The sequence below is a fragment of the Phacochoerus africanus genome, chromosome 2 (genome assembly GCF_016906955.1).
Source record: "Phacochoerus africanus isolate WHEZ1 chromosome 2, ROS_Pafr_v1, whole genome shotgun sequence".
In the NCBI taxonomy this organism is placed as follows: domain Eukaryota; kingdom Metazoa; phylum Chordata; class Mammalia; order Artiodactyla; family Suidae; genus Phacochoerus; species Phacochoerus africanus.
This window is the reverse complement of record NC_062545.1, coordinates 96,930,284-97,506,999: the sequence shown is the minus strand read 5'-3', so window position 1 is coordinate 97,506,999 and position 576,716 is coordinate 96,930,284. Positions and strand designations below refer to the sequence as shown.

The following is a 576,716-nucleotide window of genomic DNA, read 5'->3' as shown; positions in this document are numbered from 1 at the left end:
GAGCTCACCCTCTACCCCAGCATGGCTCAAGGTGGCTGTCAGAGAAGGAGGAATGGCTCTGTGCTCCTGGAGTGAGGGTTAATCTATCTGAGGTTTAGGTTTCCTTTTCCTCTTGGAAAGAGTTTGCAGTTGTAATTGAAGTCTCCCTAACAAGGAAGCAATTACATATATTAGACAATCTGCCTGTTTTTGAAATCCCTTTAGTTTAACTAGGATTATAAGTACAGATTTGAGCATTAACTCAATACATTCTTTGATCCTTTATACTGGCTAGTGCAAGGGAAGGGAATGAATAAAAAAGATTTTTTTTTTCTTTTTTTCTTATCTCTCTACCAACCCTGTTAACAGCCCCCTCAAACAATCCCATATACTTTCTTTTTTACTTTTTTCAAATGTTAAAAAAAATTGAGATATGATTGATGTACAAGCTGTAAACCACTTTCTACTGAACTTCTCTGCTCATGTCCCTTCACTCCTCAAAAATTTAGATCCTCATCCCCGCCTAGAGCCTATCTATATATCAGACTTCTGCTTCTAATAGAGGCAGACTTGGTAATTTGGTAAACTTCCTTCTGAAAACAAGTGAAAAAATAAGAAGAAAATATTAAAACATTTTTCCCCCCCAACACATCAAAAAGCTGACAGGATATGGAGGATTTAGCAAACCAGTGTCTAGGAGATGAAAATCCAGAGAGGTGAGCTTGGTATTTAGGGTTACTTTTGCCCAGCGGGCGTTTGCTGATCCAGAGGAAGCTGGGAAATGCACTATGTTTTCCATGAAAAACAGCCCAAAAGCTGTTAAAGCTTATGCTTCCTTTTCCCAGTAGACACCCAGGCAAACTACCTGACATTTAGCGTTGAGGCCCCAAAGGGCTGTGTTGCGGGACTAAGGTAAACCAGATGTGGACTGCCTTCACATGGAGGAAAGCCTAGCTGATTCACATAGGTGGCCCAAAGAGCCCGAATCCTTGAATTTGGATTAAACTGACCCTGGCTTGCTAGTGTCCCTAGATGCCTGGCAGAGCAAGTGCAAATCCTATCTACCATCCTAGGTCTCAAATTATTTCTACAGGTAATTTTTCAAACATAATGTCTAACACTCAACAAACAATAACCAAACAAACGAACAAGGCCATCAAACTCATTTCATTGGTGCCCCATCTCTTTGACTTTCACAGCTCCCCTTCATAGAATCTCTTCTTAAGCTCCCTTTCACAAGATCTCTTCAAGCTCCTCTTAATAAGATCTCTGCTACAGCTATCAGATCTAGTCATGCTCCAACTATGCTGTGTGTTCCTGCCCCCTTCATTTATTAATCTAGTCCCTTCTCTCAAGAGGCCCTCTTCTCATATGTATTCACACTCTCTTCTGACCAGTCTCCATGCAATGTCTGCCTCTGCCACAAGGATGTCTCTCCCAGCTGCTCTGCCACCCTTGACCCCTCTGTCTACCAAACTCTTAGAGTCTTAATGGACTGACTCACTCAAGATTGGATTTATTACACATTGTTTTGTATTGTGGTTTATTTGGAGGATAAGTTTTATTTTCCCTAGAATACAGATTTCTGGAGGACAAGGATCATATCTTTAATAACTTTTGCATCTCTCCCTGTCTATCAAAATTCCCTGTATAGAGGACACACTAAATAAATAATATTTATAGAAATAGGTAACCAGGAGTTCCTGTCACAGCTCAGTGGTTAACAAATCCAACTAGGAACCATGAGGTTGCAGGTTTGATCCCTGGCCTTGTTCAGTGGGTTAAGGATCTAGCGTTGCCGTGAGTTGTGGTGTAGGTTGCAGACGTGGCTCGGATCCCGAGTTGCTGTGGCTGTGGCATAGGCCAGTAGTTACAGCTCTGATTAGACTCCTAGCCTGGGAACCTCCATATGCCGCAGGATCGGCCCAAGAAATGGCAAAAAGACAAAAAAGACAAAAAAAAAAGGTAACCATAGAAAGATATTTAAGAGCTGAGTCATTTTCTCAGCTGTTAAAATGGTTAAAATCATAACTGTTCTAACCTAATTCATAATTAAGAGGCTCAAATGGGCTAATAGTCTTGAAAGAACTTGGATTAAGTAATTTGCTATAAAGCATCGATTAAACAATCACTATTTGTATGTATAACATGAATAACATTAAATTCTCAATGGTTACAGATCAATAAGAATCAAAGAGACTTACAGACATAGAAAACAAACCTATGGTTACCAAAGGGTAAAGGGGGCTGGGAGGAAAGATACATTAGAAGGTTGGGGTTAAAAAAAATAGTGGAGTTCGCTTGTGGTGCAGCAGTTAAGGATCTGGCACTGTCACTGCATTAGCTCAGGTTGCTGATGTGGTGGGGGTTTGATCCTTTGCCTGGGAACTTCTACATGCCACCTGCATGACTGAAGAAAAGAAACCCCAAACCCACAAGCCATTATCTGAGTCCCCAGGTTGTTGACACCAGGATTCAAGTCACCCACTCACTCACGCATGCGATGTTTAATGAGGATGTACTTACTATGTGCCTGACACTGAGTGTGCAGAAATAAACAGTTTCTGCCCACACCCAGTTCAGTCTGCTGGGGGCCCAGATAAAGGTGACAAGTGATGTAACACAGACATTTCTAAAGTGCTAAAAGTGCACAGAGGGGAGACACCTGACCTGGGAAGGGAGGTATTAGGGGGCCTTCCTAGAAGAGGTGACCCTAAAACAGTCTTGAAGGACATAAGTTCCCGTCTTGGTGCAGTGGAAACGAATCTGACTAGGAACCATGAGGTTGCTGGTTTGATTCCTGGCCTTGCTGAGTGGGTTAAGGATCTGGCGTGCAGTGAGCTGTGGTGTAGGTCACAGATGTGGCTCGGATCCAGCGTTGCTGTGGCTCGGGCACAGGCCGGCAGCAACAGCTCCGATTCGACCCTTAGCCTGGGATCCTCCATATGCCGTGGGTGCAGACCTAAAAAAGACAAAAAAAAAAAAAGGACCAAAAAAACCCCCCAAAACAGTCTTGAAGGACAAATAGCAGATAGGCAACAGGAAAGAAAAGGTAGGGAGTTCCCGTTGTGGCTCAGCAGGTTACAAACCCGACTAATATCCATGAGGATGTGGGTTCAATCCTTGGCCTTATTCAGTGGGTTAAGGTTCCAGCATTGCTGTGGCTGTGGTGTAGGCCGACAGCTGCAGCTCTGATTTGACCCAAAGAAAGAACACGTGTAAAAGTCACAGAGTTTCAAACAGCAAGTCTCCTTAAGGAAATTTTCAGCAGTTTTATGCATCTGAGAAGGTTTATTGACTTAAGAGTCTGGGCAGTTTAACAACTGGCCAAATTAGTGAGGGCCTTGAGTGGCCTTAAGTGGCTTAAGAGCCTCCCTAAGAAGTGTGAGCTCTCTTCTCACCAAGGGCCTCTCAGGTCATCTAATCCAGAGTTCTCAAACTCCAGCATCACTCACAATCTCTGATTCTGCCAAGACAGGTTGCTTGACTCACCTCAGAGTTTCTGATTTCTTCGGTTAGGGTGGGCTCCATAATTGGTTTTTCTGCCAAGCTCCTAGATGATGGATGCCAGTGCTGCCGGTTTGGGGACCATTTTGAGAGTCACTGTTTTAGTCCAATCAATCTCTCTCTCTCTTTTTTTTTTTTCTCTTTCAGTTGAACAAGCTGAGACTTAGAGGGGAAATGCACTAGCCAAGGCCACATAGCTATGTAAGGCCAACTGCATAAAAGGATCAGAGCAGTCCCCCCACCCCCCAACTCCCACCCCAGGAGAGCTCCTCCCTTCCTGCACTTTAAATAGCATTACCTCTCCCCTCCTCCTCAAGAATCCTCCCCTTTCAGGGCTTTGCTGTCAGCCATCTAGGAAGGAAAGAAAATTTGTTGTCTCAATTTATACTAAAATTCACTTTTAAAGAAGATCCCTAAAGAAGGAAACGTTTGAACCTAAGAAAATGCATCTAAACCATCAGGTTTTCAGCCGGTTGAACATGTTGACTACCTGGGCCCGGAGAGTCACCATCCAGGCCCGCTCCGCGGCTGCCGCTCCTGGCGCCGCAGTTTCCACCGTTGGTTCTCAAGGCCGAGCGGCTGCTGCAGGCCCCGCGGGCCTGCGGTCCTTGGTGGCAGGAGCGGTTTTACAGAGGGGACTGGGCGATGCGGTGACCGGCCTCAACAGCTCCGAGGGGCCCCTCTTTCCGCTCCCCCCCCACCCCCACAATCCTCCCCGGGGTTCCATCCTCTGGGCCTGAGCTCCAAGCCGCCGTCCAACCCCCAGTGCGCGTAGCATCCTTTTGTGGAGAACTTTCTGGCGCTAGCTGAGCGCTCTCTCCAGGAGTTAGAGCTTGGAGCCCAGCTACCCAGACTGTCCGGACCTCTGAAGCCTATGACAGGCTTAATAATAGCAACTAATAGTATTAGTTATAAACAAATGACTGAATGGTGTTATCCCCTTTCTTTTCAATCAATAAATATTATGTGCCTACCATTTACATTGTCCTTCGCTGGGCATATGGGACATTCAGACGTGGCAGCACCCTTTTGCTGTCTTCTAGGAACTTAATGTCCAGAGCCGGTGACCACAGGCAGAGTTCACTCCTCTTTCTACTCCACCATCTCAGAGGTGCCTCTGCGAACCATACACACTGAACCCATACTGCTGTCTGCAGTGTGAGTGTTGGGAGAAAAGATCACTTGAGTGGTCAGTAGAGGCTTCAGGGAGGAAGTGGGGCTTGTAGTGGACTTCAGAGGGATAGGCAGTCATTAGCTGAGTGGATGGAAGGAGAGGGGTCTTTCCAGATGGGGGAGTGGAGTAGGAGGGGAGTGAGCTGAGGGTCACATGACCAAGATGGGGGGTGGGGGGCTTCATGTAAGTGGAAGGTGGGTGCTGGCCTGTGAAACCTCCCCTCCAGCTATAGTCCTGCCTTTATATTTCAAATGACCTTGATAAGGCCACAGAATGCGACACTTGAGACCTAGGACAATGGCTGAGTAATGCGGTTCTGTGGGCTCTGGCTTTTTTGCCTTCCTCAGTGACAGGGGAAGTGGTGCAGGCCCTTGGGGTACAGGAGGTCCAAACTCAGAAGCAGGAAGCTGTCTCAGGTTTTAGGGGCAGCTGCATAATAGGAGTGTGACATTTATTAGCTAGGGTGATCCTTTTTATTAAGAAGGCCTATTAAGACACTGTTTAGATACAATAAGTTAATGGCTTATTCAGATGCCACTTAGGCAGGGCTGAAGGAAATATCAGTTTCAGTGGGTTCTTAGTTAATAGCCAGAGCAGAACTGGAAGAGAGAGGATCCCCAGGAAAGAAATGAGGTTTCTGAGAGGCTTTGAAACATACATATAAGATGTTTTATTTATCCCAACAGACTTTTTCTCTATGAAAAGAGTACCCTAACTTTATTATTATTGTTGTTGTTGTTATTGTTTTGTGTTTTTTTTTCTTTTTACCGCCGCATCCAAGGCATATGGAGCTTCCTAGGCTAGGGATCCAATCAGAGCTACAGCTACTGGCCTACACCACAGCCACAGCAACATCAGATCTGAGCTGAGTCTGCGACCTACACCACAGCTATGGCAACCCCAGATCCTTAACCTACTAAGTGAGACCAGGGATCAAACCCGAAACCTCATGGTTCCTAGTCGGATTCATTTCCCCTGCACCTTGACAGGAATTCCAGTTGTTGTTATTGTTATTATTATTTTCCTTTTTTGCTGCACCAAAGACCTGTGAAGTCCCGGGGCCAGGGATCAAGTTCGAGCTGCATTTGCAACCTATATACATTACAGCTGCAGAAAGGCCAGATCCTTAACCCACTGTGCTGGGCTGGGGATCAAGCTGGCCACAAAGACAAGCCAGATCCTTGACTCACTGCACCACAGCAGGAGCGCCAAGAACACCCTAACTTTAAATGAAATGAAATGTCAAGTCATGTTTAGATTTAGAATGTAGCAAGTATTAATGAGAACCTACTGCCTTTGGAGAGGGGTTGGGCCAGGCATCTTCACATCTGGTGTACAACTGATCATCTGGTTGCTGTCAGAGCCCAAGGGCAGAAGATGCAGACACACTAGGGAGACTGCTGGATGGTAAAGCTCTCTTTTCCCAAGCTTTCCCAACAGATGCTGTTTGAATTTTTCTTTCTAGTCTCCACTTTGGAGTTTCTTTGGGGTTGCCAAATTCTTCCTTTAAAATGCAAACACCTGAACACTCTTTAGAGGGGAGGGATGATGGGAGAGTGGGGAAGGGAGGTGAGAGGGAAGGAATGTCTATTGAAAAAAGAAAAGTATAATGTGAGAGTTGTGAGTTCAGTTTTATTTGGGGCAAAATGAGGACTATAGCCTGGGAGGCAGCATTTCAGATAGCTCTGAGGAACTGCTCCAGAGAGGTGCCAGGGGCAGTGTGTGTGGGGGTCAAGGTAGAGGTACATGCATCAGGCACACATTATTTAGGAGAGAACCAATAGTCACAAGGAGCAGATGTTACCATGAAATATTTTAGTGGTTTTCTAGATATAAGATATAAGAATTGGGCTTATAAAATCTTCTCCTGAAAATATCTAACTGTCTGAAGACCTGTTCTTCCAGTTTTTCCCAGATCACAGAGTGCCTCATTCCTGATCTACTTTTGGGGGTTATTGAAGGTCAGCAACTGCAGTGGCTCATGATTTGATCCTTGTAGAGGTAGATGGCAAGTGTCAATCCTTAGTTGGCACGGCCCCCTCATGGTCATAAATTAGACCATGGTTTGGGAGGTGTTTCTTGATCATTTTGTCACATGGTGCTAGGAATGCTTATTCCGAGACCTGGTGAAAATTTTGTTGATAGGGCACTCAATGTGCTATTATTGGTCCAGGCCTAATTAACACTAGCCAAAATCTCTATACCACCATCTTACAGGTCTTTTGTGGTCCAGAAAAAATTCTCTCTTGTTGCATCTTTCCATATATGGAGTTATACTATCACAATTATTCATCTCATATAGAAGCATTACATTTGATTAATTGCTTCAAGTTGCCTAGTCATAATTTTTTTAGTCAGAGGCTCAGTTATATATTTGGTAATACAAGAAACAATAATTTATAAAACAGGCAAAATACAAACAAATAGCTAGCAGTATTAGTAAAGTCATAAGTAAGATTTTAAGCCAAGAACTTCCAATTTATGTGACTCAGTACATATTCAAGTCATCTCACTTGGTTCTGTATCAATAATTAACTTTCTTTCTTTCTTTCTTTCTTTCTTTCTTTCTTTCTTTCTTTCTTTCTTTCTTTCTTTCTTTCTTTCTTTCTTTCTTTCTTTCTCTCTCTCTCTCTCTCCCTCTCTCTCCCTCCTTCCCTCCCTCCCTCCCTTCCTTCCTTCCCTCCATCCTTCTTTCTCTTGTCTTTTTAGGCCTCTGCCCAAGGCGTATGGAGTTTCTCAGGCTAGAGGTGGAATCCAAGCTGTAGCTGCTGGCCTATACCACAGCCACAGCAGCACGGGATCCAAGCCACCTTTGAGACCTATATGGCAACAATGGATCCTTAACCCACTGAGCAAGGCCAGGGATCAAACCTGAGTCCTCACTGATACTAGTCAGATTTGCTAAACACTGAGCCACAATGGGAACTCCCAATCCTTATCTTTCATGGAAATTATGCATTGGCACTGTCTATAAGTTGCCCAGCCTAATTTCCTAGTATTACTAGGCTGGTTGTTCTTAGTATAATTTATTATTATTTTTTTTAACATAGGAGGGGGCCTTAGAACTTAAATGAACTTAGCCTGATGTTGACCACATAAATCCATCTCATGTGTGGGAGGTGTTATTCACTAGCTGAAATTCTGCTTGTTGCTCTGATTTTGAGCCTAGTTAAATTTGTATTTATGAGTATGAGTTTTATTTTATTTTTATTTTTGTGTCTTCCTCTCTCTCTCTCTCTCTCTTTTTTTTTTTTAGGGCCACATCTGTGGCATGTGGAGGTTCCAGTCTAGGGGTCCAGTTGGAGCTGTAGTTACCGACCTATGCCGCAGCCACGGCAATGCGGGATCCAAGCCACATCTGTGACCTACACCACAGCACGCTGGATCCTTAACCCACTGAGTGAGTCCAAGGATCGAACTTGCATCCTCATAGATGACAGTCAGGTTCATTAACCACTGAGCCATAATGGGAACGCAAATAAATATGAGTTTTAGGAGAAGAATTTTTTTTAAAATTTAATTTAATTTAATTAATTAATTAATTTATTTATTTATTTATTTTGCCTTTTTGAGGGCTGCTTCCCACGGCATATGGAGGTTCCCAGGCTAGGGGTCCAATCGGAGCTGTAGTCACCGGCCTACGCCAGAGCCCCAGCAACGCGGGATCCGAGCTGCATCTGCGACCTACACTACAGCTCATGGCAACGCCGGATCCTTAACCCACTGAACAAGGCCAGGGATCGAACCTGCAACCTCATGGTTCCTAGTCGGATTCACCAACCACTGCGCCACGACGGGAACTCCTATTTATTTATTTTTTCACATCTGTAGTTGTATAATGATCATCACAATCCAGTTTCACAGGATTTCCATCCCATAACCCAAGTACATCCACCCACCCCCCAAACTGTCTCCTCGGGAGACTATAAGTTTTTCAATGTCTGTGAGTCAGCATCTGTTCTGCAAAGAAGTTCCGTCTGTCCCTTTTTCAGATTCCACATGTCCGTGAAAGCATTATATGGCTGGCTTAACTTAGCATGATAATTTCTAGGTCCATCCATGTTGCTAAAAATGCTAGTATTTCGTTCATTTTAATGGCTGAGTAATATTCCATTGTGTATATATACCACATCTTCTTGATCTGCTCCTCTGTCCATGGACATTTAGGTTGTTTCCAGGTATTGGCTATTGCAAATAGTGCTGCAGTGAACATTGGAGTACATGTGTCTTTGTGAGTCATAGTTTTCTCTGGATAGATACCCAGGAATGGGATTGCTGGATCAAATGGTAACTCTATTTTTAATTTTCTGAGGCATCTCCATACTGTTTTCCACAGTGGCCGCACCAATTTACAATCCCACCAACAGTGTAATAGGGTTTCTTTTTCTCCACACCCTCTCCAGCACTTACTGTTTGTAGATTTTTTGATGATGGCCATTCCGGCTAGTGTAAAGTGGGTACCTCATACTGGTTTTGATTTGCATCTCTCTAATAATGAGTGATGTGGAACATCTTTTCATGCATTTTTTGGGCAGGAATTATTGCAACCTTGTAAATCAACTATATTTCAATAAAACTTGAAAAAAATCTGCTTACAAAGTTATAATTCACTGGAGCTCCTGTGGTGGCTCAGCAGGTTAAGACCCCGGCATACTGTCCTTGAGGATGCAGATTTGATTCCTGGCCTCAATGGGTTAAGGATCCAGTGTTGCTGGAAGATGTGGTGTAGGTCACAGATGCAGCCCTGATTCAACTCTCAGCCCAGGAACTACCTTATACTGCAGGTGTGGCCATAAAAACACAGCACAATAAAACAAACAAAAAAGACAAAAAGAAACAAAAGTATAGTTTACCAAATTGCTGTAAGTCATATAATTAGCATGAGTTACTACTATAAGGATTTCCTTATATGAGGAAAACACAGATTTAAACCAGGAACTTTTCAGATAGAAACAATATAACTTATAACTATATTCACCAGTTCACTCAGTCCTAGGTAAATAATCCTTTTTGTAAATAGTTTTGTGAAGCCATCAGGTTTCTCATTAGAATTCTTTTTTTTTTTTTTTTGGCCACCACTATGGCATGTGGAAGTTCCCAGGCCAGGGGTTGAACCCATGCCACAGCAGCCACAAGAGCCACTACAGTAACAATGCTGGATCCTTAATCTGCTGTGCCAAAAGGAACTCCATAGAATTTCTTATCTAGTTCAGCATTATGGTCTAAAAGTCAGAAATCTGTGTTTGTCAAAAAAGTCCTTTCTATAAATCCTGAAGAGGTAGCATTTTTTGCAAAGGCATCAGAATAATACCACAACTGTCTATAATGACGAAAGACTTAAGAAGGCATGTTTAAAGTCTGATTACAATACAATTGATGAAGAAACTGGGTTACTGCTATGACACACAGCACTATAAGATAACAACTAGAATAATGACTGATAGCATTTTACCAAGACATATCAGGTTTTCAGGAATTCCATATAATATCTAGGATATCTATAGTAATAACATTTTTATATGCAATAGACTAAGATTTATTACTCATTTGACAATGCTTCCCATATAATTAAACATACCAAATACATCTAATTTGTTTAATATATCTCTTTGGGGTGTTTTAGGGGCCCTTCGAAGCATCCCGAAGTTAGCTAGAGGTCAAAGAAACATTATAATTTAATTTGGGAAGTTTTGTTAAAAAAAAAAAGAGTTTAAGACACTTGGTCAGATAGGTCACTGTGAAATAATAGTTTTTCACTTAGCCAAAGTGACAATAAAAGATTGTCAGAACTTATAACTTAAAAGGTCAAGAAACTTAAAATCTGGTATCAAAGCCAGCTCAATATTTCAGGAAAACTTGTCTTCCTAATAGAGAAAAAAGCCAAATTCAGGTTTATGCACCAGCTTACTTTTAAAATTAATTTACTCAATTAATTATATTCTAAACTCTGTCAGTCACAACCATGCAAAACTCTTTTCTCAGGGTCTACTTCCCACAAAACTTCCACATTTCTATATCATATTAGTCTGTCCCTTATTTTTCCATCCGAAAATAATCAGCTCTAAGACAGACTCACTTCCTTCTCCCTTAATAAAATGCAATTCCATTCCTCATACCTTCTTTACTGAAAACACATATCCTACTTTCCTTAAGAAACCACAAACTGTCTTCCACATCAGCGCTCAGTAGATTGGTAAACATAAATACCAATAATTTCTAAAAACATGTGTTTTCTCACAGAGAACATTTCAGGGTGGCACCAAACATATTCATCAATAGTCTTAAATACCTTTAGTTTCTCTACAAAGGGAAACAAATATTCAGTAACTAATGTTTTAGTTTCTTGTTTTATTTGGTAATAACCTAGCTATTCGACAAACTTCCATCATTTAGCTTTATTTAGCACTACTCTGCAATTTCAAGCTACCGAATATCTGGGGAGATTTATTTTTTTGTGTTTTTATTTCTTTTAGGGCCGCACCTGCATATGGAAGTTCCCAGGCTAGGGATCCAATCAAAGCTGCAACTGCTGGCCTACACCACAGCCACAGTAACATGGGATACGAGCCTCATCTTTGACTTACACCACAGCTCATGCAATGCCATATCCTTAATCCATTGAGTGAGACCAGGGACAGAACCCACATCCTCATGGATACTAGCAGGGTTAGGGTTAGGGTTAGGGGAAGCCACAATGGGAACTCCTGGACAGATTATTTTTAAGAAGGTATTCCTAAAACAGTTATTCCTAAAGTGTTTATACAAGAGGTCTTATCATGTTTACTTTCAAAAATTTTCACCATACCAAGGTATTTTTCTTGCTGAAAAATTTGCAGCAGATATAACAAGATCTTATTTAACTTTTAGTAAACCTAGATACAATAAAGTTATTATGCTTAATGTTGATGACTTTAATTAAATCAAGACACCCAAACATTAATACTAGGTATTCATTTAATATTGAATACTTCCCAATTCATGTGAACCTGGAGTTAATTCTGGCCAGTCACCTTCTGTATTTTTGAGAATTTACATAATTGCTTTTTTTTAAGCTAATTAAATAGAGCTCACTTACAAATTAGTTTTGAAAATACCATCCAAAAAATAAAGACAAAGATAGTGCACACATAAACATACAGACAGACACAACCAGAGATTTCATAGCTTCATTTTCTAAGCTTAGTCATGAATCAGATACCACAATTTAAAACTCACTAGTTTATAAATAACAGTTGGCATAAGTTTTAAAAAGACATCTTTCCCCACCCTTTTCTTAGTTCCACAGTCTCAGGAATTAGAGATGGTCTAGAAAAGTGTTCCTGAGAGCCCTGGTTTAAGGCACAGGGAGAGAAAAACAAGTGCTCCTAGTAGAAATTTTTCCCTCAGGGTTAGAATTCTGAAGAAAAAAATATATTTTTGCCCACAAGATAGCTTTCTCTAACAGCTGCATATGCAATAAAAGAGTCCATTTTACCTATTTTTAGGGTAAAATTATCCTTTAATTCTCAATTACGTATATACTGCAAGTATAAGTTTTGTATGTACATATACCTGACTGAGGTGTTAGTTGGGGGCTGAATTTCTGACACTCCTCATTTCTCTGTTTGAGAGACTCTATTTCACAATTTGAAGTTGAATTTGTCAATATAAAATTTACTAGTGAAATTGAATGGTGGGCCAGTGTGCTGATGGTGAGCTCAACTCCTCTAAGCATCATCCTAGAGTCTTTTTAAACCTCTTTACCTGTCTTGGTTTCTCCCTTTGGTGGTCTAAGCCCACCATGGGTACTTGCATGACTAAATGGCCAATTCTTATGCTTGACCCCAGAGGAGACATGATTTAATTAATGAGTGGATTTCCTTATGGGCCACTGCATGATATGAGGACTTTGCCTCTACCACTCCTGTAAATTTCTCAGTCACCTAAGAAAGATGTAGCTGACTGGGAGAAGCCTTATCCCTTTTCTTCAGAGCAAAACTGGTCATATAATAACTTCAGTTCTACTAAGGCATTGAATTGAGGAAAAGCCTTGGATCAGCCTCTCATCAACCCCTCACTTCAGACCACTCAGCCTCCTTCCACTGAGCAAATTCTGGTATCAATCAACTAGCATCCCCCACCCCATATCTTTCACCTGGGTGGGTATTTCCCTTGTTTCTTTCAACTGCTTCTTTCCCCTAGTACCTTGCAAATTGGGGCCAGGTACTTGTTATACAGCACCAAATAAAACTCAGAATCATCACCCCATAAAGGAGATCTGAGGGACTCACCCAGATTAATCAGAACTCTCTGAGGAGGCAGATGAGCACAAGAGGTTTCTGCTAGTACTAAGGCTCTTGTTTCTAGTCAAGTTCATGCAAAAGAGAGAAGTCTGCTCTGGTCCTGTCATGGTTGCCATAACTGTTGACTGGATAAAAAAAAAAGTATAATGTGAGAGTTGTGAGTTAAGTTTTATTTGGGGCAAAAAGAGGACTATAGCCCTAGAGGCAGCATTTCAAACAGCTTTGAGAAACCACCCCAAAGAGGTATGAGGAAAATCAGTATATATGTGATTTTGGTAAAAGGGGGAGGTAACTGCAATCGAGCACACATTTTTTGGCAGCTCATGATTTAATCCTTGTAGAGGTAGATGGCAAATGCCAGTCCTTCACTGGAAGGATATAAGAAGGATTCTGAGGCAGTTCCCATCATGGCACAGCAGAAACGAATCCGATTACAAACCACGAGGTTGCAGGCTCGATCCCTGGCCTCGCTCACTGGGTTAAGGATCTGGTGTTTCCAGGAGCTGTGGTGTAGTTTGCAGAGGTGGCTCAGATCTGGAAGCTGTAGCTCCAATTTGACCCCTAGCCTGGGAACCTCCATATGCAGCGGTGAGGTCCTAAAAAACAAACAAACAAACAAACAAAAAAAAAAAAAAAGAAGAAGGATTCTGCATTGTGGGGAATCTTAGGGGATGGTGATCTGGGAGGGAGATGCTTGGGTGTGGCAGAGGACCTCGAAGAGTGGATGTTGGGAAAAGGCATTGACAAGGAGCTGGGAATGCATTAGACACAAGCTTTGCCTAATATACCATCAGTGGTTACAAAACAAAAAAGTATTATGTGCCAACTATGAGGAGGAGACCTAGTGAGGTGTCCCAGCTTTCTGTTGCTGTCTAACAAGCTACTCCAAAATTTAGTACCTTATATCAACAACCATTTATATCTAATAATTTTGTGGGTCAGAAATGAGGCTGGGGCTCTGCTGGGTGATTATTCCATTCCACGTGGAGTTTATGAAAGTCATTTGATGGTACGTTGCTGCTATTTTAAGAGGAAGAACAAGAAGGAGAAGAAGGAGGAGGAGGAGGAGAAGAGGAGGAAAAAGTCAGCGAATAAACATTTATTGAGCACCTCCATAGCCTGGTAAGTGAGAGCACAGACTCTGGAATGAGAATGGTGCCATCTCTTCCCATCTACTTGGTCTCACAAGAATCACTTAGCCTCTCTAAGTGCCAGTTATTGCATCTGTAGATGCAAAAACTTCCCCATGGGGTTATTATGAGGTTCAAATGAGATCACATAAAGAGTACTTAATAAAATCTAAGTTGGTGCCGCCATCGTACTTTTATTTCTCTGTAAAGAAATCTTGCTCCATGTGTGGGGATTCAAAGATATAAGAAGATGTTGGCTCTGTGCTCAAGCAGCTTAGTGAGACAAGCTATACCCCACAGATGGATACTATGACAATGCATGGGAGCTGTGATGAGTGTGGGCTTAGAGGGGAGATATGGAAGTGCTTAGAGGGCTTTGTGGAAGGTAAGCATTTTTCAAATAAATGAGTTTGAGGCTTCAGGGGAGACAGAGGAGATGGGGGTACCAAGTAAGGTTTTTATGGGGCAGTGGGGTTAGCTGAGCCTGGAAGATGAGCAGAACAGACCAGAAGTTCTGAAATGCCATCCTAAGCCCTTTACCTTGTTTGCCAGTTGTTTTTCATAGTTTTCTTCTGAGGTATTCTAAAAAGAAGCTGGTTAGAGTCCAAAGGGTTAACTCCAAACAAGATATTTTAGGTTTTATCTCAGAAATTCCTATGATTTTTGTCTTCTATTTCACAATTCCTCTGATTTTATTTTTAATATAAAAATGATCTTTTAAATGACTTCTTATTTCATAAGAGGGAGGGACCTGGCATGTTACCCTTCATCGTCCCTTCCCCCAAGCATGTCTCATTGTTGCAGAACTGCTGCCCCTTGGTGAGATTTGGGGCTGCTTGGGCTTCAGTGGGCAGAGACTGAGGAAAAATCCATGCTCATAAGCAGCCTGATGTGGAGGAAATGGAAGGCAAGTAGCAGTTGGTAGAGGAGAGGCCTGGAGACCCAAGTTGAAGGACTTGCTGCATGTGGGGAGAACACTGCAATTCATGTATGAAGATCAAGTTCAATTCCAGATGTTGCCACTTACCAGCTCTGTGACCTGGTGAAAATGTAACTTTTCTCAAGCTCTGCAGATCAAGTTCAATTCCAGATGCTGTTACCTGGCTGTGTAAACTGATAAAGATGTAATGTCTCTCAGCCTCAGAGTCCCACCTCATGGATACCACGAAACTATAACTGTGCCTGCCTCAGAGGGTTGGTGGAATTTGATCAAAGGGGATAAAGTACTTAAAGAGTCTGTAACAGTTCCTGCACCTCATAGAGATTTTGGGAGTATGAATCTTCCTCCTCATCTTCTTCTCCTTCTTTCTCTCCACACATCCCTGCCTTAGCTTCCAGTGTGATACAGTGGCAGCAGGACAACGGGGAAGGAAGGAATGGCTGTGACTCCTTTTCCAAATCCTGCCAACCACCATCTCCCTGTCCTTCTAATAGTTATTTAGCCTAAATCCAGTTCCCGTACCTGCAAAATGGGAAAACTTCTGGTGAGGTTATTAGGAGCTTTAAATGAGATGACATATGAGTGCTCAATAAAATCTAAGCCATTTAAATTATCCTGAGTATCTCCCATCTTTATCACTCTCTCATCTCTCATCCAGCTTTTTTTCTCATGCCCTCTCTTTTTTTTTTAAACTATTTATAAATTAGCAAACATTTTCCCAGCTTACTCTCTCTGCTTTCCCTACCCCCTATTCTCTGCTAAATCCAAAGGCTTTCCAGCTTTTGTTTCCACTATGCCAAGCTCTTCTCTCCAAGGTCATCAAGGCCCTTTTTGCTGTGGAATGTCACAGACAACAGAAACGACTATGAGCACCCTCTTTTTTAAATCTGTTTTGCTTTGTACTCTGCAGCACTCACTCTCTGGTTTTCCTCTCTCCTCTCTGGCTACTCTTTCTTGTCCTTTCTCATGCCCTTTTTTTTCTGTTGCAGCTTAAAGGCTGATTTCTCTGGAGTCCTGTGTTCATTTTCTCACTCCCAGTGCTCTCTTGGGGCCATTTTATTGACCTGCAGTTTGTGTTATCATCTGTAGTCTAAATCACTTTCCTAAGTCCTGACCCCAAGGATCAGCTACCTTCTGAAAGCCTCTACCTGGATTCTGCTGCTCCAATCCATGCATGTTGCTTCTTTTCTGTATTTCACTTGCCAGGGATGCCATGATCCCCTCAGTGGCCCAGGACTGTCATCCTCGATTACTTCCTTTGTCTTATTTCCCTTGTGAAATTCACCACTAAGTCCTAATTCCATCTCCCAAAGCGCTTTAGCATGTCCTACTTTTATCCACTCCAATTCTCTTGGGTCAGCCCTCTGTCACCTCTTACTTGGGTTACTGCAATGGCTTTCTAATTTCTCTCCCTAATTGGAATACGGCTTTGCTCCAGACCATTCTCTACACGGAGTTGGAGTTACTCCTCACCACGTCCCACAGCATCTGAATGAACTAAACCACTTGAAGTTCACACACGGCATTAGATACCTTACTTGCAGGTCTGAGCGTGTGTTGGTTCTCCTGATCAATGCCCCCCAACACTTTCGTGACTGTCACCTGTTAGGCCTGGAGGACTTAGCTTTGCTGTTGGATCCTTTGATAAGCCTTCTCTGAGCCTTTCCTCTTCCGGCACCCTCTAAGTATTTTTAGGTTCTAGAACTGTCGAACTTGGGACCTCATTTTGATAGTAATGAGATATGAGCATACAGGAACTCAAGAGGCAGAGACTTGCAGAGGGCTTTTATTTTCTCCCTAGTTACTTCAGTACTACTCAGAGTATCAGGTGTACTGTTTCAAGCCTTCATAGGTATGTATGATTCTTCAGTGAACCAAGTTGTCCTGGGTCCAAGAGCTGGCATAGTTTGCTTGGGGTTGGGGAAGAGGCAGAGAGCACTTCTCCATACCCCAGAGCCAATTCTTGGAGGGTGATTATTCTAGCAAATAGGGGCCTGTTTGGCCCTTTGACCCTGGGTCTGAACTAGGCCTGCAGATGGAGCATGCTGCCTTCAGCATAGTGCATAGCACATTATAGGCTCTCAGTAAATACTTGTAGAGCAAAGTCAGTGAAACAAGAGGGAATCCCAGCTGGTTTTGAGTTAATGGGCCAAGGTGACTATATTCTTTCTTTCTATAGCAGCACTTCTCATAGTGGGTGTAGGAGAAGCACTTGGCAGGGAAGATGAATGATATTTTGCTGGGGGTCAGTCCTGGGAAAGACAGTAAGGGGGAGAAAGGCAAATGTGATTTGAAAAATATCATGACCAATATAATTACTGTGTCAATAGCACAGTAATAGATGGCCCACATTTTTTTTGATTTGGTTATATCTAAAAATTTTTAAAAATTTTTATTAAAGTATAGTTGATTTACAATGTTGTGTCACTTTATGCTGTAAAGCAGAGTGACCCAATAATACATATATACACTCTTTCTTTTTCTCATACTATCTTCTTGGACAGAATCCCCTGTTCTGTACAGTAGGACCTCATTGCTCATCCATTCTAAATGTAATACTTTGTATCTACCAACCCTGAGAATTTTTGAATCTCAGCAGCACATATATGTTCTCAGCACCTACTGCTCATTTTCTTGCAGCTCTCTCACAGCTATGCATGGCTATACAACTAAGTTCTGGTGAATGGATGTAAATGAATCATGTGGCAGCTTCTAGAAACTTTCCTTAAAAGCCAACTGCCATATGCCTTTTGTTTTCTTTATCTGTCTGCCTACCTGCTTCTTAGACCACAGGTGTTATAGCTAGATTTAGAGACACAATTCACACTTTGGGCTTAGATAATTCATTAGGATGTACTGCTGTACGACATTTAGTGGCATCCATGGCCTTTATCTGCTAGGTGCTGGTGGCACATCTGCCCTCTCCCCCACCTGGGGTTGTGACAATAAAAAAATGTCTCCAGGAGTTCCCGCTGTGGTAGTGTCTTAGGGAGTACTGGGACACAGGTTCCAGCCCTGGCCTGGCACAGTGGATGATGGATCCGCATTGCTTTAGCCACAGCTTAGGTTGCAACTACACCTCAGATTTGATCCCATTCCATAAGATTAGGGATGGCCAAAAAAACCCCAAAAAAACCCAAAAAAACACACACAAAAAAACCAAATAAAACAAAAAAACCCTAAACAACAACAACAAGCCTCTAGATATTGCTTATTGTCTACTGAGGGGAACATGCCCTTTACTGAGAACCACTGATTTAGAACCATCACCTGAGACCAGGAGGTTCCTTGGGAATAAGAGAAGGAGCCCAGGTCGCTGAGTACTTAGTGGCACAGGGCCATGCTGTGGACAGCCTACCTCCAGACTTCACCATTGAGAAGAGAGAAACACCCCCTAGTTTAAGCCACTGTTATTTTTCATTCTGTGTTACTTGCAGTCTTGCCTAATTCTAATTAATTCAATTATCTATTTTCTTTTGAAATACAAATTATTGAAGATAAAGCTCAAGAAAATTTTTTTGGTTGGCAAGGATATACAAAGAGAATAAAAAAGCATTGTAAAGGGCCAGGCTGCATGAAAGTTCAAAACAAATGTTCAGGGTGGGTTGATTAATTGGGACACTTAGGTGAATGAGGCAGTCATACTTTCTACACTATCTTAAGCAGAACAGGTGAGAAAGCTCACAGGATCAAAAGGTGAGGAAAACACACAGGAATCAGGGAATTTATAGGGACCCCAATGACTGGAACCTTCTAGAGACTTGAGCCTTCTAGAACACACACCCTCTCTGTCTCTCTCCTCCTGTTTCTCGTTCTCTCCTGCCCCAGAGGGTGTCTCTCTACAGTGAGAACATGCCCACCGATAAGCTTGAACTCACATTCTAGCAGCTGTATCACCGAGAGAGAAAGGAGTTCTTTCCCACCAGCTCCAACCAGAACTGTGGTTGGCGGCTGCTGTTACATGACCTCCTGAATCAATCACTCTGGTAAAGGGCAGTTATTGTTCTAACCACTGTGGTCAGGTGTTCAAAGTCTGTGCAGAGAGTCAGGGGTGGGGCTGGGCACAGACTGGGTAAAGACATCAGTCACTTTCTGCTCATCTCAAGGCCCTCTTCTACCCATCTACACGATTTCAAAAATGTCCCTGCTTGAGATGAAGCCTTGTTGCTCATACCTGCTTCCCATGGGAGACATCCAGAAGTCTACTGAATACTCTTCACCCTCAGATCTGGTTGTACCCCTCACAACCTTGCAAAGGGATAAATGTGCCACCCACAACACAGCCAGGGCGTAGCCATTATGGGAGAGGAATTGGAGAACAATAAAACTTCCCTATAAAGGTTGAAAGGAAACAGGAGATGACGGTCCTTGGCCATGAGGACAGTGTGTCCCATTGGTCAGGAACAGTGAGGAAGCAGGCAGATGTCGACTTGCTGCCCTGGCCACAGGTAAGTCCTAGGTCAGTCAGTATGGCTTCCCTGCCCTCTGCTTGCTGGAACCTCCATCCAGGGCTGACCCTAGCCACACCTGAGGGGCACTGGGCAGGTTTTGCAGCTGGGGCCCGTTCCCTCCTGACATGGGCTCTGGGGCCTGGGTTTGCTTTATGATTGATAACATAAGCCTCTGCTTGTCTATCCTGCTGTGTCTCTGGCAATAAAGCTAATAAAACTCTTACTGATTGCGTTTTTAAAAATTAAAGTATAGTTGATTTACAATATTGTGATAATTTCTGCTGTATAGCAAAGTGACTTAGTTATACACATATATATGTTCTTAAAAATATTCCTTTTCATTATGGTCTATTCTAGGAGATTGGACATAGTTCTCTGTGCTGTACAGTAGGACCTCACTGCTTATCCATTCTAAATGTAATAGTTTACATCTGTTAAGCCCAAACTCCCAGTCCATCCCACCTCTTCTTCTTGGCAACCATAAGTCTGTTCTGTATCTCTGTGAGTGTGTTTCTATTTTATAGATAGGTTCATTTGTGCTATATTTAGATTCCACATATAAGTAATATCATATGGTATTTGTCTTTCTCTTTTTGACTTACTTCATTTAGTATGGTAATCTCTAGATCTATCCATATTGCTGCAAATGGCATTGTTTCATTCTTTTTAATGGTTAAGTGGTATTACATTGTATATATGTACCCCATCTTCTTCATTCATCTGTTGATGGACATTTAGGTTGTTTCCATGTCTTGGCTATTGTGAATAGTGCTGCTATGAACATTGGGGTGCAAGTATACCTTTGAATCATTATTGTGTCTGAGTATATGCATAGGAGTGGCATTGCTGAATTGATTATATGGTGACTCATTTTTTTTTTCTTTTTAGGGCCACACCACAGCATATGGAAGTTCCCAGGCTAGGGGGCAAATTGATGGGAGCAATGCCAGATTAGAGCCATGTCTGTGACCTACACCACAACTCACAGCAATGCCAGATTCTTAACCCACTGAGCAAGGCAGGGATTGAACCTGCATTCTTGTGGATACTAGTCAGGTTTGTTACTGCTGAGCCACAGTGGGAACTCCTCATATGGTAATTCTATATTTAGTTTTTTGATGAACCTCCATACTATTTTCCATAGTGGTTGCACTAACTTAGATTCCCATTAACAGTGTAGGAAGGTTCCCTTTTTACCACACTCTCTCTCCAGCATTTGTCATTTGTAGACTTTTATTTATACATTTATTTGAAATAATAATAGTTTATTCATAAAACGAATACAAGAACCTTTAGTTCCTCATCTAGGGCAACAGATAATTCCCTGAACCTATGGTTCCTTGTGTTGTTTGCAGATACTGAAACCCTCACCAGATGAAAGAAATTAACTGCATGCTGACCACCAGCACCTAGACCCCAGACTGGTTGGAATCAGAATTGATGACTCAGATTCTGGAAATAGTAACTCTGTTACTGCCCCATCAACCAATCAGAGAGAACTGTGCACTAACTGATTCCCTCCCTGTGACTTTCTTCCCCCCACTGTCTTTAAAGCCCTTCCCTGAGAGCCATCAAGATCAGGTCTTTTCAGCCCAAGTTGCCCATTCTCCTCACTTGGCACCCTGTGGTAAACACTGCACTTTTCTTTACCACACCTGGTGTCAGTAGATTGGCTTTCTGCAAGATAGGTCAGTGGATCCAAGTTTGTTTCAGTAACAATATCTCATTATGATGTTGGTTTGCATTTTCCTGATGATTAGTCATGGTAAGCATCTTTTCATGTACCTGTTGGCCATCTGTATCTCTTCTTTGGAAAAATGTTCGTTCATATCTTCTGATCATTTTTAATCAGATTGTTTATTGATTAAATTTATTTATTGCTTTTTTTCTTGTTAATTTGGAAATTTATCCTATGATTTTTATTTCTTCAAATGCTTATACCTTAGTCTGCTTAGGCTGCCATAAAAAACATCATAGACTGAAGGGTTTAAACAATAGAAATTTATTTGCTCACAGTTCTGAATGCTGAAAGTCCTAGATCAAGATGCTAGCCAATTTGGTTCCTGGTGAGAACTTTCTTCCTGACCTGTAGATGGCCACCTTCTTATTGTGTCCTCACATAATGGAAAGAGAGAAAGCAAGATTTCTGGTGTTTCTCCTTATAAGGGCACTAACTGCATCATGAGGACTCTTCTCTCATGACTTCACCTGACCCTAATTGCCTCCCACAGGCCCCATCTCCAAATACAATTACATAGGGGATTAGGTCCTCAGCATATGAATTTGGCAGGGAGGCAGTGGGGTGAGGGGGGACACACATTCAGCCCTCAGTGAGTTTACTTTGCCATTTCTTGTAATCATATCTAAAACTAAATTTTTCTAATAATTTTATGGAAATAAAATTAAAATACCATCTCAATTAAGGTGCTTTATTTATTTACTTCTTTTCAAACCCACCCTGATAACAAACTTACAATATTTTTATTTTCCCACTCTCTCCCTCTTCCCTGCTCAAATATTCAATCTTATGACTTGTGCTGAGATAATTCTTAATTCTAAGCTCTTAAGAGTTGAGTTTACAACGCGCCTCTTCTGTTTCAAAATACTTATCCTTAAAATTATAAAATGTTAGTCACATTATCACTCATTTAAATGTAACTACACATAAAATAGACAATGCTTATTATTGACTCAAATTTATTTCTGTTTAGAATATCTTCAAGTTTTTTCCATAGATGAGGTTTTCTATTAACATTTTCTATTACTTTGTGTTCCTCTGTCCTTTGTACTGTTTTATAAGTGATTTTTGAATAAAGAAGTCAATATGTTTAATGGTAAATCTGGAAGCAGAGTCTGCTGCTTCCTGTTTAAGGCACTTTGAAATGTGACTCAGTTTCTTCATATGTAAATTGAATATAATAAAACAACATACCTCAAAACTTTAATATGTGTTACATAAAACATAAAGTGATTCTTAACATTTTGAGTACAATATAAGGGTTAGTTTATCTTAACTGGATAAACAATTGATGATGAAAATTTTCTAGTAATAATATGCTGATATTATTCCATCACCATATGGCCTCCAGTGTCACGGAAGAGAAGCCTGATGATAAATTGATTCTTCTTTGCCCTGTATTTTTAAAAATACTCTATTTCTATTTAGAATTTAAGAATAATCATGGATTTTTTTTTTCATTAATCTTACCTTAGGTTTGGAAAATCCTCAAACAGTGCACACTTGTGTCTCTAACTGAGAAAAGCTGTCTTCTGTTATTTGTTTAATTATATGAGTACAGAAACATTTGGTTATTTTTAATTTCCAAATATAGTTGGCATGAATTTTTAACCATCTTGTTTATAATTGATTTGTAGTCTAATTGCATATTGATCAGAAAATGCAATCTGTGTTATATTGATTATTTCAAACATGAAAATTTTCCTGTGGATTAGTATGGAGTCAATTTCTTTAAAAAGTTCATGTATATATAGCCTATATTCCTGTGGAGGGGGCAAGCTTCTCTATATCTATCAGATTAAACTTGTCAATTGTGCTATTTTATGTTATTGAGCACTACTTCTTTTTAATTTTTTTGAATGATGAATTTTTGAAGAAGTATATTGAATCTCCCCAAATTACATTGGATTTGGTTAGATTTTCCCTGTAATATTTTCTGTTTTTCTGTATACTTAATAAGTATATGATTTTCAGTCATCAATACTTCATTTGGGGTTATTTATTATTTTTTCCTTTACATAGTGCCTCCTTTTAGCCTAAATAATTTTCACTATTGGAAACATTTTATCAAATATTGATATTGTTGTACTAACTTTACTTTTTAGCAATCTTTTATTTCCACATTTTCTCTACAGATTTCTATGTAAATGCTTTGATTCTATCTTCCTATTAACTACTTATCTCTTCAACTAAGTCCAATAAAGCAAGTATTCCATAAAAGTTTTTTATTTTTAATTTTATTATTATTTTTCTTCTGCTTTTAATTTATCTTCCCCCTACTTTTCTTTATTAATTTCTTCATTTATTTTCTTTGAGGATTTTAAACACACTTTGTTATATACTCTTCGGAATATTATGATAACATTTGAATTTTCTTTGGAGAAATAGTCTTTCATATATCTCATTTATTGCCTGTTTATAACTATTCCTCAATCTCTTCTAACACTTGTTCAAAAGGTTACCTCCTCTGGTACTGTGTTTTATTTAAATGTATACTGGTAAACCTGCATGTGTGTGTTTTCTTTTTCTCTCCCTTTGTACCCACTTTCCAGTTTGGTGGTTTGGCAGTTCTTCACCTGACCTAACATAGTTGGGTTCAGACCTAGATTTAATGTTAATACCTTGAGGTTGTTCGTCCACAGAAACAAAGCATGTCTTCTCAGGAGCTGGGGTGTGGCCTTGGCCCAGGTCCTCGTGCATGGCCCTGTATCTCTCTGTTCCCTCTTGTCATTCCCTGCAGAGGATCAGTAAGAAGCTCAGCAATCAGTAATGGTTGCAATTTATTTTAACCTCTCAGCTTGAGAAGAGGAGCTCTCACACCCTGGTTTCAGGTAAATCTGGCTTTTGTTTTTCACCATCTTAGAGCAGCTTTTGTCCCTGTTATGACATAAGAAGAGAATCTTGACAACCACTGCACATTTATGCCTAGAGCCAAGTACGTTTCAATTCCTGCTATGGGTTTTCTTTTTCTTTTTTTTTTTTTTTTAAATGAGAGTTGCAACGTTTATTTCAGGTTCTCTCTTGGTTTTTTTTTTTTTGTATTTTTTTTTTCTTTTTTGCCACACAGGCAGTATGTGGGAATTCCTGGGCCAGGGATTGAACCTACGCCGCATAGCAGCAACCAGAGCCACAGCGGTGAGAACGCAGGAGCCTCAACCCGCTAGGCCATCAGAGAACTCCCGGGTTTTCTTTTGTTTCTTCTTCACAGAAATGTATAGACTGTCTTAAAACATGACTCTATCTTTTTTTTATTATTTAAAAAAAATTGCAGTAGCAGTAGTTTTAGAACTTCAATGGTTACAATATTGTTTTAACTGGAAGTGCTTAATTAACTTCTATTGAACCTTTAGGGCATATATTTATAAATGTCCTTCATCCTTTCTTCCTCAGTTTTGGTCATGCCAAGATCCAAAAGAGATTTAAATAGCTACAAGATGTTTCGATGTTTGGTGGCTGTACTTTGATGACCCTGAAACATGCCTTCATTCAGAATGGAAATATATAACACACCATACCACATACTTTTCATTTTTTGCTTGAAAAATACTACAGCCTGTAGCATTGGTGGTAATTGCTGGAAACTAATTTTGGGAGATTAGAGTCACATCCTCATTTGTTTTACATTAGAAAAGAAATAACTTTTATTTAAGCAGCTATGCAAAGGTTTTGCCAGTGTTTAGATATCCCAATCTTTAATAGAGAACATGAATGCCTAGAGTTGTAATAAAAGAGATAAATCTGAGCCAGGCTACAGTAACCAATTTATCTATACCTTCTTTTTGCTAATCCATAGTCACTTTTCCCTTTTGAGTTGAAGCAGATACATATTCTACTAAGATACCAAAAAATCAAAGGTTAATGTGAATCAAAATTTTTGTCCATGTAGAAAACAAATTTATGAGACATGAGATAAACATCTTAAAATAATGTCTGCTGTTCAGTCAGAAAAAAATTCTGTATTTCACTGAAGGGTTTTTTTTTTTTTTTTAAATGTGCTTTCTGAGTCATTACATGGAAGAATTTTTCAAAGACAATTTCAGATTCTTTTATAATGAGATAATAAAATACAGGAGTATTTGGTGAACTGCAGCAAAGTGTGTAAGAAAACACCTTATGGGCCAGACTGCCAAGTAAGATTCTGATCCTCCTGCTTAATAGCAATGTGACCTTGGGCAAGTTATTCCACTTTTCTCAGTTTCAGTTTTCTCATGTGTAAATGGAAAAAAATAACAATACTTACCTCATGAGGCTATTGTTAGAAATAAAGGATTAAATATATTTTTAAAGCTTAGAATAAGTTTTGTTTATAGTAAAGACTACATAATCATTAATGTTTTCATGGCAACAAACATTCTTTATATTTGAAAAATTAAGCCTGTTATTCATAATATGTTTCTTATCAAAGATGAGATCTTCAATCAGTGATATTTAATTGCAACCTGAAATATCTCTTTCTCACTGGTGTTCACATTTTGATTTCCTTCTCATTTTGTTAGTGAAAATCTGAGGCCTATTTTATACTTGTAAAGTGAAAAGTAGAAAATGCCACCACAAATCCAACCATTTTGCCTGCTTTCTAAGCTAAAAGTATACTTCTTTTTATCCAATGTATGAAATAAGATAACTGAGAGATTTCTATCATTTTATTTTTTTGTCTAAAATGAAATATTAGTATATAAATGTTATATAAGAATAAACACGAAAGATAAAAATGCAATTAAGAATATAGTGATTGAGGAGTTCCTGTTGTGGCTCAGTGGAAACGAATCTGACCAGCATCCTTAAGGATGCAGGTTTGATCCCTGGCCTCGCTCAGTGGGTCAAGAATCCCCAGTGTGGTGTGGGTCGTAGATGTGGCTAGGATCCGGTGTTGCTGTGGCTGTGGTGTAGGCCAGCGGCTACAGCTCTGATTCAACCCCTAGCCTGGGAGCCTCTATAAGCCATGGGTACGGCACTAAAAGACAAAAAAAAAAAAAAAAAAATCATGATTGAGATAGTATTTATTGAAAAGCTAGTCTATGCACATGTGAATTTCTAGCTTTGTCATAATGGCCCACTCCTTAATATTACATTTACTTTTTAAATTAAATAACTAGTGTAATTTTACTACATTGATGTAATTACACATGTGTAATTTGTCAGTTTGATGGAGGCATTCAATGCCTAGGTATCGAGTTAAACATTATTTCTGGGTATGTCTGAGAAGGTATTCCCAGAAAAGATTTGCATGTAAAATGACTGAATAAAGTTGATGGCCCTCCCCAATATAAACAGACTTCATCCCTGATTCACTGAGGGCCTGAACAGAACAAAAAAGAGCAAAAAGCTACAATCCTCTCTCTGCCTGACTGTTTGACATCAATTTCTCCTGCCCTTGGAGCTTCTGGTTCTCAAGCCTGCAACCTCAGACTGAAATCTATACCATTGGTTTTCTGAATCTCAGGCCTTCAAACTATAACACAAGCTTTCCTGTGTCTACAGCTCACAGATGGAAGACTGTGGGGATGCTAAGCCTCCATAACCAGTGAGCCAATTCGTTACAATAAAACTCAAAATTAAAAAAATACTCAAAGCATAATGGATCATATCAAAATAATGCTAAAGCCAGCTTGAAGGGACTCTCAAGGCAAGTCTGGGAAAAAAATATATTTAACAAATTTAAATTGTGGCCATTCTGGCAGGTGTGAGGTGGTACCTTAGTGTAGTTTTAATTTGCATTTCTCTAATAATTACTCACTGGTTACTTTTTTCTTCTTTTTAGGGCCGAATCTGTGGCATAAGGAAGTTCCCAGGCCAGGGGTTGATTCAGAGCTGCAGCTGCCTGCCTACTGCACAGCCACAGCAACACAGGATCCGAGCCCCATCTGTGACCTATGCTGCAGCTTGAGGCAACTCTGGATCCTTAACCCATTGAGTGAGGCCAGGGATTGAATCCACATCCTCATGGATACTAGTCAGGTTCTTAACCTGCTGAGCCACAACAGGAACTCTGATTCACTGCTTACTTTTTTTTTTCTGTCTTTTTAGGGCTGCACCCGTGGCATATGGATGTTCCCAGGCTAGGGGTCTAATGGGAGCTGTAGCCGCCAGCCTACAACGTGGGATCCAAGCCATGTCTTTGACATACACCATAGCTCATGGCAATGCCGGATCCTTAACCCTCTGAATGAGGCCAGGGATTGCACCTGCATCCTCACTGATCCTAGTCAAGTTCATTACCACTGAGCCATGACGGAAACTCCCTCACTAATTACTTTTGAGGGAGATTCATTGACTGGTAAGTCATGACGTTTAAATGTGGACCCCAGTCTTGCATTTCTGTCTCTTAGCTCAACTCCCAGGCCTCAACTCAACAGCTTTGCCTGGCCTTTGCCTTGCGTCTGGGGATCAGAGTGCTCTGCTTTCTGTCAGGCCCTCCCCTAACACTTATGGACTTGGGGTAAGAGCACAAAAAGAGGTCCATGGTCTCCTCACCATTTCTTACCACTCAACTCTGCACAGCAGGACCTCATGCACACATGTGGTCAACTCAGTGGGCACATCCAAACTCTCGTTGCCACCATCCTCTGTCAGCCGTAACCTGGAACCACAGTGTCCACTCAGAAGAATGATGCAGGGAAGTGGCTTTCACGGGCCCAGAAAGCATGCTTTGGGACATTTTGGCAGGACTTTCTGTGATCTTAAGTGTGAAGCGTGGTCTAGAAGGGGGTCCCAGGCTCCAAGTGGACATATCCTCTGGGCCCTGTGGGCTCTTAGTCCCATGGGGGAAGGCCATGGACAGAGGAAGTTCAGATTAGGACACTTTAAAGCATGGGGGTGGGGTGTCAGGACAGGGCCCTTCTTTCCCAGGTCTAAAGCCATTACTGTACTGGCTTTGTCCCCAGGCTGCCCTCCAATAAGTGACACTTAATAATGGCCAGGAATTGCTAACCTTTTTTGGCAAGAAGTAAATTTATACTAGCAGGTGTTTGGGCCTGGGGATTAGACTTCCCCTTTTCTCTTCATTCTCCTAGGTAGCAGTTTCCTAGTTAGGATGTTAATTTCTGCCCAGGGACAGAACTCAGCCCAAGAGGGGAACTCCAAAGTCAGGTTATGGGGAGTGATAAGAAACTGGAGATTACTGCTGAAAATGGCAAATCCCTTTTCCCTCATCTCACCTCCTACTCTCCCTCCAGCCTACCCTATCAGCAGAAATCTACAGGCAAAGGAAAAATGGGGGTTTCAGAGTCCCAGTCCTGGCATCATAGAGCACAGTGCAGAATTTGCATTTGGAGCTGGGAGATAAGAGCTTAGTAATGTGCAGAGATGAAGTGCACAATTATTCAACTCTAGGGATCTGTTATCTTTGTTAAAGGCAGAAAGAAAATCTCAATAGGCCAGTGCATTTAATTTTTTTTTTCTTTTTATGGGTGCACCTGTGGCATATGGAAATTCCCAGGCTAGGGGTCAAATCAAAGCTCCAGATGCCAGCCTACGTCACAGCCACAGCAACTCCAGATCCAAGCGGAATCTGCATACACTGCAGCTTGTGGCAATACTGGATCCTTAACCCACTGAGCGAGGCTGGGGATCGAACCCACAATCCTCATGGATACTAGTCAGGTTCTTAAACTGCTCAGCCACAATGCCAGGTTGGTGCATCTTGCTTTCATGTAAGCCCAGAAAAGTAGCCAGAGTGCTCCAATATGCTGACATTTTTCTGCCAAGCCTTTTCTAGAGCTTTAGCTACAGGGACACACGGCTTGAGTCACAACATAGTCAGTTAATAGTTTAACCATGTAGTGGAGATTTATCAGATTCCCAGCCTGGGATGAAAATCTGTGGGTGTGAGTGTCCTCGCTCAGCTCCCCACCCCATCTTGATTTGTCACTTGCAATATTCTGTATCAGTTTTGGTTGTTGGTTGCAACAACAGAAACAAATTCTAACTCACTTAAGTACCAAGTGAGTTTAACGAAAAGATACAGATAGTTCACTATGTGAAAGTAATAGTAACCTGGCCTTAGGGGATGGGGAGAGAAGCCATGGTGACTCTGCGTATTTCAGAGCCTTTTTTCCAGACCACCGTTGTCAGACCCAGCTCCGATTCCCTTCTATCCTGGGATGTCTGCTCAGATTTCAAATTCCTGCAGGGCAGAATCTGATTGGCTCAGCTGGGTCAGGTGACTATTTGCTGCACCAATCCCCTACCAGGGGATTGGAGTATATGATAAACCAGATGAGTCATTTGACTCCCCTGTAACGTGAAGTAGGGTTTTGAGGCTGACACTCCCATGGGAACCCAATGGATGGGGGAAGAGCAGGTTTCTTTAGGAAAGGGAGATGCATTTACCAGAAGGTGGTGGGAAGTATGTTGGAGAGATAAAAAAACAGGTGGCCATTAGGGCTGGCAAACTGGGATTTCAAGATTATGAGAAGAGGAAATAACCTAGTTCTAAATGGCATGGAGGAGGAAAGCTGCTTCTTAACCCGTGTAGACCCCACACACTGCTCTGCTTACAGAGGCACACCCCTGATTAAGCCCCTTGGTCCTTGTCTATTGGCTTTTCTCCTCATGGTGGTGGGATCAGTGGGGAGTATTTTATTTTTTTAAGGTTAACCTACTTCCAAATTATTTACATTGCAAAGATTTTGTTTTCTTTTTTTCCTTAATGAATTTTATTACATTTATAGGTGTACAACAATCATCACAACCAAATACTACAGCATTTCCATCCCAAACCCTCAGTGCATCCCCCCACCCTCCAACCTGTCTCCTTTGGAAACCATAAGTTTTTCAAAGTCTGTGAGTCAGTATCTGTTCTGCAAAAAAGTTCATTGTGTCCTTTTTTTAGATTTCACATGTAAGTGACAGCATTTGATGTTAGTGTCTCATTGTTGGGCTGACTTCACTTAGCATGATAATTTTTGTGTCCATCCATGTTGCTGCAAATGCTATTACTTCTTTCCTTTTAATGGCTGAGTCATATTCCATTGTGTATATGTACCACATCTTCTTTGTCCCACTCCTCTGTCGATGGACATTTAAGTTGTTTCCATGTCTTGGATATTGTATACAGTGCTGCAATGAACATTGGAGTATATGGGTCTTTTTTAGTCAAGGTTTTCTCTGGATAGATGCCCAGGAGTGGGATTGCTGGATCAAATGGTAGTTCTAGTTTTAGTTTTCTGAGGAATATCCACACTCTTTTTCACAATGGTCGCTCCAATTTGCATTCCCACCACAGTGTCATAGGGTTCCTTTTTCTCCGTAGCGAGTATGTTTTAATCATGCATTGTACTTGTTTTTTTTCTTTTTTTAAATAGGTCCTTCCTTTCTCCTTTCTTTTGCATGAGCACTGTTCTATTTCTAGATGACTGATTTCCTATCAAAACTAATCCTTCTAGAATCTCTTTCCTATAGGATTTGCACTTGCCAACTAATGGATGAGAAGTAGCCAGATAAAGGAATCACACTAGGGGTTCATATCTGAGCTCTTAATGAGCTACTACTGTCACGGCACAATGCTCTTTTACTGAGATTTCAAGGGAAAAATTTCAGGCTTCAAGGCAGGAGGAGGAGGGGGTATTGCTGATAAAGACATCTTATCTTCTAGATCATGGAAGTGTTGATGATCCAGTCCAGGCGTGACTGCTGATCCTGATGCCAAGGTGCATGCACACCCCGCAGCACCTAATGCTGAGTCCTGGGTCCTTCTATCCCACCTCATGGCCTGGAAGGAAATAATGTTTTGCATTAAATTATAACCAGCATTAGACATACAAAGTCTGTCTGCATTGGATTGTTTGATCAAATGTATACCAGAGTGACATTCAGAAATATAATCAACTGGTCTGGTGAAGGTACTGACCAATCAGATCCAGGCTACTGAGGAAGGGGCTCCTTGGGCTACAGTGGGCCTGTGTCTTAGAACCTTTGTTGGCCCTGTGATGATCAATGGTGGGTGAGTTGCAGGTGACAGGAAATGAAAGGTCAGAGGTGGGACAAGTGCGGATGTTGAAGGAGGTCCCCAGTGGAAGGAATGAGAAACACAAGCCTTCCTCATGCCACAAGTGGAGTGGTGGGCTGTGGTGCCTGGGGAATCACAGCGTCAGCCTTCTTTTGGCTTTTTTGTGTGTATGTAAAATCTGGTTAGCTATTTCTAGGTCATTCTTGCAGGTGGAAAGGCATAGCCCACAACAGTAGGTAAGATGAACTTGTGCCATTGCCTTACCTAAGAGTGAGAGCGAGATGCAAAATGATGGCTAACACAGGCTGACTCAATATATACAACCTTTGTGCACTGAAAGAAAACAGAGGCACTTCCTTCTGCCCCTGACTACCTTCTGTATACACTGTCTACTCTGTTAATCTCAGGGCCTGTCGAAACATGGCTCTTTGGTAAGAACATCATTTCTTTGGACCCTAGCAGTTTTTCTAGAAAGGATGGTTGGTAGTCAGGGGATCGAGGAGGAACCCATATGAGCTTCCAAGGTCAAGTACAGATTAGCCAGGTAGGGAATGAGTCAGCTCAAGGGCAGAGTCAAATCTCCTCCAGGAAGCCATTTTTAGTTACTCCAGCTTCACTGGACCTCTGAGTTTTCTGAACTTATAGTCACTTTTGTATAGGAAGGCAATTAGAATCATCTATAGAGTCGTTAAAGATTCAGGAGGTCCAGGATAGGATGGAAACAACTGTATTTTTTAAAAATGGTCGTACTAGGTGTATGGAAATTCCCAGGCTGGGGACTGAATCCCAGCTTCAGCTGCAACCCGAGCTACTGCAGTTAGATTCTCAACCCCTGTGCCACAGCAGGATTCCAACAATCGTATTTTTTTCCAAGGCACTTATGTGTAATTCTGATAAATGCTCTTTGTTGAGAAACATTGTACCACATTTATAAGAGGTGCTTGGGAATAGAACTTGCAAAATGGAGCCCACAGAAGAAATCTAGTTCCCAAATGAGCTTTGTTTGGCTAGCTTGGGGTTAAAAAACCCTGAAATTGAATACTTTTAGGTTGGGGTGTGCCATCTTCAATTTGCTGCCATGTTCCACTCTTTCCTATTGCCATGTAATCAGGTGCTCGCCCTCTTTTCACTGCCTGTGACTGATGGGCACATCACATCTGGGTGATGGCATCCCTCACTTGGGCACATTGGGAGGAACCCCACTTATTCCAGGGGAGATGCCCTAGTTCTGAATGTTTCTGAGGGTCCTTTTCAGTACTGACCTCAGAATAACTTCATACCACAAGCAAGAAAAATCAGTTTCCTCACTCTGTAGCCATGTAATAATTATTTTTATTTTATTTTATTTTATTTATTTTCCCACTGTACAGCAAGGGGATCAAGTTATCCTTACATGTATACATTACGATTACATTTTTTTCCCCACCCTTTGTTCTGACACCTTCAAGTTTCACAAGATATTTCTGAAAAGGAATAAAATTTTACCTGAAGTTGACATTTACCATCTTTGAACTCATGGATTTGAGATGAAGACTCCAGAATTAGCTAGCTCTGTTTCCACGAAGTCACAGAGGAAAGGCTTTTTACCCATTTGTTATTTTGAAGGGAAATGTGAATTCTGCAGAAGTGACTTCTGTCAGCTCAATACTAATAGAGTTGCCATGGAGACTTTATAAACCATTAAGAGCCCAGGGCTTGGGCACTGTCTAGCCTAGCACTGCCCAATAGAAATATAATGTGAGTCAAAAATACAATTAATATATTTAATTTAAAATTTTCTAATCTCATACAACTCGACAGCAAAAAAGCAAACAACCCAATTGAGAAATGGTCAGAAGACCTGAATAGATATTTCTCCAAAGAAGACATAGGATGGCCTACAGGCACATGAAAAAATGCTCGACATCACTAATTATCAGAGAAAGGCAAATCAAAACTACAGTGAGCTAACACCTCACACCAGTCAGAATGGCCATCATTAACAAATCAGCAAATAACAAATGCTGGAGAGGGTGTGGAGAAAAGAGAACCTCCCCACACTATTGGTGGGAATGTAAATTGGTACAACAACTATGGAAAACAGTATGGTGGTACCTCAGAAAACTAAATATAGAACTAATATATGACCCAGCAATCCCACTTTTGGGCATATATCTGGACAAAATTTTCCTTGAAAAAGACACATGCACCCATATGTTCATTCACAACAGCCAAGACATGGAAACAACTTAAATGTCCAATGACAGATTAAGAAAACATGGTACATATACACAATAGAATACTATTCAGCCATAAAAAGAATAAAATAATGACATTTGCAGCAACATGGATGGAACGAGAGACTCTCATACTAAGTGAGTGAAGTGACTCAAAAAGAGAAAGACAAATGCCGTGTAATATAACATATCTGGAATCTAATATACAGCACAAATGAACTTATCTACAGAAAAGAAACAAACTCATGGACATGGAGAATAGATTTGCGGTTGTCAAGGGGGAGGAGGAGGGAGTAGGATGGACTGGGAGTTTGGATTTAGTAGATGCAAACTATTGCATTTGGAGTGGATAGGCAATGAGAGCCTGCTGTCTAGCACAGGGAACTATATACAATCACTTGTGATAGAGGATAATGTGAAAAAAAGGATATGTATAACAGGGTCATTTTGCTATACAGCAAAAATTGACAGAACATTGTAAATCAACTATAATAAAAAATCTAAAAATAAAATAAAAAATAAAAAATTTCTAGTGCTCACATTAAAAAATTTTTGAATGTAAAATTAATACAATAATATACTGTATTTAATTCAATGTATCCAAAGTATTGTCATCTCAACATTTAACCAATATAAAAAATTATCAAGATATTTTATTTTTTGTCCTTCATGTTTGAATCCAGTGTGTGCTTTATACTTAAAGCCCAGCTCAGTTTGGACTAGCTTTATTTCAAGTGCTGTGTGTGGCTAGTTGCTATCAGAGTAACTCTTGTTTAGAGGCCAGCCTGAGGTCTTGGAATGTGGAATGGCCTCCTTCGGATTGGCCCCTCCCATGGTCAGCCTGTGTGTGCTCTTGTTGACCTAAGACGGTCTTGCTCTTGGGTCACTAACTCACATCCTGGCTGCTATTGTTTTCTTGGTCTGATGAACAACTTTAGCCAGGTTTCCTAGTATCACACCCACTTGCTTCTGGGCTTCACTTCTTCCGCATCAAGTCCTTGCATGTCACTACATCATAATTCAAAGCTTCTATGGGCTGGGATCCCATGGACCTGACCCAAACAGGAAACTAGCTTTGTCTTTGTTTATTTGGAAACACGAAGCAGAAAATGTCGGACACTTGTTTTCAGTGCTTCATTGAGCTGAAACTGTCGTAACACTCAACTCTTTCCAGTGGGCCTTTCCAACATGGAATGATTTAGAGATTCCACTGCTAGATCAAGGGGACTGACTAGAACATGAACGGACCCTAAGCTTTCCTTGCTCCGATCGTTATCATTGGCTGACTCATCCTTTGTTTAGAATCCTGTTAGTCAGAGGCTATAAAACCTTGTATGAGGTTGGGGTAACTAAAATATGCTGGGAATATTTCTGTAAGTGTTTCACAGAGTATTGCTGTGTGAAAGGTCTCAGTTTAGGTCTCTTTTCCAAATCTTTGTGAATTCCATAATAGACAGTCTTGTTGGTCACCCACCACAGGCTCTCTCCAGTGTGGCCTGGGCACATAGGTGCTGCATATTGTCTGGTGGCACCATATACCATTGTGGCAGGCGTGTTGGTGCCTGTCCAACCACCATTCCTTCTGTTTTTGCCATGATAGGGCAGAGCACACTTGCAATAATAGAGGCATGCCAGATGCATGCTTTCCCAGACTCCTTTGTCACCAGGAATGACCATGTGACCCAGTTCTGCCAAAAGACACAAGCGAAAGTATTTTTGGAGAGTTTCTGGGAAAGATTTTTTTCTCCCTGATAAGAAGAGAGAGCCATGAGAAAATGACAGTCCTGCCACTCTAGTTGCCTCCTTCTTCCTGATGTGGTTGTGATGTTTGCAAATATCTATTTTGGAAACTTGACATAACAAACCTGAAGATGAAAGTGAAGCCTTCTAAGGATGCTGAAAATGATGATGGGTGGAAAGAGATTGAGCAGCTGCACTGAAATTGGAACAGTAGTTCCTAATTTTAGGAACAAAACTACTGTTGTTTTAACCATTTTTTTTAAAGTCAGGTAGTCTGTTTCTGGCAGCCAAAAGCATGCTGACTGGTATGGATGCCTGATATTCAATGATCTTTTTTTTTTTTTTTGGTTTGTTTTTGGCTGTATCCACAACATGCAGAAGTTCCTGGGTCAGAGAATGAATCCGTGACATAGCAGTGACTCAAGCCTCTGCAGTGACAATGCTGGATCCTTAACCTGCTGCGCCTCATGGGAATTCCCTTAATTATATGTTTTTGTTTTCTGTTTCTTGGAAAGAAGTGGTCACCAGAATATTTTTCCCTCAAACTTGTCACCTGGTTAACTCTAATCCTCATCACCACACTCCTCCATCTACTCATTTGCTTGTTAGTTCACCTGTTAAGGTTCTTGTGAGGGAAGAAATCACGACTGTCTGGTGAGCTATGGTAGTCCCAGTTCCTGTTATGTAATGTCATTCAACAAATATTTACCAACTGATGAACGTTGGGGTGGCAGTCTATGGTAGAATTCTAGGTAGAATCTCTACAGTGTGGCTGTCGCCTAGAGGTGAGCGCATGCAGCTGGGGCTGGCACTGTGTTTCTGGCTTGTGAGGTTGGCTAAAGAGTGCTGCCTCTATCATGAGTCAACATGGGAGGGAAAGAAGAATAGTTTAAAGAGCTGAGCTTTGTCCTGGATGTGTTGAAATTGAGGGGGTACTTTTGGAAGAGTCCCTGAAAACAGTTGGATATAGGGTCTGGATTGGAGCTTGAGAAAGTGGGGTTTGTCCAGGAAGAGTGCGGTGCATGAGAAGAGAAAGACTCCCATCTCACTGTGGGGCACAGCCATCCGTCTTGCCACCCAAGCCTGAAATTGGGAAGTCACCCATGCCACCGCCCTCTCCCCGACCTCACATTCAATCTACCTCCAAGTCCTGAGGATTCTACCTCCTCTCTCTCAGACCCATGAATGTCTGTCCATTCCCCCTGCCACCACTGGAGTCCCACCTCTCTCCGGCACCGTTGGCCTTCTCATGGTTTCCTGAGTCCACTCTGATGCTCTTTCGCTCTTTCTCTCACCGTGTTCCAGCCACTCCCTCTTTGGAAGCACCAGCAGCCTTCCTGTCTCAAGGCTCAAAGCCCACGAGGTTACTTCCACCAAACAACTTTGCTCCCTCCATCCTCCGCCTCCATCCACCTGCTCACTTCCAGTCCATTTTTTGTGTCTCAGCCTAACTCCATGTCCTCAGGGAGGCCCTCCCTGACTCCTCCCTTCCCCACCCACCTTTGTTGGAATACCATGGGTGATTTGGGTTTTGACAACATGTATTGTCAAATAAAACTTTAAAAGACTTATGTTATCAAAATTAAAATATTAATTAAAATGAGAAATATCACTATCAAGGATCTTGAGTCTGGACAAGTATAATTTTTCCCATAGAAGGCAAATCTACATAGGAAGTCAAATAGCTTGTGTGTAGAGGATCAGAAAAGGGCACTTGCTGCTTGATCTAAATGATTGCATTATCTAAACTGTGACACCCTAGTGCATCCATTTCTACCACAGACATCTCCCTCCATACCTGTACCTGTACCACCATCCCCTATGCTGAAGACCCCCACCTATGTTTGCCTCCAATGCCTAAATTTCAGTGGTTGACCTGTTACACCATCAGATGTAAGCTTACTCTGATTTTCTTAACACCTACCCAGTTAACACTTAATAAGGTTAAGGTCCGTTCTGGAAGTAATCTTTTCTTGTAGATGATTTTGCATATGTCTGCTCTGATCTATTTTACATATTTCATAGTTCAATTTTTTTTCTTTTTTTTTTCCTCACCTGTGGCATATGGAAGTTCCTGGGCCAGGGGTCAAAAGGGAGCTGCGGCTGCAGGCCTACACCACAGCCACAGCAACACTGGATCCAGGTTGCATCTTTGACCTACGTCACAGATTGCAGCATGGTCAGATCGTTAACTCACTGAGAGAGGCCAGGGATCAAACCCAAATCCTTATGAGTACTATGTCAGGTTCTTAACCTTCTGAGTCACAACAGGAACTCCTTAGTTCAATTTTAAGAGCTGTGAAAGCAGACTAGAATATGACTTATATTCACTCCTTTAAGAGTCTGTTATTCAGAGTTCCCATTGTGGCTCAGTTGTTAATGAATCCTACTAAGAACCATGAGGTTTTGGGTTCCATCCCTGGCCTGCTCAGTGGGTTAAGGATCCGGCATTGCTGTGAGCTGTGGTGTAGGTTGCAGACGCGGCTCAGATCCCTGTCGTAGGCCAGCGGCTACAGTTCCGATTAGACCCCTAACCTGGGAACCTCCATATGCTGCAGGAGCGGCCCTAGAAATGGCAAAAAAAAAAAAAAAAAAAAAATTCTATTATTCACTGACTTCAGGATCTGCACCACTGATTGTTTTAGCAAATGGAATTCCGTGGCGGTAAACCTACAAGCCTTCTAATGATCTCGGGTAGGGGGGTTTGTCCATTTAGGTTTCAAGAAGGAGATTTAACTCTCAAGATTAAAGGGTTTTGGAAAGAAGTTGTTAGGTAAGGGGGAAGGTTGAAAATATTCACATGCATAAAATTTTGTTCTATACTTAACAACCTGAAAAATATTCTTGCAGGTTTGTTTATAAGAAGTGTCCTTGGGAATTCCTGACATCCCGTGGAACTTAACTTTCCATCTCCACATGTTCCATGCCAATCAGGTATCTGGGGAATAAGGAAATTGGCACCTGTAACTTCTAAAGGTGCATAGTGTTTGGAGTCATTAGCAAAAGAGCCTCGAAACATTCTCTCTGTTTTCTACCTCATTCCAAAGAGGCAGATCACTCTTGCAGATTTATTATCTTGAACCAATAGATGGGAGAGGTTTTGTTTTGACAGAGGGCACTCAATTGGGCCAGTCCTTTGTAGACTCCTTTGATTTCCTGTTTGGGCTGTTTTTGAAACTGGTTGGAGTAAATTTCCATTCTTACCATGTCTTCTTTTCACATGTGTTAACTGTGGGTGAAAGGAGGTGGCAGAGACAAGCACTGGTCTTCATCCTAAGGGGATGACACTCTGAACAGTAGCTGACCTAGAAGAGGTGATGACCCAGGGTCAGTTCTGATGGGTACCCAGGGCCTGTCTGGGAATGAGTGGAAGCTGGCTCTCATGATATTCTTCTCAAAGTGTTAGGAACGTGCCCTGAACATCTATAACTGTCAAGCTCTGAGTGAGGAGAACAGTGGATAGTTAAGAGGGTACCCAAGGAATGGGCCCATGAATCTGGAATTGAAGAGGGGTTGCTCAACTATGCCTCTGGTGCTATTACGAAATAGAAGAAAGGAATAAGGATTCTAGTACATGGAAATATCAGCAATACATAATTATCTGTGTGATTGTTAATGAACACAATAGCTATAAAAAGGCATATGACTTTTAAACAAAATGTACACAAAATTGAGCTATGAATATAATTTATTCACATATTTACATAGAAATTTGTTATACAGGCAATAGAAAAGAATACAAATGCTCCCTAAGAAAATCAATAAAATACTCACTAAAATTATTAGTATAATACTTAGTAACAAAAATAGCTTGCGAAAATTAATACCATTTAAATTAGACAATGTACAGGCTTTACAATGTTCCTATTTACAAGTCTATGTGAGCTCACAGGAACAGGATGTGTGATCAGCTGGCTAGAGCTTTGTTCTGAAGATGGACTTGAAGACCTTGAAAGGCTCCCTTTCACTCAACTGCAGTCCAGCTTCTCTGCTCCTGGTGATCCTTGGATCTGCTTGCTTTTTTGTCCCCCCAGCCCCACCCCACCCGGCCACCACAACTCTTATTTCACAAATTCTCTAATAAGATTTAGTTTTTCCACAGGAACATACATGACTCTATGGCAGTTGCAAAGTCATGATTTCAAAAGGCTTTGGCCACAGGGTTTTAAAATTGGGACAGTGTTTTCCTGAGAAAATGAAGAAGGGAACTTGTTTCTAAAATGTTTGTAGGTTTACTTCCCTTCTTCTGTTTGTTCATTCAGCAAATTATATATTTTGTTCTGAGTTCTTCAATCCCAAAGAGGAAAAAAACTTTAGGCTTCCAGTTTCTCTTTCCAATCCTCCAAAATTCCAAAGCTTCCCACTGCTGGTTTCCGCTTGTTTGGTTACAGAATCTTTATAGGGCTGATAACAAAACCAAACCAGAGACTCCTTTACCTGTATTTCTTTTTGGTGGTTCAATATCATTGGTTTCTGAGGGAGAATATTGTGAGCATGAAGAAATAGGGAATTTTTTTATTTTAGGGCCACACCCAAGGCATATGGAGGTTCCCAGGATAGGGGTCGAATTGGAGCTGCAGCTGCTGGCCTACACCACAGCCACAGCAACAGCAACACAGGATCCAAGCTGTATCTGTGACCTACACCACAGGTCATGGCAATGTTGGATCCTTATCCCACTGAGCAAGGCCTCCGGGTCTTGAATCTGCGTCCTCATGGTTACTAGTCAGATTCGTTTCTGCTAAGCCACAACGGGAACACCAGTGAATATTTTTAAAGTAAGAATTCAACAACCTTTAAACTTCCCAGAAACAATCTGGCATTATCTTTCAGGCTTTATCATACATAAAGCATCTTCCAATGAATTGAAAACGTGACTTGAAAGGGCCCTCAGAGGGTGATGATTTGATTCTATGCTTTCATGGAATTTACAAAATGAATTTAGAGATTAAAGTAAAAATAGCTATGCTAGGTCTTTTAGAAAAATGTAACTTTTCTTTAATATTTAGGAATTGCTGAAGCCAGGAACTTCTCTTATTTTACCTCATTGAAAACCAATCCATTCTCATAAGAAAAAGATAATAAACTCTGCTGAAAAAAGTCCTTTGCAATGTCCAAGAAAAGTGACAAGACAGAATCAATTTGATGGGCAGGATCCCACTCTCCCTCCCGTAGCTATGCCAGACTGAGACGAACAAACCATCTCCTGTAAGAGAAGGCCACACAGGTAGAACAGGATGGAGGCCGCTCTACTGAAGAGCTGGGGAAAGAGCCTAGTGACCAGCCCTGTCATGTCGACCACAGCTATAATGTGTAACTTGCACTGATTGTAAATAAGCCAGTGGCTTATCTTGGAACTCAGGGTTGACTTTGATCTGATTTTGTGACTATGCATTCCATTCACTTAAGGCTTAGTTGGTTTACATAGATTAATTTTTAATACTGTTAACATCATGTAGCTAACTAAAACACCAAGAAGATCAATAAATATCAATAATTAGCTTTAGTCTTACTTCCTCTTTCTGTTGGACCACTCTGACTTTATATAGCACAGTCTTAGTGCCAACGCCCCACGAGGGTTTAAGGTTCCATAGCCAGAGCACATCACCTTGATGTGTCTGTCACTTGTTTGGGGATATTCTGGAAAGAAAGAAAGAAAAATACAAAATGAGCATAAGAACAGATCACTGATGGGTTAGTATAGAATTCGTTACTGGTAAAAACAACAGTTTTGAGACCCTGGAAGTCAACTGGGGCAGGTAGTCAGAAATGACTTGTGACCATGGCTGTGGATTGGGCTGTGCTCACAAAGGGCTTTCCATCGTCCTTTTCTTGGTTTGTAGGTAGAAGATGCGGTTTTCTTCAGAATAAGTGATTTTACTGAGGGGCATCCTGTAGATGTTGGGGTTTTTCGTAGTCACCAGGAGGAACAGCAGTGTGGCCAAACAGAAGGGCCAGGTACAAGATGGCAATCCAACCTGGAGAAGGAGAGACAAGCCACATGCTCCTTTGAGATCCCGTCGGAAAGTTAGTCTGCATAAGGTATCATGTTTTGCTCTACTTCCATGCAGCTCAGGGGATGAGTCCCTGAGGGTGGACTGCCCTGGACTCAGCTTGTCCCTGTGGAGACTGAGTTTAAGGTCTCAGGACATCCAGCCATCGAAATGTCAGCACCCCTCCTTTAGGGATGTCAGGTGTCTCAATTTGTGCATCTTGTACTTCTATGAGCAAAGATGACACTTGCCTCCCAGACATGACACTGAGTAAACCATCAGTGCCTCCTGACCACTCATCCTGTCCACAAGGCCTTCTTTGATTAGTTCAGCCCCAGGAGACCTCCCTCTTGACTTCTATGCCATCTAAGTCTTGGACTTTACTTGTTTTACTTCTCAAATAGACTCTAAGCTCCTCTAGGGTAGCTCCTCCTTCTGTGTGTCCATGGCAACTCACGCAATTCTGAGCACACACCAGGTACTTGGTTAGGTTTGGCCCTATACATGGACCCTCAGGGTGTGATGGTACCCAAACCTGACTGCACATCGCAGTCATCTGGAGGTACAGATGATACCCAAGCATCATACAGGAGCTACTCTATCAGCAATGCCAAGGTACAGGGCCTGAGGAGCTACACTTTTCAAAGTCTCCCTAGCTGACTCTGTTTTGCAGCCTGCCCAGTTCTGGCCCACAGACCAAGGTCTGTGAACCTTTGTTGGGATGCGAAGGGCCCCACAAGTTCTAAGGCATCCCATCATGCCTGTAATAGGGCTTTGGCATTTCACCATCAAAATATTGTTTCCAGAAGGACCCTCCCAGGTAAACTCTCTGAGCTGCTGTGGTGAGGGCTAGATGCAGTCCTGATGCACTAGTAGCCATGACCACATCAGCATGGATGGCATTATCAGGAACCGGCCCTGCATCCTCTGCAGTGGTGGGTAAGGAAGAGCACTGAGAGGTGGGGGACCTTAGAGCAGCTGAGGATATAGGGCTTATCAGGGGAGGGGAAGGAGAAAGTCAAAGGACAGTGCCAAAAAGGAAGGAGAATTCTTAATGGGCACTTAATGGGCAAGAATTTTGCTTATGAAATAATTCAGCCAGACATGGGTCTGAAAAAGTCTTACTGATGACTGCCTGGGGATTTGCAAAAAGACAAGGGGTACGAAAAACTGTTAGTGTAATTAAAAAAAAATCTGGGTTCTTAGCCAATTATCCTTTCTTTCCTTCTTTTTCTGATTTCTCAACTATTACATAATTTTGGTTTTCTGTTTAGGTAGAAGATAATCACTTCTTGACCCTCAGAGTGTGAACTTGACACCATTCTAAGTTTCACTTCTTTAAATCAAATAGTCTGATATTTATAGCAAGCCTGGTGATTGTGCTTTGGACTAAAGTGTCCTGTGATGCTGGAGGGTAAGGAGAGGTGGGCCCAGGAGATGGACAGTGGTGGCTATCAGTCATGGATCCCTCCCTGGACCTAGCTGGGCTTCAGGAAGTCTTCCATATCATGAAAAACTGGTTAATCATGCAGATGAGAAAGTGAGATTAAAGCAAACTTACCACAGCCATGAGGTGTGACATGCTGGCCCCAAGGTAGGCTGTGAACAAGGCTACAATAAATAAATAAATAAATAAATAAATAAATAAATAAATAAACAAACAAAAAGAAAGAAAGAAAAAATGTTTGTTAGGTGCACTTTTCATTACAGGAAAGACTGCCTCTCTGTAAGTCCCCTGCAATGTGAACTTGTGTGTTTCACCAGCTAGTCCAGCACCCTGGTTACAAGTATGAGCTAAGAATCTGCAGCTCTGAGTTCACATCCAGACTCCACCTCTTAGGATCCTGGTGCTGCTGCTCTAAGCCTGCATTTCCTCACCTGTGCTGTGCAGATAATAGGACCTTCTCACAGGTTGGTGTGAGCATGAAAGAAGATAGCACACAGTAAGTACTCAATGAAAGTAGCTTTTCATTTCTTTTCTTTCTTTCTTTTTCTTTTTTTTTTTTTTTACCTTTTTGCTTTTTAAGGCCGCACCTGTAGCATATGGAGGTTCCCAGGCTAGGGGTCAAATCAGAGCTACAGCTGCTGGCCTACACCAAAGCCACAGCAACGTGGGAGCCTTAACCCACTTAGCGAGGCCAGAAATCAAACCTGCAACCTCATGGTTCCTAGATGGATTTGTTTCTGCTATGCCACAATGGGAACTCCCAGGTAGCTTTTCTAAGATTACTATTTTGTTGCTATTAATACTAACACTTAAGAAAATGCCTTCCATGGTAAATAAACTTCCCTCGTATTTTATCCAAGCATAATTTAATTAAAATGAGACATAAATATTCCTTGAGATAGCACTGCACCTGGGATTTTTAAATCAATGGTTAGAATTCACAATTACAAAAAATTATGGCATTAAAAAAAAAAAATAAAGGGAGTTCCCGTCGTGCTCAGCAGAAAGATCTGACCAGTATCCATGAGGACACCGGTTCAGTCTCTGGCCTCTCTCAGTGGGTTAAGGATCCGGCATTGCTGTGAGCTGTGGTGTAGGTTGCAGACGAACCTCGGATCTGGGGTTGCTGTGGCTGTGGGACAGGCTAGCAGATACAGCTCCAATTCGACCCCTAGCCTGGAAACATCCATATGCTGCAGGTGCAGCCCCCCCCCCCAAAAAGACAAAAAAACAACAACGAAGTAACTCAGTAATCAGCAGAAACTGAACAGGGCCTTGATCTCCCCTCTGTCCCATAATAATATTTTTCCAAATCTTGTGAAGGTTGGACTAGAGATCGAGTTAACATTCTGTGTTTTATTTACTTTGAACACAAATTTTTAGAGTAGGTAATCTGAGAATCTGTATGACTTTCAATGTAAAACAACAAAAACAAAGGTCTCAACTAGCTAATTCTCAATTCCTCAGTTGTGGCTCAGCGGGGGGCCCAAGGAGGCTCAGGGAGGCCTTTAGGTTTCGCAGAGGCAGCCTGAAGAATGAGCTTGGTATAATGGCCTGATGGCTACTTGGCCACCAGCACTCGCTGTTAGACAACTCATCATCTGGTTCTCGCTTCCAAGGAGAAATCACATTGGCTGCTTTGGGGGGTGGGGCAGGTATCGGGGAGGGACTCTCTGAGCCTCCTTTACTATAGGATACCATTCTTTTTTTGATATTTTAGCTTTTTATCCTAATATGTTTTGTTCAACAGGATATCTAGTTCTTCTATTTTATAGTATGCTAAACTGTACTGTTTCACCCTAATGGGAAAGTCTCATCTTTGGAAATGATTTGGGTTTCAAATCCCAGCTCTGCCATCTTGTTGGCTGTACAGTAAATCACTGCACTGGGAATCTAGTTTCATCATCTATAAGAAGGCAACATGAAGAGATGCTTTGCAGGGAGGTAATGAACCTCAAGTAAAATCATGTATTTTCACAAACAGCAGTTATAAACTCATCTCTATCACCATGGGATTGAGGTACTGCTCTGAGCAGAAGGATTGGGTTGGAGGAATTTTTCTGCTTGGTTTTGATAATATCATTCATTCTTCTTCCCTATTCATTCATTCATTCACTCACTCATTCATTTATTCAGTCATTCAAGAAATATTTGGAAGTTCCCATTGTGGCTCAGTGGTAATGAGTCCAACTAGAGCCCATGAGGATGTGGGTTTGATCCCTGGCCTCGATCACTGGGTTGGGGATATGGCATTTCCATGAGCTGTGGTGTAGGTCACAGATATGGCTTGGATCTGGCATTGCTGTGGCTCTGATTTGACCCCTAGCCTGGGAACTTCCATATGCCACAGGTGTAGCCCTAAAAAGCAAAAAAAAAAAAAAAAAAAAAAAGAAAGAAAGCAAAAAATAAAAGATATAATCACTTGCCCTTGGCTAAATACCAGGGACACACTGTCCATGCTCACCTGAGTACAGGTTTTTCTATGACCCTTCCCCTGAGCACATGCCTTTTTCTCCTGGGGTGCAAGAGCTTAATACCTATTAACACAATTTTGGTGTTCAAGTCTTATAGTGTCATGCTGTTTCAGTACCATGTTGCTTTTCTTTCTTTCTTTCTTTCTTTCTTTCTTTCTTTCTTTCTTTCTTTCTTTCTTTCTTTCTTTCTTTCTTTCTTTCTTTCTTTCTTTGTCTTTTTGCCTTTTTTCTAGGGCCGATCCTGTGGCACATGGAGGTTCCCAGGCTAGGGGTCCAATTGAAGCTGTAGCCACTGGCCCATGTCACAGCCACAGCAACTCGGGATCCAAGCCATGTCTATGACCTACACCACAGCTCACGGCAATGCTGGATCCTCAACCCACTGAACAAGGCCAGGGATCGAACCCACAACCCCATGGTTCCTAGTCGGATTCGTTAACCACTGAGCCATGACAGGAACTCCATGTTGCTTTCCTTTCTATAGTAAGATTGTCTGACTATCTAATAGTTGCTGCCCATCAATTAAGACTGGCTGAGTTGGGCTTACATTAGCAGTGGAGTTCCGCACACCATGGTTGGGAGGTGATGACCCTGGCAGCGTTCTGAGTAGCTGAGGGAGAGGAAAGGCCCTTGATAGCAGAAGGGAAGGCTGGATCCCAGTTCTTCACAGACAACATCCCTTCCCACAGACTACCATGTACAAGTCCTACCACGATTACTTGTAAAAGGAGATACAAAATTTGCCCTGATAAGATAACAAGACTGAAGACTTCCCTGGCCATGCAGTTTCTGGTTTAGGATCACAGGGAAGGCAGCATTATTAGGCTCTATCAGAGATTCTCAAGTCCTCTTCCTGATAAAGCCTTAGGGGCTAATAAGAGAGCTGCTCTGTGTAATAAACATTGGTTATTTATTTACCTTGGCTGACAAGGTTGGTCTTTTGCTTGGCAGTATTGGGGTGATGTGGACAAGCTGAAACTTGCTAAGGTCTGTCTCAAACTTTATGACCAAAGATAAAAAAAGACTGATAGTGCCCAGTGTGGATGAAATGGGTATTCTCTATGGTGGGGGAAATTGGTATGGCTTACTATGGGGGTACATTTGGCATCTACTGAAATTAAGATAGACAGAGTTAGGATATTTGGTACCAAAGTCTGGGCTCTTAACTAATTCAGTATACTCCCTTAACCAATGTGAAATACTAAGAAAGAAAGTCTGATCTATCCAAAAGAGGGTAGGGGTGAAGGTAGGGGGCAGAAATAAAGGTCCTCAAAGATGTCCAAGTCCTAATGCCCAGAATTTGTGAACATGTTACCTTACATGGCCAAAGGGACTTTGCAGCTGTGATCAAGTTAAAGATCTTGCCTTTAACTTTGGTGGGGGGATTATCCTGGATTATTCAAGTGAACCTAATGTAATCACAGGGTCCTCACAAGAAGGAGACAAAAAAGTTCTATTGAGGGAGTAGGATGGCATATTATAACTTTCTGCTCTGTACTCTTCTGTATTGATTGAATTTTGTTTGTTTTGTTTTGTATAATAGGCCTATATTACTTTTTATTTTTTGACTGTGCCCGTGGCATGCGGAAATTCCTGGGCTAGGGCTCAAACCTGAGCCACAGCAGTGACAAAACCAGATCCTTAACTACTAGGCCACCAGGGAACTCCAGTCCTGTACTACTTTCACAATAAAGAAAATAATGAAGCTATTACTGCTTTGGGGAAACACATCTGTCAGCATCTTTGGCTTCTCCTTTTCTATGGTCTATAAAGAGTTTATCAACAACTCCTGTGTCCAGGAAAGTTTTTGCTTGATCTTTAAGTGTGTGCTCAGGCTGTTCCTGTGCTGGCCCAGATCACACTTTCCACCAACTAGAATTCCTCCTTTCACTTTTTAAGGCTAACGGAAAAGCCAACCTGAGTTTTGTAAATCTTGCTATGGCATCAGACAGTCCACATTGAACAGGTCTTAGAAATGCTTGGTTCCATCCCACCTCCTGCCTAAGGCAGGAATCCACTCTAACTCCTGCCTGACATGTGGCCTACCAATTTAATGATGGTTGGATTGATTAATCTGGTGATAAAGTGACTCTAGACAAATATTTCCATTTGATTAGAAAAGTTTCTACATGTTTCACTCTCCCTCCACCCCTTTGTCCCCTGGGAAGTGTCATTTCCTTTATTCTAGCACATTATTTTAAATACTTTTATTTGAATGAGAGATGCCAGAGGCTATGGGCTTCCCCTTACAAACACCTGAGAAACCCATTAGCTTTTTTCAAAATCCAAAGCCTTTGAGGTCTGTTTTCACCCAAGGGTCTGAATGGCACTAAAGGGAGGGAGAGTAGAATAACTCTGGAGGTTAGCAAATGTGGATTCTGGGTTTACATTTACCCCGAATTGACTGGATGCCCTTCAGCACATCACCTGCTCTTTCTGGCCCTTAGAACCCCAACAGCAAAATGAGAAAGATGAAGTGAAGCTCTCTGGAACCCTGTCTAGCTCTGACAGGCTGAGTCTGGCTAGAATATGGAGGTAAGAAAGGATTAATACAGCAGTTCTGAAAATGTGGTTCCCAGAGCAACAGCTTTAGCACCACCTGGCACCTTGTTAAAAATGCAGACTCTTCCACACTCCCTCTAACAATGAGTCTGAGATGGGGACGAGACCTAGCAATCTGGGTGTTAAAAGGCTTCCAGGTGATTTTCATGCTTGCTCAAGTTTGGAACAGCGGGATTCATGTGATTCTCAAAGGGCCCATGAAATACCATCTGACTTACCAAGAGGAATGATTTAATATTTAGCTTGTTTCCTCTTAGTTTCTTGGGTTAAACAATTAGTATGAAGAACATAGGGCAAGTCAAGCTTCTATCCCCCCAACATACACATATTGTAAAATGGTCAGTACAACTCGACAGGCTCTCTCCTTTCTTCAAAATGAGCAACGAGGTAGGCTTGAGTGTTCCTGATGACATAGGCTGCCTTGGTCACACACAGAGCAGATAGCAGGTGGCTCAAACTAGAATTCTTGCTCTAGTATCCCACACAGTCCTTTTTTATTGTTGATCCTCAACTTCGATCCCATAGTCATGAGCAACTGTTTCCCCAGATGCACAGGATACTCACCGCAGGCAAGAGCCAGCAGGTGGGTTTGCCAGGTGAGCGCCATGAACATTCCTCCAATTGCAATGCAGGACAGAGAGCTGTTGAAACCCCAGAGTCCAGAGTAGATGTCCTCAAATGGGGCTGAAAGACTGAGCCCTATAGGCAGACAGGAGGGGTCAGAGCTTTGGAATAAAGACAGAATGCTCTGGGAGCTGTCTAGGAGATGGGGGGAGGCATCTGAGAACACCCATTGGTCATTTGTAAGCAGACCTTCAAGAAAGGTCTGGAGTATCGATGCCACCTGAGACAATGGACAGGGCAGAGGAGCTGCTCAGTGTCTGGTAACAAAACTTAGGCTCACCTGCTGCTATCCCCAGCAGTGACCCGATGGCAGCGTGCAGGCACATGAGTGGGGAGGAGAGGAGGATGGCACCGAGGAAGATGCCCCCTGTCCACGGATTATCACAGCCGTATATCTGACCAACACCCACGGGCAGGGACTTCAGTAACTGCAGAAATGATTTAGAAAATGCAGTCATTAAAACAATTGGAGAGAAACCCACAAACACAATACAACATCATTTTAGATTTAGCATATCTTATTTTTCAAGATCGATGTTACTAATTTTGAAAAGTCTCTCTTTCTGTCTACAGGAAAATCTTGGTCATTCTTCTGCTTTATCCCCCAAGATACCCAAGCCTGTCCCTGATGCATGCTCAGCATGCCTTCTCCAAACCCTCTTGCTCACTGGCTCTACTGCTTGTGCTGACACCTGGCTTTGGAGGATGACAAGCTCCCAGTGGGGTGTCACTGCTCCCCACTGAGGACTGGCCATACCTTCCAGTGAGGATGGCAGGGACCACAGCTTACACTTCTGTGGCTTTCAAGTCTCCATCACTTCTGAGGCCATATATCCATGCATCTCTATGGTCAAGAGAGGTGTTATTACTCCCATGCCATTTAGTTATTAGTGCTAAGGTCAGAGGCCCAAAGTCAGATTTTCTTATCCATAACTCAGAAGCAATTATTGGCAGGTTTGAAAATCAGGACCACATTTACACCGCTGTTGTTAATGAGAACGTGTGTTAATTTAAACCAAGATATCCTTGGCCCATTCCAGTTATCAAAAACTGTCAGTCTTCAGAATACAAAAATACATGTAAGTGTCACAATTCTACTTTCTGACTGAGTTCTTAATTCACAGAATGGCAGTTCCCAGGAAAAGTATAGGTTTGATTTGAGCTAATGAATGGTAATTCTTTATGACAACACTTCCAGTAGGGCTAGGATTGGCAAAATTTGCTGTTAGTTCCATGAAGGCTATTTAATGCAAGGGGCCTTCTGTAACTCCCATCTCACTCCTCCCACCTTCTCCATGTACCTTTTGACAAGGACTTTGGGGAAGCAGTGCCTGATACAGGTAGGCACAACTTTGTACGAGGACACGTCCTATCCCTCCAGCCATTAGGTTGGACCTCACATTGGCTTCCAAACACTGGTCTGGTCTTGCTCAGTGCACAGCATCACACTGTGAATTTGATTCTAACATAAGATGAGCCCTAAATTCTTCCAGCCCACACTGGATCTTCATGACTACACATGGTTCCTTCCAGACCATGAAATTTGACATGGGCAAAGACCGTGTGTGTTTTTGTCTCAGAACTGGACAGCAGAACTATCTCTCAGGTAGCCAGAGAGATGGGTGAGAGGGGAACTAAGTGTGATGTTGGGGTGATAGATAGTTCAGAGTGAGGAGAAAGACAGGACCCTCTTTCCCCACATCAGCTCTGTCTACTAGAACTCTCCAGAATGATGGAATATTCTATATCTGAGTTCTCCCATACTGAGCACCTGAAATATGGCTAGCGCAGCTAAGGAACTAAGTTTTAAATTTTATTTAATTTTAATTCCCTTTACTTTTTTTTTTTTTTTTTGGTCTTTCTGTCTTTTCTAGGGCCATTGGTGCTGCATGTGGAGGTTCCCAGGCTAGGGGTCCAATCGGAGCCATTGCCACTGGCCTACACCTGAGCCACAGCAACGCCAGATCCAAACTGCGTCTGCGATCTACACCATAGCTCACCAGCTCACGGCAACACCGTACCTTCAACCCACTGAGCAAGGCCAGGGACTGAACCCACAACCTCATGGTTCCTGGTCGGATTCGTTAACCACTGAGCCGTGACAGGAATTCCTCCTTTTACATTTTTTCTTTTCTTTTTACTGCCGCACCCACAACATATGGAGGTTCTCAGGCTAGGGGTCGAATCAGAGCTGTAGCTGCTGGCCTACATTACAGCCACAGCAACACAGGATCCAAGACATGTCTGTGACCTACACAACAGCTCATGGCAATGCTGGATCCTTAACCTACTGAGCGAGGCCAGGGATCCAACCCGCATCTTCATGGATGCTAGTTGGGTTTGTTAACCACTGAGACACAACGAGAACTCCCTAATTCACTTTACATTTAAATGAAAATAGTCACTCGGGGCTAATAGGTACCATATTGGACAGGGCAGTTTTAGATCAATTAGTGCTATTTTTTTCATGGAGGGTTCTATAGGTTTTTTATTTTCCCTCTGAGTTATTTCCAAATACTCCCATTTGTTTTCTGGGCAAGAAGCTAAAGAAAAGGCTACTTGAATTCCTCACATATTTGGATCACTCAGCAAAGAGGACAGCAAAATGTTTTATAATCTTATTTCCATCTGAGAGCGGGAAAGCCAGTCTCTTGCACCTTAAAAAAGGTAAGGCTAGTTTTCTTCTGATTCAAGTTTTTTTTCCTTTTTTTTTTCTTTCCCACCAAACCCACGGCATGTGAAGTTCCTGGCCCAGGGATTGAACCTGAGCCACAGCAGTGACAATGCTGGATCCCACCAGGGAACTCCCAAGTGGTTTTTTAAAAAATAATTAACTTAATAATTTTTGACTAATTAAAAAATATTAAATAGATAGATTAAAAAAACACCAGTGGGAAAAGCTGGAATTTAATTTGGGTTAACTAGATTTTTAAAAATAGTGTTCTTCCTATGCACATCTATAATGAGACACAGAGCATACATCCTAGGATACTGGTTCTCAAGCTCTGGCCCACACAATTATTATTTGGGGAGTTTGTTCATACAGGTTCCTAGGCCTCACTCCCAGGGATTATGATTTAGGGAATCTGAGACGGAGCTTGCACTGGCATTTAAAAAAAAACAATGATCTGATGCCTCCAAAGCTCCATCAGGAACCCTGAATTGTCACACATATTCTATGAGATCTACCATAAGAAAATGAGAATAGAGAGGTTCTTCAATGGGATCTAACAGAAAGAAGCCAGTTTTGCTTTTTGTTTTTGTCTTTTTAGGGCTATACTTGCAGCATATGGAAGTTCCCAGGCTAGGGGTTGAATTAGAGCTGCATTTTCTGGCCTATGCCACAGCCATAGCAAAACAGAATCTGAGCTACATCTGTGACCTATACCATAGTTCATGGCAATGCCAGTTCCTTAACCCACTGAGTGAGGCCAGGGATTAAACCCAAGTCCTCATGGATACTGGTCAGGTTTGTTACCTCTGAGCCATAGTGGGAACTCCAGAAGCCATTTTTTTTAATTGGAGGAGGCAGGTTAGGAGGACTTAATCCCAGGCTGGCGGCCCCTGCCTCAAGTGCTGGCCCCCATCACAACTCCCCCACCACATTCCACCCCCTCCCTACCCTCCAAGAAGAGCCAAGTTTGAAATAGAATGTCTGAATTCCAATGGAGCTGTACTCTGGAGTCAGCACTGCAGATTTTAGAAAAAGAGGGGGATATGTTAGTTTTGACCAAATAGTCATTTTAAAAATTCCTTTGAGCCTGAAGCTTTGGAGTAGACCAAATAAGCATGTAGATGGTGAGAGCAAGGAGGCAAGGCCACCCAGAGCTGAGTCTCTTTAAGGTTCTGATGCTCACGGACAATTAACCAAGAGGATATATGGTGTCTTCCAGGGCTGGGGGGGCAGGAGGATGTGAGAAGATAGAGTATCTTACCTGCAGGGCACTGAGGTCAGACCAGGTGACATTGGGAACCGAGGTTACAGGTGTCAACAATTTGCTTGGGAAAAATGAATTGTAATGTCCCGTGGCAGAAAGGTACATTGACAATGCCATGTTGAAGGGAAGAGTGAAGACAGGCAGGTCCCATTTGCTGAACACGGAGTTCAATGCGCTTGAGAAAACTGGACTGAAAACAACAGAACAGAAGGGAAGAATATGCATGTGACAACAAAATGGAAGGACATGCATGCATTTGTCAAGCCAGGTTGACAAATGGAATCTCCATGCTGTGGAGGAGCTTCGTTTCATTGGCAAATAGTCCCAAAAGTGTGTTGGCAAACTTTTTACAGGAAAAACAAAAACAAAAACAAAACCACAAAAGCCGAGCACACCTGGAATAAATCCTGTCATAGAATAATTCTTGCATAAAGTAAAAAAGTCAACTCATAGCTTATTTGGATTGTGAAAAATTATGCTCTGGAGTTGCTTGCAGTGAGTAATAAATCTAGCCTTTAAAAATATTTTTGAAGTGTTTAAGACATATAAAACAAATTGTCTACACAGTTAAAGCCCCTTGTGTACCCCTTGCTCATGTGCCCTGTCTCCAGGCAACCTCCCCCTTGAACTCTTGTAGCATCTCCTTGAGTTTTAGTATATTTAGTTTCGAAAAAGAGAATGAGTGGTTCCAGAGAGGATGAATATGGTGTGGGCTGGAGGAAAAAGATCTTCAACTCAGGGGAGCAGAGTTTTGAGTCCTTGAGCAGTTGAACTATATGACCTTGGGCAAGGTGGTACTCCTGTTTCCTTGTCCACAAACTGGAAGATTGGGTTAGATGGTCTCCGGGCCCTGTTTATTCTCTTGCTTGTTGACCCTGTCAAGGAGCCATCACTATAAGGTCAGAACTCCAGGTTTCTTGAGCTGGGGGAAAAAGTGTGGTGACTACGTGCAGGCGATGCCTCCTGCTCTTGAGCCTGGTCTTCAGAACAGGTCAGCAGCTCCTCTTGAGCAGGTGGTCTGTGCCGGCAGGTTCTCCTGCACACACCTGTGGCTTTGGCCAGGATGGGCACACTGTCCATAGTGGGCTGCACCTCTCATTTGTGTGGATACTAGTATTTTATACTCTTTTTTTTTTTTTTAAGGCTGCACTTGCAGCATACCGAGGTTCCCAGGCTAGGGGTTGAATTGGAGGTATAGCTGCCAGCCTACACCATAGCCACAGCAATGCCAGATCCGAGCTGCATCTTTGACCTACACCACAGCTCAAGGCAATGCCGGATCCTTAACCCACTGAGTGAGACCAAGGATCGAACCCACATCCTCATGGATACTAGTCAAATTCATTTCTGTTTAGCTACAATGGGAACTCCTAGTATTTTATATTCTAAATATACCATAGTAAGAAGGATAAGTTTGCTTCTGAAAAAAAGAATTTAGGATGGTGTCAACATAGAAACTAATTTGAAGGATTTAGGCTGAAAAAAGGAATTGGGTTTAGTAAAGAATTCTTTTAAAGGGGATGGGGCAGAGGAGTAAGGGGAATTCCTAGAGTCACAGTGGTTCTCAGAGTGGCCCCTGGACCAGCCGCATCAGCATCACCTGGGAACTTGTTGGAGATGAAAATTCTCAGGCTCCACCCCTATTGGACTGAATCAGGAAGGCTGGGAAGGGCATAGCAGTCTGTTTTAACAGGCCCTCCATAAATAATACGCATGTTTGAGAACCATTGATGTGGGGTTGTAATTTGGTTGCACTTTGGGATTCAATGTACTCCCAATGCCCTAACAACACCCCAAACTAATGACATCAGAGTCTTGGGGCAGGGCTGTGGTGTGGGTGGAGGGCCACTTGCCTCAGTGTATTTTTATGGTTCCTGTTTCCAATGGCCAGATCCCAAATCTAAATTTAAAAATACTTTTCTAAAAATTGTGTTATATACTTAACATAAAATTGATCATTGAAACTATTCTAAAGCATTCCATTTTGTGGCCTTCACCTTGTATAACCATCACTGCCGTCCATTCCCAGAACATTTTTCATCTTGCAAAATGGAAACCCCGTACCCATTAAGCAATAACTCCCCATTCTCCCCTCTCCCTCTACATTTTTTTTTTGTCTTTGTAGGGCCACACCTGAGGCATAGGGAGGTTCCCAGGCTAGGGGTCCAATCGGAGGTATAGCCTCTGGCCTACTCCAGAGCCACAGCAACATGGGATCCAAGCCACGTCTGTGACCTACACCACAGCTCACGGCAATGCTGGATCCTTAACCCACTGAGTGCAGTGAGTGATTGAACCTACGTCCTCATGGATGCAAGTTGGGTTCGCTAACCACTGAGCCACGATGGGAACTCCCCCCTCTACATTTTTAAGAGGCATTTTAAAGACCAAGTATGACTTACCAAGTCATGGATATAGCACACACAGGGAACAACAGCCACCAGAAATAGTTTCCCTTGTCTGAAAAGACAGCCATGAGGATGCCTACCAGGGTGGCATTGTAGCCATGGAGCCCTGCTGCAATGGTGGACCTGTGGGCAAGAGGCACAGTTTGGACACTTCCAGGTGGGTGTTGGCTGGACTTGCACTTAAGTGACACTTATTACTTCCATGTACTAGTTACTTTAAAACACTAGATTATATTTAAGATTTTATTTCAAATGCTAATAAAAGCATGAAAAAAATAAAATATCCACAGATAAAAGACAAATGTCCATATAGAACAACCCCCTACAGAGGGTTCATAGTTCAAGGCAGAATTCCAGCAGCTAGGAGAGGAAAGGAAAATCAGTAAGTCATGCTTCCTTTTAGCCTTTCCTTCCAAAAGTTATTATTTCGTTAAAATCATTAGGGCCTCTGACTTGAATAGAGCTTTTACTTGAAACTGTTTCCCAAGTCTGATTTTCTTGGTGAGAGGTGTATGATTCTTTTTTTTTTTGTGTGTGTGTCTTTTAGGGCCATACCCTTGGCGTATGGAGGTTCCCAGGCTAGGGGTCAAATCAGAGCTGTAGCTGCCAGCCTATACCACAGCCACAGCAACGCAGGATGCGAGCCGCATCTGTGATCTACATCACAAGTCATGGCAATGCTGGATCCTTAACCCACTGAGCGAGGCCAGGGATTGAACCTGCGTCCTCATGGATGCTAGTCACATTCATTTCTTCTGAGCCATGGTGGGAACTCCTCTTTTTTTCTTTATTTTAGTTTTTATTTTATTTTGGAATATAGTTTATTTATAGTGTAGTGTTAGTTTCAAGTGTACAGGAAAGTGACTCAGTTATATATATATATACATATATCCATTCTTTTAGATTCTTTTCCCATATAACTATTACAGAATATTGAGTTCCCTGTTCTATAATGTAAGTTCTTGCTGATTATCTATTTGAGAGATGTAGGATTCTGGGAATGTAAATTCACTTCCATGGTGTCTTTGATCTTATAAACACAAGTTTTCCAACTTAGAATACGTTTTCATCTTCCTGTGCTTTTACTTGGTTGTCTCCAAATAAACTTTTCTTTTATTGGCCAAGTGCTCCATTTAATCATGTGAATATTTGCACCTAATTCTTTCTTGAGTCCTTTTTGCTTCTCAGCATTTAACCTTCTTTTTTTTTCTTTTTAAAAAATTTTTTTAAAATTTATTTTTATTTTTTTTTTGGGCTGCATCTGCTGCATATGGAAGTTCCCAGGCTAGGGGTGGAATTTGAGCTGTGGCTTCCACTCTACACCACAGCCACAGCAAAGCCAGATTTGAGCTATGTTTGTGACCTACTTACCAGAGCTCACGGGCAAGACTGGCTCCTTAACCCACTGAGCAAGGCCAGGGATGGAACCCACATCCTCATGGATACTAGTTGGGATCTTAACCCACTGAGCCACAGTGGGAACTCTCTTTAACCTCACTTCTAAATGTTGTCCTATGGGTAAATTTCTACGCTTGGCCAAAATCGTTCCCATTTCATAATTGGAAATCAGAAGCCTCAAGTGAGAAATGGAATGATTTCTATAGAATAAGCCCCAGGGCTGACAAGCCAGCCACTCCCCTCACCCCCACCCCAGGCTCTGAGAGTTGGCAACATTTGGCTCCTTGAAGACACCCAGCGTTCAGGGATGGTCTGTGGCAGTCATAGGTTGTGCAGATGGTGAAGCGGGCAGTGAGGTTGAATACAGAGCCTCAGGGGAAGGTGATGTAGCAGTGAGTTGAAGTTGGACAAGGTGATGTCACTTACATTTATCTGGTCGAGGGCATTAGAGGTGGGACTCCATGTCCAACAGCACTTTGCCTCCCTTAAATAATTCTTTGGGACATGGGGAGGTGATGTAATTTGTTTTGGTTTCACCCCAGAAGAAATACATGATGGTAGTGGCCAGCTCTGCAAAGTTTTTTGTTATCCTCTCAACTATGGACTTTCAGATTTATTTTATTTTATTTTTATATTTTTAAGGCCATACCTAAAGCATATGGAAGTTCCTAGGCTAGGGTCAAATGGGAGCTGCAGCTGCTGGCCTGCACCACAGCCATGGCAACACTGGATACAAGACGCATCTGCAACCTATGCCACAACTTGCAGTAACGCTAGATCCTTAACCCACTGATAGAAGTCAGGGATTGAACCCACATCTTCATGGACAGTATTTTGGGTTCTTAACCTGCTGAGCCACAATGTAACTCCCTGACTTTCAGATTTAAAGCTTGAATTTGATCAACAAAAACTAGCTGCAACACCTACACATTATGGAATGCCATAGTTACAGCAACAGGAAGATGTATATTCACTTAAAGCAGAGGACTGCCTTTTTAAATGTGCCCTTTGGGACAGAGGAGAGTAAAAGATATCTGAAAACTAACACATGTAAATATGGTTTGTCTTCTACCTGATAACTGGTAAGGAAAATGGGTCAACTTTACTGGGACAGAACAGTAAAGATTTGATATAACACAGTCCTGGACCACTCCTCCAAACTAGACAGACTCTTGATGTGCATCAGAACAGGATTTGACCTAAGATACAACATCAGCATTATAGACAACAAATCAGGCTCCTTGGGCCTGATGGGAAAGTGGAGCATTTTCCGACTCTCTTAGTGAGAAGCTCCTTAAGCAAGTTTGGTGTTACTGGAGCTTAGCTGTGTAATGATAGCCCACTGGGCTGACACATAGATCCTGGAAACTGGAAGACCAGCAGCCCCCTGAAAGAACTGGTTAGTTAGGAACTGTCTACCCCTCTGATGGGAGTCAGCTGATCACTTCTTCAATGGCAGATCAATTTCTAAAGTACATTCTATCTTTAACCTAACTCCAAATTCAGAAGATACACTAACATTTCTTAAGTCAGAGCTTTCTTACTTGGAATTTATGGCAATTTATCTCTCTAGAAGCTGAGCTAACCATTGCACCATCCATGAAGACTGAATTTGCTGAATTAAAATATGGAAACAGGAGTTCCCCTGGTGGTGCAGCAGAAATGAATCTGACTAGGAACCACGAGATGGGGGTTCGATCCCTGGCCTTGCTCAGTGGGTTGAGGATTCAGCGTTGCCGTGAGCTGTGGTGCAGGTCGAAGACACGGCTTGGATCTGGCTTGCTGTGGCTCTTGTGTAGGCCAGCGGCTACAGCTCCGATTAGATCCCTAGCCTGGGAACCTCCATGTGCCACGGATGCAGCCCTAAAAAAGGACAAAGGACAAAAAACCAAAAAACAAAAAATATGGAAATAAGATAAAATGGGATTAGTGGGATTTTTTAAAGCTGCTAAAACTTTTCCTGAACTTGTATGCATTTTTGTCCAAATAAACAAGATGTTGATGATAAATAATTGATCAATCATTAAAGAAGAGCCCTTTGGATATTCCTCAAGGAATTATTTATTTCTTAGTTCTGGTTGCTACACAGTGCCATGACAATCTGGCATCATTCAGACCAGCTGCTTACCCAGGTACCATGAATAAGAGGCCATAAATGATTTCCTGACCTCTGACTAAATGCAAATATAAAGACTTCCATGGAGTAAAGGTTGATTATCCTGGAGAGGGTGGGGCTTTATCATGGCTTCTAAGTCACTGGCTGTCTCCTGTTCTCAGAAGCTAGAAGCATGAGCTTAGATGGACGTGCCTACCTGTCCTGACTGAGTAACAGGGCCGTCAGGGTGGAGACCACCGTTCCCACACAGCCATTGAGAGCCAACCAGGGGTTCTGGACCAGGAGTCCCACCAGAATCAAGATTCCACTGATGGGGTTGCTGATAAACATCACTTGGGATATGCCCCGAAGAACCCAGTCGATGAACTGGAGCACCTGGGGTTTGTCTGGAAGAGATGAGATGAGCAGAGCTAAGGAAATGGTGAGGCTAATGGTGCTTCTTCCCAAGTCCAGGGCTTGTCCTGAGCAAAATCTTCTCTGATGAATGTGAAGCTAAGTTTCGATATTCCTTGAAGATTTTTCTCTGAACCCTTTCCCCTTCAGTGACCTCCCCCAGATCCCTGAAATCATTGTTTCTTTATACTCAACCCTTACTGCCCCTTCTAGAACCTCAGTTCCAGAAAGCATTGAATGAACTTATTTTCCATGCTTAGATGTTCAGACACTTAAGCCAAAGGAATGAATTACTAACAGTAAAATTTCAGTTTTTAAGTACTGAAATTACAAGGTGGAACCAGGTCCCTTCCTCTGATATGGCCCTGGTCATTACCTGCATGATAAGAACTTGGAGAAGTTTGCAGGTTAGAAGACAAAAAGTTAAAAAATGGAGAACAAAGATGTAGACAGAAGGGAAGAGAGTCTAACTAAAGATATGAGTAGAAGAACCAGCAAAGCATTTTCCCCAAAACTACTTCTCCAAGGGATGGAAGCAAAAATACCTTTAAGCCAGCTGGCAAATTCTTTCATATCACCAGTGATGTAGCCAAGTGCCTTGGGGAAGCATCTTCTCCCTCGACATGGTGAACCTGGATTTCCACCCTGGTCCATTTTAACAATGCTGGGACTGTCCTCCATGGATAGCTCTTCCTCTGGCTCCTTGAGGAAAGAATAGAGCTCATAAATATCCAATTGTTGAATACTGTAGAACAGCCAGTGTGGGATCTGGTAACAGTAGCCAGAGGACGAGTTTTAAGGCACTTCATCTGGACCATGACATCCCATGAGACTAAGAAAGCACCATTTTCCTCATGAAATATGGCCATGGAGATTACTATCAACACCCAAACCCCGCACTACTTTTGTCATCACAGTCTTTAATGCCACCATGAGAAGGCTCTTGTCTTTCATTTCATAAAGTGCAGTTTCTAGCTCAACAAATACTTGTTGAGCACCTACATCCTACACTCAAAGAGCTCAGTGAAGTGGAAAAGACTGAAAAATAGTTAATTTCAACATAATGGGAGTCAGATAAAGATACAGAAATAGCTAAGATCAAGTACTTAACTTTTTGCTGTTGATTAAAGGAGCCAGATGTCAAGTTACAAAATGATGCTCATGAATGCAGTTCAATCAGCTACTTTCCAAGACAAGCAGCCATTATAAGTTAATTTTTTATTTTACCAAAAAATGGCTTTTTAAAAAATATTTCAAAGATTTTGAAATGTTTACAAAAGTTTGTGTGTTTTGACACAGACTACAAAAACCCCCTTCGTACACAATCTCCAAGTCAAAGACTGCTTGACTATGTTTTCACATCAGGCAACTGCCTCAGATAGTCTTTAGTTTTGGAATTTATTATTTAAGTGTTTAAAAAATGGAAAAATAATATTCTACAAAGATTTAAAAAATGAGAAAGGTGGAAGTGGACCAAGCTATTGAAAACCAAGGAGTTGTAATCTAAGAACTGTTCATTGTAAGGATGTACAGGGCATAGTTATAATAAGCATGCCTCGGGGAAATACCAACAGTATAACCTCGACCAGCGCTCACTATGAGACTCTTCACTTCTCATGATAAGTGGGTAATAGGAAAGCACCAGCATCACCAGAATATGGTATCCTGTAGACAAAAATGAAGATTTCATGATGTGGATGGTAGATACAAAAGAATACCAATGATGTCATCCCAGAGGTAGGCGATGGGAGAAAGGTGATGGCAAACACCTTGAGTGTGCGAGAGAAGCCGAGAGCACAGACAGGCCAGTGTGAAGGAGGGGAACACCCAAACCATCAGACTCCGGAAGGCGAAAGTGTGGAACACTGAAGCCCCAGGCATGTAAGACAGGGCCAAGGAAATACCCCAAACCCATGCATTTAAACCAGCCTGTCTTCTCCCTGGAGCCAGGCATGAATAAGGGCTATTTCTGGTCCTGCTGTTGCTCCATTTACCACAGCCGACAAATAGCTCTTAACAGAAAATAAAATTATGGCTTTTTTAACTTTTATTTGTTGCAATCCTGACTCTAGTCATGGCTTCTATTAATCCCAGTATGGAAATCAAATGTGAGCAACTCATTTTTTATTGAGTAACAATTACACTTCAACAGCATTATTTCTTTGCCCAACTAACCACTCTGCTTTTAAGCAACGGGCAACAGTCCACAAACTATAAGGTGTTTATGCAATGCATTCTAGACCAGGGTCATTTTGTCTTGGCAAAACAGTGTTAGAAAACCAGCATTTGTGAGACTTCCAATGAGCCTTTGCATTAAGAAATTCTTAAACTGAAAATTTCTGGATATCAGGAAACAAAACCAAGTCTGCGTGGAGCTCAGCTGGCCTCCAAGTTAAACATGGAAAACTGTTTTGAATTATTAAGCAATTATGACAAAGTGGATTTTATTTTATAATCCAAGTGCTAGCCATCATTTATTTTCATGCATCTCTCTCTTTGAACACCATAACTGAAAACTATTGCTTGTTAAGCTCTTTCTTCAGCTACAGTGACTGCAAAGACATACATCTTATGAGAGGCATCAGGCTCCAGTCCAGGCAGTGATAAGAAACTCAGATACAACTACCTTGAATTTTTGTAACTGAGGAGATGTGGCCCCACAGAGGCAGCACTGAATGAAAACATTGAAGTGGGCATTTTCCATCAAGGACAGAAACAATTAGGCATGTGGGTTATTCTGGGGTGAACACATTTATGTTCTCAAAATTTCCAACATTTATTTATTTTAGAGGGTTTTAAATATATCATTACCTCAGAGATTTTGGAGATAGAGATATGAAATCTGGTAGGACAACCGGCCAGACGTGATTGAGAACCTGAATGGCCAGAGTTCCCTGCCCCGTCACCCAAAGTTAAATAAAAATTGAGCCATTCATCTGATTCCACAGACCAACATAGAGAAGGCTTGTTGGGCTTGGTATCTCCAGTGTCCACACATTGGGGTGGGTTGTGGGGCTGCCGTGTCCTAGAGTCATGCCGTGTCTCATGAGTTGAGCAGACAGTGGCTGCTGTGGCTGAAGCCCCAGGAACCATTTGTTCTGAACCCCTGAACACTCTGGAGGCCCTGTCAAGCCCTGACTACATGCTCCTGAACTCAGGCATGAAAACTGGTATGAGAAACCCATAGCTTAAAGGCTGTGTTTCACCCTAGAATTTTATCATGCTAGACTGTTTGCATTTCTTTAGGGACATTTAAGATACCATGCATCTTAATTGGGAAGGTGATAAATCAGGAACTTGCATTTGGTGCTCCAGCTTCTCAAATCTAGGTAGGTCATTAAATTTCCAAGAACATAAAAGGAAGAAACTCTATAAAGTAGGAACAGGATAAGTTATAAGCCCAGACTACTTTTTCCTATCTTTTCCATAGTGGTCAAACCTCTACAGTACAATGGGTCCAGCATCCAACCCAGGAAGAGTGTTCTGTGACTTTCTTGACCAAGACTCCCTGTGTGTTTGGTTCAGCCCAAGCTGCACCACTCAGCAGAGCGTAAGGGCCCCACTTCCCAGGCTCTTCAGAAAAGGCACAGCAGAATCACAGAGACAGAAGCTGCTCAAAGGAAGCATACCTGTTCTGCTGGCCCATCAGCCAGGGCTGAGATTAGACAGGGGAAGCCTCTGCGCGCTGCCTCACCAGCTTTTTTTCCAAAAGGGTCCCTCCAAAGAGGACCAGGAGGGGCGTCACCAGCGGCGCCAATCAAAGACCGTCCATTCATCTTTCCTTTCTTTCCATACATGACAAAGGGCAAAAATACATGAATCAGCAGGATTTGCACCCTGGCTCAGAGGAGGAGCACATGAAATGCAAAGTAGGAGGCAAGGGCTCTCCCAGAGAGTCAGGAGGGAGAGGAGACCTCCAAAGGAAAAGGCAGACTTCTCTATCAGCAAGAGTTCCATCAGCAAAGAGAGACGTGGAGCTGGCTGCAGATATTGACTATTCATTTTACTTTGCTTAAAAGAAAAAAAAAAAAAAAAACCAAAAAACGCTGAGCCATCCTGCACAGAGACCCAGGCACAGATTTTGTTCTGCTGTGTTTCCTCAGGAGCAGGAAGCTGGCAGGTCTGAAATCTGTTCCAGAGCATGGGGTGGGTTTCACTCTCTGAAATGCTTCAGGCAAACTCTTAGGGCTCCATCTCAGGGGCCAAATTCGATGCCATAATTTCTCTCAGCCTTGATCTTTACAAATGTTAGAAGGAGAAGGCCTGGTTTGGGTTCTATTTTCTTAATAAGGAACTAGCCACACTTTTCTGTGCACAGCAAAAGCCCAGTCTAAGAGACTGCTTAATGGCACTTTTTCTTATGTCTTTATAAAAATTATTAAAAAATGAATAATACTTTGTTAATAATAGACCATTCTTAGTTGAATTCAACAAGTGTGGCAGCTTTTTTTTTTTTCCTTAAAAAAAAAAAAAAAACAACCCCACAAAACTTCCATTGCATCTAAGGGTAGTATTCTTCCTTCGGGAGTTCCAAAAAATTGTGTGTGTGGTATTTATTTTTTTCTTTCTCTTTTACTTAATTTTTACTTTCTTCTACTGGCCTGGTTTGAAATCTGGAAATTTACATTCTACTAGAGTGATTCAGAAAAATTCCACAATTGTGGAAAATATTACTGATACACCTTAGAAAAAAAATCATGTGTGTGTGTTCTTCCATGGTTAAACAATCTGGCAAATTAAGTACCAAACTGGTGGGCTGCATTATGTATAATTTTGTTTGATAAAGAACAACATCAAGAAACCCAATTGTAGGGCTCTCATCTTAAGACAAAGAATGAAGGAAAAGGGAAAGAATGTGACAGGCAGGACTGTCACATTCCCCTGTCCCGTTTCCTCATCACCAAAACCACACACATCCTGGAGAATGACATCCTTGAGCTCAGCATCAATATTTTCTTAGAGTCAAGAGACAGAAACATTTGAGACAACACATAGGTCAAGCCTTCCTTTTATAGACGAGAAAACAGGTTCAGAGTGGGAACCATCCACGTTCACTCAGCAGAGTCAGCCTGAGGGGACGGGTAAGCCCTGGTGGCTCTTTGCCTTCTAGGCTGGAGCCCCGTACATTGATGCTCCCCGAGATTCTGTTCAAGTCAACACTCAATGAAGGAGCAGCTTCTGAATGCCGGGCTGTGGGGGGTAGTGAGGCAGTGGACACACCTGCCTTTGTGGCCTCCTGGGTGGGGGTGTCAAACAGCAGCAAAGGCTCTGCCACCTGTGGTTTCACCCCATGTCTTCTGACAAACAAACATCTTCCTCTGCCTCAGAGTAAGCTTCACTCTCCTGTATTGTGGACACATCCACCCCAAGGTCTGTGCGTGCTGACATTAACATCCCAAGAATATTCTGGAAGCTGCACCCAATGAACTTAGAACAGGAGTCAGAAAGCAATTTTCATAGCCCAGATCACTAGTGAAATGAAGAACTATTCATCATTTTGAGACATCAAGAGTTCAATTCAGCTAGCATTCCTTATTCTATTCTAGGAAATACAACTTATTCAGTGGTCAGCATATACTGGAAATTTATACCATTAGAGAGACCTGAAAGCCTTTAATTTTCTATGCCTTGAGTATCACTTTTAAAAATCATGCAACGTTTTAGATATAGATATAGAAGAAAGAATATACACATTCATGCTCTGTTCTGTATGACATTTATCCGGTACTTACAATAATCTTTATTTTAGGTACTTTTTGATTCTAAGTGGTGAGAGGTGCTCAGTTTTCTCTAAAGCTGTAACCAGAAACAAAGAAAATGCTGTCAGGTATCCTGTCTCCTGATAAACACCCTTTTCTCCTCAGAACACATGCCTTCTAGAAGCCTTGAGGTCTAAATTCCATAGGAGAAAGTGCAGCTGCAAAGAGGCTGCCAAATTCATGCCTGCAGTGTGACTGAGCCATTCTCCCAAAGGGAATTCCAGCACTCTCCCTCCAGTGCCACCACTCATGCAGGAACCATAAAACCAGACTTGGAAAGAGCCATTCCCAGGACTCACTTTTTTTTTTTTTTTGAGTCATTTGATACATCTCCAACTTCACTTAATTATTTCAAGAACACAGCCTGAAACTGCTAGGCAGCATTGGTGAGCTCAGAGTCCTTTAAGCCCTTTGCTGCATGAAGCTCCGGTGCCTCCGAAACCATGAACAAAGACACCACTTTCAGGCTTCCAGGAAGAAGCCTGTGCCTTTGGTGAGTGGCTTTCTAGTCTACCAGAACTCTGACTTGGCTGATTTTACTCAGTACTGCTCATCTGAAACATATTTCCCCATTAAAAAAAGAAAAAGGGAAAGAGAGCAAAAATTAGCGAGGTCTAAGAAGACAGCCTCCAACAATGAAGAGTTGGAAATGAAGAGAGATGAGGTGGGTACTCACTGCAGCTGGCTCCCCGGGCAGAAGGCACTGGCTGATAAAGCCCTGCTGGGCTCTATTAAAAGGGAGGTGCTTGGGAGGAGGGTGCTGGGGGAGGCACCCGACAGTTTTATACTCAGAACCCACCCTGCATGTTGGTGCACCCAGTTTCTCCTCCCACTTCAGGCACCAGGGCCAAAGTACTGCCCTGAAGCTGGTCCCCTGTCCTGTACCTGGTGTCTCTCTGTCTCTCTCTTTTCTTGATTCAGTGCCAACAGCTCTGCCATCCTTTCTCCGGGTTCCCAGTCCTTTATCCAGCAATCATCCTACTCCAGCTCATCTGTGCACTCTTTCCTCTAGATTCTCCCCTCACACTGAGACATGCATGGGGAGATTTGAAAAGGATCCGCAGAGTGTCATTTCAGCTAAAAACCTAGAGGCATGTTGCTGTACAGCAGACCCTAGAATAGGTGGCAGCTCCCGGGCTGGAATGGTCTCTCAGGCTTGACGCAGCTTCTGCACAGGTGTAGGAATCCAGCAAAGTCCTGCGGGGCGTGGCGGGAACGTGGGGAGGATGGGGGGGGGGGGGGAGGGGGGTTGGGGTGGTACACAAGTTGTTTTCTAGAAGCCAACCTGTCCTTTTCCCAAGTGAGGAGAAAACAAAAATATGAGTGTCCCTGGAATGCCCCTCATTCCAGTTAAGAATCCCAGGACAAACTCTGCTGCCTTTTAAAAGTCCAGAGGCAAACATTCCATAATAGAGGAATCTAAAAATCAAGTGAAAAGCCCTTTTCCTCTCTATTCTTCTTCAGTTTTTATTTTTGTGGCTTGTGACAGCAAGAAATCAAACTAACTCTGTTGGTGTACTTCTATGAGCACAGAATTTTGAAAAACCCATAGAAAGCTGTGCAGGTGTCAGCTGGGCCTCCCGCCTGCCTGGATGAGCTGATAACCCTTGTCAGCTAGGCAGCCAGCGACTCTCTGGCTCCACCTCCTGGACACCTGCCAAAGCACAGGGCTCCCTGTTCTGGGGACACCTCTCTCCAGGTGACAGGACCAGGGTGTGTGTATGTGTTTGGGGCCTGGGAGAGAACCGTAGGTCCAGGTTCAGGACCAGAGTTTTGAGGTTCAGCACATCTCCCTCCAACATTTTCTTCGTGGTAAAATAAGGAGAAAATAAACTCCTTTAGATACCCTGAAAGAAAAACATGAATCACAAGAGGTCTGAGGATCAGTTATAGGAATGAAAGGAATCACTCTAGTATTTCCATGAGTTCATTATGCAAATGGGCTGCAGTCCCTCACAATAGTAGTAATAATAGTGATAGTAATGACGGTGATAAGAATTGCAACAAATAGTTGGGTATTCACTCTATGTGCTAAGCACTTTATATGTGTTAGTTATTTAACCATCACAAAATTCCTACGAGGTAAATGTCTGTATCCTCATTTCCTGGTTGAGGAAACTGAGCTCATAGAATTTAAATAACTTATCTAAATATCAAATGAGATCACTAATATGTGGACTCTAGAAATGATATAAAATAACTTATTTACAAAACAGAAACAGACTCACAGATTTCAAAATCAAATTTATGATTACCAAAGGTGAAACGTGGGATGGGGGAGGGAGGGATAAATTAGGAGGTTTGGATTAACATATACACACAACTGTATATAAAAGTGATGAAAAGCAAGATCTACTATATAGTGCAGGGAACTCTATATTCTTCAATAACTTATATGGAAAAGAATCTGAAAAAGAATGGATACATGCATATTCATAACTGATTTGCTTGGCTGTATACCTGAAACTAACACAACATTGGAAGTCGACTATACTCCAATAATGCTTTTTTAAAGTTCACAATAGGAGTTCCCGTCGTGGCTCAGTGGAAATGAATCCGACTAGGAACCATGAGGTTGTGGGTTCTATCCCTGGCCTCGCTCAGTGGGTTAAGGATCTGGCGTTGCTGTGAGCTGTGATGTAGGTCGCAGATGTGACTCGATCTGGTGTTGCTGTGGCTGTGGCATAGGCTGGCAGTTGTAGTTCCAATTGGACCCCTAGCCTGGGAACCTCCATATGCTGCGAGTGAGGCCCTAAAAAGACAAAAGATAAAAAAAAATGTTCACAGTAAAAATAAATAAGTAAATAAACAAACAAACTTGTCTAAAGTTGAACCTCAAAGTTTGTGCTCTGATGTACTCTAGCATCAATATGTTCAAATGTTGCCCATAGTTTGCCTTTCATGATTTCATTCGTTAGCTCAATGAACTCAGCTATGAATATGTATTTATAGGCTTCATCCTGAAGCCACCTCCACGTGGCACCCATGCAGCCTTCTCCCTCAGTGGCCTGAGTGAGCTGGTCAGGGGTGGAGGGTGTGTATTGAGTCTTAAGTCTTCTTGGCAGAACCACCTCCTCCACCCTTCTTTCCTGCCCTCTTCCCTGGTCCTTGTAAAGTCACACCCTAAGTGCTGGTTATAAAACACAGCCATGCTATATGGTCTTCACAAGGCTGTGCAAAGCACATGGGATTCCAAGTCCTGCAGACCTGACTTTGAATCCTGGCTTTGTCCCTTCCTTGTTGTGTGATTTGAGGTCCATTACCCTCTCTGGACCTCAGATCCCCCACTGTAAAGTGGGGTAAGTTTGCTTTCATTTTAAGGTTGTGATGAAGCTTGGTGATGATGTATGCCAATCTCTGTACCTGCCACGTGAAGTGCCATCATCCAGGGGTTTGCCCTTCTCTATTAGAGTTGGTTTGTCTGTGGGAATTCCTAAAAGAGTCTTGTCTCCCCGCCTGAACCAGGGGAAAAGCTTCTTGGCTCTGACACAGAAGTGGTATAGTTATGAGCATGGAAGGACCCTGAAGCAGGTGGGTGAGAGCCAAGCTCCAGCACTGCAATACCCTAAGATGCCAGGGTCTGCCCTTGCCCAGCGGATGTGGCTTTAGAGAGAGCCCTGAACTGGACCTTAGAAGGACAATTGGGCACCCAATAACAAGTGCATATGTGGGTTCTCAGATTTTTAAAACAGCCCTAATTTCATGATTCAATGCCTCTCTCTCAGCCCTTCCTGGTATTACTTGCTGAGCGGTTGAACCCTGACTTATTTCCCTTCCTGCCTCCCCTGAGTTGCCCCCAGGCCACTCCTCACTGTGCCCTCTGCTCTCTGGTCCTCTGACTTATCTGTCACCCTCAGTCTGGCTCAGTCACAACTGAACGTACATAGAGGTTTCCCTCCTCTTTCACTTTCTCCACAGCATTTCTACTCTAAGAATTTTTCTCTCCTCTCTCCCTGCCCACTTTGCCCAAGGTCCACACCCAGACTTCTTCCCATCTCCTGTCCACACTGTGCTCCTGGGAGGTAAAAGTAATTATGTTCATGTTTCTCATTGACAAGCGGCCATCCCTTTGGTCCTGTGACAGCTCTGTTCTTGGCTTTTATTTTAAAAAATATTTTATGCTGCGCAGTGCCACCTCAGCTGGAGAATACACATAGTATTTTTTTTTTTTTCTTTTTAGGGTTGCACCTGTGGCATATGGAAGTTCTCTGGCTAGCAGTCAAATTGGAGCTGCAGCTGCCGGCTGCAGCCACAGCCACAGCCGAAGCAACAAAGGATCTGAGTGGTGTCTGCAACTTACAACAGAGCTCATGGCAGTGCTGGATCCTTAACCCACTGAGCGAGGCCAGGGATCAAACTTGAATCCTCATGGATACTAGTTGGGTTCATTACCACTGAGTCACAATGGGAACTCCCTCTTGTAGTTCTTTTTATTCATAACAGATTTCTTTCAGAAAGCTTTTGAGGAAGTTCATAAATTATATGTGAGAGGAAATAAGAACTAGGTGAAGAAATCGGGAAGAAGGGAGAACAAAACTATGGGTAACGACATGACCTAAATATTTTTCCTACAATGTCTCACATTTGTAGGGATTTAAAAATACGTATTGTTTGACTCAGAAATCATCCCAACACTATTTCACTTTAGTTGTTGCTTGATGCAGATGTATCTATATAAAAATAAAATAAACTTATTTTATTTATAAATGAATAAAATAAAATAATTTGCACCACAAGTGAAACTGGGCAGTATCCACACTCAGCAACTCTACAGGAGAGGAAGCTGTGAGCACTCTTTGGTGTCCTGAGCAGGGCTTTTCTAAATGGAAGAGAGAGCACTAAAGAAAAAATCATTCTCATTCTTCATTCTCATTCTTCTCTTCCTATCCTTGCGCTCCCTACCAAGAGAGAAGCAAAGACTACAAACTGAGAACAGAGTGTCCCTTTGCAGTTTGTTCTGAGCCCACAGTGTTTAGTTTGGTAAACAGTCAGACAAAAAGGCTCCAGACAAGAGCCAAAACCCCCACTGGCCTGGAATACCACTTGGGAGTACCCTTGGTGGTATTCACTAGACGTGGAGCCGAGAGGCAGGCTTAGTGCCCACATCTCTCCAATGTGCATGCCTACTTTGCCAGGGGAGCAGGGGTATGGGTAATGCAGGAGGATCTGGGGCACCTGTATTTTTAGGTATTTAAAGCATTATTCTGCTCCTTGGAGTAGCTGATTGTTTCTCTTGCACACAGCAGAAGGTGAGAAAACCTCCATCCCTACCTATGACTTTTATCATATTCCTTCTTTCCATGCATCACCTTCTTTCAGCTCTCAAATGACACCCAGGCTAGGTCAAGCCCACCTGGTGTCCCTGGTGTCAGCCAGCACATAAATGTGTGCACTGCACAAATGCATCATGTCTAAAGGAGCACCATTAAAGTCTTAGACATTTATGTGTTTATTGCAACAAAGCTCCTATAGATGGCGCTAAAATGTCTTGCTGAAAGGGGTCCTGGGGCGCCTTTGACATGAAGGGGCGTTACTGGCTAGCAATGATCCTGCTGGTGCTTTTGTTTCTTCAGGATTGAAAAACATAAATTCCCAATGAGGGACAATAGGGAAAAGGGCGGGAGGAGAGTCTTCAATCTTTTTTGACTGATTGAAGAAGGTTTTGAAGTGTTGAGGAAAATGAGCATTGGGGACTGGCCTGGCCCTGTTTCTCTAATCTTCTCTTGGGAGTAATTTACAACTCATTAGGTTATCTCCTCACTGTTAAAGATATTGTGATTGGCCCTCAGCTTAGGAAGACGAGTTGTATTTCATTGGGCCAGGAGGAGAAGTAGGGAGTGGCCTAGCCCCAGCATTGTGCATGAGGCTCTCTGAGCCAGTGGGCTGGCCAGGGGTTAAGGCTCTCAGCAAAGACATCAGCCAGTGGAGGTTGAGTGGGATGGGCCAAGGCCTACTGCGAGCCAGGCATCCAGGTCTGGGGCAACCCACAGGGGGTCATGGAAGAGAGCTGGCATTCATGTAGCCAAGAAGCTGCAAGGGCCTGGGTGGGTATGTTAAAGTGAGGCTGCTCTCTGGAGCTGAGGAGGTGGCAGCTGGCTCACGTTCCTTACAGTTGCCCCAACTGGAGATTTGATGTCTGCTTGTTGTGCCATGTTGCTAGTGCAGCCTGATTTAAAGGACCCTTCCTGGTTATAAGAAATGTTTCTATCACCATTGCCTGCCTTACACTAATTGGCTGCCATGAGGGGGATTAGAGGGGGATTCAGAGTGTCTTGACTCTCTCCCTTCCTCTTATTCCCTTTGCCTTTTCTTCCTCTACTGTCAGCACCTGCTGGGTGTGTGTGTGTAGGAGGGCAAAAGCAGAGGGACCTTTAGAGCAAAATATTAAACTACTAGTTTGATTAACCGGCTTATAGCTGGACTATATTGCATCCTCAGCTTCTTGAGTTGGCAAATTAAGCTATTACGATTGAACTGGCTAAAGATTTATATCACAGCCTTAGAAATCCTATTAGTGTTGGCTTAGGAAATGCAGTTGTGCAGAGATATTACAATAATCATGGAGAATTCCCATGTACCTCTGACACTGCATCCTGTTGCTGAAGAATAAACTTGATTCCATGTTTTATTCAAACCAAAATTAAACCCAGGGGAGAAAGACTTTGACATTTTTTTGGATGCAACATCTCTTATTAAAACTTAAAAAAATTATCTAAACATTATAGCACCATTATCTGCTACAGATAGCTATTTGAAAATTTAAAAAATTAATTTCTTACTTTATGTAAAGATATAAAAGTAATGAGAGAACTAGAAGGGGTCATAATTAATCACAAACACTTTTTTTTTGCTTTTTTTTTTTTTTTTTTTTTTTGCTGCAGCATTATTGAAGCTCCCAGGCTAGGGGTCGAATTGGAGCTGCAGCTGCTGGCCTATACCACAGCCACAGCAATGTGGGATTCAAGCTTCGCCTGCAACCTACACCATAGTTCACAGCAACACCAGATCCTTAACTCACTGAGCAGGGCCAGGGAGTGAACCTGCATCGTCATGGACACTAGACAGGTTTGTAACCTGCTGAGCTACAATGGGAACTCCCACAAACACTTTTTAAAAAAAGCTTAACATAGAAAATATAGCAATTCTCAGCACTGTTCTTAGATTTCTTATCCAATTGGAAAAATGCCCACATTGACTTTGTTTCTAAGTGGAAGAAACCAGGTTAGAACTCAGCTTCTAGGAACTAGTGGTGCCTTCTTCCAGCTGGGTCTGGGAGAAATATTGATGTGGAAGGAAGTCAGAAACAGAGAGGGGAGGACAGATTTTCCATTATTTTATCTACTTCCCCTGCCAACAGTCCTTTTCCCTCTCAGCCCAGATTGTTTTTTGTTGCTCCTAACACCTATATGAAGGGACATACTTGAATAGAGAGCTAATATTTAATTATGTCATGTGGCCTGTGGTGGTTGGGATGTGCTGATGACAGTGAAGCCACAGGATCTATGAGTCGGGTTTATGAGAGTCCTGGGGAGGCTGATTCATCTCTGTAGCCCCCAAAGCACTAGCCAGATATAGCCAGGTGTTGGCTGAGGTCACAAATTTCGCTGGGGAGAGTGGATGGCTGTCCCTTGTTGAAGAATGCCCGGGATACGGCTCAAGGGATGCCATCTTTGAAGACAAGGGTCTGTGGGCTCATGATTAAACCCGTATATGACATTGATGATGAATTAAATACCATTGAGTGAGGAAGAAATTTAAAAGTACTGATAAGTGATGAGCAAAACAATATCCTCACATGGACTCTTTTTTTTTTTTTTTTTAAGCTACACCCTTGTCATTTGAAATTTCCTGGGCCAGGAATCAAATCCATGCCACAGAGGTGACCTGAGCCACTGTACCACAAGAAAACTCCCCCACGTGGACTCAATGTTCAACATCATTCAGATTTATGGCTCCTCCTGGATCATGTTTTTGCAGAATCTGCAGTTTATAGAATCTCAGAAGGAGTCAACTGCCATGTCAACCTGACGATCATTTTTTCAACAGCTTCTTATCCCCCACAACTTACAAGGAGAAACGTGCTTTAAATTAATATGCATTTAAGACTCAAAAGGAGAGAAGAGTTACCCAAAGCAGCCTTGGGGGCAGGTGGAGGACCCAGAGCTTTGCTCTATCTGAGATTTCTCTTTGTGAAGCTGGTGGGCAACCTCACTCAGCCTTTTGTCTCAATTATGGCAAAACATAATGCACTGAAATCCCTACAAGAGGATTTTTTGCTCCAACAAGATCGCTCCACTTAATTTTTCCACTTGTTGCATTTCATCCTATTATAAAAAACAATCCTACTCCTAAAAATAAAATCCCCAAGCATGGTTTCCTGATGGTGACAGTTCACTCCTGTGTTGGTAGCTTCGTACCAGGGAAGGTCTTTTCTTCCATCATCTCTTTCCTCATCCCAGTGTGGTTCCTATTTCTCTACTCAACGTGGCTTCTAGACTTTCTTGTCCATTGGACCCACCTCATCCTTCTAGTTCTATCCATTCACTTGTATAGTTATTGTTTAACATATGTTACATATAGGAGAACACCTAGATGAGTAAGATGTTGTTCTAACTTCAAGGATTCCCCTTTAGTAAGCTTTTCTATCTTCCTGAGTCTTCATCCTGGCTCTTAAATGTGAAATGCCTCTGGTGTTCACTGAAATCCTCCACTCCTCCCTATGTACTTTCCCTTGGAAAACACCTCTGTCCTATTTCCTCTCCCACCCTACTTCATCCTACTACACAATTTTTTTGTTGAGCTGACCTTTTGGAAAGAGTCCTGGAGTAGGAATCAAGAGGTGCTTGTTCTGACAGACAATATAGGTACTTCGCCCATCTGCTTCTCAACTGCCTCACTTATAAGAAGAGGAGTTTTGAGTTCCCGTCATGGTTCAGTGGTTAATGAATTTGACTAGGAACCATGAGGTTGTGGTTCAATCCCTGGTCTTGCTCAGGGGGTTAAGGATCCGGTGTTGCCGTGGCTCTGGTGTAGGCTGGCGGCTACAGCTCTGATTCGACTCCTAGCCTGGGAACCTCCATATGCCGCAGGAGCGGCCCTAGAAAAGGCAAAAAGACCAAAAAAAAAAAAAAAAAAAAGGAGCTGAACTAACTCAGTGATTCTTGGTCTTATCTGCACATTGGAATTATCTTGGGGGCTTTAAAAAATGCTGATAGTAGGTCCTTTTCCTGGAGAGTCTCATGTCATTGATTTGAGGTAATGTCCTCTTTATTCTAACATGCATGCAATATTGGGAACCACTGGACTGAATCTAATCCTAATTCGTTATCCTCCAAAACCAGGAAGCATGTCCAAGATGGATTTGGGAGTTTGACAGACTAGGTTCAAATTCTAGCCAGCTGTACAGCCCAGAGAAAATTACTTCACATTTCTAAGCCTTAATCCCATTATGAAATTAATGGAGATTATTAATACCTACTTTGCCAAATATAAATATTAAGCAAGATCATGGCACATGAGAGGCATTAGAGTCAAGGTAACTTTTATTATTGTTTCCCCCTAAAGTAATTCCCACTTTTGACTCTCTTATTTCTGTCAATGGTGCCATCAAATTCCCACTTCTCAGGCTCAGCAAATATTTGCCGAGTGAGTGAGAGATGGTGGATTTGACCATCCTCACTCATGAAGGAGAGGGTAAGCTTTACTTTCATTCATACTTGTTAAGGTTCTCAGGTCTTCAAAGTGTGATTCCTTGGAAACCTACTTAAAAACAAGGACTCTCAGGCCCACTCAGAACTTCGGAACCAGAACCTGCATGTTAACCAGATCTGCAGGGAGGATCTGCATGCACCTTAAAATTTGGGAAGCACCACTCTCAAGCCTCCCTGCTCCTGAAACATGGTGAAAAGGATGGACTGAAGCTCCTGGAGTGGTGACACCTTACAAATTCCAATGTCTTGCTTAGAGATGTCATGGTGAGCCCAAGTGAGTCAAGGTTGCTTTCTGGCTGGTGGCAGGGAGCATACTGTCACACATTGGGCAATGCCAGTGAAAGACAGTTCTCTAGGTGAAGGCTTTTCTTCCCATTAGACTCCATCGAGCCACTCCACCAGGTCCCACCCTCTCCCTGGAGCTAATTGCCTCAGTGGGCTTGGTGAATGCCTCATGGCCCCCATCACCATGATAGATGATGGCAGGACGTGAGAGGGTGATGCTTGCACCCATTGGGAGGGGAAGGCCACCTCCTGCTCCTGTGGCCAGCCAGAGGCCTCTGCATCTGGCCTACCCACAGGATAGATACCCTCTGCACTGCAGGAGCAACCCCCGCCCCGAGGGCCTTGAGGATCTTCCCTAAGCGTCTTCCTTGGTGAAGCCCATTCCTTGGTTTCCATCTTGGATGCCTTGGCCTCTTTAACACTAGGGCCCCTACAATGGTTTTCCCCATCCAATCCAGTATACAACTCCATTGGCCAAAAGGCCAAGAGCTCTGCGTGGAATTCTTTACAAGAGTAGGCAAGTTAAATATACTTTCATACCACCCCCGTCACCCTTCCTACCCAATTAAGACTCACTCTCTGAGAGAAGCTGCTGTAACCATTGGCGAGCATCTCCCAGATTTTTTTCTCTTTTCTCTCACAGCATTGATTGTTGTTTGTAATTACATAGCTGTGCGAGTATTTGCTTCATGGAATTTGCCCACTGGACTGCCAGCTTCCTGAGGGAAGAGTCAGGATGGTCTTGTTCATGCTGTGGCTCCATCCAGGTCTGGGCTCAGTGTCTAGCTCCCAGAGATCTTCAATAGCTACCCGTGAGTGTATAGATGAATGAATGGGTGAATGAAACTTGACTCTGGAGCCTCGAAGGGCCCAGGCGAGTTCTTGCACAGTACTGAGATGGGTGTGTGTGTGTCCCAGGTGTGGTAAGGGGGAAGGGGTAGCTCTTCCCCAAATGTAGTCCTCAGAGCAGGGTACAGCATTATGACCAGGACACGCAGATCGCTGGGCAGAGCCCCTGCCATCTGGACACACACAGACGGCCCTTACTCCTGTGCTCCTGCTATAGGCCAGTCAACAGTAGGCACTAAGCCCCCAGCCCTCCAGCTTGCAGGTCCACCTCTGTGGTTTGAGGCTTTGGCTTTCCTCTAGGACTTTCCTAAAACTGGGGAGGACCAAGATCCAGCTTCAGCTGTGTAGGCTGGTCAGTTCTTAGAGTTCCTGAGTCATCCTGAAGGTGGGTAAGCAGAAAGGAAGCTGATTCTTCAGGGCCTTCTTGATGAAGATCAATGTGGATGGGACAGGATGATCCTGGCCTCTGCAAAGATTGGGTGTGAGATATGCCTGGGTCCTCCCCCCTTTACATCCCAGGTCTTAGGCTATAAACTCATGATGTCTTGGCCAGTTCATTGCCCTCCTGTTGACCTGGGACTCACTTCTCTCAGGGTGTAGACCACGCTCCGAGGAATGCCCCCTCCACTTGGCCACCATTCATTCCCCGATTTCCTATCCTACTGTGTATCATGGTAGTTCCTCAAGACTCTAGGGCATGGTGTGAAGTGTGCAATACTGCTCACATCCTGGTGCAGCAGCAAGACACAAGGGAACACAGTCAGGGTTAAGGCTGTGTCTCATCACTGGGCAGAATAGTACTTTTCCTTAGCACCAAGGGGATCTGCAATATCATTGGCTGATGAGAGAACGCATCAGGCAGTCTTCCAGGGAGAGGGACATTCTGAATGCCTGTCAAGTTTAATCAAGAGGTGCCAGATGTTTTCTTTTTCTTTTTAGGGCCGTACCTGTGGCATGTGGAAGTTCCCAGGCTAGGGGTTGAATTGGAGCTGCAGCTGCTGGCCTACACCACAGCCACAGCAACACTGGATCTGAGCTACATCTACAACCTATGCTGCAGCTTGAGGCAATGATGGTTCCTCAACCCACTGAGCAAGGCCAGGGATCGAACCCATATCCTTGTGGATAATAGTTAGGTTCTTAACCTGTGGAGCTACAATAGTGCCAGATTTTAAGGTTCTCTTAAAGATGTGAGGCAATGTTCAAGTAAGTGCTAAACTGCGAGAAAACACAATTTAGGGCTAAAAGAGTTTATGTAATGTCAGGGGTGTCTAGAGTAGACAGAGGGAGCTTTACTGAAGATATCGGCCTCCTAAGATCCTGAACCTTTGAGAAGCACTTACTGAAGGCAGGAAAAGAGGGAACAGCCTTTCAGGAAGAACTCTGAGTATCAGCTGAGAAAAGCGTAGCACATTTGTTGGCTGCAAACAACCTTGTGATTGCATTGCAGGGTGTGTGCTGTGAGTCAGGGCCCACAAATCCAGCCCTATTAGGGTACGCAAAGAAAGCAATGCTCTTTCATGATGGCATAAGCCATCCAAACTGGCATGGTCTATGATATTTGCTTCCTCATGATACAATACACTGACCAGATATTGGGTCCCCATCCAAGGACTCAGAATCAGAGAGAGTATAGACTACATTATGAAATTACTACATTATAAAAGAAAGATGGAACAATGAATCTCTATAACCATTTAAAATAACAAAATGATGCTCTGAACTCCAAATATGGGCAATATTGATTAGAATGTATTGGAGTCCCTGTGTAAAGTGTACATTCAAGTAATAATAGTAACAAACTCTAAGTAAACATTAAACCCACAGTTTTATTTGCTTTCTTATTGTTTTGTCTCCGCTCATGGCACGTGGAAGTTCCCGGCCAGGGATGGAACCCGCACCACAGCAGTGACAATGCTACATCCTTAACCTGCTGAGACATGAGGCACTCCTTATTTGCCTTCTTCACATTTGGGAGGAGTAAGCAAATTAGCCTGCTTTCTCTTTCCTGGGATTGTATCTCTATGCTTCTCTGTAATGATAGGAGGTTCAGAAACCTTTTCCTGGTGAAAAATCTCCTTAGATGTGGCAGATACTTGAGACCTGTAGCTGATGAAGATGTTTCACTTGCTGAGAAACCGTTTTTTTTTTTTTTTTTTCTTTTTAGGGCCAGACCTGTGACATATGAAAGTTCCCAGGCTAGGGGTCTAATCAGAGATACAGCTGCTGGCCTGCACTACAGCCACAGCAACACAGAATCCAAGCCATGTCTGTGAACTATACCACAGCTCATGGCAAGGCTGGATCCTTAACCCACTGAGTGATCCCAGGGATCAAACCCGAAACCACATGGTTACTAGTCAGATTCCTCTCCACTGCACTACAACAAGAAATCCTGAGAAAGAGTTTTAAAAGCAGCACCAACCCACAATTTATATGTATTACCCTCTTTTCTTCCCATCCAGTTGAGATGCAAGGCTCTGACTGCTTTCAAATCAAATATAGGTTACCAGCAAATAAGAAGTAATAGCTGTCACTTTAAGAAGTGGTGCAAAGTCACTCTGATTTTTTCCTCAAGTTCTTTACAGCTTGGGGCTTCTCTGAAAATGAGAATGTTGGAATAGTTTCTCTAGGGCTCTGCCAGTAGTGACTCTCCAGCTTTCTTGTAGAATTGCTAACAAAGAAGGCAGTTTTCCTGCCAAACAAGCTGATGACTGAGAGGGATGAAGGCATTGGAGGATGACAGAGAGTTATGAAGGCAGCATGGAGGCTGAAGGAAAGATGGTGTCTGCTTGGTCATTGACTCATTTGCAGAGTGTCAACCACCAGACAAATAAACAGATGCACCTGTGAAGTCAGCGGAGATCAGGAACAATTGAGATTTTGTGGACAGAACAGTGAGATGATGAGGGCAGCATGTAGGGAGATTACTTGGGTGCTCACAGTGCCTGAAGTGGGGCATTGCTGAGGGGAGAAAGCTGCAAATGTGAGATAATTAGGCAGGAAAAAAAGATAATGAGAGGCATGGGGTGAAGGATGGGTGAGGCAAAAATGGCATCAAGTGTTAGTGAGGGCGTGGGGCAACCAGAACTCACACATGCTCCAGGGGAGACACACGTGGACACAACTACCACGTGTCTGGCAGCATCTATGAGAGCTGATATCTGCACACCCAAAGCCCAGTGATTCCTTATGCACAAAAGAAATGCATACATAAGATCACACCAAAAGACAAGCACCATGAATTTCAACACAGCACTACTTATGACAGCCCCAAATGGGGGAACAAAACCAATTGCCCATTAACAGTAGAGTGGATAATTTATTTGCATAGCAAGAGAATGAATGACCTGCAGTGCTATGCGTGCATCAAGGATGCTGTGAATGCAGGCTCATCTCACATGCTATCCTGCATGCTATGAATGCTGTGGAGGCATCTCACAATGCTGAGCAAAAAACCAGGTACAAAAGAGTCTGTAGACTGATATGATCCCATTTGTACAAAGTTCAAAAACAGGCTAGACTGAGAGAAGTCAGGGTATTAGTCATCATTGTAAGGGGGCGGAAGTGGGACTTCTGGAGTTCTGATAATGTTCTGTGTCTTGACATGGTTGCTGGCTACCTGGGTGTGTTAATTTGTAAAAAGTCGCCAAGCTGTATACTTACAATATATGCCCTTTAATGTCTATTATACTTTAATAAAAGCTTTTGCAGTGACAGTATAAAGTAAAGGCAACTGAAAGATCATTTTGTGACACTGAGTTTGAGGTATCTGGACAGGCAGGTGGAAATGCCCAGGATGCAGCTGGAGATGGGAGACTTTGGTCTGGGAGAATGTAGGCCTAGAGATACTGAACTTGGGGGCTGTTTACTCAGAAGTGACAGGAGGATGAGAGCTTGGGTATGTCTATGGGACAATATGGGAGCGGTTAGAGCCCATTAATAGGCAGGAGGGGCATGAGGAGTTAGGAGAGCCTCTTATCAGGAACCTCTTCAGCATTTCCCTCTGCTAGGATCCTCTGCTTTGCTCTGCGAGCCATGATTTATGTTCCTGGGACTTACATTTTGATGGGGGTGGAGGGAAGCTATTTCTTCATCTCTTCAAGTGGGATCATCTTTCCTTTAAAAGCTGAAGGAACAGAGGGCTGGTGGTGAACTGTCCAGGCTGGTGAGGAGTGGAGTGAGGTGCCAGCCTGCCCTTCCACCCCCAAGGTATGTGATGTCTCTGGCACTGCTGCTGCCAACAGCCGAGGGCATTAAGGCACTTGGTCAGGGGGACAGGCCCCGTGGAAGGGCCTTGAAGTTCAGCCAGAGGGGGTAGTAGGCACTGTACTGCCTGGTGCTCCTCCTTGGAATACAGGGGCCTCTCGAGATCAGGGAGGAATGTGCTGGAATCCATGCACACACAGAGACGTGACACAGGCTTGTTGTCCCACTGCCTCATGTGGGCTGCTGAGCTGGTGCTTGTCCTGTAAGCATGTTAGGTCAGAAGGTCAGGCTGCCATCCCAAACACCTGTGTGATGCTGGGGCCAAGGCGATATGTCAATAACAGAGCCAGTACATTTCCTCTAATGGAAAAACCCGGGCAGCAGGGACTACCAAATACACCCACATGAAACATCAAGACATTTGCAGAAATGCAAAATAAAAATACATATCACACCCCCCCACACACACACCTAAAGTCCCCACCATGAACTCTTAACCATCAAATCTGGAACGGCAGGAGGGACAAAGTAGCTGGTTGGGAGAAGTAGCTAGTGGGAGAAGCCCTCCATCCAAAGTCCTCTACCTGTTCTCAGGACCCTTCCTCTCTGGTGGGATGCTACCCACCCCTCCATCACTAATGCCATCGTCCTCTCAATGGGGTGTCAGAAGAAATGCCCAAGAGTAGAAATGCCTCAGGACTTAACAGTCCTCATTTCCACCCCAGGACCTTTGCTATGCTCTTCCTTCTAGAATGATGTCCTTGGGAGTCTGATGGATTGAAATCCTAGTTCTGGGGCTTCTGAGCATGATAACAGGAAGATGTGGGCCATCTACTCAGCTTCCTCTTCTTTAAGATGCAGACTTCTCCATCAGTGGTGTCCCTGGGGTAGCCTCTGGGAAGTCCATAGCAAAGATACAACAAACGGTGGTTGCTGTCCATTTCACTCCTATTAGCCTCTACCTGGAAGGTCCTGATAGTCCACATGGCCTTGTTTTTCTAATTGGTTTCACTGATTAGATAGTGTACCTTCTTCTCCTGATGTGGCTCAGTTCCAAGACCTGGGAGGACACCTGCACAGCCCAGGTCTAACATGTCTTTGAAAAGCTGGTAACTATTGCCATATTTGATTTTGAGATCTCACTTTTATTTTTTAATTTCCCTCCATTTTTTTTAGTGTGGAATATGGAAGTTCCCAGGCAAGGGGTTGAATCAGAGCTGCAGCTGTCAGCCTATGCCATAGCCACCATTGCAACGCCAGATCTGAGCCTCATCTGCTACCTACACCACAGCTCAAAGTAATGTGGATCCCCAACTCACCGAGCTTGGCCAGGGATCAAACCCACATCCTCATGGGTGCTGCTCGGATTCATAACCTGTTGAGTCACAATGAGGACTCCTTGACATCTCATTTTTAAAATCATAAGTTTCAATAGTTAATTGCATTTTAAAATACAGTTGTTGATGGGCTTCTGGATGCTGGCAATACTGTTTCTTGACCTGGTACTGGTTACGTGAGTATATTCATTTTTATTTATTGGAAATTTGTTTATGAAACTTCACTTATGGTTTTTCACTCTTCTGGATATATGTTAAAAATGGCTTTGTTACCGGCTGTCTGAGCTCTGCCACTTCACTGCACAGTAGGCACTGCAAACAGTAATGGAGTGACCGCTGGCTCAGCCCAAGGGCACTGGGTTGGAGGTCTTGGATCAGTCTAAAAGGTATCCTTGGAGAAGTCAATTTTAAGGCCACCCCTGGTGGGCAAGGAGACTCTATCGGCCTGTTACAAGCCAGGTCAAAAATGTTAGAGTTGCACAAAATGCCATGAGAGTGTTGAGGAAGGAAACTTAACTTTGCCTTGAGAGTCAAAGAACTCCTCATAAGAGATGCTATAACTCTTCCTGGGTATGGAAGACCAAAAAGGAGTGTGTCTGGTGGGAAGAAAAAGATGAGAAGCATAATAAGGAAAAGGCAGAATACAATGACGGTGCATTGTGTCTTAGGCTCATGGCGAGTTGTAATGTGGAAGAGCTTAGTGAGTGAGTGTGTGTGTGTATGTGTATGGAGAGGCGAGGCTAAAGAAGTAAGCAGCAGCTGAGTCATGAAACACTTTATCAAGCTCAGGAGTTTAGGATTTATCTTTCAGGCAGGGGGAGTCTCTGAAGGCTGCTAAGTAGGAGTCCACCACCATCTCTCCATCACCAGGTTTACCATCAGCTATGCCACCATCACCATACTCCCTCCATCCCCACCTCCACCATCTTTACTTCCTCCTCCATGACTCCCTTCACCATACCTCCACCAGCATCACCTGCATTACTAGAGCACCTATTGCAATAATTGCCTCCGAAGAATGATCTATCATAATGCTAATTGTAGCACGATTAATTAGGGAACAAAACCTAAGTGACACTAGTTTTTACTACTTGGGGAAGAAAGCTGAGTGAGTGTGGAGCCTGGAGCCAAGCTCCTTGGTGGGATGGAGGCTCTGCTTGGCTAGCACTCTTCTGGTCACCATGGGTGTCATGAATTGTGCTGCAAGCGAAATGATAAGGTCTTGACCAAACATTATCAAGGAGACAGAAAGGCTTCTGAATATAGGCATGAAAGGCAGATAAGATGGAGCTTAGATTTGTTTATAATTTGTTATACAAATTACAATTAAAAAATGTTTTTGCAGCTCAAGGTTTCTGGTTTCCTAGCAGGGCAAATCACTGCCTATGGTAGAATAATAATAGCCAGAAACTTCTCAAGGAGGCTTACATTTATTATCTCATTTAGCTGTTAAAAGAGCTGCAATAACAGGTTCATATTCCCTTGTTCAGATGAGAAACTCTGGCTCAGAGGCATTTGACCTTCCCCGAGGTCTCACAGCTAATAAGAGCTTTTTAAAAAGCAACTGCGCACTCTTGTGTGATCTGATGTCCTTTGGGGAATCAGTGAGGTGAAGTACAGGGCTGAGATTGGGAGATTGGATCTCGGTGGAGAACCTGTAGAGGAAAAAAAGAGCCGGGAAGATTTGCGTGGCTTTTGGTGATGCTCTGGCGCCCTCTGGTGACCATATAGCGGTATCATAAACGCAGGCGTGCTCATTGTGACTGAGTTCAGTGATTGCGTAGGTTACACGCACATACACAGCCAAAACGGCACAAAGTGGGCAGTGGAGATGGGGGAGGGAAAGAAAACCATTTTGGAAAACAGTCTGAAAAGCCACACAAAGAGTTAAACAAAGTCTCCATAGACCTTAGTCATTCCTTTCCTGGTATGTACTGAAGTGAAATCAAATTACACAAAATTTGTATATGAATGTTCATTAAAGCATTACTCGAAACAGCCAAAAAGTGGAAACAACTCAAATATTCAAGAAGTGGAGAGAAGCATAATGGAATATTATTCAGCCATTGAAGAAAGGAAGTACTGATCCCTGCTATAGTGTGATGAACCTTGAAAACTTTATGCTAAGTAAAAGAAGTCTGTTACAAAAGATCATATATTTTATGGTACCCTGTGGCATATGGAGTTCCCAGGCCAGGGATCAGATCCCAGCTGCAGCTGGGATCTAAACCACAGCTACGGGAACACTGGATCCTTAACCCACTGTGCTGGCAGGGGATTGAAACTATGTCTTGGTTCTCCAAAGATGCCACCCATCCCACTGCGCCACGGCAGGAACTCCTGCCCATTTTTTGTTGTGTTGTTTGTTTTTTGTTGTTGAACTGTATGAGTTGTTTGTATATTTTGGAAATTAAGCCCCTGTCATTTGCATCATGTGCAAATATTTTCCTTCATTCTATATGTTGTCTTTTTATTTGTGGTCTCCTTTGCTGTATAAAAGCTTGTAAGTTTGATTAGGACCCATTTGTTTCTTTTTATTTTTCTTTCTATTGCTTTGGGAGGCTGACCTAAGAAAACAATGGTATGATTTATGTCAGGGAATGTTTTGCCTGTGATATCTTCTAGGAGTTTTATGGTGTCATGTCTTATGTTTAAGTCTTTAAGCCATTTTGAGTTTATTTTTGTGCACAGTAAGAGGGTGTGTTCTAACTTCATTGATTTACACACGGCTGTCCAACTTTCCAACACCACTTGCTGAAGAGACTGTCTTTTCCCATTGTGTATTCTTGCTTCCTTTGTCAAAGATTGACCATAGGTGTGTGGATATCTGGGCTCTCTGTTCTGTTCCATTGATCTATGTGTCTGTTTTTGTGCCAATACCACATTGTTTTGATTACTGTAGCTTTGTCATATTGTCTGAAGTCTGGGAGGGTTATGCTTCCTGCTTTGTTCTTTTTCTTCAGGATTGCTTTGTCAATTCTGGGTCTTTTATGGTTCCATGTAAAATTTTGGATTATTTGTTCTAGTTTTGTGAAAAATGTCATGGGTAGTTTGATAGGGATTGCATTAAATTTGTAAATTTCTTTGGGTAGTATGGCCATTTCAATAATATTAATTCTTCCAGTCCAAGAGCATATCTTTCCAGTTATTACATCATCTTCAGTTTCCTTTATTAATGTTTTATAGTTCTCAGTGTATAAGTCTTTCACCTTCCTGGCCAGATTTAAGGAGCCTTTATTTTAAAATTGAGTTTCTAGTCTGTTTTACCCTCCAGGCTGCTTATAAGAGCTGCTGCCTGCCTAAGCTAAAATACTAAGGACAAAAAGTTTAAAAATTATGTTCTGGAGAAAAGACTTGGAAAACACTCTTCTTGGACTAGGTCTACTAAATGCCTGATGAGTTTTAAGACAGCTGAGCTGAGAGTATTAGCAGTATCTTACTTTATTATTAATGGAACTTTTAAAACATGTGATCCTCACAGCAATCTCCCAGGAAGGCAGAGCAAGGACAACCATCCCTATTTTATCAGTGAGAAAACAGGTTCAAGGACAGGAAATATCTTTCTCAGGGTCCCAATTAGACAGAAATGAGACATGAACTGAGGTCTTTGGACTCCACATCCAATTTTCTGTTTATACCACTGTGGTTTCCCTCTATTGTCATGACTGTGTTCTCTCCCTCGACCCCAGCCTGGGGATCTACATGTTGTTTACTAGTGAATAATAACTGTAAGCCTCCTTTGTTTAATCCCTTGGCCAGAGTCCCTAGTCATGGCTGGTTACTTTTATCAGTTTCCAGTCTATCGTGCCTACTTTTAACAAACTAACATTCTCAAAGTATCACTATCCTTAAGTTCTATCCTTGCTTCAAGGGAAAACATAGGAGTTTGGGTGTGAAATTTGGCCCCAAGATTTACAAGCTGGCTATCTATAAATATGTCTCCTAACTTATTAGATTTCTGGATATCTGATCTGTAAAACTGGAGAAGATGATCAGCCCCATAATAATCAGGAGGTGTAACTGGGATTTTATATAAAGTGCTCAGCTTATGGTCATATCCATCTCACCTGATCCACTCCCTGATATTGCATCAAATCTGAGGTGTTTTCTTTAGCTTGCCAGCCCTTTAGAAATCTCTTCTCCTCCCAAAAGCTGTTTAGAGCACACGAGGGCCTGTATCACACAATTTGGCACCCAGTTATTTTCCAACGAATTTTCTGGTCTTAGTCATTTCACCTTCTAAATAGCTTTCAGAGTGTGGCCCTGGATCATAGAATAAGGATCAGAAAAAGCTGGAGCTCGATTTAAAAAATACAGATCTACTGAATCAAAACCCTTGGGATGTACTGGTAGAAAACCATGAATCTACATTTTCCATAAGCACTGCCCACTAAATCCATGTTCACCCTTGCGCCATACACAGCAGCTGTCAATTCTGAGTTTCTGGAAGCCAGGAGAGGTTACAGGGTCCCTACCACGTTACTTAGCACAGGCTTAGGTACTTCATAGGCACATAGGTCAGTACTTGTGATTGAAAAGAAAGTTCTGTGTGGAGCTTACTCATTCTCAAACTCCACTTGTACCAGAAGCACCTGGGAACCTTGAGGTCCCCAATCTCAGAGTCTCTGACTCAGTAGATCTGGGGCAGGGCCTGGGAATTTATATTTTTAATAAGTTCCTGGCTGATGCTGTTGATGCTGGTCTAGGAATAACATGTTGTCTCCATAAAAGTTTGGCCTGAAGACCAGCAGCATCAGCACCACTTGGGAAGTTGTAAATTGAAGCCTCTCAGGTCCCAGGTGGGACCTACTGCCATGAAACAAGCATTTGAATAAAATTCTCCAGAGATGTGTATGCACATTAAAGTGTGGGAGGCATCCCAGCTTTGTTCATTAGATCCTCCCAATTGTCCTATGATGTGGTTTCTGTTGTTATCCCCATTTTATGGATGAGGAAAGAGAGGGCAGCTGTTGTGGGATGCAAAGTCATGGAGTAGACACAGACAGCAGACTGGGCTGGACATCCTGGCCCTTGTCCTCAGCACTTAGCACTGTTGCCCTCTTTCCATGGAAGCTTTTCTGGCGCAGAGTTTCATCCCTCAGACTACAGTCCTAGGCGTCCAAACATTAACTGAATCGAGCAGCCAGGACACCCTGTACCCAGCAATGTGCTTGGGCTCAATGTGCTTGTATCTTTGTAATTATAAGATGAGGCCCCTGGGCTCAGAATTTGCCACCTCCTTGAGGAGACAAGACCCACCCAGATAAAATAAATGATATTAGGCCGTGTTAAATTGTATGCTCAATAACACATTTTACGTTAAAACTAATTTTCTAAAAGAACATAGAAACAACTAAGAAATTCATGCTGAAGGTAAATTAAAGAGTCATAGGGGAGAAAAGCACAAGCCATCTATGTTTTCCTTAAACTATACCGAACCACATTTTCACCAGTGTCAGCAGTAGTTGTTGCCCATGCAGCACCTTGCTGAGACATTAGGACTGCTGCTGTGACAGAGGGCTGGGGCCCCTGCAGTCCTATTGCTGCTCTAGGCAGGATGCAGTCATTGTTCAGCCTCAGGGTAGACTTTTCAAGCCCCAGGATTAGCAGTCACCCAGTGACAAGTGTACTGCCATCACGCAAGGTTGTCCTGGGCCTCTATGTGAACCCCGCTCTCACCCCACCCTGAGCCTCCTGTCCCAGCACAACCTCCCTGGAAAATTAGTCTTCTAAGGTCACTCAGGATGCTTGTAAAAATGCAGATTCCTAGTCCCCCTCACCCACTGAATCCCAGTCTCTGAAGAAGGGGCCCCAGGATGTGCATTTTGAATTAACATTACCTTGCTTAAGTGCCCACCTTCTGGAATTAATTGCCGAAGTAGGTAAATATTCATCAAACACCTCTGCTGGGGCCTGGAGATGGGGTTCCTGGGAGATGCATGGTCTGGCTCTCACAGAGCTTCTAGACGTGGGCAAGAGGAAGATGGTTTACTGAACACAACATGGGGTGATACACAGGAGGCCAAGTCATGGAGGAGCTTCCCGCTCACAGGCGCTCATGTTTGGGTGAAATCCTGCTAAGCATGGATTCAACTTTGCCCTCTGCTCTCTGCTCTGTGCTAGGATAGCCACAAACCAGCTGAGCACCAAGACTCTCCGGGAGTTTAAAATGCCATCAGGTGAGCATCAGGTGAGCAGAATAGGTCTTCCATGGCACCATGAGCACAGCTAACACGTGTTCAGGTACAGAGGTTAAGAACTGGACGCCAGAGATGGGACAATGATCCCTTGAGAAACTCATGCTGCCTTGGTTCCTCCCACTTTGTAACTGTTCAGAGAAACTTCTCTCTGCAGCCTCCCCCACACTGGTCTTCAAGGGCACTGGCCCCTGGCCCAGCTCACAGCGTTGCATGCCCTGCACACCTTCTACTGCACAGGTCCAACCTTCTGTACATCAGCTTCCTCCCTGCCCCCCACTGGAGCTTTGAAAACTGCTCCTGCCTGGTCCCACCCTAGACGTTCTGATGGAGCTGGTCTGGGCTGTGGTCCCGCCCTCAGGGCTTTTAAGCGCTCTGTTGCCTGGCAACTAGACATACAGTGATCATTTTGAAGTGTGTGGAAACATTGAATCACTATGTTGTGGACCAGGAACTAACAGTGTTGCATGTCATTTATACTTCAAAAAACAAACAACCAACAAACATGTAAATACTCATAGAAAAAAAGGTGAGATTTGTGGTTACCAGAGGTGGGGGTTTGGAGGTGGGGGGGTAGATGAGGGTGGTCAAAACACAAACTCCCAGTTTTAAGATAAATAAGTGCTAGGTATGTTATGTACAACACGGTAAGTGTAATTAGCACTGCTCCACATCATATCTGCAAGTTAAGAGAGTAAATTCTAAGAGTTCTCTTCACAAGGAAAAAAATATTTTTCACTTTCTTTAGTGTTGTACCTGTAAGAGATGATGGGTGTTCACTAAACTTATTGTGGTCATTGTTTCTTTCTTTCTTTTTCTTTTTTGGTCTTTTTTTTTTTTTGTCTTTTAGGGCCCAGGCATATGGAAATTCCCAGGCTAGGGGTCAAATCTGAGATGTAGCTACTGGCCTACACCACAACCACAGCAGCGGGGGATCCAAGTTGCATCTGTGACTTACACCATAGCTCTTGGCAATGCTAGATCCTTAACTCACTGAGAAATGCTGGGGATCGAACCCACATCCCATGGATACTAGTTGGGTTCGTTAACTACTGAGCCACAGTGGGAACTCCCCAGTCATCATTTCAAAGCATCAGGCTGCAGCCCTTACACTGTGCTGGCTGTCAATTGTATCTCATTAAACTGGAAGAGAAGAAATTCTCTTTTGCCTGATTTGCTCCCATTCTGCCCCCGTGACTCTCCTGTCTCATCTGCTCAGGCCATGCTGCAGATGACAGTCTCTCTCTGGCGTGCTGGTGGGACCTCCTGGTGCTGAATGAGATCTCAGGAAGAAAGATGTAGGAACAAGGGTGAAACCCATCCCATGTCCCTGTCCCATTCCAGCCCTCCACGGAGGGTGGAGCCTTGTGTTGGCACAAAAACCCACCTGCTGTTTCTGCTCTTCTAGTTACAGGACCACCTGCCTTCTGGCACTTGCTCCCCATAATTCTATGTGTTTGGCTTTTCTCCATCTTTACCTCTTATCCCAGAGGTCTATCCGATCATGACTTCCTGCACGCAGGTCTTGCTGGAGCTTCCTTTCCTGCCCACTTGTCTGATCACGTGCAGCAGCAGCTGCTGCTGTCACTGCCTTGCCACCCCTCCATGCCCTGTCCCCACCCCCCTGCAGGCTTTGGCCCTGTCCCGTCCTGTCCCATACCTCCTCACAGGGCACACCTGCAACTTCTTACCTCTCTCTTCACCTCTGGGCCAGACCAGTGCTGCCTGTGTCTGAGGGGCCAGGGAGATGGGCTCCAGGCTGAGAGTTGTGGGGGCAGAGGCACTGCCACAATCCTCCTTCCCATGGCCAAGGCCGCCCACTCAGCAGGCTTCCGGGGCCAGCACAAAACCTGACTTCTCTGTGCAGTCTACTGGGTTGGATGTTTCCTGATAGTGGTGCCATTCTTCCTTATCTAGCCTCCTTTGGGGCATGGGGCTGGGACCCAATCACACTGAGAAATAGGCAAACCTCACTTTTGAGGATTTTCTGTACTTCCTGTACTGGCTTCTCCTGTCTCCCAGATGCCTAGGGGTTTTTACTGCACACTGCTCCTTATCAAAAGCCATTTGAAGACTGAGGGTAGCAGGGACCTAATAGTCTGTAGGCATAACTATGGTAGGAGATGGAAAAACAGGGCTCAGGAAATAGATACTATAGTTGTTTTCAACCTGGGCTGCCCATCAGAACCATACCAGCAGCTTTGAGAAATATCCATTCCTGGAGTTCCTGTTGTGGCTCAGTGGTAACAATCCTGACTAGAATCTATGGGGACTTGGGTTCTATCCCTGGTCTCTCTTAGTGGGTTTAGGATCCTGCATTGCTGTGGCTGTGGTGTAGGCTAGCAGCTACAGCTCTGATTCAAACCCTAGCTTGGGAAATTTCCAGGTCCACTGTTAACTTCATTGGTCTGGGACAAGGGCTGGCATCAGATTCAGGTGATTCTAATCTAGCCAGGATTAAGTGCTGCTATGCTATGATCTCAAAGTCTGGACCTTGAACCAGCAGCATCTAAGAGTTTGTTAGAAGCTCAGATTTTTGATTTGCTAAATCAAAATCTTTGGAGTTGAGCAAGGGATCTGGGTTTTAATAAGCACTCAGACCATTCTCATATGCACAAGAGTTGGCAACTCAGAATATTACAGCATTAAAACAAGGAGAGGGATGCTTGGGGAAGACATCCTAGGTCTATGCCAAGGTATGGTCCCTGACACAACACTCCAAAACCTATGGGATACAGCAAAAGCTGTTCTAAGAGGGAAGTTTATAACAATACAAGCCTACCTCAGGAAAAAAGAAAAACTCAAATAAACAACCTAACTTCACATCTAAAACAGCTAGAGAGAGAACAGACAAGAACTAAAGTTAGCAGAAGGAAAGAAATCATAAAGATCAGAGCAGAAATCAATAAATAGAAATAAAAAAAAACTATAGACAAGATCAATGAAACAAAAAGCTGGTCGTTTGAAAAGATCAACAAAATTGATAAACTCTTAGCCAGACTTATCAAGAAAAAAAGAGAGAGGACTCAAATCAATAAAATTAGAAATGAAAACGGAGAAGTTACAGTGGACATCACAGAAATACAAAGGATCCTTAGAGACTACTACATGTAGCTATATGCCAATAAAATGGACAACCTGGATGAAATGAACAAATTCTTAGAAAAGTACAATCTTCCAAGACTAAACCAAGATGAAATAGAAAAGATGAATGGATCAGTCACAAGTACTGAAATTGAAACTGTGATTAAAAAATTTCCAACAAACCAATGTCCAGGACTAGATGGCTTAACAGGCAAATTCCATCAAACATCTAGAGAAGAGCTAACACCTATCTTTCTGAAACTATTTCAAAAAATTCCAGAGGAAGGAATACTCCCAAACTCATTCTATGAGGCCACCATCACCCTGATACCAAAACCAGACAAAGATACCAAAAAAAGAGAGAAAATTACAGGCCATTTTCATTGATGAACATCAATGCAAAAATCCTCAACAAAATACTAGCAAACCAAATCCAATGACACATTAAAAGGATTGTACATCTTGATCAAGAGGGATTTATCTCAGGGATGCAAGGGTTCTTCGATATCCACCAATCAATCAGTGTGATACACCACATTAACAAACTGAAGAATAAAAACCATACGATCCTCTCAATAGATGCAGAAAAAGCCTTTGACAAAAATCCAACACCCATTTCTGATAAAAACCCTTCAGAAAGTGGGCATAGAGGGAACCTGCCTCAACATATTATAGGCCATATATGACAAACCCATAGCTAATATCATTCTCAATGGTGAAAAGCTGAAAGAATTCCCGCTGAGATCAGGAACAAGACAAGGATGTCTGCTCTCACCACTACTATTCCAACATAGTTTTAGAAGTCTTAGCAATGGCAATCAGAGAAGAAAAAAAAAATAAAAGGAATTCAAATTGGAAAGACAGAAGTAAAACTATCACTATTTGCAGATGACATGATACTATACCTAGAAAATCCTAATTGCACTGCTAGAAAACTGTTAAAGCTCATCAATTAATTTGGCAAAGCATAGGATACAAAATTAATGCACAGAAATTAACTGCATTTCTATACACTAACAACAAAAGATCAGAAAGAGAAGTTAGGGAAACAATCCCATTTTACCACCACATCAGAAAGAATAAAATACTTAGAAATTAATCTACCTAAAGAGACAAATGATCTGTGCTGTGAAAACTATAAGATGCTGATGAAAGAAATCAAAGATGACACACACAGATGAAGACATACCATGCTCTTGGACTGGAAGAATCAATATTATCAAAATGACTATACTACCCAAGGCAAGCCACAGATTCAATACAATCCCTATCAAATTACCAAGAACTTTTTTCAGATCTAGAACAAAATATCCTAAAGTTTGTTTGGAAGCATAAAAGACCCAGAATAGCCAAAGCCACCCTGACAAAGAAAGATGGAGCTGGAGGAAACAGGCTTCCTGAATTCAGCATACTACAAAGCTACGGTCATCAAAACTGTATGGTACTGGCACAAAAACAGAAATATAGAGCAGTGGAACAGGATGGAAAGCCCATAATTAAACCCACACACCTACAGTCAACTAATCTATGACAAAGGAAGCATACAATGGAGAAAAGACAGCCTGTTCAGTAAGTGGTGCTGGGAAAACTGGACAGCCACATGTAAAAGAATGAAATTAGAACACTTCCTAACACCATACACAAAAATACACTCAAAATGGATTACAGACCTAAATATAAGACCGTACACTGTAAAACTCTTAGAGGAAAACATAGGCTGAACACACTCTCAACATAAACCACAGCAATATCTTCTCAGATCCACTTCCTAGAGTAATGACAACAAAAACAAAAATAAACAAATGGGACAATTAAATTTAAAAGTTTCTGCACAGAAAGGGAAACCCTAAATAAAACAAAAAGACAACACACAGAATGGGAGAAAATATTTGCAAATGAAGCGACTGACAAGGGATTAAACTCCAAAATTTATGAATACCTCTTGGAGCTCAATACCAAAAAAACAAACAAGCCCATCAAAAAATGAGCAGAAGAAATGTAATCATAATGTATACATGTAAGGATAACCTGACCCCCTTGCTGTACAGTGGGGAAATAAAAAAAATTATTAAAAAAATGAGCAGAAGATCTAAATAGACAATTCTCCAAAGAAGACATACGGATGGCCAAAAATCACATGAAAAGATTTTCAACATCACTAATTATTAGAGAACTACAAATCAAAACCACTATGAGGTATCACCTTACACTGGGTAGAATGGCCATTATCAAAAAGTCTACAAACAATAAATGCTGGAGAGGGTGTGGAGAAAAGGGAAACCTACTACACTGTTGATGGGAATGTAAATTGGTGTAACCACTGTAGAAAACAGCATGGAGATTCCTCAGAAAACTAAAAATAGAATTACCATTTGATGCAGCAATCCCACTCCTGGGCATCTATCCAGAGAAAACCAGGACTGCAAAAGATACGTGTACGCCAACATTCACTGCAGCACTCTATACAACAGCCAAGACATGGAAACAACCTAAATGTCCATCGACAGAGGAATGGGACAAAGAAGATGTGGTACATATACACAATGGAATATTACTCAGCCATTAAAGGGAAAGAAATAACAGCATTTGCAGCAACATAGATGGACCTAGAAATTATCATGCTAAGTGAAGTTAGTCAGACAGTGAGACACCAACATCATATGCTACCACTTACATGTGGGATCTAAAAAAAGGACACAATGAACTTCTTTGCAGACTTTGAAAAACTTATGGTTTCCAAATGAGACAGGTCAGGGGTTGGGGGGATGCGCTGAGGGTTTGAGGTAGAAAGGCTATAAAATTGGGTTGTATGATGATCGTTGTAACTACAAATGTAATAAAATTCATTGAGTAAGAAAAAAAATGGGGTCTCTAGAACAACAGCATCGACAGCATCTGGGAACTTATTAGAAATGCAATTTCTTGGGCCCTTCCCCAGATGTACTGAATCAGGAACTCTGGGTATGGGATCCAGTGATCTGTTTGACAAGTTTCTTGAGGATTCTGATGCATGCTTTATTTTGAGAGCCACTGGTTTTCCATCTTCCTGCCTCACCTGAGATTATTACATGATTTGGGTCCAAACTGTGGAGGCTCTGTAAGGCAAGGACATTTGTTGAGACATGACGTTATTACTCAAAACCTGATAAAATGCTTAGGGTTAGAGGGTATGTCCATTCCTAACAGTTCTTTCTCTAAAAAAGATTCAGGGAATATATGTTGGGAGGAGGCTACAGGCAGGAAGTTTGGGGGCAAGATTCTCTCAGCTGAGATGCCTGAGTTTCTGTGTGTATGCTATGTGAACATAGTTATGTATGTAAAACAGACCTCAAGTTCCCTTGGGATGAATGAATGGGCTCTTCAGAAGGAGAATAGTGGGGATAGGGGAGTTTTTCAATTACTCAGTCAGTTATGGTGTGCCCATCATTGGGGTAGGTCTATCAAGGAAAGAGACAAAAACAGTAATAACTGTGTGTGTATGTAGACATGCTTACATATGTGGATATAAATGAATGTGTGTGTATGTATGAATGCATCAGTGCATGTATGTGAAAATCTGTGTGTATGTATGTGTGCATGTGTACATGCATGTGCGTGTACATCTCTGTATGTCGGTGTGCATATGAATGAGTGTGTACGTATTTTCCCACCACTATCCTCACAGGACTTACAATATAATTGGAGAGGAAAGACCACACAATTATGCAACCTGCTCCATGATAATGACTTTAAAGGAGTCATTATTTAAACTTTGAGAAAAATTTCCTAAAACAGGTGGTACACTTCTCTGGTGAGATAGGAAGAGGAAGGAGGGAGATAGTTCAAATGGATATCTAGCCAGTCTTTTTTCTTAGCAGCTTAAAGCCACGAAAGCGTTTGAATCTGGCCCCTTTGACCCCTTTTATTTTATTTATTATTTTTATTTTTTGCTTTTTAGGGCTGCACCCATGGCATATGGAAATTCCCAGGCTAGGGGTCCCATTAGAGCTTCAGCTGCCAGCCTATGCCACAGCCACAGCAACGCTGGATCTGAGCCACATCTGTGATTTACCACAGCTCAAGGCAACGTCGGATCCTTAACCCACTGAGCAAGTCCAGGGCTCGAACCTACATCCTCATGGATACTAGTTGGGTTTGTTACCACTGAGCCACAACGGGAACTCTCTGGACAGAACATTTTAAAGGAAACCCCTGAGATGATGCCCAGGCTCAATTGGATTTTTCTGGTCAATACAACTGCCTGGGCTCAGGACTTCTCCATCCCCCCAGTGCCAAAGGGACTGGCACACACTGATTTCATTCCAGGGATTCTTATTTAGTCTTCAAACACTGCTCTTAGATGGGTACTTTCCTTACTTTTTTTTTGGAGGGGGGAGCACATATGAAGTTCCTGGGCCAAGGATTAAACCTGTGTCACAACAGTGACAACACTGAATCCTTAACTGCTAAGCTACCAGGGAACTCCTGGTACCCTCTTCATTTTGTAGATGATGAGCTGCAGGCTCTGAGATAACCCCCACAGCCAGTAAGTAACAGATAAGGTCTGGATTCAAAACCAGGCTCATCTGACTTCAAAGCTGGGATCTTTTCACACCTACCTCCTGATTTACCATTGGGGTTTGATGATTGCAGGAGGCTGTGTGATTGTATCACCTATTGCACAGGTCCAAGCTCTTTCTAAACTCAATTCCTACCTCTTTCATTTTCAAAAACAGTCTTTCCCCTCTTTCTGTGATCTCAACAACAACAAAAATTTCCTCTTAATTCTACATTTTACCAGAGAGTCTAAAACACTCTAAAAGGAGAAGTAAAATGTGTGTTCATTACTATTGTTGTTCTAGGGATTAAAATATATTCATCTATTACATTTAGAATGGATAAGTAATGAGGTCCTACCATAGAGCACAGGGAACTATATCCAATCTCTTGTGATAGAACATGATGGAATATAATATGAGAAAAAGAATGTATGTGTGTGTGTGTGTGTGTGTGTGTGTGTTTGGGTCACTTTGCTGTACAACAGAAATTGGCTCAACATTGTAAATCAACTATAATAAAAAATTTAAAGATATGTTCATCTTATTTGGAATCAAAGTGCAAAATCAATCAATCAATCTATCATCTATCTATTATCTACCTATCATCTATCTATTATCTATCTATCATCTATCTATCTATCTATCTATCTATCTATCTATCTATCTATCTATCTATCTATCATATATCTTTCTATCTACCTATCTATCTATCATCTGTCCATCTGTCTATCATCTCACTTTGTAGTGTGGCCAAAACATTTCCTAACACTAGTGAAGGTGGGTGGAATGTTCTCCCGCCCCGATTCTGGGGTCACTCTGAGGCTCTGACAGGGCTGTGCAGAGCACACTCTATGCACTCACACTCTTTTCCAGAGAATTGAGTTAGTCATCTGGCTTAGTCCCTGCATATTATCTTCCTTGGTCTATGCAAGGCCCCTCTATTGAATGTATGAAGATCTGTATGTCTTTTCATTTTTATACTTCATTTTCTTTTCCTTCCACATTCCAATGTACTTTTTTGGTTGTTTGCCTGTTTGAAAAATACAGGTTGTTTTGTATGCCTGAATTTTTAATTTTCACAACTGTTGTGGCTTATAAGTGTCATTTCTATATTTACTCCAACACTAGATTTTAAAGCTCTACCCACCTTGCTGTGCCTGTGGTCCTGGCCTTCCCTGCTGCTCTGGGTGTGTGATGTGCCTCTGCCTTCTCTTCAGCTCTCTACAACCAAAGCCGTGGTGACCAGACTCTCTAGGAACGCTTACACTCTGGAGGGGAATTTTTCGGTCAAAAGGGGTATAAAATGCTCAACATGACTAAATTCTGAAGGCAGCAGCATCACATGAAGACCCCAAGCGCATTCCATGAGCGCTTGAAAAGATCTTGTGTTCTCTATTTGAGAACACATATTTCTTTTGGGGGGGATGGTGTTGAGTGGGAGGGTTTGGAATCCAACGTGTATACAAGAGTTCGTATTTACTAATTTATAATTCATAGCCCTTATATCTCTGCTCATTTTTTGTTCTCCTGACATATCAGTTTCTGAGATTTTGGTAAAGTCTTAGCTACAGGAGTTCCCATTGTGAGGCATCAGAAACGAATCTGACTAGGAACCATGAGGTTGCAGGTTTGATCCCAGGCCTCTCTCAGTGGGTGAAGGATCTGGCGTTGCCGTGAACTGTGGTGTAGTTTGCAGACATGGCTCCAATATGGTGTTGCTGTGGTGTGGTGTAGGCTGGCAGCTGTAGCTCTAATTAGACCCCTAGCCTGGGAACCTCCATATGCCATGGGTGTGGCCCTAAAAAGCAAAAAAAGAAAAAAAATCTTAGCCACAATCATTAATTAGCTTCTTCCTGCAGTTCATTCAATTGTTTCTTGATGTATTTTGAAGCTGATTATTTAGTACATGTGTTGACAATGACTGTGTCTTCCTATGCTATTGTTCCATTGTCCTTTAACTTTTTTTCCTTAAGTTTCACTTTTAGGTCCAGATTTGTTGAGCATATCTTTTTTTTTTGTTTGTTTGTTTGCTTTTTGCCATTTCTTGGGCCACTCTCGTGGCATATGGAGGTTCCCAGGCTAGGGGTCGAATCCGAGCCATAGCCACCAGCCTACGCCAGAGCCACAGCAACGTGGGATCCGAGCCGCATCTGCGACCTACACCACAGCTCACCGCAACGCCGGATCCTTAACCCACTGAGCAAGGGCAGGGATCGAACCCGCAACCTCATAGTTCCTAGTCGGATTCGTTAACCACTGCACCACCACGGGAACTCCTGTTGAGCGTATCTTATTTTATCCTTTTGTATTCAAACATTTGTTTTTTTCTGTTTTAAATATGTTTATCGTAAACAGCAAAATGTTACGTCTTTTTAAAAAAGTGCAACCTGAGTGTCTCTGTCTTCCGGTGGGAAATTGAATAGTTAACATTTTTTTTTGGTCAATTACTGTCATATTATGACTAATTTGTCTGTTTATTTTTTGTGCTTATTATCATTTTGGGGGGCTTTCTGTAATATCTTTCTCCTTTTCTGTTTTCCATTAGAAAATTTTCTTCTGGTTCAAAATTTATAATTCTAATTTTGTTCTCATGGTGGTGGCCCTTATCACACATTTTTATTCCTCCCTGTGGACTTTGTAAACTTAATCTATTTTTGCATAAGTAAAATACTCTAATAGGCTCTCCTGCTCTTCCCCCTTCTCTCCCCCTGCCATCATTTGATACTCCAGTTCTAGGTCTAGCTCTTCTGTTTCCCCTCCTTTGAGCCTAATCAACAAATAAATACATTTGATCACCCTACACTTCTCGTGTCCTTTGCAGCATTGGATGCTTCCATTCAGAATGTTTTCAGAGCAGGCTTCTGTGGGTAAATCTTACACCTGCCATCATGTTTGTTACATTCTCCAATGCCTCCTGTATGTGGAGTGACATCCATGTAGCATTGCTGGATTGAATATTTTGGCCCCAGTCTTGGAATCTCTGGTTAGGAACCCTACGTTTGTTCTATTTTTTTTTCCTCATCAAACTGACTTGTCATTGGTGTGCTGGGAAGCTGGCTGTCTGGGAAGACAAAGCTCAGATTTGTACTTTGCTGATTTCCATGGTGTAAATACTCCCACCATGGCTGGCTTCTACCTATCAGGGTGATGTCACTAAATATGACATTGGAGGGATGTGCTCCCTGGAATAACCAGCTCTCAGGAGCTGCTTGGATCTGGCTCCCTCTCTCCACTCTTGATACGTAATTGAAGGGCTGCAGTAGACAAAATGCTTTGGCAGCCTGTAGATGTTATACATTTTCGTAAATCAAATTCTTTTACCCTAGTTGCTTGGTATCCTGGGCCAACTCAACCTGCTAATTTATAGGTGAGGATATTGAAATACTTAGAACAGCTGAAGAGATTTGTTAGTGGTCAGTAATCAGAATGGCATGCCTGTGAAGGGCTTCTTGCTCTTAATAAAACCAGATTATAACACTTCAGTGGAAAATGCATGAAACAGTATTTTAATAGTTCTATGTCATCACTTAGAGGTTGTGGGGCAGCTGAGGGAGCTGTGAGCATAAACAGCCTTCTGGTGAAATTCCTGGATGCTTGATCCTCAGAGAGCCATAACTCCCCGGTCATGAAAATATAGCCTGAGACCTTTTTGGCCTCAAGGTGTGATCACAAACTCAGATGTAGCCTCTGGAGTGTGACTGGTTCCTGTTTCCTCTGTGGGGCCTTTGTTTCCAGCGAGAAGTATTCTGTTTTTCTGGAGAAGCAATACTTGGCTAGGTATCATCTGGAAGAGAGCTAGGCAGCCTAGTGTGCTGGGGCTGGTGGAAGAGGGCTTGGATCCAGGGCTGATGGAAAAAAGATAAATGTAGACACCAGCTTTTGCTAAATAATGGATTTATAGAGAATTTGTCCCCTTCCCCTGTTTCCTTCCCCAATCTCCAACCTTTCCCCTTACCCCATCATGCTAACCTGGAAGGGTGCAAGAGGAGGGGTACACAGAGGCACTATAAAGGGTTCATCCTGGTCCTCTGGTGGAGGGGTGGGAAGGCTGAGCCCTGAGGCTTCCCACAAAGGGCTCCTGTGTTTTAGGAACTCAATGCTTTAAGATTAGCAACTAAGTAGCAGAGTTACTGGCCATTCAAGAGCCTCTGGATGTAATTTTAGGGCACAAGACTCAAAGACTCTCCCTTCAAAAGGGAGATGGGTTGTAACAACAGGCATTTCACCTCAAAGAGAAAACAATGACCACAATCATTTATGTATAATTTCCTTCGTAAGCAAATCAGAGCCTCTTCTGAAACTTTAACCCATCCTCATCTCTTTTCAAACATGTGCTTGACGGTGGAAAACCCCTCCAATGGGCACTGTTTGGATAATGCACGTGAGCCCCATTTTAAGAAAACCCCAACACTAATTTGCAAGCTTAATCATTTAATGAGAAGTTGCGTATGAATATTACAAAAGAAAATATATTTGCTTAGAGTATGATTTAAATGTTGAAAAAGATCAATTTTCATCTGATGACATTTCCAGTAATATTTGTTATGAAAAAGAAGGCACGTTGGCATTTCCAGTGAGCTTAGGTTCCTAACCCCAAGTCTGGAGAATATCTTCTCATGACTCAAGAATAAATCTCCCTATGGCATTAAAATTGTCCTGCCTCTTCTGGGTAGCCCTGTGGTCTTTTTCTTAACACAAAGTAATTATTGATTGGTCATGTCGATTTCATCAGTTTAACGGAAAGAAAAGAATCCATACTTCTGAGGTGGAAGGGACTGTAGGATCCCTCTCTGTCATGAAACCAGTAAGAAATGGAAGTGAGAGGGGGATACCATAGTGGTGAGAGTTCATTCCAGGCAGAGCTGGGGGTGGACCAGCCCTTTTTGCCTCCTAGGCTAACTTCCTGACACTATACCTCGCTGTGTTAAATGGCTATAGTTGGATGACCATGTCACCAATCTGTGTCCCCTTCTTGGTGAGTTCTCTTTAGGGATGCGGCTTATTTGGCAAAAGCAGGAAAATCATTTCAGAGGCAGTTTTCATGGAGTGAGCTGTGTGTAGAAAGTCTAAATTAACCATATATATCTTGATTTGATATATATATATATATATATATAGTTGGGCCTGCATATATATTTTGGCCATGCCTGCAGCATGTGTCAGTTTCCAGGCCAGGGACTGAACCCACACCACAGTAGTGACCTGACCTGCTGCAGTGACAACACCAGATCCTTAACCCACTGTAGCACAAGAGAACTCCTAAATTAACTGTATTTTTGATAAGTATTATGCACTTTAGAACAGAGATTATCCTGAATAGTGAGTGCATGCATATTTCCCTGTCGTTGAGAATAACTGGGGTGTAGGCATGTTGGGGCATAATCAGAACAGTGAAAAAGAGAGTTTAAGTGGCTTTCGGCCTGGGGACCTGGACAGCCTGCTGAGGCTGCATTTATAGTGACATGCTTTGAAAAGGGCAACTTAGGAGACATCGTAGGCCTGGTACTTTGTGACGGATGATGCTCTTCTGTTTTTCTCCTGAGACAGGTAGTAGATGCGGTTGGCCTCTGGGTAGGTGACTTTGCTGAGCGGGAGCTTATAGATGGTGGGGTTGTTGGTCTTCAGGAGCAGGAAGGTGAGTGCTGAGAGGCAGAAGGGCCAGGTACAGGGAGGTAATCCAAACTGGGGAAAGAGGGGACATGAGAGACAATCGGGTTACATCAGAGGCTCGTGCTTGTTCCATCAGCCCCTCACAATCACCTGCAGTTCTGGGTGAAGGAGGGGAGGCTTCCTTCCCTTTGTGGGCACTGATCAGAATAGTAGTTAATTCATGACCAATATAAATCACATCGTGCCAGTGGGGTCCGTCTGCATTGTAACAGGAAGATACATATTCTTCACAATGCAGCCACTGGAACCCTAGCAGAATATGCTCTTGTGTAGAAGACACATTTTGCCACAAATGTCTGCCCAGGCTATACCTCCACTCTGGGAACTATGGCCATTCCCACCACCTTCTTCCCCAGCCCCTGTTGAAGGAACGGCTTTGGCAGCCTTATTTATTTATTTACTTATCTTTTTAGGGCTGCACCTGCAACATATGGAAATTCCCAGGCTAGGAGTCTAACGGGAGCCACAGCTGCCGGCCTATGCCACAGCTACGGCAACATGGGATCCAAGCCGCTTCTGCGACCTACGCCAGAGCTCATGGCAACGCCAGATCCTTAACCTACTGCTTGAGGCCAGGGATTGAACGTGAGTCCTCATGGATACTAGTCGGGTTCGCTACCTTTGAGCAGTGGGAACTCCTGGAAGCCATTTTTAAATTCAAGATCTTTTCCTCTTTGGTCACAGCTGCCTGGACTAGAGATAGGCACCTGACTTAAGTGCAGCCTCCTATAGGCAGGTGACCTGGGAACAGAATCCATCTCTTGAGAATTTGAACTCAGAGACACAGAGGCTCTGTCCAGAGACTCTTGATTTGATAAAACTAGACAGTCTATCAGTGCTGGGTGGATATTTGGGTGCCTCTGTGTCGCAGAAGAAACCCATCACAGAGAGACACAGGAATGGAGCAGACACAGGGAGAGGCCGACGTGTCACATCCTGGCCCCAGGGAGCTGGAGAGCAGCCACTTCTTCTCAAGGGCTCTCCTGCCCCAATGCCCTTTCTCACGATGTTCCCCTGTGTTTTACTCCTTAAGCTTCCCTGAGGTTTTTCTTTTATTTTAATTAATTAATTAATTTTATTTTTTCTTTTTATGCCACACCCTGCAGCATATGTAAGTTCCCAGGCTAGGGCTTGAATTTGAGCTCTGCGCCACATCTGTGACATACACTGCCACTTGTGGCAGCACAAGATCCTTAACCCACTGGGCGAAGCCAGGGATCCACCCCACATCCTCATGGACACTATGTTGGGTTCTTAATCCACTGAGCCACAGCATGAATTCCCCTAAAGGCTTTAAATACCTCTCCTCACTCTTCATTTAAGACATAACTTGAATGGATAGCTTGTTAGTGAAGAGCCTGACAATTCAACTATGAAGAAGGTCAAATCAATGCCCTAAACACCCTTATAAGCAGTAAAAACCTCTGGGAATAGCATTGGAGGAATGATGCCAGTCATTTGTGTGTTCAAAGATGGCCCCGATGGATAGGACTTAAGGAGGAACAGTGACAGCCTAGTTCTGGAACTGTATGCTTAAAAAAAAATCCCTTCCTATGCTAGGTCCAAACCACCCAATTTCACTGAGGGTGAAGGAGGAATTTAAACAGGTGTTAGTGGAACTCCCATCTCCACCCTCACCTGCAGGACCACTGGTATTTTTCCTGGTTGCCTATGTGAGATGTGCCTTGAGCCTTTTTTGGAGGGGATGGCATTGATGTAGGCTGAGCCCTGGGTGCTCTGAACTGAGGCCTGGGCCCCTTCCCTGCGTGCTGGTGGGGGTTGGGGGGGCGGGCTGGGGCTGGTCTCATGGCTCCTCCTGACCTCACGCACCACCTACACTGGGGCTCAGACAAAGAAGGGTCCTCACACAGCAGCACATGCTCTCAGCCACCAGCTCTGGCTTCTCTGGAGCTTGGCTCCCTGTCCTCGCTGAAGCCTGGCCTCATGAGTGCCAGCTCCCTGGTAGTTGCTATGGATGTACCCTGGCCCACAAGCTGTGGGGAGAGGATCTATAAACACAGAAAAAATTAAACAACAAAGATTTGAGAGTAGTCATAGAAGAATTCAATTTACAAGAAATTTGCAAGGAAGGAGTTTGATTCACAAGATGCCTTTCAAACTCTCCTTCTATAAGAAGCCTGCCTGGCCCACTGATGACAGAATCTGATTGACCACTGTTGACCTGCACAAGTTCTGCAAAAATCGGAGTTCCCATCGTAGCTCAGCAGAAACGAATCTGACTAGTATCCATGAGGACGCAGGTTTGATCCTTGTCCTTGCTCAGTGGATCCAGCATTGCCATGAGCTGTGGTGTAGCTCGAAAATATGGCTTGGATCTGGCATTGCTGTGGCTGTGGCATAGGCCAATGGCTGTAGCTCCAATTCAACCCCTAGCCTGGGAGCTTCCATATGCCACAAGTGCGGCCCCCAAAAGACAAAAAACAAACGAAACCCCCCAAATTCTGCAAAAACCATGATTTGAGACAAAAGGGATAAACTTGGGAGGGGGTTCCTGGAGGATGGGTTTAGAGAGTTGAGAGAACACAGGGGAGAGTGTGAGGCACATACGTAACCCAGGTTGACTCACCACAGATAACATGTTAGCGAGGGCAGCACCCAGGTAGGCTGCAAACAGAGCTGGAAAAGAACCAAGAAATAGTTCTGTGACTGACAGTGCCTTGAGCTTAGTCTTCACATTCTTTCCATTTTATGCCACAAATGCTATCTCTCAAGTTAAAAAAAACCCAAAAAACCCTTGGGTCATGTTTCTGTTGTTTGGCAGCTTTGAAAAGTGTTAAATTCCATGCAAATGTGGACATAACAGAGACAGCAGATGAACTTTGTGAAAAAGGACCAGAATCTGCCTGCTACAGTTCTCCTGGGTCCTACCACGTTGCATTCTAGCAAAGGAACATTTAGCAGCATTAACCATACATGAACATTTTACTGTACAACCAAGGCTGGTGAATCCCAGAATTCCCTGCTGGACTATTTCATCACGAGTTATTAACATTATATAGGTTTCCAGGGAGGAACAGCATTCCGTAAGCCCGAGGAAGCCAAATACTCCTACTGTCTCGTCTTCTGGGCTTTGTGAACAGAGGGTACCACCAGGCTGAGAAGAGCCAAGGGCTGGTGAGAGGTGAGGTTCTGAGAAAATGAGCTTTGATTCTGAACCCTCACTCTCTCAACTAAAAGCACCCCAGTTGTCCCCAGGATATTAACAACATTTATTACAGAGTTACTGAGTGCCCAGCTGGTAGTAACCCTGATCTCATTCTTCAGCATTCTTACAAGTTTATTTGAAGGTCCTCCGGTCAATGTGTGGGTGCTTAAGCTTAATCACTGTGTCTGATGTAAATCACACAACTCCACATAGAAAGATTAATTTGCAAAAGAGCTGCTCTTGGATAAGCTCCAATCACCAGCCTGGAAAGTAGCAATCACAGGTGACAGCCCATGGACAGCAAGCGAACAACCTCCATATGAAAAAAATCTCTCTTGGAGTTCTGCTGTCATGCAATGTGGTCAGCGGTGCTTCTGCAGCACCTGGATGCAGGTTCAATCCCTGGCCCAGAACAGTGGGTTAAAGGAGCTGGCGTTGCCACAGCTGCAGCATAGGTCTCAAGCCCTGGCTTGGGATCTCCATATGCTGCAGGGTGGCCAAAACTGAAAACTACAAAAAAAAAAAAAATCTGTTTTCCTGTGACTGAACACTTTGTATTCAGTGACAATGAATGTACTAATCACTGAAGGACCCTTCAAAACAGTTTAAAATAAAACTTTTTTATAAAGCAAACAAATCCTCCCATTTATCCTTAGAGGACCAGCAGAATTTCCACAGGGTGCTGTCCCTGTGGGGATAGACGCAGGCATGACCCGGAGGAAAGGGAATCCCGCTGGTGGTACCTACCGCAGGCAATGGCGAGGAGGTGTGTCTGCCACGTGAGGACGTAGAACATGCCTCCGATGGCGATGCAGGCCAGCGTGCTGTTGAAGCTGCACAGGCCGAGGTAGATGGAGTCGAAGGGTGTCGCCAGGGTGAGGGCTGGAGGAGAAGGCAGGCTGAGCGCTGTGTGGGTCTCATGGGCCCACCTGCTGCCCCCAAACCCACCACCATCCTCAGAGCCTGGGCCAGTCATCAATACCCAAGGATTATAAGAAAGGACTTCTGCCTATTCAGTGAGGAAACATCTAAAGGAAACACATGGCTTTAGAGTCACATGCATGTCAATGGCTAAGCAGTTATGTAGAAAATACTCTTGAGGAATGATCTGGGGTCTGATTTAGTGGTCCGGATACCATCCCTTTCCTTCCAGAGAAAGGAGGGCTAAGGGAGCAGCCTTAATGTTCTCTAATGGAGAGCAAATGCTTCTTGTCGTGATTAGAGATGAGACTTCAAAATATAAATATACCTGGAAGACACCCTCTGGAGCCTTAAATTTATACTGAGAGTAACTGTATACTTCGGTGTTGGTCAGTCAACACCAAAGCCTTTCCTGAGGGCAGCTTTGGCTTAGAGGGGCAAAAGGGGACTGACACCCCAAATGGAAGACCTGGTGTCATGAAAAGTGGGAAAGTTTATGGTACCAAACAGGTGTAGCATTGGAGACACACGTCACCATTTTCTTTGGAGCTGGCCCGAGTCACAACATCCTTATGGTCCATGAATAAGGGGCCCTGGAGTTCCCTTTGTGGCGCATCGGAAACGAAGCCGACTCATATCCATGAGAATGAGGGCTCATCCCTGGCCTCACTCAGTGGGTGAAGGATCCAGAGAAGTCATGAGCTGTGGTGTAGGTCACAGATGCGGTTTGGATTTGGTGTTCTGTGGCTGTGGCATAGGCTGGCAGCTGTAGCTCCAATTTGACCTCTAGCCTGGGAACCTCCATATGCCGTGGTGTGGCCCTAAAAAAGCAAAAGTGGGGGGTGGCTCTTCATAAGGCCTGTCACTTAATAATGACACTAACCTGCTAACATCCCCATGGTAGATCCGATCGCAGCATGTAAGCAAATGAGAGGTGACGAGATGAACAAAGCTATGAGGAAAATGCCTCCAGTCCAGGGGTTATCACAGCCGTACACTTGGCCGATTCCAACAGGGATGGCTCTCAAAAGCTGCAGGTCCAACAAGATCACACAGAATTATGGAGGCAAAACAGATAACCCGAACCTTGGCTGGAAACGATCTGGTGCCAAACCTTCCACACTAACATTATGCGACCGATTTCCAAGCTGTTTTCAAATTGGTTAGCCCTAAACAGGACTTTATTTTTTAAATCTTGAATCCTTAGAACAGTAAGGGGTTAAGATGTTATTTCCTTTATTTAGAAACATGAATGTAAGGTACTAAACTATACCAGTAAAGAGAAACCGAATACTTCAAATGAGGGTGTTATTCATTAGAAAAGTAATAGATGGTCTGATTAAAGTTGGGGTTGAAAAATTCTCTTGTAATATATTTTATTTTTTTAAGTTAAAAACATGACTAGAAGGCTAAATATTAGATGGGAAAATGGTCTTTTGTGTTTCCAAGAACAGCATGTCTGGGCTGTGGTCACTTTGGTCCAGTCATCTGGGTGAACAGTTGGGCTGATACCCACAGCTGGTACCCATGGCATCTGTGGATTTTACTGATAAACCGCAGCGTGGTGGCTAATGGGGAAGCACCCTAATGTGTCAGGCCCCCTGTGTCTCAGGGGTAGTGCCTGTCTGTGAATGCAAAAGAGAGGCCAGGGCCCAATGCCTGGCGGGCACCCGTGCACATTCTCTGGAGTTTGGAAAGGGATTCTGGGCACACAGTTGTCCCCAGTGATGGAGATTGGGTCCTGTGTCTTGGAAGTTTGGCCAGAGGGCCCTGAGCTGGGAAAATGCTGGGCCCTGCTGCGATGCCTGGGGGTTCCTTCCACCCTTTGTGTATGTTTCAAGAAGAGGCAGTTCCTCCCTCAGCCCACGTCCTCTGACTCCACCCCAGGTTCTGGGGAGGGAGGTCCTGCAGCTGGGCCCCCAGACCACACAAGAGTGTGCAGGGACGGGAGGCCGAGTGGACTGTGGGATGGTCTAGAGGGTGGCTCTCTGGGCTCAGGCTCCCATTATCCCAGGACAGAGAAGAGGACGGGGGCTCCGGCATCCATGTGGGAGAAGGTGGGACAGGCAGAGGGTTTTATACAGAGGCAGTGGCACTGGATTGTCTAGAGCTCAGCCGGCCGCATCTCCAGCCAGTTGTCCCACGTGGGGGGGACTCAAAATCACAGGGGGTTTTAGAGCCCCCCTCTGACCTTTACCACGTGTTCCCCCAAACTCAAGGCTCTAATTATAATTATCAAAAAGGTGAAACATTTTTATCATTACCATAATCCATTCAATTGACCAGAAAGCTATTTCTTAAAGAATAACCAACCACCCCAAAATGAATTTGTCATTCCTGGAAATCTGGGGGTTCTCAAGCATCAATATAGTATTCTCCAATGTTTTCCCATTTCTACAAAATTCCTAGTTATCTTTTCAACTGAAAAGGTGGGACGGAGAAGCCAAAATATTTTAAATTGCCTTTTCTACCATCATCTCTGCCCGCCAATTAGAGCAAATTTTGTCTTCAAAAGATACAGATTGGGTGAGAATCAGGAAAGGGAAGGCGAGGGGGGCTGCCAACACGGAGCCTTTTCTTATCTCTGGCTCATGAAGGTGGGCACACACACACACACACACACAGAAGTCCTCACACAATACACACACACACACACACACACACAGGTCCTCTCTCTCACACACACACACACAAAAGTACACACACACACACAAAGGTCCTCTGTCTCACACACACACACACACACACACATATGCCCTTACACACACAAAGGTCCTCACACGATACATACACACACACACAAAGGTCCTCACACACACACACACACACAAGTCCTCACCAAACACACACACACAGGTCCTCACACAATACACACATACACACACATAGGTCCTCTCTCTCAACACACACAAAGGTACGCACACACACAAAGTTCCTCTCTCACACACCCACACACACCCACACACACAAAGGTACACACACACTCAAAGGTCCTCATACACACACACACACAGAGGTTCTCACACACTCAAAGGTACACACACACACACACATGCACAAAGATCCTGTCTCTCTCACACACACATACGCAAACACACACACACACACCCAAAGTCCCCCTCCACCCTCCTGGCCCCCCACGAACCAGCAAGGGTGGGGCCAACACAAACACGTCTCTTCCTCAATCATGTGTCTTGGGCAAATGCAGGCTCTTTTTTCCCTGTCCGGCTGTTGTCTACATGAACTGCTCAGGGAAAGCAGGCACCATTATTTCTGAGACAAAGTCCCTTCAACGAGCCTGAATGGCTTTGTGGTGACATGATGGATGCCAGTAACAGAGTTCAGAGTGAGCGCTAGTCCACAGAGCTGTTTGGTGTCACAAAGAGTATGGGGCCTCTGGGAAGACGTGTCTGGTTAGATAAGAAGGCTGGCAGCACTTCACCAGCCTGACTTCATGCTTCCAGCGCAGCCTCTTACTTACCTTGGCAACCTTCCAGAGGCCAGCACTGTATCCCGAATGCTTACAAACAGCTTTAAGAGCTCTGTTATGTGGGTATTTCTTAGTGCAGAAACACCCGAGCTTTAGAGCATGTGGATGCCCCAGAGCAAGGGGTCAGCTGAGAGCCTGGAGCAGAGACTTCTTGAACCAACAGATGGCAGAGGGCTGTGCACGCCTTCAATGATTCAACAACAATTGGATGAAAAGAATATATAGTGTAGGTTGGATTGAAACTGGAATTAAAGCCTCGAAAAGACATTAAAAAGAAAAAGAACCCGTCTAGAAGTCAGGAGATGGGAGTTCCAGGCTTGACTTTGCTCCTCACCCATTGGCTGTGTGACCACCGGCAGTCTCTGAGCCTGGCCTCAGTTTCTTCCTCTGTGCTGTGACAGGGTGGGTCCCTTTAAGCTCTTAGAAAGTGAAAAGAAAAAGCTGGTGGCTAAGGAGACATTGTAGGTAGAGTGCCTCACACTGTATAATCGGCAACAGCTTATTTCTGTATAATCACCACTGTCTAATTGGTAATTTTGCACTTATTTCTAAGTACAGAATAAGCAAACTCCACTTTATTTATTTATTTATTTTTGTTATTTATTTTTGTCTTTTTAGGGCCGCACTGGCGTCATATGGAAATTCCCAGGCTAGGGGTCAAATCAGAGCTGTAGCTGCTGGCCTACACCAGAGCCATAGCAACGCTGGATCCCCAATCCACTGAGTGGGGCCAGGGATCAAACTAGCATCCTCATGGATACTAGTCAGGTTCGTTAACCACTGAGACACCATGGAAACTCTGTCAACTCCACTTTAATGAGTTTGGATGGAGGCTGCTCTCTCACCTTCCACGATACCTACCAAGGGTACTTGGACCTCTGACCAGGTGATGTTGGGCATGGAGGAAGCAGGCTGCAGCAGCGTGGTGGGGAAGAAGAGGTTGTAGGGGCCCGTGGCCGCCAGGTACAGGGTCACGGCGATATTGAAAGGCAGCGTGAAGACTGGGAGGTCCCACTTGCTGAAGATGGAACCCAAGGCACTGGAGAGGATGGGGCTGAGGACAGAAGCACAGGAGATGCTGTTCAAGAAGCCCCCTGGCCCTGACCCTGGAGCAGAACTAGGGGGCTCCCTACACCTTCTGGAGAAAAGCAGCTGGCTGGCTCCCTCTGCCAGTCTGACTGGCCCTGGGCCTCCTCCCTCTGGCTGGCACAGCAACAAGGCAGATGCTCAGAATCCACTTCAGGAGGAGGGCTTTGTGGGGGAAGTCCTAAGACAGAGAGTCACAGAATTTCCTTGCAGAGCCACATGGCTCTCTCAGCCATGAGGGGAAAGGACAGCTGGGGAAGGGAATCACATTCATTCATTCAGCAAATGTTTGTGAGGAGCTGAGAACTCTCTTGGCCGAGAGCCCTGTGATTTCCACCAGTGAGAGGAGCTGGGGCCTGGCCCTCTGAGGCCTCTGTTCAGGGGCTGGGCCTTCAGCCCAGACTGTAAGGTTGTCCTCTCTGGTGAAGGGCCCATGGACGGGGCAAGAGTGGGGGAGCAGAAGGGATGAGAAAGATTTCAGGTCCCTATGGTGTGGCTCTTAACCTGGGTGGGCCTCGGTCCCCTTCTCTGTGCTATGGTAGGGTGGGACCTTTAGATCTCAAATAACAGGAGTAGAGGGTAGGTAATGAGAGGCCATGTATGGATCACCTAATGCAGTGGTGCTCTTGCTATGTAATGTCAGTAATTGTTTCTAGTGAAGGTTTCTTTTTAAAAAATTTTTTCAGCCATACCTCCAGCATATAGAGGTTCCCAGGCTAGGGGTCGAATCAGAGCTGTAGCTGCAGGCCTACGCCACAGCCACAGCAATGCTGGATGTGAGCCTCATCTGCGACCCACACTGCAGGTTGTGGCAATGGCAGACCCTTAACCCATTGAGCAAGGTCAGGGATTGAACCTGCACCCTCATGGACACTAAGTCGGGGTCTTAACCCACTGAGCCACAATGGGAACTCCACCTCGTGGAGGTTTCTGATGTGCAAACTAAGTAAATGTTGCTTTAAGTCAAATCTGTACACTCACAGAGGTTGGCAGCCCTTGATCCACACCCACAGCCTCAGAAGAAAACTTACCAAGACGTGGACATAACGATGATGGGGAGGAGAAGCCACCAGTAATAGTTGCCTTTGTCTGAGAACACGGCCATCAGCAGCCCCACCAGCACCCCGTTGTAACCGTGAAGTCCGGCTGCGATGGCAGACCTGGGTGGGGGGCATGGCTGGTCAAAGGAGGGCTCCCCCGGCCTAGCCCAGGGCATTGCTTTCCTGATTCTCCTTTTGAGTCAGACTTGTCTCAGCCGGGGCCTGAGCACACACACCTTCGAACCATCAACCCTTCCCATTCCCCTAGACAATGCATAATTGTTAAAAATAACCAGGGAGGAGTTCCCGTTGTGGCTCAGCAGTTAACGAACCTGACTAGTATCCATGAGGACAAGGGTTTGATCTCTGGCCTCGCTCAGTGGGTTAAGGATCCGGCGTTGCCATGAGCTGTGGTGTAGGTCAAAGATGTGGCTTGGATCCCGACTGCTGTGGCTGTGGTGTATGGGCCAGTGGCAACTGTAGCTCCTATTTACCCCCTGGCCTTGGAACTTCCATATGCTGCAGGTGTGGCCCTAAAAAGACAAAAAACAAAAACGAAAACAAAAAACAAACAAAAAAACAAACCAGGGAATGGTTGTTTTGAGACACTGGTGGGCTTATTTTGAGGGGCTTCTGAGCCGGGAGTCAGACAGGGAGGGGATGCGGGTTGGCGAAGGTTCCCCTTGGGCCCGGACCCTGAGTTTCCTGGGACTTACTTGTCCTGACTGAGGATGAGGGCCGTCAGAGTGGACACGACAGTGCCCAGGCAGCCCGAGATGGCCCACCAGGGGTTCTGGACGAAGAGGCCGAGGATGATGAGGATGCCGCTGAGGGGGTTGTTCACAAACATCACCTGTGATGTGCCCCGGAGGACCCAGTCGAGGAACTGGAACACTGGGGATTTGTCTGAAATAGAACCAGTCAGGGAGTCAGTGGAGGCTCAGGTGTGACAGCTCCAGGGGAGGTCCCAGTGGGGGTCGGGGGCGTGGGGCAGAGGGAAGCTGTGCATCAAGGTGGGCTCAGCCTCCTGCTGACACCTGCCACAGAGGAGGGTAAACTAGGAACACAAGTGGGTAAATGGCTGCCCAGAAAACCCTTCCGCTCCATTTCGAGCTGGCTGTGGGCTTTAGCTCATTGTTCCTCAACCCATGCTCCCTCACCCCCGTGAATGGCCTGAATTTTCAAGAAGGATCTAGAAAGAAAACTGCAGCATAGTGGGCATCAAACCCATGGCCTGAGCTCTGGCAGACGGCTAGCAGGAAACTATAGGAAGATTAGACACAGCTCTCCTGGCAGCCATCACTAGGGCAAGTGTTTTTCTAGAATCTCAGGCGTAACATGCAACATTCTGAGGGGCTATTTGAGAGATCATGGCTGTTTGGTTCAGAAATTTGAGCTTGCACAGCTACACATATTGGCATTAACATCCCAATGACTGTCATAAGGGAGAAACTCCCATCTCCTCTGTGAGACTGTGGAAAGAGACCTGTGCAGCATATTTCCTAGGAGACAACAGGAGGGGGACCTTTACAGGGGCAGGAAGAGGGGCTGAGCTCCTGGAAGCTTTACCTCTAAGTCCCTCTCCAAACTCCTTCATCTCTCCAGTGATGTAGCCGAGGGCTTTGCGGACCCTCTTCCCATTGGCAGCCAGGAAACTCCGAATCCGGGAAGTCTCGGAGATGCCTGTTTCCACCTTTATTTCAGAGCTCTCCTCCATGGTGTCCAGATCCTGCACAGGGACAAGAGATGGGTCACATTCTGAACTCTTCACCGGGAGGAGTGACAGAGTTCTTGCTTGGGGGACAAGCTAAGTTTTCATCTGGCATTTAGTGAAATCACTATTTAATCATCTCTGTTTCTGTAGACTAGAATATTCTTTGTTTTGTTGATATGTTACTTTATTTAATATGGGCAACAACCTTGTACAGTCATTGTACAGCCGTGAATTCAACCAACTGTAGGTTAAAAATATTAGGAAAAAAATTTCAGAAAATTCCAAAAAGCAAACCTTGAATTTGGTGCACACTGGCACCTTTTTACATGGCATTTACTTTGTATTAGGTATGGTAAGTAATCTTAAAATATGATGATGATTTAAAGTATACCAGAGGATGTGTATAGGTTATATATAAACGACTTGAGCATCCACATATTTTGGTACCTGTGGGGGTTTGGAACCAATCCCCCATGGCTGTAGTATAATAAGACAGCATCTGTAATCTCACTCTGGGGATGAGGTCTTAGGCATGGATGGAGAGGTTCTCATTTGTAAAGGTCAATGTCAAAGGACAGAATTTAGATTTTCCCACAGATCTTTAGATTCTTTTTTCTTTCTTTCTTTCTTTCTTGCTTTCTTTCTTTCTTTCTTTCTTTCTTTCTTTCTTTCTTTCTTTCTTTCTTTCTTTCTTTCTTTCTTTCTTTCTCTCTCTCTCTCTCTCTTTCTCCCTCCCTCCCTCCCTCCCTCCCTCCCTCCCTCTCTCTCTCTCTTTCTTTCTTTCTTTCTTTCTTTTTCTTTCTTTCTAAAAAAAGCATTACTTCTGGGAATTCCTGTCGTGGCTCAGTGGTTAACGAATCCGACTAGGAACCATGAGGTTGCGGGTTCGATCCCTGGCCTTGCCCAGTGGGTTAAGGATTCGGCGTTGCCGTGAGCTATGGTGTAGGTCGCAGATGCGGCTCGGATCTGCCATTGCTGGGGCTCTGGCGTAGGCTGGGTAGCTACAGCTCCGATTCGACCCCTAGCCTGGGAACCTCCGTATGCCGCGGGAGCAGCCCAAGAAATGGCCAAAAAAAAAAAAAAAAAAAAAAGACAAAAAACCCCCAACCAAACAAACAACAAAAAAACACATTACTACTACTATACTACACTCTTTCTAGAAGAAAGTATGCCCCCAAACCTGGCACCAAGTCTTTAAAATTTAACTGTCCATAAAATTAAACACAAAATGATTCTGTTTTGCAAATTGGCACCAACTTATTTCCTAAATGCTTAAATGCTGTATTCAGAGGAAGATGGATAAGAAATAATTCGAATAAAAGAAACATGAAACTTTATAAACTGAAAAATAGACATTTTTACCCCATATAATTATGTTTCTGCAAATAAGAATTCAAGAAAAGTTTGTCTAAATCAAAGGATGTCTTTTTCGGAACTCATCTCTCTACTCTGCTTCGGGCTCAAGGATGTGGTCACGGCTCTGGTTTGGGCCACTCTTTACTCACCAGCAACTCGACCTCGGGCTTCCGGAACTGATGGGGAGAAGGGTGTTTGGTGTGCCTCTCCTGGTGTTCACCTTTTCCAAACACTGGCATTGGAAGGAGAGAACATCATCAGGAAGGACTTCTACCCTGGGACCTTCGCAGCAAATTTCCCACAAGGCTCGAGTTAGAATATTTAGCACTGCCTACCCCACTGAGGACACCCCAGCCACCTCGCCTGCCGCAGGGAGGTCCCCACATCCACTACCGCGAACATCTATCTGGGCAAGCTCTTTGGAGGAAAAATGCACATCCTCATGTAAGCGGGACATTTTTCAGGGATTTAGGAGTTCAGAAACTCAACTGACCGTTAGTTAAGAGGCTCTGAGTTTGCTCCACCCCTTTATTTTTTTATATGCGGAAACAGTGAGTGGCCCATGACCCCTGAACCCAGAGTTATTTTCCCACACGGCACAATGATTGGAAGGCGTTCTTGTTCATAAAGCTGCTGAACCCTGCGAGGTCTGTGTTTGCATTCGATTTTGACTCTTCCCAACTGGGCAACCTCGGCTGTTTTGGTCTTTTTAGTTAGGATGTATGTCTTGGAATTTTAGATATTTTAGCAGCAGCTGATGTTTGGACTAAGACAAGTGATATTCATGGTGTTACTTGAAACGGATTTTAGCATGTATTTGTAATTCTAGAAAATTTTTATTAAGTGCCTCTGGCCATATTTTTCATTATTATGGGATAATTTATTTGTAAAAACGATACATTTCTGTAGAGGGTTTTTTTTTTTTTGTCTCTTATGAAAGAAAACCCTTGGAAGTTTCAGTGTTGATGCTCTGGTTCCCTCTTGTGGTCAAGTGTGAGAATGGCAGTCTGGGGGTGGAACACCTAGTGTTTTCAGACAATTGGCCTTTCTGTCTGCATTCATGAGATTTCAGGCCACCTAAGCGCTAGAGGAGATGCACCAAGGGTGCTGTGCTCCCACTTTTGAAGGAGCATGGACTGCAAATACCACTGTGTTTGGGAAGTTTTACTATGCAGCAGAAACAAATTAAGGAAGCTTTGAAAGGTAGAGTAGGAAGCAAAGAGGATTTCTCTAGACTGAGGCCAGTGTGTGTGATATCCTGATAGATCCTCTGCTTCTGTCTGAGGTGCCAGCTCTTGGGAAGCTTCCACCAACCTGCTGCTGTGTGAGAGGCTTTCTGCTAGAGCCTCTCCACTTCCCACCCCCAACCATTCTTATGAGAGGATATTGCAAGGACCTTGTTGTTAACCCTTTGAGGCAAATTACACTCTTCGTCATGACGCCCTGCGGCTCCTATCGAATACAAGCTCCTGGGCTAAAAGGGGCCCGTGATTTATCTCAGTGCACTCTCAACCCTGTATGAGGTTTTCCCAGACCACCCCAGGCCATTATCTCTGGTCTGGCTATTTTGGGTATGAAACAATGAGGTTCAGATGAACTGGGGCAAGAAAGTTACACATTTCTGGGGAGGATGTGCTGTAGTGAAAAGGACACTCACCCAGAAACCAGTTTTATCGCCTGCCATGCCCTTACCTGCTGTGTGACTCCGGGCAAGTCGTATCCCCTCTCTGGGGGCACAGTTAGATTGCTCCTCTGTGCTGGCTTTTCATGAGGCTGCTCCCATTTTGCATCTGATTGGGGAGCTCCTACCATCCCTCCCACTGCTGGCTCCTCCCTGTTTGCCACAACATGCCCTCAGCATCCAAATCCTAGCTTCTGGCTTCCCTGCCTGCTCCGCTTTGGCTGTCCCCTGGACCTTCCTCTTGGCCTTTGGAGCCCCCTCCCCTCCAGGGCTCTCTACCTGTTCCCTCATCACCCCCACCACTGCTGCAGGCCAGAACTCTTTCTCTAGTGTCAGGCCCAGTGGTTGGCAGCACCTTAGAACTGCACCGAGAGCTTTTAAAACTCCTTTCACCGTCCAGGCCTCCCCCTCCTTCTGATGAATTAGCATCTCTGGGATGCAGGTGATTCCCATGTGCAGTCAAGTTGGTGACCCTCTGTCCTAGACCAACAGAGCCGGTGCCTCCAATCTCTACCACCTGGGGGTGGGGTCTAGATTCTGGGACCTGTGGCTGTGGTCAGAGTTTGGGGGTGACGAGAATGAGCCTCACTCTCATGGCTCTCCCTCCGCCCTGTGATGTAGGTGCTGCCATTGTCCCCATTTTAGAGATGAGTAGATCAAGAACCTTGCGGGGTGGGGGTGGGGGGTGCATACCTTTGCTCCTGCGAATGGATGACCACTCGATGTGGAACACGTTCCTAGGCTTGGGGAGCACAACCTCTGAGCCCTCACTGGCCTTTGGGCTCGTCGTGGGTGGCTGCCCCCCAGCACTGCCTGGTCAGGGGCAAAACGAGACAGGTCAGTGTTCCACCCTGGTCCACCCCCTCATCACCCCAGAAGCAAGCAGAGAGCGTGGGGAAATCATGGGCAGAGCTGGGAGGAGCAGTGTGGTCTGAGCTGCAGGGGTGATTGTGGAAAAAAATCCCCTTTTCATTCCCTGCATTAAAACCTGTGTGTCCTTTCCTCAATGGGGTCTCATCACAGACACCTGTCAGGGTCAAGAGATGGATGGGCCAGCCTGCCTTTGGCTCCAGCAAGGCATTGCTCTAAGACCTCTTTCAGCGGCCTTGGACTGGCATGGATGGTGGACTTGAGCACACCGCCAGTCTGGTCCTGTCTCTCAACCGGTGCCCTGGTCTCCATCCTCAGCAGGATGTGTGTGTGTGTGAGGGGTGAGGTGGGGTGGTCCTCAGTTCTTGCTGCACATTATAAATCACCCCAGTGCTTAAAAGATGCCTGACCCTAGCCCAGATAAATTTTGAATATTAAAGTTTTTAGTGCTCACGGTGTTTAAAAACAGCCCTAACATGAAGTTTGGGCTCCGAGCCTCCCATCAAGGTTCTTGCCGCTCAAACTGCAGCATCAGCTTCCTCTGGGAACTTGTTAGAACTGCAGAATATCGGCTTCAACTTAGGCTGTTGGAATCAGAATTGGTAGTTCAACAAGATTTTCCAGGTGATTTCTGTTCACATTGGTTTCCTCTGTGGGGAGGTAAGGGTCCCAGAGTTGTCATCAGTGACAAGAAACCCTATACTCTATCTTATCATCTTAGATTTTCACCCATGGGGAGAGCAGGGTAGCTTATTACTTGGGATAGGTCTGCTCAAAGTGGGGTCTGAGACTCAACAGCTTCAAATCACCGACAGCATGTTATGATGCATGCCCCATGCCCTACCCCACATGCTGATTAATTGGAGTACTTGGTGGTCCCCAAGGTATGCAGTTTTGACACTTTCTGCTTGGGTTCCAGTGAACTCTGGGCTTAGATGATCGAGTGGGTGCCTGGGATGGTGGAAAACTTTCACACTGTTACTACATTTGCACACTCTCTATGTTAACTCGCCTGGCCATTGTTATCTCCCAAAGATGGAAAATTGAGGCTCAGATGACTTCAGAAGCATCCTGCAAACAGTGAACATGCGGCTCTCAGCTCTGTATCTTTGCTGCTCAGAGTCTAGTTTGCAGATCAACTTCACAGACATCAGGACATCTGAGGGGGCTCGTTAGAAAGGCGGACTCTCAGGTACGATCTCAGATCCACCAAATTGGAATAAGGTTCTTTGTTTTCTTTTTTGGCTGCATCTGTGGCATGTGGAAGTTCCTGGCCAGGGATCAAACCTGAGCCACTGTAGTTACCAGAGTCACTGCAACCACTGGAGCTGCTGCAGTTTAATTCCGGGTCCTTAACTTGCTCTGCCACAAGAGAACTGCTTCTTTTTTTTTTTTTTTTTTTTTTTAACAAGCTCCCCAGCTGAGTTAGGTGCATATTAAAGTTGGAAAGAACTGGTCTGCATCCCATTGCTCATGACCTTAGCAAAGCTGAGAAGATAGCAGGACCAACAACCATGGTATGTGGGACATACGTGAACAAGGAAAGGGGTTTTGTCTATACTCTCAGATTGAAAGCTAAAACATGTGACCATGCCCCTTTCCTCTAGGCTGGGGATAGGAAAGAAGTTCCTGTTTCATTCACCATCCTGTCCATGGAACCATAACTCCTGAGGCTGGAGATGTCCCCTTGACCCTGCACTTTAGGGACATGTGGATTGTCAACCTGCCCTAGGGCACCTCTGCTGATAGGTTCTGGGCAGGGGGTGAGGACCAAGGAGGATAACATTGCGTCATCTAGCAAAACAAGGCATTCTCCCACAGCCGGTCCTCAGTGAACATCTGCTAGGCTGGGAGGGCATATCTACTGGCCCATTGCTTCTCGTTCCTCACATGCCAAGTGCTAGCCACCCCAGCCACCCTCTGTGCAGAGAAATGTTTTGACCTTAGTTATCACCATAGACTCAGAATTGCATGGACGTTCAGAATCAGAGCATAGCTCCTGTGTCTAGAGAGGTCAACCTCCAAGTCACCTATCTTACTAATTAGAGCACAGCCAAGAGTTTCACCCGGATCTCCTGACTCCTGATTTGCTGCTCTGCAGATGGCCGCAGAAGACCTGGCTTCTCTTTCCTGGACCTTAGCTCTTAGCCCTCAGACTCTCCTGCCTTCTCAGAACCCAGGAAAGATGGGGGAGGTGGTGCATGTGTTACTATTGCTCCCAGCTTTGACATCCCAGCTGTTAAACCAAAAATGAAAAGTATCTTTCTTTTCCTTGAAGACATTTTTTTTTTCCTATTTGGGGTGAGCTGGGGAGCTGGCCCCAAATGTGGTCTGACATAGTGTTGTTTCTGGGTCTCCCGTGGGCGGGACTGGAGGGCTGGGCTGCAGACCCCCCAGGGAGGGCGGCCGGATGGGGCGCCTCCCCTTCCAGATGGGCCCACCAAGACCTGAGAATGATAGGTGGGACCAGATGTCATGAAGAAGATTGGAGATAAAGTAGCAGATTTCCTGAGGCTGGGAAAAATACTAAGCTAAGGTGATGGCAATTTACCGCTACCTTGGGGACAAATTCTCAGAACGTTCCTAATGGATAAAGGCAATTTCAAGAATATCATGAACATATCTATCAAGTGTTCTAGAAATAAATGATCCATTCGTGCGATGGGGAAAAAAGAAAACAAGGATAACACTGGCTGGGAACCAGCATTACTTGTTTCTTCCCTGCATTTTTCACGTCATGGGATTTCATTGACAGTTTCTCCCATGGCAAGCCAGGAGCTCAGAAGAAAATGCACAGGGCTAATCTTGCAAACCCAACCCTATAGAATGATGACAGATATTCCAGAGGGTACCTACTAGTTCTTTCTCATACTGTGGTGAAGATGAGACTAATGCTTGCAAAATGCTGGGGAGGAGTTCCTGCTATGGCACAGTGGGTTAAGAATTTGACTGCAGTGGCTTGGGTTGCTGTGCAGGCTCAGGTTTGATTCCTGCCCAGCACAGTGGATTCAAAGGATCTTAAGCATTACTGCAGCTGTGGTGTGGGTTGCAGTAGTGGCTCGGATTCCATTCCTGGCCTGGGAACTTCCGTATTCCCTCGGTGTGGCCACAAAAAAAAAAAAAAATGCTGGGGAAAATAATTTTGCAGGGCTTATATCAGGGATTTCCCTGGGAGGCTATATCCTTGCAAGGGCTTGTGCTCCAGGCAGAGCAGGTCCTTAGGCCAGGGCAGGCCTGGCATTTTACACCTCTCAGCACCCACTCCTACGTCCTACTCCTGTCTGCCACGTTCACAGGAGGGTGAAATCCTCCACAGCCCGGATTCTAGCAGTTTATCTGTGCACCCCCAGCACCTAGTGTGAGCCTGGTATATTATGGATACTTGGAAATATTTGTTGAATACATGAATGAGGGCTAATTCCTACACATTTTAATTTCTCAGTGGTATAATGAAAAATTACTGGCTGTATCAGAGTATGCACTATTTTAAAAAACAACATAGCTCCTTATAAATGTTAAATACTTGATAAATACTGAGATAAAATCGAGATTTCACAGGTTAACAAAGATAATAGCTGAGGTGTGTTGGATTTGGAAGTTGTAGGGCAAGAGCTGATTATTTCCAGCATTATTTGGATAAATGTAGGGAAGTTTATAGCTGGTGATCGGCCATTTAGGACAAACCAGCTAGAAATCCAGAAACCCTTTGGAAGTGACAGAAGAACACAGTTCATGAGAAAGGAGAGAACAGGCCACTGAAGATAGAGATCTTGCTTGATGTGATTTTTTTTGGATACCAAGAGATTCCACCAGGTGGCCACAAACCCCAAAGCTTCTTGGGGAGGAGGCTAGCTGTTCTAGAGCTAATATATGTATATATATAAAATATATAATAAATATATATTATATACTATATAGCATATAATATATAATTATTATAACATTAACCTTATATATTAATTATAATATATAGTATATATTAACAATAACTCACTTTAAGGGGTTCTTTCTAACTCCCTCCTGCCAACATCATAGCCCATACAAGAAATGGTATTGTGTGGCATGGTGCAGTAAACAGATGATGATGTTTATGGCCTGGGCCTGGGGAATCTGGCCACACCAGGTCCTCCTCTGTCTGCTTTGAGGGCCCAGGGCTTTGCTGTAGCACCTGGGCGGGGAGGCTCTGTCCTCGATAACCTGCTGGTAAACCTTAGCAGCTGAGTAACTCCTTGGCATGCCCACCTGTTGTAGGGACCACTGCTCCCGCCTTCTCTAACAAGCCTTTTAAGTGTCCCAGGGCATGTAGCTTCTCACGGGGGCCGTTCAGCACCATTTCAGGGGCATGGTCCCTGCCCTTGAGGATTGCCTCTACCCCATGTTTTAACAGGCAAGAGTCCAACAATGCTCTCCTCCCATTGACTCAGAGGAGGAAAGAACAGTTATGGTCCATAATGATTTGTTCAGAAACACCTTTTTTTTTTTTTTCTGACAGTTGTATTCCAGAGTACCCACGCTTCTACTGACCACTAATGTACAGAAAATGCTGACCATTCAAATATCAGGGGTAAAAAGAATTCTACGGAGGATTCCACCTGTCAAATACAATTTTGAAGCTCATTTGCAGTTTCTTTGTGGGGGAAAAAAACAAACCCAAATCGTTTACAACACCTTTCAGAAGAGGAAAAATGATCTAGTCTATCCTATTGAAAATCAACATTTACTCAAACAAGTCTATACCCGTATACTTTCTACAAGCTGTTGTTCTCAGGTTTTCAACAGGTTTTCCTCTCTCCTAGAGGTGGACCTACTGTCCACCTCTCACTAGTAATGTCAAACATATAGAACATCTGGACCTACCATCAAGATCCATTTGTCATCCTTCCTCAGATCCCTAGCTCTCTTACTCCTTCAACTTACTGTTGTGGACGCACCCACACCTCATAAGACAATTTTCTAGCTACTATGCCAGAAAGACTTTTTTTGAAGTGATACTTGTATAGCATTTTTTTCCTACATCCAGTTCTATAGGATAACACTTTGGCTATAATTTGGGCATATGTTTTCCCACGTGGAAGTTGAGCTTTGCACTGTGATGTGTATTTGCCAAGGCTACTGTGTGTGTGTGCATGTGTGTGTGTGTGTGTGTGTGTGTGTGTGTGTGTGAGAGAGAGAGAGAGAGAGAGAGAGAGAGAGAGAGAGAGAGAACAAGAGAGAACGAGAGAGAATGAGAGAGATACAGATGGCTGTGGGTGGTATTTTTTCCCATGAACTTGTGTTTAGTTGACATTTTCAAAGATCATTCTCTAAAACATCAGAGGCATTCAACATTAGAATTGGCTTTTGCAGTTATCCAGTCCAGCTCTCTCATCCAGTTCCCCCTCCAGCACCCCCTCCTCACTGATGGGAAAATGAAGGCTTAGAGTTCTGGAGGCCAAACAGCTATTTGCAGAGTCAAGTGTATATAGTACTAGGTCTATGCCATCTCTTACCTTCCAGGCTGAGATTTATTTCCCTAAACCTCACTTCCTCTTAGGGATTTATTCTTGGTCTAGCAATTCGACTCTGGTTTTGAACATAATGGCCTTATTAGGTGTCCTAGAATCCATTTCTCTTTAAACTGTGGCTCCTTTTCCTTTTGGGGAGTCAGGAAAAACCTGAAAGTCTTCCTGAGCCTTCCTAATATACCTGGACTGGGAGATGGGTTGTGAGAGAAATGGATAAAGATGGAGGCCGGGTCCGTGGGACACTGGAGAGTAATGATTTGGCAGCCCCAACTTCTTAAGTGGCCAGTTCTTTAGTTTTTAAGAAGTTGGGATATGAGTCACCGTAACCCTGAGATAGTGAGACCTCTCCCTCATAGGAAATGCTCTAGACTCTAGACTCTTCTCGACTGAGGTCTGGCCTAGATTTTGTTTTGTTTTGGGTATATTTTGGCTCACTCCATGAAGAAGACATTAATGTGCATAAATGAGTTGGTGCCTCATTTAACCTTATGATACCTTATGACAACCTCATGAATGAGGTTCAAGAGAGAGCAAAGGTCACAGCGCCCCATCTGTAACTGGGGTGACCCCTGACCCATCTTCTTCCAGGATGAGTTTTCACTCCCCCTCCCCTATTCACACGCAGCCCATCCTCCAGAATTGTGTGACTGCCTTGTCCATCTCCCTGATTGATCTCTCCTCTTTCAATCCTTTCTGTGCCTCAACCGCTGGACCATATCACCACACCACTCCCTGACTCAACAACCTACATGGCTCCTTACTGCCAAGAGTATAACCATGCTCAAACTCCACCTTCCAGATGTTCCACAATATGGCCGATTTTATCATCCAGTTCATCCATCCCCTGCCCAGAACACACCCTGCCTTGGTATTCTGGCCATTCCTCTGGCCTTCTGTGTCTATTCTTACATAATTTCTATCTACTATTCAAAGTCTAGTTTGTGTTCCCTTCCTGCATGAGGCCATCTTTGGGTTATTTGGCCACATGGATCATTACATTCTTTGCAGAAGGTATTCTGAGACTCCACTTTTGGGAGTTAGGGCTGTGGTGAAGTTTTAAACTGATAGTTACAATGCACATGAAAATTACCCAATGAATGCTTTCAAATCCAATGAAACTACTTGGAATTATCAATCTTCGATAACCAAGTGACCTTTGGGTCTAGGCATTAGTGTAAGAAAACAGGTTCAAATAGAAGTGGCTTCCTTGAGGCCACAAAGCTAGTCAGTTATAGAGCTAGGTTTTGACCTCCTGGTTTTAATTCTTTACTCTACTGCAACATAGTTGTTTTATAGACAACTGGAGTCTTTGCAAATGCTATCAGTGGACTTATGACTTTTTTATTTAAAAATTATTAATGTTTCATATCTTAAGCAGAGTAACAAATATTACCAAAAAGCTCCCCCCCCGTAACCCATGACCATTACATTTGTGATCTAATGAAAGGCTAAGGAAATTCTGGGCCATTGTATACCAGCTTCTTCTCTTGTAGCAACATTTCCATACCCATTTTCCCCATATCCTCATTCTCTCCATTCCTTCTTTGCATTATCTATACAAACATAGCTATTTTTTTTTCAAGAGATCATAGCACTCTTTCCCAGTAAGTGTCAATACAGCATCAGAATACTTCTTAACACAAAGTTCCAAACAACCAATAGTTAGAGCTGGTACTTGAGAATAAACTTATTTTTCCATCTCTAACTTTAAGGGGGATATGGATGCTATACAAATTTGAGAGAAGGGGTATAGGGAAGCAGGTAGAGGCTTGGCCAAGGGCATTTCCTAGTCTCACAGGATAGCCTAAATTCAGCAAGTTCAGCAAGACTTATATCCTTTGGTGCCAGTTTTTGAAGAGATCACATACCTTACAAGATTGTCCATTCGCTGATCAGATAACGTCAGTGTCCTGGAATGTTGTTTCTCATGGCATGGCTATCTGTCTTCCAGAAATATCCACCCTCTGTACCTACACAGAACATGTCTAAAGTAATCTAAGATGGCTATGCAAGAGATGGCCACTAAGGAGATGGGCTCTTAAGCTGGGCTGTCAAGATGTTGTTGATGTCTGTGGATACTGAGATGGTCTAGTGCTGTTGGCACGTCTGTGGAAGGGGTATGGGATCTGAGGAAAGAGGCCAAGGTGCCTGGACCAGGCGCTTACACCCTGGAAACAGTAGATAAGCACTCCTGGGAGGAAGGTTTTCAAGTCTACCTCATTAGCATCCCACAGTTCATCTCAACCTGGAGCTGCCTTGGGAACCATAATGATGTCAGAGGTGTGGGTTACAGGGATCCAGAAAAGGATGATCAATAATAGAAAGCCTCATCTGGGGTAAGGTAGGTGTCAGGGGACTTGAGGGCTGATGCGTTAACCTGGATCCTTCACCAGGTGAGCAGGAAGACCTCAGGGTTGTGAGTTAGGACACCTGGGCTTTTGTCCAGGCTCATTTATCACTTGGACAGGTTCCTAGACAAGCTGTGGTTTCCTCGTCTAAAAAGTAAGTGGTTTAGACAGTAACTATTTAAGAGCTCTTTCAGCTTGGAGCTTCCAGGATCAGAACCCTCTCTGGAGCTCTTAATAAGGTCCCCTTCCCCAGGACTACCTTCCTGCAGTTCAGCCAAAGAAAAGAACAGAAAAAAGTTGGCTTTTCTTTTTTCTCTTCCTTTGCAAAGCCAGAAAGATGGTCCTGTTGGCTAAGGGGGCCTCCCTTATTCATTTCTCTCCCCCAGGACATCTTACCTGAGCTCCTTTTGATTTCCTGCACAGGGCTGGAGGAATTGAGACCACTGGGATTTGGGAAGAAGCTTCTTTCCAACTGGGCTGTGTCTTCAACTCAGGTGCTAGACTTCTCCCTAGACCCAAACCCCTTCACTTCCAGCTCATTGTCTTGCTGGCTTTCTGTAAATTCCCTTTGCATTTCCTAACCTTATGCCAGGTGCACGTTGTCCTCCACTTGAGGAAGGGTACCAAGGAGGAAGAAGGAGAGGGAAGACGACACTCTTCCTGCAACTTGCTCACACCCTGCCTTCCTAAATTCCCCAGAGAAGACTGGCTTGGGCTACCATGGTTCTCCAACCTGGTTTGATCAGGCAGGTTTCCTTTAAAGAGGCAGAGCCTGGACGGCCTGGTAGAAACTTCCCTGTCCTCCCTCAGGCATTGCCTCCCAGTTACTCCTCTCCCTAGGATTCTCAGTATTTACCTTTAAAGCAATTATCTAGGTGTTGTCTCCTCAGGGGCCAATTTGCCTTCCAAGCTCAATAAACTCCCTTAATTCCCCACACGGGCAGGGCATAGGCTGGGGAACAGTACTGCCATCAGTGCCTTGATGGATATTTCTGCACAGCACAACAATAGATGCTGCCTTTCAGGTTTTGTGGAAATTTTCAGACCTTTCCTCCTTCTGACTTCTGCTGACTAGCTCCTGGGGACCCTCTCAGAGCAAGAAGGGCATGATCTATCCCCTGCCTCCAGAAGGGAGTCTGAGCTCTCTATATTAGGAAAGCTGCCCTCTTAAGTTCCATGGGGCTGGAGGGGGGGCCAGCATCTGGTGGGCTGGAGTCTGGGGAGGAGGCCCAGTCCAAACATACTTTGTTTGGCTTTTTGAGTATGGTGGGACAAGCGTCAACCCTAGATTTACCTCCCTCTGCACATGCATAACCCCCCACCCCTCTCAGTGGCAGGGTGTGAGGTGGCTACCCAGGTTCAGAAACAGACAGAACCTCACATGGAGGAGATTAGCTACACCTGAGTAGACAAATGCCCCATTGACGTCAAAGGCCCCCTTCCCCCATGCCAGGTGTTTTGGAACTGCCAAAGAGGGGTCCATATCACGGAGGGCCTTCTGAACCAGGAAAGCAAACAGGGTGATGGGGGAGAAAGCCAGAAGGCACCACATTCCAGGCAGGCGTGGGGAGATGCCTAGAGATCAGTTTCCCACAGAGGAGCCTTCCTTTGGTGTTGTAAATTAAGGGCCTGTAGCCTCCTGCGGATGAACTTTTCCTTGTCCCCCAGCTGGCTGGTCTCCTGGCTCCATTCTGGAGGCCCATCTTTAGTTTTCATGCTCTGGCCTCTCCTGAAGGCTCCTGAACTGCCTGTGGTGCCTCTGCCCCAGCCCTGTAAGCATCTACCACCCTGAAAGTGCTACCAAGGACAAAATGTAGCCAGTTTGAAAAGACAGGAAGTGATGGCCAGAGAAGAGCCATCCAGGAAGTTTGCACACGTTCCATGAGCTGAATGGAACTGCGATGCTTAGGATCATGGTGAGTAACTGTCAAACACATCAGACTTGGGGGGAGGGAGCGGAATCAAGTGCCCCTGGAAAGCAGGAGACTGGGGTGGACTCTTATCCCTGATGGATCTTATCAAAGGCTGCAGCTCAGATACTGGGGACCCCCAAGCCATCTGTCCGTGCCTACAGATTATCTCCTGGAGGGCATGGTCAGTCAGAACTCACTTCAGAACTAAGTCTTCATAAAGCTCATGGCTTAAACTCTGCATTGCCAACTTTGTAGAGGGAGGAGCCTGCGCTGACCTCCAGAAGCCAAACTTGGGGGAGGGGATAAGTTTTCTCCAGAGGAAAAGGCTAGAGTTCCTGTGGAATAAATGAAAGCCAAGCTAGAAGTTCTCCAGAGAGTTACTTCCTTTTCTGCATCCTCTTCTAGCAGGCTGTGCAGCTGTAGGAGGGGCAGGTGTCTCCAAGTTATCAATTCACAGAGAATAAGGACTTTTCTAGCAATGCTCACTGCCTCTCCCCTTGGGGCCTTGGCATTCTAGTTTCATGAGGGACAGAAGTGTTCCCCGTGGATTCTTCTATCTTTGAATGGTGAGAGGTAGACAAGCCAGGCAAGTTGAAAAATCTCACATTAAAAAGAGAATGCATTTAAAGTTGCCAGATGAGACTGCAGTTTATTGAGTGGAAATATTACTCTCACTGAAATTGCCAGCTCCTAACTGGTTTTCGATTCTAGTTGTCCTCAGGCTACTTTTATGACCCGAGGAAACAAAGCTCAGACTCATACATTAAAGCATAAACAAAATGGGGCATGCAGATTTGATGTAGACACAGACACAGGCCAGGAAGACAAGTTTTTCATGGGAAGATCTTAGAAGGTTGTCCAGAAGAAGAATCCTGGAAAGGTGAGAGTGATGGAGAGAAGCTCAAGGACAAGGCACAGCTGAATAATGATGGCCCCTCAGCTTGCATCCACACAAACAACCATATTGAGCATTTGGTAGACAGACCGAATGGCTAAATGTTCAAGCTCTAGGAAAAGCTATAAAGGTAGCAATGGTGTATTTTTGGTATATTTGATATTCATATTCTTACCTTTTTGCCACCTTAGTGATACCTCCTCTTTACTCCTCTGTAGGAACTCAGGGCCATAGAATCACAAAAGCTTGGATTTTGAAGAGAGGGGTGGCCTCAGTCATCTGGTCTACCCTACGCTCAGCAAACATCTCCAAAAGGCCTCCAGCCCTGCTCCTAAACTCAGAGTCTCACAGGAAAACCATTTCTCAGGCAACTCCCATTGTTAAAAAAGCACATCTCTCCACTGATTCAATGTCTGCTTGCCTATCACTCTCACCTATTAGTCCGTATTCTATATTCCGAAGTAATGTGAAGTAAATTGATTTTTTCTTCTACATATGTTACCTCATACTGCAGACAGTCATGGCCCCAGGAATTTCTTCTCTTCTCCAAGACAAATATGACAGCTTCATCATCATTCCTGATGAAACAAAAGGGGCTCTTGACCTCATTCGCCCTGCCTGGCCCTATCTCAGCATGCCAAAGACTCAAAATATGCTACCCACTTTTTTTCTTTGTACTTGCCCCACCAACCTATTCTCAGAAATGACTCTTTCAACCTAAGATGCAGATGATTGATCATGCTTGCTGTGTTACCCTCCCAGGACTGTTTACATTTTAAAAAGTTCAAAGCCTTAAACAGAAGGGACGACTGGAAATATTTGGGCAGCAGGTAATGGGAAGATAGAGGACAAGAGGAGAAGATGAACAGAAACTTTCCTGAAACCCTTAAAATCGTGCTTCATACTCTTCCTAAACAGAAGACTAACCTACAAAATAAAGCAATCAAAATCATGAAATTGGTGCTGTGAGCTTATGTGGCTTCGGCAGTCTGTGGTGACATCCTCTTCTTTAGATCGGGCCAAGCAAATCCCCATAAAGTGAATTCCTTGAGGGCAGGAACTGGTCTGATTTTTTCCTGGTTTGTTGTCAACAGGGGAATGAGTAACATATTAATAGTTCCTCAAACAATGTCTTCTGGATGAATGAGTGAATGTTATCACAAATGGTAACAAGTCTGTGTTTCTAGGGGTCTGCATTATGAAAGTTTTCAAGTGTTCCTGGGCAACTAACACAGGGGTTTGTAAGTTCTGGAATAAAGGGAGTGGGAATGTAGTTCCAGTCATGGCGCAGTGGAAACGAATCCGACTAGGAACTGTGAGGTTGCAAGTTTGATCCCTGGCCTCGCTCAGTGGGTTAAGGATCCGGTGTTGCCATGAGCTGTGGTGTAGGTTGCAGACGTGGCTCGGATCTGGTGTTGCTGTGGCTCTGGCATAGGTCTGGTGGCAACAGCTCTGATTAGACCCCTAGCCTGGGAACCTCCATATACCATAGGTGCAGCCCTAAAAAGACCAAAAAAAAAAAAAAAAGGGAGTGGGAAGAAGTTTGGAGCCATGAGTTACCAGAAGCTGCATCAATTTCTGGAGCAAGAGGAAACAGACAAAAACAAAAGAAAAATATAAAAACGTATTCAATTTTGGCTCCCATTCCAAAGATTTTCTGAAATTAAATACATGATTTTTGAAATTCAGCTTATCTGCTGAATTGAAGGAAAGAAAAATTACTCTTGGAATTTGAGTCTATGGCCTGGAAGAACAAATGGAATAATTACCTTAAAGTAGAGCAAAAGCACAAATTATAAAAATTGTTAGGGACATAAGGAGCTAGGAGCACAGATTAAGGAGACCTAACATGTGGATAATGGATGTTCCAGATAGAGAAAAAAGAGGGAAAAAAGGAAATAATTGTAGAAATGTTAGAAGAACAGTTGCTGAGTTGAAAAAGATTTGAGTTTGTAGATTAAAGGCAGAATTGATGAGAAAAGACACAGACTTAGGGTTAATTTCATAACATTCCTGAACTCCAAAGATAAAGACAAAAACTTACAAGTCCTATAAAGAAAGAACAGGTTATTTGCAAAGGAAAAAGAATTAGGTTGACATTAAAGTTCTCATTTGTAACACTTGAAAGCCAGAAAAGGAAGGGAAAACACCTATATGCAACCAAAGGAAAAAGCTACAGCCTAGGAACCCAACCCCCAGACAAAATGCCATTTACTTGCCATGGAAAGAAATTCTGTGGATATGCAAAGGGTCAGAGAACATGTCAATAATATTCTTTCATATATTATTAGAACAAAATACTCAAGAAAGAGTTCTGAGACTTAATCTCCAAAACATACTAACAACTCATAAAACTCAACAGCAAAAAAAGAGAAATAACCCAAATGAAAAATGGGCAGAAGACCCGAATAAACATTTCTCCAAAGAAAATATACAGATGACCAACAGGCATACGAAAAAATGCTCAACATCACTAATTATTAGAGAAATGAAAATCAAAATTACAATGAGGTACCATTTCACACTGTTCAGAATGGCCAACATTAGTAAGTCTACAATAACAAAAGATCGTGAGGGTGTGAAGAAAAGGGAACCACCCATTCTTCCTTACTGTTGGCAGGAATGTAAATTAGTACAACCACTATGGAAAACAGTGTGGAGGTACCTCAGAAAACTAACAATAAAACTACCATACGATCCAGCAATCCCACTCCTGGGCATATATCTGGACAAAACTTTCATTCACAAAGATACATGCCCCCATATATTCTTTGCAGCACTATTCACAATAGCCAAGACATGGAAAGAGTTCATTGTCAGATGAACAGATTAAGATGTAGTACATATACACAATGGAATACTATTGAGCCATAAATAAGAACAAAATAATGCCATTTGCAGCAACATGGATGGAACGAGAGACTCTCATATAAGTGAAGTAAGTCGGAAGGATAAAGACAAATAACATATGATATCACTTATATTGAGAATCTAATATATGGCACAAATGAACCTATCCACAGTAAAGAAACAAACTCATGGACATAGAGAATAGACTTATAGTTGCCAAGTGGGGAGGGAGGGAGTAGGGGGTACTGTGAGCTTGGGGATAGTAGATGCAAACTATTTCATTTGGAGTGTGTAAGCAATGAGATCTTGCTGTATAGCACAGGAAACTATATCTAATCACATGTGATGAAACATGATGGAGGATAATGTGAGAAAAAGAATGTATATATGTGTATAACTGGGTCACTTTGCTGTACAGCAGAAATTGACAGAACATTATAAATTAACTATAATAAAAATTAGAAAAAATAAAGTTGGAAAATATCAAAAATTTCAAAGTACTGGAAATTAAGAAAGGCATTCTTAAATAACCCTAGCATTAAAGAGAAATAAAATTATAAACATTATAATTTTAAATTATAATTATAATTAAATTATAATTATAATTATAATTAAATTATAAACGTTTGAAACTGATGAAGTAGAATACTTATACAAAAGTTAAAGTACACAGCTAAAGATGTACTCAGAGGGAAATTAAAAGCCTTAAATGCCTTTGTTGTCAAAGGAGAATGATCTAAATTAAAGGAACTGTATGTCAATTTTAAAATATTAGGAAAAGAGAACATTTAAATAAATCACAAAGAAACAGGAATAAGAAATAAGTAAAAGAAAACAAACTGAAATGAATAGAAAAGGACAAATAAATTCATAACTGCTTCTTTGACAAAACCAATAAAATGGATGAACCCTTCACAAAACTGATGAGGGAAAAGAGAGCAAAATTACATACGATTAGAAATGAAAAAGGAGACACAGCCACAGATACAGGAGAGGTAGAAGTTACTATGAGAACATTATGAGTAATAGCATGACAACAACATTTTAATGCTAAAGAAGATGGATTATTTCCTAGCAAACTCTCAAGTTTGACCAAGAAGTAGAATATTTGATTATTCCAATTATCATAAAAGAGACTAGAGAGATGTTTTAAGACTGACTCTTTAAAAATGAAGTAGAACAAAACTATTTCGCAATGCCAGTGGAGCTCATCAGTGTTGCGGGAGAGAAGATGAAAATGAGAAGGGGAGATGGTGAGGTCAGAGGGAGAGGAAACAAAAAGATTTGCAGAGGAGACAGTGGAGAGAGGGAAAAATGGGGATAATAGGGAAATAAAGATGAAGACAGTACCCCCTCTAAAGCCATCTCCTCACCAACCCCATGCATACTTTCCTTCTCTCTTTAATGATTGCTTATATGTGTTCAGAGTTACGTTCAACTCTGATTTGTACTCCCAAGAGCTGCTACTGGTAGTTTGGGGTCTCAGTGGGAAAACAGCTGTGACATGCTCCCCAAAGTCCTTCTCCTTCCTTCCTGGGGGGGCTGCTCCCAAGCAACCCCATGTTGGTGGTGAGAATCTGTATGGTTAAGTCTCCTGCCCTACTCATTCAAGGGGGCAGGAGATGGGGAAGCTCTGGTGAAGGTGGGACAAATCACCCCAGGGAGCTCTCTTACAGGTCCCCAAAGGCTCTTTGGGCCACTTCATAGGATATTTGGGCATCTGTCCGTGGCCTTTGGGAAGAGTGACCTGCTCTGGGCAGAGTTTTCTTAGAGGGATGGGGGTTTTCACTTCGGCCTCACCCTCATACATACCTGGGGTGGGGGGTGGGCAGTAGAGCTATTAGCTTCTGTCCACCATTCTGGCTTAATGAGAGTTTTTTCTGCCTCTGGGAGGAGCTTGTTTGACCACATTTGGGAAATACCAGCAATTTTTGGCTTCTTAGCCCCCAAAGTTGTTTTTTTAAAAAAGCATTGTTATCACTTTTATACAACTCTACCACTCTTGTGGTTTTTTTTTTTTTTTTTTTGGGGCCACACCAGTGGCCTGTGGAAGTCCTGGGTCAGGGACTGAACCTGCACCTCAGAAGCAACCTGAGCCACTGGGGAGACAATACTGGATCCTTAACCTCCTGCAGTTCCTTCCACCACAGGAACTCCCTGTACAACTTCTCTTGGCAAGCTAATTCAATGATAAACAATACTTAGTCCTGGAGGTTCTTTCTTACATCACACTAGCAGAAAAATTGTTTTTCTATTTGTACATAAAATACCTGGCCATCTGGATCACAGTGAGTTATAGAATTTCTGGGGCCCTGTGGTTTTTCCAGACTTGCTGGACATACTCTTTTGCTGGACATATTTTTCCTGTTTCTTCCTTTTTTCTTTTGGCTATGCCTGTGGCACCTGGAAGTTCCTAGGCCTAGGACAGAGCCCATGCCACAGCAATGACAATGCAGGATCCTTAACCACTAGGTCACCAGGAAACTCTACTTTTTCCTTCATGTGAATAACTTAGCTTTTATCCATTTTTCTCCAAATGAGTTTGGCAGCTTGTTATACAATTAACTTTTAATTCCTCTGAGGGTTAAAGCAGGTACTTGGGAGGGAGAAAAACCAAGATAACCTATGACCAAAGTGGTTATCTTGTAAATGGCAAGATCTGAAGTGATGTGGGGAGAGAGAGTCTTATCCAGGTGAGTTAAAGTATTTTTCATATCAAAATAATTTTTCTCTCCTGAAATCCAATAAAAATCATGGCTAAAGGACAGTTTCCGTCAGACCAAATGCTTTGGGTGCAGATTCTCAAGGGCTTAATGGGGAGAAGAGAGGATTTCCTATGTCACTTTGCTCATGGTGAGCAAATAGGGTTTCTGGTTCTTTTTTTTTTTTTTGTGGCTGCTCTCACAGCATGCAGAAATTCCAGGGCCAGGGATCAAACCCTCACCACAGCAGCAATCTGAGCCGTAGCAGTGATAATGCAGGATCCCTGAACCACTGAGCCACCAGGTAACTCCTGCTTGGTTCTATCTCTTGTTAGATTACCCTGGGAGAGTCTCCCCTCTGTTTTGGGTAATTGAGCCCCCTCTGGAAGCCTGGCAGGGAACAGAATCCCTCACCCTCCATATGGAGGGATTCAGTCATCGTGGGATGGTGACAAAACCCAGCCTGCATGCTCCCTTCCAACTCTAAGATTCCATGAATCTCCCTGCTCTTCCTGCCTAGAACTGAGGGGCCAGAGTTTTCATCTTCCACTCGTGATGGTGCGCCTGCTGGCAGAGTCATCGCTGGGTCTGTTGGTCTCTGAAAGAGCCTCAAGGACAGATCTTCCTGATTCTTTTGGTCATGCTAACCTCTCTTTCTTGGGTGCCCTCCATTCCTAAGAGTCTTCACACTATTGCCCAGGTTGTAAATGTCTTGTGGATTTATCTGTTGTGAAGAACCTGGTGGTGTCCTTTTGGCCTGCCTACCAGCTCCTAAATCTTATTATATTGATCATCTATATCAGATTCTGGCCAATTATGGCTTGGGGGCCAAACCTAACTGCTTGTTTAATGAAGTCTTATTGGAATAAGCCACCCTCATGCATTATATGTTGTCTAGGGCTGATTTACTCTACAGTTAAGAGCTGAATATTTGCAAAAGGGATGGTATGGCCTCCAGAGCCTAAATGCTTCTTTTTTTTAAAGCTTTCATTGTTTGTCTTATTATTATTGAGTTTTAAGCATTCTTTATTACTTTTTTTTTTAAATGGGCCACACCTGCCACAAACGGACGTTCCCAGGCTAGGGATCAAATTGGAACTCTAGCTTAGGACTATACCATAGCCATGGCAACGGTGGATCCTTAACCCATTGACCAGTCAGTCCAGGGACTGAACCCCATCCTCACAGAGACAACATTGGGTCCTTAATATGCTGAGCCACACTGGGAATTCCTGGAGCCTAAAATATTTACTTTTATTTTTAAATTTATTTTTATTTATTTATTTTGTCTTTTTAGGGACATACCCAAGGCATAGGGAGGTTCCCAGGCTAGGGGTTGAATCGCAGCTGTAACCGCTGGCCTACACCACAGCCACAGCAATGTGGGATCCTTCCCACATCTGCTACCTACACCGCAGCTCACAGCAGCACCGATCCTTAACCCACTGAGCGAGGCCAGAGATTGAACCTGCGTCCTCATGGATGCTAGTCAGATTCATTTCCACTGAGCCATGATGGGAACTCCTAAAATATCTACTATTTGAAACTTTCCAGAAAAGGGTTGACAACTCTTGATTTATATGTAAAGTCTGAATGTAAGTTAATGACTATTATTGGGAAACCAGATTATGAAAGTCATGGATAATTGTTCTTCTACTCAGGGCTAACCATTTGTTTTGAGTATCATAAATCTTAGAGGGCTTTCAACACTCATAGGCAAACAGGAAAATGAAATAAATTCTCCCAGCTTCTCATAGACTGAGTTCAGGTACTTTCCTGAATTGAATTCCCTGCTCAAAGTTGCTGGTTTGACCTACACTCAGAAATGCTTATCCTTCATAATGAAAGTCAAACATAGGATTCTAACTTATTGATTCCTTCCTGCTACAAAATATTGTATTGTGCTTTACTCTGTCCCCTGAATGCTCAAGACTCCCCTTTTAGACATTTTCAGGGCCCTAGTTGTCCCTGTTTTGACTTTAAAACTATCTGTGTTAAGTTCCTCTCTTTTATGTAAAGCTGCTTGTGCCCACCAGCCTTTAGCTCTGTGCATTGTGGCACCTGCAATCCCCTAAATTTTCACCTATTCAGGAACTACTCAGCAAGTTCAGTTTTACAGCATCTATTATTTAGTTAAACAGGCCAATAAGATCATCTCTTAATCGCCTTTCCAAAAGACTAAATACAAAGAATGGTTTTGTTTTAAGCCAATGACACTGAAAACACATGCCTTACTTCTAACACCAGCAAGCTCATCACTGACTTCCTCTAATGAGGCCCAGTGGGTCATTAAGGTGATTTGGGCAAAAAGAGAAAATCATGACAGGGAAAGGAAGTTACAGGTGTGTTTGGTTCCAAAGAAAAGCAAAGAAAGTGAGTGCTACAGCTGATTGGCCCAGAGCTGAGACCAGAGAGGGCATATCCAGGTCCAGGCAAAGAGGGATTCTGCCTGGAACTTGGCTAATCACCACTGGGGGACTTCTGATCTTCACTGCTTTTCAGTGTCAGGTAGTAGATGCGGTTGGCTTCTGGGTAGGTGACTTTACTGAGCGGGAGCTTGTAGATGGCGGGGTTGTTGGTTGTCAGGAGCAGGAAGATGAGGCTGGAGAGGCAGAAGGCCCAGGTACCTGGTGGCACACCAACCTGAAAAGAGAAACACTAGGGTCTGAAAATGTTCCTAGGTTCCAGGGACCCCGGGGGAGAAGGATGTGGTAGGGGTTGAGGATGGGGACCCTCCTCTGGTGATGGCATTGGTTTCTGGATTTATCATGCCAGAGTAGTTGGTCTAGGAATTTGAGGTGATGGTACCTTTGGGCACAATCAGAATCTTAACGATGAGCTGAAAATCCCCCAGGAATGATCTCCCTCATCTGGCCAAACATGAGTACCTCCATCTGTCCATCTGTCTATCCATGTTCTCCACTGCTGGTGACATCACTCTCTTTTACACACACACACACACACACACACACACACACACACACACACACACCCCTCTTGGAGGCACATCTATGCAATTACCAGTCCTCTGGACAAGCCCTGGAGAAACCTTGACAAAGGTGTTGTGTGCAGTCCTAGCTACCAGAACCCAAGCACAATGCTTTGCAAGACTCCAAGTGTCCTGAAACCTTGGCTGGGGAGGGGCACTTTAGGGTAGTTCCAGAAGAATCCAAACTTACCACTGACATAATGTTGGACAAGGCTGCTCCTAGGTATGCACAGAACAGGGCTGTGGAAGAACAAGGACCATGGAGAGTCAGCTTCCTGGAGCCCACCCCCAGCCCTCTCCAAGGGCAGGGCTTCACCCTGTCTCCAGCAGCCTCCAAGTTTGCACCATATCCTGACATATGGCCTGAAATTATTAGTCACCTTTGCAGGTAAATGTGACCCATCTCCCACCTGACTGTGTTCTCTGAGGGTAGAGATTAAATCTTCGATATCCCTCCCCACTGCCATGGTTCCCTTGCCTAGAGTTAGGGGTCAACAAGCCCTTTTTGATTGCCCACACTGACCTTGGTGATGGTCTAGCACAGGCTGGATGTCAGAGTGGGGGGATGGTCAGACTCTCAGCTCTGGATAAGGTCCTTTCTGGCTAAGATTCTGAGCTGCTGTGATGCTGTTGGACCCTCACCAAGTTCCGCCATGGCTGGACCTTATGGGGTCCCTGAGCCAGGCATCTGGATGAGGGTCCCCAGGACAGTTAGGGCAGCTCATCCAAACTCTGGTGCCTCTGGACAAGTTCCTGCTGTCCCTGAATATTTGCTCTGTTTCTTTGTCCAGAATACCTTCTCCCCATCTTTGCCCATCCAAACCCAACCCTGCTAGCACTGAGATAAACCCCAGCCTTCCTCAAAGCCTTCACAGATGGTCCCAGCCTTGGGAATCTGCCACTTCTCTGAAAGTCAAAGACAGTTATAGTCTGAACCTCAAAATATCTGGTACTTCTTATTTGACAAATATTTACCAAGCCCACTGTCTCCAAGCCCAGCCTCATGCTGGATGCTGAGGAGGACAAAAGAGATGTGGGAGTCCTTTATAGTCTCCACACTTAAGTGGCAAAAGAAAAAAAGAAAAGCTCTTCTGAATGCTATTCTGCCTTTTACTTGTCTCTAGTTTTGCTTATTCAAGTCCTGCTGTTTTCAGAGAATGTAAGCAACTCCAGAACAGGGAGACTGATGGGACTGGGGTTTTGAATCTCACTTCTGCCATTACTAGCTGTATTTAGGGCAACTTTGTTAACCCCTCCAAGTCTCATTTCCTCAACTGTAAATCGGGGCTGACAATAAATGCCTGGTAGTGAACTTGGGTGGATTAAGTGAGTACATATATTTATTTGGCACAGAACATGGTGCTGGGGTGCAGGTATAATGACTGTGGCTCATTTCTCTTCCAACAGCTCATTTTCTGTTTACTCAATGGATCAAGTTTCCTTAGTGCCATGTTATCACAGAAGAGTTATTGAGAGTGGGAGGCCTGCCACTGGTGCATGAGGAAATGTATGTGTGATTTCCTTGTGAACTTCACAACATTGTGTACATATAGTAGCAGTAATAGGATAAAGCTCAAACCACATAGCTGTTAAGGAATCCACCATTATATCCTCCAGTGATAGGATCCAAACCACAGTCCTTCCATCACTGCTTCTCGGTACTGATTAGTGGCCACCATGGGTTTCACACAACCAGGAGAGAAGGGGGGCAAGGAATAGCAGCGTGACTTGATACCCACCACAGACGAGGGCCAGCAAGTGGGTCTGCCAGGTGAGGGCATAGAACATGCCCCCAATGGCAATGCAGGAGAGGACACAGTTGTAGCTCCAGATGCCCAGGTAGATGGTCTCGAAGGGCGTGGCCACGGTCAGGGCTGTGGGACAAGGTGTTACATTTCTGGCTGACTGAGGGTCATGGTACAAAGGCCATCCCACGGCTGATGCCAGGTCTCAGATGGCCTTGCTCCCATCATCCCCCCACCCTGCACCTCCTACCTCTACTCATCAGAGAAGCATCTACAAATGGTGCCTGGTCTTAGGAAATCAACACTGGGAAGAGAGCAGTGGTTCCATTGCTTCTCAAAGGCTTTACTCAGAGGTATGACTACTTTCAGGGTGAGAAGAGGACAAGGAAGTGGAACTTCAGGACTTCCCCAGTCTTATGACTAGAACAGCTGTATTTTTAGCAAGAAAGCTTTCAAGTGAAAAAGTTCTGCTTCAAATAGTTGAGAAAAATTATGAATATACACACATAGATACAGGGAGATAGAGAAATGAGATGCAAAAAGAGTAGGATGAGAATGGTTGTTGAATCTGGGCAAAGAACTTGTGGGTACTTATCGCACTATTTTTACTTTTGTAGTTTTTGATAAGTTTGAAATTATTTCCAAATAAAATTTATTTTTAATTAATTAATTTTTTGCCTTTTTTTTTTTTTTGCTTTCTAGGGCCACACCCATGGCATATGGAAGTTCCCAGGCCAGGGGTCAAATCAGAGCTGCATCTACTGGCTTATACCACAGCCACAGCAATGCAGGATCTGAGCCATGTCTGTGACCTACACCACTGAGTGAAGCCAGGCATTGAGCCCACATCTTCATGGATACTAGTCAGGTTTGTTACTGCTGATTCACAATGGGAACTCCTAAAATTTTTTTTTCAAAGTTGTACTTCCAAGAGGTTCTTGAAAAATATTAAGATAGGTCAGTAGGCTCCTATTCTCAAAGTACTCAATGTCAGTTTCTGACTCTACTGTGTGTGTATACATATATAAATGTGTGCATATACACATGCATAGAAATATTAAACTACATTTGTCAAATGGCAACCCAATTAAAGTTTAAAAAAATTTATTTTACTTTTTCTTTCTGGCTGCCCCATGGCATATGGAAGAGTTCCTGGGCCGAAGATCAGATCCGAGCTGCAGCTGCAACCTACACTGCAGCAGCTGCAATGCTAGATCCTCAACCCACTGTGCTGGGCTGGGGATCAGACCGTCCCCGTGCTCCAGAGACACTGCCAATTCCATTGTTCCACAGTGGGAACTCCTGCCCATTTTTTTTAATGGCCACACCCATGGCATATGGAAGTTCCCTGGCAAGGGACTGAATCTGAGTGGCAGGAGCTGCTGCAATTCCAGATCCTTAACCCACTGTGCCATGCTAGGGATTGAACCTGTGCCTCCACAGCATCCAGAGCCAATAGTCAGGTGATCCAATTTTTGAGAAGACTTCCTTTTAGCTTACTCAGAATTTCAAAGTGGGAGTTCCTATCATGGCTCAGTGGAAACGAATCTGACTGGCATCCATGAGGATGCAGGTTTGATCCCTGGCCTTGCTCAGAAGGTTAAGGATCTGGTGTTGCCATGAGCTGTGGTGTAGGTCACAGACATGGCTCGGATCTCATGTTGCTGTGGCTGTGGTGTAGGCTGGCAGCTACAGCTCCGATTTGACCCCTAACCTGGGAAACTCCATATGCCGTGGGTGAGGCCCTAAAAAGACAAAAGACAGAAAAGGAATTTCAAAGTGTTGGGTATTTATACCCCTGATTGGCCTGCTACTGCTCCCACCCACACAGGGTTATCCTCTTACCCCTACCCCTCCCCTCTCAGTGGCTCAGTTTGCAGGTCAACCGGTCTTGGTCTCTTTGCATCTCTCTACATGTCCTGCTTCTGCAATCTGTTCCTTCTGGAGACTCAAGAAAAGGAAAAATAAGTCCCCAGCTCTGACAGTGTTTGAAAACTCCAGGGAAGTTAGTAAGCCTAGAATAAGTGCTGGGGAGAAATGACCTCAGGAAAATGATCCCTGCAGAGAGGGGACCCTGTCCTACCTGCTAGTATTCCTATGATTGAGCCAATGGCTGCATGCAAGCAGATGAGTGGTGAGCAGATGAACAGGGCCACCAGGAACACGCCACCTGTCCAGGGATTGTCGCAGCCATACACCTGCCCAACTCCGACGGGGATGGCCTGCAGCAGCTGCAAAGTCAACAGAGTCCAGGTCACTGGAGTGTGGGCTGCTAAGGCAAAGACCAGGCCTCGGGGCCAGGATTGAGCCATTCCTAGTGGGGCACGGGTAATGGGGTGGAAAGAAGGATGGCTGTGCCCTCTAGGGTGTGGGAGAATATGGGAGGGCATGAGCTGGAACAAATAGCTCCTCACTCCACCACCTGGGAGGCATCTGAGTGTCCCTCCTGCACAGCTGGGCAGGTTCCCACAACACTGAGGCTGGGCACAGGTGTTTTTGAGGGACACGTGGATTTTTCTTTGAGGGGACCAGGGGGTACCTTCTTGGAATCCCTCTGGGGGGTTTCAGGGCACAGGAGAATTTCCTCTAGACCTTCTAAAATCCCAGAAACATTTCAGGAATTTTTGAAATATTCTAGGCCATTTTGATGAATGATTTGACCAAAGGCCACCCAGCTCATGGTGCCTGAGCCCGGGCTAGAGCCTCTGAACTTGACCCCTAGTCCGCTGGAGGCTGCTTCACACTCAGTGCTACTGCGGGGATGGTGGGCCCTTGGGATGGAGGAGGAGCCACTTGCCTTGCTCTCAAGAAGCACTCAGCACTTCAGAGAGGAAGAATGAAGAGTGTCCAGAGAACAGCTCCAGCAAAGCTCCAAGTCCCCGGCTTGGGTGGGTGTCAGCACTGGAGGCAATTAAATTGGCAGTGACATCAGATAGCCTTTTTCTTCCCTTAGCTCAATCACCCACACTGTGGTAAAAAAGTCCACTGAGGGCAGAAAGGAAAGGCGGGGGTAGGGGGGATACTGGCCTGGTCAGGAGAGCCTGGGAGTTGAGGTTTGGTGGATCGGCATGACCTCAGGGGCACGTAGCCTCCTCAGTCAGGGCTCTGGTGCCCTCCTCTGTGAAATGAGGAAGCTGCCCTAGCAGATGACCCCTTTCTCCATTGTCAGGTCACATGACCTCTTTGAGGCCAGGGTTCCTTAAACTAGCCACATCATAGGTGCTTAATGCATATGTGTGGATGAGCTCAGCGGTTTCCAAACTTTGTGCACATTGGAATCACCTAAAGATCTTTACAAAAAGGGTATTGATGCCTGTTCCCTCCCTCTGTTTTAATTGGTATGGGAGATGACTGGGGCCTCAGGAGATTCTAATCTACAACAGAGTTTGGGGAACAATGAATTTTCTTTGCTTTTTGATGTTAAAGTTTTATTGAAGTATATTTCTGCTGTACAACCAAAGGATTCAGTTATACATTTTCAGATTCCTTTCCCATCTAGATTATCACGGAATACTGGGTAGCCTTCCCTGTGCTATACAGCAGGTCGAGGAACAATAGATTAATGACAGATGATGCAGAGGAGATGTTGGGAGTTAATTGTATTTCTCCTCTGGCTGAAATTTTGTACTTGTCAACAACTTGACTTAATTCTGGAGTCAATCTGACTTCTTTAGAAAAGAGTATTCGAGGAGTCCCAGAGAGCTTTGAAATGATGTCCACTGTTGTCTCCCCAAGGGTGGCCTTTTAATCACCAGTCACTGGGCCAGAGCCTACAGACCTGGGCATGGAATGACAGGCTGCAGGTCCTTCTTCTTTGAAGGAACCCTGAAAACACTTTCTACCAGTTCAGGAACCTCAGCTTCAGTGTGGGAACAGCCTGGAAATCTACTCAGTAACTATTCCATGATTTTCCTGCATCTGAGGAATGCAAGATGCTTTGGGGCATCCGACTCTCGCTTTCCAGTCTGGGAAGCCAGGTTTAAAGCCCAAGCAAGCAGGAATGAGAGGAATGAGGGAACAAGCTGCCTTGGAGTGGAGCCTGGGTTTAGAATGAAGGTCCACCAGGATCTAAATTTCAGCCTGGTAAATGGTGGCCTGGCCTCCACACTGCTCTCAGGCCACAGCCAACACCCCAGTGCAAAGGGCAGTCAGGTGTGCGGTGGAAATTTACTAAACAGTAGCCTCCTAGGTACTCTGGATAATCCTTGTGTAACAACTACAAGCTGGTTTAAACAAAACAGAAGTCATTCCCCCCACTGTTGTAAAGAGAAAGAGGGAAATGGGATTGATTCTTCAAAACTCAGGTCAGGATGGTGCAGAAGACGAGCCTGTTGTCAGAGTGATGGTGGGGAGCTCAGAGGGTGAGCTTGGCTTCAGGGTAGGTGGATTTAATTGTTTATCTTGAAAATGAGCAAGAGCCCCCTCTTTTTTTTTTCTTTTTAGGGCCATGCCTGCCACATATGGAAGTTCCCAGGCTAGGGGTCCAATCTGAGCTATAGCTGCCGGCCTATACCACAGCCACAGCAACACAGGATCCAAGCCACATCTGTGACCTACACCACAGCTCATGGCAATGGTGGATCCTTAACCCACTGAGGGATGTCAGGAATTGGACCTTCGTTCTCACGGATACTAGTTGGGTTCTTAACCTCCTGAGCCACAATGAGAACCCCAGGAAGCTCCTGTTCTGCGAGGCTCTCTCACTTTGGTCCCCTTGGGGGACTGCCTGTCCTCCCCACACAGGGAGGGTGGGAGGCTTGGCGGGGGGGCCCTTTCCCTCTGGCAGTGCTGCATGCCTCTATGGCTGTCAATTGGATCTTGCCTCATGGGTAGGGCTCAGGGACTGTGGGTTGCACCCCTGGGACAGTGCGCCCAGCCACCAGGTGGCTGATCATTGACGATTCAAAGGTAATTTTGTCCCTGCTCAGACCCTAGCACTTTTCTATTTGAGAAGGTGGGCTTCTGCTTGAAAGTAGACCTATTGGTTTATTTTTATTTTTATTTTATTTTTATTATACTTGATATACAGGGGTGTGTCAACTTCTGCTATACTATATAAAGATAAAATAACTCCCCCAAAAGAATATAAAAAGACTGTGTGTGTGTGTGTGTGTGTGTGTGTGTGTGTATGTATACCTGTCACTTTATTGTACAGAAGAAATTGGTACAACATTGTAAATTAACTACAACAAACAAAAGAAGGGATCACTCTGGCTTTTCCATTGTCTTGGATTTAGGCCCTAACCTCACCTTTGATCTCACTCCAGCCCCAGAAAAATTTTTAAAAGGACAAGAACTTTAAAAAGGTTTGGTGTTATTGGCAGCAGCATTTGCCATGAGGCACAGGGGAGCCTTTCCTCTTCTATAGGTTCAAGCTTAGAGGATAGCTGACCCCAGAGGCCTGTGCTATCCACCCCACCCGGGAGCAGTGGCCCAGAGCTGAGTGCCTGCCCAGCACCAGGACCATGCAAAAGTTTAAACACATCTAGTTGGAGGACCAGGCTTGGGGTGGGGGGTGGGAGAAGGCTCAGAAATCAGATCACATGGATATATGAAGCACTAGCTACAGTTTGACCTTGGGCAATGAACCTTCTCTGTGCCTCTGTTTTCTCATCTGTAAAAGGGGATGATAACAGTACTTACAGTATTGGGTTATGATGAAGGTTGAATGAGTTCAAAAGCTAAGTGCCTGGAATAGTGTCTGATACATAATAAACTTGCTTCCGTGTAAGCTGTTAGCTGTCTCTGTATTCATTAACAGGGCTAAAATTTTATAATTCTACATATTTAAGCTTATGTCAGATTTTTATTATATCGCTTTACTTCTGATGTCTAGAGGTTGTAGACTAAATGACTATATCCACGTGTAGGATATAAAGCAGGTTTTCTCACCTTTGGCATGGCTGGTATTTTGGGATGGTTAATTCTATGCTGTGGGGAGGGGGGTTCACCTGTGTATTGTAGGATATCTAGTAGCATCCTTGGCCTCCACTCACTAGATGCCAGTTTTACCCCTTCTCCCTGTCTTAATAATTAAAACATTTCTGTAGATATTTACCCTTACCAGGAGGGCAAAATCACTCCTGCTTGAGAACTACTTGTATGGAAAATACACAAAAATTTACCCTCATCTTCTATTAATAATATCTTTAATATCCCAATTTTAAATATTATTTTAGGGTCTGTACCCCTTACTCAACTATCCATATTACTTAACATTTCCCCCTCAACTCCATTGTCCTGTATGGCCAACCTAACCCTTATCTGTACACTTGTTTATTATCTGTTGCCCTGTGCTGAGTATAGATGTCACAAAGGCAGCGATGTTGTCTTATTCTTTGTGTTTTCCCAGTGTCTGATAAAGCACCTGACACATATAAGGTCTCTAGTAGGGAGTTACTGAGAGAACATATGGAGGTGACAGTGACTCTTCCCTGTCCTCCTCTCTGCTGGACCCATCATCTGCTGGAGGTGCATCTAGAGAAGGTGAGAGCCCGCAGAATCCACAAACTGGTAAGCGAGAAGGTCTGCAGTAGGATCATGGCCCCACACACCTCCATCAGTACCTTACCAAAGGCATCTCAATCTCTGTCCAGGTGATGTTGGGCACTGAAGACATAGGCTCCACCAGCGTCGTGGGGAAGAAGAGGTTGTAGGGGCCTGTGGCTGCCAGGTAGAGGGTCACGGCGATGTTGAAGGGCAGGGTGAAGACTGGGAGGTCCCGCTTGCTGAAGATTGAACCCAAAGCACTGGAGAGGATGGGGCTGGAGATGGAAGAGGCCAAGGATTAATCACCGTGATCACCCTTCTTTCAACACCATCTCATCAGCTCTGGTCACTATACCACTCACTAGCCTCTCTTCTTGGCATAGTCATTCCTGGCTCCCTTGAGACTCTAGTGGTCCATTGACCAGGGAGTGGAAATAAGATGTTCAATATAAGTCAGCATCTTTGGAAAACAAAATTAAAAGTCTTAGAACTTTCTGTGTGGTGCAGTGGTCACAACTGAAGCACAGGGTTGATCCCTGGCCAGGGAGTTTCCACACGCGCGGCCCAAAAAACCCCATAAAAGTCTGATTACTTGTTTTCAATTGAAAACTTTATAAAATAATTTACATATTTCCTTGTTTCTTAAACCAAGAAAGCCAAACACAATCTTTAATCCTTACAAAATGTCATGTATTGCCTTTGGGTCATTATGATGTATAACACGATGTACTTTGGGCTGAGAACATTTAAAATATATGCTTTAAATAGCCTTTTAGGAGGAAGCTGCTATAGCTCATAGGAAACGTGCAGGCTTGAATTCAGCTGAAGGACTTTGAGTTACTCTGGGAACCACTGCATGAAATGAAAATCTTCAGTTCACTGTGTCTTCTCCCTTCATGACCTCTTTCTTGGAAAGAGCATGGATTTGGAGAAATATGGAGCGAGGGCAAACTCTAACTCCTTCACTCAGGCTGAGTGAGCAACGTTAGGTAATTAACCTTCCTTAGCCTCAGTTTCTGCTGAAGGGACCAGCCACCCGCCACCTAACACCTCATGACTCCCATAGGCAGCGAGCTGCAGGATAAAACATGGATTCACATGATCCGGTTGATTGGTTGGCTTTTAATTAAGGATGATGAGTCTCAAGGGGGCATTTAAGACTGCCTGAAAACCCTACTAGACATCCCTAGCAAATTAACTCTCTAACTTGCTGAGATGACTATTTCATGTCTTCTTCTTTCTCTGTGAATCTTCCCTTTCTGTTTCCTTGTAGTTTCAGCTAACCACCTTGCTTTATTTCTTTAGGAAAACAGAAATGACAAGAAGAGAAATTCTTTGTTTTCCTGACCCTAAGATTCACACTCTGACTGCTTTGTTCCTAACATACTCTGCCTCTCTGCCTTTTTCACATAATGGCAGCATCTCTGCTCCCTTCTCGGACCAGTTCTTTCCCTTATACTTTGAGAGCCAGTCTGTTTTAAAGACTTCATTCCTGCAATTCTGTCTTCTGTCTCCTGCAGCTTCAACCTTTCCTTTTTCTCTGTGTCACTCTCATAAATATATAAAATGCTCTGGTATCTTATACTTTAAAAAACCCTCCCCATGGGGGAGAGATAAATTAGGAGTTTGAAATTAAATACTATATAAATAAAGTAGGTAAACAACAATGAACTACTGTATAGCACAGCACTTTTCTATTATAGGTTATTACAAAATATTAAATATTACAATATATGTATTTAACATCTTGTTAATAACCTATAATAGAAAAGGATCTAAAAACATATAGTAATATAAAGTGATATATAGGAGTTCCTGTTGTGGCTCAGGGGTTTCAAAACTGACTAGTATCTGTGAGGACTTGGGTCTGATCCCTGGTCTGGCTCGTGGGTTGAGGATCCAGCGTTGCTGTGAGCTGTGGTGCAGGCTTGCAGCTGCAGCTCCGATTCAACCCCTAGCATAGGAACTTCCATATGCCATGGGTGTGGCCCTAAAAAAAAGCAAGAAAAATATTTTAAAGTGGTATACATATGTATATCCCTTTGCTGTACACCTGAAATGAACACAACATTGTAAGTCAACTACACTTATATTTTTAAAAAAGATAGCAGGTACCAAAAACATCCTTCCCCTTTAACCTGATTTCTGCTCCAGGTATTCCCCCATTTCTCACCCCCTCTTCACAGATACTCCTCAAACCAGTCTATCTTTGCTGTCCTCAATCTTTCTACTCCTATTCTTTCTTAAACCTACTCTAATAAGGTGTGTGCTTTTCCTGTACCACGGAAATGGCTCTTGTCCAGCTCATCAGTGACATCTATCCTGCTAAGTCCATGGTCACCCTCTGCCCCTTTCATTTTACCACTGGATTCTCTGTCAGGGCTACCACAACCCTGCACTAGCTGTTTCTCCAGCTGCTTCTTCTCAAGTCCCCTTCCTTGGTCCTCCTTCTACCAGACATCTGAATATCAGAAGAGCCCACAGGTATGTCTTGGGTCTTCTATCTCTTAACCTTCTCTTTCTAGGTGATAGCCTTTAGTCTCATGGATGAAATATCTTCTATATGCTTCTGCCTTCCTAATCTTGACTATATCACTAAGTTCCAGATGTGCACATCCTATTTCCTTCTTCTCAACATCTCTACTTGAAAGTTTAAAGTTTAATATGTCCAAATAGGACTCTTTAAAAAAATGTATTGAAGGACAGTTATTTACAATGTTGTGTTACTTTCCACTGTACAGCAAAATGATTCTGTTTTATATCTATATCTTTCTATAGGTATATCTATATGTATATGTATACCTATTTCTATTCTTTTCCATTATGATTTATCATAGGATACTGAATATCATTCACTGTGCTATACCATAGGATCTTAATGTTTATCCATCCTATACATAATAGTTTGCATCTGCTAATCCCAAACTCCCAATCCTTCCCTTCCCCCCCACCCCTTTGGCAACAACAAGTCTGTTCTCTATATCCGTTGGGTCTCCAAACAGATTTGTATCCTGCCTCCCACCACCAATTGGTTTTTCTTTTAATCTTCTCCATCAACTCAGGTGCTTAGGCAAATTTTAAGAGTGCACTGAATCTTCTTTCCTTTCTCTGCTCATGTGCTGCAGCCTTCCAGAAAGTCCTATGCTCCTGTCTTCCTTAAAACATATCCCAAGCCCAACTGCTTCCATCGCCTTCATGAACATCACCCTAGTTCGAACCGTTCAGCCCTTCTATGGATTATTGCAGCAGACTCCTGACTATGTTTCTAGCAACCACTTTTGTTCCAACTAAAATCTGTTCTCCACATTACAAGCAGAATGATTTGTTTAAATTTAAATTATAACTCCTCTGCTTAAAATACTTTAATAGTTTCTTGGCTTCTCATCACAGTTGTAGTTGTAGTAAGGCTTCCTAAGGGATACAAAATAAGTTACAAGGGTATACTGTGTAACACGGGGAATATAACTAATATTTAAAAATAACTATAGGAGTTCCCACTGTGGCTCAGCGGTTAACAAACCTGACTAGTGCACATGAGGATGCGGGTTCCATCCTGGCCTTGCTCAGTGGGTTAAGGATCTGGCATTGCCGTGAGCTGTGGTGTAGGTCACAGATGCAGCTCAGATCTGGTATTGCTGTGGCCATGGTGTAGGCTGGCAGCTGTAGCTCTGATTTGACCCCTTGCCTAGGAACTTCCATATGCTACAGGTGTGGCCCTAAAAAGACGAAAAAATAAAAGTGAAAAATAAAGGGAGTGTAACCTTTAAAAATTGTGAATTACTATATTGGGCACCTGTAACTTACATAATAATGTACAGCTACTATACTGCAATTAAAAAAGGCTTATTGGATCCACAAGGGGTACATGGCTTGGACCTCATCTCCTTCCGCCCTCATCTCCCATCACCCCACCTTCATTCACTGGGCTTAAGTCTCACTGGTCTTGTTTCTTGAACACTTCCCACTTCTCCAGGTGGAACCTTTGCATGTGCTTCTGGTTCCGCCTGCAAAGTACTTCATCCAGATCTTCTGATGACAGGTAGCCTCTTATCATTTAGGTGACAGTTGAAATGTCCCCTCAGCAAAGTGGCCCTCCCTGACCACCCACAATGGAATCACTCTCTGTCCCATTTGCCCTGTTGTGCTTTCCTTGAAGCACTTCCCTCATCTTGAAATGATCTTTTTCCTTTTTTGGCCACATCCACAGCATATGGAAGTTTCTGGGCCAGGGATCAGATCAAAGCCATAGCAGCAACCTATGCCACTGCTGCGGCAATGCCGGATCCTTAACTTACTGCACCCCAGGGGGAACTCCTTGAAATGATGTTTTTAATGAACAATTTATGAGTCTATTTCTATCTTTCCCAAGAAGAATGTAAGCTCCAAGAGGATGGAAGCCTTCTCTTATTTACAGCTCTCCCCAGCATCTAGAGTAGTTCCTGCACTGCACTGAGGGCATGGCAAGCCCTCAGCAAACCTGTTTGTTGGCTAACTGGCATCACTAGTACTTACCCTGTGGACTGGATTGCCAGGACTGCATGAGTGGATTAGTGATGTGCTGGGGTAGAAGCACAGAGCTCAGCCAGAGGAGGTGCTCAAAGTTTTTTTTTTTTTTTTTCTTTTTCATTTTAAGTTGTGATGTGAGGAGTTCCCATCTTGGTTCAGTGGTTAGCAAATCTGACTAGGAACTATGAGGTTTCAGGTTTGATCCCTGGCCTTGCTCAGTGGGTTAAGGATCTGGCGTTGCCATGAGCTGTGGTGTAGGTTGCAGACGAGGCTTGGATCCCGCGTTGCTGTGGCTCTGGCGTAGGCCAATGGCCACAGCTGTGATTCGACTCATAGCCTGGGAACATCCATATGCTGAGGGAGCAGCCCAAGAAATGGCAAAAAGCCAAAAAAAATTGTGATGTGAGGGTGGGAGTGGGGGCTCTGTAGACACACCACCACCCAGTGCACTGGCTGAGGGGCTATGCTCAGGGACTTCATCTATGTTCATGACTGCAAACCAAATGTATGCAAATGAGGACAAGTCCTCCATCTCCTCAGGCCTTGTGTGTGGGGGACATTAAGAAAATCCCCACAGAAATGACTGCCTTAGTGTTTTGTCCTGATAGCGTAGGGAAGAACTCCTAAGAAGAAACATAAACTGCCCAGAATGCTTAATGTAGTAATTTATTTGCAAGTACTCCTAAAAAGTAATGGAACAGCTCTTAAATGAAATGAAACTAACTGGTTTTAGTAACTTCAGACTTTGAAAGCAAAGAAAGATGTTAAAAATCAGTCAGCATGTCGAGAGTGGTAGAGCCCAGGGGTTGGGGGACACTAGGGACACAGAGTGACAGTGGGTGTGATGAGATCATTGGATGCACCAGACCCACTGCAAGTTCAAGTGAACTGAGGATCATACATGGGAAAGGCCTATTTGTTCCTAACACCCTTCATCTTGACTTTTTTATTACTCCTTAAAAATGAAGTGATTGCACAGCAAGATCTCAACTGACGCTTCTTGTTCAAAGAGGCTGTGCTTTAAATAGAGACATTTTGTTCCAAGAAAGCTCCCTGATTCTATCACAGTGAGTTTCAGCTTTTGGGCCTTGGTTAGGCCATAGAATAGATGATTCCTATGGGCCAGGAGTTTAACGGTGCAGACTCGGGGGTCAACATCTGGGGCAGGGGATGTAACCTTGGCAGGCCTTGGTCTTCCCTTCTGTAAGTTGGGGACAAGCACAAAAGTGACCCTCCCTTGTTTAGCACTGTGCCTGGCATGTAGAAAATACTCAATAAATGTTGGCCTGTCATTATTATTAAGCATAAATTATTAAGCCTATCATTCAGAGATTATCAGCACAGAAAAAAAAATAAGCACATGGTGTTTACTCTTTAAAAGGTCCCTATTATTAAACTCAAAATGACCCCCTTGCATTGCAACTGAACTCATGGACTCTTGCGAGACAAATCAGCCTGACTGTGGAGACACTGGGCCCCAGGACAGTGCAGTCCCCTCCGGTGTCAGACGTAGCACCTTGGGCTCTGTGGGTCTGTGAGCAGAAAGAAGGAGGTGCCTCACCAGGACATGGCTGTGAAGGTCACAGGAAGCAGAAGCCACCAGTAATAGTCTAACTTCTCAGAGAACACAGCTATCAGCATCCCCACCAGCATTCCGTTGTACCCGTGGAGGCCTGAGGCGATGGCAGCCCTGGTGGTGAAAACAGAGTTACTGTGCCTGTGAATTTGGTGCTGCTTCCTGAGACCATCCCTTCTGGACTCACAAGAAAAAGTCAGCTTACTCAGTGGATATATGGTAGTCACACAGCTACTGTACCTTTTTTACACACATATGCCTTGATTACCCTTGCTGATTTTGAATTAAATGATGAACCTTGGGAGTTCCCATTATGGCGTGGCAGAAATGAATCCGACTAGGAACTATGAGGTTGTGGGTTTGATCCCTGGCCTCTCTCAGTGGGTTAAGGATCTGGCATTGCCATGATCTGAGGTGTAGGTTGCAGATGTGGCTCGGATCTGGCATTGCTGTGGCTATGGCTGTAGCTGGCAGCTGTAGCTCTGATTAGACCCCTAACCTGGGAAACTCCATATGCTGCAGGTGTGGCCCTTAAAAAAAAAGACGAAAAAGAAGACAAAAAAATGATGTACTGTGCGTCTAAGCTCTTCTTTGCTTCTCATGGGAGTCTGGACTGCTAGATACAGAAGGAAATGTAATAGAAACCTGAGGTGACAGACTTCCCGTTGTGGCTTAGCTGGTTAATAACCCAATATAATGTCTATGAAGACTTGTGTTCGATCCCTGGCCTTGCTCCATGGGTTAAGGATCCAGCATTGTCGAAAGCTGTGGTGTAGGCTGCAAATGCAGCCCAGATCTGCCATTGCTGTGGCTGTGGCTGGCAGCTGTAGCTCCGATTTGACCCCTAGCCTGGGAACTTCCATATGCCGTGGGTGCAGCCCTAGAAAGGAAAAAATGAAAGAAAGAAACCTGAGATGTGACAGCAGGAGTGTGTGTGTGTGTGTGTGTGTGTGTGTGTGTGTGTGTGTGTGAAAGAGACAGGGTGGTAGGAGGAAGGGAGGGAGACAAGGAGGAGGCTAGAGTATGTTCTGACTGCCCTGTGTGACCCTGTGACTGTCTGAGTTGGGTGCTCTCCCGCCTCTCTCCTGTCTCTTGGCCCCTGAGTGGAAGAGCCGAGTCCACTGTGATGCCCATGTCATGCCCTGTGGCACAGCAGGAAGGCCTACAGGCAGCGTAGAATCCAAGTCTGAGTCTATTGCCTTCTGCTGCTTCATCAGAGATGCCTGTGTGCACCTCAACTTCTCTACCTGATCTGAATAAACACTGTACACTGCCTTCGACCTTTCCGATTGCTCTGCTGGGTGAGAGATGAGGGGAACAGGGTGAGGGCCAGGACTGAATAAATCCATTGCAAGGCTCCTGCAGAGAATGAGCTCTTTGTGCTTTGTGTGTTCTGTCCTGCTCTCCACAAAACTGCATGAGGCCAGAGCTTGTCCACCATCAGTGGCAGCAGCAGTCCACCACGTCTGGTGCTCAGAGAGCATCATTTTGTTGAGTGCACTTTTATTGAGAGCACACATTGCTTAGCAGATGTGTATGTGTGTATTAAATCCTTCCAGGCACTGACTGTTCTAGGCAGAAACACCTGAAAGCTCAGCATCCTGTGATGAAGGAAGGGAGCTCTGGCTCAAAAAGACTCCTGCCTGGCAGAGGCAACATCTCAGGTCCGGAACAGGGTGACCTTCTGCTCTGGAATGACCAGAAGATCAGCTGGGCTAAATTAGGGGAGTGGGAGCAGGGGAGAGGGTGGGAGAGCATCTCTAGAGACTTTCCAACAGGAAGAGCTGAATATCAGACCCTTGTATGGGACATGGGACAGCTGCATATTATTATTTGTCATTTGGGGGCTACACCTGAGGCATATGGAATTTCCCAGGGGGCTCATATTGGAGCTGCAGCTGCCAGCCTACACCATAGCCATAGCCACAGCAACACCAGATCTGAGATGCATATGTGACCTATACCACAACTCATAGCAACACCAGGTCCTTGACCCACTGAGCGAGGCCAGGGATCAAACCTGTATCCTCATGGATGCTAGTCGGTACATTACTGCTGAGCCATGACAGGAACTCCAGGACAACTGCATCTTTATTGGCTCCAAGGCCAGGGAGATACGGGAAAGATGTGGGCAGGTAGGGGGCTGAGAAGTTATGAGGGTGGCAGGGAAGACCATTAGGGTTCAAAACCTCCTTAGGACTAGAATAATAAATACCCAGAAGCAGAAATCTGCATTTTGGGAAAAATCATTTTTTTAAGTGTGTTTGTGTTTTCTCTTTTTTTCCCCATTCCTAATCCATGGTAGAATTTAGTACTTTTTTGGTTGGAATACCAGCTGCTTCAGGCAAACTGGACAGAGACTGTTGACCCATACTGGGGAAGGACCTCAGCCCCAGTGGCTGGGTGGACATGTGTAGCAGGCATCAAATGAGGGAACCAGGGGAGATAAAATTAGGGGGACATCTAAGGGCCTCCTCCATAGATGTCCTGGGGAGGGTGCCCTCCTAGACTTCTCTCTACCCAAACTTTGGAGGCTTCTGGTTTGATTGCCAAAAGGAATCAACGCATCACTTTACACCCCTGCCCATCAAAAATATAAAATTAGGCTCAACCTCAGTGCCCCAAAGACCTTCATTAAGGATCACATTCCATCAGAACACTGCAGCATCAATGTTGCCGGACTTGAGGTTATAGCTGTAAAGTCTAGTCTCGGGAAAGTACGGGTGGGGGAAGCAGGAGCAGTGCACAAGAAGAACGGATGTAGTGGGGAGTGGTGTGGTGGGGCATGTGGGGTGGTGGAAAGGGGTGGTGGAGGTGCATCAGTGGTTTGTTGGGGATGGTGGTAAAGTTGGGCTCCTTGGAAGGATACGTGTGTATGGATGTTGCATAGGGTGCCTAGAGCTTTAAGCCTGTGGTGTAGAACATGACACTGACTTATCAGCGGTGAAGCAGGCATCTGTTCTAGGCCCTGTGGTAGAATGCGGCACATCTGAGATGGACTTCCAGTTCTCAACATAGCTTGGGAGAGAAGACTCAGAAAGCAATTAGAGACCCATCCAATATACTATGGGGGCATGTTCCATGGTTGTTCAGAGAGAAAGGGTTCAGAAAGCACTGGGGTATTCAAGGGTTGGCTCCCTGGAGGAGGAGGGATTTTCAGGAAGGGTAGGATTAACCAGGGAGAAGCAAACGTGCTCAGTTGGGAAGAGTGGAAGGTCAGGTGAGGTCTATCAGAGAAGGTTTTAGAAGCCAAGCTGTGGGATTGGGTTTTTACCTAACGCACATTTACCTTAAATCCTTAATCAGAATATTTGGGAAGATGAGCCAGTCATGGTATGTGACTTCCTTGTAAAACTGAAGCCCATGGGGCAACACTTTGGACAGCTTGGCAAGTTTACCAGTGGATTATGGTCAGGCAAAAATGCAAAATGTGGATACTCTTACCTTCACTGTCTGCCTTGTGAAGTGGCTGGAAGAACTACAGGTATTGAGGCACCACAGACAGTGCTTTTCAATCTTTTGACAGTACCTCACGGTAAGGAAGGAATGTATTTTATAGTATGAGCTGTTTTCACTCTCTCTCTCTCTCACACACACACAACCAACATGACTGAAACAAAAATATCACAAAATAATATTTACCTTTACTACATATGGATTACTCCCATCTGTTTTACTTTAAAAATGCTGTTGACAATTCATGAATGACAGATGGATTGGTTGACCACACAATTAAAAAAACCCAAAGAATATGGGCATTCCCAAACCTCTCTGATCATCAGAAGCACCCATGAGAATCTTGTTAAAAACACCCCACCCCCCCAGATCCTGTGAATGGGAATATCTTTGGGAGGGAGGGGTAATGGGGGGAGCTGAAAACTACATTGCATACTCTCTTTCTCTCTCTCTCTTTATTTTTTATTTTTTTAATTAATTTTTTTTGTCTTTTTGCTTTTTTTTTTTTTTTTTTTTTTTTTCCTAGGGCTGCTCCCGCAGCATATGGAGGTTCTCAGGCTAGGGGTCCAATCGGAGCTGCAGCCGCCAGCCTACAGCAACACGGGATCTGAGCCGCATCTGCAACCTACACCACAGCTCACAGCAACGCCGGATCCTTAACCCACTGAGCAAGGCCAGGGATCGAACCCGCAACCTCATGGTTCCTAGTGGGATTCGTTAACCACTGCGCCACGACAGGAACTCCTCTCTCTCTCTCTCTCTCTCTCTCTCTCTCTCTCTCTCTTTTTTTTTTTGGTTTTTAGGGCTGCACCTGTTGCATGATGGAGGTTCCCAGGCTAGGGGTTGAATTGGAGCTACAGCTGCTGGCCTACACCACAACCACAGCAACTCGAGATAACAGCCACATCTACGGACTTACACCACAGCTTATGGCAATGGCAATGCTGGATCTTTAACCCACTGAGTGATGCCAGGGATCGAACCTGCATCCTCATGGATACTAGTTGGATTCGCTTCCACTGTGCCACAATGGTAACTCTAAAAAATGCATTTCTTAGCAATCATGCCAGGTGACTCTGGCCATCGGGAAGTTTGGGAACCACTGGAATACCATATCATAAAGTCTAAGGAAATGGTCCAGTTCTGTAAAATGCTACTTGTTATTACTGTGTTCTGGCTACCAGCACAGAGCTGCCCTCCCCCCCCGCCCCCATGACTCCTAGCTCTTGTTCCTTCTCCATATCATCCCACCACCCCCTCCTCCTCTTACCTTCCTCTCTTTCACATCAATGCTAAGAGCTCAAGGCTACCCCCTCTAATCTTTCCAACACCTAAGTGATGTCTGCCTTCTCTGAATTCTCCAGTATACATCTCATTGTATTATTTGGAGTCATTTCTTGCATGTCAGTCTTATTTCCCTAACTAGATTGTAGGCTCCACGAAGGAGGAGCAGCTGAAGTCTTCCTCTGCACCTGCCTTTGAGGGAGTGTTTCTAGAAGGCTCTATAGTCAAATATATATATAGTCAAATATATATATAGGCTATATAGTCAAGCTGTCACTTGCTGTGAGCATAGAAGTTTAATTTTGCAAAGAACTCTGTGACATGTTCAAAGTTGATACTCAGGAGACTGTGGGCTGGTGTAGGATAAAGTTGGCTGATCACTCAAGTAACTACTTCTCCACCTATCTGCCTCAAGACCCCAAGACTGCGTAGAGGAACCCACCTGTCCTGGCTCAAGGCAAGAGCAGTTAAAGTTGACACCACTGTCCCCAGACCCCCAGCAATTGTCCACCATGGATTCTGGATCAGGAGTCCTATGAAGATGATGAGCCCGCTGAGAGGATTATTGACGAACACCACCTGAGCAGCCCCCCTCAGAACCCAGTCTGTGAACTGGAGGGCCAGAGGTTTATCTGAAAGATACAGGCAGAGTCATCAGCATCATTCAGGCTGTGCTTCCCTGCTGGACCACTGGTTGGCATGGTAACCAAGGCAGACAGGGATGTGATAGCCAGGACATCCCCCCTCATTCAGACTGTGCCCAGCTTGAGTCTCTGAGTGACCAGGCCATCAGTCCTCAGTGGGTGTTAGTTTTGCCATACAGACTGAGACATCATGATGAGACCAACTTAACGCTGTTCCAGCCATTGACTTGGTTGGTAAGGAAGCTCCAGGAACATTCCAAAGGAAATTTATTGGTCCAAGGCAAGGGCTGGGGAGGGAAGGAAAACTTTTTGTGTAGAGCTTGTATGACTCAGTTGAGGGTTGGTATCTGAGCAGCATAGAAAGTAGTCTGGAGAAAAAAAGCTTGCCAAGAAATGATTTTAACCTTGCTGTGAAATCAGCATTGAATGGTATATTGACATGGAGGATAAACATACATTCTGTCTTATTCTCCAGTTTGGTTTCCAGGACAAACTATACAGGTGGGGGGCAGGCAGGGGAGGTATAGGTATTTGTTGCAACACTTACTTTAGGGAAACTAGAAGAAGAATGACGTTAAAAGGAAAGAGCCTTGAACACTGGGGAAGGAAGGAGATGCCAATATTTTTTGGGCACATAAATAACAGTTGCAGAATGAGCAAAGGAATGATCATTCAGTTTGTTTGAAAAATGACTCAGACATTGCTAAAGTGGTTGTCCTATATCTACTTCATGAAGAAGTAAAGAATTTGCAAAGAACTAAAATCAGTGAAAGGCATTTAATTCTGAAAGCATGGGAATTCAGGTAGTAGGATACATTATGGCCACTTGGAGCCAACTCAGGGCCAGAGCACCTCAAGTGTGGGGGCCTTGCCATGTGCGAGAGAGGGAGCAGCTTTCTCCATCCAAGCCAGAAGGCAGGCTCTCTCCCTGGCCTGGCCTGGCTGCTTCTTCCCTGGGCACTTGCCTACCTTTCAGCCAGCTCCTGCATTCCTTCATCTCGCCTGTGAGGTAGCCCACTGCCTGAAAGAGGCTGATGCTTCCCTGGCCTGCAGAGCCCTGAGGGGCTATCTGGCTTTCTCGTCTTCTACCCTTCTCATTGGGTTTTTCAATCTTCACAATGTGGCTTTCTTCATTGGAAGACCGGAGATCCTAAACCATAACAAAATATCAAATAATATAGCTTTGTGAGGATTGGGAAGGTTGTCACTTTTTTTTTTAAAGCTTTTTAGTGCTACACCTGCAGCATATGGAAGTTCCCAGGCTAGGGGTCAGATTGGAGCTATTGCTGCTGGCCTACACCACAGCCACAGCAATGCAGGATCTGAGCCATGTCTGTGACCTGCACCACAGCTCACAGCAATGCCGGATCCTTAACCCACTGACAAGGGCAGAGATTGAACCCGCAACCTCATGGACACCAGTCAGGTTTGTTATTGCTGAGCCATGATGGTAACTCCCAGCTTTCAGATTTTTTTGGATAAAGGTAAAGGATTGTGAGACAAATGTCCATTGTCCAATGCTGTCCAGAGTGCCCCACACAGGCCTGCTCTTCCCAGGACTAAACACATCCCTCATAGCAAGGGTCTCGACCTTTTGTGTCATGGATCCCTTTCAGCAGTTGAGCAAGCCTGTGGACTTCTTTCCAGAATGTTTGTAAATGAGTAAAATACATAGGATTGCAATAAAAACCAATTATATGGAAATACAGTTATTATAATATTAAAAACTGTGATAGAAACATAGGGGCAGCAGATCCAATACCAATCACAATTTCAAAGAAGTGATGAGTGAATATGCGGGACCCCAACTAGGACAACTTTATAGGGCCATTCCAGCTCCAGAATGGGAACTCAGATCCAGCTCCAGAACTAGAACTAGGATCGCCTGAAGCCTTTACTCTGATGACACAATAACCTAACTTCTTCTGCCTCATCTTGTTGCCTTTACTTCTCTATAAGTAGGGACCCCAAGGACAGACCCCAGTAAACTTCTTACACAACATATCTCCATCTCAGAGTCAGCCTTCTGAGGGAATGCAATCTGTGACAATGACAAAAATCTCGGGTACTACTAACATGGATGTTGTTCATTGTCTATATTTATAATGGAAGTAAATGCTGAAGTCCACTGGAGATTAGTGAAAATAGTGATAATTTTCATCATCCAAGTTCATACTCCCTCAGTTCTATCTATGGACCTTTGTTCTAAAACTATGGTATCCAATACAGCAGCCAGTATACATATAGCTCTTGGCACTTACAAGGTAGTTAATCTGAACTGAGATGTGCTCTAAGTAGATCCTGAAGATGTGATCCGGAAAAAGAATGTGTAAAACATCTCCATAATACCTTATATTAGTATACATTAAAATAATAGTATATATTCATATATATTAGGTTAAATAAACTGTTTTATTAAAATTAACTTCACATGCTTCTTTTCACTTTTTGAAAATGAAAATATAATTAAAAAAATAAGTTAATAGAAATATAAACATACATGTGTGGCTCATATTATATTTCTATTGTACACTGATGGCTTACAGATTTCTCTAACCTTGTCATTGCATCAAAACTTAAATATCTTAAAGATGTCAGTAGAAATGGTAAAGACCTCCTCAAATTCTCTTCTCTATTAAGGCAATGGGAGTACTTGAAAAAAATGTGCCTGAGGTGGTGGATAATGGTTGAGCAAAATAAGAGGCTAATCAAAATGCTTAAAAGGAAGTGCTGGGGAGAGATGTCCAAAGGGAGCTGTAAAAGACGGGGATATTGCTGTGAATCTTGAAGGTCTGGGATATGCCCAGGACAGTGTGTACACTCAAGAAAGACCCAAGAATCTCCTAAGCTCTCACCTCTGGGTGAGTTTGAATCTCTATGCAAGCAGACATTAAAGACGAGGTGGAGTTGACAACGGCCTGAGTGAGTATTGAAGATGAACAACACTCATGCACATCTCCTTGGCAAAGACTGAGGGACTTATTGATCCCAGACATCTAAGGAAATCTTTGTCCAATCATTAGCTAGCCATTAAGCTGAATGAGCAGAGATTTCAGTGGCTACAAATGACAAAATAATGCAGACTTTCCAGAATTAGTACAGAAATGCCATTAAACAAAGAATCCAGCAACAACAAACCTTGGGAGAGGGGAAAATATGATTTCCAGAGTTGCCACATTATTTAAGACATCCAATTTTAAACAAACAATTATGAGACATGCAAAGAAACAAGAAAATACAAAACGAGGAAAATAAAGCAGTCAGTGGAAACTGTCTTTGAGGAAGGCCAGGCAATGAACTTAGCAGAAAAGATTTAAAATTGCCTTGCCTTAACAAAGATCAAGGAACAAAAGAAAATCAAATCTAGAGAACTAAAGGAAAGTATGAGAAGTTGAGAACAATCTTACCGAAGAGAGAATATCAATAAAGAGGAAATTGTAAAAAAGAAACAAATGGAAATACTGAAGTTGAAAAGTATAATACTGGAAATGAAATTTGCTATAGGGACTCAACCTAAAGGCAAGTCAAGTGAGATTATCCAGTCTGAGCAACAAAAAGAAAATAGAAAGAAGAAAAATGAACATAGCCTCTGAGACTTGTGGTGCCACCTATATGGATAATGGGAGTTACAGAAGGGGAGGAGAGAGAGAAAGGCACAGGAGTATTTGAACACTTCCCAAATCTGATGGAAATCAGCAGTTCCAATCAGAACATCCAAGCAGTTTATCAAACTTCCAATAAAAGAGATCTTCACCTAGACAAACTATTAAAAGTCAGACAGAGTAATTTTGTATTGACGCTTGAAAGCAGCAGGAGAGGATCAAGTCATTACACACAAGAAATCCTCAATAGAATTAACACCTGATTTCAGAAACCAGAGAGGCCTGAAGGCAGTGTAATGCCATGAAAGTGTTGAAAGACTCTCAATCAAGAATTCTATATTCAGCAAAATTATTCTTTAAAAAAGAAGGAGAAATTAAGACATTCTTAGATAAATGAAAACTGAGGGAATTCATTGTTAGCAGATCTGCCCTACAAGAAATATTAAAATGAGTCTTTTAGGCTGATAGCAAAGAACACTAGAGAGGACACCAGTATCTCAAATTCATAAGAAGAAATGAAGAACACTGATTAAGGTAACTAGGTAAATAAAATAGACAGTATAAATGTATTTTTTGTAATACTCTTTTTCTCGTGATACGAAAGATAATTTCATAAAGCAATTATAAGTCTCTGTTGGTGGGTACACACTGTATAATGATGTAATATGTATGACAATATCAGCGTAAAGGAGGTGGGGATAGAGTTACATAGGAGCAAAACTTCTGGATACTCTTGTAATTAAGTTGGTTTTAATAAAACTAGATTATTACAAAGTAAGATGTTAATTGTAATGTCCAGGACAATGACTCAGAAAAGAAGTAAAAAAAAACCACAGAAAAAAATGTCAGAGGACTCAAAAATGAAACACTAGAAAATCTCTAAGAGAAAAGATGGTAGTAGTGAAATAATAAAGAAACAGAAAAGATATGACATGCAAAAACCCAACAGCAAAACAGCAGGCATAAATTCTACCTTATCAGTAACTATATTAAATGTCAATGGATTACACCCTTGAATTAAAATACACACATTGGCAGAACGGATTTTAGAAAGTTATACCACTGTATTTTGTTTACAAGAGACACACTTTATATTCCAATACATAAATAGATTATAAAGATGGAAAAAGATATATTGTGCAGTTACCAAAAAAAAAATGCTGCAGTGACAATACTAAGATCTGCAAAATAGACCTTTCATTAAGACAAAACTTGTTACTAGAGAGTAAGAAAGATAATCATAATTATAAAAGGGTAATCTATCAAGAAATATAAGATTTATAAACACATGCCTAACAACAGAGGCCCAAAATATATGAAGCACAACTTGGCAGAATTGAAGGGAGGAAAAGTCAATTCAATAATAATAATTAGAGACTTCCATACTACACTTAAAAAATAGTCAAGACATGGAAGTGACCTAAATGTCCATTGACAGGTGAATGTATAAAGAAGATGTAATACATATATGGGCTACTACTAAGCCACAAAAAAGAATGAAATAATGCCATTGGCAGTAACATGGACGCAACTAGAGACTGTCACATTGAGTGAAGTAAGTCGGAAAGAGGACAAATACCATATTATATCACTTATATGTGGAATCTAAAACATGGCACAAATGAACCTATTTACAAAACAGACTCACAGACATAGAGGACAGACTTCTGGTTCCTGGGGGCAGGGTGAGGCAGTGGGAAGGACTGGTGGTTTGGGGTTAGTAGATGCAAACTATTACATTTAGAATGGATAGACAATAATGTCTTACCTTACAGGACAGGGAATATTACTCCCCATTATATAACCCCAAAGCAGAAACAATTCTAATGTCCATCGACTGATAAATGGATAAATAAAGTAGGGTTAATTCATACAAGAAATATTATTTGGCCATAAAAAGGAATGATGTACTGAATGAACGTGGGAACTTTATGCTAAATGAAAGAAGCCTAAAGGTCACATATATGATTCTATGTATATGAAATGTACAGAATGGGCAAATTCATAGGGGCAGAAAGTAGCTTGGTGGTTGCCAGGGGCTAAGGGGGAAGGCGAAATGAAGAGTGACTGCTAATGAATACAGATTTTCTTTTTGAGGTAATAAAAATATTCTGGAATAAGACAATGACAATGTTTGCACAACTTTGTAAATATGCTAAAAGCCAGTGAAATGTATATTTTAAAGGGGTGAATTTGAATTATATCTCATTAAAAAAAAACCCTTAGCAGTCTTGGGCCTCCCTCCACTGAATCCGTGGCTAGCCAGGCTGCCTCCATGCTCTTGAGTCCAAGGAAGGCTCATGACCTGCATTTGAATGAGGGCTTCCTTTTGGAGGCCATAGAGTAATTTAAGGGGGCAGGTGCAAGGGGAATGATTTAGGGGACGAGTTGGAAGACTGGAATGTGTGCGTTTTCTCTACATGTCCTTAAAATCATGTTGCACACAGAGCCATATTTTACATCTAAAACCAAGAAGGACCGACTGTGGGACGTGAGCATGCATTGAGAGTGCAGACATTTAAGTCTGCCTTAAGTCACATGCATATCAGGGATCGGGGAGAGCAGCATCTTTCTCCACCCTTCCCCCAACCTGCCACCTGGGAAACATTCCAGGAGGGATGTTCCTTACCTTTTCTTCAGGCATTTCCAGAAGGGGCAGGGCGGGGTGGGTATCCTGGGGGTTTGAGGGCCAGCTGGGACTGGTAAACTCTGACTCGTTGAGTTTGTATCTGCTGGAAAGAGGCTCCGCCAGGAGGGGGCTGCTGTGAGTGTGAGCGTCAGACATGTCCTTCCTATGGCGGCTGCTCATCTGTCATGCAACTGGCGAAAGGAAAACAAAGAACAATGTGGTCAGGATGGGCCCGGGGGACTTGGCTGAGGCTTTATGGAGGCCCCAGGAAGCCTGAGGTCTGTCCTTACACCTCAGACTTTGTTCCAGTCACTTGTGCTACCAGAGGGGCCTGGGGCCATTCCTCCACACAAGTGACTTGTACTTTTTAAAGTCCCCCCATTCTACTGAGTCCAAAAGAAAGTCCACTTCTGCTGTGCAGATCTCCCTGACCACCCAGTTAGAATAGATATTGCCCTCTCTTTTTTTCTGATCACTGAAATATTTTTTCTCCACCTTTTGTACCAATTGCATTCTCTTATTGTGGTAATTAGTTGTACATCTAATTTCCCCTTGATACATACGCATGGATCTGGATCTTCCAATTTAGTGTGGTGTCTAAGAGAAACTTGATTTTACTTGCTCCGAGTCTCCATTGCTGACCAGGGACCTCCAGTCCCCCTTCTCTCCTTTCTGTCCTCAGTGCCCTTTCCAGCTTCTTCCCAGGAATGCTAAGAGGCTCTGGTACAATCTGCTGGAGACTGTGTGCACCTGTCCCTCCATGGGGCTCCTTTTCCTTTCCGAAGAGGCCAAGGCTTATGCCATGACTTGATTTTGGAACGACCTCTGCCCAGTGTTCTCAGTTTCCAGGTTTAGTCTGGCTGCCCCGTGGTAGTTCTATACTTCCCTCCTTCCTGTCTCAGCCATTCTTCTTTGGCCTCCTCCTGCTCAGTTAAGTCTTCCCTTTACTTTGTTGTTTCTTGGGGAGGTGGTGTTGGACCTGTACACAGTCTCATTTCAGTATGATCTAGAGTTTTCCCCACTGCTTCATGCTGCCATGGCTTTACCGTCCATTTACATAATTATGACTCCCAAATCTAATACGTGCAGCCCAGTTTTGTACACTGGATTCACAGATTTAATTTGTTACTTCACACCTGTTTGTGGATGTTCCAGAATCAGCTTAAACATCATACACTGAGACAACTCATAGTGTTCCCTTCCCAGGTCCTGCCCTCCTCTCTCAAAGATGCCCATCCCAGGAAAACTCCCCTTCCCCTTCCACTCTGCTCCTTCAGAAAACTCAGAAGTCAAACTTCGTGCTTCCTTCTGCTCCACTCTCCAAATCCAGCGATTCAATCTCTAAAACAACCTTGATATCCAGTGTCATCACTTAGTTTACCATCACTCTTGCCACTTCTCCAATAACTCCTAACTGGTTGTCCCTACTTCTCGGATTTCTCCTCTAAGCTGCGATCCACAGGGCAGGCAGAGTTGTCACATTATGTTCAGCTCCACTCATGTCTGTTTCCTTCCTAAGTCCCTTCAATGGCTACAGATGGAAAACCACATCTTAAACATGGTGCTCAAGGCTCTGCATCTCTTGAGTGGCTTTATGCTTTAGCATATACCCTGTGCTTCTCCTGCTTCTCATCTCTGGGCTCCGCACTGGCCACCTCCTAGCACCTGCCACCTCAGGGCCTTTGCAAATGCTGGTGAATATGCCTCAAAGGCCTCCCCCTCTCTCTTTACCTGGGTAAGTCCTACACTTCCCTCGGACTTTGTCTCAATTATCATTGTCAGAGAAGACTTCCCTAACCTCCTCTTGACCATGGTCTCCTGTCACATGGTCTTGTGGGACTAAGTATTCTTCCTTTTACTGCTGTATCCTCAACTCGCAGCACAGAGCCTGGCACATAGCAGGTTTTCAATAAATAACCAGTTAAATGAAGGAGGAGGAGGGAAGGAAGAAAAGGAGGAAGGAAGGATGAAAGTCTATAAGCAACCAGAGTGAGAGAAGTTTACAAATCACCGTGGGTCTCAGGGGTCCTGAATCATTTAAGAAGGTGGGGGTCAGCCCACCAGCCTGTACTTTTGAGGCAGAGCTTTATTGTATCTGCCCTCATTCCCAGGAAGGGCTCATTTAAACCCTGGTTAATTTTTAGCGTGGGTCTGCAAGCATCAACCAACTCCTCTTTCTGGTGCTGCCAAGGCCCTGGAAGAGGGCCTTTCCCTATACTCTGACTCCGAAGGTGGAGTTTCATATGACCTGGAGGGGACACCCTGGAAAGGTTTAGGAAGCGAGGAAAGCAGGCCAGCCTGAGATCCTATCCCTTCCCAGTGCACTCGCTCCCTCTGGTGGCCAAAAGGCGATATAGCACCCTGGACTGTCGGAAGGATTCCCTCAAGTGAAAAGTGAGAGGCAATGCGGTATCTCAGACACAGGATGTGCCTGACACCTCACACCTGGATAAATTAGAAATGCTCTGAAAAGACCTTGTATTAAATTTAGGGGTTGTGGGAGTTCCCGTTGTGCACAGTGGAAACGAATCCGACTAGGAACCATGAGGTTGTGGGTTCGATCCCTGGCCTTGCTCAGTGGGTTAAGGATCTGGCATTGTGGTGATCTGTGGGGTAGATCAAAGATGCTGCTTGGATCCTGAGTTGCCATGGCTGTGGCTGTGGCGTAGGCTGGCAGCTGTAGCTCTGATTCGACCCCTAGCCTGGGAACCTCCATATGCTGCGGGTGCGAGCCCCCCCCACCCAAAAAAAGCACACACAAAAAATTTCAGGGGTTGTGAATTCCTTTAAAAATTCAGTTGAAAAATAAAAATGTCCCCCAAATATATTTAATGGAATCTAAGATGTTAAAGACTCTAAGATGTTATCACTGTATTGTGTATCACCAAGAAAGAAGAAAATGCTGCCAATTAAAACTGCAAGATGCTGGAAGTTCCCCTGTGGCACAATGGGTTAAGGATCCAGCATTGTCCCTGCAGCAGCTCAAGTCACTGCTGTGGTATAGGTTCAGTCCCTGGCCTGGAAATTTCCTTATGCGGCAGGAGCAGCCAAAAAACAAATATAAAAACCAACCCTCCCAAACCTGCAAGATTCACACTCATTTAAGAAATGTTAAAATATGAGGAGGTATATCATATAATCAAGGAAATACGATAGAAATCGTAGTGATATGGCTCAAGTATATAGGAGTAGGAATTATTCTCTAACTAGAGGATTTCAAACATTTAATTTTTTTTTCTTTTTAGGGCCCCACCTGTGGCATATGGAAATTCCCAGGCTAGGGGTCGAATTGGAACTGCAGCTGCCAGCCTATACCACAGATCAAAGCAACGCTGGATCCTTAACCCACTGAGTGAGGCCAGGGATCGTACCCACATCCTCATGTATACTAGTCGGGTTCATTATCACTGATCCACAAAGGGAACTCCTAAATTACTTTTTTGATGAAGAAAGTGTGTATACATGATGAGCCAAAGGGGCTGTTAACCTTGTAGATTTCTGTTTTCAGTGCTCAGCAGAAACCTGACACATTATAAACTCTCAATACATATTTAATAATTATGGAAAGAATGAACGATGGCGCAAGGAAAGTACTCTCCAGAGTCTCTCCAAAAAGGCCCTTTCTTCTCTTCCTTTGAGTCCCTCTGTACGCAGACAATATTCTCAATTACAGATGGAGAAATCAAAGCCCAGGAATGCAAAGCAAATTATTGCTCACATGGATGTATCTCTCTACACTTTTTTTTCTTTTTTGTTTTATGGCCACATAACTTACGGAAGTTCCCAGGCCAGAGACTGAATCTGAGCCACGGCTGTGACCTATGCCACAGCTGTGGCAACACCAGATCCTTTAACCCACTGCACAGGGCCGTGGATCGAACCTGCACCTCTGCAGCGATCTGAGCCGCTGCAGTCGGATTCTTAACCCACTATACCATGATGGGGAATTCCTTTTTACACTTCTGGAAGCAAGCTCGCTGCCTTGTGATGGGTATAGGGAGCAGAAACCCAGGGAAAGCAGCAGCTTACAGCAGAGTCAAAATTAGACCTGGTTACTCCAATTGCCTTGCAGGGCACAGCTGTGGGGGAGGCAGGGCTGGGGTAGGGGGGCGCCCTCCAGCCTGGGTCCAGGCCCTCAGCCCAGTATTCTATTTCATAAGCCCACATAACCTCGGCAGGAACAACGTGATTGCCTCTCCTCTGGGGAACACAGCGTTCCTTTGCCATGGGAATGTTTATCCTGTTCAAACGGGGGAATTTTGGCTTTGGGGTAGGGGCGAGACATGCAGCAAAAATGGCCTTGTAAAGAGAAGGTCACCATTTGGAAAGAGCACAGGCTGTGGAAGCTGAGATGCCCAGCCTCACTCTTTTCCCTGCCACGAAGTGCTGCGTGGGCCTCTGTTCCTCCCCTTCTAATGGGTTCTTGGGACAATGAAATTGCTGCTTGGTTCTTGGCACACAGTAGGCCCTCAGTGATTTTTAGTTTCCTCTCTTTGTGTGCTCCCCAATTGAAGGGAAAAATGGCTAAAACAACCAGATGACGTGCAAGGTGGCGGGTCAGAAACAGAAAGCCTTTCAAAAGTTTCCATAAGGCGGCGGCCACTTGTTAAAACTGGACGATGAAATTGCTGCCCGGGCCACGTCCCCGTCTGAAGGCGGCCAGCCTCAGAGCCTATCCCGGGCTCAGCTCTGAGCCAGTCCATTAAACCTGCTTCCAAGAACACATAATTATCCGCTTGGCGTGAGAACGCTCTCCTTGGCTGCCTGTACCTCCTCTTCTCCCTCAGAAATATGGACAGAAAGGGCTGTTTGGATCAGCCTCACATCTCTCCAAAAAGCCTGGCCTCCGTGTTCCCAGAAGGGGCCTGCCCAAAGGCACCACACCGAGCCCTTCCCTCCTCTTTGTAAGAAGCTCTTTGTTGGATCCCTACTGTGTGCCCTTAGGCTTCCCCAGGGGGACCAGAACTGCCAGGCTACCATCAGCAGACTCAGAGTGGAGGGAAAGTGGGGTGGGGGCAGGGCCGCTGGGGCTGCTGTCAGCATTCAGGGCAGTTCCCCAACCTCCCAGGCCCCTGGGGAGACCTGCCCAGGCTTTCACACCAGGACTTGGCTGAGCAGGCAAGTGGGAGGCGAAGACTCCAGGCCAAGGAAACGCCTGCAAAAAATACACACCTGGTTTGTGCCAGAAGATCCCAGGGGTAGACCTGCTGGAGTAGGGGTCAGCTGGCAAGACAAGGTGAAGCTGGGTGTCAGAAGCCATACTGTGAAGAGTTCTCGGTGGTAAATTTGGACCCTAGTTCTCCCAACATTAGCAAAGATGGCTCCCACTGTATTGCTCTTATTTTGAAATTCTCCTTCTAGCTCTTTTCTCTAAAAGGCTGTCTGTTTCTGGCACCCATGCAAGAACATGCCCAGTGGGGAGAGGCTGCACCCTCCCTGGCACACGCTTGCACATTTGAGAGAAAAGGGCCTGAAATTAAGGGGTTTCTGGAGTTTTTGGTGTGCATCAATATGTAGATGTCCCTCCCTGTGGCCTGTCGGGTTTAAGTCTGAAGGAGACCTTGTCCTAGGGCTGAATCTAAAGTAGTCTCATGTATGTCATCTTGTACCCACCTGAGTTAGGAGGTTGCTGAAGTTCTGGAGAAGGAAACATGATTAAGTTTTCCAAAATTTGTGTTGCATTGATACATTTTGCCCAAGGCTTTGCAATTATGGGAATTTGCAATTATGGGAAAGGAGAATTTCCATAAGTCTCTACAGTCTCAAGATTGAAAGGGATATCCTTTGCCTCTCTCAAACATTTTGTAGTGCCTCTGACTGTTGGCTGCAGTCCCATGACCCCATGAGGCAGGCTGTTCTCACTGTGAACAGCTCTGATTACTGGAAACCCTTGGGTCCGGAGAGCTGACATCAAGCCTCTGGGTTTTACCCATCACTGGTTCCAGTTCTGTCATCCTGTTGGCACAGGACACACCCCCCCCATCACACATGGGAACACTGCAGAGATTAACTCCAAGCCTTCCTTTCTCTATGCTGGACCTCTTGAGCATCCCTCGACTTGGCTCACCAGACAAGATCCCCAGACTCTCTGCCATCTTGCCACTGGATCACAGAGACAGCAGAATCAAAGGCAGGGACCTTGCTCTGAAAGGACCTCGCTGAGCTGGCTGAGTCCCTGCGCCAGGGGCTCTGCTGATCTCTGAACCGCGTGGCCAGCTGCTGAAAGGTTGAAATCAGCTGCGCATGGCTGAGCGGATGCTGGAATAGGGACAGAATAGGCCTGTGGGCTGGATCCCCACGGAGGTCAGGGAGGGGATAAGGCTGAGAGAGAGTCCTGGTCACTAGACAGATAGGCGGGGGAAAAGAGGAAGGGGCCTGGCCAGCCACTGGGCCAAGGTGAGAGGTGCCTTTCTCAGGGCCAGTTGTGTAAGAGGCTGGGTGAGAGCTGCCTCTTGTTAGGGGCAGCTCAGAGCTTTTCTTGGCAGCTCCAGCCCAGTGAGTCTGATGTGGGCTGAGCAGAGCCTGACTCACTGGGGCCAGAGGGTCAAGCTGGGAGGGACTGGGGCAGCATGGGTCCTCTGAGCCATGCACAGACTCTGGGGTTGCACAGTTGGTGCCTATCTTGCTGGCTCTCCTGCAGGACCAGGGCTGGGAATCTAACCAGGGCCCTCAGCTGAAAGGCTCAGGAGCCTATGTAGGATGAGAGTAAGAGGCTGGACCTTTGATCTCTCCCTTAGACTTTCTTTCTTTCCTTCTTTCTTTTTCTTCCTTCCTTCCGTCCTTCCTTCCTTCCTTCCTTCCTTCCTTCCTTCCTTCCTTCCTTCCTTTCTTTCTTTCTTTCTTTCTTTTTTCCTTCGCTTTTTTATGGCCACACCTGAGGCATATGGAGGTTCCCAGGCCAGGAGTAGAAGTAGAGCTGTAGCTGCTGGCCTACGCCACAGCACAACAATGCTTCCTCAGATTTTAACCTGTGTTTGGAAGGACATTCAGAGGGGTGCCCGTGCCCTTCTCGGCGGACACTTCTCAAGTGGTCTGACCCTTCCCCCGGCTGGGTACTGGCCCCTGTCTCACCATCCCAACAGCAGCCATTACTGGGCCGCCATACTTCTGCTTGAGGGCCCCAACCTATATCAGTCTGCTCTCTGCCACTGGGCCAGGCCCTCCCCTGTCCAGGCCGGCCCCCTAGTCCTCTCCATGTCACCACTGGTGATGGATGAGTCATCTTCAAACACTGCTTGGTCATGCCATGGCCCCAAAAGCTTCTGAGGTGCTCTGCACCTGTCTTGCCACCTCCAGGCATGACCCATGGGGCTCAGGTGGCACAGGGGAGCTCGCTGCTCTGGGGGTGAAATGTTTTTGGAGGGAAATAGTTGTATATTTAAGCAGATATGGCATATTACAAAGTGGAGTGCACACTTTCTTATTTTCAGACATTTTGAGTCTGTAGGTGGCTGCTTCAGGTGTGTCCTCAAACCACCTGGGGACAATGTATGGGTCAGTTGGGGCTACTTGGGGGAAAAGTTAAGCAGCCTCAAAAGTGGCAACTGTCCTCGCTCTGCTGTGGTTCTGCCTCTGGGCTGGGCCCCTGTGCCTGAGCTGGTTTCTAGCTTCTCCGTCCACAGCGCTTGTCCTTTTCCTGTGCAGGAGGCTTCCTCAGGCTTGATTCTCTTCAAGTGTGTTGTTCTCCATTGTCCACTTGGATTCTGTCCCCAACCCACCCCCATTGTCACCATGGTGACTTCCTGATCACCCACAGGCGTTCTGACCTTGCCTTTGACCTGTGGGGGTTGGTATCTGTTTCACAGTGTAACAGCCACACACCTACACACACCCTACATACACACTCTCATCCACACATGCAGTCATGTGCACACACACACACACTCACGCATTCACACATACACACTCATACACTCACAGGATACTCTGCACATACACTCATGTACATGCACATACACCCACACACTCTCACATACATCTCGTGCACACATACACACAAATACACACTTATACCCACTCACACACAAGTATACACAGGCACACTCTGTGAACGTGACAAATTCTGCACTGCTGTAAAACTTCATGCACATAGTATTTCACACTTCATGAAGCATTTGTTTCCTCAAAAGATGCCATGATGCGGGGAGAAGTAGGCTGGTATAGTTTCATGTCACAGGCTCAGAGAAGTGAGGGCGGCTGCCTACAGTCCCATGGCCTGTTCCTGCCTCCTAAGGCTCAGACCTGGCTCTTTTTGCATCACCAACTCTTGCTATGGATCCTGGACTCTTCCCTGAAGATGCTGCTCCTCCCACACAGAGACCAGGGCCTGGTGAGCCTGCCACTGTTCTTGGGGTCTGTCTTGGATTTTGGTCTTTGGATGCAGTGCACACAAACACACATCTCCTTTGAGGGGACCACAGAATGCCCTGGGACTTTGCCTGTATAACCGGGGTGGTATGTGCCCCATCTGTCACTGCGGCAGGGATAGAGTTTTGCACTTGACTGCTTCAAGGGCTTCATTTAGCATGTCCATAAGGCCCTTGAGACATCCCCTTTCTTTTCAACAAAACCTTGATTCCCACCGCACCCCCTCCCCGCATAGATGTTTGTTTTCTAAAAGTGACACCGTTTAGAGTCAGGAGTCAGGCTGTCCCTGGGAGGGTGTGGAAACTGGGACAGATCCCATCAGGCGCTGTCCCTGGAACCTCTTATTCAGGGAAAACAGAGTCAGGTGAACATGGAAGGCCTTCTGCAGACAGAGTGGAGGCGTTTAGAAGGGGGCCAGGAGGGGTGATGGCAGGAGGAGGGGAGGCACTTAATGGGCTGCTGTTAAATGTCAGCTCAAGAGGCCAATGGGCTGGATTTCCCTAGCTCAGGATCCTGTGTGTCTCATGCTCCATAGCTTTATTTTGTGTTATTTTTTTGGCCACATCCATGGCATGCGTAAGTTCCAGAACCCACGTCATCACTATGATCTGAGGCACTGCAGTGACAAAGCTGGATCCTTAACCTGCTGAGCCACGAGGGGACTCCCATATGGCACATCTCAGCATACCGTGATACACTTAGGACTTGGCTCCCCCACCACCAGTCACCCTGTCTCCGTAACTGGCTTTACACAAGCCATTTTCTGCCCATGATGAACCCAAGCACCGTTTTCACCTGGCCTGGTGGGAACCAAGTAGGGATGAGTTGTTTTGAGAGCACCTCTCCCCCTTTCCTTTCACTAGGATGCGAATCCTCTTTCCTTTAAACTCTGAGAGCAGAGCTCTCAACCTTGAGGGCACACAGCCATCATTTTCCTCTGGGGAGCTTTAAAAAATCCTGATGCCTGGGCTTCTTCTGCGGAGATTCTGACTTAAGTGGTCTGGAGTGCAGCCTGGGATGGTTAAAAGCTCCCCAAGGATGCTGATGGGCAGTGCGGGTTGAAAAGCGCTGACCTAGGTCTCTGCATCTGTTCTTGCTGACACGGTCCACTCCCTCCTGCTTAGGGCAAGCCCTGAGCATCAGCTCCCTCCCCCAGGAGTAGAATCTCTATTTGAAACCCCACGGGGTTCCTCTGCCCCTTTAGGTTTGAGCAGCGCAGGTGCAGGGGTCTCACCTGGGGGCAAAGGTGGGCAGTGGGTGCGGAGAACTAGAAGAGGGGAGAAGGGCAGCAGAGGGTCTGGAAACAATCTTCATTCATTTCAAAAGCTTTGTTTAGTGGTCAAAGCATTCAGTAGACATGCAGAAGCAGATAGATTTAGGAACAGCAAAACCAAATCAAAACAAAAGTTAGATTTATGACTTTAATTACATGTCATTTACCTCCTCTATCTCTAGATGAAAAGTGTCTTTTCCACTATGTGCCCTAATCTCTTCCAGCATGTGCCTTGGCCTGTAGAAGATAAGTTCCCTGTAAACTGCCAGGGTTGTAGCAACAGCCTACTTCTAAGGAAGCTAGTTGTAGGGGCTGCACATTTTCAGAAATAAAAAAAAATGTGCTACCTATGGAAATGGAGGCTCATTCTGTTGTTGGAATATCTAAATTGAATGCTCACGTTTGCCCTCTAAACCCACACAAGTCCATAAAGAGGAAATATAGATGGGCTGTTGATTTGCCAGCTCCAAAGATAAAGAAAGCCTGGAGCCCCACTGGGGTGAGTGGAAGTGAGGGGGCTTTCATTGTGGCACCTTCAGGCAGCCTTGCCATGAGCATCAGTGGGTGATGAACCCAGCAGCAGGGTGACACCCGGGAAGACCTGGGTGATGAGCAACTAGGTTGTGCACACAGAGAGGGGAGGACAGAGGGGGCCCTACCTGGAGTGGAGAGAGGTGTTTTGAGGAGGCAATGGGAAGAGAAATAGTGTAGGGATTAGCTGGAAAGGAAGGAAGAAGTGGGAAGATGGGGGAATTCTAGACACAGGGAATAAGAAGAGTAAGCAGAAAGGAGGGTGTGACCGAGGAGAGGAAGGAAGAGAAAATGATGTTCTGGCTCAGTGGGAGATTCAGGAGTCACAAATCTAACTTTTGTTTTGACTCTGGCTTTGCTGTTCCTAAATCTATCTGCTTTTGCTTATTTACTGAAGGCTTACCATGTGCTAGAGATAAAAGCTGTGCTGAGAAGGGGCAAAAGCCAGGCTGCAGAGGCGTTGGGGGGAGGCAAGGCAGACAGACCCTCCTGAGCCTCTTGTTTCTGATCTGAAGGAGCATCAGCCTTCAACCTGTCACACACCCCTTGGCTTGGCTTCCTCCCTCCTCTCCTCTTCCACAAATCCTGTGAAGGATGGAGAGGAGGAGTTGGGGGTGCTTCTTTTTCATTGCCCTGTGTGAGGCTCCTGGCATATCTTCTAGCCTCAGGAAGGGACAGCCCCTGGGCCAGTTCTCTAAGAAGGAAAGGCAGAGACAAACAATTCCAGCTTCATTCGCCCTCACTTCTTCCTCATGACTAATCAGATTGACAGAGTGAGCTTTCTTCAGACTCCCAAAGAAGCCACTTGGGGTTGCATCAGTTGAGTGTCAAGGAATGTGTGCATTTGGAAGTGGCTGGAGGCATTTTCCAAGATGCCTGTCCTCTGACTCCCTGAGGCTTGACTGAGGTCATGGGAGAGCTAAGTTGGCTATGTTTAAATAGCCCAAAATCTGAAGAGATGGAATTTGTCTGGACATCACTGGAAAGTAAATTGAGCTTGTTGTGAAATCTCTGAAGATGTGTTTTTTCTTGAGCATCTGAAAGGAGGGTGAGTGTTGATGAGCAAATCCCACTGGGATGGCACAAAAAGTGCATGAACTTGGGCATCCAGCCAATTTCCATCTCTGCCACTCAACATGGTGCTACTTCAAACACAGGTCACTTCTCACCTGTGAAGCAGGATGGTGGTAAATAAGATGACGTGCAGAGGACCTAGTGCACAGTCCAGCATGGCATAGGTTTCTATCAGTGTCAGTTTCTACCTCCATCTACCTGCATGTAAGAACTCCAACCACAAGAGATTTAAAGAGATTAGAATGACCGATATAAATGTTTAGAAATGTTAATCTTCCTAAAATTTCTGCATAGTAGATCTTATATTGGATAATTTCTTTTATGCAAAAGTGTTCATTGAGTACCTACTATGCGCCAGTCACTGGAGATTCAACAGTGAGCAAGAAAGAGTCCTTCTTGTCCTAATGGAAACCAGAAGCTAACCTGTAAGTGCCCAGGGTTGAGATTGTCTGGTTTCCATGGCAGGAGGGTAGGGAATGAGGTGGAAATGAGGGAGAACCTTTTGATCTCAGTGATTGAGGGTCATCACTAGGATGTTTGGGGGGAAGACTGGGGAGACTAAATATCCTACAGTATGCAGGACAAGCCTCTATGACAAGGGGTTGTCCCACTCAAAGTGTTCAGTGGGAAACCCTTATAGGTCAAGGATGAAAATTGTCATAGAAATCAAACTTGCCTATTGGTAGAAATATTTTTTGTATCATAATTTCCCTAATATCAATTTTTTTTGTCTTTTGTCTTTTTGTCTTTTGTCTTTTATCTTTTGTTGTTGTTGTTGTTGTTGCTATTTCTTGGGCCGCTCCCACGGCGTATGGAAGTTCCCAGGCTAGGGGTCGAATTGGAGCTGTAGCCCCCGGCCTACGCCAGAGCCACAGCAACGCGGGATCCGAGCCGCGTCTGCAACCTACACCACAGCTCAGGGCAGCGCCGGATCGTTAACCCACTGAGCGAGGGCAGGGACCGAACCCGCAACCTCATGGTTCCTAGTCGGATTCTTTAACCACTGCGCCACGACGGGAACTCCCCTAATATCAATTTTGAAGAGATCTTTGAATTGGGTGTTAAGGAATCTTATGTCCTGTTTATTTTGTTTTTCAGATTTTCTTGGCACATCACTTTTCTCTTAAAGCCTTTTCTTCTACAGAATAATGTGTTCATTCCTAATTCCTTCATGTGCAAAGTTTATGCAACCCACTGTGAACTAAGTAGTGGGATTTAATCAGGATTCTAGGACCCACAGACTCCTTTGATCAGTGATTTGCCTTGCAAAGGGTCTAGCTCTGGTTAAGGGTGCAGGTGGGAGAAGACAATTGGCTCATTTTGGATCTGAACCCACTGTCTTTGTCTGTGTTATGTCTATACTCTAACTCACTAGGACAAGAGTCAGGGAAAACATCTCTAAAAACTGATGACTCATCTATAATATCTTCAATGCCTTCTGAGGTTCTAAGATGTCAACATTTGGGAAGAACGTACATGAAAATGTGATGACAATATAGCCCACCTAATAATCATATTCCTTTTACTTAAGCTCCTTGTTATCGTGTTCATAAAATTATATATGTTCGTTGTGAAAACTTCAACTACTGAAGAGTACAGGAAGAGAGCAAAAACTTATTCTATTGCCCAGATGCATAAAAAGTCCTCATAAATAGTGGGGAACCATTCTTCCAAACAACTCTTTGGTTATATTCACAAGCAGCCAGAGAAACAGACAGACAAAAACAACTTTCTAGAAATAGAGTCCTGGTTTTAAAGTTAAAAGTGTTATATTTAATTTTATGTGACTTTAACCAAAAAAAAAAGAAGAAAGAAAAGTGACACTAAAGAAACTGCTAAACTTTAAATGTTTATTTATCCCAGGAAATATTCTTAGTTTTTATAACCCTTTAATACTAAGAAAACAGAAAAAACTATTTGGAAAAAAATCAAGAATTCAGTATCTTTTAAAAAATTCCAGGTTTCATATTTAGGGGGTATTGATGACCTCTTCACCAAGAAAAATGAAGAAATTGGTTTTCTTATGTAAATTTGTATTAATGTTAGTACAGTTTTTTTTTCTTTTTTCCTTTTTAGGGCCACACTTGCAGCATATGGAAGTTCCCAGGCTAGGGGTTGAATCAGAGCTGTAGCTGCTGGCCACAGCCACAGCAATGTGAGATCTGAGCCACTCATGGCAACACCAGAACCTTAACCCACTGAGTGAGGTCAGGGATCGAACCCAGATCATCACGGGTCCTAGTTGGTTTTGTTAACTGCTGAGCCATGAAGGGAACTCCAGTTTTATCACAGTTCTTATTTTTGCTTTGTCAAGGTTTATTCCTTCCATTTAATTCTTTAATAGCAATTCAAAGTTGTCAATCTATCTATTTCTATCCAGAGAAAAAAAGAGCTAATATTTTAGCTCTTACTGGTCTCCAGGGCTCCGGGCCTCCTGGTGGTCACAGAGCTGACCTGTGTAACCAGGGAGAAATGGACATGGTAGGAATGATGATCTGTGACTTCTGAGGCTGCTTATAAAACACAGCCGTGAACTCTTGGCTCACTTGTTCTGGGGCAAACTGCTTCCACATCATGATGACACTCAAGCAGCCTTAGGCACTCCTCATGGAGAAGAACTGAGACCTCTTGCCAACAACCGGCATCAGTGGTGTGAATAAGCCACCATCAGGGAGGATCCTCCAGCCCTGGGCAAGCCTCATGACAGCAGGGCCTACTGAACTCTTAACTGCTGCTGTCTTATTAGAGACCCTAAACCAGAATGACTCAGCTGTGCTGCTTCTGGATTCCTGGCCAAAAACATTCTGAGCATAATAAATGTTCAGTGTTGTTTTAAGCTGCTAAGTTTTGGGCAATTTGTTACACATTAATAGATAACAAATACCTTAGACATTTACACCTCTTCAAGGATCTGCTTTGCCCGTCTCTTAGCAGGACCCTAGAAAGGCATATTTTTATAGAGGAAAGGTTTTTGGGGAGAAGGAAGGAACCAATATTTATGGAACACCTGCAATGTGGTAGGTACTGTTACTGTGTGGTATCTTTTTCAATCCTTACAGTAACCCTGCAGAATAGTGTAGAGGGTACTTGATTGCCAACTTGGAAATAGTCTGCTGCCAAAATGTGACGACAGAGCATCTATTTATCTTATACTTTTGCAGGAAATTTGCTACCTATTGATTGAGCCCCATGGATCAGAAATGTCTTTCGGGAAAAAAATACTAGGGATCAGCTATGAAAAACAGTCAACCCACTAATTGAAGAATGTATATACCCAGCCCTGTGGCTCATTCTGTGGGGATATCCCTGAGAAGTTCTAACAAAGGAGTTGCCTTCAAGGAGGCAGAGACAACACTTAAATGCAGGAACAGAATCAGAAAGCAAAGTGAGAAAATACTGGAACTAACTGCTCCATCCTTTACTTATTTGGCTGTCCTTAGCAAGGGCCTTTCATTTGCAAGGTGGTAGCCTTGAAGAATGTAAGATACATGATTTCTGTGCTCTTGGAATTGAGGAATGGTTAGACATGTAAAAACGACATAGGATGCATTATTTGGAAAAATTCCCCTGGAATTCGTGTAGCTTGGCTCCCGCAATCCTCCTTCTAGGATATACCCAAGTGGCTGGAAAGTTCAAAGTCAAATTTCTCAGCATCCATTCTTTAGAAGAACATCAAGTTTTGTCAAAGAGAGGCCTTTAGGAAAAATTTAGAGGGTGGAACTGAAGCAAAAGACAAGCATTTTTCTGATGAAAGTAAGGTCATGGACATATGTTTTTAGCCACTCACTGCTCAGCCACCAGCTTTGTGGAGTTTGAGAGGCAGTAGCTGTTGTGACTTCGTGATTCGGGCTTTCTTTTCTTTTTGGTCTCTTTATGGCGGCACCTGTGTCATATGGAGGTTCCCAGGTTAGGGGTCGAATCAGAGCTACAACTGCTGGCCTACGCCACAGCCGCAGAACGTGATCTGAGCCATATCTGCGGCCTACACCACAGCTCATGGCAATGCTGGATCCTTAACCCATTGATGGAGGCCAGAGATCGAACCTTCGATCTCATGGATACTAGTCAGATTCGTTTCCACTGAACCATGGGGGGAACTCCTGATTCTAGCTTTCTGATTCCTGGAATATAATGGTGGGTTCTTGAATTCAAGTTTCAGTGGTGGTCTCAGAGGTGGTAACTCCTATGGTAAATCAGTTTTGCAGTGTCCTGGGGTAATTTCTGGCCTAGCCTAGAGAGGACTGTCCTACAACTCCACCCCAAATTTTGTAAGCCCCTAAATGCCTGTGTTAAATCCCTTTCTGCTTAAAATGCCTGTGGGATTTTCTATTCCCTCTACTAATCCCTGAATGAGAGATGCCATAAGAAAAAACCCCAATGTTCAGAGATTGGGGCAGAAGCCAGGAGAGAAGTGATAGTAAGAAAGGGATTTTTGGAGGAGGTAACTTTTTAGCTAAAGGAATCAGGATTTCAAATAGCCCAGAGGAGAGATGAGGGTTCCCTGATGGGAATGAGTACAAGAGCCTGTGTCTCCTTCTTTCAAGTTAGTGCCTTCCTCCACTTTCCACTCTTTGGCTGGGATAGGTTAGCGCCTTTTGTTTTGTTTTGTTTTATTTTTAAAAGTTAGAGTATAGTTGATTAAGAGTGTTGTGTCAGTTTCTGCTACACAGCATAGTGGCCTGGTCATTCCAATATATATACATATTTACATATACGCACACACATTCTTTTTCTCATTTTATCTTTCATCGTGTTCTATCTGAAGAGATTTGATGTGAGTCTCTGTGCTGTACAGTAGGACCTCACTGCTTATCCATTCTAAATGTAATCATTTTGGATGGGTTATATTTTTTATTAAGGCCTAGGCTTGAATGAACAGTTTCTTGGACATGCTGGTTGTCCCTGGGAAGTGTGTTATTTCAATACAGGATTCAATACCCAGAAAACAGACTCTCATGAAGCCCCCCTCATGGATCCTGCAAAGATAAACACTCGTGGAGAAGGCAGTGCTTTTCCTTTCCTGTTGCCTTCCTTCATCACGCAGGTTGCTGTCCAGGCTCAGCTCCCGATCCCCTATCTCCCTGGGGGAGGATAAAAAGGAGGGACCAGGTGTTTGTTGACATGGAAAATTGGAAGAAAAATCACTGTATTGGGAGTAAAGAGACCTGGGATCTAAATTTAGCTCTGCTGCTCTTTAACCTGGGGCAGTTTTAATTAATAACCAAATCTTGACTTTTTTTTTTTTGTCTTTTTAGGACTGCACCTGTGGTATATGGAGGTTCCCAGGCTAGGGGTCAGATCAGAGCTATAGCTGCAACAGCAACTCAGGATTTGGGTCACATCTGTGACCTACACCACAGTTCAAGGGAACGCCGGATCCTTGACCCACTGAATGAGGCCAGGGATTGAACCTGTGTCCTCATGGATGCTAGAAATCTTGATTCTCTTGTGAATCTGCACACTTCTTTCCATTTACAAAGCTGCTACACTTAGGATGGATAAGCAATGAAGTCCTACTGTATAGCACAGGGAACACTATCCAATCTCTTTGGATAGAACATGATGGAAGACAACATGAGAAAAAAAATGTACATATATATATGACTGGATCACTTTGCTGCTCAGCAGAAATTGGCGCAATATTGTAAATCAACTCTAATAAAAAAAAGAAATCCATTTATACAACAGCTTAAAAAAAAAAACTCTGTAACTTTAACTCAGACCATTATCATTTCTCCTCTTACAACTCCTGATAACTGTGCATGCTCCCTAACCCCTTCTTCCAGGTGCATCTAGAATAATCTTGTAAGAATGCAGATCAGGCCATATCACCTCTTCTTTAAAACCCTTTAATGCTTCCTGGTGCCCCCAGGTTGTCAAAACTCCTGGGCCGGACATTAAGTCTGATTTGGTTTCTGTGGGCTTCTCCACCTTTCTCTCCAAAAAAGGCTCAATTTTAGGGAATTCGAGCCAGTGATCCCCAAGGTGGGTTGTTCATCCTGAGGGGTACATAGACTGTCCATTGGGGTGTGTAGACTTCTACGTACATTTTTATCTAAAAATTAAAATGAGTTTAAGTTAAGCAGTCCTGGCTCCGATCATTTTTCAAGTCACCACATGTGGATATTGTGTACCATGTGTGAAGGTCAGCATTTCAAGGTCACCTATGCAGGCTCTTGAGTCAGACTTCCTGGGTAAGTGCTTTTAATTGTTATTATTATTTTAATTATTATTTTGTAATAATAATTATTTTATTATTTTAAGTTACTTTATTATTTTAATTATTATTACTAATTTTATTATTATCTTCCTGGCAAAAGGTGGAACTCCCATGATGCAAGAGGATTTATACAAGTGGACAAGTGGATTATTAAGACTCCTGCAAAAAAACTTCAGATTATAGTTTAATATAGGCCCAAATAAGTCACAAGAAAGTGGTGGGGATATTGCTTCCTCAGCTTTGATCATAAACTCGTCACCAGCCCCATTAGGAAGTAATGGCAATGACATCCTAATTAGCCATGTATACTATTAGGCCAAAAAAAGGTCAAAATTATGAAGTCTACTAAAAAGGATTTACATTTACTGGGTTTTTTTTTTTTGTCTTTTTGTTGTTGTTGTTATTGTTGTTGCTATTTTTTGGGCTGCTCCTGCGGCATATGGAGGTTCCCAGGCTAGGGGTTGAATCGGAGCTGTAGCCACCGGCCTACGCCAGAGTCACAGCAATGCGGGATCCGAGCTGCGTCTGCAACCTACACCACAGCTCAGGGTAACACCGGATCGTTAACCCACTGAGCAAGGGCAGGGACTGAACCCGCAACCTCATGGTTCCTAGTCGGATTCGTTAACCACTGCGCCACGACGGGAACTCCTACATTTACTGTTTTTAAAGATGACCTTCACCTAAGCATGTATTGTGCCTTGACATATTGACCGAGGTACATACACGAATATAAATTATAATTAAATGAACACCTGGGTGCATGCTCAAAAGGGTTTTTCTGGTAGAACTGCACAGTAAAGAAATTTGGAGACCGCTGAGCTGGGCATAAACTTGGGTCCAGACATTACGGGGACCTGCCCAATATCCAGTACATGAATTCTGGCCTAATGTAGGAATGTGAACTTCTTCGTTATTGATGCTTTGAATGCCTTTATAATGTGGTACTGTTACTGTGCAGTATATGCACAGTGTATTTTAAAGGAGTAGACTTGAAAATTTGAAATATTTGATCTGCAAAATCATTTGATCTAGATAATTTCCAATACTTAGAATTTAAAAAAAGGAAAATATTATGTACCACACAAAACTATGTCCTTGATAAGATGGGTTAGGGCAACCTGTCCCCTTGTGATGGTGAATTGCCTCCTGACATTAGGATCAATTGGATCACGTATCAGTCCATCATTTAGAACCCAGCAGGGGCCCTTTTTGCGCCACAGTCATTCTTGAAGTAATTTGTTTACCCTAGCCATCAGAACACAGTCAATAAACTGCAGGGATTGACAAAGTGGCACTGATAGGCAACACAGGAAAATTGGAAAAGTGAATTGTAGGTGGTGAGTGACTAGCAATAAATAATCAGCTTATTCCCATTGTAGAATGTCAGTGACTGGGAGAAAAATCAGACCGGAGGAAAATTTGAATTGGACAAAAGTGGGCCATTTAATTTCTGAATGAATATTTCTAAGAGATAAGAAATTTTCCGATTCCCTAAGCAAGATAGCTCTTCACAAGACCTGGCTTTGTTAAAACCATGTCTGCTGACACCTGGTATCTGAAATTACAGTCAGCCTCCATATCTGTGGGTTCTGCATCTGCGGATACAGAGGGTTGGCTCTTCTATGCTATTTTATGTGAGGGCTTGAGCATCACAGATTTTGGCATCCACTTGGGTCCAAGAACCACCCCCCCCTCCTGCCCCCACGAATATGGAGGGATGGGACGACAACTGTGTGTCATCAGTGATTCACTCCTTTGAGCTAAACACAGATTTCTTCAGGTAAGTTCTGTCCCAAAACAGGGAGCCTGGAAAGAGCACAGAGAGTCATAGATCTCTCAGTGTGACTTGGTCTATTAAATGGTTCCTTCTACAGGGAGACCACTAGGGCAGTTTGAGGCTCTGTCGTCCTGAGAGGGGATGTCTAGGGAGGGAGGGAGGTAGCTGCTGGGGAGTGTGGGAGAAGAGTGAAGGGGACAAGAACAGAGTGCTGAAAGCCAGCTTTCCTGGTTTCATTTCTAACAAAGACCCCAATTTTAACTCTTTAGCTTGGGTCTAAAATTGTGTCTAACATCGAATTTATCATATTCCTCTGGACGTGGGTTGGAACCACATTTTTCAGAATTAATTCATATAATATAGCATTCAAAGGGCCCCTGTAAATGCACTCAACTTTCAGTTTCCAATGAACTTGCCATTGGTGTGTTGGTTGTTGAAAGGCAATCCAGGACACTCTCACACCATTTGCTTATCAATTATGGACATGAACATAGGAATCAAACATGAACATGGGAACATGGGAACATGGGAATTTCTAGGAAGAATAGAAAAATGCTCTTCAACGCACAAAATTATTGTGATTAGGAGTGATCTCTACATCTTGCAGGATCTCATTTCTCATTGTTACTGCAGATGATTGAGGGTGGAATTGTGGCCATTCTGATGGCATCTTTTTGACGATTTTATTTCTAATATTCTCCTCCCTGCTTGTCCAGCAAGCTGACACATCTCTTCAATGCCACCCCCACTTCCCGCACACAACTGATTGATTTAGTAGATTCAGTGAAAAAAACCAAAGTGGTTTGAAAAAATATACTTTTTTTGATGGCAGTTATTAATCACTTGCTAACCAAATTGATAGGTTATTTTGATCTTAATTTTTTATTTTTGTTTTTAGAAATAACAAGTTGAGCTAACTAAAAAGACCAGGTGTCTAATTGACGTGACTGGTTGTGCTGACAGATATTTGATATGACATCAATTGACTAAACTGATGGAAATTTGAATGAGTTCAGTCAAAATGTTTGCATCCATCACCGGAGAGTGTCAACCATTTTTGCTCTGGAGAAAGCACTCAAGTGTCTGTGTGTGACAAAAAGGAAGTATAAGATGTTTGGCCTCCAGAAGCAAAAAGTTGAGAGGAGAATTCTTTGAAAGACCCTGAGTGTTTTTTTGTGTCTTCTGATCTCTTGTAAGGACCCATGTTTCTCCAGGAAAGACCAACTTACATGCCCCATTACAGTTACATGCTTTAAGTCTCTGGGGGAGGTGGAAGCAGCGGAAGTCAATCTGAGGGTAGATGTTTTCACATCACACCAGAAACCTCACACTAGCTCTGTCCTTGGGGTGTCCAGAGTCAGACCATGGAAAAACCATGCCTACTGGTAAAAGGAGTTTTCAGCTTCCTGATCCACGCTCCCCTGCCTGCATCAAACTCCTTTTCCCACCTTCCTCCTTCCTTCATCAGAGTGTCTAGTGCCCTCATCCTGTCCCTCTTAGGGCAAATATCCTGCACCCCTCCAGAAGGAGTGACACGTCACTCTGTTCACTAACCCTCCCCAGGAGAGATTACATCCTCATCAGAGGCTGACATTTCAGTTGAACACTTACTGTGTACCAGACTCTGTACTGAGTACTTGACATGTACTACCCTGTTTCATGTTCCCAACAGTCTCTGACCGTCAGATGGCTCATCTGCAGCCTTTGGATAGTTCATGAAATGTTCTTTGCTGAAGTTTAGAGCTGAGGTTTTGGGGAATTTCTGGATGTGTTTGATTTTCTCTGGGCAGTGAACTGGGACTCCTGAAACAGGCCCAGAATCCAAGAACAATGGAGACTCTTGGGCATCATGTATGGCAGCAGACCCTAACATAGAGTGAGTTACTGTATTCGAGCCCAAAGTCCTTGACTGTTCAGATCTTTCAGACAGTCCTGCCAAAGTAGCAGCTTCTTTCAATGAGACCAAAGGAAATGCCCTGATCTTGTCTGAGGAAGCACAAGTCACTCAGGTCCAGTAGAAAAGACTCAAAGTTTGAAGGTCACCAAGGCTTTGTCTCCTCATGCTACAGATTTGGGGTCCCTTGAGACAGTACTTACTAATGGGTCAGTCTGATTAATGCGTCTGAGGAAAAACATCATGCAGACTTTTCCTCCAGTGGCCTTCATTCAGCACACATCTGTTCAATGCTGGATCACTAATGGTGAGAACTAGCCCATTGGACTAAATAGAGAGAAAAAACACGTTGGATTTAGATGATAAGATCAAAATCTTGGTACTCAGACTCAGAAAATATTATAGCCCTCCTAGGCCAGAGTGTTGAATTGGTCCAACCTTGTCCCTTTCTTGCTGTGTGGCCACAGAACAGTTCTATCACAAAGCATGTACACTGTCCTCTCTGGACATTCAAGGTCAGGGTCTGTTGCCTAGAGAGAGGTAGGGAAAAGCCTGAGAAAGGAGGAGATGGACCTGGTCAGGTTCTCCTACTCATCTTTGATATTTTAGGTGACACTTGTGCTTCTAGATAAATGGACTTTTTGACTCTATTTTTTTTCGCAGTGCCCTCATGTGGTAGGTTAGGCTCATAGAGGCTAAGGGACTGCCTATTGCTATGCAGCCAGTGGGTGGCTGAGTCAGCAAAATGGTGTAGGTGGGTGGGTGTGCTCTCTTTTGCCTGTTCCAGAAGACCACCAGATGTTGTGCTGATTCCCTGGGTAGAGGCAGCCGGATTTGATGTAATAAGGGACAGCACAGGGAAGTGGTAAAGAATGAGGCTCTGCAGCCACATGACTGAGTGTAAGTCTTAGTGTCCTCCGCCCCAACCCCAGCTTCCCAGCATCATGATTCTGGGAAAATTAAAGGGACTGAGTTCCCCCATGTGTGAAATGAGGACGGTGGTAATATCTACCCAGAGTCAGCTTCAGGGGCACATGACCACTGCACATGACCTCTTATGCACAACACCATATACTGCAACTGTATATGGTTTTCTGCATAAGAGGGCCTGGGCTCAGGGGTTTGATGCTCTACAGTCACCATCTTGAAATTCTTACTAACTAACATATCTTTAATTATTTAAAATCTTAAATTTGTATTTTGTGAGAGAGGTCTGATAGGACAGTTGGTCATGAGCGGGGAGGCTTGGATCCTTGGATCACACTCCGTCCTGCCTCCTGCTGCCCCCTGTTCTCTACCGCCTACTCTCCCATCTATAGGTGCCCATGGTCCTGCCCAGCATCTCCCTCTTTGCCTCACACCCAGGGACTGCTGCTGACCTCTGTGTACAAGTGTGTCCAGCCGTGGGCACAGGTGTGGGGAGGTCAGAGCTGGGCAGTGCGCCCTGAGGCACCCTGGCCAGTCCTGGGATTGAGTGAATACTTGCACAGAGGTTGCCCTCTTTTGGGCTTCACCATTCACAAAAAGCAGGGGAAGACACCTGGCCGACCTTCTCCACTCTTGGGCAGGTATGTCCACCTGGGGGCTGGGGGATGAGAACCTGGTGGCCAGGGGGCCTGTTGTCACTGAAATCTCAGGGCATGGCCCCCCATGCCTGGGAGGGTCTACACTCACCTGTCAAGTGCAACATTAAGTAGCAGATAAAAACACAATGGATGAAAGGCCAAAAAGGTGAGAAAACCAGAGGGATCCAGTGAACTGGAGAATGAGAAAACCACCCAAGGAGAATGAAAAAAGATATATTTGACTACATCTAATTATACATTTCCTCTGCTTTTTGAACAAGGGCCTCATATTTTCATTTCGCATGAAGCCCCACAAACTCGATATCTGGCTCTAAATCTGTGGGCTGTGGTGAGGGTTAGATGAATAAGCACCTGAAAGCTGGGAGCTGGCAGGGTGGAGGTGGAGCTTAGTGTGCTCTTATCTATTTCTTGTCTATTTATTGTCCATTTTGGCTGGAGGTGCAAGTTGCTGTCAGATTCTGCTTCTTTGGAGCAGGAGGGCTGCTGTCCTGCTGCCTGTGGGATGCTTTTCTCCATCCCTCAAGCTTGTAACAAAACAGAATTGTCTGTTCTCTACCTAACTCTAGACAAGCTTCTTTAAAAAGGGCCAGGTATTGACAAAAGGGCCAGCCACAGACAGAGCAGGGCAGGGCCAGAGCTGTGGCACGCACCTCACTGAACCCAACAGGAAAGAGGGCAGGGGGATTGTCATGTGGTCATATCCACTGCGATTCAGCTCATTTCCAGCATGATAATGAATTCAAGAACGAGCTTCTGAAATGAACTCTCAATCAGGAGGGAGGCGGTAATTGCGCTAGTTATTAGCGATTACTCCTGGATGGAGGTTAGGGGTGTGAGCAATAGAATTAAATGAATTTCCTTTGAAAGTTCTGCTGTGCAAAGTAAGAGATATAAATGCTACATTATGCATTTAAAATACCTCCAGGGTTTGGTTTATAGACTTGTTTATATTTATATATTTATTTGAATGTTTATGGCTTTCTCTCTGTCATTTTCACATTGGTATCTCCATACTCATTATGCTTTTATGGCTGCTTTTTGGAAATCAGTGGCTGCACACACAAGCACATGATTTGACGAGAGCAGGAGATCCAGAAAAGGAAGACAAGTTTTATATTGTAGTTAAGGGGGAAGAGCCTCCTGTTGGGGTCAGAAAGTTAAAAATGAAGTTTGAGGCCTGTGCGCTTTAGGTAGAATATTGGGGAGTGACTGCTTAGAAGGCAGCTGAGAGGTGGTCAAGCTCCACTTGCCTTGGGAAGGTGAAGAGGCAGAGGTGGAGGGACTGATCAGAGCTCTCACAGCTTATTGTTCAGAAGTCAGGACGAGGGCCCATCTCCCTTGATGTCCATTGCTCCTCCAGACCCATCAGCCTTTTCTTCCTGTATGTAGTATGACCTTCCCATTGGGCAGAGCAGGCACAGTGACTAGAGCTTGTGATACATTTTTTTGGCGTGTGTGGCCACACCCATGGTATGCAGAAGTCCTGGGGCCACGTATCGAACCTGCATCATAGCAGCAACCTTAGCCACAGCAGTGACAATGCCAGATACAGATCCATAACCTGCTGCACCACCAGGGAACTCCAAGCCCATGATACATTTAAGGGTCCACAAAAATGCTTTAACTTCTTTTAAAATCAGAAGGAAAAAATGCATGTAATCCAAGCTGCCTTATATTTATCCCAATACAAATGCAGTCATAAAATATACTTTTTAATATTTTTTTGGCAGGAGGGACCTATGAAAGCCAAGTGCTTAGGGCCCTCACAAGTCATAACGTGGCTCTGCTGATACAGACCAGGCAAGATAGCCATGGGAGAAATGTGGGGGCCCCAGTCCCCCGAGTCAGCCCCACCCCATGGTGAGGAGGGTCTGTGCCCTCCCCATGCCACTCTTTTAAGTAAGCTCTTTTGTTTCTAATGTCTTTTTGTCTCCTTCTGCAGAGAGATCATTTCAAACAGGGAAGAGGGCCTCTGAGTAGTATGCTATGATGGGTAAAAAGTGACAGAGATAAGCTATGTGGGCAAATACACACTGAACAGCAAACCCCTGCTGACTTGGTTCTGATCAGATGGTACTTGAGGGTCTCCATGTATGTAAGAGCCACAACTGCTAGGTGAAGGTGTGGGTGCCCATTTATAGAAAGTTCCATGTAGCAAAATGCAAGATGTGTTACGTACCTCTGGCTGGGTGTATGTGGATTGACCTGCACGGCTTCAAACCTGATCAGCCTTTGAGGGTCCCCTGTCTCAGTAAGAAAGACTCACTCACTGCATAGATGGAACCTTTGAATTGCCCCCAAGTTTGTGTTTTGAAACCAAATCCCTGGTGTGATAGAATTGGGAGGTGGGGCTCTTGGGGGTGATCAGGTCATGAGGATGGAGCCCTCATGAAAGGGATTAGTGCCCTTATAAAAGAGGGTCTAGAGAGCTTCTTAGTCCTTTCCTCCATCTGAGAACAACAGCAGTCTATGAACCAGGAAGCCAGCGCTCACCAGACTCTAAATCTGCTCATCCAAATTCCTGTTGTGGCTCAGTGGAAATGAATCTGACTAGCATCCATGAAGACGCAGGTTCCATTCCTGGTCTTGCTCATTGGGTTAAGGATCCAGCATTGCTGTGAGCTGTGGTCTAGGTCACAGATGTGGCTCAGATTCCATGTTGCTGTGGCTGTGGTGTAGGCCAGTGGCTAGAGTTCTGCTATGACTTCTAGCCTGGGAACTTCCATATGCTGTGAGTGTGGCTCTAAAAAGACAAAAAAAAAAAAACAAGAAAAAATCTCATCCCTTGATCTTTGACCTCTAATCTCCAAAACTGTGCAAAATAGATATTTGTTTTTTACAGACCACCCAGTCTATGGTATTTTCTTATACTGATGTGACCAAAGATGCTCACAGGGGCTCAGGTTCCTTTTTCTCTCACCCTCCACACTCAGATGCACCAGCTATTCCTATCAGCTTTACCTCCAAATCACATGTGGAATCTACTTTCTCATCACCTTCGCTCCCCTGGTGGCCGAGCCTAAGGCAGTATCACCTCTCTCCGGCGTTATGGGAACAGCCTTGGGACCAGGACTAATCTCTCCATTTCCTCCTTCAGTCCAGCCTGAGCAGCCTGACTGATCCTTTGAGTAGGTAACTTGAATCTTTCTCCTGTTTGGGGCCCCTTGGTAACTGCCCAGCTCACTCACTTAAAGTCAGAGTCCTACTGCTGTCCACTTGGCCTGGACTCTGGCTACTTTCCTGACATCATCTCCTCCCTGTCACCACCTCCCCTGCCTTGAACATGTCGAACTCACTCCTACCCCAGGACTTTTGCGTGTGCCATTTCCTCTGTTTAGAACACACTCCCCTGGTTCCTTCTCAGAATGCATTCTCTGGTCCACTCTCAACCCCAGCTGGACTTTCTCTCATGCATGCACCATCACCTGCCACTCCAATAACCCCTGTTTGTTTGCTATTTGTCCCTCCCTCTGGGCTAAACATCCTCCTCCCCAGAGAGGGGCAATGTCTTTCTTACTGTTGTATTTCTAGGCTTAGAAAAAAAAATCACATTTCCAATAATATTTGTTACACAAGTGGAGAAAAGATTGGAATTGTAAAGTAATTTGTTTTTTGAAAACATCTGAACACTTGCCTGAATGGGCAGATTTTCTATTTTCATCCCAGATTTGGAATCAAAAAATCTTACTGATTCTTCCTTGTCTCACGGGGGCCTATGCCTAGTTCCACCCATCCACCCTTCTCAAGGTTTGGTAGCTGGCCTCCCTGCCCCATCCTCACGTCGTCAATGGAGAGCATTTCTAAAATATAACTAGATCCTGTGCCTCTCCTGTAGGGGCTTCTGGCCATTTTCAAGGGAATGGTGCATTCCCTAGACTGGTGTCCAGCCTCTCTGCCCTCCTTGCCCTCCCTCTGCCCAACCCACCCTCTGAACAGCAGCCATCCTGTGCTTTTTCAGTTCCTGAAACTGGCCCCACGGTTTCAGGCCATAAATCTTTGTATACTTTTGTACACCATAAATTATCACGACACTATTATTGTTCAAAACAGTTCTCAAATTGACAGGGAAGGGAGAGGGAGAAGAAGAAAAATATCGCTTCTCCATCCCAATAAATTTCAGATGGAACCATGGAAAGGGGAAAAAGAGAGGAACACCACTGGAAGAGCTGGCCATGGCACGGAGAGCCACTGGGGTAATTTTACTGGCAAATGTTTTGTTCATTATTTTGGCCAGCATTGATGAAACAAATGTTTTGTTTATTATTTTGGCCAGCATCATGAATCAGAGGGAAATGGGGACCAGCGCTGGGCAGGGGTGGGGGTGGGGGCAGAGGTGCGATGCTCACTGGTTTGTGGAGGGGCAGATGGTGGGCAAGGAGTCATGCCACAGAATGATGAGTACCCAGAGTAGGGAAGTGGGGATACTAAGGGAGCCCAGAAAGGGAGTTCCCATACCTGGCAACAATGTGCTCTGAGATAGTCTTCAATGAAGAATAAGAGATGGTGAAGCAAAGACATGGGCAACTGTCAGAGGGCTGCATGAGCCCTGGGGTTGAGGATTGGGAGCGACTGGTCCAGGAACCATGAATGCACTGGACAGTTGCAGCAAAGATAGTCAGGTGGGTTGGGGAGAAGGGTATCATCACTGGGAGCTGTGGAAGCTGTGAAGGGGTCTTAGCAAAGAATGGGCTGGACCTGGGCATAGCTTACAAATACACCTGATAAAGACTCAGGTAAGAAGAGCATCCAGGAGGCCATTCAGGAAGTGACTTGAGAAGTGATGCTGAGTAGGATGTGCAGGCAACCACCTTGGAGACATGTTTTGGGTTTGGATGGGATTAATTGGCAGATAGCTCAAAGGCACTTCTTGGGGGACAGGGACACCAGGGGCTACTTGGGGAGGAGAGGCTTCAGACTGTAGGAGGAGGCAGGGGCCAACTGTCGGGGAGGGCAGGCAGCTGTGATGGTCAGTTTCATGAGTCAGCTGGGCTATAGTCCCCAGTTATTCAGTCAAACACTCGCCAGGCACTGATGTGAGGGTGACTTGTAGGTGTGATTAAAGTCCATAATCAGTTGACTTTAAGTATAATCTGGGTAAGATAGATTCAAACAGGCCTTGAAAGCAGAATTGAAGCTTTCCTGAGAAAAAATAAACTTTATCTGTGGATAGCAATTTTAGAGAGGGTCTGAGTCCCCTATGGATTTTGGACTTGGCAAGCCAACTACCACAGTCTCACAAGCGAGTTCCATGCAATAAGTCCCTCTCTTTCTTGATCTATATACAGTTCTGGTCTTTTGGTTGACCCCAAGTGATACAACAGCTATGAGGGAACAAAATCCAGCCTCTCACCTGAGATGAGCCTCTTGGTTCCCTGTGGCCCTGTCACTCCCCAGGCCAGGGTGCCTCTTCCCCTGCCTCTTTTATCAGGAGCCCTGTGGAGGAGCCAGTGGCAAAGATGCGTCTGTCTGGGGAAGGGAAGCACATACCTACCCACCTTGTGCGTGTGCATAAATACATGTGCCTATAATGATAGGATGAATTCTTGCCTTTCAGAGACCCAAACCAACCTAAGCTCCATGCGCCTCACTTTTTAAGTACCCCGTTTCTCTCATCAACCCCTGGGGAGTTCCCTGTGGGTTTAGCACCTCATGAAAGAATCCCCATCCTCACTGTCTTTCCATCTTTTTAAATTCTGTCTCCCTGCCCCCCAATAAGTGTTTGAAATATACCCACAGAGTTTCTAACGAAGATCCTGCTCTATCTGCATATGCCTCAATTAACCAAACTCAATCTCAGGAGTCCTGGGGGTGAGATCAATTTTGTTCCAGAGAGCTGTGCCAATTTCCACTGCTTCCAATAGTATTTCAAACTCCTCGAGAGCACTTGGCAAGCCAAACATTTCCACATGATTTCCCCACATTAATTAATTTAGCCTCATGCTGCCATGGAGAGACAGGAGAGGGTAACTGGGTGCGTCATAGGTGGAGTTTAAAGGAGTGCTGGCTGCCAGGGAGAGGATCCTTGTGAGCTTAGAGGGCGGCATCCTTCACCTCCACGTGTTCCTTAACAGCGCCCCCCCCCACCGCCCCCGGCCCCCCTCCCCTGTCCATGATGGGTGGCTTTCTTTTTCTTAGATGTAATCCGCACAGCTCAGTGGGAGGGGCTCCCTGAAGCAGGAGCAACATGGGCCCCATGATGCCATTTCTGCTCTGTCTTCATGATTGTCAGTAGTTGGGGAGGGAGAAACCTCGTTAATGCATCTGCTGGGGGCAGTGGGCTCAGGCTGATGCAGGCTCCCAAGGACTGAGTCAGGCAGCTTGCACAAGGATGCTGCCTGCAAGGCTGCAGAATGTGTGGGAGGGAGAGAGGAAGGCTGGAGGCTGCCACTAACTGAGCACCAAGGAAAGAAAACCTGAGAGACTTCTTGGTCCTAATCTTCACAGAAACCCTGCTGGGTAATCATTACTATTTTCTTTTTGCAGAAGGGGAAACTGAGGCTCTGTCTGACTCTAAAGTCTTTTCTATTTTCTGTGTTCATGATGTCTCTCACATGGAAATGAGGGCATGCAGCTACAAAGCTTGAAAGAGGCAGTGAGCTCAGTGGAAGCACCCGGTTTCTAGCATCAACCATAGGACTTCTGGTAATTTGTTTAATGGCCTCAGTTTAGTTAATGGTTAAAAGGAAGGATAGTTTAGGACAGAGGTGAAACTATGGGGTCAGATTGCTTTACCTCTAGAAACTTCTATGCCACAGCTTTAACCAAATCTATAAAATAGGAATATAAATAATACCTACCTTACAGGGTTATTGATAAAATGAGATATTGTATATAAACTGCTTAGTGTAGTGTCAGCCACATTGTTAAATGCTAACTTAACCAACTATTATTAATTCCTCATGAAGACATTGTGGAGATCATTTGTTCAACTCATTTTAAATTAGCTCATGCTTTTTGTATGACATTATGCTTGGTATTTAATAGATATGCAAACACACTGAAAGTGTGTAAAGAATTTTTTATTTTTATTATGCAAGGAAGTAGTTTAAGAAGGTGGTTAAGAAAGTAGGAAAAGTTTTTGAGAAGATGGTTGAATAAATGAGGTGGTCAGGTTTTGGAATGATTAATGCAGAAGTCTCATGGAAGAATAAAAGTCTGGGCAAGTTCTCAAAAGAGGAAAGGGCTATGTTTTGGAGAAAGAAACATTGGTTTCTGGATGGGAGTGAAGTCTCACAGGAGTGGGAGCAAGCTGTGTGTGTGTGTGTGTGTGTGTGTGTGTATCTGTGTAGGTGCCTGTGTGTGGCATGGGGAGGGGCAACTGGTGGTGGCCTGGAAGGAGCCTGTTCTGCTGACAGGTGTGACCACTGCCAAGGACAGTGGAGTCAGGGTAGTGGTGAGCCACGAAGTCCAAGTGTGGGGGTATCACTTTGGTAGCAAGACTTGTGCTGTAGAGTTCTTGGCTTGTTTCCCAGAGTTCCAGAATTTAGAGCTAGAAGACATCTGGTTCAGCCTCTAGTCTATCAGGCTAGTAAATATTATCCACATTTTTACAAGGAAGCGACTCGAAAGGCGCCAAGAGTTATGATGGGACTAGTGTTACTGAATCTACTCTCCCTGGTCCAACCATCTGTCCAACTCCTTGTTTTGGCAGAACTAACAATTCATCCAGGAGAGAGAAAAGGACAGTGTCACAGAGGAAGGGGAGGGAAGAAGGACCTTGCAAGCCTCACAATAAAATGACCAAAGAAATCTTGGCAGGCCAGCCATGAAGTTGGTGGCAGAGTCCTGCAGTACTGCTTTCTGACTGGAGGCAGCCATGGGTATTTCAGACTTTGCTTTCTCTTCACCCCAGGACCTGGCTCCCTTGTATCTCATATCTAATGTCCTGTAGTCTGTGATATGTCTTATATTTAAATCCCCCATTGCAGAGCCCTCATACTCTGCATCCTTGAGTCCTCCAGCCTGATACCCTGTCCTGGAGTCTGTACCATGGTGCTTCTCAAATCTCTATCCTAGTATCAAACAACCTGTGCTGTACATGTGCTCAAATCCTTTCCTCTGTCTCTGCTGCCTTGATTGTCCTAAACCCTGAGGCCGTGCTGTCTATCCTACCAGCTCCTGCTGCTCTGGTATTTAAGGTCCTTTTTTAAATCATATTTTAAAAAAGTAAGCAATGCTGAAGACTTCATTAGTTGAGGAACTCTTTTTGGCCTTGCCCATTGGTCAGTCATTGCTCCAAACATTCTTTATTGAAGAATGTCGGTCTGTTTAGAAGGGGACAGTGTTAATATCTTCAAGTTGCCCATGCAGAGCAAGCCCAGAGTTATTCCTTAGTTGGAATGCTATAGATCAATAAAAAGAGTAAACTTTTCTAAAAATCTTTTTACCTAAGAATAAGGCAATACCTAGTTACCATATCTAAGAGCATGGTTGTTAATAAGATCATTATTTAGACTTGCTAGCAGGTGGTGTTGGAGATGATGGGAAGGCTAAACTTTACCCACCCCCACCATGCTTGTCTGATGCCTACCTTCCGTATCCACACTGTTGGGCACAGTTGCCACCATCTACATGTGGCTTCTGAGCGTTGAAAGATGGCTTGTCCAAAGTGAGATGTGCCACAAATGCAAAATGAACACTGAATTTCTTTCTTTCCTCCTTTCTTTCCTTCCTTCCTTCCATTTTTTGTTTTTTTAGGGCCGCACCCACGGCATATGGAGGTTCCCAGGCTAGGGGTTGAATCGGAGCTGTAGCTGCTGCCCTACACCACAGCCACAGCAACGCAGGACCTGAGACAAGTCTTCGACATATACCACATCTCTGGCAATGCTGATTCCTTAATCCAGTGAGCACTGCCGGGGGATCAAAACTTAATCCTCATGAAAACTAGTCAGGTTCGTTAACCACTGAGCCATGATGGGAATTCCTACACTGAATTTCAAAGAACAGTACAAAAGAAGAATGTAGAATTTTTCATTAATAATTTTTAATGTTCATGACATGTTGAACTGATGTAATTTAGATGTATTAGATGAAATTAATTGAAATTTTTACTTTAAAAATGTAATACACTTAATTTTTTAAAAATTTCTTAGTAAAAAATTTAAAATTAAATATGAGACACACATCAATGGCTCACATATTTCTATTGGATGATGCTTGTTTAGAATCCTGGATCTTTTTTTTTTCTTTCCTTTTTTTACAGCTGCACTTGTAGCATATGGAAGTTCCCGGGTTAGGGGTCAAATCTGAGCTGCAGCTGAGGCCTAGGCCACAGCCACAACAACGCAGGACTTGAGCCGCATCTGCAAATTACTACTCTGCAGCTGTGGCAACGTCAGATCCTTAATCCACTGAGCAAGCCAGAGATTGAACCTGTATCCTCCCAGAGACAATGTTAGGTCTTTAACCCACTGAGCCACAGTGGGAACTCTGACTCCTGGATCTTTGGTGGTTTGATGATGCTGGATCCAGGGGTACCCTTGGACTCTGTCAGTTTGAAGAACAGATCTGGGGAGCAACAGATTTCCTTCCAAGGAAGGAATAGCTTCACCTTATTGCCTACCTACTCTGTGCCTAATCCTTATAAGGGATGAAACTCATAGGAACGTTAAATATGACAGAGTTTAAGAGTCTGCACCCAGATCTGGAGGAGCTAGGATCCCAGCCATGCTCTGTTGGACCAGCTGTCTACCAGAACTCCCTGCCCCTCACTAGGCACAGTGCTTTGCTTTTCCTCATCAGAGAGAACCAGAAGGAGGAGGTCGGGGGTCAAGGCCTGCCCCTTCCTGCTCTAAAACGCCTGTTTCTCTTGGCTATGCAAGGCCTTCAGAGCTGGTAAATCCAATAGGCAGTGTTTGGTCTGTGAAGCAGAGCCCAGGGGACTAGGGGCAGCAGGCTTGGTGGCTTTGGGAATCAACCTCCTGCATCTGCTTTCAAAGATGTGGATGGGGAGAGGGGGTGCCCAGGTTCTGTGAGAGCTGCGTTAATGGTGCTCAGCCTCCAGATGGAAAGGAAGCTGGTCCCATCTGATATCTTGATGTGGGGTGTTGGCAACAGGACATCAGAATATATAGGCATGTGGACAATTGGCTTCATTTTTATTTACCGTACTGGCATTTAGAGACTCATATGTTGGGGTGGGAAGGAGAGGAGAGATTGAAAGAGTATCTAGTATGATACTCTCATTTTACAAGTTAAATAAATTAAAACAGAAAGGTTGAATGTCTCCCCAAACTTGCCAACAAGAAGGCGGAAAATGCCACATGGGACATTGTGTCCAGCATGTGACAAAATGTTACTTGGTCGGCAGCCTTCCCTTCAAGATATGGGAGGCATGGTGGTACTGATGGGTCCTGACCCCAGTGATGACCATACACTCACCACTGCCCCTGCCAGGGATGGAGAAATACTGGACTTGGCTCCTTCGGTGCCCCGCCTTGCCAGTTGCTGCAAAGATTTCAAAGACTCCACACCATCCCCAGTTTCCCAGTGCCTGAGACATGAAGCTTGGGAATCCATTGGTTCTACTGATTGGTGGCAGGAGGGCTAGTCTGGGTCATAGTGGTAAAGTTAGTGAAATGTCTTTTGCTGGCCCAGCTTGCCTTCCTGTGGGTGTCTCTTTTGGTGCAGAAAAGCCATCAGGTGAATAACCTGCAGCCTTGCTACTCCAAGTGCCTCTGTGGCCCAGTAGCTGCACCTGCGTGCTTGTTACAACTGTGGAATCCCAGCTCCTCAACAGACCTACAGAAGGAGAAGCTGCATTTCAGCAAGATCGCTAGGGAATTTTTTTGCCCACTACAGTTTTCCAAGTGATTTAATTCATTGCCACGTTCAGGGGTTATTTACATAATAAACGGGTAGGAGAGAGTGTGAAATGTTTCTTTCAAAAAGTACGTCTCCAGTGGAGGTGAAAGGGAAGAGAGTTAAGACTTCAGTGTCTGACATTGGTATTTGAGTCTGTGTGGGATGGGGTGGGGTGGGGAGGGTGGTGGGTAGTTTGAGAGCTCAGACTCTGGAGCCTGATTGCTGAGGTTCCAATGCTGACTCAGTGACCATGTCAGCTATGTGATCATAGTCCCTTATGAGACCTTGGGCAACTTGCCTTGGTTTTCTCATCTGTAAAATGGGGATAATGGTGTAACTACACCATATAGTTTTTAGGATGATTTAACTCTTCCCAAGCCCTTAGCAAATGGTAGGTGCTCAGTTAAAGCCCATCTTTATTCTGATCATTTCCATGCTATGAAACTACCCCTAGCAGCTGGTTAGAGATAACTGCCATGTGCAGAGTGTGACCTGTTATAGGGACCATTGCTTGGATGAGAGTGGGGTCACAGTGCTCTGTGCACCTCTTCCACACCTGGGGTCTGGACTTCTGGTCCCTAGAGTGCCAAGAGCTGGGGAAAGCGGGCCCCACTTGGTTTCCCAAGAGGCAAACTCTGCACACACTCGTGAGCTCCCACCATTGCCACGTCCTGGAGCCGTTTCCAGAAAACAAAACCCATTCACCTCCAGGGAGTCGTCACCCTGTTTTGTTTGAAAATAAACATGCAATAGTTTATGATGTGAATTATAGCCCAATTGGAAATGAACTAAGAGTGTCCAACTCCTTCAGGATGGGTCATTTCATAACGGGGCGGGGAGTCTGGGCCTGTGAATTCATGAGAAAAACAATGTCAGCAGCTCTGATGTGAGGCAGAGAGAGTGGTGCCCGCAGCGAAGGTCCCTGCCTTGTCTGTACAGGGAAGTGGCACACCTTGGTGAGGAGAACTAGATTGGGATTTGGAAGCCCTGAGTTTTCAATTTGCTGGATCTCTGGCGAATCATTCCCTCTTTTTCTCGGCCCTAGGCTATAAAATAAGGGAATAGAACCTAAATATCCCCAGGGCTTAACTGGAGTGTCCTTTGCTCTGGGATGGTCAGCAGCTTGACAAGGACAAGAAGTGTGGTGACCATCCCTTTTCTGAGGAGTCATACCTTGAGAAAGCCTGGTGCTGCAGGGGTCTGGAGGCACTCCCATGCCCCCTACTCCTCAAGCCCCCTCCTCCCCAAATGTGCAGCCTCTTAAGAATTTCCAGCACTTTGCACTTTCCTCAATGGCGCCTCCCGTCACCACCCCCCCACCCCCCACCCCCTCCTCTGGCCCCAGCCTTGCCACTTCCCCCTTCTTCGGCAACTTAACCAAATTCTCTCTTCATGGACAGTTCAATGGAAAGTTAGCCTGAAACGACAGTATATCATATTTCATGAATTTAATAGGGTTTTCATGATTTTACAAAGTGCCTCCACCAGACACTCGCAGCTGGAGGCGGCTCAGCGGGAGGCTGAAGCCCTGCATCTGGGTTTTTCAACTCTTGCCAAAATCCATTGAATTTGATCCGGAATGACTATGAATCTTTGGAATGTACAGTCCCTTTTCTCTTGCCTTATCCAAATAAAAAACGGGAGGGGCGAGGAGGAGTGTGGAGAAATGTCCTAAGAGAATTCCATATGGAAACACTAAACGTCCATTATAAAGGATTTCCTATAAACAAAATCACAGTCAGAGATGTTGGACCCTCCCCATGTTGAAAACAAAGGGCACTTGTGTGTGTGTGTGTGTGTGTGTGTGTGTGTGTGTGTGCGCGCGCGCGCACCGTGCATTTTCAAACATACACACATATTCATGGGGGTACCCGGGCCGTCCCCCTTTCTCCCGGCTAGCTCTCTTCCTTTCCATCTCCCCTGCCCCCAAACCAGCCCCAAACTCCTAGCAAGAACAAACTTTAATCGTTCTGTGCAGTAAATCCCCCACAAATAAATATCCAGGGCAACTTCAAACACGCTTAATTGGAAGCACATGGGAAGAACTCCCCAGTCCTGGCCGAGGCTGCGGGGTTGTAATTTAATGTTATGATCTGCCAGAAATATGCGCCATAATGAGCAGAGTTTGGGTTTCCTTTCTGTGTATCAGAAAACTGCAGGCTTGAGTTTTTTCACATTCTTTTTTTCCTCTTTTGCTCTGCTTTTGTTCAGTCATCAAACTTTGTATTTAACATCCTGCCATTAACCCCTAAAGAAAAGAGACGACCACAATCTAAACAAACCTTTCTCTCCCTTTAACCTCTCCCCACAACTCCCTTGTTTCAAACCATGCATGACTGTCCTGTCGCTCCCTCTGCTGTAAAAGAATTATGGCTTAGGGTTTATGGGATTAAAAAAAAATGTGTTCAATAACCAGAATGGGAGAAATGAGGCTAAACCACCTCTGGACCCGCTAATGGTTTTATCATAGAATTATAAATGGAATGGGCTGGCGGGAACTTTGAGAGGTCATGAAGTCCACCCCCCCACCTCCACACTGCTTTATCTACAGTACTGAGGTCCGTGGGTATCCACCTCTCCTCAGAGATCATCCAGAGAGAAGCCAGTATAACATCCCCTGGCAACTGAACTCTAAGCTTACAGTATAGGAAATCTTTCACAGGTCCAATGGATCTCATGTGATCTGAGGCCATTTCTCTTCATGGGATGAAGAGATTTTAGATGTCATCCTTTGGGAAGACCTCCCTGGGGAGAATGCTTCCAGCCAAGTGGATGGATGCAACTCTTTCTGGTTTCAAAGTGAGGGAATTCAACGCCAAGTTCCCTTTGTATAGACTTGCTAAATATCAGGCTGTTCAGTTCAGCTGCCCCTGAGGAGCTGGGGTCCTCTTAACAGTGTCCCTGAGCCCAGGTCCTTCTAGCAACTGGGAGCCCACCATCTCCTCAGTCAGCTTCTTCTACTTTCTGAGAGCTCTAATGATCTGAGCTTTTTCTCCTATGGAGCCCAGATCTATATTTTCATTCTTTGCTTTTGCTGGTCTTCATCCTATTCTCTGAAGCTACATAGAAAAATTTAAATCCCACTGAATGACAGTCATATTCATATTTTATCACTGTCATATTATCATTTTCACCCCAACTTTTCCCCTTCCAAGAATCAAAAAAGGACTAACCCAGCTTTTTCACCACCCCCCCCCAATTCAATATATGGTCTAGACTCCTCAGCAGAATCTTGGTCTTTGCCTGTTCTACCCACAAAACAGGGAAAATTCTGCTCTTTGTCCCTACTGTCTTGAAAGGCTGTGAGGGTTGCAATGAGGTGGAGGTTTGTTCCCTTAGAATTTTTCTTCAGCACCAAGATAATATTAGCAATGGCTGGTGAGAGTAGGGAGGCCTCCCATTTTCACCATCTTTATCTGCCGTTCCTAGCTGTGTGGCTCTGGGCCAGCCACTGTACCTCTCTGGGGTTGGTTTCTTCCTCTGTGAAATCAGAGAGCTGGATTAAATGACTTACAAGGTTCCTTCTGGTTCGATGGGCTTGCGAGGGTAGGTGTTGATGCCAACTAGAGCCGAGACCCTGGAAGCTTCCATATTTCAGAGTCTACTGACTTCTGCTCATCTATCCATCTAGACTACACTAGACCAAGCAGAAGAGGATGTGGCCCTTGCCTGCTGGAAACTTACTTTCTAGTTCATGAGATAAGAAAGACACAGAGAACAGAATCAGAGGACAGGCAATATGGTTTCCAAAGGAGACTGGTTGGAGGGTAGGGGGGATGGGCTGGGGGGTTGGGATGGAAATGCTATAAAATTGGGTTGTGATGATCACTGTACAACTATAAATACAATAAAATTCATTGAGTTAAAAAAAAAGAAAGAAAAAGAAATAATAGTGTAGCTATAAGGCAGGAACCAGTTTCCTCCTCAAGGGATATACATAATAATATCTTAAGTTCCTCTGCAGGAATTAAGGCCCTTGCCCAGGCTTAGTTCCTGGATGCTTGTGCTTCAGGAATGATGCTTATGCTTCAGGCTGAGCATAAGATTCCTGGAGCACCACCTGGCTATCTCACCTGCAACCAGTCCGAAGAAAGTCATACAACCTGTAGCCCTCACCCCAAGTTTTGCCTATAAAAATTCTACCCCCAAACCCACTGGGGAGTTTGGGTTTTTGAGCACAATCCATACATTCCCCTTGCTTGGGCCTGCAAAAAAACTTTCTCTGCCCCAGACTCCAGTGTTTTGGTTTGTTTGGTCTCCCTGTGCTTCAGGCACATGAAATTGCATTCAGCATCACTGGCATGTAACCTTGGACCAATGACCTAAACTCATCTACTGAAACCTAGCAGGGACTGTGGGGCTCCTGGGCACAAAACCCTTTCTGTTTCCTCCATTTTTTTGTTTCAGGAAATAGGCCTCATTCAGCCTCCTTAACCTGAGCAAGGCCAGTGATAGAATCCACATCCTCACAGACACTATGTCAGGTTCTTAACCTGCCAAGCCACAATGGGAAATCCTCGAGTGCTAATTTTTCTTCACAGCAAGTTGTAATATTAGCATGTTAGAGCTAGAATGGCCCCAGATCATTCATTCAACCAATATATGTTGAGTAACTACTATGTGCTCTTTTATGCCCTGAAAATATATCAGGTTAAGCAAATAAACACACCTTCCTTCTCTTTATGGAGATTATATGCTAGAGAAAGGGAGACAAACATCAAAATACATAAGTAAATTATACTAAGAAGTGATAAGTACTGTGAAGGAAATAAAATAGAGGAAAGGGTTACAGTTTTAATGGAGTGGTCAGGGAGGACCTCACTGGAATGGTCACCTGAGTGAGAAGTGAGGGTCAAGGGGACCACAGGAAGGTCAGTGTGGCTGAATTCTAGAGCGGCTGGGGAGGGGGGGTCAGGTGGCAGGTGGGTTGGTTGGACTCTGGGGTAGATGCAAACCAATGGAATGTGTTAGTGGAGGGTGACATGATCTAGCTTATACCCGACCCCTGATGGGCTGTTTCCTTCCCGTGCTAAGGAAAAGGCCCAGAGAGGGAAAATGACTTATCTATAACCTCTTTCCTACAGGTCCAGGAAAAGAGCCGGTTTTTCAGGTTTCCAGTCTGGACATCTCCCACTAAGCCCTGCTGATTTTGATCTCAGTTTTCCGGCATTTCATGCTTTTCAAGAGCATTTTTGTAAGCATCATTTTGTCCTATATTCAGAAACCTTCTGCCAGACACTCAGCATCAAATTACAGAAGCATAAACTGAGCTTCGGAGATGAAGGCATTTTCTGAAAGTCACAGAGAGCTGGAGCTGGAACCCATGGCTTGTGATGCCTGGCCACCAGCCACCCCTTCAGAGTCGCAGAACCCACCCTTCAAAGTAAAAGGCCCCCACTCTCCCCAGTGGCTCCTCCTGGTAACTTGCCTCCTTGGCTAGTCAACAGGTGTGTTTCTGAGTGCTTCCATTCACGTCTAGCTTCTGAAAAATTGAGCCCCGTTCCCCACACTCCCAAGCTCTCCAGCAGGCATGTGGGGGAATGCACCACCCTGGGATGTGGGCCATTTCTGGTGCTACATTGACCTGTGGACTGGAAGGTGCACTTGGGTGTCCATTAGCTGCCTTCAATCTGAAAAGCAGGAAGGAATGTATGGGAATTAATAAGGGCCCAGGCTCCTGAGGGATTAGGTTGTGTGGTTGACAGGAGGCATGAGGACCTGTTTAGGTGCAATAGATCTGGTCCACTTCAAAATTAATCTAGCCCAGGGGACAAGCACTGTTTCTGCCTGAGTTGTAAAAAGAAAATACCATTTACGATATCGTCATCACTGACAAAATCCTAAAATGGCAGGATGTCCCTGTCACGCTGTCTCCATCTGGCTCTGACTCTGATTTGAGACGGGTGCTGTCAATACTGGTAGCCTCTAGTCACATGCAGCCAGCCCAAGGAGAGGTGTCCTTCAGTATAAAATACACACTGGCATTTCACAGACTTATTATGAAACCAAGAATATAAAATCTCTCCTTAAAGATCTTTTATAAGAATGGATGTTGAAGTAATATTTTGGAAATATCCAGCTAAGATGTTATTTAGATTAATTTTAGCTCTTTCTTTTAACAGTTTTAATGGGACTACTAGAAAATTTTAAATTATATATATGGCTTGCATTCAGAAGTCACTGGAACAGGCTCATATCAGATTGTGAGAACCAGTTGTGTATACATCTTCCCAACTCGGTGTTTACTGAGGTCAGGATAGTGGTTAGAAATCAATATTGGTGGGATTTTTAACACCATGGAAATTGGTAAGTGCTAGAAAATTGTTTTATTTTTAAGAGCTAGTTTATCAACACACCACTCTTCATGTTATATTTTACCATTAGTTCTATTCTAGATATTTTGTTTCCTAAGATTTCTTTTCTGGGTCTTCAGGGTGAATGTGGGAGTTTTGTGTGCTTTCCTCTGTCTCTTTCCCATAGTGCCTGTATTATTATTTGTATTTATTTATTCACTCATCCACAATCATAGAATAAGTACTATATATAAAGTATTGTTTTAGACCCTGGAGATTTATGATATATAAGTCATAGGCCTGCTCCTAGCTCACTCAGGATCTAGAGGAAGTGAGAATGGAAGTTGGGGCAAACTGCTGTGGCAGTAGTGAAGATGGGGTCAAATGAATAGGATAGCCTGCAAAGCCTGGACAGGGGTGAGGCACAGGGACAAGAAAGGCTTCGGAAAGGATTATTTGAGCTGGGTCTTTTAGGATGAATAGGAGTTTATCAGGAGAGACTCTGGAAGAAATCATTCTAGGTGGAATGGTGTTGCCAAGTAGCTTGGGATGGCCACAGCATGGGAGACAGGACAGGGAAGTGATGTTAGTTAAGATTGGAAGGGGATTTGGGAACGCGACCGGGAAGGCTTTGTATTGCAGTACAAGGAAAGTCTCATACATATGTTTTCTCTTTTCCTTCCTATTTCCCTTCCCCAGTGTCTCTTTCTAATGATGGAGAATTGGGATGTAGAACATTTAACCTTTTAAGGCTAATCTCCCAGAGATCAAGGATTCCATGCAGGAGACAGAGATTTTGATGCCAGACTCCGGTGGGCAGTGAGGCAATCAGACTGGACAACTCTAAGGGCAATGGACACAGAGACTGCATGTATGGAGGAGTCTCCATACCCATTTCCTTATTTGGGGTGTTCCTAAGAGGGCAGGTAATTTTGGAATCCAGAGGAATCTACTCTGGAGATGTAGTGAAGGCATAATAAGGTCTCCGCCCATTGGTGTAAGCAGCAGGTTGGGAACAGCATAGTGATGTTACAGCAAAGCATGGTGAAAAGAGCATGTAGCCAGAGGCTTGCTGTTTGTAGTGAGAAAATCATCCATTTTTGGGGGCGCCAGTTTCCTCATCTCTAAAATGGGTAACTTGGGATTAAATTTTATGTTTCAAGGCTTATTGTAATGTTGATTATTTTATGTACCCGCTTGTTTTCAGCATGTGACTAGAATATCTTAAATTAAATTATTCTATTTTCATAAAATAAGCCCTAATTTATTTGTTACTGATACAGCTTTGGACAGTATCACAAATGTTCAGTTGCACACAAGGGATGAAAGAGCTTTCTCATCTCTGGCCCAATATCATTTCCGTCTTAACTTTTCAGGGGCTGTCTCCGTCTATTCTGAGATCAGGGGTTATACTATTTAGATGCTGGGTTTAGAGGCAAGACTACCTGGACTGGGTGCCCAGGGTGAGCCCTCCTTTTCATCAACTCTCCATGCTTGGGGGTTCAGGAGAGGGCCATGCTGCTTCAGAAACCAGTGGGCCAAGAGCAAAGGTTTTCTGAACTGGATGGAGTCATGTATGTTCTATTTGACCATTTCCCTTTTCATCTGTAGCTCACACTTCTGCACTCTGCCCACCTCTGTTGGAAAGTGCTTCTAAATAATGACTTTGTCTCACTTTTTTTCTCTCGGCCCACAAAGCCATTTGTGGCTTCCTAGGAGTCTGATGACACAATTCCACTGGGTCTAGGAGGCTCTGTTCTTCCAGCTTCCCTCTCCTCTAACTGGCCTTCAGGATTCCTTCCTTCTCCTCACCCTGATGACTTGATCACCTGCCTTTGTCCTGCCCCCAGCTCCAGAGACACTCCCTGTTTCCTTTTTGAGCCTCAATTCCTTCAAGTTCTCTCTTTGTGATATTTCCCTAGTCTCAACCCTGCACATCCCCTGAGCACCTGAAAAAATGCACTGTGGGTCCTTTCCTGGCCCCTCCAGTCTGTATCTTGTTCTCCAAAGCCCACAGCAGGTTGAGGAGCAGGAGGAGATACCAGCCTGCCCGTGAATGGACTGCACCACACTGAACAAGTTTCCATCTCATTGTCACCTTAACTGCTTTGCCTATCAGGTAGGAATAATATTCCCTGTTCTCCTTCACAGAGGTTTTCTGAAGATCCAATTGGACAATAGCAAATAAGTGTTGAAAGGCTCTGTAAGTGACCAGGAAGATGTGGCACCGAGGTGCCCCTTCCAGGCCTTGAGCTCCCCCTACCCTCAGTGATAGATTACAGGTGGGTTACATCATTACTTGATGATTCAAAGTTTCATTTCCTAATTCAATACTATTTCCAAAACAATGGCTCAATGGCTTTCAATAGTTGATTGGTCACAGAGTCCTCCTTCAAGCAAAATTATATTGGGTCCTAATATGGAAAACTGGCCCAAAGAGCACTCTTTCCATTGAAGCTGGTACGAGGCCCTAAATATACTGTGCATTTATATTATGGCCCAGTATACTGTATATAAGCCACTTAGACTTGGCCTTGAGACAGTTGGAAGAATTCAGGGTAAGGAGAATATGGGGTTCATGGTTGGCAATATTCTCAATCTAGTGGGAGGAGAAAGATCAAGCCTGAAATAATGATGAACCATATAAAAACAGTGATGTGTATGTGATGAAATTTGTGGTAGAAATTCTAGGTCCTCAGAGTGTGGCAGAGATGGTGGTGGCAAGTTGGAGGTGATCAGAAAAGAGGTTGTAAAACTGGTGGACTGAAAAGCAGGATAAGATTTTAATGAGTGAAGGGGAAGGGGAAGAGCCTTCTTAGGGAGGAGAATGATATGGCTCCAGGGAAGGGAGGAATGTTACTTTTGTGGGACAAATCAGGAGGTTTGGTTCACAGGGCTAAAGGGGCTTCTGGGCCTTGGAAGAGAGGGAGTTAACCATGAAGATGGGACAATGTCAGAGAAGTCCTTTAAGGTCCATGTCTTCCATGAAGCCTTCCCTGTTCCTCTCCAAAGACTATTTCCTCATTTGTCTGAACTCCATGTCTTGCATTGAGTGTTTCATGACTTTTCTCCTCCTCCAGAGTTCATGTTCCTGGAGGGCAGAGCTGATTTCCTCCTTTCCTTATGTCATCCTGACAGCTGCACATCTACTGGGAGAGCTGACACTGATCCATTGACCACACGAGAAGCCTCATTACGCCAGATTCCTGTTAATTCACAGCCTTGGGATCATAATTCCTCTCCTCTCCTCCTGACATTTAAGGAAATCCTGAAGACTATTCTGACCACAGCACCCTGTGTAGCATTTTGGCTGGGAAATGTGATGTTAACATAGCGGCAATTGGATTTCACAGCTTTTGAGTTTAAAACTTCTGGATTGTAAAGGATGGGGAGAAGGGCCCATTAGTCATTGATGACAAGTTGTGGAGACTACTGGGGAGGTATACTAGTTTTCAAGCATGTTCACCAATTCTTTGCCAATCCTTCCATCAAAAGATGAAGCTGATTCTCCTCTTTTTGATTATGGGCTGGCCTTAGTGACTTGCTTCTTTTAAATATAAAGTGACAAGTGATACTGCATAACTTTGAAGCTAGCTCATAAAGGGCAGGATAGTTTCTGCCTGGCTCTCTGTAGCTTTGGACATATAGCTTTGGAGCCTGGAGCTACCATGTCTATTCACCATGCCTTTTATTTTCTGTATTTTTATGCTTCAATATTTAATACCTTGCTGACTTTGAAAGGACTGTCCCTCCAAAATTAGCTAATTCCTAGAGATAGCAAGGAACTCACCTGGGAGCATATCCTTCATGTGAAAATTAACTGCTACAGAGACCAGATCTCCAAGCACCTCCTTTATTGGGTTTTCATATTCTGGGCCATTATTCACTTGCTCTAGTCACCCCAGGTCCAAGTACCTGACACCTGGGGACAATCCCTATGCCCCTGAGCATGCTGAGATTGATTATTTATTTATTTATTTCTATTAGAGTGTAGTTAATTTACAATGTTGTGCCAGTTTCTGCTGTACAGCCAAGTGACCCAGTCATACATATATATGCATTCTTTTTCTCAGATTATCTTCCATCATGTTCTATCCCAAGAAATTGGATATAGTGCCCTGTGTTAAATAGTAAGACCTCATTACTTATCCATTCTAAATCCAATAGTTCTTCTGAGATTCTTTAAACTAGCCAGTGCTAAACCTGTTTACTCTGCCTCAACCATTCCTCCCACCAAAAAGCAATAAAGGCTCTCGCCTACACTCTATGCTTCCTCCACCCCTAGCAGAACTTGGTGCTTCCCCACCTGGCTCCCCAGGATGTAGTGAGCCCCTCTTCTTGGGATCTGTGAATATACTAAATTATCTTTGCAATGGAAATCATCTGCTGACCTCACCACACCCAAATAACAAGAAAACATACATTTCAAAAGACCATGTAAGAAGTCTGGATACATTGAAGCCACCACACTGGAGGGACCACATGTAGAGATGATGTGGGGAGAGAGGGAGATGCCCAAAGAGCCCCAGCTTTTGCAGTCCCTGATGTTTCAGCCTTCTTAACCCGGGTGCTAGATATGTTTGAGAGTCTTTGAGAAGACCCCCCTGCTCCAGCCACCTTCTGATTGCAACCTCATGGCAGACCCCAGCTCTTGCCAGTCAATTCCCAGAATCTTGAGAGAAAAGTGTAATGAATGGCTATTGTTTTGTATCACTGAGTTTGTTACAGAGTCAAAAGTATCTGACACAGGAGATTGATCAAAGTTATGGTTCTGCTGATTTCATTCCTGTTCCCTCTGACTGCCAAAGCACTGTTCATGCCTTTTAGGATCATTTAATTCCTGAAATTTGGAATGCCTCCAGTTCAAGCCAGATTCCGTAGACTGCCCCTGCCTCCCACCCTAGAGCACCAGTAATATCCTTTTTGTCCTGCGATGCAATGCCTCAAAGAAAACATTGAAAACTATTTAGAAATATTTATAGGGGTATCAGGATAAGACCCAGAGCTCAGTGTGGCCAATCAGGGAAAAAAAAAAAAAAAAAAAAGGAGTGGGGGAGAAAACGAAAACAAGACAAACCAGGCTTTCAAAGAAAATTGAGGATCTGGAGAGCCTTCAAGCCTTTTGATTTATATTTAAACAACTCTCCAGATTGAAGTCTTGATTAGCCCAGGCCTCTCAAGTTCTGCCTCAGCCCTGATTTATGGGAAGGCCAGGCCAAAGCAAAATGAAAGCAAAATGAGGTATTCTTTAAAATTACCTTGGAGCACTTGAAGGAGGGCACAAGTGCTAACGTGGAGATTAAAAAGGAAGTGATGAGATGGGCTTCTGAAGCCCTGGGTCTGCAGACGTCTGGCAGTGTGTGTGTGTGTGTGTGTGTGTGTGTGTGTGTCTGGGGGTGGGGGGTGGGATGCTGTGAAGGCTGAGCTACAGTCTCTGCAGGTGAGACGCCTGCTGGACGGATGCTTTGTTTGGATTGGCTCCCCATAGACTGGGCTCTCCATCAAAGAGTGGATCTGAGAGCCCAGGCTGGCCTTCTGATTTAGTGACCCTTCCATCATTAGCTGGAAGGGAGAAACTTCTAGCATGGAGAGAATTACAGGAGTACTGAGGGAGGAGACTTGTTGTAACAGTAGAATCCAGACCCATGTGGCTCTGGGGTCGAATCATCTTTAGACCCAGGCAGGAGGAACCTTTGGTCCAGGCTCCCTGCTCTGCCCTTCTTCCAGCCACACCTTACACATGGGCAAGAAACCTAAGGCTCCCTTGTAGCCCACTCTCTTCTTCTAGACTTCACCCCGGGAACCTGGCATCTCTAATTTCCTGCACAAGTGGCTCCAGTCCCACTCCCAGGGGCTGCCTGGGCTTTCTCTTTGGTTCATCCTTCTGAGGACAGACCATACTGGTGTTGAGTACATTTCAAGACTTGAGAGCAGGACAGATGGTGGGTTTTTACAGGAGGCTGTGGAGGAGCTGGGACACATGGTCTGGAATGTCCACATGTACATGCACAAGGGCCTTAAAATGGGGAGGAAGCCAAGGGTGGGAAGAGGAAAGAAGTATAGGTCAGAGACACACCCCCAATAACCTATGCCTCCCAGGCTTTGGTACATAAAACTGAGAATTCATTTTTTCCCCCCTAATTTTTAAGGCTGCACTTGTAGCATATGGAGTTTCCAGGCTAGGGGCCAGATTGGAGCTGCAGCTGCAGTCCTCACCACCACAATGGCAACATCAGATTCAAGTTGCATCTGTGACCTATGCTGCAGCTTGCAGCAATGCCAGATCCTTAGCCCAATGAGTGAGGCCAGGGATCAAACCTGCATCCTCATGGATACTATATCAGGTTCTTAATCTGAGTTCTTAATCTGAGTTCTTAATCAGGTTCTTAATCTGAGTCACAATGGGAACTCTGAAAGCTGAGAATTCTAAATTCGAACTTGGTTTTCTAGGTTAATACAATGATGTATCTGTAAATGATATATTTTACATTTATTATATTAATTTACAACTCTTGCCTATAGAGATTCATGGCACTTGCGGGCCTCCATGGGCATGCTTGCCTCAGCCTGGAAATGTTTGGCAGAGCCAGAGTGTACATTTAGTCTGCCGTGTCAACTGCACTGAGCTCAACCCTTCTCCAACCTTCTCCCTTGAGGGCAGGATGGGTATTTGTGGGATGGTATTGCTTTCAGCTTTAGTATATCTCACAAACTTTATCAGCTCAAGAGTTAGCAATGACTCCTCTCACAGGAAAAGTCTTGAAGACCTTTGGAACATTCTGGATTTGATCTACTGTCTTAAACCTACTTATGGCATCTATCATCTTTGCCTCCATAAGCCTTCTGTGTGTTAGTATAAACATTTTTGCTCCTTCTCCCTACTCCCCTCCATCACACACACACACACACACACACACACACACACACACACGAAAAAATACCTTCCTCTCAAGTTACACTTGACACGTTCTTTCTCAAAAACCATTCCCCCTGCTCTCCACCCATTCAAATCCTACCCATTTTTAAAGACCTAATTCAAGTTGAACTTCTTAAACTTTGCTTATCTATTATTTAATTCATCCAATGACTCATCAGTGGAACTTTTGGGGGTACCAGTTCCTGGGGTACAGCCATGAAGTACACACACATGCTTTTTTAAAAATTAATTAATTAATTAATTGTCTTTTTGCCTTTTCTAGGGCCGCACCCACACCATATGGAGGTTACCAGGCTAGCGGTCCAATAGGAGCTGTAGCTACTAGCCTACACCACAGCCACAGCAATGCGGAATCTGAGCTGCCTCTGTGACCTACACCACAGCTCATGGCAACACAGGATCCTTAATCCACTGAGCAAGGCCAGGGATCAAATCGGCAACCTCGTGGTTCCTAGTCGGATATGTTAACCACTGAGCCATGATGGGAACTCCCACATACGCTTTTTACTACAACTAACCCTGATTTTGGTTTTCCTAATTTCCACTTCATATAATATTACTGCTACTAACTTTTAACAAAATTTCTACATTGCTCTCCAAATTTTCTTTGGTGTAGATTTTTTTTAAATCTGAAACTGGATGACCCATTTCTCAAGAGTAAGACCTCTCTGTTGGGCTATTTTTATATTCCATTCTTTGGCTAGCAGCGTCTAATGATAAAAAGTTGATATGCAGCACAGATCCATTGATTGATAGGCAGATTGATGGAGCCATCAATTGATTAGCTGCCAACCTCCCTCCCAAATGAAATAATTTAATTTGTGAAGAGCTTGAGGGTGGTCTAGCTTCCATTCTTTCTGTGCCATTTTTTATCATTCCATTGGTTTATTTCTATTACATTATGCATCCATCATGCCTGAATTTATTTCAACCCTTTCAACCATATTGATATTTTGGCTTGAAGTCTTAATAAGAGTGATTTCTTTATTACAAATTTGAGTTTTTATTTGTAATTTATAACAATTTACTCTCATAGACAAACTTATGTTGAAATAAATAGACCAAGTCATTTATTATTTCTTATTATTTCTATATGACTTTGGTTTACATTTCTAACAGAACCCCTGTTTCTGTCTTTCTTTTAGGAAATATCTTGTATTAGAAGAGTTTTCTCAAACATGTAATCCCTGGGCCAGTACCATCAGCACCACCCAGATCTACTATTTAAACAACCCTCCAGGTGATTCTGATGTATGTCAAAGTTTTAGAATTTATTAGCTGAAGAAACACCGAGCTGGTAGTGCAGACCTGGAATTTTGGCTCTGCCTCTTTTATTAACAGCCTATGTGACTCACTCTAAGTCTTAATTTCCTCATGCCAGTTTTGCTGTCTGTTTTGATGTCCTTGGAGCTAAAGATGGACTACTCTTATTTTTGTTTTTGCCTGGGTGACATGGTAAAGATAACAATGGTATTTACTACACAAGGTTTTCTAAAAGTCAAATAATTCACTGCATGCACACTCTTGCAGGTCTCCTTTTTAAATCTCTTGGAATTCTCAAGGGAGCCTAGATTCTCATTGTTTTACATTGGCTCAGACAATCAAGAAATCTTGGTTTCTGGGAGTTCCTGTCGTGGCTCAGTGGAAATGAAATCTGACTAGCATCCATGAGGATGCAGTTTTGATCCCTGGCCTTGCTCAGTGGGTTAAAGATGTGGTGTTGCCATGAGCTGTGGTGTAGATCATAGATGTGGCTCGGATCAGGTGCTGCCATAGCTGTGGTTTAGGCCGGCAGCTACAGCTCTGATTAGACCCCTCTAGTCTAGGAACCTCCATATGCCTTGAAAAAAAAAAAAGAGAGCTTGGTTTCTACCATATGTAGCTGGAATGCACACACACTTGCCCATATAGTGTATCTGAAGTGTCAGAATAAATAGTACATGTGGTGGACAATGAACTCAGAAAATGAAGCAGCTTCTGAGAGCTGGTGTGGTCACACAGGAGGTTGCATATCAAAGATGGGCTTTGAGTTGGGACTTAAAGATAAGCTTTGGAGAGAAAGTTAGTGTGGAAGGGCACTTTTTGATCAGCACAAGTGGATGAATGCCAGGATTCAATATGCAGACTAAAACAGGGGTGCAGCTGGGGACTGTCTTTCGGCAGTTGGGTCCATGTTGAGAGATGTAGTGGTAGAAAGAATGAAAAAGATGTCGGGGCCATATATTGAGGGTCTTGATGCTGAGCAAAGGAATCTGAAAACACTGAGTGAGAAAACTGGAATAAGAGGTCACCAGTCATGTTATAGTTTTTTCTAGGGTTAGTGGCATATTCAGTTGGTGATGTGTTTGGGACATCTGATCACATGCTTTCAGGAAAGAAGATAGAATCAGAGGCCTGAACCCTTAAAACTTTTCTTGAGAACTGCCCTGCTTGGCTCCATGGAGCCAGTCTAAATGCACACGTGTTAATTAACTCCTAATAGCTTTAAAGACCAGCCTAACCACAAAATTTTGGATACACCAAAGGAAAGGGAGCACGTTCATCACAGCAGTAGTTCTCAATCCTGGCTACATATTAGAATCACAGGGGAGATTAAAAGAAAAAAATCCCTATCTGAACCCTACCCCAGAGATTTTGGTTTAATTGATCTAGGGTGGGGCCCATGCATTATTATGCTTTAAAATCTCCCTAGGAGATGCTGATATGCAAAAAGGTTTGTGACCTGATGCCCTGGGGAGGGTCTAACAGATAATGGTAGGTCTCAGTTAGAGTTCAACCAACCCCAACCACTTGTAATATATTCTGTTCGAGGAGGAAATGTCTCTCTTATTTTAGGCATCAGTTGTCTCTGGTTTTTGGTGGCTCTTCAAATAATGGAAAAGATTGCCATGGTCTTGGTAGGCTGGGGGGAGTTTGGCAGACATGAGTGATGTTGGCTGGCATGTTAAAAAATATGGACCCAGAAAAGAAAACATAAGGTATGGTGGAATAGTGGATGTGCGCATCTAAAGACTTCTGCGTAATGCCCAGCAAGGAGTCAGGAACTACAGATCAGGACTATAATTGTAAAAATATTGTCCAATTGCTTAGCTTTTATAGCCAGCACGATTTTATTTTTTATACTCCTTTCTGTAGCCCCATAGAGAGAAAATCTTTCTACCAGTAGATCTTTGGAACTGAAAAAAGATGGCAAGCTGGTTGTCAGGGCCTGAAAGGAAAAATGGAAGGCTTTGTGGCATAGCATCTTGAAGAAAAGGAACCCCCGGGCCAGGCCTGGGTATGGACAGCTGTCAAGAGGAAACAGAAAAGGGCTGCCAGGAAGAAAGGCAGCTGGGAGCAGAAGTCCCTTATGGGTCCATTATGTTTAAAAGTACATCTAATCCAATACCCAACACACAGAATTTATTAAATAAATGATTGTCAAACTGACATGTGTTCTAGCCCTGGCCTCCATTCCTTCTGGATTGTGTATCCTTGAGTCTGTTTTTCATTCACAGAGTGTTGCTTCCTCCTCTGTAAAGTGGGTAAGTAATATTCTAATTTCTAGTCTTCAGAAAATACCCCAAAGACACAGGAAAATGAATTAATAAACTTCAAGGAGTTTTGGGTTAGAGCTTAAAGTGCCATACCATTGATGATGCCATTATCCCAAAAGTCTCAAATCTTAGCTTAAAAATTCATATACATTGTGCATTCATTCATTCATCAAAATTTTACTGAGCATCTTTGATGTGCATGGCACTACCATAGTCCTGTAACTCAACAAGGAACAACAGTAATAAAAAGACCCTATTTTCATGTTGTTTCTCTAGTGGAGGGAGACGCAATAAACTCTATAATTTATTTTTGTTTGTTTAATGTAGAAATAAGGAAACATTATGTACAATTTTTAGTTTCTTAATGCTCTCTTTGCCCTTGCTACACAATTCTGGTGTCACGTGGTGCTCCAGGAGGAGGTACATGGTCCAGACCTCCGGCCCTCCATGGTACACCACCAAAGGTCCCTGGTGGGAGAACTGAGATTGAGAAGAGTCTTGTGAGATCAAGAAAAATGATGGAAGTCACACTGCTCGCAGACTTCAACATACTCTGGAAACATAAAGATGGCTATTTTCTTAAAGAACTTTATCATCCCAAGTTGCTAATGTATGGTGTGCCAGAAAACGGTGGACTCAGTACGTGTAAGTTGTGAATTCTCTAAGCTTCTGTCTTACTCTCCTGTCACTCTCAGATCCCAGCATTTGAGTACATGTAGGCCATGGGTGGTCTTAGAGTAGGAAGGTGCCCAAAAAGTCTGCTTTGGGAGATGAGAGGAAGACCCTCTACCATGGTGCTTTAAGACCCAACACATGCATGCCAACCAAATAATCCAAGAAGAACTTCTTTTCAAAGTGAGGGTGAGGTCAGTGTTTAGGGAGACTTCAGACTGGGTCTTCAAGAACATATAAGATGGTATGGAGTTTGGGAGCCTAAAGGCAGCCCAGAGTGGTTAAGTGATGGGTTTAAAATCACATGGCTAATAGGGGTATTTCAGGGGTGAGAACAGGGTGCTGTGCTCTTCCTACACTTCTTCTCTGTTGAGAGATACTAACCACACACCAGCCCATATCAGTCCCTGGCTAGCTGGTCCCCCTCAATGGCACACACTTGCTATAGGATGAAAGATACTTTTCCCCCCTGCTTATCTGAAACAAATTGATACAGTTTCCACTCTTTCTTCATTTTTGACAACACTAAAATTTAGCACAGAAAAGAATGATGAGAAAAAAATAAAATACTGTTTTAGTTTTAAAGGCCAACGCTTGACTTTTAGTCGAAATTTCTCAACTAAGGGTAGAGGTGGGTGGGCTGCAAAATCCAGCCTGAAGAAGGCACGAGATTAGCGCAAGGTCACATAGCTGCTTAGTTAACCAGGGCTCCTGATTTCCACCCCAGGGCTCTGTCTCCCACTGTCAGTGAGAGTGGATAAAGATGTGGACCAGCACTCTTGGCAGATAGATTATTTAATGAGCCAAATTATTTTACCATAATGGCCTGAGCCATTTTATAGTAAATCAGATCTATTGTCATTACAGCATGGCTAATTACCACATGTAGGCAGCTAAGGTAAACTTTCATCTTGAAATCCTTATTTCATAGAATATTGATTTCTCAGATATATGATGATGTGGTTGACACTGGCCAGGGATGAGATATGAAGTCTGGGTTCAATATACCTTGGGTTGGTTTTTATAGCATCTGATTCCTAAATCTTCAATTTTATTTTGTAAGAGAGAAGCACATAGTGGATTCTAAAGGAATAAGGTAGTATAGAATTGGTATATTAATTAACCATTTAGACCAAGTAAAGAGATTGGTTAAAGGCTAGGAGATCATTTTTATTTCAAATAGAGTGAAATGTGAGAGCATTTACAGGCTCTTGTCAAGAAACAGAAGTGTGGATCATTGAAAATTGAGTCCCTGGGAGGTGGTGGATGGGGTGGATGTGGGCAGGAGGAGGGCACAACATTTTCTCAGACTAGAAGTAAGCATGAGAGAAAAGAAATAAATAGGAGATTGAGGAGTTCCCATTGCTGTGCAGTGGAAACGAATCTGACTAGCATCCATGAGGCGGCTGGTTTGATCCCTGGCCTCAGTCAGTGGGTTAAGTATCTGGCATTGCCGTGAGCTGTGTGTAGGTCGCAGATGTGGCTCGGATCTGGCATTGCGATGGCTGTGGCGTAGGTTGGCAGCTGTTGCTCTGATTCGACCCCTAGCCTGGGAACTTCCACATGCTGTGGGTGTGGCCCTAAAAAGATGAAAAAAATATAAAAGATTGAAGGTGTGTGTTGAGAGGCCATTGCGGTGAGGAGAGGGGGTCGTGAGGGATGCAACTGAAGCCGGATGCCTTCCTAACTAATAAAATGTTGGATATACATTGGACTGGAATAAGTGCTTAAGTGTTTTGTTTTGCCTTTGGTCATACCTGAGGCAAGCCAGGGACTGAATCTGCACCAAGCAGTGACAATGCCCTATCCTTAACTGCTAAGCCACCTGGGAACTCCTAAGTGCCCAAGTTTTAAGGAGAACTGGGGGAGGTGAGCATTTCCACCCACTCCCATCAACCTAATTTAAATACTGCTCAGACTCCTGGAAAGGACCTTAGACCATGCCAGCTTAGATCAACTTCTCTTCTTTTACTGTATCTGGCTTTTACCATCAGTTTTGTAATTTTCAGAATATGACTATGTACAGCACTTGACTACTCTCATTTTGCCTAAGACCTCTACTCTATGCCTTTCTGGACCAGTCAGGGTAGGGTAGGTTAGTTTGTGCTGCAGTGACCCCCTCCCCATCTCTGTGGGTTGAAACCACCTAGGCTTATTTCCTGCTCGTACTAAATGTCTGACGTGTCTATGGGGGCCGGGAGAGGGGTGGGCTCTGCTCAACGTCATCCTTCAGGGAACTGAGGCTGGTGAAGGAGCTGCCTTCTTGAAGCAGCTGGTCCTCATGCCAGAGATAAAGGTCTTATGAGGTCTTGCCTCAGCAATTGGATGTCCTGGGTTGGAAATGATATTTGCTCACAACTTGTTGGCTGGAATCATTCTTGGATTCTACCCACCACAATGAGCAGGAAGTGTAATCCTACACTGTGCCTTGAATGGGGCAGGACTGTAACTATTTATTTAGCCAACAATGGCACCATCCTCCTCCAGCCAAACAGCACTCTCTCCAAAGGCAAGGTTAGGCCGGGCCTCTGGCTTCTCTGGTGGAGGTGTCATAATGGGTCCCAGAGCCAGGCACAAGACAGAAATGAATCAGCTCACCAATGAGCACAGTCCCACAGCCATAGGCCACAAAACTCAGAAGGCAGATGAGGCAGGGAATGAGGGTGCCTAGGCCCTATTGGGAGTGGCAGTGGAAGGGAAGGATGCTGGGGATGTGAGGAACAAGTGGTAAGGCAGAGAAAGGAAGATGTGCATAGTGACAGGGGGACCAGAGCTACCACTGTGAGAGGCCTGGTCCTTCGGCTCCTCTCAGGAGTGGGAGCTGGGCATTTCAGTGAGCATCGGGCTGTGGGGACGAGGACAGCTCAACACCTGCCTAGTTCAAAGGCAGTGATTGAGTGTAAGGTCACTGGAAGGTCAGCCTGGGTCGAGCCCTGTGATTCTGAAGGGCAGGTTCAGAGATACCATAGATGCCCTTCTCCAGTTTCTCACTGTCCTTTCCTGAGACCCTGGGTGGGTTTGTTGTTCACGAATTATCTGCACTTGCCTGGGTATTTTTTTACCTTTTTTGTTTTATGGACCTCCTCTTTTCTTTTCTTCTTTTCTTTTCTTTTCTTTTCTTTTTCTTTTTTTGGCTGTACCCATGTCACATGGAAGTTCCAGGGCCAGGGATGGAGCCCATGCCACAGCAGCCACCATGCCAGATCCCTAACCCACTGAGCCACAAGGGAACTTCTATAGGCCTCCTCTTGAGGTAAGTGACTATTTGGACTTTGAACCCAACAACTCTCCAGTGAAATGGTAGCAAAGGTGGAGGCCCAGGGCAGGTAACTTGCTCAGGGCAGGGCAGCGAGGGCCAGAGGTCCTTCCTCGCCACAGGCCCTGAGCACAACACACCTGGCTTAGCTTTTTCAGAAATTGAGTGGAAATAACCTCAGGCTTCTGAATGCAAGGGACACGGACTCCTTCCCAATTTTTAGGCATCCTGGGTTTTGAATAAGACAGAAAAGCCTCCCTATGTTCAAGGACTATAGCTCAAAACCAGCAGACAGATCTGGGCTGTCCAGCCAGCTTGCTCTCTGTCAGCTGGGGTCCCTTTAAGATGCGAGAACTTGAGGTAGGGAGGTCAAACGCAGGCCAGTGGAAGTTTCCACACCGTGCGTCTGTGCCAGCGTCTCTGTCTATCTCTGTGGGGAAGGGTGGGCCCTGTTCCCACAGGCCTGAGATTTATGACTTCAGTCTGGGAGGGGGCGTTGGCCTTTACTTCTTGGCATGAACAGTGGTAAACAGAATTACGAAGAAAATTTGGAACTCGTATCCCTCAGCTTGTGTCAGGCTTACTCTCTGGTTCTTTCTCTCTTGGTGAGTTGCTCATGCGCACAAACACACACACTATGTGCACATATTCCAGCTATAAAATGAGACAGAGTAATAGAGTTATTGGCTTCTAGAGTTCTTCAAATCAATCCAAACCAATCACCAGGTTCCCATTGACCACAGGCTGCAGCTGTAGTATACTTTGAAAATACCTTGGAAACACACAGACACACACACACACAGACACACACACACATTCTGAAAACCTTTCACCTTGCCCCTCACCCTCTCCAGCATTTCTTATAAACCCGAACTTTTGAGCAAAGCTGAAGTATTCTCAGCCCACCCAGGTAGCTGCTGATGGAGATAATCCCCTGTCTCCAAGGTTTTTTCTTTAATACACTGAAATATTAAGAGACAAAGGCTATAAGTATTGAAGGTTCATGTGGAGATTAAACAAGAGTCAAAGATCGTTTCTTATTGGGTGGAGTCTTAATGGTTGGGGCAGGGACAGTCACAGGCAAGACATCTGGCCAGGTCAGGGGGACAGTGATGTGGACGTGTGTGGTGTACGTGTGTTATACATGTGTGTCTGTGTCAGAGATGACAGCAGGGAGAGGGCTGCTATCAGCTTACTCTTTAGAGGTTTTTAAAATGGTCCCATGTTTTGGTCGATGTTCTGAGCTTATGGGAGAATTATCCCACTTTTCTCCATTGAAGGCAGTAGATCGTAGTGGTTAAGACACAGGCTTTAAAAGCAGACTATCTGACTCTAAATCCTGGCCCTGCTGCTTTTTCCTGTGTGCCTTGGGCAAACTCTCTCACTTCTCTAAGCCTCAGTTTCCTTGTCTATAAAATGGACATAATCAGAGAATTGCCATTATGGAGTAGAGACTGCTGAGGGCCCAGCACAATTCCTACTATTCCTTGATTTTCTACCTGAAATGACATTTGAGTTATCCCACATTCTTTTTTTGTTTGTTTCTTTAGGGCTGCACCAATGGCATATGGATGTTCCCAGGCTATGAGTTGAATTGGAGCTACAGCTGCTGGCCTACACCACAGCTCACAGTAATGTTGGATCCTCAACCTACTCAGCAAGGTCAGGGATTGAACCTGCAACCTCATGGTTCCTAGTTGGATTTGTTTCTGCTGTGCCACAATGGGAACTCCCCACATTCTTATTTCCCCACCTGAAGCAATGTACAAATCACCTAGAGTTCTTACTCCAAGGAATGACCCACACCTACTTTGTCTCCTTACGGTAGCAGTGCACACCTGGCCACTGAAACATAAGGCACCTCTCCCCTGCACTCACGTCCCCACTTGGCACCCAGTGCCTGTGGCTTTAAATGGGGACCAGGTAAAAGGATAGGAGGAGGCAGGATGCTAGCAGGCTCATCTGCAGCCTTTCTGTGCCCAGAAGGGCACTCTCTGGGGAGAAGCTGGTCGGGATACACTGGTACAGCCCTGGAGAGGAACCCTGGATGGAGTGTGTTGTTGAGGTCAGCACCTTGGATGTGATGTCTGGAGGCCTGAAGATGGCTCTGTGTTCTAACCCTGACTGTGCAAGCTGGGCCCAGCTGCCTCACCTACGTGGGCCTCAGTGTGCTCCTCATGTGGCAGACTGATGTCCACCATCATGCCAGGCTGTTCCTCTTGTGGACTTCATGCTGATCCCTTCCTTCCCTCCCTGCATATGCTCACACATGCCCAGGCATACAGGCTCACAGAAGCATATGTACACACAGACACAGACACACACACACACACACACACACACACACACACACACACACACACACAAACACACACTCATAAGAGCTATGCTCTTCTTCAGCCATATGACTCTTACCCAGGTTGAGGTCCACCTCCTGCCTTTCTGGGCTCCTATCACACCCTGACTACCTGCCTATCTGAAGCTCAGTGATGGCCCTGCACAAAGTCCCTTTGATTTATTTGTCATGTAGGTAGTCCCGTGCTATTTTAGGCCTCTATATGCATGGTTAGTTAATTTCCTGACATTCCAGATTCAAGGTCCTCTCGCCATATCTTCCACAGTGTGCAGGAGTGAATTTTCTGTGATGCTGATGGTACTTCAACTTCAAATACAGGGTATTTACATGGTCATATGTTTTCACCTAGCTGTTGAATATAAGATACTTTAACTTCAGTCCATTAATACCCCTGTTTCTTTCACCTCGGGTTTGCCCCTGTCATATTATCTTTATTTTGGTAGCATCAGGGTGTTCTCTTTGGAAACTAGGTAAGGGACAGTTCAGTTAGGGTTGTGTTGGTTTGGGTTTAGTGGGACATATTTACATAGGTCATTTAGTTTATGGCATTCAGTTGATTCTCTGTGTAAGTCGGGTATTGCTAGCTGTCACCATGGGGGGAGGCTTCCAGGAACACCCTCTCCCCTCTGCAGAGGGACTCTGTGTCAGATGGACTCCCAGCCACAAAGGGAGCCCTGAGTTAATGTGCTCTATGATGCCAATCCTGGGAGAGTGGGATATGTACAGAGCCAGAAACCAGCAGGTGGGGATCCCTCCAGTCATCAGCTCTGTGAAATTGCCTGCAAGCCGAGGATTCCATTCCCATCACCGCCTACTCAAAATGAAAGCGTTCCTTTGTCAGGAATATTCTCGATCATGTAAAGTAATACCATTATAAATGCACCACTCATTTTGTTTCTTTTTAGATGGGGATTACTGACATAGAATTGATCAGAATCCCCATGTTTAAATGTCTTGCTGATTTGACAGGAAATACTGACGCTGACGGAGATAACATAAAACTCATTACACACCACTTCAATGAGGACATCGATGACAATCTGGTTAGGGAGTTTCATAAATTCACAGAGTATTTGAGATTTGTCACTGAAACAGAGGAGTTGAAATGCCCTGAAATCTCATAGCTCATGTATGAAAGCTACTTGACAGAGCTTTTCCCAAAGTTGATAACAATTCTGAAAATTCACATGGCATTACCAGTGACAAATTGTGAGATGGAAAGAAACCTTTTCAAACCGTGAATAATAAAATACAAAATTGGATCAACTTGTTAGAGGGGAGACTGAATTATCTTTGTATTCCCTCTATAAAAATGAGATTGAAAAATGATACTCATTTAAAGAGATGATCAAAGAGTTTGTTGCTAAAAAAAAAGGGTAGGAAGTACTACGGAGGAGCATGAGAGAGTTATTTTAGATTTTGTGATGTCTGTGGGATTTGTCAGTTTTTAAAATTTGTAATTTGTTGTGACTTTTTTTCTCTTTATAAATATAATTTCGCTTTCATAGATAATTTGTGTTTGGACTTTTGAATTCTTTTTCCTTAAGAGGGTCCCCTAAATTGTGAAAGCTTCTAGCCCCCCCATCCCAAACTAGGTCTGCCCTGTGTATCCCTCAGTCCTTTCATGGCTGTTCCTAGACCTAGGTACCAGCAAGAGGTCTGGATGGCACTGACATGGGTGACCACTGCGAGCCAGGAGGGAACACAGGCCTGGCTGACATCACACATCCTTAGAGACCCCCTAACTCTAATTCTAAAAGGGGCAAAAGTTTTGTCACGCCCCCTGCGAGGGCCCAGATCTTTCCACCAACAGTCTCGTCAGGGCCTGGCTGGGCCCTGCTAACCCCCCTGTGTTTCCTTTTAATAAAATTTAATGTTTTCATTTTCAAAGACCTAGAAAATCCAAACACTTTTTAAAAGCCCCAAGGAACTATAAAAATTAATAGCACAGGGATAATTTCTTTTTCAGTGGCGACTCAATTAAACCTGCCAAAGTCAGACAGTGTGATTTAAACGCACCACTTGCAGAGGGACCCGCACAGAGCAGGCAAACATGGAATGAAACAATAATATTTACCAATTACCCTCTTGGATGTTTCCCACCCGGCCCCTTCCCTCCGGGGAGAATTTTTTCCTTCCCTCCCTCCTCTCGAGGGCCCAGAGGTCAGCATCCCTAATTGTTTTCTCCTTGAATGGTCACATTGCTATCAACAAGTGACTGAACTTCTTCCCTGCTCAGGGTCATGGAAAAATACCACCCGGGCTGGCTGCCCAGGGCCACAGGCCACGTGGACACCATTCCAAATGTGGGCCTGAGCTCAACTTTAGAAATGAAAGAATGGCTCCCTGCTCATCCCCGCCAGGCACTCCAGGCAGACCAGACATCTCACATTCCTCGTTGAGTCCTGCCCCAGGGCACTTGCTCCTACAGTCCCCTTGCCAGGAATGCCCTCTCTCTTGTTCACTGAATATGTACCCCTGAGCACTTCAATCTCATATTGTCTTTGAGGCCCTGATCTAGTTCTTTTAAGAAAGCTCTTCTGATCAAATCCATATACATATATCTTTTCCACTTAATCTCACTGCCTTCAATTCCTTTCAAATCAACTGCACATTATCTCTTAATTGCCTGTGGGCTGTCTGGGCTCATCATAGAGTTTTTAACATACAGGCTTCTAACACGCTTATCCTGACCTCCAGAGTATAAGCTCCTCCAAGGCAGGAGCTCTACTGGATGCATTTTTTTTTTTTTTGGTATTTAATTTAGTATTTTGCCTGTAACTGAGGCTTAGTAATTGCTTTTGGACTGGAATGAAGAGTTTCAGTATTTTCTCTCCAACAGGAAAATGAACTGTGTGCTTCTGGAAACAGGATTTCAATGCAGCATAGAAAACATAAAAAATATAATGATAAATGACAGAAAATTATAAAAGATCTGACCAAAATGTCCATCAATGGGGAATGGATAAAAAGAATATGGAATATGATGCTATGCTCTAGAACAGTTAAAATAACAAAAATGACATTGAGGAGTCATGTCATGGCTTGGCAGTAACAAACCCAACTAATATCCATGAGGATGCAGGTTTGATCCCTGGCCTCACTCAGTGGATTAAGGATCTGGTGTTGGCATGAGCTGTGGTGTAGGTCACAGACATGGCTCAGATCTTGAGTTGTTGTGGCTGTGGCGTAGGAATGCAGCTGTAGCTCTGATTTGACCCCTAGCCTGGGAACTTCCATATGCCGCAGGTCTGGCTCTAAAAAGAAAAAAAAAAAAAAGAAAGAAAGAAAGAAAGAAAGAAAGAAAAGAAAATGGAGTTTGAATAATCAATATGCACAGATTCCAGATTCCCGGAACAGAAATATTGAGTGAAACAGGCAAAATGTAGAACAAAATGTAGAACAATATGATAAAATTTACATAGATTAGGTACCGTGTAAATCAATACTACGTAGAGTTTTATGGATCCACGTGAATATATCCATGTGTGAATACAGGGATAAGAAAGAAATACATGCAAATCTTGCCAGGACTTGCCTCTGGAGAGGGAGGGGAACGGATGGGGAATGGGATCCAAGACTCTTAATTCCTCCTAGATATTTTTTCCTTCTCATTATAAAAATCTGAAGCAAGTGAAAGAACGTTAACATTTGCTAATTCTGCTTGGTGAGAACATGGCTATCTGTGAGGTAGAGACTGGAAAGATGTCCCCGAATGGACTGCCCCTCCTCCCAGCCCAGCCTTGGACCTCATTTCCCAGCCTCCTTGGAACTGAGTTGCAGCCATGTGACCTCAGTCAGAGGGGTTTGTGGGTAGGGATTGTGGGCAGCAGTGACAGATATCACCTCTCACCCTGGCCCCTGGAACACCTGGGCTTGGTCGGCAACAAACTGGGCATTGGTTTTGCTGTGACCTCTCCAGGGAGCTCCCCCAGACTCTGCTGGGCTGTGCAAAACTGGATGAGGGAGGGAAGATGACCACTACACAAAGTCCAAGAGCTTCTGCTGCTGGCAGGATAAAGGGGAAGTCTCCGGTTGCCTGCTGGGCCCCCCAAAACGCACTCTGCTCTTTGTTTCGCCATACCTGGCCTCGCAGTCCCCAAAACACACCTCCCTCATTCTGACCTTCTCCCTATCTGGGATGTGCCCCTACAGTGCTCTCAACCATAACAGCTTTCTGCTTGGCCCAGGTCCTGCCCTGTGACTCCAAGTGACACCCATCCCTCCCCTCTGGTCCTCACAACCCTTGGAACTGCCTCTTTTGGCTTTCACCTCAAACTGCTCTGTGCTGCCACTTCTGCTTCCATCTTAGTGACAGGAACAATGCTTTATCTTTGTCCTTAGGGGAAGGACCTAAGCAGGCTTCTTCTGTGCTAAGCAAGGGACAAGGCTAACAGATTGTAATTTGGTGTCCTCTGCAAGTCTGGTGGGCCTAGAATTTCAGAGTTCAGAATTTTCAGAATCACTGTAAAAGAGAACCTTCCTAGAGTGGGATGGGAGCAGGCAGGACTGAGGGAGAGGGCAGAGCTTGGAGGTCCCTACAAAGAGCTTTCTGGATGAGGCTGACTTTCACTATCATTTTTGAGAAGATCAAGGTTAACTCCAGCCAGGGTTTCTTTCTTTCTTCTTTTTTCTTTTTGTCTTTTTAGTGCTGCGCCTATGGCATATGGAATTTTCCAGGCTAGGTAGGGGTCAAACCAGAGAAACAGTTGCTGGACTACACCACAGCCATAGCAATGCCAGATCCAAGCTGTATCTGCCACCTACACCACAGCTCATCGCAACTCCAGATCCTTAAACCACTGAGTGAGGCCAGGGATTGCACCTTCGTTCTCATGGATACTAGTTGGGTTCATTACCGCTGAGCAAAATGGGAACTCCAGCCAGGATTTTTTTTTAAAACACTGGCACCTCTAAAGGGACCTTGGATCTGCTTCTACAGACAGAAAGCTGGGCAGTGTTTTGCTTCAGGAGAAGGTTGGGGGGTGAGGTGACAGCAGGAAGCAGCTCCTATTTCTTGGCCAGTTCTAGGAAAGGAGAAGGCTCAGGAGGGAGGGTCAGAGGCTGTGGCCAGGAAGGAGAGGGAACTGGTCTAAGCTCCCGAGGTTTATGGGTTGAGAGGTGGTGGTGGGAACCCAGGGTGGAGAGGGGGTCCGGGCAGGGGGATGGAGTCCTCATCTGTGGGGTAGCAATGGCAAATTACAGATTTGCTTTTTGTTGCCTTTTATTTTTTGGACCAAGCCATTTAGCCTCCCTGAGACTCAGGTTCCTTATTTTTATCAAAGGGATGACACAACTCTGCTGGGATGCTGAGGTATAAATGAATAAAATGTGTGAAAGTGTTATCAATCCCAGTGCCATGCGAATAAACGCCATCACTGTGGCAACATGATGGGTGCACAGCAAACGCAGGGAGTGAGTGGGCAAATGACAAGTGAGTAAATGAACTGGGAAGGGTATGACTTACAGGTGGTCCAGAGACCCCCTGGTGTGGACAGGGGTGCACAGGCAGTATCTTGACACTGATGGTTCGAGCACCTCAAGCAGAGCCCGGGATTAAGTCCACCCCACAGAGGACATGGAAAATAGGAGCAGCCCCTCAGCATTAGCAATCTGGTCAGTGGCACACAGAGTACCTAAACTGCACATTTAGAAGATGGAGAGAAATTGTAAAGTTAATTAGGGAAGACCTGGATACAGGATGGAAATACTTGGCAGGAGAAAGTAAGGACCCTACACGTTTTATACCACAGGGCTTTGTCTCTCTGGAAAGCCCAACTTCCTCCTTCCCTGGGAAATAAAATCTGAACATTCTAATTGGACCCTGGAGCCATCCACAAACTGGCCCAGAAGTCTTTCTGGAGTTTCCTCATACTTTGCCTTGCACAAACCTCCTCCCTGCTGAGTGGAACTGAGCCCCCCAATCCGTTTCAACACGCCATCTTGTTTCTCTCCATCTAGCCGGCTCTGCATCATCAGACTCCCACCCAAACCCCAGCTTCTTTCCATTGGATGGAAGGGTTCAATTTCAATTACACCTTTTGCTCTCTGTCACTCTCCCATTCCTAACCTTCAGAATGCCTCCACCTTCCACCTGACTCAGCATTCCTTGGCCAGTATTGTGGCTGTTTAAGTGTCTCCCCTATTTCTTTCACATGATAAGCTCTCTGAAGGCACTGATTATGTTTGGTTTGTAAATCCTTGTGTTCCTTCATCCACCTGGTACAGTGCTGGGCACATAGGGAAACCAAAACTATTTGATGACTGGTTGGGAAAATAAGGTCCTTAGTGACCAAGTAACACCTTGTCCCTTGGTGTCTGAGACAAAATGGACCCCTGTTGGAAACTAGAACTTTTCATGTTCTCTAAGGTATGAGCATTATAACAGGTGACCTGTTATAGTGTCACCTGACTTCAGCTCCCATCCCTATATTCCCCCTCCCCCCACTGCAATGAGGCTAAACTCATATTGGTCCCTACATAATATGTGCCACCTGTGTGATCCTGAAATCGTGGTGCTGGTTTTGTGGTTTTGTCTCTATTCTACACCTCAATCCTGAGCACCCCCTTCTCTGCTCCTGAGAAACAAACTCACAGCCCAAGGTGGTCACCCAGAGGCCATCTTCCTCGGCACCATTCCTTTCTCATTTCTACATTCTTTGCATTGTGCCTGAGACTCAAGGCCTGCAGTCCCACCGGGGCGGGGGTAAACCAGACTTGTAGGTTAATGCTGTCCAGAGCAGGGATGTCCTAAGGAGACAGGGCATAGCTATTCTGAGAGGTAAGCTCACTTCTAGGTGGGTCCTCAGGGACTCAGAAAGTGGTGCCAATTAAACTGAGCCTTGAGGACAGGTAGGATTTGGACTGGCAAAGGAGCAAGAGAGATGTGGAAGCGAGAGGGCAAAGTGTTCTGGGAAAAGTGAGTTAGCAGAGTGGCTGGAAGGGAATGTGAAAGAATGCAGAAGAGAGGTAGATGATGGACCAGGACTGGGCATTACCCAGAGTGACAAAGGATTTAGACCCCAAGTGTTTTGAGTGTCTCTGAGTGCCCACTTTTTTTCTGGACCAGGGACAATCAGATTGGCTTATGTCATTCTTGGAAACACCCAAATCTTCACACACAAAGTGAATTCACTCTCTTATAGCCCACTGGGTGTTTGGGCCAAGGGCATCCTCATGATCCATTCTCAGCCATCTGCCTTACCTGCTTTCGGGCTGTGAATAAGCTCCAGGTAAGAGTAATTAGGTGGGCAAGAAATTATGGCTAGTCTCTTTGTGCTTCAAAGAGAGAAAGCCCGCCAGACAAACAGGCAAAAGTAGGAAAGGAAGCCACGCTGGGGGGACACTTACCCACAGACCCTGGGCCCACTAAGGGGTGCCTTTGATGTGTCTCATGGTGGCAAGAACTTCCAGTTCCCTTAATTCAAGTCCAGAGAAGTGGGGAATGGGGACCCTGAAGGAAGCAGTGTTGGGGATATTTTTGAGGGGTGAGAGGAGAGTGTGAATCCAACCCAGCTGCTCCAGGCTCTTTCCAGATGCCTCTTCCTTAGGAAGTTTATGTGTGCATAGCTTTGCTACCTGAATCTGCAGTGCACTGGGGCCGGCAAGCTGAGATGAATTAATGGGGCTCAGGAGTTTCCCTGAGCATGCACCCTCTTTTTAAGAGAGACATTAGCCCAGGGAATACCCAGACTGGGGTGGCAGGAACAATTAGAGAAAGGGGAATGAGAAGCATGAGGAAATGATGACAAGGCATGAGAGCGATGGAGGGTACAAAATATGTCACATATCTGATGAACTGTCATCTGGGTGCTGGGTTCAACTTTTGTGAGTAGCGCTTCCACAGGGGCAGAACTAAGCATTTAGAAGAGGCTAGTTTCCTAATGAGGACTGAACTATGTGAAGGTGCTGCCTGCCCTAGTACTGCCTGCTTTTTCCTGAGCACTTACCATGCGTGGGGTCTGATACTGTTATTTCACCATAGCAAAAAGCTGGCTGCACTCCGGTCTGCAGATGTGTCATTTGGGGCTTATTTGGAACATGTGGGGAATGCTTTCTTTGGTAAGAGAAACCTGAAGAATTCTCATATGTATCACCTTTTTGTACTCAATATTGGCAAAAGCATGGAGGAGCAGCGTGCTCTCAAGAGGAGGAAAGAGCAGCAAAATTCTCCCATTTTTGGTGCTTCAGGTGAGGGGTCAGATACAAATATCTGCTTATATCATTTTTGGCAGGTACATTTGATGCTGAATGTGACCCCACATAGGTCACATATAAGGTCTTATGTAAATAAATATAAATTGCATTGCATAAATAGAAACTTAGAATTCCAACCAGCAGGGAAAGCACGCAACACGTACTATCTCATTTAACCCTCGTGACAATCCCATGAGGGTTACTATTATCTTCATTTTACAGAAAAGGAAATCAAGGCATAGAAATATTAAGTAGGGAGGAAGTGGGATGGATTGGGTGTTTGGGGTTACTAGACACAAAATTATATTTAGAAGGGATAAAGAATAATGTCCTACTGTATGGCACAATGAACTATATATAATCTCCTAGGATAGACCATAATGGAAAAATAATATAAAAATATATTACATACACACATATATATATACACACACAAACAAATACACACACACACACACACACATATATATGACTGGATCACTTTGCTGTATACCAGAAATTGGCACAATAATGTAAATCAACTATACTTTAATAAAAAATTAAAAAAAGGAAAGATTAAGTAAATTGGCTAAGGTCACTTTGCTGGTAGATGGCTGGGGTAGGACTTGAACCCAGGTCTTCTTGGAGGTCTTAGTTTCTATGTGCTACTGGAGATATCTAGTCAGAGGGTACAGAGTGTCGTTTAAGGGCACTGATGGTGAATTTCTGCCTCTGGGGTAGGGAGAGATAAGCTTCCTTCCAGCTCTATAGGTCTGGCCTCTGGGGTTTTCAGGCAAACTCTAAAACAGATGCTAAGTTGGGCCATACCTAACACACCCCTATGTGATGCCAAAGATATGGTATAAGCAGGCAGAGAAAAGGGCACAAAGGACAGGAGGGTGAAGTTTGTTTACACCTTCCTATTTGAGTTTAACGGTGTCCTTACTGTCCCTTTAAGAATACCTCAGTTCCTGGGAACCCAAGCAGCTGATCTGTCTTAGTGAAGAAACACAAAATAGCCCAATGGACAAGACTAGAGGGGAGGCCTCTCATCCCTCTACTCAGAGTTTCTCAGCCTTTTTTGACCCATGATACAATATAGCCCCCTCTTTCTCTTGGAGGTCCAGAAAGGTTCTGATTTTTCAGTGGGATGGAAATTCTAAGGTCAGTGTATGAAGCCTGACCAACCAGGAAGTTCTACTGAGAATTTATTTCTGTGGATTATATTAGGGACGTCTTTTGCATTAGGAGCAGACGCTTTAGTTTTCCAAATATAAAACTATGTTACACTATTAAGTGTTCTTTCTCGAACCACAAATGCTACCTTCTCTCCTCCCCAAGGAATTTGATTTACCCCACTGGAAAGATGTGTTGCCCTCTCTCTCTGCCCTCATGTTAAGAATCGCTGGTCTAGTCTGACCCTTATAGCTGAGAAAGCAGAGATATCAATTAATTTGGTCATGGTCACAAGATGACTTACTCAGCCCATTCAATTCAGTTGTAGTCAACAAGTATTTGAGTAACTACTATGTGACTGGGATCCTCAGAGTAGCAGATATGTCTGCATTTTCAAATCCATCTCAGGATAAGGGACCCCTTGACTAAAGGACTGAATGTTTAGTGGTAGAATTTGGTACTGGTGGGGTACCTTCTTTTAGCTGGGAAACTTCCACATACCGCTAAAATCTCATGTCATAGACATTTATGTCTGCTTCATCAATGAAAAAAGGACCAGTCCTGCAGGGACACCCAGCTTTGAAGTTGGCAAAAATGACTCGAATTAGAGACCTTGCCCTAAAGCCACAGCATTTCCTTGCCTCCCCTTTCTTGTCAACACCCTCTTCTCCCTGGATTTGGTCTTATAGCCTGCCTGCTGTTTTCTTTGTTGTCTCTTCATCTCCGCCGAGTTGGGAAGAAGGGCTGCCCCCCTTATTTCCTCCTATCACCCCCCTCCCCAAACTCTGTCCTTTCCAGCACAAGGTTCCATTCTTCATTAATGCTGTTTTAAAGCCAGCACGGAGCTGTTTTCCAGATGTGGCCATGCGCAGACAGTAATTGTGCTCTGTGATCCCTTCCAGCTGCTCCCATTGCTTGCCAACGCACTGCCCCCACCCCCACCTTGCAGCCCCAGGAGTCCATGTTTGGGGGCTGCAAATTAGGGCAAACGTTGTAAAATGATCATGTGCTACACACGGCCTTCCCCACAAGAATTATGGACTTTATAACTGAGCTAATTGGCATTAGGTCTTGCCTGAAAGGTCAACAGAGTGGCAGAGAAACAGGATCTTTGTAAATTGATCGGCTGGACCCCCTCCCCTCCATCCCCCCAACTCCCTTTCCCATTTTGAAATATGGCCTACCTGCCCTGTGGAATTGCTGACTCTTGTAAATTACTGCTTTGACTGTACAGGACTGTGACACATTGTTTCACATCACGTGGAAGGCAGTAGGGATATTGAAGGGGTACCTAATTATACCCTGCAAATTCTTCTGCCAAACCACAAGCTTCAGCTTTCATGCACCTCAGTGAAGCAGGGCATTGTAATGCTCTTGACCTTCAAATCAAGCACAATTTATACAAAGGTAGCGCACAGGCTTGGGGCAGATTATTTATTTATTTATTGCTCCGATACCTGAGTTCTTTCTGAATGATCTTGTGTTGTTTCTCAGATAGGGACACTTGCATGGCATTTTTTCATCCCTCACATTCTTATTGAGCATGTAAAGGCAGGGTTCAAGGCTGACTTTAGGAGGGAAAGCAAGTTGTCTTTCTGGAATCAGAGATGCTGCATTTTAATTGTGTGGGTTTTCTGGACATGCTTTTAAAATGTCTGTCCTCCCCCATTTGGTGTTCGCTGTTAGGGGTAAGATATAATCTCTGGGAGGGATAACTGACTTAACTCATGGCTCTTACCCCTCCTCTGCTCCTTTATTGCAGTAAAGGACCACTGAGAAGTGAATGGAAGCTCAAATTGCACACACTCATGCATGCTTCGCCTATGGTTTGGGGCTATTTTTGGATCTTTTGAATCCCCACTGTGGATCAATTTCAAGTCATGAATTTTTGTTCAGTTATCATCACTGCCATTGCCACCCTGGCCTACAGGAGCTTATTGGACCCTTTTATCAAAGAGGCCTGAGGAAGCAGGCTGGATAGTGCAATGGGAAAGGAGAGAGAGGAAAAACTCCAGGGACCTATTTTAGGGCCACAACTTGGGGCAGAGGTCTGAAATCATCTACTCTTTGGATAGTGGATAGTCTGCAGACCTAATAAAAAATGTAACTTGCTTGCATCCATGTAGGCTTTTCTAATGCACATTAATGCTGCTGCAATATGACCCTTCATTTGGAAATGTAGACATTAAATGTTTGCCCAATCAACAGATACTGAAATGGTAACTGTTATTATCCAGGAAAGTTAATTCATGCAAAAAAGGGGTCATGGAGCTGGTAAGTATGGGAGCCCTATCCACTCTATCACTGAGCCAGATCATCATCATCTCTCACTTTGATCACTGTTGTTGCTTGAACATGATTCTCCCTCATGTCCTTCCCCCAACACTGCAGCCAGGTGGTCTTCTTCTTCTTTTTTTTTTTTTTTGGCTACTATGCAGCATCTGTAACATCCAGGCCAGGGATCAGATCTGAGCTGCAGTTGTGACCTATGCCCAACACAGTGGCTATGGCAACACAGAATCCTTTGACCCTGTGCTGGGCTGGGGATTGAACCTTTGTCCTAATGCTGCAGACATGCCACCAATCTCATTGCACCACAGCAGGAACTCCGAGGTGGTCTTTTTTAAGACGTCAGATCTTCCTAAGCTTAAACACTCCTGTGTCTGCTGTCTTGCTCCAAGTCAAAGCCCTCCCATGGCTCCTGCTTTGGCCTCATCTGCTATTATTCCCCCCTGTGCTTACTTAACGCTAGCCCTGGCCCCACCCCCAGATGCTCCTAAAACATGTAGGGACAGCCATCACCCACATCTGTTCACTTGCCACTACCCTCTGCCCATAAATGCACCTGTCCCAGGTGTTCTGGTGGCTGGTCTCCTTTCCCACTCCAGGTAGCTGCTCACATGTGATCCATCATTGAGGCTGCCCTTCCCCACACCTTGTCTAACACAGCTTCCACTTGCCAATAGCACTCTGGATCACTCTTCCTTGTTTTACTTTCTCTACAGTACCCAATGCCTCTTGACTTCATATTTATTTGTGTTTGACCATATCTCCCCACCAGAATATCAGCCCTTGAGAACAGGACCTTTGGCTGGGGTGTCCACAGCTGAGTCAGCTGTACATGGTGGGCACATAGTGTATATTCATGTGATATGTACCTTCTGATTGTGGCCCCGGTTCTAGCGCACTGGGCGACTAAGAAAGGAGGGGGGCAAATCATGCAGGGAGGAGGGGAGCCTGGGGTATAGAAGAGCCAGCCACACTCAATCCCCACTTTGTGGTAAGGGCATTGGAAGTTACTCACTTGGTCTAAAACATGGAGAGGATGCCCTTCCTTGCCTTTTCCATCTGACAGAGCCACAGAGAGTTTTCTGGGGCCCAATTCACTCTCTTCTGTCTGTTGTTATCTTCCAAGCCCAAGGAAGGGCTGAGGTAATGATGAAAGACACCTATGGACCAGAGCCTGGTACTGGGAGCCCTGTATAGGTAATGGATCTGCCACTAACAAATTATGTCACTTCTCTGGCTTGTGTTTTTAAATCTGCAGGATGAAAGGATTTGTCTAGAACACCTCGAAATCTAAGTGTTTGATTTTATTATGAAAAGGGATGTGAGATGCAAATTAATGCCAAGTCCTTCTATGAAGGCTAAGTAATACTTACCATACTGTCAGGGGCCCTTGAGAAAATCCCAAATCTACCTGTGACTGTGCACCCTTTTCCTCACCTGTCTGAGGCCCCCTCCCCTTGTGCATATACTGCATAAGGACCTGTTTCCCCCCCAAAGCTCGAGGGTAGCCCCAGCTTCTGCCTCCTCACTGTTCTTTGATTCCCACCTTGAACACCTTCAGTGCCACCCATCCTGACTCAGCCTTAGGGTCAGCAGGCCCCACAACCCACATTACCTGAGTTTCTCTTCACTCATCAGTGGCCTTCTCTGTCCTAAATAACCCCTCAAGCTGCTGTTTGGAGGCAGAAAGTACTGCTCCCTGTTAATGGTTGACCCTGACTGTGGGGGTATCAGGGAGAAAGTGTCTGTGGTTGCCCTGGGGAGAGAAGGAAGAGATGAGATTGACAAAGGGCAGTTGGGGCACATGAGGCCTGTCACAGTGTTTGGCCCAGCTGCACATGGCAGACAAGGCTGGTGAGAAGAGAGAAGGAAGAGCAGAATCTCATGGTTGTTAATATCAAGCGGGGCAGGGATCCTGGCTGTATGGGAGATAGATTGGTGGACATAATGCTCACCTTGGGACCGCAACATCCTGCCTCCTACCACATGTAAACACAAGTAGCCATTCGAGTCTCCTTCTGAACCAACAAAGCAACACTATCCTTTTAAAATATTTCTCTGCCTTTCCCTCAATGGTGTGGTTTGTGATGAAAGGCACACTCTCATTTTTCTTGGGTTGGAATTGGGCCCTGATCTCCAGTCCATAGGCCAGACTCTAAGCCAGATCATATCACTTTGCTTCTCCTTGGGGTTGGTCCTGACCCAGGGGTCCCTTGAATCCACTCGGAGAGACCTTCCTGTTGAGTTTGTCACTGAGAGCCACTGTTGCATATAAACCCATGGACCTGCCCTTCTCATCCTCTCACTCTTAACTAAATAGGGAAAACAAGTAAATTATTCCTTTCTTTAAAATAAAAAAGAAAAAAAAAAGATTCGTTTCTAGAACTCAGTTTCCCCTGATGTCACACAGTATGTCCTAGCCTTTCTGTTGCTTTATGACCCATGTCCTTCTCTGACTAATATTCCCCCAGCATACTACCCATCCAAGCCAATATTGTCCAGGAAACCATGGCACACATCATGAATGACTGTGGTCATGAATCATCAGGACTTACTACCCACGGTAGAAAGCATCACCTTTGTTTAGGACGGGGTTCACCTCAGGGTCTCTTGCTTATATCTTTGACCTTCTGAACCTTGGCCCAGAGACCAACTAGCCAACAGTGGTTCTGTCAACCATTCCAGTTCTGTATGATTCCTCTGGAATTTAATCTCCTGGGGGATAGAGACACATGTCTCTCCTGGTCTTGCCTGTTTACGCCTATCTGCTCCCTGGCACTGGACCCCTGGAACGCCTGGTGCTGCTGGTGGCCTGGCTGACTCTTGTGGTCAGCTCATTCCTGTATCCTCTATAGCAGAGGGTGACAAGACATCAGTTCCAGAAGGTGGTAGTCAGATGGACAAAATGACTTCTACACAGGGTCCCCCCTCCCATCTTTGGGGTGAAATGCAGATGAGGGTAAATGTGGGGAAAGCCAGCTTATGCCAGGAAAACTGGCCTGGCAAAATCCACAGCCGTCAGACACCCAGAAGTGCCAAGTTTCAAAGTCACCACCCTGCCTTCCTGTGGAGCCACTTGCCCACAGTGACCACACTCACCACTGTACCCTTCAGATAGTTTCTGCTTCCTGAGTTCTTTATCCCAGAGCCCCACACCTCCCCATCAAGTTGACTCATTTCCCTTTCTCATCTCCCAACATAGAGGATGAATGCTAGATGATTTGCCTCTGGCTGGGCTAAGGTTGAGGGTCATTCCCGATAGCATCTGGTGAGAAGAGAGCCTTCTCAAGTGGTCTGGGTGCTGCTGCTCCAGCATGAGTAAGTCTCTCCTTTTTGGGGAGCTCTGATCCCTGGACCCCATCTGCTGCAGCTCTGGGCTTTGCACATCACACTGTGGCTTTTCCTGAAGAGGTTTTCACAAGTTCAGAGCAGTCCTGGGTATAAGGGAGTTGAAATTATTTTTACCCATGTGCAGCCAAAATAGCCGTCTGCCGTCACACCACCCAATTCCCCACTGTGTTTAAAATCCATCTGGAGTTTCCCCCCCCCTTCAATTCTTCACATTAAAAAAAAAATCAATGTGTTTGTGCAAAGAAAGGTATCATGTGTTCATGTCTTTCCTGCCTGCAGTGGGAGCTGTCCTAGAGTAGAGAGTAGATCTAGAGCTACTCATTGCCAATTCCAAGCTCTATTAATTACTGGTTCTAGGCCCATGGTTGTCCCTTATTCTAGGACTATCTATCTTATCTAAAATCCAAAGCCCAGCTCATGTCACCTCCTCCATGGAACCTTTCTGATTACTCTAGTCCTCACTCTTCTGACATCTCCATGGCAGAAATGGACATCTCCTTAGCAATAGTCCTTCATTTTCTTCTTTTGCCTCAGCTGTGTTGTCTTTGTACTTCTCAGCTCAGGGACAACAGGACTTTGCCTCATGTTGATCTTGCAGCTGCCATAGAACCCAGCCTGGATGTGTCCTCAGTAAAGTCTTAGGAAGTCTGGTAATTCCTTTGCTTCATTCAAGACCCTCAGATCCTTCCTTGAATGGCTCATATTTTCACCACACTCAGACCCATTTGTCAATTAAATTATTAAAATTCAATACAGTGCACATATTCTATTTTGCCAAAGGTCTTCACGACTGCTAGAGTATGGAGGTAATATCTCGCAGCCCATCACCTGTGTAATGACCAGCTCAAGGGAGATGCTCAATGAATGATTTTGATTTAAATTAAGATGATAATGGAACCATTCAATTGATAAACATCTGCTAGGATCCTAATAAGTGCCAGGCCCCTTGGCAGGTGCTGGAGACTGATAAATGAATAAATCACAGTTCTTACCTTCACAGAGATCACAGTCTAGTGGAGGAGATAGATGGTGGACATATCAATATTTCAATGTGATTCCAGAGGAGGGAGCAATGAACTCATTATGCGCTTAAATTTTTCTGATGCCAGAAATTGAAGTTTTGGGGAAAGGATGCAAGAACGCACAAAAGTGGAAGAGTCTGGTAGACTCAGGGAGCATCTGTGGTTCTGTGTGGCTGGGGCAGTGCTGAGAGGTTGGCCTGGAGAGGTAGGAAGGCCAGGACAAGGAGCCCTACCCTGCTCATCTAGTGGCTCCCACTACAGCTCTCCTTGATCCTTTCTTCCAGTTGCAGTGTGTGCACTTATTCATCTTAATTTCTCTTTGGTAACAGTGTCAATGGATTATCCTCTGTGAAGTGGGACTTCCCTTGCTATGCATTAAATTGTTCATTTCCATTTTTCCATGGGGTTTGGTGTAATAGGTCCAGCTCCCCTGATTGCCATCAATCCAGTAACATGTCCTTTGAAAAAACAGGACACATATGGAAAAACATTAGAAAACTGGGCATGCTAAGGTATGTCCATCTACCTCATTCATGACTTTGGACAATTACTTCTAAGCCTCAGTGGTTTTTTTTTAACCTGAAAATCAGGGAAAATAAGACTAGACCCACCTACTTTATTGGATGACTATGAAGCTCAATTATAACAATAGATGCAAAAAAGCCTTGAAATACATAAAACTGGATGCAAATGCAAGGGCTTATTATCCTGATGGAAGGAGACAGCCAAGCTTTCCTCTCTGAAGACTCCATTGCCAGGCTGTACAAACTTCAGGGAGATCCCGTGGTCTCCCATAGCAACCTGCCTGATCATCCCGCCGGCATTTTTGCCTCCATGTAAGGTGGCACTTGCTCATTAGGCATAACAAATTACCCACGCTCCATTGGGGTGTAGATGGAATGCTGTGAAGTGGAATAGATCTCTTCCCCTCTGTTCCCCTCCCTATCTCTTTTCATATTCGCAAGTGTTTCTAAAACAAGCTGTCTCCTGTCTGGGGAAGGCAAAGCTGAGGCTGCGCAGAGGTGGTGTGCGGGATTTGGGAAGGCAGCTGCTCCAGGCTTCTTCTCAAATGCTGCCCACGGCTCAGCTGGCTCTGATCCTGCCCTGTTTATGGCACATCTGAATATCAGTTGTTTGCATAAATGGTAAGCCCAACACGTCACAGACCTTCCTTTCAGGCACTGGAGTTTATGGGCTCCAGAGAGCCACTGGGGACAGAGCATTAATGGAGCAGAAGACAAATTTCTAGTTCTTTACCTGCTCCAATCTAGAGAATGGTAAAGGAGCCTCTTGTGGGTGTATTTCTGTCCCTTGGTCCATTTTGCTTCTGCTCAAGTTCCCCATAGTCCAAGGCCTGGCTGTGAAGTACAGAGAATTGTCAGGGTAGGAAGAAAGATGGGGCAAGACAGATTGTTGACACAAGACTGATCAAGAGTGCTGCTCTCTCTCCTCTTCCTGGAGCCCCTTTTCACCTTTGTCTGGGTGCACAGGGGTTTACAATTCCCATGCAGATGCCCCAGAGTGCCCTCCAGGCCTGTTCCCATAGCTTAGGCTCCTAGGCCCTAGCTCTGTCTAGGTCATTATCAAGGAGACGAAAAACGAAAGATCACCAAATGATGAGGCTAGAGACCTGCTTTTTACTTCTGGGTTAAGTAGCTTCATTCATCTAAGCTCTAGCTTGTGTACAATGAGAGCCTTGGGATGGGAAAACTTATTCCATTTGACTCTAAAGATCCTTTTCCTTCTTTCCTCTACTATTCTTCTTTCCTTACCTAAAATCATTTTTCCTGTGGTCATATCTCTTGGCCCCTTGTCCATCACTAAAGGAAACCTTGCTCATAGGCTATTAGGAAAAGCTAGTGGGGTCACAAAGGGTCCTTACAGCAGCCTCAGCACTGCCCTCTCAGTCTGAGCCCAGGCTGACAGTACACCTCAGGCCAGCTTCCTCTGTTCTAAGAGTGCCCCTGACATCTGTCTTTGTACCCAGTGCTCTCCTGGATCATCTCTAATTGTTTGAATTTGGCAATCCCACCTCCCACAAATAAACTGTAGAGTTCCCTGACACCTGCAGTCAGGTTGACACCAGGTAGAGCTCTTGGAAGCTTCTCAATCACAATATTTTGGGTAATTGATTAGTTGGAAAAGACGCCAATTTCTGGGTTACAAAGTCTCTTTTTTGAATCCATTTTTTCTACCCTCTCCTATGCACCTTTCAGTCTTATCCTCCTCTCTCCACCTAAGGCCAACCTTTTTGGTCTTTCATCCCAGCCAGGGCTTTGTAGGCCTCATGGACTTCGTCATTATCCACCTGCTATGCAGCCCACCTGCTATGCAGTCCTCTTCTACAAGAAGTCTTCCTGGGTCTGAGCAATACACAGCTGGTTTCAACTTTTTTTTCTTAATTAAAATCCTTCACAGTACATATGTATTTTACAGGGTACTATCACGGAGGTCACTTCATAGACATCACCTCCCCCATTTTAAAGGTGACTAAAATGAGGGTCTAGGTTGTCACCAGCAGGGGGCAGGGCAGGGGTATCATGGGTAGGGTGATCTCATGTTATAATTTTGAACTTCCTCAAGCTGGTAGTTTGTACAGTATCTGACAGGATTGAGTATCACAGTGTATACCTTGAGAATTCAGAACATCTTACAGTGTCCTTATGGCACCCTGGGGTTCCTTAGCACACAGTTTGGGGACTGCAAAAGTATGTCTTCTATTTTGTTGAAGCAAATGACCTTCTTCATTTGTCCCTTTTGCTCTAGCTTTTGAAAGACATATTGGTACAAGAAATATTTCTCTTCTCTCTTGACTGTAGCAAAAGAGTCCAAGTCCAAGTCCAAGAGCATGATAAATAGCAACAGACGCTTAGCCTCAGTTTCGGGGCACAGACTCCATCTAAAGAGAAAGCAGCTTCCACTCAGCTCCATCATAAGGCCTGATGGGAATGTTTTGAAGGCCATGGTTTTAAAGTAAGTCAGAGAGTACATACTTTTTACATGAAGTCGCCCAATATTCAAATACTGGCCACAAATTCTAGCATATTATTTATATATATATTGGGTAGGTCAATACTATGTTGCCCCAAACAAAACATATGTCTATAGGTGGTATTTTGTTTGTGAGTCACCAGGTTGGGACACATAATGAGAAATGGCATTATTAATAAACACATAATCCCAGGGCACATGTTCATGATGTATTTAGTTTAAAAAAAAGGTAACTAACAAAATTCATTGCACCATTCTTATAAAAGCTTTTTTATGGATAGTGAGGGAACTAAAAGGATATATAACCAAGGGGTTAAAATAGTTATTTCTGGGTAGGGAATCATGGATGATTTTATTTTTTTCTTTTTCTTTTCTCTGTATTTTCTTTCTTTTCTTCTCTCCTTCCTTCCTTCCTTCCTTCTTTCCTTCCTTCCTTCCTTCCTTCCTTCCTTCCTTCCTTCCTTCCTTCCTTCCTTCCTTCCTTCCTTCCCTTTCTTTTTCTTTCTTTCTTCTTTTTTTGTCTTTTGTCTTCTTAGGGCCATTCCCCAGGCATGCGAAGGTTCCTAGGCAATGGGTTGGATCTGAGCTGCAGCCACTGGCCTATGCCACAGCCACATCAATGCCAGATCTGAGCCGAGTCTCTGAACTACACCACAGCTCACAGCAACGCCGGATCCTTAACCCACTGAGCAAAGCCAGGGATCAAACCTGCAACCTCATGGTCCCTAGTTGGATTTGTTTCTGCTGCACCACGACTGGTACTCCTCTTTTTTCTGTGTTTTCTAAGTTATTTTTTATAATAACCAGTGTAACCAACATTTTTGTTTTGTTTTGTATTTTTTTTAAAAAGAAAACTAGAATAATTACTATGAGTAAGACATTATGAATCACACAAAAAAATACAAATCAAAATATGCAAAAAACAGTTCCTGGTTTTATAGAAGCTTGTTAATGAATGGGACAGAAACAACATGTATTACCAATGATGTATTAATTGACAAAACACAAGGGAGAGCAGCATGATTATATCTAAGTTAATTGATGGGCTCGGAATAGGAAGAGAATTGGAGAGTAGAAGTGTCATGAAGGAAGCTGTGTGTGGTATACCCAAGACTACCCCCAGATCCGGTGATTCAGGACTCATCATATACTTGCACTCAGGGCTAAAGTTTATTACAGCAAAAAGAATATAAAGCAAAAGCAGCGCAGGAAGAAGGACCATGGGGCAAAGTCTTGAGGAAACCAATATTGAGGTTTCAAGGTCTCCTCTCTCAGTGGAGTCACTGAGGACATGCTTAATTCCTCCAGTGTTGAATTAAACAACACACGTAAAATGGTATCTACCAGGGAAGCTCATTGGAGATGCAGAGCTCAGGGTTTTATTGATCACGTAGACACCCTCTGCCCAGCATGTACCAAAATTCTAGACTCCTGGAGGGAGGCAGGTATTCAGCGTAAACCATGTTGCTCTTAACACACATTTTAGGCACAGGGAGCCTCCCTTAGTAGTTAGGCAATGGTGGGGACATTTCTAAAATCCAAGTTTCTGGACACCAGCCAAGGGCCAATCTTGCAGGCAGGTCTTTCTAAAGATGGTGATTCAGGCCTGCTTAGTTTTCACTTCACTGCATAGAAGTCTCCACGGCAGGAAATGGCAGGAGATTTGAGCAGGATCATGATTTAGGGAAGTAAAGAGAAAAAGAAGAATGTGCTCCAGGTACTCATAAAATACTCACAAAACCAAACTTCTTTTCAGAGAATCTTAAACTTAAAAGATTCATAAAAGTCAATTAGTCTAATTGCCTAATTTCCAAAGGGCAAGCATATAACATTAGTGGGATGCAAAATGATTTTAGGCCATCTATCGATGAATAGTTTGTATTTTAATGTTTATATATTTATTTCGATGTGCAGTGATATATATGATATAAAATTAATAAAAATATTTTATAATATATTATAGATAGTATGTATATATGTATCTATCTAGCTGTCATCTTCACAAACCCTGCTACTATAGATATATTTAGGGTAAGGCTAATTTTTTAAAAAAGTGTGCCAATTATTTATTTTATTTTATTTATTTTTTTAGGGCTGCATCTGCAGCATATGGAGGTTCCTAAGCTAGGAATCAGAGCTACAGCTGCCAGCCTAAACCACAGCCACAGCAACGCCAGATCCTAGCTGCGTCTGTGAACTACCCCACATCTCATGGCAATGCCAGATCCCTAACTCACTGAGCAAGGCCAGGGATGAAACCTGCATCCTCATGGATAGCAGTCATATTTGCTTCTGCTGAGCCAAGACAGGAACTCCAAAAAAGTGAGCCAATTTAAAGACACATATTAAGTAGCAAATAAAGATAAAATGACATATATTAAATAATGAATATTAAATAATACTGAATAAACAACAGTGCAGAAATCAGAGGCCATGTCCAAGCCCTGAGAGCAGTAGGGGAGCAAATGCCTGAGGCTGGGCCCATCCTCCCTCCCCCTACCACGTTTTCATTTCTGTTATGGACCCTCCCAGTTTCATATGTTTCATCTATGAAGTAATAGATCTGACCTAAACCTTTAGGTTACCATCCAGGTCTGCTAGATAATACTTACTGATTCTATGAGATCTACTAATGTAAGTCAGTGGGCAAAGGGAACTCAATTTTCAGTTAATATTTCAAGAATTCTTTTTTTCTCTTATATAAAATGAGATGTACCTTTACAGATGCTATCATTGTTTATCCTCTGTAAGAAGTTGATGGAGAAAAGAAAATATACAAATCATCCAGAAGTTTCCTGTTGTACAGCATTTTCGGTGTCTTAGCTCTACATTCCCATTTCTCCATTCTCTCACTGAATTCCACTCTAATCCATTTTACCTTTGAGATGCTGTCATTGTGGAGCCAGCCAAATTCTCTATTTTCCCCTTGCTGATCTTTCAGGAGAGTCAGTGCTTGGTGACAATATTTGGGTTCTGATCATCTACTCTGGGTTCTACTGGGGACTTCCAAAGCCACTAACTACAGTTCTCAGCCATGCCCCCTGGAACTCTAAGCCCACAGAGATTAGAAAACTTATTATTAAGCAGGGAAATGTACTTTGCAATAGTTCTGGAGGGAGTTCGTCTGTGGCGCAGAGGGTTAAGGATCTGGCGTTGTCACTGCAGTGGCCTGGGTTGCTGCTGTGCTGTGGGTTCAATCCCTGGCCCCGGGAATTTCTGCATGTCATGGGCAACTCCCACAAACAAACAAACAATAGTCCTAGAGGCTATTTCAGGCAAAATAACTGAAAACTTAGGCTAGGCTTTCTGATTGCTGATGTCTGGGGGACCCCAAACAAAATACCCTTTCCTCTTTCATCTAACAAGCCCCTAGCATAGATGTACCTATTAATGTCTGTCAAAGGTCAGCCTGCTCTCAGGAAGAGGTCTCTGCCTTTCAAGGTTATTAATTCGTTCAGCAAACAAGTCCCTATTTTGTGTGGACCCTGGGAGCATAGCAGTCAGCCTGGCACTGGTAACCTCTGTTCATGGGGGATTATGTCTCATCAAGAAGCCTCAGCCACAGGCAAAGTAGACCATCCAGTGGCCTCACACAGCCTCACCTGCTGCTGTGGTCTCTGTCAATTCTCTCCTGTCTTTCAGATTTGAAACATCTAGATGTTCTCTTATCTGTAAGGCTTGGATGTCACAGTCATCAGACAGGGCTAGACCTGGTTCTTTGACTCTCTCAGGCCTAGAATTGCCTCTACCTACTTACACTTGAACCAGATTTTAAGGCTCTAAGCAACTGAAACCTTTTCTGGGAAATCATTCTGCAGTTGTAGCCCCAAGAAATCCTGTCTTTGCTCAGCTCCCCAATGGACACTCATCCAGTCCATTCCATCTCTAAGTAGCTAAGCTAGTGCCTGTAAACCTGCCACTTCCAGGTGGTCGATTGAACTGAAGTGGGTACCTGATCCATCTCCTGGTTGGCCAGGTACCTGGAAGGGGCTCTTGGTTTGAGAGATTTGCGTAAAGGGCAATGAGACTTTAGTAGGTTAATCCGATCTCAGAATTGGGCTCATTGTTTTGTCAGTAACGGAGCAGACTGTGACACACATGTATAGCGGAATCACAGGAAAGGCAGGACACTGGCAAGGAGCAAAAGACTCCCGCTGGAAAGGCCTTGGGTCCCAGTACCCTTGGATTCTCATTTGTATTGTTGCCCGTCGAGGAGGCTCCGCTGCATTTAGGGCTGTGCCTCCTCATCCAAAGAGCTGAGATGAGACCTTTCTCCTCCTCCAGTCCTGTCCCTCTCACATGCTACTTCCTGTCTCTCTGGACTGGAATCCAACTAAATTCCTGATTCCTGGCTTCTTAATCTTAAAGGCTCTGTGGAATCTCTGCTGTATGCTCAGCCTTAGGCCAGGTAGTACCAAGAAAGAACAGAAAGGGAGCAAGATGCCCAGGCCTGGCCCTCAGGGACCCCCCACTCTGGCAGGACAGGTAAGGCCTATGTGCACCACTAGGCTTGGTAACCACTCAAGCCAGCACCTGACTCACCCCCAATGAGGTTTGTTCAGAGAAGGTGCTGTGTGAGGTCATTGCAAGTCAGGAACTGTGGTTGGTTGAAAGGAAAGGAAGTGACATCATGCCAGCTATAAAGTCCAGCATGACAAGTCTGAGGAAGGGAAGGAGGTTGGTTGAGGGGGCCAGGAGCAAAGTCCCATTGGGGAGCTGGGGCATGGAATGGCTTCACCCACTGTCCTTACACTGCCATTAAATCTGGGGAAGCAAAATGGGTGTGCCAAGCAACCTGTCCTCCCAGTCACCTCATCAGGCATGAATTGCCCAGGATTAAAAAAAAAAAAAAAAAAAGGAAAGTCCTCATTATGTGGTTGGAAATCCTCATACCAGAGATAAAATTTTATGAGTTGCCTATTGCTCAGCACCCCGTATTTTTGACATTCCTTGTTTCACATACAGTATTTTAAACACATGAGACACAGACATTACTGTTTTTTTATTTTTTTACCCTTTCATTTTTTTTTTCTTTCTGTCATGGCTTAGTGGGTAGCTCTGAAGTTTTTAATACTGAAGGGCCCATTTCATGTTATTTATTACCCTGCTTGCATGAGAACTGAGGCCTATAAATCGTCAACACAGGCCGTCTAATTCCAGCAACGGCAAGGCTTCGTCACATGTAATTAAAAGATCCCAAAGCCATTGGAATGTAATGGATTTGGAAATGACACCATGGGGGCGCAGGGAGTAGGCCCAGGAAGAGTCGGCTGTATTTCAAAGGTTCTCTGGTGAGGTCTGGGATCGATGGGGCAGCCTGGCTGTGCTCCAGCAGGGCTGGCTGTCATGGGGATACAGGCAGGGTCTGGATTTGATCTGCTGCTCGGCTCTGAGACCACTGCAGTTCCCACCTGTGTGAGAAGCACCCAGCTCTTGGCCTTGAAAACTCCTTCGGCCTGGAGGGATGGCAGTGAGCATCCGTGTCTGGGTGGGAGGGTTTCTAGAACCTGGAAGTAACAGCCTTACAGACAGAGCCTGACCCCAGGATGGTGGGGTGGGAGAGGTCTTGGTTTCACCTTCCCCATGGGCACAAGGATGCTCTTATTCCTGGTCCCCAACTTTTTCCTTGAAGCTCCTTCTGTCTATTCAGACCTCCATGGTTGTCTTTTGTCAGTACTGTGTTCTGCTGCAAAGTGTTTTTGAATCCCTGCATCTACTGCTCCGTCCTCTGAGCCCCCAGGACACCATGTCTGTCCAGCTTTGGGACAGTCGAGTGCTGGGTGTGGGTATTTGTTTACTCGCCTGCCTCCCCATCCCCACAAGCTCCTTAGGAATGAGGACTATGTTTAAGTTGTCTCTAACTCCAGTGGCTTTACACAGGCCTGTCACATAGTAGGTGGCAGTAAGGAAGAGAGAATAAAGAAGGAAAAAGGGAGGAAAGAAAAAGACCAAAGGGAAAGAAGGAAGAAAGGAAGGAGGAGGGAGAGGGATTTTTGGCAATCCCTTTCCATCTCATGGCTTTAAACAATAAGGTAGCCAGGTTCCAAGATTGCAGCTATCTCTGCTTCCTGGTATTCTTATCTCTCATCACATCAGTGTTGCTATTGGTGACCAATTCCATATGGCAGAATATGGTCATGTCCCTTCTGAGATTAGGTGATAAACAATACTGCAGCTTCTGTGTTTTTTTCCTCTCTCCTCTCTTGAATCTGTTGCTCTGGGGGAAGCAAGCTGCCATATTGTGAGAGCAGCCCTGTGGGAACGGTAGCCTCTGGCTGACAGCCAGCCAGGAGCCCAGGCCTGGCAACAGTGAGGCGATGAACTTGGAAGTGAACTCTCCAACCCTGTGGAGACTTGCAATGACTGCACCTTGGCCAACAGCTTGACTGCAGTCTGGCCAGGCTGCTCCCAGATTCCTGACCTTGGAAGCTATGTGAGTAAATGAATGCTATTTTAGGTTGCTAACTTTGGATTCATGTATTACACTGCGATGGATAACTAATACAAACACTATGTATAAGTTGATGATACCAAATATTTTTTCCCAAGTCAGACCTCTCTGCTGAACTCCAGAATCATGTGACCAACTGCCTCCTTTGCATCTCTGCCTTGCCTTCCCAGCTGAACTCCTGATCATTCTCTCAGCCTGCTTCCTCCACAGTTCTCTGCATCTCAGTTGGTGGCAGCTCGTACCTGGATGTTAACTATAGCCTCCTACCTGCTTCTGGCTCCTCCCGTGGCCACTGAAGTCTATGCTCTATCCAGCAGCTAGTGATGCCAGTCAAACGGAAGTAAGACCATGACACTTAAATGTTAATCACTAAAGCCTCACCACTTCCATAGGATAATAGCCTACAAGGTGTCACCTACCCTTCTCCAACCTCGTCTCCCACTGCTCTCCCCAAAGCCCTCACCTCAGCAGTGCGTGGGCCCTTGGCTGCCAGGCACACTCCAACTTCAGGGCTTTGCATTGACTCCTTTCTGTGCCTGTTCCTCACAGTTATCTGCATAGCTCATGCCCTCACCTCCTTCAAGTCTGCTCAAATGTCACCTTCTCCATGAGCTCTGCCTTGACTACCCTATTAAAATGTGCAGCTCAGTCTCCTGAACATCCAAGCTTCATTATTCTGCTCTCCACGCACACCACCCCATTTTACAAAATGCTTAAAACCCTCGAATGTATTATACTATTGTTTTTTTTTAATTGCTCAGTGAATTTTATTACATTTATAGGTATACAACAATCATCACAACCAAATTTTATAGCATTCCATCCCGAACCTTCAGTGCATTCCCCACCCCCCAACCTGTCTCTCTTGGAAACCATAAGTTTTTCAAAGTCTATGAGTCAGTATCTGTTCTGCAAAGAAGTTCATTGTGTCCTTTTTTAAGATTCCACATGTAAGTGATAGCATTTGATGTTGCTGTCTCATTGTCTGACTGACTTCACTTAGCATGATAATTTCTAGGTCCATTCATGTTGCTGCAAATGCCATTATTTCTTTCCTTTTAATGGTTGAGTAATAAAGATGTGGTATATATACACAATGGAATATTACTCAGCCATTAAAATGAAAGATACATGACTGATTTTTGTGTGTGCATGCTCACTGTTTACTGTCATTCTCTGCTAATAAGTGAGCTCCATGAGAGAAGGGATTCTTCACGGTGGCTGTCTATTTTGTCTATCATGGTATCTCCAGCACCTAGAACAGAGTACCTAGGACTGTGGGCCTGGCACATGATGGTAGTCAATAAATATTTGTCAAAGAGAAGAAAGAAGGATGGAAGGAAAGGAGGGAAGTAGGGAAGGATAGATGGCAGGGAGGCTAGATGGAGAGAGTAGAGAGAAGGAGGAAGGATGGTGTGTGAGAGCCTTGCCTAGTGATCTGAATTGTGGTTTAGCTGATGCAGTTCCCCTCCTTGTAGGGTCTTGACTGCAAGGTCTTTGAAGGCAGGAGAGGGTGACCCATCTAGTGACCACCCTGCTAAGACCAGGGCTAGGGAATGTACTTGACTGATCTGCCTTTGTCTGCCTAGGTGTCCCTGTTTTATTGCCCTCATCATCCAGCCAATCTGAATATTTTCACTTCTCTGGTCTTTGGCTTCTACACACATCCAGCCCCTCTGCTCTACACACTTTTTCATGAGCTGAATTATGTCCCCCATAAAATAAGCTGAAGTATCAAGCCTGAAGTTCCTTAGAATGTGAGGTTATTTGAAAATAGGACTGCGGCAGATAGAATTAACTAAGTTAAGATGAGGCCACACTAGAGAAGGGTAAGCACTTCATCCAATGCAATGAATTGTCCTCTTAAAAAAAAGACACATGGGGAGACATAGCATGTGAAGATGGAGGCAAAGATTGAAGTGATACATTTACAAGTCAAGGAATACCAAGGATTGCTGGCAACCACCAGAATCCAGGAGGGAGGCGTGCAACAGATTTTCTCTCAGAGCCCTCAGGAGGAGGCAACCCTACCATCACCTTAACTTCAGACAGTCAGCTTCCAAAACGATTGTGAAAGAACACCTTTCTGCTGTTTCAAGCTATCTAGTTTTGCTATTTTTTTATGCCAGCCCCAGGAAACACACTTCATGTTTTCTCCTTCAAGACCATCCTAATCTTGCCTTGGAGCCTTCTCTCAGCATTAGCAGACATTAGAACACACATGCTTTGTTTCTCTTCAAAGCGATTTCTTTTTCACACACACCACAAAGGATCTCACCTCCTCCAAGAAGCCCTCTTGGATAGCTTAAGAAGAAAGAAGTGAATACTCCTAGTCTCCCTGCATTTGAAGGTTAAACCCTGGAATGCATGGCTTTTTTTTTTTTTAAACTCACAATTAATGTGCATTTTCTTGGCTTGAGAAAATACAGACAGTCCGTTTTATCCATTTGTTCTTGACTTGCTCATTCATGGCCATATTGTCTCTCTGATTAAATGACTCAAACAACAAGAAACAGATGTGTCTTCTTTCACTGCCTGCAGTTCCAAATCCAGATACGGTAAAGAGAGGCACTCATGCTGGTGGGGAAGGACTGTTCAAGAAGAAGGAATTCACTTCTCCCCTCTCCTATTTTACAAATGAGGTCCAGGCAGAAAATGTGACCCCTCCCCAAGATAAAGAATGTTTCCATTTTGCCGCCACTTAGGACTGTTAACTGTGAGGCTTTTGCTCAAACACTTCGAAATATACTCCAGTCCTTGCACAGCCATTGTTAACCAACCACTCAGAGCTAGGTTCAAACCCCAGCCCCATCCCTCTTTATATGTACAGTTTGGGGCAAGTGATTTAACCTCTCTAAGCCTCGATTTGTTATCTGAAAAATGAGGATGGAGATGCTGACCCTGTCATGGGTGGCGAGGGAGATTCAGTGAGAATGTCACTTAGGAACTGTATCTGTGTGCTATGGGAACTCAATGAACTGTAATTTCTTAACATTTATTCCCATCACATAAACTCCAGACTAGAAAAAGGTGGAAACAAATTACATTTTCAACAAAATCTTTGTCTATTTGTCACTTCTAGCTCAAGTTGGAAAAGTCATCAGAAATAATGGAAGTGTGTAAAATAATCTATCTCAGGCTTGTCATTAACAGCAAGTGTTACATTGTGTTAGCAAGGCCCTTCATCTGCAAAGGGCCAGTGATGTTCACTAGATTTGACTGGATATAAAAAGAAAATGAGAATCTGACATTTTGGAAAGATTTCCAAAAACCGGAGCAGAAACAGGAAGAGCTTTCTGGTTGCCTCTTTGTGAAGGATCAGATATCATAGCAGATGGGAAAGTGGGCAAGAATTGCAGACATGGAACAGACCTCAGGTCTCATTAACCAGCTAATTCATTTAACCAGAATGCCTCATTTCCTGAGAATTCCAGTGAGCTGTGATTTTACAATATGCTAATATTTGAAAGATGTATTTTTTCTCCCCATTGATGGCTGCAAAAATGCCCTGTGGTGCAGTGAACAGCATTAAGAATAATGGTGCCAGGATTTAGGAGCTAGATCTACCATGAACTGACCATGAACTAGTCAGGTCCCCTGTCTAATCTCAGGGTCACCCTCATCTCATCTAAGGCAGGGTAGGACTAATGATCTGAGTTTTCTAAATTTATAACTTTATATATTCCTGCTCCATTTTCAATTTTTTGCCCAAGTCCCAGAAAGGGCCATGAAGGCCCTCACTTATCTTGAACAAATATCTGTAAAACATGAGAGCTGGACCAGGTAAACTCTAAAGTTCCTTTGAGATTTGACATGCTATTGTTTAAGTGTGCATTTCTTTTATTTATTTATTTATTTATTCATTCATTCATTCATTTTTATGGCCGCACCTATGCCACAGCTACAGCAATCCTGCAGCTGCAGGATCCTTTAAAGCTGGATCCTTTAACCCACTGCATTGGGCTAGGGATTGAACCCTCACCTCCGCAGAGACCCAAGCTACTGTACTCAGATTTTTAACTCACTTCATATAGTGGGAACTCCAAAGTTTGCATTTCTTTAATAACAATAATAACAGGAATAAATTTATAAGGTCTTCAACTTAGGTATTTGTGGTGAAATAAAAAGAAGCTCATAAAACTGAATTACAGGGTGTTCCCATTGTGACACAGTGGAAATGAATCCAACTAGTATCCATGAAGATGTGGGTTCGATCCCTGACCTCACTCAGTGGGTTGGGGATCCAGCTTTGCTGGAACCATGGTGTGGGTTGCAGATGCAGCTCAGATCCCATGTTGCTGTGGCTGCGGCAAAAGCTGGCATCTGTAGCTCCGATTTGACACCTAGCCTGGGAACTTCCGTATGCTGAGGGGGTGGCCCTAAAAAGAAAAAAAAAAAGCTGAATTATATAGTATCATAGACTGAATGTTTGTGCCCCCCAACTCCTGATTTGTATGCTGAGGTCTTAACCCCCATTGTTATGGTATTAATAAGTGGGACCTTTAGGAGGTAATTAGAACTTGCAGGTGGAGCCCCCGTGAATGTGATTAGTATCCTTATAAAAAGAGATACAAGAGAGGTGGCCTTTCTCTCTGCCAGGTGAGGACACAATGAAAAAAGGGTCACCTGTAAACCAGGAAGAGGGCCTTTGCCAAGAAACTGACCATGCCCTCACCCTGACGTCAGACTTCCGGCCTCGAGAACTATAAGAAGCAAATGTTTGTTGTTTAAGTTTCCCAGTCTACAGTATTCTGTTAGAGCAGCCTGAATGGATCTTGTGGAAAAACCACTGCACATGAATTTGAGTTCTGATCCAACTGCTAACCACCTTTGCCAACACACCTCTCTGGCCTTTTTTCCCATCTATGCACTTAGATGCTTGAACTAGTTAGTGTTTGGGCCCCTTCTAGCTCCTTATTTCTAACACTTGCCACTCTTCTGGAGATTCCCTTCCAATTCCAGAGCGGTCTCATAAGGAAATGATCTGCAGTAATGAAGAGCAGAGAGCAGAATGCAGAGAGAAAGTGCTCACAAAATAACCCTTAACTTCCCCCCACCCCCAGCTCCAAAGCTGCAGCTTTGCTTCCTCAGACTCAAAGTGCCTCCCTGGGCAAAGTCACTTTACCCCCCTCTCTTCCCCTGTGACAGGACAGCTCATGACCCTAAACAAGGGTGCTTCTTCCTTTCCTACCCTCTTCCTGATTTGGGCACTTGAGTCTGGCATGTTTGGCTTTAAGAAACTGCTGAGCCAGATTCAATCATTAGGAAAACCAGGGCTCAAATGCAAACCCCTGGGGAAGATTAGCTCACTGCTCTAGCTCAACACATGGCATAATTTTCTGAAACCAGTCTCTGACCTGGCTTCTGAATTTTAAACAAAAGGAAGGTGACTTCTAGTGAGCCCTTCCCTACCAGGGGTGATACAATAGATGAGCACATTAATTCATATAGACTATGAAATTGATCACATGATATGACTGGAGCCACTGGTTTTCAAAGGACACATCTAAACTTGAAATGGTTCCAGGTTTGTAGAAATTTCTCTGTAGCAGAATACTTGGGGCTCCTATGGCTTCAGTTAACCTGTATGCTTTGCCTCACTGAGAATAAAGCTCAAATGATATGTCAGAGCCCTACTTATTCAAGGGCCAACCTAGTAGAAACCCAAATCTTGGATCCCATATGCAAGCACAAAAACATTCCAAACAGCTGAAATAGCTTCCCACGGAATTTTTGTAATAGGTAAACTCCACATATCCTTCTCTCCCCTTCAGCTCCCATGCAGCACTTTATTGACTCTTGGTCGACACATGGTTCCAACATGTTTAGTCATAGATGGTTGCCAACGCCTGTGGAAGATTAGAGCTGAGAATCAGAACTGAAAATGGGTTATGAGAGGCACTGGCATTAGGAAAAATTAAAGCTGAGAGTAGGGAGTGAAAAAGAAAAACTGTTGAGACCCTATAGGAAAACACAGCAATAGAGGTACATTATATTAGAGCAGGTAGTCTCGTGTAACTCAGTAACTCATGAAATTTTTGTATTCTTTAATAATGGGTTATGGAGAAGAGGCTACATTAAATTTCAGCATTTTATAAGGAAGTAGGGAATAAATAATCCTTGTTAGGAAGATGGCCAATAAAAAGAAGAGGTTATTCTTGATGAAATTCAAGTATTGAGGAACTGTGCCCCTGTGTCCCTAGCATGTTTCCCAGCACATAGCAGATTCTCAATAACACTTGATGAATGAATGAAAAGAAGGATTATTTTTTTAATTCTGGGAAAATTTACTTATGTATAATATTATGTTTTCTGATGATATATGGAACCATAATCTTTATGGAACACCTACCAACTGGGAAGGAAGGGTCTTCCTTCTCAGAGAATGGTGCTGGGCCAATGGCAAATGCTTGCAACAGTATGTGTGAACTATACAGATGCCTGCTTCTGAAGGTTGGGCATACCTTGGGTCCCTGGCCAGGGTTTATGCCTAGTTGGGGAAAATGAAGTATATAGAGGCTTCTACCCATTCCAGATATCCTTTTATTTTAAACCCTCCAGACAGAAGGCAACTCTCCACCAAAGAGCTTCAGAGAGGGAGTTGGTTCCACACAGAATTGGTGTGCTGAGAACACTCCACCTTCCCACAGCTTGGGCTCCTTTGCTAAGTCAAAACTACTGCTCTCTTGCTGGCCAACTGACTCCAGTTCAACCTTAAGCCTTGGACTGCAATGTGACAGGACTAAAGATTTCAGGGGGAGAGGGCAGAATAAGCTGGGGATTGACATTTGGGTTAAACTCTAGAAAATTAATCCATTGATATTTACTGACAACCTACTACGTGCCCAGTACAACATGTAGAAATCTTCCCCAGGAAGGGGCCAAAGAAATAGAAGACTTAGATTTTTTACTATTGCTGTACAACAGAAACTCAAGAAACATTGTAAAACAACTATACATCAGTAAAAAAAAAAATGAAGTGACAAAAAAAAAAGAAAAGAAAACTAAGGGTTATGGAAGTACCAGATTGGGTTGTAGGAGCCATAACTTCCATCTCTCAGATCCTCACTAGCACTTGTGGTTCCTCAAAGAGGGTTGTATATGCAATATCTGTGTCAATATACGGTCAAATAACCAATGAGAAGTAGGCCATGGTGAGGTATTTTCTTTTTTTTAAAGATTTTTTAATGCACAAGGCTAAATAGGTGTTCATTTTCCCACCACTGGTTATTTGTCAGGTATCTATTTCTGCCTACCAGATAGACCCAATCAAAGATTTGTTATTTCTCTTGAGTCTGTGAGTCAGGAATTTGAGCAGGGCTCTTATTCCCAGATGTCAACTGGGAATCCATTGAGCTGATGGCTGGGTTGGAAGGTGCAAGAAGGCTTCAGCTGAGTGTCCTTGATTGTCCTCCATATGACTTTGTTCTCACTGTGAGTGATTAGTGGTATCAAGTCATTTGGAAATCTAGCCTAAGTTTCTTAAAAGCGTGGTGGCTGCTTCCCCAGCAAGTGAATGCTTGTGTTCTAGGCCTGGAATTGACACAGGGTTATGTTCATCTGTGTGTTGGTCAAAGAAAGTTACCAGGCCAACCCCAGAGGAGGAGAAATAGCATCCATTGATGGGAGAAGCATATAGGGAAAGGAGGAAGTGATGGTGGCCATCCTTGGACACTGTCTAGCAAACATCAGATTCTGTTTTGTTTTCCAATTAGTTGAATAGATTTGCGGCTCTAAGCAACTTGACTGTCAGGACCAGGGCTTGCTCATCTTTGTATCTCTAATATCTTCCATGGTTCTGATTCAGAATGAACTAGTCAGGTTTTGATAGAAACAAATGTATGCGTGTGTGTGTATTCATGTGTGTGTGTATGTATGTAAATGTATGTATGTGGGTATCCATGTGTGTGTGCATGTGTGTTGGTGTGTTAATTGGGAATGGAGGACTGGAATTCCTACTGGCTGGATGATGGATTCATAATGAAGTGACCTGAAATAGAATACAGCTGTTTGTGATTTATGACTCTGTGTGGTAAGCACTCTTGGAGAGTGTGCATGCTTCAAGTTCTCAGCCTAGGCAAGACGACTGGTATCCAAAAATGTCAGGATATCAGGAGGCCTTTTTTAGCAACATGGATTTTTTTTTTGGTCTTTTTTAGGGCTGCACCCATGGCATATGTAAGTTCCCAGGCTAGGGGTCTAATCGGAGCTACAGCTACCAGTCTACACCACAGCCAAAGCAATGACAGACCTGAACCACATCTGCAACCTACACCACAGCTCACAGCAATGCCAGATCCTTAACCCACTGAGCGAGGCCAGGGATCGATCCCACAACCTCACGCTTCCTAGTTGGATTTGTTTCTGCTGTGCCACAATGGGAACTCCCAGCAACATGGATTTTGAAGTCAGATTTCAAATTATAGAAATGATATTGAAAGCCTAATTGCAGCTTCCAACAGCTACCTTCCTGCTTAAATCTAGCACAATCCTACACCTTTCAGAAAATAAAAGATACTACTTAGGAGGAATTCTTGAAATGCTTTTAAAGTAAGAAAGTCTTTGCATATAGACTTAGAGACTGAGAAAGTGTGTCTGCACACGCACACACATGGTTCTCATGAAGACTTGTATGCCTGGCCAAGGGAGCAGGTGTGGTCTGAAGTGCAACCTGCGTGCCACATTTCCGTGTGGGGCTGCATTTGTCTGGAGGAAAGGTGAGTAATTCTAGAAGGAATGTCCTAAGAGCCCTTGAGGCCAGTGGTGGTTTCATGGGCATAACACACACACACACACACACACACACACACACACACACACACACAGAGTTTTCTGCCTAAATTACAGGACAGTGTTCCTTAGAGGTAGTGTCAAGACTTTACTTCAAGAAGTAAAACTTCTTTCCTTGGAAAGAGCTATTCATTTGGCCATGAGATTAGCTTTCTAGGAGAGAAGTTGTGGGTGTGGAGTAGAGTTGTGACCTTCAATCATTCACATTTATACATCAATTTGCAGTACTTTCAGATATATTATTACGCTTAATCCTCACAATCCTAAGGTACAGATATTGCTAACTCCATTTCACAGTTGAAAAAATAGACTTAGAATAATTGACTTGCCCAAGTAGAGAGGGTGCTAAGTGGGGACTTTGGAGTCCAAATACCATGTCCTTTCCATTTCATGGGTCTGTAGAAAAGGTTTAGATTTATATATATTTTCTCTAAATATTGTCTTCCCTCTTGTGCAGAAGTTGAGTACATAAAGGTATCAATTGGGTGATTTATGTAATTCTATTGCTACTACAACTTTTAGGGGGATTCCGATCTTCTTATTTTTCACTTAAGCTATTGTCTGCAACATCACTAACATCAAGTACAACAAATAAGACATCTAAGGAGGTGTGCTCTTAAGATTTTTGAGATGAAATACAGGATCATAAATGTGACTTTGCTTTTAATCATTTAAAGTCTTGGATTTGTGTGATGTGTCTCATATGATGAGAGCCATCTTCTAAAGACTCAGGACCTCATTGCTCAACAGAACCTCCATAAATCTGCCACCCCAGACTGAGAGCCAAGCTTTCTTGGAGGATTCTTGGGAAAAGATCTTAGCTCTGGCATTCACCAGCTGTGTGACTTTGGGCAGGACATGCTCCTTTCTGGGCCTTAGTTTCCTGATGAATAAAATGAAGGCTTTGATAGATTATTCCTGAGTTCCTTGCAGCACTGACGTTTTATAACTTTCCATTGTTAGCCATCCAGCATCTGTTATTCTGATTCCTTTCTTTCTTTTGTTCTCTTTCTTTTGGCCACCCCTGAGGCATGTGGAAGTTCCTGGGCCAGGGATCAAACCTATGCTACAACAGTAACCTGAGCCACAGCAGTGACAACACCAGTTCTCAATTGCTAGGCCACCAGGGAACTCTGTGTTATTCTGATTTTGAAGAATCTTTTTCCTGTCCAATTCTTCCTCCTTTAATAATATTTCCTCTATTTGCATTCTATATGGGGTCATAGTGAGTTTTATAGCAGCTCCCTCTTTGCCTAGAAAATCTCTGCTCCTAATTATCACAAAAGATTGAGAAAGTCAAAATCGACCCCACTTTGCCTGGCCTGTAACACCTTTGCAATCTCACTCCATTCTGTCCACAAGGAATTTATTTTCCATTCATCTTCTGCATGAGCTTTCTGTGGCAGCTACCCATATTCTACCCACCTTTCCTTCTTTATGGTTCAGTTCCCTAATATTTTACATCCTGTAGCTCTTCACTTACCTTTCAAGTTCACTCCAACATTGCTTCTTATCTGAAGCACAAGTGTGGCCCTACTGCTTTCCATTTAGTGGATTTTTTGGTTACTTTCTTTATCTTTCCAAGTAAATTACAAGCTACTTGACTCAGATAGAATGTGATTCTTTCTTTGGTGTCCTCACAGTTAGTCTGGGTCTATTGATTGGTTGGCATTAACCTATTTGGTTAGAAGAGCCCACCTTCCAATTAGGAACCAGAATTAGGAATTAACATTTTGCTGCAGTGTCAAAGCACCCTGACAATTTCTCCTGGCCTTGTCACACATGGTTCTCTCAGACTTCACCAGCAAAAAGGATTTTTTTTTTATTTCATTCAGCTGGGCAGGAAATCCCAGTGACTATAAACCATGAGGGGTCACTGTTGGGAAGAGAATGGTTGTACAGGCTAAGCTATGCTACACTAAAGACCCTCTCTGCAAAACACAAATGCTTACAGCTGCAACATTAGTTCATTTTCTCTGAAGCTCTCTCTCATGAAGAAGAATGTTTTATACCTTATGCCTTCTTTCTTCATTTAACCAAGTAAATGATGCTTTTTTGACAATTATGCATTTTTAATTCTTTTTGCTTACAAATATCCTTTGAACTAGTAAATTGATTTTGATGAGACTTGTTGTGATATTACAGTGCCTCAAGATGAACCTTGAATTCATCGTGTCTCAGGAAACACTGAGAAACAAGATGGCTTCCATTAAACTGTGTTAAAAGTGGCACATCTGCCATTAATTTAAATTTGTACGACTGGAAGTTTGGAGTTGCTGTTGTATGGGTGTGTTCATAGACCAGAGTTCATCTAGGGTACTATCAGAAAATTCATGGTCTTAGAAGTGTCATCTAAAATGTGAAATAATTCTTGAGCAGATTTGCAAAACACTAATTGGAAAGCATGGCAAATAGGGAAGTTAAATTTGTGAGCATTTTGAAACTATCGTGGGTGATATAAGCATATTTTTTAACACTAGTGTTTAATAAAAGCCATTTCTGTGTCTGGGCCAAGGGCTTTGGCATATGTTCAGTGTAAGTCAAAGGAGATAATATGGAGCCAAGGAATACCTAAGCTGTGTATCCCTAGGGAGGCTGGAAGTGGTAGGAGACATTCCTCAAAACATGCTGGGTGGACTGTACCAGTGTAACTGCCATCAGTCATTCACTGCCAGCCCAATTGCCAGCCCAATCCACCAGACCTTTCCTGGGAGAGGGAGGTGGAGATACAAGAGGCCAGGGCCAATCCCATGAAGTCCTTGCTTCATTTGCTTATTTCTATGTTTAACTGCAAGTTATTCTATTTGTTTCATTACTGATAGAAGCCACATTAAAAAACAAAAAACAAAAAAACCCATGGTAGGTGGGAGGGAGAGTTTAAAGGATAGGCAGGGATAGGAAGGTTACATTATAGCATTTCACCCCCTCCCCACCCCTCAGTCACCTGCCTTAGGATTTCCAAATCATTCCATCCTTGGTGGCCACATGCTGTCAGAAGATGGGTGGGATGCTGTTAGCTTCCTAAATTAGTCCTACCAGAAATCACACAGAATTATGAAGAAAGCTTTCCTTTAACCCTAAGTACTAGGGTCAGAACAAAAGGCAGAGGTTTCTCATTTCAAGGCTGGGCTGGTTCAGGGGGGAAGCAAAACGTGGGGAAAAGACTTTCAGCTTCAGGAGGAGGAGAAGTGACATTAACTGTCCTGCACAGACTCCTAACATTTTTAAAATATGTTTTAAAACAGATTACATTTACCTTCTAATGGGATCATTGAAAACATCCGGTATGCTAGGTCTTGGTTCATTGCTGTCCATTTGAAAAACAAAAAAAAATTGGCATTTAGATGAATAAATCACATGGTTTGCCCCAAAACACCTCATGAGTGGCAGCCCTTGCACCAGAAACTGCTTCTTTAACACCTCATACTGCTCCGAGACAGAGAGCATGACCTCGTGGCATGTGCTGTGGCTCTGGAGGTTTCTGGAAAAGCATAGGTGGGAATCAGATAGAATCTGAGACCAGATTCTTTTCCTGTGACAGAATTCACATATTTGGGCAAGGTGTTCACTGTCTCCCCATCTGTTAATTGGTAGTGGTGACAGGGTGGGAACAATTTTGTTCACTCTGTGACCCCTGGGAAGGTGTAGGGATCTGTGGGCACCCATTTCTGGAATAGGCACTCGAGTGATTTCTTCCATTGGATACTGATAATAGCACTTCGGAGTAAATATTTTCTCTATTTTATTTATAAGGGACTGGAACTCAAAGACGTTAAGTAACTTGTTCAAGGTATGAGGTTTAGTAGTGGCAGAAGCTAGAATTCCAACCTGCGTCTCGTGCTGTTTTTAATGTACACTGCCTCATCAGATGGGGTAATGGCTGTGGTAGTCCCTTGGATATTGGCAAAGTTCTCCTATGTAACAGGAGCTGGTTGGTGTTTTGACGTAAGTATCTGAAGTCTGGAGCAGGCTGGGAGGGTCCTGAGATGAGAAAGAGAAGACCCAGAACTCACTGATAATTATGGCAAAGCTGGACATGGTCCCTGAACTCCTCAGCCATCTGTTCCATCTATTGTGCATATTCTAGACTTATTCATTCATTTACTTATTAAATAAATATTTATTGAGTCTCACCAATGATGAGGCACTATGCTAAAGCTGGGGTTGCCAGGGGAGAGAGAGGAGAAGTAGATGTGACAGGGGCTCCCAGAGAAGAAAACAGAAGAACTGGAGGGCTTTGGTATCTAGAAGATGCATGGGGTGCCAGGCGGGGGAAGAGGGAGAGCTGCAAGAACAGAGGCACAGTGTTGGAGGAGGGGCCCTGGAGCAGGCAAAATATCTAGACCCAGGCATCTCCCACTGGATCTCAGGAACCAGCCCAGGCACTGCCAGCACCTTGTCAACAGGTGAGACAGAAGACAGACATGGATGTGGAAGCCTAGGCTCACTCTGCCTATTCTTGAAGCACCAGCTAAGAAAACAGCCCTTATTGATGACTCTGGGCAGGGAGTGCCTTTGCCATCCTGAAGAAGCAGCTGGAAAGTCAGTTGGGTGGGCACTTTCCAATATGGGAACTACTGGGGACACAGCCAATGCCTTCAGGGAGAACCACTGGAAGTCGTTTACCTCCCTTGGCCTATGAGCTGTGCTGCCTTCACCTGGGTCAAGCCCTGGCAGCACCTCTGTGAGACCCTGGCTGCTGTCCATCCCACACATCTCTCCCTGGCCTCTCCCCTAGTACAGGGCTAAGATGGAGGTTCTGCTGTGTATTGGGGGTAAGTCCAGTTGCAGTCAGGGACTGCTGAACCTGGAGCCTGCAAGCAGGTGAGCCTTTAGTGCTCCTGGCTTTTCTCTTCCCCAGTGGCCTTGCTTTGGCTTCTATACTAGATTTAGACTCTTTGAGGCCAGGGGGTTGTATTTCCTCCTCCTCTTGCATTTTCCACAGTGACCGACACTGTTGTGGCCCTTGCAGGTATTTATTGCTAGTTGATACTATGTTTATCATTGCTGTTGTAGAGTTGTAGGGGAAGACACTTTGAGATTTAAACTTCACTTGGAGTCACAGACCATGGAAAGCAAGGATGGGCAGGGGCTTGAAGCCTGCATCTCATACAAATGGGGAGGCTGAGGCCAGACAAGGCAAGGGGAGTCATTTAAGGATTTAGCAGAGTTAGGTGCATACCTGTGTGTTTTCTCCTTTGGGACTTTGTTCTTGCCACCAAGGCATCATCCATCCTCTACATGAGCTAAACTCAAGAAGAAGAGTGAAAAGCCAAAGTTTCATGTCCACCTGATACTTGCTGGTGCTCCCATGTGCTGGATGAGGAAATGAGGTCAGTGCACCTTGTCTTCCATGAGTGGCCAGGCTGCTCTGAGCTTCCTTGAGGTCTTATTCAACCTTGTATCTCATTTTGATTCCATCTGGGCTGGTTCACACTGTGTCAAGCACACATCCCTCTTACTGCCTTCATCTTCTCTTCTTCCCAGCCTTTCCAAACTCTGCCGGGTCTTCAAGGCCTAATTGAGTTCAGTGCAATGCAACTCGATTCAACAGACATTAATCAAGGACCTCATGAATACAAGGCACCATGTAGCAAGACACTGGGGGTGTTGAGGACATGAAGCTAATAAAATACACTCTCAGTTCAAGGCTCAAGGGGAAGAGAGATCTATAAACAATCAAGACCCACAGCCCAAGGTTGAGAGCAGTAGTGATACAGATCCTTTATTGAGCACCTACAAATTACTCAGCTCTTAACTTATATTTGTTACTGCCAGTCTCTCTAAGGCCAGAAACAGTAGGTATTAGACTCTAGGTGGTACATTCCAAAGAGTTCTAGTTTTGTAATCAGTCCTGAAGCTAAATTCCAACTCCACCTTTTATAAATGGTGTGTCTTTGGGCAAGTTAGTTAATTTCTCTGCACCTGTCATCTGTAAAATGAGGATGTCAAAACCTTTTCAAAGGATGAATCTGAGGATTAAATGACACAATACCAGGAAGGGCCTAGTGTTGGGTGAATGCTTGAAAAATGTGTGCAGAGAGCTGATGGTCTAGCAAAAGTGGAAAAACATCATAAAGGAAGCCCTCAGCAGGAGCCCCAGCAATCCTCCACAAAAGGACTGAGGTGGCCATGGATTGGGGAGGACCACAGGCAGGATGCATCATTTGAGCTGGGTCTCTAAAGACAGGAAGGATTTGGGGGAAGAGGACGGTCGCCACTGAGGCACTTTGGTTGCTGCCACCCGAGTGCCCTGTCTCTGTGATGCTTCTCCACACCAGTGAGGCATCTAGACTGGGTTATCCAGACTTAGCATAGTATGGAGGCCAGAGGGACTTTCTTTCCCCCTTTATTTATTTACTCTCTTTCTCAAACTGAGAATCAGCTACAATTCTCCCCAGCTTAGAAAGTGGAGACTTCTAAGGTCCCATTATTTTAGCGGCTGGTGTAGACCACAGCCTGCTATAGCTTATCCATGGGGTCCTGATAAGGCACTTGGACTGATCCTCACTTAAGCCCTAAATAGACCAGTTTTGGGGCTACACACATGCAAGGCCATGATTTGTTCTGCATTGGAAGCTAGCAGTGATAGAATCTGAAGAAACCCAGTTTGTCAAAATCAGGTATCTTCAAAAATGTCCTTTGATTTCTGTTGCCCAAGGTAGTGGGAGGTAGCCCTCTGGGTAATAAGATTTTTCAATGACCTGCATGTCCGTGAGAATTGGGAAATCAGATGAGAGCCTGAGGAAGGGAAGCAAGCAAGCAAACAAAAATCCTCAGGCAGCAAACAACAACTGAGAAAAAGCACACTGAAGAAAAGTCAATAAATATTTGTAGTCTAGATAAATTAATTAATACATGAATGGAATTTCCTGAAGAAAGTCCTAAGACCAAAACCATCAACTTCTTTCAGAGGACGATGGAGAACTAGGCCTGTTTCCCAGGAACTGTCAGTGCAGAATTAAGTGTGCTCAATGGCCCTTCCATTCCGGGTAATGAGTTATGTAGGGCTGTTCCCGCCCTGAGCTGGAGCTGGGGGTCTGTGTGCAGAGCAGAGTGAGAGACAGGGGCTGAGAGATGCTGCCGGGAAACTGCTGCACTGAGGGTGGCAGGGTTAAAACACACCCTGGTCTGCAATGTGAAGAGCCAGCCTGACAGATACCTTCTTGGTTTATCACTGCAAGCTGGACATTTTGTCTAGGGCTCACTGTGTTTATGCTTCTAGGATTCAGTTGCTTTTGAATGGTAAGAAACACTTCATTTTCTTTTTTTTTTTTTTGTCTTTTTAGGGCTGCACCCATGGCATGTGGAAGTTCCCAGACTACGGGTCAAATCAGAGCCATAGCTGCCAGCCTATACCACAGCTCACAGCAATGCCGGATCATTAACATACTGAGAGAGGCCAGGGATTGAACCTGCTTCCTCATGGATACTGGTCGAGTTTGTTACCGTTGAGCCACCATGTAAACTCCCAAGAAATACTTCTTTTTCACAGTACTACATACCCATAAATGGTGCCCCTTTTCATAGCACTTTATATTTCTGAAGATACTTCAGGGTTCACATTCCCATCTGAAATCTACACTAACCCAGCTGGGGGCTTGTTATCTCCCAAAATGAGCTGGGCAAACAGAGGGTCAGAAAATGTACATGGCTGCTTTAATTGTACTCAGGGGAAATAGTGAAGGCAGGATTAGAACCCATGTCTCCTGACTCCCAGCCCAGCATTCTTTCCTCCATGATAAGCTTCTCCCAAATGAGACATCTGCTCAAGGAGTGAATGTGACGATGCTTCAGTCCAGTTCCCCCAGGTCCCTGGGTAAAAGCTCTTGCCTTCTGATGATGTCCCCTCTTCCTCACTTATCATCATGTGCGTTTACCCCCTCCTGCCTCCCTTAGCTGGAATCTCAAGAATTACCTGGATGTTTGGCCCAAATGCAGATTTGCAGGCCATGCCACACCAAATGATTTCTTATTTCAATGCATATTGATCTTTGCAATTTGTAACTTTAGGGAAATCAGTTAATGTTCTTAATTAGTTTTTTTTTTCTTTTTTGGCCACCCTACATCATATTGAGTTCCTGGGCCAGGGATCAGAGTCTAACCACAGTTGCCACCTATACCACCGCCGTGGCAATGGTGGATTCTTAACACACTGTGCCAGGCTGCATCCCAGCACTCTAGAGATGCTGCTGGTCCCATTGGGCCACAGTGGGAACTCTGGGAAATCAATGAATTTTGAAGATTACTTGAGCCAGATATTGTTTCACGTTAAATTTGTTCCCCTGAAGAGTAAGTTAAAAAAAAAAAAGAAAAGAAAAATCACAGGAAAGGAAAAAAGAAACAGGCTTCCTTTTTAGTGGTCTTTTCCAAGTTTACTCTTCCTGACTTAAATGTCTCTCTTATTTCCTACTTTTCTCAACCTCCCAAGCTTCCCTGAGCCTCTCCATGCCCTAACATCTCAGGTCCTGGAGCTGTATCACACCTGCCTCACTTCACATTCACTTCGGTTCTGCCTTTATGGTTGTGTCCCTGGCCATGGATATTGTCTGAGGGTGGGTTTTCTGTATTCCCTAGAGTTCTTGGAACAATGCTGGAGACTAAAAAGATGCTTTAGCCACACTCTTGGAGTGAGCCACTTAACTCTGTTGGACTCTGCCTGGCACTGTTCCCTGGATCCATCAGTGTGGATAATCAAGATGTGGTTGCTGTACAATCAAAAGCCCATCACCGAGTAGGCACTGAGTCCCTCCAGGTGTAAAGTCCTAATGGATATATCAAAAACTCCCTTCAAAAACATGGAGACTTATAGATAACAAGTATTGGTGAGGATGTGGAGAAAAGGGAGCTCTTATGCACTGTTGGTGGGAATGTAAATTGGTGTAGCCACTATGGAAAATAGTGTGGAGATTCCTCAAATAATTAAAAATAAAACTATGTTATGATCTTGCAATTCTAGTTCTGGGTATTTTTCTGAAGAAAATGACACAATTAATTTGAAAACATATCTGCACCCCTTTGGTTTTATAGCATTATTTACAACAGTCAAGGTACGAAAAAAAAAAAAAAAACTAATGTCAAGAAGACGTGCGCACGCGCGCACACACACACACACACACTGGAATACTATCTGGCTATTAAAAAATAGAAAGAAACCTTGCCTTTTGCAACAATGTGGATAGACCTTGAGGTCATTATACCGAGTGAAGTCAGACAGAGAAAGACCATATGTGGAATCTAAAAACAAAAACAAAAAACAACCTCATAGATACAGAGAACAGATTGGTGGATACCAGAGGTGAACTGGGGGGTAGGTGAAAGGAGTGAAGGTGGTTGAAAGGTGAAAACTTCCAATTACAAAATAAATGAGCCATGGAGATGTAATGTACAACATGGTGACTATAGGTTAATAATACTGCACTGTGTTTTTGAAACTCTCTAAGAGAATAAATCTTAAATGCCCTTATCACAAGAATATCTCTATGTATACATCACCATGTATAGCGATGATGTTAACTAGACTTACTGTGGCAATCATTTTACTATAGATACAAATAGCAAATCATTTTATGGTATACCTGAAGCTAAGGTTACAAGTCAGTAAAAAGATGGAGACTCAAAAACACGGTGATACAGGTTTGGTGACAGGTCATCTGATAAAGAACTGGTGTGATGGGAGGTGTGGGGCATGGGTCCACCTGTTGGTGGCAGACCGCTCTCATGCCTGGGCAGGCTGTTCAGATCCCAGGGGGCCTCGGAGCAGGTGGCCTGGGAGAGGCGGGCTTACTCATCATCACTGTGAAAGAAGCACTCAAACACAGGGGCCCTGCGATGGCGGGGCTGGCGAAAAGGTCTTTGTCACTCAAAAGAAAGCAGCAGGCCTCCAGCAACAGGATGATAAATAACAGTTGATACTGGCCTGGGACTTTGCCATCTACTAAGCCTTTTCCCCTGTCATTCACCTATAAATTAGGTAAATTGCTACTTCTAGGTTTAGGGAGGAGGAAATGGATGTTCCCAGAGGTTAAGTGAATTGCCCTGGGTCACAGTTAGATGTGTTAGAACCCTGTTTCCTGAGGCAGAAATTTCATGCTCTCCCCAGGGCACCATTTTGTTTCTTGCCTGCTCCCCCACAACCCCAGGGATATATCTCTTGAGGGTGTATACTCCCAGAAAAACATTTTTCTGTAAAGATCTAACTCACTGAACACGTAGAGGATTTTTTTTTTATTTTTTGAGGTATAATTGACTTTAACATTCTATTAGTTTCAGGAGTACAACATCATGATTTGATATTTATATATATTGCGAAATGACCACACATTAAATCTAGTTAACAGTCATCACCACATATGATTATAGAATTTTTTTTCTTGTGATGAGACTTTTAAAGACCCACTCTCTTAACAATTTCCAAATACGCTTCATAGAATTATTAACTGTAGTCACCATGCTGTGTGCTGCATCCTTTTTATTTTACAACTGGAAGTTTTTACCTTTTGACCACCTCCACCCATTTCACTCATGAAGAATTTATTCCATAAATTGTAATCCAAAAAAATAGAAAGAAGAGCAATTTTAAGTGCATTTCCTCAGTCATACAAAAGGTATTACTATAGTTCTTAGGACTATGAAAAAGCACTATGCCAAGCACTGAGGGGGATACAGAAGGATGTTCAATGAATATTCACACTGACCCATGGTCTGAACCTCACGTCACTCTAGTTCTCTCTCAGGTGATCTGTCAACAGTCATGTGTAGTATGTTCCTATTTTTGAACGGAGTTTTTGAGATTTCAGTTGGAGCTTTGCATTGGCTATGGACTCAATGCCTATTTGATGACAGGTCTCACTTCTGCACAATCACGTATGTATTATTCACACCGGTGGAGGGAGCAGAGACAAGTGGAGTCTAGCATGGCTGAACGGCTCATTCCAAGATTATGGTTAAAGTATCTTTCATTCTCCATAGACATCCCAGATATGGTTCCCAACCCCTGTGCACTTAGACCAATTAGTATGTACAAGGCATGCTGGTTGCCCCTAAGAGCTCTGGGTATGCCACAGGTGTGGTTTCCAGTGTGTGAAGGGGGTGGCAGCTGCCAATCCCTACCCATGTATGCAAAGATCTTCTCAAGCCAGTGGAGCTGGGGGAGTAGCTTGATGCCACTGCCAGGTGCCTGGTGGTACAAGCATGTTAGTTTCTAGCTCAGGACTCTACCTTTCTCTGGCCTTACTCAGATACTTCAACTAAGGGCAGAGTCCAAATTGTTTCCACAGGCATGGGGCTTCCAGACCATAGGCCCCTAAGGCCAGCTGGTCCCTGAGGAACAGCATGGTGGGGCTTCTCTGAACCTTCAGATTAATTTTCCTCCAATCATTAGCTAGGAGTTACTTGGCTTGGCATCTTTTTTGCTCCTCAGGCACTCAGATTGTGGTTTATAAACTCTTCTTCTTTGTTCCGCACCTCTATCCCCTGACCCCAATTAGTTCTCTACCAGAGATTCTTCTCCCATATAAGGAAGAAAAATAATTTTCCCTCTACTCTTCTAGGGTTCTTGGCTATAATAAAAGAGATTAACAGGAAAAAAAACAAAGTTTAATAGCATGTGCATCTCCTGTGCATTAGGGAGATACCCAGGAGAACTGAGAACTCTATGATATTGCCACCACCTTACATACCACCTTCGCTAGAGACAAAAGATGTTAGAGGGATGAGGAGGAAAGGCCAGTTATGGGAGGTTACCAGGAAAAGCACAGCAAACAAGGGTAAGTTTGTGCTGCAGATTTAAATCCCTGACTTCTTCATGAATAGAGTTTCTAGAGATTTAGAATTTCTTTCTCTTCCTGGTAGGAGCAGGAGACACCTTTATAACTGCAGGTTTCCTGTATGAATATAAATGCCTCTGACAGAAGGGCAACTTCTATTCTGTTTTTGGAGCTTTTCCTTTGCCTGCAATTAAAAAAAAAGAACAAACTCAAGATAACCCTTATGTCAAAGAGACATATTTTGGGGTGTCATATTCTGTTTTCCTTCACCAGCAATAGCTAACAGTGAATTATGTGTCTGGGATTCCCTCTGGGGTATATGTGAGTGTGTGTGTGTGTGTGTGTGCGTGCGCGCGCGCGTGTGCGCGCACACACGCTGGCATAAGTGCTTGCATGTGGGTGTGGGGGTGTGGAAGTGGGAGAGGATGATCCAAGTTCAGAACTAACACCGGGGACTCCAAGGATGGGCAGATAATTTCCCCTGAGGGTCGATCCCAGATTCAGAGTGTTCCATCTTCTGCAAGAAGCGATGAAATGGAACTACGCCTGGTTCAGGGATGGCTAATCTGCAAGGGAGATTTTTTTTTGGTCCTCCCCCCTTCTCCTTCCCTTGCTTTGGTGGATTTCGGTTCATTTATACATGGATTCAGTTGCTTGTTAGTGTGTTCCGTGGTGCCTCCCTAAGGATATAGCTCTGCAGATGGACGACATTTTTTATATCCTTAATATTATTCTTAGCTTTTTGGAGAAGAGTTTTTAATGATTATTCCTCCCGGTATTATTTTAGTTTCCAATTACAATGTGGGTATACCCTAGCACACGACAATTTTGTAAATGAGTGTATATGCTTATTGTTAATTGATTCCCTGAACAGGCCCCAAACGTTTGCATTTAGATTGTATATTACATTACTTGCATGCCACCGGGCTGGCCCCCTGCCAGCTGGGGCTCTCTGCTTGCCAGAAGCAGGGTGGACCATCTCGTTGTTTTCTCTGACACCTGTGCAAACCAGCTTGCCTGCCTTCGGCTGTGCTCTCTGAGGGGAAGGAACCAAGAGAAGAAGTGTCCAGAAACCTGAGTTTCACCCGTTCTTTTTTTGTAAGAAAAGGATTAGAAAAAAATTTCAACCCTAGTCTCCTAGACGTCCCATCTTTTTGTGAAAATGCAAAGGAAGGTGAGCTCTGGTCACAATGTCTTAATCCTTGACAATTGGTGGTGAGTTCTGACAGCCTCAACTCGAACAACTTCTCTGTGAGGCTTTTCCTGTGGCCCTGGGCAAATTAGAATCCTCTCTGCTGGGTCCTCTCTCTCATCACTCCACCCCAGAAGGTATGGGACTCTGTTACTTAGTAATATGTCCATCTCACCTCCCACTGCAAAAGTCTTTCTAACAGTAATCTTGGTATCTAGAACTGTACTTGACAGCTAAATAGATTGAATGACTAAATACAAATGCTATCACACAGGAGTTATGCTGGAGATTAACACTGGGTACATGCAAACAACAGGTGCATAATTTTTTCAAAGATTAAAAAAATCACAGGACTTAATAAAGTATGAAAACTAAAGTGTATATGCATAGGGACCCTATTTGTATCACCTCTGAGATGAAATGGGGTATCTCAAATATGTCTCAGAAATGCTGTGGTAACCCAGACATGTGATCTCTACTTTGACAGGTAGCAGGTCTTTTTAAAACATGAGATTGCAACTGGGGAAAAATAGATTATACATCTTATTCCATATTCTAATGATGGAGTATAAAGCAGATTGAATCTAGATGTTGTGTCCATTATTATTATTATTTTAGAGTTAAGATACTTGCTTTAAGATGTCAAAGTTAAGACACAGGATTAATTTGGACATTCCAATTTGATGGCCTTCTACAAGGGCAAGCCTGGGTGTTTTCTAACTGTTCTCTGTAAACAGTGAACTTCTATTTTTTGTACCTATGTGGAGCTAAATGATATTCTCTTCTAAGAAGAAGAGAGATTAAAATCTCCAGTAGAATGTCTCAAATCCCAAAGGAAGAATCTCAGGCATCAGTCCAAAGGCTAGAAACATCTTGAGGGTGGGGGATGGTCAGTGTTTAGAGTTCCTTGAGTTCTGGGATTTATAACCCCTGGCCAAGGACTGGTGAGCCCTTTCAGTCAGGATGAGACCAGCTCTGGCCATGATGAGGTCTGTCAAAAGCAACTAATTGCCAAGTTGGGTCTCAGCTTGGATCTTTAGGTAATGCTAGCCTGAGGTTTAATGCCACGATTAAAAGAATAACAAGCCCTCCTGCTGAGAAGCCTTTTGGCTACTTCAGACCCTGTAATTCCCATCAGAAAATGGCACGTCACTTCCAAGGGTTACTCACAACACTTGCTTTGGAGACGTAAAGGCATAATTATCTATGAGGAGAGGCAAGCCTGAGGTCAGCCTGGTGGGGGGAGGGCCTACCCTTTGTGCAGATATTGGAATGTCTCCGAATCCCAGCCAGGGCTCTGTCTCAGGAGAAGTTACTCTGGGAGGTCATTTTGTCTGCCCTGCTGCTGACTCGGGCAGCCTTCCCCAAGATAACTAGACTCAGATGAATTCGTGGGAAAATCTCTGTGGTCGCCATTAAGCTCACCAAGTGGAAATGGGCTTTGAACCCACTGTGTCCTTTGGTAAGTTGTCCACATCTCCAGGGATGGTAAGTGCCATGAGAGCAGGGATCTACCTGCCTGTCTTGTTCTCCTCCGTGTCCCTGCACCAGCTCTTAGATGCGTGCCTGAGGCCAGGCAGAGGGAGGGAAGAGTGGCCCCCTCTCTGCAATGTGCTTTCCCATTTCTTCTCGATGGACTGCCCATCCTTCAAGGTTGACTCAGGTGTTACGACTCTGTGAAGCTTTCTCTGCTCACAACAGCCCTCCCTAGCCTCTTCCTTTTCATGGTCTCTGTCCCTTGGTGCCCCCATCCCTACTTGCTTAATCCAGGAGTTGTGGAAGCCCGTAGAAGCCACAGGTTCTGCCTTACAATCTTTTCTGCATACTTTGCAGCATGGAGCACAGGTCCCTATATGGTAGAAACTCAATAAAGAGTAGAAACCTACTGCCCTATGGGGGAAAAGACCATCAAGATCAATTAGCCCAGTGGGTTTCTAAAAATTATTTTTAAAAAGCAAAGAGAACGCTGTTGGTGGGAATGTAAGCTAGTACAACCACTATGGAGAACAGTTCGGAGATACCTTAGAAATCTATACATAGAACTTCCACATGACCCAGCAGTCCCACTCTTGGGCATATATCCAGACAAAACTTTCCCTGAAAAAGACACATGCACCCACTTGTTCATTGCAGCACTATTCACAGTAGCCAGGACATGGGAACAACCCAAATGTCCATCGACAGATGCTTGGATTAGGAAGATGTGGTATATAGACACAATGGAATACTACTCAGCCATAAAAAAGAATGAAATAATGCCATTTGCAGCCACATGGATGGAACAAGAGACTCTCATCCTGAGTGAAGTAAGTGAGAAAGAGAAAGACAAATACCATATGATATCACTTATATCTGGAATCCAATATAAGGCACAAATGAACCTTTCCACAGAAAAGAAAATCGTGGACTTGGAGAACAGACCTATGGCTACCAAGGGTGAGGGGGAGGGAGTGGGGGTGGACTGGGAGTTTGGGGTTAATAGATGCTAACTATTTATTGCCTTTGGAATGGATTAGCAATGAGATCCTGCTATGAGGCACTGGGAACTATGTCTAGTCACTTATGATGAAGCATGATAATGTGAGAAAACAGAATGTGTATATGTTTGTGTTACTGGGTCACCATGCTGAATAGTAGAAAAAAATTGTATTGGGGAAATAACTGTTAAAAAAAGAATAATAATAACAAAAAAAGAGAACGCTTTGTTTTTCAAATGAACTATTATGGCGCCTCCTCTACCCCTGTGTAATAAGAAATGAGCTTCCTTAATTGAGGAGAGAACATGGTGATCTTTCTTTCCCCAACTCTGCTCCCTGATTCAGCATCTGAAGAAATCACAGGTCTGCTTAGACCCTTCATTTTACAAAGGGGGACACTGAGGTTCAGAGAAACAGGGACTTCACCAGGTACACAATTATCTTAGTGGCAAATTTGGGAGGAGAACCAAAATCTCCAAAGCATTATCCAAGTAACCTTTCCATTTTCTGATACTATCAGACATTCGGCCAAAAGAAAGAGAAGGAAGGAATAGAAGAAGGAAAGAAGGTAGGAAGTAAGGAAAGAAATAAAAGGAAAGAAAGGAAGGAAAGTAGTGGGAAGAGGGAGAGGAAATAAAGAAAAAAATGGGAGTTCCCCTGTAGCGGCTCTGGTCTTTGCTGAGGTGCAGGTTTGATCCCGCACATGGCACAGCAGGTTAAAAACTAGTGCATTAGGTTGTAACTGCAGCTTAGATTCATTCCCTGGCCTGGGAACTTCCATATGCCTTGGGTGCAGTCACAAAATAAAAAAAAAAAAAAAGAAAGAAAGAAAAAGAAAAAGAATGGAAATTCAGTCCATTTTGAATGAGTTTAAGTTTATGTTCTCCTCACTGGCCCCAGCCTTATACTTAGAAACCCCAGAAAGTTGAAATATTTAATCTTGTAAAGGAAATCTCCAGAAAGGGGACTTAAGAGAAAACAGAATAATTAACTCAATTATTCACTGATATTGAGATTTCACACTGCCCATGAACTTTGAACTTTTGCAGTGAGGAATTCCTACAGTTACCAGGTAGTCTGGGTGTTGGAGGCTGCTCATCCTTAGAAACTTAGAGCAGAGGCATGTGGAGCATGCCCTGCATCACTTCCAAGAACAGTGTGGCAAATCATTCTTCCTCTGGGTCCTGTTTCTTGCAATGTGAAGTTTTTTCAACCCCAGTGATCTCATGCACTTGTGCTTTGCCCAGGTCCGCCCTCCCAGTTCCCATGTGTCTGCAGTCAACCATGGACAATGCCTGAGTGCGAGTGCAGGCTGGGATGTCCCCACTCTGTTCCTTCTATTTTCATCCCCTCTTAATTCTGCTTGTCCTCCACCCCCCAGGCTAATTCATAAGGAAACAAGGCTTGGAAGGATTAAAAGCTTTTGCCTTAAACAGGGAAATGAGGCCAATCTGGTTAGTATTAATCAAGCTTAGTACGCAGGTCTCTGGATACCAACTTTACACTCCATCCAAACTCTCCATAACCACTCTTCAAAATTGATTTTAGGAGTTCCCGTTGTGGCGCAGTGGAGACAAATCTGACTGGGAACCATAAGGTTGTGGGTTTGATCTTTGGCCTCGCTCAGTGGGTTAAGGATCTGGCATTGCCGTGAGCTGTGGTGTAGGTCAAAGACGAGGCTCAGATCCTGAGTTGCTGTGGCTGTGGTGTAGACTGGCATCTGTAGCTCCAATTAGACCCCTAGCCTGGGAAACTCCATATGCTGCAGGTGCAGCCCTAAAAAAAAAAAAAAAAAAAATTTTAACTTAGTGATGACTTAGGTGGTTACTTTAAAATCACAATATCTGGAATCTGTAGTTTCTAAACTAAATAGCTGGTTCTAATAGGACTAATAGCATCGTCTATTTTTAATCAATGATTCATTCATTGAGCTAATATTTATTGACAAATTACTTAGTGCTAGACACCATTGTGGGGCCAAGCACACACATAACACACCTGTGAATGGAAGGCCAACTGTTTTCAGTCAACCTGTTGCCCTCAACATATCCCAGGAGAAAGCCATCAAGATGCTTAATAAGGTTCTTATTGTTTTCTTATTGGTTTCAGGAGAATCATTAATCGGTGCCTGCATTGCTATTTTTAATTAAATTGGGGAACAGAGGAAAGAAGGTAGTCATGATGTGTAGGAATCAATCCATTTATTAATATATTAATGAACATCTTAATGGATATTAATGGGTATAGTAATAGCTACTCCAGTGTCATGTAAGCAGTAGGAAGTTTGCAGTAGTTACTTGGTGGGTGGTTGTCCACCTAAATTTTGAGGGCATGGGTTGGGCTTTATTGATATTTTTATTCCTGATAAAATTGTGCATTATGCATCCTATATGTACAATAAAATTTGCTGATTAACTGGTATACTTCTCAATATGCTCAACAAGTAATAAAGTTCAGGTCTACCTTAAAGCTCTCGCCTAAGTTATCTACAGCACTTTTCTAACAAGGCAAGTTCGTGTACAAGGCCGGATTTACATTTTATCAGAGCCGTTGTCTACCTCCATAATATCATCCTTTGGGGAAGCCCATCTCTGGCTGATGCTATTAGTCCGATTCGAACCAGCTATTTAGTTTAGAAACTAGTAGCTGCAGGGTAGAAGGAGTAGGATGCCTATCCAAGGAGGCACATGAAAGGTTACAGTTTGTCAACATTCCTACTCTGTGGAGTCCTCAAGGAAATTGGGTCCATCCTCAGTGGGTCAAGGGAGAAACTTCTTCCATCAGGTGTCTGAATAGTTCAGTGAGAATGATGAAGAGCAGATGAAAATCTCATTCTTCCAGACCATCCCTCATATGCCTGTGTCCCTATTATCTAGCAAGTCTTGACCTTGCAGACCCAACTCTTATTGAGAATGTTCATATAACTGGAACCAGCTAACGTAGGCCCAGCTCACCTATCCATTATTTACATATATGAAGGCAAGATCTGAACACTCTTACCCTTCAAAACTTTGCATTTAGGGCTGAATTCAAAATGTTGTTATTGTAATAAAATGTATCACAGTCAACTTTATGTTTGAGTCCTACAGACCCTATCTAATTTGGAGAATGGTCTTGTGACACAAAGAAAGGAAGTGCCGTTACACAATGGTTTTACAAAATATTTACATCCCTTCCCCATCCATCTTGTCAATACAATGATGCTTGAAATTTCTTTACCAGAGATTTAGTGATAGGGTTTAAAGTGAAGATTGCTCTGGGAAAGAGCACAGAATGATTTATGTTTACATTGTGGGTAAATGAAGGGGTTGAAAGTTCTTCCTAGAGCAGGCTTTGATCCAGAGACATATAAGACGTATAAGTAAAGGTTCATACGGAATATTGGGATGTGTCTTCGATGGTGTTTGTAATAGACCAAGTGTTTGCTGAAAGCCGGCATGGCTGACCTCTGCAGTGGGTCCATGATCTACACTCTCAGAATATCACCGCACTGAGGCCATTATTGGGCAGTTCTTAGATGGGGCACCACACAGGTTAATGGAAAATTTCTGGGCCTCATCTCCACTGAAGCTTGGTCAGCAGAGACCCTCAAAGAAACACTCGCTCTGATCACATCTCAGAGTAGACAGACACTTGGTAATGGATTTACCTCAAAGTTGCTGACAGAAAAGTACTTGAACCTGCTCTGAACTAGACACGGTCTTCGTTGCTGAGAAATGATGTCTGGGAATTTCCCTCTGCTTCCCCAGCCTCGAGCCCACCACCCACTCCGGTAATGGCCTTGTGATCTCATCCTCTGAGACAAACTCTGAAGGCAGAGTGAGCCTGATGTATGTAAATCTTGTGTCCAAGCCAGATTCTCCCAGCGAGGCTGCCCTGAAGAAAATCTATTGCCCTAATCAATTACCAAACTTCCAAATGAAATAGATCGTCCTCTCTTGCTGGAAGACTATCAAGTCATCATTTTTCTTGGTAATGAGCAGCAGAGCAGAGGGGGAATTGCATTTTCTCCATGGCACAGGACGAAGGGTTCCAGTAAGCAGGGCCTGGCCAGGAAAGCTGAGAGTTACCTGCCAAGATGATGGAGAGGTATCTGGAAACCTCGCTCCCTCCTAAACTGCACTCCGACAAATTTCTCTTGTCTGTTTGGTATGGATCAGGCTGTTGGCTGTGTGTGGGAGGTATAAAATAAGAAAGGACTCTTTCTCGGGTCAGGGAATGTCCCCATATGGTTCTGCTTCCCTGTTCTCCATTCCTTCCATGCTGGTCCAGTTCACCCCAATTCCCAAGCTATACCCAATAATGACGAGAACTCAGCTGGGAGCCTCACCCCCCTCATCTGTCGGGGAGTGGAATCAGTCTGTCGCTCAGGGAAGCTTCTTGAGGGCACTGATCTACAGCCTTTAAGCATTTCTCTTTCCCAGGAAATGGGCTCCCATATGCACACCCTGGCTCCTGCCTCAGTTTACCTGCCTCCTAATTCCCCTTTGGATGTGGAATAGCACCTCAGGTTTTAGTCTGCCTGGTTGGGCTTTTGCTAAGCATCTTCCCTGATAGCTTAGGCCCTGATTTTCTCCCTCCCTCTTCAGATGAGGTTCTGCCATATGAGTATACTGATGAGTCTGTGTCTTAATGCCACAGCCCATCTGTCTTCAAACACTGCTTGTCTCCTAGGCATTTCCCGTAGTGGTACTTTGCCTACAAAAGTGGACCCTCTGGTATACAGACAGAAGCTTGACCCCTGTAGGATATTGCCATGCCTGCTGGGAAGCTGTATCTTCTTCCAAGGCAGTGCTTTTTATAAAAGATCTCTCTCAGGGGGGCAGCACTTGACGCAAATCCAGGCATTTTTCCTGGGAAAATTTGGGACACTTGGGGGTTAGTTCCCCTTTCCTTTCCCACCAAATTCCAACTTCCTTCTTTTTCTAGCACATGGACTAAGATCCCAGCTTGTCCTGCAAGCTCTTCCTGATTACGGCACCTAGTGCCATCTCACCTTCTGGAAGGACAGACATCTAGGTATTTAACAGGTAAATATGAACTACTGTGTTCAGGCAATCACAAAGGTGTGTATAAAAGACCATGGGATCAAGCACAGGAAGAGGGTTACTGATTCCATTCAGAGTAGAGTGTGCTGCAAAGAAAATATTTGAAGTGTACCTTAAAAGAGGGTATGGATTTATCTGGGGGACCAGGGTCTTGTAGGGAAGGACCCTGCAGGGATCTTTCATTATGAGTGATCTATGAGGATCTGAAAAAGAAGTTTCAAACTGCTATATAAACCTTAGAACCTCAGAGACCCACCACCCCCAGTATAGTTCCTGCCTCTATAAGGAGCCATAACCTAGGTAAGGACAAAAGTTCCTCACACAGTAAAGAGTTACATAAGATGCAAGGCTATACACAACAAAATGCCACTATGGATATAAACAAGGGCCAAGATGTGTCAAGTGCAAACTCTCTGGCCCAGGTAAATTTGCCCTGAAAAGCCTGGGGAAAAGAATGAGGCTGTTGGTTTAGAATGACTCAGTAATCAATTAAGGCAAGCTTAATTAATTCATGAGATTGAAAGAGGGACGTTTTTGCTGTCTGTGGAATCATTTGGTGTGGGTGGCTCTCTTCATGACTCTGCCCTGCAGAGGATTCTATTGGATTTCCAGGAGAGAAGGCAAAAATAAAGAAGGACTAGGTGTGCGTGTGTGTGAGTGTGTCTAACCAGGCAGTGTGCTCTGAGCATTGTCTGATGGAGGAGTGTCCCGATACCAAAGTGGCAGAGTGGCCTTTGCAAATGGCAGCTGGGAATGATGCTGAGCTGTTCAAGGAGGGTGGCTAGGGGCTTATTTGTCATCTTTCCAAATACATTTCTTCTTTGACTTCTGGGGATTGCCTGGCTGTTCAGGGGCTTTGCGCATCTGGATGCCTCTGTCCTGTGGGGCAGGCATCGGAATGTGCACTGAATGCCTCTTCATTCTGTAGATGGTTGGAGCACTGGCCCAGGCCGCATTCTGGCAGCAGGACCCCGACCAGCAGGCAAAGGTAAATGTGACACTGACATTCCCTGAAAGAGTGGGCCAAGCTGCTCTCCCGTTGGCATGGCAACCTAGTTCTGCATGCCATTGGTGGCAGGGAGCTTTGAGGAGCCTGGGAGTGTGGGAGAGCTTGGCCATCAATTCCATACTCATCTCATTTTCCTCCAAACCTGTGCTAAGTACAACGTGAGTGTGGGGGTATGGGGCAAGGGGGAGAGCAATAGATAAACCACTGGGATCAAAATTCAAATTCTAACTCTATGAGCTGCAAGATCATAAGTTCACTTAATATCACAGAGACTCATTTTTCTCCCCTATAACATGGAAATTTTAGTGACCAATAAAACTGTGTTGGGTTTAAATGTGTGAATAAATGTCAACTACACTTGGGATCTCTACAAAAAGCCCTCAGATAAAAAACACTCTCCTCCAGCTCCCTAATTTTATAGATAAGGCCCTGAGGCTCGGAGGGGTCGAGGTTCTCATCTTGTCCTTAAAGAACGAGAGTGAGGTGGGAGCATGAGAAAGGAGGTGGGCTAGGCTTTGCCCTGCAGCTGTGCAGATCAAGGCACCCTGATCTGGGATGCTCTGTTTTCCAGGGGAAGCAACTCTGTGGGCTCCTGAGTCAGGTTTCTCTACTAATAGAATTGATCTCAATTGAGCTTCTTGAGGCTTTGGGCCCCACCACCTCCTGTGAGAACAACCCAGTTGAGGTGGGGTGAGGGCCCAGGGAATACAGAGTCACGGCCACTGGAGCAGCAGACGACTGACACACCAGAATGCAGTCTTCTCTTGTTCTTCACTCTTCCATCCTGTCCAATTCACTTTTCCTCCCTTGTCCCCTCAGTGACCTCAAATGCAGTCACAATCTTATCTTGACTTTCCTATACATGTCTTTTCCTCTTTTTTTTAAACCTTGATCTCCTCCTTGCTAATAACTAGGACTGAGGAACACTGTGACAAGGGTAGTGGGTTTCTCTGAAAACTCTAATTGTGCGTATTTAAGAGAAAGAGTTAGAGACTGAAAGACAGAAAGAGAGAAAAAAACACACAGAAAGGGAGCTTGCTGGGGGTGGGGGATGGCAGGGGGAGACCGAGAGAGAGGTCTTGACAGCCAGAAAGACAGAGAAAGAGAGAGGAGGTAACAGATGTGGATTTCATCAGGGACAGTCTCCTTTTGTGTCCCTGTGTCCCTGTCCATAAAGAGAGATGTGATAAAAGCCGCCAAGGCCTGAGCTGAGCTGGGCATGACTGGGGAAGGTATTCCATGGAAGCACATGTGAAATCTTCATTTTTCTTCTTGTTCATTTCAAACAGGTTTCAAGTCAATGAGCTACACTGGAAGCTCCAGGATAGAATCCACATTATCTGCAGTCCCAAGGACGAGGCCCAGGGTCCTCCATGCAGCATCTTGCCTTGGATGAATGTGAAGTCCATTTGGAAGATGCCAGCATTGCTACCTATGGAATCAACTCAAGGCCATCTTCGATCCCTAAATATCCCCACATTTTGTGAATCTGTTTACACTTCACACGTTCATGTCCCCTTTCCACAACCAGATTATAAACTCCTTGGGGACAGTTGTTTTTGTGTGAGCATCATGCCTTGAACTTAAGAGCCCTTAATAGAATCTTCTCAAATTACTGGCCATGTACCATCAGACAGCAGCTTTCAGTAGTCCATGTGAAGGCATGGATGCTGGAAAGTTGGAGGAGACTCGCCAAATAAACACTGGCTATTTCTAGAAGAAAACTATGGAGATGGGTAGATAGCCATGATTAGCCTGGCAAGCAGAGGATATAGGATATCCCTGCCTTTGAAGAACTTAGGACCCTCTTCTAAAACCCAAGAGAGATGGGAAAAGTCACACCAAGAACATAGATGAAGATCAGCCTGTCTTCATTCAACTCGAGAGGTTGGCCCTGGATCTACCCAAATCAGTTTTCCATGGAGTTGAGATGCCTCTGTTGATGACGTTGGGTAATACTCTTTCTGAAAAATATTCCAGTCTTCTTTACCTTTGGGAAAAGCAGGGTACACTGTATCTGTTTTAAGCTTGTCTTAGAGTTTCAACATGGTAACTGGAAGGCTCTTATTTGTGTAGGGATGTTTGTCCCTGTGCCAGATGGCCCCAGATTGCCATGTTTTTCTAATTGATCATTCTTCTTGCCTTTTCTTACTGTTGCTATTTATTCTTGTTGTCTGTTTCTGCTTTCCTATTTTACATATTCTCAAATGAGGGAGAGCCAAGGGGAACCTCTCACCACTCCTGTCAACTAGCCAGCTCTTACTCATTTCTCAGGTAGCTTACAATTTACTTCCTCTGGGAAGATTTCCAAACTCCTCAAACCGAGGTAGGACTCTGTGTACATTCTTAACTAAAATTCCTACCTTTATGAATATAGTTACACACTCAATGGTCCATTTCCACTATCGGATTGCAGCTCACGGCTGACAAAGTCTGTGGTCACCACTGACTCTTCAGTGTCCTGGACACTGTTGGGTATACACGAGTGTTTCCTTAATGTGGGGATGTGTTTAAGTAGAGGAGCAGCCCAACCTCTCCTAGAGAGCAAAGTCCATCCCTTGGTGCTGGGACTCTGGCTCTGGGGCAGTATTACCAAAGGCTGGCTTCTGGGTAAGTGGGAAGGTAGTGCTCCCATGGTTCTCTCTGTTCCATCCCAGCCCATTTCCCCATCATCACCCACTCATGCAAACCCTGTGCATTCTCTGCTCGTGAACTTGTCTCTCATGCTGTCTCCTCTCCTCTCCTTTACCAATCTGTGCTTGAGCTCAGAGACTGCCTCCTCCATGGGGCCTTCCCTGGCTCTCCTGAACTTGAACTCACCCCTCTTCTGATCCATGAGGCCCTTTTTAGTCTGCTTTTCAAAGTGGACATTTAGGCTTACAGTGTCATTCTGTGTGGTTATAACTGCTACAACACAGAAAAATACTAGAGCTAGGAGAAACTGTAGACAGGTTCTGTCCACTTCCTGCAATGGACAGACTAGGATATTACATGGGACTTATATGCCTTCCCAAGGGGACATGGCAGATCAGGGAAGAAAAGTCGGGCCCCCTGGCTTCAGGTCCAGGGCCAATTCCAATTCCCCTTCATTCTTATAATTCCATATACCATGTTAACCCTTATCCAGGATTGGACAAATTAGTATGACTTGCCTTAAAAGAACAGAAATGAATCCTCTCATAGTTATGAGGGTAGAAGTCCAAAACCAGGTTGGTGGTGGGGTCATGTTCTCTCTGAAGCTTCCAGGGGCAAATTTTTTGCCTCTGCTGGAATCTGATGGCTCCTGGTCCTCCTTGGCTTGTGGCAGCCTAACTGCAGTCTCTGATTTTGTCTTCCCATGGCCTTTATCCTCTCTGTCATTTGCTTTTCTGTCTCCTTCATCACTGGATTTAGGATTCAACCTGTGCAGATGGCTTTGCATCAGGATTCTCCTCTTAATTACACCTACAAAGCCCTTTATTCTATATCAGTTCACAACCTGAGCTTCCCACTGAATACATCTTTGGGGAGGGGACACTGTTTAACCCCATACAGCCCAGAATACAGCAAAAACACTGACTATGGACTGTTGAGTGTCTGATCAGGCTGGTTAGCCAACTATAAGTAGGCTTTGTGGATTTTGATGGGGAGGAGAAAGGCAGCCTTTCTGAGCAAAGTGCAGTGTCTCAGTGGTTGGTGTGAGCAAGGCTTGTGGGACACTTGGGGATGGTGACCTCCATTCGTAGGTGAGTCAAGCTGGGAGGAACACCTGGTGGACAGGTGGGAGAGGCCTCACTCCTGCTGGGAGGCTGATGGATCTTCTTCTGGGAGCGGGACGACATAGGCCTCTCTCCCTCAAACCTCCTTTTTCCCAGGAAGGTGATTTTCTTCTCTCAGCTTGGCTCTCCCCACCCCCAATACTGCTGAGAGAAACCCCACAGAGAACAGGTGGAGTGAAGGCAGGTGCTTGTCGTATGTCCCAACTGGCTACTTGAGAAGAAGATGAGAAGAAGCGATGCTAAGCTTCACGTCCCGCCTCCTGTGAAACACGCAGGCAAGTCTATACACAAACACCGGCTAATACAAATAAACCAAACCTGGCCAAAAATAACAGAAAAGGCAACAGATGCTTCCAATTAAAATGTCAGCATCTCCCGAGAAGCCGAGTTCTCATGCGGTGTGGGTGCTCAGGGGCCAAGGACTACTGGAAGGGACCACATATGGAAATCTGTTTGCATTATACCACGTCCCAGATGCCACATAAGACACTGGCCTGACCTTGCAATTAGCACGTTGGCTGTATCTGGGGCACAGTATGCGGACACAGGCAGAAAGCAGCAAGTTGTAAAACAGAGCGGTTGTTCCCACTGACTTCTGTAGGAAGCAGGAGGCCCACTAGTGCCTCAGGGAATGGTACCCCGGAGGCTTCCTCACCTTCAGCTTCTTTCCTCTTTGCCTCCATTCCTCGTATTCTTCTGCATTGTTATAGAAGGGAAATAAGTGTACAGGAATAGCAGGCAGGCTTAGTGAGGAAAGGCTGTCGAAGGGTGTAGGTGGGGAGATAAAGAGTCAGTTCGCCCTCTGAGCCTTAGTGGAGATGGTCTGGGGGACTAAGACCCCGGACACACCCTGGACTAGGTAAATGGCATAGCCTCCCCCATCCACTCATCTCCTAAATCCTTAAAACGTGTTCTTTTCAGAGTTCCTGTTGTGGCTCAGCAGTAAAGAATCCAACTAGTATCCATGAGGATGCCAGTTCGATCCCTGGCCTCGCTCAATGGGTTAAGATCTGATGTTGAGCTGTGGCGTAGGTCTCAGATGCTGCTCCGACTTGACACCTAGTCTGGAAACTTCCATATGACTCTAATGTAGCCCTAAAAAGACACAAAACAAAACAACCCCCCCAAAACAAATGTATTCTTTTCAAATTGTCTTTGCTATTGACTGGTATTAGGGCCTCATTCTCCTGTCTTCCCCGAGGAGCTTTGTTTAGTTTTGTTTCTCCCCAAACTCTCATTCTAGCCCAAGTTGAGAAGTGACTAATGGAACCAGTGAAAGAGGCAGGGGAAACAAGACAGCAGAGGAGCAGAGAGGAAATAATATTCTGTCCAAAATTTCACCATCTCCTCAAACCAACAGGGAGTGTGTATTTGAAAGGGTGTCTTATTCCAGTAAATGAATTGCCTTCTTCTCCTAATTATTTTTATTATCATCACTATTATCATAAAAGCCACAATTTATAGCTATAGATCCAACTAGAGTAATGTCCACGGACAGGAAGAACAATGGAGAAATTAATGAACTGAATCCTCATTTGCGTTTCTGTAGGGAAAGATGATAATTTGTTGGTTTTAATAATCTCCTGAATCAAGTTGCTACCAAGGCCAGCCCTGCTAGGTCCTGGGACCCGCTGGGTACTGCAAGATGTGAAACTCAAATATTTTTATGTGAACTCAAACACATTTTCATTTTTTAATGGTCACTATTACTAACCAGATAAGAGAAAGACCTATCGGAAGAAAACAAACAAATGATTAGTTTTGACAGCAGAAGCTTAAACAGGACGTTAATTAGCAGCCATAGAGATGGGAAGGTCCTGGAAGGGAACAATTATGTAGACAAACCCACAGTATGGCTACAATGTGCCAGGGTCCCATCCCTCACCATATGGCTGCAGTCTGGCGAATGGCTCATTGGCAATTCATTACCATATCACTTGGAACTCAGGAGCGAATGGTTTATGATTAGCCAATTCATTATGCTATCCTTGGTACCTCAAGGGGACCCTCAGGGCTTGCCTCCCCTGTTCTGTTATTTTAAGGACATATGACAGGGAAGGAACAGCCCTCCCTTACCCAGCTGCCTCAAAGTACAGTTTGCTGGAAAGTTTGCTGGAATCGAGATAGAATCTTTCAAAAGAAAATAAACAAGCAAAAAAAAAATCCCTGCAGTCATGAACTGTAGCCACAGCTGGAACCATTGGGACATTCCAGGAGATGAAAGCAAAGATTTCCCCCTCTTTCCCTTCCATCTTATGGAGGACACATGAGCTAACCCCATGAGCACCCTTTAGCTGTGACAAGAGTATGGTCAGAGAGAAATACGGACTAAATAAAGACCATTAGACCAGGAGACAGGAAGTGGTTGTTCTTGCAGGGGCTCTGTTATCAACTAATGTCAGATAAGTCAGCTTGACCCTTGATCCTTTAGAACTTGAAAAATGAACACAACCCTTTCTGTCTTACCCACTTCCCAGTGGTATGGGGAGCATCGTGAGAGAAGGCTTTTTGATGGTGAAAACAACTCTGAATCCATGAGGCTGATTCCCCTGCAGAAGATCAGCAGGTGAGCTCTCAGAGAAATTTTTTTCCCAGTCAGTAGCACAGGAGGGCAAGGAAGAAAGGAACACAGCCTCTCTCATAGATCTACTGGTGATGGAGTCTACCCACTTCTGTCATGTCACATTTTAACTAGAGGTGCTGAGAAAGAGGGATGGAACTTTGCATAAGAGAAAAATGGGGATGAGGCCTGAGAAGTGACTGCAAAGAAAGCATTTTGCAAAGAGCCTGACATAGTAGCAAGAATACCTATAGAGTCAGAACATTGAGACAGGGGTTATAGTGAAAAATGACCCAAAATGGAAAGAACAGAAAAGAGAAGGATACAGAAGACCCAGACCTTGAGTAAGTCACATTAGTGTGATTTGCTAAGCACTTGTCTGGGGTGGGGTTGTGGTGTTGCAGAAGGGACAGCCCCCCAGCCAGTGCAGAGCACAGGATGGTTCCATCATAGTTAATGTGTAACATGGAGGTGTCCTTTGTAGAGCTTGTGCTATGAAATCCACTGTAATCATGTCCCAATTCCATAAAACCTGCTTCTAAGTAATAACCCCAGAGTCAAGATGAGGGGCCCACCCAATAACCTAAAAACAACTACAATACTCTCAGGTGTCACAAACACTATCACGCCCCTGCATCATAAAGCTGACCTAAAGGAAGCATGTTTGCCACACTCAACAGTAATTACACATTTAATTAACTCAAATTTGTTTCCTTCTTAGAATTCCAAGGGGCTCTGGGGAAGACATCTCATGGCCCAAGTCTCTGGTAAGAGCTGTCCAGGTAACTTTAAAATGATGCTTTCTTCTTCGTATGATAAATGTTAGCAAGCAGTAGAGGAATTAAAAAAAGAAAAGGTTTTATGGATAATTCTCAAACAAAAAAACACAGATCCTCCTCAGAATCTCATGGTTTTAAGGAAACGGTGCCCAGAAAGTGCAGAGACTTGGGTCTAAGTTCTGGGTCTGATTCCGACTCATGGTACAGCCTTGAGCATGTCAATTAGCTTCTGTAGGCCTCTATCCTCTCATCTATGAGGTGACTGTAAGGTAACACTATGTTACCTTGATCAGATGATCAAAATGTTTCTTGGATCATAAACGTATAGATCCAAAGGACTGCAGAGATCCAGAGCTATGCCTTTGCTTCATGGCTGTTGAAGAATGGATTCATGTACCTTCAGCTCCATCACTTCATCATCCCATGGTTCAATGTTATTGTCTTTATTGATGATATATGGGGTTTCAGTCAACTCTGATAACATCGCACACCCTGGATAAGAAACTTGCTATGGGAATAGGACGTATCTTAGGGTTTGTTCTACAGGTCTGAGGAGCCCAAACAAATACTTATAGTGGGCCAGGTTCTCTGCTAGGCTCTAGGGTAGAAAAATGGGAAGGCACAGGGCCTGCCCTGGGGGAGCTCATGGTCTGATGAGGGGGGAGGTTATACCCATGAACAGACCATTTCAGTACAAGATGGTAAGCGAAACTATAGACTATCAGAGTTTCTCAAAGTTTCCCACTCACCCCCACCCAATGCAATTTTTTTCACCTGCACTGAAAACAACTGAAAGGTTTGTTAAAAATGCACATTTTGGCCTCATTTCTGCCCCCAAAATATGAATCTTTAAGGATGGAACTTGGGAATCTGCCTGTTTAACAAGCCCTCTAGACTCTTCTGCTGACACAAAAGTTCATTATAGGAACAGTTAGCTTTGGGATCTCACAGAAGAATGGCCCAGCACCCTGCCTTTAATAGACCTCATATTTGAGCTGTGTGCTTCCAGGCTCTGTGGGAGGTCCAACAACATTTAAGATAAAATCTCTTCCCTCTAGGATCTTATAGATTATACTTTTCTCTGTACCCCTAAAACTAGGATGCCATGTTCAGGGATGAGGGCACAGAGCAGGGCTGGGACTCAGCCCTCCTGATATTCTTGCTCTAGCCAGCTGTAAAGATGTGCCAGCCTCATCCCTATGACTCTCCTTTCCCCAGGGCAGAAGCCACTCAACCACAGGGAGACTCAGTTTTGTCCAAGATTCCAGGACCAATTCTAGAAGGTGTTTAGCAGTCCTTGCTTGGTCCCTTGTTACAGCCAGTCCTGCTCTGACCTTGCAACTCATTATCACACATCAGCTGCATTCTAGGGTCCTGCTTCATCCTTATCTAGCATCCTGGGACCTCTGCAGCCCTTGCTCTTCTGTACCATGGCCTTTACCTGCAGCTCTGTGAATGGAGGTAAGGCCACTTTCTCTTTCTGGCCGTGGCAAAACAGAAGACCCAGCATTTTCACAAATATTGCATTTGAACTACAAAGCAACTTACATGTTTCCCAGAGAGATAATGTTACATTTATTTTATACATAGGTTTCAGGGTCTGTTAAGTTCACAAAGTTAGTCAGTGCAGGCTCAAGTCTCAGGCTGGGATCTTCTTACTCAACTATTTCACATGTATATCCCATATTAATCAAAGGCCTTTTATCAGGGGGAATGTCTTCAGATGGGACACAACTGGAGAGTCACTGTGTCCTTTTCTGGGTGTCTACAGAACTTGGAATGGCCTCTGATGCCTTTGGTGAGCCAGTGTGCCAGAGTGGAAATGGCCTAACATTCAGAGTCTCTCTGTTCCTTACTCTGACTGCAATACTGAGCAAGCTTTAGCCTTTCTGACCCTCAGGTTCTTGGCTGGTAAAATAGGACAATAAACCCATGACACAAAGTATTGTTGAGTAGATTGAATGAAATAATGAAGATAATGACCTTGGCTCAAAAAATGCTGTCTTCTCTCCCATTTTCTTATTCTCCACCTCCTATATATGGAGCCCAAGACATTCATCTCTCCTCATCCCTACAATGAAGGGCCAGTTTCATACCTCCCAGGTCTGAGAGACTGCTGAGAAATGCTACCTAGTGTGTTATTTCACTCCTACAGTGACCTGCTTGATAACACCTGATCCCTTTCTTCCCACCTCTCTTCCTTCCTTCCTTTCTTCTTTTCCTTTTAGGGTTGCACCTGTGGCATGTGGAGGTTCCCAGGCTATGGATTGGAGCTAAGCTACAGCAGCTGGTCTACACCACAGCCACAGCAATGCCAGATCTGAGCCACATCTGTGACCTACACCACAGCTCATGGCAATGCTGGATCCTTAATACACTGAGCGAGGCCAGGGATTGAATCTACGTCCTCATGGATGCTAGTCAGCTTTGTTACTGCTGACCACAATGGGAACTCCCTTCCCATCTCTTTCTGAAACCAGATGGAACCTGGTGAAAAGGCAGAGATGCATCCACTTAAACTTGTTAATGTGTTTGCCTCTGTCCTGATGCTGAACCTCAGCTGGGCAGTGAAACAGAGAAGAAAGGGTTATGAACAAGGAAGGCAACATGATTCCAGCTGCCAAGCTCTTTCTTGGGGAGTCAGAAACCTGGGCCCACCTACTGGAGGCCACAAATATTCATAAATCAGGGTGAAGCCAGAATTTCAGGTAACCCAGCTTACCAAGGAGACACTGGCACCCCTCGGAGTGGGTTCAAATCCAGGCCAAGTGGCCAGGAAGGAGTGATTATTTCTACAAGGAATAATCTTTTTCACACACTATGTTCTTTCTCTCCAGGCCTCCTTTTAAAAAATAATAAGTAGCCAATTAGTATCAATTTATTTGCTGCTTCTTATAATTATATTATCCATGATTAACTCACTGGAGTCTAATTTGATTCCAGAGTTATTTCATGGGAACGTTCCATCACTGGGCACGGTGGGACTCTTGTGAACACAGTCTCACTCTGTTGGGCTCTTGGAGCTCAATTAATGCACATGGAGAGGGGCAAGAAAGAGGATGAGAAACAGCAGGTGCCTCAGTCTTGCTGAGTTTTAAGTCCCTCCACATTCATTATTTCCTTTGATACTCAGACTAGCTCTATGAGGTAGCTAGAATAGCTATTATCTTCTCTGGTTTACAAACTGGGAAGTGGATGCAGCTCAAACCATAACATGGTGCCCAAGATAGGAGTGAAACCCTAGTACACCTCTAAGGCTACGAATGAATGATTTTAATGGTAAACATTTTTGTAATGCTTTGGAGTTTGCAAAATGTTTTCAAATTCCCAGTCTTATTTGAACATTACAGTAATCCTTTGCGGCAGAGTGGAAATTAAACCCATTTTTACAGACAAGGTAATTTCGGTTTAGAGAGGTAACTTGCTTAAGCCCTTAAGATATGAAAACTGAGGTAAGAACTCTGGGCCTCTGCCTTCTGATAAAGTGCTTTGCTCCAAGACAGTGCCCCTGGAAGCCAAGAACTTACTGGAAACATGTGGTTTAAAGGCAACATGGAATAGTTACATGATACCATAGTTACATTTCTATAAAAAAAAAGTATTCTCTGAGATATAGGCTCTTACTTTAGTGAGTCTGTGAGCATCCCCTGAGACAATATGTACAAGCATATATATATATATTTGGGGGGCATCCTTTAAAATTTTCATTAGTAACAAGGCAAATGTCCTGACATGTTGTGTCTGGGCAATGGCAAACAGGGAGAAATGCTGCTAAGACCAAAGGCTTGGACAAGTTGGCAAAGCATCTGGCAGTTAGAGAAGTTTCTGTGGAAATGTGGGAGCAGAAACCAGAAATTCATTAAAGAAGGTGGAGAAGGAGAAGGAGAAGGAAATAAGAGTATGGATATACTCCCTTAAAATCTGCATTAAGAAAAGAGGAGCGAGAGAATGCTAGCTTGGGGTGGGGAAAGCAGGGCCAGGGAAAATTTTCCTTTTTTTTTTCTTTCATTTAAAAATAGGAGATGGTGTGTTTGTTTGTCAAAGAAGAATCTCATTGAAAGGGAGAGACCAGGTGAGAAAGAAACAGGTCTCATTAGGAAACAGGAGAGGATGAACTGAGCTGTGATGGAGGGTTAACTTCAGAACAGATTCGAGACTCTCCTGCGGCAGGAGTGGTGATGGGAGGGAGAGGTGAAGATACAGTGACAGTGTGAGCTTCTGGTGAATTTCTTGCCAATTTTGTCTGCGGCACCACTTATGGCATGTTCCCAGAGCAACACGCCATGCCGCCATCCAGCAGGGCTGCTTTCTTCTGTCTCCAGTCTCAAGGCCTCTTGGCTCTGGGCATCTGGCAGCTTCTCACTGCCCTTCCCAGCCTGTTCTGGGTGTCTCCACTCCCAAGCTTCAGGTCCTGACCCTATTGAGGGGCTTCCCCTGCTGTTCCCTCCAGTCTCGCCTTGATCCCCCAGCTTCACGGAATTCTTCTGGAAGTGGTTTCAATAGTAAAATACAGAAATGTACTTGGGCAGTGGTTTTCTTTGTTTTTGATTTATTTGATTGCTAACCCTTTTAGAAAACTTGCACTACACATGGTATAGATGTATCACTTTATCATTACAAAATAGATTATATTTGGCAATTTCTGTATAAAGCTTTCTTTCTGGGCCTTGGACAGGAATGGACTTCCATATTGTCTCTAAAATACAATCAGAATCTTCTTACTCTACTTTTAGTGTCTTTTCCAGAGACATAACCTTCCAAGTCTACAAAGGAAACATTTTCCATGAGGTCCTAGAGCACATATTTCTTCCTACTGAAGTTCTCCAAGTATGATATTCACCCCAATTTTCCTTTCTAATAGAAGCTGTTCAGAAGGCTTTCGAAGCCTGGCTATAAAACAGATTATAAGGATGTCTTCCTTAAGCTCCTGAGTCAGCAGGTCACTTTTTCTGGGGACAGGCCCACCATCTAAAAATCTGTTCTGCTTTGCAAGCCAGCTGGTGGCTGCCCCCCTTCTCATGAGGAGAGTCCCATGGCAGGACTTTTCCAGGGATGGGGCTTTCTTCTGAATCCACCCTCTTCCTTGGGGACCCCCTGACTACTGTCTATATGTCTCACATGCTCATTGGTTCCACACTGTGACTATAAGCAGGATGTAGATTAAGTTAAAATGCATTTTGTTAAGAATGAAAAAATTAGGAGTTTGGGATTAACAGAGACACACCACTATATATAAGATAAACGACAAGGACCTACTACATAGTACAGGGAACTGTATTCAATATTTTGTAATAACCTATATGAGAAAATAATCTGGAAAAGAATACACACACACACACACACACACACACGTGTGTGTGTGTGTATATATATATATATTCTTTGGGGAAGCTCAAAGTTGGGTGTCAATGGAGAGGTCAATTCTTTTAAAAATAATGTCCCTTTCTCTTCCTCCATTGCTCTCTGCCCCACTCACTCTGAGTTATCATTCTGCATAGGACATAATTGACCTAACCTGTTGGATAATTTATGCATATGTTTGTGTTTTCAGTTGAATGCGGGCTCCTTGGGAACTGAGTTGCTTTCTGTTTCTAAGTTGCTGTGTCCTCACTGGCCTCCTACTGTGCCTGGTCCTTGAAAAGGGCTCAATACACATTTGTTAACTTAATTGTTGAATGAACGTGGTGATCAGATCAATACCTGCTTGAATTACAGAAGCAGAGAGGAAACAGCTGAACTGGGAGCCAAGAAATCCAAGCTTACCTTCCACCTCCATCACCAGCCATCAGGTGCCTCCCTCCTGCCTCCTGTTAGGTGAAGCATTTACAACGCTGATGTTCTTTGGATGTGTGAAAGGAAGGGATGTGTGGGAGAGAACATGGGCTGTGTTGATATTCAGTGGTGATTTATGTCTGGCTGTGCCACTAACACGGTGACCTTCAGAATGTCCTTAATTTTTCTGAGTTTCCAACATTTTTGCTTAGAAAAGGTAATCCTTCTCCTCTCATAGAGGGTCGTGAGCATGAATAAATGATGCATGTTAAGAACTGGGTTTGCTTCTGTCTGCTGCAGCTATGGGGGATCAGGTTGCCCTTGGGGATTGGAATGGCCTTGTTCATTCATCCTCTTGATTCAACTGTCTGGTTTGGAAATGATCACATTAATTCATGAAACACTGTCCTTCAGGAAACTGGTAGTGCCACACAGAGACTTAGCTGGCCTTTGCTCATATCAGCTGAGAAGGTGTCTTTGGGTGGCCTTCCAGATCTCAGCAAGCTGGTCAGACTTATGGCCCAAAACTTTCCCAGGCCCTGGGAGAGTGGCACTTGGTCTTAAGTCATAGGCATTGCATGTCCTTACCATGGACTCTGGGCTGCCGCATGGCAGGTATTAATTATGCTATGGGTTCAGTCCTCAATTTGGTTGACCTCACCAATGAATCATCATACCTAAGTGACTGGAATCTTCCAAGAGCTGGAGCCAAGTTCTTAATGAGTGTGTCTTTCCCAGTGTGTTGTGAAGAGGATGAAGGAAGAAGTGGAAATGATTCACTTCAGTGAAAGAGCCAGGTGGCCTCAGTCCCAGTGGAAATGCACTTCGGCAGAATCCCAGGCTCGGGGCTGAAACTCTTCCTCAGCTTTAATCACTGCTCCTCTGAAGTGTCCTCAAGGCTTCAACTCCTCACCTGTTTCTGAAGGTTACCAGGTGGCTGGGTGGCATTTTGAGTTCTCTAGTGGTTACTGGGGATCAGGCAAGTGAAGTTGGTTCCTTTCGGTTGCTTTAAAATACAAACTATTACATTCGGAATGATAAGCTATGAGGTCCTACTGTAAAGCACAGGGAACTATTTTCAATCTCTTGGGATAGACCATGATGGAAAAAGTATGATAAAAAGAATGTATATGTGTATATATATATATAACTGGGTCACTATGCTATAGGGCAGAAATTGGCACAACATTGAAAATCAACTATATTAAAAAAAACTGAAAGAAAAAATAAAAACCTAGATGATACTTTAAAAAAATAAATACTGAATAAAATAAAATGAAATATGCCACTAGGATCTTAGAAACAATGCTCTTAAATCTCTGCTTTTGAAATTTTTTTTCTTACTTTGATAAAATTTCTTCCTCCTTCTATGTGCGTGAGTTCTCTTCTTTGTCACACTTATCACTGTTTTGTCACTCTTCCGTCCTTCATTTCTTCTTGCCCCCCCACCAAACTCACTCATGCATTTGACAAATACTGATAAAGTGGTGGGGACAAGGAGGGTATCAGATAGAGGAAGCAGCACCTACAAAGGTCCACAACTCAGGGAGCTCACAACACATTTTGGAAAACCCAGGATTTAAGCAGAGCTGGATATGCAACCCAAGGGATATGTAGTAAAGCTGGAAAGAAAGCAGTGGCCAGATATTGAAGGACCTGGGTCTCAATTTTAGGAGTTTTGACTCTATCTCAAAATTCATAGAGAAGCTTCAAGAAAAGGTGTATGTGTGTGTGTGTATATGTGTGTGTGTGTGTGTGTCTGACATTATCCAATTCTGTTTTAGAAGTTCTACCTCTTTTATACCAAGCATGGATTAGAGAGTGTTAGCCTGAAAACAAATGAAAGCCAAGGCTACAAGAGAGCAGTGGACAAATAGGAGAGATGTGGAGGGAACAGGAAGAGCAGGCCTTAGTGATTATGTTAGTGGTATTGGGGAGGGAGAGCGAGGAGTCTAAGACGACTCCAGGTTTTGGCTTGGTTACATGGGCAGATGATGATGGTGATTGAGGGAGGAGCAAAGAGCAGTGGGTATGGGTGTTTGGCAAGGTTGATGATGGGGACTGTGCACACAGGGAAGGACAGCAAACAGAGGATAGGGGCACGAATGTACAGTGGCACCTGTACACCTTGGGAGTGTGTGATTTCTCCTGTGTAGTTTGACTGTCTGATGGACGCATGGAAGTGGCTGATATTAGCTTTACAAGGAGACATAATTTGGTGGGAACATGGCTTTCCATTCAGATGATTAAATATGTGGCTTGATGTTTCCACCTAATTCTTAGCAGTAATCTCATTGGGCCAAGTCAATAATAAAGCCTCATGGAAGGAAGGGGAAGCTGGTTTCTTTTCACTGAGCTCAGTTGTTTTATCAAAAACCATCAAATGCCTTGTGTGTGCTAGAAAAAAATAGAAACGAGACACAGAAAAGATTGAAGTTAAGGAGATACACCCAAAATCTCTAAGAAATTAGTAGAAAGCAACTCAAAGACAAGAATTTTGACCTAGGAGTCAGAAGACTAGAATTCTTATTTAAGTTCTGCAATTTAATGACTATGGGATCATGGTTCCAAGCACTGTTTCTGGAGTCAGAATGTCTGGTTCAAATCTTGGCTCTGTCCTTAACTATCTAAGTAACTCTGGATTATCAAATTGTTTAACAGACAGCAAATGTTAGCTAATGCTGTTAGTATTATTTCTGCTTTGAGCTGTATGACCATGGATGATTCAACTCTGTCTTTAGCAGCAATACCTCCGTTCGTAAAATGAGGGTAAGATATTTTCTTTTCAGAGTATGTTCTGAAAAGATTGGGGCTTCTCCACCCCACCCCATCGTTTTAATCATTTTATCCATTATTTTAGGATTTCACATAAGTTTTCACTTGAAGAATAAGCTCTGGAAAAAAAGAAGTTGTGTGTCATTGTGCCAGATGGTCTAAAGTTCATCCTTAATAAAACTATTTGATTCTCCAAGTGAAAGATACGCCCTTGACAATGGACAATGGGACAAAGTAGTCTTAGAGGAGAATGCCTAACTAAACCAGGAGGGCTCCTTGGAAGAGGTGAGTTGGAGAGTTAAAATTTAGGTGTTTCTAAGCAGTCGATGAACCTGAAAGAGAAATTGCAATTCAGTGTAGCATGGACAAGAAAGCAATGTCTGGAATAGGCAATTTCTTGTGTATTGGCACACAATGAGTTACTGCTGGCTGTGGCGATTGCTGCTAGCTGTTAACTAACTACCATTTTCCTCTCTTCCTTCACAGTACTTCCTTAGAAAGTTTTTAGCTGGGCACATTGCTGATTGAAGTAAAGAAAACATTTCCTGCCTTCCCTTTGAGCTAGGGATGGCCAATACAATGTCCATGCAAGCTATGGACTTTCAAGAAAAATTTTAGAGGGGTGCAGAAAACTAATAAGAATCATTTTGGACTTCCCATCCCCACTTCTTCCTGCTTCCCTCCTGGATGGATTTTAGCTGAGTGATCAAGAAGTGTCCTTGAAGATGGAATTCAGGTAACTAGGAATGGCAGAGCAGAAAGATGGAAAGAACATTCATCTTGGGGATATCGTGCAGCCATCAGATTAGCCCCAGACTTCCTACCTCTGAATTCTTTTAAGTTAGGAGAAATACTTTTCTATTGTATTTAAGTCATTGTCATTCCTGGGCCTGATTCCTAACCACAGAATGTTGTTTCCAATGCCCTGGCAGAGCTGGGCAGGCGGGAGCCTCTACGCGTCCTGACTACCTTGCTTGGCAGTGCTTCTTGCGTGATCCTACTGCTGCCGTGTGGAAGTGTCTCCATGTGAGTACAAGAGCAGAAACCCAAAGCCAAAATAATTTTCAAAGCTGTCAGCTCTGTTTCCTGCAGACTCACGCTCCCCACTGCCTTTTCATTTCCACCAGATGAATAACTATGTCTTTCTTAAATTGTTTACTACATCAAATACTCAATATCCACAGCACAGAATGTTATAATGTTAACATCTTGCTGAATTTATTTTAGTTCTTTTTATTAAAGAAATAAAACATTATAGGTTGTGTTGAACCCTCTTTGTACTGTCCTTGAGCTTATTTTCCTCTCCTTCCTTCAAGAAACCATCCCCCTGTACTTGAATGGCTGTTTTTGTGCTTTTACTGCACATATGTTTAAATCCACAAGGAACAGACAATATTGCTTTGTGTATTTTAAACATGTATGTCAATGTTATATTAATAAGATTTGATTCTTTTCACTCAACTTGGGTTTTCCAAAATCATCCTTCTCGATATATGTTTTTAGTTCATAAGGCTCACTGCTCTGAAGGTCTGTTGTTTTTCCACTGCCCTATCTATGAACATTGATTATTTTAAAATTTCATATACTGCAAACAATAAAATAATAAGCATCTTTTATGTGTCATATTACACATAGAAAAGATTTTTCTAGGTTTATATCTAGACATAAAACTAGTTGTCATGGAGACACATATCTTTATTTCAGCAAGGTATTTCCAAATTATTTTGTTTTCCAAAGGGGTTAAAACAATTTGCACTCTCTCCAAAATGACAGTCCTCATTTCTCACAAAAACTTGGCACTGTTTAGCTATTTAATTTTGGACAATTGGCTAGGTATGAAATGGTATCTTTCTGCTTTAACTGGCGTGGCCCTGATTGTTAATGAAATAGAGCATATTTTCATATTTTTAAGAGTCATTTTGATTTCCATTTCTGCGAGCTATTTTTATATTGTGTCTGTCTTTCTATTGGGCTATTTGTCTTTTACTTATTATAGTGTTTTCCTTATATATTTTAGATATGTAAACCTTTGTTGGTCAAATGCATTGCAAATTCCTCCTCCAAGGCTCTCACTTGTCTTTAGGCTTTGTTCATAGTGTTCATGGTCTTATAGAAATCTTAAATTTTAATGTAATCCAATTTATTCACCTTTCTCTTTTGTGCTTTATTTCAATCTTAAGAAATCCTTTCCTAGGGAGCCCTCCTGCACTGTTGGTGGGAATGTAAGCTAGTACAACCACTATAGAGAACAGTTCAGATATACCTTAGAAATCTATACATAGAACTACCAAATGACCCAGCAGTCCCACTCTTGGGCATATATCCAGACAAAACTTTCCCTGAAAAAGACACATGCACCCACTTGTTCATTGCAGCACTATTCACAGTAGCCAGGACATGGGAACAACCCAAATGTCCATCGATAGATGCTTGGATTAGGAAGATGTGGTATATAGACACAATGGAATACTACTCAGCCATAAAAAAGAATGAAATAATGCCATTTGCAGCCACATGGATGGAACGAGAGACTCTCATCCTGAGTGAAGTAAGTCAGAAAGAGAAAGACAAATACCATATGATATCACTTATATCTGGAATCTAATATAAGGCACAAATGAACCTTTCCACAGAAAAGAAAATCGTGGACTTGGAGAACAGACCTATGGCTACCAAGGGTGAGGGGGAGGGAGTGGGGTGGATTGGGAGTTTGGGGTTAATAGATGCTAACTATTTATTGCCTTTGGAATGGATTAGCAATGAGATCCTGCTGTGAGGCACTGGGAACTATGTCTAGTCACTTATGATGAAGCATGATAATGTGAGAAAACAGAATGTGTATATGTATGTGTAACTGGGTCACCATGCTGAACAGTAGAAAAAAATTGTATTGGGGAAATAACAATTTAAAAAAGAGTAAAACAGTATTAAAAAAAAGAAATCCTTTCCTTATTTGATGTAAAAATATTTTATGAATTTTCTTCTAATAATTTGAAAGTTTTTTTTTAACTTTTACACCTAAATCCATGGGAGTTTACTTGCAATACTTTGTGTTATTTTATGTATGTAATAGAGCTCCAGTGTTAATTTTCCAACACCGTGAGCCAATTTTTGTGACATTGAATATCAAACAGTCCATTCTTTGCCTGCTTATTTCTAATCACCCCTGTCATGCACTAAATTTCCAAAAATGTGTAGGTCTCTTTCTGGACTTTCTAGTTTATTCCATTAGTCTGTGTATCTCTACACTTCCATAACACTGTTTGATTATGTGTTTTGATGTCTGTGATGTAAGCCCTTCTTTTTATTCTTTCTTAAAATTCTGTTGGCTATCCCCTCCCTTTTTTTTGGCATGTGGAAATTCCTGGGCCAGTGACTCAAGCCAATACAGTGACAATGCTGGGTCTCCTTAACCCGCTGCACTACAGTATAACTACTTCTTGGCCTTTTTTTTTTTAACTTTCATATGAATTAAAAATTTTCCCTAGTTTGAAATATAATTGTCATGTATCACTTATATATCATGGTATAAGTTTAAGGTATACAGCATGATGTTTTGACTGAATATATTGTGAAATGCACATGATATTGATAGACTTTTAATAAAATGCTTCCTTCCTACTTCTTTCAGCAGGTTTGTTTCCTTCACCTTGTCCCCATTCCAAAGATCTGGGTTCCAGCTCCAATCCTGTCACCAGATGGCCATCTGTTCTTGGGTGAGTCATCTAACCTCTGGGTTTTATTTCTCATCTGTCAGATCCACTCTGCCTGCCTCATGGGGTGCTGAGCTGATCAAATGAGATAAAAGTATGAGAATGCTTTGACTAGAGAAAAACACAGGGGTAAAGTTAAAAAGAATTAAAAAGAATAATCTCAGGACTGGCTGAGACAAAATGTGAAAGTCAGACTGTTTTACCATCACTTTGCTGCTTTCTATACACTTCCTGACTCTCCTTTCTTCCAAACTTTATGGTTGGGAGACACAGAGGTCCTCTACTGGGGTGGACTTATGATGATAATGATTCAGAGGCAACTCGGATTCATAAAACCTGGGTCAAATTTAAGACTCTAATTTTGTGAGTTAAGGAAGTCATTCAAACTCTTTTAATCTCAATTGATTCATCTTTAAAAGGTGCATAATTCCTTCCCTCAGCTAGTTTTGTGAAGTCAAAAGAAATAATGTAGATGAAAGTACTGGGTAAAATGTGAAGCCTTCTAAGGATCAGAAGGAGTTCTTACTAGTGCTCTTGCTGATATTTACATGTGAAAAGGATTTACAGAAAGGCAGTGATTTCTGTGTTGAGTGTTTTGCTTTCAGATGGAGGTGGTAGGGAGTGCATGGTCTGTCTGCACAACCAGGCAGAGCTTCCAAGATGCAGGTGCTGGGCTCAGTACTGACTCAAGAGAGTGAGGGCCTCCAGGGTTCAAGGGTGGGGACAAACTAGTCTTTGTACCATTCTGGCAGATACCATTCCATATAATGAACATTAAGTTCAGCCCTGATGTTCTGTGGAAGGACTTCCCTGGAAGTGAGCATAAGGCAGTATTCCAGTATCTTTATAAGCCTTGCTACTCATATGACCAGAACATCTTTTGTTTCTGTGCCAAAATAAGACTTGGGCTTGGGCCAAATGACATTCATGGATCAAATGACATGAAACTGTAGCACACCTGTTTAATACAGTGAGTTCTTTTCTGGTAACTGGGTTCTTGCCCTTTCTTCAGTTCTTTTGAAATGGAATTTCTTACCCATTCTCTAACCACTTCCATGAATGATGCTGGACTCTACTGTTTTGACCACCAGCCTCTGTCAGAAGTTGTTGGAATTCTTCTAAGCTGATATCAGTATAACATCCACTACCCTTAGCATCTGTCCATGTCCATTTCTCTGATTTTGGGCAGAGTCTTAGAGTTTTGACCTAGGTTTGGATCTGAGTCTGCAGAATTCATGGCTTGTCTGTCCTTGCTTCTGGAGTCTGCACCCTTCCTGACCAAATCTTATTCTTCTATCTGCATATGACTCCCTGCTCTGGCTCCCATGTTCATGCAATTGGTCAAGGGTTAGAATCTCCTTCCAGACCCTGTCTTATTTAGCTTTAAATTCTACTTGAAGCACATGAGTCCTTTCTTTCTGATTTGTAAGTTCTGTGTTGAGGACCACTTTGTGAAATCTGTCAATCAGGTATCATTCCAAACAGATCATAGCCAACTTTATTTTTATTTTTCTTCAGGGATAGGTGTTCTAGTAGCAGCTGTGATTGTATGCTTAGATTTTCCTTTAGGAATGAAGGACAAATTCCACCAGTTACTGGAGTTTCCCCATCAGAAAAAAGCTGACTTGCCCAAGGTCACAATCCCTCCTTGGGGTAGCCCATATCCTGTGGCTGTAGTCATTGCAATCAGAGGAAAAAGAGTTTAAAGGTCAAGCCCTTATGAAAACTCTGAAGGGCCATCCCACATTAGAGATCCCCATGAGGTCAGCTGAGGCTTCATGGCAAACCTGAAACCCCTCCCTCTGCCCATTTCTACCTCCTTTCCTTCCCCTGACAGGGGCTGATCCTGTGAACACTCTTACATCTGACACACGTCTCTATCTTGAGTCAGATTCCTGGAGATGATGCAGCAGGGATCCACAAGTATTTTCTTGCTCAACCACCCAACTCTCCATTGACTCACTACTTTCTTTCTCTGTAAGTTCATCCTTCCTGTAATAGGAAATATAATGCCCCCCACCACCTGAAGATGTCCATCTTAATCACCTAGAACCTGTGAACATGTTACCTTCTATGGTAAAAGAAACTTTGCAGATGTGATTAAGTTTATGGACCTTGAGATAGGGAGATTAGTCTGGATTATTCAAGGGGATCCATTCTTACCCCATGAGTTGTTAAAAGCAGTGAACCTTTCCTGGCTGTGGTCAAGATGTGACTACAGAATAAAGATCAGAGAGATGGAACATGGCTGGCTTTGGAAATAGAGGAAGAGGCCACAAGCTAAGGAATGTGGGCAGCTTCTAGAAGCTGGAAAGGGCAAGGAAATGGATCCTCCCCCGTCTCCAGGAAAGAACACATCACCACAAACCTTGCTTTAACCCAGTGAGACCTGCGTAAGACCTTTGACCTGCAGACTGTAAGATAATAGGTTTGTATTTCTCAAAGTCACTAAATTTGTGTAACGTGTTACAATAAATAGGAAACTAATATATCCTTAGGGGTCATGTTAATACTTGCTCACTTGTGTGACCTTGGATGTGTATGTCACCTGTGTGAGCCTTAGTAATCTTTGTAAAATGCTTTTTTAGGGCTATATGCTTACAAAACCCCTTTCAACTTGACATTTTATGGCTGTAAAAGCTAGAGTCCCTATTTTGCAACACTTATACTTTCCTTCTAATGAGCAAGGTGTTTGCTTGTTTTTTTGATGATTACACTGGGACCAGCCTATCTAATAGGTTGCAGGAAGCAACAGAACAGCCATGCACTAGGGTCAGGGGTGAAATATTTTTCTCTTTGTTCTCTGGCTCTTCTGGTCTGTCTTTACAGTGATTTCTCATTTTCTTCTTCCCTTAACTCCTCATAGCCATAGGAACAAAAGCATCTCAGTTGATGAACAATTTAGGAACCAATGCCTGATGACCAAGGCTTTGTTATTTTTCTCTCTGCTAGTACAATTTAAATCTATTTGGTTATGCTGAAAATTGTTCATTAAAGGTAGGTACCAAGCTCATGAACGGGATCAAAGTTTGCATTGTTCTAGCTGATGGCGAAAATTAACTCAGCTTTTAGGGAAATCCACCATTTTTAGAATGAGGAAAAGATGTCCTTAGCTTGATTTTTGTTAGGAATAAGTATAATAAAATGCCACTGTAATTAAAATACTTATAAACCCACTAGACATAGCTGTTGTGAAGGAAAAAAACCTGAGCACTATGATGGGATTAAAATAGAGCCTTATTTGGCCCCTTCACCCTCCTAGTGGGAAACCAATGCACTTGCCACTCCATTAACTGCTCTGGGTTAAGAAAAGCTGAGCTGACCACAAAATAATAATGGCAATAGCAGGGAGATAATGGTGACTCCCTGCCACATTTATTTGGAATGTCATGCTTTTCAAAGCTCTTTCTGTCTATTTAGTTGTTTGAGCCCCAAGTTCTCATTATTTCCGAGGAAGTGGGGAAGTTGGAGAGGCTGGACATCATCCATCTGATTGGACAGATGAGGGTATCCTGTCCTACAGAGTCTAAATGACCCTCTTATTGTCACAGCCAGCAGCTGCTTTGGGCTTTGGGGAGCTCTCTGCCTAAAGACCCATGTTACTATATAGCTTGCTCTCCCTGGCACTTGGGTGACCCAAAGCAAAGTCAGACTCTGTCTTCAAGGACCTTATACTGCAAACCTAAGGCTACCAGAAATGGTTCTTTCTTTGCTCTCAATAGAAAGAATAAAGCCACTAAAAATTAGTTATTAAAGTTAGCTGTTAAAAGGACAGTTGAATGGAGGAGAGAAAATTTTAAGAAATCTAGACCTGGATTCCAGTGTGTCACCCACCTCACTAGAGTTGGTGATGCTGGCCAGTGATGTGGCCAGTTTTGTCTGAGTGGAGGAAAGTGTCCCCTCTGCCACCTTCCTGGGACTCCACTTGTGTTGCTTGGAGCAACTGCCAGGAACCTTTTACATTATGGCCTCTGTAAAATGATGTCACCAACACCATCACTACCTGCTCCAACCCCCACCCTCTAACCCAAGTGCAATTAGATTGACTAACCTTGAAGGAGATAAGATGACCTGAGGTCAGTGGCACAAAAAAGGAAAAGCCATCAAAGGCATCCCCAAATCACCTGAACAACAAGGGTTAAGACTAGGTCTCCTTAATTGTTCCATTTATTTCAACGAGATCTCATTTTGCATTTAATGTGGTAGTATAACTCTGACCTAAAAGACATGGGTTTGAGAGCTGAGTGGTGTCCCTGGGCTATAATGTGATCTTGGTCATTATTGCTCAGCCTCCATAAGGCTCAGTTCTCTCATCTATGAGATGGGTGTTAATGGTGAGTCTCCTTTCCACTCTGAAAGGTTGTCATGGGAGCAAAGTACCTAAATGCAAAGCTCTGTGGAGGAGAGATGTTATGACTTTAATGTTGGCTACAGTGCTATTGTTGTAACTCTAGCCTAATAGTAAGAATAGCATCATCAGAACCAACCATTGCAGTACTGCTGGGAGGCCCTTTGAGATAATTTGTAATGAGCAAATACTTGTTGGGGAAGTCTCTGGTGTTGAGATCATGTATTCCACGATCTTTTTTGAATTACACCCTTGGAGTTTTACAACAATCTGAAGATGTATGTCCTCTTTCTGTCACTTTACACAACAGAAAACTAAGACGAAAACTAAGGCAGAGAGAGAGGCTTATGGTTTTAAAGCTGTTATCTTGAGCCTTCTGTGGTTTCTTCAACCTTCCAGCAGTGGCAGGCACGCCTAGCACTTATAGTCTAGGACAACTTTGACTCTAAATTTAGAGCCTAGTTATAGTGGCTTGTTGCCTTAATCATGAGAAGTATTGTTTGTATCAGAAGTGATATCACTTCCACTAAATATGGAATGTAAAATATGGTAAAAATGAATATATCTATAAAACAGAAACAGAGTCACAGACATAGAGAACAGACTTGTAGTTGCTAAGGGGGAGGTGGAGGGAGTGGGAGGAACTGGGAGTTTGGGGTTAGTAGATGCAAACTATTCCATTTGGAATGAATAAGCATTGGGGCTCTACTGTATAGCACAGGGAACTATATCCAATTACTTGGGATAGAACATAATGGAAGTTAATAAGAGGAAAAGGATGTATAGATATATGTATGACTGGGTCACTTTGCTGTACAGCAGAAATCGACAGAACATTGTAAATCAACTACACTTTAAATAAAAATTAAAGCAATAAAAATTAAAAAGTGAAAAGACAAAAAAAGAAGTTGCTTCCCATAGGGAAGGACCATTCACTACTCAGTCATTGAAATCAGCTAATGCCTGCTCTATGATCAATATATGAATTCCCACTAAAAATTTCCTCAGCAAGTAATTTCTAACCCTATAATTTTTTTTCTGTGTTCTCCCACCACAAAATGGAGTTTTTGGGAAGTGACCGCCAGTCAGGGAATAACCCAAGGCCTTTTTCAACAAGGTAAGGCTGTGTGACCGGTTCTCAACAGTGGGATGTGATGTGTGTCAGTTGTAGGCCACAGTGAGTAGGAAGTAAGCGTGCTAATTTCACTTCTTCCTTGTCAACCAAGTAGATATAAAAGATCTGGCAGAAAACTAAAAACCCTAAAAGATAGTAAAGCCACAAGATTGGAGACACCTGGTTTTCTCAAATCACTCTTATTTGAGACTTCTATGAGCAAAAAATGATCTAGTGTGTTACAGCACCAAAATCTGATTATTATTTCTTGTACTAGCTGTTGAACTATAGATTCCAGTGAATAGGGATCCACCAGTACCTCAGACCTGGTCCTATTCCCCTGCCATCTTGAAACCATTGAGTTCTTTCCCTGTGATGCCACATCACCCATCCTAAGCAGCTTTTTTTGTGCTCTATATAGGTGTAAAGCAGCTGGTCTGCTTGTCAAACAACCAATAAATCTATGTTTGGCAGAACAGTAGTTTTCATCAGTAAGTGACCTTAAGATAACATTTACATTTCTGGAGAAGTCATTCCAATCCTGAACCAGCGGTATCCCAGCTCAGGCCCTCCTGGAGGCATGAGGCAGGGAAAGTAATGAAATGTGAGGATTATTAATGACTTTATCTTTCCACTCACCCAGCCCCTCCCCTTTCCCAAACTTGCAAATATGTTCAGCAGTGTCAGATCTGTTCATCTATTTTTGACATGTAAATAGAATCTCTCCCTTTGGAATTCTGCAGAGAAGATAGCTGTCCTATGACCATGCGAACTCATATCTGGGAACAACTAGAATTAAGCTGTTACAACACCGGCTCAAGGAGAAGATCTTCTCTAGGATCAAAAATACTTCCCACTGACCCCAGCGACTTCAGAGGGGAAAAATAATTTTAGTTTTCTACAGTATCACTATTGGTGATAACACATGTTTTAGAAGACACAAGCGCAGCCAGAAGTTCAAGAACATACTCACAAATTCTGTGAGATCAACGGGTTCTATAAGAGTCTTGGGAACTTCTATTTAGTTGACATCAAACAGGAAGCAAAAACACAGTCCTGTAAAGACAGAAGGTAGAGGCCAGGATTTAGAAGTCTAGAGAATTTAAATTGCTTTGTTTTTTAACTTAATGACATTGACTCTTTTTAAAATTGTAAGCAATACATGTTCACTTTCATATTGGGAGACAAGACATCTATGATTCCACCATCCAGATACAACCATTATTAACCAATGGAAGTCCTATAGATTGTTTCATGAATAATTATACATATAATTATACATATAAATATATATTTCTCTATTATTTTTCATTTATAAATACCACAAAAAATGTTTTGTGAGCTGCATTTATGGAATAAGATATTGTGAACATCTTTTGTCAATAAATGAACTTCAGCTGTGTGGTTCTTCAGCTGTGTGTGTGTGTGATTCTTCAGCTCCTAGATGGTTTCCAATGATCCTCGCCTGCTGTGCCTTTGGCCCTGGAGATTGGGCTGCACCTTGACTCACTTCTAACCAGTGGAACATGGCAAGCGATGGGATGTCAGCTCTGAGACTAGGTTGCAAAAAGATGCTGGCTTCTTTCCTGCTCACCCTCTCCTGGTCTCTGGCTTCTTTACTCTAAGGAAACCACCTACAATGTTGGTGGAAAGGAGTGCAGTGGAACTAAGGTGAGGAGCTGAGGGTGACCTTCAACCAACAGCCCTAGGGGGACTGGTTCCTGCCAACACCCACTACGCTGAGCTTGAAAGTGGATCCTCTCCAAGATAAGCCTTGAGATGATTCCAACACCTTGATTGCAGCCTTAGGAGAGGCTCTGAGTCAGAGGACCCAGTTCAGCTGTGCTCACAGACTCCTGACCCACAGAAACTGTGAAATAATATATGCTTGCTGTTTTAAACTGCTAGGCATTGGGGTAATGCAGCCATAGACAATAGTTTTTCATAGGTATTTAACATTCCACTGTAAGGTTTACTCAATCTTTTATTGCTGTACATTTGGTCATTATATTTTATTTATTTTGCTATTATAAGTAAGGCTGAAATGAAAGTCATTGTAGCTAAATCTTGGTACACACCCTTCCTTCTTTCCTGGTGATAAGTTCCTTGAATTGGAATAGATGGATTTCAGAGGATTTGCATCCTTAAGGGCTTCTAACATGCTATTCCCAGTTGCTTTCTGGTCGAATTGAAGCTATTTACACCCCTGCCGGCTTTAGCTTGGAGTGGCTGCTGGCCCACACCAGGGGTTTATGTATTCTGAAGCATATATTTGGTTAATTTCAACCACTCTATCTTCAGCTGTGTCTCCAAGCAAACCGGTTAGAAACAAAACCAAAACCAAATTAAAAAACTCAAGAATGACTACTAAGGTTGAATATTCAAAACTACTAGATAATTTGTTGTTAAACAGTTTATTCAACATATGGAAATACTGTAAAACTTGGTTGTGATGACTGTTGTACACCTATAAATGTAGTAAAATTCATTAGGTAATTAAAAAAAAAACCAAAGTATAGTTGTTTTAAAATCAGTCAGATGGATTCAATCAAGACCAAATAGTTACTCTTGTCTTTCCATGAACACCGAACTTCTGAAAATGTGATAATGCTCATTTTCCCTCAGAACTTTGAGAAGGGAAAGAGCAATACTGGTTGAAGTCAATGTAACTACAGGCTATTTTGAAAATCTTAGTTTATTTCAGTGACACAAAAGATTGTCAATAAATTCAACTTTTTAAATTACCCCGCTGGGTGGACTAAATTCAAAAGACGTATTTTTTGGAAGCATTTTGCATGTATAGATACCACCGCAATTTCTAAACTGTAACTTCACTGTTGGGGAAGAATAAATATTTTAATGAATGCTGTGTATTTTAACAGGCACTGAACCCTGTGGTTCATTTAGGCTAAGGGTGCTATTTCAGGCATCTAAATAAGTAAATAAATGAGGAAGAAAATCTATGTTAATTGCAGTAATTTGTGGTACTTTCAAATTCTTAATTAAGAAATAAAATAGGATTTATTATCCATGGCCACTGTGGATGGCATGCATAGATCACCATTATGACCAGACCCAAGACCTAAAATTATTGCCATAAATGAAATAATAGAGGGAAACTACTGGTACATTATTGGCAGAAATGTACAAGCTCAAAGAAGCAAGACAGAGCACAACACAAAATATCTGTCTTCCATACATGCCATTCTAACTGGGATTGCATTATCTCAAAGCATCTCCCCTGAACCTTCAGTCCTTTATCTCCCTCCTGACTTAGGACAGATTCTTCCCTCAACCTCACACAGAACTTCTCTGAGCTTATCTGGCAACTCTTGCTGGTGTCAATTTTCCCCAGTCATGTGCCCCAGGTTGTCTGTATGCTTGGACTTCAGGTCTCTGCCTGCCTCATTCTACAAATGTGGGAAGAAAAGAACTTTCCTTGTAACTGGAGGCATTATGACTCATGCTTCTTTTTTGATAATTAACCATTAAATTAAACTAGGGAGAACATATGATTTATCACACAGAAATCACTATTGTCTGGGACAAATGCTTAGTTGGACAAGACACAAGGCACAAACTGGGACTGCTCCAGATAAACCAGGATGGTTGATTCCTACAGTGAAAACCCTACTCAAGGGGTAGGTTGGGGGTAGACAAAGGTTTTGAGTCAGGTAAGAGGGAGTTCTGCTTTGGTGATGTAGAATGTAGGGGTGAAATCAATGGACATCTTGAAGAAAGAACATTGATACACCTAGCTGTGGGCAGAGATGGCTGGTCATGTGTTTATGTTAGTAATGCTAATATGGACAGTTGGCATGCCTCTTCCAGGGCCTCTCCTGATGTCCTATCCATCTTCATCCTTCAGCTGGCATGGGTATTCCATGGGCAGTCAGCGCATCCGTGGACTCTTATATCTGTCAACAGTCAGCTCAGTAGTGAGAAGGGTAGAGAGCATGGCAAGTTGGAAGAGTTTGAGTGACTTAAGGCAAAGGAAGAAAGCAAAGGGAAATATCTGGTGAAGACCTCCAGAAGGAATGAGGCATCTTGTCAAGGATTAAACACTAAAGTGTTTTGAGCAAGTAAGTTACCTTTGGGTTTTACTTATAGACCCAAAGAAAATCAGAAATTGATGTATATATTTCTCAAATGTCTATTATATTCCAAATGGAAAGAGATTAGAATAGTTCAAAACATACTTCTTGTTCAAAGAAGGCTTATGAAGTAGATTCCTTGAGTCAAGTTCTTTTCTCTTTTGAAAGGGAAACCAGAGAAACCTGGACTCAGGTAGCTCTCCTCACTGAGGCAGCCTGGTCTTTTCTTAGATTTCACCCATGCTGAAGACCCCCATGGAATTCACAGGGTCTGAAGTAAGCGTCAACATCTCATGGTATTCCATTTCTCAAAGGATCCTTTCTCCCTGGCTACATCTGGATGGAGTCCAGACCATTGCAGGACTTGCGGGGCCATTGTTCTGGGAAATATGACGATTATCTCCATTTCTAACAAAATGGAATTGTTCTGCCTTCAGTTTTCTAATGATATATGGTAAAGAAGATATTGGGCTTTTCCAATTTCAGAAATAAGCCATGGAAAAACAAATCCAAAATGCATCCATAAAAATCTGAGGCTAGATACCAGGCTAGCAAGTAAAAACCCATGATATAAAGTGACCTGTAGAATCACTGTTTTTTTGTGCTAGGTATTCTGACTTAGCTTAGTAGTGAGTGAGAGCAGGTTGCTAAGAACATATAATGAAAGATGGCAGAAAATTAGGCAGGAGATCACTGAACCATGAGAAATGTCCTGGGACATTGACACAGGCTTGTGTGTAGGGTGTTTTAAGGGGGAACCAGGAGAATTAGTTGCTGAAGTTCTTTTGGAGAGTGACCTTAAATGCAGTTATATCTCAAGTACTTCATTTAAGAAAGTTCATTCTTTTATTTGTTCATTTCACTTAACAAAGTTTTATTGTGTCATCTTTCCCCCAGATATGATATTAAGAGCTGGAGAATCAGGGGGAATAAAACAGGGATTTCCAGCCTTACAGGGACTTCTACTTTTAAGATGGCAATTTTAAGACATCCCTGCCCACTTCTTTTTGAATTTGTTCCCAAACAAAAAGAAAAATGAAAAACAGAAATTCAAATTTCATATTTATTGAGGAACAGCTGCCAAATAAAATAAAGTTCCAATCAAAGGCAGGTGGATATTGAAAGATGTTTGTCACCACAGACCTTAAATGAGGCACAGAGCACAGATTTCATCAAAAGAGAGCAGAATCAACATCATCTTTTGAGAAACAACTGGTCTACAGTGAATAGGCTGTCTATGAGCTCATCCCTATACCCTGTTTGGCTCCACTGAGAAGCAGGGAAGGTATTATAAACAAGAAAATACCTAGGTATGTTATCTCTGCAGGAAAGAGTCTGTTGGGGAGGCAGCATGGAAAAGATAGGTTCAATACTAATCAGTCTTGCAACTGCCAATCTCTTCTTTCTTCTATGAAGATGTAAAGGCTAAATCAACATGTACACATAAGCATACACACAACCATGTGTATCATAAGGTACTTCCCTGTGAATGAGAGAGATCCTGTGCTGGATGGATAACCTAAGTAAGCCCTGTTCCATAAACTTTATGCAGAACAGCTGGTTAAAAGAAAAGCTCATCTCGGTCAAATATGAGTTAGAATAAAAAAACCATCAGAAGTGCCCTACCAAGATACTGAGAGGAAAGAAGGTAATAATTAGAGAAATCAAATAGACAAAGAACATATACAAAATTGAGTAGACATAGAGCTAAGGGAAAATGTGCCAAAGGAATTATCATAAGCAAACAAAAATAAAAATATATACCTTCATGAAAAAAATCACCTATATAAAATAAGAGCTCCAGGAAGTAATGTCAAGACAACTGGGAGACCAAAAAATAAGCTAGCAGAGCTCAGGAAAGAAGTAGGAGAGAAACATAAAATCATTACAAAAATTAGGGAGCCATCAGAGGCAACAAAAAAGCAAACAGGCCCTTCTGAAAATGCAAAAGTAGACTTAAGAACATGATGATAAAATGAACAAAACAAAATGGAAATAAATTGTTAAAAAGGATCAGGAAAGCAACATGATAGTCAAGGAAGATGAAAGAGACAATGGACGTATTCATATGCATAAATAGACCAAACAGTATTTGTTTTATATGCAATTTTTTACTAAAATAAAATAAATAAAATAAAATAAAATAAAATAAAATAAAATAGAAAATATATTTGGAGAAGTAGAAACACAAAACATTTTCCAGAAATAAAATATTTTAATCTACACACAAAGCAAAACCAAACCAGACAAAACTAAACCAAACTAAACCAAACAAAATCCAAAATGTAAACCATCTCAGGAAAAGTTGATACAAAAATAATAACTTAAGAGGACTCTTTTAACATCCAAACAAACAAAGAATAAAAACATAAAACCAAAAACAAAATTTCTTTTCTAAGAGGGAAAAAATTATGTGGATTTCAGTTTTTTTTCACAGCAACATGTCATGCTAGAAGACAGTGGAACCATGCTTACAATAACCTCATTAAGAATTAAATAAAAAACATTAAAGACTTATACAATCAAACTTTTGTTCAAGTATAAATGGTGCACCAAACATCTAATAACGCAGAAAATGTGGTTACCAGAATCTGGAATAAACTACAAGCTGAATTTCAACCAACAAATAGAGGGAGAATGGAAAAACTATGGCACAAGGACTGGTGCTGAGCTTTTAACAATTTAGTTTAGGATCAAGACCAAAACAAGACAAAACAAAAACGTGTGGCAATTATAGTTACATAAAATAACATAAATTTTAAAAAGCTATAATACCATGGAAAACATGGTAACAAAGTTCAGATGATAAAGGGAGACATGAGGTGGGAGGTAGCCAAGAGCCAAAAGTTACTACTTAGGGCTAGTGAATTAAATAATAGGAAGAACTGTATATTAAAATGTATGAGATTATAAGATGAGCAGAACTATCATCATCAACATCATTATCATCACCACCATCACCTAATATTGAGTAGAATAGAAAAATGAGAACTGGGAGAAATATGTAAATTTCATCATCTCACAGAGGTGGCAGACAATAGCTACTAGGAATATATAGGATTAAGTATATTATATTTAGTATTATAAGGATAACTATTTAAAGAATGAAACATGTTAATACTTTCTGACCTATAACAATGAACCCACACATAAACCAAATTCAAAAACAACACAAAACATAGACCATAAAGTGAAATAAAAACAGAAAGCATACAATGTTTAAAGTAAATCCAAGCATATCTATCAAATAAAAAAAGGAAAAATATATCAATCCAAAGAAATAGATTCTTAGTCTAAATTACAAAACAGCAAACAAAATTATAAAGCATCCCTTAGAACTGTTTGTGCTGCATCCCATGGATTTTAGAATCTTGTTTTTCCGTTTTTATTTGTCTGGAGGTATTTTCTGATTTCCACTTTGATTTATTCATCTACCCATTGGTTTTTTTTTAGCAGCATATTGTTTAGCCTCCATGTGTATTTTCTTTTCTTATTTTTCTTTCTGTAATTGATTTCTAATTTCATACAATTTTGGCTAGAAAAAAATGTTTGATATAATTTCTAGCTTCTTATATTTGTTTTTATTTTTGTTTTGTTTTTGTTTTTTTTTTGTGGCCTAGCATGTGATCACTTCTGGAGAATGTTCTGTGTGCACTTAAACAGAAGGTGTATTCTGCTGTTTTTGAATATATCGTCCTATAGATGTCTATTAATTTCAATTGCTCTCTCGTGTCACTTGACTGCTATTGCCTTATTGACTTTCTGTCTGATGATCTGTCTGTCCATTGATGTAAGTGTAGCATTAAAGTTCCCTACTATTATTATATTATTGTCAATCTATCTCTTTATGTCTGTTAGTATTTGCTTTGCATATTTAGGTACTCCTCTATTAGGTGCATGTATATTAATGAACATTAAATCCTCTTCTTGTATGAATCCCTTTAAAATGTCTTTTTTGTCTTACTATGGCCTTTGTTTTATTTATTTTTTAATTTTTTATTTGATGGAAAATATTAGCCTTTGTTTTAAAGTCTATTTTGTCTGATGTTTTTGCTATCCCTACTTTCTTGTCATTTCTGTTTATACGAAATATCTTTTTATAGCCTCTCACTCTCAGTCTCTGTGACCTTTTATCTCTAAAATGAGTCTTTTGTTGGCAGCATATAAGGCTCTTATTCGTTGCTGTTGTTGTTTTTAACCCAGTCAGCTACTGTATATGTTTTGATTGGAGCATCTAGTCCGTTAACATTTAAAGTAATCATTGATACGTATGTACGTATTACCACATTATTACTTGTACTCTGGTGTTTTGTAGTTCTCCTTTCATTTCTTTTTGTTGTTGTTGTTGTTTCTTGCTTTGTGGTTTGATGGGTTTCTTTAGAAGCAGGCTTGTGTTGCTTTCTTTTTAGTTTTTGTACATTGTAAGTTTTTGATTTGTGGTTACTCTGGGGTTCATATATATTGATCTATAACTATATCTACTTGTTTTAAACTAGTAGTCATTTAAGTTCAAATACATCCTAAAAGATCTACATTTTTACTACCCTCCCCCACATTTTGTGTCTTTTTATGTCATATTTTACAACTTCATGCTTATCCCTTAACTTTCTATCGTAGTTCTGTTTTAACCTTTTTTTTCTGGTTTTTATCTTCCAACTGACTTATATAAGTGGTTGATTTCCAGTCTTTACTATACATTTACTTTTCCTACTGGAATTTCCCTTTTCTTGTAGAATCTTACTTCTTTTACACTTAGATAAGATTCTTACATTTCTTTTAGGATTGGTTTAGTGTTGATGAACTCTTAATTTTTGTTTGTTTGAGAACTTCCTTATCTCTTTTCCAATTCTAAATAATAATCTTGCTGGGGATTGTATCCTAGGTTGCAGACCTTCCCTTTTAGTACATTAAATATATTGCACCACTCTATTCTGGCCTGCAGTATTTCTGCAATGTAGTCAGCTAATAGCCTTATGTGAATTCCCTTGTATGTGACTCTTTATTTTTCTCTTGCTGCCTTTAAAATTTTCTCTTTAACTTTTGCTATTTTAATTATAGTGTGTTTTTGTGTGGGTCTGCTTGAGTTCATCTTGTTTGGAACCCTCTATTCTTCCAGTACTTGGATTATCTCTTTCCTTCTTTAGGTTTGGTAAGTATTCTGCTATAATTTCCTCAAATACATTTTTGACCCCTTTTTCTCTCTTTTCTCCTTTTGCAACCTCTATAATGTGAATATTTTTATGCTAAATATTATTTCAGAGATCTCTTAAAGAGTTCATTTTTAAAAATTTGTTTCTCTTTTTGATATTCTCATTGGATAATTTCCATCATTCTATCTTTCAGATCACGTTTTCCTCCTTCTGTATCAGTTAGTCTACCTTTCATTCATTCTACTGTGTTTTTTATTTCAATTATTGAATTCTTCATTTACAATTGCATCTTTTTTATATTTGCTAGTTCCTTGTTAAAATTTTCCACTGTGTTCATCTATTTTTTTCCCTAATTCATTTAACATTTTTATTACCAAAGCTTTGAATTCTTTATGTGGTAAATTGTTTATTGCTGCTTCATTATTTTTTCAAGGGTTTTCACTTACTCTTTAAATTGAGAGCAGTTTGTTTTCATTTTGCTTTAACTTTCTCTGCCTGTATGAATTCCAGTGAAACAGCTACCTATTGTGGTCTTTAATGGTTGTTCTTCTATGTGAATGTACCCGTACAGACTGTGTGCCCTGTGCTTTTGGTGGGAGAGCTGGATTTGACGTAACACAAGTCACATCTTTCCTCTGGATGTGCTTGCAGCTATCACTTTGGTGGGCATGGTGGTGGAGATAGAGGGGTTGGAGCTGGGTTTGAGGCAGGGTTTCCTCTCTGCTCAGTGGCCATCACCATCCTAACATGGGCTCTGTTTTCTTAAAGTTTGCATTTTCCCCTCTCCCAGCACTGGAATCCTTGCCCCAGAGCTAGAGATAGCTGAAGCAAGGGGGACTGATACAGTTTCTCTTCTTGTATCAGCCATGGATGGATATCTGAGCTTTCTCCAATGTGCTGCCTGTGCAAGTGTCTACAGTTGTTTCCCTCTCTATGCATAAATGCAGGTTTGGGTGCAAGTTCCCTTTGTCCCTCATAGCCAATCACTGCCCCCACTTTCCATGACACCTGACCTATTGTGGAGCTGCATTTCAGGGTAAGCTGGGCCTGCATGGACTCTTGGGGTGTATCAGGGCATGAATTGTGGTCCAGCAGCTGCTACCAGAGTTCTGAATTGCTTCTAATGTGCTGCCTGAGCAAGCACCAACAAAGGCTGCTGCTTTGTCTCAGGACTGGGTCACCTCTGTGTTCCACAGTCAAGTCTTCTCCCAAGTTGTGATTGCCCCGGATTCAGTGCTACAGTGTGACATGGGGTAAGGTGAGTGTTGCTCAACTCAAGCTGGGGTGCATGTGGAGACAGTGGCCCAGAGGATGCCTGGCAGCCACCAGAGCAGACTTCAATCAGAGAATGCTTTGAGTCACATTACACTTCATCCTGGGACTGTTTATCCTTTTCAAGTCCCTATATTTATTTGTACAAATAGCTACAAGAAAATCTGACAGGGTCTCTGTGCTAGTATATCTCCCTATACCTGCTGCATAAAGGCCAAATTACTCCATGATCTGGACCCTGCCTAGTTCTCCAACCTTCTACCACTTTTCCTGTGTTGAGAGACCTCCCCACAACAGAGTGTTCTTTTTTCCACACCTCTTTGCCCATGATGTTTCCTCTCTCTGAATGCTTTTTACACTCTATGATGCAGACGGAGGTAAATTTTAAGACTTCATGAACATGCCACTTTTCTGGGAAGCATTCTTTGCCTACAACCCTGCCAGAACAGGATATAGCTAGTAAACACTGACACCTCACTGTAACTAATGCACTTCTTAGGATTGAGGCAACTGAGATATCTTTACTTCATATCATCCCTCATTCTTTGTGTGCAATTAGGTAATAGTCTTGCCATATCCTCCCCTGTTGTTTTCCATTCCCTCTATAACATCCAGCCACCACTCTCTGCACTCCTGAACTCTTCTTTGGGTATCTTGCCACCAGCCCTTCCCCTCCTATTTATTCATCATTCAATAGGGTGCCTGCACCCATCTTCCTAAAGCAACACTCGGTCAAGCTACAAGGTTTCCAATAGGCTTTTTTTTCTTTACAATCAATTCCTTTGATTGATGTCAAGGCATTATGCAACTGGATGCAATGCTCTTTCCAAAATGATTGTCCATCACTCCCATCTCATACACTGTTTCATTCATATCAACAATCCTTCCAGCCATGCCATCCACATATGCTATCACTATAGCATGCTGAACTGCACCTTAAGTATCTTCCTCATGTTCTCTCCTCATTCTCTGCCTACCTATCCAAACCTTGCTTCAAGGAACACTGCAAGGGTACACCTCCCTGGTCCACTAGCCCATGATCACTACTCTGAGCTCTCCTGACATTTATTACCAACACCCACCTTGGCTTTATTGTAATTCATGCTATGAGTTACATTTATTTGGACATGTTTATCTCATTGGATAGACAGGAAGCCTCAGGAATAATATCTCATGCCTCTTTTACCTTATCCTTGACCTCTAGCAAGGAACGAATAATATAGTAGGTGTTCAGCAATATGCACTTTAAAAAAATGCAGAATGTATTGCTTCTGTCTGTGTTGTTTAACAGGATGCCAGCTCACCTGAGTCCTAAACCTTAAACAGCGTTCTTCACTGTCCCCTCCCTCCCAGGATTATAGTGACCCAATTTCTAACTGTCATTTTCTAATTATTCACCTAGCCTAACTAATTACAATAGAGTTATTTAATATTTTAAAACCTGCTTCCCTATCCATCATCTCAGTGGACCCCTGCTTGATACTATGTCATATGCAAGATGGGGATTGTCAGCTCATTTGACAGACAGGGAAATAAAGTCAGTGCAGCAGTGGTGCAAGTGAGGCTAGGCCCCCAGTTTCCGTTTCCAGTCCAATATTTTTTATAGCAGAGAAAGCTGTGTCTCTACTTCAAGTTTCTAGAGCTTCTCTTTGGAAATATGAGTATGTATTTTTAAAACATTGATTTCTGTTAAAATGCCTATTTTCCTTTTGATTTCCTTCTGAAGAGACTGCCCTCTCCCCTCATGGTAAATATTCTTTTTCTTTCCTGAATGATGGCCCCACTCCATCCCCTTTAGTTCTCTTCGCCTGAGTTTCCACTTAGCCCTGCCACCCCCTGGAGAACCATTCTGGCTTAATGCCTCCTGCATTCTTTCAAATTGTTCTTGTTCCTCAGCTTGGGATTTCCTGCAGGGCTGGTTTTCTCAGCTAATGAAGAGCCTCTAGCTGAAGGCACTGTTCCTGACCAACTTTCCCAATCCTGCTGGGAGGCTGGGGAGGGGGGAGGCTGGCTGGTGGGAAAGGAAGTGGCAGTCCTGCCTTGATATTCTGGGATTGCAGGCAGGAGGCTCTGTTCATGCAGCTCTGGTGAGCCCTGGAATTTGCTGGTACCTTGTTTTGCCCTCAATGACCCCACTCCCCCCACCTCCACTGTATCATTAAATTCATCCACTTTACTTTCTTCTAAGAGAGTTCATTCACATTGTGTTTTTTCTCTTTCTAAATCATTCAATGGTATCACTTTGTAATTTGTGGGAGTGGACTGGGGACAGTAACATTTGGAGAGATGCTGGGGTCATCCTCCAGTGCAATTGTCCATTAAATATAATGGGTTTTAAGTTGTCACAAACCCAATAGCAGATATCTGTTATTTTTGTCCCCCACTTCCGTCTCTACTGATCATAAAAGGGAAGAGGTAATTGAATCTGGCTGCATCATAGAACCTCATCTTGACTATCAGATTGGTCCAAAGGATGGCCATGTGACACAAACTAGGCTACCCAGAGCCCTTCCCTAGGAATTTCCAAGTGGAGCTGAACAGAGGAAGCCAACTTCCTCTCTGGCAATTGAACTATCAAAATGTGAAGCTGGAGGGACTGATGCTAAATTGAGGAAATGACACAACATGCTCAGAGAAATATAAACGGAGATGTAGGGATGGGTGGCATTAAAATCCCCGATTCTAGGTCCTCTCATGTGGCTCACAACAAAATCCCCAATTCTAGTTATTCATTAAGCTAGCTCCCACTCCTGCTTGTACTGGGGTTGTCTCCATGAGCCTATAGATCACCTCTTACTGCTTAAGACAGTTTAATTTGTTAATTGCGACCAGGAGAGTCCTGCTAATATAACCTTTCTGTCTGTAACTTCTCCCATCACAGGTCTCAGATGCTCTTTACTATCCCTTGGCTCCCCAAGGCCAGATGCCCTTACACAGAAGCACTGGGGTCTCCCAGTGGATTGATTCCTGCCTGTTTCAGAGCCATAAAACTCCTGCCCACATGGCTGCTGTCCCATCATTGACAGATAAGGCATAAAATGTATGTGTCCCTGAACAGATTAGAGCTCCATGAGGCAGGGAACTCTTTCTGCTTTGTTCACTGATGTGTTCATCTGTCTCCACAGGGCCAAGCATGCAGTGGGTGCATGACGAATATTTGGTAAATGAAAGAATCAGTGAATGTGGTCGTGCAGTCATTCACAGGGTCATGCAGAGGGCTGGGCTGTCTCTTTTTCCCAGACATCATCTGTCACTGCCCAGGGCATTTGAACTTAATGCTCTCCTCTGTCCAACCTCAACCTACCTGCCTAGCTTCACCTCATACACCTTCCCTGCTTGTTCAAAGGAGGAGATAAATTACTAAACTATGGCCTATTTCTGCATCCTCTGTGCCTTTGCCTGGGCAGTTCCAGCCATCTGGAAGCCATCTTCTCTTTGACTTCACAAGCTAATGTTTTGAACTCATGCCTCAAGGCCTGGCTCAGATGGAACTCATGTCTTGTGGCAGGTCCTGAGGTGCCCATTCAAAAAAAAGATCATACACAATGACCAGGTAGGGTTCATCCCAGGTGCACAAGGATGGTTCAACATACGCAAATCAATCAACGTCATACACCACATTAACAAAAGAAAAGTGAAAAAACCATATGATCACCTCAATAGATGCAGAAAAAGCATTTGACAAAGTCCAACATCCATTCATGATTAAAAACTCTCACCAAAGTGGGCACAGAGGGAACATTCCTGAACATAATCAAAGCCATTTATGAAAAACCCACAGCAAATACAATACTCAATGGAGAAAAACTGAAAGCCTTCTCACTCAAATCTGGAACAAGACAGGGATGCCCACTCACACCACTGCTGTTCAACATAGTTTTCAAAGGCCTAGCCACAGCAATAGACAAAATAAATAAAAGGCATCCAAATAGGAAGAGAAGAGATAAAACTGCCACTGTATGCAGATGACATGATACTATACATAGAAAACCCTAAGGACTCAACCCCAAAACTTCTTGAACTGATTAATAAATTCAGCAAAGTAGCAGGCTATAAGATTAACATTCAGAAGTCAGTCGCATTTCTGTATACCAACAATGAAATCTTAGAAAAGCATTGAGAACTATGTCTAGATACTCATGTTGCAATAGAAGAAAGGCTGGGGGAAAAATGTAATTGTAATGTATACATGTAAGGATAACCTGACCCCCTTGCTGTACAGTGGGAAAATAAAAAAAAAAGAAAAGAAAAGAAATACTAAAATACAGTACCTTTTAAAACTGCACCTCAAAAAATCAAATACCTAGGAATACACCTGACCAAGGAGGTGAAGGACTTATATGCCGAGAACTAGAAGACATTAATCAAGGAAATTAAAGAAGATGTAATGATGGGCAAAAGACCTGAATAGACATTTTTCCAAAGAAGATATACAGATGGCTAACAAACACATGAAAAAATGCTCAATATCGCTGATTATAAGAGAAATGCAAATCAAAACTACCATGAGATATCACCTCACACCAGTCAGAATGGCCCTCATTAATAAATCCACAAATAACAAGTGCTGGAGGGGCTGTGGAGAAAAGGGAACCTTCCTGCACTGCTGGTGGGAATGTAAACTGGTACAGCCACTATGGAGAACAGTTTGGAGATACCTTAGAAATCTATACATAGAATTTCCATATGACCCCACAATCCCACTCTTGGGCATCTATCCGGACAAAACTCTACTTAAAAGAGACACATGCACCCGCATGTTCATTGCAGCACTATTCACAATAGCCAAGACATGGAAACTACCCAAATGTCCATCGACAGATGATTGGATTCAGAAGAGGTGGTATATATACACAATGGAATACTACTCAGACATCAAAAAGAATGACATAATGCCATTTGCAACAACATGGATGGAGCTAGAGAATCTCATCCTGAGTGAAATGAGCCAGAAAGACAAAGACAAATACCATATGATATCACTTATAACTGGAATCTAATATCCAGCACAAATGAACATCTCCTTAGAAAACAAAATCATGGACTTGGAGAAGAGACTTGTGGCTGCCTGATGGGAGGGGGAGGGAGTGGGAGGGATCGGGAGCTTGGGCTTATCAGACACAACTCAGAATAGATTTACAAGGAGATCCTGCTGAATAGCATTGGGAACTTTGTCTAGATACTCATGTTGCAACAGAAGAAAGGGTGGGGGAAAAATGTAATTGTAATGTATACATGTAAAGATAACCTGACCCCCTTGCTGTACAGTGGGAAAATAAAAAAAATTATAAAAAAAAAGATGTAATGAAATGGAAAGATATTCCATGTGCATGCACTGGAAAAATCAATATTGTAAAAATGGCCATACTACCCAAAGCAATCTACAGATTCAATGCAATCCCTATCAAAGTACCCAAGAAATCTTTCGCAGAACTGGAACAAACCATCCAAACATTTATATGGAACCACAAAAGACCCAGAATCACCAAAGCAATCCTGAGAAACAAAAACCAAGCAGGGGGCATAACTCTCCCAGACTTCAAGCAATATTACAAAGCCACGGTCATCAAAACAGTGTGGTACTGGTATCAAAACAGACAGACAGACCAATGGAGCAGAATAGAGAACCCAGAAATAAACCCCAACACCTATGGTCAACTAATCTTTGACAAGGGAGGCAAGAACATGAAATGGGAAAACGAAAGTCTATTCAGCAAGCATTGCTGGGAAACCTGGACAGCTGCATGCAAAGCAATGAACCTAGAACACACCCTCACACCATGCACAAAAATTAACTCCAAATGGCTGAAAGACTTAAATAGAAGACAGGATACCATCAAACTCCTAGAAGAAAACATAGGCAGAACACTCTCTGACATCAACATCATGAATATTTTCTCAGGCCAGTCTCCCAAAGCAACAGAAATAAGAGCAAAAATAAACCCATGGGACCTCATCAAACCGAAAAGCTTTTGCACAGCAAAGGAAACCGAAAAGAAAACAAAAAGACCACTTACAGAATGGGAGAAAATAGTTTCAAGTGATGCAACGGACCGGGGCTTAATCTCTAGGATATACAAGCAACTTATACAACTCTACAGCAAAAAAGCCAATCACCCAATGGAAAAATGGGCAAAAGACCTGAATAGACTGTTCTCCAAGGAAGTTATACAGATGGCCAACAAGCACATGAAAAAATGCTCCACATCCCTGATTATAAGAGAAATGCTAATCAAAACTACCATGAGATAACCACCTCACTCCAGTCAGAATGGCCATCCTTAAGAAGTCCACAAATAACAAGTGCTGGAGGGGGTGTGGAGAAAAGGGAACCTTCCTGCACTGCTGGTGGGAATGTAAACTGGCACAGCCACTACGGAGAACAGTTTGGAGGTATCTTAGAAATCTATACATAGAACTACCATATGACCCAGCAATCCCACTCTTGGGCATATATCCAGACAAAACTTTCCTTAAAAAAACACATGTTCATTGCAGCACTATTCTCAATAGCCAAGACATGGAAACAACCCAAATGTCCACTGACAGACGATTGGATGAGGAAGATGTGGTATATATACACAATGGAATACTACTCAGCCATAAAAAAGAACAACATAATGCCATTTATACCAACATGGATGGAACTGGAGACTCTCATACTGAGTGAAATCAGTCAGAAAGACAAAGACAAATACCATATGATATCACTTATACCTGGAATCTAATATCCAGCACAAATGACCTTTTCCACAGAAATGAATATCATGGACCTGGAGAATAGAACTGTGATTGCACAGAGGGAGATGGAGGGAGTGGGAGGGATTGGGAGCTTGGGGTTATCAGATACAACTTGGAATGGATTTACAATGAGATCTTGCTGAGTCTAGATACTTATATTGCAACAGAACAAAGGGTGGAAAAAAATGTATACATGTAAGTGTATCTTGGCCCCCATGCTGTACAGTGGAAAAATCAATAAATTTTAAAAAAGAAAAAAACATAATCAGTCCAAGTTTCCCTCAAATAGTGAATAGATAAATAAAAAGGAACATCAATAAAAGACTGACTTGTATCTCAGGGTGATTTGCAAATCCAGAGAGGATGAGGAAATTCACCTCAGTGAAATTTTTCCCAGTCATGTCTATCAACTCATGCCTTTGACTTACCTGCCAAATAACAATAATGGTAGTTAGAAGGATGCAAGTCTGAAGACTTGATGACCACCACAGACTTAGCCTCCCACAATGGGAGAGTGACCAATGAGACATGAATGTTAACGACATCAAGTTAATTGATAACACATACATAATTTTTACTCTTTAAAGAGCTGACACATGAATTAAAATTTTTCAAACTCAAAAAGAAAGAATGTCATCTAAGAAAAATTTACAAAAAAAGAATGTTATCTCAGAAAAATTAAAAAAAAGAATGTCATCTCTGGGGGGCCCTCAGCACATTCTTTCAGCCTTCACCCTCCATGGCTCATCTTAATAAGAGCTACTAACGAACATGCCATCTTTTTCCCAATAGACGCAGACCCTTAGATATACTCTTCTGTCTCTCTTCGTCATTGTCCATCATCTTTTCCTTCTCCCTGTCCACCAGCATCCACCTCCACACTTTCCCACCAACCAGGTTCTACCATAGTCTCATGCAAAGCATATATCCTGTGAATATGATCATACTTGAATAAAACTGTGCACTTTGGTGCAAAACATTAAGCCCTCGCCTCACTGACACAAACATGTGAAATTCGACTGTAGGTCTCATCTCAAACTGGCAGACTTGATTGTGGCGTGGCTGACAAAATGTACAACTTGTATAAAGTTCTCAGTCAAACACATGGCCCATAATTAAGTGCTCAATAAATGCTAATTGTTGTTGCTGATAGGGTCTAGGTACCTAGAAAACAAGGAAGATACTGTTCCTTCCATTTCCCATCCAGTCAAGGTCTCTGATATTTACAGTCTGACAATGATCACCTCCTGCCTAGTGAAGCACACACCTTTGTCCTTCCCATACATCTACCTACTTCAAGATCCCTCTGGGTGGTGGTCTCTCAGCAAGCCAAGCAGCCAGCTTCTCCCCTGTTGGAGTCCACTTCTTCCCAGAGCTTCCCCACCTGGGCTAAAGGAGTGGGGAGTGGAGGGCAGGTGAGTACCACCATGTATGCCCCACCATCTACTGCCATGCCTGGGCCTGGGAAAGATGGGACAAAACTGGAACATGAAGCAAGCTGGTGACCTGCATTAAACTCCCTCTGCCTCTGGAGTTGCCAACAAGGCTCAGTGAGGAGGCAGAGCAGGTTTGGGTGCTTTCTCTTGTGTTTCCCTCTGTGCTTTTATGCATTTGGCTTTGGAGGCTCCACTTCTCTCGTCGAACCCCAAATAGCTCCTGGGGATAATGATGCCATGACAGCTGGCCAATAACAGAGTGCATTCCCTTCCTCCCCTTTTGTGTCTGCAATTCTCTTTCTGTCTCTGGCTCTCCTCTATCAGTCTCACTCTATGTATCTTTTTCTTTTTTTCTCTTTTTAGCTCATATCTCTGTGATCCCAGATCTCGCTTTTTTATCATTTCTCTAGCTCTCTTCACTGTCTGTTTCTGGCCATCTCCCTCCTTCTGACTCTCCCTTCTCCCCACCTCCCCATGTGTATCCCAGCTTCCCAGCTCTCCTTCCTGCCATGATGCTGCAGCAGTGAGACGGGGGCCATCTATCAGTCAGAGACAGGCTCCGCCAACCTCAACCACCTCTCCCCCGCTGCTGGCAATTATCTAGAGGTTGGCACAGGGCCCGGAAACTGCCGCTTGCACCGCCCCACGGCTCAGGGCCTGCTCCTCCACGCCAGCCCCCCAGAGGAGGGCTTGGTGCTATGCCCAGGATGTGACAACCTGCAAAGGTCACACACACTCCAAAGAAGATGGACTGCTCTACCAGTGGAATTGACGTTGGGCACATTTGCAAATGTCCCTCCAGACTTTCCAGCATTTCGCAGTGGTGAGGAATGAGCATCAAAAAATAGAAATTGTAAATTGCACACAGTCCTCCATTCCCCTCCACACACAGACACAGACATACACACCTTAACATAGCATACATCCGATTTTTAATGTTTCTTTTTTTTTTTAAGGTAGCATTTGAATCTCCCTTATTTGCAGTATTATAACCAATCCATTCACATGAATTCACTAAAAGTTGACAGCATGTTTGGTGCCACCAGGCTGAGAGGGGACTTTATAGTTACAGGTTGCTGTGCAGTTCTCTAACCTGAGTCACAGCTATGACCAGCCGCCCTCTCTTGGAAGTCAGTGGGATTTCTGAGTTGACAGGGACTTGTGAGGCTCTTTTTACCAAGCCCCTTATCCTGAGCTGGGGAATTTGTGGTCCAGAGAGAGAGAGAAGTTTCCCCAAAGTCAACCAGGTCTTTAGTAACAAAGGCCAGACAGGAACTCAGGTTTCCAGCTCCTGATAAGGCCCACATTACTCTTTACCCTGAGCCCCTCTGGGGAGGCCTGGTAGTTATCACCTTTTAACAAAGACAAACCTCGCCCTCTAGAAAGATGAATGGTTTCTGCCCAGGTCATTCAGTTATTAGGTGTTCGATTTCCAATGGCTTCTAATATCTCATTTATTTAAAAATATATTCTCCCAACCCATCAACTAACCTCATGAAACACCCTCATTATCAGAGATACTGAGGAAATCCCGGTCAGGGCTAATCACCTTGGGCCAATTTGAGCTTTTTCAGCTTCTTCTAACTGTGGATACTCTTTTCATCAAGTCTAAGCAAAACCCTGTCATAAAGAGCTTGCCCTGTTCGATGAGACTCTTACTGCACCCTGGTGTGTGTCATGGGTTCATTTCATGAAGCTCTGCCATACTCTCTGTGTGCCCCAAGACCTTGGTACCGGGGGGTTACTAGTTCTTAGCCTCACAGTGGGGATCTATGCACATGAGCTTTGTGTGATGCTGCTTCACTCAACACGTGGAAAACCCAAGAGGAAATGGAAGTCTGAAAAAAAAAGTCTGATGGGTAATAGAGGACCCTATAAACCTGGCTAAGACCAGATCGTGGCTCCCTCTTAGGTCAAGTGTAAAATGGCGGGTTGAATGGCCTTGGTTGTCCCCCTGTGTCCTTTTGTTAATAATAAAAACCTGTTATTTTCTGAGCATCTATCATGCTATGTCAGGGGCTTCATCTGAATTGTCTCCTTTAGAGAATTTTATTAAAAAATTTTTTTTATCTATTTCCTTTTTGCAGTTACACCTGCTACATATGGAATTTTCTGGGCTAGGGGTCAAATTGGACCTGCAGCTACAGGCCTATGCCACAGTCATGGCAACTCTGGAGGCAAGCCACATCTGTCACTAGGCCACAGCTATGGGAACGCTGGATTCTTAACCCTGTGAGTGAGGCCAGGGATCGAACCTGTATCTGCACAGAGACTATGCCAGATCCTTAACTCGTGGAGCCACAGAGGGCACTCCTTTAATCCCCTCTGTTGCCCCTCCCCCTGAGGTTGGGACTGACAATGTTGTCTGTTTCCCTTAGGGAGGCCGAGGTTACTGGATGGGGGAGCAGAACGTTGAATTCGGGCTTTCTAACCACAGGCCCATCCTAGCTCCTCACCGCTAGACCCCACTGCTTGTCATAGTCCCCAGTTATAGAGAACCCAGATTAGAGGCTCCATACAGTGAATTCAAGATGTGCAGTTCACAGGAAGGGAGGGACGGCAGAACCCCATGTAAGTGATAGCAATTGGGATTGTTTATTTGGGGGAGGAGGGGCTGAACTTGACTGTATGCTTCCCAGGCTCCTAAGCACATTCTCTATGTAAAACATTGTAAAAATGGACACATATCAAATATAATCTCCCTGAGGGAAACAGATAGTTAATGCATGTTCATCATGTTTTGTTTTGAAAGAGGAGGAACCATCACAAGGATGTCAACAGTAGTAACAGAGATCTTCTACTGAATACTTTGTAGGTGACAAGCAGTTTCCTATATGTCTCATTTGTACTTCATAGAAATCTGAGAACTAGGCATGATGATCCCATTTGCAGGTGAGGAAATTCAGGACCAAATACGTTAAAAAGAAAAAACCCTCTTCCTCCCGCAAAACCTCTGCAAATTGATTCACATTTTTTTTTTTTTTGGTCTTTTTAGGGCTGCACGCATGGCATATGGAAGTTCCCAGGTTAAAGGCTGAATTGGAGCTGCAGCTGCTGGCTTACACCACAGTCATAGCAATGCCAGATCTGAGCTGCATCTGTGACCTACACCGCAGTTCACGACAATGCAGGATCCTTAACCTACTGAGCGAGGCCTGGGATTGAACCCGGGTCCTCATGGGTACTAATTAGGTTCATTACTGTTGAGCCACCACAGGAACTCCCTGATTCACATTTTAAGTGTGGGACTGGCATTCAAGTGCCAAACTGCCTGCTCCAAAGCTTTTCCACCACACTGCTCTCAAGGAAGTACACACTACCATTTGGAAAGCCTTCCTACTAAATAATTAAAACTTTAGAACGGTCCCAGTCCTTAAAGGCATACATTTCAATTACCCGGAACGGTCACTGAGGCAGAACAATCTCCCTGACTATCTTATTCCTCAGCTCCAATTCAAGTCGTATATTTCAGGACCCTCAGGCTTTGGTGGACAATCTATACCTCCTGCCTGGCAGCTTCATGAGGGGGCTGTAAAACTGGGGATTTACGGGCCCTGCTAGATAGCCTAGGAGGCCCTTGGCTGAACACGGGATACCAGCAGGAGACTTGGTGGAAACCCGGGCTGCTTCCAGCCAGTCAGCTGGCTCCTAAAGTCTATGCCTCTGGTATTGAGGTTTTATTTTCCCTCACTTTCGATGCTGTTATAGGGGACAGTTGAAGAGAAAATTCCCTACAGTACAGCAGACTCCAGATTTATGGAGCAGTATGAAAATATTTGCCCTGTGTTTGCAAATACTGAGGAGGGAAAAGGAAATATTGTTTTTTATGAACTTATGCAAACAGAAACAGTGATTTGTTTTGCTTGGGGTTTGTCACTCTCTTAATGATGACTTGATGTTTTCGGGTGATTTGAGAGGACCAAGTTTCTTGCAGGTAAGACTGGCGCCTGGGAAAAGGGAAGTTTGTTCCTTGCATTTTCTCTTCTACCTTCTGCCTCCCTCTGGACCCATGTTCCCTTTATAATTCCCATCTGAAATCATCCCAATGTCTCCTCTCACCTCAGCATCTCAGAGGGAGGGACAATCTAGCATTAATTCATAGCACCTAGAAAAATCCCTGGGTCACAATTCCTTTTGGATCTTTGTCTTAAGAATGCCAAAGATGAGTAATGCCACCTTACCTGAGTATACTCTAATTCTCAATTGATGTAATTTCAGGCGCTTGTCAGAGAAATAAGGCCCAATGGAATTTAAAGTTCTTTTCATTGCCCTTCATGTTTTATCACATAAGCGATGGTGGGTTCTGCCCAAACATGAGGCTGGCTCTGACTACAAACATGGATTTTGCTTCTCCAGAACTACCTCTTTGCAGAGCCAAAATTATTCTAGATGCTTTGATCTCAAACATCTGTGGGAGGCTTCCTAGCAGAGTTGAGGGATAGATCCAAAGGCCAAAAATAAATCAGAGTAGATCCTATAAAAAGATTAGTGTGGTGCTACCAAAAGAGGGCTCAGAATGCTGCTCCTAGCAGAGAAGAAAGAAATAGAAATGCAATTCTCCTTCATCAATTGCTCAGTTATGCCCAGGTGAGGTGGCTCCTAGAGATGATCCTGTCGCTCAGATTCATCCTCACATTCTTCAGTGTACCTTAACGCAAAAGAGCATCTTTGAGAGGGACCATGAGGCTCCCTCCCCTGCCCCTGCAAGTTCCCCCAAAGCAACAGAAGTTTCTGGAAAACTTCAATATAACTCTGCTTATCTGCTCAGCAGCCAAGAGCCACTGGGACCAGCAGCTTGTCAATGTTGGGTATAATAAAAAGCAGAAGGACTTGGGAAGTGTGGAGTAGGAAACAGAAAATAGGAGTAAAGGGGCAGAAGACAGAAGTGAGCTTGATGAACTGGGAAAATAATGTTGGCCTTGGACGGCCTTTGTGAAGGAGTTGGGAAGTGAAATATGATGGGAAGAATTGGGCCTAGGAACCTAGGTATTGGAAAAAGATTTGAGAAATATCTATTTGGCTTCCCAATAAATTAAATAAATGCAAGCCAAAGCCTTTTCCTCTCTCCAGCTTCCAAGTCACACAGCAAGACTTAGGAGACAGCAGCCAATAAAATCTTGAAGTCACCCAAGGACTGGGCCCATGCATGCCAAATGCTTCTTAAGGTGAATATTTTCTGCAACAAAGCAAAATGAATTTACAAGTATCTCATTAAAGCTGCAGGGGAAGAAGACTGAAAAATTTCCAGGGAGGGAGAGATGGTAAATGGAATTAATAGTACAAAACTCTCTAGTACCCCTTATTACTAATTTAAGATGTGAAATGTTACTGATATTTTCTTTCTTTAGTGCACCATCTCTGTTGTTGGTTTGAGTAAACTTCGTTAGGGCTTTCTTAGATTTTTCAGCTTATACCTCCCAACCCCAATTTACTGTAAGTTGGAATTTTTACAAAGGAAAATTCTGTCCAGGAGGGCTTTCAGGGACAATAAGGAAGTTCCCTTGAATCACAGATTCTGGGCTGGTGCTCCCCCTAGGAGAAGTGGAAAACCCTGGTATATGCATGTAGGGCAGCCCCTGAATAGGAAGACTTTAGTAAGAGGGTAGAGCATGGAGGCAATGGCAGGGGGAACAGGTGAAAAGTCAGAGTGTAGTGTGTGGAATGCCATCCATGAGGTTCTCGGCCTCTACCTTCTCTCTTTTCTCTGACTTTGGTGGCTAGCCAAAATGGCACCATGTTGAACCAACATTGGTTTAAGGCAGCATTATTTCCTGCCAGATAAGAGTAGGTTTTAGAAAGTACTAGATCAACCACATCTTCATGAAAATGGTCCTCAGAACCCAAAGGCTCTGTTTTAGGGACACTTTTGAGTACCAAAGGAATTTTCCAGAGTCCAGAATATAGTGTACTGATCAAAGAGACTGGACTTGGGTGGGGGCACATGGAGGACATGGTGGCTGGTGGAAAGTAAAGTGGCCAAGGATGAGAGAAAGGGGTTGTGGTAAAAGGGACAGGGAGCCACATCCAAGTCTATGGGGTTCCTTTTCTTGTGGTTGGGAAGGATCGCCTCCACCACTCACTTATAGGTTCTCCTAAAGGGGAGCTCTTCCCTCAAAGCCATGATCAAGGCTACCCACTAAAATGAGGAAAGTGAGAGCTTCTAGTTTCCAAGTCTAGTCCCTGTATGTCAGAACAGAAGGTGAGGACACTGTGAGGACAGAGTGTTTATGTCTCTCTAGAGCAATGAGACATCAAAAACACTGAGGTCCTATGAAGGTATGGCCAGAACTCAGAGAATGCCCTGTGGCTGAGGTACCTCACTTTGGGGCTGATGAGATGGCTCTCTATGTCCCCACCCAAAGACACGCAAGAGCTTGGAGCTGGGGAGTGGAAGCCCTGAGGAGAAAAATGGCAGGTTACCTTCTTCTTCCTGGGCTGGAGCTCTTTTCAGCATCAGAGGGAATTGGGATCTGGCCCTTATTCTTACATAACTGCTCTCTGAGCAGATGTGCTAAGAGGGCAAACCAAGGGTGCTCCACAATCCAGCCACAGCCCAGAACCAACAGCCACACATGGTTCTCCCACCTCAGCTCCTCCCTGACTGCACAGAGAGCCCTTCAGTATGACTGTCCTAGTTCACTCGCATTTGTACCCCAAGATATTGCTTTCTATACATCAACTTATTGACTCACACCAAACCTTTTGTAGGTTTCCTAACTTTACCAGAACTATGAAAGGTCATGGGGCAGAGTCACATGACACACCATCCAGATTTTGGTTGGCATGATTCTCCCCCCAACTCTGCTGTTACGGCTCCACAAATCTGTGAGGACTCAGGGACTGACACATGAGCATGACCTTGGGCAAGTTGAAAATCTCCTTAGGTCTCAACTTGCTCTTCTACAGAAAAAAAGGAGTCTGGGCTAGAAATATTCTAAGCTTCCTTCCATTTCTAACTTAATTTATGGAGGTGGAGACAGTTGATGGGCCAGCAGAGGTGGTTTTTAATTTTTTCCACTGTACAGTATGGGTACCAAGTTACACATACAGGTGTACATAATTTTCCCTCCCATTGTCGTGTTGCGATGTAAATATCTACACATAATTCTCAGGAGGATCTCATTGTAAATCTATTCCAAGAGCAATAGTTCACATCCGTTAAACCCAAGCTACTGATCCCTCCCACTCCCTCCCTCTCCCCCCGGGCAGCCACAAGTCTATTTTCCATGTCCATGATTTTCTTTTCTGTGGAAAAGGTCATTTGTGCTGGATATTAGATTCCAGGTATAAGTGATATCATATGGTATTTGTCTTTGTCTTTCTGATTTCACTCAGTATGAGAGTCTCCAGTTCCATCCATGTTGGTATAAATGGCATTATGTTGTTCTTTTTTTTTTGTCTTTTTTTGCTGTTGTTGTTGTTGTTGTTGTTATTGCTATTTCTTGGGCCGCTCCTGCGGCATATGGAGATTCCCAGGCTAGGGGTTGAATCGGAGCTGTAGCCACCGGCCTACGCCAGAGCCACAGCAACGCGGGATCCGAGCCGCGTCTGCAACCTACACCACAGCTCACGGCAACGCCAGATCGTTAACCCACTGAGCGAGGGCAGGGACCGAACCCGCAACCTCATGGTTCCTAGTCAGATTCGTTAACCACTGCGCCACGACGGGAACTCCATGTTGTTCTTTTTTATGGCTGAGTAGTATTCCATTGTGTATATATACCACATCTTCCTCATCCAGTCGTCTGTCAGTGGACATTTGGGTTGTTTCCATGTCTTGGCTATTGAGAATAGTGCTGCAATGAACATGTGTTTTTTTAAGGAAAGTTTTGTCTGGATATATGCCCAAGAGTGGGATTGCTGGGTCATATGGAAGTTCTATGTATAGATTTCTAAGATACCTCCAAACTGTTCTCCGTAGTGGCTGTGCCAGTTTACATTCCCACCAGCAGTGCAGGAAGGTTCCCTTTTCTCCACACCCCCTCCAGCACTTGTTATTTGTGGACTTCTTAAGGATGGCCATTCTGACTGGAGTGAGGTGGTTATCTCATGGTAGTTTTGATTAGCATTTCTCTTATAATCAGGGATGTGGAGCATTTTTTCATGTGCTTGTTGGCCATCTGTATAACTTCCTTGGAGAACAGTCTATTCAGGTCTTTTGCCCATTTTTCCATTGGGTGATTGGCTTTTTTGCTGTAGAGTTGTATAAGTTGCTTGTATATCCTAGAGATTAAGCCCCGGTCCGTTGCATCACTTGAAACTATTTTCTCCCATTCTGTAAGTGGTCTTTTTGTTTTCTTTTCGGTTTCCTTTGCTGTGCAAAAGCTTTTCGGTTTGATGAGGTCCCATGGGTTTATTTTTGCTCTTATTTCTGTTGCTTTGGGAGACTGGCCTGAGAAAATATTCATGATGTTGATGTCAGAGAGTGTTCTGCCTATGTTTTCTTCTAGGAGTTTGATGGTATCCTGTCTTCTATTTAAGTCTTTCAGCCATTTGGAGTTAATTTTTGTGCATGGTGTGAGGGTGTGTTCTAGGTTCATTGCTTTGCATGCAGCTGTCCAGGTTTCCCAGCAATGCTTGCTGAATAGACTTTCGTTTTCCCATTTCATGTTCTTGCCTCCCTTGTCAAAGATTAGTTGACCATAGGTGTTGGGGTTTATTTCTGGGTTCTCTATTCTGCTCCATTGGTCTGTCTGTCTGTTTTGATACCAGTACCACACTGTTTTGATGACCGTGGCTTTGTAATATTGCTTGAAGTCTGGGAGAGTTATGCCCCCTGCTTGGTTTTTGTTTCTCAGGATTGCTTTGGTGATTCTGGGTCTTTTGTTGGTTCCATATAAATGTTTGGATGGTTTGTTCCAGTTCTGTGAAAAATATCATGGGTACTTTGATAGGAGTTGCATTGAATCTCTAGAGAAATAAAATGATAGCCTTATGGGGGCTCCCTTATAATTGACACTTTGCTTTTCTCTTGCTGCCATTAGGATCCTCTTTTTACCATTAACTTTTGCTGTTTTTATTATAATGTGTCTTGGTGTGAGTCTATTTGGTTTCAATTTGTTTGGGGCCCTCTTTGCTTCCTGTATCTTGAAATCAGTTTCCTTTAAGTTTCCAGCGATAATTTCTTCAAATATATTTTCAATCCCCATATCTTTTTCTTCTCCTTATGGAATTCCTATTATGTTTTGAATGGCCTGCTTATCCCATAGGTTTCTTATATTACTTTCATGTTTTTTCATTTGGTTTTCTGTCTGCTGTCCTGTTTGGGTGATTTCCATTATTCTATCTTCCACATCACTAATTCATTCTTCTGCATTATTCATTCTGGTTTTACTGCCCTTGGTTCAGTTTGTATCTATGCAAATGAATTTTATAGTTTTTCTTGGCTCCTCCTTATGTTTTCTAGTTCCTTTCTGAGGGAGACTGTATTACTGTTCACATCTTCTCTTAATTCCTTCAGTATTTTCACTATCTCCCTTTTGAACTCCAACTCTGTCAGACTGCAGAGCTCTGTTTCATTGTTGACTGCTTTAGGTGAATTCTCCTGTTGGTTTAATTAGGAATGGTTTCTGAGCTTCTTCATCTTTCTTGTTATTTTCTTTTCCTTGGTGGAGGTGTACTCCCTGTGGCTGGGCAGAGTTTGCCCTGACAGTGCTGTGGAGTGTTTCCTGAGGGCTGGTGGTGTTGGCTGGCCTTCTTTGAGGCAGCAGCGCATTTCCTGAGGGTGGGCAGGGCTAGCAGGGTCACTCTGAAGCAAAAGAGAACTTCCCAAGGGCAAGAGGGACTGGCAGGTCCACACCTCGATGGGGGAAGACTTCCTGTGGCTGGGCAGAACTTGCCCCAGCACTTCTGGGCCACGGAGCTCTTCCATGGGGCAGGTGGTGCTGGGTGGCTGCTCCGCAGGAGTGTAACCCCTCCAGAAGGTGGGCAGGGAAGACCAGGCTGGGGAAAGCCCCGGAAGTTGTTGGCTTCAAGCTGAGTGGTGAGGCCAGCCCTCTGGCATGGCAGGCGGCCTCAGGTCAGGAGCAAGCGGGGTAGGGGAGGGGGGATGTACTGGGAAGCCCCGCTCTCTGCTAGCTGGTGGGCAAGCACGCACATTGGGGTGAAAGGAGTATTCTATTTGGGCCTGCCCCTCCTTCTCTCCCCTCCTCAACACTGGCACCTTGTCTCTCCTGTGGGTCTAGATCTTCTCCCAGGTCCCCTCTGTTGTGGCTTTCCACTCCCCAGCCCTTAGCATATTGCTCCCTCCACCCAGAACGCACCGCTTCCTAATCCCTCAGGCTGTCTCCACACCACCAACCCAAGCCCGCTCCTGGGGACTAACCTCCAGAGTGTAGGTCTTGGTGCCTAGCCCCTACCCGAGTGTCTCTGTTTTTGGTGACTGTGCCAGTAGTTCAGATGATCTGTTCAGCTCTCACTCTGCTTTTCAGATCTCAGACCTACTGCTGCACTTTTCTTGGAGTCTGGAGATCCCTCTGACTCTGTTGATTTTTCCATTGATTAGGTGACTTTCCAGGGTGAGGGTTCCCCATCTCCCTCACATTTCCCTTTTGGGAGCGCCAGTTTGGTTCTGATCCCCCTTCTCTCACTCTCCTCTTTTCTCTTGTTTTACCCAGCTATGTCACGAGATTCTTGCCATTTTTGGAGGTTTAAGTTCTTCTGCCAGCATTCAGTTGCTGTTCTGTCTAGTCGTTTAACATGTAGATGTGATTTTTGTTGTTGTTGTGTTTGTGGGAGAGGGCAAGTGCATCCCCCTACTCTTCCACCATCTTGCCTCCTTCTCAGAGGTTTTATTGAAATCAATGCATGGTTGGTTGATCATTTCAAACACAAGATTGTGAAGAAAAGAAGACTCTTTAGTGGGGGGTGAGGAGGGCGAAAAGATTGGGGGCGTTTGGTCCCCACAGCCCAAAGGGAAGGCTTTTCTTCCTGGGGTCACATCCTGAGTGGGGGTTCCTGCCCAGAAGCTTTGGAGCCATTCTGGGTTTTGCTGTAATGCCAATTTCCCTTCTCTAATGTTCCGGGAAGAACATTTTCATGGAACACAAATCACTGGTCCTTCATCCTGTGACAGCAAATGGAGACTAATGATAGGAACTGAGACTTAAAAGATGCCTTTACATTAGTGCCCATTGCCACAAACCTGTTCCAGGAAGCCCCTTTGTGCTGCTCATTGCCTGGCCTGGCAGCTATAGGATGGCAGATGTTAGGCAGCAGTGCCACCCCCCACCCCCGCCATACTAGGGAGGATTTCTTGGACATGTATCACCCTGAAATCCCCAGGGTAGGCTCTTTACAGCCCCCTCACCTCCAGGGCAAACCCCCAGTGTTGCATCTGCCTCTCAGGATTCCTCTCAACTGCTCCCTAGGAAGTGTTGCCTCATCCATGACCCCAGCTTCCTTGCCACCTCTCAGAGCCTTTTTTTCTTTTTCTTTTTCTTTTTTTTTCTTTTTAGGCCACACCCCTGGCACATGGCGGTTCCCAGTGCTAGTCATTTAACATGCCAGTTCCTTAGCCCACTGAGTGAGGCCAAGGATTGAACCTGTGTCCTCATGGATGGATCCCAGTCACATTCATTTCTCCTGAGCCACGATGGGAACTCCCCTCAGAGCCTTTTATTCTTGATACTCAGGTCTCCATCAGAAAGCATCTGAGCCCTGGACCTCTCTTCTCCTCCCACCCCTAGGAGGTAGCTACCCTTATTATTTCCATTTTACAGATGGGAACATGGAGGCACCATGAGGTAAAGAGACAAGATAAAGGTCAAGCGAATGGGTGGCATCAGAGCCAGCACTGGAACCCAGGAGTCCAGCTCCTGAGACTGTGCTCTTGACCATGAGGCTCTTCTGCCCTTTCTCACCTCATGCAAGCTTCTTAACTCCCAATCACAATGTCTGTTCCCCATGAAACAAGCCACCCTCTAGTGACTTTCTCTTCTAGGATTTCAGCAATGCTCCTGGGATTCTAGAAGTCTCCAACCTGCCTCTGGGCCTCAGAGAAATGGGGCAAAATTGTGATGCAAAGCAAAACCAGCTACTTTCATGAAACCTCTTTGCTACCAAATCTGCCAAAGGCAAGGCATCATGAGGAAGTGGAGCTGGTTTTGGTGCTTTCTTTTATTTCCCCTTTTGCACAGACATGCAGTTGACTTCAGAGGTTCCCCACTGTGGGAGGGAGACAGGAGGCACGTGATCTTCGTCTCTAAACCCATCCCCAGGGAGCTACATCTAGGAGCAGGTAGGGGAGGTTTGGGGTACCATTGTCCATCAGATCCACTGAAAAAGGGCTGTTGCTATATATTCTACTCTGTTGATTCAGTCTTAAAGAAGATTCAATCTTATTTGATAGCTGAATCTGAGACTCAAAGAGATTAAATATGTGGGAAAAAAACTCTTTGGGTATTGCAAAGCACTATGCAAGATGTGCTTTGTTATGACTTATTAATATTCAACTTTCAACCAAAGTGGAATTGATTTTTTAAATTTGTATTCATATGCGCTCCCTAACTGGGGGGAGTGCTTGACAGTCCTGAGGCCTCTAAGGTCCATGTGTTGCATGGGTCCTGAAGGCTCGTGCTCCATGAAGGCTCTGTCCCTCCAGGCACAACTAGGCTGGAATAATAAGGTGTTTTCTCCTGTTTCCCTGCCCCACTGCCCACCTTGCACTTCTTCCAAAGACTGTCTTTACCTCAGCTTTGAAAATTTGCAACAGCCCTGCAGCTGGGAAGAGAATGTATCATTTGGCTTTTTGCCCAGAAAATAAGATGCTTCAAAAAGGTCATAAAAAAAGAAGTCTCTTGGGGGAGAAAAGGAAAAAACCCTGTTCTCTCAAGGTTAATTGAGTGGAAGGTGAACTTTCATCACCTGCTGTCCCTTTTGTGAAAGCCATGCAGCCTTAAGTACAGGGAGAGGGCAATTCACAGGAGAGTGCAGGCTAGCTGTGGCTCAGGGACACCGTCCTCTAGAACTGGCTCCCAGCCGAGCCTTAAGCCCTTGGAGAACATCTCTGGTATGGAGGAACAGAGGGGAAGGTGCAGCCATGGCCACTGTCCAGAGAGCCCAGGTATCCATGGGATTCAGAGGAGTGAAGCCTGGACACTTCCCCCAAGGAGCTTTCCACTCTTATGAATGAAAAGAGTCCAACAACCAGCAGCCAGTGTGAGGTGGATCATAGACCAGCATTGGTGTCTGGTGGTGCTGACTCTGAAGGTGGCAGGTGATCAGGGTTGGCTGGGGTTGACCTACAGTGCTGAGCTGCTGGAAGCCCGACTTAGTCAAAGCCTTTGCCTTTGCCTTTGCCTATGACAGTACTTAGACCCATGGTTCTAACTGATGACAATCTTACCCCCCATGGAACATTTGTGATATCTGAGGACATTTTCAGTTATTACAACTAGCAAAGCAGGTGCTACTGGTGTCAAGTAGATAGAGGCCAGGGATGCTGCTAAACATCCTACAAGGCTGAGGTCAGCCCCACAATAAAGAATTATCTAGCCCCAGGTGTCAAGAGTGTCTGGCGTGGAGAAACATTGCCCTAGAACTAGCCCTTACCACCCTATACCATCCACACAGCTTCCTCTTAAATTTATTGAGATGTTTGCTCACAGCCCTCCCTTTAGGAGCATTTTACATAAAATCTCACTCCATCACTCCTTTCTCCATTTCCCTGCTTCATTTTTTTTCACGGCTCTTATCCTTGTTTGATTTTGTACGTGTGTGTCTATGTTGGTTTACAAACTGCCCTCTCACACAAGAATGTAAGCTCCATGAGAGCAGGGACATGGTCTATTTGGTTCTATTCCCAACATCTACAATAGAGAACCTGGGAGATGCTCAATAAGCATTTTCCAGGTGAATGAAGGAATGAATGCTAGTCCCAAGCAGCTGTGTGATCCTGGGCCATTCACTTAACCATGCATTGGGATTCTCATGTGAATAAAGGAGCTGAGGATTAGAATGTTTCAGTGGGCCTTTTCAGGTTTAAACTTGATTTATTCCATAAGAAAGTGAACTTGACTTGGGAATTTTGGATGACCAAGAAGGCAGGAAGAGACCACTGTGAAGGGGGCATGTGTACGGCTGTGTCCCTACCTCATGCGGATCGGAGTGTATCTGAATTCAACAAGAAAAGCGCTTGGTATTTGTCTTTCTCTTTCTGACTTACTTCACTCTGTATGAGAGTCTCTAGTTCTATCCATGTGCCTTTGGAATGTATTAGCAATCAGATCCTGCTGTGTAGCTCAGTTAATTACGTCTAGTCACTTATGATGGAGCATGACAATGTGAGAAAAAAGAATGTATACAGGTATGTGTAACTGGGTCACCATGCTGTACAGTAGAAAAAAAAAAGATAATGTATTGGGGAAATTTAAAAAAATTAAAATAAAAAGAAAATGAAAGAAAAGTGCTTGGCCCAAGGCCAGGTTCCCACCATGTACCTGCGAATGGCAGTGATTGATATTTACAAAGAATTCAGGGACAGAATTAGGGTGAGGCAAGTGAAGCACTAGATTTAGGCATAAAATGGAAGGAGGTACAAAAAACTCATCAAGATAAATCATATTTTAGTACAATATTTTAATAAATCAGTAAAAAATTCCGCAATGATTGAAACATCAAGATCTTAACTAAAGACAAGTCAGTATGACTGGTTTTTCCTTTTGCTTCAGGTTCCCTGTGGCTGGGCTTGGTGCTGTTATGGACCCTGTCCTTATTTTACATTTTTGATGTTTTGATCATGGATTTTTTTGGGATTAATTTTGAGTTTTAGAAACATTGCATTGAGGGAGTTCCCACTGTAGCACAATGGGACCGGTGGCATCTGTGGAAGGCTGGGACATGGGTTTGATCCCTGGCCTGGCACAATGCGTTAAAGATCTGATGTTGTCGCAAGTGGTGTAGGTGGTAACTGTGGCTTGGATCTGATCCCTGGCCCAGGAATTCCATATGCCATGGGGTAGACAAAAATTAAAAAAAAAACACACAAAAACATTGCATTTAGATATGATCTGTCTTGATTACGGAGCTTTTTTTCCCCCCTTAAGCAATTTGTGCCTCCCTCTCGTCACCCTGGGTCCAGCCCTAAGGTGGGGCTGCTGGAAAGTAGTGGACATGTCCAGAGGCAGAAAGGGGCAACGGACATCCAGCCCTCAGAAAGAAATAGGATGAGAGTGAGTTTCTGGGACCTGGTGGGATCTTGGAATTTGAAGGCTGGGTTCTCAGGCAGAGTGGGGCTGAGGAGATGTGTCTGCTTCCAAGTGAAAGGGTGGAAGCTTCCCAGCTGGGAGGCTGTGGGTCCTGGTTATACCAGTTGTCTCAGAGGAGTGATTAATAATTCCTTCTCCTGATCCATAAAATGTCTAGGGTTGGGCTGTAAGCATATGGCCACCTTAAGTCAGAATGCTATCCGAGCAATCATTTCAGCGGGCCTCTCTTGACCACCATGGAGAAGGACCCTGCCCTCCACTTGAAATCCAATCTTCATGATGTCTGATGCTACTGGAAGAATGCCTCAGACCCATCTCAGACCTTGTTATGCTTCCTAACACCTACCCCTTGCTCTGTAACCATTTTTCACCTGTCTGAACTTGCCTTTGTCTTGCCAAGCTCTTGGCCCTTCAAGGCCTTGCTGCCAGCATCACAGAGAAGAAGTCCTGGGAGCAAACCTCACAAAGAAGTCACTGTTTTTCTAGTTCACGGAGTTGGAGAGAAAAATGCAAGTGACAAAAAAAAATAATTGGCATCAAATTAATACCAATTGAACCCCTCCTTATTTCTGTGGTATTAACCTAAACTTTTATTCTTTTTCTGTTGCACTGTTTGTCCTGAAGTTGAAATGCATGTATGCATTAAAATGCAAAGTACCCAGCCGGAAATCCAAAATTCCCATCTCACTCACACACGGCATGAACTAATACAATGGACTTGGTATGTAACATGTAAAATCCAGTGATAGGAAGTGCTGAAACTAGAAGGTTATGCACTCTTTGGTAAGAACAGATAATGCATTTGTTTTTTATTTAATGTGATTTTTTGGCATTATCACTGTATATTGGATTGCTAGTATATATCAATGGTATCATACTTTACAGGTGCTGTCCCTTTTCCATATAAATGTTTGGATTGTTTGTTCTAGTTCTGTGAAAAATGTCATGGGTAATTTGATAGGGATTGCATTGAATCTATAGATTGCTTTGGGTAGTATGGCCATTTTTACAATATTGATTTTTCCAATCCAGGAACATGGAATATCTCATCCCTTTTAATTTTAATCTCTAACACAACTCTGACAGTGGATGGTATTACCTCCATTTTAGAGATGAACAAATTGAGGCTCATGGGGATCAAGTTGCCAAAGTCACAAAGTCCATAAATGGCAGACCAGGGACTCAAACTCATGCTTCTGAGTCCAAGCTCTCAGCTAAACCCAAGCACTGTCCTGCCTCCCATCAATTGCCAAACCAAGGACAATGCAGCCAAGGACAACTCTTACACACATATCCAGTCCTTCTGTCAAAGGGACATGTGACCAGACATCTCCCCAGCTGTGAGCAACCCCCAGACCCTGAATTGTTAACCATTCTGGTTAACTGAGGTTTGATTTGCTGAATGAGTAAACAGATAAATCAGCAGGTAATTATTCATATAAACAGCAAAATAATCTTTCAGAATAGGTTATCATTGGCCCTTTGAATAGTTTATTGATGACCCATGATTCTTAAAATCTCTGACAGAAAAGGAGTTTAGAAGTAATCTAAGCCAAATCTCTCTATTGAATTGATATGCCAAGAAACTTAAACAAAAATCATTTATTGGCATGTAATTTTGGATGTAGTGAAATATCTCTAAGATGATAATATGAATATAAATAGGAGGGAGGAGTTTATTGCTCTGAATTTGATGTCTGTTTATTTTTCAATTTAACTTTTAGACCTGATTTTGGAACTTATTTTATCTCAACCTTTCTTCCTCTCCTTTCCATAACCCATATCCTATCCATTCTTCAAATCCTAATTTGATCCTAAATTTTTTCATGGAATTTTCCTAATGGTTAGTTATTTTTCCTTCCCCTGAACTACTATTTTGTTTTTAATTGAACTTCTGTTTAGCTTAGTCTCTCACTATGACACTTGCTGGATTGCTTTCTAACCCTTTCATCCTTCCAAACTGATTACATGATGAACATAGAAAGTGTATCTTCAATTTCTTTCTTCCCCCAAAGCCCCTCATTTGGGGATTGTCTTAGGTACTTTCAGGACCCTCCTCATGTTCCTTGGACCTTCAGTGGGCTTCAGCTAACTTACAGCTGCTAATATTTGCATTTCTGTGCCTTCTTCCATCCTCCGTAGAGGAAATATTGCTCTATGAATATATGGCAAGCCAGAGTTTCGAAGAGTTACACCCCCTGTCACTAGCCCTCAAATCAATGACTCTTGGGGAACTGGTGTGTAAACACCCCAGCTCTCTCACTCCTTGAAATGGTCCCAAGCCATGTGGTTTGCACCATTTCCCAGAGTTTTCTCAAGAGTTAGGCTTCAGTGGTGCACAGCCGTAGCTGGCTAAAAAAATGATGTTGCCACGATTCACTGCCTTTTCTTCCCCATATTACTTGCCTGGATTCTCTCGGGTGTTACCTGTGATCCCCATTTAAACTGTTTGCACTCACATCGCTACCTCAGAGTCTGCTTCTGGGGGAACTCAAAAACAGGCATAGAGGATATAGTCAGTATTGATTTGTTGATTGGCTGATTAACTGACTATCAGAATGTTACCTTTTGGGTATAGGGATTGTGTCTTCTCTACTCAGAGGTCATGAGGCCATTGTCCCTAGTGGTCCTCATTCAATCCTAGTTGAATGGAACAATGATGATGAGCAAGGGTCTCATCTAGCTTCATCTAGTTCTGTCCATCATTCTGTATTTGTGTTCTATTACCGACTTTGGTAAGTAGCAAAGAGCCAAGGGGAATTATGTCAAACGCTATGAGCTCTCTCCCATCCCTGCTGCTACCAGCTGCAAATAATTCTCACATTGTATTGTCTTTACACTGATTACCTCCTGACAAGGCCAAGAAGAAATCTTGACCCTTGGTTACAACTAAACCAAAGGCTCCTTCCCTTTGGAAGCTGAAAGAATGAGAAAATACATAACAGCAAGATATTTCCTAACAGGGCCATGTCAACTTTGTAGATAAATAAAATATCAGAGACCAAATGAGGCTAGATCAGCAGTTTGGACCTCTCCCCAACCAAGCAAAAATGTGATGTCTGACTCTAACTTGGACTGACTTCCAACTTTGTGATTCACAGCTGCAGCCAAGCAGAGCACATCCAATAATGCTATTTGTTTTCCACTTAGAAAAAAAATAAGGGGGCTGAGGAAATATATAAATGGCTCATAGGAGAAGGGGGCTTTAGCAGACAGTCAGTCTGACCATAGCGAGACAGGCAGATGGTTTGTGGGACCAACGCCAGCTGGGTGTTTCCATAAGTGATCACATATCTCCTTTCTGTGCCCGCACCCAGCTTGATTAAGAGGTCAGAAGCAGGCTGCCACAGCACGAGGCCTGAGAGTGCATGATATACAGCCAACCTGTCGGTCGCCTAGAAACAGCTCTGTAAAGGGGCCCAAAGACAAATCAATTTATAAAGCCCACAAGTTTGGGCCCAGCAGTGCTGGCTGTTATTAAACATGAAGTTTGATTCTTTGAGTTTGCTTTCTCAAATGCCACTCAGCCCCTTTAACTTGGACCTCACATCACTTCCTTTCCATTTTTTTTTTTTTTTTTGGCCATACCCACAGCATGTGGAAGTTCCCCAGCCAGGAACCAAACCAGCACCATGGCAGCAATTCAAGCCGAAACAGTGACAAGGCCAGATCCTTAACCCACTGAGCCACCAGTGAACTCTGGTATGGTCATATCTTTTGATAAGTGACAATACCCCTCATGTAGGATTCTGGGAAGTGAGTAGGGGTGGAGGCAGGAGGCAGGAGAAGACAGGGTTCAAGAAAAACTAGGCAAGGTCTGGTTCACCTTCTTCACTGCTGAGCACTTTACTGTGTGCCCAGCACTGTGGGGAATGTGGGAAAAGAAGACCACAAGGTTTATGCAAACCATAGATGCAAAGAGTTGAAATGAGAGGAACTGACAATGTGGATTTTTAAAGCATAAGAGAGGTGCTCAGGAAAAGACTTCAGAGAGGAGTGGCATGAGGGACATGAAGCAGGTGGGACCACACTGATAAGGAGGCAGGATTTTCTGAGATGTCCCAATCATCTGAGCAAACTTAGGAAAGTCTCTTAACTTGAATACACCTTGTTAGGTTTTAACCTTATTTTTAAGATGGAACAGGCCTTTCCAAATAAAGGTCTCAGGGAACAAAGGCTGAGCATAATAGTCTAGGACCAATGAGGGACTGATCTGACTGCAGCGGGTCTTGGGAGTTTGTTCATTGATTTGTGAGGAATCCCACTTTCCAGTGATTTCTGTGGCAGACCTGAGAGGCCCTTGGGATGGTTGCCTGCTGGCCATATCTTCCTCTGCTTATGTCTGCTCCACAGGCCCATATGTTCAGTTACAGATTCTGGTCAGTGACCCTGGACTGAAAATGTATCTTCTCTTCTGGTTAGAAAGACAAGAGTTGGGGCTTCCAAACTGTAAAACCTGTTTAGTAAATGTTCACTATGTACTCACTTTTAGTGAGGCGCCAAGGGAAGAATGTGGAAAGAACTAAACATTCACAAGTACAATCTGTCTTTTTCCTCAAAGAGTTTGCAGTCACTTCATGGAGTAGATTTAATACATAAATGAAGATACTGCCAGCCAGTGAGATATGCACAGAGGTGTAAAAAGTATGGTGTGATCATTTCTGGTTGGAGGGACAGGAAAGTTTTCCTAAAGAGGACATAGGGCAGCCCCAAAGTGCCCAAAATTGAAGGAAGTTGGGAGTCCAGGGTTTTATCTAAAAACTTATATGGCGAGTGGCCATCATGAGTACAAACTGATTCTCATATTCACAATCTGATAAAAAGCAACCCAAATGACTGGATAAAAGCCATGCTAATTTTCAGAGGTTCAGTTCTGCTTTGCCTAAGACCCTCTCAATTTATATATTATTATGGATAACATCCTCTTTCATTTTCAAAATTGTCCTGATTTGGATAGTGAATTATATAGTTATCTTAATTGTAGGTAATGCTTTCAGCAGCCCTTCAAGAAATTCCAAGATGGCAATGTTGGATCAGCCATTCTAAGCTTCAAGCAACATGGTAGACTGAGGGTATTAGCTTCATTTTGCTTTTAACTTTAAGTCAACAAATGCAGACAAACAATGAAAAAAGGCTAGGGCACTCATGTTTTGTAGATTGGACCAAGCCATGAAGCCTGACCTGTACCCAGTGTTGCATGTTGAGAACACACTGAATGATCCTGAACAATCTATGAACACACTTGAGCCTCACTCAGTCTTGCTTTGCAGATAAACATGGTCTGTGATTATTTTATAACAGTATTAAGGTGCTGGGGGTTGTCCCTCATTTATTACTTGACTAATAAATACTTTAATTACACTTAATAAATAATGTAAGCAGGGCTCACTGAAGTGGTAATTCTTTAAATTAATTATTAACTGCATGCAAAAGGCTGCACTGCCAGTACCACTAAAAGAAAATTCAGCCCTTAATCTAAAGTGATTATTCATTATCTGGTATAAAGACTCCATTTGCATATTATTAGGGAAATAAACTTTGGCCTCCTTGGCAATATAGATAGATCTCAAAGTCCGTGCCTTATGAATCTCCAAATACTAAAGTAATGATAAACAATATGTAATAAAGTGTCCAGTTTATAGCTTTATAGCAGCTGGTTTTTGATTTTCTAAATATATTACAATGATAAAGTGACCAGTTAATGTATAAGCTCTTTGTGAATGGTGGTGCCTACAGATGGTCGACTGATAGGAAACGGTAAATGTGCAAACTGCTTGCTTCCCTTGAGATCAGAGCCATAAAATGATCTCAATAAGATATGAGAAGAAAAACCTCCATTTAACCCCTTTTTCTGCTGTAACCTAAATATGGCACTGTATTCAGTTGTTTTGTGTTTTATCTCTTTCTCCACTCACCTCTGACTCCCACCATCCCCAAGAAAAGTGAAGGTGGAATATCTGCGTGGGCAGCCCTTTTGGTATCCTCAGTTCTACCCTGGGGCAAAGAGGTAAGGTAAGGTTCCAGTCAAAACAGGAAGATGATTTCTAAAATTAGCAAAGGACTAGAACTTGTTTGCCTTTAGATCCTCTAGCTTGGTCCTTCCTCCTTTAGCCTGAATATCTCCAGGGAAGGAATTGACCCTGATGTGATGGCCAAGAAACAGGCACATGAAGCAACTTGTCAGCATCCTAAGCTACAAAATGTGGGGGGAGATGAATGAACTGAAGGAAATCTTTGTTCTTAGCTCCCTTTTGCAAAAGATGGTGTAAAGTGTGGGGAGAAGTGTGGGGATGGAAGGGGGAAGACAGGAAGCCATGGGCTCATGAAAATGGTGACAGTCACAAGAAAGCAGCAAGCAATGGGGGAGCTTCTCTCTCCCCATTTCCTATCCCATCCTATTAATCTTTCTCATCCCCATTTCCAGACTACATTTTTCAATTGAATTTCCCTAATCCTTAGTGCATTCAACATCATTCACCTATAATGTGGATTTGTCAATATACACTGATTTGTGTGGGGTTGGAAAGGGGCTACATGAAGATGAGGGATGGCCTTCAAAGTGGTCACTTTGGGAACTGAAACTTGTTTCAATAATGCTGCTACTCTTCCAAATATTGTTGGAAATCTTTGAGAATTACCTTTCTTGTTTGTATTAGTCAACTTGGCTGCTATAACAAGATACCACCACCTGGATAGCTTGAACAACAGACATTTATTTCTCACAGTTCTGGAGGATCAAAGTCTGAGAACTGGATGCCAGCTTGGTTGGGTTCTTGGGAAGTGTTCTCTTCCTTGGCATGTAGGCGGCCACTTTCTTACTACAATTTCCTCACATAAGGAAGAAAGAGAGAGCTCTGGTCTCTTCCTCCTTTTATGAGGATACTACCCTCATCATGGGGGTCGACCATTGTGACCTCATCTATACCTAATCACCTCCCAAAGGCCCCACCTCCTAATACCATCACATTACATTGAAAATTAGGGATTTCATCATATAAATTTTTCAGGGGCAAAATATTTAATCCATAACAAAGTTTTTAATGAACATCTATACTGTGAGAAAAATTGAATTAATAAAAATGACTCTCCTTAACTGAATATGAGCGATATATGAAGTTCCATATACATTTTCTCATATTATCTCCATGGTAAAACCAAGGAGTAAGTAACATTAACCATTTATGATTGAGAACTGAGATTCAGAGAAGTTAAGTAATTTGCCCAAAGTCACACAGCTAGCAAATAGCATTGCCTAGATTTGAACAGAGTGTCACCAAAGACAAGGCTTTAAGTACTATGCACACTGTACCATCTTTTGAAGGCAGATTCAAGTTTGGGGAATAAGGAGTGGTTAATGGCTGAATGTGGCTACCTTCTCATGTAATTTGTGTCATTAATGGGATCTCTTTGAGCATTGCTTTAGCTCAAAGGGAATTCTAAGAGTAGGAATTATAGATACACTACAGGTGAGTGGGCTGATATGTGGGAGAGAAGGGCCTTGTCTGCCTTTGGTGATCAGGTCATAAAGGGAACTGCCTCATGTATGTGTTGTGCACCTGTAGGGCCAGGTCTTCTCATCCAACCTAATTCAGAGCGCATTGGACCACAAAATGTAATTAGTGGTCATATGTACTGTCTCATTCTGTCTTCCCACCATTGTATCTTCCCACCATTCATACTACTATTATCATCATTTTATTTTATTTATTTTTGGAGCCACACCCTCAGCATATGGAGGTTCCCAGGCTGGGGGTTGAATTGGAGCTGTAGCCACTAGCCTACGCCACAGCAACAACATCAAATCCAAGCCATGTCTGTGATCTATACCATGCTCACAGCAATGCTGTATCCTTAACCCACTGAGCAAGGCCAGGGATTGAACCTGTGTCCTCATGGATGCTAGTCAGGTTCTTAACCTGCTGAGCCACTATGGGAACTCCTATTCTCATTTTGGAAATGAAAAGACTGAAGCACAGATAGGCTGAGGAACTGCCCTCAGTTTACACAGCACATGAGGGAAAGCCCTCAAAAGTAGGCATCAAAAAGTAGGCCTCAAAAAGTAGGCCTCAAAAAGTAGGCATCTTCGTGTTTATCACTAAGGAATTCATTGGATCCTATATCGCAAATGTCTCTCATATCCTGTCGAAAACTATGTTGATTTGACACGAAGAGCTAAAAACTCATCTGTACATTTTTTCCCTCTCACCTATAAGGCTCTCATCCATTATTCACATGCTCCTTCATTGTTCCATTACCTCGCTGATTCATTCATTTAATAAATATTTTTGAAGCCTGTAACTTGATGCCAGCCACTGTGCTAGGCACTGGCTATTGAATCTAAATTTACAAAAGGAAATTGAACCAATGGCTGTTAACAGAATTGAGTAAGTTATCCAATTACTTTGGTGTTGGAGGAGACCTCATCAGAGACCTCTCCATGTTCTCAATCTCCCTGTAGGCTCCAGGAGAGAAGCAGAGTCTTCAAAAAGACTGCCAACCCATAACTACTCATAAGCCTCACCACTGGCTCCCACTTATGAAAAAATGATGGTGTGATTTCTGATTACAGCCATTAGGCAAAATAAAACATAGCCTGGCTCACCAGTTTCATCCTGCTTAATCAAATAACCTCATTCATCATATTCACTCACACTATTTAGGGAAAGTGCCTTTCCATTCTTCAAAGATGGGCATGGGCAAGCCTGGGCTGCACTTTTCATCAGATGGAACTTTGCTCTCTTTCTTTTTTTTGACACAGGCAAATGATCTTTTCTCCTTTTTTCTCCCTTCCAAAAGCCTGCTCCAGAGGCACAACCTCAGCACAGCAGCAGGCCAGCCAGAAAGAAGCCTAAGCTGAGGATGGCTTCATCTCTCATGATGCTTATAATCAGAAGAATTTCTTTCTAACTGACTTTGGGGCTGGGCCTGAGCCAGGATCAGAATATCAAAGGACATTGGACCAGAAGGGTTTGTGGAGAGAAGATTGTCCAGATGCTCATTTTACAGATGAGGCCATTGAGGCGCAGAAAGGGGAAGAATCTTGTCCAAGGTCACACAGTGAGGCTACTGCTGAACCGTGGTTGGAGGGGGGGACCTCAGCTTCAGGACTGGATTCCTAGTCCTGTGTGCTCGACTTCTCTTGTCATCTTGATGGCTGTGAGTGCAAGGAAGACCTGGGATGGGCCTCAGCTGCCTCAGCACACACATGGGTGCGTGCACACACACACACACCCATGCATGCACATACACACAAAGACACACAGAGCCTGCCTTCAGGTAGGCCACTGATGATTTAATGGAGGAGCCCAGCCCTCTCGATTTAGGACAGAGGCAAATTTGCAGAGCTGGTGACAGTCATTCTATTGCACAGTCACTTCTGCTCTCTGGGTCCCTTTGCCTTTCCATTCCCAGGCATGGTTCCAGGAATGGCTAACAGGTCCTGCTCAGGCCCTGGAAAGACATTGTCTTCCTCCTTCCCTAGTCCTGTGTTTCAAGAAAAATGAGCTTTGAGTGAACGGCAGCCAATCCTGAATGACTTGCAGTTAAATTTCAGTGTGGTTAGATGTTGGAGCAAAGTCATTTTCCTGTAGAGTTTTCACAACATGCACATACATAACCAAATCTTTTCCAGTATGAATGGCCAGTATATGGACACTGTGTAGACTTAGCATAGAACTTCCCACAGCCCAACACCCTCACCTCCCTGGCACCCACCATCCTGGGTAACTCAGATGATGTGGGTGATGTATATGGAAGATGATTTTGTTCCAGTTATCTGATCCAGCTGAAGACAAACCTTTAGTAAATGACAGTTTAGCAAAAAAACATAGCAAGAGCAATAGCTTCCTTTATTGAACACGTATTTTGTAGTGGGGACTCTGTTAAGCGCTTTCAATGCATGTCTAACTTTTGAATCCTTACAACAAGACTGTTATGGGTTGAATTGTTTCTGCTTAAATTCATACACTGAAGTCCTAACCCCTAATACCTCAGAATGTGACTTATTTTGAAATAGGGTCTTTGCAGATGAAATCAGTTAAGATGAGGTCATAGTGAAACAGGGTATACTCCTTAGTGCAATACAACTTCTGTCCTTAAAGAAGGAAATTTGAACAGAGAGACATACACACGGAGGGACAGACATACATATGAAGACATGTAGATGCTTCCATGTGCAGAGGATGGCTGAGGATCATCAGCAAACCACAGAAGCTAAGGGAGAGGCCTGGAACAGATTCCTCTTCACAGCCTTAGAAGGAACACCCCCTTCCCACTCATTGATCTAAAGCTTCTAACCTCCTGTTTATTATGAGACAATAAATATCTGTCTAAGCCCCCAGGCTGTGGTACTTTATTATGGTACCCCTAGAAAACTAACACAAAGCCTTGGAGCACTATTTTTTCATTTTACTAACAAGGAAGGTGAGAGTCAGAGAGGTTCATTAACTTGCCTAAGGTCACACAGTTGGCAAGGGGCCGAGCCAGGATTTAAACTTAGTTCTGCGTGTTCTACAGCTTTAAAAAATTATTATAGTTTTTTTTTTATTGTTATTTCCCCCAACACATTTTTTTCCCACTGTACAGTATGGGGACTCAGTTACACATACGTGTATACATTATTTTTTCTCCCATTGTCGTGCTGCATTGTAAGTATCTAGACATAGTTCTCAGTGTTAAACAGCAGGATCTCATTGTTAATCCATTCCAAGAGCAATAGTTTGCATCCATTAACCCCAAGCTCCCAATCCCTCCCATTCTCTCCCCCTCTGCCCAGGCAACCACAAGTCTATTTTCCAAGTCCATGATTTTCTTTTCTGTGGAAAGGTTCATTTGTGCTGTATATTAGATGCCAGATATGAGTGATATCATATGGTGTTTGTCTTTCTCTTTCTGACATTGCACTCAGTATGAGAGTATCTAGTTCCATCCATGTTGCTGCAAATGGCATTATTTCATTCTTTTTATGGCTGAGTAGTATTCCATGGTGTATATATACCACATCTTCCTAATCTAGTAGTTTGTTAATGGACATTTGGTTGTTTCCATGCCTTGGCTATTGTGAATAGAGCTGCAATGAATAGTTGATTGCTGTACACCTGACTCTAATAGTATATTAGAGTCAGGTGTACAGCAAAGTGAATCCATTGTACAGATACATATAGCCATTCTTTGTTCCCATTTAGGTTATTATCTACTGCTTTTGTTTGGGAGTCTGTGCTGGGGAAGGATAGAAAAGCCCCATTTTCTCTCTGTGACAAGCCAGGGGTGATACAGCTCCTCTCTTAGCCTGAGACAGGGAAGCCGGCTCTCCCAGTCCGCATCCCCCACCCCCCGACCCCGTTCACTCACTCAGAGCCCTGAGGTGTTTCTTATATTGTTTTCCACATTCTCCTCTTTCAGCAATTAGCAGAACTGCCAATCAAAGCCATGGCACTGGCATTAGAAAAGTAAATTTTTCTCACTTCAATCTTCTCATTTTATTTTGTTTTTGATTAGCCCTGGGATTAGTATGTGAAGCTCCAAAATACAGTGTATGCTTTCATTCTGTTCCTGAGGTAGTGAATTCCAAAATTCACCAGAAGTGGGAAAGAAAGTCAAGTTTAAAACTAAAATTGTCCCTCATGCCCAGTATCTGTGGTCAGAAGGCCCTCTTACTGCCTAGTATCCATCCATGCAGCCTTCAGACACACACACATCTGCAAGTTGAACTTGGCTCTTTTATTGAAGCCAAACAGACCAGATTCCTCCAGAGCCTCCTCATCTTTCCATCCATCCAGCACTAAGAATGAGAGGTATCGCCCTCAGAAGACTTCTCCCACCATCCACTCTGAAGCCAAGGCCCATGGTGGTCTTGCCTCAGCAGTTATGTCTCTCCTGTTGCAGGGTCTTGACTGGGTGGTGAAAGGGGGAGCCTCAGTGCAGTGAAATGGTCACCAGCTTGAACTGGATCCCATTCCCAGATCATTTGAATCTAGTGCCCTCAGCAGGAAGGTACTTACAGACTTATCCTTGGAATTTCTGCAAGAAAAGGCCTCTTTTCAGCATTTCCCAAGCTGAGAAATTATATAAAACTATGATTGGAAAAAGGGATCCTGTTACTTTTCCAATCCATCAGACTAGAACATTGGCATGACTAGGATGCAGACAAAGAGGGCCAGAGTGGAGGCGGAGAGGGCACCAAGGTCCTTAGAAGGGGCGGCCCAGGAGCAGGATTGGTGGGCAAAGCAGCAGACCAGAAGCAGGGAAGTAGGTCAATACCAGATCAGAACAGTGGGGCACCAACAAGGTGACCTTGATGTCCCTCAGACAGGAAGTCCTTTATTCTCCCAGATGGAGCAGGGAAAGGCCAGCCTGAGACCTAAGGACTCAAACTATCCTTCATGGCAGATTCTCCTCTAGGATTCTAAGCAGCAATGACAACTCCACTGTCCTTTGTGGCACAAAGTCTCTGTATTCCGGGTTTATCCAAGGGATACCTTTGGTGTACCCTCATTACTCTCCTCATTAACCGATGACCAAGTGAAGGTTTGCAGAGGCTCACTTGCCATTTGTCACACAGCTAGTAAGTGACAGTGCCTGACACTGAGGGTAGCATCCTGCCTCCCACACAGGGAAGGTACTTTCAAGGCTGTGGTTTCCAGACCCTGTCTTTTTGTGGGTTCACCTCCCACTTAATTGCTGATGTGACCACGTAGCCCCGTACCCAGAGAACTCTTCTCATTACCAATAAGCTGGAAGGGGTCTGCTGGTGATAAGTGAAAGGAAAGCCAGCTTCTTGGCTGTTAAAGTATTGGAGGGAGCACCCCTTGTCAGACTTGGCCAGGGGGTGGGGGCAGGGTAGGCAGAGGACTAGGGAGCAAGCATACCAGACTCAGCGCAGAGTGTGTGTGTCAGCAAAAGCTAGAGAAACTCCTCTGGATTTAGTCCAGGCTGGCACGAATTAATGGCTGACAGGAAGAAAAGAAATACTTTAAAAAACAATTTTTTTCTTAAAAGCAGTGTTTGCTTGAAAAGGATCTTGGGCAGAGCCGGTTAGAGCAGGCCTATCTCCAAGCCCCTTTGGAAGGCCCAGCCATCCATTTTCATTAGTTTTATGATTTGATCAACTTACAAAGGTCACTTTTTAGCTTCCTGTGAACCACAATATTATGACTGGGCTTCAAAAATGCCAAAGCAATTCATTGAGAAGGGAAATATTCAGTTAAACCAGTTGCTGGGCACTGAAGCTAGCCTTCCAAAGCTGAATTACTCCCTTGTAAGGGATCTTTCTGGCTTTTGAGAACAGAGCACAGAGTCTCCAGGGCCTGCTCTGTGCTGGGCAGGGCCTGGGGGAGGCTCTCCAGGGAGAAACGGCAGGCAGCTGCCACTTCTCCCCTCCGGAGGGATCTCTCCTCTTTTGGCCTCACTCACACTGAAATTTCCGTTCCTTCCCAACCCTCCAATGCTTGCTGTGTGGATACGGTGCCATTATCTTAACAACACTATACCAAGTGTAGGCACAATGCTTCTCTGAGTTTTTGCTTACTACTGTGGGGCCAAGGTCGGCCAGCAATGATTTAGCTGATTCCATGTAGTGATTTCATTCACGTCTCATTAGACTCTGAACCTTAGAAGAGCAAGGACCAAGCTGACTGTTCATCCCGGCCTCCCAGTACCTACCACGTGACCAAGTACACAACAGATGCTCCAAGAATAGCTGCTTATTGACATTTTTTTGGAAGAGAAAAAAATTCCAGAAAATACAGATAGCATGAAAATCAGATTTTTTTTTTAAAGGCTGCATTCATGGCATATGGAAGTTCTCTGGGCATAGGAATTGAATAACCTGTACTGCAGCTGTGCCAGTGCTCAGTCCTTTAACCCACTGCCCTGGACCAGGGATCGAAATTGCACCTCCACACTCACCCAAGCTGCTGCAGGAAGATTCTTAGCTTACTGTGCCACAGTGGGAACTTCGAGAATCAGTAGTTTCTTAATTTCAGTTTCTTTAGTGAACACTTTGCTAAACACTAACTCTCTTATTTTAATGACCTGCTGGAACCATACAAGATAACCAGGTACCTTTGCCATTTCAAGCCAGGTCCAGAATGTCTTCCTCTCATCCTGAGTTGCTAGAAGTCCCAGTTAACACTGAGGTTACATAGGGTCATGGGGAAAATGAAAAGAAATGCTGTACAGAAAGTGCCCAGTGCCTGGTATGGGTAATAATAATAATAATAATGATAATTTTCTTTCTCTTTCTGACTTCACTCAGTATGAGAGTCTCAATGCCAAATTCTTAGCCAGGTGATTTTGTTGGCTTCATATTACTTTCTAGACATCAGAAGCTGTCCTTCCTGTCCTTTTTTCTATCATAGAACATACATGAACCTTTAACTTCCTCATTAGATCGCTAAGATATTTTTACCCACAGTTTCCCATCTGATGGATACCATCCATAAGTTTGCCATCCATAGTTTGTTTGATTAGAAATTGTATTTTTTTTCCTTTTTATGGCTGCATATGGAAGTTCCCAGGAGTGGGGATTGAATTGGAGCTTCAGCTGTCGGCCTACACCAGTTGCTGGATCTGAGTCGCATCTGCCACTTAAGCCACAACTTGCGCAATGCTGGATCCTTAACCCATTGAGCAAGGCCAGGGATATAACCTGCATCTTCACAAAGACAACATTGGGTTCTTAGCCCAAGGAGCCACAACGAGAACTCCAGAAATGGTATTGTTTAGCCTCCAGCAGGATGGGTTTGCTTTAAACAATTGTTTTGGCTATAATAAACCATGAGGTCCTATATAGCAGTATCTCTCTGACGCATACACATGCAGGAACAGGCATGCATGTATAGAGGTTTTCTTTAGACTTGCAACTGAACTCTTTCAAGCTAGTTTGTATGTATAGATACAGATGACAGGAGGTGACTTCTCTTCTCTGTAGGGTTAAAAATACTTCTTGGTGTTTTTCAGGCAGGCTTGTGGTTTCAATAGTAAAGAAGGGTCCCCCACCACCACCCTAATGTCCTTGTTCTGTTTGACCTGCCTCAACCAGTCATTCAGAGAAATGCTGATTTGCTGCTTGCTCTCAGAATGATTTTGGAGGTTTAATTAAAGTGATTTCATTTACTCAAATACACGTTGATCATCTACCACAGGCAAAGGACTATAACTACATGTTATACTGACTAGAAGTCTTCATTTTTGTCTCTCCATGTCCTTGAGGGCACTATTCACTTCTAAAGTTTCAGTGCCTGGCACAGTCCCTCATATATAGTAAGTGCCGAGTAAATGTTTTGTCAGATGTATGGCTGAATATGGAAGGGCAATAGGAAGTCAAGGATGTGAGGTATTTATAACCCAAGATTCCCAGGCCGTGGAAAGGCAGAAGGGAATACATACATTAAAAGCAGGGGTGTGAATTCTCCTTCTTGGAGTTATTATCTATTAAGAAGTTAATTATCCTCTTCAGCTCCCAATCTCTGCATCAATAAAACGGGAAAAAAATGGGTGATTTTGGAGGGTTAAACTGTCAATGTGCTTAGAACACATACTTAGCGATACTGAGCCCTCGGCACATGGTAGCAGCCCCCCTGCTGTGGCTGGTGAGGTGGGGGGGGGGGTGAGCAGTTCATCCTCCAGTGCTGGTTGGTTTGCATGGGAATAGACACCATAGAGATGGGGGTGGCCAAGGGCTGGAACAGATGTGACAGCTCCCAGGGAGGCTTGAGTGGGATGGGACCCTTCCAGCATTTCGATGATGGCAGGCATGCTAGGCTTCTTGAGAGGAGCATGTCTTACCATCAGCAGGAAGAGAAAGCCATTTGCCTTTCTTGTCTGGCAGTGGGTTCCTGGATGAATGAGTCTGTCCCCGTGAGGTGGCTTTCAGTGTCTGGAAACAAGAAGGTGTCAGCCCTATGGCCTTGCTCTTTTTCCTGCTTCTTTGGGGTCTAATGGTGTCAACCTTGTCTTAGTGAGTGCCCTTTCTGGTGGCTTTTTACAGATTTTAGAGTTCAGCTACAGCTCTCAAGGACCATGTTTAAAAGGCAGTAAGAATGGGAGGGAAATGGAAAGAAGATGAAAATAAAGGGCAAAGAAGAGGTGTGTGTGTGTGTGTGTGTGCATGCATGTGTATGCTCATGTATGTGTTCGTACAAGCCCAAATATGGAGGGGAGGGAGAGTCCAGTAGTGAGAAGTACTTATTCAAGAGAAGACTCCTCCCTCTGTTGTCTCCTGCCTGACTCACCTTAGAATCCTGAGCAGGGAATCGACAAATATACAAAGAACTTCATGTGTGTCTTTTCTTACCACTTGCATTTCACTTAAGTCAAGCCCCCCTCCTCTCTTGCATCTTAAAAAAATTAAATTAATTAATTAATTATTAATTAATTTTTGCTGTGACTATGTAGCTTTTGGTTCTACTTGCTCTACTACTGTAAGACATTTTGTCTTTTCCAAAATGAAATCTTCAGCCATCCTGGTTTCTCACCTTCTGGCCCCACTGGCATCTCCATTTGGCTCTAATTATCTAATTCCTAAAGCCATCCACCCTATTTATTCAGGCAATAAAGGCTATAAATGCATGGCTTTATCATTCCTTCAAATCACCTGCCACTGTGATGGGACTAAAATAGAAAGATAACCAGAATGCTGCCTGTGGTTTGAACCCAACACACTTGTCCCAGTCAGTTTGTTAATTTTTGAGTCTCCTGTACATGAATTCAAATTTGTAGAAGGAAACTCTAGGGAGAGAAGAGAGAAGAAAAGAGTGATAAAGAGGAAGGGAATGAAGATTGTTCCTATAAGGATTGACCTGTAATGTTTACTTAATTTTCCCTAAATTCCCATCTTCCCCAGCTCACCCCTCTGTAGAGGGGGTGCCATCATGGCTGTTGTCAGGATTAGTGCAAAGAGACACAAAGGGCTGGGGGGGTCATCAGATGAAGGAGAAGCTGTTCTACAGGTCCAGGATGTTACAGGAACTGTATCTGCTCTCTGGGGTCACCCTGAATAAGCCCATTCTCTCATTTACCTGACTGCCTCAAACATATTTGAAAGCAGACAGCTTTTTCAATGTAAACAGCCTTATTTCTTTCAACCATTTCTCCTTCCCAATTCTGGACATTTTACTCCAATTTATCAACTTCTTTATTAAAAGGTGGTGCCCTAAAATTTAACACAAAACTCCAACTGCATTATGTTCAGTGAAGGGCAATCACCTTCCTCTCTCTGGGCATATTATTTCTATTAATAGAGCCTAATGCTTTTAATCTTCTTTGGCATGTCATGGACTGCTGTTGAGCCACATTTTCCCTATGATGTACTATTTTGGACTGTGAGTTTTTGAGAAACCTATATACAGGAATTTATATTTAGCTTTATAAATTTTAATAGGTAAAACCTGGCCCATTGTACTAGCCATGGAGGCCAGTAGAGATTGCAACATATCTCCCGATATATTTTACCACTTTCACTTAAACTGTAGCTTTCTGTATTCTCATTTTAGTTATTAAGGCTTATTGACCTGAACAGGCTTGACACAGAACACTGGGACAAACCACTAGACACTACCCAATGGGTTGCTATTACTCCATGAATCAATATTTTCAGGGTTCACTCTCCCAGTCAAAGGCAAATTCTTACATGGGATGGGCCCAAGGGCTCTGCTATTGCTTCTATTCTTAGGATAAAAATAAGAACAATAGACTAGTGTGAAAATTGTCTTAGTACAACATCAACCTAAAAGAGGTCTCAACTGAGGACAGACCCAGCCACAATTCATAATTTGTGTTTTCTTGTGTGGGTGATACAATAATACTCACTGATGACATACTTTTCACATATACATTTCTCAATAACACAATTTGTAGTAACAAATGTAATTGACCTATTCCATTTGTTTCCTCCAAAGTAATTTAAAATACTCTCTCCCTCCCTCTGCCTTTGGGTTTGGCTAATATCCTCATGCTAGCATGCTTCCATCTGTGTGTTTGGTCAAAGAAAGCTTATCTGAAAAATTTCGAAGAATCAGCTCCATCTCTGCTTGGCAGCATGCGGTAAATGGAGGTATTTCTGGTAAGATTTATTGTATCACCTTCCAGGAAACACTAACTCCAGAGAGGACCAGGTTTTAGAAAACTGTATATTAAAGTTCCTCTTCCTATCTCTGGGCCCAGGTGGAGGGGACAAATGGATTCCTACCTGACTGCAAAATATGATATATTATTATAAACAGAGTCTTGAATTATAGAAAATACTAGTTAGCATAATTACATTACCATATTTTTATATGGAGATTATTATTCAAATACCAAACAGGCAATCTTCCATTGGAAAAAACCAATAAACACTCTCAATCCAGGCTTCCACTGTTGTGTATGTCATAGTACGAAACAATTTTAAAGTTTAAAACCCATTACATTACAAGAGCTATTCACTTCAAGTAGGTGGCAATTTGCTTCTTTTTTTTCCCACCCTACATTTTGATAGCTATTCACCTCTATCAATTCTTATCTCACCCATTCTTTAGAAACCAATTGCAGTTTAAAAGGTGCCCATCTATTTCTGATTGAAATCTTCACATGCTGGTTTTTTAAAACAATTTTTCAATCTCTTAATAAAATAGATTGCCTCCAGGCTGCCAGTTAGTAAACCCACTAACCATGCCGCTATTCCCGGTCTGCCCTGGCTGGTGGGTTTTCCCTACTCCTAGTCCTGTCCAAGAAATCCCAGATTTCCATTGCTGCTATTACACACACAAAACAGTTTAATGGATCAGACTTATTTAAAATTGAACAAACAACAACATAAATCTCCTGATTAAACTGAGTAAACTCTAAGCTTTTTTAGTCCATTCAATGTAAAATAGTTCTTACAACTTTTTCCTTTACTCATTAACTGTTGACTTCTAGAGTCTCATCAGACTGAAAAGTCTCTCCATATCGAGGACAAACCATCAATATTAGAACAAATGCTTCTTAAGGATCTACCCTTGTTTGGCCAGAAGCCAAGTGGAGGAGGTGAAGACATGGCATCTGTCCTTGAGGACTCATGCTTCAGAGAGAGAACTGTAGGAGGCAATCTACAAAATTAAAACGGTACATTCAGACCATGAGATGGCCTGTGATTCAAAGATGGAAGAAGTCAGGAGGTGAAGGAAAGGTCCCCAACAACCAGGAAGGTCCCTCAGAGGCAGAGTGAGGATCTTCTAGGTGGAGGGGGGAATTTGAGGTATAATATGAGCATGGGGTGAAAAGAAGGCACTGAGAAGTTGGCCAGACTGACCCCTGCCCCATCCATCTTTCCCTCTCAGAGGAGAGAAGTGATACTTTTCTTTTGTAAACTACGATCGCCCTCTGTGCCCACTCAGGGCTTGCATGTCCATTCCACAGCCCTAATCTCATTATTCCCCACGGTCTGAATATATGGTGACCTTAAACCACATGCACATCCTCTTGGTTTGAATCAGATCAAATTAAACTCCTCCCAGCCTCAAATACCCTGTTATCAGGAAACTTTAAGATAATGCAACTTAATATAACACATTAGGGTCTGGCATTGCCTATTCCCAGTCTTCAAAATTTTTTAACCAGTAGCAGGTACAAGTTAGAGAAGTGTGATAAAATAAGGGTCATGCCATGAAAATAGTAGAGAGTGCTCTGCAAAGGCATGTGTGTTTGGAGAATCAGAGCCAGTTATACGAATTTGAGATGACATTTAAAAAATGATTGAGGCTTTTATATCCATCATAGAAGAAGGCCTAGCAAGACAAAGCAATAGTGGAGCTCAAGACATGGACAGGCAAACTGCGATTACCTTCAAAGGTATGCAGCAAATAGTTCTGTTTGTCTAACTATATTGATAATAAATTTTTACAAATTATAAAATAATATCTGCTGCACACTCTTTGTTATAGATATTGTTTCATTTAACCCTCACACATCAGCATGTGAGGGGGTTACTGTATACAGGAGGAAGCCAAAGCTTGAGTAGGTTTAGGATTCTGCCTACAGTGTCTTAGCTAATAAATGTTGAAGCCATGACTCAAGCCCATCTTTATCTCATCCATACTGAGGAGGACATAGGTCAGCAGGGGTAAATTATCTATCTATCTATCTATCTATCTATCTATCTATCTATCTATCTATCTATCATCTATCTATCCTTTTTATAACAGTACCTGCAGCATATGGGAATTCTCTTTAGGTTAGAATCAGACTTTCAGCTGCAGTCTATACCACAGCCACAGCAGCACCATATCCCAGTTGCATCTGCAACCTATGCTGCAGTTTGTGGCATCGCCAGGTCCTTAATCCACTGAGCGAGGCCAGGGATTGAACCCACATCCTCACGGAGACAATGTTGGATCCTTAACCCGCAGAGCCACAACAGGAACTCTGGTAGAGATTTATTTTGAGGTGATAAAAGTTGATGGAGCACTTCTCCAGAGAAGAGGAAAAAGATCAGTTAGAGAGTCATTTATGGTGACAAATGAGAACTTTTGGAGGATGTGCAAAAGGGATTTATTTGCTAATGTAAGGGACCAAAAATCCTAGACAAACTCTTGCCTCTAAAGTTTGGATTTGATGGCTCAAGTTCAACTGTCAACATTAGGTGCCTACATCTATGTTTACATGTCCATGAGATCCCATCCTGGAATCAGACACCTTCCTCTAGGTTCTCCCAGGCAGTCACATAACCCTACACTGGGGAGATTAAAATGCTTGGTACATGCAGTCCAGGCCTTTTCAGGGAGCAATGTGTGGATCACATCACCACTGACAAGTCCAAATTCAGAATCAAAGTTCAGGGCAGGTATTGGGAAGCAGCAGAGAAACTGGAGCTGGTTACTTATCTTGGGCTCTGCCTCCCCTATATCTCACTGGCTAATTTCCACCACAGCATCATACTTCCCCCCAACCCCCAGCTCTGGATTAGGGTGCATGTCTTTAGCTGACTCCCAGGACTGCAAAAATCTGTGTACCTCAAGTGAGAGTCTAATCAGGGACTGAATATTCTTCATTTTCCTACCTATTTTCTTTATAGGAGGGTTTCATGGAGGTGATTTCCCAAAAGCTACACTAGAAGCTTCTTTCAAACAATCACCTGGGTCCTGCCTGCCCCTGTGGCCTTATCATTTGGCACAGGAATGTCTGTCATTTTTATTCCTCTGTTGCCACACAGAACCCTGCCCAGGGAGAGCACAGCACTAAGAGTGTTGTTATCCTTCCTAACACCGCTATTTTTATTACAAAAGATGGAGAGGTAGTAGGAGGTTAATGGCTACTCAGGATAAAAACAAATTAGTGACTAAGAACAAATAATCAAATGAGGCATTGTCTTGCTGGGGGAATGATATTCAACAGCAAAGCTTTGAGCACAGTTTCTATTTCCCTCTTTGACTATGAAAACCAGGGGTTGTATGGGCTCATTTGCCGGCATTGTACTTCTTTCCATTGTCAAGTGACCTAACAAATGAGGCTCTGTTGAAGGGACAAGAATCTTCAAAGTGCCAAGGACTCTCTCCAGGGCAGTTTGTTTCTTTCTTCCCGCAGCAACATAACATTTCCTTCATCTGACTAAATAGGTGATCACTTCACACTGATTATCCGGGTCCCTTGCAAAGCCCAGGCCTGGGCTCCGAGGCGCTGGCGACCATGGTGAGCTGTCAGCTGTAGACCGCTTTTGCTGAGTGTTGCTCACGTCAAAGAGATTTAACGGGAAGGAATAGAGTGATGGACTAGTTTCCCCCACTCAAGACTTTCCCAGTGCTACTTGGAACCTTTGGGGGTGGGCAGAAGAGTGGTCCTCCCTGAACCCTGCCAGCATGTTTCTGCTCAGCTAGGTCCACACTGCACAGAGTGACTGCCTATGCCTGGTCATGGCCAGCCTGCCATCACAGGAGGGTTCTTACCAGGAGTGTGAGCTCCCCGCAGACTCCTGGCTTGATGAGGTTAGTCTTTAAAAATGGAGCTGTGTTTATTCACCCTATAAGTGTTTTCCTTTTTGCCAAAAAATGAAAATACACAGCATATATATTGTTTTATAAAATAATCTTTAATTAACAATAAATTGTGAACATCGCTTCATGCCAAAAAACCCCTCAGAACTCTATCATCTTTGTGCTGGCCTTCCTTGTCCTTCATTACAGAATTTCATTTGTGTTCAGGACCATTGTTCCTCCAAATATGCAAAAGAGTAAATTTTGCATTTGGCCCCTGGATTCTCTCTCTGGTCCCTGTTCAGTAACCCACCTGCCACCAGATCCTCTCCTCTGTCAGGCACTTGTGAGGGCGTAGTGTCAGTGTTTATTGGAAAAGTAAGTGGATTCCTCCCATGAGAACAACATACCCCCATTTTTTTCTCAAAACCAAGAACCACTGGTGGGGACAAGTTAATAAATAATAGAGGTTCGTCAGCCACTCATCACTGGTTTAGGGCCAGTGATGAACCAGCATTCATCAGAAACCACTGGTCATCATTTTGAATCACTGCAGGGAAGCTGATCTTATATGTGTCTTATATTATTAAACATAACCAAAATGGCAGTTTTCTTTCATTTTTCTTCTTTTGACTTGGTGTGATAAGTGAGGCAGGGTCTTTTGAAAGTCCATTCTGTCATTAATTCTGCTATTCCCTTCTGCTTACCTTCATACTACATCATTTTAGGGTGGTCGCCCCACCCCTGCTTTCCAAATTATATTCATGTTTCAGGCCCAACTTAGGTAGTATGTGCCCTGGGGTCTCCCATGACCTCCAGCCCTCAGGAATTTTTCTCTGTTGCCATGATGTCGTGCCCCGAGTTAGTACTGTTCTATGCTTTCCACTGTCTTTCCTCTATACTTCCAATATTGTGTAGAATTTCTTTAACAACACTGCAAAGCAGGGTTTTTTAAATTTTAAAGTTATGGTCTATGGTTGCCATTTTATAGCTTCTTAAACATGGATCATTTCTAGTCAACAGTCTGAAGAAGTGACTCTGTGCCCTTGAAAGGTGTTGTTTTATTTGAATTGAATATAATGCTACTAAGATATACGCTATCCCAAGGGACTGGCTGTGTTGTAAGTCTTCCTTGTAAATACCCAGCTTCCGTCTTTAATTCTCAGGTAGTGCTCCTTGTGTTGAATGACATATCTTCCGGAGGTAAAGCAGGTACAGTAGCTGGTAATTTTTAAGCTCTTTCTCTGGGACTCCCTCTTAGGAGGGTGGGTTTCTTACATGGAATGAGTGGACTCGAATCCAGATAGACTTGCTAAAATGGTGAACCCTTTCTTACTGGAGTACATCATTGTATATTTGTCAGTGCTTTTTTTCAGACATATTATTTCAGATCTTCACTGCACTTTTGTGTGAGAGGTAGACAAGTAATATAAATCTCCATTTGACAGATGAGAAAAATAAGGCTGGAGGGATCCTATGACCTTCCTTAAGCTAACACAGGTAGTAGACAAGCTAGAATCAGATATTAGGACTCCTGCCTGGAAGGTCTTCTTGGCAGAGCACATCGATGCTCTGAGAGCCATCTGTTTCTCCATGTTATTTTGCTTCAAAAGTATGGTCATATTTCTAATCCCCTTTAATTTTCACAAGAGCTCTGGAAGAAATCCTTGGGTGGGGATTAGTTGCATTATCATTTGCATTTTATAGACAGAGAAACAAACTGAGACTTAAGGGGTGTTCCTGGTCACAAGTGCATCATTGGATGAGGTGGGAGAAAATTTGGTTCCCAAACCCTTGAGTTTCCACTTTAACACCTTTCTGCACATACACCATGGATCTCAGAGGTGGGTCTCCCTGCTGCCAATACTTTTAAGTAGAAAGTGTGAGTCTCAGCAGGAACTTCTGGGTGGTCTTCAAAGGAAACATGCCACCCAAATGAGCCCATCTCTTGGTACTAAGTGATAGGCAGGTGTGCAAGTGGTGTGGTCCCATGGAAAGAACCAAGAGGAGGAGGACTTGGGCATGGAGCCAGGGTGAGAAGCCAGACCTCTTGATTTCTAGGCCAATGCTGTTTTTTCTAATTCCACTAATAGAAGAAGTCAACAGCTTTTACCATAAAGAAAAATTAAGTGAATGTCAGACCAAGGGTCTGGTTTCCCCCATGACAAATATAAAAAATTATTCCCACAATCTTCCAGTGAAAGGGGATAGAGTGTCCATTTCCATGCTACTATGTCCCTCAGTAGGTATTTTGGAATGGGTTGGTCCACTATTAACTGGTAAAATGACCCATGGTCTTAACTGAGCCAATACTAATATTTCCCCAACTCTGTGTCAAAGAAAGAATGAATAAATTTGGCCTCTTAAGAGGTGAAAGGAGATGGTTGCAGTGCAGTCATTCCCTGAGGGAGGATAACAGATGGCCAGATTTCCTGCTGTTGTGATGGGTGGTCCAGAATCAGCAAAGAAGGGGCTACCTCACATAGGCTTGTGTGACCAATGCTAGTTCCCTGGGGTAGAGCTAGGACTCTGGAACAGCAATGTTGCTTCCTTTATACATGTCCTGTCTTGTTCAAGGGCTAATATTCCACTACATGTGTTTGTGTGTATGTATGTATATCAGAGGTTGGTCTCCTTGCCTTTATATAGCTCATTCATCTTTGCTTTGTGTTGTCAGAGATAAAGTCAGGGTGTACTCTACTTGGAAGCAATTTTCTTAAAAAAAAAAAACCTAGTATATTCAATGTGACTACCTAAGGTAAACCACGGAATGGAACAGAGATGAAGGAAGCATGTTTTCTGCCTTCAGAGAGCCTACAGTCTAGTTGAAAATAACCATTACACATTTGACAAGTCAGTGAGCAATTCAAGGTTAATAATGATGAATGGCGTTCAATGACGCACAGTTTGGCTGTGTTGTCCCAGAAAAGAGAGAGGTCCAAGGGGCATCAGTTGGTCTGCAAAACATCTAAGGAAGGGTAAGACTTGAGTTGGGTCCTGTTTTCTGGATAAGACAGTCATCAAGGAAGCGGTACTGGAGGCAGAAAGAAGGGGAGGTGGGAGGGAGCAGGAGAGCTGGAGAAGGGATGGGTTAGCTTTCTCCAAGACTGACTTCCCTTTTCTGCCCAAGGACTTGCTTTTTTAATCACAGAGGACTACATGAGGAGGAGTGGGTAGATTAGGATAAAGTTACCTCCATCTCCAGACGCTCAAAGAGCATCCTGGGTGAGAATGGGAGAGAAGTGTCATGTGTGAAGTGGAGGGATAGCACACAATTTCTCAGAGAAATAAAATCCACCCTCCACCCTCAACATTAAAGTGAAAATACACCAGGACTGTGTTACCTACCTACAGAAAAGACTTGAAGGGAAATGAAGAAACTGGAATTGCTTTGGGGATCTGGAGAAGGTTAATGCAATGTTAGTCAACTAGAAAGTTCTGGACACCTTACTACTTACTATATTTGAGTGTATGACTAAAGGACCAAATTCCAGGAGAGGCCATGTGATTAGTAAATACTTGCATTACTCCCAGTGACTATATTTCATATGTTCTTAAAGGCAGATAGAGTCTCAGTGCCCTCTTCCAAGCAGACATCTTTTTCCACATATCTCTAAAGACTAGCCATCCAGTCTCTATTTTTGTGAGTCTTATTCCACTGATGTACCAGCATCCATCAGTGGGGATTAGCAGGAACTAAACAAAAGATACATTTCTAGGACAGAGGAAGCTGTGGAATCACAGTGCTGAGAAGTTAGAGAGGAGAGGGTAGAGGAAGATTAGAAAACACTGATTTGCCTATTTCAAATCAAAGTTGAAATCTGGGCCTGGTGTCCTAATCTACTGTTGTGATTGCTCTTTATGTCTCTAATAATTATCATGTATCTCCTAAGTCATTATCTCGGGGGCTGGAAGGCCATCTTAAAATAAGAGAGCAACAGAGGACCAGCATTTGGACAGGATGTTACCATTGCAGGGCCATTTTGTCCACGCCATTTTTGGAGGCTTCTTTTGAGAGCTTTTATTTTGTCATTAAAAATCATAGCTACTAAAGAGCACTGGAGGTGTATTCAAGACACTGTAACATCAAAGTTGGGCTTCCATTAGGCAGCCATGCCTGCAATGTGCTTGTTGGACCATGGATGCTCAATGAGGCTTTGTTGAATGAATAGAAAACTACCTAATTTACCTGGGCTTTACTTTCCTCCTACCTAAAACAGGAGCAATAGCCCTTACCATCCCCAGGGTCACGGTGGGAGAAAAATGAAGTAATGGCTTTTCAAAATACTTTAAAAGTAAAAAGTTGTGTAGAAATATGAGTTGTTGCTATAGCAAACTGAATTGGAAAAGGTCTGTAAGTAGAACTTAGGAAATTTTGAGTCTTGTCCAATTTAGCCTATAAACAATAAATCTTAGGAAGTCTTGTACCTTCCTGGAGCCTCAGTTATCTCATATGAAAATGCACAATAATAGAGCCTGTTTACTTCACAGGGATGCTTTAGAATGCCAATGGAGATGATTATGAATTGCTCTTCCCTGATGAGCTATGAGAAAGTCACGGGTGTCCAACTCTTCATGCTCGCTCAGTTGTGATTTTGGAAACAGTTTGCCCCTGGAGAGGTGAAGCCTTTATGGGGGCCCCTGAGCCTGCCATTCCTCCCTCCTTTCTTCCTGCCACTAGTCATCTGCGCCATGTGTTTCCCATTAGCCTTTCCTGCGAGTTCCCCTTCCGGCCTACGTTCCTAGCAATCACCGCTCACCATCGCCCAGATGCAAAGTCTCCATAGAATCCCATTGTTTGAGCTGGACAGGGTCTCTGAGTCTACAGAATCAACCTCCTTATCCTACACTGGAGAATATGAAGGCTCAAAAAGGTCATGAGGTTGTATGGTGGCAAAGTCATAACCAGACCTGTGTCCAAGTTCAGGGTTCTTTTTACTGCAAATCACCTTAGGCCCTTTAAACACTACACTCCCCAGCTCCATTTTATTACAGGAAATCCCATCTGCTCACGGTTCAGCTGAGATTTGTAATGGGTGCTCTTATGTGAACTTTGTAAATCTGTGCTCTCCCTCTCCCCATCTCGGGCCTCTCTCCAAAAGCCAGACTGAGTGGCATTGGTTAGCATGTCCCAAACAAGCTTCTCAACTCTGCTCCAGTTATTTCTCTCTCATGCAGAAGTCCTGGTAACCTTGGGAGAAATGAGGCAGTCTGACGAGGTATAGCAAAAATGAGCACTTGAGCACCAGCACTGGGGCTGAGAAGAAGACCTGCCAATTACCAGGACCTCTGCTCACTTTGTTGTCTCAGCATAAAACTTCAAGTTAACATTACTGTATGACATCGTCTGTGGTTTTGTTTCTACTTAGTTGAATAGACATGCTGGATGTCATGCATCTAGCCAAACAATTTTTAAGATGATTTTGGGCTGTCAGAAAGCTCAGTCTCCAATGTTGACATCGTCATTGTCTGTGTGTCTCTGGTTCATCACATCCCATGTCTGAACTTCAGTCTCTTCCTCTGTGAAATGGATGGCATAGCCCAGATACTTGCTAAGGGGTCTTCTGGTGAGAATATTCCAGGGCAGCCCCTCAGCTTGTGTCCACTGTCACTGAACAGTGGAGACTTAAACATGGGTGGTCACTCACCCATGGCAGTGGTGGCTCCACACAGGGAATCTCCAAGCAAAAGGTTCTTCTCAGGGCAGACAGTGAGCTGAACCTCAAACTATGGCAAGTTACTCTGTCCCAGCTTCTGTTTGCTGACAATTCACATTACCACCTTTTAGAAGGACATGATAATACAGTGTCTGGATTGTAAAATCGCTCATAAAATATTATGGGATTGTAGGAAATCTGGGTCCCCATAAGGACGGTGTTGGAATCCAACTTGTGCCTGAGTGGAAAATAAATAACAAGCTATGTGAAACTGTCATCTTTTCCCCAAATGGAGCAGAGAAAGTGAAGATAAATGGAAATACCATCAATTACTGTTTTTCCCAGTGGGAAAGTGATAAAGATATTTAAACAACGTGTGACACAATGGAGTGTGGGTCCTAAAGGAGGGCTTCCCATCCTTCACAAGGGAGACATTTTGGGTAATGGAATGAGTAGAAAAGTTAGGAGGAGAGAGCAAAGAAAGGGCAGAGATGGAGGCAGGGAGCCAATCTAAATTGACACATGGCAGTAAGTTAAAAATGAGAGTGAAACTAATCACATGCTTATACAAAATCTGATGCATGTTGTCTAAAAGCAGATCCAGAAAGGAAAGGCAGAAGATGAGACCCCCCAAAAGGGGTGAATGGGGAAATAAAAATCTTAGGCTGTGTGCTTTTAGAAACCAGCTCCTACAGTGCCTGCTCAAAGCACAAAAAGTTCTGGCCCTGTGGAAGGAGAAGGGGTTTTAGCAAAGGCTTTGTCTTGATATTGTCATTCCCTCTCTTTCCCCCTCTCTGTGGCGCCCTCCACAGAGGTTCCAACTGCCCACGTTGGGGGCCTCTACAGTCTGCTCAGTGGACGATCCCCAAATCCATCCCTTGGATTCCATCACCTCTCCCTGGGTGTAGCCCTCCCTGTCCCCAGCCTCCTGCCAGCCCTCCTTACTCTGCCATCCTCCTACCACCTGGATGGAGTCTCTACTCATCACTCCTTCACTGTCTCTGGCGGCCCTCCCAAATATTCATCCTGTGATGTGGCACCGACAATTTCTCCTATTTCCTTCAATTCAAACTTGTATTTTTCCCTACTTAGCTCCCCTGTTTTATGGCGCCCAACTTCAACTACTTTTTCTAGTGAAATCTTTCTACCTGTAAACTCAACATTTGTCGGAACATTCTCACCCATTATTCCCAAACCACCCTGACACAGCTTGCAAACTGGCCCTGGCTCCAGAGTCTTGAGTTTGCCCAGTGTCCTTTTGTCAGTCTGATAGTCCTCAAATATCTCATTTGTCAGACTTATTCCTCTGCTCAGAGATCTGCGTGGTTTCTTGTTTCCAAAAGTGAATCAAAAATACCTGGACTTCTTGGCCCTGCCTTCCCTGAGAGATCACAATTTCTGCTTCTCTTCTCCAGGTTCTCCTTGTTATTCCATGAACTTTCTTATTATTCCCACTTATTCTCACCTCTGTTGTATGTTTCATATCCTATTCAAGGCCAAAGCCAAGACCCTATCCTCCAAGAAGCCTCCCTGACTACTGATGCACTTATTGCTAGATAATGTCATTCAACATTGAAGTAGAAGCTGATCCACATTATCACCCTAAGGTTTGGGGCCAAACATAATTAACACTTAAGCATTTGTCTTCCCATTCCTTGAGATATCCTTCATGCTCCTCCTATATGCTTGGTAAGGAAACCACTATGGATCCATTAATAGTCTATGACTATTTGATCAGCTAAGTGGCTAGGTCAGTTATTTCTACACATTTGATTTTCAAGAAAGGAGCACAAAAAGCAGTCATTTCAATGCATATTTTTAAGGAAGTGCAAGTAAGTAAAAATACTGACCATAAACATTGCCTTAACACAAAACAACTTTACCGATGCTGCCCATGTGATCTTCAGGGCATTCTGACCTGTGGGGCCAGTGCACTGCTCTCTAGGGGGCCAGTTACTCTACCAGTCACACTGGATGCTTTCCACAAATCAGCGATGTTTGTTCCCATACCTTTTTATGCTGGTTGTAGTTATAACTATGTAATTTATTTAAGCATTATGAAAACCTGTGAAATACGAATGCAAAGAGATTTGTTTCTTTGATAAAAAGCAAGTTGATTGCTTTGGAAAGAGTCAATAAATGGGAAGTCGATTTCAAAAAAGAAGTGATGTTGAATTGAATGTGGGTACGACATCTCTAAGATGTTACCCCAAATAATAAATTTCTTGATGAAGTCTGTATTCATGTTGCTTGGCAAATACATTTTAAGTTCTAGCTTGACTTTAAAGAAAACAAAACTAGACTACTTAAGTTACACATTCTTTTTTTTTTTTTAAGGCTGAACCCACAGAATATGGAGGTTTCCAGGGTACGAGTCAAATCAGAGCTACCGCTGCCAGCCTAAACCACAGCCACAACAATGCAGGATCCAAGCCACATCTGCACATCTGCAACCTAAACCACAGCTCAGAGCAATGCCCACTGAGTGAGGCCAGGGATCGAACCTGCAACCTCATGGTTACTAGTCGGATTAATTTCTGCTGTGCCACAATGGGAACTCCAGTTTACACATTCTGAGAATGGTTTGAGAGAAAGGATGAGGCAGAACTTCAACTAGAAGGCTCTTACCCAAAGAAAAAATCATTGGTCCTACATAAAAATATTGGTATATGAATATACATTTACAAGTTTAAGCTAAAACAAAAAGTTTACTGTTTTATGTATGTTTAAAATAATTTGACCCATCATCAACCATTATTCCAGATTATGTCAGATTAAAGTAGTTCTCCAATGAGCACTGCACAGCCTCAGCACAGGTTAAAAAATTTCCCAGAGTTTTTAAGCATAACGGGCATTTTCTCTTTTGAATACTAGAAACTCACACATCCACTTGTGAGGTACAAACATATAGCACTTCTGTGCTAGGTAACCTCCAAGAAGCCTCCCAAGAATCTTCACTTTCTGGAGTTCATACCTTGTGTAATTCCCTCTCTTGTCCAAGCAGGCTGCCCTGTATGCCCAACAGAATATAGCATAAATGGTGGCATGTGACTTCCAAGCCTGGGCCATAATGGCTTTGAGCTTGGCATCTTATATTACTTATTCACTCTGGGGGAAGTCAACTACCATGTTGTGAGGACACTCAAGCAGCCTTATGGAGAGACCCTTGTGGTTGAAGAACTAAGGACTCCTGACAACAGCCAATCCATCTTGCAAACCATGTGAATGAACCACCTCAGAAGTGTATCTTCTAGCCCTAGTCAAATGTGACAGTAGCCCTGGCTGACATTTGACTAAAACCTCCTGAGAGATCCCAAGCCAGAATTGACTAGCTCAGCTGCTGCCAAATTTATGGCCCTAAGAAACTATGAGAGATATTAAATTATTATTATTGCTTTGAGCCACTAAATTTTGGAGAGATTTGTTATACAGCTTTAGATATCACACAATTTCTCTTGCAGGGCAGTTACTTTTTATTTACGTATTTATTTTTTTGGCTGTGCCTACAGCACACAGAGGTTCCAGGCCAAGGATCAAACTAGAACTACAGTAGTGACAAGAGCCACAGCAGTGACAATGCTGGACCCTTAACCCACTGAGCAACCAGAGAACCCCAGAGCTGTTATTTTGAATCAGGGAAAACCCAATGTTGGACATAAATCTCCAGAAGAATGCCCATGCTACTGAGAGGACAAAGGACATGTTGCACTTTGTCCTCATGGATCTTCTAAAATGACAAAGGAAAAAGTATTAAAAATTCACTTTGCACAGCTTATAGGACAGAACCACAGAACAAAACAAATTTGCTCAGTAGTTTGATAGTCAAGAGCAAGACAGGGTGATGAGACACCGGAGAGATAATTGTTTACCCTTCCATTTATAAACTTCACCTACACATGACATACCCCCCACAGAGCCAGAGGGAGCTGTAAGAAACCCCAGGGATCATCCAGGTCAGGGTGTGCTTCTTGAACCCTAGGTTCTAGACACAATTTGGTGAAGATTTTTCCACCACATAGCATGGACATGTTTCTCCTGTTAGCATCTCACTGAAGCACTCTTGAGTCTAAGTGCTCATTAGCAGATTGTTCATAGCTTACTGAGCTCTGGTCAACAATGTTGATCATTTCCTTCCTCTTCACAAAACTCCAGTTAAGGAGTTCCCTTTGTGGCTCAATGGGTTACGAACCTGACTAGTATCCATGAGGATGCAGGTTTGATCCCTGGCCTTGCTCAGTGGGTTAAGGATCTGGCATTGCTGTGAGCTGCAGTGTAGGTGACATATGTGATTCAGATCTGGCACTGCTGTGGCTGTGGCATAGGCTGACAGCTGCATCTCTGATTTGACCCCTAGCCTGGGAACTTCCATAGCAGGTGAGGCCCTAAAAATCAAAATCAAAAACAAAACAAAACAAAACAAAACCCTTCCATTAAAACTCAAAAAATCAAATGGAATGATAAGATTCTGGATGAATCTTTGGTGCTTCAGCCTGACCAGCCCAAATATCCCAATATGACCAGCTGTATTTTCTTAACTGTCCTTCTTCTACCTAATTGCTCAGCCACGGATTTGATGCTTGCACCCAGGAGATCCTCTGCCCACTTCTAATACAGCACCACAAAACCACTGTCAGAAGGAAAATGTCTCTTCTTTTCCCCAAGAATTAAGAGAGTTAAAAGTCTAGTTGAACAGGAACTTGAGGTAAATCCATCTTTCCAAGAGATGAAAGAAATTTCTCCCTTCCTCCTCCCTACCTAGTCTAATTTAAATTCTCCTACGGGTTTGAGCAGATCCATTTTCTGCATATATACCACATCTTCCTAATACAATCATCTGTCGATAGACATTTGGGTTGTTTCCATGACTTGGCTATTGTGAATAGTGCTGCAATGAACATGCATGTGCATGTGTCTTTTTTAAGGAAGGTTTTGTCTGGATATATGCCCAAGGGTGGGATTGTATAGATTTCTAAGATACCTCCATACTGTTCTCCATAGTGGTTGTACCAGCTCACATTCCCACCAACAGTTCAGGAGGGTTCCCTTTTCTCCACACCCCCTCCAGCATTTGTTATTTGTGGACTTATTATGATGTATACATGTATGTATAACTGGTCACCCTGCTGAACAGTAGAAAAAAATTGCATTGGGGAAATAACAATTAAAAAAACAAATAAATAAAATAAAGAACCTGAAATGACTCTCTAATGCCATCCAAATAAATGTCCAAGCAGCCTAAGATGACACTTAAGTGATCCTGGTAGCCATGTTTCAAATCTAGCCTAAAGGTGTCTCAATTTTGCCTCTACCTGCAACTCAAGAGTGGGAACCTTGAACCCCAACACATGCTGACCATTCTTGGAACATACCTTTTGCTTTCACACTTGCCATCTTCTTTCCCTAGAATGTTCTCCTTCCAATCACCTGGCTTCCACACATCCTTGGAGTCCAGCCTTTCCAACACCACATGCTGCAGGAACCCTTGACAATGCCAGTGAGTGTTGCCACCTCAAGACTTTATGCCACTCACTCTTAAGGGATTAGTTTCTTTCTTTCTTTTTTTTTGTCTTTTTTAGGGCTACACCTGTGGCATGTGGAGGTTCCCAGGCTAGGGGTCCAATCGGAGCTGCAGTTGCCAGCCTACACCACAGCCACGGCCAGGGATTGAACTCGTGTCCTCATGAATACTAGTCTGGTTCATTAACCACTGAGCCACAACAGGAACTCCTCAAGGGATTAGTTTCTAATTCAACAGTGCAGCAGCTACCCAGGTCCTGTTCATATTTTGTCATCCCTCCAAGCTGGTAAGCATCTTCAGGGTAGGTGTCAGGTCTCAATCACTGCTGTTTCCTGAATAGCACCTAGCAGTGATCTTGGCATTTATAAGGAATTTAGTATGTAGTTGATGAGTAAACAAATTTCTATCTACCAACTACAGCACTATGCTCTTGCTTTTCCAAAACTCAGCCTTCCTCATATATACATTTCTTTCGAAAGGAGAACTGCAAATAAATAAGAGCAGGGATAGGATATGGGGTGGGCAATGCCATCTCCCTGCATAGTTTTATCCAAAATCTGCCCACTTAGCTAATTTTCATCTCCAAATCCAATCACTAACTTCATTTGATTGGACTGACTGCAGCCCCAAAGTTAAAATACAATGGGAATTTTTTAAACATATTTCCTCTTCCAATCCATTCTTTAAAAAAAATTTTTTTTTTTTACTGATTTCTTAAATTTTTTCCATTTGAGAGTCAGAGTTTAGTTTTTTTATGTAACTATCTTTATGAGAGGACACACTTAGGATGTGACAATTATTATCAACATTAATGATGGAGGACCTTTAACAACTAAGACTCTGGGATTAGGGAAGTACAAAAAGAAGCGTGAGAGAGAGGCCACTCAAAATGGTAAGTAAGCCCAAGCAAACTACAGTTTGGAGAATTTGCTGAAGTTTGGGCCCATCCGTAGTAGAATTTTACATGGCTACTCTTCATAGACGAGAAAACCTCTCCGCAGATGAATAACTACAATCCTGACATTTTTTTTAACCCACCCACCTCAAGCTCTAACATAATTGCCTGTGACAGAGAGCCAGCTGTATTCTTGTGATGCAATTATTTTCTTTCTGGGGTCTATCTTGGGTGGGTTTGTGTACACGCATGCCAGCACCCGTGTGCATGCACACACACATGCTGTGTAGGCAAGGAGACAGCTCACTGATCCTTTACACCCCATTCATTTTCTCTACTAATATGATACATCTGAAGCACATTGAAATTTCTATGTGTAGTAAAACATGAATCTGTGGAAAGTAAATTAACCTAGTAAAATTCATTCAAATGATCAAATGTCCTGTAAGGTAATTTGAGAGGAAAAATAACTACTGGTTTTGATGGCAGCTTAAAATATCATGTACTTCTCATAAATAATAGGCTAGTTAAAATGCCTATTTTACTTATATCATGGTAATAAGTTCTATATGCCATTCCCAATTCCTCACCCATCTCTTGTTAAACCATCCCAATAATAATAATGACAATAACAATAACAGACATGGTCATATACAACAAAGACCAAGATCGTTAGAAAGTTTTCTTCCTCTAAAGAGGAATTTTTGAATGGCTGCACTCTGAGCTTTGAATGCATTTTGGTTAATTTCAGATTCCAAGGATGATTAACTCTGACTGGTGGAATAAAAGGCCACGACCAATTATTATTCAGAAAAATCCTGCTGTTTAGCCAAAGAGCGTACAGTGCAATCCAGTCCTTGATGTTCCTGTGATAAACGCTCACATGACAAGGTTATTTGGTGTAGAGCAGCCAGAGTGGTTGCTATGGAAACCTGTTCACAATGCTCATAAATCTGAGGTGTAGTTATCCTTGCTGTGTATGCAAAAAAAAAAAAAAAAAAGGAAAGAAAAAAGAAACCTACAAAGCCAACTCAAGCGGTTTAATTTACAGCACTGCCTCAAAAAAAAAGAAAAAAAAATGGGCAAATGAATTCTAAGATAATAGACCTCTCCGTATTATATTCTTTCACAATACAGGCACTTAGGACTCAAACGCTCTCTTCAAAGCCAAAAAGACTTTTAAGATAATCATTATGGTAGAGAATATAGGTCATCATTAGCACCAGGAGTGACAGAAATAAAAGAGGTGGTTAGAAATTTGAGTTTGCTGGCATCAATTGTTTTCCCTTGGCACAGTTAGCAATGCAAACAGCTGTTGACAGTGCATCAGAACAGGTACATTCGAAGGGGAACAAATGGCTCTTTTAGTCGCTGCTTCCCAGAAATGATGGGCTGTAAGTCTAAGAGGCCAAAGGTCAAGCAGACAATGATGAAATATCCCCCACAGACTCAATGTCAGGTGGTTCGATGTTAAGATCGCTCTGATATGGTTTCTCAGCCTCGATTTCAGCTCCACTCAAGCCCCATTAGAAATAAGGGCAGCCTATTAAACCAGCAGGCAGCAAGGCGTTTCTCATCTCGGGTATAAGCTCCCTGGCCTCCTGGCTCTTTGACCTGCTGTGGCCTATTTCAACCATTATCAGTTTTCTAAATAAAAATTGGGAAAGAGTAGAACCCTTTGAAGTGGCAATTCTTTAACACTTGGAAATGAGAGCCATAGGCTCTGAAGTTATCTAGAAGGACAGAGAAGTCTAGTCTGTTCACGGTCTAGCTCAAAATATGATGACTATTTCCCTTATTCCATCTGATAGTGGTGATTGCTCAATTAGAAAGCTCTGATGGGCAAATTCAGTGTGTCATCTAGTCTCAGAGTACACACATATCAGGGCTCTCCAAAGAGTGGAAGAAACTACACATTTGTTTGGGCAACACCAGAGGTGCGCAGCTGTATAACATTGGAGAGGATGATAATAGAAACACTGCTCTGCTCCTGAGCCAAAAAAATATGAGCCAAGACTTAAGTGTCCCCACTAGTCTGTGGTGAAGGAGACTATAAGACGGGGGCCTTCTAAACTAACACTGCAGGCTATGAGGATCCTGACCAAGACATATTTTGTAGCCACACAACTTCAGAGTACAGACCCATTTATAAATATTTCACCTAGTCACATTTTCAAGAATGTCTAAAATTCTGTTACTTGAGATAACATTTTGGTGTAAGACATGTCATCTCCTAAAAAAGTTGACTCCCTTGTGATTTGAAGGGGTTAAATATATCGACTTTAGTGCAAAGAAGTGGACACGCTGGGTACTTAGGATGGAAAGAAGAGGGAAGAAAAGGAAAGATTCGGGCTTTACAAAAATAATCTTGTCTTCAAGACTGTGAGATCCTCAATTATTATATTTTCAGTGTCTAGCACAGTGCCTGGCACATGGAAAGGCCCGTTGTATCCTTGGGGAACTGATGTAGTTATATAAATTCGCAAAAGATGAGCTCTGAAAAAGTGAATTGCATATGTAACCAAATATTCCAGTTAATTTCGCCATTGTATTCACAGATTTATAGGTGGGAAGAGAGAAGAAAATAATGAGAGAAAGTGAGAAGATGGAACTTCTTTCCTTTTAAATTCTTTCCTTCTAACCCCAGTCATTGTTCTAGAATTCCAGAATTATTGAATTTAAAAATCTCAAATATGCCTAGCTAATTCAGTTGGGAGAGCATGAGATTCTTAAAATCTTGGGAAATTCTGAATGTACCATGGTTATTATATACAAAGGTCATTTTCCAATTGAGAACTTCCAATGGTGGGGTGTGAGTTTGCATTGTTCTCTGACTCAGTATTGCAAGGCTGCATGAATGCTGGCCTTGAAACCAATGGTCTAGGGTGGTACACTCCTCTGTCGGTCAAGGCAAAGCTCACTCAGCACCCATATAATACTAAATGTGGGTTTGCCTAGACTGACTTGCTACATTTATGATAAATTAGAAACTATGCAGATACCTCCTTATTCTCACAAAACTCTACAGCAAGGAAGTATTCATGCTTATATTTGTTGTTAATGATATCAGTTCTCTTTAACTGAGCCCTTCTTGTGCTTCACCTACAAGTAATCTTTCTTACCATACTCTATTAAGATAATATAGGGTTTTTCACCCATATAGTTAAGGTATGATCTCATTTGATCCTCATAAGCACCCCAGAAATAATCACTATTATTATCTTATTTACAGATGAGAAAATTGTGGCTAAGAGACCAATTAAGAACCTTGTTAAAAGTCACGCAGTGAGTACAAGAAGTTAGTAAGATGGGGCTCCAGAACTGCAGCTCCAGAACCCCACATGTTCACTATTATGGCTTCGTATTGGCAGAAATTGTGACTCTGTGATCAACTTGCCTGATGTTGGAGAAAAAGCAGTCATGTTTTGTAAAAGCTTGGAATTTTAATCTAAAATGTTCTTATTACCTTAAAATTCTGATTGCTCCTTCTTAAGCAAGGAGAGGAAAGAATGCCATCCTAGAAGTCAAGAACTTGGGTATGAGTCCAGATAAGGAAAAAGAAAAAGGAAAGGGAGCATAAGAATCCTAGCACAATACTGTTGTTGGAACATGTTTTAACTCAGGCAACCCCTTCGCTTGCCTTCTTATAATATTGCAACACAATTCTACAAGAAGTTCGACAACTCTGCAAGCTCAGCAAAGAGGCTCTATTGGCAGGAAGTTTCCTTTTCTGGGGGCAGAAAGTGTTGAGTTTCTTATTATTCTGGGGTGGGGATTCACCTCAACCAAATTACCTAATAAAACTGCCCTTGTGGCACAGCGGGTTAAAGATACCATGTTGTCTCTCCCAGTGGTTCAGGTCACCGTTGAGGTGTGGGTTCAACCCCTGGCCCAGGAACTTCCATATGCTGTGGGTGTTGCCAAAGCAAAAAGCAAAAATCTGCCCACCACTCTTTCTCTGTAGATAACATTGGACGACAGAAGCTAACCTGCATAATTACCTTGTGATCCATGAGTTTTAGCTCCCCTGTCCACCTTAAGCTCCTTTAGATGGGCAGACTATTCTATTTATCATTATCTTTTCCTTAATAATTGAAAAAAAGCACTTCATAAAGACAATAATGACAACAACAAAACCTGACAAGCCGAGGATGGAATGCCAGATTTCTATTTTCTCTTGAAAATCAAAAGATTTGGCAACAATGGTCCCAAATTCTGGCATGGAGCTGAGTAGCAGCTGTCCCTGTCAAAAAGGACTTGCCATGGCTCCCCTGGCCATGTGCTTATATGATTTGCCCCACCATATGAACAGTTGAGTTCAGTAAGACTCTCACAACAAAGTAGTGAGAAACAGGGGAAAGTCAATACCTCCTGGCTCAGAAGCTTCAGAGCATCCTTCTATCATCTCAGAGTTGGCCATCTTGACCCTGATCATCACCTGTGATTCATGCTAAGACTTCTGTCTCATTTGGATGTGCTTGATTTTACTTCTTATACTCAGAAAGAAGTAGGCTTCATGGCAAGGAAAATTAAGGTATCTGAGAAGAAGGAAATAATTCCTCTGGGGGATGGGATTCTATGATGACCTCAAGCTCAAATCTGAAAGTAAGAGGTTATAAAAGCAGGCATGTGAGTCCCTTGCCCAGATGAGCAGAGAACATGGGCCAAGCTGCTGGCATAAAAATTTGCACTTAGAAGTATAAATTAGGGGATCTGAAACACTGATTTTCTCTTTTCAGTTCTAATAATTCTAGTAAATCTTTTGGTTTTCTCTCTTTTCAGTTCTAGTTATTGCTAATTTACACATTAGCAGGACAAAGACTTAAGCAAAGAAAAACTTAGATCACAATGAAAAAAAAAATACCTATAGGGTGTACACTGATTTTCTGTGAAAAAATATTGTTCCATATGGGAAAAAAATCCTTCCAATATTATGACCTTTCCAAACTCCCTATCGAAATTGTCATCCGGAGTTCCCATTGTGACGCAGCAGAAACGAATCTTATTAGGAACCATGAGGTTGCAGGTTCGATCCCTGGCCTTGCTCAGTGGGTTAAGGATCTGGCGTTGCAATGAGCTGTGGTGTAGGCCACAGATGAGACTTGGATCTGGTGTCGCTGTGGCTCTGGTGTAGGCCAGCAGCTGTAGCTCCAATTAGACCCCTAGCCTGGGAACATCCATATGCCACGGGTGTGGCCCTAAAAAAAACAAAATAAAACAAAACAAAACAAAATTGTCATCCTAGGTGTAAGATCTTGGCCATACTCTGCTTTCTTCATTCAGCTGTTCAAAAGTTTGAGCCAGGTGAGGTTTAAGGCACTAGGAGATTCAAGAGTAAAAAATAACAACAGCAAAAATTCCTGGCCTCTGCATTCAGGGGCATACATTCCATGTTGGGAGCCAGATGCTTATCCATTAAGTGCAAAGAGGAAGGAGAAAGGAGTCCTGTGGCAACCCAGATCTAGTCTTTGTTTGGTGTATATATGTACATGGAGAGGAGGATGTCCCTGGGAAAGCTTTCTTCAGGAACTGGCCTTTAAGGACACAGATTCAATAATCTTTGTCTCATCCCTCTTGCAGGTTCTAGTGCTTTGCACAAAGTAAGTGCTGTGGATTCTTACACCAGTGTTTCCACTCAAGTCACCAAACCAAATTGTCCTCATCTCTCAATTCAAGCATCTTATCCTTTGGGTAGATTTTACTGACATTGACCCTCCAGCTCAGGCCAAAATCTCTTCAGTGGTCTTCCCACATTCCCGATCAGCAGTCACAAGATGAGGACTTATCATCTCTGTTACCTGCAACCTAGTACACCTTTCGGCGGAATGTTTGCTGTGGGGTGGATGGGGTAGATGACAGTCTGTGCTGTGGGTAAGGGGAACTGAGTCTATGTGTATGAGGAAGACTCAAACTTGATTTTTGCTTAAAGATAGACCATGAGTATCCAGAAGCATTCACTGTGCCTCTGTTGTACATTTTTCCCTGATCAGAGCTTTTAATGTAGGAAATTTTGGTTTCAAAGGCTGATTTCTTTGTTTCCTAAGATTAGGCTGACTGATTTTCATTTATCCTAATAAAAACAGAAGCATTCATTTAAAGTTGCAACTTCTGGTGATATTAACAGGCTAAATAGAAAAGCATTGGATAAATTTTCTATATATACCCCTTTTTAGTCAGTGTCTGCTACTTCATTATGCAACACATATATACAACCAATTCTCAACATCTGTGGGAGTTATGTTCTATAACTCTGCATGAACACTGAATTTGTTAATCCTGAGTCATTGCTCCTAGGGAAAATACAGAGTTAGGTTCCTGAGTCTCTGGTCACATTTTTGTCAACTAACCAATGTATAATCGGTTTTATGTGTATTTCTGCTGAAAGATGACATATATAACTTATTAATTCATTAACATTGAACACAAGTTCAGCATCACTATATAACTCATAATGGAATGATGTTTGTTGGGCACATGTATTTTCTCTATAAGGCCCATCACAACTGTACTGCATTTAGGAACACTCCATAGCACTTCATCATTTTGCTGGGGCTGTTTCTAACAGCAAAATTACCAAGAAAAAGCACAAAAAAAGCAGAAAAATATGTAGCACTAAATAGTTCACATTTTGTTCCACTTCAGCTGGGAACATGCAAGTCAGGATGAGTGACTGTGAAAACAGTCTGAATACTGATTTTGAGGTTATAAATAAATTTTAGCTAGTACATGAATTAGCAAATATTGAATCTTCAAACAAGGATCAAATATGTAAAAAATACATAGAGAGAAATATATCTATATATGGAAGTATACTCTTCAGCACGTTACTTGGCATGTAGTAAGTATCAGACAAATATTTTTTGAGTGAATGAATTAATAAGATTTTTTCATTGGAGTTCCTGTTATGGCATAGCAGAAATGAGTCTGACTAGTATCCATGAGGATGAGGGTTCGATCCCTGGCCTTGCTCAGTGGGTTAAGGATCAGGCATTGTCTGTGAGCTGTGGTGTAGGTCGCAGACATGGTCCAGATCCCATGTTGCTGTGGCTGTGGGGTAGGTCAGAAGCTGCAGCTCCAATTTGACCCCCAGCCTGCGAACTTCCATATGATGAGGGTGTGGCACTAGAAAAAAAAAAAAGGTAAACATTTTTTTTCTTTAAAATAGTAAAAAAAAATAAAACATTTTTGTTAAGAAATAATTCATATCTATCAAAGGAAATAATAAAATAATACATATTTAGTAATAAAATGCTACAGAACATAATTTAATCTTTTGATAATGTGCCTCATTGTCTCCTATAAATATCATCCCAAATGATGGAGCATGATAATGGGAGAAAAAAGAATGTATGTGTAACTGGGTCACCATGTTGTACAGTAGGAAAAAAAAATTGTGTTGGGGAAATAACAATAAAAAAAGTTTATGATGTTCACTTATAAAGTTAAATAACTTCTCTAGAATATCCTACACATGAGGATTTTGGGGGAAAAACACAAACAGTTCTTTACTTGATCCTTTTATTTTTTTCATTTTCTTCTAAGAATAATCCTGAAAATTCTCCTCTAGAAAAGGGGTGATGCAAGGAAAGCTCCCCGTGAAGCTCAATGAGTTGGGTTTACTTCAGAACAGGCAATGCCACCATATATAACTTCAGGATTTTCTTTCTGTTTCTTTTTCAACTACCATAGTCATAAAGGACATTAATAATAGTTTGTGGAGTAAAGAATTGTAGGTACGAAAGGCTTGATAACAGGGCCCTTCTACCTCCTCTTGGTGAGTTGTAACTAGAGGCACTGGGCTCTGAGCCAAAGGTTGATGAGCAGAAGTCAGTAGAGATGTGGAGAGCTGAGAACTGGGCCACTCTCAGAATCTATTGGGTTAAATTCAGAGACTCAGAGCATTGATTAAATAAAAGAAATTTTAGGGATAATGTTCTTTATTGTTTTTTAGATAAGGAAACCAAGGCCTATATTTAGAAAAATAGAAAGTCAAGAATGAGTATTAAGGTAGGGGGAGAGTAGCAAGATGAAGAAGCAGCCACAGTCCCTGACATGATTCCCAGAACCTGCCACCAGTGGCCTTGGGTGATGACAGTAAAACAAAAATATATTTTACACATACATCATGCTTTGGGCACTCATATAAAGTATCAAAAAAAATGTGTCCATGTATGTGTAACTGGGTCACCATGCTGTACAGTAGAAAATTGACAGAACACTGGTAAACCAGCTATAATGGAAAAAAATAAAAATCATTATATATATATATATATATATATATATATATATATATATATATATATATATATCTTATTTAGTCCTCATAATGACTCCTTGCAGTAGATCATCATAACTATATTTTGAGAATGAGAAATGAAGAATTGGATGAATTTGTTGACTTCTGCTGCTCCTCCTAGCAGCAGAGTGGAGCATGGGGCTTGTGATCCAAGGCCAGGGCCCTTCTACCTCCCCTTGGTGAGCTGTAACCGGATTGGCTGGAGTTCTGAACCAAAGGTGGATGAGCAGAAGTCAGTGGAGATGTGAGCAGCTGAGCAACAGGGCCACTCTCAGAATCTATTGGGTTAAATGCACAGACTCAGAGCATTGATTAAATAAGAGAAATCCTAGAGAGATAATGTTCCTTATCATTTTTCAGATAAGGAAACCAAGCCCCAGAAAGTAAAATGATTTATACAAAGTCATACAGCTAATTAGTAGTAGAGCCTGGTCTCAAACTCATGTCTCCAAATTCCAGGTCTTCTTCCTGCCAGCCATGTGGTATTTCTACTCCCATCATACTCTTTTCCCAACCCCCCACTTCCAAGCAGCTTCATAAGTTTGAATTTTCATGATGGAATTTCAAATACATAGTATGGAGAAATCCTCTCTGTGGTCCACAGATAAGAATTGCAGACTTCCCCACTGTATTAATTAATGGCCTCATTAATCCACATTTAACTGTTCAATTAAATGTTTAATGTAACGCTTAGAGGTGCCATCAATTACCATGTGTGAAGCAACTCTTGGAGATTCTAACCTAGAAGCTGCTATGTACATGTGCAAAATTACTGTCATTCGGACACACCATGTAATCTCACAGAGCTCTATTCAGGGTAGGTGCGTTACAGCTCTGCTTTAACTCAGGGTGGATTAAATCAGTACATTGGAGAAGGATGGAATTAAATGTTTTGCTGTAATGACTCACATCCTCACAAGTACCACTCATTAATTGTAGGCGCTACATGACATGAATGTACTAGGGGATGGCAAATATAATATTTTGAGCGCTATTCTTTCTCAGAATTACCCCAGAGAGAGAGAAAAATGATCTCAGTGGTGGTTACTGAAAACATATGCCAGTTTGATTTCCCCTGCATTGATATTAGCAGTGAAGAGTAAAGCATTTGTGCCTCAGCTCAAAGGAAGGCAGTTCAATTTCCACCAAATGTATTTCAACCTGACCTAGGTAATAATTAAACAAGCAACATGGGGAGGTTCATAATTGTAATTGCTTATTATGTGAGTGAAAATAGTAAGATTTGTTTCTGTGGCAGAGTTTCGCTAAGCAGGGCCACAGATTAGAGCCTGCTCCTCTGGAAGGCCACCAGAGGCATGTAATGCATTGGTTGAGACATCAATGGAGGAGTGCCATATATCAATGTCTAGTCTCCGTCTCACACCAGCTGAAAGAACTCAGGAGTTTAAAAGATGAGATCAGGCAAGTAACTATTGCTATTGTCCTAAGTGAGAACAAATGTTCTGCTTTGTAACCAGTGGCCGAGGTACCATGAAGACTCAGCTTTTATAAAAGTCTTCAGAGTGAGAGGTAAGGGTCACTGCTATCTGTATCCTTGGGTCTGCCTTTCTTAAACCTGATCTATCAGGAATTTCTTCCCCAAGGATCTGAGTGAGTGTGCTCAGTGTCAGGACAGGAGACAGGGTGAGCAGGGAATAAGGTGAGGCAGAAGAAAGGGGCTGGCCCAAACCAAGCAGAGTCCAATAGCAAAGCTCAGCCTCAAGAAAGAATTCTATTAGGACAGGATTCAAAAGAACCTCTTCCAAATGAGTAACTGGTTAGAATTATGAGATGGATTCAACTGAAAGGAGATGAATTCAGGAATGAGCCTCTGGTAGGTGTAGAACATGGAGCCATGGGGTGCAGATCCACACGTTTGAAAACTAGTCAAGGTACTTGTCAGATGAAGAAGTTTTTATTGGGGTGCTGGGTGGAGTCAGGAGAGTGCAGTGGAAAGTGAGGAATTTCCAGAATGAAAAGATTCAAAGAGTAGGGATGAAAATAACAACAACAACAACAACAAAAACTGAAGAGGCAGGAAAAGAGGATTTGAGAGAAGTATTGCTATGTTCTATGATTTGGACCTTAAAGTGTAGATTAGATTTTTTTTAAATAGCTTTGTCATTACATTTTATTTCTTTGAATGTGACAGTCCTCAGACAGAGCCATATGGATCCCAAGGATTAATTAGGGTTATATTTGTCTCTATGTAGAAGAAGTAGATGGGACAAATTCTGATTTTTTTTTTTTTTTTTTTTTGCTATGCCCACAACATGTGGAAGTTTCCAGGCTACAGATCAAACACATGCCACAACTGTAAACAGAACCACAGCAGTAACAATGTCGGGTCTTTAACACACTGAGCCAGTAGGGAATTCTGACAAATCCTGATATTGACCTTTCTTTAAGCAATAAACAAAATCAGATTTCGTACTGAGACAAGTGTGCATTCTTCTTGGATGCCCTGGAATCTTCTTCTATTCCAACCCTTTGCAGCCTCTACCTCTCCTGGGTTTAGCTTGATGATATGTTCTGCCAACCATGGCCTTCTCCCTGCACTTTTTGCATCTCAGAGCTCTAATGCTGCTCTCAGGTGTCCTTCCAATGTTCCTGTTGCATTCTCAGTCTGCTCACCTGCCCTGATGGATGTTCTGCAATTTCCCGGGCTCTATCTAAAAAATGACCTGAGGGCTCACCTCCAACTAAGGGTGTTGTTACCATGGAGTAACTAAATGCCACCACTGAGAGAGATATAGATCTTGCTCCAGGATTTTTCACATTATAAGCTAGAGAGCCTTGGAAGTCCCACATGGGAGTTCCTTGAGGATTTTGCAGAATAGTCTGATGGAACTGAGTACGAGACTGAGTGGGAAGTTCTCTCCATCCTCAACCACTACAACCCTGCTGTTGCTGTTTTATATTTTGGTCTTCTGTGTAAGATTTTGTTCCATTACTAACAAAATAAGGTTGACAAACACTAATCAGGTTGTACCCTCTGCCTGAAGAGAAGACAAATCTAAAGTCTAAACAGATGAATGATCTTACTCTACAGACTTGGTTCATCAGTGGACGGACCAGGTAGAAACTCTGGCTTCAGCTTTCCTTCCATTACACCAGTGGCTATCACCTGGGGGATCACAGAAACACCTGGAGTCTCTCGTGGTGATACAGAGTCATTAGAAATGAAGGTGTGTGGCCTGGGGATAAGTAATCATGTTTTCCAAGGGATTCTGATAGGTTTGGAAATCACTGCATCATGCCCACTGTGCTTAAAGCTTTCCATTCCAGCAAGTGTGAAGCATACTAAGGGAGATACTTCCCCTCTGATGAGAAGAAGGAAAAAAGGAAGGGAAATCAGGGATCAACCAGATTCCCTGAGCTCCCAGAACTATGAACTTTTAGGTTAAAAAAAAGCATAATTGATTTGCAATGTTGTATTAATTTCTGTTACACAGCAAAGTGATTCATTCATATATATATATATATATATATATATATATATATATATATATTCTTTTTCCATTATGGTTTATAACAAGATATTGAATATAGTTCCCTGTGCCACAAAGTAGGGCCTTTTTTTTTCTTTTTATGGCCACACCTGTGGCATATGGAAGTTCCTGAGCTAGGGGTCGAATCAGACCTGCAGCTGTGGTATACACAACAGCCACAGCAACACCAAACCTGAGCTATATCTGCAACATGTGCTGCAGCTTGCAGCAATGCTAGATCCTTAACCCACTGAGAGAGGCCAGGGATTGAACCCACATCCTCATGGATACTAGTTGGGTTCTTAACCCACTGAGCCACAACAGGTATTCAAAGGGACCTTGCGATTTATCTATCCTATATATAATTGTTTGCCTGCACTAATCCCAAATTCCCGGTCTCCCCCTCCCCACTGGCCACCATAAATCTGTTCTCTGTCCATGAGACTATTTCTGTTTTGTAAGTTCATTTGTGTCATATTTTAAATTCCACATAGAAGTGATAGCCTATGGTATTTATCTTTCTCTTTTCTGATTGACTTCACTTAGTATGAAAATCTCTAGGTCCATCCATGTTGCTGCAAATGGTATTATTTCATTCCTATCTGAGTGGTTACTCTGTACCAGAACCTGGCTCTGACAATGCGGATACAAAGGAGAATGTATAATGCATGACCCCTACCCAGAGAGTGGGGTGAATGAGGCTGGTGGATGTCCAGTTACCTCCCCACCTGCTTCCATACCCAGTCCTCACTCACCACACAGGCCCCCTAGGCAGCTCATATGGGGAGGGGTGAGGGGTACACAGAGAGCTCAGGAGCATCCTGTCTCAAGGGCCCTAGAAACACTACTGTGTCCATGGCCTGAAGTTGTGGAGCTCCATTATTACTTCCAAGCAATTATTATCAACACTAGCTTAAAATTTTTTTTGGAGATGTATATTTATTTTGTTAAGAAATTGCCACACTGTTTCCAAAGTGACTTTGTCATTTTACAGTCTCAACAGCAGCATATGAGTTCTAGTTCCTCCACATTCTCACAAAATACTTGGTATGATCAACGTTTTTGATTTAAGCCATTCTAATAGTTGTGTAACAGTATTTCATAAATGTTTTACTTTGCATTTTTAATGGCCAACGACATTGAGCATATTTTCATAGGCTTATTTGTTATCTACATATATTCTTTGGTGAAGTGTCCATTCAAATCCTTTGCCTCTTTTTTTAATCAGTAAAATCCAACATCCGTTCTTTTTTCATTTTGTTTGTATCTTAAGGCCACACCTGTGACATATGGAAGTTCCCAGGCTAGGGGTCAAATTGGAGCTGTAATTGCTGGCCCACGTCACAGCCACAGCAATGCAGGATCTGACCCTTGTCTTCAGCCTACACACAGCTCACAGCAATGCTGGATCCTTAATCCACTGAGCAAGGCCAGGTGTCGAACCTGCATCCTCATGGATACTAATCAGTTTCTTTGCCACTGAGCCATGATTGGAACTCCTCAGCATCAATTCTATATCTATGTATCTATATATATAATTACTCAAATGAATTATCACATCTGTAGTTGTATAATGATCATAACAATCCAGTTTCACAGGACCTCCATTCCATAACCACATCCCTCCACCCCCCAAACTGTCTCCTCCGGAGACCATAAGTTAGCTTAAAATTTAAAGGGAGATTCTGTGACAGAATTAAATTATCCTGTGTTATATACTGAAACATGCCCCCTTATCCCATCCTAGCCAAAATTCATACATTGACACCCTCACCTCCAGTGACTCTATTTGGAGATAAAGCCTTTAAGGAGGTAATGAAGGCTAAATAAGGTCATCAGGTTGGGGGCTTAAACCTATAGGACCAGTGTCCTTATAAGTAGAGGACAAGATAGAAGAGATAGAGCCCTCTCCCCCCAATATGAAGGAAAGGCCATGTGAGGATGCAATGAGAGGTGACCATCTGTAAGCTGAGGTGACACAGAAACCCACCTGCTGGTGCCCTGATCTTGGGGTTCCAGCCTCTGGAACTGAGAGAAAATGAACATCTGTTGCTTGAGCCCCTTCCTCTGAAGTATTGTGTTATGGTAGATGAGCAGACTAATACATCCTTTTAGGTGATACTGAAGTGTCTTATTAACGACAAGAATATTTTAGGAACCAGGAGTTGAAGGAAGATGCTTCCTAACACTGTACACAGGGGTGGGGAAGCCCAGACACCACCTTCCGAAATGGTTCACAGCCAGGATAGAAAGCTCAGTTTCACCTGAGGTTGGGGGAATCTTCTCTAGCTTCACCATTCTTGATTCATCCAAGAGATCCAGGTTCTGGTCTCAGTGCCACTACCAACAGCTGTGCAAACTCTGCTCATTGATTTCAGAATCCTTATGTGTTAAATGAGATTGGTGAGCAGGGGTGGGTTGGGGGAAGCAGCTAAATTCTTGTAAAGTCCATTAGACTACCAAGACACAATGAGTTTATGACTCTTTTCCTTCTAGCCTCCTAGATATCCTCAATATTGATAAGATCTATTGATACATTTGACAGATAAACACACCAATGGTTTTGCTATCTAGAGGTGGCCTGCCTGCAATAAACTTGATTGGAGAAAGGAATGGGCAATTAATTTCAGTCAAACAATAAAATGTATGAAAATTAAAGATGTAGAGAAACTAATAATGACAGCGATGAGGGCTGGCTCTGCCTTTATTAGCATCTTTTGTGTTCTTTTATGAAACGTCTATTATTGGAGAACTGGCTGATTATTCTCTCATAATTACTTCATATGGAATAATTAAATAAAATGCAGACAATAATCTTTTATAGACAATTACAAAGAGAAACATTTTTTGCAGGAGGAAGGGGGGGTTGTGGGGTGAGATGCCTAGAATGGGATTGCTTGTTCCTGGGGTTTCCTGTGGGTTCTTTTGCTAGTTCCTGCATCCCTGTTAACACCAGCAAAGGGATGGTGGGCCTCTGTCTTAGGTGTCAAGGGCCTGAAGCACCACTTCTTCAACTGGAGGGGTTATGGCACACTGGTATGTAGGAAAGTGTGGACAGATTTTTTAAAGCAAGACCTGATCCAAATATTCACCTGCAAAGCCGTTGTCTCTGGCCATCTGGGGATATCAGGTAAGTGACAATGACAGGCTTTGAAGCCAGACATGTACGGATGCAGTTCCCTGTTCTTGAAACTGCCTCCTGGGGATCCTTATCAACACTTTCCTCTTCCTCACCAATCACATCTAATCCATATCCAGTGGTTTTAGGGAATCTGCCTCTAAAACAGTCCCTAAATCTTCTACCGTTACTCTACTGAAACCACCCTAAGCCATAATCTCTCTCTTGGGCCACTGCAACAACCTTCATGTAAGTATTTTTGTTAAAAATCTTGCTCCCATATAATTATTCCTCCATTAACTAACCAGTGGGATCTTTGAAAAATATAAGCTAGATTAGGTCACTCTTGTATTTAAAACTCGGCAAGGGCTTCCTGATGCACTTATAAGGATATGTACCAAATTCTTCTGCTAAACTGTACAGCCCAGACTGCCATGGGCTCAGCTGGTGGCTGCACCCTCATTTACCCCTCTCCCTGCTATTCAGATGCCAACTTAACATTTCCTGCATGGCCGTGGCTTTCTTAAGCTTAGGGTCTTTATACACACTCAGCTTCAACATTATTTCCTGGGTCATTTCTATACATCTTTCACATTCACTGGGAAGGACAAGGATTTTCATCTACTTTGGTCACCTAGCATCCTGGTTTCCCTCATGGAGCCAATGTTTTATTTTATTTTGGGGGGAGGATGGGGGGAGGGGGCATAATAAAGCAAATACATAAAGTCTTTTTAGTATTATATGATGATAAGTGATAGGGAAAAATTAAAGCGAGGGAGAGGAATGGACTGTGGCTATGAAGGGTATCAGGGTTTGCAAGTTTCAACAGGGTAGACAGGGAAGGCCCATAAAGATGAAATTTCAGAAGGGACCTGGGGAGATGGGGAATGAGGTCTGTCAACTGAAAGGTCTTCAGAGCAGAAATGCCCTAGTAGGTTTCAGGACGCTTAGCATACAGATCCTATATTTTAAGAGTCATTCTCCACCACAAAGAGGTAGGCATCCTTGGAGAAATGGCTAACCCCTGGACTGGAGCAGGGAAAGTACAATTCAAAGGAATGGCACAAAGAGTGATACAGCTATGTGGAAAGGACACAGCAACCAGCTTGAAGAGGCTACTCTTGGCCAAATCTAGGACAAAGCTGAGCATCACAATAAATAATGACAGGAATGGATTATGACTGACTTAATAAAATAGAAGCCCATAAGTCAACATGGATATAACTAAACAAATGAATAAAAAGATGGTGGGGGGTGAAAATAAAGTTCTTACAGGAGAACACCCACTAATAAATCTAAAAGGAGTGATGGAATTAGGATATTGCCATTTGAGGATCATTGCAGTAACAATTAACTCAGGGAAGAATCATTAATGGATGTTAAAACTAGCAGGTAAAAGTAGGATAATGAAAAAGATCTTGACATTGCTTTAAAGTAGCTCCACACAAAATACCTCCTAAGCACAAAAGGGAAAAAATAGCTTTACAGTGGGGAAAACTGGAAGGCACAATCTTAATCAAGTGATCATAATATCAACATGAATGGGACAAAGTGATATTGCATGTCACCTGAGAAAATGCCAATGAGAAGAACAAAGCATTCATTCTGGGATTTCTTGCCCCAAATGCGTAACCTAGGTCTAATCATGAGGAAAGCTCAAACGAATTCTATAAAATGACTGCCTTGCAGTCTTTAAAAGGTCAAGAGTGTAAGACTCAAGGAAAGACTGAAGGACTGACTGTTCCAGACTGAGGGAATCTAGACACTAGAGACAGGTGGGTATAACCCAACATCCTGGATGGGTCCTTTTGCTGTAAACACATCACTGGAGCCCTTGGTGTAACTTGATGGGGGTGGTCTCTGGATGAAAAGCAGTATTTGAATCTTCTTGTACTCTTTTTGTAATTTTTTGGCAAGTTTAAACTTGTTTCAAATAATATTACACTTTTTAAAAATTTACCCCAAACTCCCATACTTCAACTATTACTAGTGGCAAGCTCCTTGCAGCACAAATTGCAACTGACTGTAATACACCCCTGAATAGTAAGAGATAGTCAATTGCCTTCAGTCTACAGGACTGTCAGGGGCACAGCCAAATCTAAGGAGGATGAGGAGGAAGAAAAGAAGAGGGTGTTGATGGAGCGGCTTTGTCACTTGGCTCTTGCCTTCAATTCTCATTTGCAAATTCCTCTGCAGGAATAGTAGCATAATCAGAACCCTTTAACTCTAAACTTAATCTCACCAGTTGTCTTCCTGTGTGGTTGGAAGTGTGTAGGTGGCACCAAATAGAAGAAAGATCAGAAAAAAATAGACGCAAATGGAAAAAGGATCCCATCATAATATATATTTTCCTCCCCTCCCAAACAACTCCATCAGAATAATGAAAGAAAAACTAAAAACAAAAATCAGCCGCCACCAGGAAACCTCCCAAGTTCTTCTGTGCCAAAAAACAGTAGAAGCCAAGGAAGTGGCATTTCACCCACACGGCCTTCTTGATGACGGACCCCAGCTTGGTCTCCCACGTCTGGGGTATTTATGATGCGTTCAGAACTGGAGAGAAAGTCTACACCCTGTGTCTCAGAGAAACATGGTGGCTTCAAAGCCCACACCTGCCTCCTGGGAACCTCAGCCCTTGCCTAGAGATGCCCTTGCCCAGAGAGGCCCTGGCTGCCTAGTGTGTTCTTCTCAGAGTCTGGAACATAAGTTCATTTTGCTACTTTTAGCATGGAGGGTAATAGCATAAGAGGGTAATAGCATAAACTTATGTCAGACTGCCTGGGCTCAGATCCTGACTCTAGCCCTCATTGACTGCATGAATATGGGTTGGTTTCTCAACCTCTTTCTGCCTCCGTGTCCTCATCTCAAAATTGAGAGCAATAATAAGACCTACTCCTTAAATGATGGACAGGGGTTTAATATCCCAAGTTTACAAACAGCTCAAACAACTCAACAACAGAAAAACAACCCTGTCGAAAAATGAGGAAAAGACCTAAATAGACTTTTCTCTAAAGAAGGTGTGCAGATGGTCAATAGGCGTATGAAAAGATGCTCAACATTGCTAGTAGAGAAATGCAAAGCAAAACTACAATGAGGTACCACATCAAACTGGTCAGAATGGCTATCATTAAAAACTCAAAATGGCTGAAAGACTTAAATATAAGACAAGAAGAGAACATAGGCAAAACATCCTCTGACACCAACCTTACAAATGTTTTCTCAGGTCAGTCTCCCAAAGCAACAGAAATAAAGGCAAAATAAACCCATGGGACCTAATCAAACTGACAAGCTTTTGCACAGCAAAGGAAACCAAAAAGAAGCCAAAAAGACAACTTACAGAATGGGATAAAATAGTTTCAAATGATGCAACTGACAAGCGCTCAATCTCTAGAATATACAAGCAATTTATACAACTCCACAGCAAAAAAGCCAAGAAGCCAATGGAAAAATGGGCAAAAGACCTGAATAGACATTTCTTCAAAGAACACATAGGATGGCCCACAAGCACAGGAAAAAATGCTCAATATCACTGATTATTAGAGAAATGCAAATCAAAACTGCAATGAGGTACCACCTCACACCAGTCAGAATGGCCATCATTAATAAGTCCACAAATAACAAATGCTGGAGGGGGTGTGGAGAAAAGGGAACTCTCTGTTGGTGGGAATGTAAGCTGGTACAACCACTATGGAGAACAGTATGGAGGTATTTTAGAAAACTATACATAGAACTTCCATATGACCCAGCAATCCCACTCTTGGGCATATATCCAGACAAAACTTTTCCTGAAAAAGACACATGCATCTGCATGTTCATTGCAGCACTATTCACAGTAGCCAAGATATGGAAACAACCCAAATGTCCATCAGCGGATGATTGGATTAGGAAGATGTGGTATATACACGCAATGGAATACTACTCAGCCATAAAAAGAATAAAATAATGCCACTTGCAGCAACATGGATGGAACAAGAGACTCTCATCCTGAGTGAAGTAAGTCAGAAAGAGAAAGACAAATACCATATGATATCACTTATAACTGGAATCTAATATATGGCACAAATGAACCTTTCCACTAAAAGGAAAATCATGGACTTGGAGAATAGACTTGTGGTTGCCAAGGGGGAAGGGGAGGGAGTGGGATGGATTGGGAGCTTGGGGTTAATAGATACAGACTATTACCTTTGGATGGATTAGCAATGAGATCCTGCTCTGTACCACTGGGGACTCTGTCTAGTCACTTATGATGGAGCATGATAATGTGAGAAAAAAGAATGTATACATGTATGTGTAACTGGGTCACTATGCTATACAGTAGAAAATTGACAGAACAAGCTGTAATGGAAAAAAATCATTATATATACATATGATTATATATATATAAAATATCTTCCATGAAATAGGATCACAATGCTTATAAGGTATGTGGTCCACAGCAAGAACTTGGTGAGTATTAGTTGTTGCTCTGATGAGAATGACTTGCAGAAAAATGGTGATGGTTGTGCATCTTCTTGGAAAGCAGGCCAGCACCATGCAAGAAGGGGTAGGGAAGAGAGAAGTCTGGGTGCTCCCTCAGACAATGAGGAGGCTTAGTCAGAGGGGACCAGCAGGATGCTTGTGTTACTTTCGAGAGCGTCAACCTTTTTCCTACCCTCTTGGGCTAGCAAATCTTTACAAGTTCTGAGTGTTGTCTTGTTCTAAACTTTGGGTTTCCATGATGCACAGAGACAACGTATTGCCACAACCTTTTCTGTAGAGAAAAATGACCTGGCACATGATTTCCTGTTAAAGTAACTAATGTGGCACCTCTCTCAAGAATGCATTTATTTTATAAATTTGTACTGCAGAGGACAAAGCTTCAGTCAAGAGAGTGAATCAACTGTCTGCAAAATCTCAGGCATGGGTTAGCAGAAGAGGGCAAGGCGTGTTTAGATGCCTGGGTCTTCCTGGACACTTTTAAGTTATTTTAAACATAGGTTGAGATTATACATATACAAAGTAGCCCTAAAATGTATGAATGTGTAAAAGTATTGGTAAATGATATTATCATGTAGATATAAGGGGAAATATTGAGAGAGGAGAGACTTTCCAGTCAAGTGCTTTTATGGAAAGTAAACTGGGAGAACTGAAAAAGAAAGCTCTTTCATCTTCTTTCTTCATTTACTAAGAATTTACTGCTTTTTTACAAAAAATAGGTTTGATTCACATTATTTGAAAGCAAACATGCTCTTTAAAGAAAAACTAGTTTAATCCCAACAATTTAAGTAAAGATTGGACTTTCTGATTATCTATGTAGCTTTATTTCAAAGTGAGAGAGAAAAACTATATACAAACATATTTGTAAATAAGTAAGCTATGTTCAAAGCTTCAGATAGGAAGTGTATAGTCATACAAAATGACACCTTATTTCGATGCTTAGATAAGTGAATTTTTTTTTTGTCTTTTTAGGGCTACACCCATGGAATATGGAGGTTCCCAGGCTAGGAGTTGAATCAGAGCTGTAGCTGCCAGCCTATATCACAGACACAGCAAAGTGGGATCCGAGCCACGTCTACTACCTAAAACACAGCTAGTGGCAATGCTGGATCCTTAATCCACTGAGCAAGTCCAGGGATCGAACACACATCCTCATGAATAATAGTTGGGTTTGTTACTGCTGAACCATGAAGGGAACTCCAGATAAGTGAATTCTTTATGTAAGCATAGTATATGCAAGTTAAAGCAATTACTGTAAACACCAACCACTTTAGTGGAAACTCTTTTAAATATGTTATTCTACTCTGGCCTGTCTCCCACAGAGTTTTAAATGTATTCTGACATTTTGTGGTGAACTTCAGCAAAAGTATGAACACTGTCTACTATGCTGTGCTCTGAAGCCATGAGTTTTCATTGGTCCAAGTATAACCTGGGTCAGTTGACTGTGTTTCCACTTCTCCTGCTTCTAAACATTAAGCAACAAAAATTCACACAAATCGAACAAAATTAAACCCAGTTTAAAGCACAATACCAGCAAGTATAGGTGGAAAGCATGTGTATGTTGGGAGGGTGTGATGAGAGCACGTCCTAGGGTCCCCATGGGATCCAATGACCTTGGGTGGCTTGGCTATTGGTCACTTGGCCCATTCCAAGGAGGTGGTGCAGTGCAGTGGATAGGATTCTGAGGTGTGGATCTTGCTTTCATACCTTTCTGTGTGTCCTGGGACAGTGTTTTTAACCTTTGTGAACATTGCTTACCTCATCTTCTAAAATGGGGATAGCAATATTGACTGTCTTACCTGGTTATTATGTATGTTAAAGGCACAGAGTGAAAGATGCTTAGCTCATTTTATTTTTGCATATGCCGTGAGGATATTATAGTTTCATACTCAACAGCAAAAAAAAAAAAAAAAAAAATTGAAAAATGGGCAGAAGACCTGAATAGACATTTCTTCAAAGAACACATAAGGATGGCCCACAAATACAGGAAAAAATGCTCAACATCACTGATTATTAGAGAAAAGCAAACCAAAACTGCAATGAGGTACCACCTCACACTGGTCAGAATGGCTGTCATTAATAAATCTACAAATAACAAATGCTGGAGGGGGTGTAGAGAAAAGGAAACCCTCCTGCACTATTGGTGGGAATGTAAGCTGGTACAACCACTATGGAAAACAATACAGAGGTACTTCAGAAAACTAAATATGATCCAGCAATCCTACTCCTGGGCACATATCTGGACAAAGCTTTCATTCAAAAAATACATTCACCCCTATGTTCACTGCAGCGCTATTCACAATAGCCAAGACATGGAAACAACCTAAACGTCCATCAACAGATTAGTGGATTAAGAAGATGTAGTACATATATACAGTGGAATACTACCTAGCCATAAAAAAGAACAAAGTCATGCCATTTGCAGCAACATGGATGGGACCAGGGATTCTCATACTAAGTGAAGTAAGCCAGAAAGAAAACGACAAATACTATATGGTATCACTCATATCTGGAGTGTAATATATGGCACAAATGAACCTATCTACAGAAAAGAAACAAACTCATAGACATGGAGAACAGACTTGTGGTTGCCAAGGGGGAGGGGGAGGGAGTGGTTTGGACTGGGATTTTGGAGTTAGTAGATGAAAACTATTGCTTTTGGAATGGGTAAGCAATGAGATCCTGCCGTATAGCACAGGGAACTATATCCAATCACTTGGGATGGAACAGCATAGAGGATAAAGTGAGAAAATGTATATACATATGTATAACTGGGTCACTTGCTGTATAGCAGAAATTAACAGAACATTGTAAATCAACTGTAATTAAAATTTTTTTAAAAAAAGATGTTTAACTCAGTACCTGGGCCCAGGGCCATTCATGACAGGTAGCTAAGTTATCACTTTCTTTAGGTCTTTCGGACCTAACCACTCCAGCTAAAATCGCAATCCCCCCCGCATCCCCCAGCTACCTCCAAACCTCATTCCTTGACTTCCTATGTATACTGTATGTTATTTGTGCATCTCTCTCAGATAATAAAATGTAAGCTCTGTTAGGGTAATATTTTCATCTCTTTTTTCATTCCTAGAATAGTGCCAGGCATTTAGTAGGTGCTCAGGGAACACTTGCTAATGATGAAAAAATGCATTCACTGGTGCGAGGCTGACAATGGAGTGCCATTCCTGCCATGCAGCTTAGGGGACAGCATGCTCCCATAGTCCATCCTGATTATCCCATCCTCAGAGACCTACAGGCGTGTGGGGCAGAGATAAGTCTCAGTGACTAGACTGCTCACAGCTTGGCTCATGAAGGCCAGTGAGAGAAGGCTGGTGGAGACAGGAGAAGCAGGGCAAGTGGAAGTCCCTCTCCGGCACCACCCAGGCATTGGTGCCTGCCCGCATTGCACAAGTCACACTCGTCCAGTCTGCAATATGGTGCCTAGGGAGAATAAAGGATTACTTGTGTTCTGCAGCTCCAGGGCCTAAGGCAAGGACCTATCTCTTCTCTAGTTCTCTCTCAGATGCCAGTGGGGCTTTCCTATGCTTCAGTAATCAGTTGGCTAAAGGTCTGCATGTCTGTCAGAATGCAAAGATCTTTTTTTTTTTTTTTTTTGTCTTTTTGCCATTTTCCTTGGGCGCCTCCCGCGGCATATGGAGGTTCCCAGGCTAGAGGTTGAATCAGAGCTGTAGCTGCCGGCCTATGCCAGAGCCACAGCAACGTGGGATCCAAGCCTCGTCTGTGACCTACACCACAGCTCATGGCCACCTACACCACAGCTCCTTAACCCACTGAGCAAGGCCAGGGATTGAACCTGCAACCTCATGGTTCCTAGTCAGATTCGTTAACCACTGAGCCACCATGGGAACTCCAGAATGCAAAGATCTTTTAACAGGGTCAATATTTTTACTCCTTAGAGTAATTGTGGGATAGGATTTACAGATCTTTTGGAGAGAGCATGAGAGAGGGGTACTAGGCTCAGGGAAAAGGAAAGGAAGGAAAGATCCTCTGGGCAAGGCATGCCAAACTTTGCCTATTTTCTTATGTTGCCTAAAGCCTATCTTGTCCTCTGGCACTCACCAGCAAATATCCTCAGATGTAAAGCACCATCTAATTCTGTTGTTTAACTCTGTTGTTTGAGAAACCTTTTACAGCAAAACTCTAAGAAGTCACAATTTTGCAGTGTTTACTAATAACTTAATCCAAGGACGCTAGAACTCTAATTGGAATAGTTTGAGAATCTAAGAGTAACTACAAGAACATTTTTTTTTCTTTTTTGGCCACCCCACAGCATATGGAGTTCCTAGGCCAAGGGATCAGATCCAAGGCACAGTTGTGACCTGTCTCACTGCTGCGGCAAAGCTGGATCCTTAACCCACTGTGCAGGGCCAAGGATCAAACATATGTCCCAGTGCTCCAGAGACCCCACCGATCCCATGGTACCACAGCAGACACTTCACGAACAATGCTTTTTATACTGCATAAATAATCAGTCCTTGAAGGCAAAGAATACTATGGTTTGATGGAAAATGAGACAACCATTTGGAAAAGCTTAGTTTGACCTCTGGGTTGCCCAATACTTTAGGAGAAAGAGAGCTATATTTCCTGATTCAAGAAATGATGAAGGAGTTCCTGCTGTGGTGAATGGAATTGACAGTGACTTGGGAGTGCTGGACACATGTTCGGTCCCCAGCCCAGAAAAGTGGGTTAAGGATCTAGCATTGCTGCAGCCTAGGTGGCAGTTATGGCTTTGATTCAATTTCTGGCTGGGAAACTCCATGGGCCCAGAGTGGCCAAAAAAAAAAAAAAAAAAAAAGAAAAAAAAGAAAATGAAAAGAAAAAAGGAAAGAAAAAAAATGATGAAGATAAAATCTGTAACCCATATTTCTGAGAACAAAAATTATAAAACATCAACCCAATATAAAATTTTAGTCAAGGAAATAAAATGCAAGTCTTTCTCATAAGTTTGAACATACCCCATTCCACTACTCAAGTTACAAGCTTCCCAAGCCATCAATGATTGGTCAGAAACTTCAAGCTTATCAGCAGTAATTAGTTTTAGGATGGCCACTTTCTTCTATTTACCAAGGCTCACATTTGGATCAGATATTTTAGGAAGATTTCCATCAAAATTATTTGAAATCAAAAGGTTTTTCTTCTCAGAGGCTTAACTCTTGTTCTCATCCATGCCAGATTACTGTGTCTATTTCTATGCATATACTTAGGTATAGACATATTTTACTTCTGTCTTCCCTTATTTATTTATTTAATATTTTAAAATCTTCATTAGAAGCTTCTAGTGAATCAGCATGCCTTCTTTGAAGGAGCCAACCCACATTTGGAAGTATTAGAATCCCTTGGCTTTAGAGTCCTATCATACTCAAACACACAAGTGCACCTGTGGCCTTTATGCCCCTCATTCATAGACTACAATGGAGAAGTTTGTAATTTGCATCTCGTCTGCATCCAGATACCAAGATGCTCTTCTTTCTAGCTAGCATCTGGAATGAGAAACATGGATGGAATTCCTATTTTTCATGTTCTCTTGGGGAATACGAGGGGAGATGTTGGAGATGAAGGGTTAGAGATTTCTGTATCCCAATATACAAAAATCATGCACCTTATGCACTCCCAGCTTTGGTGCATTGAAGCAAGCTGTCCAGAGTGGCCCCAAGTACCAGGAAGGAACAGGAGAAGCTCTCAAATAATTATAACAGATTTTGTTGCCAAGAGTTAAGGAGTGAATTTGCTCTCTTTCTGTTAAAAAGTAAGATCTCATTTCAGGTTCATGGTTTCTTTAAAATATGAACGAGGCGAGCTTCAGAAGATCCAGGACTTTTTCCTGCTCTGAGCCTTCCCAAGCTACATGCCATCTTTAAGAATCAGGTCAAAATGACCTTCTTCCCCTATAATCTGACCTCAAGGAAACCATTTATTTTGCAGTCCCTGCAATTGTCACTATGGCCCTGCTTTATGCATTTTCTGCAAGTAGCTGTAGATTATCTTCCAGCTACATCAGGTGTAGATGCTATTTCATGTGTGAGTCAGTTTCCTGAGGGCAAACAATCCTTCTCAGTTACTGATGATTGTCATATTAATTTGTACAACTTTTTATATTTAAAAACACATAGTGTGAAAAAAATCAGAGTGTGAATAAGACGGAAATAAAATTCTGCCCTGTATACAAATATGTACCTCTGACTTGCCCCAAGGATATGTGAAATTTGTACCAGTAGAAGAGATTTCTTATCTAAAGCATTGATCTTTATTGAGAGAAAGAACATACTTATGAACTAATATATCCATTCAGTTATTTGTATAAAGATTCTACCATGCATTTATTATATAAGGCACACTGCTGGATAGATACATGGTGTGGTGCGAAGTAGAATAGAGAGTTCCTTGGCAATCCAGGGCTATGGCAGTCATCACTTATTCTCACCAATATTTGGTTCTCTTTGCCCTGGGGTGGGAAGGAGATACAGGGAAGAGGGGTTTGCATTGGCTGCTTCCTTGGGTTGGGGGCAGGACATGTGATTGATTTGTTAATAAGTTGTGGCAAGAAGTCCTGGGTGTTACTTCCAGGCCGGAGCAGTTTTGTGCTGGTGTGAGACCTTCTTTATGCATAGAATTCTCTTTATGCACGGTGACCAGCAAAGTGAGAGGTAATGGCTGCCCCATTAACCTGGCCCCTTAGTGACTACCATAAATTGACTCCCTCAGCTGACAGATGAGGGAGACAAAAGCCTTTCCTGTTAAAACGCTTGCTGATCATTGATGCTGCGGTACAGCCATGCTTCTTTTGATTGATACAGGAAGCTCATCCTTGTAAGACGGGAACAAAAATGTGGGCCTAAATGACTGTAATACAAGAAAAGAAGTTCTAAGGGAGATACAGCAAAATTCTTATGGAAAGAGATGACTCAATGTGTAGATTCTCAGGGATGGTCCCATGAAAGAAATAGCAAGTGAGCTAGGACCAGTTTAGAGTAAAATAGTGATTCCGAAAAGAGCATTCCAGAAACCATCTGAACCCCAGGTCTGGAGGGAGAGTAAGTTAATATTCAGAGAAGGTTCATATAGAACAATTCAGATTGAACAATTACAATCCACTCACCATGTTCCTGATTATGTGCTAAGTGGTTTGTGTGCGTAATTGCCACCAACCTTCACATTATCACTGGGAGGTAGGTACCATCTCCATTCTAATTCTGTGGTTGAGAAAACCAAGGCTTCAGGCAGGCAAGCAAGGAGCTCAAGGTCCTGCAGTCTGTTGGTCTTGCTGCAGATACTCAAATCCCAGCCTAAACCAGGGGCCCTGTTCTCGACCACAGTGCTGTTCGGCTTCTGAAAGCAGGAATTTTAGCAGTTGTTGAATGAAGGGGGAATCTAGGGTTAGGTATTCTTAGCAAGACTCAACGTATCTGTTAATACAGCTGCACCCACTGCTGTTACATAGGAAGTGAGCCTTTCCAGGTCGTGCCCCAATGAAGTGAGCAGTGATGGGGGAACCCAGGTACAGAGGCAACACTTGGGTCCATTAGGTGGTGCCATGTGCCTTCAGACTTTAAGGCTGTGGTTGACCCTCATTTTCCAAAACCCTCCTGAGGTCTTGGAATTCTAGAAGATACTACAGGAAACAGCTCTGACTCCAGGTGTCTTAAAAGCCGAGTTCCTTGTCACCAACCCTCACTCTGCTCCAGTTCTCCCCTTATTTTTTATTATCCTCTCCCCTCCCATCTACCGGTTTTGGATATGAAATTTCCATGAAACATTTGACCCTTCAGTTTGGGTTTTAAAAAAACAGCCCGAAGTAATTTCCAGCTGCAGTTTTTGAACCAACTCCAGCTAGACAGATGTTACTCCTCTTCTGGGCCTCCTCATTTACCCCAGAATAACTCACCACCATCAATTTCACCTCCACAATTTGGCTTATGCTCTTTTCTCTGCTGACTTGAATTATCCTTTGTTCATGCAGCTCTCAACTCTGAACCCTACAGCACCTCTTTTTTTTTTTTCTGGGCCAATCTCCTCTCCTTCCAGTAGACCCTAAGCCCCTTGAGAGCAGGCGCTGTAACTTCTGCTTCACTCCAGCACTTAATTTAGTCCTGGGGATGTGGCAAGTTCTCAGTGAAAGCCTCAGCTGCACAAGTGGATTTATTCCCATCCTTTCTGATTCCATGGACTGACATATTCTCGTTTTTCTGTGCAATCCCTGAAGCATTCTAACATCTGAAGCAGTATATTTGAACCCCAGTTCCTCTGGTGCCATTTACGTTGAAGGCTTTTAGGTCAGCCCTGGTCTAGATTTCACGTTTATATTTTTCTAGCTAAGGTATCTAGGGTGAGTCCCTTGGATGGTCTGCTCAGTTCTCTCATCTGCAAAATGGGAACCATGGCAACCATGTGCGATTATGTGAGGATGGGTCATATATAAAATATAGGACAGAGGGCACAGTTTGGATACTTTCCAGGTTTTTAATCTCCCACTCCTCCTCTATGCCACTTTCAAGCCTCACTGGAAACAATCTGTTTCTTCCTCATCCACTAAATTCATCTCTCCTTGCCCCTGCTGGGTTCCTTTTTGTTTTTTGCCTGTTTAAACCCAGCATCTCAGCACCCTGGGAAGAGGGACATGGCTGTGTCTCTTAGGAAGGTTGTGACCCAGAGGCAAACAGCTAGAATGTAGTGCCAGCCTCAGCCCGGGATTCCTGCGCAATTGGAAGCGTTATCAATTTGCAGGGGATTTGGTAGCACTAATCAAACATTTACTGTGCACCACCTGGAACTGGTGTGTACTTTAAGATAATGTCTGGCTTCAGATTGGATGCTGGTGATTAGAGCAGTAAATTAGCCCCATTCCGTGGTTGCAGGTTTCTTGGCCCACTTAGCACATCGGAGCAGATTTCAGACTGCAGATGTTTTTCGGTTTCCCTTTTCATCTCCGAGGAGAACAATTACAATATCCTGATGTTCCCCTGCCATCAAGTTGCTCCCATTTTGCTTCTGTGCTTTAGCTTACCCATCACAAAAGCCAGGCAAAGCTTGCCCTGGTCATCTTTGCTGAAAGGTGCCATCCTGCTGATACCTAGCACATGGTTTTCAGCTGAGTGAGACCACAGTGAAGGTCACAAGGGAACTCTCACGTTTAATTGAGGACAACTGGCTATTTGGGTTTACCCCCAACATGTCCATCTCATCCCAACACACATGTACACACACCTTCCAGGGTCCTCAGTTTCCTTGGGGTTTTCCACTTGAACACGAGGTGCAAGACTTGTCACCATAGGGCAAGCAGGGGCAGTGGCTGCACAGCTAGTGGGTGGACAGAGAGCCTTGTGAGGGCAGTTGGCTACATACCACCCAGCAGAGGGCAGCAGTACCTAAGAGTCCATCTTCAATCCATCTTTTAACTCAGACACAGGCCAAGGCAAGTTGGGGGGTGACTTTAGGGCATTACAGGTAGTCCCATGAAAGTGAGGGATGTTTCCTTTGTGAAGTCTGTGGGCTGATTCCCACTGAGAATCACAGGAAAACCTAGAGCCATGAAGCCCTTTAGAGAGCAAAGTTTCTGATCCCTTCACTTTACAAGAGAAAGATTTGTTCCTGAATTCCCTGGCTGATTCTGGGAGGGTTCCATCCTGCTCATTTTGAAGGTGAAATCCACTACTGGAGGTGGAGCCAGCGCATCAGAGGCAGCAGAGGAGAGGGTCTCTGAGGCTCCCTTATACTCTCAATCCTTCTCTCATGCACTGGGTCATTGCCCAGTGGTTTAAGAAAATGTGCAAAGGCTTCTGGTTTCAGGTCTCTTTTTTCCAAACAAGTGTAACATCCAATCTCTACTTCTTGAGTAGTGTCTCTGTTAGCATATCTTATATATAAAAGAAATTCTTTTCCACCTCTGTTCAACCTAGAAGCTCTCCCTGTCTCTCTAAACTTGTTCATTTTTCTGGGAACTTACCCTTGATATTGGTCCTTTTCCTCAAACTCATCCTGCAAACGAAGCTCAGATTAACCTCATTCACCCTTCTCACCTCACCTCACTGTCAGTGGTCCTTTGGGGGCTGCAGGAAGGAAGGGAAGCGGAGAGATGGGCCCAGAAGTAGAGGAAGTAAGCCCCCCAAAATTAAGCCCAGCTCAGCCATCTGAGGATACTTTTCCATATTTTTCTTCTACAACCTCCAGCAGCGATAATGATTTACACAGTTTGTATTCTGGAACAACCTGGGATAAAAAGAAGCCTAGGTTGAAGGTCTAAATTGGCTCAAGAGCATCACGAGTATATGAACACCAAAGGCCTATAAAAGGAGTCCCAGAAGGTGGGGGGGTAGAGAAGGCAAGGGAGGTGGGAGTGTAATAAATAGAAATCTTGTCTAAGCTAAAGGTTGGTTTAGACCATAAGGGAAGCTATAGAGAAGACTTCTGCACTGGTTTTATGGTTTTACTGGATGACTGCTAAGCCGATTTCAACTCTTAGCCTCTGGGATTCTATGAGCTGGATGGAGTTTTGAATCCCTGTCGGCTAAAGTTGCTTCCATATAGTCACTGTGTAATACACCTGGAGCTGGGCTATTTTAATATGCAGTGGGCCAGTTTCTTCTACTTTCCACAGATGTTCAGCACAGAACCTCCCAGGTGCTCCTGGGAGCTGCATGGGGTTATGAGGAAAACAATAAACTTGGAATTGGGAGACCTGGGTCTTGGTCCTACTTTTCTCAATGACCCATTGTGTGACCTTAGGCAAATCACTTTCCTTTTTAGTTTTTAATTTGCTTTTCTGTCACATTTAGGTATTGGAATACATTCGGGAAGTTAAATGTGTAGTGCAAATGAAACCAGGTAGTCTACACTTATGGCACATAGTGCTAGTAGATCATGGCACTATTTCTTACTAAACTAGACCCAGAATCCTTTTCAATACAGCACTTAAAAAGCCATTAACAACCACATAGAGTTCTTTCTTAAGATTAAAACTGTTTGTGGTCATTGGACTAAACAATTTTAAAGGTTTTTGCAGTTCTAATCTAAACTCTTCCTCTGCCAAGTATTATACAAGACTGCCATAGCCATAGGGAAAAAAAAAGGTTATCTAGCAGCTCTTTTCAAAAGAGCTATATGAAGTATACAAAAGCAACATCTGAAAAATTTGGTGTCATTTAATCAATTAGAAGTATTGCCTATAAAGTGTCTAGAACTTTCATAAGTTCTTTACAAAGAGATTAGACCTAAAATACAAATATTTCAGGGACGAAAGCCACCTAATTTAACCTCATTCCAACCCATCAGGGCATATGGTTCTTTCTAATGATACAGGATAGGTAATCATTTAGTGTACAGGTTGCAAAAGTGAGGTGGAGAGAGTCAAGCACTGTGGAGAATCTGGGAGATACACCATGGCAGCTAGTGTATTACAGACCACACCAGATAGATGAACTCTAGCATAAATGACTTTTGCCTGAAGTCTTCCCCCATACCTTCATGTAGAATGAAATCCCACTGTCCTTGACACACATTATACTACTCAAAATATTCTGCAATGTACTGTATTTCCCTTAAAAGTACAAGTTCTTTGAAGGTAGATCCTCTGTTTAATTCTGCTCTATATCCCTAGCACTGAAAACAAGACTTACTCCCAAATGTTATCTGAATTGAGTTGGAATCACATTTGTCTCCAGCACTTAAGGAGTTTATAGTCCACATGATGGGATCCCTAAAATCTATGCCCCAAACTCATTGATAAAGAAAAAAATAAAGTATTGACTTCCTCAACTGAGGGCTCAAATATTGAGTCCCTCAACTGGCTCAGGTCAGGATCTAAAGGCAGAGAAAATATATCAGATCCAGTCCTGTGTCTTTGTGGCTTATGTAGTTTTGGATGACTGTGGTCAAGAGACCATAGAAAAATACTCAGGAGGTATTTCCTTTCCTGATCTTTAACTTCCTCAACTATAAAGTGAGAGGCTTGGTCAAGAGTATATCTAGTGTCTACCAAATCTAACATCCAATGATATTTTGATTTTAAGAGTGTAATTATTTATTAAGCAAATATGTGCCAAGCATCCCTATACAGCAATATTACATGATAAGAAGAACTTAGCCTGCTGGTTCTGCCCCACCAGAGATATCAGCCCTAGGTGGTGGAGGAAATAATTCACTGTCTGAGAGGAGCAGAAACTGGCTGGCTTCCTCTATGGAGAGAGGGTTAGGAGAGTTCAAGAGCAGCTGCCTCAGAAGACTCAAGTTATAAAGCTTAGGGTGTGATAGCTTAACAGGGACTATGAAAACTCAGGAATATCTACAGGTCATAACCCAAAGCTGAGCAAGGTAGCTCTGTAGTTATCCAACAACCTAGAGTTGACAGAGCATTTCCGCAAATGTGAACACTTGTGGCACCTAATCACAATGGTGAAGAGGTATTATTTCTGTTTCCTAGAAGAGGCAACTGAGATTCAAGGAAGTTAACAAATAGTTAAATTGATTTTGAGAAAGAAAAAAAGAGCAGCCTCTGACATCTAAAAGCTGGCCTGGCACTCACAGTTAAGTCATGTTATTTTCCTGATGGACATAAACAATCTTACAGAATACTAACCTCAGACAAGGTTATTCTGAGACAATGATAAAATGAGACAAAGCAAGGGCACTTTATAATTTTGTCTAAATATAGACCAAAAAAAGGCCACTCACAAATACCAAAAACAAAACAAAACAAAACAAAACAAACTCTTTCTTGGGTAAAATGAATGACATCTACTTGTTTACTGGTTGTAGATTTTTCCTTGTTCTCAAAGTACATGAGATTTATTGAAATACACAGTCATAGACTTTTCCTCACTTTCTTATAGCATCCAGTCCAGAGAAGATCTGCATTTCCTTGGACCCTAGCTCAAGTCACCCCAAAAGGCCCAAATTCTACAAATGTTTCTTTTTACCACCCCATTACTGAGAAGACTTCCTCACAATGCTGCAAAGGGTAATAACCCCAACAAATTCAACTACAAGTGTGTTCCTGGTGGCCTTTGGCTGGAGGACATTGACAATTTCCATAAAGTTAAATGGGTTATCATGGTCACACAGTTAGTAAGGGCTGATCTTGTTCTTTTCCTGGGCACTACACTACTGAATAAGGTTAACCTTCATTGCCACCAGAGGAGGCAAGGGGCCTGGAGAGTATAATGACAGCCACTGAGAGATAGTTGCAAGGCACTGGGAATTCACTGGAGAATGAATCATTTTGATAATTTCTACATGAGTCTCTAATTCAATTTTTCAAATCTAACTAACTTCTTTGAGCCTTATGTGACTCTGGTGAGGAAGGTGAAGTGGGAGTTACTATGCCATTTGGCAGGCGAGATGGAAAGTGATTTACACATGGTCTCCTAGCCAGTTAGTGGAGTGCTCCTTTCCCTATCTACCAGAGTACTACTACAAGTTCATGTGTAAAATGGAGTACCTGCTTAACATTCTTTTTTGTCCATGGTCAAGTCCTGGGATAATTGCAAAATTAGAGGATAAGAGACGTGGTGGGGAGGGTTTTCTCTAAAATGGGCATGATGCTTTAACATAATCCTACACTAGGTATAAGCAAGCAATTATGAAGCCTCAATAAAATGTGGTGTGCTCTTAGGCCTCCTTAAGAGAGGGACGGGGCTTAGATTGTAGAAGATAACAATTTGAAAAGAGGATAAGTAAAGAATTATATTCAGGGCTGGGAATCACATTTTAGATACATATGCAGTGGACAGCATATTTGTAGCACATTCAGAGGAGGGTCATGATTGTGAAGAATGACTTTGAAAACAGGTCACAGGAAGAATGGCTGAGAGAATCGGGGCAGGGAATGGAGAATAGTTCACCTGTTAGAGACATGATAGCTGTCTTCAGACATGGAAAAGGCCTTCACATGGGAGAGAAAATAGATTGTCACCATGTTACACTGGAGGCAGAATTAGGACAAGTGGGTGGAATTTACAAGAAGCCAGCTTTTGGCTCAATATAGGAAGTGGCTTTTTAACATGGAGAGCTGTCCAACAATGAAGATGTCAGTGAGCTTACTATTTTTGAGGGAATTTAAGTAGAACCTGGAGGGCATTTATCAAGGACAGATCCTGTGCCAGGTGGAAGTTTATATTGCATAACATCTACAGTTATTCCATCTCTAATGGGCCCATCTGGGTTATTCTAGGCACTAGATGAGAATGGTAGGCTAGAGAATTCAAGGATTAACATGATGCAGTCACTTTTCTATCTTGTGTTTTTGTTTGAATATTTGCTTCCTTGGATTTTAAGTTCATTAGCTCTGTGGTCAGGTATCATATCCCCATCAGATTCATCCATAAGAGTGTATTGCACGCTGTTTTCCAGGCTCTGTGGAAAACTTGGTTAAAAAATGATGTGGACCCTCTTCTTATAGAGTTTCATAGAGATCTTAAACTTGAAAGCCAGAACCACATTATTATCTAAATTTTTACCTCCCAAAGAGCATCTGTAAAATGTCAGCCCATAAATGTGGCTGTATATACAAGAATAAATAAGAATTCAAGAAATCAATGTCTAACCCCAGCCACCTGCTGAATCACCTACTTCTATCATTTTTTAAATTACTCAATGAATTTTATTACATTTATAGTTGTACAATGATCATCATGACCCAATTATAGCATTTTCATCCCAAACCCCCAGTGCATCCCCTACCCCCCAACCTGTCTCATTTGGAAAACATAAGTTTTTCAAAGTCTGTGAGTCAGTATCTGTTCTGAAAAGAAGTTCATTGTGTCCTTTTTAAGATTCCACATGTAACTGATAGCATGTGAGGTTGGTGTCTCACTGTCTGACTAACTTCTCTTAGCATGATAATTTCTAGGTCCATCCATGTTGCTGGAAATGCCATTATTTATTTCCTTTTAATGGCTGAGTTATATTCCATTGTGTAAAGAAGATCCACATCTTCTTTATCCACTCCTTTGTCGATGGACATTTAGGTTGTTTCCATGTCTTGGCTGCTTTCATTATTTTATCTCAGAGTTTTAAAGAAAAAAACTACTGAAGTCTTTAAAGTCAGTTTTCACCAGATAGAGAGGATGCCCAACCAAGTTCAAGTTAACTGCACTGTAGATCATAGATTCTTCTCAAGAAGTAGTTCTCCAAAGATTTTACTCTGGAGATGAGGAATAAGGAAGCTGTCATCAGAAATTTTTATCAGTAATTCAGTTCAGTTCAGTTCAATTTAATTCCCTTTTAATGAGAATTGTTAAGGCAATGTTAATTCTTCAGAGAATTTAGGAACAACGAAGACTTAGATCCTAGCCTTAGGAGATTACTGTCTAGTTTTGAGCCCACAGATAAAGAATTGTAAATTCAAAGTAAAATAGCTAAGAGACTGAGGCAAGAAACAAAGAGAGAGATATTATACTAGTTTCTGGGTTCAAGAAGGAAATGGCAATTTCACAGCAATTTTGAAGGATTGGGACATTTTTTATGGTCATGGCAGGGGGAAGAATATTTCAGGAAGACAGATGAGCTTGAGAAAGTCACAGAGATGGAAATTCATAGGATGCCTTTGGAAAACAGTCAGGATCTCCATGATTGGAGGTTGAGAAGGAAGTGGTGGGAGGTAAAGCCAGAAGCTGGGACCACAGAAGACAGAGGTTTGTATGCTCAGGCCAGGGTTTCTTTCAAGTTCTGTAGGAAAAGGAGATTCATGGAAAGCGTTCATCCAGAGAAGAGGAATATTTAGAGCCATAGCATAGAAAATGTGCATCTGGCAGTTTTGTATGGATTGAAAGTGAGAGTGACAGGGCGGGTGTCTAGGAAGAGAAAAGAGCCAAACAAAAGGGAGGACACATGAAATGGAAAGAAGAGGAATCTGAGATGCTGAAGAGGGAGAATTTATAAAGCTTAAGATTTGAAATAACTATCATTCAAAAGTATACATAGTAGTATTATTTACAGTAGCCAAGATATGGAAGCAATCTAAATATCCATTGACAGAGGAATGCATATAGAAGATGTAGTACATATATCCTATGGAATATTACTCACCATAAAAAAGAAAGAAATAATGCCATTTGCACCAAAATTTATGGACATAGAGATTCTCATACTAAGTGAACTAAGTCAGAAAGAGAAAGACAAATATCACATGATATTTCTTATATGTGGAATCTAAAATATGGCATGAATGAACCTATCTACAAAACAGAAACAGATTCACAGATGTAGAGAACAGACATGTGGTTTCCGAGGGGGAGAGGGGAGAGAGTGGGATGGACTGGGAATTTAGAGATAATAGATGCCAGCTATTACATTTAGAATGGATAAGCAATGAAGTCCTGCTGTATATCACAGGGAATTATATCCAAACTCTTGGGATAGACCATAAGGAAGATAATATGAGAAAAAGAATGTGTGTGTGTGTGTGTGTGTGTGTGTGTGTATTTAATATCACTATTGTACAGCAGAAATTGGCACAGCATTGTAAATCAACTATACTTTAATAAAAATAAAAGGAAATAAATGTGGTTGCAGAAGGAAATGTGGGGAAGGGAGGAATGTTGGGGTGGGGGAAGAGCTAGGTTAAGAGCAAATAGGAAGAGTTGAGTTTTAGGCCTTGGTTTTGAGGAGTTGCTAGGACTCTAGGCTGAGAGTTTAGTGGGCAGTTGGAAGCTAGTGTACAAAGCTTAAAATAGGACTTGCAGTTAGTTATCAGGAATTTGCATGTCATCTGGGTAGAAGACAATGTTAAATGAAAATATGTAATCATCAAACTGAAGGTAGGTGCTTTCAGTGTTTTGGGAGAATATTTGTATTTAGGAAAGAGAACACAGTAAAAAAGAGAAGGAAGTTTGTGCTGAAGCTGTTGAAAAGACTATGGTAACAGGAGGAGACATTTCAAGAAAGGCGGGCTGTAGTCAATAGCTCCAATAAGAAAGAGCTTTGAGGTTTGGCAATTATAGATGTTTTGGAGGCCCTTAGAGAGTAATATTAGCACATGGTGGAGGGGGGTCATTCATTCAGGGGAGCCAGCGATGTAAATCCAAGGGGTTAGGAGGCAAAGAAATATTTTGAAAGGATAACATGAGTGACAAAATGTTTTATTAAGATAGGACTCATTTTTAGGGGGAAAAATGAGTAGGAAGGAGAAGCTAAAGGTATGAGCAAGAGAAAAGAACCAAAAATCTAGTTGTAAATGTCTCTTCCTTAATGGATGTTTAGAAATCAGGATGAGGTTGCCATTCCCCTTCTGCAGATAACTGGCTGGTACACCTGGCCCCCGAATGATGCTGTGGGTTGCTCTGGTATCTTTCCCTCTTAGGGTGCTCCCACCCTGTGCCCACCTACTTCCATTGAGAACCATCTTTATACATCCCACCTGGCAGTGATCTCTCTTTTCTCTGAATGTCTGTTGCATCAACAATAGCGAGCAAGTTTAGCCTGAAATGATCTTTTTTTTACTGAATGTGTTTTTCTTTCCAACTAGACTCAGGTTTCATGCCTCCCTTAATTCTTAGTAACTCCTTGCAGAATTTGCACACCTGCTGTGTTCTCAATAATATCTTAGAATCATAGAGTTATCTTGAGAACATCCAACTACCTCATTTCCCTCATCTGGACATTGGAGACTGCAGAGGTTTTTATGACTTAGTTTACTCCTTTTGTCTGAGCATGTGCCTGGGCAGACACTGTGGAGAGTGCTCAGGGCTTCAGGAGACAAAGAGATTCATAATCTATCCTGGAAGAGAGACATGTGAACAGCTCAGCAAAGCAGAAATTGTACAAAGGAAAAGGGTGTTTTGTACAAGTTGGACCAAGAGGAGGGGCTGTTAATTAAACCTGAGTAGTAAGGTCAAGTCCAAAAAATGTGTCACAGAGGAGTTGCTGTTTGCCCTGTGCCTTAAGAAAGATAGAGAATATAAGGCTGGTTAGTGTCCTTGCCAGGTTGTAGCCCAAACCTCTCAGAACCACACTCTCACTCTTCCAGCTTGGGCAGTGGTTAATGGCCTGCTGCTTTGTCCATGGCTATAGTTTCCCACTCTGCTCTGGCCAGCAGGTATGTGGACAGGTGTTTCTGCTTGTTAGATGGAGCTACTAGATATGGGGAAGAACATAATGGAAGTAGTGAGGCTGCCTAAGATTGGCTGGAGACTATGGGTTAAAAGGGCAGGGGTTAAAAACATGTGCTCATGGATTGCTCACAGAGCCTGTCCTGCATGCCCCCAGTGCTGAGGTTTTATGTGTGTGTGTGTGTGTGTATGTGTTCAAGAGTCTCTCTATTTCCAAAGCAAAGGGCTCATCCCAGCCCAGGGGTTGTACCTTTTGATTAACTCACAACTGGCCACTTTGTTTGGGACTAGATGCTTGAATCTCCCAGTCCTCTATTCTGCAGTTCTAGAAGTTAGTTCTCTAGGTTTGACATCCAGATCAGCAAGAAGAGTTTAATCAAGAGAAAGGGATAGCAGGGGAGAGAGAGCCAGAGACAGTTGCACACAGTGCAGCTGTGAATTTTCCCAGCAAAAGCCTGACAGCCGGTATGATGTTGATCAGGTGTTAGCATCTCAGGGAGGGCTGAGGCTGGGAGTTGTACACTGGCTTGTGACCACTAACTGCTTAGGAACAACATGGCAGTCCTCTAGCTGTCTCTGGATTCTGACTCCTCATCCTTAATGTGAGAGGTGAGTGGGTAGGGGTTGAACAGACTCTGAGATCCCTTCCAACTCTGGTGGTCTGCTTTCTAATTGGAAGCCCAAGGTGAAAACAGCTTGTCAAACTCTCCTCTCACCTCAAGGGGAGCTGGAAAATATTTGGCTCTGGCTCTTTATCATGGGAAGGGGTGGCCCAAGACATCACAGCTGAGATATTAATAGAGTATTCCAAATGTTATATTTGCATAGATGCACCACTCATTATGCAGATTGCCAATTATGAACTATTTGTTCTTTTACTCAAGGGAGAAGTTGTTTATTTGCAAACTGCGCCAGGTGACTTCAGGCAGTACGAGGACAGGACTGTCACTCAGGAGACCTATGCATGAGGCTCTCTGAGATGACCTGCACTTGACAGGCACTTAAAAAGCCAGGTGAAGATCTCCAATGAGTGCCAGGTAGTGAGGTCATGAGAAAGAAACCAGCAATAGGATTAGAAGAGAAATGCTTCTGAAATGAGGTCTTGAGATGAAAGTGATTGAATGTTTAGCGTAAAAGAGAAATCGTTTTGCTCTAAATTAGGCAGAGCCCCAAATATTTGCAGTCCCAATGAGCCATAGTACTACTTCTGTAAGAATTGGGTTCCCTTCTCTCAATTTAAGAAATTCCACCTTTTCTAGTCACCTACCACATATTGAGCACCCATCTACAGGGGCACAGTCTTAACTCCTTTACTTGGGTTATCTCATCGAATCGCATAGCTATATGAAGCTTACAGAATTTAAGCTTACAGAATTTACATTTGCTCCCCTGCTGACCCGGTATTTGATCACAGGCTGTCTGATCACAGAGCCTGTGCACTTAACTGCTACACTCTATACTCTTCTTTATACACTTAATAATTTGATCATGGGCCATTTTTCTTAGGGCACTATATAAACATGAGACAGAATTCTCAGGGCATGTAGGAATAGGAGCGTCCTCTATCAGACTCCAGTGTTCCACTTAAGTCTCTAAATTTAAGAGTTGCCTGAAATTGGCTCCAGAGGGAGGAGGCAGGTGACTAATGAGTGTTTAAGAGGGGAGATGAGGGAAGGATATAAGAACTGTATGCATTGAAGAAAAAGGGGATGCTGAGAAGGTGACTGTAGCTAATGTTGAATAAAATCACAGACTCCTGGGAGAAGAAAAAGCTTGGAACTCACCTGATCTAATGTCATAGCTGGTTCAAGAACTAGAGAGCTTGGAGCTGAATATGTAAACATGTCAAGTGGTGGGAAAGGCTCTTTTCTCCTTGTAAGAAGTTGGGGCCAGTAGAAATCAATTAGTAAATCTTGGGAAGGATGTCATAGGGCATCCAGAGAAATGAGCCTGCTTTGAGGGATGAGCTGGTCTAGTTGTGTTTCAAGATGAGAAATGAAATAGACTCCACAAAACAGTCAACAAGGACAGAAGTGTGGTCTGGAGTCATTCTATCTAATCTGGTAGCCACTAGCCAGGTGTGTCTATAGAACATTTGAAATCTGATGAGTCCAAGTTGTGCTGTAAATTTGAGCTACATCCTGGATTTTAATAAATAATTAGATTCAATAAATTATAATTAAATTTAATTTTATTATTTTTAACTTTCTTATATGTCGGCACTAGAAAATTTTTAATGACATAGATGGCTCCAATTATATTTCCATTGGACAGTGCTGCCCTCAATTAGATCCCTCTTCCAGGGGATAGTCAATTCATGGATAATTAGAACAGATGTGCCCTGGGAGCTGGGCAGAAATGCAGGCCTACCCTGGGCTTGCTGAATCAGAATTTGCATATTAATATGACCCCTTCTTGATATGTATCCACACTAAAATTTGAGAAGCACTAAATTCTACCAGTGTCCCATGTTTCCTTTGTGGGTTGATCTTTTCTAGCCTTCACACTTCAGCACTGTTGGTTCTGACATTACCTAAGTGACCAAGAAGACGGTCCATCCTTAGTTCACACTTTGGATTTCCCACCGATAACAAAAAATCAGTGGTGTTAGATGCTCTTAGAGTTATCTCCAGCCCTGTCTATGATTATAATGTAGAAATTTCGTTATTTAGTAGAAGTTAATTGTTCACCTTGAGATAATTTTAGAATCTCTAGTTCCTAAAGTCTTATCTGAGAAAGTCATACTCTTCCAATCTTTTCAAGAAAACTTGCTAACTGTGTGTCAGAAAATCGTACCTCTTGTCCTTTTGAAAACTGTATTCCAATATTCATGTGCATCTGTGAATTTACTTGTAAAGCAGCAGTGGAGATTTTACTACTTGGGACATATGCCTTGAGTAAAGAAAATAGACACAAAGGCATCTATCATTTGTAATTGAACATCTTCTCTGGGTGAGATCTGCAAAATGGGCATTCATCAATTCCTCCTCAGTAGGTAGATAGCAAGGAAACATGACAGGAAACAGAAAAGCATGAGGATAAAGAGCAGAGCATTGCAAGTCAGAAAGATAGATTTGTATGCAGACTCTGCCTATATGTGTAATTACAGATAAGTCATGTGATCAAGCTAAGCCTCCATTTGTTTCTCTGAAAAGGACTAAATAACATCACTGTTAATCCAAGAAATAAGTTATAAAAGGGTTAAATTAGTTTAGTATAGTGCTGAGGCTCAATAAATATTAGCTATGATGATGATGATAAATAGTTGAGATTAATATAGAGCATGGCTTGGTAAGATTTGTATGAAAAGAGCCTTAATTGCAGTTGACAACATCAGGAAGGTGGAATTTGGAACAATCTTTCAAATACTCTAAGATTTGGAGAAATGGGTGAGAGGTATAGTATGAAAGTCCCAGGCATGTTTGAAGAGTGGTAGAGAGTCTAGTTCGGTGAACAGAAGGGAATTACGATTGAAAAGGCAGGTTGAGTCCTTAGTTTTAGAAACAGGTTGAAGAGGTATTTCTCTATATTAGATTCTAGATATAAGTGATATCATATGATATTTGTCTTTCTCTTTCTGACTTACTTCACTCAGGATGAGAGTCTCTAGTTCCATCCATGTTGTTGCAAGTGGCATTATTTTGTTCTTTTTTATGGCTGAGTAGTATTCCACTGTGCATATATATCACATCTTCCTAACCCAATCATCTGTCAATGGACATTTGGGTTGTTTCCATGTCTTGGATATTGTGAATAATCTAGTCACTTATGACAGAGCATGATAATGTGAGAAAAAAGAATGTATACATGTATGTGTAACTTGGTCACCATGCTGTACAGTAGAAAAAAAAATAATGTATTGGGGAAATAGAAAAAAATTTAATACATGCAAAAAAAAAAGAGGTATCTCCAGGCTACAAGATTAAAACTTGGGGGTTAATAATGAGATAATGGGCGTTTGTACTGCCGAAGAGTCCTTTTACCTTTGAGGGTGTTTCGCTTTGCAGACGACACACTATTCCCTCCATCCCATCTCTCTGGTCTGTCTTCCCCAACCTGGCCACTGGCAATTGGATCTCATTCCCATGCTGACATTTCTGAGACTCATTTCATGCTATTTCTTCACAGGGGCATCTTGGCTGACAATGCAAAGAGACTTTCCCCACATAATCGAAAGGAATTTCTGATTATGAGCGGGGATGTCAGCCACGATGAGGTCCTGCACTGTTTCCAGTTTCAGCCTCCTGTGAAGACAGTGTTCTGGCCTCCCCTCCCCCACCCCTCCCCAGCTTTCTCCCTGGGAACTTTTTCCTCCTTTCTGGGAGTGATTTCTCAAAATCCTATGCTGTTTCCAAGTTCCCCTTTCTGCAGCCTGACTGAGGGGTCTCACATGAAGGGTACTCTTTTTGGGGGGGTGGGGGCTGGCTTGTGAGCACTGCTACTGCACAGCCCTGCAAACACTGCATGGGTGGCTACCGTGCCATTTCCATATCTGGAACCCTGTGCCTGACAGGAAAAGGTTGAGTGAACACACATATATTTTGGGTCTTTCTTTAGAGAAGTTCTTTTGAATATGCAGAACAAAGTGAGGGCTGCATTTATCTCTGACCTTTTCCTTCTCTTTTCTTGCATCTGTTAAGGGAAAAACAGGCCTCCAAGCTCACCAGCCTCCTCTCCCTCAGAGCAGATGACAGAGTTGCCTGTATTCGCTTCTTCACCAGCTCTCTTTCCTAAGGCTCCCTTGAATCTTTCCCCTTTGCTGATTCTCCTTGGGGTTTCTCGGGGATGGGAGGCAAAGGAAACAGGGTCTTTGAGGGAGTAGTTGAAGAGGGGGCTTCCCCGTGTGCTCAGCCCTTTTCATGAAGGTAACTGACCCCATTGTTCTCCCCTGTGTGTTTCCTAGCAGAGTCCCTCCTCTGATTTGGGGAAAGAATGTGAGTCAAGAACAGGGAAGGAAAAGATGGAGAAAGCATCATTCACTTCCTCTGGGCCAATCAGAGAAAATGGTTTTGCTTAGAGCCTTAGCTATTCTTAGTTCATAGAGTTTTACCAAAGATCCAGCCTGATCCAGGTGTATCTCTTGGGGAAAGATCTACCAATACACATTTTTGCTATTTTTTATAACTTCCTGGGGAATTACTATCACATAGTATAGAGAATGCTGTAATTGTTATCAGGAGTCTTGGATTTGATTCTGGTCAGGCCTTTTACAAGGTATAGGCACTGGCCCGTAAGCTTCCCACAGAGGCCTTATGTCTTCTGGTCTTCCCCTTGTGACAGAAGTTAGCCCTGTGCCTGTTGTGTGGTAGGTATTTAACCATGAAAACATGATCTAAAGCAAGTCCATATATAAGACATATGTACACACACACACACACTCATAGCTTTGCTTTTACTGTTAAAATAGATTAAATTAAAACACTGTGATCAATGCTCTAGAACAATGATTCTAGCATAAAACAAATGTACATATATATATATATATATATGTAAAATTAATCTTAGTTTACTGGAACCCTATCTTTCAGCCAACCTGTCTGTATATAAAATAATTATCTTGGATCCTTAAGATTTCGCTATTAATTGTACATTCTCTGACATCAACCGTACAAATGTTTTCTTAGATCAGTCTCCCAAGGCAATGGAAATAAAAACAAAAATAAACCAATTGGACCTAGTCAAACTTACAAGCTTTTGCACAGCAAAGGAAACTGTAAAGAAAAGAAAAAGAAAACCTACAGAATGGGAGAAAACAGTTGCAAACAATGCAGCTAACAAGAGCTTGATCTACAAAATATACAAACAACTCATACAACTCAACAGAAGAAAAACAAACAATCCAATTGAAAAATGGTCAGAAGACCTAAATAGACATTTTTCCAAAAAAAAAAAAAAGACATATGGATGGCCAACAGGCACATGAAAAAATGTTCGACATCACTAAATATTGGAGAAGTGCAAATCAAAACTGCAATGAGGTACCTCCTCACACCAGTCAGAATGGCCATCATTAATTAAGTCTACAAATAAAAAATGCTGGAGAGGGTGTGGAGAAAAGGGAAACCTCCCACACTGTTGGTGGGAATGTAAATTGGTACAATCGCTATGGAAAACAGTATGGAGTTTTCTCAGAAAACTAAATATAGAACTAGCATATGATCTAGCAAATCCCACTCTTGGGCATATGTCCAGAAAAATTTTTCATTCAAAAAGATGTGTATTGCAGCACTATTCACAATAGCCAAAACATGGAAACAACCTAAATGTCTATCAACAGATGAGTGGATTAAGATGTGGTACATATACACATAGAATACTACTCAGCCATAAAAAAAGAACAAAATAATGACATTTGCAGCAAGAAGGAGGAAAATAAAGATTCTAAGAAAACTAAGTCATAAAGAGAAAGACAAATATCATATGTTATTACTTATATGTGGAATCTAATATATGGCACAGATGACCCTATCCATAAAACAGAAACAGACTCACAGACATGGAGAACAGACTTGTGGTTGCCAAGGGGGAGGGACTGGGAGTTTGGAGTTAGTAGATGCAAACTATTACATTTAGAATGGATGAGCAATAAGGTCCTGCTATATAGCATAGAGAACTATATCCAATCACTTGTGATAGAATATGGTAGAAGATAATATGAGAAAAATAATGTATATATATGTAGGACCGGGTCACTTTCCTGTATAGCAGAAATGGATAGAACATTATAAATCAAATATAATACATTTAAATAAATTATTAAATATCTCTTTGGATTAAGCCTTACATTTTTCTAATAACCTCCTTTAAAATGCAAATGCACCAGAGTTGGGTGTCACACTAAATCATGTTTACAGGCTAGTTTGAAAGATGACTTCCTAACATAGACAGAAGAAAACAAGTAAACTTTTTGAACCCCAGAAAGGAGTGGGTAGGTAGAAGGATCCTGGAAGAGAAAGCTAGAAATTGTCTTCATCAGAGACTGAATTGTCCCCATCTTTCTGCTCTAAGCAATCAGGCCTTCCTTTGTAAAATGTGGGGAGAGGATACAGACAGGGAAAAGTGAGCAGAGATAGCTTTCCTTCATTTGTTCTTCCCATGTTGACTGAAACCCACACAGGACAAGTGCCACCACCTGACAGAGCATCATAGCCTCTCTCAGCTGAGCTGGTTTTAGTCATTTGTTTAATTCAGGAACGCCCATTACAACATCCTAAAGACCCAAGTTGTCATCCAGTTTCTTCTTTGCTGAAGATGATAGGAACTCATCTTTTCTTAAGGGCTGCCATTCTACTGTTGAATAGCCAAAAAATTTTAAGACAAATTTAATTTAATTGGATGATTAAAATCTTTGGTATTTATTGGGTTTTCTTGTCATTTTAAACCTTTCAATATCCAATAGGACCAATTCTCATTGATGTGAGAGGAACAAGGAATTAAGACAAATCAAAGCAAAACTGAGAAGGAATCTGAGGTTTGTCTTAAGCCCTTTCCACTGGCTCTTTACACCTGTCCTTTGTCTAAGTGGACTTTCCTTTCTGACGTCAGCACTGGTGGCCCAAACCTTCCTGGACTTAGCATTTGTGCAGTTTCATAGATTGTTAAATAGTGATAATAGACCCAACTTTCCAACTTCTTAACAAGGGAAACAACATTATAAAGCCATGGGCCTAATGTGACAGGAAATATTCTATGAATCCTTCCTCAAATCTTGCTACAGAAGCTCATCAATTCCACCCACATCTCAATCTGACTCCTGGTGGCAGAGACACAGCAAAAGGCTAACAATGAATCTAATAGACCAAGGTTTTTTAGCTTTTGGTCAGCAAGGATGAGGCTATTATTTTAAGTATTCTCTTTTCCCTCCCACACTCCCAACTACAACAAAACTCAACAGTAGCAAGCCAAAGTATATAATCAAAGGAAATGCATAGCTATATGCCTAGGGTAGTATTCTTTGGGGAAGCCTTGCCCATTAGCAATGCATAGGAGACCAGCAAAAATTCATCAGTGCCTTTTTTTTTTCAGGTTATGGGGCAGCATTGGAGTGTGTCTCTCCCACCATCCCAATACAAACTAGCTCCAAGGATGTATCTGTTGTCCCTGACCTCCCGGATCCCCACAGCAGGAATGAAGAATGATGCAGTGCATTGGAGTTCCCGTCGTGGCTCAGTGGTTAACGAATCTGACTGGGAACCATGAGGTTGTGGGTTCAATCCCTGGCCTTGCTCAGTGGGTGAAAGATCCGGTGTTGCCATGAGCTGTGGTGTAGGTTGTAGATGTGGCTTGGATCCTGAGTTGCAGTGGCTGTAGCGTAGGCCGGTGGCTACAGCTCTGATTAGACCCCTAGCCTGGGAATCTCCATATGCCTCGAGAGCAGCCCTAGAAAAGGCAAAAAGACCAAAAAAAAAAAAAGAATGACGTAGCACAGAGCAAGAAGGGGACATGAAGGATCACAGCCACCTAGATATTTCCCATCTAATGTGTCAACCAGCCAGCTCAAGATTTGCCATTGATTAGTCAAAAAGAGCATTATGCCTTTAGAGTATCTTTCTCTCTTTCTCTAAATAAAGACCTGCCACTTTTCTTTGATTATAATTCCTCAACTCAGGAGCCATAAGTAAGTTGAAACAAAATGACCTCTGACAGCAGAGTAAGTAGTCACCCTGTGAAAAGAGAAAGCTGATGAAATAGCTTAGCTAAGAAAAAAAAAAAAAAAAGCTCTTATTTGAAGCATTGCTGATTTCCTTGGTGTAAATACTTTCATCATGGCTAATTTCAAGCTAACAACATGAAGTTACTAAAACTGGAGTTTGAGAAAGATGAACATTCTTGGCTTGGTATGAGCCAGCTCTAGCACATCACTAGGAGAGCAACCTTTGCAAGGTCACAGAGTCACTAAAATGTCAAACCACAGGGTGATGGGATGTTCCAGACTGCTTGCTCACTGATTAGTCAGTTTGTCATTTAAATTGGAAAGAAGGTAATTCTTAACTTTAAAAAGTTATCTTATTATTAAAAAAAATTAAGAAAGGCAGATTTCCACATGTAGCATGTCATTTGGATGCATCTGGAGTCTTGGAAACTTGGCTACCTCTGTTCTCTTGCAAACGGATATTAAGAGCTTATTTGGAGGTTCTAGCTGGGGAGCATAGCTACTTGTCTACTCCTGACCAAAGAATGGTCCTCCTGTGTCAGGAAAGATTGGCTTTGGGGAGGGACACATAGAGTGGTGATGGGGGGGGTATCACCTAGATAATCAGATCAGCTGAATCGACCTGATGATCAATGAGTGACAGGTGCTACCACTCTATCACTGTCATGTCTAAGGATGCCATTTCTTCGCATGCAGTTTTCATGCCAGATTCGGCTGTTTTCTGAGAACCCCAAATCAATGAGAAGAATACGTTGAAGCAAGGGAGTGCATTCTCCCCACAACCTATTCCTAAACTTTGTTTCATTTTGTGTTTGTGAAATCTTGCTAATTTTTCTAAAACACATCGGCCACCATCTTGCTGTGGGATCTTGGTCAAGTCATTTTCCTTTCCTAGGTTTTTGCTTTTGCATCTGGAAAATAAGGATTACTAAATCTCTCAAATCCTTCAAAGTTCTAATTTCCTCTAATCCAAAACTTAAAACCCAAAGCTACACATCCAAGATAGAAAACACAGTAAAAAACATCCAAAGACACTCCTTGTTTTTTTACATGCTGCTGGATGACCCATTCCCTGCCCCTCTGCCAAATGGAACTGTGATTCTGACTGATTTTACTCCTTTTCCTCACACAGAGCCTCCCACTCACTGGCCCAGCATTTGGCCAAACATTCTACATTTGCCTATGAACTCAGTTCCATTCTTTCCATTCTGAAGTGCATAGACCACTCTAATGAAGTGGATGGAATCTCGAAGCAGCTTTTGTATTGATAAATATTCCACCAGATACTAGTCGAGACAATTCTGTTAATAATGAAAGAGACAAGCCAGGTACACACGTGTGGAGGTAGGAAAGCAAGAGACAAAACATTTGGTCTCAGTTTCTGTGGGGTCTCCTGGCTGAAAAGGGATATGGGGCATCCTGGGCAGAAGGCTGCAGCTAGTTACCCTGGACAGCCAGAGGACAGCTAGTGGGCAGGAAAGAGGAAGGCACTAAAGGAAGCAGAAGTATTCTGAAGAGGAAGGTATAAAGTGACAACTCTCTAGCTCACAGCTTGCTGACATCTAGCTTGCATATTTCAGCTGTCTTTGCTATAGATGATGTAATGACAGAGAGGTCCTCAACATGAGCTACATTTGTTCTTTGTCCTTATGATTACTTGGTCCATTTGGTAGCATTTGAATGGACACAGCTGAGTCTGGCCTCATCACAAAGCTTTTCTGTGGCTGGTCTCTGTCCCTGCCCACCCCTGCCTCTGGCACATGCTGGGGAGGAGACTGAAGGGAGGAGAAGAATGTGGAAGGGGCCAAAGGGAGGTCCCTGGGGGAAGTGGATGACTAAGCCCAGAAAGGTCGGTGTAATGGTGACTGCTGTGGCTACTGAGTGCGGGGATCCAGAGCAGCTCAGCTGAGGAAGCCAGGGTCCCGGGTGTAGACTCCTGATATAGAGGCAGCTGTGCTCTGTCCTCTTCTCCAGGGTACAAGCTGTTTCACAGTAAGTCCTTTGGAAAGAAAGCACTAAACAATATAGTTATGCTCACTCTACCCCTACTGGTGGAATTTTCTTTTTTTAAGTTTTATTGTAGCATAGTTGATGTACAAGGTTGAGATAATTTCTACCACACAACAAAATGATCAGTCGTACATATACACATATCCATTCTCTCTCAGATTCTTTTCCCACAAAGACTATTACAAAATATTGGGTAGCATTCTCTGTGGTATTGTCCTCATTGGCCAATCATTCTATATACCTCAGTGGGAACTTTCTGATTATAAATCAAAGTTTATTGAAGTTGACTTCTTCCCTTTTTTTTTTTTTTGGTGCATTTGTTTTGCTTGGATATATGTACTTTGTCTGTTTATGGGATAATTTGTCCCACTTGCAGCCCTAAACTGACAAGTTGGACCATTTATTAATTGGACAATTAAAAGCAAAAATAACTGTAATAATATTAATAATAGCTAAGACATATAGTACTTATTATAATCCAGGTGAAGGAACTGAGACTTAAACTTAATCCTTTTGGCTCTACAGTCAATGATCATGACCTCCAAAAGATAGATCTTGCCTCTTCTTTGGCAAGAGTGTCACCAGGTGAGATGGGGGAAGAACAATGAGATGGGTGCTGTAGGCGACCTGGTCACAACACTCAATGTCTTGAATCCTCCATTTCTTCTTTAAATAATGAAGCCCACAAAGACCAAGAAGACTTATGGTCATGTCTTACATTTTGTGTTTGGTATCCTTTAAGATCCATGAGAACAGGGATGCACATTGTTTGTATGTAAAGTAAGAAGTACTTATAATAACTATTTTCTAGGCCAGATTAATGAGATTATTCCAGGAAAGTGATCTTCCAAGGCCACAGCTATTAAAAGGCAGAACTGGGACCTGGACCTGGAATTTTTCCTCTAACTCTGTAACACTTTGCACTAGAGGAAAGCAGAGGTTTTGCATGGTAGTCCTCTGAGCTAGGAAGCATGTGAGCCCCCTGGGGGCTGCCAGGGCTTGAGGGGCTTGGAGGGGAGAGCAGGAGGGAGGGGAAGTGAGGCAGGGCCTCTGCACATCTCACCCAATCAGAGACGGCCCTGACTTATTTACCCACCTGTGGTTTAATTTGGAGAGGAATCTATGGCTTAAAACAGCCGTGATTCACTCTGTTCCAGTTCCGTCACTCTTCACACCTGGGCTACAACTGGGCTTCAGATCACTGTCACCAAGAGCCAAGATGTGACTGGAGAGGGTACTTTCGTCCTTCTCCGTAAAAGGTGATGAGTGAGGCCCTGTGCGTGAATTCTTATTCCTAAGAGAAAACCCATCCCCACTACTAGAAAAATAACTCGAGACAACATTGATAGTAAAAATGAACAAAACATGTGCTTGCTAGATGCCAAGCACTACTCTAAATTGTGTGCTGCCTGATCTATACCCCTTATAAAAGCCTACAGTTCTTCTTTATAAGATAGTCCATCAACTTCTTGCCAGAATAAAACTGTTTTCTTTCTTATGATAATTGCTCTGTTGTAAACACATTCGCTTCCATTCCATATATGTATGAATATACATAAACATTTGTATACACGCATATATACACATATATACATGCATAAGTTTATTTTCCTTATAATTTGGCCACCTTCAGCATACCACTACTACAGAAAAACAACTCTCTTGCTCTTCTTTCACTTCTTCCCCCTACAATAATCAAAATAAGTAAACCAAATGACCATCTGGAAGAGCCTTTAAGCACAGTATGGTGAAATTTTGAATTGTTCTAAGAGTTATCAGAGCTGAATTTCAGGCCTAGTTTGGGTTAGTCATGTGTCTATTCAAACAATGTTTATTAATGACATCCTAAGCATGAGGAATGGTGGGGGCATACCAGAAGTAGACAGTGCAGTCCAAGCCCTCTGGAATCAGACAACTAGAGCAGGAAGTAAAAGGTCTGCTGTGAGGAAGGAGTGGACAGGGTGGGAACAGCACTGAGGACTGGAGAAGGCTCTGGGAGGTACTGGTGTTTGAAATAGGTCTGGGAAAATGGACACAAATATTTATTTATACATGGTTTCTTTTGGTAAAGTTGGGGGGCACTGTCGTGATGGTGAAGAAGGCCCTTCTCCAGAGGCAGGGGGAGGGAGGCAGGGAGCTGGGGCTCCGGGGAGAATACTGCAGCCCCTGCCCAGTCACTGCCTCTTCTTATCTGTTAAGGTAGCAGCTAGGTGACTTCCCAAGGCCCCCAACCCAGCATGGTCCAGGCCCAGGTAGTTCCCATCCCTGACCCCTCCCCCAGCAGCAGGGTCCCTCTCATCAGCTCCACCTGGCAGAGACCCAACACCCTGCTTTTGTCTTAATCCGTGTCATTCAGGAGCAAACCTCTGAATTTCTTCATCTTCCACTTCTCAGCACAGCCTTATTGACATTCCGCAAACTTTCCTGGCCCGCTTCTTTTCCAATTCTGTGAGAAGACATTTCAATGCGTCTGAGCTTGGGACCATTTAGCGCTGAGACTCAGATCTCTATTCACAGCCGGGTCTGTTCTCACAAGATTTGAGTCAGGAGGCTAAGCTGTTTAGATCCCCGGTGGCTTTGTCTCCGAGTTTCTTGGGGCCGGGCTGCCAAGTTCAGGCGAGGTGCTGATCTCGGGCTTTCACAGACCTACTTATTAGCAGCTTTCTTTCTTTCTTTTCCTTTTTCTTTTCTTTTCTTTTCTTTTCTTTTTTTTTTCCCCTTTCCAGGCCCATAGATACAATTATTAGAAATTCCTGGTTTTGTGCCCATATTGAAAGAAGGCCTGAATGGGTATGCTAAGGACCCGAAGTGAGCCACTCTCCCTAACTTCAGCTTATGCGGTTAATTAGATTTGGATGGTTTCAGAGGAGCAGCTGGAGTTTTCAGAAAATGGAAGCGATAAAAAGGGACTATTCAAAGTATTTTGGAGGGGCCCTATAAAACAACATTGCTGTGAAATGGGGTTTGGGCAATATAACACTTTTGATTGGGAGGGGGGAGAGGAGGAGGCGGGAGAGGGAGACAGGAATTGCTGTGAGAGGCAGAAAAGTGCCAGGGCTGAGTGGATTCCATTCACAGGCATGCTATCAAGCTGGGGCCACACGGGCAAGCTCTGGTCCCCATAGCATCTCTGTCTCCAGCTGCGGGGGGCGGGGGGCAGCTGCAGCACAGTGTCCTGTACATACCTAAGGCAGATAAACTGGGGAAAAGTTGAGTTAAATATTTCTCTTGGAGTTTAAGGCCACTTTCATTTGGTTGAAACTATCAAAAGAGATGTCAGTTTTGCAGAAAAATGAGTTTCTGCAGTGATGGCTTTGCATCCCTGCTGAGCACCCTTGCAGAAGAACCACCCTCTCTGTTTCTGACAGAATATGGCCTTACCTGGAAGTGCCTGATGCCCAGAACTTTCTGATATCCATGGTTCCTTTCAGTGTGACCTTTTCAACTTGTGAAATTTTGTCTTGCAAAGCCTCAAAGGAGAATAAGTTTCCCCTGCCACCTTCTAACAGCATCGTTGGGCAGGTCACTCTGACTGGCTGTGGTCACAGGGCCTTCATCTCTGAGTTCAGGGACATAGGTCATTCTCACATGTGCTTATTCACTGGTGATAACGAAGTGGATTGATAAAGTCTTGGAAGGGGGGAGGGTACAGGAGGGCCCTGAAGTCTGTGGGGGTGGGAGTAGGGGGAGAGGAAAGTCAACTTGCTGCAGTTCCATGGTCAGCAAAGGGAACTGGTAGCCACACTCTCTCAGCTCCTGTTCTATTGCCCAGGGGCCAGTGGTCTAGTGCAGTTCTGGGGACATCAGTCAAGGGGTACCCTGGGGAGGAGGTGAACATGAGCACACACTTTGTTCTAGGGAGCAGTGATTAAGAAACTTTGTTGTAACCTATTGGTTTATTTTCTAATTAGTGGGAAACTGTTCTTTAAACAAAATCCTGCATAAAGTCCCAGACTGTGAAACTGGGAGACACAGAGCAGCCCTGGTTAGAGGGGGGTGGGCTTCCAGGGCCACGCTTGGATTGACTGTTTTTCACTCCTGAGATGGCCTCTGGGGTTCAGGCACAGAGCCTTGGCCCCTCATTGCTTTAGAGCCTTTTCATACAGCAAAGGAGCTTCTGCCAAAGCCAGAAGTTTTAATCTGTCCCATGTGTTTCTTGTGTTAGGGTCTGCCTGCAATTCCATTAGACAAAGTTGTAGAGATGCCGCCTCCTTCATCCCTGACTCAGATAGAATCAGTATGTGACAGACGGTCTGCTTGTGGAGGTGGGAGCTGTGTGGGACAAAGATGTGGTTATTAATATCAGCGTGTCCACAGGCTGTCAAGCCCTGGAGAGAATCATGGTTCCAAATAATTGCACACTTATTTCTTGGGCAAAAACACCTTCTTTTGCTGCAAACTTTGCCCTGTGTCCTGTGGCTGCTGAAGATGAGACACAATCCCTTCTGTAAAGGGATTTATAGTCTAATGGTGGATGGAAACCACACACACAATGACCACAATCCAGGGCAACTCCACCAGCACTGCATCAAGAGAGCACAAAATACAGAGGAAAGAGAGGCCTTTCATCTTAGTGATCTGACAGGACTGAGATGGTGTGCCACCCAGAGAACAAGCAGTGGTGGTCGTGGGTGCTTGCTGTCCATTGCATTCTCTTTTGACTTTTTTAAGGTTTAAATATTCTAAGGCAATAAGTGAATAGAGTAAAAAGTGAAGAAATTAGGGGTGGCAGGGAGAGAGAGAAGGAGGAAAGGGGAGGAGGGTAGAGAGAAGGAGAGAGAGAGAGAGAGGAGGGGGAGAGAGGGAGGTAGGAGAGAGAGAGCAGGAAAGAGAGAGCGAGAGTGAGAGCGAGAGTGAGAGAGATAGAGAGAGAGGGAGAGAGAGGGAGAGAGAGGGAGAGAGAGGGAGGGAGAGAGAGGGAGGCTGATTGTACTGCTTTGGGCCAGCTTTCAATGTGTGACACTATAAAACCACCCTTTTCTGTTCAGAGCCCTGGTATTTTTAGATACTGTCTGCTCCCAGTTCTTGTCTTTTCATTGTCTGTGCGCCCTTTCTTTTTGTGGCATATTTTTAGATTGTTGGCTTCTAAAAGACAAGAATGGTGGGCATGTATTTTAATAAATCAGTTTACAGTGCAAGTGTTTCCCTTCCTTGGAAACCAGATCACCAGCTGGAGAGCCTTTAGTGGAGCAAAAGCCATGGTGACACCCACTCTCTCTGTGGGCTGGCCGGAAGTAGGTGTGAGGAAGTGCACCTAAGACACACCCTATCATTGTCCTCAGAGGACTGTTGGGAGACACAAGATGAACCTGCTTTTAGAAGACAGTGATTCCCAAACTCTGGGATGTTCGCTGGTATGTAACTGGCATCACTGATTTGACAGCCTTGAGATTTTGAGGGCTGAAGGGAGATGAGTGAGGCTCTGCAGAAAGTTGGGGAATTAGGTGAGATAGGAGTTGAATTCAGTACCTACACTTTTGTCCTAGGTAACATGGGGTTCATGAAGAAGCAGGAAAACTTGAAGCCACTTTCTGGTTTTCAGGGGGTGGAAGCCTCCACTGCCAGTTGAGAAGTGCACACAGATGCACCATCATTGGGTCCTGTGGTTCCAACAAGGGCAGAGCTGAAGGGGAGAGAGCTCTGGGCTGGGATGGCAATGGGGAGGAAGTGCATGTGGATGATGAAGGAGTCCTGGGAAAGTGGAACTCTGATGGAGGTGGGCTAATGGAGAAGGGAGGAGGCAGAAGGCAGCCAGGGCAGAGATCCGGAGGCAGCTTCAGCATATCTGGGTTAAAATGAAGGCATCTCCTGACAGGCGTGGATGGTCTGGTTTGGTGAGGAACACAGGAGGCATCCAGGCAAAGATTCTGAGAGATTGCATGTGCATTTGAAGAAAGAACGCCTTGGATTCCAAGCTAAGAGATGTGAACTTGATCCTGCAGGTGGGGACAGCATTTCAGACCAGGAAGCTGAGCCCCTCTCATTTCATCAATTGGAGGGAAGCCCTTCCCGGCGGTCGAAGGAGGAACCCGCGCCAGGACGTTCTGCCTTTTTCGGAGACACAGACAGAAGGAGCTGGAAGCCGCCCGCCTGCCGTAATTGGCTCTCTCCAGGCTGCTGCCTTGTGAGGAGAGGCGATGCTCCCTCCTCTGCACACAGTGATTGCTGGCCCAAAATAGCCCTGCACCTGCTCTGAGACGCCTGAGAGATAATTTCAGCTTCCAAGGAAACTGCCCTGATTGGTGTTGATTTTTCATGACCTCCCTTCAGGCAAACACCTGGAGATAAGCACCTGATCACAGAGGTGCATCCCGAGAGCGGAGGGCATAGAGGTGTGCAGCCCAGTCCTGTCCATGAGAAGAGATGCCCTCTTCTCATCTCCCCCAGGGAGGCCTCGCTGTGAGGTCTCCGCAATGCATGGACTCACTCCAAAGAGTTAGACATTAACCAGCTGATTCAGTGGGGGTGGGGGGCACTGCCTGGGGAGCCGCTTTGGAGGCAGCACTCAAAGACAGCCGGCCGCCTCCTGTCTCTGACTCACAGCCTAACTCTGACCAGTCTTTCCAGCCTATCTTCACCTCTGCCCACTCACCCATCCAGCTCAAACTGGCCCTACAAGAGAGCTCTCCTCTAGCTCACAATGCTGGTCTGCTCACCCTCTAGCTTAGACGGTATTTTCCGTAGATCCCCCTGTGACCACCATGTGCAGAAAGATCCAGGGGACTTGAGAGAAATATAAACAAGCAGCTGAAAACTTGGGATCCAGAGGGGTCTGTGCAGCAGGATCGCCCTTAAGATGCTAAAAGATGGCTTCCTGTGGGTCATCCCATCTGATTCTCTCCAAGACTCTAGGTGGCCAGTGTCCTTCATGTCCATGTGTTAGATGTTTGTTAACTTGCCCCAGGCCACATAACTCGCAGAGCTAGAAGTTGAGTTTCGACCCAGTATTTGAAGTCCACCCTCTTTTCTCTGTCGTGCCGTCATGGTCAGATGTTATAAATTAAATTATGGGGAAAGAAAGGTTACTTGAACCAAGTCAGGTTTTATGACATAGTGTTTCATTATGTCCTCTGGTGGGACACTGAGTCTCGGGATTCTCAGCAACATTCACAGAACTTCATTGGAACCCAGACCCCGGAAGGCATTGCCTCCAAGAAGGAATAGCCCCATCAGAGTGGCCTGTGGGGGCCGTCAGGCTTTGGCCCCAGAAACAAAATTTATTTCTATTGTTTCTTCCATTTTCGTAGCATATCATTCACTGCAACTCAGTCCCTCTGGCAAAAATTGGGGAATTTAATGTGGGATTATCATTTTGGAACTTCATTGGGACAAAGGATAAACAACTAATCTCTCTCCTTCAGAGTTTATTTTTAATTTCTTCTTAAATTGAAGACATGCACAATCAACTACCTTGATTGGGGAATTATATGGCCCTCACCTGTTCATCTGAACTGATTCCTGAACTTTGCTCTGTCTCCAAGGAGACTTTGTGTATGTGTGTTGTGATTACCAGAGGCTGTGCCTGAGAGCTAGGGGCTTTCTGGGAGTCTCATGAGATGAGGCAGGGTCCGAGACTTTCACAAAGGTATAAAAAGAACTTTCTCAGGGATCCTCTTAGCATCCCTCCCACCCCCTGCCGTCCCCCGCTGGTCTCTTCCTTGGCCTCCTGAAAACCTAGGCCCAGGAGCAGTCACTCCCCTTGGGACACCTGCAGCTTCTCCTCACTCCCCTGTAGCAGCAGAGGAGGTCAGGTGAAGGAGAGAAGAACCCAAATCCACACACTGATTTTTCCTTTCTCTTCTAATTCTACCACATTTTCCCCTTCAAGCTCTGTTTTCTTACCCTATCCTGTTAGCAGCTGAAAAAAAAGTGTGTCCCAAGCCACTTCCTCAGGAGAGAAGGTCTGAGAGTGAGAGAAGAGAAAACCTACCCATCCTGGCTTCCAGCCTCAGCAGTTCCTCCAGGCTCCTCTCCTAACTACCACCTTCCTTCCCTCATACCTGTGGACCCATCCTCTCGAAAGGCCTGAACCATAGCCCCAACATTTCTAGAATTAAGCAAATGATGCAAATCCCTAGGCCAATGAAGCCTGTCCCATCATTCCTCTGCTTCATTCCAGTGCTTTTTGTGCTGTTGCCATCCAACTGATGACCAGATCCAAGGCCCCAAACAGGTGATCATGCAGGGCTGATGGCTTCTGGCACCTGGCTAGTCATCCCAATCACTTAGGGAACTTTAAAAAATGTTTGCCCCAGACACAACACAGAGATTCTGATACAGCAGGTCTGTAATTTTTTAAAAATTCCCCAGATAATTCTAGTACAGTCAGACAGGTTTGAGGACCTGGATCCAGACCCCTCACTTTGGCACCACTCTTAACATCTGTCTCTTGGTCTCTTTGCTCCCAGACTTTTGGCCTCAATTTTATTCCCTCTGGCTATGGCCTCAGGTCTGTCTCAGAGTCAACCACTTTCCACATCAATGAATGGTATACAGTCATACTCTAGAGAAATTCTGTAGCTAGGATAAAAGGCTGTTGAATGGGCTTTGCTGTTTAACCAGCAACCCTATACAATGATGATTGTTGAAAATAAAATAATCCCTGGAGTTCCCTAGTGGCCTAGTGGTTAAAGGTCTGATGTTGTCATTGCTGTGGCAAACATTTGATCCCTGGCCCAGGAACTTACAAATGCCACAGATGTGGCCCCAAAAATAATTGTAGTCATAATAACAGTCACCTATAATAAGAAACAAAGTGTTCTATACCAATTATCTCATTTAGTCCTAGTAAAATCTCTTAAACCCAATAATGTCATTCCTATTGCACAGATTTATAAATGGAGATTGAAAAAGGTGAGGGACAAATGGGAGGACCCACACACCTATATTTCTGGGCGTTTTGAGCACTGAAAATCATAGCATGCTGAGCACAGCTATACTTTGGGTGTATTGTAATGTAGTCCAAGACTAAATCTATCTACACGGCTCTCACCGCCTCCCTGTCAAAGCCATCACAAAACCCCTTGGGTGTTCAAAACAACTCTGGACAACTCCATATCCCACTCAGTCTCTGCCTTCTCTGCTCTGACTCTTGCAGTCCTGCAGTCAGCTCCTCCCTAGCACCCTGGTTGGTGTTAACCCCCTCCTTGGGTCTCCTTTATTCTAGCTTCATTGAGTGGCAACCCTGTACTCACTGTTCTCCAGCAGCTCAACCAGGCCAGCTCACTGGTCAGCCTCCCAGAGCCCTGAGATGGAGCAGGATATTTCAGACAATAGTACTCAGAGGAATGGGGCCCAGGTGTTCTGTCTGAGGCCAGTGGAGGCCCTGACTGTATCAGTATAACTTAGGAGTCTTGTGCTCCCTATCCCCAGATACCTCCCCTCTCCATCCTACCCTGGCAGCCAAAAAAAGATGGTCTCTTACTCTTGTGTGAAATTTGACTCATTGTCAGTATCATAAAAGCTGTCTTTTGTTGAATACCTACTGTGTTTCAGGCTCCATGCTGTGAGTACAGTGTCTCCCCACCAGGGAGGTGTGAGATCTTTTATAGGTTAGAGCATTTGGACTCAAAAGAGATTAATGTAGAAATTCATGAGCTTCTCTGCCCCAGGCCATAGAGCCAGGAGGTAAAGGATCCCTGTCTCTGAGTCTCGAATGAGGTCAGCCTCAAGTGTTTCTTCCATAATATCGTCTCTCTTCAGTTCTGTCAAGATATGATCCATTTAAGATAGCATATATTAAAAGAAATACCACAAGAGTGATCCGTCCCTGACATCCTTGAGTTTTCCAGTGGATGCTCCCCAGTACACTCAGCTAAAAAATCCTTTGGAGTTTTAAGGGGGGTAAACCAGAGAGCTTTGGGAGAGTGTGACACTTTTGTGGAACATCAGACCCAGTAGAGCATGTGGAGAGTGAACACCTCATCCACCCATTTCCATGGAAATCCTCTTGTATCAAAGCAGTTGCTTTACTAAGGCACTGACAAGCTGATCCCACCAGATAACCAAATGCTCTGAGGTGCAGGGAGACCTCTCTGACTCCACTAGACCGGGCTCAGGTATGCTATCCCTCTGAGGTTCCAAGGACATGCTCACATTTGTCTGCTCTGTTGAATTGGACACTGGCAAACATCAAAACTCTCTTGGCCATGGCTTTTCTCTAGTGTTGGCCACACAGTACGTATCACTCAAGATGGTTAGAGTGCTGAGTGCAGGATGAATCACAGCTACCCCTGCTACCGGCAGTAGCTCAGAAACCAGCCCAACCAGACCTTGCCTCTTTCCAAGTTTTCTCAGAAATCAGGCTGCTCCCAATTCCTAGAAGCTCTGTTTGTGGATTCACTGGGGATTTTTGAAGCCTATTGATTAGGTAAATAGAATACTAACATATTGGACTGGTGAGCCAGAGAACATCGATAGCTTAGATAAGCTTGAATCAGTGAGGTTATAGCATAGGTAATTTGTCTTTATTTTTACTTAGTATTGGTGTTAAAGAGAACAGTTATTCATTTACTTTATAGATTACCTCAATCCTATCTCCTCCAAAAAATTACCTTAAATACTCTCAATATTTTAGACATAATGCTAAGAGTTTTGCTTCTTTTTCATAATGGAGGGAGACCAGTTGAACACAAATGATTTTTATCATCTTTTTTGGATGAATCCCCACTCATCTTGTTAAAAATATTTTTAATCTCAGAAAAGAAAAAAACAACTAGCAACTCATTTAATCTGTTTAACATAAATCTCTAAGATTTCACAATAAAGCCCATCTAAACAGCTCTGGGTAGGCTAATACAAAAGATTGGAAAATCTGAGGATCTATATTTAATCTTGGAAGGTGGTAAGAGGAAAACCGCTAATCACAAACTTTACTCAAGCCTGCCACACTCAAATGATACCCAGCCCCAAGATTCCTCCACGTCTCATATGTTTTCTTCTTCCCATCCTATGGAAGCTTAATAATGTGGAAGAAAGAAAAAACATTCACACCCCAGGTCACTTGGGATAATTCATGTATGGATAATTACAAGATGATTGCAATTTTAATCTGTAAATTATGCCTGGACTCCAAGAGAATTATGCTAAGTTAGGTCACAATGACCCCAATCATAAATATTTTCTGTAGTACAACAACTGACCTATAATACAAGGCTAACCTTCCCATCATCCCAAAGAACTGTACAAAATCAGAACCGTAATATTTACAAAGACCCCAGATTTCTACTTTTCATCAGTTTACCCCCATTCCTTCCTGGTATCCCTGGTCACTAATCATAAACTGAATTTTCTACCATTGTGGATGCACACAATTGTTGGTATTTTCTAGAATTTTCTTTTAGTTCCTTTCATATGTAGTCCTTCCTCTTGCTTTTGCTTATATTGTTTCCTCTTTCTGGAATAATTTATTCCCCTGCTCCATACCTCTTGATCCTCTTGACTGTCATCCCTTTCATCTAGTTACCATCCTCAACCTTGGATCTCAGTTCGACTATTCCTCCCTCAAAGAAGCATATTCTGTCACCACCATAGCCCAGATCTGGACTCTCTCTTACTTCCTTCAGCACTGTATTTTCTTTGGTGTCATTTATAAATATATTATCTCAGACATTACTTGGCTAATATCTGTCTCCCCTGATGGACTGCAAAATCTGTGAAGGCAGAGAGCATATCTGACTTTGTAGGTAATAGTATCTCCAGCACTAGTCCTGGTTCCTAGATCCTCAGGAAACTCTTGGAAGACAGAAAAATAGGAAGAATAAAAAGACAAAAGAGAACAAAATAAAAGCATCAACTCTATAATTTGTTCCACTTCTTATGTTTGTTCCTTCTCTTTGCGGGGTGGGGGGGGGGTGAATGAACATGTCTTAAACTATTTTATCTGTACTCAAAAAAGGAAAATGTGTTCTTTGGGCAGAAAATTATGAGAAATAATGAGTGTGTGAAGGTGCATGAGGGTAGGTTGAGCATATATTATTCCTTCTCTAGAAGAATCTTCCCCACAATTGGCTGATTCAACTCTTACATAGATCTAACTTAGTGTTTATGTTTCTTTGAGGTCTTTCCTAGTGACTACAGCCCTCACCGATGTGCAGGCCCCTCAAGTACATACTTGTCATATCAGAGAACTTTGGACTTGAATGGGCCAGTCTCGTGCCCTGTCTGGGGCAGCAACTCTCCCCCACCACTCCTCCACGAGTTCCTCATACACATCACATTCTTTCCCCAGAAGACTCTGTTTAATGGATCAAGAAGTTTTCCTTAGTTGACCTAACGTCTGCCTCCCAGATGATCCCCTGCTTTGATCCCATCCACGTTCCTTGAAGCCCCCCCATTACATCCACTCCCCCTTTCCCACCACATTCCTTCTCATGTTTGGATACAGTTGTCATGCCTGAGCCCCTCTTACATCTCCAGCCATCCTCTACCCACCGTGCCCTTCACAGTGCCATGCCTACCTGTGTACCATCTGTGCATATAGACTGTAAGTTCCTGGAGGGAACAATCTCCCTTCCGTCTCTTTTATATACTTTTCAAGCTCAGTGCTTGGCCAGAAACACAGTGGGCCTTCATTGCTGAATGAAAAGCATACCAGCAGAGTGGTGAGAGTCTATTGTAGGGGGAAAATGGAGAGGATGTGGGCTTGAGACTCAGGAAGGCTAGGATTTGCCTCCTTTCCCAGGGCTGGCAGAGGGAAAGGGATCGATGTCAAGAGTTTCCACTATTCCATGTTAGGCCCTTTTCTCCCAATAAAGAAAGATAAAATGTTCATTTGGTAGGTGAACAGAAAATTTTTTTCCCAGCAATTGGTATCATCCACTTGAAAGACCAAAGAAAAACTCTCACCAGAAGGCCATAGGAACTGAGAGACAAATACGATTAAACACAGAGAGGAAAACCTCAAGAAAGAAGGAGAACAAAAGAGGTGGTATGAAATTCGGAGCATGGCCAGGCCGAGAGTGTGATTTCTCTGGAATCCTCTGCTCTAGTCCCAGAGAAGGCATCAGGTTTAATGCAGAAAATGACTGACAAATTACTAGGTCACTGAGTGTGAAATTTATATTTTTTGCTTCTTGCTTTCTCCCATCCTATAATTGTATCGACCTAAACAGTAAAAATATTGCTATTGTCTTCCTTATTGTGGTACCTCTGAAAAGGGAACTGCTGTGTCTTGGTAGATTTTTTTTCTTGGATAAATCTTTTCCTTGTGATAAATAAATCTCTTAACAGGGCCTTATTTAAATAACACTGTGCCAAGAGTGAGGCAGAAATCAAAAGATGAACCATTAAGCCTAGAGGTAATAGGAAGTGGTGCGTGTCAGCGGCATCGCCACGTCCCCAGAAGCCACATCAATTAGCTGTCTAATGTGTGACCCAGCACATAAACCAGCCCAGCCATACACCCCTCATGCTCCCACTATTGATTGTGACCCAGATATTTGGAATTAAACTGAGCCTCCTAATTATCAAGCACGCAGAGTTCTGCTGGTCCTGCCATTGGAGACTGAATTGCAGCCTCTTCCTGAAGAATTCTCCTCACAGTGATGAGCATGCCCTCCCTGTGACCGTGAGCTATGAGTGTGTTTGTTTTATAAGCAACCCTCTCTGAGTCACAGGGGTTCTTGGGAATCAGAGAAATCAGAAATGGAAATTGTTTTGTGCATCTCAGTAACACACATGTGTTTCTGGGGCTTTATCCAGGTTGATTTTTAGCAATAACTACTTTCTTTGGAGAAATATACTCTAAATCCATTTCTTACACATTTCTCTGGCAATTATGATCACATCAGGTCATAGGGATCTCTCTCTGCCCTGAGCTCTTAGCATGTTGTCCACTCTAGGACTCTAACCAAGGACATGTGTTTTTTTTCTTTTTAGTTCTCTTGTTCCTGAGGGCAAAGGCAGTAACTTATTTGATTTTGACTTGAGTCTTCTTTGGTGTGCAGGGTTGGACACAGAAAAGATGCTCAATGAACAATTAATAATATTGCTTCTTGTGCATGCTCCTGATTTCTTATACTATTTTAAGCAGTCATTGTTTCCTGCCATTGATAGATTTAGATGTAGCCTTTTTCCGAATTACCTAAGCATATAAAATACCTACAGATGGCTGGCTTCAGGTCCCTTGGCATTTTCATTTAGCTAAGTCATGCCTATTTAGTTCTCTTAATCTTCTTCTAGGTTCCACTTCTTGCCTTTTAATTTTTTACAATCTAGAGATGACAGCACCTTGGATAATTCAAGGGAAACAGTTGGGGAAATGCACAAGAGAGGAGAGTACTATAACCAAAAGAGGTTATGTGTGCGCAGTCTCCCCATCCTTGCTGCATTCACTACACAATGTGGGAGCATTGAAATGCCCAGTGCAACTCCAGGACAACTGTTGCTGCCTGTCTCTGCTTGACCTTTGCCATGTTCTGGAACAGGTGTGCTGGTCTTCTGCTAAGGGGACCCAATGGTATATTTCGATCCATCCCCAGGAGGAGGCTGGAATGCAACCAGCCAATCAAAACATGAAACAGCATAAAAGGGGATCATTAGCAGCCTTTTTAAAGAAACAGAATCAATTTCATTCCCTGCCACATGGTCAATGATCCCGATACGCCACCCTGGTGTACTGCAAAGTTCTCGCATGACTGTAAAGAATAATAAGTCTGCCTTGGAACCTATGTATGCACTTTCCATTATGTGGCTTTGTTCCCACTTTATATCATCCTCAGGCTGAATCATGTGTTTTTGATCAAGGGAAGCTTCCCCATGAACTGATAGTCCTTCCAAACGTGATCTTAGTCTAAATGGACAGGGAACATGCAGCACCTTTTAAAAACAAGAAAGCAAAATGAGCATAGAGAAGTTGGGCAGAACACAGTGAAACCCCATTATAAACTACTCCAGTCTAGCATCGATTATATCACAAGTCCAACCTTTTCTCTAGAGTCAGAACAGGAGGCCAGCAGAAGACTGATGAAACTCAAAACCTCTGACACTAGTATTCTAGCATCCTGTGACTAGCCATGAAAAAGGAAGGTAGAGACACACAACTGGTCTGAGTGCAATGAAAAAGGAGACAGAATGGGATAGGAAACCAATGCCTATGCAAATATCAAAACTCCTCTTTATCAAAAGATGGCATTAAAAGAAAATTCAGACTCAGAGGAGAAATCTGCCACTCATAAAAATAACAAAAGATCGATACTCAGAAAACATTTTTTAAACTAGTACAATAAGAAAAAGACCACCCAAATGGAAAATAAAACAAAATATATAAAAAGGTAATTTACAAAAGAGGGAACACAAATCTTAATAAATGTGTGAGTAGAAGTTCAACCATTATCGTCAGAGAAGTGCAATGTGAATGCAGTTTCTCACCCACAATATTGGCAAATGTCTTAAAATCTGCCAATTCCAAGTGTTGACAAGGATGCATATCAAAGGGAACACTCATTTCCTGATAATGAGAATGTAAAACATCATCTCAGTTTGGAGAGCAGCTTGGCATTACTTAGTAAAATTGAAGAGGCGTGTTTCTTATATCCCTGCAATTTTTCTAATAAATATTTTCCCTAGATTAACACTGCAATTTTTCTAATAAATATTTTCCCTAGATTAACACTCAAGGTCAAGGAGACACATGTATGAATTGTCGCATAAGACAAACCCAGAAATAACTCACAGGTGGTTTAGTAAATAAACTAGAAGTGTCTTTCAATGGAATGATAGAAAGCAGGGCCAATAGAGGAGCTAGATAATTCTCATTGATCAATCTCACAAATTAAGTCTGGAAGAGACAGTTTGTTGGAGAGGTTTGCCTGAGAACTAAAAATACCTGAGGAAACAGAGCTAAGATTTTGTGGCCATGCAGAGGGTATTATGTGCATGATGGGGCGTGATGTGATCCAGGCTTCTCTTATGACCACTTGTCCATCAGATGCCTGAAGGCTCATCGTTAGAGGAGAGAGATGCTGTTTTTTCAAATTCCATTTCTCTGGAATAACAGAGAACATACTTTTATTTTTTTTCTCATTTATAATGATTTTTATTTTTTCCATTATAGCTGGTTTACAGTGTTCTGTCAATTTTCTACTGTACAGCAAGTTAACCCAGTTACACATACCTATATACATTCTTTTTTTTCTCACATACTTTTAAATGAATGAATAAAGGCAAGAACCAATTCTACCCTTCCTTGTAGGAAGGAGCATAGTGGAGATACAGCATGTTCTCTGAAGTTATGGAATTCACTTTCTGGCCAAACAACTTTGTTTCCCAATCTGTCTGGGTTTTCACAGAATGGAACTGCTTACTGACCCCATGCTTTGGACATCATTTCTGGGATTTGAATCTTCCCCCTTGCATCCAACATATCTGCTTGTCAGGACTTTTCTAGATCTCACCCAATGTACCTCTTCATCTGGCTATCTGTATTCTTTATAATAACCTGGTAATTATAAATATAGATGTTTCCTGACTTTTGCAAGTTGTTCTACTGAATGATCAAAGCCTGAGAGGATTGTAAGAAGCCTCAGATTTGTAACCAGCCAGACATGCTTGGAGACACCCAGGATTTGTGTCACATGTCTGAAGTGAAGACCGTCTTGTGAGACTGAACCCTTAACCTGCAGGGTCTACGATAACTCTGTGTAGTTAGTGTCAGAACCGGATTAATTGTTGGGCGCCAATTTGGTGTCAGAGAGTTGTTGTTTGAGTGCATATGGATTAAATAATATCTATCTCAATGATTGACTGATCTATATTTATTTAGTAAAGAATATATGTAGGAGACTCTGCCAAGTACTATGGAACATGATAATAACAATAATGATAATGATAAAGATAGTGACACATTTTGATTAATGAATTACACAGAGGGCTTTCACATACATTGATCCTTTTCATCCTAAGAACAACATTGGGAAATGTCAGTGGACAAATTGTAATGTCAGTCGACAAATTGTAACAATTTATGCACAAATTTCATCATGAATAGTTGCTTTCTTAGGAGAGGACACCCTTATAGGACACCTCTACTCGCACCCAAGGAACTACAGTTTCAGGATCCTCAGGTCTCATATAATCAGGTAATGCTGTCACATAAAATCTAGTCTTGTCATCACCACACATATTGTCTCTTCCAGATTCTCCACGCAGTTTGTATAGACAGTGATTTTAGATTTTTCTGATCTCATGGTACTTAGAATTTCTGAGAGATTTTTGAATACCCAGAAGGAATCACAGGGCCACAATCTGACTGGGTCAGGGACTCAGGAACTCTTTCAAAGGTCTCATTAAAGCTCGAGAGAATCTTTTCAGTAGAAATTAAATCATAGCATTTTATTTTTATCAGATACTCACTATCATTTTCCCCCTCCCTTTGCTGCCATGAAAATTGAGAAACTGGGAATCCAATTACAAAGGGGAGATAAAAAGGAAAGATAGTAAAACATTTTAATTGGATGGAGGAGACACTGAATTGTGTTTTCCTGCTCTGTGCTGCAAATGCTCCATGTGTCACAGCTGAAGAGTGGGGATCCCCAAAGATAGAAAGAGTAAGATGACATGGGAGAGACAGGAAATGCCATAGAGTGTTCCAATCAGAAAGGGAACCACCATCACAGCAACCTAGTTCCTGGCATTATTGATTCTCTTTAGTCCACCTGAATGTAACCCAAATAAAAAGGATCTACCTCGTCTGCGAGTCTCATTTCAAGTGTGGATACTCAAAACAGGAAAGCAGACTGTTAATAAAGAAATTTTGATAAAAGAAGGTAGCTTCGGGAGGCATCCCTTGGAGTTGGGTCAGGGGTTCACTTATGAGAAAAAACAAAAAGAAAAACAAAGATTTTCAGCATCACTGAAGGAAAATTACCAATAGGGTTCTTTTACACTGAAGTGGTAACACTGTTATACCACTGGTCTTAACCCCCATGCCAGCCAGACAGGTTCTGTGTCCAGTTTTCTGGGCCCCAGCAACAGCCTGAGTCTGTAACCCATCAGGGCTTCAGAGATCAGAGACAAGTATGCAGAGTCAGTCTCAAAGACTTATTAAAGGGTGATTTAATGGCGTTTAGTTACACAATAAGGTGGGCAAATGGATGTGTTCCTGCTCTAGAACTACATCTACATCTAGAAGTAGGGTGGGAAGTTCCATACTTCTTTCAAGGACAAAGCTTGATCATCAGAGAATCACCACTCCCTGGAATAATAGTATTGCCATGGGAAGGTCTTTGAAATTCAACACTTGATTGTCTTTCTGTATTCTGTTCTTACCAAGCCACGTCCAGTTTGTCTCCTAAGTATGTCATGAATAACTGCTTCTCTCCATCCTAATCATCAACACTTTGGTCCTAAGAAAATACTATCTTTCTACAGGATGTTGGCAATAATCTCTCAGGCTCCCTGAAGTCATTCTGCTCTCAAAAGTGTCCTTGATATTTCACCAAAGTGATCTCAAAATGGAATCTGATCATGCCCCTTTGTTTTCAAATTAAAACTCTGTAGGTCCTAGCGTGGATTGACCTTTGTCCACTTCTCTGACCTTGATTTTATTTATTTATTTATTTATTTTTCTGACCTTGATTTTAAACTACAGTCACCTTCACCCTCCACTCCAGCCACAAGACCTGCCATCTCTCTGTCCTATCAGAGGAGTCTCCCTGATGTGTCTGTTCTTCAGAACACTCTTTTTCTGCTCCCCTCATTCTCATCTTTCAGATCTCAGCTTAATCTTCCTTTGTCCAGCAAAGTCTCACCTGGTCACCCTAACCTCATAGCAACAGTAACCGTTCACCACTTCATCCTTTCTTCATTTTCGTCTTTTGAAAAATACCTTGGGTAACAGTTAATTCTTGTTATTTGCAATAGTTCTGTTCTATAAGCTTGCCATAAACACTGAGTTAGTGCATACTGAACTATTGCTTCCAGGGAAAATGCAGGGTTAGGTTTCTGTGCTGTGGTCACAACATTTTGGACAAACGATCAATACATAATCTTGTTTTATGTGCCCTTCTATTTAAAGACACCTTATCATATATATATATATATATATATATATATCATATATATATATATAAAATTGATTCGTTAATATTGAACTCATGGCCAACAGCACCATAAATGTGGCTTAAATGAAAGTTTGCTCCATAAGGTGCATCACAACCTTCTTGCACTTAGGAACACTGGAAGGCCCTTCAGTACTGTGCTTAAGGCCATTTAAAACAGCAAATTCATTCCAAAGGCACCTAAGTGTAAGAAGGCTGTGATGTACCTTATGGAGAAAACTTTCAATGAGATCCTGCTGTGTAGCACAGGAAACAATGTCTAGTCACTTATGACGGAGCATGATACTGTGAGAAAAAAGAATGTATACATGTAGGTATAACTGGGTCACCATGCTGTACAGTCGAAAATTGACAGATTGCTGTAAACCAGCTATGATGGAAAAAAATAAAAATATTATATTAAAAAAAGAAGGAAAAACCCCAGCAAATTCACCAAAAAAAAGCACAAAAAATGTAAAAAAAGAGACACCGGAGTTCCCTTGGTGGCACAGTGGTTAATGAATCCGACTAGGAACCATGAGGTTGCAGGTTCGATCTCTGGCCTTGCTCAGTGGGTTAAGGATCCGGCGTTGCCATGAGCTGTGGTGCAGGTCGCAGATGTGGCTGGGATCCCGAGTTGCTGTGGCTCTGGTGTAGGCCGGTGGCTGCGGCTCCAATTAGACCCCTAGCCTGGGAACCTCCATATGTTGCGGGGGCGGCCTAAAAAATGGCAAAAAAGACAAAAAAAAAAAAAAAGACACCAAGTAGACAGCAAAAAGACATTTGTTTATATATGAGATCTAAAAAAGAAGACTGTGTATCGCTTTATTCAAACTCAGCTGGGAAAGTGCACCTCCAGCAACTTGAACTTTTCACAGCCCTGTGCAAGTCTGTGAATGACTTTGAAAGTGTCGCAATATTGATTTCGGTTGTACAAATACATTTTAGCGAGTAGGCAAAGTCACAAATATGGAATCGACGAATAATAAGGATGAACTGCATTTTATCCTTCACTGGACTGTAAACCACATGAGGCTGTTGGATGATTTTTGCTTTCAGTCTGACTCACTGTACCTAACTGCCTGGAAGTGGTAGGCATGCAATAAACAGATGTTCAGAGAATGAATAAATGTGAGGGGTGGTAAGGTTGGAGGTTGAAAAAAAAAATAGCAGTCTTGGTCAATTGTCTATTTATGTAAAGAAATGACCCAGCCCCTCTACAACCACCACCGGGCCTCTCTCTGGGGGATTTTTGGGCTGGATGATAGGGAAGATGGCTCAGAAATGTTATTCTCATGTTCTCCAGCATCTACCTCAAAGGTTATTGTGGGATTGATTGTCCTGCTTGAGATTCTATCCTTTACTGACTACATGTATCCACAGCATGGACCACTCCCTGGAGTTACAGGTTGTGGGGACTGGTATCACCCAGATCCATGCTATGATTTTTCTCAAAGTGACATGCATAAAGAGTCAGAGCAGAGACTAGAATCCATGGTTTCTGACTCCCACACCAATGCATTTTTCACCATACCACAGAATCCACCTTCAAACAAACACTGTCTGTAGTTGCAGCTTGCATTTCATCACTCTACCATGCATTACCAAGGAAGGATACCTCCATTTCAGAATCTTTCCTTTCAAAAAACCAAGAAAGTTGTATTATTCTATTTTTTACCACCTAATTGTCTTAGGACACAAAGCTCACAAATATACCTTAATTGCCTTCTTGGTGGGACTTCCATCATATTCTACCATGGATCTTGAGGACTCTACCTTGAACCTCAGTGAAGATATTCTACCCAGGATAAGGAATTCTCTGATTTTTAGATAGTTTCTCACCTCGTGTTATCTTTACAAACACTGGTATGAAAGTAGGTTAGACACTCCAATCTTTATTTACAGAGAACAGGTCATGTTATCTCCCACATACTTCTCAGAGCATCTATAGGAGGATTGAGATAGCACAGGGAAAAGCTCTTCACCAGCACAGAGTAATTTCTCAAAAAATGGCTGCTAATCTGTCTTAGGGCCAGAAAAGCAATTGCCCAAGTTCGCATAAGCAAAACAGCAAAGAAGGTGGTTTCCTTACTACTGCATAATTGATTTTGGAAAGCCAACATTTGGGGATACAGAACATGTTCCAGAAATGTTGCCTTGAGATAGTAAGGTGCCATGCTAGCTACAGATAAATAAGTCAGAGGTAATTAATCGAAGTACAGTCAGAGGGAGTGTTTTTCCCAGAAAGCCCCTCTCACCTACCCAGTCACCCAAAGGAAACTTTGCTGTGTCCAGGTGAGCCAAAGCAGAGGTTCTGATTCATGAGTCTTCATAGGATGCAGCTTTCATCATGTTTTCTCCATGCTTTAATACAATCACCATTACTAAGTTTGGCCATGTTTCTTGGTTTGCCTAGGACAGTAGCTGTTTATATCTGTAGTCCTAGAATTATCATTAATAGTGTCCCTTTTTACACTTCAAACAGCCCTCCTTTGGATGATAAATTAGTCACCCTATCCACAGACTACCCCTTCAAACCTACATAGCCTGCAATCCAACTCATTACCTATGTGCCAAAAACCTGCCCATACAACCTGTTGTTTCCTTTTTTTGCAGCATCTATTGGTCAGCTGATGATCCTCTCCTGTCCGCAGTCCATGCCATGATCTTTCCCACCTATTTATATTATCTGTGATTTACTTCAAAATTCATTAGCATAGATAACACATTGGGCAAGTGTTTTTTAATTTTAATCTATAACCTAGAGGGAATTAAGATTAGTATTTCCTTAATCAGGAATATACACTCTGGAGGTGGTTAGCATTTGAAAGACCCTAGCCAGAAACCGTGATTCCAGAGCCACCTACTGTAGGTCTTTAGCTTTATTTCTGGTTATGACCAGTGGCTGGTTAATTAGAAGAATTGGTGTTAGAAAGCTTTTTTTTTTTTAATTGGCAGCTACAAATGTGGGACTTTTTTTTTTTTCTTCACTGTTCTACAGGCAGCCCTGCCATTGCATAAATCAGGTACAATAATCTAGCGAGAGCAATTTTCTCTTCATTTGGGGAATGGTGTCCCCACAGTTAAGAATCCAAATGGGTCCTATGTCTTTGCTTATCAGACTGGAAGGTTACTGGAATCCTGCCACCAGAATTCTGCTGCATCTGTTTCAGTACATGTTTTCACACAAGGATAGAGGGACAGGACCCATGATGCTTACAGCACTGGTTATGTGGTTGTTTTCATCTCTTCCTGCTAATAAACTTGTGTGTGCATGAGAGAATTGAATACACAGAAGCCTGCCTACCAAGTTAGAGGGAAACAGAACCATAGCCTTCTAATTCTAACTTTGGAGGCTACAAGTACCTACGAAAAATAACTAAATAACTAGCATGAGTCAGTTAGCAAAAAGCTCCATGCCCCATTTCATGTTGTTTTTCCCCACTAGATTGCTCCTTCTTCCCATCCTTCAAAGCCCAGTTCAAGAGCTTTTCATAGCCAAAGGGCCTCCTGACTCTTCCAGTCCTTTTGGATTCCTGTTTTGAACTCTTACACCACTCAGAGTTGGATGCGCACACACAAACTTGTAAATGGCTACTGCTGCTGCTGCTTCTACTTCTTCTTCTTCTTCTTCCTCTTCCTCTTCCTCTTCTTCTTTCTTTCTCTATTTTTGTATGCACACTTTAAAAAGCTGGGCTATAAATGTCCTGGGCATGGAGGTGTATTCTCCTTCCCTTGGTGCCCCTTTAATGCCTTACCCAAAGGTAAGCACGTATTATATGCTCAGTAAATACTTGCTGGCTAGTCAGTTTACTTAAGGACCTACACCAACAAGTCTTGAACCCCCTGTATTTGGACTATGAGGCAAGGTGGAGGCAAGCTGATGAAGAAGTCTGAATTCCAGGCTGTGGAATCTGGTGGTGGGGAAACTGGGAGCCATCATAGGTGGTTATTGTTACATTTCCATGTGAAATATGGAGCCAAAGGAACAGTCCCAGAACATCTGTCCAGGGCTAGAGGCCAATGTGTATCCTCCAGATGTTACTCAGGGATCTATGAATGCATTCTTCCTGCTCTGTTGGCAGGGAGGTAACAGAGGAATGGAGGCAAGATCCAGGGGGAAAATTGATGAAATAAAAGAGACATTACAAGGCACACCTTCTGAGAACAATTTATAGGTTCTGAATATTGCACTATAAATATCAGCATCTTATAATCTCTGAATGAGAAAGGACCCTAAGAGATCATCTGGCCCAGCCTTCTGCCCGATGCAGAATTATTAGCTATGGCAGGCGGCTGTTAATAAATGTCCCCTGCTGCTTCGTCTCGAAAGCTCTGTTTTCCAAGGGTGCCTCCCTCACCTTAATATCTGGGTAGGCTACTGCCCAGAGGACATTTCCACCATGCAAATACCTTTTTGTTTTTTTCTGGGTTCTCTTCTTTTAAATCTGTTTTCCTTACAGCACAAAAGCAGACTGTCCAGGTGGTGTATGTTGTATCTATTTTGCTACCTTCACTGTTCTAATTAATTGGTCCATTTTCAAGGCTGAAACTGGCAGGCACTTACTCCTTTAGGGTATCTCTATCCTTGCCAAAAACATCCATGTTAAAAATCCGATTTTATGACTAGGTTTTCCAAAGTTACAGCCTCTCTCATTCCAACCAGTTTGGCAAGAAGGAGGCCAAAACACAGATTAAGCCATTTTCTCCTCGTTATCGCCCCATTAAGCTTGCAAAGATGCTGCCTAAACCCAGGGATTCATCTACCTGTTCTGACCAGGGAGCCAGGAATGTTTAGCACCTTCCCCTGAAAGGAGTCATTTATTCAGTGAGTTAGGGAGAGGCTCCTCCTCTCCTGGCTGGAAGAGGAAGACCCACTGTAAAGCCTTGGCTGCTCAGAACACTTGGAGGATTCTGGTGAGGCAAGTTTTCCAGGTAGCTCAGAATGGTTTCTTTAGATTTCAGAATTGAAAATCATTCTAGTTATTTTGGAAGAAATTTCTACAAAGTATATTCTGCATTTCCACATCTTCTATAGAAAATCCTAACTATAACTTGATACTTTCTTGATTGCTGAGGGTCATCTTTCCTGACACTGATTCTCCTGGCTTAGTGATATGATATGATATCAAAACTGATGGTTACACCCATAATGCAAGAGGTTTTAGATTCTTATATCCAAATATAATTGTTTCAATGCCTTCTTCCTTTACTGTAATCAACGAATCTACCTTCATTATGATGCCGTCAAAAGGACATCTAATTTATACATACAATGACACAGATAGATTTCAAAATAATTATGCTGAGTGCAAGAAGTTACAAAAAACAAACCAAAAAAAAAAGAAGAATCCACATTGTGTAATTCCATTTATGTAAAACTCTACAGAATACAAAATAATCTATAGTGATGAAAGCAAATCAATGTTTGCCTGGAGCCAGGGGAGGGGAAAGAGTGATTACACCTATATGGGGGCACAAGGTAACATTTGGGGGTGATGAGTATATTTGCCATAATTTTTTTTTCCTTTTTAGGGCCACACCTATGGCATATGGAAATTCCTGGGCTGGGGTCGAATCAGAGCGATAGCTGCAGGCCTACACCACAGCAATAGTAACACCAGATCTGAGCCGCATCTGTGACCTATGCCAAAGCTTGTAGCAACGCCAGATCCTTACCCCACTGAGTGAGGCCAGGGATCAAACCTGCCTCCTCGTGGACACTATGCTGGATTCTTAACCCACTGAGCCATAATGGGAACTCCTATATCCACTATCTTGATTGTGGTGATAGTTTCATGAACTTATCAAAACATCAAATCGTGTACTTCAATAAGTGTCATTTATTTTATATCAATTATACCTCAATAAAGCTATGAGTAAATAAACAAATAAATGAATAAATACAAGCTGTATACTCATTCATTCAAATTCCTGTTGGAGCACTCAAATGTGAAGACAGGAGGGGAGTTCTGAGTGGGAAGAGGAAGGCAGAGGGAGGAGGGCCTTCAAGGGTCTCCCAGGTGTGAGCAGAGAGAGAGAGGGACCTGGTCTGTGGTGTGTGGATCTCTCCATTTACTGAAAACTAACTGCCACAGGTAAGCAGTCAGCACTTCATAGGTATTAGCTCATTTACTCCTTACAATGACTCCATGAGGTGGAGGTGCAAATTCTTTTTACCTATTTCATAGATAAAAGAAAACAGAGATCAAGGCAAATGGGTTCCTAATGTCATCTAAAATGGACATCCTAAAGGTGGTTTCCAAAGAACTGATACACCCACAGAGGTAAGTACATTTATGTGATATTGTAAACGAAAGACTTACAGACTTTATTTCTTATTCTTCTGTAAGTGTAATGGGAATTTGGTAACTGTCCCTATTGTGAACGAATTTTGGAGAAGTTATAAAAAAAGGAGCAATATATTGGAATATGTCCACTACATGCCACTCCCCAAATATCCGCTATGTAGCCCAGTTCTACTGCTGGTGTTTAGAATGTCTTTAATAAGTGATTAACAAAAAACTCTCATCCAATAGTTGAAGCAAAACACAGTTGTTTTTTGGGTTCTTACATGCAGACTTACATTTATAGTAAAGGAATTGACTGTGATTCAATTTTTATATTAGCTCTTTTATCACTGATTACATACAAATGCTGAAACAAACAACTCAGCCTTGAACATGCCTCAAGGGACAGAAACAAGGGAAGAGGATGCAGGAAAACCCATAAATATTCCTTTTATCTTAAAATATTAGTTTTTGTAAGAAGAAACTGCGACTAAATAAGCATCTTTGTAATGTATCACATGCCACTAGGTGTAATAAACTATATATAATTCTCAATTTTAAATTAGGCTCAATCAATCTCAATGGTCACTGTAATCAAGTTAAAGAACCATTTCAAATATTGTTTGTGAATCAGTACTGGGTGATCTAGTGTGTAGCAGTGCCTGGCACCCAATTAAAAAAAAACAAAACACTTATTATATTAATGAGTTGAGCCAAGATCCTGCTGCCCAGAATAAGCACAATCAACCAAGTATTACTCTTTTCCTCTTTTTTTAGCATGGTGTACTAAGGACTGATGGGGTAGGGGGTCACATAAGCTCATTTAGAATTGGAGGAGAAGTTTATACTTCTTTGAACTTCCCATTGTCCCTAACATGGTGTGGAGCTCCTTGTGAGCTTTTGATAAAGATTTATGGCTGAAGTGATTGCAATTTACTGACTCCATGATTTTTCTCAAGACCAGTGCTGGGACACATCTTCCAATATTTCCTTTTTTGTTGTTTTTTGTTTCTTTGGTTGTTTTTTTTTGTTTTATTTTGTCTTTTTTAGGGATGCACCTGTGGCATATGGAAGTTCCCAGGCTAGGGGTTGAATCAGAGCTGCAGCTGCTGGCCTACACCACAGCCACAGCAACACCAGATCCTTTACCCCACTAAGTGAGGCCAGGGATCAAACCCATGTCCTCATATATATTAGTCAGGGTCATAGCCAATGAGCCACAATGGGACCTTCCTCCAGTATTTTCTATGTGTATTGTAGAGTACAAATTCCACTGAATTTAAATGACGTTAAACTATGCATTGGGTTTTAAGAAAATACCTTAAAAATGTCTTTCAGATAGCCTTCCCTGCATACGCCTCCTTCCCATCTCCCTCTCTCCAACTGCAGACTCCTGTACATTCACTCTTGGAGGGGTTCAGTTACTGGGTCTATAGCAGGAGGCAGTCACTACTACAAATAAAGATTTTTTTTTCACTCTCTATCTAAATATTTTCATCTCTCAGTTCCAGACCACTTTGCTTGATCCTCTGAGAAGGCAAATAATTTCTTCTGTCAATGGTTATGATTCCCCAGAAGATATTGATACATTTGGGGATATAATTTGGCTGGGGAAGAAGATAACCTGAAACCACAAACCACCCTAAACACTCTATTATTAACAAAGAGAAAAAAGCTGAATTGAGTCGGAGAAAAGCATTGCTGAATGATAAATTGCCAGACCCTGTGTAGCTGAGGAGGTTTCAGCCCATCCACCTCAGCTGCATTTTTATGAATTCTTGAGGAAGGAACTCTGAAATGGAAGGTGTAAGAGTCAGGATTTGTATGGCTGCATTTGCTCCCTAAGGTGGACTGAGTCTTGGGAAACAGTACTGGGAAATTCACCCTGCACATCTCCCTACACCTTCATGCTATTCTCCTCATGCAAAAGGACATCAGCCAAATTACTGCCAGTACTTTTATTACAGTTTAAGCTGGATTTAGTGCAGAAACCGCAATTCCAGAATCTTCTCTGCAGAACCGTATAGCAGTTGTCAAGCTGGGTGAAGGCTTTGACTCAACCTAGTAATTTCTTATATTTCTTTGGGCTTTTTGTTCTCCTTGAGTTGTAGTTACGTATTTGTCTTATTTCCTCCCTTCCAATATCTTGAACCCCCTTGAGATAATTTTCTCCAGTTTTCCTCCAGGTCCTTGAGCATCGATGGACACTTATTATATATTTGAAGCATAGAATTGACTGCCAACGGGAAACCTAGCAGGATGAAAACAAAGTAACCCCACCACATCATTGATGGAATGTCATAGCTACCCTTCACTTTGGAGAAGTTTTGGAAAAAAGGAGAGAGTAGACATAGATTTCAAAGGGACAAGGATTTAGCCTCTACAAGTAGCTACATTCTTCACAGCCATCCAGCTGCCCTCCATGGGCAGAGATGATACACATCACTATTAACCCCACCCACTGTCTGTGCAAGGTAATATCCGAATATGGGTCAGTCTCCGATGATTAAGATCTCTTTTTATTTATAGATAAAGGATATGATATCTGCTTTAAAATACCAAGAAAAATGAAAATTTCCCTGTTGAGTTTTTGGTGGGGAAAGTGAAGACTTGAAAAGAGAATGCTAGAATGTGGACAAGTGTTCATGATGAGTGATGGTATGGGACTATATTATTCTATTTTTGTGCATATTTGAAAGATTTATTTTTTATTTTTATTTTGTATTTATTTATTTTTTAATTTTAGGTAAAAAGTACGAAAAGAAGAAGTTACTTCATCATCCATAGAAACTGTCTGAGGGAGGAAGAGCAGCTTTTTTTCTGCCTGTTAGAATTTTTCTGTTCTCCTAAAGTGATTTTGTATGTGTTCAAGGAGACACTACAGAAGACTTTATTTTAGGTCTTACTTCAATAGGGCTCCAAATTTGAGAACAGAGGGAGACAGATATCCATACATTCTAAAGAGGGATGCCTGTTTGTCTATGGAGTAGTTGCTAGGAAGGTGGTTGTTGTGGGTTGAATTGTAGCCTTCAAAAAGATATGTTGAAGCCCTAACTCCAGGTACCTGTGGAATTAGAAATATGTTTTTGAAGACGTACTCCAGTTAAGATGAGGCCATATTGGCTTAGGAGGGTCCCTAAATCCATTGGACGGTGTCCTTGCAAGAAGAGGAGATGAAGCACAGGGATACACATAAAGAGAAGTAGGCCACATGAAGAGAGCAGCAGAAATTGTGGTACAACCACAAGCCAAGAAATGTCAAGTGTTGCTGGCAACCAGAAGCTAGGAGAGAGGCATGGGATAGATTCTCCCTCAGAGCGTCCAGAAGGAGCCAACTCTGCTGACACCATGATTTCTTCAGAACTGGGAGAGATTAGATTTCTACTGTCTTAAGTCACCCCGTGGTAATTTGATATGGTAGCTTGAGGAGATGAATATAGTGGCCAAACACTAATTCTGCTTCCTATAGCCCATTACTTGTTCCCCTGCCATGTGGGATGGGGCCTTATTAGAGAGAAGGCTAGGAGAATGGATTTCTGTGAAATGGTTTCAGGGGTCTGTGACTCCTCCCCCTCAACTCTCCACATTCAACTAGCTCAGAAGACTTCCAGAAAGCTCTCAGGGAAGTTGATTTGTATCTCCTGGATTCTGAAGGACTCAGAGCCTGGTACTTGATTCCCTTCTGAAGATATCCAAAGACTTCAGCAGCCTGGGATGGTTGAGGAAGAGTGAGGACTGTGTTGGCTTCCAAGTATTTCTTGTGGGCTGAAGGAAAGGTCAGTGGAATCTGCAGAAGATGACTCAGCAAAAGCCCCCTTTAAAAAGGACCTTGCTCAAGAACTTTGTTTGCCAGGATGAGAAAGCCACACAGAAAGATCTGAGATGAGTTTTGCCACCAGCAGCTTGAACTAAGAGGGAGAGTCATCGTTGTTCAGATGGAGGAGGCTTCAGGGTGCTTAGAAACAAGTCAGGGTTGGACCTCAGAGGAAGCCAACAAAGAACTCACAGAGGTGCTGCAAGGGAGAAAGAGTCAGTGTTTGTCCATCTGATGCAAAGGTCCAATGTGATCAAAGGGGAGAACCTCTACTGCAAATTGTGCTCTTGTCCTCAAATTCCCATTCCTCATTGCAGCCATTCTTGGAGGTCTGGGAGTGCAGAGAGATTCTATCAGGAAGGTGGAATGAAGAAAAGAAATAGAGCAGATTATTCCCCCGCCCTCAACTTCTCCCTGAGCTCTGGTGGAGCAGAACTTTTCAGCATGTTTGACCCAACATTCTAATTCCTGAAAATGGACTGTTTGTTGATATTCAAAAGTGACTTAGAAAGCTAAGTTTTCATCACCTAAGATCGAAAAGGCTAGTGGCAGGAAGAAATTAATTTGTTCCTTCTTACACCCTACTCAGTGCAGCTTATCTAATGAACTAATGACACTTGCTAGTTTTACCATCTCTAAAATAGTGTAAGCTGCCTAATGTCATAAATGTCTCTCATTATTTTCACCCAAAGGTCTAATACAATCTTGGACACAGAAACATTCAGCAACATTTTTTTAGCTAGTTATATATTTCTTACTTTCCTTGGGTTTCATGATGTATCATAATACCTATTATTCACATACTTTTTGAAAATGCATGAAACATTCCTATGTTTGTGGATATACATTGTATATAATTTTATCATCTCAACAAATCACATAGGTTTAGGAAGATATTATCCCAAACTTGTAGACTCAATTTCTCCAGCTAGCGAGCAGCAGTAGAAGACCTGAGCCATGGTCTTCTCATTTCAAACCCAATGCTATTTTTCTCCAACCCAAGACTTCTTATAATTGCAAATGGTTTGTCCCCCTATTAGGGGTCCAAGAATAAATAATCGTACTTAGTGGGAAGGAAAAGACTGGGTTGGATCACATCCATAACTTTACACCTGTGTTCAGAGCTGGAACACAGCTCATTCATTCATTGATGCTCATTCATTGATGCCCATATCCATGTTCCCATGTCCTACTTGGGGTGGATAGGTAACCTGCCTTTCCCAGTAAACCCTTCATCACTCAAAGACTGGGGCCATGGCTAACATTCCTAGTTCATCCCTCCTAAGATCCTGGCAGTCATGCACTATCATCAGTCATGCACAGAAATGTTTTCCCAGCTTCCCATTAGAAGACTGTGCAGCTTCAAGCCTAATGATGAATTTTCCCCAAGCCACCCACACTCTTCTGCCTGTGACCAATTGCACAATTTCAAATCCAGCTGGCCCAGCTTAAGCATGTGGTTGGAAGCCAAAAAAGAGTTTGTTCTTAAAACATAAAGAGTCGCAATCATGGCTCTAGGCTCCCTAGTCCCTTGCTTGACCCCAGTGAGTGAGCTGGCTGTGATATCAGCTCTGTTTACTTTCATGGTCTCAACTCATCAGCCAACTTGGATCTGAGCCAACTTCAGTCACTAAAATCTAAAGTTATTTAATTCCTTGAGCCTCAGTTTCCTCATATGTAGAATGAGACCATTTTCCTTTGCTGAGTTGATATGAAGATTAAGAGAGATTATATATGGAAAGCACTTGTCACTGTACCTAGCACATAGAAAGATCTCAATAAATGGTGACAATGATAATAATGATGACATTAAAGATATGTTAAAAGTATTATTTATTACATTGCAAATCATCATGGCTTGGAATCTGAACTGGTTATATGTCTTGTTGAATTTATCAAAGTTTTCTTCAGTTCCATGCAAATTTAATGAGCTAATTTGTGTTCAATGTCCCATTCTATTGACTTTTTTCCCAAATTGACACTACTAGTCAAGCACTGTACTGGGCACTGCAAGAGTCCCAAACAAAAGGAAGACATACTTTCAGACTTGCAGAAACTTAGACTATCACAGAAGAGACAAGGCACACACATTTTAAAACTTTAGATGACATTAGTCTGGTGACAGGCTAGCAAAGTGAAAAAAAAAGCCTTTCTTTCCAATCCCAGTAAAGCCTATTCCCTCCTTAGAAGTTACCCCAACTGTCAGTCATCAGCTTTGGCCTATAGCACCCAAACATGAATCTAAATGGGAGATATCTTGGGACATCATCTTTCCTATTGCTAGAGGGAATCGTCATCTGCAAATTGATGGTTGTCTGAAGATCTGTTAGGGAGGAAGAAGGGGGTCATTGTAGAGGTTTGGGGGTCACCAGCATACATACATACACACATATCATCCCCAAGGGTTCCCAAGTTTAGTTTTTTTGAGATACGTTTACTTACCATCTTGCAAGAAATACATGATTGTGTGGCTGACTTCTGCAACATATCCTGCTGCATAATACAGAAGAAATGCTACCTTGCCAAAGGAAATAAGACATTGGCAATCAACATGTCTCCTCAAACCTTGTCAAAGAGCCATAACTATAACAAAATAAACAAATAGATCATCAAAACATTCCTTTGCCCTTTCCCCTCATTTGTCTCTCTTTTTTCACTTTGAATGCTACATTAGAGTGTAGAAAATTTCACAGTTTTCTCCAGCTCTGGAAAAATCATTAGGCCCTTCTGCTGATCGGCTTTGGAAACATTTGGAACAAATTATCTCTACTTTTGGAATCTGAATAAAGGAATGTGAGCCTCATTGGAGGAATGTGAAATCTAGGGTGGGATTTGCAAAATGGTTTAAGGTTTGCTTTTGCACACATACTTTTTTTTTTTTCCAAATTTGTTTGGGTTTGGAACATAGTATAAGAAAAATAACGGGACTTGCAATGGACTTGCAATGTGCTTTCCATAATTGCTTTTCACAAACCCATTGGCCCCTCCCCCATGTTCCGTCATCACCCCTCCACAGCTTCCCATCTTTAGTGTCAGTCATGTGCTTCTTACATAACATGGAATCCACCAGTTAGGGAAAAGCAAGAGGAGGGAGATTGAATCTTGACCCAATCTCATATGAATCTTTTGTTACCGTGCCAATGTCATGATATCCAAATATTTCTCCAAGAAGTTGACACAGCCCCCGAAGGAGTAACTGAGACTTCATGAATCTAAGCACTGAGTTGTCTTATCTGAGCCCCAAAGCAGCTCTATCCCAGCAAAACTTCAGTCCAACTCAAGCCCTAAAAATGTTGACAGTGCTGATTACACTGTTACACTGCCTTCCAAGACATTGTCTATCCTTTCTGTCTCTGGTCCTGTGTTGAGTGTTGAATTTAGTGATAACAGGATAGAGGGTCTAAGAGGCTGAGAGATGACCCAGACATCTTCCTTGGGCCACAGGCAATTTCTAAGACATTCTTCCTGGAGTTTCCAGGTCATTGTCCCCTCTTGTTGTGCAGTCACATGTACCTTCAGGAAGAGAAGTCACTCATTTTCACAGAAGATGCCAAACTCATGAGGCCAGGGAAGAGAAAGTGCTAGAATCTCTACTTCAGTAGAGGGGAAATTCTTATGGAGACATTTTTTTTTTCTTTTGCTTTGTTTTTCCAGTTGCTACAGGAGCTATGGCGACCATACCAGCTTAATTTTCTGGGCAGTCTGATTTGAAAATTCTTTTCAGTTATCTCTGTGCAAACATGATATTTGTCAAAGCATGTCCATTTTTTAGTTCATAAAAACGTAGATACCATAATATTTCTATAGTTTAAGAAACCTCATTCAAAGGTTTCCTAAGAACTCACTAAACCTTATTATTTTCTTCCCTCATCCCTACCCCCACAGCTTAGTTAGGTAAATATGCAGTAGATCCAACCAATGTCATGACAAAAGTGCCCACTGATGAATGGATACCCACATGGTTATATAGGTTCAACAGAGTATTAGGCATCCTTCAAAAGGAATGAAAATTTGACATATGCTTCAATGTGGATGAACCTTGCAAACATTATGATAAATGAAATAAGCATGATACAAAGAGACAAATATTATATAATTTCACTTATAGGAGGTACCTAGAATAGGGAAATTCATAAAGACAGAAAGTAAAGATTCTGAGAGAGAGGGAATGGGAGGCTATTATTTTATGAGCACAGAGTGTCTATTTGGGTTGATGAAAAAGTTCTGGACACAGATAGTGGTGATGGTTGGTGACACTGAATATACTTAATGCCCCTAAATTGTACACCTAAAGATGGTTAAGATGGTAAACTTTACACTGCGCATATTTTATCACAATTAAAAAAAAAACAAAGTTTAAGGAGATGTTCATTTGTGCTGGATATTAGATTCCAGTTATGAGTGATAACATATGGTATTTGTCTTTGTCTTTCTGGCTCATTTCACTCAGTATGAGATTCTCTAGTTCCATCCATGTTGCTGCAAATGGCATTATGTCATTCTTTTTTATGGATGAGTAGTATTCCATTGTGTATATATACCACCTCTTCTGAATCCAATCATCTGTCAATGGACATTTGGGTTGTTTCCATGTCTTGGCTATTGTGAATAGTGCTGCAATGAACATGCAGGTGCATGTGTCTCTTTTAAGTAGAGTTTTGTCCGGATAGATGCCCAAGAGTGGGATTGTGGGGTCATATGGAAGTTCTATGTATAGATTTCTAAGCTATCTCCAAACTGTTCTCCATAGTGGCTGTACCAGTTTACATTCCCACCAACAGTGCAGGAGGGTTCCCTTTTCTCCACAGCCCCTCCAGCACTTGTTATTTGTGGATTTATTAATGAGGGCCATTCTGACTGGTGTGAGGTGATATCTCATGGTAGTTTTGATTTGCATTTCTCTTATAACCAGCGATGTTGAGCATTTTTTCATGTGTTTGTTGGCCATCTGTGTATCTTCTTTGGAGAAATGTCTATTCAGGTCTTTTGCCCATTTTTCCATTGATTGATTGGCTTTTTTGCTGCTGGGTTGTATAAGTTGTTTATATATTCTAGAGATTAAGCCCTTGTCGGTTGCATCATTTGAAACTATTTTCTCCCATTCTGTAAGTTGTCTTTTTGTTTTCTTTTTGGTTTCCTTTGCTGTGCAAAAGCTTTTCAGTTTGATGAGGTCCCATGGGTTTATTTTTGCTCTAATTTCTCTTGCTTTGGGAGACTAACCTGAGAAAATATCCATGATGTTGATGTCAGAGAGTGTTTTGCCTATGTTTTCTTCTAGGAGTTTGATGGTGTCCTGTCGTATATTTAAGTCTTTCAGCCATTTGGAGTTTATTTTTGTGCATGGTGTGAGGGTGTGTTCTAGTTTCATTGCTTTGCATGCAGCTGTCCAGGTTTACTTGGAGAAGAGACTTGTGGCTGCCTGATGGGAGGGGGAGGGGGAGGGAGTGGGAGGGATCGGGAGCTTGGGCTTATCAGACACAACTTAGAATAGATTTACAAGGAGATCCTGCTGAATAGCATTGAGAACTTTGTCTAGATACTCATGTTGCAACAGAAGAAAGGGTGGGGGAAAAATGTAATTGTAATGTATACATGTAAGGATAACCTGACCCCCTCGCTGTACAGTGGGAAAATAAAAAAAAAAAGAAAAAAAAAGTTTAGGGGTTATTGGTTTGGAGATCCTTATTACTGGAAAAAGAACCGCAAATGTACATTCTTCAAGGTAAAGAAATACATTAATTACATACAGCTGCAATCAAGTAGATGGAACCACCATAGTAGAAAACTAATTTCAGATAGGACATTAACTTGAATCAGAGACATTTTGGACAGAGCATCTTTTATTGAGAGTGGGTCTGTGTGGTAACCCTCCATGCCTGAAGAACCCTCTATGCATCAGGAATTTCCTAAAGAGGCTTCCTATGCCCTAGACAGGAATTGAGGGTAGGAAGTTTGCTTATTCATCATGCAACACTAAAGAGGAATGCTTGGAAGAAAAGTCTGCCCTCATTTCTTAGTACTTGTGTTCAGAGAGCACCAATACTAGAGCTCTACACTTTTATGTAATAACTTTGCCCACTAATAAATGGAACCGAGCGCCATGATCTGAGAAATAACAATGAGCCCTTCTTGTCCAGGAGTGCAATGGCACAGGTGAAATCACTAGGGAGAAGTTTGGCAGAGGGGCAGAAAATTGAGGGGGAAAACACTTTTGTTCTTCTCTCCTGGTATAACTCCTTTGCTGCCTAAAGTGCTTTCTCTTCTTCATCATTGCTTTCCCATATATTTAGGTTATTGATGATATGATCCCCAAATTCAGGGGAATGGTCCTGTGGTATGGGAAAATTACTGAGGATCAAAATGAAGTGCCACCAAGAGGAAGAGGGTCATTACTATTCATGAGATCAGAGCCAAATCTCAGAAATGAGGAGTAAAATAAAACCTGTGAAGATCATGCATTCAGGTGGAAATGCCTCTAAGAGAAAATTGTGGTTCTGGGAAATTTACCCATATCAGACACATTTCAGATAGTACATTTCTGATCACTTTTCTTTCTGGCTAGCAAGAAGCAAAACATGTTTAAAATAAATAGCACCATCTTGGCAGTCCCCTCCTAATTTGGAAAGATGTAGAAAAGTGTGAATGAAAGGTCACCCAACTAAGTATCGAGGCCAGGTTGGAATGTAGACTGCCACTGCGTGTGCCTCAAGGTCAATCACATCACTGCTTTAACCCTCAGCTTCCCCACAAGACAAATGAGGGGCTGGTCTAGAGCAGCGATGGAAACCAAGGTGTGCTTCCAAGTGTGATCTAGGAAATAAATATATCTGGGATCTCACTGCCACTTACCCATTCAGACTCAGGATGTGTAGAGTAGGAAGACATGTACAGCAAGAAGTTGGGGAGTTGAGAGAGGAGCACAAGCTTTAAAAACAGTTCCCCTGAAGATTAATATGCATCCCTGGTTACCATAAACTGATGAAAATTAGAGCTGAAGTCACTTTTACTTCCAAGATTCTGTTCTAAAATTCCTAAGATTTTATTAAATAAAAACAACAACAACAAAGACTAAAATACCCACTTAGACCATTAAATATGGATGGCTGTTAAATGATCAAATGAGAAAATAATGCATATGGATGTCCTAGAATATAGGGCTATACAAATGTAAGCAGTTATTAGGGCTCCCTTAATTCTGTGCATTATCCAAGTGGTTCATCAAACATTAATCAAATCCTCTTAGATTAGAAATTCTGCCTAATGGTAAGCCTAGGGAATAAGATCTACAGTTGGCACTTTTCCTTGAGTTTCTCTTAGTAAGAGTATTTGCCAGTGTAATAATATTTTTATTTGTTTTCTGACAATGTGAATGCCTATGTCAAAAGAAGAAAATCTAGACATGTACCCATTTCCCAGGAAAGCTAAGCCATGGAAAGCCTGGATTTATCTAAAATCTACCCATTTTTCCCCATCTCAGAAGCTATGTATCATGAACATTTCTGGTTTTACCAGTGAAGCATGTGTCATTTTATTGTTACCACCCTGTCACCAGAAGCTGGCACCCATCCCCGAGTCCTGGCTTCTAGAATGACCCCTGAGGTAGAGTTGGTTAGTAGTCTACAATGAAGGGAAATTTTTGCCTAGAAACCTTCATTTCCACTGAGCTAATGAGAGGGCTGTCACCTAAATTTTCATTGCTTTAAGAGCAAGTGGAGGCTGACAGTTTCCTTTCAAGCTTGAATGATGAAGAGAAAACATCCCACAGCCTCATCTGGCTGCCTTGCTGCGAGGTAATGAGCCCTGTGCAGCACCCTTCTCTGCTAGACTGAGATGACCTTCTGTCTGGTAATGCATCAGGGAAGAGTGAAAAACACACTGCGGGGCCCGCCAACAATTCCTCCACAATGTGCTGTATGTGCCAAACGGTTTAGTAAATAGATCTCAAATTACGTGTTGAAACCTATTCCAATGTCTTGCAACAGAGCATATCTCAATCTAAAGGTCATGCTTTACTTTGCAAAGACCCGGTAGGAAGAGGTCTGGGGCGGGGGGTGGCTGGAAAGGGAATGTCATGGAGGTACGGGTCAGGAGATAAAATATTTGTAGCATTTAAAAACAAATTTCACAACCTTCCCTGGCTAATTGCATTCTATTCTCAGTCCAGACAGGGAATTTTATTTGCTTCCCGTCTTGTTCCAAGATTTGCTGGAGTTTCTTGGGATAGGGTAACACATGGGATAGGGAGGGGGAAGCTGGGCTCTGTCCTGCAAAAGCTGGGAGAGGGTAACTGATGGGGTAAGGCCAACACAAAGTTCAAAAAGCTCCAACTTTCCTGACTTCTTCCTTTTGTTCCATTTATTTTATTTCTTTTTCTTTATCTTTTTCTTTTTTGATGTTAGCTGTTCATTTCAACTTTCCTGATTTCTTTTTCTTTGCTTTTAGACTCCTTAAGGGAGGAGAAAAGGAGGACTTAGAGATGTGAATCTTCCTTAAAAATAATTGCCAGACATTGCCTGGGCGCAGAGAAGAGTAAAAAGATTGAAAAAGCTTGGAAAAAATCTGGTCTTGTGAGGAGGACAGGGAATCAGTGGCTGACTTCATGGAATGGTTTGAAAACTGCCTGGAGAAGGGCCATCCAACATCCACCATATTGGCTTCACTACTGAGGATCCTGAAAAAATGTTTTACTTTGATTTTATGGATACTTTTTGAACATCTATTATGTTCATAGTGGTGGATGGTATCAAAAGTTCAATACCTGTCTCCAAAGAGCTTACTCCCATTTGAGTGAAGAGCATTTACCCCACTATTCCCACTAAGCACATTACTATTTTGTGTTTTCAAATTATAGTACCTCTCACATTTTATCTTTTGCCCTGCTCCCCACTACCATTAAACTTGAAATGTCTAATGCACACATTTTTATATATGTATATATAATGATTTTTATTTTTTTCCATTATAGCTGGTTTACAGTGTTCTATCAATTTTCTGCTGTACAGCATGGTGACCCAGTTACACATACATGTATACATTCTTTTTTCCTCACATTATCATGCTCCATCATAAGTGACTAGACATAGTTCCCAGTGGTAGCTTGGGGTTAATAGATGCAGGACACACATTTTAAATCGAGTGCTAAGTATAGTTCAACAAACATCTTTAAGAACAACAATGGGAAGAGAAAGAAAAACCTTTTACTTCCCAATATCTATTAGTCCAAGAGCCCAAGAAATTGTGACGTTTTGGGAAGTAGGAGGAGGGAGCCAGGCTACACACTTGTCCATTGAGATGAGAACCTTCATTTATTTGGGTGGCTGCATAGCAATAGCACTCGAAAGAAAGAAGTGCCCAGATGCTGTGGGAGCATCCTCAATCCCCAGAACGCATTGACTCAATGACATTCAGTTGAATCTCAGTAATGGCTGATATTTGAATTTTTTTAATCTACAATATGACAATTTTTTAGAGCTCAATCCAATACAGAGAAGAATTTGGAAGAGTCAAAATGGAAGTAAAAACAATCAGAAGGAAAGAGAAAAATATGATCAGATTTAGGATTTTGTACTTTTGGAATCTCCATTCCTTTCTAGCTATGAACTGAATGTTTGTGTCTCCCACAAATTATTATGTTGAAATCTAATTCCCAATGTGATGGTATTAGCAGCTGGAGTTTCTGGGAGATGACTGGGTTGTGAGGGTGGACCCCTCACGAATGGGATTAGTGTTCTTATAAAAAATACCTCAGAGAGCTCCTTCTGCCATGTGAAGATACAGGGAAAAGACAGCCATTATGAACCAGCACCTTGATCTTGAAATTCCCAGCCTACAGAATTATGAGAAATAAATTTCTATTGTTTATAAGCCACCTGGTCTGTGGCATTTTGTAATAGCAGCCCAAATGACTAAGACACCTCTCCTGTTCCAGTTGCCCTCCCCAAACTTATTACATCTTTATGGGCAAATACTTTAAGGGGGGGATATGATATCTAGCTGAAAAAACCCTCTAAAATATGGTATTTTACACAAGAAGTGGCTTCTGGGGAGAAGCCTGACACAAGGAATAGGGAGAAATCACTGGGAAGTTGAGTAGACAAAATCTGTTTTTTTCTGTTTTTGATTTTGTCTGTGTGTGTGTGCAGTTCTGTTAATAATCATTTCACTGAGGTTCTTGTTCCAACAGTTTCACAGTGTTTGCATTAGTTAGAAAGCATTAAGGAATATATAGAGAATTTATGCAGCAAAATCACAGCTTGGTTCCCATCATAATTTGTTTACCCTGTAAAAACTGTCTTGCATTGTCCACAAGTTCTGAATTACACACCTCAAGACCACTCTACATTAAAATGCAGCCAGGTGGCATTTTTACTTATTTGTTTTGTATTTATGGTAAACAAAACCTAAATAAAATCATCTCTACTTGACATTCATCTCTGTTATCTAATTTTGTGTTTCAGAACACTTATTAGAAAGTCTGTGTGGTCTTCTGTTCATCAGTTCAAGCAGTGGGAATAACAAATTATGTTGGATGACTTTTAAGACACTTCTAATTCCTCGGGCCTTAGATTCTCTGATATAGCAGAAAAAGCACTGGACTGGGGGTCAGGAAACCAGGGTTCCAAGCCAGATCTGCAAACAAATAGCCATGTGAGCTTGAAAAGTAGACTTGAGGGGACTCTTTTGCTCATTCATAAAATAGGAGAGCATTAGAACAGCTATCTCATTATGGATCCACCCAATGTTCCTGGAGAGGATGAAAAAGAAAGAGGTGAATCTCCTAATCACATGAGGGAGAAGGAGGAGGTTAATCAAAAAATGGCATTTCCTGACCTCAAGTGTTCTGAATCTACTTGAAAGTTCAAACAAACACAAAACATCGATCAAATCAATCAGGTTCACTTTTGATGGGAAATTCCATGGCAGCACACTCTACCCTTCTGTGTGGAGCTGATGTCTTTAGCCAATTGTCAATGGGCCAGCCCTCAGAAATGTTTCTTTAAGACCTCAATTTGTGTTCCCTGATATTTCTTTTTTTGGAAATAAGAGTTGGTTTTCTAAGTTGATATTCTTCCCAAGTGTGCACAATCTCTAAGTTCTAGGTTCTAACCAACTTAACCTAACCGACAGGCATTAGCACTAAATTATAAGATTTTCCATATTTGTAAATATAAAGCATGTCAGTCCCAATCAGGAGGGCATTTTTTGCAGCTGGATAAAATTAATGAGATAAAAGTATTTCCCATTTAGTCCTACTCCAAGCTGCTCCAAGATAAGCCCTCAGGACTTACTGTTCTATTTTCTGGAATCAGAATCAACTAAACTTTTAAATATATGTTCTACTATCAAAAAATCATCAATAGATCAGAAACATGCTCCTTATCTCACCTTGTTTCTCATTATCTAATCCCCATCTCATCCTCAACCACATGATAAAACAAAATATCAGACTGACCAAGTTTTCAATGACTCCATTGATAGGGCATTTTAGAATCAGCCAGAGGGGTCACGCTAAAACATCTTCACATTTCTCCTGCCTGGTGCCCTTTGGGAGTCTCTACAAATGTCCCTCTGCTCTTTGTGGCAGCTCTAAAAATAGCTCATACAGGTGCTATTTGTGAAAACATTCTCCTTGCATTTAGTCTGCCTGTCTCAGTGATTAGTGCTCTGCAGACATTCAGCATCCCCTGGACTTTGCTGTGTCCGCTTTTTTTTTTTTTTTATAATAATGCAGGAGATGGAGGGTAATTCTGGGACTGATGTCTCTCCCTCAGAACACAGAGAAGGCTTTCTTCCTATCTCATCTCACCTTTAGAGTTTCATGCCATCTGCTATCTCCATGGAACAGTCACATATGAGTGGGGAATGGACTTCCCATGTGGCTCACAAAACACATGAGTGGGGAATGAAAAATTAGGTGGCTAAATATGTAGTTCTGTTCCAGGCTATTTCTCCTTGTGAACTTTGAAGTAATTATATTTGTGGAAACATAAAATGATATCTCCTGATGGAAGTTCAGAGGTCATCTGGTCTGGGGTTGTTGAGTCTTAGGATGCTTCACGATGTTACCTGAGAAGCCTGTTTCAAATGATGATTTCCATAGTCATCTCTTAACATTCTAATTCAGTAGGTCTTGCGGGGAGCCTAGGGGTCTACCTTTATAGACATGGACCCAGATAATGTGAATACAATTGATCCTCAGACTAAATAGCGAGAATCACTTCTCTGAATAATTCTCTTGTACAATGATGAGGAAGGTGAGACCCACATTGTGGATCTCTAACGAGGGCTGAGCTAGAGCCCTGGTTCACTATCTTTTGCCCATAATTCTTTCCATATGAAGTTACATGGTTTCCACTCAGGTCAAGCCCATGAACCCTGGTAACACAATATTTACGCAGATGATGTGGAAGTCTAAGTCTAAAAGGCACTTTCAGAGAAGGCAACTTTCTGTCCTGACAGTGAGAGGCAGGTATAGCCACATGTCCTGACCACTGAATTTTGGCAGTTCCTCGGGAGAGCCATGGCACCTCCCTAAGCCTTATATTTCAGCAGCAGAACAATCCCTTTTTTACCTTATGATGGCAATTAATGTGACATGGTTGCAAGTACTTGAGGTGTGTCCTTAACTGTGATCAACTGAAAGTTCAGAACACCTCAGCCTTCATCCCTCCCATGATTCCTTCCAGGCTCACTGGACCACAAGTCAGTGTCAGCCTGATACACTGTAGGAGATCAACAGCCCTGAGAAATAGGAAGACACTCTTACCAAAAAACATGGACTATCATGACTGGGAAATTTCTCCACCAGAGAGTCATGTCTTGGAGAATAAGCCCTTTTGTATTTTCTATTTTACAGTGGATTATCTATCTTACCATTAAACTTTGAATGAGTTTGTGTTCTATGACTCATGTGATCAGGGTGCAGGGAAATTCTTGGCCCCAACCATAGAAGTAAATTTTAATATTTTTGCAACAATTATTAAACAAACTAGAAAAGTACTCTTAAAAAACAGACTATAAAAAAGGGGTGGGGCAAAGAAATCAGCATTTGAAACTAGGAAACCAGGCCAGTTGGTGTCGTCGGAATTTAGTAGTTGAGCGTGGTCTTCCAGCTCTTGGGAAGAAAGCTTTGTCCAAGACATCACTCACTGATTCCTCAGTTTTGCAGAGTATCAAACCCCCCCACAGAATCAAGTATGTTTCTTTTCTCTCCTCGCGCATAGTAGGAAAAATCCCATTAGTTGTTGATGTTCTATTTGTATGAGGGCAAAGGAGAAGACTTGGGAATTTGGAGGGAAATGATATATTCTATTGAAGGTCCTCATCCACAACAACTTCCCCAGAACAGTGGTTGAATTGAGCACCGTTTGATAATGTTGGGACTGAGCATGATTACAGATAAACTGTGCCTCTCAGGGGACCTGGGCTGAGAGAATGAGGTGCTCAATGGGCTAAGGTGTTTGACCCAGGCAAAGTTTACAAACAAATTCATCTTCAAAAGCTTAGATCAACTTGTTCATTTATTCAACATGTGTTTCTTGAGTATGTCCTAGGGATCAGACACATTCTGGGCATTAGTGATTGGCTAAAGGGCAAGAGAGTCATGGGCCATCTTCTGGGTATGGCCTACTGATGGTGCACACAAATTAACAGAGAGTCCTCATCATGTTTCATGTGTTAATGATACATGTAGGGGTAGAGAGAATGCATAGCCACCCAAGACTTGGAGGTGAGGAAGAGACCAGACCAGGCTTCCCAAAAGAGCTATTAAGTGCTACCAGATACTATGCTAGATACTAGGAAAGTGAGAGAAAGTGCCTTCAAGAGGCTACCTGTCTAGAAAGAAGACAGATAAGCATAAAAGGGTGATAAACACTGTCATAGGATTGGGGCAACCCTCCTGTGCTAGGTCGACACAAAAGGGGGAGAAGGAGGGCTATGCATCATCAAAAAGACCATCTTTGAGCTGAATCTCAAAACATGGGAAGGAATTTACAAAACACAAAGAGATGACTGGAGCCAGAAAACGATCATAAAGAGGAGCTGGAGCACTGGCAGAGAGAATGGAGGTTGGGGTCAAAGATAAGTAGAATCACATGGGTGAGAGGTCTTCTCCCACATGAAGCCAGAATGGGCTCCCCTGGCAGAAGTGAGGAGTGTGCACAGAGACAGCAATGCAATCTCTATACATTTCACCTTGGAGGCAGGTTCTCCAGTCTCTTTGACAATTTCTGCATCCTGATGTGCTCAGGGGTGACTCCAAATCTGGCTGTGCACCCAGCATTTCCTGGGACTCCAGGAGGCCTCCTTGGAAGCAAAGTGGTGCTGAATGATACCCATAGCCTGGGGGGGGGTGGGCCTGCCCAGCAGCCAGAAGCACAAGTTGTGGAGTGACAACATAGGGTCTGGATAGCAGGCTGACCACAGCCAGTCAGAACTCTACTGCCCTCATTTCCACCCAGGTGCCCAGGTCCTCAGAGTAGCTGTCTCTGAGGGTCTCCAGGGCCAGCATTTCCCCAACATTCCCTTCAAACAGAGGCATCTAGAACAGTGGAAAGAGAACAGTGGTTGTCACCATGCAAACCTGGGTTCAAATTCTGAAGATTAAACATGAAGTCATGCGTGCAGGACCCAGTACTCCCCTGGAATTGTAATGGGCTCCATAAATGGTAGCACATTGTTTTACATCCTCATCTATCTCCTTCACCCTAAAGAATAGCCATCAACTATTCTCTAACCAAATAAGTTGTTAATGATTGAAATTGGACCAATGTGTTTTCCATCTTAGGGATGTTTTAACAGAGGATTTCTGAAATTGCTATAACTTAACTTCAAGGAATAGCTCTCTAGTGGTATACCAGTAACTAGTAAAGGAAACACTTTTGCACTGAGAAGCCTATTCTAGATGCCTTAGATCTGAGTGTCCACACTCAGGGTTGTCATCTCCCTTGTTTTCAGAGTAGTGAATTTCAAGGCTAGGACTTGTGGTGGGGCTTGTATCTAAATCAGTCTGACATGTCATTTCCCCCCACTTTGAAACTGCCCCTTTGCTACAGGGCATCATAAGTGATCAGAACCAGAGCTTGTCATAACTCTTGGGCAGGATAACACTACCTAAGGAGGCTCTGTAGCGGCAAATGGGGTCTCCTGTGTTGGATAAGGGCAGAGGATGCCAGCTTGGACTCAGGCTTTAAATTTAGAGAGCCATAAAGAGGAACATGGAATAAAGTCCAGCAAAGGTACTCCATGTACCAACATCTCCATGCTCTGCACATAAGGAGATGCTGGGCAGGGTCTAAAGGTCTTCCTTAAAAATGATACCTGTTGTGTGTGGAGGAGTTTCCTTCAGACAAGCCCTCTTGGGTCACTCAGTTATGGTCAGCTGCCCTGAGCCTGTGCCCATGCACTCATCCCAGCTGAAGCTCATTCCTTAGGAGGGCAGTGGGCCAGAACAAATGTCCCAGTGCTTACAAAGTCAGCTCAAACCTGGACCTTGCCTCATAGGCATAGGGAAGGGAAAACATCTTTCTGTAAATGTTTCTAACTGGTCCTCTCCAGTACCAGGCAAGATCCCAAGCCTGCCCATGATGTGTCTGTCCCCCAGGTCTTTTTTGCCACATCCTCTGTGCTCAGAACAAGCTGTCTCCCATTCCTGGAAGCCGGCCAGCATCATCCTCCAAAGAGGACCATCTCAATAAAATTATTTATTCACCTAATCAAAAAGGAAATAATGTATACAATTTGCAGTCTTCCCAGGTCCTAGCTCCTGCGGAGGCTGAGGAGCTGGAGACAAACAGAAGTAGAGCTCTGTGTGGTGGTCTCTGTTGGCCCAGTGGCCCCCTCTTTAGGGAAATGAACCATGAGTCCTATGTCCACATGGTCCAGAAGCCCCCGTCATGATGGGAAAAAAAAAATGGACAAAGCAAGAGGCCAAGCTCAGATTGAAGCTGTGGATAATGTCATAGAAATAAAGCAGGGGTGCAAACAGAAGAGAAGCCATCTGCTAGGCCCAGGGCATTCAGAATGTAGGGCCCAGGGGCTCCAGAAACCCAAAAAGGATGTCAAAGCTGGAGGCACACAGCTGGCTGCCCTGGTTAGGTGTTTGTCTCTAAAGTTCCATGTTTCTCTCTGCTTCAAGGCTCTGACCAGAAATCATTCCATCCCAGATCCCCACCTTTATGCATTTCGCCAGCTCTTATTTATCTTTGAAATCTCAGCTAAAGTGGCACTTTGGACGAGAGGCCTTCTCTGATCTACTCATCTCAAACAGATCCCACTGCTATTCTCTCTCACAGCATACAGATCCTTATCTTCCTAACATTTTACACTATAAATTACATGGCTCCTTGTAAACTTATTTGCTTAAGGACAAACTCCCTCTGTGAACTATAAGCTTCACTGTGACAGAGATAGATTTCTTTGGAGGTATTTAGGAGCTTAATGCCAGACTGGCACATATTAGATGCTCAGTAAATATTGCTTGATATTATGATATAATGTGAACATGTATATCCTGGGTTTTAACTGTCTTTTCAAATGCTTTATTTGTCTATTTAGATTGCACGTTCCCTAAACAAGAGGGTGCTTTATATTCCCACAGAGCTCAGCAAGTTCTAGGCTTTAGTATTTAAATCCAAGGCAATTTAAATACTAAAGCAATAGTGCACATAGCCAGGGCTGGAAGAGGTGCTAGAATGCAATGGTCCAGAGCTCAGTCTTGGGAATCAACTGGCCCTTGGTTCAGATGCCTTAGCATCTTTGAGTTTCAGTTTTTCCATCAGTAAACTGGGGAATGCTTCATTTCATAGGTTTTCTGTGAACATATGTGATGAAATCATGACTAATGCAAGACCTAGAGATCCCTCCTCAAATGGAGTTTTGGGAAGAGAATGGATGGATTGGGCCCAGTTATTTGGAGCTATCTTCATCGAGCAGAGGCCTTGAACTGGTCCTAGAAGGACGGAAACGTTTGAGGATTTGGAGGTGAAGCAAAGCGCAGTTCTGCCCATGGAAACTCAGCATAGGAACAAGTCACTCAGGTCACACGTGTAGGTTGGTGACCTCACCAGGCAGAGCTATGTTCTTTTTTTTTTTCATCACATAATTCTCACATTTGTAGATGCTCAAAGTTCAACAGAGGGCCAAGCATCAGAAGAGTCTAGAATTCAGGCTCCCTCAGCTCTAGAAATCCTTAAAGAAAAACAAAACTTGTACCAGGTCTCTAGGAATGCTCAAGCAGTCAGGTTCTTTGCAACATACCCAACCCAATTCTATATGTCAGAAAATTTCAAATGCTGAACAGGATGATTTGCCACTTAGGCAAACCACCACACCTGCTATTCTGGGCCATTTGAGGTCTGTGTTCCTCCTGCTCTGACCTGCCCTTCCCTCTGCTTACTCTCTGCAGGTAGCCTCCTGGCACCTGTCATTTACTTTGCCTCAGAGGGTCCTTTTGGAATGACACATCAGGCAGCTCTTTCTTGGGCTTTCTCAGGAAGAAAGTTGGAGCCAGAGCCCACATCAACCTGCTACGAGTTGTGAGGTCAGAGAAGTTGCCTTGAGTACCCTCCTGTCCCCTGCTTCCTGACCTTCTCCTCTGGTTCTCATTTGCTCCACAGCTCCCGAGCTAGGGGAGAGGAGGGATGAGGTGGGATGGGAGGGTGGGAGGGGGGTGCCTGACCCTCCCAGGGTCTCTGAATGTAGACCTCCTCCCTCTTCCTGAGGAGCCCACTTCCAGAAAGCAGAAAGCAGAAGTCCAACAATCTAAAGCCCTCCTGAGGGCGGATGGCAGTTCTTGTGGTCCCCTTCCGGGGTGCTCACATTCTCAAGGGCAACCTCTCACTCAAAAGGATGATGAAATATGCTTCCTGGAGGCACTATGTGCTAACTTTTCCACTCCACATCTCATTCTTTCTTGACATACTTGTATCTAGATGAGATTATTTGCAAATGAACTTCAATGGAATCGTGAAAGAGGAAGTACTCACCCCATGAAGGCTTGAAGATTGGGAAGGTTTATGGGTTACTCAGATTTGACCTTGTTCCTTGTCCTCTTGTTACTGCCAACACATCAGCTATCAGGGAACCCTCAAGTCCCAAGCTAGGAGTAACCACCTACCAGGGCCATGAATAGTTCTAAACTAGGAAGAGGTGATTAAGGAAGATGACTTTACAGGTTCCATCAAGCCAGGGAGGTGCTCAGTCCCTTGTTCATATGTCCAGTAAAGCTCCTCCCATAGTTCATTGTCTAATCTGTGAGTACTGGTCAACCAGAGGAGTCCCAGAGAAAAGTCACCTGACAGTGTATTCATTCTAACCGCCCTTTCCTTTCTCCCCTGTTCCTTCTGCTGCAATAAGCACTTAAATAGCCATCTTCTCCATCTTTGAATGTCAAAGTCTGTCTGCCATCAGAGCCAAATGATCTTTTCAATTAGATTACAACTGAGGACACATTGGCACAAATTTGCGGCTATCCTATCTTTTTCAGTGCCTTTGATCCTGACACCTCTCCTGTTGGGAGTCCCTTGTCCCACTCTTCCAGTGATTCAAATCCTTTCTCCCTAATTTCCCCTCTAGCTGGGAGCTTTCCCTGATGGCTCCTCCCTGTGGTAAGATACATTTCCTCTTGCTGTCAGGCAGCCAGTGATGAGCTTCCAGGTCCTCTCTTAACTGGTTCTTTTTTGCATGCTTAATCCCTCCTGGCACTGAGAGATGTAAAGTCTCAAATTCTAAGCCATATCCCATCCATGCAATTCAGGTAGTAGCCACCACAGGCTAACATAAAGTTTTCCTCTGAGGATACTCTATTTTCTCCTGGGGTCTTTATTGTAGCAGAAGTCAGGGGCAACAATTTACTCCTTCCTATGCCCCTCCCATAACTCCAGCCCAAGGTCTTATATGGAGTAGAGGCTCTGTAACTAGCAGATGGTATTACTTTTCCTAGACCCCCCATTCTACAGTTGCAACACTGTGAATGCTTTTTTGTTCTTTTTGTTCAGGGTTTTTGTTTGTTTCATTTTTTAAAGTTTTGTTCAAATATAGTTAGTTTACAATGTTGTGATCATTTCTGCTGTACAACAAAGTGATCCAGTTATATATTTGCATACATCTATTCTCTTTCAGATTCTTTTCCCATATAGATGATCACAGAATATTGGGTAAAGTTCTCTGTGCTATACAGCAGGTCCCTGTTGGCCACTCATTCCATATATCTCAGTGTGCATATGCCAATCCCAAAGCCCCAGACCATCCCACCTCCCCCTAAAATGTGTCCCTTTTGGTAACTATAAGTTTTTCAAATTCTGTTAGTCTATTTCTGTTCTGCAAATATGCTCATTTGTATACTTTTTTAAGATTACTTATATAAGTGATATCATATGAAATTTGTCTCTCACTGTCTGACTTCCCTTGCTATGATAATCTCTAAGTCTATCCATGTTGCTGCAAAAGACATTATTTCATTCTTTTTTATGGCTAATATTCCATTGTATATACATACCACATCTTCTTTATCCATTCCTCTGTCAATGGGTATTCAGGTTGCACAACTCCACCTTCTACTATCATAAAATGTGCTTTTTTTCTGCCATTGCTGACAGCCTGGGGAGCAAGTCTCTCAGGAAAAATAGCCCTCAGTTTTTGGAGCCATAGGTCAGTGCAGTAGAGAGAGGAGAGGACCTCAAGTCCAGAGATGTGAGGTCACATGCTGCTGTGTGACCTTGGATGAGTCCCTCAATCTCTCACTGTCCTGGTGTGGTACAGGAAACAACAGGGTGCTGCTTCAATGTCAAGCTGCATTATATGGTTAAGGTTCCCTGCTTATGGGGACTGTGGCCTCCTGAGGACAGGCACAGCATTGGAATCTTCAGTGTTTGGTACAGGAGCCAGTCCAAGGCAGGGGCTTAATCAATATTTACACGGTCCCACTGAGAGCACATAAGGTTGCTCTTTCCTGTGCTTTAATGGGTTAAAATAAGACTGACTTAGCTTTTTCTTAAAAAGACATACCAGTCATCTCCATGATCAAGGAAGGCCTGAAGGGTAAGGAGATTTTTTTTCTACTTAGTTTTGGCCTCGGTAGCCTCAAAAGCCACATCTTGCCTTTCTCGTTGGCCTCCCTAGTGGTTCTGCACATATTCAAGCTGTGCAGCCTGTGCAGCGTGTCAGGCTGTGCTGTCACTGGGGAGGCAGAGACGAAGCCGGCTTCCTGCCATCACAAGGATTTGCGTCAATGACTTTAGTTCTTCTGCTCTTCCCTCAATTAAAAGGAGACCTCAGGCATTTCCAAATACTAGCATTCCCCTCCTAGGTTTTTAATAATACAAGCAGATGAAAAAGTGAAGGCAAAGGAACAGAACCCCCCCTTTCTGGGGGCCAGGAATCTCTCTCTCACACACACAGAAAAATCTTACAATATGGACAGGTTGGGAATTTAGAAGGTGTCAAATACTAGCACTAATAAGAGCTAACAATTACTGAGCCCTTAGATTCTGCCAGGTGCTGTTCTAAGCACTGGGCATGTTTTACTACTTTGATCTTCACACTAGCCTTAACGAGGTGGGTGCTATTGCTATCCCCATTTTCCCGATGAGGAAATTGAGGCATTGAGAAAGCTAAGTAACTCGTATAACTGGCTAGAACCAGGAGCTGAACTCAGGTAGCCTGACTCCCGGCTCTCTGCTCACAAGGTAGCTACTGAGGAGATTATATGGAACACTTTGTATACCTGATGAAAAGTGGTTTAGCAGAAAGGGCACTGAGAGGATAGCGGGGTCCTTGATTTCTAGACCACGTCAAGCTACTGACTGCCGCTCTGGCCCTGAGCAGGTCCCTTCTCTGGGGCCTCAGGCCTTCAGCCATAAGGAAAGAAGTAAGAGCTGCTGAGTATCCAGACTGCAGTCTGAATCATCTGATTTTCGGAAGGGAGCAGGGAGAGAGGCAGGCAGCAGGGAGGCCAGCCCAGGCTCCCTCAAGGGCCAGCCTAATGTGGGCACCTCCTCTGCTTCTTCTGTTGCCCTGAGTAGAGAAAGACCCCCTCAGCTCATCAAATTCATCCATTCAGTATGGATACCTGCAATTTGCTGTCTCTGTTTGCCCCTGTGAAAGCTGTTCCACAGGAGGCCAGAGGCATTGTGGAACCTAAGAACACAGAGACAGCTGCCTGGTCCCAGCAGATGCTGATTTGTCTCAGAACAAAGATCTCTGCACCAGCCCTCGGCCTGGGGTGGGTTTGGAGGAGCACCGTGTGTGTCCTTGGTCAGCATCTCTGCCCAGGTCAACAAATTTTCTTGAGCCTTTGGTCTTGGAGCAAGAACCCCACACCTGCAGTCAGCATATGCCCCTCCTCTCTGTGGTCTGGAGTTCCAGGATGAGGAGTTGGGGAGGGGGTAGGGTGAGGCCTGAGAGGAGCCCAAGCTTTCTCTTTGGCTAAGTAGACTGGAAAACGTGAAATTAACACACATTGTTTATTTCACGCTCTCAGCCTTGCCTGCACAATAGCACAAATTAAATTCTGCACTAACCAGACGAGCAATTAGCCCACAGTGAAGATCAGGCTTTCAGCTGATTGCTCAGGCATTCCATTCACACTATTTATGAAGGGAACAAACTTACTGAAAATATTTTTGTAGCAATAATTTTTTCTGATACACATTTTCCCCCAATTTGCTGCATTACCCCCACACTTCCTGGTATTTGAGATGATTTGGCTAGGTTTTCTGAAGAGCGGTACGTAGTTCATCAAAGAGAAATTCATCTTGGGTCAATACCCAGTAATTAGCATCATTTTCATTGAAAACGAAGCTGCCGTTATTTTGGAAAAAACAGGGGCTCTTTTTTTTTTTTCCACTAGTCTGAAGGTAGCCGATAGTAGGATCAGAGATCACATCTAAAGCCAAAATCTCTAAATCTTAGTTTATTGTCTCTCACATTGCTCCCATACCTATTTCCCTTTTTTACCAATAAAAATAATGATATAGCATTTATTGAGCATATTTGGTGAACAAAATACTGCTTAAACACTGCATACATTTAATCACCTAATGAGAGAAGTGCTGTTATTATTTTCATTTTTTACATGAATCAAGCAAAGTAGAGAAAGATTTAAGTGAATTGCCCATAGTCACATAGCTTGTGGTGGAACAGGGCTTTGATCAGCCCACACATGAACCAATAGGGTACACCCAGTGCCATGAGGACTTCATCATTCCCAAAGCCTTCCCAACTTGAAGATATCTATGACTTTTTTACATGGCCCTAGCTGGTCTCTGGCATCGATGGCTTATTTCATTTCTGTTCCTGCCTTAGGCCCAGCCCTTTGTCTCTCAAGATTTGGCCCCTGAAAATCTGTCACTCTCTTCCCACCTCAACACTCTGAGGTGTTTTTAGTCCCTGCCAGGCACCACCGTCATATCAGTCCTGCGAATACAGTCTGCTTGTGACAATGCCTTGCTCAACACTGGGGTTGTTGTGGGGCTTAACCAGAAACCCGGGTGGCTGACGGCAGCAATTGTCAAGCAGATGTGTGTACATCAGAGTTACACAGAGTTGTTCAGACACATGGAGATTTAATGTTCAAGGTGGCGCCAGGCATTTATGATTTTTTTTAAAGCTATGAGTCTTTAACCAGCCTTTACTCAGGAACCCCCAGATCCTATCATGGGAATATAGCATAGTGGTTAGGATCCCAGACCTTGTAGCCACCCTGCTGAGGTCCAAAGCTTGGCTCTACCACTTACTTGCTAGAAGATTTGGGGCATGTCTCCTAACTTCTTTCTGCCTAGTTCCCTCATCCATAAAATGGGGATAAAAATATACCCATTTCACAGGGTCATTGAGATAAAGTGTTCAGGGTTTATGATGCCTGGACTTTCAGGTGCTGGGTACATATGCTGACACTGTGACTGAGTGAAGTTTCAGCCCCTTGGGTTGGCATTTGAAGCTCCCAACCACTGGTTCTGACTTGTCACTTCAGCTTGTGGTGCTGCCAGCCACTCACCACCACAGCCCTTCAAATGTATTTTTATTTCCACTCTTTAATATGTGAGTATGCAACAACACCTAGAATACCTTTTTACTTTCTTTGTTCTAGCTCTCTGATTGGAAACCACATCTGAGGCAAAGACTGAATCTTCTATCTCTTATCTCCCAGGTATCTGAAGCTGGCAGACACACAGCAAAAATTTGTGCAGACCTCACTTGTGGACTTGAGGGTCCTACCTTCTGGATCTAGTCAGTAGCCATGCCCCCAGGCCTCCCTAAGCCAAAGCGCAGTGCCAAGGAAACACCACTGCCTTTTCTGTACGATGTGCCTAGATGCCTCCTCCATGGAACTGCTCAAGTTGACCTGCTGGCATTGAGATTGCTAGACCCCAGGGGCTTCCTTGCTTCTTCCTGCATGAGCTGACTTGCTTCAGCTCTCCATATCTGCCTGACCTTCCCTGACTAGCCAGTTTGCAGATCCTTGCCCTGGGCATCTTGTCACCTCTAGGTCAGCATGGCATCTGTCTGAGCACATCTTCAAAGCTGGGTTGAATTTATATTTCCATGACTTGAACCCCAGGCAACCCTCTTTACCCTCCAGCTGAGCTACTGTTGTGGTCCTCACGTACTCCACTACTCAAGGGCAAGCTCCTTGAGAGTGTGGGGCATGCCTGTTTCCAGAGAATCATATGATCATGTCTTGCTGTTATATGGACCAATACAGTGCACCTGTCCATGATATCTCCAAAAGCAGCATGAGTGCAAATCACAAAACCACTTTATCTGTCAATTGCCTCCATCATCATTAACATATGCAAATGTATTTCCAACAAATGTCTCATGGCATGTGATAGCATTCTTCATTACCTGATGCCTAGGAAACATTGACTAATGGCTAATGGCAGCAGACCAAATTCTAACTCCTGCCAAGGAAATTGTGTTCTAGTTCAGAGCTGTGTCTTGCTCAGGCCAGTTCACTTTGATAAAGTTTAGTGTTTTGCATTCTAATATAAATTAAAAACTCTAATGTCTAGTTCTCAAAACAGTGAGGAACATATCTATCAGTCTGGCAAAGTGTGATACTAAGTTTGAATGAAAAGGTAGTACCATGGAGTCCTTAAGCTACTCCTGGTGGGCATAAAATGTCAATTTAGGGAGCAGTGTGGTAATATCTAGTAACACTGCACATATTCTATGACCTAGTAGTTACATTTCTAGACAGACTCTAGGGAAGTTTGGGCTCAAGAAACAAGGTACCATGTTTGTTGAAGACTTGCTGCAATAGCAAATTGTGAAAGAACCTAAAATATTAATCACCAGTAGGATAGTTAATAAATTATCCATTTAAGGGTATATTACAGGGCCTAAAAAAAACATGAACTACAGTCCTACATGTATCAATAGGGATGAGTCTAAAAACCAAACTGCTGAGTGTAAGAAAAAAATCAGGATACCTACAATAGAAACAGCATAAATAGGAACTTTAATAAAATACAAAATGTTACTATGTGTTGTGTAGGGATAGATATAAAAATGGAGAATGATACACATCAAATTTAGAATAATGTTTATTTCTCAGGTAAAAGGAGGGCCATGGGAGCCGGAGTGTATACAAGCTGTTATCTGTAATGTTTTATTTCTTAAGTTGGGTAGTGGCTACATGGATGCTCATTACATTATTCACTATACTCCTTTAGTATCTATGTCTGAGGTATTTCATCTAAAATGAGTAAGCATTGAAAATAAAATGAAAACAAATGCTCTGAGCATGTCCATTGCCAGGTACTCTGCCATGAACAGATATTTGGTTGTAGAGAGAGGAGCACTGGACAAGGAGTGACTCCCCCTCAGGCTGTAAAGGAGTCAAGGATTTTGCTGAACACCTTGCTTCATCCACCTTGGTGTTAGTTTCCTCATTTGTGCAGTGGGAATCAACATCCTCCCTACTCACATGGTGGTTGTGAATGTCAAATGAGAGAATAATTCTTAAAGTGCTTCTGAGAATTATGATCACCCATGTTAAGAAGAGCCTGGAGGCTAATGGGAGGGGGAAAATTAGGAAAGTGAGCATAATCAATGCTAAATCATATGAGAGGCATTTGAAGGAGTTGATGATACTCCTTATGGAATAAGGAAGCTTTCAAAATGATCACATGATCACCGTTATGAAATTTTGTAATATCTGCTCATGTCAAACACCTTATTCTGTGCAGGTCAAGAGGGCAGAACCTGGGCACATGGGCAGATGTTTCTGGCAGGAGAAATTCATTGGCATATGGAGGGAGGATGACTTCTTACTGAACACATCTCTCAGGAACACATCAGGAATCTCTAAAACTTGGGTTGCATGCTACCTGTCAGGAAAAAAAAAATACCTGGAGAAGAGGCCAGGGTGAAATAAATGACCTCTGGGTACCTTGAAAGTCCATCCCTGTTCAGCAGCCCTAAGTCTCTTTGAAATGCCTCCTTGTGTGACCATAGTTATAGAAACCCTAAAATAGCCAAACCACTCAAATGACGTCAAGAACTGATAGGAAACAACAGATGGCCTCAGCGGCATTTTAAAGTGTTATGTTTTTGCTATGTTCAGAACAGGGGGAAAGAAAATTCTAGTATAATCATAAATATTAGCTTTAGTTACCCAATTATTTTTATAATGAAGTTATTATTTAGCCATCTGGATGAAATTGTATTGCAAGAGATGGCAAGGTAGCCCGAGAGCAAAGGAGGGAGGCAGAACTAACAGCACTAAGGAAAATCACCTTCCAGATTCCAGTACACAAGTACCCCCCACCCCTTGGCAAACAGTGAATGAGGGAAGGAGAGCATGTGCCTGGAGAGGCAACCTCACCAGAGACAGGATGAGTGGCAGCAACACAATGTGTATGATAGGGCAGTTCAGGCAAGCTCTTACAAATATTTTTCTTCTTCCACTCACTGATTCTCCACATTTGATCATTCCAGAGACAGTATAATGGAAGAAAAGCTCTAGAGTCAGATTGCTTCGTTCAAATCCCAGTTCTGCACCTTAATAGGTGATGACCTTGAGAAAGTTACTAAGATTCTTTAAGTCTTTATTTCTTTTTCCGCAAAATCTGAATTTTAGGTGGGAACACACACACATGTGAATTCACACACATGTGAATTCACTTACAGAATTCAGCAGATAATAAGGCCCAATTAAATGTTGGCTCTTATAATGATCAAAACCTAATTTATCCAGATTTCTCCTGTGTTAGAAGTTTTCAACAGTTATTCTTATCTCAACATGAATGACCAAATTATGTCCTTATCCTGAGGGTGGGTTTTCACAGGAAATAGACTATGATGAGACAGATCTGGCTGAAGAAGGGATAGAGAATCAAAGTGAGAGGCTGGAGGGAGGTGGCCCTCCTTTCAGGGCTTGACACTAGCTGAGGGTCAGATCTTAGAAGGAATGACATTTCCATTTCACAGACTTGTTGCTTGTTTCTGAATTCTGTGGGCTTCTCCCAGACGTTAGCCCTCCCTGGATGGGTTTTCTGGATGAAGATCCTAAAGCTTTCAAGAGAATGAAGGAAACACAGCAGGATCTCATTGCTAATCCATTCCAAAAGCAATAGTGTGCATCTATTTACCCCAAGCTCCCAATCCATCCCACTCCCTCCCCTCCTCCTTGGTAGCCACAAGTCTATTCTTCAAGTTTATGATTTTCTTTTCTGTGGAAAGGTTCATTTGTGTTGTATATTAGATTCCAGATATAAGGAATATCATATGGTATTTGTCTTTCTCTTTCTGACTTACTTCACTCAGGATGAGAGTCTCTAGTTCCATCCATGTTGATGAAAATGGCATTATTTTGTATGTCTGCTCACTTATGATGGAGCATGATAATGTGGGAAAAAAGAATGTATACATGTATGTGTAACTGGGTCACCATGCTGTACAGTAGAAAACTGAAAGAACACTGTAAACCAGCTACAACTGAAAAAAATAAAAATCATTTTATATATATATATGGAGAATGAAGGCAAGGAAAGCAGAAAGAGAAATCATTCCGATTGCAACCAAGACCAGAAGGAAGCTCTTGTCTCCAAAGTGCAGACCATGAGCCAGGGGCACTCCTGAGCTGGCCCGGCAACTTTTGTTCTCCTGCCAACCATCCTTGCAGTGGAGGGGGAGAGAGGTTCTTCTAAGAAACAAGAGGGAAATGAGAACAGATGGCTCCCGAGGCCTCTAGAAAGAGCACCTAAGGAAGTCAGTGCTGCGGAAGAAATCACTCGTCTTTCGAATAAGATCCTAGCTGCCATCCAGGCCAACTACTTATTTTATTAATAAACTGGTTCCCAAAGGAGTGCAGTGACTTTCCTGCAAGTCTCTCAGTGAGTTAGTGGCAGAGCTGGAATGAGATTCCCAGGCCCCAACCTCCGGTCTGGACCCTTTCCACTCAAGCAAGTGTGGGTAAGCTATGGCCATTGGCCAAATCACAAGGTAAAAATGGTTTTTACACTTTTAAATGATTAAAAAAAATTATCGATAACATTTTGTGACATGGTAAAGTTATAAGAAATTCAAATTTCAGTGTCCATCAATAAGTTTTATTGGACCACATCCACCCATCCAGCTATGTATTGTCGGCAGCTGCTACTGTGCTCAAAGGGCAGAATTGAGCAGTTGGGGCATGGGACACGGCCCACGATGCCTAAAATATTTACTGCTTGGCCCTTTGCAGAAAACCTGGACAGATACCTGCACTAATGCATGCCATTCTATGCTTTTGGGAATTGGGTTAGAGATGAAAAGAGAAAAGAAAATATTGTTAAGTTTCACAGTTTTAAAAAGTCCTCCATGTGCTTTGGACTGACTTGTTCAGAAAATCTACCCTCTGCCTCTTGCGTACCCAGTGGCAGAACACTCCCCACTCATTCCAGTGGGGAGGTTAATGTAACAATAAAGGTGTTAATCGTGTTCCTGACCAATGTCTCATAATGGGCCCTGCTCTTCTGGGCAAGGAAAGATTGAAAGGAAGATGTAGCTGCCCTCTGGTCAGTGAGAACCAAGGGCCCTTAAAGCCCCAGTCCCTCTCTCACTGAAAGTATCCTGATCAAATGTTATTGGATATTAAATATGCATTACTGAAAGCATTAATTGAGGATTTAATATGGTCTCTAATTAAAATTCGGTGGAGAGAAGTTCATCATATTTAGAAACACAGTATTAAAAATCCTCAGAAACTTAATAAAATTATAAATCGGAATATCTTCTCTGAGATTAATGAGCCAAAATATTATAGCCCAAGCAGGAGTCAGCCGTGTCTGGAATTCTGAAGGTCATATGGAGTCATAAAAATGCAGTTTTTGGTTTTATGGTTTCCGAACAATAATAAGGCTGAGGAGAAAGCTGGCAGGAAAAAAATCCTCTTTGCTACACACAGCAATTAATATAATAAGAAGCCCTAAGCTAGTGACTTAAGCAGAGAAGCAGGTCTAATTCAGAGTTCTAAATTCCAAGTAGTGGGAGGAGGTGTGTGAAGCAGTGGGGTCAGGTAGGACTGGCGCTATGTGTGGGGAGTGGGAGGGAGAGGATTGTGATGGAGTCATGAGAAGATAGCATCAGAGAATCAGCGGGGAGAATGTCCTCCTAATAAAACCCATCAAGAAAGAAGAGCCTCAGGAAGCAGTGAGCTCTCAGTCCCTGGAAGAATTCATGTAGAGGCTATTTAGAATCCTGGGGTAGAGACTCCTGCCACCGGTGGAGGTCAGACTAGATGACATCCAAGTGCACCTCAAGATTAAGAGTTTGAAATTCTGTGACCTTTGCAGGGCACTTTCAGCTGGGAAGAGGCCATGACATTAAATACTCTGTTGATCTGACTCCCCTTTTTTGTCCCCAGAGGACGGTCAGGGACCTCAGACATCTTCTTTATGACACCTTCACTGACCAATGCATCTGTCTTCCTACTACCATGCTCTTTCCTACCCACCCCCCAGCCCAGACTTTCTTGCTGACCCTGAAATACTTTGACCTCCTCCACCCCATCCCCATTAGTTCTCTGAATATGGAAAGGGTCCCATCTCTCTTTGGGACCGCTTCCATCTCCAGCAGACCAGCCTCTTTTCCAACCCCTGTCACAGGTCAGGTGGGAAGAACTCATTTTGCTTTTGACAATGAACACTAGTTAGGGAATGATTCCCAGGGTTGGCTTCTGCCTCTCAAACAGTCTTATTGACTCCCGAAAGATGAGGAAACACATAGGTATTGCTTGATCCATGATGGACACAATCAATGTGCTAATGAGGAGTTAATCCATATTTTTAAGTGAAATAGGGAGCCAGAGCCTTTACCCAGAGGTTGTTCTTGAATTTCATGAGCCTCTGAATCCTCCTCTTCAGCAGTTGAACCCAAACTGAGAACACGTCCTGAGCATTACCCACAGGTCCAGGGACCCAGAGGTAGTATTTGTAATGTAGGTACTCTCTCCTCTTCGGTGCTCAGAATCCTATCTCCTCTTTTGTTCCCAACACCAACTATAGACCTTCCTTTCACTGCTTACATAATGATCACCCTGTCCCAATACGCAGACCAACTATCACCTAGGATTTTCCTTTCAACAAAAGTTCCAAAGCCTTAAGCTGAATGCTGTGGAAGTGGCAGAACAGTTGGAAGGACCAATATGATAATTAATATTTGTACTTTTCTCATGTGTTTGTGAAGAAAATATTTATGTATATGTGCAACTGAAATCTTGCAATGACTCTTCAGTCTTCCCAGGGCTCAGTGGGTCATAGGTTGGAAAGCTACACCATTAAATTTTTCTTTGTAGAGAAAAAAGCAAAACCCTGAATAATATGATCTCCGGGTTATCTTTTCTGTGGGTCAGAATGTCAAAAAATATTTCAGTCTTAATTAATCACCACATCTTCTTAAAGTATTTGCAATTTGAAACAACTTACACTAGTTGCTGGAGGAGCAGGGGGATTACAAGTGTAAGATACGGGTCCTGCCCACAGCGGGTTTTGAGTCTCAGCCAAACACATCTTCAGCATAAATCAAATGCATCTATCAAGAGGGCCAAAAGATCAGTACTGGAAGTAGTATAACAGAGATCAGGTGGAGGCCATGCTTGTTGAGCTGAAAGAGCAGAGAATGATTTCCTGGAGGTGCTCTGGAGAGAATAGGACTCTAATATAATCAACATTTTTAATACATACTGCAAAAATGGGGAAGAAAGGGAAAAAGCACCCCATGTTCTGAAGAGTCGGGTGGCTTCAACACAGTTTTTCCCCAGTTGTTTAAAGAGTGAACATTTTAAATTATAATCATAATCCAACTAGTATGTCATCAGCATCTTTTAGTAGATAGGTCCAACCTGCCTGGTGCTGCAAGCAGTGGAAGGTTTTCAATGACAATGCATATTTAATGTGTCTGGGTTACATGTGTAGGAATGGATGCATCGTGGACTGGTGGTGACAGCCAAACCTAACTCCAACATTAGTGCAGTAGACTACTTTTTGATATGCAATTTGAATCCTGATCTTTTAGGGAGATGGGAAAAAAAAGAAACAATAATCACATACTAAGAACAAAAACATTTATTAAAGCAGTACTGTGTATTTCAACTAGTCTGTAAATTTATTTGCCATGGCAATACTCCAGTGAATGTTATTGTGACACTCCCATCGAAACAAAGAACACGAGAAGTTATGGAGGAGAACAGAAATGTCCTCTCATTTGGCACATCTTGGACAAAGTCAAAGCCATATACATGCCATGGTGATAAGAGCGGCAGCCAACATTAGTGGCCATCCCCAGAAATGTCCTCTGCCTCTACCATTATCTTCATTCATGGACAGTTTTATGAAAGTTCCTTAATCCACGGTGACCTTGGATCCTGGCTCTGTCACCTGACTCACAAGTTTGACTTTTCTCTGCTGTTACCCAGAGATGACTTCTATAGGTAAGGTTGGTCTGAGGAACTATTTTTGTAATTTTTTTGGCCAGTTAATGCAGTTAAGATATTGACTACTTATTGCTTTATATTTTTGTTAACAGTTTCCATACACATGTCCTATCTGCTCACTTATACCACATGCATTTTACAGTAAAGACTACTTAAAATGTCTCAGGTTTCCTACAGTGGTTTATATAAGGATGAGCACATGAGTTTACAATGAAAATTCTTTCTCTTTTAGTAATAGAAGCTGAGTTTCTGTAGGCTGTGGAAAGAAGACCCCCAACCCAGACTTGATAAAACTAAAGAATGGATAACAAAGAAGAAATAAAGAAGGTCTCTGTCCATAGATAATGTCGAGAGACCAGGTATTTTGGAGGATTAATATTGTGATAGGAAGTGCCAAGGGGCCCAGACAAGGAAACTCACCCCAACCCCACTCCCATAACTTTCTGAGAAAATCTGAACAAAGTCACTATTCCTTTTTGGGTTACAATGTCCTTATTAATTGAATGAAATCATTGGAAAAGCTACTTGGTAAGCTTCATAACAGTGCCAGTCTGACAATGCTGTGATTCCTCACTGCCTGCAAACAGGAGTAGGGGCCAACGATTTACTTATTTGAACTCCCAGCAGCTAGAAATATTGTCATCTGAAAACAAACATACTAGAGATCGACCAAACTATCTCTAGTCAATTCCCCACCCTGCCTCATCCAGGAGCAAGAGCCCCAAGTGAGGCCACATTCCCCAGACATCAAGCATGGACTCCTCCACCCTGCAACCACATCTCCTGTGTGGATGAGAGATAGGGGCATATACACAGATGATAAGCATCTTGGGCAGAAAGGGTGAATACAAAATGGGATGGCCTTGCAAGAACTGTAGGAACCCGACAGAGGGAAAGAGCTCAGGGCTGGCATTGAAAGTCTTCAGAGACAGGTGGCTGTGGTTGGAATTTTAGAGGGGGGCCTGACCTGGAAAAGAGGAGGCTGATTGTAGACTGGGGAAATATTATAAGTAAAAGTAAATTCTCATGGTGGTGAGAATGTTTGCAGTAGGGACTCATTTGAGGACTAATAAACTGACCAACTTAGCTGGAACAAAGGCTTCTAAGTAGGAAGAGTGGGAGACTCTTCTGGATACAAGATCATCCCAACTAAACATTTGACACTGCAGAGACAAAGCAACCTCATGAGTGAATTGCATTTTTCTCCTCAGAAGCTGTTTTGGCTTATAATTTACCCCCCTCCCCCCCACACACACAAGTTTGATTGAATGGAGCAGAAACAAAATTGCTGAATGCAGTCACAAACTCTCTGAGCTGAGTGCAGACCCAAGAGTAGATGTAGTTAAGGGCAAGAACCAGGTTTTCTTAATTTTCCTTAGATAGTCCCTCTTTGGCAGATAGGTAACTCAAGGCTCTGGGGAGATCTGTGTGGTTCTGGGGACAGGGACCCTTTGGCTAGCCCCTTGGGACTCCAATGGGCTGCTTCTGTTACTTCTGGAAACCCCAAGTCATCTTCATTCATGAGTAGTGACATCCTCATCAACCAGCATGAAACTCAGTGAGGCCAAAACAGGTCAAATACAGAAAATAATTTTCTCAAGATGGGAACCACAGAGTTAGTATCAGGGTTCCAGTCTTGACTCAACTACTACTTCCAGGACATGACTTGGAGCAAGTCTTTTCTTTTCTCTGAGCCTCAGTGTTTTAATCATTAAAATTGGGATAATATTACTCACCATGCCCACCTTATAAAATTGTGAAAATATTTTATAAATTGTGAAGTATATTAGGAATAGTGGTGATCATTGAACCCAGCCATCAGGAAGATGATTTGCCTATGTAGGAAGTCATGTCATCCACCTGTCATTGACCCTAACTCCTACCCATCCTTCAAGGCTCAGGTAATAATCCTCCCATATCAGCACAGCCTCTCCTTCCTACTGGTCATGCAGTACTTTTGTTGCTTCAGAAGAGACGTTCAGGCAGGCATCTGCCTCATTTATTAGGCTGCCAGCCTTGGAGAAGAAAGCCTAGGTAAAGAGCGTAGGCTGGGAGTCAGATGGAATTCAGATCAGGGTCTGCCTTGCACTCATCTAGGCCTCCATTTCCCCATCTGTAAAGTGAGGATAGTAATAATAGTACTTACCTCAGAGATGCCCTGAGGATTTATCATATCCTTGTATGTAAAATGCTTAAAACAGTACTTGGTTGACAAGGCAAAAGCAATCAGGTAGAAATCTATACATAGAACTTTCATATGACCCCGCAATCCCACTCTTGGGCATCTATCCGGACAAAATTCTACTTAAAAGAGACACATGCACCCGCATGTTCATTGCAGCACTATTCACAATAGCCAGGACATGGAAACAACCCAAATGTCCATCGACAGATGATTGGATTCAGAAGAGGTGGTATATATACACAATGGAATACTACTCAGCCATCAAAAAGAATGACATAATGCCATTTGCAACAACATGGATGGAGCTAGAGAATCTCATCCTGAGTGAAATGAGCCAGAAAGACAAAGACAAATACCATATGATATCATTTATAACTGGAATCTAATATCCAGCACAAATGAACATCTCCTCAGAAAAGAAAACCATGGACTTGGAGAAGAGACTTGTGGCTGCCTGATGGGAGGGGGAGGGAGTGGGAGGGATCGGGAGCTTGGGCTTATCAGACACAACTTGGAATAGATTTACAAGGAGATCCTGCTGAATAGCATTGGGAACTTTGTCTAGATACTCATGTTGCAACAGAAGAAAGGCTGGGGGAAAAATGTAATTGTAATGTATACATGTAAGGATAACCTGACCCCCTTGCTGTACAGTGGGAAAATAAAAAAAATAAAAATAAAATAAAATAAAATTGCAAAAAAAAAAAAAGCAATCAGGGTTAGCTATCAACTATTCTTACTTTTTCCTTTTTTTTTTTTCTTTTTAGGGCCACACCCATGGCATATGGAGGTTCCCAGGCTAGGGGTCCAATCAGAGCTGTAGCTGCTGGCCTACACCACAGCCACAGCAATGCCAGATCCGAGCCGCCTCTGCAACCTACACCACAGCTCAAGGCGACGCTGGATCCTTAACCCACTGAGCAAGGCCAGGGATCAAATCCGCAACCTCATGGTTCCTAGTCAGATTCGTTTCTGCTGCACCATGATGGGAACTCTGAACTATTCTTACTTCGTAAAGGAAGAAAGAATTTTTTTTTGTTTTAATCTTCATCTCTTCTGTGCATCTAGCCCAGAAGCTGCACATAATAGGTAGTTGCTATGGGCTGAATGTGCGTGTGCCCCTCCAAATTCATATGTCAAAATCCTAATGCCGAAATTGATGTTATTAAGATGCGGGGTCTTAATTTGATATTTTTAAGAGGTGGGGTCTTAATTTGATGTTTTTAAGAGGTGGGGTCTTAATTAAGAGGTGGGCAATGATTTGGCCATGAGGGTGAAGCCCTCATGAGTGGGATTAGTCCCCTCTAAAAGTGACTCCAGAGATGTCCCTAGCCCTTTCTACCAGGTGAGAACACAGTGAAGGGGCCCTGGAAGGGTAGCAGAACTTTTTACTCCAGAATAGGCCACACGGTTATTTTGATTATTCTAAGCTGTAGGCAGTGGAAAAACAGCAAATACAGGAAGAAGCTTTCTCAGAATTCCCTAATCTGTCTAAAGATAGGTTCTCTAAAAGGAACTCAGTTGTCATAGATGCCTCCCCAGGAGTTCCTTTAGCTAAGAGTATTCATCCTGTCACAGAGGAAGAGGCTGGAAGTCAACCCACACTCAGACACACTTGTCACAAACCATCACATCTCCCATCTATTCTTCTAAAAGGCCCATTCATCATCCCTGAAAATCAATCACTCTGCCCTAAGACATCTACATTCTCCTTTCCTCTTCCCTATTAAGATGGTATTTAAGTCTGAATTCTAAGCTACTTTGAAAACTACTCATTTTCCCTGTGTATTTCCCATGTGTATATGAGATACACATGTTAATAATTCCTGTTTGTTTTTCACTTGTTAAGCTTTTATTCCAGGGGTGTCAGCCAGGAATTCAGAAGGGTAGAGGGAAATTATTTTTCCTCCCCTACACTATGAACCAGGAAGAGGTCCTTCACTCAACAAATACTGTCATCTTGATCTTGGACTTCTCAGCCTCCAGAACCGTGAGCAATAAACTTCTGTTGTTTATAAGCTAGGAAAATTTCTGTTGTTTCTAAATAGGAAAGAAATTACACAGCTTCTCATGACTTGAATTTGGAAGGGTTACAGATATGGCAGGCTCTGCCATTTAACTAGCTGTGCAAATGTGAGCAAAGTATTAACCTCTCTGAGCTCAATGCCCTCAACTATGAAACAAATATATAACAGTTCCTAATGCACTAGTTACATTGAAAATGGAAGGAGAAAATAAACCTACAACACATGCACAAACCCACACACACACACACACACACACACACACATGCATGTGGCTGTAGATCCTCAGAAAGGGCCTTGACAACAAGGACAGCAATGAGAGGAACAGAGCAAGGTCATTTAGGATGGTCTTGTCCTTGTCTTTGACACCATAGCTCTGCTTCTAAAATGTACCCAGGTCAAACCTAGGCCTGACCTCAGAGACTGGCCTCCTAAGAGACACCGATTAGGGCTGAATAGATACCTTTCTTCCACCTGAAAAATGCATAAGGCAAAACCACAAACCTAATTACCAGTCAACTAGCTAAAAGTAGCTACAAACCAGGAAACCATCCCTGCAAAGCTTTATGCCTCCTCAAGCAATAACACCCATTGGGACCACCTCAGGCCAAGGACATGCGTATGGAAAATAACTCTTTGGACAGAACTGGAGGCAATGAAAAAGCAGTAGAGGGAAGGGAAAAAATAAAAGGGCAGCAGAAGGAACTTCCATGCTCCGGCCCTTTTCCTCCACTACACTTCAAAGCAGGATATGTGCTCACATGCAAGTGCAGGTGTGTTCGAGTGTGTATGTGGAGGTGCATGTGTGCTCATGTGGGTGTCCCTGGTGGTCCTGGATTCTAATCTAATCACAATAGCAAAGACCCCAAGAAGACAATAGCCAACCTTGCATGCAAAGTTGATCCCTAAATCCCCGTTTGTTTTAAAGAATATTAGATAGGGAGTTCCCGTCGTGGCTCAGTGGTTGATGAATCCGACTAGCAACCATGAGGTTGTGGGTTCGATCGCTGGCCTTGCTCAGTGGGTTAAGGATCCGGTGTTGCTGTGAGCTGTGGCGTAGGTTGCAGACGTAGCTTGGATCTGGCATTGCTGTGGCTGTGGTGTAGGCCAGCAGCTACATCTCTGATTAGACCCCTAGCCTGGGAACCTCCATATGTTATAGGAGCAGCCCTAGAAAAGGCAAAAAGACAAATAAAATAAAATAAAATAAAATAAGAATATTAGACATTTGCACAGAATGCTGGAAACCTTCTAAAGAGAAAGGGCTTCTGGTTAACTGGTGGCAGCTTGATGTCATCAGCAATTCCAGGAGCTCTCCAATGTACCCACCGGTTTATGTACAAGCTGAGCTATCTCCGGGTGATCATTATCTATTCAGAACCCAGACCTTATCTCTTTTACCGAACTTCTAACGTTTCAAAGAATCCAATTTGCAAAACAAAACTACCTTATAGTCAGAAGACTTGTGATGGACTTTATAAGTTAATCTGCAGTTTTTCACAGCTGAACAATGGCTCTTCAACCAACAGGTCAAGAAACTTAGCTCCAGATTGTATCTTTAAAAACACAAAAACATGGAGAATTGATTTTTAGTTGAGACTGAGAAAGATGTCATTGTCATATAAAAACAAGGAAACCTGGTGGTTGGATTGTAAGATCTCTCACTCCTTTCACTGAATTAGGTCAGAGGATCCCCTTCCCTTCTCTCCTAGAGAACTGCCCAGGAGACTGACTTTGGGAGCAATTCAAATTGGGGTATTTTCATTTAAATTTTAGTTTTCATAATTAAAATGATGTTAATATACAATCAAACATTAATCTACATTCTGATGTGTGCTAACCTCCCTTGAAAGCCAGCAGACAGATGGTCTTTGATCAGGTTTACTATCTAAACAAGAGAAAGAAAAACGAGGCTGCAAGGGGCAAGGGCTGGGGAATAGACAGAGGCTGACAGGGCTTCACAAAAAGGAAATCCTATTTTTAAATGACTTGATCAGAAGAGAGTAAATAGGTCTTAACATCACACTTGCTCTTGATATTGCCCTTGGATAGGTAGAGCCCAAACTCCCCAGTAGATTTTTGCATGCTAGGTTGTCATATTTCTATCAAGGGAAAAACAAAACAAACAAACCACTTTAAATAAATGCGTGTTTCATTAGTCTTTCCTCTAAGTAACAGGAGCTAGCACTGCTCTGGATGACCTGCTTTCTCAATGTTGCACCACCAATTACAGGTATGTCTCCTCCGACAAATGGTTCCAGGACACATCTTCCTAAATCTTAAATTATCTCTCCTGCTACTTCGTAGAGAATGATGTGAGGAATAAAAGAAATGATGCATAGGTCCAGTTAAAGTAATAAATATTCAGAAGATATTATATTATGATTATAGGTTTTTCCTGGCTCTAACAGTGGCTTAAGTAAATTCATCTTTGAAGGATTTTCTCCCTTTTAAAATGAAGACACGGGCAGGGAGTATAAAATGCCTCTTTGTCTTTAAAGTGAACTTATTTTGACCTTTTGAATGAGTGGCTTGTCACATTTTATCTGTGTCCTAAATGGGATTGTAAACTCTTTCCTTCAGGGTGATGTCCAGGCCAGGCAGCCAGGCCATCTGGTCTGTTGCATAGGCTGAGTACCTGTTATGCACAGAAACTCCTAACCTGGACTTGAAGAAGACCAGCCAAGATGAAGCTATTTGTCCAGCAAGGAGAGGTGTTTCTGGTCTTTCAGGGACTTATGCTAACACTTATTTAGTATTATTTAGGCTGTTTAAAGTTTACAAATGTACCTCTGTGTGTATCCCACTGGATCCTCCAAATTATCCTGTTGGGTAAAGAGAGTGGCTAATTTTACTCCCACTTTTACCACTGAGACTCAGGAAAGTCCAGTGACTTATCCCAAATCTATAGCCAGCAGTAATGAAGCAGGAATTAGAATGAAGCCTTCCTTGAGCCCTACTGTTTCTCCCACTGTAGGTAACTTCCAGTGGAACAGCCTGGCTTCATGTACTACTCTGCTTATGACTGCCAACAAAACACTCTCATCCACATTCATCCCCCAAAGATGCAGGATTCACAATGCCATCCTGGCTATGAATCCTGTTAAAGAATGCTAATCAAATCTGGCCTGATTTGATGTCAGCTCTTCCGTTGATCCCAGTTGTGAAGCTAAGCTGTAATTAATACATAAAAGATGATGATTACACTGAATTAGACAACATATTGAGAGAGAACTACTGTTTTAGACCATCTTTCAGTAGTTGCTGCACCTTCAAGAAATACAATCTTCTAACAAGGCAATTATTATACAGTTAATAGACTATCTAAATGTCACTCATGGTTTCTGGCATTGATTGGCTGTTAATGCCTGATATCATTCTTGCGTTTTCCAATGAAATAAATTCCTATTCATCTTCCCACATTCTTTTCTTCTTCCAGTGCTGTATTTGTATTGTTTTCTTCCATTGGGGAGCATGTAACTTTAAATCAAAATAAGAGGCAGAATAATAGAGGGTCTCACATCTGCCTTTCTTAGTATCAAAATATCTTACAAGGCCTCAAAAAGAAGCTATCAAAGAGGCATAAAGGAAACAATAAACATGAAAAGAACAATAAGGTATTTGAAAAGGAGAAAAATATTTCAGCCAACAGAGATGAACAGTTTTATGATGGTTACCCTGGGAAAAGTACTTCTGAAAAGAAATTGTCTTTCATTTCTCCCCAAACTGAGGAAGTAAAGATTTGCACTCTTCAGAAATACCACTCCCTCACAGCCCCTGAAAACAGCCTGGGACCATCTCCTCAAATCCATGAGCCCAGAGAACTGGTTGGAGAGCTTAACAAGGGACAAGTTATTGGTTATTGATGGACCCAACAGAAAGATTCTGGAAGGGAGGTTGACCCCCCCCCCACCTTTCAGCATACAGCTTGGTGTAGCCACCTGGAAGGGTGAAAGGACCAGGACACTGGTTTAACAAGTCCTGAAACACCAAATGAAGTCCTAGTGACAGGTGTTCTAGTCAGGTTAGCTGCTTCTTTGAACTGGCTAATCATATCACAACTTAACTTACTATCTGTGTAAAAAACTGATGTCTGTGTACAGCACCAAAGTTATAGGAGACTTGGAAGACAAAGACGTTTTTCCCCTATGTTTGTTCCTCTACCACGCCATCCCAGGACATAGCACAGGACTGAACATATGGTGAACTTTGAGGGTTTTACTCCACAATTCTGCCCTTTGGAGGCAAAATTCATTCCTAATTACCTTCATTTCCCCAAAGCCTTGTGCAAAACCTTGCTCTTAATGGGCAGTTGACAAATTGCTGAATGACATGTATAGTGCTTGTTCAATTCAAGTAGAAGGTAAACCTTCAAAAATTAATTGCAAACCTGCCTCTGATAAAGAGTGCTAAGAAAAAGTATGAGTAAAATATGCTGACATTCTTTGAGTACTTACTTACTGCTGGACTTACCTCTTTGAACTTATTTATGCTCACAACAGGCCTTTAGGTCATCCCCATTCTGCAGATGGGCAAACTTAAAGAACTCAGTAGCTTATGGTTGTATAGCTAAAGTCAGGACCTAACAAAGTGTTTCTATGATAAAAGACACCAGAGAGGAAAGGTGTAAATCTGGTGTTTCACCCTCTTTAGCGGTCCTTCAGATAGTTCCCATAGCCAACGCAATTGATGGTGCAGAAATCAGTTATCAAGGTGAAAAGGCAGGCTGCGGCTAGATAAGGCCTGTAAAAATGGACAGAACATGACACGCCTCACTGAGGTGACTGATGGAAAGGATTGGGATTGCGTCCGAGAAATGAGCTGATTCTTATCCTGTGGTGACTGTGTCCTGACCTTTTCTGAGGAAACAAATCCAGGAAAATGTTTGTAATGGGCTCTTTTCTAGTTCTTTTTAGATGTCAGGAGCTATGGGCTGTGGAGAGAATGGACAGCTTCTTGATGATGATCTTGGATAGCCATATAAAAACCTGTGAGAAGGCCCACCCTGAGCACAGTCACTGGCACTGCTGCAGATGGAACACTGAGGGATCAAGAGGGCTACAAGAAGCTGCATCATCCATGGATGTTCCCTTCTCCTCAAAAATATGCTGTAAAAATGTATATTAAGGAACATCAAAAGAGGTTGGTAACTGAATGGATGATGTGGAATCAGGCTGAATGAAACCCATCATTGGCATGAAGCACAAACTACCGTTGGAAAGCAGAACAGGAGGGGCCTCACCTCTGTTCCAAGACAGACCTTGGGACAAGTTCCATCTCCACTTACCCTGTTGCTCTGCAAGAGTGAGATTTCTTATTCACTGCTTCCCTTGAACAGTGGGTTCCTGGCATACTACCAGTCCAGTAGAAGGAATCACTGTGTGTTTGACCAATGAATAATGAAATGAAAGAATAAGTTTTATTGCTCATTGAGGATTCACCTCAACTAAAGATCATTGTGCATATTTCCAAAACTGAAAAAATCAAGGAGTTCCTGTTGTGGCTCAGTGGTAACGAACCTGACTAGTATCCATGAGAATGCAAGTTTGATCCCTGGCCATGCTCAGTGGTTTAGGGATCCGGTGTTGCTGTGAGCTATGGTGTAGTTTGTAGACCTTATTTGGATCCTGCATGGCTGTGGCTATGGCATAGGCTGGCAGCTGCAGCTCAGATTCAACCCATATTCTGGGAACTTCCATATGCCTCAGGTGTGGCCCTAAAACACACACACACACACACACACACACACACACACACACACACACACACACACATATAGAGAAAAGAAATCAAAATATATGTATTTCAAATGTTTTGAAAAAGACTTAAAATGAACTGGGTTCCCCATATTGCGTTTTACACATGTTGAGATATGTTTGGCCAGGAATGGAGAGGAAAGTAAAGGAAAGTCCATGATCAACTGAGCTTGGGAATTTAGGGGTAAACAAAGCTTGTGAGATGCTAATAGGCACTGTGTGTGTTCATGCAGGTATTATATTACATTGACAAATATATTTGACCATGGAAATCATTTTCAAGTTATTAATATTAACATGTGATAAGTTCCTCTGCAGAAAATTTAGCTTAGTAGGCACTTAAGAATTTCACAGGGCCAAGGCATACCAGGCAGCATATTAGTTACCTTTCAGACATTCCTTCTGGAAATTTCTACAACATCTATATAGTTCTAAATGATGATTGGAGAGAATGTAAAACAACTAGCAGCTTGTTCCCATCCCTGAGCATCTTGCAACATAAGAAGAGCAACAGTTACAATAATATCGAGTACTAATATACATTCACAGCTTGCACTGGCAAAAGATATGCAAAGTCCATGGTGATTTCATTAGAATGAAACTGTATTTAGAGGGAAGAAAAATAAATTAAACCATACTCTATGGCTTAGCATAGAAGTTACTTCCTTGAGTAAATATCTAATACCTGCTTGATTACTCACTTCTGTGCAAGGGAAAAACAGGAATGATTTTTGAGGATGGGACAAATATTTTCAGTCTTTGAGAAATGCAAGGATTCTCATCTATGTAGTAGCATTTTTTGATCAATCACTACTCACCTGGAAATAGTAAACACAATCACCCTTTTAAGACAATATCAGTTTTTCCCCTACCAACGATGGGGCCAAGGGTAAACCCTTGTCCCTCAATTTGGCAAATTCAATTCTTTTGTTCCAGCAAACTCCTTGGGCCTCAGCACCTCACAAGGGCTTCCTCTTGCCCTCCTCCAGATTGCCCCTCCTCTCTCAGCTTGAATGGACTCAAGAAGGTGTTGCTTGATTTCTCCAGTCTGAATCAGGTAACTTCCTTTAGTCTCTCTCATCATTTCTGGGTACCATAATTGCATATATATTTAAAAACATGTCTTCCCCATTAGCTTAAGGTTCATGAAGACAGGGGCTATTGTCTGTTATGTTAACCACCTTATCTTCATCATGTAGAACATTTCCTGGTGTACTCAATAAATGTTTTATGAATGAACACATGAATGAAAGGATGTATGGATGGATGGATTAAAAAAATTAGAATACCTAACTAAAAATTGAGATGTAGCTATAAACTTATACACTTAAACTCACACTTCTGAGTGCTCTATCAAAAAAGTTGACCATGAGAAGTTTCTGTTCACTCTACTCCTATAATCACTGCTTAAAATATGTTTAGAATTCTATTTTGGAAGAGTCCTTAGCACCTGATTCAGGGTGTCTGATTTTATTAAATGGCCCCAAATCATTCAGAAATAATCCTGGAGGGCTTGGAGGAAGTTGAGCCATGTGTTGGAAGATCAAGTAACAGAGATCATCATTTGACTTGAAGGACAATTTCCAAACTGGAAATTCACTGATACTGCACATCACATCATCACTGGGATCCTTGAAGAACCACTGGTGACATACAAGAAAGGGGCAACACTCATTTGGATACTGGTTAAAAAAGGAATCCAATGGCTTTAAAGTTTTATTTCCTAATTTATAGTGTTAATGAAACATCAGAACAAAAATAACTGATTCATCTGAAGAGAAACCACCCAGGGTTCTCAGTGGTCTTTAACTATGCAGGCAACAAGTAAGCTAATCCAGCCTGTCCCACCACCAACAGGGTTTCTCAAAGTCATTGTTCCAAGGGAGTTATCAATTTCCTCTAAGACTTATTTGGGGGACCCTATTTCAGGATAAAGAATAATAATTGAATGGGATAATGGAGATTCATCTGGCCTGGTACAATTGCCCTTACAACCCACTCCTTTCTTGCACCATAATGAGATCATGTGTGAAAGCCTAAATTATGTAAATGAAAAGGCTCCACTAAGACCGCTGAAATATTCCTGGAGTGTTACACTTGACAACCTCAAAGTACATTTCACACTGCTAATGACTTCATCACTAACACAACTGCCATGAGTCAAGCAGTTTCCATGGCAACGCCCTAGTACAGCTGTTTACCCATATAAAGTATTGCACCTACTTAGTTACATATACAGACAGATCACTAGATTCCTAGGTACTGAAATTGAAATAATTCAATTTTCAATGTCTCTCTTTATGAAGTGATTCTGCCAGCTATAGGGATTAGCATATCAATGTGACTTTGACAGGGGTTGCTGCAAAAGACATATTTTGCAGGCACTTCATGTCAATTAGAGCCCTAACTGTTTCATGGAATAATCATTCCTGCCAGATTAAGGTCGGGCTGCAAGGTAATTTAATTGGTGCCATTATATGTAGAAAAAAATGCTCTAATAGAGTACATACACTGTCTCTGCCAGGAAAGGGGAGGGCTGCACAAAGCAAATGACTGAAAAGAATTGCCTTCTTAGCCATTTAGAGAGGATTTAAAAACACCACACACACCAAGATGGGAACCTCTGAGATGTTATTTCCTGAATTAGCTGGGAGGAGAATTTTGAAGGAGAGAGGGGACGTTGGCCAGTTTGTGATTTTCTCCCAATGCTTTTTTTTTTCCCTTGAGGAACCCAGAATAGTAGAATAGTTCACTTGATTCATACCTGTGCGACCTTCATGAATGCCATGGTCACATCTGCAGAGGGGGCATTGTCCCTGGGCAGGCTGAGGGACAGGAAGGACAGGAAGCAGAAGGGGCGCTACCCAACGTGCCAAGGAGTGGTATTGAACCACTACTTTCTCCCTTTCCTTGAAGAGTGAAAGAAGTTCATACTTTACTGTCCTTTTCTGCCAAATTTCTCTACTATAAACCCCATTGCCTCAGAGAGGCTCCTATCATCTCTACACCCCTGTACTTGGAGGTTTGAAGAAATGGCTGAGATTCTGAGTAACTAGGCACAATGGGTAGCACCATTCACGTTTCTCAGTGTTGCTGGGGAAAAGTAGGGAAGTACACTTAGAAGTAGATATAATGGCTCAGAAGACATTTCCATTTATTACCTTTAACTCACTGGTGCTCACTCACCATCCCCCACTATTATCATGTGGCTACTTGGGGGAGAATGAAAAACACTAGCCTCACTTTGTTTTGTTATCACTTGTATCCCCACTAGAAATAGTTTCCGACTTTGAAATGCTCTGAATCAGTTAAAGCCTTATACATTCTATCTTATGAGAAGAACTACTTTGGCAGTTGATCACATCTGATTTTGTGTCATTAGTGATTATTTTGTGTTTCCATGTCCTATAGCTTCATCTCCAGCATTTGCTCCTTGAGGGCAGGACTTGTGCTTTTTATATCTTTTTAGTACCCGGATGCCAACATGCTACGCACATATGATTTTCACTAAATAATTTTTTTAAACTTTCATCAATGATGCTGGTAAATCATTTTTTAAATATCAAGAAACGGAGGCAGTAGACCTTGGAAGATGTAGTGCATGCAGGGAAATTACTGATTGTCAGAGGTGCTCTCTCACACAGTTAATTTCACCAATTAGGGAAGCTAAGGTTTGCTAGGGCAGCACTTTCCTGTAGAAATATAATACTAGTCATGTGTGAAATTTTATATTTTCTAGTAGCCAATTAAAAAAGTAAAACTATGGAGATAAAATTAATAATATCTTTGGTTTAACCCAAAGGTATCCAAAAATAGTATCATTTCAATATGTAGTCAATATAGAATTTACTGAGACATTTTAGAGTCTTTTTGTGTGTGTGCCAAGTTTTTGAAACACAGCATGTATTTTACACTTACAGCAGATCACAGATCAGACTGGCCACACTGCCCATGCACAGTGGCCACACAGGGCTGGTAGCTACTGTGTTGGATGGAGCCTCACTGTCACCTAGTAGCAGAACAGTGATAGGACTCATATCTTCTGACCCTCTGGCCAATGTTCTTCCTGCTACATGAAGCAGAAACGAGAAATACCAGATTGCTGGTTTCCCTTCTCCCAGACCCCTTCAAAATAATAGTCTGGACTCAGCCATGTGCTGAACTGCACCAAACACCTCTGAGAAGCTAGTAGCCACGTAAAATGGAGAAATTCTTAGGAGAAATTGAGTTTTCCCTACTTTCAACAATGTGAGCTTGGAGTGGTGCAGTGAAAACTTTTAAAGGTTGAAGGAGGGAGGGCCAGCCGCAGATGGGATCTTGGCAGCAGAAGGCCTATCAAAGTTATAAAGAATCTGAAAAAGAATGGATGCATGTATATGTATAATGGAATCACTTTGCTCTACAGTAGAAATTATAACACTATAAATCAATTATACTTCAATATAACTTTTTAAGGAGTAGGAAAAAAATCTATTCACTCTGTCCATTTTGTCAGAATGTATTTACCTCTCCTTTATTAGGCCATGGGGTCATTCCCCTCAGGTTCTTTAGATCTTGCCTCAACTTGGACAGTGACCATTTAAATCATGTTGAAAGAAAACACCACCCCTGCCTTGCATGGCACCTGGCACCTCTGAACAGAGAGAGGCTCCCTGTGAGTTAATGTACTAACGTGGAGAACAGAGACCACCTCTCCTCTGCTCAGTGCTGGGGGAAGTGTGCCCGGGCAGAATAGGGAGCACAGGCGATGAGGAGGAATTTTGCATTTGTGGATGTAGATTATATTCCAGGAATTTAGCCAGATTGTTCCTAGAGCAGGACTCCTAGGTGTGCTGGCCAGGGGATGGGGAGAAAGTTATAAAAAATATGGGTCTGTGTTTCATTATAGTTTGTCATCTTTGAGGAGGGATTAAAAAAAAGAACTGCCACACTTTTTATACTGATGGGTATATTTTTTTGTCAGGGGAATCCCCGAGGCATTTAATTAGGGTGTTTTACTACATTCTACCTTTCAGGGAAGTTCAAAGAACCACAGTGGGGGTGACTGGAGCTTGGAAGCTTTGCTCAAATCTTCCAGCAGCATCCTTGCTGCCCCACTCTTGGGCTGGTGGGGTTTATTCACCAAGTTAAAATAAAAAGGTGAAAAAGTTTTCTTAAATGTGATAAGAAATTAAGTAATAAAATGTAATGCAAGAGAGATGAGTGTAATGATTACAGTAAATGAGCAGTGTTCAGGTGGCTGCCAAACTTTTGCCATGGAAAGAAGGTAGCTGTTCTTGTTGAGGGGGCTGAGAATGGCCAGAAAGTGTCCTGGGCACCTATTCATGCAGGGCTTGGGTCCACCTTGAAGGTCCTCCAGCCTGTACAAGCCAGGGAGTTTAGTGTCAGCGAAGGACTTTCTTATTTTTGTTTCACATGAATTGGTGAAATATGCCCCTACTTCAGGCAGGTGGGTTCATCCCCACAGGAACCACAAGTAGGATTGGGGATACCCCTAGTCTTTAGTCTGCATGTATATATATTTTTTCCTATTTTGGTTGTCCCAAGGCATATGGAGTTCCTGGGCCAGGGATCAGATGAGCTGCAGCTGCGACCTACACCACAGTTGCAGAAATGCCAGAGCCTTAACTCATTGTGCCAGGACGGGGATCCAACCTGAGTCCTAGTGCTCCAGAGATGCTGTTGATCCCATTGCGCCTCAGCAGGAATGCCTCCACAGATTTTGATCAATGACACCATCAGTCTGTGTCAGTTACTTAAGTATGGCCTCAGTTGGCACTCAAAGTTGTTATGAGGAGAGAACTATTATTTTCCCCATTTCTTCATCTCCCTGGTAGAAATGGGTTTTAGTTTCCACAAATGTATGGTCTTTCTTGGAGGCTACAATTCATGCCACATAGAGAAACTTAGGAACTGTGGGTAAGGAGATCACACCTGTCCCACCTTGCCCCCAGAGCTGGCTAGGCATAGAACAGGGTGTCTGGAGGGGCAAGGACCCTGCCCAGGGACCCTTGTCTTTCAGGGCTAGTAAACTACCCCTGGCCAGTGTCTGTTCTTATTCTCACCAAACCTCCTCCTGACCCGCTGGGGGTGGACCAGGGAGCCTGGCACAACATCATTTGTTCATGGGACTGGGGCAAGGCAGCTTACATATTAACATGTACATTGATCTCAATACACAGGGTTAATCACTGGGAAGATCACAGGTTTTGGGGTTTTTGGGGGACAACTCACCCTACTCCAAAATCCACCAGAGACCCAAGAAAACATGGCTGAGAGAAGGCGGGTCAGAACTATCAATGCTGCAACCTGCCCCAAGAAAGAGCTTAGTCTCTTCAGGGTCCATTGACTCTTTTCTCCTCTTCACCTCCCAGCATGCCCAAGAGATAACTCTTTCTATCACCCAGGGTAGCTGTGCCCATGGTGCCCCTGTTTAGAGAAGGCAGATGGGAACACACAGAATAAGGACAACTTGCTCAATGCCTCGGGGCAAGCAGCCAAAGGAGGCAGGGCTGGAGGACAGTGATCCTGCCCATCGCAGATTGGGGAGCAGAGAGGGTGTGCATGCGGCTGTCAGGGGTCCCCAGGTGCAGAGTGGCCAGGGACTGCTATGCCCACGTGGGAAGGGCTTAGGGAGTATTTATCTACTGCTGCTGCCTGCAGACCAGAGGGAGAGGACTCCATGAGGTCTAAGAGGAGGTTAAAGAAGAGGTGCTTCCCAAAGGGTGTCAGGGCAAGGAGGGCCCTGGCAAAAGAGGGGAGCCAGGTGAGGTGCCTAAAGACAGAGAGCAGGGAAGGGGTGAGTCGGAAAAGCCTTTTGTGTGAGGCCCAGAACAAAAAGTGGGGCAGAATGAGGGGTGATCACTGGATTCTCAGGGCTTTCCTTCCTGAGGTTTCAGTGCCAGAATCTGAGAAAGTTAAGCCACTGGCTATGAAGCCTCTGAGACCCCCTTCCTCCTCTGGCCCCAGTGTCATGATGATGAGCTCTGGTCCAGTGACCATGACCGTGAGGTAGGGCAGTTCTCCTTCAGAGCCCTGACCTTAGGTATTTTCACAGGTCTCTATTCCAAGTCCTGCCAGTTCTTTTGTTCTTCTGAAATGACATGGGGGAGTAACATGCTGTTCCTGCAGTCATTTCTCCTTCAAATACTTACCAGCTTCCACTTCCTTCTAATTAATGCCAACAGGTAATCCCTCCTCCCACAAGGAACTGATTCCCTCTCCTGAGCAGGTGCACAGCCATCCTTTATCCATGATGGCTTAGACAAAGGCAAACAGAAGAAACAGGCACTGCCTTTCAGAGTCTAGAAAGGAAAAGGTCTTTCTGTTTTCTTTTAAATCTCTGTGGGGTTGGTTTGTTTGTTTTAAATGAGACAGCGTGTAAATGGCTCTCCTTAGGAAGAGAGAGTTCTAATGAACAAGCCTGGCCCATTTTCCACTGGGTAATGAGTGCACCCAGGTAGCTGCTGGGAACAGTGATGTATTCAGTTGTCACCCTGATTTTACACTGGGGCTGGGTGGCCTGTTTAATACAAGAACATAAATCTATCAGCTGTTTTTACAGGTTCCCATTCAGAAAGCCACAGTCTTAGAATAATGCATGTTCTGTGTTTGCGAGATTGGCACAGCCCTTCCATCATTTCCATAACATCTATGAGCATTTGCAGGTACTGTATATCATAGACCCTAACACTCCCACACACACACACTCTCACACACAGAGAGAGCCATATGGACATTAGAATTGTGGATGCCAGTAAAAAGAGAGAGAGAGAGATTTGTAACTCCCAGAAATCTTCTCTGTCCCTCAACTTCTGAGAGGGAGAGGGAGGGTATGAAATGAGTGAAGGCAATACTCAACCTAGAATTAGAACACTTCCCCCCCACACAAGTCTTCTACAAAATGAGGCAATAAGAGTCTCTTAGTTTTCTTCATCACCAAATTCTTGGATTCCAAGATATGGAACTAAGTGTTTGTGAGAAATTACAAGCGAAATTTTATTAAAGGAGAAATGAGAGCCTACACGTGATGGGAGTTTTGAAGGTGTGTGTGTGTGTGACACATACTAAATGGCACTGGATGAAAAGCCGGGAGGTGGGAAAGACAACATCAAAATATTGACACATTTCTGAATCCAAAATTCAGAGCATCCAATTAAGGCCATGTGATTTTATGAATAAAGATGCAGATGATGGACCACAGTAAAGAGGAGACATTCGGTTATATGCTAACAGTGATAAAGCCAAATGGGCAGTGCCAGATGAGAACATATTTTGGAGAATGTTTGGAAGGCCAGTCTCAGAAGGGCTTCTGACCAAATATAGGGCACGTGGAGCATTATACTTGGATAAGCTCTCAGCCCACAGAACAGCTGGGGGAATTGTTAAGCCATGTGTGCCAACTTATAGAGCTACTGCATGGTCCAGCTCTGGTTCTCACCCCTGGTCAGATGTTAGAAATCCCTGAGAGCTTTCTAAAAATACCAATGTCCAGGCTGCAAACCCGATCTACTGGATGAGAAGCTGGGGCCTAGGCTCTGGCAGATTTCAAACTCCCAAGGCAATTCTATTGGGCAGCCAAGGCTGAGAATGACTGTTCTGGGGAAAGGTTCTGCAGCTGCCAATTCTTCCATCCGGTGGCCCTACATGTGCTCCAAATAAGGTGCTACACAGCCCTTAGAGATGCCCTGCATGAAACTGACCAGGAGGTAAGTCCATCAGCTCAAGACAAAACAACCCCCGGATGGTGAGGAAGAAACATTTAGCCCCATTCTCAATTCTTCCACTGAGCCACTTGGCTCTTGCTCACCACTCTAGTTCAGTGTCTGGATTGTAATTCATATTTAATGGATGAATGAAGGTCACTGAACTCTCCTAGACTTGGATTTCTTAACTCTTAAAATGAAAAGTTTAGATCACAGATGTCCATACCCCTTCAAATTCTAAAATTTGGAAACCCTGCAAATTCCCATGTTTGAACTATTTCCTGGACTTAACTCCTCCCCTGCGTTTGTCTTTCCCTCCCCCTCTGTCTTCTTCCCATAGCATTCCCACTAAGTTCCACATGTCTACTCTGAAAGATGCACTCGATCACTTCTGAGGCCCTTCCAGCCATCAGACCCTTGTTTGGTATTACATCACCTCCTCCAGCTCTTGCTGATCTCCTTCAGGGGAATTTGTGACACAAGTGATACAAACAATAAAAAGCCAAGTGGGAAAGAGTAAGGCTGTCATTAAAACAGCAGGAAGCCTCTCCCTCCAGGCTGGAAGAAGGTAATGTTACCAGAGCCCAGGGCCCAGGTACCACTCTACCTGGTGGGAGTTGGAGCCTCACTATGGGGACCTGGAGCGTGGGGGTGACACAGCACCTGTCAACACACTGCTAGAAGTGAAGAGGGAAAACACACTGGTTTCTCTTTTCTTCTTGCCTTCTAATTTCCTAGTAGTTCCTAGTAGTTCCTCCCCTTAGCCAAACCCAGGCAGAAGCCAGATGTCATAGAAACTTGGAAAACAGAACTTTATAGGAAGCAGCAACCCCCGCCTCCATCCCCCTACCCATGAGACAGAGCAAAGTGGGAATAGGACAAGGAATTAATTTGAGGGCAAAAGGTCAAGAACCTACACTGTACTGTAACTTTGTTTTTGTCTTTTTTTTTTTTTAAGGGCTGCAGTGGCAGCATTTGGAAGTTCCCAGGCTAGGGATCGAATTGGAGTTATAACTGCCAGCCTATACAGCAATGCCAGCCACACAGCCACAGCAATGCCAGATCCAAGCCACGTCTACAACCTATACCACAGCTCACGGCAACACCAGGTCCAGGGAATGAACTTGTGTTCTCATGGATGCTGGTCAGATTCATTTTCACTGAGCCATGATGGGAATTCCTGTAACTTTTATAACACAGTCGAGTGTTTACAGGATCATGTCTTATCTAATACTCTAAGACCGAGTATCTAATAGAAATATAAGGCAAGCCATGAAATGTGGACCACATGTGTGGTTTTAAATTTTCTAGTAGCCATATTAAAAAAGAGAAATACGTGCAATTTTAATAATATATTTTATTTCACCCAGTATATCCAAATTATTACCATTTCTACATGTAATCAATATCATCAGGTTTAATGAGACATTTTACATTTTCATCGTACTAAACCTTTGAAATCAAGGGTACATTTTACACTTACGGCACATTTCAGTTTGGATATTTCAAGTACTCTGTGGTCACATGTGGCTAGCACCTCCTTATTTGAGCTTCAAATGATTTCCTATGGATTCCAAGTTTTGAGAGAGGGTAAGGCAAATCCACTGTGGAGGACAGCTCCATACCCAGAAGATTTCACATGCTTGAAAGTTCTAACAAATTCTTATTGAACCTAGAATTGTAAGGGGAAAACACAAACACAGCAGACACCTATTGAACATAGATCTTAGAAGGCTGAGAAAAGAACGTGCTGTGTGTACCAGATTAATAGCATTTCACACATCCTAGGAAGTAGCTTCAGAATCATGGGCTGTGTTATTGATTTGCGTGTTTCTTATGGATGGTGTTGGATGATGATATGTTTGTTTTTAATAGCTTCCACTTTTATTAAGACTGGTAGTGCTCAGAAACTTTCTTCCTGTGATCTTCTCAAAGCTGGAGGGAAATTTTCTTTACAGAAGGTAATGACTCAGTGTCTGGAAAACTCTGTGCTTATAAGAATTTCAACGGGCCATGAAAATCACAAGTCAGATACACACAAGGTAGAGTACTGATTAGTTTGGGGATGGGGGGATGAATAGAATGAGATAGGAGTTTCCAGTTGGGACCACGTCCCATTTCTTTTACTCAATATTGGTTGTATTGCTAGTTTTCATAGCATACGTATATGTTATAAATGTTCTTACATTTTTTTAATAAAGTTACAAATGGTATTCATACAAATGCACACAAAGTGACAAAGGAAGATACAAGAAGAGAAGGAAGGAAGGACAGAGGAAGAAATGGAGGAAAAGTGGAAGGAAGATGGGGAGGGAATAATGAGGGGAAATAAAAGAAAGCAGAATGTACAGCTAGTGGGAACTGACCCTGCCCAGAGCACACTGACCAGGGCAAGGCCTTGTTGTACTTGGAAATCCCATCTTTACAGTTTTACCTACAATCCAGCTTTACATACCCAGGGCAGGTGTCTCCTAGGTGTGAAGATGTGCTCTAAGATGAATGGGCCTGGGCCCTGGCCTTTCCCTCTGGCAGAAGTTCATTGTCTTCTGACAATCTGTGTCCTCCACAAGGGACTCTTTGAAGGCAAACCCTTTGGTCGGCTTTTAGGAGTGGGAAGTAAAGTCACACGACTTGCTAGCGTGTGAAGGAGTTAGTATGGTAGAAGGGGACAGCATGGGCCCTACTGCCAGCTGAGCCCACAGCTGATCAGGGCCCAACCCCTTGCTCCTGGAATAGCTTGAGATTTGAAGAAAACAAACTATGAAACTAAGCTGGGGTCTGAGGAAGTTTTGAGCACTGCATGATCCCTAACAGAAGCACCCCGGCTGCTGGGTCTTCTCTTTTCCTACTCATGGTAGACCCACTGGCCATTCCAAGTCAGACAAGGGTGCACTCTCCTCTGAAGCTGGCACCAGCTCTCAAACCTCATCTCTGAAATCAATGCGTCAGCATCAAGTCTACATTGGCTTGGTGGTGCTGACTCCTTGATCCAAAGGCCCTCACTGCCACAGGGGCCTAACCTGCACTAACAGGGAGCTGGCTGGGACTCAGCACATCACAGATTCAAGAGGGAAGAAAGACTTAGGTTAAGTAGGAGAGCAGCTAGGGGGGCAATGAGCAAGCAGCAAGTGGAGGTCAGGTCAGGGCTGCCAGGAACGCCTAGCAGGTGTCTAGGCTCCAACAGGTCAGAGGCCAAGCCACTAACAGGAGCACTGGTGAGCAAGATTGACTTTGGATTCTAGAGCCAGGACTGTTTATTTCTTCTCAGTTTTATACTCAGTTGCATGTCAGTATCGTTGAACCTAGAAGTGTTTAACATTGACAGAGGAGATGTCAGATTAGGCGAGGGAGTCCTGAGCCCTCAAGACGCAGGATTACTTCACCCTCCCTGCTGTCAAGTGATCTTGTTTCTACTAATAAATAGAGAAATGATGGGCATGCTTTATTTACCAATACTTCTAAATGTACCCCCAATAGCATCTAAGAGATACGAGAGAGAATGATGACAAGCATTCTTGACATATTTCAACTGAAAGAGTCACATAATTAAATTTTGATTGGAAAGAGCCTAAAGAAACAAAAAATTCTAAAGTATTCCATATTCTCCCCCAACAACAATTCAAGTGCCTTTGAAAGCAGGAATGACCCCAGACATTATGCTGTTCCTGTAATATACAGACTGGTTATAACCTAACCTGATGCTCATGAAGGTGATGTTGTGGGCAAGACATTAACCAAGTGTCTGCATGTGCACTTGTGTGTGTACAGATGCACATTTGTGTGTGTGTGCAGGTATGTATGTATAGGATCCTAGGAGTGTACAAATAAGGTGGCTGAGTTGGATATGTAGTGAGGAAACTCCCAGAATAGCAGGGACACTGTTAACCCCCAGAAAAAAATGATTTGGAATTTAAATAGCGAGTGTTCAGAAGTGATAGGCAAAATAAACCTGGGAGACTGTTTGCGGTACAGATGGAATCTGATGCTCTCTGAGCAGGATGAAGCGCTGTCAGTGTTTTGACAGACACAGACTGATGTTCAGGACAGAGCCAAGGAGGTGCTGGGTGGTGGGGCGTCGGGGGGTGTGTGTGGCGATGCTGGAGACCTCCACGACAGATTGACAAGGCTGAGCAGAGATCCTTTTCCAAGAAGAAGGAGGGGAGGGAGGGGATGGAAGATGAAGGCTCAGCAAGACTGGGATGCTGGTGGCAGGGTGAGGTGAGAAGGGCAGAACTGCATTTACCACTGCCTCTTTGGGGATTATTAAGGAGGTAAAAGCAGGGGCCAAAAGCCAGACCGTGGGGGGATAAGCATCACTTCCCAGTGCTTTATTTCTCTTCGCAGTTTGTGGAGCTGGCAGGCCTGTTTAGTGCTCCAGGCAGAGAAACCCAATGACAAATGCCTCCCATGAGGGCTGAGGGTCAGAGAGCAGAACTCAACCAGCAGCAACCATACAGTGTTTTCTCCAGCACCCGTAGCTATGTTACCCAGAAGGGAAAGTAGAGCCTGATAGACTAGTGGCTGGTGAGGCAGGAGACCCTGGATAAGCTTAAATGCCTGGTGGTGGAAATACTACTCTCTGACTGCATAGCCTTAACTGACTTAGACCAAACCAGCCCTCAGTGCTCCCCCTCTCAGTCCACACAACGGCTCTAAGAAGCTTTGTGTACCCCGGAACCTGGATATCCTGCCTTCCTCTGTGATAATCCCCCTTGTCTGCACTGAAGCTCCCTCTCGCAGGTGACCGACTTCCCCAGGTAGATGCAATATCCTTGTTCTGATTTCCCCAGGTGAGCAACTCGGGACCTCGGTATCCAGCAGACAGTGGGGTAGTGTGGCCACCATGCCCCCTGAAGTCAGGAGGCTGCATTCAAGTCTTGCTTCTGCCCCTTATCAGCCCTGTGCTCCTGAGCAAGTTAGTTACTTTCTTGAAGTCTCCATTTCCCAGGTTGTGGAGCAAAAATCATATATCATAACCAGTGGGCCTGTTGCATCTAGATCAGTGATTCTCAACTAGGTTTTCAAGCTTTGTCCCCTAGGGGACATTTGGCAATGTCTGCAGGCATATTTGCTTGCAGGGTGTGGGGGGTCAGGGGAAGCATTTATTCTGGATCCAGTAAATAGAGACCAGATCTGTTGCTAAATATCCTAAATGGGCAGGACCTTCCTTATAACACAGAAGTATCCTCAGTGTCAGTAGTGCTGAGGTTGCTTACCAAATATCTCTCAAAGTCTCACAAGTTCTTTATTATTATTATTATTATTATCATTATACATTTTATCCTAGCTATGTTCTTAGAACTATTTAATTTTATTGTGTATCTGTAAGGTGGAAATACGGGAGGATGACATCCCTTTGTATCTCCCTCCAACCTCTACATTCAGTGGTACCATGTTGGTCACTTTGAAACCATCATGGTGTGAATATTTAAACCACAGAAATCTATAGCAAATGCTATAAACCAGGACTTTTTTTCCCAAAAGAGCATGTTATTAAACATTTACAAGCACACTATAGATGAGTGCTAATTTATATAATTGTGTGTGTGCATGTGTGCACCTGTGTAGTTTATATGTGTATATATAGTAAATGTGATGTCTTCATCCCCAGCTTTATATTATTTAGATGTTTTTTTCATTTTAAAAATTATTTGTTTAAATAAAGTTGATTTACAATATTGTGTTAATTTCTGCTGTACAGCGAAGGGAATCAGTTACATAAACACATATTCATTCTTTTTCAGATTCTTTCCCCATATAGGCTATCACAGAATATTGCATAGAGTTTCTTAGGTGATACAGCAGGTTCTTGTTGACCAGCCACAGGTTCTTAATAACCACTTCTATGGATGTCTTTATTTATTTACTTATCTATCTATCTACCTAGTTATTTATATATATGTATGTGTATTTGGGGGAAGATTGCAGGCTCCAATCTTGAGGGCAAGCAGAGGCCGTATCTAAAAACTTCTTTGTTTTTTGTTTGGTGCCTCGAATACTGTAAAACCCCATAAGTCATCAGCTGCTTCGTCAAAGGCGTCACAAAAGAGAATTTGACTCTCCTGGTAGAAATCTGTTTTTCTACTGTTGGATTCATTTTTTTCCTAGTGTGAGATGGGAGCATAAAAGTACACATTGTGCTATCTGTCCTCTCCCAAAACCCTTCTAAAATATTAGAAGATCCTACTAAAAACTGTATCCAGATCATTCGAAAGCAGATGATTCGAAAGATAGTCATGTCATTGCTTTCCAACAGATTGACAACAAAAGAAAGGCTGTTTGACTAAACTTCTCCCCATGGAGGGAGAGGTGGTGTGAGGCCAGCATGTGCTTACTGGGAGAAATCCATTGTGTCAGATGTCTTCATAGATGTTTTAAAAGTTCAAGAGGTAGGAAAAAGGAAGGTTTCTTAAAAAAACAAAAGTAGATTACATTCCCACCAACAGTGCAGAAGGGTTCCCTTTTCTCCACAACCCCTCCAGCACTTGTTATTTGTGGACTTATTAATGAGGGCCATTCTGACTGGAGTGAGGTGGTATCTCATGGTAGTTTTGATTTGCATTTCTCTTATAATCAGCGATGTTGAGCATTTTTTCATGTGTTTGCTGGCCATCTGTATAACTTCCTTGAAGAACAGTCTATTCAGGTCTTTTGCCCATTTTCCATTGGGTGATTGGCTTTTTTGCTGTTGAGTTGTATAAGTTGCTTGTATATCCTAGAGATTAAGCCCTGGTCCGTTGCATCACTTGAAACTATTTTCTCCCATTCTGAAAGTTGTCTTTTTGTTTTCTTTTTGTTTCCTTTGCTGTGCAAAAGTTTTTCAGTTTGATGAGGTCCCATGGGTTTATTTTTGCTCTTATTTCTGTTGCTTTGGGAGACTGGCCTGAGAAAATATTCATGATGTTGATGTCAGAGAGTGTTCTGCCTATGTTCTCTTCTAGGAGTTTGATGGTGTCTTGTCTTATATTTAAGTCTTTCAGCCATTTGGAGTTAATTTTTGTGCATGGTGTGAGGGTGTGTTCTAGTTTCATTGCTTTGCATGCCGCTGTCCAGGTTTCCCAGCAATGCTTGCTGAATAGACTTTCGTTTTCCCATTTCATGTTCTTGCCTCCCTTGTCAAAGATTAATTGACCATAGGTGTTGGGGTTTATTTCTGGGTTCTCTATTCTGTTCCATTGGTCTGTCTGTCTGTTTTGATACCAGTACCACACTGTTTTGATGACCGTGGCTTTGTAGTATTTCTTGAAGTCTGGGAGAGTTATGCCCCCTGCTTGGTTTTTGTTTCTCAGGATTGCTTTGGCGATTCTGGGTCTTTTGTTGTTCCATATAAATGTTTGGATGGTTTGTTCTAGTTGTGTGAAAAATGTCCTGGGTAATTTGATAGGGATTGCATTGAATCTGTAGATTGCTTTGGGTAGTATGGCCATTTTTACAATATTGATTTTTCCAATCCAGGAACATGGACTATCTTTCCATTTCTTTACATCTTCTTTGATTTCTTTGATTAAAGTTTTATAGTTCTCGGCATAGAGGTCCTTTACCTCCTTGGTCGGGTGTATTCCGAGGTATTTGATTTTGTGAGGTGCAATTTTAAAAGGTATTGTATTTTAGTATTGCTTTTCTAAGATTTCATTGCTGGTATACAGAAATGCGACTGACTTCTGAATGTTCATCTTAAAGCCTGCTACTTTGCTGAATTTATTAATCAGTTCAAGTAGTTTTTGGGCTGAGTCCTTAGGGTTTTCTATGTATAGTATCATGTCATCTGCATACAGTGACAGTTTTATCTCTTCTCTTCCTATATGGATGCCTTTTATTTCTTTTGTTTGCCTAATTGCTGTGGCTAGGACTTCCAAAACTATGTTGAAGAGCAGTGGTGAGAGTGGGCATCCCTGTCTTGTTCCAGATTTGAGTGAGAAGGCTTTCAGTTTTTCCCCATTGAGTATTATATTTGCTGTGCGTTTATCATAAATGGCTTTGATTATGTTCAGGAATTTTCCCTGCATACCCACTTTGGCGAGGGTCTTGATCATGAATGGATGTTGGACTTTGTCAAATGCTTTTTCTGCATCTATTGAGATGATCGTATGATTTTTTACTTTTCTTTTGTTAATGTGGTGTATGATGTTGATTGATTTGCATATGTTGAACCATCCTTGTGAATCTGGGATGAACCCTACCTGGTTATGGTGTATGATTTTTTTGATATGTTGTTGGATTTGGTTGGCTAAGATTTTGTTAAGAATTTTTGCATCTATATTCATCAAAGATATTGGAATGTAAACTGGTACAGCCACTATGGAGAACAGTTTGGAGATACCTTAGAAATCTATACATAGAACTTCTATATGATCCCGCAATCCCACTCTTGGGCATATATCCGGACAAAACTCTACTTAAAAGAGACACATGCACCCGCATGTTCATTGCAGCACTATTCACAAGAGCCAAGACATGGAAACAACCCAAATGTCCATCGACAGATGATTGGATTCAGAAGAGGTGGTATATATACACAATGGAATACTACTCAGCCATAAAAAAGAATGACATAATGCCATTTGCAGCAACATGGACTGGAACTAGAGAATCTCATACTGAGTGAAATGAGCCAGAAAGACAAAGACAAATACCATATGTAATCACTTATAAGTGGAATCTAACATCCAGCACAAACTGACATCTCCTCAGAAAAGAAAATCATGGACTTGGAGAAGAGACTTGTGGCTGCCTGATGGGAGAGGGAGGGAGTAGGAGGGATCAGGAGTTTGGGGTTATCAGAGACAACTTACAATAGATGTACAAGGAGATCCTTCTGAGTAGCATTGAGAACTATGTCTAGATACTCATATTGCAACAGAACAAAGGGTGGGGAAAAAATATATATGTACATGTAAGGATAACTTGATCCCCCTGCTGTACAGTGGGAAAAAAAATAAATTATAAGGAAAAAAAAAGAAAAGAAAAGTAGAAAGACTTGGGACTTTTTGGTCCCTTGGACATTTTTGTGTGCCTCTAATATATCAGATCCTTCGTTACATGTGTTATATCAACTTCACAACAACTTATTGGGTAAGATCTGAGGCTTAGGAAAATTAAGGATGTATTTTATAGATTTTAAAACAAATATAGTTTTCACATCTTGTATTCGCTAATGAAATGAACACTAAAGTTGATGTCATCTAATAATGAGTGTTGGCGTCCCCCTCCACCCCCCACAAAACTTCTCTCTTTTTAAATTTTTATATACCTAAGGTAAGGATGCATTTTGCAATCATTAGCTACTTAGATTCATAAAAATAAGGTCACTTATCCAGATCATGCAACATGGCAGAGCTGGCAATCATAAGATGCTAGATGTTTATTTATAATCCAGCAAGGAAATTTGAGTGCTACATAATAGGCTTCTTGTGAAGGTCACAATAGAGTGGTTTTTTCCTGAGATGACTTGGATGGCTCCAGTGAGAAGTCAAGGAAGATGCACATTTTCATTACTGTATTTTTTTTTAATTTTCATTTTTTAAGTGTTACTGAGAAATAATTTGCATGCATCACCATATAAGTTTAAGGTGTACAGAGGGATGATTGGATTTGCCTATATTATGAAATGGTTAATGATGACAATAGGTTTAGATAACTTCCATAATATCATATAAATAGAATAAAAAGAAAAATCTCCTCCTTTTGATAAGAATCCTTCGGATCTACTCTTTTAGCAACTTTCCTATATATTATACAGCTATATTAACTATAGTCATTATGTTGTAGATTACTTTCCTGGTACTTATTTATCTCTAACTAGAAGTTTAATGGAGAAAAAGTAATTTATAGATAGATATGTCATCTATCTATCTATCTATCATCTATCTATCTATCTATCATCTTTCTGTCATCTATCTATCTGTCTATGAAGCTATATCACTAAAAGAAGCAGCCAGAGCCAGAATAGGAGGTAAGGTCTAGACATCAACTTTTATGCCTTGGTTTTCTTGGACACTGGTACAGTAACCTCCTTGTATGGAAGTTAAAATAAAGTTTAACTTAAGAGTGGGTCATGACAATTCAGCTATTCAGATGGCACCAATCTGTGCCCAGGAACAGAATTTATTTTAAACTTGTTATGAACAGTAATCTAACTTAGTGTTAACATAGGTAGGTAATGTGTACTAAATACTTGTTGAAAACTTGTTGAATCTAACAGTGTTTGGAAAAAAAAAATCATGGGCTGAATTGTGGGATTTCTCTATCCCTTATACATTTGCGTTCTTGAACTTGTCATTCTTACTACTGCTGTATTGCTGTTACCTGACATATTTATCCTACCTCACTTCCTCCCCAATGTCTTTGTCTTCCTAGAAAACTTCTACTTATCCTTTGCTTCTCAGAACTGATCTCCTGAAAACTTGCCTTGATTTCCTCAGATTTTGGAGCCTCTTATCTGCCCCTTCTGCATTTTGTGCATATATTTCTCTTATAAAAACTGTGTAATTACACTGGTGTTTTTGGAGTGCATTTCTGTCTGGTCTATTGAGCTGTCTTACCTTTGAGGATCCATCAGCACAATTCCTGATCCACACAGGGTAGTGAGGGTGCATAGGATGAGTTAATGAATTATGCACACTGTGAAATAACTCCTACCATGGCCTAGAAGGCTCTCAGTGACCTGCCCCAGATACCTCCCAGGCCCCGCCTTTCCCCACACCCTCTCCCAACACTTTCACCCAAACCCTCTCTTTGTCTCCTCATTATTGCCAAACATCAGAACTCAGGGCCTTAACACCTCCTGTTAAATTACCTGCAGCATTTCCCCCCAGACACAGGCTATAACTCATTCCTTCTCAAGAGTTAGATCTCTGCTTAAATGTCATCTTCACAAAGAGGCTGGCTCTGACCACATTGTCAAAAATATCACTTTTCTTCTTCAGTCTCTCTTTTTGTACCTGCTTTATTTTTCTTTTACCATTTATCAATAACCTAAATATTTTGTGCTTATTTAGTTTTTAAAAGTTTATCTCCCCCACTGAAATGTGAACTCAGCAAAGATGGGGATTTTTTCTCTGCAAATAATAAACAAGTAATCACTCAGTAATAAATGAATGAATGAGTCTTTTACTATCTTTAATGAGACTACATTCACTTGATGGTGAAAAGCAGAACTGCAGTCATAGAACTGCCTCTGGAGGAAATCACTTTTTTGGGACATCTAATGCACCCATGCACCATTTTAATTTCTTTAAATTTATTAGCTTGTTTATTGCTCACAAAAGCCCTAGGATATAGTTATTATCACCCCCAGTTTAAAAGAGGAAGCAATTGTGTTTCTTTCATATATTTTCTTTTATTCCCATCTTCACACTCGCACATTTTTGTAAATCAATCTATTTCATTACCTTTATTCAATAATTCACTCACTGCTTGTTGAGTTTACCCCATATGTTTCCATTATGATACATTCACACAAGATTTTCTCATAGGAGTTTAGCCAATATGATACTTCTCGACTATTTCCAAAGTAATAGAGATATATTTAAAAAACAACAAAAAAAAAACTAAGAGAAAATTTAGAAATACTTGTTTCTTTTTTCTATTGTTTATTCATATACTTCATTGTTACTCACTTTTATCCAACAAAGAAGGTCACTTACAATGTGGAACAACTACTATATATTCTATGAAACATGAAAAATAGTGCTTTACTTGTCCCCACCACTGCCACCGCTTTCCAGGCCCTAACTTTGTAATGTTTTGGTTTAAACAGTATCACAGAGAAACATAATCTAAACACAAGAAAAGGAAAGTTCATAACTAAGGAAGGAGTTTAAAAAAGAGAATTCACAGCTATAATGGAAAAAAGATAAAAATCATTGTATATAAATAAATAAATAAAATTCAAAAACCACTAAAAATAAATAAAAAAGAGAATTCAGTCAATGCATCTCTACAGCTTCTCCCTGGAAGAGACCTGTAAATGCATTTGTTAGGTAGAGAATCAAGTCAGGAAAAACTGTTCTTAAAAGAGTTCTGCTTGAGAAATCACACTAAGAATAACATTCTCAGAGTTCCTGTTGTGGCTCAGCAGTAGTAAACATGACTAGGATCCATGAGGATGCCGGTTCAAACCCTGGCCTCGCTCAGTGGGTTAAAGATCTGGCATTGCCACCAGCTGTTGTGTGGTTTGCAGACTCGGCTCAGATCTGGCGTTGCTGTGGCTGCGATACAGGCTGGCAGATGTAGCTCTGATTTGGCCCCTAGCTTGGAGACTTCCACAGGCTTTGGGTGCATCCCTAAAAAGCAAAAAGAATAACATTCTCAAGGGAACTCAGGGTGTGTTCAACAGGGAGTAAATAATGTTCAAGAGGACAAGTGATTTGATTTATCAAGGATCACAGAGAATGGTGGGCCAGACTCCTTGGGTAAGGCCTGACATCTTGCTATAGAAGTAAAAGTAAATTTGGAAATGAGGAAATAGTCCTAAATCTTTTGAGCTGTGGTGGTCCCACTTTAGACATCTGTTGACTGGCAATAGCCTGCCCTGAAAAACTATGAATTTTCTAGGGCATGGATTTCTTACTCAAAGGGTCACTTAAAAAACAAAGCCAGCTTAAGAAAAGGTTGCATCCACAGTTGTGGAGAAATCAGATATTGGAAAACCTGGATCTTAGGAAAGCCTGGACTACAACCTACAATCGTACAGATTTGTAATGAAAGATCTATAGGATTTCCCACTGTGGCTCAGCAGTCGAACCTGACTAGTATCCACGAGGATGCAGGTTCAATCCCTGGCCCCGCTCAGTAGGTTAAGAATCCTGCGTTGCCTTGAGCTGTGGTGTAGATTGCAGACATGGCTTGGATCCTGTGTTGCTGTGGCTGTGGTGTAGACTGGCAGCTGTAGCTCCAATTTGACCCCTAGCCTAAGAACTTCCATATGCCCTGGGTGTGGCCCTAAAAAGAAAGAACAAAAATAAAAAGATCTATAGCTGGGTCTTAGCTCTGGAAAACAAATTGCTTAAGCATCATTTAACCTGCTGAGACTTCTAATAATATTAGAGAAAAAAAGGACTTCAATTTAGGATAATGTTTAAATTCTGCTATTTAAGCAAGTAGCGGACTAAAATGTTCTCTTTAAGCCAGAGGTTTAATCTCTTACCTGAGATTAAACACACATCTTGCCTGAACTGACCCAGGAAAGGTTAACATGGGTGAAATGATCCAGCCAATTCACAGCTGAACAATTCACTTTGGCCTCTGCCTCAAGTGCTACACAGAAGGTCACAGAGCTGAGGCTGCCACTGATGGTCAGTTAGGGTATGCTGTTACCAATGCAAAGGACCACTGGCAAGCCTACATAAATGGAATCTGAAAACATAGGAAAGTAATGGTATATTATATTACATTTTCTTAAAGGAGGTATTTCTTATATTAGGTAATTTCATTAGTCTGATTTTGGAATTATACTTTGACTTAAATAAAATGTAAAGAAAATCAATATGACAAAAATTTGTAGCATAATTGAAACAGGGTTCAGGTGATCTAAGTCATTTTCACTCTTCCATTCCATTGGACAGATGACTACACCAAGCCCAGTGAAGAAAAGTATCTCAGAGGAGTCACAGTTAAAGTTTTAATATCTGAAGGGGAAGACGATTTTGTTTCATTCAAAGGGCCATCTAGGCCAACAAGCAATGAATCTGGCTTGTTCTCCCACTTAGCCTACATCTCAGTTTCTTGTTCATTATTTTTTTTCTTTTTAATAGGCTATCCAACATTTCTTTGGAGACCTCATTACTCTGCTCACCTGTTTGTGCCTGGCCCTCCCCCTCTTTGTCACCCCACAACACAAATACACACATGTTAGCAGAGAAGAAGCTGAAACTAGAGTGTAATGGTATTGGTGGTTGTATTGCACACCACTTGTTCCCTCCTGACCTCTTTTCCTTTAAGAAATATTCTCCCCACCCATTTCAAGTCTTTGGAGTTTGTGGAGTATCTTGATTTTCCCCCATGTTCAGGGAAAGAAATGCTACTCAAACCTGACCAATCACTGTGTTCCATTGCCCTGGTCTCAGAGATTGGCTCAAGAATGAGAATAATGCCCCAATCAGACCCAACGAGGCAGTCACAAGACTTTTGATGGGACCACTGCAAGACAGGCATTCTCTCTGTCCTGCTGAACTTACAGCTATTAGGATATAAGCCTGAAACAGCTGGATGATCATTCTACTTCTGCAGTGGATGGAGCCACTGAAAATGAGACCAAGACATAGGAAATTATTGGAGTGAAGAGATGAAGAAAAACCTATTTGGCTGATAATGTTAGAAGTCCTTGATCCATCTGAGCTTGAAAGACTTAGACATTTCAGTTACATGAACCAAAAAATCATCCTTTTATTTAAGCCAGTTGGGCCCATTATTATGATACCAGCAATTGCAAGATTCCTCAAAAATTCTGCAGTGGAGAGTTTGTCTAATGCCTAGGCTCACCTAGAAGGAAGTCAGTTGCTGGCTTAGGAAGCTTTTTATCATTGCATGTTTTGCTGATACGTTTAAGTCACTTCTCAGTTGCTACATGGTTTTTCATAATGTCATGAATTGTAGTTAAACTTCAGTCTGTATTTTCATTGAAGTTATGAAATCCCTGATTTTTCTAGGATCTATGCTAGGATGGCCTTTTAGACTCTCAAATCACCTCTCAAGGGAAAAGGGGGAAACAATCACTGATGGGGAGAGCTAAAATTGGACTGGCTCAACCACTAAGATGTCTGTACAACAGGGCATTTTCCATGGGAAGTGCTGGCTTGATCCGAAAAGAACTACCTTTTCCTTTGCTCTTTTCACTTGGTTAAGCCCTACAAATGAAGCTTGATTTTTCTTTTTCTTTCTTGCTTTCTTGCTTGCTTTCCTTTTTATTTATTTACTTATTTATTTATTTATTTGTCTTTTTAGGGCCACAGCAGCAGCTTATAGAGGTTCCCAGGCTAGGGGTCCAATTGGAACTGTAGCTGCTGGCCTATGCCACAGCCATAGCAACACAGTATCCAAGCCTCATTTGAGACCTACACCACAGCTCATGGCAACTCAGGATCCTTAACCCACTGAATGGGGCCAGGGATCGAACCGGTGTCCCCATGGATGCTAGTCAGGTTCTTTAACCACTGAGCCACGATGGGAACTTGCAGCTTGATTTTTCAAGCTGAAGCATCACTATCTTTAGCTGGAAGTGGGTTCTTCCCTCTGTTGGAGTGTACAGTGATGCTGGGATATAAGGGACAGTGGTGCCATTAGGCAGTACTCCCTATCGATGGATGGCTGCCCTATACTTTTGGCTCTGCATGGACAGCTTTGAAAAACACCCTCATTGAGATACAAAAGGCAACTAATAGCTTACTGTGTTCTTCTCTGTGGCGTATCTCTGTTTTAAAATAGCCTTTTGCCCGAGGAAATATCCTCAGGTATCAGCCACAAACTAAGAAGAAGAAACTTCCCAGTATATCTGAAATCCTACCCAGAGGGTAAGGAAGGCCCTAGTAATGGAAATGAAGGGGCAGAGCCTTTGAGAATCAGGTTCAGGTTATTTTCAAAGTGTTATGTTGATTTTACACTATAAAGCTTGACTCATTTAAGTCCCTTTCTGGAAGCAGGGCTCACCCTCAGGGCTGTCCCTCTTTCTGTCAATAAACATTGCTAGTGGAGTTCTTTCGTGGTGCAGTGGAAAATGAATCCAATTAGGAAACACGAGGTTGGGTGTTCAGTCCCTGGCCTCACTCAGTGGGTTAAGGATCTGGCACTGTGGTGAGCTGTGGTGTAGGCTGGTGGCTACAGATTCGATTTGACCCCTAGCCTGGGAATCTACATATGCTACATGTGTGGTCCTAAAAAGACCAAAAAAAAACCCCACATTGCCTCCTCCCATCCCATTTTGTAGACACACACACACACACACACACACACACACACACACACATTGTATTAGGTAAAGCCAAAGGATAATGAAGAGCTTTTCTTTCTAGAAGTCCCACTGGTACCTCCACTTTGGTCATGTTACTGTTATTGCTCTAAACTGCTAAACTCTGGGCCTTTCCAATTACTCTCCTTGTCTGTGTTTGATCATCCAGCATCACTTGTCATGTGGAGCATGACCTTTAGCCAGCCAGACTCATGATGGTTGCCATCTCCCTATCCATGTTCATACAATCAGATGATGTACCTGGAGTCTGGACTTGTTACACCTGCTTGCTGTACCTGATGCTGGACCATATTGCTCACAGTTGAATGTATGTGATGCCCAATCTGTCACATGCTATGTGCTGTCCCAAAGAGACAATGGAACAATGAAGGGAAAAATAAATACTTTTCACTTTGGATAAAACAAAATATTCTGTCATTTTGAACTGAACATTTTATGAAACAATGAACTCATACCAGTTGTACATATCATAATGTACCATTTATTTAGCATCTATAAGAAATTGCCTTTGATGTCATTTATATTATGTATTATTATTATGTATTAGTGCTCAGCATTTCTTATTTAACTTTTATATGGACATTTAACTACTTCTGATTTTTTTTCCAGTTCTCTCATACATTGAGGATAAGACATATTTATATTCCCCAGTTCCTAGCATGAGGCTTAAACACATATTTGTATTAAAGAAACCCATAGTTCATCAATACATATTTATTGAGCACTTGGTATTTGCTTCCACTTTGTTCTAGTTACTGCGGGATTTACGGAAGAAAACTTTATGATACTCCCCCTACCCTGGAGATTATAGGGTTTGGGAGGGAAGTAAGATGAATGAGCTTGAAACAAACAGACAAATGCAAGATATTTTATGATCAAGTTGTGCATTGCAGGCATTGGGCTATAAGGTATTTAAAAAACAAGCAAATATTTCTGAGAAAGTAAGATCTTTATAGTCATAGACTTGAGATGGAAGAATAAAAAACAGGCCCACCCTTTGGTCCATGCCAAACTGCTCCCTAAAATTTATCTCTTTAGAATTCTGTTTAGTCTAGTCTTAAATGCTGCTAGGGATCCGGTTTCCATCACAGTCATTGGGAAACACCTTTGCAGTCTAAATGTTCTCTGTATTAGGAAGTTTTTTCCTAGCCCTCAATTTTTATTACTACACCTTTTATTGCCTTTCATTTTCATTTCAGCATTTTTCCAACCATGTCTTCTAGCACCTTCGCTTTCCATTTCCTTAACGTTGGTTGGCACCATGTCCACATATCTCATCTTCCCTGTTCTTCATACTTTGATTTCACCTCTTTATATTTCCTCTAATAATGACATAATCATATTCTCCTCCAGGAATGTTCTCCTTATTAAATAAATGGTTAGAGGGTGACTCACAGGATGCAGAGTACTTTAGAAACAATGACTCTGATGTTCTTTGATGTCAAAACATTTCCAGTTCATGACTGCATCTCCATGCCTGGCACTGGCACATAGTAGGTGTTTGATGATGACTGCTGACTGCACAGAGTAGCTCACCTTCCTAAAACTACCTGGTGCTCCCAGTGATGGCCACCACAAGTCTGAAGGGAGTGATAGCATAGTGGACTGGCACTGGAATATCTTCATGCTTTTGGGGGTGAAGAATACAATAAACATAATAAGGAAAGGGTGGTAGCTCACACAATATGGCAGAGTTGTCAAATAAGGCAGAAGAGTATAGAGACTAAGAGGTCTGACTAAGAGGTCTGAGAAGCAGAAGTAGGTTCTCAGCTCTGTCTACTGCCAGCAGGATGGAGAGGCTCAAATCTCAGTAGACCTCCTATAACATGTCTACCTCATCTCCTATTTGAAAAAGTGACCTTACAGGACATGCCTCTGTCAGTACATGTTAGCAGAATTTTCAGACAGAATTGAATAGTTGGAATTTTTGGCAGAACAGCAAACACTAACTATTTCTGAACTAGTTGGAAATGAAGGCGACATAATCACTAGTATGACAGGAGAATCACCCTGTGCCCTCAAAGGCATCTACACAAATTTGCACATTGTTAGCTTGGTTACCCATCAAATCTGTGTCATGTTTGAGGAGACCTAGTCAGTCCCCAGACTCCAATTTCATTAAGTCACAAGGCAATGTTCTCACATGTTATAGAAAACACAGGATGTTCATCTAGTATTTTAGTCATACACCACATTCCTTACCCCTGACCTGTAAAAGAATTACTCAGATCATTCAACTCAGCATTCAGCTGGACAGTAATAGCTATAAAATTATGTGCCTCAGCTGTAACGAAGTTAATGTATACATAACTAGTATGTATATTTTGTAGTGTGTCTGTGAAGGGTGATTGGTATCCAAGATATAGCCACATAGCAACTGATAAATGCTACTTCATAGATGTTTTATGTAGTAAAAACATCAGAGGATATAAGGAATGTATAAACAAACCGATCTTAAAACTATTATTTTGCTTAAGTGTATTTGATATGTAATATAATTTTTTAAAGATGTTTTGGTTGAACTCTACATAAAAATAAAGTCTTGGTTGGAGTTCCTGTGGTGGCGCAGTGGTTAACGAATCTGACTAGGAACTGTGAGGTTGCGGGTTCGATCCCTGGCCTTGCTCAGTGGGTTAAGGATCCAGCATTGCCTTGAGCTGTGGTGTAGGTTGCAGATGCAGCTCGGATTCCACGCTGCTGTGGCTCTGGCATAGGCCGGTGGCTATGGCTCCGATTAGACCCCTAGCCTGGGAATCTCCATGTGCCATGGAAGCGGCCCTAGAAAAGGCAAAAAGACAAAAAATAAATAAATAAAGTCTTGGTTAATATTTATTAAGAAGTTCCACACCCAGTGAATTTTAGATAACTCAGTCTGGACAGAAGTTTCAAGCATGTAAATAAAAGGAGTGAGGATATGTGAATAAAGCCAGTGACCAAAAAGCACCCTACAATTACTATGGCATGATCAAGACCTGCTCCTTTTCTCAGGTTCTAGTGATATAAAATAAACCAGTAAAATTTATACTAATATTTCTCAACTACAATGCCATTACAGGCTCCAGCCCAGAAGGGATGTGGTCACTTCCTCTCTTAGCTCATTGGCCAGGACAGGTCACATGACCTCACGGAAGCAGAAAGGGGGTCAGGAGCCCACACTAATGACTCTCCCCCTCCAGATTCCTGCAAGTCTGTAGTCAAAGTCACCTTCTCAAGGAGACCCACATTGACCTATTCAGTTTATATCATCATAAACTACACTGGTTCCTGGTGTATCTAATTCTCCTGGTTGTTTTTTAAAAGTTATTTCACATATTTCCTTTTAGTATACTATATACTTCTAATTAAGTACTCTTATTGTCTGCCTCTGCCCAGTAGAATGTACACTCCATAATAGCTAGAATTTTTGTTTCTTTTGATAATTGCTGTATCCTTAGCACCTAAAACAATGCCCAGCACAAATTAGGTTTTCAATAATATTTGTTGACATGAAATGAATTTCAGAGATAATGATAACAGTGCAATTCACAGATAAACGCTTATGAATTACCCCTATCTACTCTATTTCCTCCTATGATGGGCTTACCTTCTCCCTCGACTGATCTTTGAAACACCTCTCACTCAGCCAACAAATATTATTGCTTAGTTGATTCACTTAAAAGGGTTCAAACTATAATTCTGTATCTCTCTTAATATGACAGGACCTCTGTCATTCCTGGATAGGTTTTCTGTCTCTGAGGATGTTCTGTCAAATCAAGTACCTTGCACAAGAGTCCAAATGAAAGAAAAGAGGAGTTAAAGCAAGTGATATCTGGATATTCAAGGGTGTGTTACAGAACCACAGACATCAGGTTTCAAAAGGACTTTAGAAGAATTCCTGTCCAACTTTCTAGTCTCTGACAAAAGTTTTTATCAAAGAAGACTCATAACTCTATATAAGTTGGCCTATTCAATTGTTGGACCATTCTAAGAACTTAAAGAATTCCTCCTTATATTTAATAAAAAAAATTGCTTCATTTTAAATTCTACTCATTGGTCTTGATTTGTCTTATGGAGCTAGTCAGAAAAAGTATTCTTATTTCACATGAAAGAACTTGACAAGCTTGAAGAAATGCATTGTGGGCTTACTCCAACTTCTATTCTAACCTCAATAGTTCCATCTATTTGCTGTGTATAGGTCATTTGTTATATGCGACAAATAATTATTTTTAATGGATGGATGGACCAGTGGTGGTTGAATGAATATACTGGATACAAGCAAGGAGATGGCCCACTCATTGGTCAATTAATGCCTTATTTTTAGACTCCTCACTGCATTGGTCATCCTCTTCTGGATGCTCTCTACATTGCTGATGTCACTCTTAAAGTTAAATTTCTAAAACATAACTCTTCAGGAGAAATATGGCCCATACAGTACAACTGAGAGTTATCTGAGAGATAAATGCGATTTTTTTTCAAAACACAAAAGTCAATGCTGTAAGGCAAAAGACAAAAAGGAATATATAAAACATTAAGATATAGTTAGTAAGTTTGTTTCTCAAAAGGGTATGAGGTAGTAATTCTGAAATATTTTATGTGAGGTGGGTTCCATGGTGTAATGGTTAGCACTCTGGACTCTGAAATATTTTATGTGTATTCTGGTTTAGAACAAATAATTAAATATATTGTGGATAACAAGAGTGACAAGAAAAAGTTTGGAGAAACTTTTAAAACCTAAATATTTGTTTTTAAAAAACAAATATTTTTAAAAACCTAAATATTTGTTTTTAAAAAACATTTTATTTTTCACTGTTGGAAAGAAGAAAAGAATAGAATAAACCCTGTGGTGCTGGAATTAGAATCAGAGGTATTGAGTATGAACCCATGGCTTTTTAATAGGGATACAAATGGAAAGATATGGAAATTCGTAGGGGTATGGTGTATGTATGCATTAATATACCTTCACATATTTGTAAGCTCTATCTGCTGAAAGGACTTAGGAGCAATGACATTGCAGTAGCAGTGAACACACCTGGTGCCCAGATCTTGGCTTCTAAATACTATTTTCCATTAAAAGGAGTCAGGACTCCTTGAAGAAGCCTTTTTGATTCCAAAGCTAGTTCAAAGAAAATGCAAGATGAGACTGGAACATATTGTGGTGCCAGAAAGTAAGGAAGTATTTTAAAAAGAATGTGGATATGTCAGAATTGTGCAGGAGACAACCTGAAAGAGCTCCTGGTGACCAAACCTAGAACAATAGGATGAAATTAATAGCCATGGGTCCTCACTAATATACACAAACATCTGAATAAATAAATGTGGGAGAAGAGACAGATTTTCCTTCTATTATAATTTTACTTAAAATGAAGAAAAGTTAGGGAAATGGAAAATCATCATTAAAACACTACATTAGAATTGTTACCAGCAAGCTTCCCCAGTGTATGCTAAAATCAGTGGGGGAAGTTTGAAAACAAGATATTTATATAATCTCAATATATTTCCCTAAAATACTTATAGATTTCAAAGGGAAAAATAGAAATTCACAGTGGAACTTAACCAAGTGACAAAGGTTAATATCACTAGTAAATAAATGGATATGTCAATATCACGTAACCCCTGACTGATATACCGAGAAGAACACAACGCTTCCTTGGTAAATTTCTTACTAAAAATGCATAATTACAATCTTATCCTGAGAAAACATAAGACAAATCCATATCGAAGGACAGTCTACAAAATTAACGACCATTACTCTTTAAGAGTTTCAAGGCCATGAAAAATGAAGAAAAGTTGAGGAATTATCACAGATTGGAGAAGATAGAGTAGATGAGAACTAAATGTGATGCAGATTGCCATATCAGATCCTGGAACAGAAAAGGGACGTTAGGAGTTCCCGTCATGGCGCAGTGGTTAACAAATCCGACTAGGAACCATGAGGTTTCGGGTTTGATCCCTGCCCTTGCTCAGTGGGTTAAAGATCCGGCGTTGCCGTGAGCTGTGGTGTAGGTCGCAGATGCGGCTCGGATCCTGTGTTGCTGTGACTCTGGCGTAGGCCAGCGTCTACAGCTCCGATTCGACCCCTAGCCTGGGAACCTCCATATGCCGTGGGAGCGGCCCAAGAAATGGCAAAAAGACAAAAAAAAAAAAAAAAGAAGAAGAAGAAGAATAAATGATGAAATCTAAAAAAAAAAACAAAACAAAACAAAAAACAAAAGGGACATTAGTAGCAAAATGGGCAAAATCCAAGTAAAGTCTATAGTTAGCTAATAATATTATACCAATATTAATCTCTTAGTTCTGGCATTTGTCCTGTGGTTAATGTTTGGGGAAGCTGAGTGAAGGATATGTAATCCTCTGTACTAGTTTTGTAGCTTTACCCTAAATCTAAAATTGTTTCAACATAAAAAGTTTAAACAAACATAAATGTTTAAGGGGTCAATCACTCTTTTTGGCTCATGCTGGTGTTGTCTTTTTTCTAACTTCTTGATGTCTAGCATGCAGTAACATGCTCAGTCAATGCTGTGGAAGGAAAGAATGATGGTAAAAGTAGTCAGGACTGAGCCTCGCACCCATGCTGCAAAGTGGTCTGGTTGTTTCTGGATTGGAAGCTCTGAATAGCAGTAAGGAGACCTTAATTCTAGTTCTCCCTTTATTAAATTGGTATTTTTGGTAAAGGAACCTGAGAATGTTGTTTGATCATTTCTACCATAGAAATGTGATTAGGACCTTCCCTCTCTTCCTCACAGGGCTGTTGTCAGGCTCAAAGGCCATAGTAAGAGTCTGGACCAAGATAATAACAAAGAATTCATTATTCAGAATTCCTTCTGCATGTATTGACTGTTGAAATAATTTACCTTTCATTGTGTGCAGTAGGGAAGGGGTAGTAGCATATGCAGTGGTTAGGACCCCAGGCTCTGGGTTTTTATTGTCTGTTCTCCTCACACCCCAATGCCACTGCTCACTAGCCAGGTCACAGTTTCCTCAGCTATACAGTGAGGGTAGTGACAGAACCTACCTCGTAGGGTTGTTGCAAGGATTAAAGGAAGTGATATTTGTAAAGCTTTAAAAGATGTCTTGCAACATGATAAATGCTCTATAGTATTCACGCTTTACTTTAGGATGTTTTTTCCCGGTGCTTCATGACATTATTCACAATACTATCATTCAGAATACCCAGGTATAGCGAACAGTGCTTCCTAACTAACAGGAGTTTGTTTGAGGGCAGGGACCCACGTGCCTGGTGCCTCAGCCTTCCCCAGCACCATGCCTTGTGCAGAGGAAGTGCTCAGTAAATAGCTGATGACTGATTGATTCATAAGGCCCTAAAGCCAATGTTCTCCACTTCACAATTTTGCTTCAGGCCAACTTGTCATCTGTGTATATTTAAACAAACTCAGAAAATAGAAAATTTTCTAGTGCTAGAAATGGTCTTTCCTGAACTCTGTCAGAGTTTGCTATGAAAGTTGTTAGCTTTTTGACATCTCTTCCTCCCATCCCCCCACCAAAAATCGTTCTGTCAGCACCACATGTGAGAAGGCGAACTTAGAAATAGCACACCCGACACTCAATATTTTACTGTACGCTGCCCTTCTCTTTCCTCTTGTCTGGAAGTAAAAATAAATAAAATAAAATAAAATAAAATAAAATAAAATAAAATAAAATAAAATAAAATAAAATAAAATAAAATAAAAATCCTGCCATCCACTTTCCCAGATTATTTCTTTATGTTCTTTTGTTCCTGTTTCCAAGAATACACCTTCAGAGTCAACTTGAGCTTCAATGCTTGGCAATTACTAAAGAAATAAAATATTATCTTCCTCGTTAAGCATTTTGGCCACATTCTTCTCGGTACTTCCATTTTCTGTATCTAAAGCGCAGCCCTCCTTCAGTGCCCTTGAAGATGTGCTTGTTTCTTTACTGAATGCATTATTCCATGGAAGAAAATACTATCATCTTTCAATTTATGAATCACTCTTATCTTTACTCCTCACCTTTCCTTCTCTTTATGTTTCTTCCACTTACTTAGTTCTAAATTATTTCTGGCCAAAGATGAGGCAGCCAAGTTGGAGTCCTGGGTCTGTTGCTATCGTTATGATCTTTCCTTTGGTGCCATTTGTATGAAATGAAGTCCCACAGATTCAGGGCACATTGCAAACCATTTTCATTTTTGCAGACAGCAATGATTGTACTGGAGAATTATCCTGATGCTGGGCCCCTCTCCTGTCTTTGGTTTTCATTTCTTTCCAACACATTATTTTCTCCTGTTTTTGCCTCTATGATTCAACAGTGGAAATATTTCATGATTCCAAGAAGCTTTATTACTCTCCTGATCCTAAAAAGTGTCCCAGCATGGTAGGGGTCCTTCTCCATCCTCTGGGAAGGAGGAGAAGAGGATAAAACACTAGCATAAAAGTTAGCCAAATCTCCCCTCATTTCTTCCTTTGCCTGACTTCTGCCAGGCTGAAGCCACTGGCTTTCTTTAGACAAAAGAAAACGTGGGAGTTTAGAAGGCAACTTAGTGTGAGATGCACTGAGGAGTACACACTGAGAAGTATACCAGTGTGCACGTGTGGGGTGGGGGCCCTTCAAAGAGAATGGCAACACCTAAAGGAGACCTTCCACGATCTGCAGTAACATGGAGACCAGGCAGCTGAGTGAAGCCCAGGGTCTGGATTTGAAGACCCTACAGCAATTCTCAGTTCTACCACCTTCAAACTCTACATGATGACCTTGATCAAATTATGTACATGATAATCTTTTTAAAGAGGAGAGACAACTCATATCTCCCTCACTGGCACTTGCCAAAGCATTTACAAAGTGCCAAATGCTCTATGGGTGCTATTATTCAAAGATATATTTTATAGTAATGAATAAAATGACAGTTAATAATAAGGCTATTCAAATAAATTGATCAATGACTTGTACTTATTACATTGGCAGCAAGTATTACACAAGGTCCTTGGCCACAGAAGCTTAAAGTCCAGTTGAGAAGACAAAACTTCCACAGCTTGTTTGGACTTACACTGCTGAATCTATAAGAAAACAGATAAGATCTGGTGCTAAATTGTGCATTGTAGGGTCTCCTGCAATGGTGCTGGAATTTCAGAAGTTTAAATATCTCAGTTAGAAAAAAATAATATTGACTATACACCTGGTAATACTTCAATTAGACTGCAACAGGGGGTGGTACACGAGAAACAGGCTCCTTCTGGTCATCCAAGCTCTTAGCTCAGTGGGACTCAGGCTTTTGGACACTGTGGTTCTTCTACCACTGTCAACCTCCAGTAGAGAAAAGAGTGATGGAAACACAATGTGAGAGTAAAGAGTATAGTGGTGAAGATCGATCAGCCTCATTCCTATCATATCTCCTAAATGTAATACGTGGTGACCTTGGATAATTTGCTTATGTAACTGCATTTATCATAGGATGATGTGAGGATGAGAGGTTAATACATGTCAAGTACCAAGAAAAGTGTTTTACATATGGTATGTGCTTAGAAAATGCAAGTTATATTTGCAATTATTGGCACTCATTATTATTATTGTTATTATTATTACTCAATTAGCTTTATTACATTTACAGCTATACAATGATCATCACAACCCAATTTTATAGCATTACCATCCCAAGGCCCCAGCACACCCCCTACCCCCCAAACTCTCATATAGAAACCATAAGTTTTTCAAAGTCTGTGAGTCAGTATCTGTTCTGCAAAGAAGTTCATTCTGTCTTTTTTGTTAGATTCCACATGTAACTGATAGCATATCATGTTGTTGTCTCACTGACTGACTTCACTTATGATCATTTCTAGGTCCATCCATGTTGCTGGATAATTTCCAGCATGATAATTTTTAGGCCCGTCCATATTGCTACAGATGCCTTTATTTCTTTCCATTTAATGGTTGAGTAATATTCCATTGTGTATACGTACAGCATCTTCTTTATCCACTCCTCTGCTGATGGATATTTAGGTTGTTTCCATGTCTTGGCTATTGTATAGAGTGCTGCAATGAACACTGGAGTACATGTATCTTTTTTTTTTTTTTTTTCCCACTGTACAGCAAGGGGATCAAGTTATCCTTAATATGTATCTTTTTGAGTCATGGTTTTCTCTGGACAGATGCCCAGGAATGGAATTGCTGGATCAAATGGTAATTCTATTTTTAGTTTTCTGAGCAATCTCTATATTGTTTTCCACAGTGGTTGCACCAATTTACATTCCCACCAACAGCGTAATAGGGTTCCCTTTTCTCCACACCCTCTCCAGCATTGATGGTTTGTAGACTTTTTGATGATGGCCATTCTGGCCTTGTTATTAATATTACTAGTATTCTAAAGTAGTGCTTCCCAAAGTGTGTTCAGAGGACAGTACTCCTACAAGGTATTTCTCACAGAGGGGGTTCTCTTGTTTAAAATGTGGTGAATGTTGCATTTTACATGTAAAAAATGTACATGAATACTGAAGTACAGAAGATTTCCTTTAAAGAAAGGCCATTAACTTTAATCAACCCAAGTTTTCTGAACATACTTGGCCATGGGTGTCCCTGGTTCCTACATAATGTCGATGATCTTAGACTTCCTCCATAGAGCACGCTTCAAGGATCTTACCCCAAGTGGGTGAAAAATGGGAAAAATCTTCAATTTAAAAATATTTTTAAGCTCAATCAAGGGCTACATAGCTCTTGGAAATCAAGCCCCCAGGGAAACCCACTGGAATTATTAACTGTATTATGTGTGCTTTTTTAACATTATTAAGTAAATAGTTTGCATATTTTTATGTAATCATTAATTCTTTATCTGATAGGTTAAAATTGACTGAAACTTTGACTTTTCTTTCTGGACAACAGCTGAACTGCAATTTTATTAAAAAGAGAGTTAAACATTGTGTAATTTTCAGTCTCACTAATGGGCTGCAAGGAGTGTGCTGATGTGCCTCACCCACTGGCAAACACAAAAGTTAGAAATAACTCCCTAGACAACTTAACTCAGCCTATTAAGTGTGAATTTATCTAAAACTCTACTGCTTCTACTGTCTGTGGAACAATTAGTTTTATAAGTCAAATGTCCACTTTAAAGGGCAATTTTTAGGTCAATGTGTCTGGAGGCTGTGATCATCTTAATGTTCATCTTCCATCTAAAAATTTAAAATTTAAAATTTAAAATTAAAAAATTTAAAATGTAAAAAGTTTAAAAAATGCCATCATTGCCAGTCTCTGCACAGACCCACCTTGACTACATGTCACCTTTTTAGAAGATGTGTCCTTCGGCAGAATATTGGTAGAGTGTATATATATATAGGCACATATATAAGGTATAAGGTTACCTTATATATAGGCACATATATAAGGTATAAGGGTAGCAGGTTCTGAAAAATTTAATTTCGGATATGGCACATATATAAGGTATAAAGGTAGCAGGTTCTGAAAAATTTAATTTCGGACATGGTCTCTAGGTGTGTAGGCAAATACAATTTTTCCACATTTGAGCAGGTAAGTTAAATATAACAGCAACATTGGTTCCGGTAAAGGATATATAGACATCCCAGGGGATTGAAAAAATGACAGCTCTAGGCTTTGAGGAACTCCACAGTATATATGTGATGTTTGGGTTGCCTTTCAATAAAGGCTTTTCCAGTGTTGACATCCAAAGCCCTAATTCATGTTATACCTGTGATCTAACCCTTCCCCCCTTCTTTCCATAGAAAGTCAAGAAATGAAATTTTGAGAAGTTAAAGCTGCTAATCATTATGTTCTGATTTTAGTCATCAACCTGCGACAGTTTTCCTACTGGACTTGAACTTTCCGTTCTCTTCTGTCTTAATGATAGTTCTGCAACTGGTAACTTGGCCTTTGTTAAAGTAAAACTATTGACCAGAGCAGCTGCATAGAAGTGTGATCGGTTAAGGCACCTTCATTCAATGGAGGCCATCAGTTCCTTAGCAGAAACAGGCTAAGAGACAACAAGACAATGGTCTTGTGAGAGTCATAGAGAAGGAGGGGCAGGATGTAGAAATCCATTCTTGACTCCATCAGGACACACCCTTAGGGAGCTTTCTACACAACTGGAGGATCATAAAAAGGTGCCAAGTTCTACCAGAATTCAGAGAGCTTGAAGGAGGGGTTGAATTGGAGGTGATGTAGAGTAGTCTTATTTTTTTCCCTACAATGTACCTTTGGGCTTGCCCTGTTTTTGACACCTCATTACTACTTAGTAGTCATTATGTAACTATTTTTGTTCCTTTATTTTATTCAGTGAGGGATCAACAACCCAAATCCTTCAATAAGAATTTGTTCCACTATCCTCCACTCTCAGAAATCTAACACATTTTATAAAGAAGGTACAACCAATCCCTTCACTGAGGAAACTCAAGGACCCTGAGGGATAGGGGTGGGCATCTGTTCAGGCAACACAGGATACAGCCTACTGCCAGTTCTTCAATGGGTGGGACCAATCCAGGAGTCAGGAATCAACATTGCGAAAGGTTAGAATAAATTTGAAGGGCTTAGTCTTAAAAGATCTCTGAAAATATGACGCCTGGGCCTTCCTACTCTCTCTGTGTCTGCTGGTGTCTGAGAGTTGATGGGGAGAGGAGTACCCATGAGACTCTGCCAGGGACAACAGTGAATAGGGCTTGGGGGCTGGTGGCATATGTGTTTCTCCTTTACACACACACACACACACACACACACACACACACACACACACATATATATTCATCTTGGTTAAAACCACAAGTATTTGAAATACTCCCAAAGGAATGAAATCTCAGACCTGTGGAATGTCAGTTGTGGAAATTAAATAGCCACCACGTGACTGAGAAAATGCCACTGTGGAAAGTAAACATATGATACTGTGCAGACCCGCTGTTTACTCTAACATTTTGAGATGACAGTCAATCACTTTCCAAAACCACAGCCAGAGGTAGAGCTCTCAGAAGGCTTAAATCAAGAGCCTTTTAAAGCAAATTGACTATTCGGCTGTGATTCTCTAGCAAATTAAGATCTGCTCTTGAACGCTGGACAATGAAAGCCCAGACAAAGCTACTAAACACACACAAGTTCACTCTTCCTTTTTGGCCGCGGAAGACCATGCTGTTAAGTACCATCTTGTTCAATCCTGCCTGCAGCTGTGCAAAACCAAGATCTCTTTATTTCAATGGATGAAGGACTCTGGTGATATGCTGGCAGGAATGTGTGCCAGGGATGGGTGAGAAAACATCAGTGAGAGAGGCACAGAGAGAGAGAGAGAAAGAGGGAGAAAGCATAAATAGGAAGGGAGAGGCTAAAAAGGTGCAGAGAAAGCCGAAGGGGATGGCACAGTGTGGGGGTGAAATGGAAAGGAGAAAGTAGTGTGACAAAGATGAAAAAGGAGAGGGGAAATGGCCACGAGATATTCTAAGAAAGAAAAGAAGTGAAAAATGAGAATCGGGAAAATGGCTAGGATGGAGGCAAGGGGCATAGGCAGAGGTGAGAGTACCTCTTTTCAGATGCTTTTACAGATGCGCCCTTTCCCTTCAGATAGCATTACTGATGCAGGAGTCTTGGCTGGTCTGGCACTGCACAGCTGGAATCAATCGGGAGTGAACTGTGAGTGGCTCCAGAACTGCCTTGGGAAGCAGTGGGAAGCCCCTCCCTCTGGTTTGGCAGGGTCTGGTTCAAGCCTGCCAGAAACCATCAGCTTCCTTGGGGCAGACAGAACTTGACCCACCCCAGCCTTCTGGAGAACTGAAACCCAGGCCCAGACGGAAAGCGCAGGCGCCCACCGTACTTTCAGCTGGATTGCTGGAATAGCCTCCGATGGGGGATTTCTTGCCTCAAAGGGAGACATAAAGAAGTATGGATTCTTCCCAGAGAAAAAGCAAAACCCAATCAGCTGCCTTCAGGCTTTCAAAGCATAAAAATTGAAGTCCAGTTTTTCACAGAATATGGAAAAAAAATCTTCGCCAAATTGCACAGTTGGATGGTTTATATTTGCACCACTGTCCTCCTCCCCTCAGGGTCCTTTCCAAATTTTAAGCATCTCAGCTCATTTGATTAAAATATGTGTGTGGCCTATAATATGCTTGGTCTCTGGCTCCGTGTAGGAAACACTGAGTGACTGACACATGCCCAGGGCCTGACTTCAGCTTGCTTATAAGCTCTTTCATGTTCCTGTGTCTCTCCCAGAGTCTCAGGACGCTGAGTCAAAATCAGAAGAGCAAGGACAGAACAACATGCCCCCTAACACCAGGGTTCTGAATGAGACAGCCTGGTTTACCATCTCAGGAAATACACTGCCTGGCTGTGACCTTGGGCACAAGGGTTCCCACACGTAAAATAAAGCTGTGGGATAGTGTGACCTGTGGGGTCCCTTCTAGTGCCCCAGTTTTGTGATTCTGCTACAAAACTTCCTTACTTTCCCCTAGTGCCCACTTCCACCAATTTCCAATAAGCTTTAGAATCAAATAAGATATGATTTGCCCAGATTTCTTTGTAGGCATGGAATAAAATTTTGTTGCTCATTCAGGAACATGAGAAGTCTGATTTATAAAAAAAAAAAAAAAAAAAAAAAAAAACACCACAACTATTCACTATGAAAATTTAATTCAGGAAATAGGAAATAAATCAACAATTTCTCAAATCACTTTAATGAGTTTACAAAATTAAAGTAAATCTATTTGTTCTCTAAAGATAAGACCTGGAGCTTGAGGTTCAGCTTCATCTTTCAAATGGCTTGGGGTGGGGGTGAGGGAGAGGGAAAGTACTATATTCATATCTGAAAATGATTAAATGAAAATTTAATCCTTAATTATCCTCCTAACAGCTGCTGATGGAAAATCATGTGTATGCACAAAATTTTAAAGTGCCTGGGTTCTGTGCTTTCAAATTAAGATTTTTTTTATACAGTCATTTGATTTTTAAAGTTATAATGAATGCCTGTTTTCAAAGCATTCAGCATGATGCAGACCGCAAATGCTTTAAAAGTATTGTATGAAAGTAATCTGCTCATTTTTCCGAATCCGTGGATCTGTCCAAACTTGCCTTGAGTTGCTTCTTAGTCTTCATTCTGTCTTCCTGCCATCATTCTTCTTATCATCACAATTGCACTCTCCTGCCTCTCAATAATGCACCATGGGGATGCTCTCCTTATCAGACTGTGTTGGAGCAAAGGTTCTCAAAGTGTGGTCCTCCAGTAGGCAGTAGCAGCATCACCTGGGAACTCATTAGCAATGCAAATTATTGGGCCCCATTCTGACCTGTGATTCAGAAACTGGATATGTAGCCCAACAATCTGGTTTTAACAAGTCTTCCAGGTGACTCTTGCTCAAGTCTGAAAATGTGGGGTTAAAAGAAGGGATTCGGAACTGAAGCAGAAGAAAGCTGTAAAGTGAAAGAACTCGGACATTTTGATTTCATCAGTCATTGATCTGCTTCCTGACCACCGCCACTCCTTTCCTTTTTAAATGACTCTCATTTTAAATCTCTGTAGAAATGTTCAAATCTTGTATGGAAATACACAAGGGGAGGAATCATGCACCCAGTCATATTTTCAAATTCCTTTTGGCCCCTCTCCATTGAGTTCTCTTGTTTGTAAGAAAGAATTCCATGTCAAAATTGCCATGAGTATGTTGGCACCAAGACGAAACCCAAAAGGACAATATTTAACTTCAATTTTAACACAAATTAGGTTTGTGGAAAATCTGAAAGTTCTCAAGTTTGAACAACATTAATCTAGAATAGTGAGGGGCACAGACACTAGTGTATAGATGGCTCCTGATTCATGACTAAATTCTTCTCAGAATGAAGCAAGATGTTCAAGGGAAGAGATGTTTGTTTTTGTTCTGTTTTCGTTTGCTTATTTGTTAATAAAGCGAGATATTCAATCTAAATGACTATGACTCTTTTAGGTCAGAGATTATGTCCTTCAAATTTTTTTGTTAATATGTCCTTCATTTTTTTAATCCCTATAATTGGTTCAACAAAAATTGGAGGCCCTCTGAGACACCTCAATTTTAAATAGCTTTTGGTAGTAAAATACAAAAAGTCTAGGAAATACAGCTTGGGATCATTTGTCAGGTTTGTTTATGCTTTCAGATTTCTTTGGTCTCATCCTTCATCTCTCTACTATTTCAAACTTAAGTGAAAATAGATTTCAAATATTCTGAAGATTTCTCTTATGATAGAACTGACTCTTTGGGGTTTTTGTGAACAAGATAAAAAGTCCATAGTTCTGATATAGCTATTCAGAGGGCAGAGTATGCCCAATCCAGAATTTGGAATATGGTTCAAGTCACCTCTGGTATAATTCTCATTCCTGGTAACAACGGGGACCAAGGACTTTCTAATGCAGAAATAGCTTTTACCAGTAACAGAGACGTCTGAGGCAGGCAGTTAGTTGCCTTAAAGCACAGGATGCAAGAGATGCATGTTTTAAAATCATCATGGTTTTAATGTTCTCTAAGCCAATTCTTCTCTGTTCCTTCAAGCTCCAGACAAAGAGAGATTCTGTCATCATAGGTGGAGACTTCCATTTGCATAGATACTCTATTCTTTGTTCTCCCCTAAATCACATGTTGAAGCCCTCACCCCCTGAATGTGACTGTATTTGGAGACAGAGTCTTTAAGGAGGTAATTAAGTTAAAATGAGGTCTTTATTTATTTATTTATTTATTTATTTATTTTTAACTATCTTAAATTTATTTTTTATTTTTTATTTGTTAAATTTTTTTTATTTTCCCACTGTACAGCAAGGGGATCAAGTTATCCTTACATGTATACATTACATTTACATTTTTCCCCCACCCTTTCTTCTGTTGCAACATGAGTATCTAGACAAAGTTCTCAATGCTATTCAGCAGGATCTCCTTGTAAATCTATTCTAAGTTGTGTCTGATAAGCCCAAGCTCCCGATCCCTCCCACTCCCTCCCCCTCCCCCTCCCATCAGGCAGCCACAAGTCTCTTCTCCAAGTCCATGATTTTCTTTTCTAAGGAGATGTTCATTTGTGCTGGATATTAGATTCCAGTTATAAGTGATATCATATGGTATTTGTCTTTGTCTTTCTGGCTCATTTCACTCAGTATGAGAGTCTCTAGTTCCATCCATGTTGCTGCAAATGGCATTATGTCATTCTTTTTGATGGCTGAGTAGTATTCCATTGTGTATATATACCACCTCTTCCGAATCCAATCATCTATCGATGGACATTTGGGTTGTTTCCATGTCCTGGCTATTGTGAATAGTGCTGCTATGAACATGCGGGTGCACGTGACTCTTTTAAGTAGAGTTTTGTCTGGATAGATGCCCAAGAGTGGGATTGCAGGGTCATATGGAAGTTCTATGTATAGATTTCTAAGGTATCTCCAAACTGTTCTCCATAGTGGCTGTACCAGTTTACATTCCCACCAACAGTGCAGGAGGGTTCCCTTTTCTCCACAACCCCTCTAGCCCTTGTTATTTGTGGACTTATTAATGATGGCCATTCTGACTGGTGTGAGGTGGTATCTCATGGTAGCTTTGATTTGCATTTCTCTTATAATCAGCGATGTTGAGCATTTTCTCATGTGTTTGCTGGCCATCTGTATATCTTCTTTGGAGAAATGTCTATTCAGGTCTTTTGCCCATTTTTCCATTGATTGATTGGCTTTTTTGCTGTTGGGTTGTATAAGTTGTTTATATATTCTAGAGATTAAGCCCTTGTCGGTTGCATCATTTGAAAATATTTTCTCCCATTCTGAAAGTTGTCTTTTTGTTTTCTTTTGGGTTTCCTTTGCTGTGCAAAAGCTTTTCAGTTTGATGAGGTCCCATGGGTTTATTTTTGCTCTAATTTCTATTGCTTTGGGAGACTGCCCTGAGAAAATATCCATGATGTTGATGTCAGAGAGTGTTTTGCCTATGTTTTCTTCTAGGAGTTTGATGGTGTCCTGTCGTATATTTAAGTCTTTCAGCCATTTTGAGTTTATTTTTGTACATGGTGTGAGGGTGTGTTCTAGTTTCATTGCTTTGCATGCAGCTGTCCAGGTTTCCCAGCAATGCTTGATGAATAGACTTCCTTTTTCCCATAAAATGAGGTATTTGAAGTGGGCCCTCATTCTATAAGATTGGTGTCCTTAGAAGAGAAAATTTAGGACACAAATACATATGGGGGGTGGCTATGTGAAGACAGGGAGATGGTGGCCGGCCATCTCTTGGCCAAGGAGAGAGGCTCAAAAGAAACCAACCCAGCTGATACTTGTACTGGATTCTAACCTCCAGGAGAAAAAAAAAAAATCTGTTCTTCATCCACTTGATCTGTAGTATTTTGTTGTGATAGCCCTAGAAAACTAATACACTACCCATCATGTGCCTCAGAATGCATCTGACAGGGGGGTGGTTGGAGGTCCTTAAATACAGTGGAAAATCTCTGAGCAAGACCTTTCTCTTATATCTATGACTGATTATGAGGTTTTCTCAACCCAATTTCACCATGTAAGATTTTGTAATCTTTTATATTCTGAATCATAAACATTCCTCCCTAGATGATGGAGCTGAAGAGATTAAAGGGTCATCTGGTCTACCTGCCTTCCCCACCATCTGTTTATAGAAAAAAAACTGAAGCCCTTAAATGTTAAGCAATTGTATTTGGGTCATTGGTTAGTTACTGGCAGAGACAAAACTTTATCCCAAGTTCTCACCCCAATCCTAGTTTCCTTCACCATGTCAAGCTGCAAATGTTTATTGAATTACTATATGCAAGGTGCTGTGATACAGGGTTTAGGTTAGGGATGGCATCTCTTAATCAAGAGCATACAACAGAGCACATGGTGAAATAATTCAAAATGTGGATACTAGGCCTATACCCCAGACCTACCAACTCCAAATCTGCTGGAGTGTTTGACAAGTGGTGTATCAAATCATATGGTAGCTGCAGAAGCATGAGTGTATTATTTCACATTCCTTCCAGCAGTGTAGGAAAGTTCTGATTCCTCCAAATCCTTAGCAACACTTGGGATGGTCAATCTTCTTAATTCAGCTACTTGTATCATTACATCACAATTTCAAAGGGCTGCACCCACAAGATGCAGAAGTTTCTAAGCCAGGGACCAAACCCAAACCACAGCAGTGACCTGAGCCACAGCAGTGACAATACCAGATCCTTAAACATCTAAGCCACCAGGGAATTCTAAGATATCACAATATTTTTAATGTTTGCACTTTATATCATAGCATGAAATACTATGACTTAATTAACCAGTATCCTATTGATGGATATTTAGGTGATTTCAATATTTTGCTATAAAACAATGTTGCCCAATCCTGTACAGTCAATTTACACATCAAAACACTACATTGCAAATTTCCAGGAACCATTTTTTCCCATTATTGTTTATGTAAACTAAAAAAGGCCCCCAGACATCCATTGCAGCAGCCCATTTTTTAATAAGTAGGAAAAAATTCCTAAAAGAGCATACCACACCAAAGAGTGTGTACATTTAACTATGTCTGCACCTGTCCATGAGTTTTTACCACAAGTTCTAGAGCAGTAGCAAAGGGTATAAGAGCAACCAAAGAAAATTTGAGAATTTGGAGGATGAGGAGATGTATAAATACAGAACGATGTGAAATACCAACTTTATTTATTTATTTTTGACTGCACCCATGGCATGTGGAAGTTCTCCAGGCTAGGGATCAAACCTGAGCCACAACAGTGACCCATGTGGGGTCTTTAACTGTCAGGCCACCAGGAAACTCCTGAAACACCAACATCATCAACCAAAAGGAAATTCCAGCAAAGGTGAGAAGAAAGAGAAAGAGAAGTGGACATTTAAGGGTTTAAGCAATTTACCCAATACTGCATAATTAGGGTTCAGCAAAGCAAGACAACACTTGACAATGTTCTATCAGAGAAGTTTTCTTTCTGGCAGAGTAATCTCCACAACTCATCTTGTCTCTCTGTGTCTCTGTATCCATATTTTTTTTTCATGTTCTCCCAAAAGTTCCATTTCTTCAGTATCTCTAGCTCTAATAAACACAAGCCATGCACCCTTGTGAGAGTACCCACTTCTCTGGTACATCACTGGGCATGAAATGTGCTTTGAGCATCAGGTGGGAGTATAGGTGACTCGGACACAGAGGTGCTCATAGCCAGCAGGGAGAAGATGTAGAGAAGGTTGCCCCAACATCACTGAAACCCCAAACAGTTGACCTCATGGTGCCCTGAACTGACCAAGCTTGACAGTGTGTTGCAGTAGATATTGATGATAGTGACAATGACATCCCTTTCAGGAAAGAAGCCTAGTTTTTGCGGAATTACTCACTCATCGTGATCTCCTCTTCTATGTATACCTGGTGCCCTACAAACACTTACACCTTGCAGGACCACTAGAAGATTTTCATGATGTAAGCAAGGTGCCTAAAACAGTCGCAGGCACATAGCAAGTGTTCTCCATAAGGCAGCTAGTGTGGTCACAGTTGAGTGCTATTTTATGACCCGATTGAAGTTATGACCAAATGGCTGGTTTCAGAGCAGCACTTGAGGGGAGAATAAGGCCCACCCATAATATAAAAAAGCACAGATCTGGGAAGAAAATGGAAAGAACAGGAAGTTTTCTGTAATTGCCCTGCTTCATTGTACGGAAGACCATACAGCTTCTGCCTTGCATGAACATTTGGTTTGATAACACCAGAGCTAGAAAGGCTCATTCCTCAGCCCAATCCCACTCATGGGTCTGACTTGAAGACATAAAAAAGTCCAGAGCTGGAATTCAACCTGAGTGTCGTGTAGCCCATCTGTGTTTACGGAAGGTGGTAGTCATACAACCAAGACTCAGAAGCTGGCTCATAGCTGCATGAATGGAGATGGTGTGTGTGCATGAGAGAGACAGAGAGACGCACAGAGAGAGGAATGGGAACCTCAGCTCCAAAAGAGATGCTACCTGTTTCTCTTAATTTTCTGGGGCTTCCCCTTGAAACCTTTCTCTGTAGCCTTCTGCTAAGTCTTTACAAGGAGCAGTGAATATTTTTTTCTGGTGGGGCCTCCACATTTTCCCAGCTAACTTGCCTTGGGAATCCCGTCTTCAAAGTTTCCAGTAATGTTCACCACTGGCTTTCAATTCTGGGAAACTGATCCATAAAGATAACACTTCTTTTTCCCTCAAGACGTCTTAGAGCTAAAAAGCAACTAGCCAGAGGATTTGCTTGTAGGACAAGGTTTTTGTGCTAAGTACAGGAGCAGCCAGCTCATGTGGCTCCCAGACTACTTCTCAGCAGATTTCCCTGGGGCAGACTGTATCACCCAGCAGACTTCCACCCAGCAGACTTCCTTGGGCCAGTCTTGAACAAACTCTGCCCAGCCCAGTCAGTGCTTTGGAGACAAGAGAAATGAGAGGGGTATTTAGAAAACAGGCAGAGGGGCAGTAAGTACAGCAAGAAGGATGGAGAGGAGAAGCTCAAGGTGGGAGATGAAACAATAATAACAGAAAAAGTAGGGCAAAGACAGGACAGGGAAAAAGAGAAAGGAAGAGTTGAAAAGAAGAAAAACATAGAGGGAAAAGAATTAGGCTATATGTGATAATAAAGCCTTTTAAAGTGGCCATGGAATAAAAGCAAGATTAAAAAATCAAGTGAGGACAAATTAAAATGTACCCTCATGTGGGGGTTCACGTGTGGGTGTTGGTCAGTGGTGTCCTTGATCTAAAACCTGAACACCAAATTGGGGCTAATGCCCTGACCAGAAAAAACACAGAGATGCTTACTAATATCTGCTTAAACACCTGTTGTTGATTTCAGTCATTTGTTTCTTTACAGGGACCACATCTTCAGCAAAGTTCCCAGGGCTTGTTAGTAAATCATATTGTCTGAAAATTCAGAAGGTGCATTTACATTCCATTTTCTTCTACTTTAAAAACAGGATCTGGGCAGAGTGAGGATCCTTCTTTTCTTCTGGTGTTTGCCAAGACCGTTTGACATTTAGCCAATGTCTCTGATTCACAAACTGAATTCGACATTTTCTAAACCAGTATTGAGAGTCATTGCAGGGTGTTGTAGCTGTAAGGAAGAAGGGCTGGCTCGCTGGATGCAGGAAGAGATGAAGCCCAGAGAGGCCAGGCTATTCACAGGAGGCCACACACTCAGCCTGCCTCTTGCTGAAGCTCAGACACTCAACCTCTCTGAGCTCAGTTATATCTTCTCTAAAATGAGCGTTCATATATTTGCTTCAAGATTTTTTGAGAAAATTGAAAGAAAAATGCTTGCAAGGTCAAAACAGCACAAACTCAAAGTATATATCAATAAATATTAAGCACATGTGGACACACATAAACACAATTACCTCCACCCCAAGCTTGCACATGAAAGCAGGGCTGATGAGGAATAAGGATGAGATGCTGGCTATAACCTCAGTGCCCTTGTTGAGGATCACAGGATGTAGCCAAATTCAAATATAAGATAATAGAAAAAGAGTGAATGAGTGAGCAAAGTAGCTAGTTAATTAATTAAGGAAAGTTGCTCCCGATCCCTAGTGTTTTTTAAAAAAGTAAAAATATTGTTTTAAAGTCTTTAAAGAAGGAAACAATTCAAAAATTTACTTATGTAAAGATCCCCTTCTTCATTGATACTGAGGCAAACACTATTTTTTTGCTTTTTAGGGCCACACCTGTAGCATATGGAAGTTCCCACACTAGGGGTAGAATCAGAGCTACCGCTGCCGGCCTGCACCACAGCCACAGCAATGCCAGATCCGAGCTGTGTCTGCATCCTACACCACAGCTCATAGTAATGCCAGATCCTTAGCCCACTGAGTGAGGCCAGGGATCAAACCTGCAACCTCATGGCTCATATTTGGATTCGTTTCTGCTATGCCATGAGAGGAACTCCTAAACACACTTTAAAGAAAGTTATCAGTCATTCCAGGGTAAAGGTTGCTTACATACATGTATAGACATGAGCTGGGAGGCAACGCCCCCATAAAGGATGCTGGGTCCTTCTATTTTATTAAAAAGACCCTAAATGGAATTTAAAAGAGAAAATTTACGGAAAGAGGACAGCGATGAAAATATCATTTCACTCAGGCTCAAAAATCATTAAAAAAAACTCTTATTTCATTTCCCACCACCCAGCAGATTTATTGAAAATTTATCACCCATCCTTTCAGGGAAACTTTCCCTTGTTCAAAAGAGAGAGGATTTTGACCTAAATTGCCTAAGAGCGAAGCCAGAATGCCATTGTACTTCTGCGGCTCCATTTCAAACTAGCCTGTATTTTACAGAATTTCAAACATCCAAGTCATTTCCAGTCATAGGAGCTAAAATTGGCCAGGGTGGAACTCGTAGCTGTCAGAACTAATAAACATTTCCTAGATGCCAATTGGTTGGAGAACCATGTCTCTGAATGCCATTAAAAGAGTCTGAAGTCTACCTCAACATGAAACCCCAACTTTCAATTGCTTGTTTGGAAATTGAGACTCCATCTGAACAAGCTCAACCAATTTCCGAGTTTCTTATTCTGTGGTGAAGGGGTCGTATGAGTGCTGGGATCTCTGGGGGGGAGCAGGCCCAGTCTTTCTGTTCTGCACCGGAATGAGAATAGTAAAATTCAAATCCCTTGATCTTGGTGGTCAGGGTCTTTCTGTATTGGCTAGTGCCTTCTGTGGGCCTCATAAGGTCTCAAGGAGAAGAAACAAAAATCAAATCAAAGATTCCGGTATTTGCTATGGTAGGACAAAAAGGGATTGGCAGTGGCTAAGACCTTTTTCTGTGTTGGAGGAGCTTTCTTCTCTAAGGAAAAGTTTTTCCTTGAAAAACTGGAACAGGACATTTCCTTTTTTGCCACTTCCCAAACTTGCCCCTTCCTTTTCTGTGCAGTGACCCCTGCCAGCAAATCATGTACTGCACAAAATCAGACCCCCTGTTGCCATCTTTTCAAGATAATATTTGATGACTGCCCTTCCCCCTAATCTCTTTGAAAGAAGGAGATCTCTGGTGTGTGTTTTTTCCCAACACCACTAATCAATTAATTCAATTCAGACACTTACTAACTGGAGACAGCATTAGATCCCACAGGTTGAGCTCAGTTGTATGATACTGTCCCCTCAACTCCAGATACCAATTGCAAACTCAGGTTGTCTCCTGTGCTTCTAACTGATCAGCTGCAGATTGTAGAGTCCCCCAAAACCTTCCTCAGGTTTGATTAGCTTGCTATAGCAGCTCACAGAGCTCAGAGAAACATTATACTTATCAGACTACCAGTTTATTATGAAAGGATATAACCCAGAAAGAGCCAGATGGGAGAGATGCTGAGGACAAAGTGTGTGGGGAAGACACAGAGCTTCTCTGTTCTCCGAGCACATCACTTTTAGCATCTCCATATGTTCACCAACCCAGAAGCCCTCTGAACCCATCCTTTGGGTGTTATGGAGATCTCATTTTGATGGCATAATTCATTAAATCATTGGCAACTGGTGATTGATTCAACCTCCAGCCTTCTCCCCTCCCTGGAGGTCAGAGGATGGGACTGAGAGTTCAACTCTAAAAACGTGGTTGGTCCCCCCAGCATTCAGCCCCTATCTTTAGGCACTTCCAAAAGTCACCTCATTAACATACACTATGTGACTGTAAGAGGTTTGTGATGTATATCATGACATCTTTATCTCACATCACTTTAAGAGATTCCAAGAGGATTAGGTTTAGGGGACAGAGACCAAATACATATTTCTCATGATAAGCCACAACATCACCTGAACTAGTTTAGGTACCTATCAGCTCACTTGGCTTCTGGAAGGGCATAGGTGTGCTCAGCCTCAGGGACATTAAGATATTATAATTTCATGACCTTCTTTTCTCTCTTCCTCTCTCATCAGTGCTGAGTAAGCTCCATTCTCTCCTACCTTAAAAAGGCTTCTGTTCTAACGGGGAACACGGTTGCGTGTAATTCCAATGCCTCACATCATATCACCGGCAAATCTTTAGTCTTGTGGAGGCCAAAGTAATAAATGCTGAGGAAGGGCCTTGACTGGGTTAAAGGTAAGTCAGGCAACATGACCAGAATAACCAGTTGATGCCAACAAAGGGTCTATAATTGGCCTCACCTGTTCAGGAGATGGACCAGTTAGAAAATGGCAGCTTCCATTGGAAGAGGAGTATTTCTAGAAGGAGGAAGGTAGGTAGGAAGGGCTAGAAAAGTTGCAAGAGTTTCTCAGAGAAATCCAAAAATACTTATAAAGTATCTCTCGTTCACATTTAGGTCTTAAAATAGGTGAGTAGCTGAGGCCCAAATCTGAGATGTCCAGGCCACAGTCTCCAGGCCCCACAGCCCATCAAAGGAGGACACATGGTTACCCTTCTTTATCAGTGTCTCTTTGACATTGCTTGTTTGACTTCAGTACAGTTACATCTTTTTATTCACCATATTTGTTTATGGAATATGTGTGGAAATCACTTTTTCTGAAGAAAGAATCAAATTTTAAATGAACTGGAGGAGTTTACTTTTTTAAATAACCTTTTTTAAAAAGTGTTAATTCTGCTTAAAATGTTGAAATAGGCTTAGAATTTACTTTGTGTTTGAGTATAAGTTTTTTTTAGGGCCACACCCACAACATTTGGAAGTTCCCAGGCTAGAGGTTGAATCAGAGCTACACCTACCAGCCTATGCCTCAGCCATAGCAGCATGTGACCTACACCACAGCTCACAGAAATGCTGGATCCTTAACCCACTGAACGAGGCCAAGGATCAAACCCACGTCCTCATGGATACTAGTTGGATTTGTTTCCGCTGCGCCATAATGGGAACTCCTGAATATAAATGTTTGTATAAGGCTTACATAAACTGGAGGGGAGTGGAGTCAGAATGGGAACACCTATACATTGAACTTGGTGTTCTGCCTGTCAAACATTCTGAAAAACATTTGGGGGCTGCATTGTATTTTTCCTGTCATTGAAGGTAAGGCAGTCTTTTCTGAAGACAGTTTATTCTCTTCCTAACTGGATAATCTTAAGTCACTCAGCTCTGTTGAACATCATTTCTCTCATCTGCAAAATGGGAATTATAACAATAGTTATTTCCACTTTCTGATGTTAGTGAGAGGTTCAAAATGAGATGAGCCTACGAAAAAATATTTTAAATTGTACATTACTGTGAGACACTAATGCCAATAACCTGTTATATAAAATATGCATTATTTTATACTTATTACCTAGGACTATGGATGGATGGATAGATGGATGGATGAATGAATAGATGCAGGACAATGAGTCTTACTTTGGCAAAGTTTCAGCAGGAGTGTTTGTCACTTTCTTATTTTTTTTCTGCTTCTTCTCTGCATCTTATTCCTTCAGGATCTGGATCAGAGCAGGTGATCCCTCTCCCTTTCTCTCAACAATGAGCTTCCTGATTGGGGCATTTCTTATACAGGCATATCTGTATATTCATGTTTATTTCAAAGCTGTTTGCCTTTAAATCAAAAAGCATCTGAAATAACTTATCTATAAGGCACATCAAAAGCCAAACGCATAAAATAACTAGTGACCAGAAGACTCAGGGCCATTACAAAAGAAAGCAGAGCAAATGATTAGTAAAAAATGGAATAAATTGGAATCTAGGTGTGGAGAAAAGGCCTCCCAGGTTTGCCTTCCTAACTTTACTCAGTTTTGCAATCCAGAATCAACCTCTCAGCCTGGCAGACTCAGAAACCCAGTTTGGTCAGCACCCAAGAACGAATAGGCTGGTCGGGAACTGTCTCCAATTAACCTCAGAGACATTGTATAAATCAGGCAGCTTATTAATTAATTTACATGAAATCCATAAGTCCCATGCCAATCAGATTAGGGAGAGCCAGGACATTCCTGCCTGTAGACAGACACACCTGGCACACCAAAACCAGGCCCAGAAGTTGTTTGATCAGTGTGGTACCAGAACAAGGGAGTTTGGCAGTTGATGGCTTTAGGTTCAGATTTCAATAGGAGTGTGACATACAAAGCCCCATCTCCTGGGCACTTCTGGATGGGTACTACCCTCCTCAGCCTCCTTGATTCTCATTTGGTCCGTACTTCTATTGCTGAGTAACACACCTTTCAAGGCATATTTTCCCAAAATATGCCTTGAAACTCCCAATCCACTTACAATCAAGATCTACTCATTTGAAAATTTTCTTCTCTATCGGAGAAAGTTTATCTATTGTTCCCAAATTAACTCTCCAGGCAATCCTAGCTCCCCTCAATTCCTCCAAGCACCCTACTTTTGTCCCTCTTGTGTGATCATTCCTTTGGGTAGTAACTAAGAGTGGTGGTTCTAATGTCATAAAGTAATGGGTTCAAATCCAAGGTAGGTGAACATAGGGGAATCCCTTAATCTCTATGAGCCTGGCTTCCTCATCTGTAAGATGGTCATGACAATAGCTGAAAAGACTTTTGTTTAGATGAATTTACAGTGATGTTTAGAAGCACTTAACATACCTGCCAACTCTCAATCACAGCAAGCAGCAACAAACGTGACTATCAGTCATTATCTCTCATTCCTCCATTCAGCCATCCTTCAATGAGCACCCACTGAATGTGCTCAGCCACACACTAGCCCATGAATCCAGCACAGGGCTTGTAACTACAAGTGAATATTAAATTTAGCTCTTAGCTTCCAGGCTGCCAAGGCCCAAAGGGCCCTATTAATTATTGTTAAGGTTTTTTTCTGAGCTTAAATTTATTCAATCCTATGATACTTATACAAAAAACTTAGTACCAAAAGATGTAAGCTCTAAAGGAATGACTATCTAATTATGGACTTTTAGATTCTGAGGCAATTAGATGACAATGACTCTCAGCAATCAGTAGGTCGAAACTGGTGGCAGCACAAATCAACCCACATTGACAACACCCTATGCTTCCCAGCCTTTCCAAACTAGCCTAAAGAATATAGACTAAACATGCAGGTGACTGTTGCAAAAATCTCCCTCTTTTAAAATAGGATTGGCTCTCCTGCAGATGAGAAGAATGTGCAAGTTTTGTCTAATAGAGATGTGGTCCTAGTTATTAATTATTTCTTTGTAATTTTGAATAAGTACTTAAGAAATGAACTCACACAGCTAAGATGCATGTGTGCATTCATTTAGGCTGATTTTGAGTAATTCACATTAATAAGAAAGACACGGCGCCCCATCTCACCATATGTCGGCAGTCACTTTACTGGACTCGAGATAGAATCAAAGTAATTGCTCCATAAAGTAAAGCAGTTAGTAATAACCTAAACTCCAAAAGCCCTTTAATTTTCTGATTCATATCTTTAATCAATTTGCAACATGGAGCAATTGAGTTTTCCCTCTAGTTTCCCAATTGTTTGCTCAAAAGGGCTGCTCTGCTGCCTTTGACTGACGTGACATTATTGCATTTATATTGACTTTTACGGCAGTTTTTACAACATTCGAGGTGCATAAGTTCCATGAAAATGTAGCACAGGAACATTTCAGGATGAAAGTAAGCCATAAAGAGAGTGCCCGCTGTAACGTCTGCAATTTACAGTGCGAGGACATTACAAATGGAGCAGAGCAAACTGAGCCTGGGCTTGGCGTCTGCTTCCAAAACCCCCAGGAAATCATCCCCACAGATCCTGGACCAGAAAAGGCCGAGCCCCAGCGCTTGCTTTTGGCTTTGCTGTGCCATGATGTGCTCTGAAATACTGTCTGAAACATGCCACAAAACCATCTTCTGGACTCATTGTTGGAAGAAATGAGGGGGCTGATGAGGCAAAATTGTTTTGAAAATCAAATAAGTCAGTTGAGGCCTAAAGGAGGCCAGAGAACTGCTTGAAGATAATGCTACTTACTGGTTGACGGTCACCCCAGTCTTCACCATTTACTTCCTCCCACGGACCAGCCTGGGAAGCAGAAACACAGGGAAAGCTGTTTCTCACCCACCTCCTTCCACTGCCTCCTCTAACTGGGGTGAGTTCAGTTCAAGCCCTCAGCATCTTCTACCTAATGGCCTCTAACCCTTCAGCCCCTCACTCTTCATCCTCACTGGATGTCTTTTTCTAAGACATCATATCTCAGAGCATGTCAGCACATGTGTTTTTGTTCAAAAACATGTCCTATGTCTTCCTGATACTTGAAAGTAAGTTCCCAGCTCCCTCCCCAGAACCTAAGGACCACAGCTCCATCTCCCCTTCCACCAGTACTGCCTCTATTCCAGCCAAGCTAGGGAGCAGCTGTTTTCTTCACCAGCACTTTTTTATCTCCAGTGTTCCCACCACCCCTTCGCCTGTGCTCCATTATTTCTCCACTTATTAAAAGGTTCTGAGAGATGGAGAATTAGCCAAATATTCTTGGTTTGAATCTTGGTCATACCACCTACTCTATCTCTGGGACCCTTAGAAAATAACTCTTCTGTGTCTCAGTTTCTTCATCTGCACAGTGGGTACAATAGCAGTACCAGTCTCACTGGATTGCTATGAGGATTAATTCATTCAATGTATTTGAAGAGTTTAGAACAGTATCTGGCAGAGTAAGGGCTCTTTAAGCATTAGCTGCTATTTAAATGTTGGATTCTTCTGCATTTCTTCTTCTAGAATGTCCTTCCTACTTTCTCTCCTGATCAAAATCCAGTCCTTCAGTAATTAGCATGCTTCCTCCCCAGGGAAGCCATCCTAGGTTTCCCTGTCAGAATGAGGTACTTCTGTGCCCACATGTGTTTTACTTAGAACTTTTCCTAAGGGCATAGTTTCCACCAGCAGCAGAAGCCATTTCAGGGGAAGACCCCAGAAGGCAGCCTGCACTGAGCGGCAGCAAGTTTTGCCACCATCAGTGTCCCTTCATAGGTACACACATACAGAACACAAAGTTAATTTCTGTTACATTACCTGTGATTGGGTTGAGGCTCCTGTTAGGAAAATCTCAAAGTTCCAGGGAAAAATTTTAATTAGCAAAGCTACCAAAATCTTCCCTTGGATCAGCCTTCGCCACCTGCAGACCCCCTTCTGGACAGATGGGTGGTGGTAGTAGAAAAGGTAGGTTCAACTCTTTCCTTCCTAGGGAAGATTAGGGGGGGTTTGTGTTTCCTCCCAAGGTGAGTAGAGCTGAGAATAGCCACCCTAGAGCACAAAGAGACAATGCACTAGCAGCTACTGCTCTGGTGGTGAAAGAATCAAGTCTTTAGTCAATATTCCCATAGGGGAAATGTTCTTTCAACACGTGGCATTTTTATCTTACACACACCTTCTCAAGTAAACGCTCTTCGTGTACTAGCAATGCCTTTATTTTATTCTTTCTGATAATGTCATTAACGCTTCTTTGTCCCATTTTTGGGGATATAAGGTCCTGGAGATTGGGACTGCACCTTTTAAGTATTTACTTTTGAACATTTTATTTTGCTTTATTTTATTTTATTTTATTTATTATTTTTGCTTTTTAGGGCTGCACACACCCGCATATGGAAGTTTCTAGGCTGGGGGTCAAATTGGAGTTACAGCTGCTGGCCTATACCACAGCCACAGGAACGCAAGATCTATGAACTACACCACAGCTCAGGGCAACGCCTGATACTTAACTCACTGAGCGAGGCCAGGGATCAAACCTGCATCCTTATGGATAATAGTGGTATTCATTTCTGCTGTGTCCCAACAGGAACTCCTAAACATTTTATTTTTAAAAACACTAAAACACAAGCAAAAAAATCACTTCTGATCTGACTTTTAAAACCTTATGTGATTGGCATATGCACACTGTGGCATATGGAATGATTGGCCAGTGGAGACCTGCTATATAGCACAGAGAATTTTACCCAATATTCTGTGATAAGCTATGTGGGAAAAGAATCTTAAAGAGTATGTATGTGTGTATATGTACAACTGATCACTTTGTTATACAGCAGAAATGATCACAACCTTGTAAATCAACTGTACTTCAATAAAACTTTAAAAAATTGAAAAAAATATTGTGTGAAATAAAGAACAAGAATGTGGCCCTTTTCATTGCTCCCATGTTGCCATAAATTCTTCCTAAGTTTCTCTAGCTGCCTCTCTCTTGCCCTTTCTTACTTATCTCCCATCTATTTAGCTAGCCACCTATCTGCATCTATTTTCTACATGCATAATATATGCATCTAATCCCCTAAACATGTACACATACAATTAATATGCATGAAATTATTGGCCATTTTCATATTTAATGCTCTATCCTTGACATCTTTCCTGAGTTACTTGTATCTAACTCATTTTTATCAAGGGCTGTGCTCCTGGATGTGCTGTGATTAGGTCAAGAAACCTAGGCAGTTTGGGGGAGCAAGTCCTTCGACACTGCAGCTGTGTGGTGCCAGGCCACTATTCAGACATTGCTTTCTGCACTCTAACCTCTCTTTAGGTTTACTGGGAACTTGGCAATTCCTTGAACAGAGTAAGTCCTTCCATGTACCTCTTGTGCTTTATTCATCTTCCTCCCTACTCAGTACCCCATACAGTGCTATATGCATAGCAAGTGCTCAATAAAAGCCTGTTGTAAGAACGGATGGACTTGCAAGAAGCCCAATATAATGCTACCCAGTCAAGCCCATAACCACCTGCTAGACGGATAGCATATGCAGTCGAGGGACTTTCTGTGTTGCTTTCAGGACATTACTGAGCTTTTTTGTTTCCTCAGTTTCCCATTCATCCAGTCAGTCTAGAGATATTGGCTTGTCTCCCCGGAGACCTTGGGTGGAATCTGGTATTTCAAAGTGCTTAATGGTGCTGTTCAGTAAATAAAAGATGTCATTAATATGCATGAAGCTATTTCATCAAGAGGCCAACAGAGCAAATTTAAAAGCTATCTTCAAGGGAAAAGAACTCAACTGCCATTATCATGCATACTAATAACCACAATGGAAACCTCTGGAGCCAGGACAATGCCCTCTCCAGGGCTCCTCAGAGTCTGCTGGAACCTTAGGTGCCCCTGGTCTTGCTGTCAGTTTCTCAGGGAAGGGGCTGCAGAAGAAGAATCATCTTCTGCCTCTAGACTCCCACAAGCAGGAATGGAGCTCTCAGCATTCCAAGGCTGTGCTTAAGGGCCCTCAAATGATACATCTAATTGTTTCCGAGAACTGTCCCTAACAATATGAAAAATTAGATGGGAAATAGCCAACACATAGGCAAGAAAAAGGCTTGGGAGGATTTATGATTTGCCACCACTCCAAGGTCGCTGTTCCACTCAAAGGCATGAGAAATGGGGATTGTGGATAAGGCAGTCATTAGGACTGAGTTGAGTGCACTATGCTGTCTAGACAACTTCTGGGAAAGGAGGTTAGGAACCCTGGGCTGCTGGTGACGGTGGAAAATTCCTAAAACTCTGCACCTGAAACCTATTCCTGCCCTTATCCTTACCTCCTTTGCCTGTAACTCCACACACCTTCCTGGGGAGCTTCCATGTGCAGGCTAGCAGGGAGTCTTGTATCTTCCTCATGAGTCTTCGCTTTCTCTAATTATCCAAGAACCTCTGCCAGTGGGGCCAGTTTTCATTCCAAACATCAAGAGAAAGAGCCTGGGACCCTAACATGTCCACTATCAAATCCCAGTTGAGCTGCCTTTAGTTTTGCTATTAGCACAGTTGTTGTCATTGAAAAGGGGACACTACCACACAATCCCCTGTATTCGTTTTATGACTGATGATGCTTTTCTGGTCCAGATCCTGTTGTAAGTTGCAGTGGGTCTCCTCACATGTGACTCCTGAGTTATAGTCGTAGATGGTTACATGCCTATGCCCTGAAGCCCTATTTATGGGCTCTTCCCCAGACCTCCAGGCCCCAAGGTTGAGACCAGACCAATAGGTCCAGATGTTTTTTTCTTTCTCACCTAAAGATATCAGTGGACCCATCCCAAGCTTCCACAGATTATCTAAAAGGGGATGTTTAGAATCTGAGTCTCTCTTGCCTCCCAGGGGATGATCTTAGATCTAAGCAGACTTAGATCTTCTCCAGCTAAGCATAGAATAGGGTATGCAAAGCTGGTAAGGGCTTATCCCCTTCCCATCTTACATTTGCCTAATTATGAAAGGAAGTTCACCAAAGAGGCAAATTTTAAGGGTTCTAAAGTAACTTTCTGTGCCCACCTATACGGTGATGCACCAGATAAATTCTACTTAAAAAAATCTACATTTATAAATATTTTACTCTATGTACAATGTACTTTACTAACCGAGCTGCTTCATGTATTTCAGTGAGATGTTGTAAAGTTCGAATAATGCATTTGATAAAAACACGTATTTTGAAAAGAGAAAAAGAAGAAACCTAAATAATAAAGATAAGGAATTGCTATATAAATGATTCATTCCATTAGAAATAGAGTTTGGTTCTAGAAACTCTAGGTTGACTTCAAGGAAGTTCAGGGACAGAGCATGCTTGATTTGTGGTGCAAACACAAAGAGGAAGCCAAAAGAACAGAATGACAGGTAAAAATAGGCACAAGGATGTGATATTAATTTAAAATATCTATCTCCCACTTAAATAATTACTATTCTTTTAGCTATTCCTCCATAATGGTTTATATTTTAGAAGCCAGTTAGCCCTCTTGGATACTGTTTCCTAAAGGTGAAATGAGAGAATTAGACTAAAATCAGTAATTTTCCATTTTTTTAAGCCATAGAATGACTTGTATAAGAAGATTTCTAAGATATCTTACAAGTAAATCCACAGAAATGGAGTATTTGAACACTCTTAAGATTATATTTAGTCATAGGTAAATGGAATTCTTCCAGAATTTGTTCATATCTTACAAAGTAGGAGATGCTGCCCTACCTAGTCCAACATGAGCCCTCTGGAGGTATTTTTGTGCAATGACCTTTAGTGGCCATAGCCAAGTCCTTTACCCCTGGGTTGTATGTATTATTCAATTCTATTGAGTTTCTTGAATAATTTGACATTGTTGGACAGATAAAGGAATTTAGTCATCAACATTCAACTTTTTTCAAATTTTTCAAACAGGGAGAATAACTGACTAGCTGGAGGCATAATAGGAAGAAAGTGCCTCTGATGATGCCTGGCAGACCATATGAACTTGAGACAATGAGTAGTTCAGGTGACTTCTCTTCATCTAATATTAAGCCTGTAATAATAATAATAATAATAATAATAATATTAAGCTAATTTTTCATTTTCTGATAGGTAGCCCTAAAATTATCACTTGCTCCAAAAAAGCAGAGGCCGGTGTGTAGATATAAGAAAAAATTTCACCTTTCTGCATAGAAGCACTGTGACCATCGGCAAATGCTTTTAGATGGAGCAGTAGGTGGAGTGCAAAGTGAAAAGCACTTAATAAGCCCAGAAATATAAAGACAACCTTGGGAAGCAATAAGGCTAAGATGCACTGACAAAAATCAGCCCAACAAACCAAACGTAGCCATGAACTTGAGTCTTGCCAAACATATGGCCCAATCATAGATTATCCTGTTTCTCTTCAGAGTCACATAGATTGTCCTTTCTTCAATAACATTTTCAGGACACACAGGAGGGATCCTAAGCAAGAATATGAAATAGGGGAATTTTGTGCTTGGTCTCTCCCAATGCTCCTAAAGGCTCAGTACTCCTGTGTATCACCTTCACCCACATCAAAAGAAAAAGACACCCATTCACCAGGGGCAAGGAATCACATAAGTTGCACAGTAAGATTCTGGTTTGTGGTATACAGATCATTGTGAACAAGGTAGCATTACGATAATGTGTCTTGATTAGCCTGTGAGTTTAGGAGAAAATTGATTTTAATAGGTCAAATTGTGGAATCTCCCAAACAGTACAGGAACCCCTTCTATGATGTGGCAGAAAGATGGTCACTTGGGGTCAGTGGGTAGCCCTTGAGGGGCAGCCCCTCACTGCTATTCCAATAGGCAGATTCCACTGTCCAATCACTCTTAGGACTAGGAAGTTGTTAGAAAGTAGAGAGAACTAAGGAAATCTAATATTTTTTTTGCAATTTCAAAGACAACTGCAAGAAGAAAATATGTGACCAAAAATAATGTATTTTGAGTGGTAAAAATCTCCTGTAAACATTTAAGTTGGAGAAAAATTGGGGTGTAAGAAGTTAACCTATGACCTCTTCTCCCACAGACATCCTGAACCAACACAGCTCTGGTAGCCTGTTCCACATATCATACACTTGACTATATTTTAATCATATTATCCTATAGTTTCCTGGGTATGCCTCTGAAGGGGGCCATGGTTGCCTAAGGGCACCTTCTATGACACCCAGTTTGGAGATGGCTTGTTGTTCTTTAAAGCCCTTAGTGACTAAACCAATTAAGCGGAATATATAACAGATCTTTTTTAAATGACAGCCCACAATGTATTTAAATATAGTCTCTTGTGTTGGGTCACAAAGAAATTGTCTATGATATCAGCTTTGTGTACCTTGGTTTACTAAAAGGATTTCAGAGCTGGAATCGAACTTGGTTAGTTTTTTCTTATTTCTAAACAGCCACTGGAATGCAAAAGAATTAGAACAATGGGTTGAGATGTGTTAGTATCACGACTTAGTTGATCCTTCCTTTTCTGTTTCCATGGGTTCAACCCTTATTCAAATTCTCATTATTTTGTGTTTTCATTATTACAATTGGCTCAGTTGAAATCCTTTAGCCTAGTTCTCAAAGTGTTTTAGGAAAGGCTTCCAGCTTCATCTGTTGCTTCTTCCCAGAGTACTCTATTTTTCTTCTTTGGTAATACTTTTGACATATATACTTACTTATTTGAAAAATTCTTTTTACTACCAAATTATAAACACTCCACAGGGGTATTCATTGGGAAACCCACAACACCCATAGATGCTAAATAACTACTTATTGAATGAAGGATGTAATTCCTAATGTGCATCCCCACAGCACTGTGTAACTGAAGTACATACCACTCTCCAAACAGCACCACCCCATGCCCCGCCTCTCCTTCACTGTTATCACTCATGCCTTTTGCCTATGCCATTTGCCTTGTGGCCATGCTAAAAGAAAACACCAAAGAGCATGTGAAGATGATTATTTGGACATATTTTGAGTGACAAGAAGGAAAGGCTCAGAGTATCCTTGCTGGAGATAAAAAAAAGCTTTTTAGTGTAGCCATTTAAGAAGGTGCTATCTTGACCATCAGGATGCCAAGACTTTATTATTTGTTTTTGATTTGTTTGCTTGTTCAGTTTTTTGCATTTTGCTTTTTAGGGCACTCATGGCATGTGGAAGTTCCCAGGCTAGGTGTCAAATCAGACAGCTGCTGATCTACGCCATAGCAACATGAGATCTGAGCCATATCTGCTACCTATACCACAGCTCACTGGCAACACTGGATCCTTAACCCACTGAGCGGGGCCAGGGATCAAACCCACATCCTCATGGATGCTAGTTGGATTTGTTTCTGCTGAGCCACAACAGGAACTCCTCAGGACTTTATTATTTGGTTATCTTCTGGCCATGGCAGATGAAACGCTTTGTGCATTGGTCCATGAGGCTTGAAAGGCAATGCCATTCTACTCCGTGGTGTTCCCACAGGCTGTGTAGGGGACTGTAAGACACTGGGCTTTGGCACTCCTGCTAATACGCTTATTTTGTTGTTGTTGTTAAATATTTAATGTAATTGCAAACTGAACTCAAAAAAGCTTTGTTTGTTTGTTTTTTTCCTGCCTGAGGTATTAACACATAACAATTTATTCCAATAATTTGCAGGAATAATATTAGGAAAATATTTTTCTAGAAAACAACAACACACTCTTCAAAATTTTCTTTGAGTCTTTCTTCCTGACACTCTATGAGGGTTGGATTCAGTTCAACAATATTTCTTAAAGCCTTTCATATGCTAGGCCCCAAGAGGAATAGTTGGAGGAAAAGAGAAGATCTGTCTTCAAGGATCTTGTGACAGCGGAGTAATCAATCCCAAAGATGTCCACATCCTAATCCCTACAATCTGAGACGATGTCACCTTACTTGGACAATGGACGTTGCAAATGTGGTTAGGTTAAGGGCCCTGAGATGGGGAGATGTTCCTTCTGGATTAGCTTACTTGGAGGGGTGTAATCTCATTGCACGGGTCCTTAAAACTGGAGCCCCTTTCCCAGGAACCTCCACCCAATATTCTGTGATGATCTCTATGGGAAAATAATCTGGGAAATAGTGGATGTGTGTATATGTATAACGGAATCACCTTGTTGTACAGCAGAAATTATCACAACATTGTAAATCAGCTATACTTAAATAAAACTTAAAAAAAAAACAAAAAACTGGAGCCCCTTTCCTGGACATGGTCAGAGGTGTGACCACAGAAGGATAGTTGAGATAGTGGCAGTGTTACTGTTACTGGCTTCAGCTGGAAGAAAGATCCACCAGACAAAAATGCAGAAGGTATCTAGAAACTGGAAAAAGCAAGAAAATGAATTCTCCCTGAGAGCCTCCAGGAAGGAACACAGTCTGCCAACACCTTGATTTTGGTCTGTGTTGGACTTCTGATGTGCAGAATTGTAAGATAATAAATTTGTGTTGTTTAAGCCACTACGTTTGTGCTAACCATTTTTTTTTTTTCCTTTCAGCCATACCAACAGCATGTGGAAGTTCCCGGTCAGGGATAAGAATCTGAGCCACAGCTATGACCTACACCACAGCTTTGGCAACACTGGGTCTTTAACCCACTGTGCCAGGCCTGGGATTGAACCCACACCCATATATAAGTAGCTACTGGAATGTCAAAGAATTAGAGCCACTGTAGAGACAATGCCAGATCCTTAACCTGCTGTGCCCCAGTAGGAACCCCAAATTTGTGTTAATCTTTTTTTTTTGTCTTTTGTTGTTGTTGTTGTTGTTGTTGTTGCTATTTCTTGGGCCACTCCCGCGGCATATGGAGGTTCCCAGGCTAGGGGTTGAATCGGAGCTGTAGCCACCGGCCTACGCCAGAGCCACAGCAACGCGGGATCCGAGCCACGTCTGCAACCTACACCACAGCTCAGGGCAACGCCGGATCGTTAACCCTCTGAGCAAGGGCAGGGACCGAACCCGCAACCTCATGGTTCCTAGTCGGATTCGTTAACCACTGAGCCACGACGGGAACTCCTGTGTTAATCTTTTATGGCTACGAAAAAAATGAGTAAGACCTCATGAGGCAAAAAGGAGGGACAAGGGGAGGAACCGCAATGATCTGATGGCATCCAGGATTAATTCTTCAAGAGTGAGACAAGTTGATAACATTAATGATAATGACAGTTTTGATGATAAATTCTAAATAGCATTTGACATCATTCATGTGATACTTGAAATTTGTCTTATAATTGATCCCATTTTACAGATGGGGAGACTGATGCACAGGGATATTTACTAACTTGCCCAAGTTTATACAGCAAACACATGCAAATCCATGTTCATTCCATGGGGTGGAAGGATGAGTCCCACCAGGAACCCAGCCACATATTCCTGGGTTAGATTAGGTTGTACTTCATCTTGAACTGGTGAGTAGAATTTCGAGTGAAGAGACTAGAGAAGAAGTGATATAAACAGTGTGTGGGATGACCTCTGTCCTCGAAGGAAGGTGAAGCACTTGAGTTGACACCATGTTCAGTGCCAGAGGGCATATCTGTAGACATAGGTTGGGAAGTGGGTTCAAAACAAAGTGTGAAGATCTGGCCATGCTAGTGTAAGAAGATGAAAGCTAGAGAAAGTTTCTCCATGGAGGGGTGACATGGCAGAACTCATTTAGCATCATCTCATCCACCAAGAAAGCAAGTGTTGGGAGGCAGGGAGTGAGGTTGCAGGGGGAGCATTTATTTATTAAATAGCCTAGTCTATGGGGAAAATTGTTGGCTTCACTCTAAGGAGGTTGTATCTATTATTCAAATCTCAAATTCTGAGTTTTTTCAACATCTAACTCCTCAGTTATCAACTCCTGACTTCTAATCCTCTGGAAGGAAGGAACTGGCTTCTATTTGTGTCTATCCCTAGCACTTACCACAGGGCCTAACTCAGCATAAGGGCTTTCAAGAGAAGAAATCAATAAGTAAATGAATGTTTGGGTCAAGTCATGCCTTCTTGAGCTTATTTTATTAAAGCTTACACTTTGTCTGCTTTCTGAAATGCCTGTAGACCAATAATGCACAGAACAGGCATACAGGAAACATGTACATGCCAAACCAAACAGTCTTGCTAAAAATTGGAGAGGGTCTCCAGGCACCAGATTTCAGCAGTTTCTGTGATTTCTGCCCTGGGAGATGGAGTGATATTGGTGAGGGGAAGGGTGTGCTGGAGAAGGCCAGCTGGCCCACCAGGCCTGCTCTCAGACACAGAAACCAGTGGGGAGGTGGACTGGGCCACATACGCAGGGGCTGCATGACCACGGACAGTCATTGACAAGTGTGCTGGATATTGAAGGTACAGGGTCTGCAAAGGGTGACAGCCAGGCGAGGCAGCCAGAACTGGGCTGTGAGCACTGGGGTGTTTCCCTAAAGCCTCCCAAAGCATCTACCCAGGTTCTGAGTTTGCAGACAGCTAAATGTCATTAGCTTTCATGTGGAAAATGGTGAGGGTAGTATTTTAGGTCAAGGTAGAATGAAAGCAAAAGGCAGCCAATGCTAGGGAAGAGCTCAGCAGGGGCCCCTGTGAGAAACACTCTGGACTTCTGGTTACCCTGCAGGATAGAGAAGGCTAGAAGGGGCAGGCCCCGAGGCCCTCATGAAGAAATCCTCTTCCAAGAGGAACACTGATGGCCCATGTCATGAGTTTGTAGCAGTACTCTAGGCATGACCTCTAAATTAGAGACTCTAGAAGAGGCTGTAAGGACCCAAAAGACACAGAGTGCCTCCCTTGGTGGCAGGAAGGGGGTGGAGGGTGTCCACAAAAAGATACAGCCAAGAGGGCTCCCAGAGAGAGCTCCCAGGCCTACTAGTAACAGCGCCACCTCTAGAAAAGTTTCTGACAATCACATTTTGCTACTAGAGCCACCACCATGATAACTTGACTACATATTTTTTTAATGACCCTAAATATTTTCCCTTTTCTTTTTACCAAAATACAATCCAACTTTAAAGAAAATGCTGTAATAAAAATAATCAATCATCTCATATCCTGTCACCTACCACAAACCCTATTGTCACTCTCTCTTATTTTTAATTCCTCTAATCAATGACAGATTCTTGTATTCTGTAAAGGACATCCCCAATGAGAAAATGAAAGTGGAAAAAGAAGAATTCTTCCATTATCTGTTTAAAGGGATATAATCTACTTTAAATGAAGCACAAAGGCTCTCTTCATATATGAACCTAGAGCCTTTTTTTCCTACAGTGGCATCCATCCCCAAGCCTTGGGGCAAGTCTGAAATTTAGCAAATTAAAGTAATTAACACATGCGTCTTGTTAAAGCAAGAGGATGTGGCTGACAGGAGCAGGGAAAAAAACAGTGTGTGCCTGTAAAGATGAAGGTGGCTTTCAGGATAAGGACTTAAATTCTGCTATAGTCCAAGACCCAGTCAGCTTTCCAATCTGTGTTTCCACCGGTTTCCCACACAACCTGGGATCCAGACCTATCCTCACCTCACCATCTTTACACTTGTACTTTTCTTCTCTGGCAACCCCTGCCCCCTTCTCTCTAACTGTCCAAAGTCCATGTCACGTTTTAGCTGTGGAGCAGTTGCATAAAGTCACTCCTGTCCTTCTTGTGTAGGAAGCAGAGAGACAAACAATTCCTTTCCTCAGTCTTCCTTCTAGCTAGGGGAAGCCCTGTCATCCCCTTCTCATCAATGAGACCTAAGAAGTCTTCTTTTCTTGGGGGAGAGGTTGGTCCTGAAAGGAATTTTCTTCCTTGCTAGAAGGAGACAAATAGTGCTGGCTTGCACCTTTCTCCTTGCTGTCTTCCTGCCTCGAATAAAGATGTGATGTCTGGAGTTGTACAGCCTTCTTGTGACAAGAAGGTGATGTGCAGGTAGAAAGGGCAAAGGATCAGCCTAGCCGCCACTGAACTGTTGACTGTGTACCACAGCTGCCTTACTCCAGACTCTTATTAGGAGAGGAAAGTCAACCCCTGTTTGTCATTGTAACTCAGGTTTTTTATTGCTTGTAATCAAAAGTAATCTCAGCCAATATAACCACCCTCATCAGCCTTCCCCAAACAATCCAGTCAATTGAGAGGCAACAATTGTTGTTACAAATTTGGAGCCAACCTTAGTTTTGATTCCCAATCTATCACTGACTAGCTGTGTGACCTTGAGCAAGAAATCTGATTGCCATAAGCTTCATTTTATTTATCCATAATATGAGAATCACAGTGGTATGTGCTTCATATAAATGCTAAGTGAAGTAATGCATATAAAATATTTAAAACACCGACGGGCAGATAAGTGTCCAACAACACTGGTTTTCCTAGTAGAGATGCTACTTCTGTCCCTCAGGACCAATTGGAGACCAAGATTTCTAAATGCTTCCTGTGTCCCATAGCTGAGCCCACTCCACCAGTCTGAGAGCCCCACACCTGACTCTGTTCTGGGAAGAGGAAACCTGGAATAGTCACCCTCCCATCTGCCCCTGACCTTGGTCATGGTGCCTCTACCTTGCGTCCTGAGCTGACTTGGCCGTGATGCTATTCATCTTCCTCAGCTGATCGGAGGCCTCATTGTATTTTACCCCTCCGTTTCCTTGAAGGAGGAATTTGCGGCAGAGAGAGGGAAAGAAGAAAGTTGTGAGACCATTCTCCCTGCCCCTCCTTCCCAGTAACCCCAGACACTCTGCTCGTTGCCATGGCACCGGGTTGTGGGACACCACCACTCCCCACCACAGCCTGGTAGCCCTGGCACTTCAAGGATGGGAAAAATAAATCATTCAAAGAGTCTCCTTCCCCCTTGGGAACCAGAGATTATGCTGAAACTGTATCATTACTTTAAATAAATAAATTACTCCCTGGATGCCAGATGAAAACATGCTCTTATTAATTTTTTTGAAGGAGGAAGGCAATTGGAGAATAAAATCAAAGGTGCCCAAATGGATTGAAGTGGCTCCTCAGAAGCTGACATAATAGCAATTTGTACTTATATTTTGCTTTTCATCAAAGGAGCATTTCACAAAGGCCCCATTTCCCCAGAGTTACCCCCGTGGAGCTCAACTCCAGTGAAGAAGATCCCAGAGTCTTGGGGCTCTGCCAGCCTCCAAAGCCCAGCCTCAGGCTCTGGCCATGACAGATGACCTCCCGTCTTTGGACCTCAGGGCAAGCTTAGTCTCAGAGCACTCCTGGGAACTGGAGGGGGTGTCTCTGTCCACTCTCGTCAATGGGAAAAAGGGTAGGGTTCTCCCTTGTAAGACAGGTTGTGGAAATCTAATCGAGGGGCTGATCACAGAAACACACAAACACACACCCCATGAAAACCATTAGAAATTTGAGCCTATTTCTGGTTGAGTTTCCTCCTGACTATCCATCATGAGGACATGGATTTTTGACTGTGTTTGCTTTTCTCCAAGTGTTCAAACATGCAGGATGGTAAATAACAAATTTTTAGTTCCTTATATTCTAGATGGGAGACAAAAAATGCATATATATAATGCATTTTATATTATATTTTATATATTATTTATATTATATTATGCATATAATTATATGAATGTTATAATTATATTATTATGTGGATGTTATATAATATATTATATATATATATATATATATATATATATATATATATATATCCATCTAAAGATCCTCTTTGCTTTTGTTTCCACTGTGCTTGATATATGATAGGGGTTAGATAAGTGTTCACCAATGAAATAATTGCACAGGTGAACTGATAAAACAGGAAGGAAAATGGCTCGATTAGGTGATAGAGTTTCCAGGTAGGAGTGATCCCTTGCTGCCTGGGGAGATATACAGGATTTCAGTCCTCAGTCATAAAAACAATTAAAAAATAGGGCTACCATTTATCGAAAGTTTATTCTTTGGTTGGCACTGTTGCAGAATTTTAAAAGAATAATCTTCACCATAACCTTTCTCATAGCATCCCTTTACAGATGAGGAAACTGAGGTTCAGAGAAGTTGCGACTTGTCCATGGCCTTGGTAAGGCCAGCTCTACCTGGCTCCACATCCATGCTCCTGCTCAATGCTTCTGTGTCCCTCCACCCACAGTCCTGCCTGAATAATATCCACATTCATACCTGTTTTGTGGAAAGTCCATTCTTGAAATACCTCCTTTCTCCTTTAGTTAGCAAAAATTCTGTATTTTCTTTAAAGCCCAACTCTACCCCTAAATTTTCTGTTACCCAGAAAATTTACCCCTAAGTTTTCTGTGCCCCAGCACAGTCACCAACCAAATAGTCCATCAAGGATGACAGAGCAGGATCCCTCATTGATTAACGAAGGTCTGGATACTCTGCGCAATGGTGAAAACCACTCATAGCAGGGCTATTTCTTATCCTGAAATTTCATCCTTTGTGACCTCACATGCACAGTGATTGTGAGTTCCCTGCTGTCAGAGGCCAGAGTCTAAGTCCCAGGTCCATCACTTACTGCCTCTCTGACCTTAGACAGGTGACTAAGCATCTCTAGGCATTATTTTCTTCATATGGAAAAATGGATATAATAATATAAAATCCACCTCACAGGGTTTTTGGAAGGATTAAATTGAAGGATAATTATAAAAGCCTTAGCACAAGGTGACATGCAGTCATGTTGGCCATGACTGTCAGTGATGGAGAGTATGATGATAGAGATGGCAGCATTCAGGTACTTCTCATGCAGTGTTGGCCTTGGTGGGTTGGCTGAAGCCTGTGTGGGACTGAGAGGGAGGTAAAGGGTTTTCGTGATGATAGCTGAGTGTCACTGGGGAATGTGAGGGCAGACAAATGGGGAGAACATCTTGCATTATTTAAACTCCCTAAGTGGTGACTTCCCATGAGTAGGACCAGTTCCTGGGGGAGTTGATCTCCAGAAGTTAACATACAAAGTGTCAAACAGTAGGATAAAAAATGGTCTAGAATATTTAAAAGAGATCATACACAGCGATATTCAGAAGGGCAGGTGATGGCCTCTGCAAGTGACCTGGGTTCTTCCATCTGGGCTAAACATTGCCCTTTCCAACTCTTCTCTCTTGCTCATAGCTCCCTCCAGCTGGTACCCATCCCCCTTTCTTCATGACCTCACCCCTTTTGTCTATGTTAATTACGACTCTCCAACTCTCCTCAGAGTTCAGTTGAAATCCCTCCATATTGCTAAGCTTGTCTCGCCACTGCAGTCCCTCCCCTCCTCTGACCCTTTAATCAGAACTATCTGTATCTCTCACATGTCAGTTTCAGTACAGTGACCTGGCACTAATATTCCATTGTTCACATTAAGCCTTGATGATTAGTCTGCAGTTTTTCATGGACAGGACCCAGGCCAAATACAGATTTTTGCATTCCAAAACAGAGGCCAGTACTAAGGCCAGATGGAGCTGATAACCAGTTTTCAAAATACATACTTGTTGAACAGAAAAATAAGTCATAACCAACTGACCTAGAAGGGTCTCAGAAGTTCATACAAGAAAAAAATCCTTTTATTGGAAATAGATGAGTAAACCGAGAGGGGGTGTTCCTAATCCAGAGTCACAGTTAATGTCAGAGCCGAGATTAATATTTCTCTACCCAGGCTATGGAAATGTTAAACTTTATAAAAGAAACCAAAGCAAATGATTCTATCCTTTCCCATCTCCCCATCACACCTTTATCTTAATGGAAGTTCTAAGTTTATTGTTTCATTGGGAAAACAGTAAGAAATACAGGATCACCTATGATCCATTGTATGCTTTTCAAACTACTTATTCTGAAGACATGATTCTCCAGCCTCAGCTTTTACATGTCACTCACCCTGTTCAAATACATAAGGTCCCCACACAAGCCTTTGCATCCCAACCTATGTTTCACTTTGCTTCACTAGCTTTCTCCTCCTGGGACTTTTCTTTAAGGTCAATACCTATGTGAAGGCTTTGCTGATCCCCAGAATTCTGTTGGATGTTCCCGCCAAGTGATACCCTACCAATCTTTGCATTTTTCCTAATTAGTGTTGGATTAGATCAGTATTCAAAGTCCTTCTTACATTGAGTTTTCATTTTCCTGCTTCTTTGACTGTGTTTGACTGCAAAAAGTACACTGTAATGTCTGGGTCACACTTCCCCTTGTGATAAGGTTCTTTGAGAGAACGCTTCCTCTTCCCTATCAACTTACTCCTGAAGTATGTTATAGATGAGGGCTGCCATGTTGGTAAAATCCCGCCTCCCTGGCCACAGTGACTGATCAGGCAATGGGCGCTGGTTGGATGTGAACTAGTTATTCACTGCTAATGGCCACACTGATGGCTTCATGGAAAACCACCTGATGCAAGGTAGGCCAGGCAGTGGCTTTCTTCAGGTTGTTTCAAGCTCAAGCTGGAAAGAGGGCCTTCTTTTCCTTTCTAATAAGGTACTAAAGACAAGGAGCTAACAGTGCTGCAAGCCATGATTCCCTCCTATGGAGCAGCTATTCTGGAATGATGAAGCCGACTGAGAGAGAACAAAGAATTTTGATAGGAACAGAATCTTGGCCATGTTTGATCCCGTATTTTCCCACTCCAGCTCTCATGCTGCCAGTTAGATTCGATCAAATGGCTATATTATGGGGCTGAATTGTGCCTCCTTCCAAATTCATATATTGAATCTCTAACCCCCAGTACCTCAAAATGTGACTATATTTGATGATAGGGCCTTTAGAGAGGCAGTTACATTAAAATAAAGGTGTTCAGCAGGCCCTAATCTAATATGACTGATGTCTTTATAAGAACAGGAAATTTGGATACACTAAGAGACACTAGAGATTCGATGTACAGAGGAAGGACTATGTGAAGACACAGGGATAAGGCAGCTGTCTATAAGCCAAGGAGGCCTCAGACAAAAACAAATCTGCCAACACCTTGCTCTTGGACTTCTAGCCTCCAGAAATGAGAGAAAATGCATTTCTGTTGTTTAAGCCACCCAGTTTGTGGCACGTTGTCATGGTAGCCCTAGAAAAACATACACAGACCCCAACATTCCCTTTTGTTCAAAGTGGTTCAAGGTAAGTTTCTAAGTCTTGTAATTCAAAGGGTTCCAGTGATAGCTTTTAAATACCTTCGGCAGAAGTGATGGTGATTATATCCCAAATAGCTTCATGATCTTCCCCAAGGTCTAAGGCCTCTGACAGCAGGAAGACAGGCTTACCCATGGACTCACTTAGAAGCCCAAGTCAAACCTAAATCAGGTAAATTTAAAACTCTGTCTCAACTTGATGAATTTATGGGTCCTAAAACATTGTGTTTGATAAGTAGTTTTTCCCCATAACAGAACCTAGAAACCTAGGACTGAGCAATGATGCAACTAATATTCAATTTGTGACTAATAATTACCTGGATACCTCTGATTACCCAAAAGACTTGGCATTTCTTTTTAAATGACATTTACCTCAGAGACACTCTCTTGCAAGATAAACCCAGCAAAGGTGGTCACTCCACTAGATGGCTTGCTTTAAGCATGACTGGATGACATTTTGTTCTTGAAGCATTTTTTCCAGCTTTCAAATCAGCAATCTGCTCACTATCCGGAGTGAGTATTTCCTAGCTCTATTATGATGAATTTATCTGATAAAGATCAATATCATTCATTTTTTTAAATCTCATAATGTTATTAATGTTTTTTAAAATCTAATAATGTCCTAAGACTACTATTCATATACCAACCATCTCCTGCATGCCTACTAGTGGTCAGAAAACCTGACCACATTAACTTAGCTTCCTACAGAACATCTATCATTGAGCTAAGATTTAAAGTCTTAACCTTAAATAAGGGTCAGCCTTGCAGACTACTTCTTAAACCTTTAATAGCTTCACAGTCTGTCTGATTTGTGTGTTGGTTGTTCCCTAACCTACCCACCTACGCCCTGTCCTTATATGTTGGTATTCACTTCATTTCATTACAGGGACAATCTCCTTCCTAAAATATAGTTTCTTAATGTATTTTCCTGCCTCTCATCCCTTAATAACCCCCTTGCTTATTTAATAGTAAGCTAAATGCAGATGCAAACTATTACACGGAGAATGAATAAACAACAAGGTCCTACTGTATAGTAGAGGGAATTATATTCAATATCCTGAGATAAACCATAATGGAAAAGAATATAAAAAAGAATATATGTGTATAACTGAGTCACTTTTTTGTACAGCCAAAATTCACATAACATTGTAAATCAACTATATTTCAATTTAAAAAGTAAGCTAAATGTGTTTAATCAGGAAAATTCAGAAAACAGAGGAAAACAATGAGAAACAATGAGAAATTTACCAAGTTATGAAAAGTCTTTAGTAACTGGCATTTGAGGTCCACAGAAGCAAGAAAACAGAAAATGGGTGTTTTTAAATTACTCTTTGTTCTTTTTCAAATGTGTCTTTTCCTATGAGTCTCACAGAATTCCCTTAATATTTCATCCACAGCTTTATGATCTCCTTCCACCTTTTACCCACTTCCCTTCCTCACTAGATTCTACCACTTGGAGAAACCTTAGCTGACACTCAGTTCTCTGTGGTGAACATGCTTCTAACAAAGGCTTAACCACCTTCACTTTTTTCTTGCGTCACAGATCAAAAGACTATAAGATAAAGGTAACTTAAACAACCTCCTGGAGTTCCTCTTGTGGCTCAGTGGTAATGAACCTGATTAGTATCCATGAGGATGTGGGTTTGATCCCTGGCCTCGTTCAGTGGGTTAAGGATCTGGCATTGCTGTAAGCTATGGTGTAGGTCGTAGGCAGGGCTCGGATCCCGTGTTGCTGTGGCTATGGTGTAGGCCAGCAGGTGTAGTTCCAATTCAACCCCTAGCCTGGGAACTCCAGATGCCTCAGCTGTGGCCCTAAAAAAGAAAAAAAAAAGTAAACTACCTTCTATTTAAATAAATTTTTATATATTTATTTAAATATATCAACTGATTTAAATAATTTTGCTGTGTCTTCCTCAAAAACACAGATGAAAAGTATTGAAATTGCTTATTACATTTATCTCTCAATTTTTTTTATGTGGACACAAGATAAATCGTTAAATTTAGCTAAAGGGCTTTATTTTATTTTATTTTATTTCATTTCATTTCATTTTACTTTGCTTTTAGGGCCGCACCTGTGGCATATGGAGGTTCCCAGGCTAGGGATCAAATCAGAGCTACAGCTGCCGGCCTGCACCACAGCCACGGCAATGCCAGATCCGAGCCGTGTCTGCAACCTACACCACAGCTCACGGCAATGCTGGATCCTTAACCCACTGAGCGAGGCCAGGGATTGAACCCTCAACCTCATGGTCCCTGGTCAGATTCATTTCCTCTGCGCCACAATGGGAACTCCTAAAAGGCTTTTTTTTTTTAACTAACAGATGAATTAGCTGACCATGAACCTAAGTGTCTTTGTCCTAATTATGGGAACATAGAAGAAAATTTATTTATCTGTGTCTCACAATCCACTCAGCTCAAGGTTCTTGAGAGGACCCACTTTTTCACTTTTTCCAATGCTCTCACCCTTTTTATCTTCTTAAAGATTTTACCTTGGTTTAATCCAGAACATTTTGAAGTATTATCAAAATAACGACAACAACAGAAACAACAACAAAATGATTCTGAGTTCAGCTGTGCTTGGAAAATGCTAGATGAAATAAATTAAGCATGGGGCTTTGAGGGAACTTTTTGGTTTTGTTTTCTTTTGGCAGCAAGACTTCTAGAGATTTTAAAATGTGTGTGTACTGTGAGAACCTACCAGGGTGCCACTGAAACCAGTGCCCACATTTTGACCCCCCCTACACCTTCTGTGCAGAGTATGTTTCAGTATCATTGGTCTAGGGTACTTCCATTTGATATCTCCAGCCACTTCAGTGACTCACAAACAAACAAACAAACAAAAAAAACCAACCCTTTAAGGCATAAAATAACATAATAACATTTTTATTTTTATTTAAAAAAAATCTAAGCTACTACTATACTTGGCCTAAAAAACTACTCTTAACTGCCTTAGAGTAAGTCCTGTTTCTGGTGATATCTCATCATATACTCTTTTTAGAAAGGACCATAGTTACACCCTTGAGTCAAATGGTCAAATATTTCATTATATGAAGATAATAAAGTCACACACACACACACACACACACACATTGGATAGTAATGAACATCTTGTCTTCACCACAAACTTAAGAATACGGGTACATAAAATGTGGTATATATGTGGTATATACATGAAATGGAATAGTATTCAGCCTTAAAAAGGAAGGAACTGTACACTTAAAAATGGTCAATTGTAAATTTCATGTTATGTGTATTTTAACCCCAATTAAAAAAAAAAAGAACTTAAGGTGATTACCACATCTAAATCCCATAGATCAGAAGAATGGGACATCAAGAAGCAAAGAGAGTAACTGGTATCAAAGAATAGCTAAGGTAAATTTCTAATCATATTTTGTAAAATATTTTTATTTAATACAGAAGGTAAAATTACAAGAGAGAGCTAAGGGAAAAAGAATTTTTAAATCCTGTTTTTAGCATGCTACATTTTAAATGTGTCTGGGGACCTAATATGCATAAGCATGGGACTAAGTAATATTATAGATACAAATACAAAAAGTTTTTATTTTTGTCTTCAAGTAATTTGTAATCTTATGGTAAGATACACACACGAGTAACTCAGAAACAATAAAAACTGTGCTAAGAGATAAATCCAGAGCTCCAAAAGCATGTGGGAAGATGTTAAGTCTGGTTGAAAATCCATTCCCTCTTCTTCACACCTGCCCTACTTCTTCCATCCTTGAGATCCAAATCAAGCTCCACTGACTATAAGGAGCCATTCCTCATTGTTTAAACCCACTGTGGTCCAACTTGCACTTTTCCTACAATCAGAGTTTAGATCCCTGCCCTTTTTTCTCGGTGGTTTTAGGTAGACATTGTAACATGGTTAATATATTTTTATGCATTTTCACATAGTCCTCCTATTTGGTTAGAGGCATCATTTGCTTTGAAGATGACTAGAATTGTTAAAATAAGAATGAAAAGAAAAACAGAAAATTAGGTTTTGAATCCGTAGTGACAAAAAGTTTTTTTCTGAAACCAGCCTTGGTCAAGAGAGAGTTTATTAAATTCCAAAAGCTCCCCCTTTCAGGTTAGAAGCCAAGCCTGGAAAACCCAATGGGAGAATTTTACCCTAACTTACAGTGTTCAGCATAGAGACAATAGGGAAGTTCCTACCAGATAAGGAGAAAGTATTCCCAGACAAGGAAGCCAGGAGGATTTTGTGTGGATGCCCCCAAGGTGAAAATATAGTCAGATTCCATGAGAATCAAAGGCCTGTTTTTTCTTGGGCTGTTACCAAAGGTGGTGAGTTAATTGACTGAAACACTGAACTCTGTACACTGAGGTTTTCTAGAACATTCAGGCTCTGGCTCTGCCCTGCCACACCCAAGATGGCTAGGAGAAGTGTTAAATGAATAAGTCTGAGAGAGAAAGCTCTTGTTCCACCTGATATTTGCATTGCATGCAGAGGACCTTTGAGTTCCCATAAGATGTGATGGACGTGTAGGTATCAAAACCTACAATACTGGGTTAGATGAGAAGGATAAGAAATGTAAGGACTTCTCCCACATGGATACATTTGGTAGTTATGTATTTTGATGGTGGGAGTGAAGCAAACAAAACAAACAAACAAAAAAAGGCGAGAATAGCCATACTGGGCACAAAGTGTTCAGGATCCACACTAGACCAGCCTCACTCTGGTGGACAGCAGGGAGGACAGCATATAGTCAACCCCCTGACCCCCCAAAGGGCACATGAGCTCTCTCTGCACATGTCCCACCATTTGGGAAGAGATGCTTTTGTGAAAGGGAATAACCCTTCACAATGGCTTCATACTCACCGAATGTTTGTCCAAATTACACTTAAGATGTTATTCTCAAATGGAAAAGTTTGAACTGTATTTAATTAGAAAATGTAAATCCAATATAGCTCTATTGACAAGACTAAGGAAAATAAGCATAGAAATAACTTTATTCTTTTATTTTTCAACCCATTTCACTTATGTAAATGTTCACCCTGTTTTTCCACAGTGAGGAGGTCTGTAGAATGCTCTATGCTGTGTACATGACAGGGTCCCTTAAATAAATGCTGTGTGAAGAAACAAAATGAAGAAAAGGTGGATTTCATTTCTTCCTTGCCTTTCATTCCACCAAAGCCAAAGTCAATGATAAAGCAGAGATTTTTTTTTAATAACATAAATCACAGAGAGAGTTCTGGAAAAAGAACTGGCATTAGGAAAGTCACAGGGCTTAGTCCTTAGAATATTAGCACTGCTGGCCACAGACAGTTTTTCTGCCAAGGTTTCCATCAATAAGCTGAAGTAAATATCTATCTGGACCAGTAAAGTCCCACAAAAGTAATAAGCAAAGTTTTCAATCTTCGAAAATGTTTGTACGTATCTATCTTGTAGAGGAAAAACCCTGGAACTGCTCATAAATGGATATTTCCCTTGGGGAACTAATATTTTCTTCAAGGTCAAACTTGTGTTTTCTTGAAGATTTGTGCAGCCACATTCACAAAAATGTCGCTCCTTTTTAAAATGTCCTATTATCTTAAAAATTCACTTTGCTTTTAGAAGTCATTAACTATAACTTTTTTCTGATTCAAACTTTTAGGAAGGGAGAAACAAGGCCAAAAGACAACCTTAAAAGTCAGCACTCAGGCCGATGAGTCTCAATGAGAAAGTTAACAGACTTGCTGACTTTTTCTTGGTGTATATAACGAGGCATATAAGGCTATTCACAATAGAACTCTGAAAAAAGCATTGTAGAAAGTAGGCAAATGTTGATTCTCTGCTTTAAGCTCATAAATAACTAATAAGGCAATTGTAATTTAAAGGTATAGGCATTACTTTATTTTTAACTTGGTGCGATGGTGCTCAGAAACTCACTATATTCCCACAAAAATATTCTTCTTATCCTTCAAGAAGCCACTCGAATATCGTCTTATTCATAAAGCCTTTTCCTGACCAGTTTAGCCAACACCAATCTCTCCCTTCTTTGAATTCCAAGAGCATTTATTGCCTGTAGCACTCATTGGGCATAAGGCATTAGGTATCTTTTTTTTTTTTTTTTAAACAAGCATGATCCAACAGACAATAAAAATCCTCCAGGGTAGGGATCACATTAAATTCATCTTATCCCTAGTACCTAGCCTGGAGCTTCATCCACAGCCCATAAGGGTTCAATAAATGCTTGTTGTTAATGATGATATGTTGTAGATGCATCTGAAACATAATCTGGATAAACACAATACAGGAAAAAGTGCAAATCATCATCTAACAAACATGCAAGCCAAGAAATCAATATGAAAGAGCTGTCTGAGCACCAAGTGAAAGACAAAGTAGTGCCCTTTTCCCTGCCCCAATATCCAACATGGTGATGGATTATGCTACATAAAATTATTGATGAAGACCAATGTAAGCAAAATGATTTCTAAACAGTAGCAAGAAATATTAGATACAAAATGTAACATTACAACAAAGGCAGCAGAACTGAGATGCAGTGCATGGAGAACAGATAGATTTAGTTGATGAAGAACCTCTTTGCAAATAAGTAACTTTAAGCATAATGAAAGCAGGGTGGTTTCATTTCCTCCTTCTCTATCTCCTCAGCCCAGAGAGTGAGATACTGATTTCTTGTAGATACTTTGAATGAACATCATTTACTCCTTCAACAAAGTCAGAGGAAGGCAAACTGGGACATTCAACATTTGTCAAAACAAACCCAGCCCTTTGAAATGAGTTACGCTCTCACAATGTAAGTCAGGTTGAGTAAATTCATACAATTCTCATTTATGTACACAGAGTAGAAAAATCCACTTACCCTCTGGTCTGAATTCTCTTCTTCTTCCATGAGGTCTTACTTATTAGCTTAGCAATAGAAATTTTAGGTCAAATGTGTTCCAGCAGTGAACCTCACCTTGGCCTTTCTCTGTCACTCTTACCTTTCTCTACTAGGGCCCTTTCTTTTATCTTGGAGGTGGGGCACTCTTAGCAAGAAGGTTCTACCTTTTTTTGTTGGACCTATAGGTAATGCACTCAGCAATAGCACTGGTCTGATGTGAAGCAATGAAAAAAATCCATCAGACCAATCCGAATGTGTCTGGGCTCCCACACCACCCACAACTTGGATGCGCTTTGTTGTGCTATGGACAACAAGAATAGGATAACCATTTAACTGATCACTTAACTGGAACATTTATAATGGCATGCCTGATTTTTTATAGTGTTTACTAGTTATTTGGCTTAAATAACCAACCAACAAGATTTGCTCCTCACCTAAATTCATGACTGTATTTCTCAGTCACTTTTAATATTTTGAATGGGTCAAAGAACTTACACAATGAATTAGCTATGTAGACAGAGCTCTGATGATCTGGTTTTCTCCATTGTTCTTAATATTTTCATGCAATTAATCTACTAGCTAAAGGGAATGAGGACTGAATTGCATGGGTTAATTGATGTATAACAGTTAACAATTTCTATAAGCAACTTGGCTTCCATCACTGTCAAAGGAACTCCGAAACCATCTCATCTTTTTGAAACAATTGGCCTGTAGCATGTTTTGGAGGGCCAATTTTTTCATTAAAAGATAGATATATAGATCCATAGATAGACAGATATGTACAAAGTAGTCCTGAATTTAATAACATAGGAACCCTTTGTTACAGGATATAGAGTTTTCCTTCTAGATCCAAAGACATTTACATAGAAAAGATTCATGTACTCACAGTCATTCAGTCCTGTTCACTCAGAGGGTTGAGGTGCTCCAAGGTTTTTCCTTATCTATAAGTAGAGGTGGGAATATTTCAATAAGATGTACTCATGTCCAGAAATACCAAGGAAAAACGCTGGAACAGGCCTAAATGGAAGTATAGAGGAACTCTTTTAAGCATGGTTCTTTGAGTTGGGGCAATGGCTGGAGCCAGTGCAAGGAGACATCATGGGACAGAAAGAGGGATTTTCCACTAGATGGAGTAGGATACATCTGTGGTACACATGGGTACTATTAACAGAGCAGGGGGATAGAATCAGCTTTCACATTTTTGTAGGCAAGGGCCTATATAGAGTGACATATGGATTAAAGTGGGTATGTGTATTTCATGCCTCTTTGGGTTAGATCCTACATTGAAGGTATAGCTGAAGTGACACGTACATTCTTTCAAGTATGACTGCATATGTGGGTACAGATATGTATGAACACACACATATTCACATATATACCTGTGTGTTTTCATGTACACATATACACACATATATGATAGATTATATAGTCATGGGTTGATACAGGTATAGATATAGCTTGTGGGCCATTACTATAATAATGGAAGTCATGTTGGAGGAGGAAGCTAGCTTCTATTGAATGTATCCTGTGTGCCAGGCCTTTTCATATACTTTCTCATAACCTTCACAATAACTGTGAAAGGTGACTACCATTATTCCTATGTGTATAAAAGAGGAAATTTGATGGACATCGGTCAGATTAAGGAAATTGCTCAAGGTCACACAGCTGGAAAATTACAGGGCCTGGATTAAAAACCAGTTCTGCTGAGCTTCAAATATCTTAATATAGTGTTCAAAACCAAAATACAGTCATACTTCACATCACATAGACTTTCAATAGTTGCCTGCAATGTACAAACTAAGTCCAGGGAATATGGTTTGTGGTTATGTTTGCACAAATAACACTGACATGTGCATAATACAAAATTAAAATAACATATATGCAAAAGTTTGATCTGAGTTGGAATGCAAATATATATAAAAAGTTAAATAAATACCACATTCCACTTTCCTCTTTTTTGCCCCAAGATGATTATTAAAGAAACTCTTCATAGGAAAATATACAAGAATGAATTCCAGTATATGATTCAATTAAAATGAGAGTCATTTGAAAGACTATTAAGCTTATTTTCAAGGGGATATATCAAATCCACATGTATACATAATTGAATACATTCACAATTTGCCTCAAAATACATTAGCATTGGGGTAAAAATACAAATTCCATTAACATTGCCTCTTTATACTAGAGTAAAAGCCATTTCCACTGAGATGGGTGGAGCACACCTAAACTTGATTTACTCAACTATGGCCCATTGTCATTGAAGACTATAGCCTTTGGACAGCAGCCTTTTATTTCTTTTTTTTTTTCCTTGTTCAGAAAGTTTGCTGTTCTATAAGTTGTGTTGTTGTGAGACAAAGTAAAGAATGTAGTGCCTATTGAGCATTTAGCACAATGTCTGGCAAATAGTAAGGACCTAATAAAAGTCTACAGTGCTGCTGAAGATAATCCTAAGAATAGAGACAAGGAAACAGAAGAGGGAGGCCTGAAGGAAGAGAAGAAGATTGAGAAGGGGAGAGAACATGTAAGAAAAAGAAGAGGATGAGGATAGAAAGGTGGAGGTAAGAGAGAGACAAGGGACCAAAGTGACAATTCATAGTTCTTGTTTTCTTAGTGTCAGAACTTCTCCTTAAAAGGTACAAAAACATCATCTGAAATATACATATAATTCAATATATATCCACCTATCCATATATATCCATCTATCCAAAATATCCACATATTTTAAAAACCTGCCCTGCATACTGCAAACTATTTTATCCTTCACTTTAGACTTCATGAAGTTTTCTGTTTTTGGTCTAAGATTGGTTGCTCTTATACAAGAAGAATGCACTGGGCATTGAGCCCCTGACTTGGGATCCTGGGACTGAGAAGGGGAGAAAGAAGTAATGTTTCCTCAACTTGTACTGCAGGCCCTTGTAAAATATGTCAGCTGTGTAGTTTGCAATGGAAAATTTGGTGCCATAATAAAGGTTAACTTTGGCTTCTGAACCCAGATGGAAGACATGGCCGCTCCTTCTAGACAAGTCCAAGTGAAATAATTTTTTCTCCAGTTTCTGTTCCCTAATTAGCAGTATCTGTAAGCAGTCATAACTTAGGCAGAGGAGGGGAAAAGGAAAATATTCTCAGTTACCTTTGAAGGTAAAATTCCATTTAGAAAATTTCTTAAGCAGATTTTTGTCTTTTCAGGGCCAAGTGTTTGTTTCTTTCCTTCGTATGGGGGAACATTGGAAATTAAATTGATAATAAAATAGTAATAATAAAGACCAACTTATTGAGCACATACCATATGCAGAGCACTGCTTTCCATGTTTTAGATCATTTTCTACTCAGTACAGTCCCATCAAGTAAGTGCCATATTACAGATGAGAATTTAACTGATTTGGCTAAAGTCTCATAGGTAGTATGTGGCAGAGCTAAAATGCAAACCAAGGGCTGGCTGAAAATGAAAATCTCTGTGGCCCACCAAGCTATCCTTAGATAACCTGCAAGATGTCTCCTCACTGCCCAACACAGAGTCGGCATATTATAATTCTTCCTCTTGCTTTTTTAAGGAGCTTGGATTTTTACCTCTTCAAAGCTCTATTTTCATCTGTACACAGGTTAGGAGAATGTCAGATGAGGGGAGTAATACTTTGATCAGGGAGTCTGAAATATTCATTCTCTCCTGGATGTTTCTGCTCTGCAGGTCCTAGATCTAGCATCTTTCCCTGGGTTCAAGAAGCCATGAGACATAGGGCTACACGTGGAGTTTACTGACATGGATTAGATGGGGAGGTGAGGCATGCCACAGTGAGAAGGAAAATGTCTGACTCTATTGGGCTTTCATCCCTACCATTTTGGCACATTCATACTTACATGGTCATGTGATATACTTTAAGTTAAGGGAGAAACCCAATGCCTGACTTGTTTCTAGAAAATAATTTCCTGAGCTATTAGAGAATTATGGCAAATTGTCTCAGGAGCACTGGGCACAACGGCCACTTACTAATCATTGCCTTATTAAGAGGACATGACTATCAACTAGAGCTGCTATTGGATGAATAACTATCTCAAAGCAGAAGCAAAAAAAAAAAAAAAAAAGGTGTTCCCATCATGGCTAAGTGGTTAGCGAACCCAACTAGCATCCATGAGGACACAGGTTCAATCCCTGGCCATGCTCACTGGGTTAAGGATCCAGCATTGCTGTGAGCTGTGGTGTAGGTTGCAGATACAGCTCCAATCTCAGGCTGCTGTGGCTATGGTATAGGCCAGCACCTGCAGCTCTGATTTGACCCCTAGCCCAGGAACCTCCATATGCTGCGGGTGCGACCCTGAAAAGCAAAACAAACACCAAAACAGCAACAAAAAAACCTATCTCAACATTTCCCCTACAGTCTCCTGTTATCTTCTTGACCTCAAACTAGGATAGCAAGATGAGTGAGGAAATTGAGGCCCATAGATGTCCAAGGTCAGACCTTTAGTCTATAAGTGAACTAGAATGTAGGTTTCTTATCTTCCAGTAAACATAATCAAGGTGTTTCCACAAATAGTGAAAGATGCCTTGCTGGGGGAAGAATGACCATCTTAATTAGTCAAGGAGTTTAGGAAATGCAGCATTCTCTAACATCCTTCAGAAATTAAAATGTTCATTTTGCTCATGAAATTCTCTCCTAAATCCTCCTGTAAATTTTTGAAACTTGGCTTTTCTTACAAATTCTGTACACTTCACAGGGTTTTGCTTTTTTTTTTTTAACTCCTTAGTATCAGGAAGCAGTGGTATTTCTCAAAACCCTTTTTAAATAATACATCTCAAAGCAATTCAGAGGGAGTTCAGGGGATGCTTCTTATTGAAAATAATGGTATAAGTCATAATAATAATAACTGCCTTTTATTAGCATTTCATGTTCATACTCTCTCACCTCAAAATACTACCATATCTTCATAGCAGGTTTTCCCCATCCCCCACGCTTTCTGTCCGATTATTTCTCTATGTTCCTACTATATTTGCCTTCCCTAACCACCATTTCACTGTGCTCTCCTCCCATGCTATAATCACCCCAATTCTTGGTGTAAAATACAACTTCTCAGTCTAGTGTTTCAGTCTTTTTCTCTCTCCAGCTTCTTTCTCCACTGCTTTCAGGACAAGCCCTTCAATTATACAACTGGCTCACTCTCAGATCCCTAACAGGGCACACACTTCCTCATTCCCTGCCTTTGTGTTCTTCCCGTTGCCATTTATGCAGGTACGTTCTTCAATAGATTGCAAGTTCCTTTGAAAGCAGAGTTTTACCTGCTCTCACCCTTTTCCTCACAGAGCCTGGGCCCAGGTCTTACACCAGGGACCTTGTAATAGCTTCAGCTGTGCACCTGCACTGCCCTCACTCCCATCTCACATCTCTCAAACACAAACGTCCATGACCAGGGTCATATTTGATGACCAGCAACTCATGTGGTTTTATTTTTAAACTTGAACTATGATGACAAATTTTACTTTTAGATAAGTTAGAAAAACATAAAGTAATTACATTTGGGGAGGGGAAGCAATGCACATTTCAATTGTCTTTTAAAAAAAATTATTTACATGCTAGACCTTTAAGCTTAAGTGTGTGTGTTGGTTAAAAGAGTAGCTTTAGTTGCCCATGAGCTTGTGTTAAGTATGCACTCTACTTTCCAGGTAGTTACATCTTTGCCTTGTTATAGACACAACTGTTTGCAGAGGGATACATGGATATGAAGGCAGAGAGGCTAAGATGGGACAGACAGTCGACAGTCAGAGGATCTGGCTTAAGGTTCTAGTTTTATGGCTGACTCTTGAGTGACCTTGGAAAAAGCCACTTACCCTCCCTGTGCAGCAGTTCCCTCAGCTGTAAAATTGGAAATCTAATATTTAAACTCACAGGGTTATTGTGGGAATTAACTGTGGTAATTGCTATAGATGCCTTGTAAATTATAAGAGGCTCTGCAAATGTTAGTTATTATGAAGGAAACATTCTGGGCATCTCCAGGTTTTTTGTTGTTGCTGTTGTTTGTTTGCATGAGGCAGCATTGGAGGTGTTTCCAACGTCACTTGAATAATTTCTGTCATGAAATGTGTGGTTCTCTTATGTCTGTACAAATGTTCCCTGTTCCAGTTCTAACTCTGCTCATATTTACATGCAACAGAATCAATTTCTTAATCAAAAATTCTTTTTTTATTGTTTAAAGACTTATGTTCAAACTTCTTAGTGACCCAATGAAGTACTATGGCTAAACTTGCCATTTTCGATGCTAATTCCATCCCTGGACTTTCAAGCATGTACACACACACACAATCAGGTTTATTTTCCTTTCTTCCTTCTATTCCTGCTACCACCTTTTTCTCCTCTCCTTCTTTCCTTTTTCTTTCTTCTGATGAGAATATAGAAATATTCACATTAGAAAATGACATGAATCTTTGACCAGAGTGACTATATTTTATTTCTTCCCTTCCTAAATCTGCTGAAATACTTGTAAAGCCTTGCCATTTTCTCCAAAACATTCAGATAGGCTCTAGTAAGTAAAATGGACCTTACCGTGTGTTATTTACCAGTTAGGTCCCAGAGCAGACTATAATGTTAATGCAGGATTCTTGATTACTGAATAACATTCCCCAGGCATTCATGGCCTATAGGGGAGATACATTTTCTATGATATAATGGGAATTATTGACTCACTGGACCAGAACACTCTCAGTGTCCACATAAAGACCCTTATTTCCACAATGGATTGAAAAGACAACAGACTCTTGTCTCTTGCATATTCACGGCTTGTAGATTATTGATCTGCTAATGAATCAACACAGCATCCTCTGGGTGTCCTTAGCTCAATGTATGTGCAAATTCCCTTTCTGAGGCTTGAGTCTCAAAACACCCAAATCAGCACCTTCCCAGCAGCTGCTTATGGTGTTCAACCTCTCAAATTATTTTTGTCTTTAAAGTGTAATATTTCAGCCTTCCTTAAAACATACAAGTTCAGGGAAAGCAATACCCCCCAGGAAACAAGTGAATTGCCATAGACACACAATTATAAATCAGCAAGGAAATATAATCATAGACTTTTCAAGCTGGAATAAAATGTAATAAAATTGTTTACAACTTATTTCACGTTAAGGCTAGACTTGGAGGATTACAGACGAGTCGTTTTTGAAATTAAGCGTGTGTTTGTCTTTGTTTGCCTATATGCGCCCATAATGATTCTTTTCCTGAAGGATCATTGTTGGAGCTTGTTTAATCCAAGTACTCCATGTCACAGTCTCTCAGTAAAGTGTGTTCTCCTGTGACTCGCACAAGCCACACAGAAGCTACCTAGAATATTTTGGGGGAAGATCAGATCTTGATTTCATTCCCATCTGGCCTATTAGAAAAGTTATCTTCTACATTTTAATATAAAGATCAATTCTGTTTCAAGGGACCACTAACTCACATATGCAGATGAAAAACAATACTCCATTTCCATGGTCTTTCTGTCCCTACCAGCCTCTCCAAGTCATTTTCCCGTCTCACATTGTAATGGTGATGCTTCTGCTTCAAGCAGAACTCTGAGTCGGAACCTGGAATCTGAGCCAGGGCTCTTCTTCTCCCCTGGGAAGTCCCCTCTCTTTTCTACATCCCTATATTTGTGCCCCAGAGTGGAGGGGTCTATAGAAGATTCCTTTGCTGAGATCCCAGGGATTCACATATATGAAGTATCACTTCATATTTGTTGAATAAAATAATGAATGGGTCCATTCGGGAATCCACTCTCTAAGGTTCTAGCCACATTCCATAGGATCTTCATAGTTTTAGTACATGAAAGACTGAGGAGATTTATAAACACACAGAGTTGTTTCTCTGGTGTTAAGATTTGCCTCAATTTAAGCAGTGAGGTCTTAGTCCCGTATCTTTGAATTTCACCTACTCAATCTATTTTTCCATCAAGGATTCATAAGCACCACAAAGGTAATGACTTCTACTCTGCTTCTGCCGTTAACCCCCACAGTCCTCATTGCATTGCTCTGTTCAACAAATGCCGATATCTAGTTCTTTCTGCTCCTTCTATTTTCAGAAAATTTAGAGTGGACTATAGTAAAATGCTTTTCAACTTAACAGCATAAAGTTGTTCAAGATCTTTTGTCAGGTAATTGATAAGAGAATATTCCAGCCTTCACATCCACTGGCTCCAAGTGTATGCAGACTATGCTGGTACACATAATACTTCAACCTCCTTTGCCCCGTGGATGTGAGGATATCATCTACAGGCAGACGAGTGGTCACAATGACCTCTGGCTCTCCCAGCTGCCTGGCCTCTGGTATTAACAGGGGAAGTTCTAGGCCCTCCTGCTGCTAGGATTCTGGAGTGCTGATATCCTGGGGGAAAGGATCTTGAGACACAGTGTTCTCGACACCCAGCCCCAAGTAGCAGCCCTCAGTTCTTGCCTAGTTTCAAATCATAGTCAGGGCCATAAGTGTGCTTCACTACCTACATCTTCTATCTAGGTGTGCTGAGCAAAGCTGAGGGAGCTGCTACCCAAGACAGGTATCTCCTCTCTCATCAAATTACCCCCTAATTCTCATCTCTCCTCACTGCATAACATTTTCTCCTCTTGCAAAATTAGCAGAGATGGAGTATAAGGCATAAAGGAGTTTTTGCAACTAATCAGGTAGATGACTTGCTGGAAACATTTTTTTTAAAACCTCAAGTAGAGGTTTAAAAATTGGAACTAGCTTTTAATTCATGAAAATATATTAACTGAATTTGGCTCACTGATATAAGATCATGGCTGACATGTCCAATAAAATCTCCCTTGACATCAGCCAATTAATCTGAATATAAGGCAAGAATTTGTTGATTATCTCTCTTTTACTGCAAAGGCCAATTACTATTTGGCTTTTTAGTCATAGCGAAGTTATAATATTTCCCTTTCTCTAGAGAAAGAGAGAATTCTTTTTGTCTTATATTAACAAAACAAAATAAGAATGTAAACTTACCATCATTGTTTTTAAAACCACTCTTATTCAAAATCTAAGTCCACCACTGTGCAATGCCCTCAGAGGTCATCAAACCCCAACCCTCCATCAGACCAGCCAAAAGATTCCATAGTCCACAGGGGCAGCACATGTCAGCCCTGAGATCATACCACAGGGAGGGTGGAGCAAAACATCAGGTCAACCAGAAGGTTTCTGTTCAATAGCCATTAAGCGAGCCTAAATGGTTAGACTAGATTCCGAACTTCCTCCCATGTGCACAGATAGAGCTGTAAATATGCCCTCTTGTTCTACTGAAGGGCACTTCAGGAGGCTGATATTCATTTGTCCCAAATAAACTCATTTGAACTCTTGGGGGATTCCCTTTAGCTTTTTCATTACCACTCTTAAGTAATATGCAAATAGTTAGGTGACAGCATGCCTTTTATTTGAACATTATTAAATATAGAACAATTATCACATATAGCATATTCTATGTGCATACAAGCCCCTTCAGGATAACGCACATTCTCAAACTCAATCGAAAAAAAAATGAATATTCAGTCTTCAAGTGTTGTAAAACAAACTCTAAGATCATGACACTAAGCACTGGAAGCTCAGGCATCTACACAGGATGGCTGGAGAATTCATGCACTGTGGTGTTTGACACACTCATTCTCTCAGGTGAAATACTGCGGGCAAAACTGCATAATTTATTAAGCTCGTACAGCAAGGCTGAATAATTAGATCATCTTGTACAAGGCTACATTTTATGATGATCTTTTTAATGCTGTAATCTAAATTGAGGTTTGAATTGCGATGTGGAAGGGATTTGGAAGTAAACTAATTGGGAGATGCTGTACATGAATTAACAGTCATATTATTCCCTTCTATCAAAAGTAGGATCCCATCCTCAAAATTCTTTCAAATCATCTAAATTATTGCCTAGCAATACCTCAAATATTTTACTAACAGGAAAGTCTCTCTCTCTCTCTCTCTCACACACATGCACAAGAATAAAATGCTGCATTTTTATTTTGGTGGATGGGGAGGAAGAGAAAAAAGCCTAGAAGCCAATAATATCCCCCATGAACAGTAGAAAAGTATTTCCAAGTGTTAGCAAGAGGAAACAAAGTCACAAAAAGAGATACGACTTACCTCACAGTTCCTCCTGAGACTTGAAATGATGGTTTTGAGAAAAGCAGCCAATGTCACCAAAGAAAGAACTTGGAATAAGAATTTGGGATCCTTCTCAGGTGATCAAGGCAAAGAAGGTCACCAACGTGGAGGACACAGGTGGCCAGGTTTCTGCTCACCAGGCCCACTCAGTCTTTCCTTGTTCTTTATCAGCAACTGAGCACTAAAGTGGGTCCAGTCTCTCTAAGAGATTTGCTTTTGAAATGCCTCCCCTTCAACTGCTGTCATTAGCATCTCGTTCTCCTTCAATGGTCATGTGATGCATGAGAATAGGGTTGTTTTCCCATTGGAGAATTCGCTTCTTATTAAGCAGCCAAACAACCCATCTCAGGTGCCCCACAGAGAACCATTGGAAGATCATTTGTCCTCTGGCTACTCTGGTTCTGCTTGACCTCCCCTATGCCTCAGATTTCCTCCTTTTTTTTTACACATTACTGAGAGGTTAAATTTTTACAAATCTTATATTCATAAGACATTTTTGTCTTTGAGCTGATGGAAGATAAGGAGAGCTCATACACCTGGCCTTCCCAGGATGGAAAACTCCATTTGAGAAACTGATTTGCTATCTTGAAGGTTGGTACGTGAACATAATTTACCATGAAATTCAGATAGGAAAGTTGGGTTCAAAGAAAAGATCAAGAGAAACACTTCCCATAGAATCTAGTCCCTTTCACTTTGAGAGAGAACCAGGCCCAAGTCAATTTTCCTCACTGTAGTTATTTCTGAACTGAAGCAACTTAAAGCTCAGGTGCCTAGAATTCCAACTTTCATCACCCTCATTTCATTCTCCTCCTCTTCATTATCATTATCACAGAAATAAGCAAAAATAATTTTTATTTCCCAACATTGAGTATAATAATTTGCTCATATTTGCCTTAAAAATAGGGTAAAAGCTACGGCTCCCTCATATTCCCTGTTTCCTTTGAACATCACATAATTGGTCCCTAGATTTCCCTGAGATCTTAGATTTTATTCTGAAAACCTTACATTAACTATGACTTTATCCTAGGGATCAACTCTGTTTAAGCCTCAATATCTATCCCATGCTTTTAGAAACAGAACTGTTTTTCCAAAGGCTCAGCATGCTGTCCTTTGGGCTTTTGCTACATTTATAGCAACCACTGTTGGGGGAATTTAGGAATAAAACTAGGCTTTGGTGTCTGGGCACATATAAAAAGATACATCACAATAATAAACATTTTAGATTCTTTGTTTAAACCAGCAACAATAACTTTCAATAGCTGTTGAGGTATTGCCCTTAGTTCTGATTAAAGAAAAGAGAAAAGAAATATTTAGAATATTTCCAGGTTAATTTGCTCTTGCATTTAAGAAATTTCCATTTGATAGTCCAAAAGTAAACCTATGTTTAGAAGAGATTTGTGGTTTCAACTGGCAAATAGGTGAAGTTCTCTGTTATCTTTGTGGAATTTCCTAATTATCTCTAGGAGTTATACATCCACATTTTGAAAGTCATTCCCTTCAATGAAATCTAATGGATTTGTGAGACCATTCACTCTAATCTCAGAATTTTTGTGAGACCAACAGGAGGAAAAGTACCACCAAATCTTTTATAAGTGGGATGAATAAAGAAAATAATGTCTGGTCATGTTGGATTTAGTCAATAATCTCCTTACTAAAAGGAACCAGGACTTTTTGGAGAAATAGCTAATTCTAGGGTTGCAACAGGAAACACACAAGATAAGCCTATAAAATCTCAGAGCACCAAAAATATAAGAGTGTTTAAATACACACATACACCCACACACACTGACACACACACAAACGCACGCACACATAGATGGTGGGCATGTCAAAGGAACACAGCAGACAAGAGCTCCCAATGGCCAAAACTGGAATAATTTGGATAACAAAATGAATAAAATAGTAAAATATGATAAATATTCTTAAGTACATAGAGAAGGAAAAACTGCCTTCTGTTCTCTTAGATTCAGTAGCTAAGGCAAAGAATTAAACTGACAGAAGTTAGACTAGCAGGAGAAAAGCATACACATTTTACTAAATATTTTTATGTGTACATTGGCATCTTAAGAATGAAAACAAAGACCTGAAGAAGCTGTTAGGTACAAAAATTTATATATCTTTTTGTATGAAGAATGACAAATTGGGAAGATGTGTCAAGAAAAAGGAGCACATAGAGGCATAGGGGCAGCAAATCATGGGATGGTGACTAGGAAATACATGAAGAAAACTAAAAGCAGGTAAGGATCATTTTGGAAGACTTGTTAGTACAGGTCCATTTCAGAGCTGATTCCACATCTCTGGTGCTAAGAATGTTCTTATCCTGATACAGAGAAGTCACTTTTCTCATGGGACATTTTAGAACCTGTTTTTAGGTAGAAAGGGGGAAGCCAGAGAGCTCTTTCTGCATTTGCTCTTTCTCAAGTTCCTTTGCTCAAAATAATTAATATGCCAAAGTAGCATATTCTCAAGTGGCATGTTCTGAAACCTGTCAATTACATACTGATATAGGTAAGTAAGTAATAAGTAAATGAATAAATGAATAGAATAGAAAAATCTCCCATGCAGAAAAATTCCACACAACTCATAGTCTGTCCTTTAGAAGATAAGCATAACTCTCACTCTGTTTTAAAAATTATTTCCCCAATACAATTTTTTTTTCTACTGTACAGCATGGTGACCCAGTTACACATACATGTATACATGCCTTTTTCTCACATTGTCATGCTCCATCATGAGGGACTAGACATAGTTCCCAGTGCTACAGAGCAGGATCTCACTGGGGAAATAACAAAAAAAAATTTTTTTTAAATAAAAATTGTTTTTGAAATATAGTTGATTTACAATGTTATGTTAGTTTCAGGGGTACAGTAAACTGATTCAGGGAGTTTTCACAGTGGCTCAGTGGTTAATTAACCTGACTAGCATCCATGAGGATGCAGGTTTGATTCCTGGCCTTGCTTGTGGCTTAAGGATCTGGAGTTGCTGTAAGCTGTGGTGTAGGTCACAGATGCAGCTTGGATCCTGCTTTGCTGTGGCTGTGGTATACGTCAGCAGCTGCAGCTCCAACTGGACCCCTAGCCTGGGAACCTCCATATACAACAGGTGCAGACTTAAAAAGACAAAAAGTGATTCAGATACATATATATATATTCTTTTTTAGATTCTCTGGGATGCTCCTAGTTTATGTACCAAAAGAGCCTTCGGTATGAACAAAAGACAAGTATTTCTCCAATTTATCAAGCTTATAAATATTACCCCAGACATCAAAAATTATTTCAAGTACCTTTGATATGAAGTGATAAGAATGACATTTACCTCATGGTCTTCATCCAAAAAGCCACAATCCCACCCTAACCATGATAAAAAACATCAGACAAATTGAGAGACATTCTACAAACTACCTGACCAGTAGCCCACAAAACTGTCAAAGACATCAAAAATACAAATTCTGACTCTCGTCACAGGCAAGAGGAGGCAAAGGAGACATGATAACTAAACATAACATGCTGTCTTGGATTGTATCATAGAAAAGAAAAAGGTGAAAACTAAGGACATCTGAATAAAAGTATACTGATGGATCAATACTGGTTCATTAATTGTGACAAATGTACCCTACTGATATAAGATGATAACAGGGGAAATCAATATCAGGTATATGGGGACTCTATCTTTGCATATTTATATAAATCTAAAACTGTTCTAAATATAGTTTATTTCTTTAAAAAAGAATCTACTTACTACTTCCCAGGCAAAACCTAAGTGCATGAACACATTGGTATTCAAAAAATGTTTGTTGAATATACAAAAAGTAAAATCAACTTCCATCCCAGAGGGTCTTTTTTTTTTTTTTTTTTGGCTTTTTAGGCCTATACCCACAGCATATGGAGGTTCCCAGGCAAGGGGTGGTCAAATTAGAGCTGTAGCCACTGGCCTATGCCATAGCCACGGCCACAGCCACAGCAACGCAGGATCCGAGCAGCATCTGCACCCTACAGCACAGCTCGTGGCAATGCCGGATCCTTACCCCCCTGAGCAAGGCCAGGGATCAAACCTGCATCCTCGTGGATGCTAGTCAGATTCATTTCCACTGAGCCACATCGGGAGCTCTGAGTTTTATTTTGTTTTTTCTTAATTTAATACCAAAAAAAATGATTTTGAGAGAAACATTATCTGAAGAAAGTAAATTCTACAGTTGAGAACTCAGAAGAAATTTCTTAGAATTGAAAGTATATATTGACACCACTTCCAATCTCCATCATAATAGAATTTTAAAAATGAAATGTTAATGAGACTATAAAGTGTTTAGTTTCAAAATACTTTCATATTTATTTGTGATGTCAATTCCTGAATTGAGAAAGGGAAGGTAGGTATTACCCCTTGCATTTTGAATATCAAAAATCTTGAGTCAGGAGTTCCCGTTGTGGCGCAGTGTTTAACGAATCCGACTAGGAACCATGAGGTTGCGGGTTCGATCTCTGCCCTTGCTCAGTGGGTTAACGATCCGGCGTTGCCGTGAGCTGTGGTGTAGGTTGCAGACGCGGCTCGGATCCCGCATTGCTGTGGCTCTGGCATAGGCCGGAGGCTACAGCTCCGATTCGACCCCTGGCCTGGGAACCTCCATATGCCGCCGGTGCGGCCCAAGAAATAGCAACAACAACAACAACAACAACAACAACAAAATTGAGTCAAAGAAACATTGTACAGATAGAGAAGAGCTTCATAATCTACATTTGATTTGGACAAGTTGTCTCACTTTTCTGGGGTTTTGATTTCCTTTCTGAAAAACGAAGGATATTTTCATAGTAGAGGAAAATTCATGTATAATACACACCACCCTCCAAATCCAAACACATAGAACATAATAAATTTATTTACTTAAAAATTACTATAGAAATGTACTAAATATTAAGCAAAAAGCCTGAAGACTGAAAAGGAAAGGAAATTACAGGTATAGGCAGAGGAGGCTGAAACCTCATGATCAACAAAGGGATGAGACCAGCTATGCATGGATTATCCTTCTGAGACCCTCAAGTGAGACTATATGGGCTCCAAATGGAGCTCAGACTGTGTTTTCATAGAATAGAATATCCCCTCTTGTCTGCCCAGGTGGCTTCTAGAAAGATGATCCTTTCCCAAAGCCTACTGCCAAAGTCAAGATTCTCACAGGGGCCTGGTTCCCAGGCCATTACAGGTTCAGGCACTGAGGGTGGAGGTGAGCTGCTAACATAGGAAGCCTTCAGCCTTCAGAGCCAACATAGGATCCAGCCTCTGAGAAGCATGGGCAGCAGCAACTGGAAATTGCCTCAAGGGCACAGGAGGGAATGCCTCAAGAGATGAGTGAAGCCAAAGAAATGGGAGGATTCTCATTCCAGGAAAAAGAAATAATGGAAAAATCTAAAAATAAGTTTAAAAATCAATATCTTTGAAATTTTCAAAGAAATAAGGG

General features: G+C 42.6%; 2 protein-coding genes and 3 long non-coding RNA genes across 20 annotated transcripts; 3 read left to right on the top strand and 2 right to left on the bottom strand.

The window, feature by feature from the left end:
* Window positions 1-40,525: 40,525 nt before the first annotated feature.
* Window positions 40,526-64,959, bottom strand: SLC14A1 (solute carrier family 14 member 1 (Kidd blood group)). 5 transcript variants are annotated; one of them, XM_047764027.1, is made up of 12 exons: window positions 64,895-64,959; window positions 64,192-64,255; window positions 62,089-62,244; window positions 59,005-59,161; window positions 58,263-58,452; window positions 54,547-54,675; window positions 52,142-52,334; window positions 48,487-48,634; window positions 48,147-48,281; window positions 42,661-42,710; window positions 40,915-41,084; window positions 40,526-40,746 (listed from the first exon to the last, which is right to left on the bottom strand). In XM_047764027.1, exons 3-12 carry the CDS (start codon window positions 62,233-62,235, stop codon window positions 40,728-40,730), a joined length of 1,338 nt encoding a protein of 445 aa, XP_047619983.1. In that variant the 5' UTR covers window positions 62,236-62,244; window positions 64,192-64,255; window positions 64,895-64,959; the 3' UTR covers window positions 40,526-40,727. The 5 variants fall into 5 exon arrangements, with proteins under 5 accessions (XP_047619983.1, XP_047619992.1, XP_047620002.1 ...); XM_047764036.1 differs by having other exon boundaries at window positions 40,526-41,084; XM_047764046.1 differs by lacking the exon at window positions 54,547-54,675.
* A 34,684-nt stretch (window positions 64,960-99,643) lies between these two features.
* Window positions 99,644-571,633, bottom strand: SLC14A2 (solute carrier family 14 member 2). 10 transcript variants are annotated; one of them, XM_047763920.1, is made up of 22 exons: window positions 571,250-571,630; window positions 562,036-562,166; window positions 298,666-298,748; window positions 160,554-160,744; window positions 155,292-155,472; window positions 154,121-154,310; window positions 148,924-149,052; window positions 142,939-143,131; window positions 138,451-138,598; window positions 136,362-136,496; window positions 134,813-134,862; window positions 134,102-134,276; window positions 115,245-115,364; window positions 113,020-113,102; window positions 111,370-111,529; window positions 110,517-110,706; window positions 109,792-109,920; window positions 108,536-108,728; window positions 105,068-105,215; window positions 104,011-104,145; window positions 102,685-102,734; window positions 99,644-100,109 (listed from the first exon to the last, which is right to left on the bottom strand). In XM_047763920.1, the coding sequence occupies exons 4-22, from the start codon at window positions 160,731-160,733 to the stop codon at window positions 99,909-99,911; spliced, it is 2,790 nt and encodes a 929-aa protein (XP_047619876.1). In that variant the 5' UTR covers window positions 160,734-160,744; window positions 298,666-298,748; window positions 562,036-562,166; window positions 571,250-571,630; the 3' UTR covers window positions 99,644-99,908. The 10 variants fall into 10 exon arrangements, with proteins under 10 accessions (XP_047619876.1, XP_047619877.1, XP_047619911.1 ...); XM_047763921.1 differs by having other exon boundaries at window positions 562,036-562,090; XM_047763955.1 differs by having other exon boundaries at window positions 134,261-134,276; window positions 571,250-571,629.
* Window positions 140,648-143,351, top strand: LOC125117894 (uncharacterized). 2 transcript variants are annotated; one of them, XR_007132769.1, is made up of 3 exons: window positions 140,648-140,745; window positions 142,720-142,853; window positions 142,964-143,351. It is a non-coding gene; the product is annotated as an uncharacterized LOC125117894 (long non-coding RNA). The 2 variants fall into 2 exon arrangements; XR_007132768.1 differs by having other exon boundaries at window positions 142,720-142,880.
* LOC125117900 (uncharacterized) lies at window positions 208,464-210,743 on the top strand. Its single transcript, XR_007132770.1, has 2 exons — window positions 208,464-208,554; window positions 210,450-210,743. It is a non-coding gene; the product is annotated as an uncharacterized LOC125117900 (long non-coding RNA).
* Window positions 288,607-300,002, top strand: LOC125117887 (uncharacterized). 2 transcript variants are annotated; one of them, XR_007132767.1, is made up of 6 exons: window positions 288,607-288,802; window positions 289,004-289,253; window positions 289,450-289,543; window positions 292,152-292,233; window positions 297,643-297,695; window positions 298,436-300,002. It is a non-coding gene; the product is annotated as an uncharacterized LOC125117887 (long non-coding RNA). The 2 variants fall into 2 exon arrangements; XR_007132766.1 differs by having other exon boundaries at window positions 292,149-292,233; window positions 298,436-300,001.
* Window positions 571,634-576,716: the final 5,083 nt, after the last annotated feature.

Excerpts from the sequence above, each read along its gene's own strand:
- SLC14A2 (XM_047763920.1), bottom strand. The coding sequence starts at position 160,733 with ATGAGCAGCCGCCATAGGAAGGACATGTCTGACGCTCACACTCACAGC. Across the intron at positions 143,132-148,923 it reads ACCTTCACAGCCATGTCCTG|CCCCATCCTCTCCAGTGCTT; the intron begins GTGAGGCACCTC and ends TTCCATCTCCAG. Across the intron at positions 111,530-113,019 it reads AGCCCGAGGTCGAGTTGCTG|GATCTGGACACCATGGAGGA; the intron begins GTGAGTAAAGAG and ends GTCCCTGTGCAG.
- SLC14A1 (XM_047764027.1), bottom strand. The coding sequence starts at position 62,235 with ATGAATGGACGGTCTTTGATTGGCGCCGCTGGTGACGCCCCTCCTGGT. Across the intron at positions 52,335-54,546 it reads TGTGCTATATCCATGACTTG|TCCAGTTTTCTCAAGCGCAT; the intron begins GTAAGTCATACT and ends TGTTGTTTTCAG. Across the intron at positions 48,635-52,141 it reads CTGACCTCAGTGCCCTGCAG|TTACTGAAGTCCCTGCCCGT; the intron begins GTAAGATACTCT and ends TCATTTCTGCAG.